Raw genomic sequence first — 509,716 nt, forward strand, 5'->3', positions numbered from 1 at the left:
TTAACACTTGCTAGATTCAGGGATTCGAAGAGTCTGGCAACCAGCTTAACACTCCAAACTCATGACAATATTGGCAGAAGCTCTTATGTGAAGGAGCAGGTGGAAGGGTAAGAAAGTGTTGACTTTATGGAAATGGGTGGAGGCTGGGGGGAAAACGTGGCTGACCATAGGGGTGTGTTTGTGAACGTGTGTGGGAAAGAATTTGCTGCATGGTGATTGATTCTGGAAGCTGTCATGTTTTCCTCCAATTGAAAAGCACAGTAGCTCTAAGGATACAGAGGCAGCCGAGCCTGAAATACAAGGGAATTACACAGCATATACAATGATGGGAACACGCAAAGCAAACACACCTGAACCAACCGGTCCGTATGCCAGCTCTCTGGTGCCAAAGTCTACAAAATGGTTCATTAATGAACTGTATAAATAAAATAAGATTATGTATTTGTCAAATACCAGTTAAACCTTTGTTCTTCCAAGAGTCACCTTGGAATGAAGCTAAATTTGCAGGGACAAGGAAGAGTATAGATCACATTTATTTTTGTGTGGAGAAATCTTTAAAATAATATTGAAAAAATCATTCCTGTCATCTTATTACGTAGGAAGAAATTTAATTTATCTATGCTACCTTTGTGAGTAAGCCAGCAATGCAGAAAGAATATATCTTCTCCCCACCCCCAGCTTCTTGGCCAATGGGGAGAGGGGCATGCTATGCCTGAGGTTTCTGGAGTCAGGCTGTGAAAAAGAGGTCACTGGAAACAACATCTCTAAGGATCTAATAATGCTGGTGGTTCTCCTAAAAATGGAGAGCAGTGAATTTCAGACACCTTTGGAGTTAACCTGTATCTTCTTCTTCACCTATGCCCACCTTGCCAAAACAGTCTGTCAGTCATGCATGCAAGCCCACCTGTGGCTAATTCAAATTCCTTGTTTACCTGGGTTACCTGGGACTTCAGAAACAAGCAGATTGTGAAGCCCAAGCACACACATTTAACAAGCAGTGTTCAGCTTGGGCAGGGTCCATGTGTGCCACACACACTAAGGCCTAAAATGTTTCATATTGCTTGCATGTGTTAAAAAGGTTAGAACTGTCCGACTTCCGGGTTGGCGCCATCGCCGAATGGTGGATTCCCTCCGAGCTCCGGAGGGAGTCTGCTCGACAGGGGTCGGGTTCTGCCGCGCCGGCGACGTGGGGACCCTCAAAAACCACGGGCGCGGATGCCCGTGGACCTGGTGACTCGGCTGGCACCGTTAGCGCCCTCCCGACCCGCGAAGGAGCCTTTTTAAAGGCTACGGAATGGGGGACGGGGAGCGGCGCGGTGCTGTGAGTCTACTGCTTCCCCTGCCGAGCGAAGCCGCATGCCATTCGCCGGAGAGCGCTGACTTCTTCCTTTGAAAATTTGGAGAACAATTTGGAGAAAATCAAGAACAACAACCCGTGAGTAATCTGGAAACTGAATTAAAAAAATTTCCCTTTTTGTGGATTTGGCACGAGCGGGGGAGGTGCAAAGAGGAAGTCCGTCTCCCCCCCACTGTAAACATTTTAAAGCAAGGATTTGACAACTAAGGTCAAGAGAAGAGTCTTTTTTTTTTCCTTTTTGGGTAAAAGTTATTAATTCCACGGATTTATAAGTATAAGTTACTGTGCTGGAGGATAAGAGTTTATTTTTTGATTAAGTGCCACCCCTCCCAGGACCGGGAGTGATCCACGAGAGGAGCCTGCTAAGGAGATACAGAAGATTTTGACAGCTGTCAAATTAGCTGTCAAAGTCAGAAAAAATAGAAAGCTTTGGTTTAGCCGGTTATATTGTTACAAGTTGTTGAAAATAAAGAAGGACTGAAACAAATTAATTCGATTTTTGGACTGGAAGTGAAACTAAATAACCAGAATCCCTCTAGAGGGGGTTCACGGACATTACAAGAATGGAAATAGGTCGGAAAATACTGGCTGACCTGGATGAGGTTGTTTTTCTCATGGGAAAGCTGCGAAAGATGTACAAGCAAGGTCATGTTTTGTCTAAAGTGCTACAAATTTGAAGTCAACAGCAAATATATCTATTGAACTGGAAAAGGACTTGACGTACAAAACCCAGGCAGCTGGACAAGAAAAGAAACTAGAGATTGAAGAGGAGGAAGAGATATATGCTGAACAGGAGGAACAGAAAGGAGGGGCTGAAATGTTACAGAAGGCAAATGAGAGCCGGAGGCCTGTCAAGATGGACATAAAAGAAAATAAGGATTGGAAGAGGAAAACTTGGTTTGGACTTAGAAATGAGGTTTGGAAAGATCTCCTTTTGGGGGGATCTGAAGATTTAGGGACTATTAATTTGACCAAGGTGGAAGCTGGAGCTTTTGGGATATTTGGATTTAAGAAACAGGACTTGAGCTACACCTTTGAACAAGGAGGCCTGGCCGGAAGGAATATGGACATTATAGAGAGAGTGCCCCTTCGAGACTGGGTGTCAAACACAAGGGACTTTCAAAGAAGCCGGCAGAAAGGGACTGAGAGAGATTCAAGAGCCTCAGACGTGAGGTTGCCAGGCTAATAATAGATGGACTAATGGACTATGGTTTTGGGATCGAAACCGGGGAAGGGAGGGTGGGGTTTGGAAATCCAAAGGGGGCTTGATCTTTTTTATTCGGTGTTTAATTTTGTGTTGCTATTAGTATAAGAATGGGGAATCCGTGGAAGGGAAATAGGGTCGACCTTAGAAAAAGTTCTCTATAAATGATTGAGGTATATAAGTGAAAAGTTGATATATAAACTGAGTTAAATATAGTAATGAATTAAGGTTAAAAATTTAATATAAATAAACATAATAACAAATTAAGGTTAAGAATTTAGAGATAAGAACTTGTTGGATAAATATTTGGACTTGGAATACAAGAAGGGGAGGTGAGGGGAAGTTGCGGAAAAAAGTTATTGAAAATGGGACTGTAAAGAATGAATTCTTTTTTTTTGCTTTTTTGCTTTTTGTTTTTTGTATTACTTGAAATTCTAATAAATATTACTTTAAAAAATAAAAATAAAAAGGTTAGAACTGGGAGGTTCAGCATGCAAACAGAAAAGCTGAAGCCAATGATGGAATGACTGTGATCACCATGGGAAAAATTGGATTATATGATATGTTTTGAGGTGAAAAGGGTCTGAGCCTGTAGCCTATCCAATGATTCCCTGACCCCTCATTTTCAGTGGCTTTCAGGTGTCCTATTTGAATAATTTCCCCGAGTCCTTTCCTTAATTCATGTTGTGGATTTGATGGGGTTACAAATCACCTTTCTTCATGAAGCTCAATATAATCAATTCCTAATTAATCAAATGAAGTTATGACCCATCTGGGATAATAACGTCTGAAATACAACCAGATTCATGAAAAACAGCCATTGAATTTGCTTCAAGAAATTTTATTATGGAACAAGCAAACATAGGGGAAAGTAAAGAACTGTCAAAAATCATTAAGGTAATATTGTGGGTTATCTGTAAATGACAGCAGATCAGTAGCAAAATTTTGGAACAAAATATGAATATGAGATCATTGTTAACACAAAACAAAATTTAAAGGTGCGTATCCAATGTTGTTCCTCTGCTGATGGAAGACTCTTTGATCCAACATTGTGGAATGGGAGGGGAGGAGATATTTTAAGATTCAGACTCCACCTTGCAGCTTTTTTTCTACCTCTCCTAACCTCCTGGAGCAGATACTTGTGTATGAGTGTGTGTGTCATGGGAGTTGCAGGGTGAGGTGGGAGGTTGAAAAAAATTGGCATTCATTTCCTGTTTTGCTGATGGAAGCCTCTACTGGGTTAAAGAGCCTTCTGTCATTGGAAAGACACCATTAAATACGACTCAAATTGTAATGTTGGATGATCAGAAAGTACACAAGTTAGCATTTGGAAACCAATATTTTGAACAAGTATCTTTGACTAGGATCCAAAGAGGTCAGCATGTGTACGCAAAGCATTTTTCTGTGTGTACATGACATTCCTGATGGTCTTTTCTGGAAGTAGATTTTTATACCCTAGTGAGATTATAATGACCTTCAATCACCTTTTTGGGGAGCTGGGGAGACTGTTGTTGGTTGAGAGTCTGAAAAGCCCCCATATACAGATGTAAGATGACACGTGAATCCTTGGATTCTAGTCTTCTTTCATTATTGCTGCTTGCATAGTTGATCTATGAGGATCTAGTGGGTGAATGGTCCTGAGATGTAGCAGAGAGATTAGACTAGGAGGTCCCATTCATTGTTATATGATTATATGATTCCTGGATAATCAGTCAGCGCTTAACATTCTCTGAAATGCCGGAAGGTAAGAGTCTCCTCATTATTTCTACAAAGAAAGAAAGAAAAGCTCATCATTAGTCACTTTCTTCATTTCACTGGTAGAAGAGAAAGCTGAGAGGTTTTTCTACCAGAGCTATCTAGATGGATTGCACTGGGTTTTTTATATAACAAAAGATGCAAGGAAGAAAGTATGGGGTGCATTAATTACACTTGCTGAAACTTTGCTCTGTACAAATAAAAGAAGTCTTCTCTTTGAATTCACAAAATGGTAATTCTATCATCATGATAAAGCAGCTATTTGGAAATTTTTTATTTTTATTTTTATTTTTTACCCATAATCTTTTAAACATTTTTTCTTACCCTCTTGCAAGCTCCATAATGCATCCTGCCAACATTGTCGTCAGCTTCTCTGAAAAAACAAGAGAGAAAGAATGTGGAACTCAACAAGTAAACACATTTTTTACATTCTGCTGGTAAAAAAAAGACTTTACATATGAATGCTGTGGTGGGGTGAGGTAGTGTTGTACTTTCTTTTTTAAATACATCCTACACCTATGAAAACCAAGTGTAAAACAGTGTATGTGGGGGAAGCGGTCCAGTTTCACAGAAATCCACTCCTAGTATTCCCCTCCCAAGCTTTCCTTGTCTTCCAGAAGTCTAAGAGCAGGGGGAGCATTTGTGTTGTTCTATTGCTAAACAATTGGGACTCCAAATCCTTATTGATGTATTACAAGTCACTCAGAGATCCACCAGTAGATCCTAATCAATCTTTTGCCTACCCTGGGGCAACTAAGGCCACAATAGAACCTTTCCCATATTTATTTTCTGATCCTAAGACATTATCATGTTGTTTCTCAGTTTACCCACAATCTGCTTCCAATGTTTCCTCTAGGATTTCACAATGTTGTCTCCTGCTATAGCCTATCATTTTTACCCTACTGAACCCTCTTAAGTCTTCCAGTACACATACTGCCACCATGCAGTCCAGAAGGGGATAAAAGTGGAGGAGGAGGAGGCAATTTCTATTGCATTTTATTACTCCTCCTCCATATTCTTTGTTACCCAAAGATGAGCATTCTATATATCTATTACACTTACAAGTTGTGTTGGCAAATCTTGCATTCACTGGTATAAGTTCTGCCATCTGTGCCACAGATTTGGAGAAAGATGCTTGGGCAAGCTAGTGTTAGGCCACCAGGTCTCGGAACCCTTAGATATCTTTCACAATTGACCTGCAAAAGAAATATTTCATCAGCTGATCATTTTTTTATCCTAGCAGCTTCATTCTTTCATCTTCTGGAGGCCCGGGGGCCGGATGCGGCCCAATCGCTTTCTCAATCTGGCCCACAGACAGTCCGGGAATCAGCATGTTTTTACATGAGTAGAATGTGTCCTTTTATTTAAAATGCATCTCTGGGTTATTTGTGAGGCATAGGAATTCGTTCATTCCCCCCCCAATATAGTCCAGGCCCCCCCATAAGGTCTGAGGGACAGTGGACTGGCCCCCTGCTGAAAAAGTTTGCTGACCCCTATTAAATCTGGAGCCTCTGGGAAAAACAAGGGTCGTATCTGATCCTTTCCATTTATACATAACTATGATGTTCAGCAATATTGCCTAGCTCTTCCACAGCAAGATGCATATGATTCAATGGAACAGTTTGATGTGCCCTTGTTGCAGGCTGGTTTTAGGTGGTTCTACTTGGTGGTCCAGGACAGAGGCCACCACAAAAGAGAGCTGCCTCATTTTATAAATCTGTGAATTAGGAGGACTAGGCATATACAAATTTGCTCATTTCAGCTCCTCTCTCATTTTTCCCCAAACTTAAATTAAGCAATCCACATTTCTGCATCTATTTACAGTTTTATCCTCACATTTTTTTCCCATTTTCATGCAAATTTCTCACAATAGACAATTTTTCCTTCAGTTTTTGCAAGCAGCTTTCCTTAATATAATGCACCTTTGTGTTATTTCCACTCCTATATACATTTTAATGCACAAATTTCCCCAAAAATGCATTCTTGTACACAGTTCGGGTTGCAGAACTGCATTGCAAAATTGGGGGAAGTGTGAATTTCTAATGCTAGCTATGTTTTTGGTTCACTTACTGCTGCGAGAAGTGTGAATTAGGTAGTTTTTGGTCTACTCACAATTTCTACCACGATACCACAGTGAAATGAACCTCTGTACTAAGCATGAGTGTCAGAAACATGAACTATTATTTTTTCAAAGTGTGTGCACCTCTTTGTTCTGTGATAATATCTGTGACATATTCCCTCATCCTCCTACCTCTTCCCACATTTTAGCTATAATAAATTCATCCAAGCATGTTTAGGTTTTTGGAGAAAATTATAGATATATAATAAGAAAAGAAGAGTCATTGTCTGGAGAGGTCACTTCCTGGCTCACATGGAGAAGAAGCTGTTTACAACAGAAGCCCATAGCTGTATTGAGGCAGCACCAAGTGTTGAAATAATGCGCCCCTAACAAATTTTGTGTCTGGAGCAACTGCTGCTGCTGTGCCCCACCCCATGCTATACTACTGACTGGAGGAGCACTGGGAGCAGGGTGGGGTGGGCTTCTTGAGAAGCCTTGTCTGGAAAGCATTTGCTTGCAGAGCAAGGCATTCATACAACTGCCACAAAACATGTAAAGCACAATAAATGGAAAAAGGAAAAGGAACGCACCTCACTTCCACTGTCACTGTCAACACCTAAGATAAAAAATCACACATGAACACAAAAAAATACACAGTCATTGAAGGAAACTGAGATCAAGTTGTTAATTACAAAGTCTGCAATCTTATAAATGAAGGAGAATAAGCCCCACTGAGCTCAGTCAAACTTCCTTCTAAGTAGATATGGAAAAGATTTCACTGTAAAGGTAGCTGAAGTTTCCCAAAAAATGGTTTCTGCACCGTGTGCTGCCACATCTGTTTTACACTTTTGCAGAATTGTAGCAGCTTGTATAATTGCTTGGAGTTTTTTTTAAAAAAATATTGAGTTATTAATGCTTTTGAATGAATGAATATGCCTGCACTTCTGCCAGAGTATTTTGTATTAAGATCCTAAGCACAGTATGCTACACTGTTTTCTGTGGACTTTAATTCTATTCAAGATCACAGCCTAAGGCAAAAAGGAATGGCAAACTTTGGTTTTGTTTGTTTTTTGTATTACCATTGTCCTAGGCAGATCACACTCTTCTCTGGCCCAGTAGTGTGTTTTCATGTTGTAAAGGAAAGGATGCAAAGTAACAGACAAATAGTGCTTCCAAATTAGAATTTCTTTATTGGCTTCTGGTGCCGTTAGCTAACACAAAAGGGGCATCACATGGCACATAATAGGATATGGGGATGTTAGCACTAAATAGGATGAAGCAGGAAAGAAGGAAAAGTCACATTTGTGGGCTAAAGTTTACATTGCACAGAGTTTTCTGCAACATTTTCCCATCCTTTTAAAAAAAAAACGAAAAGGCGTCCCTGGAGATGACCATTAGTAATGGCAGAGAAAGTTCAAATACTGAATTATATTGTTATAATGGATTGTAATTGAAAACTAATATAATTATTACCCCCCAAAAAAGGAATGGGAGAGAAAGGTAGGTGGAAAGAATCCCATTCTCTCAAAATCATTGTCCCTCACAGCTAGTTTTCTCTCTACAGGTGAAAAGAAATTGTCACATCTAAATTTTATAAACTCTTGATGGGAGATGGAGTATTCATCCCATTTCATAATCCCCACTCCTAACACGATTTACATTGCCAAGGCTCAACCATAGGCTTTTGAGAAGATTCTAGGGAGCCAGTAGACACAATCCAGTGATTTCTGGCTTGCATAACAATGTGCAATCCCATTAATTTCTCTCTCTCTTTTCAGTCGATGAACGAGATATGTTTTTGCACCCATTGTGTGGGCCTGAAATGCAACTTCTGATCTACCAAAAGGTGCTTACCTGAGAGGAAAGAAAGAGCCAGCAAGAGCACCACAAATACACCTACTGTCTTCATGGTGGAGGCAGTTATTCAACTGTACATCCAGTCCCAGTAAAAAGAGATAGTTCCAGTAAGGCAACTGGGTATTTATATGCATGTGTGCAGATCCAGAATGCAGATTCTAATCTAATGCAACCCTCCCAGTCTTTTGTTGTTGCAAACAAATGGGAATATTTGTTGAGGTCGGCAGTAACCCACAGGTTGAAATTCTCTGTCAGTAAGAATGAAAAGGCATGAAAACAGAAAAAACATTTGAGCTGCTCCAATGGTTTTGTTAATCAAACTGCAAGCTTCCGGTATCTGTAGGTCTTGGGGGCAATAGCAATTCATCAAGTGAAACCTCCAACTAGGGTTGAGGGAGATGTTCCATTCAGTTTGCATGTAAAGGCAAGCACACCTAAACCACACTTTGTAAAGCAAGATTTGAGCCGGAAAACAGGCATCTTTGGAAAGTCACCCTTCCCAGGATTTTTCAGGGCAGTTCTGCAGCCATGTAATGCATATAAAAATCCATGTTAGGATAAAGTACACATCTAAAATCACATAGTCATGAAAATGCATTATAGCTGGGGCAACTGCACAGTGGCGTAGCGTGGGTTTGTCAGCACCCGGGGCAAGGCAAGTAATTTGCGCCCCCTAACCCGTGGATTTGCGCCCCCTAACCTGTGGATTTGCACCCCCTAACCCTAACCCCCAGATGTTGTGCCTGGTGCAGCCGGGCCCCCCTGCACCCCCCACGCTACGCCACTGCAACTGCATACGAAAGTATGCATTTTTAGACAGATTTGCACGAAAATGCTGGTGATTTTTCATGTAGACATTTTCTTTGAAATGTATGTGGCAATGTGGACAACTGATTTTAAGAGTGAGGAAAAGAAGAAGCTGAGGGGAACCAAAACACACATATTATTCATCTCTACCTCTGAAATATTAATTAAAAAGAGGCTGCTTGTAAGCTTTTTCAAAATTTTCAGAATTCAGTAATTTGAAGATTGCGGTCTGCAGGCAGCTCTTGGAGGCCTGCAAAGAAGCCCTTCTCTGATGCCCCTCTGCCGAATCCCCCTGTCACTGGACTTGGCTGCCTGCTGGATGAAGTGACCATCCTTGCACACCACCCACCCTTCATGTATTGGTATGTATGTGCTGCCTCTGCAAACTGACCATGCTGCGTACTAAGGGGGATGTTGGCCACAGACATGTGATCTGATGGCGAATTTGGAGTGACCCAATGCAAAAATCCTGAGGATCCATGGGCTTTTACCTCCCACCTCCCAGGCAGCCTAGCATCCCTTATCTCTCTTCTGATCCCACCAATCAGCTGTTTCCTTTCAACACTCACTCCCCTCTTGTTTGCCTTGGTATCTTTTCCTTAGCTGGAGCAGCTTTTTGCTCCTCCTTTTCTTCTAATTTCTCTCCTTATTGCTTTAGTCTTCCTGTTTTCCCCCTTTGCAAGTTTGCTGTCTTTACCTCCCCCCTCCCAGGCAGCCTCCTTTATCTCTAGCATCCCTTATCTCTCTCCCCGAACGGCAAACGATCAGCAGCTTTGTTTCAACACCCACTTGCCTCTTTCAAAAAGCAAAACAAAACATGATCTGCTTTTTGTTCCTGGGCAATTCGGCTCCAGGAACCACACATTCGCTCCATAAGACGCATAGACATTTCCCCTTACTTTTTAGGAAGAATAAAAGTGTGTCTTATGGAGCGAAAAATATGGTAGTTGTCATGTCCATTGGAACACTCCCCGTGAAGGAGCAGGCCTGGAGTTTGGGTGTTGCTTCTGCATCCAGCTCTGTCATGGGGTGCTCAGGTGGCCTCAGTGGCTAGAAGTGCCTTTTACCAACTGTGGCTGGTTAGACAAGCCTACTCAGATGTTTAGAAAGTTTGTAGGAATTTTAATTTCTTTTAGTTTACTTTACTCCAGTTTTAACCTTCTGAATGTTTTATACTACATTTGTAAAAAAATAATAATAATAGTGATCATTTTATTGTTTTCCCTTTTTTGTTAACTGCCTTGAGGTTTTTCTACAATCAAGCAATTTTACGAAAAACATTTTACGAAATAAATAAATATAACAGATCATAGAGAAGCTCATTGGTGAGTTCACATTCTGAAGGAAACAAGTTTGTCTATCCAGATGAAACTCTGGCCACTCCAAACTAAACAATTAGCTATCCTGTCCTCCAGAAAGGATCTGTCATCTTCCCTCGCTCCTCCTTATGGCCATGAATTCAAACCATGAATGGCCATGGCATAGCAAGCAAGCACAGAAGCAGACATCTGTCATCTGTCAGTTAAAGAACTAAAGGATTCATTTGGTCTGGGCAGTCTCTAAGCTTTGGTGACATCAGTTATCATCTTCCTCCAGATTTGTTCAGTCTTAGCTAAAAAAAAAAGCAGTGCTTTATTTGATGTTCTCAGGTCAACATGGTTGTGGTGTAAGAGATATAACAATGATCTCCTTCAAGTGGTTCTCCTGGAGGAACTGAAATCAAATGGTGTGGTTTGAAGGTAAAACAATTATTTGGTTTAGATATTTGCCAAGGGTATGTCATGAGCATCTGCCACATTACTTCTTATTGTCATAAATTCTGAACTTTCAACTAGGAAAGAAAATGGATTGCTTGTAGGTTAGATTATAATAAATCTTCTGAATTGGTTTCAAAGGTCATTTGGAGTTATCCTGAGCAAAACACTGGAACACATAGCTCTTTTACTTTGATGATCATGAAAAAGGAAATTAGACTGCTGAACCAGATAAACACATATTATATCAGTCTTCCTCAACCTGGTATCCTCCAGCTACAAATCCCATAAGCTCCTACCATTGGCCATGATGGCTGAGATTGATGGGGAAAGGAATCCAACAACATTTAGAGGTCCACGGGTTCCCCATCCCTGATCTAACACACTCCACTTAGAAGTAATCTTCATTGCCAATAACATCCCATGTTGCTGTATTACAACTCCCATTATCTCAAACCACAGCCCATGCTAACTGAGGTTGATGGGAGCTGGAGTCAAACAGTATCTAGTGGGCTCCAGAGACCTGGGGATAACTGAAATTTGGGAGATGAGGTGCTTGGGAGACCATAGGCATACAGATGGGTTTTCCTTCTTTCAGACCCCCCTCCCTGTGTTCTTTCTTTTTCTTAAACAAATGATCTGGTGGCCAAAGCTAGGAAGCAGCAATTGCACAGTTGTTGTCGTTATGACCACCACTGTGGAGATAAACCAGTATATCCCAATTTAGCACCTTTCCATCCCTGATCTATGAGTCTGTTACCTAACCTTGGGGTGTATTGGAGGAGGGGTACTACCTCTTGTGGGGGGACACATTTGGAGAACTAGCTCTCACCTGTGGCTCCTAGAAACTGTCAACATGCAACAGTGGCCACACCCTGGGAAACAGCTTTGACTGGCTGGCTAAACCAGGTGCGGGTAGCCAATGGGTCTCAAACACTTGGTGAGGTAGGAGCTTCCCCTGCATGCAAAGACAGGCTCCAGCGGATTGAGCAGATGAGACTAATAGTGGATCCAACCGTTAAGAAGGAGGTCTCTGCATGTACTGTAAAGGTAAATTAGGGGCAGATGGTGCTTGTCCACCTGGGAAGGTTGTCCATCTAGGAGAAGGAAAACTTTGATCTTAAACCTCTGCTCCTTTGCAGGATATCTTTGGGAGAAGAAAGGGCTAAGGACTATGCCCCACACAAATCTGGAGTGGAGTCCCTAAAATGGTTGGATGGTGCCTTGTACGCCTCAACCAGCAACTCCTGCAGCCAAGCTGGTGCCAAACATATTTATCTGCTTTCCTTTGGACCACATCAGTGAGCCCGAGGGTCTTGCCGTCTATGTAGACTTCCATAACAGGACTGCATGGGTCATGTTGGTGCTGCTAACGCAGCAGTTTGACTTCAGCCCCAGAGGCACACTCCATTGTCTCTTGAGACAGTTGGATGCCAACAACAGCCAATCTAGACTAGGAATGTGGAGAGTTGGGGATCTGCTAATATGCTAGTTCAGGTATCCCCAAACTCGGCCCTCCAGACATTTTGGGACTACAATTCCCATCCTCCCTGACCACTGGTCCTGTTAGCTAGGGATGATGGGAGTTGTTGTCCCGAAACATCTGGAGGGCCGAGTTTGGGGATGCTTGTTCTAGTTGATATCCAAGTGCAACAGGAATGATTTCTGACTTCCAGTTGTTTTAACAATTGCAACAAAATGACTTCCCCCACAGCCCAGACTATACTGCTGAAGTGAAGGAAGCTGAGAGTGTGGGGAGGAACCAGAAAGGACTGTGAATGCAGTTCATTTCTGGGGCTCAAAACAAACTTTAAGTGTATGTCTTTTGCACCTGGCTCCAGTTAGTGGATCTCAGAGTCCCAGTAATAAATAACAATTATAGATTCCACAGAGCTGAAGCCTCTCCAGTGGCGAGCTAAACAGGAATGGAAGAATCTCTCCATTTCAGTTCCTTTTTACATACAACTCTCCACATTTCTATAGCAATTTGCTAATTTATATATTTATTAATCCTTATAAAGATTTGCCAACACTTTTGTGAGATTTGCACCTACTTTATTTTAAAGTTTTGACTAATATACGTATCTTTGCAAGCACCTCATTCTGTTTATGAAGATATTTATTTTCATGTACATTTTTCATGAAGGTTCATGCCCATTTTTTTGGTTGGAGAGCTGTGTCACAAAGTTTGAAGAAGTGAGAATTTCAAAGGACAGCTGCCTTTTAGTTAGAGAATGGGAATTGGGTTGTTTCTCATTAAAATGCAAACAAAACCATATTTCTCCCCATTCCCTAGACCTAGGCAAATATAGAGTCTAAATATAGATCTGCTGGTTACATTAATGAGTATGTTAACCAAGAGGGAAAGCATGACTTCCTTCCCCCCTTAATTTATCTTAGTATATGTCAGTAACAAACCTGAGCTGTGCAGTGTCTTCTAAAATAAATAATTTGTAATAGTGTTCCTCCATTATGATACTTTTCATATCTTCTTTCCACTCAGCAACAGTTTTATCTATTTTTAGGTTTGGGGTTTATTTCCTACATTTATATCCTGACTCTTCATATATAATTTTAAGGCAGCATACTATGTCTTCATGGATACTTGGCATCCATGCACTTAAAGCAATCGAACGGTTAATGACACAATACACAACTTCAGTAAGCATCTGAACAAGAACACTTAAAAGTATTTGAACACATACACCAATAAGATAAGAAAACTACTTAGAGCACTGCTTTAACTGCCAGTGCCTTAGCTGGAGACCAGCAGCCACGTTCATCACATTTATAAAATTCAGCTGAGAAATATAGAGGATGCACAAGATCTCTGCCAAAATATACAAAGAAGGCTGTCACAAGAGGGATTATTTACAGTCCCCATCACAGTTAAAAGAAAATTAAATCACAATGTTCTGCCAATATAACTTCATATCACACACACACCACGATTCAGTATGAACTAAGGGAATATTTGCTTTGCAGCACCGCCATAAATTAAACAACAGCATGCCTGAATCTCACGGCTTTCACCACAATTTCCCAACATATCCAGCTCAGAAACTGAACTGTACAGTCTTGAAAATACCAGTAGTGTGTTAGATGCAATGTTCCATACAAGTTTTTAAATGGAGACTTAGACTGTGGAGGCAAGAAGAGATACAACTGCCCAGTATTCTGTACTGCAGTAACTCCTGCTTCCCAGTCAATTTTGCTTATCTGATGGCATCAGTGATGTATCTTCCCTCCTCTCTAACGCGCCTTCCCCACCTCCTTAGAGGTTTCTAGTACTGTGGTTGACAAAGCTGGACCAGGGGCCAAAAGGATAAAAGAAGAAAAGCGAAAGGGAGCAAAATAGGGGAGGGGGGATTATTTCCTGCCTCCTATGTTTTTTGGAATCTAGATCCAAAAATGCCCTAAAGCTGTTAATAGTGATCAACCTGCCATTGTTAGAGAGTAGGGGCCTCAGACCTGGGTTTTGGCTAACCTGCTTTTTTTAATCTTTTGTTGTTGTTGTTGAAGGAGTTGCTTTTAAAGGAGCTTTCCCTCTGAGAGTCAGCTGAAATTTGCATCTACATATAGAAATGAGTTTATGCACATTTTACACATGTTTGTGTCATGGGCTTGTGCCTTGGGTCTTTTAAGGACCAAGCAAGAACTTGTTTTTCTACCTAAAATATATCAGACCAGTGTTTTTATATTACATTGGTAAATATTATTATTATTTTTAAAAATCTAGCTCTAGAAACATCAAAAAAACAAATATTATTTTACATACACATATTTTGGAAGAAAATATCTACATATAATATTGAGATTACAGAGCTAGAGGGGAATGGAGAATAATAATGAAGAATAAGCCATAAGCTGTATGTTAGTCTAATGACTCTAGAGCAGCCTTTGCAGATGTTTTGGACTACTGCACAAGTCCTGTCAGATGCAGCCAGTATTTGGAGGGCACCAGGTTGGCAAAGACCACCATAGTGTCAATGGCTACATGCGCATAAATGACTGGACAAAAAGTGATACACGCCATTTTACCAGACCTATCCAGAAGCCAACTTTGAATACCAAAGACTCGCTCCAACTACCAGCCCAAAACCTCAGCTGGGGAAAAAATACACAGCTGTGACAGTTAACAGAGTGATTTACAATGATGTGGTTGACATGAAAGGTAAATGGACTAGAGAAATATTTTATAGCAATATTGCTATAAAAGGTGATTACAATACAGCAGGCTCTAGCCAAAATGCCCAGAAAAAGACCTAGGTAAATTACCCTCAGTTCCCCACTCAACCACACACATACTCAATAGCTTAATACAGCATCGTTGCACACCTAACCAGTGCTGGTGTCAGCATAATTCTGTTTTGGAATGTTGTGATGTCCTCAAAAGAGCAACACAACACCACAACTCTTACACTGCAATTCTGCACATCTCCTCAGAAGTTAGTCTCATTGACGTTTGTGGGAGTTACTCCTAGATAAGTGTGTATAGGACTGCACCATCAATGAGGCATCCACCTCTCCCTCTCTCTCTCTCCCCGCCTTCTTTTCAACCCTATGAGCTTGCCCATTGTTTACTGTTGCTGATTCTGACAAATAAAATAGAGTGTTAAATGGAATTGTACTGTTTATATTAGGGTTTGCAACCACATTGCCAACTTAGGGAGCCATCCTATGCCCACCTGGAGCTTGGTTGAGGAGGCCACAGAAAATGGCATGAGCATACCATACAAAGACAGATGCCTGCAAATGTTAAGTGTTTTGCAACTAACACTTATGACTTGGCAGAAGTCATATATGAATAAATGTACCCACTTAGACCTCACAACAACCTTGTGGGGTGGGTAAGTCTGGATTTTTGCTATGGCTAAAGAAAACAAAAATGGAGAAGGGTATGACTTACTCAAGTCACAAAGTATACCGCATCTGTAGTTGGTATCATGCCTGATAATTAGATATGGCCACTCAAGATTTTAGTGTGCTAAAGGATGCTATTAAGGGATCTGGACATCTCTTTATTTGTTAAGTAAAACCCTCACTGGGTTTAAGCACAATAAAATTTGAATCAAATCAAGGTTAAGAAGTCAATCTACTGCCAATCAACTAACTTACCCGTTGTTCCTACTGAGAAAATATAGGACAAAAAAATGTTCTTAACATTCAATATATTCTTAAACATGGCCAAAGGGAATGATTGGCAGAGATCTTCTTAAGTTTTTTTTTATTGAAGAAACTCAGTGAGACTGGTGGAGGTGAGAAAATGTTCTGGAGCATCCATGGAAGTTGGAAGAATGAAACTCAATAAGGAAGCAAATGGAAGAGTCCGTCTGATGACTGGGTCATCAAGGTCTGTTACCCTGTCCCCATGCAGAACAGTGCAGAGTTGTTGCCCATGTACTATAGTCATGGGATAGCTCCTTGAATATAGTATGAAGGCAGGCTTTGCAACACTTGGGAATGCAGCAGTTTCCTTGATTCTGAAGGCCAATTCTTCCATCACTTGCTCTGGGGAAAACAGAATGAATTTAGTTTGAGGTTCTGAGAGGACAAAATCTATCTAAATAAAACTTTATGAAGTTTACTACTAGGATAACAAACTATACTAGGTATGTACTTAGGTGGATCCAGTGCTTTTAAGAAAATGTTTAGGGGTACTCTCATTTTGACTCAAGAAAATCACCATTTTATAGTTCAAATCGGGGAAAATAAATACAGTAAATGGACAAAAGTACAAAGATTCACAAAATGTTTAGGGGTACCCCTGCATACCCCCAGAAAAAAAGCACTGGGTAAATCACTTTGATATGAAATCTATGCTATCTGTTGCTTGCATTGTGGAGCAGATTGTCTTGCAAAGGTTTCACAATTTCAAGAGGCTGAACATTGCCGGTTGAAACATGCCAGTGATCTTTGAACTTTAAACAGCATTATTTTCTGATAGTAATTTTTTTCCTGCAAAGTATATTGACAGTTCACAATTGTTCGCAGAGAATTTTTAAGAAAATAATTAAAAATTATTTGTAAAAAATAAAAGTAAGCCACATTCCTAAATTCTCTGGGGCAATAGGAACACATATTAAATACTACGACAACCTAGGGGCTCTAAAAACACACACACTAAAAACGCAAGGCTTGGATGAGGTGGATCAATTTGATATCTGAATGTCAATAAAATGGCAAATTTTCAGTTATCAGTACACAGAAATTTCTAATATTGTCTGCAGAGAGAGGGATATTCTCTGGGAGACACATGGAACTGCCACAGTTATTTCCAAAGCAGTCATCATTTCTGTATGTGGAAAAAGGCGCCCCCTCATAAGTTCCTAAATTCTTGCATGTGGAACAGAGTGCTTGGGTTCTCTGACTCTGTGAATTTGGTTCTGGAAGCATCTGAAATGATGTCTGACTGAGGCTTAATCCTAAGTAAAGAGACAAGTGATTGCAGACCTGGTGCTTTGGATCAAGCTATAACAAAAAGCCAATGTGAAATTTCTTGTTTTGTATAATGGCTGAGCTAGGACAACATGGAGTTTCAAAGCCACTGCTTTCCTGGTGACACTAAAACAGGAGCCACATTTGCTGGGTAGTACTGATGGGTGAAAGGGAGTGAAGCCAAGAGAGTTTCGCATGCCTAAGACCATCTAATGAGTTCATGGCAAGGACCTCCTGATTGGACAGTCTCTTAACCACCACACAGCAACAAGGTTAAGCTCTCTTCGGACGTGAGAAATCCAGGCTAAGAACTGTTATTATGGACATGTATTTGGGAAGGGACGATAACCGGGGAAGGGAGGGAGGGAGAAAACAGAACTTTAAAAACTCTTAGGACTTTTGGGTTTAGTTATTATGACTTTTAGCTAATATAAATTGGGAAATCGATGGAAGGGAAACTGAGTCCAACTTAGGAAAGAATCTAAATTTTTGATAAAAAATGTTATATTAAGATGGTAAAGAGGAGAAATAATAACTTGCCGACATAATCTTGGAAATTGGGATGTAGGAAGGGGGGTGGGGGGAAGTCAAGGAACAAGGTTAAGAAAATAAGATTTTTGAAATTATATATGTTTTTGTCTTTGTTTATTTGTGTGTGTTATGTCTTTATAAAATCTGAAAAACCAATAAAAATTATTATAAAAAAGGTTAAGCTCTCTTCATCATTCCCAATCCTCTCCTGTGCCTGCATGCCTTTACTCTACATTCCCATTATTTGAGCAACTGTGAGTTTAGAGACATGTATATACTGGGTGTACATCTGTTTCCTTCCTTAGACTGCGAGTCACCATAAAATTGCTACAGGCTTTTCTGCAGTGTTTGGTTGTTGTAATAGCCCTCATCTCCCTCATTACAGCCATGTGACTTTGGCTTCTTCTTCTTACCTTCGTCACGCTTTCTTCCTAAAGCTTTCTGGCAACCTGAATGCCTTTATATCTGGGAAGAGAGTCATAGTGAGAGGGTGGTGTTACACATCTGAAGGCCCGTGTGCATCAAAATGACATCAACTGGGGTGTGTGTGTCAAAGCAAGAGTCCTGACACAAGGGCGGAAGAGGTAGGACAGAAACTGACCCAGTGCTGAGAGGACCAGTTCACATTTTACACAATTGCTAACCTCCCCCCCCCTTCAGTTTTATGGCTACAATAAATGGGATGATGAAGAGTTATTATTATAAACTTCTGGTGTCCATTGTCAATCTATATATAGTAAGAGCAGAACAAACCTTAGGGCATGGTCCGATATTTTTTATACCAATTTCAGATTTCGTTTTCCTAAAAAAAAAGGAGAGAGACTAGATTAGTGTGAACACACATACAGCCCTAATAACTTCGCTGGTGGAAAGGCCTTCATAGTAAGGTCACAGAACATTTCACAGATTAGATGTGATGCTAAAAAGAATTCAGAATATAATCTGCTGCAAAGGTTGAGAAAGAGTTTGTTTTCTGTCTCAGTACAAACATTGCCATTAAATCTGTTGCTGATGGTTCTCTTAGCTCCTTTTAAAGCATTGCGCAAAAACATCTTTTATGAATCAGGATACCTTAAGAAGCACCACACACACCTGGAAAATGCAACAGTTCTGATTAAAATAGCCCACTTTGAGTTTATTGTAATCCCCACAATTCTGTTGAAAGTAAAAATGGAATGGTTCCACTATGAATGTGTGTGCTGAGTTAAGAGGATCCTTCACTGCTGGCCACTTCAGTACATGAGAACCCCTGGTGGGAATATGCATTTCGGTATAATTAATGAAAAAGTTGTATGCCTTTCAATATAATTATGGGCAAGGCAGGCTTGGTTTACTCACAGGATTCTGTCACAGAGCATGCACTCACTGCCGTATGTCTCGCCATCTGTTCCACACACCTCCTGGCTTCTCCTCTTGCAAAGGACTTTCCCTCTGGTTTGGGGGTATTGGCTGCAGTCAGCCTAACAAAACAGTAGCAAAAATACTAGAATGGACACTTGGAGAAGACAACTATACTCAGTCATCCCCTCCCAGTCGCCATGGCTGATTAACCTTACATTTTGTTAAAGTTTGGAAGAGACAATGATAAACTGATATTTGGCATATCTGGAAACTTAAGGTGGCATCTGACAAAGTCACACTCAGAACAGACCCAGTTAGTCTTGACTAACTTAACTCCATTGATTTCAATGGGCTTACTCTGAGAATCACTTAGTCAGATACCATTCCTTTAGTACTGGGATGCCCAACTTCCAAGAGACTGCGATCTACTCCCACTTAAAAAACCCTGACAGTGATCTACCCATTGTATTGACCAAAATTGTTGAGCTTTTCGGGAGGGGGGCAATCGATCAGGATCGACCAGGGATGCCCCGCAATCGACCAGAGGATCGCGATCGACCTGTTGGACATCCCTGCTTTAGTAGTTCCATTTGACTCAACAGATCATTTAATGCTAGCCCTGCCCTCAAATTATTCAGCATCTCACCTTTATATGACCAGCTTGACATTCACCTTCGTTCTTTAGCGCAAGCGTATCTTCAGCTTTCCTAGAAATAGTAGAATAAATGTTATATGGTGCTCCCCTATCACTCCCCGAAAGTGAGTAAACCCAATGGTCAAGTTATGGTAGACTATGTGGAGAACAGATATAAGACAACATATAGACAGAAGGTACAAAATGGTCATGCTTAGGGAGAGGAATCACATGATGGCTCAGCCAAGGCATTCCAAAGCAGGGCTATACACTATTGATTTAAGATATGTTTGAGTTGAAGATGGAACCGTTAACAATGGCCCAGTCTGCCTGACTGCTGGTACCACCCCAAGACCGCCCCCCCAACTACACTCACCCTGCTTTATTTTGCATTATGTGCTATATTGTATTTATTGTGTGTTGTTTTCAGTTGTTCCTCTAGTCGCATGCAAGCAATAATTGAACAACATTAAAATCAGCAAAACAAGCAGAACAATCCTCAGCATCACTCAGTGTGTCATGCTACCTAACTAATATGCTGCTTCCAAGTATTGAGAGAACTGCTTGAGGATCTTTTCACATGACTATCAAGGGCACAACACTCATAGGAAAGGTGCCTGAAATCCCTAAACACAGTTATTCTCAGACTAGGGCAAGTCACTCAAGCAATTGCTAGTAAGCGCAGGTTTCAATTTTGGGCTACACTCCCAATGTTTTAAAAATCATACACACACAAATCATGTTCCAAAAGCTGAATCCTGGGTGTTGTGTGATAAGTTCAGGATGTCAAAGCTGAATGCGTGGACTTTTTAAATGTCTACCAATACGCACCTCACAATGGTTGTGTGAACCAGCTCTTGTGGAGGAAGCAGAATCTATACACAACAGCTTTGGACACTCTTGGGCAACCTGATTACTGTACTGATATATATGCTTTTTATGATGAGATGCTGATCAATTAATAAAGAACACGAGGCAGTCGCTTTTCATACCTGCTGTCACAGTTTGGCCTCACTGTTCTTTCTTATGAGGAATTCTCTCCCTTTCTTTCACACACACCCCTCATTCACTCATCCCATTATGAATTAAATCCTATCTTAATTCTTGACTAGGTGATCATTAAACGCAGCTAGGGTTTCCAATGAACGATGACAAAGATGGCATCCGTATAAGCATTGCCATTATCCTGAATTATCTGTCATTCCTTTAATTGGGATCTTGTTGATCTCTGTGTATGTCATTGGAAAATCACCAAGATGTTGGGTAGTTTGCTATGAAGTAAACACAATTAGAAGTCAGAGTGCATTTGCAATGCCCCCAGAGCAACTGCTAATACTCACACAATTGCAGAACACAGGAAACATTTATTGCTATATGTTTTCTCATCAGTGCCACAAACAGGAGACCACAGAGCATTGCACGAAGTCCCTTCCTTCTTTATATCGGCTAGAATTTGATCACAGTCCAGCTGGAAGGAGAAAATAGATATAAGTAAATTAGATAACATGCTACAGTATAAGGTAACTTACTTAATCATATATGTTTTAGGACTGACAAAATACATATAGGGATACTTTCAATGTTTAATGTTTTATTATGTCTTTATATATGTTGGAAGCCGCTCAGAGTGGCTGGGGTAACCCAGTCAGATGGGTGGGGTACAAACAACAACAACAACAATTGTTCCATTGGCTCACAGCTCTTATAGTGAGGTGTTTCATGGTCAAATTTCTTCTCAGCAATTTTTGGGGCCTCTTTGATAGCCTTTGCTCAGATCATCCCTCCACACCATCACCCCCAAAGGGATGGGTATGACGAACAATACAGAAAGAAACTGAATATAAGTCCTGCACTGTACAAACAGCAGAAAAGAAAAGGAAAAGCTGGAACTGATCTGATGTGTAGTGCCAGCTAGATAAGAACTGCTCAATAAAAGCAAGGCATACTAGAACATCTGAAGGCAAGCCTGTTTAGGGAAGTTTTTAATGTTTGATGTTTTATTGTAATTTTAATATTCTGTTGGGAGCCACCCAGAGTGGCTGGGGAAACCCAGCCAGATGGGCGGAGTATAAATAATAATAAAATTATTATTATTATTATTATTATTATTATTATTATTATTATTATTATTATTATTATTGACAGGTTCCTTGCCCAAGGCAGGAGAATCAACGCATCTACCTGCCACCTCATCCAAGAGCACCTGTGCATTCCTGAGTCAGTTTGTCAGAATGAAGGATCAGTTCTGTTATAAGATATCTCCCTTCCTGTTCATCTACTACATAATAATAATAAAAACAATACCTGGGTTGATCACTGTGAGCGTATACATATGTGAGCATACCACATGAAAGGCTCATCCATCTGTTCTTTTCATTTACACAACCATATATTTAGGAACAGCCGCAGGAGCGCTTTCTTGTAACAAGGGATTTATTAAACAGTAGCTGATGTAACTGTTTTGTTTGTTTCCAGTCACTAGAGGGCAATGTCTCATTCCAACAAATTAACATACTTTCCTGATATTCATGGAGGTGTGTTTATATGTGCAGGCCTGAAGGTACGTGAGTAATTATGAACAGACAGGTAGGTAGCTGTGTTGGTCTGCCGTAGTCGAAACATGATAAAAAAATTCCTTCCAGTAGCACCTTAGAGACCAACTACCGGTAAGTTTGTTACTGGTATGAGTTTTCGTGTGCATGAAGAATCTGAAGAAGTGTGCATGCACACAAAAGCTCATACCAATAACAAAATTAGTTGGTCTCTAAGGTGCTACTAGAAGGATTTTTTTATTATGAACAGACAAGCAGAGCAAACATGAGTTTGGTCTTTCTACATATACTGTACAAGAAAGAAACTCATATAGTTATTTGCATATAGCATGATGCAAGGAGAAATATACGTTTATGTGTATCCTTTCTACTTTAGAGTCTTCTGGCTTGACCTCAGAAAACACTGGAATTCCCAGATTCAGTAGAGATTAGCATTTGTTTGTTTTTTAAGGAGAATAGAAATGATTTCAGGACTTGCAACTTCTCAGAATTATATTGCTATAATGGGAGGATCTGCGGCTTCTGATATTTTCCCTGCAGACAGTCAAAGACCCAGGAGCTCTGGCTTCCTACTGAATCAGCTGGCTTTAAATTCCAAGCCACTGTGGGAATTGAAACATTAGAAGTGTTGTACAAATATATAGAAACACTGATGTTCACATATCATCATCATCATCAACACAGCATCCTTATATTTATTACCTTCGGTTCACCTGAAGGTCCTGGCGTGGGCTGCAGAAAAATAAGGTACAGCATTAAAAATAATTTAAAAATAAATTTTAGTGGGTTCATATATATATATATATATATATATATATATATATATATATATATATGCTTTCGTAGATTTTCACGGGTACAGGAATGTAGGTTTTGGTGTCTTCGGGTGTCTTCCCGTGTAAGAGTCGGGGTGTCTGGGCGACGTTTCGACGAGGTCTCACTCGTCATCTTCAGGCTGGTGCTTTCGGCTTCTTGTTAACAAGAAGCCGAAAGCACCAGCCTGAAGATGACGAGTGAGACCTCGTCGAAACGTCGCCCAGACACCCCGACTCTTACACGGGAAGACACCCGAAGACACCAAAACATATATATATATATATATATATGAATGAATTGAAACATTAGAAATGTGATGTATAAATACACAAATATATGCAAACACTGAAGTTCACATATTATCATCAACAACAACATTTATTATATTTATTACCTGCCCTTCTCCTGAAGGTCCTGGGGTGGGCTGCAGAAAAATAAAGTACAGCATTAAAAACAATTTAAAACAAATTTTAGTGGGTTCTAAAATATATATAAGTTTTCAAAGACCAGGGTATAGACGTGCATCTGCAACATTCACTGAAAAATATATAGTGAAGAAGAGAGAAACACCTCTGTGGAGAGGGAATTCCACAACTTATGGGCTGTACAGAGAATACCCTCTCCCAGGCCATCACCACCACCCAAACTTCTGAAGTAGGTGGAGCTCTCAAGAGGGCCTCTTTGCTTAGGTGTAGGGAAGGAGGCAGTATTTCGGATATTTGGGGCCAAAGTCATTTAGAGCTTTAAACATTAGCACGAGCACCTTGAATTGGGCCTAGAAATGAACTGGTAACCATTGTTGCTGTTTTAAAACAGGGGTTATAAGAGTTCTAGATGGAACGCAATCAGAAATCTGGCAACTGCATTTTGGACCAATTGAAATGTCCAAGCCATCTTCAAGGGCAGCTCCGTGTAGAATGCATTGCAATAATCCAGTCTGCAATTTACCAGAGCATGGAGTACCACAGCCAGGTTGTGAGCGATGCATTAAATGCAGAACGACTCCTCACAGCTTATTTTGTACTTGGGCACATAGACCATTTTTATGTAGCAACAGTACGAGCATGGGGCACCATATCCTTCTGTCCCTACTGGAGTGCCCACATAGCCACTACTGCTTTGTGACAAGGATTTATTCTGTTCTTGTGGAGTAGTGGTTAGAGGATTGGACTAGGACCAAGGAAGCCAGGGATCAAATCCCCTCTCAGCTTTGAAGCTCATTGGATGACTTGGGCCAGTCATTATCTCTTAGCCTAAGATTCTTCATGGGGTTGTTGTGGGGCTACATTGAGAAGGGGCAGAACCATATATACTGCCTTGAGCTCCTCAGGGAAAAGGTGGTATATAAATCTAATAAGTAATGTAACCAATAACGAACTGTATTAGGAGGTGATTTTTACCTTCTTGTCCCCAACAGCAATTTTCTTCTGCCTATTGCGGAAGGGCCCTTTCCTACAATTTTCATTGTAGTATGATGACTGTCCTGCCCTAGAAGAAAAGTCACATAAGTTTTTCTAACCCTTAAAAAAATTAAAGTGTCAGTAGCCGCCACAACATCCGGTGGCAACAAATTCAACAACTTAATTACTAGGCGTCACAGGAAGAAGCAAAGTGCTTCCTTTTGTTTGTGTAGAACTGTCAGCCGATCAATGTAACTGAAAGATCTACTATTCTGAGAGATGGAAAATATTTTCTCTTATCCTTTTCTGAACTAAAAAGCCTCAATTTCTTTTGAAGCCTTTGTTGACATGTTTTACTCTTTATCAATTTACTTACTCTTTCTATACCATTTCCACTATGCAATATCCATTCTGACAGTATAACCAGACTATAGCTGTTACTCCCAATTGTGAATACATTATAGGTTTATATAATGCTGCTGTGACATTTGCTATATCATAGAATCATAGAGTTGGAAGAGACCACAAGGGCCATTGAGTCCAACCCCCTGCCAAGCAGGAAACAATATGCCTAATCTCACTTCCCTTCTCAATCTCACTTTCTACTCCTTTTCCACCCCAGATATTCCAGTCTGTTTGCATTAACCTCGAATGTCTCCTTCCATTGCTAGCTCCCTGGAATCGATCCTACAAACAGACATCTGAAATTTCTGTTAGATCTGATTGGGGACATTCTTGCACAATCTCATCCAGCACCTGCTACATACAAAACAATGGCATATTTTTCAGAACGCCAAATATTACTTGCTGCCTGTATTACTTGGTCTTCCTTGCCCTTCTCTCCTGTGGGATCTGATCCTGCCAAGAACATGGATGACATGGCGTTTTCTTTGATCCAACAATTCTTTCTTGCTGCAAGGTTAGTAGTTTAAAATGAATGTTTCTAGAACTCATGGTTAGAAGTATAAGTTTAAAGGAAACCATGGTTGGAGCACATCCAAAGCCAGTTAGGGTCACAAATTACAGAAGCATGGATCTTCAAATATTTCAAGGGCTATCACATGGAAGATAGAGCAAATTTGTTTTCTCCTACTCTGGAGGCTAGGACCTGAACCAATGGATTCAAGTTAGAAGGAGTTTCTTACTAATCATCAGGAAGAAGTTGGATGGCCATCTGTCATGGATGCTTTAGTTGAGATTCCTGCATTGCAGGGGGTTGGAATAGATGACCCTCAGTATCCCCTCCAATTCTACACTTCTATGATTATATGAAATTTGACCCATCTCATCTCTACAAGTATTTTTCTGTCAGAATGTGGTCTTAACTGCTGCACTATTTGAGCCTTCAATATTAAGTTCAGGTCCAGGAGCACAATAAAGTCTGCGGACTTGACCCAGAAGCAAAGGAAGAACGCATCTATATGTATCGCTTTTGTGGATCCAGTCTAAACCTGTTCAACCTCATTTACCCCACCACAGCCTTCAAACACTCATTTAGAACTGAAATTCCTGGCTCTCTTCCAAGAAAAGGCAGAGCTGAGTATTAGCAACAGACTGATGATTCCACACTTCAGATAGTAAAGCCGTTGTCCCTAAGAGAAACCAGCAGGTCATGCCCAGGGTACCTGAATATTTGGTCAGACATTTGCAACCCAACTACCTCATTGTGGCAAAGCACTGATAAACTCCCACTTTGGCATCATAACTGCTATCACACAGATCTTTGCATGTCAAGCATACTCACCCTCCACAATTGGTATATGATCTGTAATCCCCCGATGAAGTCTGATATTCTGCTGGGCAAGGATTATTTACATCATTTTTTCCATATGGATTGCAGTTTTTCTGTCAATGGAGAAGAAGCAAGTTTGATAAGAGGGTGACTTCTTTTCTTGTTCACAAAAGAGAGACCACAAAAAAAGAGAGAGAGACCACGGTTTGTGCAGATGAGATCTACTCTTTTCCATCAAGAGAGTGGTGATCTTGGACCCTTACTCATATAAATCAGAACAAAATAGGCTAGGTCAAAGGTCATGGGGAAGGACACAAGAAAAAATTTCTGCAATATGAAGGCACAACACTTTCTAATGGAACTAATGGAAAACAAGGGCTCAGATGGTGTACTTAAACTCAAGTCCAATAGAAACAGATTTGTTACCATTTCTAATTACCTTATTCCCATCATTAGAATCATTAAGTGGGTTAGATCCATTGCAAGTGTGACAAGACAGGTTTAGAAGGAATCTCCTAGCTTATCTTCTCCCTCTTCCTCTCCTTCCCCCCACCCCACCCCACCCTCCCATTCTCTCAGGCTATCTTCTCTCCCAGCTGACAAGTCCCAACTGCCAGTGAAGGTGTGCTTTCTCTCTCTCCCCCCCCCCCACTATCCCTTTCTAGATTTGATTAAAGAGGAGGGCTCTCCGACTTGACAGGCAGCTCACCAGGCCCACTTTGTCACAGAATGCTATTGAGCTGGAATGCACCTCACTTTTTGATAATGAACTATTCACAGCCTTGAGGCAGCGGAGAATAAACTTTATGACAGTTGTTTCTAGTGTGATCACCAGAATGTGTGCATATTTTGGTTTTACACACTCTTCTCTTTTCACAAACTCTTGCTGAGCTGGAGCTGGCACTTCTGGTAGCATTTTAAAGAAAGGCTCAGTGACAGAAATTACCACAAGCATTACAGTATTAAATAAAATGATGGGAACTGGAGAGCAAAACAATCAAACACAGTATTAATCCTAAGGCAGAGGTTACAGCAAGTACTGATGAGGATATCAGTCCACTTATTGCCTGTCCTGGGTGATGCAGACAAATCTGAGGAAAGATGCAGCAATGCTGAACTATGAGAAGTGTCTGGAACCACGAGAAGTTTCTGGAACAATCAATGTACTCAGGAATGTGCTTTGTGGAAGGCAAAGGATCAAGCCCTCGTCAGAGAAAGAGACAGACCTTTGAGTAGAGATATTAGAAAATTCAGTTGGAAATGAAAAGAGATATGTAAATTGCTGGTGTTCATTTACTCATCCACATATGAACAGAAATCCACCCAGGAAATACTATCAGTATTTGCTGATGTTGTTGCTTTCAGTGCACAAATGATTAGGTTTTCCCTCCATTTGCATTGTGTTTCCTTCATATCAAAATGAAGGGTGTGGAATCATGCAATGACCATGTAATTTACATAAATTACATAATTTTACCACAGTGGACAGTGATACAAATACCATAGTATTTGGTGACAGACAAACTGCAGCGAGACAGAAGCAATGCTGTGTGTGACCATACAGCGGCAGAATAGGAAATGATGCCTTCTTACATTCTTACATTTTGATTCATCTGAGTGACAGGCGAGGATCACAATGAGATGCAACACGGTGCTTTGAAAACGGGGGGTCATTATGCTTGAATGTCTTGTAATTTGGGTGTTACAAAATAATGATGTATTCTTTAAAACACGAAGAGGGTCAATTTTTTGAACCACCAGAATTTGTCAAACTGGAACCAGTTGGTGCAAGACAAAAAGAGGCACCATGCGTGATTCTTTGGACCAGAGGAGGCACGGTATTTGAAACCACCTTGCTGGAACTGCATTGATTGGAACCTGCATCATCAGAGATTTTGGCACTGCACCAGTGGCATAGTGGGGGTTGCCAGAGCTCAGGGCAGCATGGAGCAGGGGGTGGGAGCAAGCGAAATGGATTGAGTACACATGCACATTCAACTGCCGAACACAGAGGTTTTCAATCTTTTGGGGCCCACAGCTCCCTTGACCAAGTACATTCTTTCTGCAGCACCCCTGTGGGGCTCAGGAGCCCAGCTATGTCATCCCTTGCCTACACAACCAGTGGCCCCTCACCACTTTTTGAACCCCCTCCCTTGTAGAATGTTCCCTCAGCCTCCTTTCCTCTCCCCTCCACTTGGCAGTCCTCTGGGCAGCCAGGGTTGTCACCCCTGGTTTCTGAACTGCCCACCCTGCCCCAAAGAGAGGTGCCTCCGCACACTGCCCCACAGGGGTCTGGGAAGCACCCCCCTGGCTAGCCCAAGAAGCATCATTTGCCTGTGGAGCTTGTAGCCAGGGCTGCTGCAACAAACAGCCACACAAGCCTTGGGGAGGCAGAGATGCAAGAGGGCATCAGAGGAGGGAGGGGAGGAAAGAGGGACAGAGGCCAGTGTTGCCAGCTGCACTCCTGACCATCATTTAAGGCATCTTAGGGTGACGCGGCATACTGGTTGAAAACCACTGGCCTAACGGCATCTGTGTCACCTGGGAGATCACAGCTACAGTGATAAGAGTCATTCCATTCTCTGGAGAGGTCACTTCCTGGAGAAGCCATTTTCAATGGAACCCAGAGACGGAAGCATGCAATTGTATTGAGGCAGCACTGGGTGTTGAAATTTTGCACCCCTAAGAATTTTGCTCCCAGGGCCACTGCCTCTGTGGCCCCTTCCAAGCAATACCACTGCATTGCAGCCCCGCCCCACCCCCAAAACTGTTGGCAATCCTCCCATATTGAAAGCAGCTAGCACAAGAAAAGAGTGTGGAGACTAGTGATACGTAATGCACATAATGCAATGGAAGAACAATTTTCTTAATCAGTCCCTGCCTAGAAAGAGTGAGAAAGCAGGCCTGCATGTCAATATCCCTGTTCAGCCAGTCTTCTGAGGTCCCTTGTACAGCAACGTGCTGAGAAACCCTTCCACTGACATTATGCACACCAGGTAACCCCTCTGGCATCTGTGAATGCAGCATGAACATCTGCAGGAGGGGGGGGGTCTCTGTATGTAAAGCTGAATACACAAACCCCTCCCCTCCTCTGCAGATATCTGCATTATACATGTGTCACTCCTCAGTGCATGCAATGTCAGAGGTGGGCCTATGGAGTGTGGCTCCTCTTCCATGTTTCATTACACAGGTGTTTGAATGTCTGAACAGGACTAATGTAGCACACAGTACTGGCTCCCCTAACATGTGGAAGGGCTTCGCAGCTATAATCTCTGGGCCACCATTCAAGCTTCACAACACAGGCCTAACCTTGTTTATTCACAAGTAAGCCCCAGTGAATTCAAAAGGATTTTCTTACATGTCTTAACATGTCGAAAAAACCTGTTGGCTGCAAAATAGAAAGTTTTATCCTGAGACAAAGGAGTTTTGTTTTGTTTTGGTTTTTGGTTTTTTACTGCAGAGCTAGGTTAATGAATGGTCTTCCCATTGAAAACCATGAGGAGAGATTGCATCTTTTCTTTTCATTCTTAAACAGTTGCTGGTGTTAGTCAAATCATGAAAGCCTTATATTAAAAATATGAGAACTGTTTATTTACAATTTAAGACACCTCTCTGGGGTGGCCACTTATGCATCACCCCAAAATATGACAAAGATATGAATAAAATTAGCATGTACTGATTTATATGTATGAATGCAAATTTAGACAGGCTGGCTAATGCAAATTCAAATGAAAATACATCTCACCATAGTGATGAAGGCTGTGAACAGGTAAGCTGCTGCTAACTGTTGGTGGTAACTTCAAGGTCTCTGCTGCTTTCCCTTAGGGTTCTTCATCCTTAAACCAGGCTTGGACCAGACAGCCCTTCAAACAGAGGACTCCTTCAAATAGAGGGCTATCCTCTGTTAGCATTTCAAATAGAGAGTTGTCCTCTTTAAAGCAAGATGCATGGCCACCCTAATCATATCTCTGGTTGGTCTATATGAATTGTTGATGGGCATGATTAGGGATAAGTTTAACATGTGTAAGCTCCCCACCCCATGGATGGGAATGACTCATTCATGATTGGATGTGGGCCAGATCAGAGCCTGGTTAGGAAACCACTGGGAGTCTCATGGAAACTATATAAACTCTTCTAAATGAAGTAAAATTAATTAGTAAGCAAACAATGTGAAGACCACTAGCCTGGGAAGCCCAGCTAATACATTACTGAATTGTCCAGAAGCATCTCTTTATAATACATCCCCAACAAAGGCCACTAGTTTTGTGTGACTAAAGCTGGACTAGGGCCCACATATTTGGCACATTAGAACCTAAATGCCAACATATCATGTGTGAAAGCAAGTTTTCATTGCTTGTGTAGTTATCTCTGTAGGATGTTTTTACTCGTTTGGTTTATAGTTATTCCTTTCACTTATATTTTTATTGTTCTAATAATGGTTTTCCTTAAAGGAAGGATAATTTTGACTTGTTTGGCTATTTAATTTGTAAGTAATATTACTGAAAGCTGGGCTAGATCTAAGGCAGCACTCAGGGGAAGTAGCCTCCTCAGACCACTAACAAGTTGTTCAAACCAAGGAGCTAACTCTGAGGCCCAGCTGGATTCTCAGGACTGGCACTGCAGCCTAGATCGTACCCTATAAATCTGGAGCTTCCTTCATTCTCCATCTCATGGCATTCTTCTTTAACATCAGAGACCTCTCTGTGATTGAGCCATCTCCATGACATGTTGCAATCATGGATTTGCTGTCTTCCTGGCTCTGATCTACCAATACCTATCAGGCAACTCCCACACCACACAGAGGCTGTGGCTTGTGTTCAGAAATTATTTGCATGTTGCTTTCTACTATGTTATCCCAGGCTGTTAAAGCCTTTGGAACGAGCTCAGCCTGGATGTTTTACGTTCATGTTTCTAATTTGCTATGAGAATGTGATCTCTCTTCCCAATCATGCTTTCTAGGCGATGAACATTACAGCACAGTATCAGAGACAGGATAAAGCATCCCTTTTCTTGAGTAGGAAAGTAGTGCTCAGGTAGCAGCTTGCCCGACATTTTTCCTCACCTCGTTGCTGTTCCCTGGGTTGAAATTCCCTTGAACGATTCTGTTCCCATAAGTATCCACAGCACCACCACTGCCGCCTCCTCTTCCTCCTCCAACGATCCTGCCTTCTCGGACTTCTTTTTTGCTAAGAGGCATGGAATGCAGAACAACGTGAGTAACAGGAATTGGAAACTGGAGTTCTTATGTTCAAACACTTGTTAGAACTTGAACATTCAGGAGAAGATTGAAAGAAGAAAAGAAAACCAAGGACAGTAAAACAAAAATGAAAACATAAGGAGAGAACAAACCCACAGGCATATACAAAGAAGTGAGCAGCTGCTTTGTTTTAATATATCAGAAATGTGGAACCTTTGGTCTTCCAGATGTTGTTGAACTACAACTCCCCGCAGTCCCAGCCAGCATGGTCAGGAATGATGGGAGCTGTACTTCAGCAACACCTGGAAGGACAAAAGTTGGCCACACCTGGTATACTGCAACCTATACCAACCTGGTACTCCCTAGATCCTGGGTGGGGGGGGCCTGTCACCTTCCATATGCTACTGGACTACGGCACGCATCATCCCTGACCATTGGTCGTGCTGGCTGGCCAATTTTTTTATAATGCAAATTTAGTGAAGGGAGGAAGGACTAATACACCTTCTTCAAATGTGCATCTTCCTCAAGAGGTTTTAGCTGACTGTTCTAATGCCCCTTGCTTGCCTGGATGGAAAACAGTATATGTGGAAACCTCTGACATTGCATGGCTGGTCAGCAGCCTATGGAAAAAGTCACACCAGTTGTTGCACCCACCACTGGCATGTGGCCCCCGGAAGGCTGCCCGCTGGGGAATGTGGCCCTGGGGATAAAACCCTGGCCTAAATAGCTAACATTACATAAACTTTATACATTAAACACAAGGCATTTCTTCTTGTGTTCAATGACTGCCCATAAACTTTGGAGAGTACCCTACATGCCGAAGTTTGCTATTCATGACAGCACATCATTTCATCTTTGAGTTAGAGCACTCACAATTTCTCTGAGCACATGATACACTTGTTGTTGTATGTGTAGCCAGTTGCATCCCGCACTGGAGCATTCTCACGGGTGCAAGTGAGTTCTCCGTTGGGTCCCATCTCTGATCGATATTCATCACATCCATCATTCCTCTGCAGAGAAAGAACATGGTTTGCTTTGCTGGTCTGATTTTTGGAAACTCTGGAGGATCTTCATTCACAGTAAATGCATCACACAGGCACAGATGGTGTCAGGGTGTGACAGGGTGAACCATGTCACCTACTACCTTGTGTCTGACGGAGGTGTTAGTCAGAGGAATGCCTCTGTCTTAGAAACATTTGTTGGGTGTTGCCCTCTATGGCCGGCCTAATTATCATTCTTTAGCAGGGATATTCAAAGCATGCAATTGATCTGGATGATAAAAGCGATCTCCCCCACTTTTCCCAACAATGTGCTTAAAATACTGTCAACACCTTACCAGATCACAGGCAGACAACTGCACCAGAACAATTCAGAGAATACTCAGGTCCCTGCATCAATTGCTGTGGAGCATGATGAAAACTTCTAAAAAGTTGCAACATGCTTTCAATCAATAGTGAATAAAGCCAACAAAGGTGGCTGGAATGCTGGCAAGAAAGGGCCTGCCCTTGATTCCTCAATACTGTTTCATGAACTGGTCTTGCTTAGACATCTCACCAGCGAGAAACTTTTCATATAGATTCTCTTTAGCTTTAATGAAGGCAAAAGAATGATGTGAACATGTGCACTGACAACCCATATCCTCTCCTAGCTGGGTCCACATGATGGAACAAGGGTAAAGTGAGTGAATGAAACATAAATAAATAAATCTATGAGGATGAACGACTTTGCCAATTCAAAACAGGTTAAAAGGAAGGTAAGTATAAGGGTTTTCTTTTTTTAAAAAAGTTTCATGCAATAACCAACTTTTATCTGGAAGGTTCTTTACTATTTTGTTTGCTTGTTCAGTTAGATAGGTAGAGGACCTTTCATTAAAGTCTCCTTGAACTATTTCTTCTTTATGAGTCATTGAAAGGTAGATTCTAAGTATGCAATTGATCTGGATGCAGCTGATCTGAAAAGTTCTCTCTCTCACTTTCCCCAACATGCTTAATTACAGCATGGGCATAATTCACATTCCATTATAGTCAATATAAAACTTCATCATGATCATCATCATCATTTATACCTGACTCAAGACAGCTTACAGCTAAAAATAATCTTGAAAATGGACATTGCCCTCAAATGTGAAATAGTATTTTAAACATTATGCATATTAAGATAACCTCTTTATGGACTAAAACTGTTATCCAGGGATGAACATAATCACTTAATGCAGATATGAATTTGGCTAGGCCTGAAATATAACCTTGGAGTCTACCGCTTTCTAGCTTTGAATGAAATCATTAAAAGCTAATCCAATGACTGAAATGCTGAACGCAATTTTTTTAAATGACATTACAGGCAAATGTAGTTTCTCTGATTTGGGCAGAGATAATGCAGGTCAATATAAGAACATAACCATAACATGCTGGATCAGGCCAATGGCCCCTCTACACCAGCATCCTGTTCTCACAGTGGCTAATCAGTTGCCTGTGGGAAACCCACAAGTAGGACCCCAGCACAAAAACACTCTCCCAGCCAGTGATTTCCAGCAACAAGTGTTCAGGAGCATTACTGCCTCTGATCATGGAATCACAGCATAGCCATCATGGCTAGTTGCCATTGAAAGCCTTTTCCTCCTTGTATTTGTCTAATCCTCTTTTAAAGCCATCCAAGTTGGTGGCCATTGTTGCCTTCTGTGGCAGTGAGTTCCATAATTAACAATGTGCTGCATAAGAGGTACCTGTGGAACATCAGAGAGGACTTCCTAATTCTGTGCATAATGCGGTACTCTACCACACACATGACTTTTGCATATGGAACAAGAGGCTAAACTGTGCATGTATGTGCAGGATGCAACAAAACCTTGGATGGACAGAGTTGGAACCTGTTTGGAGTAAAACTGATTCTTCTCATTCTTGGTCACCATGGGCAAGAAATGCAGACTGTAAATGGCCAGATAAAAATTTGGATAAAGCTTTGTTTCACCTCATTTTTTCCATTTTGTGGTTGGTCCTTTCCAACAGAATTCATCGTACCTCCATTTTTGCTGCAAGAAACAATGGATAAAGTTTTACTTTGTTGGAGACAGAGAGGCCCTATATAATTAAAAAGCAAATATATTACGGCATACTCACAACTTCTGTAGACACATTGTGCATTTATTGCTATGCTGCTTGCCAGAAGCATCGCGAACTGGATTATTCTCTCTGGTGCAGGAAAATGACCCATCTCTGAAGTAAGGCCAATATTCACTGCAGTCGTTATCCTACAGTGGAAGAAGAAGATCAATTTTCCTCCTTGAAGTCTCGCTGAAGATAAAGTTCATCATGAGTCATCAACAGGATGCCTATATCCAGCGTTTAAGGTCCCTTAGAAAATCATGTGATCAGCAGAATGTTCAATCACTTTTAACTGAACGAAACCCAATGGAATAAGTCTTTTATGAGGAATGAAGCACCCTGGAAGTAATCTTCATTGGAAGTAATTAAGAGAATGAGCACAAACCTGAAAGTTTCCAGAGGTGTAGCTGTGTTCATCTGCTGCTGCAAATACAGCAGTTTTGTAGCACCTTAAAGACTAACAAATTTATGATGTTATGAGCTTTTGCAGACTACATTCTACTTTATCAGATGTTTCTTTTATCAGATGCATCTGATGAAGTGGACTACAGTCCATGAAAGCTTGTGTTTGTCATAAATGTGTTAGTCTTTAAAGGTGCCACAAAACCAACCAAATGGTAGCATTGGTTTCAGTGGGGAATTGTGCACCCAGAATTCTTTCCCATGTAAATAAATCAATACAGCAAATGTGCTTAATAGCCAATACATTATGTCTAGCACTTGAGATTCTGTTTTCTTTGTAGATGTGTAATGTCTATTTTGGACTTTATATTAAGCAAGATTCTAAAAATATGTTAGACACATTAGATTTCAAAAATATAGTGGACACACTAACAGCAGAACTGCTTGCCACGCTGCCAGCTTGTGTTCGTCTTTTCCTCTGCTCCTGGGAGGGAACAAACTTAATGGGAAAAGCAGCAGAGTTTGTGCTTTACCTTTCTCCCACCCTTTCTCTTAGCAGCTTCTCCCTCTGAACCCTTCCCTCTCAGCTGGAATGCTAGACACAACCTTATGAAGTCTAACCTGCACAAGTGTAAGTCACACAGAAGCAAGCATTATGATGACGAATTAAGCCAAGCAATTTGACCAAGAAACAAAGATATCATTTGGGAAAGAAAAGCCTGTCAATGACAAGATTTGCTGCCTAGAGAAAGAGGTGTGCAAGAAATGGATTGGCCAAGATAAACAAGGTGCAATTAAGGCTTGCTTATGCCTGGTCCCACACCTTGCCCTAGCTGGAGCGCTCTTGGGTGTTATTACCCCATTAAGCAGTAATTGAGTGCCAACAACGTGCTTGGAATGTTCCAAACAGGGAAGGCAGCCCAGGACCCGCCCTGGAGAGTTTACTATTTCAGTCTCGGAAACACAAGAAGGAAAAGATACAAACTCACCATGGCACACTAACTTGGGCCTGTCAGAAACCAAAACACATAGTACTAGTAACGGTTCAATTGTGGTTTTCAATGAGACCCTGCAGTGGGTGAACTTGGATAATTTTAGACCCTGGACTCAATGGTCTCATGAAGACCTTCTTTAGATAAGTAATGAGCCTTAGTTATTTTAAGCCATACCTGATAACGTGGTTTTTTTGGGGGGGCACTGTTCTATCTGTCCTCCAAGTCTGGAGCCAAACCGGAAACTAGGATTGCTATTAATACTCACAGGCAGGAACAGGTTTGGAGAATCAGAGTGGTACAATGGTTAGAGCAGGGCTGGTGAGCCTGTGGCCTTCTAGATATTGTTGGACTCAATTTCCCACCAGTCATGGCTAAATGATCGTGGGAGTTGTAGTCCAGCAACCTCTGGAGGGCCCCACCCCCAAGTTCCTCACACTTTGGTTAAGCTAGGACCAGGGATGCTTGGGTTGAAATTCCTGGTGAGTGGTTAACTTTACCGGATGACTTTGACCCATCACAATCTCTTAGGCCAACCTACCAGGTTGTTGTAAACATAAGGAGAATGGAAACTGCTACTGTTGGTGTAATGAAGCATATTTGTACATATAAGAAGCAGCCAGAGGGTGTATGATGAAAATCAACTCTTCCTGAACCATATTTCTAGTGAACCAGCAATGTGCTGTGGAGGAGGACACCACCCCGAATTTCCATGAAATGTAGCAGGTCTCCACTTGTGTTCCAGAAGTGTGTTCACTATAATTACATATAGTATCCACATTGTAACTCTAATCTCATTTAGTAAAATTAGATTGGGCTACAATCCAAGTGACAATGAAGTCTGATATCTTCCAGCACAAAAGCAAAAACCAATTGCTAAGCCACTGGGTCAAATGCAGGGCTTAAACACATAATATCATCATATTTCAGGTATACCATTTTTCATGCCTCCCATGCAATCCTGCACATGTCTACTCAGAAATTCCTCTCACCTTTCTGCCATGGGGAAATCCAAATTTACCCACCCACAATGACTGGTCAATCATGGATGGGCTTTAGGAGGTGACAGCAGGGGGGAGCAGAGTCAGGTGGAAACTTTGTGCTGGTTTCCACTTGGGTCCTCTTCTTCAGGATAAAAAGGGACCCTTTTGGTCTCCCACCCTTGTTAATCACTTTGCTATGTAATTTTTTGGTTGCTGTATTTGGGGCAGGAAGAAATTTTATATCCAGACAAATTGGCTGGTCTTGCGGTTTTTGCCTCACAGCAATCATCACAACTTTAGTGGTTAAAGCATTAGGTCAGATTCATAGCAATTACTCATAAGGGGAGTATATTGCTTTAACTTCCCCTTCCAGGAATTGGGGTATCCCATTAAAGGAATCCTAGGAGAGGTGTTTCTGTCCATAAATCCAGATGGGGGGCTGAGGACCATATCACTCCCCAGGCTATTTCCATGGGCTGCTTCTATTTGATGGAAACCATAGGGCAATCTTTTCCTGGAATGGATGCCCTAGGAAGCAGGAAACAGACAGGCTGACCAAGTGGGAAATCACCCAGAGCCTGAGACAAATCACCTACATCTGTAATCAATAAAGTTGTGGCCCTTCCCCCCCTTTTTTCCTTTTTTGGATCCATGAATGTAGGTCTGTGTATCTTTATACATGGTGTGAGGCACCAGGTGGCGGGCTCTCTGTGCCTGAGCATGAAAATACGATCCATTAGCCCCAATGGGACTTACTCCCAGGGAAGTTTGCACAGGATAGCACTGTTAGCAAGAACTGTAGGTTGTAGCCAACAACGTTGCTCAGGTGATGGTAAAGCCACATAAGAAGAGGAGCAATTTTCAGTTATTCTCCATCTCCTTCAAACTCCTGAAATAATCAAAAATTGTTTTCCTCCTTGTAACACTAATGGAATCAACGCTATTAGATGCCATTGGATAGCTTTAAAATTTCTCCTCACCTTTGCTGAAGAAGGATTTTTGGGCCAACCAGCAATTGCTCTCCTTCTCCTATTAATGAAGATAATAAACAAAAACAGAGAAGAAATTATGAATGGAAAATGTAAATGGTTGAACACTTTAGTGTAGGGTGATATAAAGTTCAATACAAACCCCGCAATCTTTTTTCACACAAGAGGTTCTTGGAATGCAAGAGAACTGCTCACATAAAAGAGAACAGAAGAAATCAAGACGTAAAGTAGGTAAGGAATGTTATTTGCTTAGAATCTCTAATCTAAGGACTTTTCTCTATTGAGTCTTCCATGATGTAGTTAAATAGGATCTGATAACAAGTGCCTTCAATCATTTCTAGCCCCAATTCATAGAAATCCCATTAAAATCAATCAGTCTTACTCATATAACTAATTTGTCCTACTCATTTCAATGGACAGAAACCATTGTTGCACCAGTAGATTTCCTCTCATGTACCAGGACTTCATTTTCCTCTCCTTCTCTTTGCAGTTCCCCCATACACTTCCAAATTTTGCCCCAGAGTATTTCTCAGTCCTCCCAAGCAGATTTTGTGGGTGCACAGGAGGCAAGGAAGTCCCATTGTACAAAGAGGAAGTCTGTTCTACATGTACATGGGCAGCATTGTATACAACTTGATGGTACTGAAGTGTTGCCAACCTTCTATGAAATATTGCCTAGATGGCCATTTACACAAACCACTGGTATGAAAAGGATATTTCAGAGCCCATTTGTATTGCTGAGAATCATATTCATGGAGACTGATTAAACCACTCATCCCTGAGCACCTTCCGAATCTGAAATGAATCTTAGGGAATGAGCACAGGTCTCATCTTAATATTGATGCAGACTCCTGCTCACTAAATCCGAATAGCTTCTCTTTCATGGAAGGAATCTTGCATGCATTGAAACTAAAGCCCTGTGTGATTTCTAATGTGTGCTAGATCTTCCCTGCTGCCTTGATGGCCTTGATTTTTGGATCCACTTTTGGTGTTGATCTTGATGGCCTGGGGGAACAGCAGGGCATGAAACTGACCTCTCTGTTCTGGGGGTTATAAGTTGCAGTGTTTGCCTCAGCCAAGGGGTTTCTGCCATAGAGATGGAACTAGGAAATTGTCTGTAGGAGGAGAAGACATAGGGGAAACAACCAGTATAACAGCTCTCATCATGGCATTAGCATCTCTGAAACAAGTGGCTGTTTCTAATACTCACAAGACTTCACGGCACATGACACACTTGTTCATATGTCTCCTGCCATCAGGACCGAAAACAGGGTCTATATCTCTGTTGCAGTATAAATTCCCATCCTCTAAAAATGGTTGGAATTCACGGCACATGCCCTCCTAAAGGGATAAAGGAACGCTTAATAAGGCTTGCTTGCCTTTTTTGCTTCTGCAATCCTTCAATTGCTTCAGTTCTGTATGTTTATATGGAATGGAAGTGATTAATATGAAGGTGGGGAATGTAACCCTCTTCTAGTTTTCGCTTTCGCTTGCTCTGTCACTGAGTTTCAATGTTTGTTTCATTTGAATGGAAAATCCCACTCAAATTTTAGACATTTCTGGAGGGGAGTGGTAACAAAAATGGAGCTCAGATGATAGTCAAACTCTGGACACAATCCACCAAGAGGTTCAGCACTGCAATCTCATTAAAAGGAGTGAAGGTGAACTTGCAGATAGATGGAGCCCTCTGTTACCTGGGCATTTCAATATGATGGTCATAGGTAGCTGAGGCAGGGATTCTGTAAGCCTTGTGTTTAATGCTAGTGTAACACTGGAAGCTACCTTAGACCAGGCTGGACCATTGGTCCACCTAGCTCAGTACCGTTTACACCAGAACTAGCCAAAGTGATACCCTCCAAATGTGGTTAGACTCCAACTCCCTTCATCCCCAGCCCACATGCCCAATGGTCAAAGATCATTGGAGATGTAGTCCAACAGCACATCACATTGGTTATTCTTCACCAGCAGTCAAGGTTGTGGTGGAGTTGGGTATGGCAATGGTGGGACTGGTGCACTGCAAACACACCAACAGAAGCAATCTGGTGCTATGTCAGCACATTTACACCACACCACCACCACCACATTCTTCCCTTCTGCAACTCAGCTGAATAGAGTTCAAGTGGATGGCATAGCCCCACCACACTGTCTACTGCTGCTCGTTGTTGACAATGACTGGCAACAGCTCTCCAGGGTTTCAGTCTTTCTCAACCATACCTGAGTATGCCAGGAAGGAACCTGGGACCTTCTTCACGTGAAGTGTATGCCCTTCTACTAAGCCATATGCTCCTTAAAAAACATGTGCCACCATGTTGGATAGTTCTACTACTATTACATGTTGGTTAGAGCAGGGAGGCCCCATAGAGCATTGATTCAGCCTCCAACCTACTAATATTGGTCAGAGACTGGGGAGTAGCACTAAGAATCCACCAGGATTTCTTAATGCAATCTAGCCAGAGAATCCCAAAAGGATCTCCGTTGATTAGAAAGCATGATCACAATGACTGGGCAATGGGGAAGATGGGTTGCCAGGAGGCAGTATTAACCAGGCTATTATGTAGTTTCCAGGTGCATTTTTGCCTTCTTCTTTTTTTTTGGGGGGGGGGGATCCTGTCCTAGGTTGCAAGCCTTTTAGAAATATTGGGCAACAGAGATGTTGGCTGAACTGCAACAGTTAAACTCCAGCAATGTTATTCATTTCACAAATAACACGTGAAAAATCATTACCAAATGCAAGTGAATTCTCAGCACCTTTAACAAACTACAGTTCCCAGAATTCTTGGTGGGGTGTTTTAAATGTATGGTGTGTACACGGCCTGATTTAGGAAAAATAAGAGAAAAGTCTGAACTAACCTGGTATCTCATTTGACTGGCAACACCTGCAACAAAAATACACAGATTGTAAATTCTTGCATTGTCATTGTACAAATTCAAGTTTTAAAAAGACAATGACTCAATCAAAGAGGTGGTTACAGTTAGGTGACCCAACAAACCCTCCCCACTCACAAATGCAAACAAACCCCACTACAGACAACCACAGACAACCAACTACACCCTGTCCCCCAATCCCTCTCACTACAAAGAAAATGTAACAAGCGAATAGAAAGAGAACCTACTGTATCCAGTTGACGCTGACACACGTACACTATAAAAAAAAATATAAATTTCACCACTGCACTCTCCCCCACTCTCTTTCCCCTACCTTATACTGTACTGAACACTAACATCTCGTAACAAATGTAACCGATCTATAGAAAAGACTTGAACCTGAAAAAGAGACAATGCACATACTTTTGATAGTAATTTTTATTAGTTTTCAGTTACAGCAATCCAATAATAGCCTCATTATAACAATACCAAATTATAATACAATTAATAATGCCAATCATGGAGATGTTGTATGCTAGAATTAATGGTTTGATGATTTTCTTTGTTTCAGCGTTTCAAATGCATGTACTTTTGTAAACCAAGAAAATCTTTAATAAAAATTACTTTTTAAAAAGGAGATGTTTCAGTTAATCTGAATTTCCTTGATCCATATAGCCGTCTGCTTTCTTGCATAAGGTTAGTGGTCCTTGATGGAGATCTGCATAGCCATCCACACCAGATGTACCAGTGGACTTCAAAGGGGGTCAGGTGAGCCTCATAATGCAAACTCAGACCAGCTGCTTGCACAAAACACATTTGCTGGGTTGATGTGAAAATTATTTACACTGAATTACCCTGTAATCCTAAGTATAAGAAATAAACCTTACTGAAATCAGAGGGACTTATTTCTCAATAAATATGGTTTGGGCTTGCAGTCCTGCTGTAGCCTTATTGGAGTTTACCGATTGGGTCTGCGTTGCTCCGGGACAGGAGGAAGGAAGTCAAAATGACACCGAGTTGGTTCAAAGAAAGAGTTTATTCTGCTCTCCGGATAGCAGAAGGCACTTGCGTGATTAGTCCCTAGCAAGTCCGAAGAAATGACAGGTTTCGTGCAGTTTATATATCCTCCAGGCACCCTCTCACTCCTCCCCTAGGAGCCCAACCACGTCGGCCTACGTACGCAAGTTGACATCACATATGTTCCTGCACTGGTACTCTCAACCATAAAAGGATCTTCCTTCCTGCACTCCTGACCATAAAAGGATATTCCTGTTCCTACTCCTATCTTGAAGCAAGAGGTCACTACTTCCGAGAACATGCTCTGGCGTTAGTCCCAGACTTGGGTCTCTGCATCATTTGTGGCCAGGACATAAGATATGTCTGTGTCTGTTCTACTGGTAAAGTCAAGGCCAGTCTTGCCGTCAAACTGATAAGGGAGAGAACTGTTTATGCAGTTGTGTCCTTATTATGGTTTTGCTGAACAGTTTTACGCATTTAAAAGTGCTCTCTTTTGAAAGAACAAAAGGGGGGGTTGAAACAGTTTTAAAACTTACTACACAGAAACCCATTCCTTCACTGCTTTCTATAATTTTGAGGCCCATGCTTGCCTGAGTTACTTATTGTCGCTTGTAGTGACACTTTGTGCACATCATGATCATATAGGTCTCTCCTCTTTCTGGAAGTGATGATGATGGTGCACCTGTGGAAACACAGTCCTGAGCATGGCTTTTAATGGGAACTGTGCTAAATGTAAGCACTTTTATTTAATGAGATTGTGCATTGGGCTGGTTGCCCACTAGCTAATTATATAATACTACTAACTGCAAATTCCTTGATTCATAATAATAATAATAATAATAATAATAATAAAATTTATTTATATCCCGCCCTCCCCAGCCGAAGCCGGGCTCAGGGCGGCAAACAACAATAAAAAAGTACAAAGGTACAGCATAAACAACATTCTAAAATCATTCATTATAAAATTAATTAATTCAAGCCACTGGCAACCATTGGGCCAGAGCTCCACGAAGATTGCCAAGGGAGGGAGTCAGGCTGTGCCCTGGCCAAAGGCCTGGTGGAACAGCTCTGTCTTGCAGGCCCTGCGGAAAGATGTCAAGTCCCGCAGGGCCCTGGTCTCTTGTGGCTGTGGTTCCACCAGATCGGAGCCACAGCCAAAAAAGCCCTGGCTCTAGTTGAGGCCAGCCTAACTTCTCTGTGGCCTGGGACCTTCAAGATGTTTTTATTTGAAGACCATAGGTTTCTCTGTGGGGCATACCAGGAGAGGCGGTCCCGTAGGTACAAGGGTCCTAGGCCGTATAGGGCTTTAAAGGTTAAAACCTTAAACCTGATCCTGTACTCCACCGGGAGCCAGTGCAGCTGGTATAGCACCGGGTGAATGTGATCTCTCAGCGAAGACCTCGTAAGGAGTCTCGCTGCAGCATTCTGCACCCGCTGGAGTTTGTGCGTCAGTCTCAAGGGCAGCCCCACGTAGAGCGAGTTACAATAATCCAGTCTGGAGGTGACCGTCGCGTGGATCACAGTGGCTAGGTCAGGGCGAGAGAGGTAAGGAGCCAACTGCTTAGCTTGGCGGAGATGGAAAAATGCCGCCTTTGTTATAGCTGCAATCTGCGCCTCCATGGAAAGGGAGGTGTCGAAGATTACACCCAAACTCTTAACGGACGGTGCTGGCACTAATTGCGCCCCCGCAAGAGATGGGAGTTGCCCCCCAATCCCATATCGCCCCGTCCCAGCCACAGGACCTCTGTCTTCGAAGGATTTAGCTTCAACCGGCTCCCACGTAACCATCCAGCCACAGCTTCCAAACATCTGGTCAGTGTGTCTGGGGCCGAGTCAGGATGGCCATCCATCAACAGATAGAGTTGGGTGTCATCGGCATACTAATGGCAACCCAGCCCAAAACTCCGAACAAGCTGGGCGAGGGGGCGCATAAAGATGTTGAAAAGCATCGGGGAGAGTATCGCACCCTGAGGTACTCCACACACCAAGGAGTGGCGTGATGACAATTCCCCCCCAAGCGCCACCCTCTGTCCCCGACCAGAGAGAAACGAGCGCAGCCATTGAAGGACTGTGCCCTGAATCCCCACGTCGGCAAGGCGGTGGTCCAGAAGTTTGTGATCGACCATGTCAAAAGCTGCTGACAGATCTAGAAGAATCAGCAGCCCCGACCCGCCTCGATCCAGCTGTCTACGAAGATCATCTGTTAGGGCAACCAGAGCCGTCTCGGTCCCATGACCAGCACGGAAGCCGGACTGGAATGGATCCAGAGCCGATATTTCTGTGTGGTTCTCAAAATGTTGGGACTGAGCTATATGAAGTTCTTAACAAGGATTAGTTAATGTAACATTTGTCAGAAACATCTTACAACCCAAATCCAAGCCTAGAATACTGTCCTTAACTAAACTGATTTAGATATTTAGAACAGCATGTCGTACAGCCTCTTTTTTTGTTTCTTTTTCTTCCTTTCTCCCCTTTTACATTTCTTTTTAATGGAACTTATGCTGTTTTATTCTAGTATTTCATATAAAGCAGCCTAGTCAATATATGGGGTGTTTGGGGAGGGGTATTGCATCTGGTGGGGGACACATCATGCTCCTTCTGGGATAGTTAGTCCACCTTTGGTCCCCACCCTGCACTTAGCTCTCCACTGTGGTTCCTAGAAGCTGTCAGCATGCGACAGAAGCCACACCCCAGGAATGGCTTCGACTGGCTGACTAAACCAGGTGAGGGTAGCTGCTGAGTCTCAAACCCTCAGTGAATTAGGGACTTCCTCTACATGAAAAGACAGACTGCAGTGGATTGAGTGGACAAGACCAACAGAGGGTCTAATGGTCAAGAAGGCGGTTTCTGCATGTGATGTAGAGGGAAGTGAGGGGCAGGTGGGGCTTGTCAACCTGGGAAAGTAGCCCATCTAGAAGAAGAAAACCCTGATCCTAAACTTCTGCTGCCTTGTGGGATATCTTCAGAAGAAGAAAAGGCTAAGGCATAAACCCTACACAAATCCAAAGTAGAGTCCATAAGACAGTTTGATGGGGCCTTGTATGCCTCCTTCTGGCAATTCCTGCAGCTGGTGCCAAACATATTACTCTGCTTTCCTTTGAAACACATCAGCGAGGCCAAGAGGGGGGACTTGTCATCTGCGCAGCCCAGGACCACTATACACACTGCCCAGGTTTGCACCCTGTACGTTCACTTCGGTGCTGCTAATGAAGCAGTTTGACTTCAGCCCCAAAGGTGCTCTCCATTGTCCATCAAGACAGACAGATGCCAACAGCAACAAGTCAATATAAAGCAGGGAGCTCTCTATATGAAATATTATTACCCTAACTCAGGGGTGGGGAGTTTGTGGCCTTCCTGCCAGTGTGGCTAATAATAAGGGATGGTGGGAGTTGAAGTCTACCCACATCTGGAGGGCTAGAGGTTCCTCATCCCTGCCCTAACTAAACCACAGATCTGAAGATTACCATCTCTCTTTAACACCCCCGCTCAGTAAGCAATCTTTGGTGCCACTGCTTGTTTCCACTTTGGTCCATGGAGCAGAGGTGACCTATGCTGGTCCAGTTAATAATGTCAAGACATCTTCCTTCTGAAGTCACTTTGTGATGGGCACATCTTGCCACTTACCACAATTTTGGGACCACCTGGGAAGCTGTAGCGGTTAAGATGCAATGATTGCACTGAGAAATTTGCTGCCCCCCTCCACACCACAAGTCTGCTAGATAAGGAGACTCCACAGGCCACAGACAGCAGACACCCCCTGATGCCAATGAGAACTGAAAGCAAATCAAGTTGTACTGAAAACTAGCACAGAATGTCCAATCTGCATGTCACTGGAAGTGACAGGTCCTTCAGACTGGATCACTATCAGTCTACCTGACTTGTCCAGTGCTGTCCATTGTTACATCCTGCCACTTATAGCCACTGCTTCTGCAATTCCTCTGGCAAATCAACCAGCTGATAATAACTTGCCCAAGAGGCACTGATAGACATTGGGATAAACAACTCAAAGAGCAAGGGGGGGAATTCCAGACACATTAAGTTCAACTACTTGCAGATGGCAGGATTCTCTAGATTTTATGACAATGAATGCAGAATTCTATTTATATATACATACAATAACAGCCATACTGAGCCCTGATTGGTTGGTCCATATTCTCTCTCTCTCTCTCTCTCTCTCTCTCTCTCTCTGCAGAATCACCCCATCTTTATCTTCATTCCTGTTTAATGTCAACTCTGTTGAACGAGTTGAAGAATTCCAAGTCTGCCCTATGCATGGATACAAACACTCAACCACGTTTTGACCAAAGAATGTCATTTCATCAGTCAGTCCATTTGAACTGTCCACCCAAAAGGCAAAATAGATGAAAATAGATATTGCTTTTGCCAAAACAAGGAAGCTCTCTACCTTCTTCACTTGCAAACCTTCAAGGTATTTGACAACAACAAAGGTATGCCCACCACCAGTTCCATAAATCATCTTTTAAACATTGATATTATCATGAATGAAATAAAAGTGTTTGGTATTTCCTAGTCCTTGGCTTTCCTCAGTTTTCTCTTCAAATAAGCTAGTTCTCTTGTTAGGTAATGTCTTAGTTATCATTAGTTTTAAAGGACTACATAGTGCCCACTCCTTAGGCAAAGATGACATCCCCCGCCACAGACACTGGTTATAACAAATGTAGCTTACCTTCAAAGTGGCTGAAAAGTGCCAGGGCCACAAAGACCCCTGCTACCTTCATGGTAAGGATAATGGTGGTAAACGTGTTTTGATTCTCTTAGCTCATTGCTCACAAGAAGCCACACAGATGAAGCTCTGATTGCATATGTACATATAAGAGACAGGTTTCTCCGCCTTCCTTGTGACATAACCTTCAGAACAGCCATCATTAGCCACGAAAACCAGTTTGATGAGGGATGGTTTGAATTCTAATGATTCCTTCAACATAACTTTCATCAGGATGGGACTGGCTGGGAGCCACACCCTGGATTTTGTCAAAATGAGACATTTACCAATCGGTCAGCTCATTTTTCATCAGCAGCAGAGCATCCTGGCTGTAGGATGCTGCATCCAAGAGGTATGCTCAAATCAAAGACCTTCCTGAGACTGTATCTGAAGGGCAGTATAAAAATACTTCTATTACCAGCAAACAGAGCCACCCAGATGCAATATCTGAATAGCTCAGCATTGCTGGAGTTTGTGGGCTGCATTCAATGCTAGTAGACCCATTTAAGTTGGTAGAAATGACTAACTTGGGGCCCTTAGTTTCAGCGAGTCTGAGCAGAATTTAGTTGGCTACAACTCCAAGCTAATAATGTTGCTAATAAGGAATTACATTCCTAGCTGGGAGCTCTCAAATATAACAATAGTGAGTCTAGTAGCATGACAGTATTTTTCAGACTTTACAAATTGCTTTGGCACAGAGTTCAGCTACATGCTTTGCATACAAAATTCCCAGGTTCCAATTCTCAGCATCTTCAGGTAGGCTAAAAAAGGACTATTGCCAGCACAATAGTCTCTCTACTCTGGCATAACCTATTATTGGTGGAACAAAACAGAATCTATTATACAGCTGTAACCTTTTGTTCCACCAGTACAATAGATTTAGTAGTGAGCAAGCCTATCTTCATCCAGCTGGCATAACTCGAGGACAGGATTGCAGTGCTAGTCTCATCCCAGCTACCAATACACCCTTCAGTTAGCCTGCTGTTTGCAGGATTCCTGAATGGCTGATTTTGTTTGGGGAAAATGTGAATCAGGAGAACAATAGTGACAGATGAATGTCTCAAGGTTTGGTCTAAGTGCCTTTGGATGATGACAGCAATAATAATAGCACTTAAGGCTTCCTGGTTTCCAAGTTCTAACTAATCTATATCGGATCTCTCCAAGTATTATTCCTATTTGAAAAACAGATAAATATGATCAAATGTTTTTCTGGATGACATCTGCTTATCTTCCAGGTTCCTACACTGACAGCTATCACCACTGTTTTGAAATACCAGCTAAGTGCACAACTGGTGAGGCTCACTGTGCAATTTTCATTTCTTTTGCTGTCCAAGCTTGCAAATAACAAACTGAAAAATGAGAATTTGGGCTATTATGTTGAAATGTACAATACTTTATACCATTGTGGAAGAACATTGGCATGGAAATATATTCAGAAACTGCTGTTCCAGTGAGTTTCAAAGTTTAGTCTACACCAGCTGTATCGTGAAACATATCCAGTGGAAGCTCAAACTGACATAGAAAAAAGATGCACACCAGCTCGTATTACAATGCCCAGTGTTCATTTGGAATAAGGCTAAGACCACAAATACTTCAGATATAAATAATACCAAAATGATTTTTGTGTCTCTGGAAGTTTCAAAAGTCCATGTTGTCCAGAGACATAGGGGATAACACATATTTGCAAACAAATCTTTATGTTTGGCTCCCCTACACACTCAGTTTTTAAGTTTTTCAGCCAGTGCTGTGCCCTAGACCTTGGTCTACCACTGCAACAAAAATGGAGTTTTGTACCACCAATGCTTGGCTAATTCCAGACAAACTGCAGCCAGTAGTAAGGCTATTAAATCCTTATATATTATTTTGTCCATAGCAACTCTCTATGCTTTCTGATCAATCTAAAAATTGTATTTTTAAAAGGTGCATTGGCAACCAGCATTGATTTTTCTTCTTCTTCTTCTTTGATTGCTGAGAGCTAATTGAATTTCTATTTTTCTTCCCTGGTGCATACTGTATTTTTGCCCAGCTTGGAAGGAGGCACACTCCTTTCACCAACAGATTTCACTCCCTTTACTTCTTTCATTCCTCACAGGCTCAAACAAAGTGATGGCATTCTGAAGGCATGAACAAAATAGCGCTGGTGGGGCAGCTGCTCTGCACAATGATCTGTTTCAGCTACAACAGTGTGCTTTATAGATCAACTGCAACTCACCTGCATGGAGGGTTGTGGTCTGCCACACAAATTTCTAGTTGGAATACTTTGTGATAATAAAGAAGAGAACAAGCACATGGTGGGAAGCAGCCCCCCATGGTTTCACACAACCATCATGTTGCAGACATTACCTGTGGTGGCAGCTGGTAGCCCCTGGACTTTGTGGGGTGGCCTGTGGCCAAGGAGGTCATATAGGCAGGGCCAATAAGGCCACATGGGTGGAACAAAGGAGAGTCACATGGGTGGGGCCAAGCTGTTCTGGTTTTCTTCCTCCCTTGCAAAGGTGTGGATGCTAAGGCATTGCATTCAGTACCTAGCTAAACTGAAAAGTGTTTAACCTTGTTTTAGGAGCTCCTGCTGTAACATATTCTAACAGTCTGAAACCCCCAAGAGCCACTGTCAGTAAGGGCTTATTTACACTTAACTTTCCTCTACACTTTAAAGTTCCCTATCCTAGTTCTCCTTTTTTTCACTCCGGAGCTTTCCCTGCAAAAACTTGTTCTTTGCCACTGAATTGGAGCAAACAGCTATCCATGGAAAACCTGAATTGCCATTTGCTGCACTTCAGCTATAAAGAGCAGGCTTTCTGTGCTGAAGGGTAGGGGGGGCAGGTAGCCAGATCTGAGATAGTCCTCTTATTACATGTAAAATATAATTTCTTAGAACTAAATCACACAACCTCTTCAATGTGGTTGAACTAGTCTGCCAAACTCCGAGATCATCAGTGGTGGCGAATCTGATGAGCACAGATTATTGGCAACCATGTGCAGAAGTTCAAACCATATGGTATATCAGCTCAACTCAGGTTCAGAAGCAACCTTAACAGTTGTGGCGAACCACTCCAAAATCTGGTTTGCCTTAAGGAGTATGCCCCCTACTATCCAGATTTCATGCAAAAAATAGCTTTCCAATAAAGGCAAAACCACTGATTAGTGTTCATTCATGCTACTTTAATTTTGGTTTGGCTACTGTCATGTTCTAATTCACAACAGTCATTTGCAACTTTATTGGTTCAGAGTGATGCAATTTTTGATGGAGACAGAGATGGGGTGATGTTCAGGAAAATATGTAAGTCAGCATTATTATGGGCTTTAAACATGCCAGGGACATCCTGTAACATTATATTTTACAAGGTACTAATGGCTAACAGTGAGAACTAGACTAGGATGATACATCCCTATGCTATTCTTCCACAAAATTCTATGGAGATGAGACAGAGATGCCCAAATAATTTGTTTTCATATTTACAATTACGTCATATTTATAAGATACCAAAGAAATCCATACTAATTCTAAACCCATGCAGGTAAATAATATATATACAATATTGTTCTGATTCAGCTGGGAGACAATATCTGTTGAAGCAGAAATAAAGTGTGTATTCCTAGCTTGTTGAGGAACCAGTTTTTTTTTCCTTTAAAAAAGTTTAGGGGCGCTCTAATTTTGGAACATGCCTGTGAATAAAAGTCAGCCACAGCTTTGAATGAAACATAAGTGTTTCTGAGAAAAATCAGTGCAATATCTAGACAGTGTGCAATATTCACTGCCTCAGGAGACTACCGACTCATTTGCAAGAGGGGGTTAATTTCATTGCATCTAACAGCATCTGTATCTTAGATAAGAGTAATCAAAATTTCATAATTCAGGGCGTAAACTGATCGCCTGCAGGGGTTAAGAAGGGATTGCATTCCATTCATGGCATTGCACAATCCTCCCAGCGCATTGGGGTATTTTACGCATGATGCACAGAACATCAGGTAAAGGGCACTTCTGGGAAGTGGTAACTGGCCAGAATATAAACATTCTGCCATTCTTGATCTTGATCCTTTTTAGATCTTATCCCCTTCCCCTCAAGGAAATGAAAAGTGTATCACCTATTGCCTAAAATGACAGGCTTTCATCAACAGGGAGAATTTTAGCTGAACATTTCTTGTGAGGTTGGAGTCACTTGGCACAGTCTGACAAGAAGATAAGTTTTTGTGTGTGTGTGAATTAGTGCAACTTTTCTGAAGTGCTGATGACTCTTCCTTTTTACTTCTGCTTCTCATGGCCTACCCTTGACTCTTAACTTAACGTCATGGTGTTGTGAAGAAGTGTTGTGAATAACAACCTAAAAGATAAGAAACTGACTGTTCTTCCTCTCCCCTTCCATGTCCTGCTGTGGAACATCATGTGTGATCAATTCACTCCTTAAGGCAAATGAAAATGTTCCGCTGGTTGCCTCTCTACACAATCATTGGTGCTTTATCCATGGAAAACCTCCTTAAACAAAACAATCATTTGTGTGTAGGTCTGTGTGTAGGCTGAGCTGCCAATCACCATATCTAAAGCAGTGGCAGAAAGCCAAGATGTATTCAATCTGTATATAAGCAAGTCTCAGAAAATGGTATCGCCACCACACCCTATTCTTACTTACTGTCTTGGGGTGCTGTACAGCCATTTTGAAACTTACTTATAGAAACTCCCAAAGCTAGTCAAAGAACTGGGCCATTTAAATGTAGGCATGGCAAAGTCACACCAAGGGTCTGGGTTTCTGAACCGAACAGAAATGAAATGAAAATATACAGTGTAGTAAAGTGATTGGAGAACCATGTGACATAGATTTTGGTAGAGTCTATGCATGCAACAGAATGAGACAAAACTGAAGGGATAAAGCGCTGAGGTGACAGAATGGATTGTCCCACTTCAGATTACTGGAGGAGAAACATTATTTCTTTTTTATATATATAAAATTTTTATTCAAATTTCACAAAATTTTTTAATAAACTCAACAACACAAACAAACACCAAACAAAACAAACAAACAAACAAAACCATGTATAATTTCAAATCCTTATTTTCATATAGCTTATTTCCCCAACTCCCCCATACCTCCCCTTACTGCATTCTAATTTCAAACTTTTTTCCAGCAAATTCTTACTCTCAATCTTCTCAAATTTATAACCTCCTTTCTTCTTTTTAGTCTTAATCTTTACAGCTGTAAACCCCTTAATTTATAAAACCAGCGCCATTCTAACACTCATTAATTTTACAGTGTTTCTTCAGATAGTTCTTAAATTTTTTCCAATCTTCTTCCACCGCCTCTTTTCCCTGGTCTCGGATTCTGCCGGTCATTTCCGCCAATCCCATATAGTCTATCACCTTCATCTGCCATTCTTCCAAGGTGGGTAGCTCTTCCGTCTTCTAATACTTTGCGATGAGTATTCTTGCTGCTGTTGTGGCATACATAAAAAATGTTCTATCTTTCTTTAACACCAATTGGCCAACAATGCCCAAGAGAAAAGCCTCTGGTTTCTTAGGGAAAGTACATTTAAGTACCTTTTTCATTTCATTATATATCATTTCCCAGAAAGCCTTAATCTTCGGGCACGTCCACCAAAGGTGAAAAAAAGTACCTTCAGTTTCTTTACATTTCCAACATTTGTTATCAGGCAAATGGTAAATCTTTGCAAGCTTGACTGGGGTCATGTACCACCTATATATCATTTTCATAATATTTTCTTTCAAGGCATTACATGCCGTAAATTTCATACCGGTGGTCCACAACTGTTCCCAGTCAGCAAACATAATGTTATAACCAATATCTTGAGCCCACTTTATCATAGCTGATTTAACTGTTTCATCCTGCGTATTCCATTTCAACAGCAAGTTATACATTTTTGACAAATTCTTAGTTTTGGGTTCCAACAACTCTGTTTCAAGTTTTGACTTTTCCACCTGGAAGCCAATTTTCCTGTCCAATTTATAAACCTCCATTATCTGATAATAATGAAGCCAATCCCTCACTTTATCTTTCAACTTTTCAAAACTCTGCAATTTCAGTTTGTCTCCTTCTTGTTCCAGAATTTCCCAATATTTCGGCCATTTGGCCTCCATATTACGCTTTTTCAAAGCTTGCGCTTCCATTGGTGATAACCACCTTGGGGTTTTGTTTTCAAGTAAATCTTTATATCTTATCCAAACATTAAACAATGCTTTCCTTACAATATGATTTTTAAATGCTTTATGTGCTTTGACCTTATCATACCATAAATATGCATGCCAACCAAATACATTGTTAAAACCTTCTAAATCCAAAATGTCTGTATTTTCGAGAAGTAGCCACTCTTTCAACCAGCAAAAAGCTGCTGATTCATAGTAAAGTTTTAAGTCTGGCAGGGCAAATCCACCTCTATCCTTTTCATCAGAGAAACATTATTTCTAAACTGGACTCATTAGCTTGGGTTATGAGTTATATTTCTCCTTTTCTTCATGGAACATAACTAGCTGTCAAATATCAAGTTGGACCATTGCTTCATCTAGCGCAGTATTATCCAAACTAACTTTCCTGAGTTCCAGACAAGGTTCTCTCTCAGCCATACCTGGAAATGCCAGAGATTGGACTTGGGACCTTCTACATGGAAAGCAAATGTTCTGCCACTGAGCAACAGCCCTTGCCTCAAAGCGAAAGAATTCTGATCCAACAAAATCTTCTAATGGCAGAACAGGGTGGGTAGGAAAATAATGTTCACAGGAGGAAGTGGGGAGATCTTTTTTTTTTTAAAAAAAATGCTGATTCCACCTTCCTTTCGCAGCCCCCAGTGCCACTTCCGATATTGTTTCAACCATCCAGAAAAAAATTGCTTCCTTCCACTTGCAACTCCCTGTGCCTCTGGCCTAGTGTAGAAACCACAATAAAAAATGGCCCTGGAAGATGTAACAGATATTGTCTCACATAGTCTCTCTAGGTGATTGCACCAAGAGAGGGAGCTCCATGCTAAGATCATAACCACTGAAAAGGCCCTTTGTCAAGTAGGTATGGTGGAGAAATTCAAATCAGTTTGTATTTAAAAGCAAATTTATCTAATTCACACTTTCCAAAACAAGTCATAACAGCCTTTCTTCAAAATTCGCACTTCTCTGAATTTTGAAGTGCAATATTCCATGTAAGTAATGTATACAAAAATGCATTTCCTAGGACAAAGCTTGTATAAAAAGCATATATTAATGAAAATAACACATGAAAGTGCACTATACTAAGGAAAATTGTTTTGTGTAAGTGGGTATATTAGGCAAAATTCCTATATGTGTATATTAGGTGGAAGTCACACTAAAATTTGGATGAATTTTATGAGGACTTTTTTTGAGGGCAGGATTCAGTTATGTTGTGTGCTTGGACTGAGGTTTGCTTGCACAATGGGACTTCCCTGCCTCCTCCCTGTATGTGCCCTCACACTCCTAAATCTGCTCTGGAGTCTTGGTGAACCACGCAACACCTTTAGAGGACACATGGGGGAAGGAGAAGTGGAAAGCCCCGTTGTGCAAGCAGACCTCATTCCCTGCGCTTAGTGCTACCTTGAATTCCACCCATGATTTGCAAACTGATGTGCAAATGTGGAGAAGTGTGCTTAAGATTGGAAAAATGATAAACTGAGAGAAACCAAAATTGGTGTATTTGCCATTCTTAATCTCAAGTAACCACCCACCCATCCTCAGAGACACTCAGTTCTGTCGCAGTGCTTTTGTATTCAGCCAAGGCAACATCTCTGTTAACACAAAGCCCATTATGCCTGACCATAGGCCAGGGATCAGCAAGGTTTACCTCGCCTGGGCCGGTTCACTCCAGCGGAGATCCTTCTGTGGGCTGAATCGCATGCATGCCTGTGATTTCTGCCATTTGCGTCTGCACAGATGCAATTTCTGGCTTCTGTGCATGCACAGGCGCGATTTCCAGCACCGCGGAAGCGAGGCCCCGCACCACGCTGCTCCAGTTTAGCACAGTGTGCAGGGACTCACCAAGCTGGCAGCTTGGTTCAGGGACGGCTAGTGGGCTGGTTAAACGACCCCAGTGGGCTGCTTGTGGCCCATGGGGCTTAGGTTTCCGACCCCTGCCATAGGCCATGCTGGCTGGGGCTGATGGGAGTTGGAGTCCAACAATACCTGAAAGGTACCATGTTAACTATCCCTAGTGTAAGGCTTCAGCCTTGCTCTAGACCATGATTGGAGTAAGTATTAATCAGATCATACACCACAGGTGGGGTATTCAATAGGTCAAAGTAATAATAGTTTCTCAGGTTTTATTGCCTAATGTGAAGTTCAGATGATTGGTTCTACAAAATATGACAATGTATCTTGTATGTGCTGGTGACCTAGATATTCCAGAGCTTCTGTGTCTGCCACCGAAAACAGCAACCCTCCCTTCTCTGTAACATCTACCTACGATTACAGAATATGCAGCATGAAATCAACATGGCGCAGTTTGCCTCTACCCCTGGTTCAACTTCATTGTCTGCCAGTGCTATCTACCTAATGATATCAATCACACATTTTGTAATAGCTGATGTTGCCAGAGGTGAAAGGAGAGATGGAGGAGGTGAAAGGAGAAAAAGGAGAGATGGAGGAGGTATTGAGCTGCATGTTCAGCAGTGTCCAAGTCCAGTCTAAGCAACCATCTATATTTCCCTAAATATTTCCCTCCCTAAATTTGCCTCAAAGTAAGCTTTAAATTGTAATGTGTGACATATTTTTCCAATGACTGATTTACCACATATCAGTGTCAATGGGATTGTATGCATCACCTCTGGAAGACAAATTGCAATCTAACCAATATTAATGCTGAATCAAACAAAATTTGTCCTGGAAAATGTTTTTAATACTTTTTGACATTAAGTATTCCCCATATGTGTGATGATGGCTATTTACTGATATGTTAACAACAAACAGGATTTTGTGGGAGAAAGCATGGAGAACAGTTCACTTTCCACCTATGGAAATTTGGAGGGAAGAAGAATCTGGAAAATCATGTCTGGGGTGAGTTCATGTGTTATAAGCAGCTGTGCAAAGAGAAGATCCATACACTACCTGGATTAGAAAAGTTCCTTTACTAATGATTCCCAACACTGAATTCATCTTGTTCACAACAGCCACATATTGAGTCAACATTTTCATTTACCTCTCCACCACAAAACCAAGATTCTTTTCCTGGTGAATCACTTTCGATGTAAATGAGAAGTTGGGGTTTATTTATTCTGCTTCAATTTACACTTGCTTACTTTGAACTGCATTTGTTATTTTAATGGCCATCCATGCAGCTAGGAGAGATCCTTTTGAATCTGTACAATACTGGAACCAGATTAGATAGAGAGAAATTGTAGCATTGAACATAATAGCCATGTTGTAAGAGTTGAGTTGATTAGTCTTTATGCATGTGAGATGTATAGCTTTGCATTTTTAAGTGTTAAATAATACTTACAAATCATTCCCACCCACCCACCCCAAAAAATATTGTCTGCATACTATTAAAGTCTTTGAATATTTGATGCCTTTATTTGACAGCCAGTGATGTTTATTTCAATATTTGGTATCTGACAGTTGATACTTAATGGTGCTTAGTAGTCAACATACACTGCTATTTACTATTTGCGATAGCTGCCTTTCAGTTGTATATCAGTGGTTTTCATGAGCATCAGTGTTGGGTCTCACTGTCTCGCCAAGTTTTAACTGAGTGTTCAAGCTAGAATCTATTTATCACATTTATATCCCACCTTTCCTGTAAGGAGATCAATAAGACATACATGGTTCTTCTCTTCCTTATTTTATCTTCACAACAACCCTGAGAGGTAGTTTAGGCTGAGAGATTGAGACTGGCTCAAGGTCACTCTGTGAGTTTCATGGCTGAGAGGGGATTTGAACCAACAATCCAACCACACTCTACACCACACTGGTTCACACCCCCGATATTCCCTTGTGGCTTCATGTTATAGAGGTAAATCAGTAGCTATGGGCAAGCTCTTCCTTAGCTGTTTATTTTCAACGAACCACTGACAAGATTCCAAATAATTTATCCAGGACATCGCTTGAAAACCATGGCTATATCATACTTGCCAATATTTGACTACTGACCTGCAGCAGAATGGAGCAGTAGGTAATATTTGATGGCAGTCGTGTAACTAATTGTATTAGTTTTTCCCCCAAAATTTCTTTTTTATTAATTTTCCAAATTTTTAACAGATACAACATAACACAGAAAAAACAAAGCATATAGAAAACAAACAAACATAAAAAATTTCTTCCAATCCAAGTCCAACCTAATATCCATTGTTAAGTAACTTCCTCAGATCCTTCCCGACTGATTTTCATTAAGTCTCGTTTTAGCAATTTTCCAATATTCATTTTCTAATATAATAACCTAATTGAAATTATTAACTTCCTTACTTTTCATCATGTTCTCAATCCATAATATTACACAATTCCACATATCTTAAATCCTAGGCCAATTTAATACTTACAAGTATTTCTACTTATAAAATATTATAATATTTAGCTAGATAATCTTTAAATTTTTTCCAATCTTCTTGATATTTCTCCTCCTTCTGATCGAAGATTTTTCCAGTAAGGTCTGCCAGCTCCAGAAAGTCCAACATCTTCATCTGCCACTAATTGTATTAGTAGATCACATGCAATGGTGAGCAGTATTTGATAGCTGACAGTTCATGCAGTTTCATAGCTAATGTAATAAAAACCACCAAGAGATATCAACAAGCCTAAAACATTTTAATTCTACTTCTGAGTCAATGATTTTACATTTAAACAACATGTTTTGAATTTTTATTAAAAGCGCCAAATGTCAACATGAGGAATCACACCATAGATTTGGAATGTTTGTAAATATTTATTTGGAAAAAAATTCAGTGCTTAAGCCCCTTGGCATCTAGTCTGAACAATTTAGTAATGGTCCTTTGTTTCTTCCTGGTATCTATTTACCTTTATTTGACCTCAGCTTACACTCAGCTTTGGCACACCTGAGCTATTATCAAGCGAGACATCCTCACCCCCAGTGTCTGACTCCAGTGCAAGATGCAATTAAGTGCTGAGATTAAACCATTTTAATTTAGCTACAACTATTGCCCTCTGATCCCCAGGCTATTGTCTTTTTGTGTTGGCTTTAGGGACTAACCTCTGGCTGACTAACTAGTCTCAACGGAAGATGCTGCCTTCTTCAAGAAAGAAGACAACATCTTGCCATGTAATCTTACATCTAGAGCTCAAGATATAATGGATATAATGGAAGTAACTCAATTTAAAAGCTGGATTAAGGCCACCTATTTATTTCAGACCCAGAAATACCCAACGGTTACATATTGCATAACTCTCTCCAGCTGTGATTGTATTCTGAATGTACTATTGACTAACTTCTCTTGCAGCAGTCTGGGGCAAGATCACATCTAGGATAACACATGTTTTGGGAAGAAATACATGGCTTGAATGCGATTTTATGAAAATAATATACAATGCTGGCCAATTGCTTATCCTTCCCACCCCCACCCCCAAAAACTAGCCCTGGTCAAAACTCTTTATGAAAAATATACCAAAATATACCTACAGAATCGTAAGTCTACAATAAGGTTTATGCGGACAGGAAATAAGAGCAGGCTTACGGAAATGAATAGGTACAATCTTCATCAAGAGGTCCTAATAAATCCATGAGCAGTGTAACAAACACATGTCACAGCCTGTTGGTCATACTTTTATATTGAACTGCGTGCAGAGTATATTCATGTAACATCTGTCATGTTTACATAAGTAGTAATAATAATTCACCCTTTATTATGGTTTAAAGAGTATTATTCAAATTTCAAAGTGAGTCACATACATTCTATCAGTAATCCTCAAACTAATACCTTGGCAAATCCCAACAGTTTGATTTATTCAATTAGTTATTGAAAATGTTTTATATACAGATTTATGACGCTGCGTGGACAATCGCAATAAAACGATACAGTGAAAGCTGTTGAAACAATGGCAAGAACTGAAACGGACAATCAATGATGCAGAATGAAACGCAGACTCAATATTGAGTGGCATTAAAACACAAGAGAATCCATTAAGTCTGAAGTCTAATATTTACTAAACGCACCACAGTTGTCGTGGAGGTGGTGATGTCTCTGAATAGTATTTGCTGGAACCCACAGGTGGGGAGAATGCTCTTGTGCTCAAAGCCTGCTTGTGGGATTCCCCCCAGGCATCCGGTTGGCCACTGTGAGAACATGATGTTGGACTAGATGGGCTCTTATGTTCACTGCCTGCTAGAACTGAACTGGGTTTTCCTCAGACCTTCTAGAGTTGATTAGGTTGGGTGGGTGCGGAGGTTCAATGGAAGAGGAGAGGCAGTCCAGTTGTGCAGACAAACATCCTTGGGATGACTTTTCCGGATTCAACCCATTTCTTCTGTGTTTCCCTCCCTCCTTCTCCTCTCCCTCTGTTGCTCTCCTCCTAATTTTCCAGGGGAAGGAATCTGAGTTGTTATTATTATTATTGCACTGGATTAGGAATATGCAACTGACTTCCCACAAAAGAATGAGCAGGTGAGCAGAAGCAGCTCGCTGGATGGGGTGGAACTGCTACGCTAGCTTCGTGGTTGCTTCCCATAAGATAGAGGGGTGAGGTGGTGGGAGGTTATTCTGCTGGTGCATTTGCACCATGCTGGCCTGCCCACTGCCTCACCCCTCCTGGTCAGCAACGGTGATGCACCTGCTGGGAAGCTCGCATGAGTCACATGGTCCCAGTATTGAAGGGAAGCATTTTCAGAGCTTCCTTGCAATATGGGAATTTCACATCTCATCTTTTTTATTCATTGTGAAAGAACCTTTATTGCTTTGATGAGAAAATGCATTGGGGGGGGGGGGAGAAACATACATTATAGGGGAAAGCCTAACTTAATTACATTCACAGCCAAACCTCCTACTGACTTTGCTTAACCAGGATGTCACCTTCATGACAGATAAAATGGAGATCATGCATTTCAGGGGTGGAGTTTTTACAGCCTCATTTGATCACAAGTGCTGAGGCAACCATTGTGTGAGCCCACTCACTGCCCAGTAATGAAGGGAGGAAAGTCATCATATGGGTTTAACTAAAATATTCATCTTCACATTCATTTTAATACAATACATATTGTTTGTGGCTAGCAACCATATGTTGCAGATGTTGTGGTTTCACATTGCCTTCCAGAATATTCTTCACAGTGTTAGCCAGCCATTGGAGAAAAAGCTTTGGTTTGGGAAAGTGTTGTGAAAACAGATGGAGAGCATTCTTTTATTTTTTTATTTTTGATTTTGATTTCATAACAATTTATTAGAGTTTGAGTATGGGGAAATCAGATGAAATTAGCCAGGCCTTTTCTTCCTAGAAAGAAAAGGTTTTCTTATGTAATTTTCAGCTGGTGTCAAATGTGAACACCAGCTATATCAGAGATTCCAATTACAGTGGTGCCTCGCAAGACGAAATTAATCTGTTCCGCGAGTCTCTTCGTCTAGCGGTTTTTTCGTCTTGCGAAGCAACCCTATTAGCGGTTTAGCGGCTATTAAAGGCTTAGTGGCTATTAAAGGCTTAGCGGATTAGCGGCTAAAAGGCTATTAGCAGTTTAGCGGCTTAGAAAAGGGGGGGGAGTGGAAAAAAACCGGAACACTTGCAAGACGTTTTTGTCTTGCAAAGCAAGCCCATAGGGAAAATCGTCTTGCGAAGCAGCTCAAAAACGGAAAACCCTTTCGTCTAGCGGGTTTTCCGTCTTGCGAGGCATTCGTCTTGCGGGGCACCACTGTAAGTTATCTCAATATACCTCAATAGAGGATTTTAAGCTATCATATTGTAGGTCTTCTAAAGAAAGAAAGTGCAGGGGGGGAGAGAAGTTCAGCAGTTTCCTTGTTATTGGAAGAGGCCAGTTGTGTCTTTGAAAGGAAAGGATGTGGTTTTCATGTTAGGAACCGTGCTCATCTCATGTTTAATATGGTTCCTCAAAGAAAACCAGGCTGAAAAAGTCTTTTGAAAGGAAAAGGATGATGATGATAATTAATCATTTTTATATACCGTCCTTCCCCCTTAAAGAGCGCAGGGCAGTGGGAAGCATAAAATGTGACACAATAATTAAAACATCTACATTTACAAAACCAAGATCAATTGCATGGTATAACATTGGCACAGCAGGAAAAGAGCATGACTTGCATATATCAGATTGCCCCCTGGTACTTTCAGTAATGGCTGCCGGTCATGTTAGATGGACTCTGATTGCATCAGTACAAAGCTACTCCTTGCACATCTGTAAGCAGTCCAAGAAAGTGGTGTTTGTCTAGCGCACAATGTCGGAGACAAGACATGTGGGTACTGTACCCCGGGACAAACCTGGGACCCCAGACTGTGTGCATTCACACTGGCGATGAAGGGGCCAAAGAGGTGGAGGCAGAAGGTGGTAGTGGAAGAGCTAATACTCTCTCCAATCCTCAAGCTGCCTTTTATTCTGTGAGAGACAGTGGAAGTGTCCGGGACTTTCTGTAGGAAAGTGGGTCCCAGGGCCAAACCTACTATTTGGCAGAGTGAGGCGGTCACCTCAGGCAGCAGTTGCTGAAGGGTGGAGAGTGGTAGCAAGGTGTTGGGAGGCAGAGCTGTGTGTGCTTTGTGACCTGCTCTGCACCCCTTAAGTTAGCCTGCTCTCCTCAGGAGCAACATGTTGGCTTTTTGCAGTATGGTAACGCTGCAGAGAGCTTGCTGGGGAGATCATGCATCAAAAAGAAAGGACTCAAAAAGTACTTAAAGGTTTTAATAAGAAAAACAAAAACTCCATTTACACTAAATACATCAACAAACCAACATGACCCAACCACCAACCCATCCCCCAGGGTAATGGGAGAGCTAGGTGCTGCTCCTTATATACTCTACCCAAATGCTGACACGCCTTAATCAAATACAACTCAGCAGCACCTGCTATGTTTCACAGCTGTAAAGCTGGGTCTCGTTATCTTGCTCTGGCCCTTGCTCTGGTCCCTTAAAGACACACACATCGGGTGGAACAATGATGAACCTCTACATTTAAAGAAACCATTCAACACAACAGAGGGTGTTGCTCCCTCTCCAGTGGTGATGAACCATTTGACTACCAGTTTAGTTAGCTTGACTATCTCCACCACACAGAGTTAAACTATGGAATTCACTGCCACAACATGACCTACAAGTGATGGTCAACAACTTGAATGGCTTTAAAGATAGGTTAGATAAATTTATGGAGGAGAAGGTGATCGGTGGTTACTAGTCACAATGGCGATGTACTTCCCTCCAGCATCTGAATACCAGCTGCTGGGAATTGCAGCTGGGGAGAATGCTGCTGTGTTCATATGCTCCTTGTGGGCTTCTCGTAGGCATCTGGTTGGCTAGTGTGGGAACAGGATGTTGGACTAGATGGGCCTTCGTGTGATCCAGTAGGGCTCCGTTTACATTCTTAAGATCTTCAAGCAGGTGCCTTCTTGTATTTCACCTTAGGCAGCGAAATGTCTTCAGCTTGTGCTGGTGGGTCCTTTCCATAAACTACCCCAGATCTCCCCCATGAAACTGCTGCAGATCTATGTCCTTTACAGTATTTCCCTTACGGTACAGTATGTTGTTTGTTGATACTCTGCAAAATATCTTGATCAGAACCAACCCATCCATGTGATGGGGTAAAGCAGCTGCCTGAAGTGGTGAAAGTGCAAGAGGTGGAGCCCCACCTGCCCTACCATTTCCACTGCCATTGGGACACTCTCCTTTCACTTAGTTTTGCCTAGGGTGGAAGAGATGAGAAAGCAGCCAAGATTCCTCTCTTCCATCCATTAAGGGACCTCAAAGGACTTGAAAAGACATGTAGCTCTTATGTTTGACAGCCGTGATCTACTGTATTGCGTGTATGCACATGTGTGGTCATTGTACTTCCAGGCCCTTGGGTCCACATCTCACTATTAAAGATATCTCCAAATTGTGCAGAACCCTTGGAAAGATTCCTCTAAGCTTTTTATAATCATCTTTTACTGCAAGAGAAACTCCTCCAAAGTTTTACCCAAGCAGCAATCTTCAAAATTCACTGTAAGTAAAATTCCATGACAACGCCACCTGTCTGTCTCTTACACTTGACTCTATGCTGTTTCCTTTTTACGTACTTCCTTGTTTTCATTAAGTGCAGACTCCTGGTCTCTGCTGCATAGCTCACAAAGCTAATTGATTGATCGCCCACCCTCATTCCTTTCTCTGGACACAGACAGGGGGTGTGGAGGAGGAGTAGGCAGCCTATGTAAATTTGTTCCCTTTTGTTTAGTCCAGACTTGAGTCATTGTTTCCCAGTCCCTGTCTCCCCATTTCCAGCTGATGCAGCTGATTTTAAAGCCACTGAGCAGGAGCCACAAGGAGATGGAGTCATCAGTCATCTTCGTCCAGCCACCTAGCTGTGCCCATCATGCCACCTGCTCACTTATCTCAGTTCCCTACTTACACATTCCACCACACCTTACTAATCTTCCACCCTTGTCTACTCACTCTACTTTAGATTACTAAGAGTGTGAACTGAGAAGCCCCAGGTTCAAATCTTTGGGTGGGACCATAGACCAGTAGCTAGAGGACATGCTTTGCATGCAGAAGACCTCAATTTCAATCACTGGTGTTCTAGTTTTTAAAAATTCCAGTGGGTTGGGAGCAGGAACAGGCCGCCTATGTAAATTTGCTCCCATTTTATCCCAGACAATTCACCGTCTGCCTGTCAGTGTCTGTCTCCTTATCTTCTTAGCTGATGTAAATGATATTAAAGTCACAGAATTTGCAAGTGGGACCTCAGATCAGCTGGAGAACAGATGCAGGGAGCCTCATGTTTAATGCACTTTAAAAGATCCCAAGGAACGACTGCCACAACATTGGCAGACATTAATAGGTTAGAGAGACCTACTTGGACAAGGCAGCTACATATCTTTATATTTGTGTTGATTTTAACACCCCTGTGTCAATACTTAGAATGGACAGATATTTGCCTGAGCTGTAGTTTTAGCACTATTTTCATACCAGTGCTACCTATGGCTACTGTTACCCAACATCTCATCCTGGCCCCAATTTCAAATGAGGGTTTGAGCTGCATTTGTAAACCCTGGTCAAGAGGGAAGCCAGTTAACATTAACCATGATTTAGATTTAGATGTAACTCTAAGCTGTGATTAAGGAAAACAAGAGTCAAAGGGGGGATTGGGGCCAGATAAAGGAAAAGGAAAGGCCCATTTCTTAGGTTAACTTCTGGTATGAAAGCCAGTATTACAGCTTGATGGGACTCAGCCGGAGGCAGATGCCCGAGGAAAGCAAGGAAGCAGGAGTTCTGTTAAGGAATAAGAGAAATGCACCAGAAAGATCATTGCTAATCAGGAAAATGCTCGGCCCAAGAAGAAAGCCCTTTATAACCCTTCCTGTCCAGAAGGGTCCAGACAGGTAAGATTATGGAGGGTAGCGAATCCCTTTTACCTTACCCACAAAAAGCCCCTGGGTTCATTTGTCTGTAATTTGTCAGGATTAATCCACTTGGAGAGTTTCCCATGCCTGTAAATTTCATTCACTTTGGTCAAAAAGAGAGACGATTATAGCCATTTTTAGACTCCCTATTGTAATGTATGGCGGGGGGGGCACAGTTTATTTTTATACACAGCAGTTTAGAACCCAAATTCCAGATCCATATGGAAACAGCATAGAGCGAATCAAAAAGAGATCAGTTTTGTTTTGTTTTTAAAGCACAGATACAAGACTAATCTTGTGGGCTGCACACCCCTATATAATGCTCATCTTTCCTGACTATTGGCCATGGTGGCTGAGACAGATGAGGGGGGAAAGCTGAGGAGGAATTTGTAGGAAATTAGATGAGCTACCCCCTTCATGGATCACTGCCTTGCCGTGGCGAAGGGGCTTGAAGAACTCAGAGAAGCTATGAACTACGCCGAGCAGGGCACACAAGATGAACAGGTCATAGTGGAGAGTTTTGACCAAACGTGATCCACCTGGAGTAGGAATCGGCAAGCCACTCCAGTATCCCTGCCAAGAAAACTCCATGGACAAAGACAACAGGCATATAAAAGTTATGACACTGGAAGATGAGCCCCTCAGGTCGGAAGGTGTCCAACATGCTACTGGGGAAGAGCGGAGGACAAGTACAAGTAGATCCAGAGCTGATGAAGCGGCTGGGCCAAAGCCGAAAGGACGCTCAGTTGTGGATATGCATGGAAGCGAAAGGAAAGTCCAATGCTGTAAAGAAAAATATTGCATAGGAACCTGGAATGTAAGAACCATGAACCTGGGTAAGTTGGATGTGGTCAAAAATGAGATGGCAAGAATAAATATTGACATCCTGGGCATCAGTGAGCTAAAATGGACGGGAATGGGCGAATTCAGTTCGGATGACTACCATATCTACTACTGTGGGCAAGAAACCCGTAAGAGAAATGGAGTGGCCCTCATAGTCAACAAAAGAGTGGCGAAAGCTGTACTGGGATGCAGTCTCAAAAATGATAGAATGATCTCGATACGAATCCAAGGCAGACCTTTTAACATCACAGTAATCCAAGTTTATGCACCAACTACTGGTGCTGAAGAAACTGAAATTGACCAGTTCTATGAAGACTTACAAAACCTTATCGAAGTGACACCAAAGAAGGATGTTCTGCTCATTATAGGGGATTGGAATGCTAAAGTAGGGAATCAAGAGATAAAAGGAACAACTGGCAAGTTTGGCCTTGGAGATCAAAACGAAGCAGGGCAAAGGCTAATAGAGTTCTGTCAAGAGAACAAGCTGGTCATCACAAACACGCTTTTCCAACAACACAAGAGACGACTCTACACATGGACATCCCCAGATGGGCAACATCGAAATCAGATTGATTATATTCTCTGCAGCCAAAGATGGAGAAGCTCTATACAGTCAGCAAAAACAAGACCTGGAGCTGACTGTGGCTCAGATCATCAGCTCCTTATAGCAAAATTCAAGCTTAAACTGAAGAAAGTAGGAAAAACCACTGGACAGGTAAGATACAATCTAAACCAAATCCCTTATGAATACACAGTGGAAGTGAGGAACAGGTTTAAGGATTTAGATTTGCTGGACAGAGTGCCTGAAGAACTATGGATGGAGGCTCGCAACATTATACAGGAGGCAGCAACTAAAACCATCCCAATGAAAAAGAAATGCAAGAAAGCAAAGTGGCTGTCCAACGAGGCCTTACAAATAGCGGAGGAGAGAAGGCAAGCAAAATGCAAGGGAGATAGTGAAAGATACAGGAAATTGAATGCAGATTTCCAAAGAACAGCAAGGAGAGACAAGAAGGCCTTCTTAAACGAGCAATGCAAAGAAATAGAGGAAAGCAACAGAATGGGAAGAACCAGAGATCTGTTCAAGAAAATCGGAAATATGAAAGGAACATTTCGTACAAAGATTACCATAATAAAGGACAAAAGTGGTAAAGATCTAACTGAAGCAGAAGACATCAAGAAGAGGTGGCAAGAATACACAGAGGAATTATACCAGAAAGATATGGATGTCTCGTACACCCCAGGTAGTGCGGTTGCTGACCTTGAGCCAGACATCCTGGAGAGTGAAGTCAAATGGGCCTTAGAAAGCACTGCAAATAACAAGGCCAGTGGAAGTGATGGTATTCCAGCTGAACTGTTTAAAATTTTAAAAGATGATGCTGTTAAGGTGCTACACTCAATATGCCAGCAAGTTTGGAAAACTCAGCAGTGGCCAGAGGATTGGAGAAGATCAGTCTACATTCCAATCCCAAAGAAAGGCAGTGCCAAAGAATGCTCCAACTACCGCACAATTTCACTCATTTCACATGCTAGCAAGGTTATGCTTAAAATTCTACAAGGAAGGCTCAAGCAGTATGTGGACCGAGAACTCCCAGAAGTGCAAGCTGGATTTAGAAGAGGCAGAGGAACCAGAGACCAAATTGCAAACATGCGCTGGATTATGGAGAAAGCCAGAGAGTTCCAGAAAGATATCTACTTCTGCTTCATTGACTATGCAAAAGCCTTTGACTGTGTTGACCACAGCAAACTATGGCAAGTTCTTAAAGAAATGGGAGTGCCTGATCACCTCATCTGTCTCCTGCGAAATCTCTATGTGGGACAAGAAGCTACAGTTAGAACTGGATATGGAACAACTGATTGGTTCCAAATTGGGAAAGGAGTACGGCAAGGCTGTATATTGTCTCCCTGCTTATTTAACTTATATGCAGAATTCATCATGCGAAAGGCTGGGCTGGATGAATCCCAAGCTGGAATTAAGATTGCCGGAAGAAATATCAACAACCTCAGATATGCAGATGACACAACCTTGATGGCAGAAAGTGAAGAGGAATTAAAGAACCTTTTAATGAGGGTGAAAGAGGAGAGCGCAAAATATGGTCTGAAGCTCAACATCAAAAAAACGAAGATCATGGCCACTGGGCCCATCACCTCCTGGCAAATAGATGGGGAAGAAATGGAGGCAGTGAGAGATTTTACTTTCTTGGGCTCCATAATCACTGCAGATGGTGACAGCAGTCACGAAATTAAAAGACGCCTGCTCCTTGGGAGAAAGGCGATGGCAAACCTAGACAACATCTTAAAAAGCAGAGACATCACCTTGCCAACAAAGGTCCGTATAGTAAAAGCCATGGTTTTCCCAGTAGTGATGTATGGAAGTGAGAGCTGGACCATAAAGAAGGCTGATCGCCGAAGAATTGATGCTTTTGAATTATGGTGCTGGAGGAGACTCTTGAGAGTCCCATGGACTGCAAGAAGATCAAACCTCTCCATTCTGAAGGAAATCAGCCCTGAGTGCTCACTGGAAGGACAGATCGTGAAGCTGAGGCTCCAATACTTTGGCCACCTCATGAGAAGAGAGGACTCCCTGGAAAAGACCCTGATGTTGGGAAAGATGGAGGGCACAAGGAGAAGGGGACGACAGAGAATGAGATGGTTGGATGGTGTTCTTGAAGCTACTAGCATGAGTTTGATCAAACTGCGGGAGGCAGTGGAGGACAGAAGTGCCTGGCGTGCTCTGGTCCATGGGGTCACGAAGAGTCGGACACGACTAAACGACTAAACAACAACAGATGAGCTACACTTCAGAGAGGGATTAGGAGGTTCATGAGCTCATCACTACGGAGGTGTCTGTTTGACATGACAAAAAGCAGCAAGCAGGCTGCACAGGTGCATACCTGCTGTGTTGCAAGCAGCTGACACTGGATGAAATCCAGACTCCTGAGTTACTAGCTAAGAAGTGAGAGTGAAACCTGCATGGCAGGGCAGAGCAAGAGATTAGGGATTGGGGAAATACTATGCTTGGAACCACTTCCAACTTCAGACAGACTCTCTGCTGCCTTGAGTTTCAGAGAAACGCCCCAACCCAAACAAATGTTTGCTATCAAAACAGATCCCACGAAATTGGGGAAGCTGCAGCCCTCCAGACATTGCTCAACTCCCACCAGCACCACCAAGCACAGCCAGTGGTTAGGGATTATGGGACTTGTAGTCTACACTGGTTTACACTGACTTCAGCTCCTCAGGTTTACAGACTGGAGTCTTTTCCAGCCCTTCCAGGAATCACCAGGAATTGAACCTGGGACCTTTGCAAACAATACATGTGTTCTGCCACGGAGAATACACCTAATTCCCAAAGAGAAACCTCTCCAAAGTAAGGAGTCTGAGCTTTGTTACTAATGAAGCAGTCATTGGGACACAGCTAGTCTCATAGTTGCTGGGTGAAACCATCATGTCCATTGCAATAGACTTATAGATATATAAAGGTTCAAGGGTGTGTCCACATCAAATGCCTGTGGTCTCCTGACTCTGCGGTTGCTATCTAATTATTGGATGATCCTTCCTTTGTTGCTAACCTGATGATGAGCGTCAAGCCATCTGTGATGGGCAAGATCAACACATGCAACAAGGTGGTGCCTTGAATTCTACATGCCTTGAAAAAAAATGTTGTTTTCTCTTGTTACAGCTTGGACCATTTTTAGGTTATCTAAAACAGTGTTTCCCAACCTTTTTTGGGCAAAGGCACACTTGTTTCATGAAAAAAATCTCGAGGCACACCACCATGCCAGATGGGGAAAGGTCACTAGTTACCTATGTAAAAATAAAAATAAAAATAGTAACAGCATAGAAGGTAATGGTAAGCTATAGCTTGTTTAGCTTATACCTAAATCCGACACTGATTGGTCTCCCTTCCAAGGCACTCGAGGTCCCACATGAAAGCGAGCCCCCAGCAAGGCCTTGACGGCCTGCAAGGCGCTTCCCCTTGCGAGTGGGAAACGGACGGGCGGCGGCCCAAGCACGACCTGGCGCCCTCTCAGCTCAGCGAGCACGACCTGAAAGCTCTGGCCGCCTCCCTGCACGCCCTCCCGGACCTGGAGTACGGCGGCAGCAGCGCGCCTCCTTCGACGGGCCCCGATGGCAACCACGAGCGGCCCTGTCGGCGGGCCTCAGCGGCGGACCTCCTGCAGGACAGCTCCGGCTTCGCGCCGGACTACGAGGGCTTCGAGTACCGGGGCGACCCTTACGAGGAGGTGGAGCCGCTGCGGAACCTGCCCGCCTTCGAAGCGTGCTCGCCGGCCTCGTCCGAGTCCAGCATCGACATCTGCTTCCTGAGGCCCGTCCACTTCACCAACGAGCCCGGCAGGACGGAGCGCACACTGCAGCCGCTGCCCAAGAGCGCGGCGCCGACGCCGCAAGCCAGCGGCACCTACAAGCGCGAGGTTTTCCGCAGCAAAGGCAAGCAGCTGAGCCGCTTGCTCAAGGAGTTCCCGCACAGCAGCGGAGGCGGAGGCGGCTCCGAAGGCATCGCCAGCACCAGGCTGTACAGCACCCGCAGCAGCAGCGGCAGCCGCCTGCCGGCCCCGACGGAGAGGGGCTTCCCGGCCCACAGCGCCCCCGCCGCCGCCTCCCAGAGCTCCCAGCGGCACCACTTCCCGCCGCCGAGAGGAGTGGGCGACCAGCCCAGCTTTCTGGAAGTAAGGAGAGCAAAAGGCAAGGGCAAAGGCGCTTCCTAGCCAGGGTCTAAGCGTGCCTATGTGGGGCACGTTACAGCCCCGTGACGTCAGCGCCACGCAGGCAGCCAGGCAGGCAGACGGCGAGAGCCCCGCGCTGGGCGGCCTCTCCTCGCCGCCGCCGCCCCGCCTCTCGCCGCCCGACTCGCCCGCCTCCCTCCCACGGCACAGCAGGCAACGTCTCACGGCACACTTGTGTGCCGCGGAACACCGGTTGGGAAACACTGATCTAAAAGACATCACAGCTCTATTGGTGGCAACTCACTTGCTTAGAGAGCCTGCTTCACATATTGCTTAATGTTGTAGCCTATTAAGTAAGACCGAGTAGGCAGGCACACACCCATGCTAACTGCAACTCTTAACTACTACCGCCTCCATCTGCAATGTGTCACTCACATCCCGAAACACATTCCAGCTTTGGGCACATGGATTCACATACTCCTCCCCTGACAGAGAATCCCTCATTGTGCAAGATGGCATTGTATCTGCCTTATAAATGCCATTTCAAACAATGCTGCCTTCATAGTTGCTCATGAATACAAACAGCTCACATTTTTAAAGACATACTTTTCATTATACTATTTCAGTGTCATTGGGTTGGATCCAGACTAAGTTAGTTGAACTTCATTCCCGTTGAAGTCAATTAGGCTCAAGTCATGTCTTTAATTCAACTTCGTTATCAGCCTTTCTCAACCTGTGGGTCCCCAGATGTTGTTGAACTACAACTCCCATCACCTGTAGCTAGCAAGGCCAGAGCTCAGGGATGATGGGAATTGTAGTCCAACATCATCTGGAGACCCACAGGTTGAGAACCGCTGATTTAGATCTGAGCTCCAGCTGTTTTTGAGCTACAATTCCCATCATCCTTGACCACTGGTTCTGCTAGCTAGGGATGATGGGAATTGTCATTCAAAAACAGTTGGAGACCCAAGTTTGGGAAACACTGGCTTAGAGGTTTCCTTGCAATGAAGTGGCATGTACACTTCATTAAACAAGATCAATAAATAAAATTCTGTGCCATTCCTATTCTTCCAAAGGGAGGACCCATTGAGTGACCAATGGCACAGTCCCACTGAGTGGAACACTAAGCTTGTACTTTCCCTCGTCCAACCACCAGAACCCACTCTTTTGAGCCTCACAGCTTCTCTGAAGTGCAACAATCCAGCTCATTGTGATGAAACTTTTCACCTCAAACATTTCAGAGAAAGGAAAGGCTTAGAAGTGCATTCCTGGCATGCTCTGTACTGTCATCAGACACCACCCATCTCTAATAATTAATAGCAATAATGCTTAGCAGTTAAGACTTTTAAATCTTCAAAGTGATTTACTAACTCAAACTAATTAATCCTTTCCACACCCCAGGCAAGTTAAGCGTAGTTCCACTGATGAGGAAACTGCTAGAGAGAGGCTGCACACAGCATGGTACATTGGAGGGGAAGGAAGTGGCCTTTTTTCACCTTCACTTTCTTTCGCTGGGGGTTCCCTCCAACCATCATTTCTAGCAGGGTTAGCCTGTCCTCTTAACTGCAATAGCTGCAGCCTAGATCATCCTCAACTTACCTCTTAAGAGAATTTCGATTCTGCTGAAGGACCTTGTGAATGTTAAAGCTGCTTTTAACTCGAATACCATCCAGGTGGAAACTCCAAGGATGCACAGCACCTGTGCAGCAGGACTGCAGGCTCATTGCCTGATGCCACCATCACTTAGTGCAAGTGCCAGAGTGCTGCTGATGGGGCCACACCTTCCCCTTACCATTCACATTTCTTATTAAAGGCTGGGGGGCAAGCAGTTGTGCTTCACTTGCAGTATCTCCAAACTTGAATGGGATGGCCTTACTTAGGAGACTGGCCTTAATTAGGTGTCATGAATTGCTATTTATATTTGCATGGTTGCTGTTTGCAAGTAATTAACATTACTGTACTAATCAACCCTGAAAACATCAAAACTGAAATCAGGCACAACTGAAGCTGTCTTTAATGCAGCAGTTACAGATAGGTAGCCGTGTTGGTCTGCCATAGTCAAAATAAAAAAATTCCTTCCAGTAGCACCTTAAAGACCAACTAAGTTAGTTCTTGGTATGAGCTTTCGTGTGCATGCACACGAAAATCTGAAGAATCTGAAGATTCTGAAGAATCTGAAAAATCTGAAGAATCTGAAGAAGGTATCTGAAGAAGTGTGCATGCACACAAAAGCTCATACCAAGAACTAACTTAGTTGGTCTTTAAGGTGCTACTGGAAGGAATTTTTTTATTTTAATGCAGCAATTGCATCTCTGCTTCCCTCTCATCCACACTCCCTTCTGCTCCAGAAGCTCAAGCTTTCCCCTTGAGTTTCTTGCCTGTCTTGTTTAATGATAACTGGTAGGAGCCAAGAGGAAGCTAGATTCATATCTATCATTATTATTTTGGGATACATTATCTAAATGGTGGTAGGAATGGACTTGATAACCCCTGTGGCCATTGCTACCTCTGTCCTTGGATAACCCTCTCTGGCTTTCTTAAATCACATCCCTGGTCTTTTGAGTTGGTCTTCTGTGCCTATCCATTAATCCAGGGATGAGAACATCTGGCCCTTTAGATGTTGATAGACTCAAGCTCCTATCAACCCCAGAGAGCATGGCCAACTGTTGTAGTCCAGCAACAACTGAAGGACCATAAGTCCCCCATATCCCTGCCCTATCTTCACCCTATAAAAACAGTCAATTGTTGCTCCAAGGAGGGGTTCACACCCCAACCCTACACCCAAGATCCCTGTATGCAGAGGGCACACTCAATCCTGACCTTCTCGACTTGACTGGGAAGGTCAGAAGCAGACTTCTAAGAGCATTCAGCTAAATGTTCCCAAAGATTTGAAATGCTGCACTCTCAGGATTCCTGATTGTGAGGAAGTTTTTAAGTCAAAAGTCTCCTGATTGTGAGGTGGCTTTTAAGCCATTCAGCCAACTATCTCAAAAAGTAGTTTGGTCCTTCCAACTCTTGGTCATAGGTCAAGTAGCTATGCACGGAATAGAGCACCCTCCTCCCCCAGACTTGGGCCTTAATGCCTGAAGAGGCATTCAAATAGGGAATGATTTCCAGATCTCTGATGATGGTGGGCTGTGGGAAAGAGGGGCATCTAGGTCCCTATGACCTGTCTGCCAGTTGATCACAATTCTCAGTATTTAATAACTGCCCAGTTTGTGGGTGGAATATTGCCTGAGTTAATGGCTATTTTTCAAGTGCACCAGCTATTCTAGTCAATTCTAAGAGAAAATTGCTAACCCACTGAGCTTCAAAACACTTGTAATTGCTTTGTCAAATGAGAGAAGAAGAGTAAACACCCATTATATGCATCACATTTCTGTGACTTTAACTGAAAACAATATACTCTAATTATAATGATACCCATTAAATCATGGATTGGGTTGGGAATGTGGGGTGGGCCTTGCTGCCCAGTATTATTGCTTAAGTACTCTTTATTCATTGTATTTCCTTTTAGGCTAAAGCAGCTGGAAACCAATTTGCATACGACTGAGAGGAAGTGCCTGCTATTGAAAAACAACCATTCACAGAATAGTAATGTTCTGATTGCCTCTTTTGACTACAGGCCATTTCCTCTCTGCTAGTCCTACTAAATCTGGGACTAGCAAGTCTCTGTACCATACCCCTCAGCTATCCCAGCAAAAGTGGGACATTCCTTTTTCCTTTTTTGTGTGCAAGAGCATGGCAGTCATTTGGGGCATTGCGATCTCACCTCAAAGAAAGCACTTTTCTGGGGGCCACAATTTTGCGTGGGTCACATGACTCATGCAGGAACGCATCCTGGTTTTTCACCTCAACATGTTGGAGGGAATGCTCTATGCATTGTTAGAAGGGTTTAGTTTCTGCACCCATGGGGATATGTGCCAACAGTGTGTTGATAGAAAAGATAGGTACCACACATCTTTTCTCTTTAGGGTGGTATGTTTTGGAAGAAAGGGTGAGTTTTGAGCAATCAAATAGCTGGTAAGGATACTTGAGGAATTCATTTATTAATATTTTGGGGGTGAATTCTGATAAAAACTGATTTGATCCACAACTCACGGACTCACACATAGATCAGGATGCCATTTTCCTTTGAATTTCACATTCCTCCACAATCTGTTTTATCTGTTTTTAAACTTTTTAATGGTTATGCTTTTTAATTGATTGTTTTAGTTTAGATTTTAATAAAGGATGTTTTAATGACCTAACAGACTGCTTACTGTGCATTTTAATTCTGTTTCGATTTTATAGTTGTCAGTTGCTTAGAAGCCATTTTGGCATATAAGTGGTATAGACACTGCTACTTCTACTAGCAATAATAATACAAATTTCCTTCCTCTCGTGTTTCAAAAGGACTTCATCATGAGCACAGCTGGCATGTGGTGTACTATTTATTTACTTTATCATTTCATCAGACCAATGATCTGATGTGATCTGGCAGTATTGGCAGGTCTCATTAATCTTACTTAATGTTTACTTTTTAATTCATACATTTGCCACCCACCCAGAACCTCCACAGATAAGCTCAAAGAAATCCATCAGGAGTGTGGTGGAGTCTCCTTCTTTGGAGGTCTTTAAGCAGAGGCTTGACAACCATATGTCAGGAGTGCTCTGATGGTGTTTCCTGCTTGGCAGGGGGTTGGACTCGATGGCCCTTGTGGTCTCTTCCAACTCTATGATTCTATGATTCTATGAGATATTTGCCATATGCCTGTCCCATTGGCACTGGGGTTTTCCTACGTTTTTCATAAGAACTTGAAATCAAGTAAAAATAATGCACTTGTGCAACTGCATTACCCTTTACCCTGCATTACTGGAAGGAATTAGATGGCTGTGTAAAAGTCTTTCTGAGATAGAAATCAGTCATCCCTTCTGGTGTGTCTCTAGCCAGGCAAAGAAACCCCCATGATGAAAAGGCCACCCACCCACCCTCCAACTCCATGCTCCTATATCATAAAGATGCATAAACCTGACAATGGTGCCATATACAGTGCCATTCCTGCACCTCCACACTCCCTCCCATTCCAATCTGGAAGGGTCGGGATCATGAACAGCATATATCATATATCTGGAAAGTAAACCCCACATGATTGGCTCAGAGAACCATAAGATGGAAACTGTTTCGACCATATTGCAGTTGGGAAAGGCATTGCTCAATATCCTATTGGGTCTGAGAAAGTGTGGGTTTGGGTCTTAATGCTTGCGTCCTGATGAGTGGCAATTTCTATCCTTGCCTGTAGGTATGGGTGTTGGGTGTGTTGGGTTAGGAAAATCAAAGACACGGAAACCAACGCGCTAAAACTTTGCAACCATCATGGCCTGGGGAACCTGAAGTCTCAACCATCTCTTACTCTATATTAAAGGACAGTGGGTGGAATTTAATGTTGCCCTGGTACAAATGTTCCACCTGTGCAAGCGTTTCAGCCAGAAATGCCAGCTAGAACAATCTCTCTCCCCTTGCATGCTCTGATGGGGGTATTCCCAGCTCCCCATGCTAATTTCAGGAGGTGCAAGGGAAGGAGAGGGGGACTTCTGTGGATGGGGTTCATTAGGGGAATCCCTTCCACTTTCTTAGTCTTATAAAGGCAGTGTAAAGCATTTATTTCAACAGCAGTTTGCATAGAGACAGCAGGTGTAAGTCAGTGTTTGTTTTCTCATGGATATTACACAGCCATGAATTAATTTATTGTCTCCATATTTTCTGCCAGCTTAGGTGTGCCTTGGAAGGCTGAACGCAAACAAGGGGGTGCTGATTCAACATCCTTCCTTCTTGACAAGGGTCCTGATGCTTTCACCACATCCTGTTTATCCCATCTTGTTTGCTTTGATGGAGGAATCTGCAGCTGACTAGCAGAAACTGGAAAATGATTCTTTCAGAATGGAAAGCAACCACTTGAAAGGGTGGGATTGCAAGGCAATTCCTGGCAGGTGGTGGCGGGAACTGGGATGTAAAGTAACAACAGAGGAACACACAGAGGGAATAATATAAACCAGTGTTAGTCATTTTCCATCGGGTCATGAGGCAGCAATATGTGAGCGTGGTTTTGGGTCTGGGTGATGCAAGGGAAAACAGATGTCCATTTATTATATTTGTGTTTTAAATTATATTATGTGGCAATCGCCTTCAGATGGTGGTTTATAGGGCAATTAATAAATTAATTGTAATAATAATAATAATAACTTATGTGTAATCTGTTGTTGAAATGTGGGGATTTTATTTCCTTCACTTTGCAAGATAAGTGGCTATTTTCTTTAACTGATTAATTAAAACACCCAGAGAGCGACATTTTAGCGCTGAAGCAAACTTGCTCTCAACAACTCTCACACTTCTCTTCTGCAAATATTGATGTTGAATATTCACATGATATTCACATGATACATGGCAGCATGGCAGGCCAGAAGTCCACCTTGGGCAATGTTTTTCCCCTGCCCAAGGTCAGCTGACATGGCAGCAGCCCTTGGGAGAGTTACATTTCCCAAGAGCTGTTTGTGGTTTGGTGTGTTGAGTAGCAGCAACATGCCAGACCCTGAAGAGATGAGGCAGGAGATACCCCCCTCCCTCCAGCTTGCTACTATCAGATTGGGTCAAAAGGGGAAGCAGTTTCTGGGGGTCAAGGGACATGGGTGGGTTTGGGAACTAGCAGGATGGGGGATTGTTTTCTGGTTCAGAATCACTGTAAGTTGGAAGAGAACGCAAGTGTCAGTTCAGTTTGGTACAAATGTTTCATGTTTCATTGTTGACTTGCATGGATCATTGTATATTTTCAAAATATAATGCTGTAATCTCTTTTTCATTCACCTGCTGCCATCTCCTGGTGATGTTAATACCTGGCTCTCTTAATTCTCAGTAGCTAATACCTTTGCTGTTCTTTGCATATCTCCATACGTCCATCAGCAACTATTATGGTCTGAGGGTAAGCACACTTTGGTACAAAGAGCAGAAGGAAGGTGAGCCCCTCGCCTATGAGTGACCATGATGCAATTTGATAGGCTGCAGGTTGTCTGGGCCAAATCCTTGTTTCTGGCAGGGCAATCCTATACTTGACTACTAAGAGGTACAATTGGGCTTACTCCCAGGGGAAGTATGTGTAGGCCAGGATTGCAACCTTAATCTTCCATAAAATGAGGATAGATGTAACCAGGTGGGACTGCTGGATTCCACTCCAGGAGAAGCAGGCCAATGATTTCACTGAACCTTCATACCCCCCCCCCAATTTGTATATCCAAACAAATGGAAAGATTGAAGGTTTGGGAACTGAAGGAAATACCTGAACATCTTAAAGGTTTAGAGAAACCTGATCTAGACTTCCTTTCTGATCTGAGATATGTTTGTCTCTTAAATATACAATCTAAATTGCATTGTGATAAATGGCAGATTCTGGAGATTTGCAAAAAAAAACCAAGGGCTTAACATTTATCAAACAGGCAAAGAAATACTAAGGGCAAAAGCAGCAGCACAGCTGTTCCCTTCAAAGTAAAGGGTATGACTTAATTCTTTTCCTTGCAATAAAGCAAATGGGTCAGCTGGTTGCTGGCTGATACCAGTGGATGCACACAAAGAGAAAATACACAGCATTACCGTAGAAGAGCACACACAACTTACTGCCTCCGTGGGTGCCAGTCACAAAATGACTGCTGTTCTACCAACTATCCTTCAGATTAGGTGTGTGGCATAATGTCCAATCTCTGCCACATCTTAAAAAGCCAAAGCAGAGACAGGACCACAAAACATTGCAGGTATGCCACTGCCATTTGCCACTTCCATCTTGGGGAGGTGCCTACATCAGCTAGTGCCACACTCGTTCATAAAGATAAGTTCATTGCACCTTTTTGCACCTTGCTTCTGCTCAGAACAAAAGGGAGGATAGATGTCCAGTCCTGGCATCTGATGAAATATGGGCATGCTTAAGGGGTGTGTGAGTTCAATGTAGTCTCTCATGCATTGTAGATTTCTTAACATATATTTACTGAGATGATATAGGGAGTACTGGCAAGCACACTGGTGCCTTTAGGAGTCAGGTTGGTGTCCCCTGGTATAAGGCATTTGCATACATCCGAAGGCTTAAGTAATGAGGTTAAACCCACCTCCTGTTTACAAGAGAAGCTAGTGTGCACCATTATTTCCTGCTGTCCTGCTTGCACAAGCCCTTTCGTGGCATAATCACATGCCAACAGTAAAATGTGACGTGAGCAGGAACTAAAGCGATTTAAAAGCACGGGGAGAATTAGTTCTGGGTGACACCAATAGGGAAAGGAAATAAAGAAGATCTGATTATTGTTGGCCTCTGTCTGTCTTGAGAAACAGTGGAGTGTGCCTTGGTGGGGTGGGTGAAGTCAAACTGCTGTGTTAGCAGCACTGATGTGACCTCACTGGAGGAAAAGACTGGGCAGTGTGCATGGAGGTCCTGTGCTGCCCAGATAACAAGGCCCCACTCTTGGCCTTGCTGATATGGTCCAAAGGAAAGGAGAGTGATATGTTTGGCACCAAATTGGCTGCAGCAGTTGTCAGAAGGTGGTGTCACCCAACTGACTTTGGGGCGCCATTTCCTAGCCTTTTCTTCTCCCAAAGATGTCCTGCAAGGAATTTAGGATCAGAGTTTTCCTTCTCCTACATGGGCTACCTTCCCAGGTTGGCAAGCCCCTCATATCCCTCTATAGCCCTTGCAGAAACCATCTTCTTGACTACTGAACCACTATTGGTTTCATCTGCTTAACCCACCAGAGTCTATCTTTGCATGCAGAGGAAGTCCCTGTCTCACTGAGGGTTTGAGACCCATTGGCTACCTCACCTGGTTTAGCTGGCCAGTCAAAGCCATTCCCGTGTGGCCACTGTCACATGCTGATAGCTTCTAGGAGCCACAGGTGCAGGGTAGGGACCAAAGGTGGATGAACTACCCCAGAAGGAACACCAGAAGTACTATCACTTCCCTAACAACCAATACACCTCACACAATTCTGAGTGACACCAGCAGGGAAATGAAATGAAGAAACTCTGACTAGTTCCAGTTTTATATATAGGTTACTAGCAGCACAGTGCTAAGAAAATCTTGTTCCTTCTAATCCAGTCTCTGCAGCTTATTTGGGATGTTGAAAATGCTATGTAAAGCTTCAGTTTCAAGTGTCTACGGTGTGCACTTAAAATGACATAAAGTGGGGAGTATTCCTTCAGATGCACAAACTGAAATGCACCCATCGAAACAGGGGAAACTGTTCCCAAGGGCATATCCAAAGAACCTATGCTGAAAGGGTCCAAGTCAGGAGAAAAACTAATTATTTTATTAGCAAAGTGTCTGAAAACAGGTCACAGTTGGCTCCTGAAGCTCTTCTCCCATCTCTGTTGCGACCAAGATTTAGCAAACGTTTAAGCACATGAGATCAATTAGTGAAGAATAGATCACTGGACCATTGCTCTTGTTTCCCCTTCCTATAAGATACTCTTTGAACTTATTTTCATACCATAACACAAAAAGGCAGGCTGGAGTACTGAACAATCCCACATTCTTTCTCTGACTCGGTATGCTTTATTTCATTTCAAGCAAGCAGCATCCCAGGAGGCCTCTCTGAAATCAATCCTCACTCAGAGCAATTACTTTGCACCGGCTGTTAAGTGCTGTACAGTAAATACATGATGCTTCCATTCCTAAATTGGCATGTAATCTCATTTGGCTGGTAAACACTCAATGTAAATGCATAAATAGTCATCATTTAAATGACTGTGTGCTTAAGGCTGGACACACTACCTCCTATTTAATATAGGCTTCTTGGCTGCAAAAGTGGGGCACAAAGACACGCCCGGTGAAATATATTGCCTTGTTTTATTCCTGTGTTTTCCCCCCCAGGTACTGCCATGCACCACCATCCTTCCAGGTTCAGTATGCTCTCTCCTCCCCCCATGACCACACTTTCTTTGGAACTCTGCCCTTTCTAAAAGCTGTTTGCAGCACGATTACCTCCTGCTTTGGTGGCATTTATTTGTATATTTTTAAAACAGCCTTCTCCATCCTACAAGCAAGGTAAAGATAAGGGACCCCTGGACAGTTAAGTCCAGTCAAAGGCAACAATGGGGTTGTGGCGCTCATCTCACTTTCAGGCCGAGGGAGCCAGTGTTTGTTCACAGACAGTTTTCCGGGTCATGTGGCCAGCATGACTAAACCGCTTCTGGTGCAACGGAACACCGTGACAGAAACCAGAGCCCACGGAAACACCATTTACCTTCCCACCGCAGTGGTACCTATTCATCTACTTGCACTGGCATGCTTTCAAACTGCTAGGTTGGCAGGTGCTGGGACTGAGCCAATGGGAGCTCACCCCATTGCAGGGATTTGAACCGCTGACCTTCTGATCAGCAAGCCCAAGAGGCTCTGTGGTTTAAACCACGGTGCCATTTGGGCACCGTGGTATCTGATGCTGAACCCACCACACCAAGCTCCCCACCACCTTGCTCCTCCACCTCTTGGTCACTTGCAACAAGATGTGGCATTGGGAAGCTAGGATAGTAATGCAGCTCCGCCCACTCTGCTGACTGCTAAAGGCTGTCAACCAATCATGTTTGGACCAGGTGATGACAGCAATCTGATCTTGTGGGCAATTACCTCATTCATTTGTATTCAGTGACGACATTACCCAGCCAAACCAAACTGGTGACATGGTGATGACCTCACTAGTTCCAGGAGAAAGGAAACTTTTTTTTTAATGAATTGAATTGAAGCAGCAACTGTGAAACTGAACAGCAATTGTTTTAGCACTGAAAGCTGAACCCTGTGACAATTCAGTGCAGAATTAAGTCGCTCTTTTGTGCTTCAGAGCACACCCCCTTTCTGCAAACACTTTCACTAATTGAATTTAGCAATTATGGCTCTGTGCTCAGCTAATTAAGAATAACTGTCTTGTCTTCCCAAGCACCTGTTGTTAACGCTTTGATCTCCACTTCTCTAGGGATTCATGAGAGAGAAATCAAAGGGCTGTAGGAAAGCTAATTAACTGATTAGCCAACCAACATGATCCTGTTGCATGGATGAGACAGCACAGATATACTGTTAGCCAAATAATGTTTCAGAACTAGTCAAAAGTGGAGTTTCCAACTTTTAAAAAGAAAATATTCATTATTAATAATAGCAATAGGATTACTGTCAAGCAAGGCTTTTTGAATATGAAACTTTATGTTCGATAATTTTCAGAATAAGTGTGTTCTACTATCCTCACTTTATTCTTTCATACAAAGCTATCTTATAATGTTTTATACCTTATAGTCAAGCCACTAGTCCATCTAGCATAGGAATATTTACACTGTGAGCGACAGCATCTTTCAAAGCCTTAGATCTTTCCCACCCCTGTATCCTAAGACCCTTTTAACTGGAGACGCCAGGACCTGATCCTACAATCTGACATTTATCCTAATTGGCAATCCTAATTCCCTGACCTGGCCGCCTTGTGTGCACACCTAAAAGGTTTTTTAAAAAACAGCAACAATGAAAGTGTTGTAATATTTCCTAGACAAATGCCTGCCATGTCTTTTTCCATGTAGTTAGACCAAATTGATTAAAATGCTGGTAGAGCTACAAGACAGGTGGGAATGCGGAAAGGCGAGACTCAAAGGAAGAACAAAGTGTTATTGTCAAGTCTTGCACTTATATTGGACTCACGGGGACTTCACAGGTGCATAGTAAATAAAAAGGGAAGGGAACGAAGCCTTTCTAGATGCTAAGCTGCTGATAACATGACACCTGGTGGCAAATATTTGTATAGGGTGTTTGATTATTAGGTGGCTGCTGCAAACCGACACATTTATCTCTTGCCAAACTTTAATAAACTAATCGAGTTATACCAGGATTACAGGCTGCCCACCTTCTGCCTACATCTTACCTGTTCCAAATTTTGCACTGTGAAATGTGCAGGTGGTATCTCTGCCATGTTGACAAAGCCAAATACCTCTGCAAGGGCTGCTGGACTCAGGTCTTGTCTTGCTTGTGGGCGCCCCATAGGCATTTTGTTGGCCACAGGGAGAGCAGATACCAGCCTATGAGGAGCCCTTGCCCCAATCCAGCTGGGATCTGCTTATGTTCTTATGTGGTTAAGCATTTGTTACAAATGTCTATGCATGATTTGTGTCTGATAGCAACTAGTTAAAGATTGAATGTTGTAAAATCAGTTAAATGCCTTTGACAATGGCCCAGTGTGCTTTCGATCTATTTGCCCCTGCTCTTTGTGAATAATTTTAGCCTGTCTATACCATGACACACTCTAGATTACACTTCATAAACCCCTATTTTGTAGAGGCCCTGGTTCTGGCTACCTCTTGATGGCTGCAGCCTCTCAGCTCATCTGGATTCATTTCAGCCTGGCTTCATCCTTGGTGACAAGGATAGGTTTGGTAACCCTAGGTAATAACCTACTATAGAAACTGGAAAGGAGGAGTCTGCATTGCCTGGGCAGGATGGGACTTGGACGCATTGTTTAATGCTGCTTCCAGAGTTTATTGAAAGGGCAATTCCAGAATTGCCAGGGTCTACCACTTGCTGCATCGATCTGTGCAGTTCCATTGGTTTAAGTCCTACCCTCTAGAGCAGGAGAAAACAAGCTTGTTTCTGAAAGTGTGAATTCAGAGGTTCACTTGATCCATTTTCTCCCCCATGACTGATAGGTGAATGACACCCAAGTCTATATTTCTTTCCCATCTAGTTCAGAGAAGCTGTGGGCATTCTGAGCCAGTATATGGAATCAATAAGGAGCTGGAGGAGGGCTAATCAACTGAAACTTATTCCAGAGGATACACAGTCTATAAACAGGTGGTTTAGCCTGTGCTGGGTGGCTCAGCAACCCCTTTGAAAACACAGGTTCATACTCTAGGGCAGGGGTAGGCAACTTAAGGTCCACAGGCTGGATGCGGCCCAATCTGACCCACGGATGGTCCAGGAATCAGCCTGTTTTTACATGAGTAGAATGTGTCCTTTTATTTAAAATGCATCTCTGGGTTATTTGTGGCGCATAGGAATTCGTCCATATTTCTTTTCAAAATATAGTCCGGCCCACCACATGGTCTGAGGGACGGTGGACCAGCCCATGGCTGAAAAAGGTTGCTGACCCCTGGTCTATGGTCCTAGACCCAACTTTAACCCTGGATGATAGCCATGGCGAAAAGTGCCTTTGCCTAGCTTAGTCTAGGTCTAGTTATGCCTGTTTCTGGGGAAGGTAGATCTAGCCCTGGTGATAGATGCCTAAGCAATTATTTGGTTATTCTACCACATCTTTGCGTTCTTAACTTGTTATAAGCTGCTTTGAGACTTTTTCCTATAAAAAGCCATGGATTTGTTTATTTATTGAAACTACTACTTCACTACAATTGTCCTGTATTTGAAAAGTGTTCTGAAACTTCAGATGGAGCTCGTATCAGGAGTGTGCCACTTCCACTGCTGCAACAACTACATCTCCTCCCTACGTGTTTCTGGGCCCAATTCAAAGTGTCAGTGATGGCAAGGATATCTGAAGGACTGTTTCTTCCCATATAAGCCTTCTTGTCATTACCATTCACAGAGGCCCATTTAATGGTCCCAACCCCACCTTTGTTTGGAAAAATGGGAGATGTCTTTTTCTCTCTTCCGCTTAGCTTTGGAAATCTTGCCTAGGGAAGTGTGTTTTGCCCCTTTCTTTGGGGGTCTTCCAGTGGAGCACAAAGACCCTCCTTCTTATCTGGACTGCATCATTTGGCCTTGGCAAAGCAGTTGGCTTGCAACCCTTCTGTTTCTTCTTCTGTTTCTCAATTCTTTTTCACTTGCTGGCTTGATATGTTTCTTGGATATTCTCATACTTGTTCAACCATATTCAATCATTCCTGTCCTTAGCAGCCTTGGACGTGTTCTCCATTTGTATGCTCAAGTCATACTTTGGAAAACGCAAAATATTTTCCTCTTGGTCTATGCTTCCCTCTTGGCTCTCTCATGGCATCCGAAGCTGCCTCCATCAAGGAAGAATGCCACATGATAACAAGGGCTGCTTCACACAGTGCAACAAAAGATCAATGGCACCCTATGTTCCCTTTGCAGGCCAGACACTCCTCTGTGGTAATGTCTGAAGCTTTGAAAAGAGACAGCCCAAGATCTTTTGCTGCCTGAGGCAAAGGACAAAATGGCGCCTTCCAGCACCCCCCCCCCTTCCATGTTCCAAAGTCCACCAGGCTGGTAGCTGAAACTGAGATCTCATGTGCACCATACATTTAAAGCACTATGTCTACTTTAAATAGTCATGGCTTCCCTCAAGGAATCCTGGGAAGTGAAAGAAGGGTGTGGAAGTTGTTAGGAGACCCCTATTCCCCTCACAGACTTCCCAGGGAAGAGGAATTGACTGCTAAACCACTTTGAGAATTGTAGCTCCCTGGAAGGAATAGATGTTTCCTAACAACTCACAGCATGCTTAACAAACTACAGTTCCCAGAATTCTTTGGGGGAAGCTGTGACTGTGTGAAGTAGTATGATAGTGCTTTAAATGTATTGTGATGGTGGGGCCTATCAGTATTTCTCAACCCTGGGTTCCCAGCTGGTCATGGACTACAACTCCCATTATCCCTAACCCCTGGTCCTGCTAGCTAGGGGTGATGGGAGTTGTAGTCCAAGAACAGCTGAGGACCCAGGTTTGAGAAACACTTTTTTCAACACTTGTAATGGGACAGCACCTCCCACTGCATCTGAGGGCAGTAGGCTAAATTAGGGGCCAAAGAGAAGTCCAAATGTCACACACAGCTCTGCTCGCTCCTTGTGCCTTTTGCACCTGCCACCTGAGGTGGTTGTCTCATGGCGGTACCAGCCCTGAGAAGAGCATTCTCTCTGCCTACAAAAATACAGTAAACATGTCAAAGAACACCTTGGCTTGTCACAGTTATCAGGACTTTTAATATTTAATCTTGCCAGTGCTGTTAGTCATTTGTTTCTGTTTTAATATGGCCTTGGGTGAGTCAATAAAAAGCTGCCATATAAACTGTTGACAATAAAATAGAGCAGTAAAATATAGTTCCTTTCAATCTTACAGCATATGTTTATGGCAAGGCTAGAGATATGAAGCAAAGTCAACAGATAATAGTCTGAATTACTTATTGTGGCATTCAAAAGTGGCCGCTTGTATATGAATATGCTCCTTAAAGTGTCCTGGCATTCATGATTTCTAGCATCTAGTTCTGTGACAACACAGATCTTTGAACCCACCTGGACAAATTATCTCATGTGGTTTGTACTGTGTTGGCTATTACTTCACCTCCCTCTTTCCCTTCAAAAATACCTTTCCCATAGCACACGCTTGTTTGGACAATGACGTCAAGGAGGAGGGGGAGTCTGAGGTGCCAGAAACAGGTCATATAAAAAAGTTTCTTCTGGAATCTTGAGACATAGCTTCTTCAAAAGGATTATTCTTTTAACGTCAATAAGCAGCTCTACAATGAGAGTAACTAGCATATTCCTTCTCCTTGCAGTGGGGATCTTCTGTTCCTCAGGTAAGGGCTACATAGAATTCACGTCTTTTTCCTTGCAGATGCTAAAATTCCCAGTATAATTGTTCAGTCGATTTCCTATACACTCCTGACAAAGGAGAGTATAGGAAAACATGCACCTCTATGATGGGATAGAGTCTCATTTTGAGGCTGAGGGAAAACAGAACAGAGAGGAAAGGTATTTGAGTGACTTTGATGAGAACTAAAAAGGAACCAGATCTACATATTAGATCTTCTCCAGATTTTGTATTGCAGTTCTCCAGCCAGGTGTGTGTAAAATTCATACACTATGGTAGTTTCCATTAAAGGAAGCGCATTAGTGAAAATAACATACAAAAATGCATTACAGTGGTACCTCGGGTTACATACGCTTCAGGTTACATACGCTTCAGGTTACATATGCTTCAGGTTACAGACTCCGCTAACCCAGAAATAGTGCTTCAGGTTAAGAACTTTGCTTCAGGATGAGAGCAGAAATCGTGCTCTGGCTGCACGGCAGCAGTGGGAGGCCCCATTAGCGAAAGTGGTGCTTCAGGTTAAGAACAGTTTCAGGTTAAGTATGGACCTCCAGAACGAATTAAGTACTTAACCCAAGGTACCACTGTATATCACAGGAAATTGCTTCACCAAAATGTTCTTTTTTAAAAATCCAAGATTTATATATTATTCTATTTTTAAGGTCTAAATATGCAGCAGCAGACCTTGACATCTCAAATTTCAGTGGCATCCTGTGTGAAGCCAAAATCTGCCCCCTTGCCTCTCACTTTGCATTGGACTTTATATCATGGCATCTGCTGCAGCACCCCCAAAAGCTCCACACCCAGTGTGACCGAACAGGTCACGTTCCCCTAGATTTAAATATGTACTCTTGTCAAATGAATGTATTTTTGTTAAATGTTTAAATGTTGTTGTTGTTTAAAAAAATTAGACTGATTTGATGCAGCTTTAACACAACCAGCCGAGATTATAGGCTCTGCTAGAAGTAGAGTGGATTTCTAATCAATAATGTTTTTTCTCACATTGTTAGGCAACGCAGAAACTGATGGTGGCAACGGTGAGGCAAGAGAGGTAATGTTGTCTTGATTATTTAAGTGCAGTGCATCCTGCTTTGGTGAAATTTTACCCCGCCGATATATGGCAAATGCATTATTGCCACATAAAAGAAGTCAGAACAATACAATGTGTCATGTACTGACAGTGCTTTCCCCTTTTTTTGGGTAGAAAATGAGGTGCTGGTACACATACATTGATAAAAGAGTCATGGATGCCAGCACAAAATGGCTGCCCTGGGTACTGAGCTGAAATTCAGGCAACCCAAACCTTCTGTCGTTGCCTTCGAGAGGAGTGCACTGAAATCACCTAGCTATGTTTCTCTGTGTATTTCCTTACCAATAAATCAGGAGTGGGGAACCTAAGACCTGGGGTTGGATGTGGCCCCCAGGCCCTTATATCTGGCCCCCATCCCCAGAATATGCCCAGGAACCCTTATCATATTTGGGAATTATTCAACTGCACAGATGCAAGAGTCTCATCCATTGCCCTGCTCACTTTTACCTCTGGCCCTACACACCCCTAGCATGCACCCCCCATTAATGAATATGCTCCTATGAGTGGAAAAATATTCCCCACTGCTGCTATAAACTAGCTACACAGATATTTTACTAAGCATGTTGGCTGGGACTGATGAGAGTTGAGGTCCAACATTATCTTGACGGTAACAGGTTGAGGAAGGCTGTAGTAAAGAAACTCTTGCCAAACGAACTAGGATTGATAACTGCAAAGGGCAACAGCTTTTACTGGGAAACAAATGCCATAGCATACAATGCTTCGGTAGCTATCACGCCAATGTCTAAATTTCTATGCCATTCTTCACTCTGCTTCCTCCACTTAACCTTCATTCTCCAGTATCTTCGTTCTTCAATATCATCCTCTATTAAAGAATACTAGGACCAGCTCTACCATTAGGCAGCGTGAGGCAACTGCCTCGGGCAGTTGATTTTGGGTGTCATGAAAGAGGAGCAAATGTATTGTTCTTGGATTTTTACTGCCAGAAAGGGGGAAGGTGGTTGTGAGATTTTCTTGCCTCGGGTACTGTTCATGGGTACTAAGGCTAGACTTCGGGAGAGTGGCACCCTTTGTAACTGCGTTTCGAGTAAGCAAAATGTCTTGCACCAACTTTGAGGAATATAAATTTAAACGATTGTTGCTGTTCCAGATACTGAACTGTACAGCTTTTATTCTACAGCCAGCCTGTGAACTTTATGAAACACCAGGATGCCCTAGAAATTTTGATCCCGTCTGTGGCACTGACCAAGTGACCTATCCCAATGAGTGTACCTTGTGCAGTACAAATCAGTAAGTATCTGTTTTTCCTTTACCACTTAGTTTCTTCAAGGGAACCTGTTTTCTTTAGGCCTTTGGCCATCTTTCAAGCCTCTTAAGTAGATAGGAGTGCCAGTAGGTCCCATAGGGAAAGAAATAATAAGTGAGATACCTTCAAATCCCTCCTTTCAATCTGTGTGGTCACCCCTCCTGTGAACAGAAGCATCCCCTAAGAGGTACAACGCTCACATCATAAAGATTACCCACACCCACACTCCAAAACAGAGCAGCAACATATATATCAGTCATAAAGTAATTCAAATACTTTAAATTGCTACTTGCTCTGGTATATGGAGGGGTGCTGGATTATCCTCTTTAAATGGGTTCTGCTGAAAGGTGGGCTATTTGGCCAATGTAGCCTGATGGCAGATGCATCCTAATTCACTTAGGTTCTTGTAGTACTTTTTATATAACATTTTGTATTGGTTTCACATGATTTTATACATTTTAACTTTAACCATTTCAAACATTAAAATAAAAGGTTCTTTTGAACCTTCGGACTGCCTTCCCTCCCTCTATGGGTTCCATATTTAAGACTTAAGTTTTCTGCATCCTTTTCCTTTATCCATCTGTTAGATATCTATAGTTACCATATTTAATTCCACATTACAAGTGTCATTACATCCCTGCCAATGATTGTAACTGTTTAACTGTCTTTTAAATAAATTAAGAATTTACTTCAGTCTTTTAAAATAATTGATCTTCCTGGTTTCTGATCTTCCCCGTCAGTTTCACCATCTCTGCACACTCCATCAGTTTTGTCTGCCATTCTTCTCTTGTTGGTACTTCTCCTTCCTTCCATCTCTGGGCTAGGTTCTCCTAGTATTTTTAGTCCCAACAGCAAGATGGAAACAGTAGTTCTGAAGAAGCATCGTGAGGAACAGAATAGGAGATTGAAGGGAACATCAGAGGCAGATCCACCCCATACATTTAATGCATATCGAACACATATTTATAGCAGAGGACTTGCTCTTCAAAGAATCCTGGGAACTGTGCTTTGTTAAGGGCAACTCTCTGTGAGAAGGAAACAACATTAGCACGTGACAATAAGCTGGGGTTCTGCCCAGTAGAAAGGGTATTGCTGGCACCTACAAACCCAATTTTCACGTTCCACACTCACTTTCTGAAAATTTGCACTCCCTTTTCCTGCTGCACATCTGCATGGGTGGTTGTGAGAGATTCCAAAGCAGTATGGAAGGTGACTCAGGAACTGCAAAGGTGCGGGAATCAACAAAAACAGTCTCCCTCTTTCTATTAGAACAAGGATTGAGTGGCTCTCCAGAAGTTATTGGATGACACTTCCCATCATCCCTGGCCATTGGCCATGGTGACTGAGGTTGATGGAAGATGGAGTCCAATAACATTTGGAGGGCCATGTATTCTCCATCCCTGAATTAGCAGGAACAAAATCCAAATCCCTTCTATCTGCAGAAGGACTCATTCCATGAATGGAAAGGCACCTTAGGATACAAATCAATGTCTCCCCTTCCCTCTTTCTCAAGAATGTGAATTTCATCTAGTGAATTCTGAACATATAGCTGCTCTTGAAGGAACAAGTTCATTTTTTTCCGGTCAGTTGGCAGGCCTTATTTGACACAGAGAAAGTGAAAGTCTCCCTTAAGAGCCTTTTCACTGTTTCAGAGACTGTGCAGGCGGTAGCTCCATGTATGCCTGTGCATATGTCACTTTCAGTATTTATACTTCAACAGGAATTTGTATGTGTGAGTAATAAGGATAAGGATGGGGGAGAAAGTTGGTTTTGTTGACATTTTAGGTGAATCTACCTTATTTGAATTTCTCAAAAACCAAAAGTGGAAACACAGTTCTCCTGTGGAAAGCCACAGTACTCTGAATTTTGAAATGCAGTTCTCTAGCTCCAAAGTGTGTGGGGAGGGGGACATATGCATAACTTGCATGCAAATGAGTGAATTTTCATGAGGACTTGGCAAGTGAGATCCTGCCCAAATTGTAAAATTCTATCTCTTTTAAGTTGTCCATGCCCTGAACACTAGCAGGTGTCAAAACATATTATCGCACAAATGCATTAGTCTAGCAATGCCTATCTGAAATACATATGCTCCGATTCTCACAAGGCATGATTTGGCAACATCTCAACTTTGACCTGGGAAATGAAAGATACTATTCAGTATGTTTTATACCTTTTTTGCAGGCAAAAGAATGTACAAGTCAAAATTAAGAAGTCTGGAATTTGCTGAGAGTGTTGAACATGCATAATTTTTTTGCTGAAGAATTTAGGAGTGGTCTTCCTGGCTTTCTCTGATGAAGATGCACAGAGTTAATAACTGCTTGTTATTACTATTTTCCAGATTTTTTTGTCAATAAAACAACAGCATTGCAGCAATCTGGTTTGGTCATTGTATTTATTCTTGATAGGTAGTTTTTGGCACGCTTCTACTGAACTATATGACAAAGAGTTTGCACACACATTTTCTGCCAAGTCCTCTTTGAATATGGAACTGCATGCAGGAGGTACTGTATGAATTAGATGGCTATATTTCATAGCATTTGTCTGTAATCACAACAGAACTGGAATGGGCTGCCCACACCATCTGGTGAGATGTTTTTCATTTATTTACTGCCATAAAAGAAACTCTTGTTTCTTCACTTGAATAATTCATAGCCTGCTCTTCATTAATCCCAGAACAGGCTACAATATAAAAAATTAAGCAGATAATAAACAATAAAACCAGTTACATAAAACCAATAAAGAGAAGATCATCATCTACAGTCATTGAACAAGACAACAAGCTGCCCAATTCCACATCCAGCTTAACCAACAGCCTAGGCAAATAAATATGCTTTTAACTGGTGCCCCGAACCCATCACAGCTGATGTCAGTTGAGTTTGCGAAGAGAAGCCTGGAGTTGGACAATACCTTTATTAGGACAAACCCACCCACTCCCCAAATACAAAAATTCTCCAGAATTCTTCATTAGGCAAGATGTTACACAAAAAAGAGAGTCATGTGACAAAATGGGAGTAATAAAATAAGGCTGGTTGTTATAGCCATAAGGTCTTGCTGACAGAATGGGTTTCAAGATGGAGATTGCAAGCGAAGTCCCTCTGAGGTGATGAGACTTCAGGTCTCATCTGGGAATAAAAGGGGGGGGACCACTGGCTGCTTCCCCCACGGTTTAAGAAAATAAAGATGGGCTTGCAGCCCAGTTCTGCCTCACCACATTTTTAACAAAACCCACAGGTTCCTGGCAGCTAGAACCAAGGAGCAACATGGTCGTCTTTATATCAGCAGCAGATGGAGCTTCACCACTCAGGTGACCTCTGGTCAGTTGGTTCGCCACTGTTTATGGGGAGGAAGAGGGGGAGGAACAAGATGGTAGTGAGTCTGATGTGGTGCAAATGTACTGGCAGAGCCCATTCAGTGCTCCTGCCAGCTGGTTTGCACTGCACCAACTTCGTCACCACCTCTTCCTTCCCCCTCTATCTCTCTGTACACAGCAGCAATGCAACCAACTGGAGGTAAGGTGCCACCTCATCAGGCCATCCCCTACTACTTGATATGCTTCCTATCATATACTTTGCATGCATTGGGCTGAGTCAGACTCACTCAGCAGTTGAACATGAACAATCTTTTTGCAAGGCAGGAAATAAAAGGAAATGAACAGCCTGAATCAAAGGAACATACTGTTTGACCAGCAGGTGGTGCCCATGTATTACAAAGCTTCAGAGCTGATAAAACCTGAAAGCAGCATTTGAACTTCCTTCCAGCATCTTCACAGTGGGGGGAAACAAACATTAATGTCCCATGACAACAAAAAGCAGGCAGGTTAGTGCTTAACAGGTGATACTGAAATGCATCTGGAGGGCTGTGTGTTAAATTTATGTACCTTTGGAAGAACTGCAGCCAATTCACACATCTGCCAAACTTTCTCCAAGAAATTGTTATTGGGGTGGAAGCCCTGCATGCCATTGCCCTTCTGATTCAGAGGCTCATTTCCTGAAGAACTCTGACTCCAGTGTCATGACAAGAGGGAGGCTAGAAGAATCAAACAGAGAAGTCTGGGGGGGGGTTCCCCATCCCTGGGATAAACCAAAATGAGAGATTAGGGGATAACAGGCTGAAAATTTAGTCACGTGTGACATAGGTGAAGACCTCCTGCTAAGCTCACAGAATGTTCAGTAACACAGTAACAGACCTCATTTCTGTCTGTTAGCCATTGCAATCGTTTCTGGATGGAGCTTGGTCAAGCCTTAAGCCAGGTCCACTCTGAACTGACCACAATCTTTCCTTCTTCCCATTGTTGCTCCCATGACTTACGAGGTGAAACTGCATCATTTTTGCTTGTGCTGTTTTCCTGATGGGGCTGAACAATTTCTAAAACGAAAATGCAAAAGAGCGTGCGCAAAGAGCACTCTGCAAACTGAGTGTGAAATGTTTAAATGCCTATGTTTCAACTAACCATGTTGTACATTTAGACAGAAATTTCAGATTTTGTGACAAGAAAGCTTGGTCATTGTTGTTTTGAAATCCATATTTTGATTGCAAAGGTTTTATTCTAACATACAGGAAACCATGGGTGGTATTCATCCCTAGTCCTACTCAGAGTAGACCCATTGGGGTTAATGGACATGGCTAACTTTGATTAATTAATTCCAATGTGTCTACTCGTAGTAGGACTTAATTGACTACAACCACATATGAGACAGCTGCACCATGATGCATGCAAAGGATGGCTTTTGCAATGAATGCCTTGAAAGCCAAGTCATGTAGCTGAGTTTTAACAAACCTCCATCATCTTAGCACAGCCTTCCACAGCCTGGTGCTCAACCTGATGTTGCTGGACAAAAACCCCATCAGTCCCAGTCTGCATGGCCAATGATCTTCAGGTGGTGAAGATGCTGAGCTTCTCTCTTACAAGTCTCTATGAAGTCAAGACTTGTTATTGACACAAGGCCTGCATTGTACCAGTTTCTGGCAACTATTCCCAAAATAACTCTGGAATCCTCTGCATTTGCCAGCATGAGAGCTAGCTTCAGCCACGTTTCTTGCTATCACTATTTTAAAAGGGTGGCTTGCAAAAATTAGATACTAAATAATGAAGTTCAGGCTCAAAGTTTGATTTTAAAACAAGCAAGAATGCGCTAATGTATCAACAGGAATAAATCCCCTTGCCCCAAGAAACAAGGTCACATATTGGCAAGCATACAAGAGATGCTGTTTTGACTGGTACACAGAAATCAAAATTTCAGATCTTATCCACAAGCAAGATGTCTACAACTGATAACTGATTCATCATTAACATTCTGCAACTTCATTGCCCTTAACTTCCAAGCTACAACAAGAGGTTGCACTGAATAGGCCAATGTCGCACAAGGAGAAGGAGACTGGCACAATGGATCTTTCTCCTTTCTGCTCTCCTTTCCAGCTCCTTGTTCCAAAGGAAAAGTCTCTACAGAGGATCACAGGGACCTTCTGAACAGTATAAGCAATCACCTGTAATCAAGTGGATGAATCTTATGCTGCCACATACAAACCTCAAAATGCAGAAGCTGTAGCTTCCGTTAGCCTCCATGCAATGAAGCCCATGGAGAGAGAGAGAGAGAGAGAGAGAGAGAGAGAGAGAGAGAGAGAGAATGGAGCTACTGCCCTCATTCCCTTTCCCATCACCTTCTCTAATGGCTCTTCTTCCCTGCTCTTCTCCCTGCTGAACAGGTAAAGGCACTCCCCATGTGGCAGAACACAGGTTTCAGGAGACTGGAAGAGCTGGTGTGCATTTGGCAGGCTTCCCCTTGGCAGGCATGCCTTCTGTGCGTGAGCTGTATAGTCTGGTTCCATCAGCAAAGACCATGGTGGGTGGTGGCGTCAGTGGACACAGACCTCGCTTTTTTCCCACACCTTCTTAAGACTAATGACTAAAGGGGTTTCCAGCTGTGATGAGTGATGGGTGTGAAACCCTGGACATTCATTATGTCTCGAGGGGGGTACAATTATCTACAAAGAGGGCCTACACTTAAGAGAAGTGACACCCAATAAGTGACACCCAAGGGCACTCTGTTGCCTTTTTCTTCAGGCTGGCTTCCCCTTTGTGTAAGAACCAACTAATGTGTGCTTACCCTAAAGCAGAGGTGGTTAAACCTTTGGGCCTGAGGCCACTTTCAGTCTTGGCCAAGCCTCCAGAGGGCACAGACCAATGATGGGTGCGGCTACAACACACTGTCATGCAGGAGCGTCTCCAGCCTGGACACTGAGGTCCAGCTCTCAGAGAGTCTTCTGGTGGTTCCCTCACTGCAAGAAGTGAGGTTACAGGGAATGAGGCAGAGGGCCTTCTTGATAGTGGCACCCACCCTGTGGAACTCCCTCCCATCAGATGTCAAGGAAATAAACAACTATTTGATTTTTAATATCATAGAATCATAGAATCATAGAATCATAGAGTTGGAAGAGACCACAAGGGCCATCGAGTCCAACCCCCTGCCAAGCAGGAAACACCATCAGAGCACTCCTGACATATGGTTGTCAAGCCTCTGCTTATGTTTTACTCTGTTTGATATTTTAATTTGTTGGAAGCTGCCAAGAGTGGAAAGATAACATCATCATCATCATCATCATCATCATCATCATCATTATTATTATTATTATTATTATTATTATTATTATTACTATTATTATTGCACATGCAAGCACAGGACACACACAGGTGCACCGTGCCCCCTTTCTTCAGGTTCTTTGTGCTGCAGATGAGCAAATGATTCATCTGGGTGCTGACCTGAGTGGAGAGACTTAAAATATTCTGTCTGACCAAGTGCAGGCTTTCTATTCCCTCCACTTTTTGTTGCCATCCAAAGCAGTATGTTATGGGGGTTAGCAGATTAAGTACCCAGGCTAGGGGTTTTCCATCCCTGCTCCAAAGAAAATCTGAGTGCGTTCAGAGGGGCTTCCTTCCTAGTAAGTGTCCTCAGTAATTGCAGCCCCAGTGTCTACTCCCAGCAAGGAACTTGCTTTACTGTTTTCTGGACGGATGGGCTTCTTTCTCGGTGTCAGTGTAATATAACTCACACTGCCACTGAGCTGGCACATTAAATGGAGGGGAAAAGTAGGAGAATTATGCTTGAAGGAATGGAAGTTGCCTCTCGTTTTGTCTGAGTCACCCCAGCCTTTCATCCTGCCTTCCTTCCACAGGCAGCACTTCTGAAAATTACTGTGTAGGATGGCTTTGAATGCAATTTAAACGATGCAATTAGGAAAGGGGGTGAAGGAGCCTGCCGCTGCTTTTAGGAAGCAGCAGATTTCACCCTTCAGTCTCTATCCCCTCTAATGTTTTCGCTTGTTCAGCTACTACTCATGAAAAGAAGCATCTGCATTGTAACAGAGGGGCTATAATTAAACTTTTAACAGGGCCTCTGCACACAAAGGGATTTGAGGCTTTACTGAAATCACAGCTCGTCCACACTTTTCTTTGCCTGGCCACTTTCCTCCGGGAAAACCCACTCTTTAGCACTGAATTGGAACAAACGGCAATGGGGTTTTAATCAGTCCATCAAAGGGGTATTAAGTTGTGACTTGGCAATACATGAAGGAGCCATTGCAGATCAAATATGATGCAGATGGAGCTTTCTTATTGATTTACCTACTGGCAGTGGAGAGGACTTGCCACAGAGCCCCACCACAAGGAGGTGGGTCACGGAGGACCTACCACAAGCCTTCCTGTCCTTCCTGCCATGGCCAGGCAAGTTTGGGACAGGAAGGAGTGGGGAATGGGAATGAGTTGTGGTGGGCTTGCAAGGGAAACTTGGGTATGTCTCTGGTATGGGTCAGCCAATAAATCAAGGGGCATGCCTAAGGCAGTGGAGAAATGCCAATACAGATGACCCCTTTATCTTGAGCATCACAACAAAATTGCCTTACTTACAATAACCACAGTAAATGTAATGGGCAGCAAGCATCACTAACAAAAATCTCAAAGAGCGACATTAGGATAGAACTTGGCGTTCTTGGCTTCATCTCTGTACTGCTGTACGCAAATTGGATTGCAATGCAAATCTCATTGTACTGAAGTATCTATTTCCCAAAAAGGAATACTGTATATATATATTCCTTGCTGCTTGGAATACAAATGACCCCTCTATAGTCATGGAAGGCAGGCAGAAGGGAGCTCTGCCAACATTTCCCATTTATTTTCTGCCCACAGCATCCATGTCGGATGCATTCAGCATGCAAGACTAAACAAGATTTTGTGAATCTGCTGGCACTTGTAAGCTCAACATGGTGTCTCGAAACCAAGATGGACCCTGACTGCTTTGTCAATTTTCAGTAGACATGAGGTTGATGGAATAAGGACCAACTAGATAAAGAATTGTTTGCATGCATGCTGTGGCAATGATTTACAAAACAATAAACATAAAAATAAGCATGGAAAAGTTTGGCCTTTGAATGAGGTTGGCAAAATAAATGGGCCTTTTCGTCTCTCTTTTCAAAGTTTTGAAAAGTTTGGGGAGGTCAAGTTCTCTCTCTCTTTCTCTTTCTTTCTCTCACAAACACTCTCGCTCTTTCACTCCTTAGCAAACAAACAAGATGGGCGGGGCTTTGTGCATGCCAAAATACAATCCAGTAGGCTTGATAGGATGAAAGTTCTACATCTGCAAACTGAGTTGTCCAAAGTACAGCTGGAGAGACTTGCATTTTCCAATCAATGTAGCTAATGCATCCAAAAGCCACAAAAGGGACTAAAGATGTTGGAGCTCCCATGTTTATAAGAAGCACTTATGCAAGATAAACACAACTCTTACATATATAAACAAAAGCACGGCTGCTCCATCAATCAGGCTGACCTAATGGTTCGGAGGCAATGAAATCCAAATATGTTCTGCACTTTGGTACTGGGAAAGGAAAAGCTTTCTCTTCCAGAAAGGAACAGTTTTATCATCTGGCTCTTCTTCCGTTCTTATCTTTAAAAGGGTATTGGATAGACTGATCTATTCCATGTACTAATAGCATGTTCTTGCTTATTTTTATTTATTTAGGGGGGAAATATAAATCTCCTTAAATAAAACAACCACACCCTTCCACATAAAACAATTGTCAATAAAGCACAGATAAGATCAGCAAAGGTTAAAAAGAAGCCTATATAAATAAATTAGTCTTCAAGGATTTTTTCTCTCTATTTAGAGCATTTTTACCCAACTCTTTAGCCAAAGAGTATGTCAGAATGGCATACAAATAATCAATTAAAATAAAGTAAGTAACACAACACACAAGGAAAAGGGGATGGGAGGGAAGAAGAAGAACGCAAACTCAGGTACCGGTTCTTACATAGTAGTTCTTATAACAACCAGCTGCCATAGAAGCAGTTCAGGGGCAGGAAGTGCCTGGTGGAGTTGGTCTTTTGGCAAACAGAATGGAATGAGCCTGGCTCCTCATCTCTCTCACTGAGGCAACCACACACCACTTACGTACAAGAGGGAGGGGATGCCAAGGTTTGCAGAAGTACAAAAAAAGGACTAGAATTCTAAAGGGGGCGAATCCAAGAGAGCTCAGTGAGGACTGACCATGTTTAGAGGACATGTTGATTGAGGAGAAACAGAAAATTAGAATAATGTATCCTAGAAACAGGCATGGCTAGTTGGCTGGGATCCTAAACAGGAGCATTCCCCACTGCAATGTTTTATTTCAGAACCCGCTTGTTAGCAGCAACTGTTAGACTTGGCAGCTCAATGGAACTTCTGGATCCAGAGGCATTAGGTCTCGGAATAACAGATTAAACAAGCAAATGCAAAGGACTGTTTCCTTCATGCCTTCCCTGTGGCTTCCTCAAAGTATCGCTGGAGGGTTGCTGTACTAGACAGAACCTTGATCAGCTCTAGCAGAGCTATCCTTATATCCCTGTGTTACAGTACAAGGAGCCAAGCCACAGGTGGACAACCAACACCCATGTAGACAGAGGTTCAAATGGGTCACTGCCCCACCAACTTCAGTGCACCCTCAGCCATTCCCTGCTTACCTACCTACCTACCTACCTACTTACAACGGTCCCAGAGGATGGGCTACCTGACCACTCCTCCTCCTTAGTCCCAGTGTTATCTAGTGGAAATGAACTGAAGCAGAATAGAAACAACAGCTAGTTTTTATCAAAAACAGATCACAACAGAAATTGCTTCATCCTAACATCCCTGATACCATCACATCAGAGTTCCTTCTTTCCTGTTTCTTTGCTTTACATTTTCCCCGTCTTTTAAGAGTGTCCCCTCTCTTCTTTCAATAGTGTGGTGTAGTGGTAAAGAGCAGTAGATTTGTAACCTGGGGGACCAGGTTCGCGTCCTCACTCCTCCACATGCAGCTGCTGGGTGACCTTGGGCTAGTCACACTTCTCTGAAGTCTCTCAGCCCCACTCACCTCACAGTATCTTTGTTGTGGGGGAGGAAGGGAAAGGAGAATGTTAGCCGCTTTGAGACCCCTTTGGGTAGTGATAAAGCAGGATATCAAATCCAAACTCTTCTTCTGTATCTTCAGAACAATAGGAAGGGGCAGTATTGTATTTGATTAAAAAAAAATAGGAGTGGACCTTTATTCTGACTGCATGGCATTGGGAAAATATGTTTCTCCCCAACCCCCAGCTGTCTGAGAGGCAGGGTTCCATGGTGTGTGTGTGTGCGTGCATGCATGCAGTACACAACACTCAAAAAGGAATTCCTTTAACTTGATTTCCAGAACAGCAGCTGTACTGGTGTGTTGTACTAAAGAAATACAAATAAAACTCAATGTATGTTTGTTTGTAATTCAATCAAAAGATCCAATGGGGCTTACTTCTGAGTAGACTCTAAATTCTAATATGTTGTAGATATGAAGAAAACTGAAGCAGGATAAACCTTATTTCATGTTAGTTAATTCAGAACCATTTTGTTTTTGGAACTGCCCACTCTCAGTTCTGGCTGTTGGTATGGGGCCCCTGAGAAATTTTCCCCGTGGGAAATTTTATCCTCTACAGGATAAAGAAAGGTTGCCCACCCCTCCTGGAGCTAGTCAGTCAGCAGAAGCTATTCCATAAGCAAATGGTAAAGCTGACTTCTGTTCTCTTAAGTGGGATATTTTCCTCAATTCTCAGAAGATGGGCCTGGGAATGGGGTTTTCATTTTGCGCATCAGTATTTTTCCATTGAGCCTGTTGATGTCAGTCCCTTTTTAGTCATCACAAAAGGACTCTGTCTCTACATTTTAAGTAAGTCCTGGGTTGTGGCCAATGCCCAAGGTTCTTGAGGGAAGTTGGATCCTTTTCCAGGAAGCAAATAACTAAGCCTCTTTTGCCGTGACTGAGCTTGTCCCAGATAGTAGTCCATTTACATGGCACCAGAGAAAACTCAATCAGAGCATTTAAGGCCCATGTCTCACTCCTTTCACCTGCAATGCCCCGCTTGGGTCATTCTAGAACAACTCAACCTAAATTGGTGCCAAGCCAATGGTTAGGGACACTGGGAACTGGTAGACTAAAGCAACTATGAAACACCAAGCTGAGGAAGGCTGTTTGAAAAGGTGTGACAGTACCTTGGGAGTAGATAGATAGTCAGCATAGTAAGGAATGAGTAGCAGCTCTGGAAAGCTCAGAACTCTCATATTCTCTGTGAAAGGTGCCATTTATTGTCATTGACTTGAAGACTTGAGTGGGTTTCCCCCCTGCTTTTCTGTCCGTAGACACAAAAAGCAGCTTACAGTATTATAACAACATTAAAACATAAATAACAAACCATCATATAAAGGAACCTTTTAAGACAACAGCAGAGAAAAACAATCATCTGTTGTTCCCCACCTAAGCTCCCTTTGTTGATTGCCAGGTCCAGACTGTGTTTGGCAAAAACCAAGGCCTTCCTCTTGCTACAGAAAAGGTAAGAATTGATGCTCAGTGACTTGACAAGCCACCCCCATCTAGCTAACTGCTTTTTGGCTGAAGCTAGGCATTTTTAGGTTCACTCTGGCAATAGGACTATTTGGTCAACATTGGTATCTCTTGTCATATGCACAAAATCACACCCTTGGTAAGCATCCGTTGGTTGGTATCCATCTGTCTTGGGAGACAATGGAAAAGTGCACTTTGAGAGACAAAAGATGAGCAAGTAAAATCCTCAATGATACATTGGGCTATAGATATTGGTTATAATATAAATATGGAAGCATGGGAACGATTGGGAATATGGATGTAAAATTTACAGCATGCTATGGCTTAAGAGAAAATTATATGAAAATGTTATATTGATGGTGCCTAACACCGAGTAAATTGGCAAAAATGTATAAATCAAATAAGTGTTGGAAATATAAAGAGAAAGAAGGTTCTTTTTATTCATATGTGTCTTGTAGTAAGGTTAAAGCTTACAGGTAAATGATCTATAATGAATTGAAAAAGATGTTTAAAATAACATTTGTTTTAAAAAAACAAAAACCCAGAAGCTTTCCTTTGGGGAATTACAGGGACAGAACTACCCAAACTGTAAAAAAAATTATTCATGTATACGACTGCAGCGGCAAGAATGTTACTTGCCCAAAAATGGAAAGAAGAAAAAGTACCAGCCAAAGAAGAATGGATACAAAAACTTATGGAATATGTAGAAATGGCAAAACTTACCAGAAAATATAATAAATCAAGATAATAAACTTTTTAAGTAAAAGAATGGAAATTGTTTATTGAATATTTACAAACAAACTGTAAACAGATAAGAACTGGCAGGATCATTGTCCTAACCTGCAGTTTTATAAGAGTATATATTAAAAGTAGAGGAATAAATGAGGAAATTAAGTTAATCTGGAATATGCAGAAAATATAAAAAACAAATTTAAGGAACCGCAGAAAGAGGGGGAAGGAAGTCAAGCTTTGAAATCTTAAAATGATTGTAAAATTACTGAAATATATAAAACTGAATATCATAAAAAATAATAATAAAAAAGTGCACTTCCAGGGATGAAGTCAAACTGCTGGGAAGCTACAGCACCTGCTGAGGTTGTAGAGACTGATATGGGAGAGAGATGTTTTGTTACAGCTGGGGCAGATGAAAGTGTCTGGTTGTGCTGATGCAGGTAAACGTTTGGAGGCATCAAAATGGTGGTTATAGTTGTCCCTTTTACCCTTCCTAATTTTAAGTACAGTGCAGTGTCTGATGTGTTAACTGAACTGCCCTTAGTGACCTTGAGTAGGCCTCTGTCACCTATCCAGTGTCAGATAGGCAAGCAATGCCATTAGAAATGAGGGAATTCTCTCCCAAGTGAAGGAAGCTGATATAAATGAAAGCCATGTCCATGTGCACTTTCCTGGGAGTAATGGAGCCTGGTGAGGTTTAATTCCAAGAAAACAGGATTGTGCTGTCATGGTGAAAGTCTCACAGAAACTCAAAAGTCCAGGTCTGCAGCAGCACTTATCAGCTTCCCCAGTTCTCTAAAGAACGGCAGCGTACGTTGGACTGCAGATCCTCTTATTAAAGAACAATAAAGCACTGCAGACGGGGGATAAATGCTTTTACATCTGTTGAGATAAATCTATCCCAAGACAAGAGGAGCATCTGGCAGAGGATTAAAAATACCTTCACAAACTTGTGCTCTAGCATTAAGGCTAATTGTGCAGTGTTGGCATCTGGTGCTGGCGCATCATTGCAAAGTGGCTCATGTTTTGTACTTTGTTGGCATGAGCCCCCATCAACTCTGTTACAGACATAGCTCATTACCCCTAAGCCTAACTTCTCAGAAGGTGGAAGGGGAGCAAAATGTTACTGGAAATGACACACAGCACAGAAAATTAAATTCCACCCCCTCTCAGAAAAAAAACCTGCCTTTCATAAGGTGCGCCAATATGAAGGGAAGGGAGGATACTTCAGTAGCCAGGATGCTGCCAGGATGCTGCACTCTGCTCAGGGAAGGCTTCCCCCACCTGAAACAGTCTTTGCCTCACTGATGCCACACTTCCCTGTCTTTGTTCTGTGCTATTTAATGGCCTATCTCTCAGGCATTTTCCTGAGCACAGAAAAACTGGTCCAGCCTGCCTTTCAGCACTTTGCTAAACCCAGCATCTGGCAGCCTATCTCAATATTCCAAGCACTGATTAAATTCTAACATTTACTACACCCAGGAATTATGGGTGTCCTGCTCTTTAGTGCTCAATTGGAGCAAACACCCACACTTTGGGTTTGCTCCAATTGACCACGAAAGATTGGGTTTTCAGAGAGAATGAAAGAGTGGAGGAAAGGTAACTGTGGATAAGCTCTAAGTCCATCAGAAGTGGATCTTATTGTCATGGTGCTGCATCCACCCACAAATATTAATTTAATTTGTGAATAACATCTGCATGGCTCCTTCCCAATAATATTTTAGCTGGTGTAAAATTTAGATTTCTGTGCTCCAAAATGGGCAGAGGGGCAGGCAGGATTGGGGCGGGCAGGCAGGGGAGTCTATGGGCCTATCTCAGAATTAGCTGGTATTTATTTTGTTCTTCTGTGCAGCAATACTTTCTCCTTGGCTGAAAAAACAAAGACAAAGAATCCAAAACTATAAATCTTCCATCTTATTTTTGTTTTCTTGCAGACTCTGTTATTTCCTTCTGAATGGCTATTTCCTCCATGGGAATCCCTTTAAAGTAGCTTCCAGTATGCAGTCCCTGAACCGAAGCGGGAATTGAAAAAAACATTCTTCGCTCTCTCCCACAGTCAGGCCAAACGGGTACAAGTGCACCACTCTAAAGATCATCTAAGGAATGTGATACTATGGGAACTCAGTAAGAAAGCTAAGCTGGACAGGCATAATTTGTAAAAGTGTTGGCCTGCAGCCTCAAAAAGATTAGCATTTAGCACCACACTTAGCTAGAGATTAGAGGCACGAATGAGCTTTCAATTGTGTGCAAAGGCATCATAAATTTCAAGAAGCTGGCTGGGTGCTGCTCGCTTGTTTACCTAGTTAGGTACCTTTTCTTGGTCTCTATTCCAGGGAAATAGTATGCCAAAACCAAAAGGAAGCAAGTGAGCGGGGAATGAGCAGTGTCTATGTGTGTGGGCGGCTCATTGCTTGGGACTCACCTTGCCCAGACACGTTGTCCAAGCCAATGCCACCACTGTAACAGCCTGCCCCTCCGCCAGCGAGCACCTTGATTTTGGGTGCCAATGTGTGGAGGGTGCTGCAAGAAGGGGTCTCTATTGCCTAAGTTAAAAGTTCACCACCGTCTCAAGCCAACAGGAAATTGACTAACAACAACTAGTCTCCTTAATGCAAAGGGACAGATGGACCTGTGGATCTATCCAGGGGGCTGATCCCCATGCAAACTTTGCATTTCTCCCCATTTCTCTGCCTTTAAAAAGCCCTGCTTAGTCCGCTGGGGAAAGTGCAGCTTTGCCGGAAGAATAAGAAATCAAGATAACAAACTTTTTATGAATGAATGGAAATGGTTTATTGAATATTTACAGATAAATTGTAAACAGGTACAAACATTAGCATGCTTATTGTAACAACCTGCAGTTTTATAAGAGTATATATTTACAGTAGACAAGTAAATGAGCAAGTTAAATGAATTTGGATATGCAGAAGATATGAAAAAAATAAATTTAAGGAACTGCAGAAAGAGGGGGGAGGAAGTTAAATGAAATGTATAACTAAAGAACTAAAAAGGGGGGGAGTGAAGCTTTATTCTTCTGCCTTGCAAGGAAAATAATGTCTCCACCCCCATTGTTCAGCCCTGAAGGAGCATCTCCACCCAAATTGTTCAGCCCGGAAAATGAGGTCCAGCTCCGAGGGCCTTCTGGTGGTTCCCTCACTACAAGAAGCAAAGTTACAGGGAACCAGGCAGAGGGCCTTCTCAGTAGTGGCGCCTGCCCTGTGGAACACCCTCCCATCAGATGTCAAGGAAATAAACAACTATCTGACTTTTAGAAGACCTCTTTTCTTTGTTTCTTTGCCTTCTAACTTTCATTGAATTAGCAGTACAATGTTCCCCAATTTGCATGGACTAATTAGCAATTAACTCTGCATTCTAGAATTTCAGCCTCAATGAGCAAAGACAAGATTCCTATAAAGTGAAATCACAATTCTGGATTCCAAAAACGGTTGTGTAACTCCACACACCCCAGTGCACACAGATAATGCAGTTGCGTAAGTGCATTGATTTGTCTTGATTTCAAGTTCTTAAGAAAAACCCAGTTCCAAAGGGACAGGCATATGCAAATTTCCAACTGACTGATCTGTTTGTGAAGACTCTGGGTTAGTGGCAAATGTGTGGATAAAAAAGTAAACATTAAGCAAGATTCTCAGTGTCTTGCAAAAGAACTATGTTAAACAACAATTGATGACCTCCTTCTACGGGTCCACAATAGAAAGTGTCCTCTCATATTGTATCACAGTGTGGTACGTTGGCTTGACAGCCATGGACAGAAAGTCTTTACAGAGGGTGGTGAACACAGCCCATGATATCATGGGCTGTCCCCTGAGCCCGCTAGATGACATTGCAAGGGATCGTTGCCTTAGGAGAGCGAGAAAAATTCTCAGGGATGATTCACACCCTGGCCAGCACCTCTTTAAGCTTCTACCCTCGGGCAGGAGATAGAGAAGTATAATCAGTTGTACCAACAGGTTAAAAAACAGTTTCTATCTGTGGGCTGTTAGGCTGCTGAACGGAAAATAATATAGTGCAACTGACTTTCGGGGTTGGTGTGTTGTGCGACAAGCACACAGAGTGCAATGAGATTGAGTGTTTGTGAGGGGGGGAGGCTCGGTTAACTACATTGTACACAGCTTGTACATTGACAATGAAGGTGTTGTTGTTGTTGTTGTTGTTGTTGTTGTTGTTGTTGTTGTTGTTGTTTAGACCCAACAACACAGTTTCCTATTGAAGCCAGATCACATTGATCTGCTGAAATGAACAAGCAAATAAATCCTACATGTCTTCTCAGATGTGCTCACAGTAATGTTCTCTTGAAGCACCAGAGGAAGGCAATATCTACTCTAATTAATTAATTAATATACTGCTTACACAATAACAAAACCACTGGGGCATTAAAACGTCCTTTCTTAAAACATTAAAACATCCTTTCTTAAAACAACCAATTAAAAAGCATAACAATTATAACAGTTTAAGAACAGCTGAAACAATAAAATCACAAGTTCAGTTCAGGGGGATGCTGCAGAGCTGAAGCAGCTACAGAGAAGAGAGACTGCCTCTCAGTGCCAAGACTTTACATGTAGTCCCACAATTCTTTTTCTGATTATTTTTAAAGGTAAAAACAACAACCATGGGAGAGTGGAATCAGGAGAGGGAAACCAGGAGGGGGTGTTTAACTCTTTCCATCAATCTGTTCCTGGTTCTCATCAGTTGCACAACTTCTGCATGTGTTCATTCAAAAGTCCATTCCATTCCCTTTGCACAATCAGGAGGAGGAGGAGGAGGAGGAGGAGGAGGAGGAGGAAGAAGAAGAAGAAGAAGAAGAAGAAGAAGAAGAAGAAGAAGAAGAAGAAGAAGAAGAAGAACTACAACAAACAAAATGAAAAAGTTTGTATTTTTTAATGTGTTTTCTCACAAAATATACACAACTCAATATATTTTATCCGAAAAGGCACATTATAAAACACACTTTGGTCTGTCTTTCTTTGAGCAAAGAACTACACTGCAGAATGTGGAGAAGTGTGAGATCCAAGGGAAAAGAACCTCCTGCATGAGTCTGTGAGGAGTGGATCACATCAACGTGTATCAGAATTCACATATACACAAAAATCAAATTTCTTCACGTATCCTTTCCAGCCACTTGGCTGCTCAAACCCCACCCTTTCCTCAAAGCTTCCCACCTCATAGGAAAAAGAGTTAAGCCCAAGTTTGAGAGGTCAAGGAAGCTGTCTCATACCAAGACAGGTCATTGACCCATATAGCTTAGTGCAGACTACACTGACTGGCAGCAGTTCTCCCAGGTTACATAGGGGAGCCATTCCCAGCCCTACCTGGAAACACCATGAAATGAACCTACCACTGAACTGCATTCTTATCTGTCTACAGTTTCACGTGTGATTTGTAAAAACAGGTGCTAAATAGTCAGAAGGACTGAATTCCACATGGACTCAAAACAATGAGCCATGTTTGGGTAAGAGGATTTCCAGTTAGCTATGTTGGCAACCATTTATTTTATTAAACTAAATTTGATGTTCAATGCTTGTGTTCCATCCCTGCCATTTACACACCGAAATGAGCCAATGAATTATTGCAAACCATCACTCTGTGCAGTGAGCTTTCTTGGAATTCAGTACTGGCAGAAATCCATTCTGAAAGCACTGCAATTAATTGGTTCATCGGATTTGGAGATGGGATGTCCATGTTGTTTGCTGTCCAGTGGCAACTTGAGTGCACTTGTATCATATAGATGCACCGAGAAGGATGGGAAGGTCTTGGCATATGACAAGGATGCACTTTAGTCCTTCTGCAACATAGGGAATTTAGACTGGGAATTTAGGGAATTTAGACCAATGACACAGACATCACATTTGGCACCAAATCCAGCAGTCTTGGATATGTTTTTGAAGTGATGACAGCTACAAAGAAAAGAGCTCAGGGGGATTCAATGATCACATTTAAAGCACACATTCAAAGCACTTTGGAAATACAAAGCTTCCAATTTCTCTGGCTTTCAATTTCATAAGTAAACATAATGTAAAGCTAATCCGGTTTAACTCTGCAGTCAACATTGCACTTTGGTGCATTTGTATACAACTGAGGTTAAGACGTTTGTTTTCCCTCTGTTTCTTTTACTGCTTTGGATGAATATTTGAGGTTGGCGAACAACTGGAAATGTTGTTCGTTCTTCAGAATCCTCCAACATGTCAATTACTTAGAAAGTGCTCCCTCCCTCAACCATTTCCTGCTCTGCACTTGGATGAAAAACACAGCTGAGACTACAAAACTTTGCCTATCCTCTTTCCTCCCTTGGCTCCCATTGGCCCTTCAAAAGAAAGCTGGAAGAAGCTGCTGCCTTTTTGGCCAGCAGTTCCATTACTGGATTGTGTCTCTTCTTTGAAGTTTCAGCCCTCATCCTTTCTTTTCAACCCGAGTGGTTCTGATGCTACTCTCATCTTCTCACTCACATAATTGATATTTCAGGTCTTTTCTAAGCCTGCCTTGATTCCTACAAAGATTCCATGGACCACTTCTTTTATAACTAACTCAAACCTGTGCTCTCTGGCTTGACAGATCTCTAGAATTTTTAGATGGATATTGGATGTGAAAGGATGGTAAAATGCAGCTGAAATGGCATTTTCCTAGGAAATTTTGCTCTCACATAGCCCATTTTAAAAACAACTACACTGGTTGTTTCCAGGCCCAATTCAAGGTGTTCACAGTCATGTTCATAGCACTAAACGACTTGGGCCCCAAAGACCTCAAATGCCACCTCCATTCCTACAGTCCCTCTTGGGTCTTAAGGTCAGCAGAGGAAGCACAGTTATGTCACCCCTTGCCTGCAGAGCTGGCAGCCTCTCACCCTTTTTCAAACACCCTCCCTTGTGGAGTGTTCCCTCAGCCTCCTCTCCTTTCCTTGGGAGTCCTCTGCAGCCGCTGCTACCGTCCCTGGTCTTTGAGCTGCCGCCCCAAAGAGAGGTGCCTCCTCACACTGCCCCACAGCAGCCTGGGACTTGTCTGTCCATTCCCAACAGTAAGAGCTGGTGGACTGACTGGCTGGGCTCCCTCGCCAGCTTGCTTATTCTGAGGCTGTCTCAGCTCCTGGCAACCAGCACCCCCCTAACCAGCCCCAGAGACCCCATTTGCCTGCGGAACTTGTAGCCAGGGCTGCTGCAACAAACAACTGTGCAAACCTTTGGTAGGCAGAGACACGAGAGGGCATCGGAGGAGGGAGGGAAGGAAAGAGGGACAGAGGCCAGTGTTATCCGTGGCACCCCTGACCACCATTCAAGGCACCTCAGAGGGCCATGGCACACTGGTTGAAAACCACTGCCCTAAATCATGGAACTCTTTCCTCACAGAGATGCATCTAGCATCTTTATTGCACAGTTGTCACCATGCCTCCTCCATGAGAGGTCCAGAGGGTGGCAACATGAGAATGGGCCTTTTCTGCAGTGGCTCCCCGTTTGTGGAATTTCCCCAGGAAGGTTTGGCTGCTGCTTTCATTATACAGCTTTAGGCACCAGGCAAAAACGTTCCTCTTCAACCAGGCCTTTGGCTGATTAATATCCTATATCCTTTAAAGTGTGTTTGTGGGAGGGGGTTGGGCTGGATGGGAGGGTTATTGGTTTGATTGTTTTTGTTCTTCTTTTCATTATGTATTTTGTGTTTTAAATCGTGTATTTTTATGCTGTGAACCAACCTGAGATCTACGGATGCAGGGCAGTACTGTATACAAATTCGATAAAGAATAATAATATTTTGAAGATGCACCTCTTAATCCTGGCCTTTGTTAGGTAAGGTATTTTGTTTTGTGGGACTTACCTCTTACTGTTCTGTTTCGGTTGGGATGGTTTTGCTGTTTCATTTGTATATGCAATTGTATATGCAATTGTAACTGTTTGCTTTTTTTATAGCTGAATTATTGCATAGTTATAGCCCACTCTGTTTTCACTTATAACAAGAAACAGCAGGCCAATTTTGATGGCAGTTCTGATGAACACAGCCTGAAAAAATGTGCCACCATTTCCAAGGAAGGAGATAAAAAACATCCAAAGTCATGGTCTGGAACCTCTGACCTGCGGGCCAAATTAGGCCCACGACATACCCTCCAACATTTCTCTGATGAAAATACAGACATCCTATTTAATAATAATCCCCCACCCATATGACTGGGTTGCCCCAGCCACTCTGGGCAGCTTCCAACATATATAAAAACATAATAAAATATTGAACATTAAAAAACTTCCCTATACAGGACTTGAGATGTTACTTATCTCCCTGGTTTGGGGGTTGCATAACTCCATACTCTCCAACATTTCTCTGATGAAAATAGGAATGACCTGAGGAAAAGCGGGACATTCCAGGACCAAATAAGAAACTGAGACTCTCTGTGTAAATCTGGGACAGTCCCTGGAAAATAGGGACACTTGGAGGGTCTGCCACTAGCCATCCCCACCTGTCACTCACACATGTCAGGTGTGTGTCCTGTAAAGCCCGGTTCAGAAAGAACCAATTGGGATCATTAGACTGCACTCCTTACTGTGCCTTTGCAAGCATGGCTTGCATTTGGTGCAATTTAAATTTGGCAGCAAATGCAAGCCGCACCGTCGAGGTTAGAACCACGCAGGAGCGCCTGATGGGTTGTTTGCCAGAAGCAGCGGGGCTTGCAATCAGAACTTTAAATGAAACCAAATGCAGCTCACATTTAGCATTGAATGCAAGCTGTGCTGCTTTGGCCAGGGGTCAGATCCATTTCCATAAGGTGACTGACAGGCAGGGCTTTTTTTCAGCCAGAACTCAGTGGAACTCACTTCCAGCACCTCCCAGGTGGGCGCCATTGCCATTCTAAGAGAACAAGAGAGGCGTTCATGGTGAGTTCTGGCACCTCTTTTTTTCTAGAAAAAAGAGCACTGCTGGCAGGTGGGTGGCTTGCCCACCTGTCAGATGTGGCCCCCAGATGGTTGGGCACAACTGGAGCTGGCCTGACACCAGAAGGGGTTCCCCACCCTTGGTCAATAAGAATATGCATGCACACCCAATTTCTTCTCCAAATTTCTCAGGGGTCATTCCCCTAAGAACTCACATGAATTTGTTGGTTTATGAACATAAGAAAGGCCAAGGGAATCATCTAGTCCAGCATCCTCATCTAGTCCAGCATCCTATTCTAGCCCCAAGTTGGAACAATGAGCACTCCCAGATTGTGTACCTGAGCCTTTAGAGACCCTATTTTATGACCATAGGCCATTCCGTCCCAACATGGAGGAGGCACCTCCATTATCACACTAATAGCAGAGAGGAGGTGAATCATTCTGGGCTCCGTCTTGCAAATCGACCCCATTCGTCTGGCATACAACTGGATATGAAGAGGCAGTGGGCTATAGTGGATAGTGCTGGACTTGTACCAGGGAGACCTGGGTTCAACTCTCTGCTCAGCCATGAAGTTATTGGAGTGAACTTGGGCTTGTTAGCCTCTCTCCATCTATCTCCTTATCTGGGCTGTTTTAAGGGTGAAGGGGAAACCATGTTTTTTGTCCTGAGCTCCTTCAAAGGGAGCCTGGGGTAGAACAAAGACAGGGTTCTTTTCTTGTTAAAATTTTTATTGATTTTACATTTTCCAAAAAAATTATCCAATATCAATACTAAACATTGTTTTTCAATCCCACCCCCCCCCCTTTGACTTCCCTCAGCTTCCATTTCTGGTTTATTATATCAAATGATACATTCTGTTGTTTGTATATAATACTATGTTATCGTATTGTTATATTTCTTGTTTTGTGTAAATGTTTATTTAAATCCTGCCAACGAGTCCATGTGGGTTTTTTTGTTTCTGCAAATATATTGTACAAAGTTCCCATTCTTTTTCAAAGTCCCTGTTGTCCTTTTCTCACAGTTTGTCTGTTAACTTTGCTAACTCTGCATAGTTCATCAGTTTTTCTTGCCATTGTTCTTTAGATGGTATTTCTCCAGTCTTCCAATTTTGTGCTATTAGAATTCTTGCTGCTGTTGTAGCATACATAAATAATGTTCGCTTTTCTTTCAGCAGCTCTGGTCAAAGACAATTTTTCTATAAAACCTTGACATGATGTTGGGAATGAAGATTAAACGGATGGCTGTCCCTAGGAAGCCTTTGCAATCTACCGGTAATTCAAGATTCATCAAGCTATACCAGGTCAAGGGACTGGCCTTTACTGAGCACAATGTCCTGTAAACTCCTGAAGAATATAGCAATTTCTGTGAACTTTCTACATTATACCTATCCAAACAAGCCACTCTTCCTCAGTCCCACACCTCCCAAATGCAGTAAGGGGGACAATAATACAGTGGTACCTTGGGTTAAGAACTTAATTCATTCTGGAGGTCCGTTCTTAACCTGAAACTGTTCTTAACCTGAGATACCACTTTAGCTTATGGGGCCTCCCGTTGCTGCCGCGCCACTACCACGCGATTTCTGTTCTCATCCTGAAGCAAAGTTCTTAACCCGGGGTACTATGTCTGGGTTAGCGAAGCCTGTAACCTGAAGTGTCTGTAACCAAAGGTACCACTGTACCAACTTAACATTCAAGGTTGTCATCAGGATTAGAACTAGATAGTACAGTACATGTGAAGAACTTTCAACACTGGGCAGTGCTAAGCATATTATTATTATTATTATTATTATTATTATTATTATTTATGCATGAGCAGAGTGAGATTATTACATTGATAAACTGTGTGTAAATTAGTTGACTGTGTCACTCCTGCTGTTAGTAGAAAACATAGGAACATGGGAAACTGCCTTATTCTGAACCACTCATTGATCCGTCTGGCTCAATATTGTCGACACTGATTGGCAGCACTCTCCAGGCTTCCTGGCAGGGCTTTCTTCCAGTCCTACCTGGAGGTGCCAGGGCTGGAAATGGAACCGAGGACCTTCTGTCTGAAAAGCAGATGACGCACCACCAGGCTGCAACAACTCACAACCATAATATTTGATTTCTGCTACAGAGAAAAATGTTAGAGGTAGCATACAACCTACTGAAAACACACAGCAGCTTTTTGACCTTCAGTTGCTCCCCGGGATCCAGCTGCTGCAGAAGCAAGTCAGGCTAGGCTAAAAGTACCCCCTTCTTATCCCCCGCCCTTTGGTGATTAAATTAAAAATTGGCATGGCAACGTACCCTGCTTGTTGCTGAAATATCAGAGGACCACCTGCCCACTGAGATCACTGTGTGGATCCTCTGTTCCTTATTACCGCTAAAACATCCACCATCAATTCCCCTTGGCCCCCTGACCAAGTTACGGGGGCTTAATTAGACCCAGTAATGTGTCCCACCAGCTCTTTCTCCCCTACTGGCTGCCCTTCAGAGCAAAGGCACAACAACGCAGTGACTAATGATGCCTTGGGTTTCCAAAGGAGGTGTTTACTATAATGCCAATTATCCTTTCAGCTCCAGCTCCCCTCTGTGAGCTTATTGACAAAGAAAACACACCCCTCTGCTTAAGGCACTACAAAGAGATGTACAAAATAAACCTGACATTTCCTAACCACCATCTCCTGGAGTCTTTCCAAATCAAGCCAGAGCCGGTCGCTTGGCCCAACTGCTGAGGCTCTCCCTTGCTCTTGTCACATTGCACTCCATGCCTGCACTGAGGTAACCCAGATGCAGCACGAGTGAAAGCCAAATCCCATGAACAGAATAAATTGTGCACACCAAGACAAGCTGCATAAATGGACTTGTTTTTCATAGATTGGTCTCTACTTAAACCTAAAGCTATAGCCTGATGTATATTTCCACAGTCCAGAAGAAGAAGAAGAAAAAGAAGAAGAAGAGTTTGGATTTGATATCTGGCTTTATCACTACCCGAAGGAGTCTCAAAGCGGCTAACATTCTCCTTTCCCTTCCTCCCCCACAACAAACACTCTGTGAGGTGAGTGCGGCTGAGAGACTTCAAAGTGTGACTAGCCCAAGGTCACCCAGCAGCTGTATGTGGAGGAGCGGGGACGCAAACCCCTGTTCCCCAGATTACGAGTCTATCGCTCTTAACCACTACACCACACTGGCTTTCAAGACACTGCTTCTCTTAATGCTAGTGATATGGAGTGGGGGTAGGCGAACCTGTTCCATAAATTTGTTTGTAACAATGAATGGATACCGACCATGAAAATACAGTATCAGGCAAGCAGGCAAAAGCTTTAGCTTTGTTTACTCAGGAGCAAAACTAGGTTATATTTCACCCGGGTCAAAGACCCAGTTTGGCACCCTCCATGTGCATTTGTACACACACACACACACACACACACACACACACACACACACAAGGCTGGGAGCCTCAATGGCACCCCCTGGAGGCTTCACGTGGGGCAAAAAACCCCAGCTAGCCCTCCCCCACCCCCAGTAGCCACAGCCCTGGTGAACCTTAGGTTTGGGGGTCAAATGCAGCATCTTTCTCTGTGTGTCCCCAGCCCTAGGGACTTTGCTCAGGCTCCTTAGGCTACAGTCCACACAGCCCGTTCCTCAAGTGCATTTGCCTGGCTGGAATGTGACTTGTAGTGATAATGCTTCTTGGTTACCTTGATGGAGGAGCATTATGTGTTGGAAGCAAGTTTTTGAAAATATCTGACTTTTGCATGGCTAAAACGCTGCCCACTGTACAAAGTAGAGATTGCATCTGTTGCCCCACCCATTATTTTGCCTCTGGCTCCGCCCACCTTGCAGCCTCTGGAAACTTGTCCGCAATGGAATGCAGCCCTTGGAGCATTGGAAATTTGTCCAATGGAAATATCCGTATGCAAATTGCTGTGTGAATGACCCTTAGTGAATTACCAATTTGACACACACACCCCGCCCCCCGAAATCCCATACCTGTGCCCAAAATGACAGGAGCTATAAGCAAATGCAACTTTGGGGCATCTGGGGCTGCCATCTCCCAACTCAAACAGGAAATGACCCAGCTCAGAAAGGGGGCAAGGAAGCAACATATTCAGCAGCAGTGGCAGGCAGCTGCAACACATCCAGACCCATTATCAAGCACTTAATGATGTTTATCATAGCCAAGCATTCCTTGGGCTGTGTAGCTCCCAGGACTGTTCTGTGCACCTGGAATCCAAAGAGCTCCCTCTTGGCTTTCTATCAGAACAAGGGAGTTTATCCATGTTTTATTTACCTTTTTTGTATCTTGGCCTCGGGCCGATTAGAAGTGGCTCCGTAGAAAAGGCATTTGTCCCATAGTGCAATGGATGCTTATCTCTGGCAAGGATTAAAAGGAGCCAGAAATATGTATCACCTTGGCACTGCCAGGATTCAAGCCACACACACACACACACCAACCCTGGGCAAAGTCCCAGCATTTTCTCTAAGGATTGACTTACAAGAAACATCTGGCAACCCCAAATAGCACAGAGCACAGTGTGTGTTTTAAATCCAGAACCCTAAAGTCTTTTTATCTCTGCCCCATTGTGTTTTGTTATGTAATTACTGGGTGCTGGTGTATCTACCAGGGAAGGGGCAGGATACTGAGCTGAGTAGACTAAACTCTGATTTGGGAAGGCAAAGATCAGAACAAGTGCACCAGCTGAGGTAAAGGTAAAGGACCCCTGGATGATTATGTCCAGTCAAAGGTGACTATGGGATTGTAGCAGTCGTCTCACTTTCAGGCCGAGGGAGCTGGTGTTTGTCCACAGATAGCTTTCCAGGTCATGTGGCCAGAATGACTAAACCAATTCTGTTGCAACAGAACACTGTGATGGAAACCAGAGCACACGGAAATGCCATTTACCTACCCGCCACAGTGGTACCTATTTATCTCCTTGCACTGGTGTGCTTTCAAATTGCTAGGTTAGCAGAAGCTGGGACAGAGCAACGGGAGCTCACCCCATCATGTGGATTTGAACCATCGACCTTCCGATCAGCAAGCCCATCCGCTCCCAATCAGCTGAGGTAGCCTTCCCAAACTGGGCCTTTCCAGTTTCTTATACTACAGGCCCCATCCCCCTAATCATTGACGAAACTAACTGGGACTGATGGAAACTGTAGTCTAGAACAACCTGGGGAGTGCCCAAGGTTGGAAGAGGCAGGTCTCATGAGGGCCAGTGGATCTACCTATGCTCCTAGGGAATCCACTAATGGCAGAAGCCAGCAGTATCTTCAATTTCATTGTGTATTTATTTATTTAGAATTCTTATACCCTGCTTTAAAGCCCTGAGAGACTCTCAAGTCAGTTTATCCTTGGCTCCTAATGGTCAGGAAGGAACATGTGGACCAATGCACTACCAAAATGTTGGGAGCCCATGTTAGAAGGACAAGAGATTACCTTTTACCAGGTTAGTCTATTTATTAATCGAGTCCCATACTAACTACTCTGCCTGACTGTGGTTCATCTGTCTCAGCAGAGAAAGGTACTTCACAGGATCAAACCTGAGACCATCTCTATACAAAGCTTGTTCTCAACCACTGAGCTGTGGTCCGTCCAACAATGGCTTTCAAGGAGAGCTTCAGCACCTTAAATTTGGTAGTGCAGTTCTTAGCCTGCTTAGTTAAATGACAACCAAGACATTCTTATTATAAATCAAAGGAATCTTGAGGAACACATGGCAGTGTCTCCTTCCAGCTCTTGCCATTCCTTGGTTGAATTAAAAACATTTTATCTGGGGAGGAGGGGATATCAGTGGTTATTTGTTCTGGTTGAGTATACATCATTCAGTTTGGGGTTTCTTCTTTCTTCAATGTTCCCGCCTTTGTGCTCTTAATATGCCTGTTGATGGCATGTTGAAGTTGAAAATAGCTTATATGCAATGTCATTTGTTCCAAGCAAATGGTGACAAGGGGGTGTTCTGGGACTTGCTACCTGGTTTTTCTTGCTGTGTCTCTAATGAGGTTCTGTTCACTGTCATATTCATGTACCTAAAACATTAACCAGGACCAGAATCAATATAATCTTCCCAGGAGGCTCAACAGTCACAGAAATACTGCACAATGAAAGAGGAAAATGGTTATTACATTGCCTGTGTTCATGAGGGTAGGTGCGTAAGCACAAGACATCAATAAGCATCAGCAGCATAAATATAAAGCCAATCTGGACAATGAAATGCTTCTGTTTGAATAATGGGTTGCTATGCTTCTTGCAAAGTGCAACAGAGAATGAATGAGATTCAAACTATGATATGTTTCTTATACAGATTCTCTTCTGGTTCTTAGGAATTGCTTACTCTCTCTTTTTCCACCCACCCTTTGTCCTCACAACAATTCGGTGAGGTAGGTTAGACTGAAAGATAGTTAGTGGTCCATTGGTCCAAAGTGACCCAATGAGCTTTCTAGGCAAGGGGAGATTTGAACATGGATTTTATTATTTTTTTAAAGATATTTATTGAGAACATTTTTTGAATATAAGAAAAAATAAAAAATAAACATACAAAATAATAAGCAGTTAAAAACACACATTAATTTTCAATAACATAACTTCCATACCCATATTTCCTCCGACCTCCTCATACTTCCCTACTTTGTATTCCATTTCAGTTTGTTAGTTCAGCAAATCCTTACCATTAAACTTTTACCCATTTATAATCCTTTTTTCATATCTCCTAAAGCATTACAGCTGGAAACCGCTTAGTTTCTATCCAACATCTTTCTAACATTCATTAATTTTACAATATTTCTTTAAGTAGTCTTTAAATTTCTTCCAGTCTTCTTTCATCGACTCTTCTCCCTGGTCTCGGATTGAACATGGATTTTAATGGCACTAGTCTGACACTTTACAGATATTAGATAGTGTCTAGCTGCTCAGCCACACAAGCCAGATGGTCATCCACAAGCCAGATGCATCCAAGAGTATTAAAAGAACTGACAGATGTGATCTCAGAACCACTGGCAGTCATCTTTGAGAATTCCTGGAGAACAGGAGAAGTCCCGGCAGACTGGAGGAGGGCAAATGTTGTCCCTATTTTCAAAAAGGGGAAAAGTCAGGACCCAAATAATTACCGCCCAGTCAGTCTGACATCAATACCAGGGAAGATTCTGGAGCAGATCATTAAGCAAACAGTCTGTGAGCACCTAGAAAGGAATGCTGTGATCACCAATAGTCAGCATGGATTTCTGAAAAATAAGTCATGTCAGACTAACCTGATCTCGTTTTTTGACAGAATTACAAGCCTGGTAGATGAAGGGAATGCAGTGGATGTAGCCTACCTTGATTTCAGCAAAGCATTTGACAAGGTGCTCCATGATATTCTTGTAAAGAAGCTGGTAAAATGTGGTCTTGACTATGCTACCACTCAGTGGATTTGTAACTGGCTGACTGACCGAACCCAAAGGGTGCTCATCAATGGTTCCTCTTCATCCTGGAGAAGAGTGACTAGTGGGGTGCCACAGGGTTCTGTCTTGGGCCCGGTCTTATTCAGCATCTTTATCAACGGCTTGGATGATGGACTCAAGGGCATCCTGATCAAATTTGCAGATGACACCAAACTGGGAGGGGTGGCTAACACCCCAGAGGACAGGATCACACTTCAAAACAACCTTGACAGATTAGAGAACTGGGCCAAAACAAACAAGATGAATTTTAACAGGGAGAAATGTAAAGTATTGCACTTGGGCAAAAAAAAAAAATGAGAGGCACAAATACAAGATGGGTGACACCTGGCTTGAGAGAAGTACACGTGAAAAGGATCTAGGAGTCTTGGTTGACCACAAACTTGACATGAGCCAACAGTGTGACGCGGCAGCTAAAAAAGCCAATGCAATTCTGGGCCTCATCAATAGGAGTATAGCATGTAGATCAAGGGAAGTAATAGTGCCACTGTATTCTGCTCTGGTCAGACCTCACCTGGAGTACTGTGTCCAGTTCTGGGCACCACAGTTCAAGAAGGACACTGACAAACTGGAACGTGTCCAGAGGAGGGCAACCAAAATGGTCAAAGGCCTGGAAACGATGCCTTATGAGGAACGGCTAAGAGAGCTGGGCATGTTTAGCCTGGAGAAGAGGAGGTTAAGGGGTGATATGATAGCCATGTTCAAATATATAAAAGGATGCCACATAGAGGAGAGAGAAAGGTTGTTTTCTGCTGCTCCAGAGAAGCGGACACGGAGCAATGGATCCAAACTACAAGAAAGAAGATTCCACCTAAACATTAGGAAGAACTTCCTGACAGTAAGAGCTGTTTGACAGTGGAATTTGCTGCCAAGGAGTGTGGTGGAGTCTCCTACTTTGGAGGTCTTTAAGCAGAGGCTTGACAACCATATGTCAGGAGTGCTCTGATGGTGTTTCCTGCTTGGCAGGGGGTTGGACTCGATGGCCCTTGTGGTCTCTTCCAACTCTATGATTCTATGATTCTATGATTCTATCCCTTTTGGTGAAGCTGATGGAAGTGAAGAAATTACTGTCAAATGCTTGACACTTCTTCGCTGATGATATCAATGCAGAGCTATAACTTGCTGCAGCTAAAACTGACCAGTGGGCTGTACAGCTCAAACAGTAAAGAAATCCAGGTCCTATGTATTGCTATCAGCTAGTCGAGCACATTTATGATAATCTCTTATCCAGGCTTAATATACCAAGATCTTTCAATAGAATTTTGATGTGCTAGCTCTAGTCAAACTGCAGCTAATCTAATTTACTTGCATCTCCAGTCACCACTTTCAATGAACTATCAGTCTCCACCAGAGGTGCGACTTGGGCACCAGACACTGGGTGTAATCCTGGGATTGTAATTTGTTTTAAACTATCTTTAATGTTGTATTTTTTAATTGTTGTGACATGCCCTGCAACCTTAGGTTGAAGGGCAAATAATAAATCAGATTATTGTACTATTATAATAGTTCTGAAAATAACATACAAAAATACAATATACCATAGAAGATTGATTGAAAAATGTGCTTATTAAGGAAAATTGCATGTAGAGGGGGATTTGTTTAGAGAACTGTGCACTAAGGTGCTGAATAATTTTTGGGAGGACTTTAAAATTTAAAATAGGAAATTAAAACAGGAAAAATGATGAACTGAGAGAAACTGAAATTGGCAGATTCATCCAACCTTATTAATTTGCATGATTCCCATTGATCTGTCCCAGGGGTACTGACTTGCCCTCCCCCCATTGTGGGGGCACAGCCACGTGACACATCACATGACGCTGTCCAGCATGCACCAGATGGGACAGGATGCGCGGAGGGTGATCTTTGTGCTTGCTCGTCCCTGCCGCCACCCGGTTCCTGAACTGCCAGGCAGATGCTGGGGTGAGCAAAGCAAAGATCTCACTCATCCCGCCGCCTGGTTCCTCGACTGCCCGGTAGAGGCTGGGGCTGGGGTGTGTGGAGGGTGCCTGGTGGTGGTAGTGGGGGTGGCAGTCCTCTTAATATTGGGGGCGCTATGCCCTGCCCCAAAATATTGGGGGAACTGAAGCCTCCTCTGCCTCCTATACCCGGCACCACTGATCTGTCCCAAGATAACCAAACAAATACAGATCCTGGTCAGTGCCCAGAAATTGTCAGTTCCCATCCATGATAGAATAGAATATCCTGGATAGCTTGTTAGAGTGTGGTGCTGTCCCCGTAAGGGACAGCTGCATGTTTCTGCATTGCAGGGAGTTGGACTAAATGATCCTCGAGGTCCCTTCCGACTCTATGATTCTATGAGCTCTATTCTATGAGTTCTGTGTGCCCTATGATGTGCTTCGCACCACCTCTCCGATTCCATCCTACTTAGCCTCCCAAATCAGAGCTGACAGCCTTGAGCTTATTTGGCAGGGCACGTTTCCCCTGCCAGCTTCCAAAGGTTATGAGGAATTGGCTGAACTTGAGCAATTTGGTCTCAGTCCAAGATGCCGGGTTTCAAGCCAGCTCTGTCAGGCTGCTGTCGGTCTGGCAAGGTGAAGTGCCAAACTCCTGGCACCAGTGGAATTTATGGGATGCAGAAGCAGGTGTTTAATGTGTGATACTCGGTGGAGATTAGCTGCCTTTTTTGCAGGGAAGCTGGTGATTAGCATGGAACAGGCAGCAGAAGTGCAAAAGGAGCAAAGCAATACAAAGGGGAGGCATGCAGTTCCTTGTCAATGAAAAGGCTTAGCATTTAGCACAGCATCAGTTCCCTCCGTCCCTAAAATGTGCCGTACAAAATTAGCAGCAATTTGTTGTCCTTGGGACTGGCCACCAGCCTATTTCTGTAGCACGGCTGTCATTTCTCATGGGAACTTGTTGAGTGGTTTTCTGGCCGTACAGCTGCAGAAGTGCTTTTCTGCATATCTATATTTTACACTGGGGTGTACTTGATATCATGGGACTTGGTGAGATTGTGAGGGAGGATTTGGTGAGAAAGAGCCAAAGTGTGTGTGTGTTTGGGGGGGGGGTGTAAATACTGGAAGAATCCCAATGGTCTGGCATGAAAGGGTTAAAGTATCCCGACCAAGAAAGGTCATTTGGTTCAAACAAGGATGCAGCCATCACTAGAATACATACCGGTAATTCCCATTCCTTTTGGCAAAGCGTTTATGCACTTTAAAGGAAATGAACAGCTCAATGTAACTGAAAGCAAAATAAACACACATGGGAATGATAAATGTATTTCGCAGCCAGAAAATGACAATATCCATGAATGTGAATGGTCATCCAGGCTTCCTGTTGAAACTGCAGTGTTCAAACTGAGCAAACATTGAAAAAAACAAAGATTTTCTCCACCAAGCTTCATGCATATTTTAGACTGTTACAATGTGTAACTGTTGTAATGTTTCTTGGTCAAATGGCCGTGTTATTGGGTGTGGGGGGGCTGTTATTAGGTTGCTGTTTTTATTTTGATTATATATATTATGGTTTTTATGTTGATCTTTTCTGTGAACCACCCTGAGACCTCTGGATATAGGGCAGTATATAAATTCAATAAAGGAGGAGGAGGAGGAATAGGTTTTGAAAAGGAGGTTTATTCTGAGGAGTCTCTAATACCCTCTGGTAGAACTGGAAATAAAGGCTACCGTATTTTTCGCTCTATATGACGCACCAGACCACAAGATGCACCTAGTTTTTGGAGGAGGAAAACAAGAAGAAAAAAAATTCTGAATCTCAGAAGCCAGAACAGCAAGAGGGATCGCTGCACAGTGAAAGCAGCAATCCCTCTTGCTGTTCTGGCTTCTGGGATAGTTGTGCAGCCTGCATTCGCTCCATAAGACGCACAGACATTTCCCCTTTTTAGGAGGGGAAAAGTGAGTCTCATAGAGCAAAAAATACGGTAGCTGGTCATGTAATTCCAAGGCAGGTCCTCAAATTGCCAGGTCCTTAACGTTAAGAGAGTGCCAGCAAATTACAATTGCTACCATTATAGTGTTGTCTAAAGCAATATTTTGAATGATGGTCATAGTCTGTAGTTGCACAACAGGAATGTGCAGGAGAAATTCTAAGCCGGGTTCTTGATGCAGTTGTTCCCCCTTCTCCCTACTTTCAAGGTGTAGACAGAGCATACCTCAGCAATAAGAGATCCTAGTATCTAGTATAATCCCTTGTATTTCCAACAAGAAGGATCAGATAGCAAATGATGGCAACTTTTGCCTGAGATCCTGGGAAACTGTTGCCAGTCCAAGCAGGCAGCACTGGTCTGGATGAACAAATAGCCTTGCCTGCTTTAAGGCCACTTCCGGTGTGGGTTTTAGTGGCACACAGCACTTTTCGTATTAGGTCCTAGCAACCTTTAATGTCAACAGCTGCAGACCCTCCAAGTGTACCTATTTTCCAGGGATGTCCCTGATTTAGAGAAGCCTTTTCTGAATTGATCCCAGAATGTCCCACTCTTCTTTAGGATGTCTCTATTTTCATTGGAGAAATGTTGGAGGGTATGGAGTTATCCGACCCCTGAGCCATCTGAAGGCAATCCGGTACAGAGAAGGTTTTTTTAAAAATGTTTAATGTTTTATTATGTTTTTATATGTGTTGGAAACTGTCCAGAGTGGCTGGAGCAACCCAGTAAGATGTGTGGGGTTTAAATGGTAAAATTATCATTATGGGATGGGATGTCCCTATTTTCATTGAAGAAATGTTGGAGGGTATGCAGCTGCCAGTGCCCCTAAGGACTGCCAGAACCCAGTGGCCGTCTTACATTCAGGACTCTGGAACCAGGATGTCCATGCATCCTGCAAGCCATTTCTTAAGAAAAGCCATCTGTTAAGGCCACTTGGGTATAATTAAAAGGCAAACAAATGCAATGTAGTTTGGCAGCGTTGACATTTGCTCTCGGCCTGCCGAGAAAGGACAAAACTATGAGGGAGAAACCCAAGGCAGCAAAGAGCATGTGAAATGACGACCACGTTGATCCCATTGTTAGAGTAATTTGTACAGGGCTAACCTAGGGTTACCAGACATCCCCAGTTCCCGGGGACAGTCCACAGATTTGCAAAGCTGTCCCCAGACAAATTCCATCCCCGGAATGTCCCCAGATTTGCAAATCTGTCCCCAGGAAACAGGGCAGCAGCAGCCTGGAGCCAGCCTGTTAGCGCAGTTGGCTCTGGCTGCCTTCAGAAGCTGCTCACTGCTGTGGCGCCCGCCATTTTTCCCGTACCATGGCAGCGAGCAGCGAGCAGCTCCTGAAGCCAGCCAGAACCAACTGCACTACTAGGCTGGCCCCTCCTGGGCAACGGCCGCCTGCCCGTGACTCCTGAGCCTTTCCTGATCTGTAAAAACAAAGGGGGAAGGAGATCGGGGAAGGCTCGGGAGTCACGGCGCGCAGCGCACCGTTGCCCAGTTTTTAAAAAAACTCTGCACATTTATGTTTCACAGGGTGTGAAAGAAGGGCTTTGGACCTTTATACAATATGCATGTGTGCTTGGGCCCAGGGTCTTTTGCCTCACCATCCCCACTACTGACTACCTGTTGCTACTCAGCTTCAAAATAATAATAATAATAATAATAATAATAATAATAATAATAATAATAACAACAACAACAACAACAACAACAATAATAATAATATTAATAATAATAAAGTGTCCCCGGATTCATTGAAAAAAATCTGGTAACCATAGGCTAACCTGGCTTCTCCAAAGAAACGCCAATAGCAAGCTTTAATTAAAAATAATAGGCCTTCATTAATACAAATTTATGTAAGGTCAGTCTCAAAAAAAATAAGAGAGGTTGCACTATGATGCTGTCAAGCATCATCTTTTATACAACTGCATGTGGTATTACCACTTAACTAATCAAACCATTACAGCAATCCTTCCCAGCACATATACACAGTTACAAGACACTGTTGTCATTCTTAAACCCCTCAGATATCCTTTGGATCTTCTTACTAGCCCACCCCAATCTATCCTTCAGGGTCTTTCTTCATTGTCTTCTAACTACCGGTAATTGCTCTGTTTATTAGTAGTCTGCCAATGTCTGCTTTCAGTTCTCTATGTTGATAATGTTGTATTCTTCTTGACCTAGGACTTAGCTCAGCTACCATACTTTGGCCAATCTCCTAGGGTTTCATTCTCCATACAGTCCATTCCTTTTAGTTGTGGTAGGAACTGTACATGAAAACAGGCTTATGCATATTTCTTCTTGAAAACAGTTGGTTTGTTCTATAAGGAAAGATTTAATAAGGCTCATGCACAGACTGCAAAGCTCTAACTGCGCAAAATGGATTCAGAAATGGAATAAGATGGGGAAATTCTCCTACACATTCACACCAATGCATCATCTAGGGCAGAGAAGATCCAGGGCTAGTTGCAGATAGTTGTTGTTACTGTTTTCTAAGAATTGAAGGGCTTATATGGGGGCATTCAAGCTGGACTGTGACCATGGCGCAGGAGGGTGGGGCTTTAATACTTTGTCCCCATCATGGTCACACTAGGTGACAAACAATCTTTTATCTAGTTTGGCCATCAGAGGAGAATATAAGGGTTTTCACTCCCTACTAATTGCCTGGACAGTCATTGCCTGCCTGCCTATTTGTTTTATTGAGTTTATATCCCACCCTTCCTCCCGAAGGAACCCCAGGCAGCAAGCAGATATACAATTTAAAAGCAATTTAAAAACCAACAGCATTCTAAAGCAGATTAAAACATTCTGCAATTGCAATTAAAAACATCTAAATGTAGTTGCAGTTAAAAAACATTCTGCATGCAATTACAATTAAAAGCATACTTCCATCCTGTGATGTCAGGGTTGCCAGCAACAACATACTTCAGCCACCAAATGCCTGGTTAAAGAGAAATGTTTTCAAATGCCTTCTGAAAGTGAATAATGGTGAAGATAAGTGTGCATTCCACACTGAACCACACCAGATACTCAGATATCTCCTCTCCCTTGGAGATGTGAGAACCTCATCACATAGATAATGTGCATCTATTTCCAGTTGCCCCCCACCCAGCCTGTGGAATGCTCTCCCGAGGAACGCCTGCCTGGCACTGACAACGGGCACTTTTTTGCGCACCATATTAAGATTTTCCACTTTACCCAGGCATTTTATGCAATTCAGTCTGTGGCAGCTGGGCTAGCTCAGTCGGTAGATCATGAGATCTGACCACGTCGGGCAAAAGATCCCTGCATTGCAGGGGGTTGGACTAAAATGGCTGGGGAAACCCAGCCAGATGGGTGGGGTATAAATATTAGTAGTAGTAGCAGCAGCAGTAGTAGTAGTAGTAGTAGTAGTAGTACTAGTAGTAGTAGTAGTATTACCCTTGTGGTCCCTTCCAACTCTACAGTTCTATGATTCTAATCCAGCTTTATGTCACACTGCTCTGAGTTGCTAATTAGTCCTTCCATCCCCATGAAAGTTGAGAGTTTTAAGTATTGGTTTGACTGCATAAATTTTGGATGGTGGTTGTTTTTAACATTTTTGTGTGTTTTAGAACTCAGCCATAAATTTCCCAGAGACACAGCCTTAAAAAGTATAAAGTAACAACTGAGCAATGCGCTCTTAACAATTTTCTCAAGAGTCGGGAAAAGCTTGTCTAAAAAGAAAGGTTAACAGTTTCCTCTTGAAACCCAGCACGGTTGATACTTTCTGAATTCCAGAGGGAAGGTATTTCAGAGAGTAGGAGCCAGAACAGAGAAGACCTGCTCCTGAAATGCATAATAGAACAGTCTGCAGATTGCCATCCATTTGGGGGTTGATGTGAAGACTGAATTAAAAAACCCAGGTCTTCCTCACAGCCAACTCAGCCAATGGTTTATCGGTAAGTTCTTTGTTGTGGGAAACCCTTTTAGAAATGCCAATAGCCATTGTTGATTTCTTTGGATTGATATCCCATCCTAATCAACTCATCTTCTCAAGGCCCACTGCCATTTCATGCAGGCAAATGAAAGTACCGGTACATCTTTGTCTCAAAAGCATACCATCTGAATTAAACAACTCTTTCGTTCATTCTCTTCTGTCCACTCCAACTAAGTTACATAAAATCATTTCACGGCAGCAACACACAGGCCATTCATTTCTTCCTATAATGAAACGATATTACATAACTTGGAAATATGGCTGGAAACAAAAGCCCAATCTTACTGTTACATCTGACAGCTGACTAAAAGAATGGTACAGAACAACATTGAATATGTCATTCTGGCCATGAGAATGGAAACATAAACATGCTAGATAAATATGTACGCTCTGGTACTACCCCATCCTGTACACCAAAAAAACCCCCAAACACTGCATTTTTCATAAAGGAAAACATTGTGGAAACTTAGCATGCCCTTCTTGGCCAAGTTAGTAGCAAAAGACCAGATTCCAACAGATTGATCATGTGAGAAAGTTTCATGTGGTCTGATCCCACGAGAGCTGGACAAATGTAGCCTATCAACCACCCTTCACCTGGTGCCCTTCAGAGGTTTTGGAAGGTGAGCCTCATCAGCCCCAGGCAGCACAACCATGCTGTATGAGGCTGGTGGGAACTGTAGTCCAAAACATCTGGAGGGTACCAGATAGGGGAAGACTAAGATGTACCTTTCTTTTATTTGTGGAAAAATAGAACATGCTAGGGTACCTGTAGTAGCCCTGTTCCACACTGACTTCCTGAGTATCCACCTTAATACCTTTCAGATGTTTGGCACATCTGTCATGGGTGCTTTCATTGAAATTCCTCCATTGCAGGGGGCTGGAGTAGATGACTCTCAGGGCCCCTTCCAACTCCACAATTCTATGATTCTATATAATAAGAAGGCTTCTTGCAGATACCATCTTATCAGGAAGTCCATTCTGCACAATGTAGAGGAATTGGTTCTTTAGTGTGGTGGCACCTGCCCTTTGGAATTCCATCCCAGTGTCTGCTGTCCTTTCAGGATCCACTGAAGAACTTCTTCCAACTAGACTTTTCGGAAGAGATATTTCCCAGTCTGCATCTGCACTGGAGTTTTGTTTTGCTTTGAAGACATAGAAAATGCTCTCTACACAAGTGGAAAGACCCCAACAGCAAAGTTCTGCAAGTGTAAAGTTGTCTGCATGCATAGGGACTTTTTTATATATCTAATGAATGTGTGCGGTTGTTGGTCTCACTTGTGACCTCCATCCCCACTTGCTCCACACATCTGAAAGGGAATCCCTCTGGCTGCTACATGTTGTGCTGACTTAATTCAACATTATCCCTTCTTTCAATGAAAGCAGAGTGGGTGAGTGTGGGTGTGAGTAGTGGGTGTCCCTGTGTGCATTTCCCTCTTGGTTTGTCCTTCCCCTCTGGGGGATCTCAGAGAATTGATAGGACAGAACACACAACCTCCCAGAGACTGGAAGTGTGATGCGCAGTGTTAAGCAAGAGCCACACATGGTCATGGTTTTAAGCAGGAACTCTGAGTGAAAGTGGAAGAAACCAGAATATTTTCAGCACAACAACCAGCTGCTTATTCCTGATAAAAGCATAAATCAACAGCCTAGGCATTTCCTGTGGCCAAAAGAAAAAAATATATAGTGATGCCAAAATTAGTTTTTTATGTGCGGCATTCATTATATGCAGAATTATTATGTTCTTCTAGGGAATTTTGTAGGAATGTGTGGCAGTAGAGCCAGAAGACTGTTGAAAATATTATTATCCCACATCATACATTTAAAGTGCGCACACACACACACACCCCAAATCCTGGAAACTATAGTTTACCTCTGAGCTACAATTCCTAGCATCCTTAACAAGCTACAGGACCCAGGACTCCTCGGGGTACTTTAAATGTGATTTAAATTTATGGTGTGTCTGCAATAAATGGAAGTGCAGCTGAAACTTGAGCATTCAAGCATACTTGAACCTTCCATTTCTTCTCATGGAATCTGGAAAAAAAATCAGCATGCCCGAAAAGAAGATTGAAGTTATAACTGAGAACCATAGCTGCCCCTATCATCACCACATCATCCTAGGCACAATAATTATATCCAATCTGCTTCATTGCCAGACTATTGGACATAACTCTTGCAACCAACAAGTGAAGACTAGCTTCTAAATATGGGTGGGGTGGGGAATACCACTCACTTATTTTAGAATTTCAGAAAATGACTTTGGTTGATACAAACTCTCTGAAGACAGGGAGCATAGCCTTGCTGTGTTTAGAATGTAAACAGAGCAAGAATCTGTCCCCTGAGTTAACAGAGTTTGTTGCAGAAGCCACAGTTATTTTCTAGACTGGAAGTCTAAAGTGAATGGTATTTCCCCCCACATACTAAGGTTGCTTCAAGGAGACTTGTTTGCGGGGAGGTTATACAATGGCCATTATTTATGGAATAGTCATCCTGATTTGTTTGCAGGGGATTACGCAATGTCATGTCAGCCATTTGTTCTCCCACACCCCCCAATATATTTTTCCATCACTTTTCTTACCGCAAAACATCCAACTTTGGGCTGGGGTAGGGGAGTGGGTTTGTTGTGCAAGCGTTTTTCCATATGTGCTTGAATGCCACCCACAAAACAGCAATGATTTGGAAGTGACCTAAATAACTATCCAAGAACTCTGGGTTCTCAACTTCATGGATTACGCTACTGGCACTGTGTTCTAGACAGTGCAATTTTTTCCTCTTTTCTCTGGAATTCAGCTGATTATTTTCCCATTTCTGAATTGCTTCCATCAAATACGAATCCCATGAGATGTGTCCCATTCATCTTGTGCTTGAGCAAGTCCTCCACCGCAGCAGCTTAAGCTGACGACAAACTTCTGAGATGACGGTTTGAGAGAACCCTCAGTTTCCATGTGTGTACTTATCTCTCTTTTGTCCCACAATTGTCTCTAGTCAAACAAGTTTTGTACAAGGTCGCAGGTTTAACTCCCATTAGCTCCAGATGGAGCTGGGCATGGCCCATCTGAAACCCTGGAGAGCCACTGTCAAAGGGACAGTGTGGGGTGAAAAGGCAAGCAGAAGAGGTATCAGTACAAAGAAGAGAAGGGCGGAAAGGCGAGGAACTGGCAAAGGGCAAGAAGATAAAAAGAATACAGGAAAGAAAATACTATGTATGAGTAAACAGACATGGTGGCATCCTGTGATGCAAGGGGACAATTAAACATTTACAGTAAGGTCCCCACAAGGAGGCACTCTGAGAACAAGAGACCACTTGAGGTTCTGAGGACTCCTGGGACTGAAGACAGAGATGGAGCTGACAGAAGAGTTTGGAACTCTTTGCAAAGCAAAGTCTCTGACTTGAGTGTAACCAGGATTGGCCCTATAAGTGCTCCGGGAAAGGCTGGGGTTGCAAAAGCAGTGATAGAAGCTGTTATTTGCTGCCTAGACCTTGTTGATACAACATCTCTTCCGACCAGCCTCCAGCTATAGCTTCCTAGGGACACAGGTGGCGCTATGGTCCAAACCACTGAACCTCTTGGGCTTGCTGATCAGAAGGTTGATGGTTCGAATCCGTTGCTCTGTCCCAGCTTCTATCAACCTAGCAGTTCAAAGCATTCCAGTGCAAGTAGATAAATAGGTACTGCTGCGGTGAGAAGGTAAACAGTGTTTCTGTGCGCTCTGGTTTCCGTCACAGTGTTCCGTTGTGCCAGAAACGGTTTAGTCATTCTGACCACATGACCCACAAAGCTGTCTGTGGACAAACACCTGCTCCCTTGGCCTGAAAGTGAGATGAGTGCCACAACCCCATAGTCGCCTTTGACCGGACTTAACCGTCCAGGGGTCCTTTACCTTATATCTCCTTGTGGAGTAGCCCCCATGCTGCCTCAGCAGACTTGTGATAGAACCTTCTTCTTTCCCTGCTGGACAGCTCCCTGAGCACCAGCTGTGTCTTCTCAGAAGAAGCTAGGAGCTCGCCACCTGACTCTCCTTCCTGCCTGATAGCCCATCTCTGATACAGAACCTCATAGGATAAATGCCTCCACACAACGGCTGTTGAGTGGAGGCATCAATCCTGCATGACACAGGGTGTTTCTTAAGCAGCACCCTGCAGGATACACCTGTTTTGCTGTTGATCCTGGGTGGGGCAGCATCTCCTTCCCCCACCCCTCTCACAACTATGTGTTTAAAAACCCCATATAAAACATTAGCCCTGACACCAAACTAATTTGGGAAGAGATCCTTGATGGAATAGGTAGTCTCCAGATTTTTCTAGGGCATGTTGTCCTGACTGGGCAGCTCAGGGAGCTGTGTGAAGCCCCAGTAGTGATGAACATTAGCTTTCCAAATGTTTTTAGAGTCTAACTCTCATCATTCCTGATCATTGGCTATGGTAGTTGTGGCTGGTGGAAACTGGAATCCAACAATATCTGGAGGACCACAGGCCTGCAGCCCTGGACTGGTCAATCATAGGCTCATAGAATGATAGGGTGGGAATGGACCCCAAAGGGAAGTTGTTCCACTCACACAATGACATAATTAGATACAAGCCCACTGGCGGAAGAAGAGGAGTGCGGGGGGAGCGCATAGCCTCCGGCAGTGCGATCCCCAGGGTGCCATTACGGCTGTCCCCACAGGCGGAGCACCATGCCCCCAGGACACATGCCATGCCCCCGCGGGCGGTGCATCACATCCCCAAGACATGCACCAACCCCGCCCCCGCCTGCTCTCTGCCCCCAGTGCCAGAGCATGAAGCTTCACCACTGTACAAGCCTATATATATTTTCTTAAGAAACTTGACCTGGGATTCTTTCCTAAAACATTTTCAAGGATCTATTACATTCCACAAGCTATCGGACATGGCAAGAAAGCATTTTCTCTAAATAATACTTTCTACTTATTTTAAACCAGTCTCCAGACGGCAAATCTTCCAACCACCTTATCTTTTGACTATTTGCATAGCTAAACTATAAACAGTGAGTAACTTCTCCAAACCAAATATCTCTTCTTCCTTAGTAAATTATGTCTTTCTGTAATGAATTGCTCAGGAAGAAGAAGAAATGGTTAGTGCTGGCTTCCAGGACAGATCCCAGATGCTGGGAGATAAGAAAAACATAAGATTGCATGATGAACAGCCCGAATCCTTTAGATCATTAATCAGGCATATCTTTTGAACTAAACATTACCATGTAGGGATTTTGATGAGGACAAGTGTAAAATGAATGTATAATCAAGTATCACAGTGTTATGCACATCCCAGGCTGCAAGTGTGAAAGATTTTAGGGGTGCCAGTCAGCACATACCGCTGTGTTGGTTTTCTTGGATTGAAGATCTCTGGAGATTGTGGTGTCTTTGTGATATTTACACATATGTGCAGGATAGACAGGCTCACAGCATCAGCACTACAACAGAACATGCTCTCACATTTAGGTTTTATAGGGGAATCTACAAAGCCTTAGCTTTGGATTCAGCACAGAGAGCAAGGCAAGTCTGTGTCTCTTTCCAAATCAGCCCCTTTTCTATTGTTTTCCTATTTATAGGTGGCTTCACCTCCATCCAGAGGAGGAGGGAGTGGTCTACTCCACCTCATCAAAGCAACCACAGCTGGTAATATCTGTAGCATACAATCACCTGTATTTGTTAGGGTTGCCAAATCTTCCTTCCTTCCTTCCTTCCTTCCTTCCTTCCTTCCTTCCTTCCTTCCTTCCTTCCTTCTTTCCTTCCTTCTTAAATTTCTATGCAGCCTTGCATCTGAGGATCACGGGGTGGTTTACAATATAAAAACACAAAAATACATAACATAATAACAAGCAAAACAATACCCTCCCCTCCACACAAAGTTTAAAAAAACCATAGATTGTTTAATTAGCCAAATAATAAAAACCAAGCCCCGTGGAACATCACACCAACCCCAGGCATCACCAGTAATGATCCACTGAATGTGTTCCAACAATGAAAGCACTCAAGAGCCAGAGCTGGCACTCCTGCTAGCTTTTGAAGCTGGGTTAACAGAACAACAGCTTGATGTGCTGAATCAAGCTAGTGAGAGTTCCAAAAGCATCAGAGGAAAGAGCTTTCAGACATGGATCATGCAGAACTCTCCCAGGCATAGTAACAGAGCCTATCTTGTCAATAGGAATGGGGAAGAAATTCAGTTAAGTTTGCATTTAAAGGTTGAACCTTCCAAATTTACCCTTTCCAAAGGATTGAAATGGAGTCTTCAGCTGAAATTCGCACTTCTTTGCAATGTGCTTCTCCAGCCATGTAATGTGTACAAAAATGCATATCTCAGGAGAAAGTGTGCATCTCGGTGCATATATTTGTGAAAATAATATTCCAAAATGCATTATATTGTGGGGAAATTCTTTGCAAACGTGTGTATATTAGGAGAAGGCAAATTGTCTTGGTGACTTTTTTTACATTAAAAAAAATACAACTGACTGACGTGAAAATATTGAAAACTGAGAGGAAGTGGAATTTGCCCATCCCTGCTTATAAAGGACAAAAGCAACAAACAAGGGACAGACTCACTTAGCTTCTTTGTGGGAATTCTCTTCCCACTGAAGGCAGCGCTGCTTGCACAGTTTTTTGCTGAGGTTTTCTACCCCATGATCAGATTTACTGGCACTCTTTCTAAAAACTGTTAGGAAGTTGATGTTAAAACTGATTTTTTCTTCTTCTAAATTTGCTTGGCCCTGTTTTGCCAGTTTGTGTGAGAGAGTGTGTATGTGTGTGATTTTTTTATTTCACACACACACATGCATATACCGTAGGTATACTGTATGCCCCTGTGGCATTGAGTAACATTTTAAATAAAGAAACAATTAACTCATAGCCTCATCACAGTCTAATCATGGGACAGAGGTCATGTTTTCACCTGTTCTCAAGTAAATGTAGCTATCCACACCCTTTACTGACTGACCCTTACTTCTTGCCTTTTTTTACAAGAAGTAAGGGTCTTCTTGGGGGTGGGGGCAGCTTTTTAATTCAAAGTACATAGGGTAGGCTCGTTCAGCACAACATTTTTGCTGATTCGTTGTTCAGTCACAGGGAGCTAATGATGGAAGTTAATTGCTTATATAGGTGGCACCTTGAAAACTAATATTTGTTAATCGTTGTGGTTCCACAAGACTCTGATGTTTTGAGTGGCAACAAATGAACACTAGAAATAGGGTCACATCCAAAGCTGCCGTTCTACCACTGCAGCAGATGTCCACTTGTGCAATGAAATGTTCCTTTCTCCTCCTCCTCCTCCCCCCCCCGTAGTCCCCACCCCATAACACTGGAAACAGTCCACTGTTGGTCTGTGTATGCTTCTGTATTCATGTGCACACATGGCAAAGATTAAGGAGGTGCCTTTTCTTACCTGCAGAATGCAAGCTGCCTTCTCCATGCAAGATGATGATTTGGGGATAAGAGATAACACGTAGGCTGATATCTTCCAAAAATCCAGTGTGGAAAATGCTGGACAGTTTGCAAAGGCGGCTCCAGGTGGGCCTAAGAGAGGTCATTTGAAAGTCCCCTTTCTTTCCAGTTGCCTCTGTCAAACTTTGCTGCTTTGTTTTAGAGGGTCAGCATTTCAGAGCTGGAAGAGTAAGGTGGCAATTAGCCAACCTGCAACTGTGCTCCCCCTCCATGAGGGAGGCAATTCATATAACAAAGGCGGTTGTTGAAAAGCATAGAACCTGCATGTTTCATGACTACACCTTGCTGAACAATCCGGCTTCTTGTGCCACTTCTCTCTCAGACAGGAATGCCTTTTTTTGTAATCAGCAGACACTCAGGAGTTGGTTAAGCCTTTAATTTTGGGGAGGGGGGAATCACAGCATCTGGGGGCTGCATTTGCTGCTGGCAAAGGAAAAAGAGTGTGTTCAACGGAAGAAGCTGGAAGGATGGAAGACAGCAGTGCCATCCCAGCAATGTGAACATCATGTTTCATGCATGGCACAGACTGTTGGTTACCGTCTAACTCTGAGGAAGTGGCTAATTTTTTCACTTTACGTCAGTCGATATGTATCTTAATATTTCCTCTGAGCCCGCAAACATTAACAGCAAAGGAAATAACAAACTGTTGTATCTGAATTGATAGGGCTCAAGTGTGTGCAGCAGCTGTGAAAAGAAAAGCAGGGAAAGCAAGTTAGAAATCACTAGGCAATGGATTGTCTGTAATAGCTTTCATATTGGCGGTGAGGAACCTTTCTCAGCAAAAGAGCCACATTACCCAATGGGCAACCCTTTGAGGGCCACATACCCAGGGGTGAGCAAGGAAAGAGGCAAAGGTAGGTAGAGCAGCAGAAATTACTCCTACCTTTGTACAGTAGGTTATATTCTCGCTGTGCAAAAGGCAAAGATTTCTATGCATACCTTTTTACATCCAGGCAAGCAAAAGGATTGCAGGTCAAGCTTTCTCCCATCCTGCAGTTTGCAACAACTGCAGGCACAGCACACAGCCATCATGACCAGTAGCCCTTGCTAACCTTTACCTCTGTGAATTTGTCTAACCCTCTTTTAAAGACACCCAAGTTATTGGCTATCACCACACCCTAATTAAGATCTGCATGAAGAAATACTTTATTTGGTCTGTCCTGAATCCTCCAACATTCAGCTTCATTGCATGTCCACTAGTTCTAGTGCTATCAGAGAGAAAGAGAGAGAGAAACTTCCCTCTAGGCACACCATGCTTAGGCACCAACTCTATGGGGCCCAGACCCCTTCACCTCCCAAAAAATAATTTGGGAATGCTCTCCCAAAATTGACTGTGCCAAGCTGCCCTGGCCTTCTTCTCCACTGCTGCTTGAAAGCTCAGGTAAGGTGCCCAATTACCCACCCACCCCCATCTCTCCCAGGGCACACTTCCTCCTCTCTTCCCCTCCGGCTGCCATGACCCAGACCTGGCACCTGCAACCTCCCATCCCGCCATGGAGGTGACTTGGCTTCTGCTGCCTGCTGACTCCTGGCATGGAATTTGTCTTTGTCTTTGTCTTTTAAAATAAATTTATTTATTTGGTTTTTCATATTAAAATTTTACAGTCACATATCCAACATGCAACACAGAAACAAGATTCCATAGAATCTCCTGGACTTCCCCCCTCCCCTTTGCAGGTCCTATTGTTAATCATTTCCTCCTGCGTCTTTTATAATAATCCAATTCTTTTACCTTTCCACTGTGCCCAAAATTCACCGTTAAACTACAAGTGTTATTCCAATCCTATTAACCATTTTAACTGTTTACAATGGTTTTTAAGATAAATTATTTTTAAAATTCCCAATCCTTATTAAAATTTTGGTCTTCCTGATTTCTGATTCTTCCAGTTATTTTAGCCATTTCAGCATACTCCACTAATTGGATCTGCCATTCTTCTCTAGTCGGGACTTTATCTTCTTTCCATCTCTGTCTTTTTCATAGCTGCCGCACACCTCTTCATTATGCTGTCCATTCTGACCTCAATGTCTCATTCCTCCCTGTTGTTTCATACCCTGCAATTCTGTATGTGAAATTGAGATTATTTGACCCATCTTCCATCACTTGTTTACAGTGAATTGCGTTTGCCATTTTACAGCCCATTAACTCAGTACAGCGAGGTCCTTTTGGAGCTCCACATTTTTTTATTTTTTTTAACTTCCCTCCCCCTCAGTCTGTTGATCCTTCTTGCCTCAGGGCATGGACATCGATTGTACAGTTTAATGAGCTATTTATTGATAGGATTACCTCAAGTACCTTTGAGAGATGCTCAGAGAAGCATTCTTTTAAAATTTATTTTCCTATGTCGCACCATTAAAAATTATTACCTTACACACACACCCCATGTATATCCATTTGCAATTAAGTAATAATGAGCTATACAGGTAGGAAGACAGGATAAAAAACATAGACATTAATAGCTGCCTTTATCAGAGTTCAAGGGAATGCATATTTCAGCACATCAGATCAGACAAATGCCATTCGTATAATGGTCTGAGTTCCGAAACACTGTTAAGTTTGAGGTTTTAATATCATTAGCACTTGCATGAAACCTAACCAGCTCGGGTGGTTGGCAAATGAGCAAACATAGCAGGAGCTTACATTGAAGGTCAAACGCAGCAGAGCTCGCATTAAAGGTCGACTGCTGCAAAAGTCTCCACTGTCCCAGCTGGTCATCCTATCTCAGAAAGTACTAGAAATCAAAGAGGTGGACAAGACAGGGGAAGGGACAACCAAAATGAGAATGGAGCACATTTTCCACAAGGAAAGGCAGTTGGGGCTTTTTAGATTTAGATTAATAGATCATCTAATGAATGGCAACATAGCAGATTCAGGAAGGACAAAGGAAAGGTTTTTTGTGTGTTTTTTGCACAACATGTAATTAACTTCTGTGCCAGCTATTAAACGCCTGCTGAAATATTTTCTCTGCCGCCAGGCTTTTGCAAGGAGTACATCCCCCACAATGGGTTCCTGATCCTTTTAAAAAACTTTTTTGTTCTTAACTTATTAAAAAAACTTTTTATGCTTTTATTGTATGGTTTCTTCTTATTTTTACTGTTGTAAACCACTTTGACATATTTTGTGATATGGCGGTGTATAAGTATTTTTTTTAAAAAAATTATACATTAGATGGATTATTCTCACTATCGCAGGATGCAGCAATGGCTTCTGGTTTAGATAACTTTAAGAAAGCGCTAACCAAATCAATGTAGGATGGGTCTGTCAAGAATGGTTGACCACAATAGCTAAAGAGAAGCTCCAGATCTAGAGGCAGCATACCCTTTTAGATCAGAGATAAGGAAGAACGGAGAGACCTTGTTTATCTTGGGCATTTCTAGGCGATTGCAGTCAGTTAGGATATGGGCTTTGACTCTGTGAAGAGAAGCCTTCACCACGGGAACAAGGAAGCAGAAACTGCTTATCTAGCAGAGACAAGATTCAGCAAAATCTTGGTTGGATACATATGGTTGGATATACCGTATTTTTCTGTCTATAAGATGCCCCCATGTATAAGACACCCCCTATTTTCGGGGACTCAGATTTAAGAAAATGGGGGGAGATGTATCCGTGTATAAGATGCCCCCTAATTTTTGACATTATTTTTTAAGGGGGGGGGACTAGTCTTATACACGGAAAAATGTGGCATGTGTAAAGTGCTGTGTTTTACGAGCATTTACTGTGAACACATTTCTGTCTTTTTTTAAAAAAAAACAACTAATAAATGGGACCACAAGAAGAAATCTTTTGGTATTTAGCTGTGAAAAACAACTAACCATTTGTGAGAGAATCACAGAATCATAGAGTTGGAAAGCAGCCAAGGGTCATCTAACCCAACTCCCTGCAATGCAGGAAGCTAAAGCATCCACGGCAGACCTCTTAAAAACCTCCAAGGAAGGAGAGTCCACCACCTCTCATAGGAGTCTGTTCCACTGCCAAACACCTCTTACTGTCAGAAAGTTTTTCTGAATGTTTAGTCAGAATCTCCTTTCTTGTAACTTGAAGCCATTGGTTCAAGTCCTACCCTCCAGAGCAGGAGAAAACAAGCTTGCTCCATCCTCCATGTGACAGCCCTTGAGACATTTGAAGATGGCTATCATATCTCCATCCTTCATGGATCACTACCTTATGGTTTCCCCAGTAGTGATGTATGGAAGTGAGAGCTGGGCCATAAAGAAGGCTGATCGCCAAAGAATTGATGCTTTTGAATTATGGTGCTGGAGGAGACTCTTGAGAGTCCCATGGACTGCAAGAAGATCAAACCTCTCCATTCTTAAGGAAATCAGCCCTGAGTGCTCACTGGAAGGACAGATCCTGAAGTTGAGGCTCCAATACTTTGGCCACCTCATGAGAAGAGAAGACTCCCTGGAAAAGACCCTGATGTTGGGAAAGATGGAGGGCACAAGGAGAAGGAGACGACAGAGGACGAGATGGCTGGACAGTGTTCTTGAAGCTACTAACATGAATTTGAGCAAACTGTGGGAGGCAGTGGAAGACAGGAGTGCCTGGCATGCTCTGGTCCATGGGGTCACGAAGAGTCAGACACGACTAAATGACTAAACAACAACAATCATATCTCCTCTCAATCTCCTCTTTTCCAGGCTAAACATATGCAGCTCCTTCACCCTCATAAGGCTTAGTTTCCAGACCCTTGATCGTCTTGGTTGCCCTCCTTTGCACAAGTTCCAGAGAGAGTGGAGATTAAATTTAGATTAGATGTCTTATCAGAGCTTGACAAATACGCATCTGACCCAGTTAATAGTGACAATGTATGAAGATGATAAAACAGCTCTGTACTTTCTGATACTCTTATTTGATGTTGACAGGAGAATGGTATCTTATATTTCATTTCATTGCTTTTTCTTTTTTTAAGCAGGGAGTTTCATTGTCACTATTGTTTGCACATGAACCCTAAAAATACCAGGCGGGGAAATGTTTCACATGCATGGTGGTTCTGTATTAAAGTTTTATGGCATAGCAATAAAAGAGAGGAAAAAGGAAATGCTTCCTGTTTCAGTATACTGGCCTTGGCTTCATTTAGGGTAAAGATCTGTGCATTCTGAGAAATATAGCAGGATCAGCAAAGAAAAACAATGTTGTCATAATGGCATTTCTCTTAGCACAAAGATCCCTGCTTCCTCACATTGTCAGGGAGCACGACTGGTGATGTGTAATGAAAGGGCAATTAGGTTCGACAGGCAGGCAGTCCGGGCTGGTAGCAACAGTAAGTCTTTATTACGGGAATGTCTTAATGCAACTCTGGGTGCTGTTCCCCTCAGATTGAGAGACATTTCTACTCAAAGGCCAAGCAGATGTGCTCATTTGCTGATATGTGTTGAGGGTTGCACATGCTTTTTTGTATGTTTATTCTGTTTCTGTAGTACAGTGGTACCTCGGGTTACAGACACTTCAGGTTACATACACTTCAGGTTACAGACTCCACTAACCCAGAAATAGTACCTCGGGTTAAGAACTTTGCTTCAGGATGAAAAAAGAAATTGCACGGCAGCAGCAGGAGCCCCATTAGCTAAAGTGGTACCTTAGGTTAAGAACAGTTTCAGGTTAAGAACGGACCTCTGGAATGAATTAAGTTCTTAACCTGAGGTACCACTGTACAAACAAATGGGGGAGAAATTTTGTAATCATTGTTACTATGGACCAAATTTTCTCAATCTATTCAGATATAGTAGGAGAAATGCTTCCCGCCCGCGCGCCCCCCCCCCAATTGTAGCTATTATATTCTTTGCAGCAGCTATTAGATTAAACACTATTTCTTCAGCATTTCCTGGAATAACATGTTTTAGAAAACCAAGCAGTATGGAACTGCTATTTTAGGATATCCTATACTCTCCATTACTTTTCTTGCAGCTGCCCAGAACATTGTCATGAAGCTAAATCAGTACGACAGAAGGAACGGAGCAGGAAGTGATGTTCCTAGCACTCACTCTGATATTTTTGGGTAGGGCTAGAAACAGTGGATGTTGGTCTATTGGGATAAATGAGACTCTGTTCTTCTGACCTCATTCTGCCCTCAGCCAGCCCCAACACCTCCTGAGCAACATGTTTTTCTTGCCTCCCAAGTCTTAACTTCACTGCAACAGGTCTAGTTTTTGAGTGACCTCACATTTTTTCTGAATGCTTGGTAGTTTTACACACACACAGTGTGAGAGAGCAGCAACAACAACAGCAGTTTTCAACCCACAAAACTCATACTTTGTTACCTTACATTGAATTGTGGGTTTAAATAACTGACTTTTAAAATGTAATTCTTTTTGGTTGTGATCCAAAACATCTGGGAAGGCTGCTTTCGACAGGGGGGTGAACTGGGTGGTCTCCCCCAACTACACGCAGAATGCCAGGCTCTGCAGAAAGCGGCTTTTGTGTTGCTGCAGGTCACAACTTCAGGCATGCTTTGCTGCCTGTGTGCACTGCACCCTGGGGCATAGTGTGCTCTTGCTCTCTGTGATGATTGGAGGCTTTGCTAGGCTATAATGCAGCTTGTGGTCATTCTAATCTGGCCCACTGTTTCTCTGACTCAAACTACAATCAGACAACCCGCTAGCTGTTTCAATATGTTTGGGGAGGTGGGAGGGGAGAGGAAAGGGGAGGGAGCTACCGCACACTGTAACAACCCTGGAGCATTGGCTTCTGTGCTCTTAGAAATTCAGCGGCAGGCTAACGGAGAGACAAAACTTAAGAGCAGAGGAGAGATACTCCAGCTGATCGCCATCTCTTGCCTCTTCTTTGCTCACTTCTCCTTGCAGGTAACGCTATGATTCTTTCTCTTCCTGGATACTGCCTTCCTTGTGACTTTTTATTTATCAGTGGGGAACAAGAAAAATAAGAACCCATTTCTTTGACATCTTGTGTGTGCCCTGTCACCATGGGAGCGCACTGGATGTGTGTTTGTGTATGTATTGCTGCAGACCCTTCTCTTAACTATAATGGGGCTACATCTCACCTGTGCTCTTGACAATGCAGTTGTCAGAGTATGTAAGAGGAAAAAGTTGCAGAGGGGACTGTCTTCCTCAGAAGCTAGCTGCACAAATGGAAAGAGTGGAGGGGCAGGCTCACACCTGCCAATTTATTTTGATTATAAAATAAGCAGTGCATGCATTGCTTTGAAAGCCTCTTTCTCCAGGGTTTATGTTTCCTTGTGGATTTTGTGATGGATTTTATTTGTAGTAATACTGTCTGCCTTCGTTTCACGGGAATTGCCTTCTATTCAGCATAAGCAGGGGTGCCTCAGCTGTTGAACACATAGTTTCTGTTTATCTTTGTTCAGTAATGCATGTGTATTTCACTGGACACTGTGTTTCAGGTACACTGGGGAAAACACAACAAAATTACTTTTAAAAAAGAAAAAGAAAGAAAGCATCTTTCTCACACAGTCAAGGTTGCTTTGAGAAACACTCATCCACTGATATTCTTCAGAAGGGTTTCTGTGGTACATCTGCAGGTGTGTGTGGCAATTTCATAGTGCTCTGATTTCTAAGAGGCGCAATGGAAACTACCATAGGATCTTGTGGTGGGATTTTAGTAAGCACTTGTGCTGACTTCTAGGAATTGATGCACTCTGAGGCCATGCAGCCATGCAGGTTAGGAAAATTGGCTGCTATTGTTTACTTTAACCACAAGAACAGCACTCTTCCCAACACGGCATGACTTGTCCACTTGGCTGAATCTGCACCTTCCAGAACCACTATTCTGAAGCAGCAGGAAGGGAAAGGGAAAATTAGAAAGTGCCTTGAAAGCAAGAGATAGTGTAATATGGGGCAGTCCAGCAGAAATGTGTGGCAACCTTATAACCATAGAACCCATGTTTATTGCAAACAACAGTCAACATTTTGGAACTGATTCGCTGCACACAAACGAAGCATTTGTAAGTTTTCCTCTAGAACCATAAGGACCTTTTCTTAATGTACACTAGAATTTTTTGTTAATGTACACTATCTTGTTCTGAATATCTCCATATACTGGTAAGTCTTAACAGTTGAGGGGGGCTGGAAGGTGTGAGCAGATCAACACCAAATTAAGGAAGGGATAGCTTTGTTAAGATGGGAACAAAATTAACGAAATATGTTATGCTCAGTCTTTTTAATCAGGGGCCATTATAGTTCCAGTTACATGATAATGGACCCTTGAGCATGCTCTTCATAAAATGCTGGTTTATTTCCTTCTCATTTTGCGCTTCCCTGCTGTTCCTATAGCAAGAGAAAAAATATTAAGCACCCCCACTCACTTTCTCTAATGTTTCATGCTCTAATTCCATATGGAACCCAAGGTGCCATGGTGGAAGCTATTTATTCTGGGATAATGATGATTGAGGGAAAGGCAAATGTGATGCTCCAGACATCATGGGCTGGGTGTGAAGGATGTGTGCTGGTAAACAGTGATGTCTAAACCACAATGAAAATATATTTCAGCTGAGAGTGCTGAGCTGTGGCTGCCCAGTGCAATTTACTTGCAGTTCCTGTTGACTGCCCCAATGTGGAAGCATGCTGATTCACAAAGCTACCTGTTTGGAAGTTGAAGAAAGGAGCGGTAGGAAGGAGGGAGGGAGGGAAAGAAGGGAGGGAAGAAGGGTAGGAAGGAGGGAAAATCCAATGCTCAATAGATATTGGCAATGATCAAGCTATAGAGAAAGACAAATAAGCCAAAGGACCCCATCCAACACTGCATTTTTTTTAAAAAAAACTAACTGTGTTTTTATGAGCTTTATAAACTATCCTGGATTTTGAATTAAAGGGTGATATAAAAATGTTTCCAATAAAAAGGTTGCAATGGTGGAACATATTAAATCCACAGCTACAGGTGTTTTCTGAAAAGGTCCATATGAGTCCAAAGCAAACCAACACTTAGAGCATGGGTAGGCAAACTAAGGTCCGCAGGCCGGATCTGGCCCAATCACCTTCTAAATCCAGCCCGCTGACGGTCCAGAAATCAGTGTGTTTTTACATGAGTAGAATGTGTCCTTTTATTTAAAATGCATCTCTGGGTTATTTGTGGGGCATAGGAATTCGTTCATTTTTATTTTCAAAATATAGTCTGGGCCCCCACAAGGTCTGAGGGACAGTGGAGCGGCCCCCTGCTGAAAAGGTTTGCTGACCCCTGTTGTAGAGAGAAGGTCAAAGCAGTTACTCTTCAGATGTCAAGTACATCAGGAGTGCAATGCTCTTATATCCATTAGCAACCAAGAACCATGGAAACTTAGCAGGGTCTCCATTTTTAACTGTGTCTGTGCATAAAATCCTTTGTGGGTCAGCTGGATATTGCCCACTCCATTTACAAAATGGTGCATTAATGAGCTCACATACATGGGTATCTATGTATGTCACCTACAGACACATAATTTGCAAGCTCATTTCCCTAGAGCCATGTTGCGTCCCAGGGATGTTGCCCTCTGCGCTGATATCGAGGGAGAAATCAGCACTAGGGCACAGCCTCCATTCTAAGGTGAGAAGCACAAGTTTAATAGAAATAGTTAATAGATGTGGAAAGTGCATACAGCTAAAATAATACAGGCATTGCAGATAAGGCACAGCCTACACCAACAGCAATTTGACATATTCTACAGGGTGTGGAGAGATGAATGGTTGCCTGCTTGGGAACTGCACCATGCAGGGGTCAGAGGAACCTATGAAGGCTTGCCTAACTTTGGTTTCCCATCAGAGTCTTTTCTCTGGATGTTTGTGGAAGACAAGGGCAGTGGCATAGTGGTGGGGTGGGGGGGGTGTGCAAAAAATTCAAGGACAAGGGATGCTTCCTCACCTCCAAGCATGTTTACATTGACGACCCAACCTACAACCCTTGTTTGCCTAAAATGGCTGTGTCCAAGGAAAACAACCCAGACGCAAGAGCTGTGAGGGAAGGTGAGTTGCGGGTACCCTCTTTGGGGGCTGCGCCCCTCCCAGGCTGCTCCTACCTGCAGCTGCCAGCCAGGGCTGCACAGCTGCCCTTTATGCGCTCCTCCCAGGTCTTGCTGCTGCTGCTTCGGGAGTCCAGAGGCTGCCAGGCTGAGCCAGCTCAGGTCTTGTTGGCTCAGTTGGCACATGGCATAGTGTGTGTGTGTGTGTGTGTGTGTGTGTGTGTGTGTGTGTGTGTTTCTTCAGTTCTTTCATGACTTAACATTGTTGAATAAGATGTGCAGCTTTTTAAAAACAGAAAGGCAATTTTAAATGTGGGGAATCAGCTATGAAGGAAACCTGATTGCGGCAGAGGGGGTGCAATACTTGCCTTGCCCTGGGTGCAAGCAGGCCTGCTATGCCTCTGGACAAGAGTCCGGTTGTTATCAGCGAACCAGAGGGACTGATCTCCAAGAATTTGTACCAAACGACTCCAAGGATCCTTAATTCTAACAGGGCTTGGGGGTTGCTACAAACACCTGAGAGAGACTCCTACTCCTTCTACCTTCTTTGGAATGGGTAATCATGTATCTCTGTCCTCTCATTTTCCTAATGTTGCTCTCCTCAAAGTAGAGTTTATCTCTGTTACGGTCTGCCAGGTCCCTACTGCCTTTCCAAGTGATCTGGACTACAACTCCCATCAGCCCCAGCCAGCATGACCAATGACCAATGTTGATAGGAAATGTAGTCCCAAATCCCCAGGGGTTACAGAGCTGAGGAATACAGATGTCTGTTGGAAAGTTTGGTTTTCTTTGGCTGCGAATGTCATAAAAGATGCTGTGGTTGACTAGGCCAGCATGGGCATGGACACATTGCTACTGGGAAAGGTCTGCTTTAGGAAACTGGAGGGTGCTGGTTGAGTCGAGGTACTGCATTTTCAGACCCTCCAAGTGTCCCTGTTTTCCAAGGACAATTCTGGATCTACAGAAGCCATCTTGTTTTCTGATTTGATTGCAGAATGTCCTACTTTTCCTTAGGACATCCCTATTTTCATCTGATAAATGTAGAAGGGTATGGAGTTATGCAACCCACAAGCCAAGGAGATAAGTAACTATACAACCTTTAGAAGACATCTGAAGGCAGCCCTGTATAGGGAAGTTTTTTAATATTTAATGTTTAATGTTTTGTTATTTTTTTTATATATGTCCAAAGCTGTCCAGAGTGGCTGGGGCAACCCTGTCAGATGGTGTTTTCTTTTACAAATAATAAAATTATTATTATTATTATTATTATTATTATTATTATTATTATTATTATTTATAACGTCCCTATTTTCATTGGAGAAATGTTGGAGGGTATGCATTTTAAGCCCCATGGGTTAAGAAGAGATTATATCAAGAAGTTTTAGCCTCATCTTTGCACACACAGTTTCCTGTCTGGCAGTTGTAACTTGTTTCTTCACTGTCACCACTGTGATGTCAACACCTCTGTGTGGGTGTAAACAGAAGCCTTATTGCACCTCACACACACCTCAGCCACTTAGAAGTAAGAGTAAGTTCTCATTCTCTCGGGAGCAAAACAAGGCACAAGACGGATTCATTTTGCTAAGGTGTTACCTCAACTTGTTTTGATATCTGACAGCGGAAGGCAAGTCATTTTGAAAATATACCACTGCCCTCTTTAAGAGCACATTCACAGTTAGAATTGTAACCATGTCAACATGTGAAGTACGTGGGACAAATTCCATGCCCGTTACATCGACATTGTTAACCTCCCTGAGAAACTTGGTTAATATGGGGATCTAAAAATAACCTAAGTAAATAAATACAATGTTATATTCAGCAACCATGTAACAAGATGGCAGTCCGATGAAAGACTGCCATGTGCAGAATATGGCAGAAGTATTTTTGCAAGTCAGTTATATGATGCATAGTTAGGGCTAATTCATACAACTGTTATTGCATTTCAGGAATATAGATTAAATGCATCCGACTTAACTTGAGGCTATGGAGAAGCAGCCTGCAGCTCAGCCTGTGTTTTGCTTGCAAAGATTCCAACGCTAGATTAACAATGAACTGGTAAACGTTGCTTAAGATGCAAAATGTAGGAAAAACAGCACACAATTGCTGTACCAAGATCCCAGTACATCCTGGTTCAAAATTTCTGCCTCATTAGAATGGTGGGCTTGCGTTAACTTTTACTATATATGCAGGTCAACTCCTCACTGGATTTGAATCGTACTTTGCATCCTGACAACCTGACCTATGAATTCCTTTAAAAACTTTATCTCTACTCATGGCGGGATCTAAGAAGGCAATTATGCACAGCTGGCATACAAATGTTCTCTGTGCTATGGAAACATTGGCTCAGTTTTCATGTAATGCTCATGCAAATCACAACTTAGTATGACTCCTTAAATCTGTAGGATCCTAAAGAAGAGTTTGTTTGTTTGTTTGTTTGTTTGTTTGTTTGTTTGTTTGTTTGTTTTTATATACCCCGCTCATCTGGCTGGGTTTCCCCAGCCAATCATGGCTTCCAACAGAACACTAAAAACAGAATAAAACTTCAAACGTTAAAAACTTCCCTAAACAGGGCTGCCTTGAGATGTCTTCTAAAAGTCCGATAGTTGTTTATTTCTTTGACAACTGATGGGAGGGTGTTCCACAGGGAGGGCGCCACTACCGAGAAGGCCGTCTGCCTGGTTCCCTGTAACTTCACTTCTAGTAGTGAAGGAACCGCCAGAAGGCCCTCGGCGCTGGACCTCACTGTCCAGGCAGAACAATTGGGGTGGAGATGCTCCTTCAGGTATACTGGGCTTTAAAGGTCAGTACCAACACTTTGAATTGTGCCTGGAAACGTACTGGGAGCCAATGTAGGTCTAAATGTAGATTACAGCTGTTTGGTTATGCCATGGTTTGGCTGAGCATGTAGTCCAAACTCAGACTCATTGCTTTTCTCCGCCATACAAACCATGAGCAAAGAACAAACCTTTCTTTGTTTGAAGTAAAGTAAACCACAAGCCCAGGTTCAATTAACACACAAATCCAAACCACATTTTACCTCACTTCAGAACAGCAGCAGCAGGACCAGAGAAGGAGCAAACAGGCTGTGATCTCCTCTCTGGGAACCTGCACACTTAAGCCATGGTTTGTCTTAGCGTTAGTGTGAACCGGATCTTTGTCTAGGATGTGCAATATTGGCCAGCAGCAGGCAAAACAGTAGTGAGTGCTCTTACTCAAATATCGCCTTCTCTCCCCCTCCCCGCCACCGTGTTTGCTTATGGATGAAGATGACACAACAGATAAATAAAGGCTTGATTCTTTCTACTATGGATGGTTAAACTCAGATTAAATACGTATGACTTATGCACAGTAATACTTCTGTACTTCCAGAGAACAAGGAAGTTGTGAGTTGTTTTATGCTGACTCATACCAAGGTTATCTCTAGCCCTATATTGTCAACCTTGAATTTGTGCACCTCTCGAACATCACAGGTGAAGGTCTTAACCTGCTCATTAAAAAAGATCCTTTTGCAGGAGATCTCTCTGAGCACTGAGCATAGGGCTTTGTTTATACGAGGTAGGTGTTCCGGTACTGAGACATTGGTCCTCCCTGAGTAAGATCTTCTTGGCCTGAAACTATCAGTCCCCGATAGCAATTTCCACAGACTCAACAGTGTAAACATTGTATTTCATGAAAGCTTTGTTTTTGCCCTTTCGGAAATTGTATGGAGCATAACCTTTCGATATGAAATACCCATATCTGTGATGGGAGAAGAGAATGACAGCAGCTCATAAGCTTTCCCAGCATTTCTGATTATCCTACAACTTTGATCATGAGCGCTTTCAGGGGAAAAAATAATCTCAGGCTTTCTGCTCTTGGCCATTGAAGTCCCTGAGATTAAAGGAACCCCCTGGAGCCCTGAGACTCAGGGGGCATCCATGCTTTCAAGTCTGCTCAAAGCATTCCACTGCTCAGGCCACCAAGGCCAGCCCCCTGTTCAATATGGCCCCTTTGCCATTCTTTCACACACTATGTATACCCATTAGTACACCCTTCCCTGTTCCTTCTGCCCTTCCTCTTGGGGAGTTTATATGTCTCTGATGAGAAGCTCCCCAAGAGGAAGGGCAGAAGGAACAGGGAAGGGTGTACTAGTGGTTATATATAGCCCATGTTCAGCTGGAATTGCCAGTAATTTGGATCATGATTTCCTCACCAGGGCTAGGGTTCAAAGAGTATCGCAAGATTGTTCAACACTGGTGCATGCATCTGGGTTTCTCGGTTTCTTTTTTCCTCATTTCAGCTCCACGCAGGGCACTTTTTAACATATTTTTACATCCATCCCAGTCTCTGCTGAGTGGCTGTGCAAGAGTCCAGGCCCTCATCCAGGGTTGTGATTCTGTTGGCAAATTAAGGCACAGCAAAGACTAATGTCTTTAGGAAATGTGGCTTATTTGAACCTAAAGTCTTCAATGGTGAGAGTTCAGATGCACCAGTGCAGCACTGGAGTCCAAGGCATCCTGCACACCATCTCTGCACCTCTGTCCTAACCTGCCAAGATGGTTCTGCCCTGCATGGCCTCTGCCTAGAGTTCTAGCTCTACCCTTTCCCTTCCCAAACACCCTTACCAGGAAAAACCCAAGCCTTGTGTAAAGCAGATTCCCCCCCCCTGTCTGCACAGCCCACCCCTCCCGTGTTTTCCTATGTCATGGAAGATGAACTCCCCACTCTGTCCACCAGCAAAGAATGTCTTGTCCTGGTGATGCCTTGCTTCAGCACCTTTTGTCATTCTTTGTTATTCTATCCCAAGTGGGGCCCTGGCCTCAAGAAGACGTTTAGCCTGTGTTTTTCACTGATTTGGCATCGTCCCTTCAATAATTTCTGGCATTGAAAGCCCCCCCCCAAAAAAAAAAAATTCTGTTACCCCAAATCTGTAACAATATAAAGTGCAAGGGAAATCCTCTCCTAGTCCTCTTGAATCATCCCCCCCCCCCCGAAAAAATTCCAAAATGTCCTCCTGAAGTGCCCTTTTAATTCCTCTTGGCCCAGGTTTAGGGAAAACAAAATACAAATGTAGATGCTATCTGTGTTTGCTTTCGTAGATTTTCACGGGTATAGGAATGCAGGTTTTGGTGTCTTCGGGTGTCTTCCCGTGTAAGAGTCGGGGTGTCTGTGCGACGTTTCGACGAGGTCTCACTCGTCATCTTCAGGCTGGTGCTTTCGGCTTCTTGTTACTGGAACAGAGCAGAGTCTGGTGTTTGAGTTCTTATAAATACTGTTGAGGGGTGTGGTGTATAGCCTCCAACGTGTTTTCCTCTAGACTCTAGACTCTGTGATTTAGGATTTACCATCCTGTTTCAGGCTAAATGGCTTAGCCTTGTTCAAGGTGTGCACGCTCTCTCTCTCTCTCTCATGCAAACACACACACAATTTTTTTTGGAAAAATCAAATGCACAAGGCTGTATTTGACAAATGTTGAGTGTATGACAAATATCATGTCCAATTTGACCCTAAGCACCTCTGTTAAGTAAGCACTGAAGAAAACTTTTATTTATTATTTATTTATTTTCTATACCGCTTTATATTTTTTTAAAAAAATCTCAAAGTGGTTTACAGCATATTAAATCAATAAAACAATCTGACGTAAGTCAAATATAGAGTATACAGGCAAAGCAACATAACAGGAAACTAAAATATTCTCTTAAAGATTTCAAACTAGAACATTACAAAGGAGGTCAACTACAGAATACATACCGGTATTTAACGTAGTAGGGCTGGGTGAGTCTGGACCCCGCCCCCTAGGCCAGTTGGAAAAGGCCTTGCAGGGAGCGGCCTTCACGCCTCAGAGCTGGATGATGTTCCTCTGGCCTCATGAGGAGCCTCTTCAGTAGAACGGGTGAGTCTGGGTCTCACCCAGACTTTTCCACTTCGATTTCAGAGGATGAGAGGTGTTTCTGGGAAAAAATGTTCCATCTCCCATTACCATGCATTAGCTGACATAGTTGTGTGTGTGTGTTTTACTCTTTGGCAGCTGAGGAGAGTATCCCTGAGTATGCGCTGAGTGCATTTCTATTTAACTGAGTAACAATGTAACCAGGCCACATTGATTGCGCTTTCTGAGCTTCAGGCCCTCAGATGACAGGAAGGCAAGCTCTTATCCTTGCTCTAAATGGCTTAATATTGCAGATGAAGATCATAAACAGTGGAATCAAGAAGACAGCATGCCCATCTGATGTCCATTTTTGCAGGGAAAGTGCCTCTGGCCACTTGGAAACAACACTGTGATTCCTTCCATTATTATGAAACATTAAACACCTGTTTTTAGTGAGCTTCTGTGCTCTTTCCCTTTGCCCTGACTTTCCGCACTGCACAGTGTCTCTGGGCAAGTCAGCATTTTCCTTTCTCTTCACATACCTGGATTATCAGAGAGATTTTTTTTGCTTACATCAGCTCACCGGTCCTGTTCTTTTTTTCTTTTCTTTTTTACATCATTCAGCCCCATTCCATTGACTTCATGATGCTAATCTTGAATTCCCAGAGCTTCTGGTCATTTTCAGAAAATGCAAGGATTATTGAGGCCCCTAGGAAACAAGGCGAATAAATACTTAGCAGAACACTCTAAGAAGAAAATGCTCAAAAGAGAGCATGGCTTTCTTTCCCACAACCCTTTCTCCACCTTTCAGCCCAGAGGTTCAGGAGCAGAAAACAGGAGGGTCTCAGGGACAGAAAGGTTAGAGCTTTGATCTTGACTATTCCATCCATTTTTGTTTAACCTTTATTTCTTAAATGTTTTGAATTACATAGAAATGCAAAAAAAAGTATCTACTATAAAAAGCTGTCTCAACCGTGCAGTACAAATACTGACTTCAGTATTTTATAACAGAATGCAATATTTTGTTTACCATTTGAAGTCACTTTTTCTGTCAGGACTGGAGTTGGTAGAAAGGGGACCATTAACAGGAATGTGACCACAGCCTGGGCAGTACAGGTTATGGCATAAGTGTGGTCTTCTCTTGTGCCATCTGCATCTGCATCCCATTATGGATGTTCTGCCTACATATCTTCACCAGCAGAACAGCCCCAACCCTGGAATATTCTGCTGGTGTGTCCTTTGAGTTGGCAGTTTATCTCAGGGATTGTGCCCTAAAGCAGTAACAGCCAACTTGGGAGCAGCTGTCCGGCAGGAATCGAACTCTTGTATCACAAGGGGTTTGGACTAGATGACCCTTGGGTTCCTTCCAGCTCTACAGTTCTATGATTCCATGATACCTTTCAGATGTTGTTGCACTCCAGCTTGCATCAGCCCTGACCATTGGCCATGCCAGCAGGAGTGGAGGAGAGCTGGACTCTAACCAATTCTGGAGGGGACCACTTTGACTACCCCTGCCCTAAGGAGATTCTGCTGCTAATTTTATAACCAAACATTCATTTCCATACAGCATCTGAAACATACTTGGAATAAAAGTATTTGATGTTCTTCCTTCCCAGTGTATACAGTGGTACCTGTGCTGTGATTTAAAGAGGACTACACCAAAGTAAACAGTGGCTTCCTACATAGTGGCATGTTAATGTTTTGCTTTTATTTATTTATGTCGTCAGAACATTGTATTTGATCACTTAAGGGGATACGATAGCAATAGGAGAATCTTTCAATAAGAGCAAAGTGCTCCATTTATCTATACAGCAGAGAGTTTATGAAACAATTGCTTCTGTATTTGAGTGCCAAGAGTGTTCAGAAAGGTTATTTGTATAGTGTGCAGGTCTCAGTCAATAAGTGGAGTATTAATTTCTGTTGAGATATGAAGTTCTTTAAAAAAAAATAATGAGGCTGCTTCTATCCCAAGACTCCCCCTTCATATATCTAGATATCTCGATTTAGATCTAGGGGGCATGTAACATTTGCTGGTGACAATTCTCATTCTGATCCCAACTAATCCATCCTACATTCTCATATTATCTCAAGCTGTAACAGCACAACTTCACTGATGCTGTTGGAACTATTTCCAGCACTGCTGGACATCGATTTGGCTTCACGTATTGTAGTGGAGATATTGGTGTTTCTCAAACATACTATTGTTTTATAAGAAAAGTGTTGAAATCACCAGTCATTTGTTAGTTCTTTTAAAAAAGAAAATGAACCAAGCTTTTTTTCAACTTCATACCTTTCCAAATTACAAAATATTCTATAAAATTCCTTCTGGTCAGCCCTGTTTTGCATTCAGAGGGTTTCAGGTTCAATCCCTGGCAACTACTACTGGAGAGCCACTGTAAGTCTGTGTAGACAATACTAAGCAAAATGGACCAGTGGTCTGACTTGGTATAAAACTGCTCCCTGTCTTCCAGGAACAAATAGCACAATGACCATTAAAAGTAAGGAAGAAATGAGATCAGTTGCTACGAAGTAAATTTATTAATTTTTTTATACTAATCTAGAATCCACCTGTTAATGTTGTTGGAAGTACCACAGCAGAGATCATTCAGATTATGATTTAAGACATGGGTAGGCAAACTAAGGCCCGGGGGCCGGATCCGGCCCAATTGCCTTCTAAATCCAGCCTGTGGACGGACCAGGAATCAGAGTGTTTTTACATGAGAAGAATGTGTGCTTTTATTTAAAATGCATCTCTGGGTTATTTGTGGGGCATAGGAATTCATTCATTATTATTTTTTGAAATATTGTCTGGCCCACCACATGGTCTGAGGGACGGTGGACCGGCCCACGGCTGAAAAAGGTTGCTGACCCCTGATTTAAGAGTTCACTTATCATTAGAAGCAAGGATGGGGTTCCTGTTCCTGTTGTCGTAGACTGATGAAATAAAATTTATGAGTTTGTACATAAAGGTAACAAAAATATGATAAATCATTTGGATTGTCTGAACTCAGTGGTGGTGGGCAGCAGCTTGAAGGCATCTGGAAAATGTGTATGCTGGCAAAGCAGCCAATTCTAGCATGGACATTAAAAGATTGGGATTTGAATTACAGTATTCTTTTATTCGGTGCTTGTCATTTGGTCCTTGGTCTTAACTTTCAGCTAGCTGGTAGAGAGATCATACAACACTGGCATCAGATATACTGAGGAAGTTCGCTTGGCTCCTGCATTATCTTATAGCTCTGGTTGTCATAACTCTATTGTGAACCTGCACATGACAGTAGACGGAAGTACAAACACTCATAGCCTCAGTTCCAGAACACTTACTGTGCACATGAAGCCAGACTCCCTTCAAGCAAAGTCAGAATTCTACAAATCCACCAGAATAATTATGGCAAGAGGTACCCCCTACTCACACCTACTGTTTTTGATTATTATTACTTATATATTACTGAAGGCTTTTCCATTTGCCTTCTCTCTGGGGCGAAGCTTTCAACAGAACATTGCAAACAGAATAAAACTTCAAAAATGAAAAACTTCCCTAAACAGAGCTGCCTTCAGATGCCTTCTAAAAGTCATATACAGTGGTACCTCAGATTAAGTACTTAATTTGTTCCGGAGGTCCGTTCTTAAACTGAAGTACCACTTTAGCTAATGGGGCTTCCTGCTATTGCCGCGCGGCCGGAGCCCGATTTCTGTTCTTATCCTGAAGCACTATTTCTGGGTTAGTGGAGTGTGTAACCTGAAGCATATGTAACCCGAGGTACCACTGTAGTTGTTTATTTCCTTGACATCTGATGGGAGGGCATTCCACAGGGCAGGCACCACTACCGAGCAGGCACTCTGCCTGGTTCCCAGTAACCTAACTCTTGAACCCTTGGCACATGCTTAGGGAGGGACAGAACCACCACACCAAAGCTGAGAGAAACTGCCTCTCTGCCTCAGAGGAGTAGCAGCTGTAGAAGAAAACTGGGGGGGGGGATGCACAGTGGGGCCGGTCTCACACACCCAGGAAAAAAGAAGGCCCGTGACCTCCTCTCCTCTCCCCCCCCCAACTTGATGGACTACTCCAGTGTCACCTCAGATCCAAAGAACAGCATTAAGGCCATAATGAACTGAGTAACAGACCCTGAAGCACAAAAGGTCATGGGCTGCTCATGCACAAGTTCCTTAGGGAGAGCCTTTCCTCCTCCTTTCCTTTCCCACCAGCTGACACAACACTCCCTTCCCCACATCCAGCCCTTTAACTAAGCGATAGAACTACCAGAGAGCCCTCCTCGTGGCACCACCAGCACGCAGCTCGCCATCTCAACTCCTCCCCGCTTTCCTCCTCCCTTCAGCCAGCTGGGACCCCGCCGCCAGGTGCAGCCTGTCACACACACACACACACACACACACACCCTTTCCTTCAGCAGTACTCAAGCAGCAAGATGTCTTAGGCCAACCCTGCAACTACTATTTTAATGCATTGAGTACCAATACCAAGGGCATTTGCAACTGAATGCAGTTGGAAGAAACCTTTTGAAAAGGCCAGCTTTCAAGCAAGTGAAGTAAAATATATTTCAAAGCTCTGTAGATTCCATTTATTCCATCTTGTGCCACGTCAACGCTGCGCTGCTTGTTGCGTCCTGTGAACTAAGGTGCTGGCTAGCTTCCACAAAACTTAACATCAGGCATGATCTCAGCTACCGTCTTTCTGAGATTCCAGCTAATACCACGCCTCTTCTCCTTGCTTCTCATAACTATGTTTTAGTTCTCTATCAGTGTATGCCAGATGTGAAGGAAATGAGCTGACCTTACAAATAAAGATCTTGTTTGTATTTGTTTTGGGATTATGGGGTTAAGCTGTTGGATGACATGCATCTTTGCCCACCCGGAAAAACAAGTTGATAGGTGACACTGTTTAATTTGAACAGAATGCTGTAGATATAGTTTAGTGGCTACAGCTAGGTTGTGGGTGTGGCCTACCTTGCTATAACAAGCTCTGACACACTTTACCCCTTGGAGAGGGAGGGGCAAATCACGCCATCCTGACTCCTGTCTTGGCTGCTTTCCCAGCTAGTAAGATTTTGTGTGCCTGTTTTTTGTCTGCATCAGTTTTGTCTGCATCAGTTAGTTTGTTCTGTGAGGTATTTGCCGGCAGGTAAGAGAGTATTTCTCCTGATTGCAGTACTGGGCATTGTCTGATTGCTGAGTAGATACAGCAGGGGTTTTGGTGTGGACCAGGACTGTCTTGCTAGAAGAAGCTTTACCATGGACAGCGAGGTCAACTGGGGCAGAACTGTCCCCAAAAGGGGTGACTCCAAACACATCACGTAGGTCACACCCTTGATATAGTCTTTGCCCCAAGTGATATGAGGGATGCACTGTTATCTGGTACAGTTTGGACAGATGGTGGCAGTTTCCTCCTGAAAGGGTGGTGGTCAAGTTTGGATGGCCCACCCTCAGACCTTGAGGAACCTAATGTGTTGCTGCATACTCTGGGGGGTTTTCCAGCAGAGAAAGGAGACATTCCTGTCAAAGCCTTGGTCTTGCTATGGAATGGTGAGATGAAACAACTGGCTGACATGATTGCTTCCAAGCATCCTCTCTGGCATTGTGAAGCCCAAGTGGTCCCTTGGTATTCTGGGCTATGAAACAGGCCAGGTGAGGACTAGGGCATAAGCAGTACAAGTCTCAATCTGATGTCAACCAAACATTGGTTGGAGCACGTAATTGTGGCTACCATGTAGCAGTGTAGGGTGCGTAAGAAGGCTCATTCTCCAGCTTGCATAACATCCTCTAGTATCCAGCTGGTGTAGTTGTTTCAGATAGTTTGAAAGTTACTGACTTTCGCTGGGAGGGAGGAGCCTTTGGAACATTGGAAGACCTACTGTGCCCCACTGGCTACACACTTTGAGGATAAAGTCACTCAACTTTGGAGTGACCTTGACTCTGCTTGCACAATAGGACTTCCCTCTCTCCTCCCCATGTATCCCCACGGATCCTCCAATCTGCTCTAGAGGACTGGGGAGCCCCCAGAATAGGTTTAGCAGGCAGGGAATGGGGGAAGTCTTGTGTTGCGGGTTGGAGGGGAGAAGTCTAGTTGTGCAAGAAGGCCTCTTTCCCCACATTCCCCACATGGTGCTACATTGGATTCTACCCATTGTGCTTTACAATGCATTTGCTGTCTTTATGTATGGGTACAATTGCTTTAATTTCCTATTGTTATCCTTCCAGGTGTTGAGTGGTGGGTGGGCAAGGGTTCCATAACCTAGAATATGCTCCTAGCTCTAGCCATTATTTCTTTGATCTCAGCCTTTAGCCTAGGAGTAGTTAACCTCCATATATTGTTTGACTACAACTCCCATAATACATGAATATTAGGCATGTTGGCTGGGGCTGATGGGTGTGGGAGTCCAGCAATATTTGGAGGACCACATATTGGTCACTCCTTGATTAACCCCATCAGGCTGTCTTCTGATGTCACTAGAGTGAAGCAGCAGTCGATGAAACCAGAAACGGTGTGTTGAATATTGAGGCATTCTTTGTGTGAATCAGCAACCATGTGGTCTGAGCACTTCCAGGGATAACAGTGAGTCTCCAGTGAGAATTTCCCATGTCTACAAAGGAAAGTCCTAAGCTAAGTCATAAGTTGAAGGAAGAGGGACCACTAGTTAGTGGAAGAGCACATTCATAGCATGGGAATTTCCCACCCATATTTGCTCCCTGAATTTCCAGTTAAATGACTCAGCAGGTAATGGGAAAACCATTTTCTCTGTCTGAGATTCTGGATAATATGCATCACAGACAAGAAGTAGGGAACCAGTGGCCTTTTGGGTGTTGCTGGACTACAACCCCCATTATCCCTGACCATTGGCCATGCTGGCTAAGGCTGAGACTTTCCAACATCTGGAAAGTCACCCATTCTGGGCTAGAGGGACAAATATCTTGACCTGATATAAGGCAGCTTCATATATCCTACGTATATCATCTGACTCTTATTTCTTCCTTCCAGATTCTGACCAGGGAAGTGTGCATATCCATCCCTCTTCTGTTTTGATAGATACCTTCAAGAGATGTAAATTGAGACACAGTCTAAGAATAATGAAGTTACTGGGACTCTTCCAGCCCTTTTCTGGCCGAACCTATAAAACCACATGTGGTGATTAATGCATCGTACAACTTAATACAACCTAATGATTTGTCTGAAAGGAGGAAGAAGAGAGGAAAGAAAAGGGAGAGGCCAAAACTAGGCAAAACTGACTTGGCAGAACATAAAAAGTGTATGAAGAGCCCTTCTGGATTCAACTAAACTTCCATCTGATCCAGCATCCTGCTTCCAGTTGTAGCCAACTAGATGGTTCCATGAGGTCTTCAAAAGCAGGACATGAAGGCAACAACCCTACTCTGTTACATGCCCCCACAATCTTTTATCCAGCTGTCTACTGCCTCTGAACATGGATGTTCCACTTAGCTATCATGGTTAATAACTATCTAAGAGACATGTCCTCAAGAAACCTGTCACACTACAACATTGCTAACAAGGAGTCTCAGTTGGATCTTTCTGCTGCAAGCTGCACATCTGAGGGTCCTTCCAGCAGAGAATGAATGTGCTCAGATTTGGGGATTTATTTAGACTTCAGTCTTTCTCTAAATATGCAACCAGAGGTGTTGTCTGATTCCTAGCATCTTTTCAGAGCCATGATGCAGGGGCCTCTTATGAAAGGCTGTGAAGGAAGGCATCTGGACAAGCTCTTCAAGGAATCAGACCTAACCACTTCTTCCAGAGTATGTGGAGCAGCAGCTGCCATGTGAGTCTGTACGGAAGCAAAATGATACTTCCCAATTACACCACCATGAATTCCACAGACGGTACAAGTGATTGGGGACAAGTGCCAACCGCAATTGTTCTCGCAGTCCTCATTATTGGGACTGTGTTTGGAAATGTGATGGTGTGTCTAGCTGTCTATTTCAACCGGAGGCTCCGCAACCTGACAAACTGCTTCATTGTCTCCTTGGCCTTCACAGACTTGCTGCTGGGCCTCATGGTGCTACCCTTTTCGGCCATCTATGAGGTCTCCTCCCATGAGTGGATCTTCAGTGTCACCTTGTGCAATATCTACATCAGCTTGGATGTCATGCTTTGCACAGCATCCATCCTCAACCTCTTCATGATTAGCCTTGATCGCTACTATGCTATCACAGCACCTCTCCGCTACAACACTATGGTCACTCCTAAGCGGGTGGCTGTGGCTATGTTCCTTATCTGGGTGGTGTCACTGATGGTCTCGTTCCTACCAATCCACTTGGCCTGGAACACCAATGGCAGCACTGTCCAGAACACACAGTTAACTGACGGGAAGCAGGAGTGCAAGCTGGAGGTCAATGCTGGGTATGTTCTGGTGGATGGCTTGCTTACGTTCTACCTCCCTCTGCTAGTCATGTGCATCACATACTACCGGATATTCAAAATAGCCAGGGAACAAGCAAAGAGGATCAACCACACCAACAGTTGCACAACCATCAGAAATGCATTACCCACTGTGAAGGAACACAAAGCCATTGTGACTCTTGCAGCTGTGATGGGAGCCTTCATTATCTGCTGGTTTCCTTATTTTACAGTGTTCACATATCGGGGTGTGACGGGTGAAGCATACAAAAGCCTGATGACCATTGTCATGTGGCTTGGTTACGCCAACTCAGCACTGAATCCAGTTTTATATGCTGCACTGAATAGGGACTTCCGGACAGCTTATCAGCGGTTACTCAGGTGTCGGAGAGTGGGACCAGATGCCAGAGAGGTTCCTCTAACACATGAGATGAGAAATAAGACTTGTAATAAGGAAAGTAAACTTCTACAGCTGCATACAATGAATGGAAAGAACCCTGTTGTCCAAGATGGCACAGACAGGTAAGCTTACTCTTACATTTGAGGGGGAATTGTTGTTGAGAGGGTTTTGGTGGTAGAAAAAGTGTTGGAACAGGTACCGTTTAGATTCAGGATGCATGCAAAATATATTTAAAGTTGCATTTGGTGCACTGTGGGGCATGCATCCACTGGCAGATTTGTTGGGAGCGATGAAATAAGTCTGGTTTTTCCTAACTCCAGCCCTGATTAGTCCCACCAAGGTATGTCCTGAACAACTTTTAAATCTTGTGCTTTTTCCCCTGCCAGGAAGCACAGGGAGAGATTTAACTTCGGATATATTCTGTCAAACAGAGGGAACCATCAAAGATATGCTACACACACAAACACATACACTACTAAATATATTGATGCAATCTTCGAGCGGTGTGTGATTCCAGGGGTTCCAGGCACTTACCCAGGGTCCTCTTTCCTTGGAATATGGGACAGCAGAGACTGTGGTGTTTATGATTTTTGGTTTATTTACACATATACACAACTTGAGCATTAACATTCCCAAAGGATCTGGTTTCTCCCATAGTCACAGGCTTGGATTCAAACAGACATCAGATATTTCTTTCAAACACTGCTCAACTCTCTTTTTCTAACCACCAGCCACTTGAGGGCAGGAGCCCCAACCATCTGTTATCTCACACAGATCTACTTCCTTGGTTCCCTTAATAGCCCATCACCTAAGCTATCACCTCAACAGGAAGCTTATATTTTAACACTTGCTCGCTCCGGGGGTTAGAAGAGTCTCTGCACACAGTCTACTTGCTCCCACCCCAAACTCCTAGCAGCATAATTATACATAAGAGAAATAAAATATTTTTTTAAAATCCTGCTAGGTGCATGACAGAAAATGCTGAGGAACTAATAAGATGTATCCGTACTAAATGAAACAACAGTCACTTGGGTTTGAAAGTGACTGGCAAAGGGGAAGGTAGACTGCTGCACTGCAGAACACTCCTTTTTGCAACTTTGGCAGTCACTGCATTTCAGATCCACACATGTTGTGCTTGCATGTGGCTTGAGTGGCAGCCAAGTTCATTAATCAGTACAAGCTCCCACTATATCTGTTGATTAAATTCTAGTCTGGGCTCTTCCTTTTCAATAACATGCAAGATAATACAACTATTATCTTAGTTATTAAGACTTAGGATATGGGAAAGACATCTCTGAAGTACTGGCTACAGAGGGATTGGGGGATGGTTGCCTGGCTCTGTGCAAGGATACCTAGGCTATGTCTCTTGTATTTAATGGCCCACTCCTAGATTACTTCAGCATGGCAGGAATACATGGTGAGAACATAATAAGAGCCCGGCTGGATCAGACCAAAGACCCATGTAGTCCACCCCCCTGTCCCAGATTCCTGTGGGAAGTCTGCAACATGGAGAGCAAAGTTCTCCTGGAAGTTACAAGCCTGCCATGGCAATCCCTTCCACATGATCTTAGGATCGTGATATTATTGGGAAGCAATCACATTTCAGAAGCATCCACGCTTTGAGGTAACATAGGGATGGGCCCTAAAGTATATAATTCTTCATTATAACTGTCAAATGAGAAGTATCTGAAGAAGTGTGCATGCACACGAAAGCTCATACCAAGAACTAACTTAGTTGGTCTTTAAGGTGCTACTGGAAGGAATTTTTTTATTTTGTCGAATGAGAAGCAACTGCTCTACATTAAGCCAGGTTTCTCTTTCGCAATCAGTCACTATTTCTACATGCAATAGTCTCCAATAGCTTTGTTTAGTCTCTGATAGCCATTTATTTTTGTCATTTTGGAAGCAATGCAGAGGATTGTGTGCCTTGATTTTCGTTGTTGTTGTTGTTCATACAAAAAATAGGCAGAGATGAAATTGGGTCAGTCCACTCCCCTGGAAAGGTACCAATGTATCTCAAAATCAGAGCCTCCTGTCATGAACATTTGGTACTTTCAGTTCTACATTGTTTCGGTTGTGCAGTGGAATGAGTAAAGAACATTCCTAGTTCACTAGGTGGAGGGGATTTGTTCTTCTGAAGAGACTAGAAAGTGTGATATGCACATACAGTAGCTAAGTGGATGTTTGAGATAAGCAGGAACAAATTTGCGAAGGTTCCAAATGTAAGATGCAGGAAGAAGAAGCAGGGTAATCATTGCCAGAAGAATTTAGGTAGGTCTGATTAAACTGGTTATAAGGATTTACACTCCTAAAGGCCAAAGAAAATAGGAGTGCGGGTATGTAGTATAATTTCATTGCGTCCTATAAGCAATTCTGACTTTCACCTCCTTCCAAAGCTTTGATCTGATCCCATGGCTGCAACTTGATAAGCAGCAAGGAAACTTTCCATCTGGCAGATAGCACTTACTTTCACTGCCATGGCTCCAGGAAGTTCCAACAAAGGGTTGATTCTTTTGTTTTATCACAGCTGACCCTGGGATAAGGTAGTGAGGCAAAAGGATTTATCAACAGCAATGGTACACCTGGGTGCCAACAGCTAGGACTGGTGCTGCTGCCTCGTCATATGTTACAATGAAAATGTCTCCAAAGCACAGATTTGTGGCACAATTGTGTCATTTTCAGATGCAATAGCACCGAGAGATTTTATCTGCTGCTCTTTAGAAACCATGATGAATCACTCTGATTCCTTAACAGTTTTTTAAATGATGGCAAGGGCAAACTTTAAATATATGGGCTTCTGTTCCATGATGTATTTCTGTTCCAAAAGTTTTGTTCAGGTTACTACGGACTGTGGTTCACCTGATGGTTCAACCACTCAGCACTTTAATGGAGAGAGAATGATTCTTATGCATATGTGTGATCTGCATAATCAGGACTAGCAGGACATAGCTGACTTCCCAGAGTAAGCAAAAGGTTGTTGAGGGTAGTTTTCAGTGCTGGATTTTGGGTGGTACAGACAGCTCCTCTGCACAAGGCACCAAGCCGAGAGGACATGAAAGAACAGCAACAACATAAAAAACAGCCCTATATTTATATGGGTAAAAAAGAAAAGGGACCCCTGACCATTAGGTCCAGTCGTGACCGACTCTGGGTTTGCGGCGCTCATCTTGCTTTATTGGCCAAGGGAGCCGGTGTACAGCTTCCGGGTCATGTGGCCAGCATGACTAAGCCACTTCTGGTGAACCAGAGCAGCGCACGGAAACGGCGTTTACCTTCCCGCCGGAACAGTACCTATATATTTACTTGCACTTTGGCACGCTTTCAAACTGCTAGGTTGGCAGGAGCAGGGACCGAGAAACGGGATTCAAACCTCCGACCTTCTGATCGGCAAGTCCTAGGCTCTGTGGTTTAACCCACAGCACCACCCACGTCCCAATTTATATGGGTACCTATTCAATTATTGTGAAAATAATAAATATTGGGGGGGGACCAAATTTTGCCCTCATTCAGGGCGCCATATTACCAAAGTCTGCCCCGGTGGTTGTCTCTCTAGCTTTGTGTTATGCTATGCATCCTCCATGACAGCCATTTTGTGACTGACATTCCTAACACTCCCTCAAAATTTGAAATATGCCCACTAGTCAGTTGCACAAACCTACATTTCTGGTATGCACTTGAATCTGTACCGCAAAATACTGAGTCTGGAGGTGAGCTGAATACATGTTGGAGCTCCCTGTGGCTGTCATTTAAGCATTTAACAGCATACGTTTAACAGCCTATGAATGTCTACTTGGAAGTAAATCCCACTGAGTTCAATAGGACTTACTCCCAAGTATGATTCCAGCCTAAATAAGTGGCTCAATTTGCAGAGTAAGTAATGTAAAAGTAAACGAGCTCCACTCACTGAATCAGCTTGGTTCAGCAGAGTAATTTTGATAACATGAGTACTTTGTGTAAATTAGAAAACTCCTTTTTTGAGAAAACTCTCCCTGTTGGTGCAGACGATGCATTTCTGCAAATCAGGCCCATTAGTTACTGCCATCTTCTAAATCAAAGCAACAGCTTCATTCTGAAACTCTTCGTAAGCAGCACTTTCTCAGTTTTTCCTCTGCAATAAGAAACCACCAGAGAATAAAGGAGTCCAGGAAATGGGAAGTGAAAGTGGACATGGAGAGAGTTCATTGAGGAAATGCTGGATTCACTGGAATAGTTTAATACAGTAAGCAGCAGAGGTGACTGGGAGAAGCAGCTTATGGCTGGAAGCTAAAATGACACCAATTCCTATTGAAACAAAAGGCAAACAGCATAGGTAATTTGTCACCAAGGCCTGATCTGTAGAAGTATTTCAATATCAAATAGGTTTTTTATAGGATGTCCAACAGTCCAGGCAGAAATTAGACCAAGGACAGGCTTTATTGTCGAAAATAAAAGAGCATTTACTTTGTCTGAATGTTCCCTGCAACATACTTAGGCAATCCAGTTCAGAGCTCTCCATTCTCTACAATGGAGTCACCTTGTCTTTGATACCTGAAATGCTGCCACACGACTTGCAGCCAGGCCCCAGTCACATGTAAGTGTAAAAGCCAATGCTTCCATGTAGGTTTTAGGTTGGCTGGGATCTGCTTAATAGAGCATGTTACTCTGGAGTTATGTGAGCTACACTGGCTTCTAGTTTGTTTCCAAATGCAATTTCAATTGCTGGTGACTGTAGAGCTCTAAATGGTTGGTTATATGAATGGCCTTTTTGGTGGACTCTTCTTCATTGGAGGTTCCTAAGCAAAGGTTGGATGGTCATCAGTCAGGGATTCCTTAGTTGTGACTCCTGGTTGGACTAGATAACCCTTGGGTCCCTTCCAACTCTATAATTCTAAGTCTGTCGGCCTTGTTGTCTTTGTGCTCAAAGGCTCTGTCATCTGAGACACAGTACAGGGTCTTCTCAACAAGGGCCTTCTCATTCCACCAAGTCTGTAGATTGCTTTTACCTGGGACACCAATTTGGTTCTCTTTCCTTTAGCCTTTGGGCAAATGTTCACGACATACCTCTTTTTCACCAGGCTTTTGCATTGCACCCTGCTGCTACAACTAGTTTTTAGCATTTTTTTTTAAAAAAAACTCTCAGTTCTTTTGTATGTTTTACTGTGGTATTATTGTGATTTCCTATGCATTTGTTTTTCATTATGCTGCAAGCTGACCTGGGGACTCTTGTCCCCGAAAGGTGAGGTATCAGTCTTCCAAATAAATAAACAACCACTACCATTTCCGTGATGGCAGCATCTCAAAGGAGCATCACAGAAATCTCAGCAGCCATATTAATGCTACTCATGTCAGTTCACACAGATAGCAAGTCCGCATGAGTCAAGGCTGGAGGTGTCACACACACTCTTCCTGGGGTGACCCTGGTAAGCCCACCTTGTGTATATGGCACCAGCACTCATTCTTTGTCTCATTGAATGAACCTGTTTGAAGGGGGGGAATTTGTGCTGAGCAACATGATTAATTAGAGGTACTCACCTCAGCATAGGCATGCCTGTCAACTGTCCCAGAAAAACCAGGACATTCCAATTCCCCCTGCAAGAATACAGCCATATTGGGCATCTTGCTCTTGTGCAATTTTGGGCCCCCCCAAAAGCGATCTCACACAGGGCCCCCAAACACGTGTTTTTGGGCACTGTACCCCCAAATAGCTCTTTTTTCAGGTCCACGATCTCACATGCATCATGTGACTCATGTGGGATTTCGGACCAGGAAGATGGTACCCTGGATTTGGGCCAAGTCATGTTGGAGGATATGCATAGGGTATTATGAACAGAGTGGCCACTTACATACTGCAAAAAAGAGGACAAATGAGGGCATATATTTGCATTAAAATTCATATGTTAATTTATATTTATAGCTATGAATTGAAGAATGAGTATTATAATTTAAATAGAAATACAACGGTAGGGAAGATTGTAACCAACTGACTCTGATGAGGGGCAACTTCAAGGCCCCTCCTGCTCTTCCTTCTTAGGGTTCTTCGACGGCCCAGCCTTTCAGATAGAGGATGCATTCAAGCAGAGGACTGTCCTCTGTAATATACAACATATGACCACCCTAATGATTAAAGTTATAGGGTGAGTAATCTTGAGAATATAAACACTGAGATCCTAGAGTAAAACAAGAAATGCACATTCTTGCTTTGTTCCAGAAGGCATTCTGATCTGTGCTTATATTTATTCTTCTTGAGATGGTATATTTTGAAGTCAAATATACTAATCTGTATTATATTAAGAAGCAAAACTAGACTCCTGTCTGAGGTGAATTTCAGATCAGATTTTGAACCATTTTTCCACCAGAAAGTTCCACACCCTTTTTCAGTATTGTTTTTACTTTACAGCAGAGGTTTCCAAACTGTGGTCTGTTGACAAGTTGCATCCAGGTGTTCCATGGCAAGCCTGTAAGATCACAACTAAAAATAATACAGCACATTATGATTGCTGCAGCAGACAGAAAAATAATTAAGTTGTCCACCAACCTTCAGTAGTTTTCAAGTGGACACTGGGTGGGAAAGTTTGAGTACTACTACTTTAGACAGACCAACTGCACATTCCCTTACCAACTGACAAGGAACTACATGTGACAGAAGCAGACTGATGGGAATCTAAATTTAAAACAACAAGCTAGCATCAGTGTGTGGGGGTGGTGGTAGGGAGCTGAACCATCCCTCTGGTTATACATGTTCCCCAGTAACAACTGCAGCACAGTTGTTTCCTCCCACCCCCAGCCAAGCTCCAAAACCAGACATGACAACTGGTGGGAGAAAAAGTGGTTGGAGCATAGCAGCTTGAGGGGGGGAAGTGGGGGTGTGGGGGTTAAGTCCTACCAGCCACGTCCAACCAAGCTGTGCTTTCGATCCCAAGAACCAACCCGTTTCTATAATTCGGCAAGACCTCAGCTGGGTCTTGTCCCTTTCATGTTTACATTGATCCTGGAGGTGATCTGCAGGTTGCTGCTTGGACCTGTCAAATATGAGGAGAAATATGCTCATTTTCCCTGCAGAGGTAACTGCATTACCGGTCACAAATGAGACTGCTTTGAATTGTAATTCTGGTTTTCCTTGCCTGTTCATCTCGGAACTGGAGCATAACATAAACCAGAGCACATGGAACACAGTGTGTTATCGTGCAGCCAAGTAACAGGATAATAATAGTCTGAATCGCGCATATATATATATATATATTTAATTCTCAGCATATTGTTGTCTTGTGTCACTGACAAATCTTTCTTTCTCTTTCTCTCTCTCTCTTTAACCTTTTCAGCCCTGGGCCTTTTCCCTAAAGTGCACACAGGCCAGGCCAGGCCGTTAACAGTGGTCACTGTGACATAGCTCTCACTGTCCTCTTCCAAAAAACCATTGAGGACAGAAGGACAAAGTTAGATTTTCCGCTGGGGGAAGCTTAAAATCGGGGGCACTTGGGTGAGTACAAGGGGTGTCGCATCTAGAAAGGGATAAAGCTGTTTTGCATAGCCCAATTGAATCTCCTTCCTTCTACGGCCAACAGGAATCCCTGGGTTAGGTAGGGTTGCCTCTTTTCCCCAGAGAGACATTCCTTCCGTTTATAAACAGCGGCCAGGCATCTCCATGCTAGGGAAAAACGGCACAGCTTATGCGATCTCTGTCCATTGCACAGCTGCTAAAAGGTACAGAACCTCTGTTGAGAAAACAGCAGTGACAGCCCTACCCCAGATTGGCTCGCAGGCAGGAATGGAGCCACCCCATTTCTTTCCAGTTCAGGCAGATACAACACCGTCCCACGTTTCCTGTCCCTGTAGCTGCTTCCAGGGAGTGTTTGTCATGAGATCGGTGCAGGTTTTCTGCAGCATCCCCACAACATAGTTGGCACTGAAGTATATGCCTTCTACCACTTATCATGATAGCTAAATCTCAAAGTAGTTTACAAAGATAGAAATAAATCAACATGGTTGCAGAGCTGAGTTGTGGAATTCTGCCTGGGTCAGAGGAATGTGCCACAGCGTAGGCACCGGCAGATATTCCTGTCGACCTCCCCGCGTCTCCACTCTGCTGATAAGCAGGCGAGGTCCCGGCGATTCATCTCAGATGTGTGAGAGGAACACACCGTTCTTTCTCTCCCCTTTGGTTGCCCCCAGGAGGGGAAAGAAGCAGACAGAAAACTATTTACATCTTTTATTTCTGTCTCTCATATCAGTACAGAGAAACACGTCTGCACTCGACAACAGCAAGAAGAAACTCCACCCATGTACTTCCAGTACGGGTCATATGACACACACACTGAGCTAACATCCGGTGCTCAGTACAGAATGGACTGCCCCTTTGTTTCCATGGCAACAGTCACAAACATCCTGTCTGGCTTTCCAGCCACAAGCAGCTGACTGAGCTGCTGGAGCCTTTGCTTGCTGCAGCATTGGTGCTTTATGGTAACAGGGTCTGTGGGTAGGAGGAGGGATCTTGAGATGAGGCCTAAGAGAAGAGTTAAAGGCAGACAGGCCTAGTATTGTCATTAGTGCTTGAGTAGGAATGACTAATGTTGATTTCTTAAGAATGGCCCACTGTCCATCTCTACAAATAACTGTCTGGCTGAGTTACTGGAATAGGCCCCCAAAATGACATCCCAGTATTTCTCTTGCTTCACATTCTGGTCTCCCTTTGGATTTTCCCCTGAATAACCTTCAGGAACTTCCCCTAGGTTCCAGTAACATTCAGTCAGCTGCTTACTCATTTCTCACAGGACATATGAGATATGACCATTTTCTCCAAGTTTCTGATACTAATAAAATGAAAATAGCATCACATGTTTTCATGAGGAGAAAGAATGTTGCTATGCCCCCAAGGCAGTGGTTCTCAACCTGTGGCTCCCCAGATGTTGTTGGACTACAACTCCCATCACCCCTAGCTAGCATGGTCAGAGCTCGGGGATGATTGGAGTTGTAGTCCAACAACATCAGGGACCCACAGGTTGAGAACCACTGCCCTAAGGGGAGCATTAGGCCCATGTTTCCATCATAATGGTGGGAGAATGAGGGGTGCAGAAGGAATTTGAAAGGCTGGATGGTCATGAGTGCTTAACCCTTTCTGCATCAGTCCCCAGTTCTTTCCAACATTGTAAAACGAGTTTTTCCCAACCATAAACAAACACGTCTTGAGCAGCAGATAGAGAAAGCAGCCTGCCCATGCAAGAACCCCTTGCTGTTGTGTTCATAATGTATTGTCATCGTAACAATTGCAGAAATAAATAACACATAGTTCTGCCCTGTGGTACTGACTAAACAAAATGAGGAATCTGCTTTCGTTGGGCTTATCTACAGTTCCTCTTGTCCCGCTGCTTCCCCAGGGGGAACTGCTCTTTTGCACTCAATCAGAGCAAAGGGAAATTCAGGTTTTCTGCAGGTTGCCATTTGTTCCGATTTAGAGCTAAAGAGGTATTCCTTGGGAAAGAAGCGGTGTGATGGGGAAACCGCTTATCCTGGGATTTCTTAGCACAGGGCAAGCAGAAGTGTGGATAAGCCCGTTGACTGGCAAGTCTCACTCACTAACGGATTTTGAAACAACTTACGTTAAAAAACAATGTATATTTTCCTGTCACATATTACAGTACATCATAAGGAAGCACCCCTAAGATGCAGGCTAAATCATGTAAGGATTTGAGAGCAAGGGCAGAACCGACACAAAATTGTTAAGATGCTTGAACAGGCAGTGTCACCGCCGTCGTCACATTCCCTGTACTTTCTCTGCAAAGCAAAGAGTGAGATAATAGAAAGCCTATCACAGGTCACATTGCCAAGGAGAAATTTTATCACTCTGTTTCAGCATGTACAGGATGTGATAGAACAGCACAGCATGTAACTTAGTGAGAAAGACCCGCTCTCTCATTTGGATGTGTTTCCCCTACATGTGATAGTCCTTGTGGGGCTTTTAGTTTGCAAGATAGCCTGCTCATTGCAAGGTAGGTATATGTAAACACATGTATAAATACACTGAAACAGTCACACATATGCTTTTGTCTTGCCTTTGAAATCATTTCAAGGCAGTTTGCAAGTCCAGTTTAAAATAAATAAATAAACAAACCATATCCAAATGTCAAAAGTCACCAGAGGATTACACCCCACACAGGGCAGCTAGCGGTAGATGACCCTGTGGGGAGAGGGGATAGTCCTGCAGGAACAAGCTCTAATGCAGGCACAGGCAAACTCCGGCCCTCCAGATGTTTGGGACTACAATTCCCATCATCCCTAGCTAACAGGACCAGTGCTCAGGGATTATGGTAATTGCAGGCCCAAACATCTGGAGGGCCGTAGTTTGCCTATGCCTGCTCTAATGCCTTCTATGCCTACTGTTAGCTAGGAAGAAACCATACTGTGAAATTTCCACCTGAGCAACTGCTTTCTGTTGACTTCACAGTTGCCTTTCCAAGTGTTGCTGTTCTTTTTTATTATTATTTCTGCCAGTTCTTATGGGTGTCCCAGAGGTGGCTGCATGTCAGTAGCTGCCTTTTTGAAGATTCCATCATTTACATACTTTTTCCACAAACCCATTTCAGCTATCCAAGAATGCAAATGACTTCCGTTTTCAGCAAGCATTCCTAGTGTGGCAGGCATTGCATTGTTATTTAACCCCCCTTACATGTTTTTGACCCACAGTGTTGATGGAAAGTGAATCTAAGGACGTAATCCACATGTCCCTTTTGACCCACATTTTCCAGACACAGGTCCTCACTTTAAAGCTCCACGTTGGAACACTCTTTTTTTTTCCCCTATGCCCCAGAGTTTTCCCCATGAAAGCCCACTCTTTCAAGCTGAAGGGCAACAAACAGTAATTTGGGTTTTTCATAGATTGCCGCTTGCTCCGATCCAGCTTTAAAGAGCGGGTTTTCACAGGGAGAGCTCTTGAATGAAAAAGGCGGGGAGCTTGGTCCCAGATCTTTAAAGTGGCTGGAAAGCGAGGACGTGGAAGGGTAAGCATGGATAAGCCCTGAGTCATACATGGAAAGTCAGACTTTGAGATTATTTGTCATGAGTCTGGAAAACCTGGGCAGGGCTTAGCAAAGTAAGGACAGAATCACCTCTGCATACCGTCCCACGACCCTCTCTTGCTGATAACATGTCTCAGCTTTATTGACTGTGTCACAAGAAGGGGGAAAAACCTAGAGGTCACCTGACTGCCAAAAGGCAGATACAATTGTTGTGCTGGCTCCACACAGCACACTTATAACCTTGCACAAGATCACAGGCAAACAGCCGGATGGAGACTTGAAGCAGCACTGCCCACAAGCAGCTGCTCCTGGCGGATTTACAAGCTAGGAAGTGCAATCAACTCACCTCTTCAGGTTTGAAATGAGATTTTGCTGCAAGTGTCTCTTGGCCCCGTGGTAGTGATGTGACAGTCAGTGACCCTTGAGTGCATCCATCTCAGAAGCCTAAAAGCAGCAGGATGGCAGGGGCACTTGAGTGGTGCCTTTTGAATAAAGATGAGGGCCAGGCCTGGCTGAAAGAGGAAAAGGAAGAGCTTTTGTGCTTGACCAAGCTGACTGATAGGCATGTAATTGAGCATGTCACTGACAAACCTCATCCCTGAGGCCTGCTCAGATCTCTCACTCGGAGCATTAACCTTCTTTTCTTATTAAAACCTTTCATGTTGGCCAAATGGCCAGATGAGAACTTCTCAAGTAGTTCGGCTGACATCTAACTCTAGATTGCTCTCAAGGTCTTTCCAGGTTGTTGATCCCAGGGAAGAAAGATTACAGATACATTCTGCTTCGCATCAGTGGATCTATCCCATTGACAGGGAAACAGAAGACGATAGCTTAATAGTACAACATCTGTCTAACACATATGTTCATGTTACTATGCAGCCTAAACACTTTATAGAAAAGCAGAGAAATGGAGTTGAAAACTGAAAGTAAACCCTTCAAACAGTTTGAGCAGGCCACTGTTGCATTTTGGCCTGCAGGAAATTCATATGAGCCGGTGGCCTCCACAAGAGCACTTTGATAACCCAGTGCCACAAGAATGTTTGATGCCTCTGTGAGGACGACCCATGCAAAGGGACTGATCAAGATGCCCCAGAGCAACTACATGAGGGCTGTGCTCACCTTGCTGCCATTTGTGCAACTGTGGTGGCTGAGCAAGGGATACCATACTTTGTGGGAATCCTGGCAGATATATGCGCAGCTTCCATGTGAATGTGCTGTTTTATCCAGATGACAACTCCATGTGAGCGTCTTTGAGTCAGAAGCTTTGTGGTAAATCACTCTCAGAGAGGGGCTGCAGACTAGTTTGAACTTGCCCTGCAAAGATATTTCTGTTACAAACCCATCAGCCAGAGAACCTCAGCTAAAATTCAAGCTATGGTTGTGTATGCATGACATTTCCCTTGTGCTAGCAAGGATGGCAGGCTCCAGGCCTGTAGGGATGCCAGCAAAACTCCCCTGTAAGTGAACTTTGGAGGCTCATAATGCTCAGCTCTGAGAAGAGGCCGACATCACATCCCTGAATTCTTCCTGGCTCGGTTTAAAATATGAGGCAGAAAAGAATTACTTGCTTACATACTCTCTCCTGCCCAAGCAGCAACTCACTTCTCAACTGCCCCCATCCCCAGTTCCCTTTAACTGGCATTTAAGGATTCCAGACATGGTGAGAAGGAGGGAGGTTGGGCCCTTTTAAATGTGGTTTAAAAGGAATGGGGCAGGGGTTGGGGACTTTAAAAGTATGCATCCCTGGCCAAATCTGGCCTGAACTGGAAATAAACCAAGTCATTCCCACAGAAACAGAGGTCAATCCAATGGGGGGGGGTTAAAATGAATATGTTAGGGAAGGAATGGGAAAGATCATGCTACATGTCACACTGCAGTTTGTCTCTTTTAAAGGGACATGCATATTGTTCATAGAATCATAAAAACTGTAGAGTTGGAAGGGACCCTGAGGACCATCTAGTCCAGCCCCCTGCAATTCAGGAATCCTGCCCACAACTGTCCCTGGGTGGGACTGAACCACCAACCTTCCAGTTAACAGACAAGACATACTGAGCCACTGAAATGAATACTTTTGCTTCTAGTTGTCCCCTCCCCACATGTAGCAATGAAAGTTGGGGGTGGGGTGGCTTTTCAGGCATCTACCTCTTCTTCTTGGTTTCCTTTTTCTTAATGTTTCATTTCCTCTACTGAAATATTTTCTGCAGACCACATACAGCTCATTGCATCTGTGAGGCTTTCTTCTTCATCATATACAGTATCATTTCCCTTTTGCCGTTTTCTCCTGTGGTTTCAAAATACATCCAGCTGCTACTCTTAAAGGCACATTTGCCTTTTGATCAAGTAATCTCCAAGACAATTGTTCTTCTCCACACGTCTGTTGCAAGACAACTGGCAGTTGGAACAGAGTTCTTCAGCCAGGCAGAGGGAAGCAAGCCTCCTACAGCTGCTTGTTCCCTGGCCTATGTCTGTGGCCAGTCTGGTCTTCCCATTGCCATGGTCTTCTTTCTGGTACAGCCTCACGCTGGAACTTGTTCCCCTTGCCCATCTCCATTTTATGCATTATATTTGGTTTAATGGGCAGGTCTCAGTTGTTTTTTTTAAACCCAATCTAGAGCAGCTCTGATAATTCTGGGATTTGACCATTTAAAGCCACCGTCCTATTCACACAGACCTGATAGTAAGTCCCATTGAACTCAGGGGGACCTCTGAGCAGAGCTGTGTAGGAATGCACTGTAAATGTGCCTTTGGATCATCATCCTCGACGGCAGCATTCACATCGTCTCAGTACAGTAGATGAATAGGTAGTTAAATGCTTTTATGCTTATAATACATGGCTTAGATTTACTGCATGCCATTCTGTCTCAAACAGCACTATAATCTGTGGCTTATGCACATTCTTCATAGGTCACTTCCAGATAGTAAATCGAAACTGATTTCTGACATCTCTCCATTTGTAAGCTACACTAGTAGTTACTCATTTTCCAGCACTAAATTGTTTATCATAGAAGAACGTAACTGAGTAATTGGAGAAATGGACCCTGTATTTCCTCTCAGAATGTACATTCTTTTGATCTGTTCTGCTTTGTTGTTTTTTTGTAGCCATAAACATGTCTAGCACCATCACATAGCCTGCTGTGTACTTGGAACAAGGAAGCAGATTCTAAAAATGGGAACATTGGGGAATCATTGGGGAAATATTTAAAAGTATCTTCTAATTATCATTCTGAACTATTTTCATTGCTGTTCCCCTTGTAGGAATCTGAACCCACCATGTGATAAATCACCCTGTCCTATGCTGCCCTGCTGTCAAAGTCTCTGTTTGGCCAAAGTTCTTCCCAAGAGAGATGTGTGGAGCCCAATGTTTGATCAGCCAATGGCAAATGCAAGGAAGACAAGGCAACCTTCTGCACCCCATACAGTTATCTACTGTGTCTTCACCTGAGCCAGGACCTGCTTTCTTATGAAGTTGGATGTAGAGAATTATGACTCAAGGTAGCTCAAAGATTGCTTGAAGGTTGTTGCATCGGGTGCACCATCTCAGTCTTCTCAAGATGGTTCGATAGGGGGCTTACTATGCAGGGACTTCGATTTCCCTGAAAGACTCTTGACTATAAATGTGGTGTGAATCCAGAAGTACTTGGAGATGCGTGACTGTACATACCTATAGGATTATCTGTCCACATCTAGGACAGGAAATAACTGTGGCTTGGGAGGAAGTGACAAAAAGGAAGGACTTCGTACTTTTTGGTATGGTCATTATACTCCAAGGCATTTATTGCCCTGTTAGCCTATAAATGTCATATTTATGCCCTCGGGATATTTCTTGCATTGACAGTATTCAATATGGAGTCATCTTGCATTTTCAACATAGTTTGTGGTTTCCAAAACATCTGATAAAGTGCATTTGACAAATGTTTTGAATATTTAATAAATGTTAGCTTCAGGATTCAACAGTGTTTGGTTTCTATTTATCAAGTTTTCACTTTGGTCTTCAATGTATTTCTATTCAAAAACAGTAGGGAAAAAGAAAGAGAGAAAGAAAGAAACAACAGAGAAGGTATTTTGCTTAAATATTAAGTGGCATTTCACCTTTTAATGTTTCATGATAGGATGACATACACTTTGCACCCAGATACTTTTGAATGGTAGAGTGTGAAGGCATTTTTGGGGTGGAATGGGGATGCTGGTGTCAATGGGATGCCATTTTCAAAGATAAAAAAAATTCTACTAAAATATCTGCAATGAGTATGAGTTGCTCGTGCGTAAGTTGCCGCCTCTCCTGGCTATGTTGCCTGGTTAAACCTTTCTGTCTGGACAGCCCTTCACTTCATGGCTGCCTCAGTCGCTAGCAGAATCTTTCAGTGGGCGTTTCTTAAACCTTTTCCAGCATAAAAGCTGTTTGACGCCAAGTCTCCTCCTACTCTCCCTGCGCGGAAGTCTTCTGCGCAGGGAGGGTGTGGGTAGCGGAGGACCCGTGCTCTCCCCGCTGGTGAAGAGTCCTGGAGCCCTCTCGCCGATTCCCCCATCTGCCCCCCTTTATCCCTGGTGTTGCGCTGATTTGCTTCCCCATCTGTTGAGCTGCCTCTCTCCCTGCTGGGCCCTTCTCCACCATCATTTGAGAGCCTTCCCTCCGCCTCTAGCTCCGATGTCAGTTCCCTGACAATATCCAAATAGCTATTTAACAAGCACTATTTGAAGAGCACACAAGGTGTGTGAACAAAGTATCCCATACACTTTGGAATGTGTAGGATGTGTTTAAATTTCAAATATGATTAATTAAAAAACTTCTGAAGATATGAAGAATGGAACTCTTACCCTGCTGAATGGCCACAAGGCTTTCACCCCAGAGGCCAGTTGCTCAGTGTGTGCTTTGAGGGCAGATACAGCTTGTAGCCTGCTTTCTTCCTTTCTGCTTCTGCAACCCAACAACCAGATACCCATGACCATGCCAATTTTGCATTAGATATACAGTATTAGAAACTGAGCTGCTATTGAAGCAATAGAACAGAAGAGATGGTGTTCATGGACCACTCCTACCATGTAATCTCATTCTTTTTAAAAATAATAATAATATATTTTTATTAAAGATTTATTAGTTTTCTTTGGTTGGTTGTAGTGAGAATGTAATCTCATTCTAGAGATAAGCATGGACATCGTGATAGGCTGAGGAGGAACTAGAAAATGGAGAAGGGTGCTATGTGATATGGTGGTGGTTGGGTAAATTGTCATACAGAAACAGTTTTCAAAAGGTATCTGCATAATGATAATAATGAACCATAATGACTAATCTCTGAAGAAGAATGACAGTTTCTAGTATGACTGTCAGCTCTTGAAATTTTTAAAAAGGCTGATAATAATAACAACAATAACAACAATAACAACAACAATAATAGATTTGATTTGATTTGATTTGATTTTTAGCCCACCCATCTGGCTGGGTGGTTTGCAGCATATCTAAAAACATAATAAAAATATAAACATTAAAAATCTTCCAATACAGGACTGCTTTCAGATGTCTTCTAAAAGTTGTGTAATTCTTTATCTCCTTGACATCTGATAGGGGGCGTTCCACAGGGTGGGCCCCATTACTGAGAAGGCCCTCTGCCTGGTTCCCTGTAATATTACCTCTCACAGTGAGGGAATCGCCAGAAGGCCCTCGGCGCTGGACCTCAGTGTCCGAGCAGAACAATGGGGGTGGAGATGCTCCTTCAGATATACAGGGCCAAGGTCATTTGGAGCTTTAAATGTCAGCACCAAAACTTTGAATTGTGCTCAGAAACATACTGGGAGCCAATGAAGATCCTTTAGGACCAGTGGTATATGGTCCCAGCAGCCACTCCCAGCCACCAGTCTAGCGGCTGCATTCTGGATTAGTTGTGGTTTATGAGTCACCTTCAAAGGTAGCTGTTTAATTCAAAAGATGGAGCCCAGCAATTTTGGTGGACCTGGGGGTGGACTCTGTAAAAGCTGTCCATTTGCATAATATGCCCACCAACCTAAAAATGTGATAGTGGCTGCAGCAATGTGCCTGGCTTTTCTGGCAAGAGCACAAAAAAGAGCTCTTTTATACCTCAGGTTGTTAACATAGGTCAACAACATGTTTTACTGGAGGGTCCCTCTGCATGTCAGAATTGTGATAAACAACACATTGACAGGGGGCATCTAGCAAACCTGCTATACCTGGCTTTTGACAAAGTAGGTGATTTAAAATAAGAACCCAAGGGATGAACAACACATTTCATAGACAAATTGTCAAAGAGGACCCTTTTTTTAAAAAAAAAGGAGCTGAGGAGGGAGGTGAGGTTGGGGATTTGGTGCAGAGAAACAGCAGCAAGCAGGGATGCTTACTGGTACCTCTTCCCTGCCTGTGGCCTCTGTTCCAAATCTCCTTGGAATTGGGATGGGTGGTGGGGAGCCTTTCCACCATGTGCAGAATTATGTTTGTGGCTGTAAAGCAGAGATGGGGAAACTCAGGCCAGAAGGGCCAATGGAGCACTTCAGCTCTCACTACCTGGCCCTTGGAGCTTTTTCCCAGGCCACACACCCCTCTCCTGCCACACAACTCACCTGCCCTCTTTTGCACCACCCTTGAGTGTTTGTTTGTTTTCTGAGCAGAATGAGTCCTTGAACTTCGATAATGCTTCTTGCTTGCCTGGCTGGGGAGGAATGGGGGGGGACTAATCTGCTGTACATAGGTAAGATTTGCACTCGCTGTTATGCCCACTTTTGCCTCTGGCTTTGCCTACCGCTGGCATAGGGTCCCCAGAAGGTTGTCCAGAGGGAAAGCGACCCCTGGAGTGAAAAAGGTTCCCCGTCCTGCTTTAAAGAGGGAACATTATGGTAATGGACAGCTTTCAGGTTTGGAAATCATGAGCAAAAACTTGCAATGAAAGGCTTAGCAGTGCCACCTACCTGCCAGATACATATTTTTTACTCTCCGCAAATCTGGCGCTGCTCGCTCAATATGTGAGATGCAGTATTGTGTATTTCCACAAAGGAAAACGAGACATTTCCTCATGTCTCCCAGAAACTGTAAAATTTACTGTCAATGGAACAAAAACAATTCTGATGAATCAGGAAGAGAAAGAAAGAGGATTTTGTTTTGTCAGTTCTTGGGAATGTGTTGTAAATTTTGCCATCGAACAAACCTCGAAGCTCTTTTCTACAGCGAGGCATGAGAGCTCAGATTTTATATAACCTGGTGGAATTTTTAATATGTGAGGGAATACTGCAAGGATCTCTCATATAACTACTGCAACTTTTATCTCTTTTTCTTTGCCAGGAGATTTATAGGAATTCAGTGTTTTGTTCTTCTTGGATCTCTCCAAATTCCTTTTAGCAGTATGTGACCACACTCTCTTGACACCTGCTGACATACTGCAAAATACACACAAGTTCATATAATACATACTTAACAATTGCACAGAGTGTTAATGCTTTTTTATGTAGAGGATCATTTCTCAAAGGGAAAGCACAATGCATGAAGTTGTCCTCTTAGCCTGAGTCCACAGGCTGCATTGAAACTGGATAGACCAGCTCACTGACTTCATAATGAATGGATGTGAGCGAAGCAAGTAGTCTAAACTCAGAATCATCAGCTATCTTATTTGAGTGAACTGTCTTAATCAAAGTAGCTGCAACAGTTGTGTGTACAAGTTTTGGAACCAGGAGTATCTCCTTTTCGACATCCTTCTGCTGTATTGAAGTGTTGAAATGTCAAAATTCATAGAGCTGTTTTAGAATGGGGCGTAGCAACACAATGAAGAGAATCACATTTTCCCACTTTCTCTTCCTCTGCTAATTCTGCTATTTTTGATGTCACGTGGCATGTTCTGTGCCCAAAGTTCAAAAGTAAAGATTCGGCTCCTACACTATTGTAACCACAAAGGAAAACGAGACATTTCCTCATGCCCTTGTCTCATCTTTACCCCACCCACATGGTTCCTTTAGACTGGCAGGTCTTAGCAGAGCATAGGAACATGAGCAGCTGTCTATCTAGATGAGTATTGTCACTTGTCTATCTAGATGAGTATTGTCACTACTGACTGGCAACAGTTCTCCATGGTTTCGGGCTGTGGACATTCCCAGCTCTACCTGGAGATGCCGGGGAATAAACCTGTGACCTTTGACATACAAAGCAGATGCTCTCCCACTGAGTTATGGCCCTTGGGAAGGACTCACTGGTTAGCATCCTCTAAAAGTCTGTGGTCATGTATACATGGAATCTGATCACTTACTATTATTCTATTCTTTAGTTGTAATTCGTGCATTGCAAGGGGGATGGACTAGATAACTCTACAATTCTGTGGTTCTATGATTCAATAGGCCTAATTTAATATAGATCCTGTTGTGATGTGTGTATCTGACTTTTCATCCATAAGGTGCCTTTAGCTTCTTTCCCCTGGCTTCACCTTACAGTGCTGTCCATGTTATTTAGCAGGGTTTAATCACATGGGTACTTCCCACCAAACCCTCACCTGCAAATCCTGATCGGGTAATGAGTGTGTGGGAAAATCTGTGTGGTTGACTCTGTCCATGTGGTGCCATGTTTTCAAATATTACAGCAGCCATTGAATGAAGGTACAGAAAAATAACTCACACGTTGTCAGGGTTGGGGCCTAGCTTGCAACAGACTGTGATTCAGTTTGAGTCTGGCACAAGGTGATGGGGACATCGGCCAGAAACATTGCCATGAACAGGTTGGTGTGTGTCTTCTTCTTTGGCGATCACTCATAGCCAAGTAAGATTGTCTTCCATGAACAGGGTCTTAACAGTGAGTCTGTAAGTGACTGTGGAGGCCAATTCTGGATCCACACATCCTTCCACAGTGGGGACATAGGTTTCTGGCCAGGAGTTGATCATGGTGAGGGTTTGCCAAACGTATCTTCCTCTTAGCATGTTTCTCCCTTTCATCCTGTTTTTGAGCATCTTCAAAGTCTGCAACACCTTTGGTAAAGGCTGTTCTCCAACTGCAGGCCAGTGTTTCCCGGTTGTCAGTGTTTATACTACATTTTTTTAGATTTGCCTTGAGAGAGTCTTTAAACCTCTTTTGTTGACCACCAGCATTACACAGCATTACACCATTTAAAAGTTCAGAATAGAGTAGTTGCTTTGGAAGACGATAATCAGGCATCTGCACAACATGACCAGTCCAACAAAGTTGATGTTGAAGAATCATTGCTTTGACACTGGTGATCTTTGCTTCTTCCAGTACACCGGCATTGGTTCGCCTGTCTTCCTAAGTGATATGTAAAAATTTTCAGAGACACCATTGATGGAATCTTTCAAGGAGTTGGAGATGGCATTTATAAGTGGTCCACATTTCGCAAGCATACAGTAAGTTGGTAGTACAATAGCTTTGTAAATAAACATATTGGTTTCCCTGCGAATGTCCCAGCCCTGAAACACTCTGCACTTCAATTGGGAGAAAGCTGCACTTGCAGAGCTCAGGTGATGCTGGATTTCGGCATCAATGTTCAGTATATGATTTCTACTCTGGTGGGGAGTTTCCGATTACGATTACAATTACGATATCTTTATTGTCATTGTCCCTTGCGGAACAATGAAATTGAAAAACTACATAAAACTACCACAAAACTACATAAAACTACATAAAAACTACATAAAACATTCAAAAACCCCTAAAAACTCTAAAACCCCATTTTAAAATACACTATACTACAGAGACCCCTTATGCTGCATTTAGAACCAGAATTGCATTAGCGTAGAAACTGTTTCTCAGGCGGCTAGTCCTGGCCTTTATAACCCTATACCTTCTTCCCTTCAACAAAGTGTAGGGTCATGGCAATGAAAATAATAAATAGAGTTGGGGATATAACAGAACCCTGTTTAACACCTGATCCCACTTTGAATGGTTCACTTTGAGAGCCTCTGTTATCTGTGATTGTTGCTGTCATATTATCATGGAGGAGCTGAATGATGTTCACAAATCTGATGTGTGTATCAGGGACCAGATCAAGCAAACAGGTATGGAGGGCAAGAAGGAAGAGACAGAGTCACAGACAGGCTGGATGTCAAATGCTGGGTAGGATAGATGACTGGATGCACGATAAAGGCAAGGCACTGTTGTTACTCAGTGAGACAAGTTGCTTAGATAATGGGGCATGCAGCTTAGCCCATAAGGAAAGGGATTGCATCTCATGCCTACTACTACAAGGAAATGGTAATGTGCTGGTGCAAGAAGCTTATTGGAAACATCTGTATGATATAATGGATCCCATCAGTCCCTTAGCAATTAGGAAGGGCAGGACTTCAAAATATCTGTGAAGTTTCTTCCCATTCTAGTCCATGGGAAATCATTCTGACCCCCCAAATAAAAAAAGAAAATGAAAAGGCCTGCTACCTAAGATAACAATTACAGACTAATCTAATTGCAAAAATAATTGCAATTGAAGTGTTTAATTACCGTGCAAAGCAAAAAAAGATAAAAATGGTTAAAACAGTTCTCCTGATTCATCAAATCAGGTTGGGGGGGCTTGGTTTTGCTTTTTGATTATTAGATTGTAGCCCTGGGGGATGAAAAGATTTGCTAATTGGGGTCTTGGGAAAGAGCTCCCAATTCTGAAATGTTAACTTTTAATTTTCATACTAATGCGCTTGCAAAGGGGGAAGCTGGGAGAAATCTGCAGCATCTGTGCCAACAACTGTTTGTACTTGTACTGGCCCAAGCAAACCTCTCACCCACGTGAAAGGCATGCTGACTTCTCTGCAGCAACTGACTCTTACTCCTTACTGCCCTCAACTCCACTCCATTCCAGTCATTTCACTGCCAGTGTATTTTCTCTGCTAGAGCTGTTCTGCCTGCAAAGTGTTCCCCTCGCATGTCTGGATAGTTCCACTGATGATAAGGGGATTCCACCAAATCCCATAGTTCTTTAGCCAGCACTCAAGTACAGAATTGCATGCTAAATCATGTATCCATTATAAACAGCCATTCTTTGTTGTATATGAGTGATCTGGGATATATAAAGCATTATTCACTACGGTAATGATGAAAAGAAAGTGAGAGAAAATTGAAATGAGGACATTTAGTCAGTTCGTAGAGTACTTGATGTACACAAAAGATCTGATGAAGTGGACTCCAGCCCACAAAATGTGCCATAATAAATATCTTTAAAGTGCTACAGAACTATTTGTTATCAGTGTGGGAGAAAGAAATGATCATGATCTAATAGAAAGTTCAGCTTTCCTTTCATATGCCTGACCCCTTGTGGGCAGAATGGCGATTCATGAATACTTTAAATAAATAATAACAAATCATACCAGCTCAACTATAAATGGGCTGGAACATCCTGTAATAAGGCATTCACTAGAATTATCTGTAAATTTGAGTTAATGCCCTGTTTCCCTTCACTGCTGTAAGGCTGCATTAAAAATCAACAATAAACAGGAGTATCAACCCACAGAAAATGACGGTATGAAGTAGTGTACTCACAGATCCACAAGGGGTCAGACGTATGAAAGGAAAGCTTTCTGTTTCTTGGATGCTAAGTGTTTGGGAACAACCGGCACTACTTAAGACCTGCAGGTTGACCACAAGTCACTTATCTGGGGAAATTCCAAATAGCAATTGAGTACCTGTATGGTCCTTTCTCACTGTTGTTGGAACATCTAAGCCCATCAAGCATTGGGGTGGGGATGGAACAATCTCTGTATCACTCCTCTGAAAGTGAGGGAATTGGATCCAGCCATTATGTGATGGTATAGAGACAGGAGACATACCACTACCAGTTACAGAGAGGGAAAGGGGAGCAATGTGGGATTCAGAGAGACCTGTGAGGTGGAAAAGAGAGAAAGTTTCCTCTTTTGAAATCCAGTGGAAGCATGTTGTGTTGTCGTGGCAACTGGCCAATTACTTGACTATTTAATTTATTAGCACCATAGCCACTGCTTCCAGTTGCTTCAACGACACTGACATCTTGCACCAGGTCCTGGGAACCACTCAAGATTAGGCTCATGGTTGCCACCACTATGGTCAATTTCGGCAGCAACTTTGGTTATGGTCATTATAAATTTCACCTCTTTGTCATGACTGGAACACATATATAGCCAGTCTATGTGAGAGTGGTTGAAGTCACCCATTGCTACAATATATCATATTTTCGATGCTTCCTTGATCTCAATATCTCCCTGAGTGTTTTGATTAGGGGGACGGTAGCACAATCCCAGTACAGTACTATAATACTATTGGGGGCTGGAAACACCACCTGCAATAGTTTTGTGCAGGAGTATGCCGCTTTGGGCATCTCTAGCTTGCTGGACTCGATGCCTTCTTTAATATAGAGTAACACCATCTCCCTGTCCTTCCTATAGAGTTTATATCCTGAAAAAAGGTTGCCCCATGTGTTCTCTCCACTCCACCAGGTTTCCATGATGCTCACTATTTATTCCCATATGTGGGCTCCTTGTTGGGCTCTGTGTGCTCCTTGCCAAGACCAGAATAAGGCAGGTGGCGTTGAAGGAAATTGCTCTCTTGGAGCTTTCCATGGTCCTGCAGTTACCAACCTAAAAGGTAAAGGGACCCCTGACCATTAGGTCCAGTCGCAGACGACTCTGGGGTTGCGGCACTGCCGACCTTCTGATCAGCAAGCCCTAGGCTCTGTGGTTTAACCCACAGTGCCACCCGCATCCCTTGTCCCTATTGTCCTGAGTGGTGTTCTTCAAGACCAGGATAGGGAGGTGATGTTGGAGGAAGTGGTTCACTGGGAGCTTTCCATGGTGCTGCAGTTACCTGTGTTGTTGTTGTTTAGTCATTTAGTCGTGTCCGACTCTTCGTGACCCCATGGACCAGAGCACGCCAGGCACTTCTGTCTTCCACTGCCTCCCGCAGTTTGGTCAAACTCATGCTGGTAGCTTCGAGAACACTGTCCAACCATCTCCTCCTCCGTCGTCCCCTTCTTCTTGTGCCCTCCACCTTTCCCAACATCAGGGTCTTTTCCAGGGAGTCTTCTCTTCTCATGAGGTGGCCAAAGTATTGGAGCCTCAGCTTCACAATCTGTCCTTCCAGTGTACCTTGTCCCATTTGTACCCTGTGGGCTCCTTGTTAGGAGCAGGATAGGAAGGTGGTGCTGAAGCACTGTACTGGTTTTTTAGCTTTCCTCACTCCACTGCACCCTGTGGGCTTCTAGTCAAGGTCATGAAGCCCCTTACAAAATCCATATCTTGGTACACATCAATGCTGGTTCAGTCTGGACACAATGTGCTGCCATTTGAAAGCACTACATAGCCTAAGCTGGAGGAGGCTAATCGCAAAACTGTTGCATTAGTCACAGAGCCTTTGTTACTTCACAAGGAAACTTTTAGTTTTAAGCACTTCACACTAGGTTTTCAATTACAGCAGCAAATAATATAGGCTGACTAGGAGGAAAGCATGTGTGTGTGCTGGTAATAGTTGTGTAGGAGAAGGAATGTGGACCGGTACAACTTGTCACCCAAGAATAAAAATGGGGACCACATTGCAAGGCTGTCATAAGTCATTCTCTCTTAGCCATAACCTTCCTCCCCTGATATGAAATATAGAGATAACAGACTGTGTTTGCATTGGAATTTGCATTGATCAGGTGATTTTTTAACTGCTTTAAAAATAAACTTTTCACGTGAAATAAGACCTGTGGTTTTCTTTTTTTAAAAAAAACACCACCTCATGTCTCCGCTGCTATCTTTGTGTGTGTATGTATGTGTTGTTGTGTGTGGACACACTGGTGCCCAATCACAACCATGTTAAAATTCTGACTTTCTCCATTACTTACTATGGCCAGCTCTCACTTTCACCCCAGGGGAAATTTAAAGCTGTCTTCCAATATAAACCCAAAGATTCTCTATCCACAGATGGTACATGGTGTGCTTCTTCTGTCTGTGTGGATGAGAAGTGAGCCAACCAAGGGCTTAAAAAAAATCTGTTGAAACAACAGAGAGGAGGGCAATTTGGTGAGATGGGGAGAAAAGCACCTGCCTCCTTCAAATAGTAGATGGTAGCAAGTTGGAGCTTTCTAAGCAATTGTTATTTTACAAACAAATCTTCAGTACCAAGCCGCCTGAACTTTCTGAGTTGCTGTCAGTTTGTATGGGAGGGGGAGGGGGCTGAACACCACACACACATACACACACACACACACACCAGCTTCTTGACCCAGGACTCACTTTTGTTTTCAATGAAATGAAAGACAACTTTAAAGTGCCCTGTATGATCCCGCAGACCACATCTCACTCCACTGCCTGCTTAATGCTTTCTGAAATAAACCATGGAAATGGTTTTGCTCTCTTTGCACCGAAGGTCAATCCATTTCCAGTGCCAGTGGGACCTATCGTTGACATTGTAAGCACAAGCTGTGCTGCTGGAGAAAATTTTCCAGAAAGCGCTTTTCAAAAACCCATGCCCTGATCTTACCAGCAGGCAAAATTGTGTGGCTGGGAGCTTTATTAAGATCATTTTTTATAAGTGGATTCAGCGCATTCACTGCGTCTCCTGAGGGGCAGCAAGTACATTGCTCACCCAGCCAAGAGAACGGGAAAGGAGTTCAGGAGAGGGATGCTAATCTCAGATATCAGGGTCCCTCTAGAAAATCAACTGGAGGAGAGCCTGCCAGAGGGCAGTTGTGTTTGCCCAGGTTCCCTTGTGTGCTCCTTAAGCATTATCACTGGATATGCACAATCTGAGCAGCAGCAACGCCTGTCACAAGTGGAGCCTGGAAGTGAATGGCTGTCCAGTAGCATGGCAATAATTCCCTGCATGTTGAAGTGGAAATATTTCTAATGCCAGAGACTCGCAGCTGTGAGGAAGCAGCACTGAGAGGAGTCACCGCAACCAGCGATGAAACTTATGTCTCCCATGCGCCAGAGCAATCTGTAAGTGGCCAAGGGTATTAGAGTCACATTAAACATGACACACATTTGTGTGCATCTTTTCCACACTTCTATTGAACATTATGCTTGGAAGGCTACGTGTTTAAAGGGAAGACAGGAGGGAAGGGGGAGAAGGAGGGGGGTCTTATCCTTTTGACTATTTTCTCAGTGCTTTTCTAAGCTGTAGAACAAACTGTCCTGGGAGGCTGTAGGCTCTCATCTGGTGGGTGGTATTACCTGAGCACAGGCTGGATGACTGTTTGTCAGGAGTGCTATATCTGAATCTTACATTGCATCTCCTGCATTTTCTAATGCTACAGTTCCTATTAATTCCATGGAAGACATGTGTGCATTAATAACTGCTTAAAGCACAGTGGCCAGATAATACAATTTAAGAATGGATACAGGTGTCCAAGTGTTTCGGTTGTAGCAAAGAGCTCACACTTAGTTCTAGACCAGCATTTCACAATCAGGGCCCCGGGATATTCTAAGGGGCCACAGGTGAAAAATGTGTGAATGGGGCACAGCAAGAGGCTATTTTAGTGTTTGTTGGAAGCCGCCCAGAGTGGTTGGGGAAACCCAGCCAGATGGGCGGGGTATAAATAATAACTATTTATTTATTTATTTATTTATTTATTATTTTAGGGGGCCACAGAGGGAAGTGAGAAGCGAAGAAAAATAATCCTGATTGGCTGGCTATCCGCTTGGCCAATCACAAGCGGGTAAGGAGGCTGCCCACCATGGCCTAGTGCTCCTTTTTGCCATGTGCATTTTCTTGGAGCAGCCCTGGTTTGTTTCTGTTGGGAGAGGGAGATCTCTGAGGCTCCCATTTTGGCCAGTAGAGCCTGCAATCCAGAACCACCAGGTTAGGTAAGTGTGGTGGTGGGGTGGCAATGAGTAGGGCTGGGCAAGCCGGAGCTGATTGTTGCTGCGGCCAGTGCTGGCCAGCCTGGGACTAACCCTGCAGGGTGCAGGGTGCAACCCACCCCAGAGCCCTTTGGATCAGGGCCTTTGGATGTTTCTGAAGGGCACAGGGGCCATCGGAAGGGGTGTCCCAGCTCTGCAAGGCTTGGGGTGAAATCCACCCCAGCGCTTAGCCGAGCAGGGTCGTTTGGTGCTGCAGATTTGCATCTAGTAAATAATGAAGTGTCTACTTGGAAGAAAGCCACACTGAGTTCAGTGGGCCTTACTCCCAGTGGGGGGGGGCTATAGTGTTTCATTTAGGCAGCCAGGGCTCCTCCAGATGACAAGATCTTTTTGCACCAGGTCAGTGGGGACCACTTGCTTTTTAAAATTCTCCCATATATACCTTTTGGACTGTATTTATAGGTTTCCCCCTTCTGTGTCAAATAACTAGGGTCAAATAAGTGTTGTTTACCTTTAGTAATACATGGAAGATGGATCTTCCTCAGGAGGAAGTCAGTATCTCAGCTCGCAGTCAGAGGTAACTGGCCTCATTCTCCAGGCAACCGACTGAGATACTTGTTGACCTTCCCGTCTGCGTCTCCTGGCAGGCAAGGTCACAAATCGGTGATCCTCCTCAGACGTGAGGAGAACACACCCTCCTCCTTCTCCCTCCCTGCATTCCCCCAGGGAGGGGAAGAAAGACAGACAGGAGTCCTATTTACATGTCTTTATTCCTGTCATTTCAGCAGTACAGAGAAACGTGTCTGTACCCTTCAGACTCCGGCAGTGGAGTCACAATTTCGCCCCTGTACTTCCAGTACAGGTCAGATGACACTCTGAGCTAACATCCGGTGCTCAGTACGGAGAATGGACTGCCCCCTTTCTCCACTAGTACAGTTCCAGACCACAACATCCTGTTTTGCATTCCAGCCACCTGCAGCTGGCTTTTGCATTGCTGCTTTTTCCTGACAGTTCTGGACTCTCCTTCCTTGGAGGTTTCTAAGCAGAGGTTGGATGGCCACCTGTCATGGATGCTTTAGCTGAGTTTCCTACACTGCAGGGGGTTGCACTAGAAAAGTTGACCCGTGGGGTCCCTTGCAGCTCCATGATTATATGTTTTTCTGCTTTAGAAGAAGAAGAAGAGTTTGGATTTGATATCCCGCCTTTCACTCCCTTTAAAGAGTCTCAAAGCGGCTAACATTCTCCTTTCCCTTCCTCCCCCACAACAAACACTCTGTGAGGTGAGTGGGGCTGAGAGACTTCAAAGAAGTGTGACTGGCCCAAGGTCACCCAGCAGCTGCATGTGGAGGATCGGAGACGCGAACCCGGTTCCCCAGATTAGGAGACTACCGCTCTTAACCACTACACCAGACTTCATTATGTTCCTATCATAATGGAAACAAGATCAAAAGGGGGCCACTGTCAGAAAAAGATTGGGAAACACTGTCCTAGACCATGGGAGAACAATCAACATAGAACTTCAGTTGCCAAAATGGCTAAGGATTTGTTGTCCTAAAGCAGGAGTGGGAACCCTGTGCCGCCACCCCCACCACCCCGGTGTTGTTTGACTACCATTCCCATCTTCCCCTGTCATGGCTTTGCCACCTACAGGGTGGAACTGCTATAGAACTGCCCCTACAGCCTTGTAAACAGCTGGAAGAATGATGAGATAGAGGAATGTTTACCTGTGCTGGTTTGCAATCCGCATCCTAGTTCTGCGAACACTTGAAATGACAACGAAGAGGGGGGCTGATTTGTGATATTTCGCATCAGTCATAGGAAAGCCACCTGACTAGCTATCAAACCCCCAGCATAGCATGAAACTAAAGATCACAACACAGCACATACAGAACCTTAGCTGATACTTTCCTATGGGAATGCAAACCTAGAGAGAAATAGCCCTCATATTTTGAATACAACCATGATAGCAGAAGCACTTTTAGCATTCCCCGTGCATGGTATGCTCCCAGAATTCACTCCACCAGCCACTGTGAGCTTCAGAAACATGAATCATAATCTGAGTTTATATCTAAGCATATGACAATGCCTCTAACAGCCTCCTCTGTTGCGTGTGTGTGCTGGCAATCTGGTTCACTGGGAACAAGAAGAAGGATCAGCTTGTGTCACAATGCCTTCCCTACAGGTAAGTGTCAAAAGCCAAAGAAATCACCGAACATCAGGAAGGCTCCAGCCAAGGAAGTGAGAGTTCCTGAAGATGAAAGTCATATCTGTATAGTAGGGACAAGTATCCTTCTGACACACAGTAGTTCATGGCTTCCAAAGGGTCTGTGTGCCTTTATCCAAAGGTAGGTATTGACCTGGGATGGGGGAGCATATGCAATCCAAGTGAGCAGCTAACTGAAGATGACAAGGCAGACCCAAACAGCTCCTTGTGAGAAGCGTCGCCCAGGAACTATGTCATCTGCGGAGCAGACACAACCTATCACAGTCAGCATTCCAGCTCCCCAAACCCCATCAGCTCTGGGGAAGATAATGTGAGGAGACAGCTAGTGCATTAACTGGGGTCATGATGTCAAACGAGAGCTTGGGTAAGCAGGATCCTTGAGAGCGCAGTCCAGCCTAACAGTGGCAGAGAAGAGCAACAAAAGGTGCTGCTAATCTGACAAACCAACTGCTTGTAAAAAAGCAATGCCCATGTTAGAAAAATTGATTCAGTTCCACTTTCTGGCTTAGAAGCCACCTTGGCCGTGCCTGAACTCAGCATTTTCAAAGAAAGTTCAGGCCCTCTGATTCAAATTCTAAAGACTCAGTGTCAGAACTTTGAATGTGTGAAGCTGACAACATTTTTGAAAGGAATTCAGAGTTTTAATATTGAGAAACACTGAACCCAATGTGATTTAGATTGTCTGTGTTCCTGACCACCATTTTTTTTAGTCAGATTTGGTGAAGCCACATTTAATACTACCATTTGCACAACTCAAGAGAACTTGCATAAGGTAGCACCAACATTGGTTCCCCTCTCCATACCCCAAAAGTGTCAGATCTGGTTCTTTGGTAATAAATAACAATTTTGTAGATTGGAAGGCTAGTTTCCAGGCCTCTCTTTCTTCCCACCACTGCCAGGCCTTTCCTCCTTCCTGAAACAGCACTATGCGGGATCAGATTTTCCTGCTTATTGGCTGTTAAGCAGGAGGGTCTGATCCTGCACAGTGCTGGTCCTTCACAAGCAGCTTCTCTTGTGTGCAGGGAAGCCACTCAGGGAAAAAGAATTACCTATTTTAATCCTTAGATGAGCCTTTCAAAGGCTAAGCACCTTAGTCCACATTACAAGGTCTCCCTAATCTCTTTGTAGCCAATCATCTTTGCCTTCTGCATTTCTCTTGGATATCTCTCTGATCTTCTGCCTCCCTCCGCCTTGCGACTGAGGGTGCCACTCAGCCATATGGACTTTCTGATGTATTTGCCATATGAGGATGTTGACTGCTCTACCCAGAGAGAGCCAATCCTACACTGAACACCTCCATGGGCCTGTATTCAGTATGCTTGACTGGAAGGCAAAATCTGCATGCTATTCATCACTGTACTATTACAACTCCTAACAAACCTTTCTGCTTCAGGTCCACCTGGGGAAGTCTGACAGACAAGCAGACAGCTCAGGCATGGAGCCATCTAGTGCATTTCTGAAGACCTAAAGGGGGGAGCTTTCTTCTTTTCTTTCCAGTCTTGTATTCCAATCAATTTCCCTCCTTTCCCTTGTCTCTCCAGCAGTCATTGCTTTGATTAAAACCCTAAAACCAAACCAAATGCTATTTGTCATCAAGATGGATGTCAGCACCGGCCAGAGAAAGGGCTTTCAAACTCAGTTCCTATTTTGGGTCTCTCATCCCTCTCCCAACAAATACATAGCCCAAGTATCCTTAAACATACATGCACTCACAGCTTTTGACACATGCATACTTTTTATGCATAAAATTATATATACACATACATGTCTCCATCATATTCCTGCATTTTCTTGCCCTTCCTGTGATATTTACTTCTTTTTTCGGCATTTATATCCTGCCTTTCCTCCAGTTTGCTCAAGGCAATGCTGTGAGGTGGGATAGGCTGAGAAAGAGACTGCCCATGGTCCCACAGTGAACTTTATGGCTAAGGGAGTGATTTGAACCTGGGTCTGTCAAGTTCTAGTCCAACACTGCACCAAACCGCTTCCACAAATCTCTGTGGTTTCCTACATGTGAATTGTAGAAGAAGTCACAGTTTTCTCTTCTTGTTGGACAACCTCCACATCCTGCTCCTGGGACATGCCAGCATGGGAGTTTACTGAATTTAGCAACTGAACACAGAGCCCAAAGGTTACCCATTGGACTTCAAGACTGAGTGGAGATCTGATCCTGGGTCTCCCAGGCCCTACTATAGCACTCTAAACACTACACCACACTCTTTAGCACAGAGGTGGCTAACCCATGGCCCTCCAGATGATGTTGAACTCCGTTCAGCCCCAGCTAGCATGTTATCAGAGCTGTGGGTGTTTTGGTCCAGCTACGTAGGAAGGACATAGGCAGCTGACTTATACAGAGCCATCTATCTCTACATATTGCCAGCGGTTCTTCCAAGTTTCAGATGGGGGGGCATTCCCAACGCTATCTGAAGACTGAACCTGGGGCCTTCTGCATGCAGAACAGATGTTTTAATTCTGAGCTATGGCCCTTCCCCATCCAGAACAGCCAGAAGTCCACAACTTTTCTACCCTTGCTTTAGCGAATCAGTTCAGAAACTCTATTAGGTATGTGCTGCCTGAGTAAAGATGCAGGTGGTGAGAGTATAAGGACCTGCAGAGCTGGAATAGGGAACCTGTAGCCCTCTTAGTATACCAACACCCATCAGCTCCAAGCAGCATCGCCAGTCATCAGGGATCCTAGGAGCTGAAGTCAGACAACATCTGGAGGTTCCCCATCCCTGTATTAAAGGGACCCACCCAATAGAATTCTCTGGTCGGATTCTTTTGCTGTATTTTTCTCAGCTAGAAGCCTCCCAGAGCTTCATCATAGAGCTAGTTATTACATTTGTACATCCCCCCCTTTACCAGACAAAGCCTTTGGAGGCTTTCCATGTCCTGGCTACACTGTTAAAGGGCAAGAAGGATACTTCCAAGAAGAACGTACAGTGACCTTCAAAACAACATTTGGATATAATTGGCAAGTTGTTTCTTTCTCTGCTATCTTCTTTCCACCTGGATATTTGAACAGCTGGTCCATGTGTCTCCTGAGGCCAGCTTCATTTCCCCTCCCTTTTCAGTCTGCTGTCAGCGTGGCAATGGCTGATAGATGAGAAGATGACAGGTTGACATCCTGGCTTTCCCCAGAGGTGAGGAGGACAATGTATGCACTATGGAATCTTTTGTCCTCCTGCCTTCTATATCAGAGATAGGGAATCTCAGGTCTGATGCTAAATGTGGCCCTCCAGAGGTCTCTTTGTGGCCCTTGGTACTCTCCAGCAGCCATACACTTACCTCAGCCACACACACCCTTCCTAGGACATCTCCTTTACCTTTGCACCCTCCTTGCCTGGCTGGACTGTGTCCCAGAACTCTGGTGATGCTTGTTGCTTGCCTGGATAGAGGACAGAAAGAATTGTGTGAGTGTGCACTAGTGGACAAAGGTGAAATTCACATTTATTTCTCTGCCCTCTGTCTCTTCTGATGAGTGACCCCTGGAAGGTGGCCTTCAGGCTGAGAAAGCTTCCGCATCATATTCTGGGTAGTCCTTCTATGTCCTGTAGAATTGGGGCTTTGACTAAAGGTTTCAGGTCTCCTTAAGCTAGCCTAGAGCCTTCGGAAACTTTAAGACAGAGGTGACGAACCTGTGGCCCTAGTGGTGTAGTGTGGGTTGCCAACACCTGGAGCTGCGGAGAGAGGGATGGGAGGAAGGGAAACAGATGCAGGACACATGAACATTCAACTGCCTTATGGCACCCACATCACCCAGGAGATTGCAGCTGCAGAGATAAGAAAAGAAGAGTCGTTCCACTGTTGGGGGGAGGGTCACTTCCTGGTTTGCATGGAGAAATCATTTTCAATGGAGCTCAGCAACAAAAGTGAGCAGCTGTATTGAGGCAGCACTGGGTGTTGAAATTTTGCCCCCCGCCCTAGCAATTTTGTGCCTGGGGCAACCGTCCCTGTGCCCCCCACACTACACCACTGTGTGGCCCTCCAGTTGTTGCTGGATTGCAGCTCCCATCACTCCAAACACTGGTCTTGCTGGCTGGGGTTGATGGGAATTGGAAGTCTCACAATATCTGAAGGCCCACAGATTGTCCACCCCTTCTTCAAGAGATTGCAGCCCCCCAAAAAAAAAAAATTATTTAATAGATTTCTGACCCATGTTGCAGGGTAAAAACAACCCTCACAAAGCAGATAGCTTCAAAAGACAGGGCACATAACAATACAATTAAAAGCTATGAACAAGCTATGTACAGATCATTAAAAGTACAAACAAGAAAGCAGCAGCAGAGGAAAAGTCTGTTTAGCAGGACACTAAATTGAACCAGACTGGAATGAAGAAGCCCCAATGGGGCAAAAAGGGGAAGCAAGGAGGTTATTCCAAGGAATGCAGGGACACCACAAAAAAGGCCCTGCCCCAATACTTGCTAATCTCTTAGCTCTTGTGGGTGAAGAGGACCTCAGAAACTACTGTAATTGTAAATCTTTGTATTTGGAAGAACAATGTTTCTTCCAAAGACGTCTTCATAATCGCACCAGCCAAAGACTGCATCAACCCCAGCCTTTTACAGGTTAATAGAGCCATTAGGAAAGACTTAAGCCTCTGCCATGTTAAAGCCCAGAAGAGGGTGGAAATGCTAATCCTCTTGTCAACCTTAATTACACCCTAGAATACGACTCAGCAAATATGTCTTTCAGGCACTGCAGGCAATCAGCATCTCAGCATGGAGGCAGAAGGAACAGGAGACAGAACAGACACAGGCAGGGATCTGGCATGGGGGTGGTGATGGTGACTTGAAGGCAGGGCTTTGGAATGCAATGCTTTTCTTCCCTTAACAGGTAATGAATACCACCTTTTAAAAATCGGCCCTTCTCTTAACAATGTGCTAAGAACCATACAGAAGATAAGCTTCAACTTTCTGCAGGGACAGCTGAATGAGCTGGAATGGTGATTGGCATGTCAGACCAGAGCTTGGGGGAGCTGGGTTCAAATCCCCACTCAGCTATGAAGCTCACCTGTTGGCCTTGGGCCAGTGGCCTTCCCTCAGCCTAGCCTACCTCACAGCGGTGGGTTTTTTTTGAAGATAAAATGGGGAGGGGGAGAAGAATGTGTGCCACCTTCAGCTCCTTGCGGGAATTGAAACAATCTAAAAAGGTAAAGGACCCCTGACAGTTAAGTCCAGTCGCGAACGACTCTGGGGTTGCGGCGCTCATCTCGCTTTACTGGCCGAGGGAGCTGACGTTTGTCCGCAGACTGTTTTTCCGGGTCATGTGGCCAGCATGACTAAGCCGCTTCTGGCGAAACCAGAGCAGCACACGGAAACGCCGTTTACCTTCCCACTGGAGCGGTACCTATTTATCTACTTGCACTTTGACGTGCTATCGAACTGCTAGGTTGGCATAAGCTGGGACCAAGCAATGGGAGCTCACCACCTTCGCAGGGATTCGAACCACGAACCTTCTGATCGGCAAGCCCTAGACTCATTGGTTTAGACCACAGCGCATGTTTGAAACAATCTAGTGACAATTAAAAAATAAAACACTTAAAAACAGCAAAATAAAAAAGGGAAAAAACAGCCACTAAACTGGTTTTCATTAAGACACCTTCCAGCATATTTTTTTTCTTTAAGGTCAACATGATGTTGGCCCAAAACCTTTTGAGCGCAAATAGTGGGGATATAGGAGTACTTTTTGACTGGAAAATAGTGTGGGATGAAAGGATCAGGGATCAATTACACTCTACAGGGGGATCCACCCAATGACATTAAATGCTATAAGCAGAGATGCTACCACAAGTCCACAACATGATAATCAAATTATAGAGTTCAAAGGGCCATCAAGTCTTTGTTCATTGCAGGAATCTTACTGCGACAACAGAAAGAGGGGACCTTTTCAGCCTGAGGGCCATGTTTCTATCTGAGCCACCTTCCAAGGGACACATGCCCGTGATGGATAGGATGCTGAATGTATGATGACCTCTGTCAAGAGAGAGACAGGGGAAATGTGTGCCTGTCAATTCTCTTCAACCTCTCAGCGGCTTTCAATACCATCAGCCATGGCATCCTTCTGGAGTGGTTGCGGACCCTGCGATCATCATCTGAGGCCCTATCCCTGCTTGATTTTTGCCCATCATGCTGCTGTTGAAGGCAGAACAGCTCTGCCAGAAGAAGGTGGTGGTCCTGTTTTTAAGCATGTGTGTGAGGGAGAAGTGGGCACTGCCATTTCAATCTTTTGTTTTTTATTAAGGTGCAAGAGCTAGCGAGGCCACAGTAAGAAGCCCACCTAAATATAGCCAAGTATATAACATTCAGAATTAGGAGGCATGATTTAGAGCTATGATCCAAATCCACAGGAACTCCAAGCCAAGTAGCACACACAAATAAATGAATAAAGAAATCCCTAGAACCATACATCAAATTGAGTTTGTGCCATTAGTTGTTTAGTATGGAACCAAGGAGGGGGACTTGCTCCAGATTTGATTAATTAACTTGGAGTGCAAAAGTGTGCTCCTGTGCTATGTCATGTTTGAATAATGTCCTGGCTGCTGAACTGCAGATATGAGACTGAACATGTGAAATGATATACAAGATAGGAACTCTCCTGAGGTGGAGGAAGCTGCCAAAGATAGTCTGACTCCTCATAACTTTCTAAATGCAAAGTAAGCTGTATGCTAGAATCACAGCTGTGGCTGACAGTCTGAAGGTACCCAGTGTCTTTCCCCAAATTGCCACTCCACTCCTTCTCCCCTTGTTTTTTTGCCCCTCTATGATCCTTCATGGGTGCTCTGTTCCCCTCACCCCTTTTCCCCACATAGGTCTTCAGGAAAGGTCTTTGTCACTCATTGTACATTATTTGCTCCTGAAGCAAACACCTTACTAGACCCAGCAAGCCTATCTCAGCTTAAAAGAGTTTCTAGACCTGGGGATCTGCATATGTTTATTGTGGAGGTGCCTGGGGGATAGTGAGTGACAAAATCATTTGTGGTATGGGTTTTATTTTTTTACAGTTCTTCATGTGTACTTTGTGTGCAGTGGAAAAAAAGAAATATAATGGACACTGCAGCTAAATGCATTTAGGAAAAGATTTATTTAGAAATATAAGGTGGCTTGCTCAAGCATTGCATAGATACCTTGTACTTTGTTATGAGATACTACTGTTCTGTGACCCAGCTTCACAGGATTGCAGTCCTTAAGCTGCTCCTAAGTCTCTAGCCAAGGTGTGAACACCTTTGCATAGGGTAAAGGCATCCCTGGCCAATCAGCACCCTCTCGGGTTTACACAAAGAGAAATAAATTGAAGCTGTGCTGATGTGAATAGTTGAGGGGGGCAGAGAGCTGTGAAATGCACTTCACTGTTTGCTAAGGCGATAATATGAACTGGCTTGCAGCTATATTCTATATTTACAAATGCTGATTCAGAATTTGTAGTAGGAAATTTTCTACTAATAAAACAAAACGCAGCAGCTCTATTCTACTAATTGAGTTCTCCAGCCACTCCCATGATTAAAACCAGGATTACTGGAACTTCCATGTATGGCTCAATACTGTAGTAAAGGTAAAGGAACCCCTCACAGTTAAGTCCAGTCGCGAACAACTCTGGGGTTGCGGCGCTCATCTCTCTTTACAGGCCGAGGGAGTCAGCGTTTGTCCACTCCGCATACAGTTTTTCTGGGTCATGTGGCCAGCATGATTAAGCCACTTCTGGTGCAATGGAACACCGACATCAAAGCAACACACGGAAACACCGTTTGCCTTCCCACAGAAGTGGTACCTATTAAACTACTTGCACTTTTTTGGGATGCTTTCAAACTGCTAGGTTGGCAGGAGCTGGGACAAAGCAACTGGCGCTCACCCCATTGCAGGGATTCAAACTGCCGACCTTCTGATCAGCAAGCCCAAGGCTCAGTGGTTTAGACCACAGCATCACTGTAGACCCTGTATATAATGAAGTGTGAGGTTGTGCAGGTTTGCAGTTACCCAAACCCAGCAGATATTTATTTTATTTTATTTATTTCATAAAAAATATATACAAATTGTATAAAATTTTCAGATGTAAGGCATAGAAGAAATCTCGCTCAGGTGACAGTCTCTACCTTGTGTTGACCTCCCTCTAGACACAATTCTGCATAGGGTACACAGCGTGGGACAGCAAAAAATCTTGAAGCGGAAAGCTGCCTGCACTCGTTCTACCAATTGGGTAAACCCTGATTGTAACCACAATTACCTTGAATTTCTGCTTAACCCTCAAGAAAGGGCATTTTAGCTGGCCAGGTTTAATTCAAATCCATCAAACCTCCTTTGGGGAAGGTTCTCAGGCAGGGTGGAAAGAGAAAGAACTTGCCCATGTGAAGACCACCTGGTGGAAACCCTTACACATATGGTTCTTAATTGTAAACTATATGCTGATCTCCATCAGCAATTTCTAGATCAACTCTGTATCCACAAATGGAAACCAGAGTTGGAGGTCATACATTTTCTATTAGCTCACCAAGTTAGTGGCTAAATATCTCTATTTGGTTTTTTGTCATCGAAATACACTGCAGACGTCTGATCTCCCTGGAGACCTAGAGTTGTGACGATAGACTGCTCTGCCTCCTTTCTTTTAGTAAATGTTTTGTGCCACTGGAGAAGTGGTAATTCTGTATTGATTTGCTGTATTGATTTTCATTAAAGTTATATTTATACATTTTATATTTAAATTTATAGTTGACAAAAGATAAAACAGTAAAATAAAGGGGGGAAATCACAACCATACTTTAAAACACACAAATGTTAAAATACTAAAACATTAAAATTATGTCAACGTTCCAAGCATCTAAGAACAGGAACTACTCACCCCCAGATATGGGGCTTTGGAGCCCCAGACCTTTGAGTCAGGAACTCTGGAGTCTGTACTCTGGGAGCTTGCACTCTCTCCTTGGGAACTAATCCTGCATGCCAGGGATTCATATCCACAAGTCACAAGTCACTAACAGGCAACATGCCAGAACTTACTGGAAAGGAGAAGTACTATACCCCAGTCTTGAGGGGCAGAGCCTGGGAGAATGATCTGGCTGTGGGAGCAGGGAAGCTTTCAGTCCAGCCGTATGGTGCATTCACATTTCTGGTTGTCCCATGCCTAGAAACAATGGGTCCAATTGCCTTTGCCCCACAGCTTTCCCCCAGAAAAGCCACTCTTTAAGCACTAAATCAGAATGAATGGGATTTCGCAGAAAGCCCAATAACTGTTTGTTCTAACTCAGTGCTAAAGATTGGGTTTCCCAGAGGAAAGCAGTGGGGCAAATGGAAGTGTGGATAAGACTTCATTGAAAAAAATTTGCTCAGGGTGGAGCTTACCTAGGTACTGAAAATACCAGCATGCTCTGCTGTCTTGACCTCTCATGGCTTGTGGGTCCTGCTGTAGAAAGAACAGCTCACTATGTAGGTGTCAATCACTAACACAGAGACAATACCCAACCATTCTTCTTCCTTTCCCTCCTCTTAGAATCATAGAGTTCATCTATGGTCATCTCCTCTAAGCCCTCTTCAATGCAGGATCTGCAATGCAGGATGCAACTACAGCATCCCTGACAGGTGGTTGCCCAGTTGCTGCTTCAATACCTCCAGCAGAGAGCCCACCACCTCCTGAACGCAATCTGCTGGACAACTTGCACCATTAGGAAGTTTCTCCTCATGCTGAGCTGAAATGGGCTTCTCTGCTATTTCCACCCACTGGTTCTAGTCCAGCCCAACACAGACTGACTGCTTCAGCTTCTTCATATCTGAAGACACTATTGCGTCCCACCTTGATCTGCTTCTCCCCAGGCTAAACATATCCAGCTCTTTCAATTGATTCTCAAAGAACTTGGTTCTTCTCACCTCCCTCACCTTCCTTACCACTCCAGAACTTCCGGGTTTTTACTACCTAGAAACCTCATCCTAAAGATCAGTGGCCAAACAACACTGGAACCCAAAGCTGTTACAGAAAGAGACACTAATCTCCTCAAACCCAAAGGGAGAGTGGTGACAGATGCTGATTGAGCACAATGTCAGCTCTGGTAATTAATCCATCTGAAGGAGGAATTACCACTATATTCCTCCAGCTTGAGAAAATTCCCTTGTTTTGTTGTCACAAACGTCCCTCGCTGCTCCTCTCCCATCTCTATTTCCTTGCACTGGAAACAAGGAAAAAGAAGCCCTCCATCCAATGAGCAACTTTAAATGCATGCTGTTCTTTGGCTGTTAGCATCCTTCACACTACTTCTCCCCATTGCTTTCGGCCCAGACACCCCAGGGAAGGGCAGTAGCAGAGCACCTGCACTGCATTTCAAACACTTCTCAAGTTTAGTCCCTGGCATCTCTCTTTCTGAAACTCTGGAGAGCCACAGCAAGTCAGCTGGGAACTAACTGGATAGATCAGTGATCTGGCATGGCATATGGCAGCTTACGATTTGCCTTCTACCTTAGGAAACACATTTGTCTGTGTTGCTGCTGCACACAATTATCCCATCCATGTAGAAGAGGGTTGGAGAACCTGTGGTCCTCCAAATGCTGCTGGCATATCACTATCATTAGGTCCTGCTTGCATGGCCAATGGTTAGAAGTGATAGGAGTTGTTGCTTTAACAACATCTGGAGGGCCACACAGTTTCCTCATTCCTACTGTAATATGATCTAGGTGTCTCATCTACCTGCTCTTTGTCCTTGGAGCCTTTCTGGTTTCATTTCCAAGAGACAGTTGTAATCCAGCTCTCCCACAGCTATCCTATATGGTCCCAGGCTGGTCACTTAAAGCATCTCTCCATGCAATGTGGGCTGACTATAGAAACACCTTACACCGCCAGCTTACCCCTTCACTCTAGCTATGGTGATGATGATGATGGTGCCTGGCAATAATGGGAGAGCATCATTAAGTGCTAGTATTTGGCATTTATTCTGTGCAAGGGGTACAGAAGCACTGTGAAGACGTCTGGACTGCGTGTGAATGTGAATAGTTGATTTCCTTCAGGGGGGACAGCACAGGAGCCTATAAACCTCTGAACACCACTTGCTGGGAAGAAGCATTCACAGAATTGTAGAGTTGAAAGGGACCCAAAGGCCATTTAGTCCAACCCCCCTGCAATGCACCTAAACCTCTCAAAAGCATAAGATAAAATTTGGATGCTGGGCTAGATAGATTTTTGGTCCAATTCAGAAGCTTTCTCCTTATGCTTTTATATCAACTCCGATGCTTCTCCTCAAAGATATCTGCCTGGTCAACAGTTAACAGTCTCAGATTGCTTTCATCAGCACTAAGGCTGCAACTCTGAACACACTTACCTGGGAGTAAGCCCCATTGCATTCAGTAGGATATACCTCTGAGCAAATGTGGTTAAAGGTAAAGGTAAATGTATCCCTAACCGTTAGGTCCAGTCACGGACGACTCTGGGGTTGTAGCGCTCATCTTACTCTATAGGTCAAGGGAGCTGCCGTTTGTCCACAGACAGCTTCCAGGTCATGTGGCCAGCATGACTAAGCCGCTTCTGGCGAACCAGAACAGCACACGGAAATGCCATTTACCTTCCCGCCGGAGTGGTACCTATTTATCTACTTGCACTTTGACGTGCTTTCGGACTGCTAGGTTGGCAGGAGCAGGGACCGAGCAACGGGAGCTCACACCATCACAGGGATTCGAACTGCCAACCTACTGATCGGCAAGCCCTAGACTCTGTGGTTTAGACCACAGCACCACCCACGTCCCTGCAAGTGTGGTTAGGAGTGTGCAATTCTGAATATGCTTACCTGGGAGTAAGCCCAACTGAACTCAATGGGACTTGCTTCTGAGTAGACATGCCCAGGACGACACTGTAAGTTTATTTAAATAAAGAACATTGTCTACTTGACATCATTCAACAGGAACTGGCTACAAGGCTGGCTGATTCAGATTTGCCATGTCATCCCTAGCATGGCCAAACTGTAACTTGTTTTTGCTGGCACTACTGCACAAAAAAAGCATATATATCATGTGTTATGTCTCCCTTTTGGCTCTGGTAATACAAGGCAGAGCTCAAAAAGACTTCCAGGCAGCCTTACCGCACACCACCACAAATCCTTTATTCTTAATGGAAGTCATTTTTCTGTTTCATTTCCTTTCCCTTCTGGAAATGAATGTGGCTTTCTATGCAGAATATGAAACTGCCCAAATAAATAGTCCCTTTTGGAAGATCTCTCTTCTTCTCTTCCCCCACAAGCACAGAAAATGAAAGCGCCTTCGCCTTTCTTTCCCTCACTTCTAATTCATTTCTCAACACACCTGAAGAGCTTTGATCAGACCTGGCATTAAGTAGCTAGCCTAGCCATTGCACCTTGTCCACAAAGGTGCAAAATATTCTTGCTTGAAGTCCACCACATCACACCAGATCACACATTCAAAATATAACCTTTTTTTTCATCCCATCCATAGTCAGAACCGGTCCTCCCATTAGACAAGGTGAGCCCCTTGTTTCAGATGGTAGATCATGTAGGATGGCAAAACAGTCGCCCCTATCAATCAATCACTGCCTCTGCCCACTCACAGAACCACCCACCATCACCCGACACATGATTGCCACATGGGTCCTCTTGCATGCTGAGGTCGTGATGTTTCCAGCTAGTGATTGATCCTGAAAGCTAGGAGGGGAACTGTCCAGTCACAACTTAAGCTGGGTGGGGAAAATTGACTTCAAAAGACATGCACCCATGTTTTTTATGGCCAACTTCTACCACCCCTGGATGACTGGAGACAGTTAAATGGGTTTCACCTCCAGCTCTGCATCCCAGTGCAGAAGCTGCCTTTCCACACTGCACTGCAGACAATGGAATGTGCACAGCCAAACTGGCATTCCCAAACTATTGATACATACAAGTGGGATCTGCAAGAAAATGTTGCAGTGTGGCGTGCTCCCTGTTCAGGATTCTGGTCACTCTACTCCATCTCATTCATTCTGTGCTCCAGCAGTCAGTTAGTATTCTGTGAGCGCTTAGACTTCACTTAGCACACTTAGCCTTCATCAGGGGGTTGGTTGGGTATCTCCCAGGAAAAGAAAACACACAAAGACACACACACTATTTTCTGCAAAAGTACAAGTCTGCCTTTTGTGCATGGATAGCATTATTTTGGTTACATAAGCAACAGTGCTCACCTCTCAACATCAGGAATGGAAGGAGTGACAATAGATCTCTCTCTCTCACACACACACACACAGCAGTGCATTCAGATGGTCACCCCTACACAACTTGGCCTTGTCAGCCCTGGTTTTTGTTTTTCAACTCTGGTCCATATATCCTTTTAGTAGCCCAATCTGAGAAAAGATAATTGTTGAGCGAAGGAGAGGCAAAAGCTGAAGCAGTCTGAGATGATTAAGGCATGCTTTACAAGAATATTGCTAATGGGATTCCTACCAGAAAAGAAGTCCCCCTAAAGTGGATCTTTGGCTCCTGAGCATCAAGTGCCTATCCCACATGCAAAAATCTTGCCTTAGCTCAGGAAATCAGATTAGATCTGACTTTGGGAGTTGAGGGTTAACTGCTGCCTTGGTGCATATGCTCTAACTCAAGGGAGCGCATATCTATTTCTGGCTATGCCAATGCTCAATCAAACTGACAAGCAAGCCTAAGAAAATGAACACTTTTTTCTAGTAGAAACGAAGAGTCAAGTGTGCCACAGAGCTCAGACCGAGTATCTTGCAGTCAAGCATTAGGTCTTGACTCCCTGCACTGCTGGGGCTGGTGATCAAAGGAGGGTACTGCCAAGCAATGTTAGCCAGGACATTATCTCCACAGCCCAGTTGCATAGGTCAGCTACCAAATCTACCCAGAGAAGCCTCCAGGCTCGGTGTCTGGCACCTGGGTGCCAGAGAGGGAAAGAGAGGTTTTCACCAAGTGCCACCTCAATGTCAATCCTTTTCAGTCCAGTGCAGGTTGCACAAGGAGCAACATACCACAGACTGTGCCACTTTTGAATACCGTATTTTTTGCTCTATAAGACTCACTTTTTCCCTCCTAAAAAGTAAGGGGAAATGTGTGTCTTATGGAGCGAATGCAGGCTGCGCAGCTATCACAGAAGCCAGAACAGCAAGAGGGACTGCTGCTTTCACTGTGCAGCGATCCCTCTTGCTGTTCTGGCTTCTGAGATTCAGAATATTTTTTTCTTGTTTTCCTCCTCCAAAAATTAGGTGCGTCTTGTGGTCTGGTGCATCTTGTAGAGCGAAAAATACAGTATTTTTTGACTGTGACCACATTGCAGAATATAATGGTGGATGCTAGCTTTCAAACAAGGATGAGTAACCTCAGGCCTAGGGACCAAATTCTACCCTCCCAGGACTCTCTCTCTCTCTGGCTCTTAGGACTCTCCCCAGTTTGCACACCCTTCTGAGCTACACCCCTCACCAGGCCTGCTTCACACCCTCTTTGAGCATTTTGGCCTAGCTAGAACATGACCTTGAACTCTTATCATGCTTATTGCTTGTCTGGATGGAGCACGGGAAGGAGTGTAGAAACTAGTCAACTCTACAAAGGTAAAATGTACAATCCTTGATCTGCCCACTTTTGTTTCCAACCCTGCACATCACAGGCTTGTGGCCCCCAGAAGGGAATGTGGCCCTGGAACTGAACAAGCCCCTCACCTCTGCTTCAGCAGTGGCCATGTGCTGTAGCCTAGTCTTGCATGACAAAAATTCACTTGACTTGGATGCTCTTTAGCCCAATTAAGTGATGTATTCACGATCAATGTTTAGCATGTAATATCCTTATGATATTCTTTTTTTAATCAGTCTCTGAGAAGTGCTCACAGGTGATGTTTAATGTTCCAGGGCTGGTGCAGCTGGGCAATTAAAGCGGTGACGCTCCAAGTATGCCCAGCCTTAGTGCCACTGATTTTGTGTCTGTCAGAAACCAATTTACAGGGCCTCCGACATCTGCTCCAACTCTGCGCAAGGGCAACAGTAATTAAATACAACAGGTGGGAGAAACAAATCAACCTGAGGGGACACAGTGAGGTGTTTTAAACTGAGCTTCATCTTGTGCATTAAATAATTGGAATAATACTTTTCTTGCCTAGATACTGCAGGCTGGTGTTCTGAGCCTTTTTAATTATGCCTTGCATAATATTTCATCCTTAAGACTCTTCTTTAAAAGCCAGTTCAGATGTGTAGCCGCTTATATGATATAATGCTTTCACATGACTGAGCCACTTCAGAATGCCTGCAGGGTATCACTTGTCTGAGAGCATCACACACATCTCCCTCCACTTGACAAGGCTGCAGAAAAGGCTCCATAGGACAGGGCAGTTTTGATCAGAGGTACTTTCAAACAAACAATTCCCCACATGCATCTTAGGCGACACAATCATGTGAGTTGATGGCACCATGCATGTTGCTCTTGCAGATTTGAGGCAGCTTCCAGAAAGGTGGAAAAAGAAGCTTAGAGCAATCATTTCAGCAGGGGTGGAGAGCCTGCAGCTGTCCAGATGTGGCTGCTCCCATCATCCCTGATCCTTGGCTATGCTGACTGGAGCTAATGGGAGCCCAGCAACCCCCAGAGAGCCATAGTCTCCTCCCCCCTAAGTTACCTTGGATAAAGACTTCATAATTGCTTCCAACCAATGAGAGAGTAAGTTGAGCTTAAGAGGGTAGGACTGAGGAGAAGCTAGGGCAATTGACTAGAAGACCATTGTGGAACATGAAGCTGGCGATTCCGGTTTGCTGGTCACACTTGAAGATACTGTTATGATTTGGGGATGTGGACAGGAAATAGGGCTAGGAAATAACTGGCAATGTTCCTTAACTGACATTTTTTACTGAGATATAGAGAGGGAGGGGAAGGGAAGGGCCACAGCTCAGTAGTGGAAGAATTACTTTACCTGAAGAAAGCCCCAGGTTGAATCCTCAGGTAAAGCATGGAAAGGCTTTGTTCTTGAAATCATGGAGGGCTGTCACTATTCAGTGAAGAGACAATACTTAGTTGGATGGACCAATGGGCTGCCTCCATACAAGGCAGAAGAGCAAGATCTGGAAAGTGTCTTTGAGGGATTTGCTGTTCTCTGGATATCCAGTGTGGAATAGGCAGATTTGGCTGTCTGTTAGTGCGCCTAAGCTGTGCCCCACACCTATGCTCAACCTGTATGTTTGGAAACCAGCTCAAATGTTACAAAACACCACAAAGTCCCCAGCCATCTCCTTCCAAAAGAAACCAAGTCCAGGTAAAGTGCTGCACCCTGGAGTTCCACACTACTTGGAGAAGTGGGACAAGTGAAATAAAAAGATGGTGTTTTGCAGGAAGTGCTTCTCTATCTTTATTGCCACTGTGAGAAACAACAACGAAAGGTAAAAAGGGTTTTTTTCCTCAGTTTCTCCCTTGCCAATACTTCCACCATACTCAATCCAAAACAGCACATTCACATGACAAGGCAGTGAAGATGAAGTGGTTTTGCCTCACAGAACTTTCTCCCTGAGAGCCCACCCAGGGGATGCTGCACTCAGCACCTTGGAAGGGTGATCAGGTTTCACACTCTCCTGCACTTTGCTCTCGCAGCTGAAAGGGTTGGTCAGGGGTCTCCCTACACTGACACCACACACTCACACTTAAACAGCTAGCCTCTCGCTGTCGGAAATCAAGCCTTTATCAGGAGAAACTGGCAACTCTCCCAGGCACCCAGCTTGATCTCCTGTTGACTTCCCTGTCTGCATTCCCCAGCAAGATCCAAGATCCTTCTCAGCGTGAGAAGAACACACACCCTCTTTCCTACCCCCCCCCCGGCAGGGGAAAGAGATAGACAGAAACGTATTTACATGTTTTTATTTCTGTCTTTGCAGCGTTACAAAAAACATGACTGCTCTCTTCAAACTCCAGCAGTCGAGAAAAAAACACCTCCTGCACTTCCTGTACAGGAACAAGAGGAAGAGCTCATATTACACTCTGAGCTAATTCCGGTGCTTCGCACTGTGAATAGACTGTCCCTCTGTTTCCCACGGACAGTCCCAACATTCCCATTATGTTTTGCTTTCAAGCTACCAGCAGCTCGCGGCTGCATTGCTTCAATATCGTAACACTCGCATCCCTTAGAAATTCCTCATCTTAAAACATGGCTCCAAGGCTAGTGCTCCCTCTCAGAGAAATGTGTCTGCTTCGGCACGTCTGCAAAATAACATACCAGGTGTGTTTTTGCCCTTGAGAAAAGGAGCAAGAAGGATCATTGGGAAATGATTGGAGGATGAAGGGCATCCATGACTCACCTTGGAGCAGCGGCTTTGTGAAATAAAGCAATTGAGAATGATTGTGTCTGGATAAGTATAGAGCAGTATAGGATAAAGTGTGCATCAGTCTGCATATTTGTCCTTATATAAATGCGGCTATAGACAAACTCTTCTTCAACAGTGTGGGGGGGTGGGGGGAGAGATTGGGATAATGGCTGGTTTCATTTACTTTGCCTGCTCTGTGATTCAGCCATGTCCATCCTCAACTGTTTGATTAATTAAGCTATCATCATTATCCAGTACGTTGCTGGCAGCCACTGACAGCATTATGCCAGCATCACTTGGTTTCCAGTAGTTACACTAGACTTGATATCCCTTTTACCAGCCTACTCCCATCCCACAGAGATCCTTGGAGGTGAGAGGAGCTTAGCTGGCCTTTCTGATGACTAACACAGTGGGATGCTGAAGGAAAAAGCAAGAGATCACTCTACAGCACAGGTGGGGGAAATCAGCCCTTTTTGTGGTCCACAGTTGTGGGCCAGACCAGAAGCAAAAGTGGGTAGAGCAATGGATGCAGATTTTACCTTTGTGTTGTGGGCTAGCCAAGGACTCACATTCTCCAACCTGCTCTCCATCCAGGCAGCAGGCAAAAGCAAGTTCAGAGTTCAAGGACACATTTCAGCCAGGCAAAAACACTCACAAATGTAAGGCGTAGCAGGACCAATGAGGGGTGTGGCCTGGAGAAAAGGGGTGTGGCTGAAGAGGTAGCCTGGGGAGAGCCTTCGGGGGCAGAGAAGAGAGGCATGGAGGGCTGCATTTGGGCCCTGGGCCTGAGGTCCCCCCCACACCCAAGCTTTACAGTGCCTCTCCTTCCCTTCCTGCCAGCACAGTACACTTCCTGTGCAAGTTTGATTATTAAAGCTGAATAGTTTCCCTAATTCTCTTTCATCTTTGAGGAAGCAGTGTGCTTCCCCTGGTGGGTGTGTTAATCATGTAACTAACAAAATGGGTGGGGGCGTTTTAATCATCTAACTAAGAAAATGCTCATCATGAAGAGAATTTAAAAAAAAAAGTTTATTATTATCTGTCAAAGGTATTTTTATGCCGTCCTTCGGTTCTCTGCTCAGGGCACTTTATGAAAAGAGCAAAACAACTAGCATGTAAGTACAAAAGAGCTAAAACCCACAGAATTTTACAAGCAGCCTCAGACAGTAAGCAGGAGTAAATCTACATCTGAAAAATTCAGGGTTTGTTTTTTGTGATGGGTGGTATTCAGTTAAGTTTTACTCAGATCAGAGTAGACCTACTGTAATTAATGGGCCTAACTTAGAAATGTTCATACATTTCAGTGAGTCTGTGCTAAGTAAAACTTTTGTCTACCTGCCTCACATGAGATTGTGAAAGCTCCCACGGGAGGTCCTCTGTTGGATATATGGATGTATGTGCAATATTAATAGCTGCAATAGTGGATTGTTGCTCTTACTGCTGTTCATTACATAAGGAACACTGCCTGTCCTTTTCATTTATACCTCTAAGCTCACTGTTTACCATAACCACACCACTCGGGATAACACTTCATGCACTGCAGTCTACAAAAGCTGGTATTAACCTTTGTCAGAACTCATTTATAATAAACTTAAGAAATAAAATTAAAAGAGATTGTATAAAAACTGCCAAGTCTGCAGACCGTGGTACATTTGCAAGGTTTCTGAACCAATTGCATGCCATTTGCTATAAGGAGAGGCAGGTCTCCTTTTTCTCCAGCTGTAAAATCTGAAGGACTTGCTGAGCGGGGTAGTTTTAAGCCATTGTCATTTGCATGTCACTTCTTGATTCGTTAAGTCACTGCAGCCTGGGGATTGGAAAGGAAAGAAGAGAGGAGAGACTTTGGCTAAGTCCACTGGGAAGCTAATTCTGTTTTGTCAAGGTTTATGTGTGCAACTGGCAACTGTCTGCTCAGGGAGATTTAGGAGAGAGCAAGCAGCATCTCTGCCAAGGAGGCTGGTTGTTTTTCCTGGAATATGGCTGAGGTGGAAAAGCATGTTCTGCATCAAATACAAAATTCATATCTTTTCTTTGCCCATTTAGCATATTCTTGTTTGTATGAAAGGCTATTTATTTTATTTTATTAAAAATATGTTACGAACACCTTTTAGAACCAAACCCTCACAAGGCATCATATAAACATAATGGGTTTGGAATGTGATAAAATATTCAGTATCTTAATGCAATTACCAAATTAAGAGATCATACACTTCATATATACCTTCATTCCAACGTTGTTTTATTCAAGTTCCTAAAACAAAGTCCAAGGAGTTCTCCTTTTGACTTGATACTTTAAGGCAGGTGTGGGAAATTGTTTGGCTTGCCAGATGTTGCTGAACTACAACTCCCATCATCCCTATCCATTGGCCATGTTTTCTGGGGCTGGTGGGAGTTGTAGTCAGCAACATCTGAAAGGCCAACCACTCCCCATACCTGTTTTAAGCCAGTGATGCTCAACTGCATGGCCACAATAAGAGTCAGTGTGGTGCAGTGGTTAGAGCCCAATCGTACCCAAGGACCACATGTTTCCAATACCAGATTTGCAGAATTGCACTAGGCAGGCAGTAAAAAAGGGGGGGGAAGCATGGGGTCATTTAATTTTTTTACTAATTGGTGTTATTAATGTCTCCCTCTCCAGTCATAACAAAAATTATAATATGATTTGTGTGAGCGCACACACGCACACCCCTTCTGGAATTTCAGCAGTTGCATTTCCAGCAGTGAGTGATACAAATGCCGCTGCATCATTTATATTATTAGCACTTTTTTGTTTTTATTAGCATGACCCATGGGAATGTGGGCATAGAAGATGAACCCGATGAGCATTTGAGCAAACTCTCGCCCTCCCATCCCCACCCCAGCACTCCTCTTGTCACCACCTTTCCAGGTAGATTTTGCATGCCCAGCATGCAGCTGCCAGGAGGGTATCACAATCCCAAGAGGCTTCTTTTTCATGCAGAGAGAAGGCAGGAGGACAGGAAATTTGCATTTCAAATAACAGAACTCTCAGGTGTCGCCCAAAATGACACACACACACACACGCTAAATAAACAACAACAACAACAAAAATGATGGAACTAACATTGTCTGATGGAAAGGAGCCTGTAGCAGAGGGGGGAGAATAAATGTAGGCAAGAGAGTGTTTGATTTGGGATTAGATTAAGGAAGCAAGTAAATACCTTTGCGACCTTCTCTCTCCCTCTCCCCCCGACAAATATGACACTCACAAGAACACGTGGCTATGATTCAAGCCTCACAGATCAAGCGTTTTGTAAATTCCATGCTGGAAATTTTGTTTACACTCTTAAGACTCAGAGCTTTTGCTGCCCAGAAGTGTAGGTTGACGCTTGCGGAGGGATTAGTGCTTCTAATGCAGCCAGAGAGAAAGATTCTGAATTTGAAGGGAGATTTAGAGAAATTCCCACATTAGTAACTATGCAAAAGAAAAGATCCATTGGCTCTGCCTGACAAAAGCCACACATCCCTAAGAGACCTGCCTGCCACAACCTCCATATGAAATGTACATGCACAATGGGACTATGGAAGCAGGCTGCAAGATGGGTTGGCCCACCACAAAGGGTCATCATCCAGGCACATTGTGACTGCCATTGTCTCCATTAGTGCCTATCTGCCGCTCTTCATGCAATGAAAGAAAGCCAGGAGGAGCACCACCATTTTTATATGGCCAAAGCTGTGCCATCCATGCCCAGGAGGGAGGAGGATGTGAAATGCCAATGTTTGCAGGGGGAGAGGAGGGAATCAGGAAAAACAACAACACTCAGGTTAAGGGTTAGGGTTAGCAGAACAATTAGGACAGTCAGTGAGTATCGAATGCTTGGTATCTGTTGGGAAGGTTGTTGGGAAACAGGAAAGGTGGGGGAATGAAAGAGCAGGTGGAAAACAGGCAAAGTAGGAAGGCATGTCTGGCACTCTAGACAGGTGCAGGTGCAAGACTTGCTTGTCCCTATTCTGATTCTTCCCATGTATTTCAACGTGATCTGGGTTGGAACTAAGGCAGGCTAACTGGCTGGTGGAGGTGCCTCAGAATAGCTAGGTTGGCACCCAGGAGGGGACAGATGGAGTGTCTTACCGTTCAGGGACCAGTGGTGTGACTTGGATGTGGGATGATGAAGTGGCCAAGCAGATGTCCATGGGAAGCCCACAAGGAGGAGCTCAGCACTACAGAAGTCTGCCCTCCTGTGATTGCAGTTGGCATTCAGAGACATAATGTTTCTCTGACAATAGAGATGGAACACAGCTGTTGTGGCTACTAGCAGTCGGCGAGTTGCTAGATCAATACAAGACGAAACCGCCGTGCAAAGATGTCCTTCTCTGGGGTGGGAAGGGGTGGCAAAACAATGATAATCATAATGATAATAATAGAAGTCACAAACATATTTATTATATCAGGTTTACATTATGCTCTCTCTCTCTTTCTCCCCTCCGCCTGTCACAAACAACAATGCTAATCTCTCAGGACTGCGGGAATAAATAAATCAGATCGATCCCTGCATGGACTGAATATCTGTGCAGGTTCTTCCACTTTGAATTCTTTTCCCACCTCAGCTATCACACAAATCATCAGCAATTTCTCCCCCTGCAGATAGATATAAAAAAAGACCCTTTCATTCTGACAAATGTTGTTCTGCAGGAAAGTGTAGTGGAATGGTGCCAAACAGTGGGCTGTTTCCTTACGATTTTTCAGACTTGATCCCACAGAGGTTTTGCCATCATATTCCCTGTGGGGAGTAAAATAATTTCCTTTATAAATCAGCTCCCTGGGAATGCTTGTGAAATACGGGAAGGGAGGGGTAACACTGGGGGGGGGGATCTCTGAGCCTCTGTATCCCTGACCTCTTTTATGGAAAGGTTTTCTCTTGTGTTCACCCTATGGCATTCATTGTAAACCAGAATATATTTTATCCAGGGGGTGAACGTTATAGGTTGTAGATGATAATCTAGTGTCCTCCAGATGTTGCTGAACTAAAATCTCCCATCATCCCTAGACATCAGCCATGTTTGCTGGGACTGATGGGAGTTGTAGTTCAGCAACATATGGAGGGCCAAAAGTCCCCCACACCTGTTGTTGACTATGGGGCAAAGTGAAGAGGAAATGTCAGAGTACTCCAAGCGAAAGAACAATGTAGGGAAGTCAGATGTTATGGCCTTGTCAAGACTGCAGAGACAGTCCTAAAATTAGGCAGAATGAGGTGGCTGCTTCAGGCCAAAGTGGCAGCACCCTTCCCCCACCAAAAAAAAAACTGTTCCCCTTAAATCCTCTAATCTAGCCTGCTGCCCTAAGCTATAGTGGGAAAACTTGTCCCATTGTAAGATGCAAAGTAAATGCAGCTGCCAGCCCTGTCTGATACTCTGTACTGAATGGAAGGGACGCCACATTGTTTTTCTTCTCCTTAAGCAGCAAAACGTCTTGGTCTGGCACTGCAAGACTGGCACCAGTGGAAAATTCTTTAAGATAAGGACCCAAATGGCAAATAAACCCAAAAAGCAGGCACGATGAATGCTTTCTGAACTAAGGAAGCAGTCCTGCAAGCTGAGTGCACAATCTAGACAGGCAGTAGAAATGAAGTGAGTTTGAAAGGCTCTGGAGTAGGACCCCAACAGAAAGACAAGGATCTGTATTCAGTTTATCATATTGAAACCCATCCTTTCTTCCAGCGAGTTCATGGTGGCATATGTTGGGATTCTCCCATTTCATTTGCACAGAAATGTTGACTGAGGGGTGACTGATTCATCACAGTCTCCCACTGAATGCAATGCTTAAGAAGATGCCTAGGTATTTCTGGCCCATGTTTCACACTCTGTGTTGTAGAGTAGACAGAACCCCTTTCCTTAAATCAAAAGCAGAAGTGTATGAGAGGGCGGAGGATGCATTGTAACTTTCCTGCCCTGGAATATATTTTGTGAAGGGCGCTACAGAAAAGTTCTTAATTACTAAAATGCTTGGAGACATCATGAAGAAATGTATTTTTTATTTGCCCTGATCAGCATGAGTGCTCGTGATTGATCCACTTCTTCATCTCCTTGCACAAAGCGAGAGGGGCCAGGCTCAATGTGGCAAAAGGGAATGTGATGAGGCTGGTGCTTTTACAGCTTGCCAGGACCCCTAGCAAGGAAGCTTGCATCTTTGATCCAAGTGGTGAAAAAGCCTTGAGCTAGCCATGAGCAGGGTTAGGGCTGATCCAACAGCTTTTCAGATCTGGTTGGAACAGAAAAAGCAGTAAAATAGTGAGGAACTTTGGAACCAGCAGCAAGAATCATTTTAGAGGTGCTGCATTTGGGAGGGTACTGTACTATTCATGATGCTAGTTGTGATTCCCTTTGTTTCTTACTTCCTAGGCATCCTTGCTGCATCTGTCTGTCTTGAGAGACAGTAGAGTGCACCTCCGGGGTTGAATTCAAACACCTGGAGAATCAAAGCACCCTGTGGGGCTGCAGAGACTGATAATTCATAACTGTTGACTCCTGCATTGTTTTTGCTGTGTTAGCAGCGCTGAAGTGACCTCTCAGGGGTGCAAGCCTGGGCAGTGTAAATAGAGGTCCTAGGCTCCCCATATGACAAGACTCCCTCTCAGCCTTGCTGACGTGGTCCAAAGGAAAGCAGAACATTATGTTTGGCACCAACTGGGCTTCAAGTGGTGCTGGGAGGAGGCATACAAGGCACCATCCAACCGCCTTAGGGACTCCACTCCAGATTTGAAGATGTCCTGCAAGGCAGTGGGTGCAGAGTTTTCCTCAGTGTTTATTCCTGAAGCCTTTCTCATGAATGAGTATAGCCATAAGACAGTGGAGGTTTTCCTTCTCCTAGATGAACTACTTTCCCAGGTTGATGAGTCATATCTGAGCCCCATTTCCCTCTACAGCAGATGCAGACAGCGCCTTCTTGACCACTGGACCCACTATTGGTTTCGTCCGCTCAATCTGCCACAGCCTGTCTCCACATGCAGGGAAGTCCCTATATCACTGAGGGTTTGAGACCCATTGGCAACCCTCACCTGGTTTAGCCAGCCAGTCAAAGCTATTTCCCAGGGTGTAGCCACTGTTGCATACAGACAGCTTCTGGGAGCCACAGATGAGAGTTGAGTGCAGGGCAGGTACCAAAGGTGAACAAACTACCCTTAAAGGAGCACAATGTGTCCCCCACCATAGCTACTACCTCTTTCCTAACATCCTAGTAGTTTAATAATAATCACCCCTCCACCCCCCAAATAAAAACCCAAGACTCAGAAGACAACCCCCCACTGCTTGGACTTATTTAAGATTGAAATTATTTTGCTTCCAGAATGTACCTACTTACCGTACTTATTTAAAAGCATATTTTGGAACCTCTTAACATTTAAAAATATCTAAGAGCCATGCAAAAATGCAATAAAATAATATCGTAAAAACAGAAATACAACATTAAAAGCTTGGGAAGCAAAAATTGGCTGCCAGGAAATTGGCTGGGTCAACCCCATACAGCTAGAAAAATTGTTTTCCGTGTTGTGGAACCATGAGAGGGCATGTACAAGGCAGGCACATGCATTCCCCGGCTACCACACAGCATTTGGAGGAAGAAGCCTCTGCCTGAGAAGAGTGGTTTTGATTTCCAGCAGCACCAGCCACCAGCCAGACGTTTTCCTGCATGCTTGCAACATATGTGCCACTGTGGAAAACAAATCAGCCATTGACTCAGTTGTAGATTTATTCAGCAGGGGGTGGACAAAGAGAGAGAGAGAGAAATAAGGCTCTGGGAGCCAATTGTGCAGAGCAGAATACCTCCTTGGCAAGTCACATTCATATTTACTCCAATGTTGCCTTTCACCCTACCAAAGCTCTGTCATCTTCCCCAAAGACACACATACGAACCCAGAAATTATAGCAATGTGCCAAGAAAAGGAAAGCCAATGCAGATAGACCTCCCACGATCCTGTGATCGCAATGTGCAGCTGGAGGCAGTGCTTGCTTGGGCATACATGATGTCTTCATCCTCACTACAGAAAAGATTAAAATGTGCCGCCCCAAGAATAAAGCAAAAGTTGACTTTCAAGCTTATCTGACTGCCTGCAGTTCTTGGAATTCTTTTCTTCCAGTTTTCTCTCAAATATCTTGAACGTGGTGCTGAATGAGACATCAAAATGGATGTTTTGGAGCTGTTTACAAGTAAACATGTATGTTGTAATGTCTGTATGGTGGTACCTTGGTTTACGAACTTAATCCGTTCCGGAAGTCCATTTTTAAACCTAGGTGTGTTTTCCCTAGCAGTGGGGGGGGGCCCAATTTACAAATGGAACACACTCGACATGTTCTGCTTCCAAGGCAAAGCTCACAAACCAAAACACCTACTTCCAGGCTTACAGCGTTCTTAATCCAAGTTGTTCATAAACTAAGCTGTTCTTAAACCATTTTTGAAATAGTGTTTAAAAGTTTTAAGAATATATATATATATGGCATGGCTTAGTGATTGCTGTCCTTTCTCTCCCCCCCCCCTTTTTTTCTTTTTTTTTAAGAAAGGCCTCTGGGGAAGACCTTTTTTTAGTCAAAACATACTGAGCATTACTCTTCAGACTTCTTGAAACTGATTTTCCTTTTTTGGTCACTGATTGAGACTCTTCATGCTACAGGAGAACAATATTGCTGGAAACAGAACATAACCTTTTCATGTCCCTCAGAGGAGATGACAGAAGATCGAAGGGGAGACACACTAGTTAATGGGAGTTTCTTGGCTGTCAATCCCTCTTGAAGGAGGGTGGGAAGATGTGCCAGCAAGGAGCTTATACTGCAAAGCTGAATTTCTCATTTTTCAACAGAGCCCCTAAAATGGCCATTGCCCCCTTACTGTGTTCTAACACCCAAATTGGGAAACTCAAGCCACATTTTGTCAGGGACTTCAAAAGCCAAATCCAGCCCAAATCCCTGTGCTGAAGCAGGATCCACCACAAATCTTTTTAAGGGCATTAGAAACAATACTTGGGGGTGGGAAGTACTGCTGTACATCTGTGTGACAGGAATGAGTTATGGTTGCCATGGAAACCTTAACTTTTGAGGTCCCAATTTTGAGAATTGCACAAGCGTATAATTTGCCATTGTCATGATTGTATGAGAAATCATTGGTGCTGTGCACACACAGAAACAGTTAAACATTCACACTGATAGCTGGCATTTGCAGGCACCATGACTTGGGCTTGTTATCCTTGTGAAAGGGGAGCAGGCCAGACCTTGACTTCTTAAGCTTTTTAACAGAAGATACATTTTCAAGGCCTAAAGGGCCAAAAACATTGGCTGTAGTCACCAACTCATTTCTGTGAGAGTCACCACAAAGGCAAAAAGCTATTTAACACCTTCCATTCCAGGGTGAGCAGTAACAGAGACTTTGACTGAATTATCAGTCCAGTATACCTGAAGGAGCGTCTCCACCCCCATCGTTCTGCCCAGACACTGAGGTCCAGCACCGAGGGCCTTCTGGTGGTTCCCTCACTGCGAGAAGCCAAGTTACAGGGAACCAGGCAGAGGGCCTTCGCGGTAGTGGCACCCGCCCTGCAGAACGCCTTCCCACCAGATGTCAAAGAAATAAACAACTATCAGACTTTTAGAAGACATCTGAAGTCAGCCCTGTTTAGGGAAGCTTTCATTGTTCAACATACCATTTTATTTTAATATTTGGAGCTGCCCAGAGTGGCTGGGGCAACCCAGCCAGATGGGAGGGGTATAAATAATAAATTAGTGGTAGTAGTAGTAGTAGTATTACTACTACTACTAACTACCCACCCTTTGCTACAAGCTCCAAGGATGGGTCATAACAATATAAAAACCAGGAATGTTTCTGGTGGCTGGGGGTATATGAGAATTCTTCGTTAATAAATATTTTCAGAAAGTGAAAAATCAAGTTTTGAAAAGCAGTATTAAAATTAGTTAAAACAACTGATAATCAGATGGATAAGGCTTCTATTTTTGTGTCCCGTTCTCATGGTACTTTAAGTGTCTTCTTTTAGAATTTTTAGAATTTTGGTGGGTGCAAGGTTTTGAGCTCACTTTATCATTGTGAGGTGGCCAAGGGTGATGTCTCTGTTTTTCTCTCCTGTAAGCATTCCAGTCCTCTGCAGCCTCCCTGGCTGCTCACAACCTCCTTCCATTTAGATGAAGTCTGATTCTTCCTGATCTGAAAAGGCCCCATAGGAAGAGTGGGCACCTAGGGAGGCTACAGAGTTCAGATCACCCGTAAGATGATCTGTAGAATGAAAGGAGGGGTGCCTGTAAACACCCTTTTGGACTCCTCCAAAAGATATGCCCTCCAAAAGCATGCACATCCCCACACATGAGAAGTTTGCCAACATTTTCTTTCACCTTTCATAAGTTTCAAAGTTTGTTTCCTCGATAATTGGCAATGCGTTGGTTGGAAAAAATGCAGGAGACATTTCTGGTCAAACTCATTGCAGCTCCCCAAGCTCCTTTCAACGGGAGGTGCCAGTGGCCTCCTGCTTCGTGGTATATGTCTTCTTCTTATGAGAGAACCACAATTCAGGAGTAGAGCATTTGCTTTGCATACAGAAAGCCTGGGTTCAACCTTCAGCATCTCTAGGTGGGGCTATGAGTGTCTGAAATCCTGGAGAGCTGAAGCCGGTCATTGCAAGCAATACCCAGCTAGATGGACCAGTGGCTTGACTCAGTGTAAGGCAACTTCCAATGTTCTTATATTCTGAGACCTACTTCTATGTGCCAAGCAGCTGCTTAGGTCCCTCTTCCCTTTTAGTTCAGGGTTTGGCTTCCGTGAACCAATGCAGAAAATGCCTGGGAATTAAGGATGATCTGAGAGGAGTCCATCTCACAACAGCGCAAGGGAAAGTGCTACTAATAGACCAACATTTATTTATTCCTGTTCCCATTTGCACACTTCACTGGACTTGCATCTTTACAAGTGATAAAACATGCTTAAGGGTCCACTCCACTCTGTTTTTTTATGAGCACGGCCTAATGGGATTCTCGTCTTAAATGTGTTTCCATTAGGAACCTTCCAATGACCTTTCTTCAAGTGGCTCCAAATCAAATCAAAGGCACATGGCAACACTGCAGCCTTGTGTGTACAGTGGCTAAAGTGTGCCATGCAGCTAAACAGAGTTGCGTAACATTAAAAAAAGATTTGGTTGGAGCGGAGGGTGGGGGTAGGGGAGTTGTAAAGAGAATGCACTTGCAAATCTGCTTTTAAAATGGCAGGATCATCATCTCCTTTGGGCGGCACATTGCATTAAGGCAGGCATAGGCAAACGCCGGCCCTCCAGATGTTTGGGACTGCAATTCTCATCATCCCTACAGATGTTTGGGACTACAATTCATCATCATCCCTAGCTAACAGGACCAGTGGTCAGGGAGTTTGCCTATGCCTGAATTAAGGGCTTTATCTCCCTCAATAATGTCATTTTCAAGCAACTGATCCTGTTATGAAAGAAATTCTTAATAAAGAAAGCAGGAAATGGACTGTGGTCACATTTTTAAAGATACAGGATTCTGTTCCTGTACACACTTTTTGGCTCATTGGGTTGCTTTCATTGTTGCAGAAGCAACTCAAGCAACCGATCTTTCCCTGCCCCTTCCCAAGGGGTCTCTGCAGAGGTTCAAGGGATCTACCGTATTTTTCGCTCTATAACACGCTCCCAACCATAACACGCACATAGTTTTTAGAGGAGGAAAACAAGAAAAAAATATTCTAAATGAAACAGTGGGTGTATGATTTTTGTGGTTCATGCTGTGGCCACAGACATGTGATCTGATGGTGAATTTGGGGTGACCCAGTGCAAAAATCCTGAGGATCCATGTGGATCCGTGCTTTGTAACCACGTTTTAAGTGGGGAGGGAAGGAAAAGCACTCAAGGGACAAGGAGCAGCGTGGGGGGTGTGGAGAAGGGTTTCTTTAAATGTAAAGGTTCATCATTGTTCCACTCCATGTGTATGTCTTTAAGGGGCCAGAGCAAGGGCCAGAGCAAGATAACGACACCCAGCTTTACAGCTGTGAAACATAGCAGGTGCTGCTGAGTTGTATTTGATTAAGGCGTGTCAGCATTTGGGTAGAGTATATAAGGAGCAGCACCTAGCTCTGCCATTACCCTGGGGGATGGGTTGGTGGTTGGGTCTGGTTTGTTGATGTATTTAGTGTAAATGGAGTTTTTGTTTTTCTTATTAAAACCTTCTTTAAGTACTTTTTGAGTCCTTTCTTTTTAATGCATGATCTCCCCAGCAAGCTCTCTGCAGCGTTACTATACTGCAAAAGCCAACATCTTTGGTTATGGGCCCAGCTGCTGAGTGGATGACTGCATATTTTTGGACTCTGAGAAAGGTTTGAAAACTCCTTCTCCTGTTAGCGTAGTTTTTGTGGGTCTGGAAGAGTTCCAGAATGGTTGACCGGGTTCCTGAAGCTGAGAAGGCTCTGGTTTTCCCACAGCTAACAGATGAGAACTATAGTTTATGGTCTTTTCGAGTGGAGGCGCTTTTGACCTCTAGAGAAGTATGGACCTATGTAACTGATGACCCTCCTGACCCTGTGACTAATGCTTGGTCGAAAGGAGATGCAAAAGCCAGGGCGATAATTAATTTGGCAGTCAGCGACCAGCAAGTAGTCTATATAAGAAATAAGAAAACTGCCAAAGAAATGTGGGACAGTCTTGCAGCAGTGCATGTTAGAAAAGAGTCAGCGTCTGCATTGACGTTTTTCAAGCAGTTGTACCAGACGAAGTTGCAGCCTGGTGGTGATTTGGCAGCACACTTGAGACGTCTGGAGGCAATACGCAGCGAATTAATTCGAAGGGACATGGAGGTACCTGATATTCAGTATGTTTTTATCATCCTGTGTTCCCTTAATGAGGACTTTGATGGTATAGCTAGCCAGATATCTGCCGTTCCACCAGCACAATTAACTGTGGAAGGGGTAACGGCAAGATTAATGGGCGAGTTGGATAGAAGGGAGGCTTGTGCCATAAGCACTCCTGTTTCCAGAAAGAATGAGGAACACCATATGCAAACCTGTGGTGATACAACTGCATTTAAAGCTGCAAAGCGTTGGTTCTGCAATAAGCAAGGACATTTTGCAAAGGACTGCAGAGCCAAAAGAAAGCAAAGTACTCCCAAGCCTGTTTCTGTTCGTCAGTCACGGTCGTCAGCCCAGCAGCCGGCATCGTATAGTAGGGACAGAAACGAGCCGCAAGCTTTTCACGCTCGGACTAAAGATCGTAAAAGAATTAAAGGTGCCAAGTGGAAGTCTTTTGTTATCGACTCAGGAGCATCGCAGCACGTCTGCAACGATCGAAGCTTGTTTATTTCTTTCGAAGAGGAAATTGGTAATGTACATTTAGCCAATTCACAAGTCTTGCAGTCGCTTGGCAGGGGTACTGTTAAACTTGACTCTTTAAACATTACAATAGCGAACTGCATTTACTGCCCGTCAGTGGACAATTTATTATCAGTAAGATGTTTTGCTCGTCAAGGCATAACTGTGCGTTTCTTAAAGTCAATGTGTGAGTTTTTCGAGGGGAACAAACGTCTATTGTATGCCCGGGAATCTGATGGTTTATATAGACTGTATTTTCGCACCTACTCCCAATCGCCTATAAATTGCAGAGCAGCACAGTCAAGACAGGGGTTGAGGAATGTAAGGCCACATTCTGGGTGTGTCCACGAGGCGCACAGAATTCTGGGACACCTGAATTTTGCTGATGTAATTAAGACAAAGAGTATTGTCGATGGCCTCAACTTAAAACCATGCAAATTCTTTATGCAGTGTCTATCCTGTTGCAAGAATAAGATTAAGGTTGCACGCAAGGGTAGGTGCTCAGATAGGAAAGTAACTGAGCCCTTTGAGCGTGTACATTGTGATTTAGTTGGGCCACTCCCACCATCATTAGGAGGTTCAAAGTACTGGCTTACTCTGATAGACCAGTATAGTAGATATTGTTGGACTTATGCAATAGCTGAGAAGTCCCAAGCATTTGAGAAGTACAAGGTTTTTTGCAACTGGGTAAAAACGCACTTTAACAAACCTATTAAGAACCTGTTTTCTGACCGGGGCGGGGAATTTGTTTCTGAGGATTTTGAGAAATTCCTGGAAGCGCAGGGGACTACTCATGAGTTATCTTGCCCCCGAAGTCCCTGGCAAAATGGGCTTGTTGAAGTTGTGCAGCGTGACCTACAGGCAGGGGTTAAAACTTATCTGCATGATGCTAATCTGCCCAAAGAGTTTTGGGCTGAAGCACTCAATGCCTTTTGTTATGTTAGAAATCGCAGTTATCATTCTGGTTTAGATGTCACCCCCTATGAGAAGCTGTTTAAAAAATGCCCTAATCTGAAATACCTACGCATTTGGGGTTCAGATGTAATTATGCATTATCCTGCTAAGCAGAAATTGGGTGAGCGTAGTGTCCAGGGAAAATTAATGGGCTACCAGCAGGGGGCGTACAGAATTTACATACCAGCAACTGGCAAATTTCATATTACCAGAAGCATGATACAAACTGTAAATTGGAATGGAGTTGCTGTTTTCCAAGATACTGATGGTATAAATGATACTGAGGAAGAAGAGGAAGCAGCAGCAGCAGGAGAAAATGGTGCTTCTGAATTAATGGAAGAAGTCAAAAAGCCTGTTGAACCTGATAATTTGTTTGAAGATTTAAAGTCACAGGCACCCGAGGGGAGGTTAGATTCTCTTGAGTTTTCTGACCGTGAGCTTAGCCTACAGGCACCTCTTCAGTCTGACAATGAAGATTTACAACCTGAAACTAGTAGTTCATTGAGTCCCATTAAGTCTGAGGAGTTTGACTCTCCTTCCGGACTGAGACGTTCAGATAGAAAGAGGCAGAAACCACAACGATTTGCAGATGAACATTTTAATACTGTGTATGCCAATAAGGCAGTTTTTGAGCCAAAAAGCTACAATGATGTTCAGAATTTACCTAAGCACCAAGCTGTAAATTGGTATAAAGCTATGGACTCTGAGATAGCTTCTTTAAAAGAGCATAACACTTGGTCTCTTGTACCACAAACCCCAGATATGAGACTCATTGATTTCAAAATGGGTTTATAGAGTTAAAATGAATGACAAAAATGAAGTTGTAAGGTACAAGGCAAGATTAGTTGCTAGGGGCTTTCAACAAATTCCAGGCGAAGATTATGATTTGTGTTATTCACCAAGTGTAAGATATGAAACAGTTAAGCTTTTGTTAAAAGATGCATCACAATGTGGAAAAGCCCACTATGCAATGTTTCTCTGTTCTTAAGAGAGTGGTAATGTACCTTAAACATACCAAACATCATAGGTTGCAGTTTACATCACACATGAAAGACATGTACAAAGTATGCTTTATGTTTTTGTTCCACAATGATGAACCGCAGGGGAAATGTTGAATGGTTTCTTTAAATGTAAAGGTTCATCATTGTTCCACTCCATGTGTATGTCTTTAAGGGGCCAGAGCAAGGGCCAGAGCAAGATAACGACACCCAGCTTTACAGCTGTGAAACATAGCAGGTGCTGCTGAGTTGTATTTGATTAAGGCGTGTCAGCATTTGGGTAGAGTATATAAGGAGCAGCACCTAGCTCTGCCATTACCCTGGGGGATGGGTTGGTGGTTGGGTCTGGTTTGTTGATGTATTTAGTGTAAATGGAGTTTTTGTTTTTCTTATTAAAACCTTCTTTAAGTACTTTTTGAGTCCTTTCTTTTTAATGCATGATCTCCCCAGCAAGCTCTCTGCAGCGTTACTATACTGCAAAAGCCAACAGCTTTTCGGGGAGCTGAGCGGGGAGGAGGGAGGGAAAGAGCACTGTTGCTTTAAAGGTATACTTAAGGTATTTGCCCTGTGCCTGGGTTTTTTTCCATTTAACAGTTTGCAGCCTTTTCCTTCCGCTCCTTGTTTTGAGGCAGAATAGATTTGAGCAAGTGAGGAGGACTTGGATTGCAGGGGATTCGCCATTAGCTGTGTAAAAGCGCTCCTCCTTGCAGCCTGAGTGATAAGCAGCCACCAGCAGCAATAGAATAGAGCACAAAAAAAAGATAGGGGCACTAGGACCCAGACAATGCTCAAATCTATCCTGCCTGAAAACAAGCTGCTCAGTCCCAGCGGATCAGCTGAGACGCAGGGGATTTGCGAAGTTTTCCCCTCTCCCTCATCCCCCGCCTTTTTTTTTACTTCCTGGTTTTCACTGCGTGGCTCAGAGCTAGAGGTTGGTTTTATTTTGCTGCTGGTTGCTTAAATTTTATCTTTCCTGCTGTCCCTCTGCAGCCTCATTGCTCTGTTTAGAGAGCGCACAGACCTTTGCTAGCGTCTGTCCCTCCTCCGTGTTCACTTTGCTGCCATGGCTCTCCTTCCCTCCCTCCTCCCCGGCTCCAGGTCGCTTTAAAGCCAGCAAAGCAAGAGCCTCATAGAGCGTGTAAACGGCTCCCGCTTTGCTTGACTGACGGCAGCCATGGCTCCGATCCGTGCATTCACTCCGTAACACGCACAAGCATTTTCCCTTACTTTCTAGGAGCAAAAAAGTGTGTGTTTTGGAGCGAAAATTACGGTACTAACCATTGTCGGCTGTGGCTTATGAGGCTGCAGTGGGTGGTGGGTGCTTGGAACTGGGAACCTTGCATTGGCTGGCTGCTTAAGCCAAGTTTCAGGTGCTGTTGTTAACTTATAAGGCCCTGAACAGCTTAGGACCAGGCTAACTGAGGGAGCACCTCCACCCATATTCACAGAGGTTATAAGTTGTGTCTAGTTGTGTCAGGTCCAGCAGAAGATTTCTCTTGTAGGGACTGGAAGGAAGGCCTTTAGTGAACCCCACATCATAGAGTGGTTATCCATAGATATACAAGAAGTGCACATGAGATCATGCCGGCTGTTTTGCTGGTTGGTTAAAAAACAAAACACACCCTACCTTTTCATGTGGGCATCCCCAGGCACTGGTCCTTAGGTACTGGCTTTACTGAAGTCTGGTTATTCTTGTTTATGCTTTATTGTTCTGGTTTTATCTCATAAACCATCTTGGTATGTTACACAGTGAAAGGTGGTCTAGAAATAATTATAGTTGGAGAAATAATTATAGTTGGCATCTGTCTCGGGAGACAATGGAGGAGTGCGCCTTTGGGAGTGAAGTCAAATTGTTGGAAGGTTGCAGCGCCTTCTGTGGCTGTAGAGGCCGATGCGGCAGAGACATGTTTCTTTGCAGCTAGAGCAGATGAAGGCGTTTGGTTGTGCTGCTGCAGATGCACCATGGTGTTATTAATAGATAACGAAAAAAAAGATGTCATTGCCTGTTTTTGGCAGCTCTCCGACCACTGCAGCCCCAGATGATGAAGTCTACAATCTGCTAGAGGTTTTCCAACTCTATTCTTTTGGTAGGGTATAGAAGGCTCCAAAAGGGGAAGAAAGGAAGGGAAAGATAAGTTGCAAAAGCTGTCTTCCATTCTCATGACATTGGATACAGCCCATTGTGGGGAATTGGTATGGAGCTTAGCTGTCCATGCAACATATTTCTGGGACAAATGGACTGTTCCAAAGGCTGAATAAGAGTAATCTGGTTTCGTGAGAGGTAGGACTAAGAATTCAGAGTTGCTTTGAAGTTCAGGCCATGGGAAGCTGTAAAACAAGAATCAAATTTGGAAAACAATTGGATTTTTAAAATTTTAGTTTGGTTTTTTTATCAGATTATGATTTGAATGTTAATTGGATGTTTTTATTGGAAAATTAATAAACACTCTAACAAAAAAAAGAGTAATCTGGTTTCCATCATCCTGTTATGCCATCTTCCATTCTCACTTACTATTTTTAAACAGGTGAGAATTGGCCAGTGTCTGTTGCCAAAAAGCCCTAGATACAAAAGGCACCTGCTGATTCTTTCTTTCTTTCTTTCTTTCTTTCTTTCTTTCTTTCTTTCTTTCTTTTTTCTCATCACAGAGACTACAGCAACTGAATCTGCACAAGTGTACAAAACATCATCGATGAAAATATGTCTGATCTGTGAGATTTTCACCCACACATTTCTGTAGCATGAAAATTTGAATTGGTGAACTTTGCTCCCCTATCAGCACACATTATTAGGGATACATGAAACCTATGGGTGGGGCAGGGCGGAATCCATTGATAATTCCATTATCTTGGTTCCACACCAAGGAACCTCCAATGGAAATCTATTGAGCAAATAGAAATCATGCTGCTTCCATGGGGTTTCCCTTTGTTTACGCTTCCTTGCCTTCTAGCCCTTATATTTTTTTGTATATGCTTCTTTATCATGGTTGCAATACACCATATATTTTGTAGTCTGAAAGGTACATAAATATTTATGCTGCAATTCTAAGTACATCTGCTAAAAAATAGTAAGTTTCATTGAACTTATTGGGATTTATTTCTGTGTAAACATGCTTAGGATTAATAAGGTGTCTCTATTCAATTATTCAAGTGAATTAGCATTCACCATTTTAAATGGGTCCTGGTGCATGCAAAAGTTTTTCTTGTAGTATTTTAGATTTTTTTGAGAATATGATTTGATCCCCAGTGAACTGAAACACTGTAAGAATGACAATATCATGACAACATCAAATGTGCATTGACATGGCTCTAAACACTGTAGAAAGTGTCTTGGGAAAACATACCACACATTTTCTGGAAATGCTTCATATTTGACTAAATCTGTCTTGTCTCCTTGGAACACTATCCCACTCTGATGGAACCGTACATTTTGCTGTTTTTAATGATTTTTGGAAGCAAATCTACATATGATGACACCAGTCCAATGGAGGTCAGATGTCGATTGCGACAATACAGCAAACCAGCTGCAACCAGCCGTGATCAACAACTGGAAGAGGCACATCTGTAGTTCCTGGGAGATATAATTGTTCAGTCTTGGACTTGCCTAAGACAGCTCAGCCTCCTTTGCAAATGAGCTTTCCTTTTGCTGCAGACCATATGTTGTGTGCACCAAAAGTGGCTGTGGAGGAGTGACCTGATTAGCAGCCCCAGCATTGAGAGAATCCGTATCCTTTGCTACCAGTTTTTCAGCATGCAGCACAGCCACATTTGATGGCTGCCCATGCTTCAGAAACAAAGCCACTCTGGTACCCCTGCATGCACATCAGGGGGCTGGCAGGGCCCTGGATGTGCAGAAGTCACCCACCTCTTTCCTGTAGCTTTCAAGGCCCATTGTGGCCCATTCAATGCCATGAGCTTTTTGGAAAGAACAGCTCCTCCTCCCTCCCTCCCTCTCTCCCACCCACTCCCTTAAAGCTTCTTATACTAAATCTATACAGACACAATTAGCATTATTCATATTCCATATGCACAGATCGTTAGTTATGAATATTAAATTGTTTTCAGCCGCTGGGCATTTTTAGATAACAGCATTGCACAGAAATGTGCTGGAACAGCAAAGAGTGTCTGAAAGCTGCACGGAGGCTGCCGGAGGATCTGTCCTCGCTTTCTCTCGCAGGAGAACTCTGCTTCTCAGTGCAGTCAAACTTCAAACAACGCCCAGACATTTGAGGAATCTGTTAAACCTTCATCTCCTGACCTTGCTTTTCAGGGCACGCTCAGTTACCCTTATTATCCCTGACCCCTGGCCAGGCTGACTGGGGCTGATGGGACTTATAGTCCTGAGAGCACCAGGTTGACTTTTCCTAAAGCAGAGACTTTCCCTTGTGAGGTCCTGGACTAAGCAGAACTAGGGCTCCTCCATACTGACATTTAATGTAGATAGTGTGCTTCCTGTACTGCCATTAATTCTCCATTGTCCTGCACACTTCTTCGCCAGACTGATACATGCTTTGGTTATCTCCTGCTTGGACTACTGCTATTCGCTCTATATGGGGCTACCTTTGAAGGTGATTCAGAAACTACAACTAATCCAGAATGCGGCAGCTAGACTGGTGACCGGGAGCAGCTGCAGGTGCCACTACCGAGGAGGTGTTCTGGCAGTTCCCTCAGTGCAAGTGAAGTTACAAGGAAGCAGGCAGAGGGCCTTCTCAGTAGTTTCTAATATTTTCCTGGGAGCAGCCCAAAGTGGCTGGGGCTGGGTGGCTAATAATAATTCATTCTCCTTTAAATCGCTGCATTCCCACATTTCCCCCTCCCTCAGTCTGGATTTTCTCATGCTAGGGATACTTTGAAAAAGAGAGGGTATGAGAAAATCCAGACTGAGAGAGGGGGAAGTGTGGGAAGGCAGTGATTTGGAGAAGAACATCCTCTGGACAACAAAGAATCAATGGCCGCATTGAACAACAGTATGGATGAGCCCTTAATCCTCCCAGTCTCAGAAGGTATGTTAATTGTTCCTAGGACAACTCCCTCACTTGGAGGGTCTCTGTAGGAATTACTAGAAATAGCCTGTCCATGCTCCCCCATACTTCTTTATTTCTTTACCATTGTTGAGCTCAGAGAAAGAGTTCCATCCTATTTTTCTTTTGAGTCTTATTGTCACTCAAAGGAGCAACCCTCTAAGCTGCAGCATGATTCCTGAGTTCCCTAAGGATACTCCACAGGGGTGTGCTTTGAGCTTAGGTAGCCCTGTTCTTCCCCACCACGTTATGATCCCTCCATTCTTAAGGACAAGACTGGAGAGGCTAATTATTTTCCTGTGTTCCACTGTAAATTCTATTTTTAATGGGAGTATGTTAATGGGTGAGGCAATTAGTTCCACTTGGAAAAGCTCAAACAAGCCATATCTTCACATAGGGAAGCTCATTCTATGTTTGACAACTGATCATCTTCACTTTGAAGACAGGTGGTGTTTAACTGAGGGATTGTGGGTGTCAATTTTCTTACAATTTAACAACGCCAAGCTGAGACTGCAAATACTGGAGCAAAATGGGAAGTAGGAAATGCCATACAGTGAAGTCCAGTCTGATGTTAGGTTGCCTGCTCTCAATGGGGTTATGCTTACTCTGAAGGAACAGGTACATAGCTTGGGGGTACTTCTGGGTCCTTTGCTGTCTCTTGAGGCTCAGGTGGCCTTGGTGGCATAGAATGTCTTCCATCAGCTTCAGCTGTTGGCCCAGCTGCACCCCTATCTATCTGGACAGGGATAGTCTAACCTCTGTTGTCTATGCTCTGGTAACCTTTAGGCTAGATTTGCTATACGTAGGGCTGCCTCTGAAGACAGTTCAGAAACTCCAGCTGGTGCAGACTTCAGAAGCCAGCCTGTTCACCGGGACAAGACGGTTTGAGCATATCACACCAATCCTTACGAAACAGCAGGATTGAGCCCAATTCAAAGTGCTGGATTTTACCTAAAAGCCGTAAACTGCTCAGGACCACAATACTTCAAGGACCACCTCTCCCCATATAAACCAACCCAGACCCTGCAATCACCATCTGAGACCCTTCTTCATGTTCTCCCTCCATGAGAGGGTGGCAACACAAAACGGGCCTTTTCTCTGGTCACTACCCATTTGTGGAATGCTCTCCCCAGGGAGGCTCGCCTGGCACCTTCATTGTATATCATTAGGTGCCAGGCAAAAACACTTCTTTTCAACCAGGCCTTGGGCTGATTAATATTCTATTGCCCTTTAAATGTGTCTGTGGGAGGGGGGTTATTGGTTTGTTGTGCTTTTGTTTTGTTTTGTTTTGTATTTTGTGTTTTCATTTTGCATTTTTATGTTGTGAACCTCCCTATGATCTTCGGCTGAAGGACGGTACACAAATTTAATAAATAAATAAATAAAATAAAAATGAGCAGGGAGCAGGTGAAAACATAAACGAGGAATAGATCAACCAGTCATCTTATGGGGCTGACTAGGAGTTTCTTGGCTATGTATATCTTGATTGGCCTTTCAGTAGGTCATTTGCCTACTTCACACTGGTCTTAATTCAGTTGGCATTGGGTTATTATTTGGTTGTTTGGCTGATTTGGCAAGTAAGTGGTGTAGAAATAACGGAGCCGACACAGGAGTTGGGATGCAAGTGAGCTGTGCAGGAGCAAGCTGATTGCTAGCTTAGCAGAGGCTCTTTTTATTAGCAAGATATGCAAACTCAGCAAGATACATTCAGGGCTTTGCCCTTTACACTTCTCCAATCCCAAGCCCCCTGGGTGTTGCCTAGTTATCTACACAACTTGCTCCACCACGTCATGTTCCCATTACAGGGGGAAATGAGCAATACCTTTGCAAAGGAGGTAAAGGTCAGGGCACGGAACACTGCTGAAGAGACAAAAGGTCAAGGAGTGGGCATGGCGGCTAGACAGCTGTGGCTTGTCTTATGCTGTGGAGGAGGGGGTGCCCTCACCCTGCAACGCCATCCCTACAAGTGGAGTAGCACATGGTGGGCACCCTGTGGTACATTGGGCAGAGGGCACTTCACTAACCACCTCCTATTGTCAGCCAGCTTAGGGGGGTTCTTGGTTTAGATCGCTGAACAGTGGGGGCAGCTGTCACCTGCCAGGTAACATACCCATTACTTCCATTTATGAGAAGATGGCTATTTGGCCCCCAAAGGCCAGCTTGGGTGATGGAGTTTGCCTATGTCTGTTTGTCCCTTAGCTACAAGCAGACATCTTTTCCCTGGCTGCATTTCAATATAGATAGTTTTTCTACCAATGCCTGTTGCTGAGCCTTCATTCCAAACTCATAATTTTGCCCCTGCCTTCAGCTGGAATTCCTGCATTGGCCTTTAGGTCCCTTCCAACTCTACAGTTCTATGATTCGATGTATGAAGAGCTATACTGAGCGCTCATGTCTCGAATAGACGTCAGTGTGGTCATATTTTAATATCCCTGTCATGAAATCCTGTTACATTTTGATGGAATAGCAGAGGACTGTTTCTTCTTTCAGTCTGACACTGGAGTGGTACTCTCCCTTTAAAAGGGAGAAGTTGTTCTTGCTGGCTGGTGAGACGTACGTAAAAGGGGAGAAAATGTGAAGAAAATAACTTTCCTTTCTTCCGCGGAAATCTTGGACACCTGCCTGTTCCTTGGTAGACTGTTCTCATGACTCCCACACACACTGCCACCGAAGGATACAAGGGGGCAGCATCCCCTGAAGAGTGCAGGGGAGACCTGCCATGTCAGGAATGTGCCAAGGCTTCTAATGCCACCGTGATCTAGCCGAGCCTGTAATTAATATGTAATCTGCAGTGTCTAATTAAGTTGTTCTTTCTCTCCCTCCCCCCCCCCACCTCTCCTTGCAATTGATGAAATGGCAGCTGGATCGTATGTGTTTTATTTCTTCTATTTTACCCAAGGAACTGTTTCTAGCTGATCTACAAAGGAAAGGTTCTCCCACCTCTGCTGGGCTGATGTGATGGTTTTAGATTAGAACTGCACTTTTCTTAGGCAGAAAGCAATTGAAGCAACCTGCTGTGAGCTCCTCTTGGCCTCTCTTCAACAAAGGTAAACACAGCCTTGTCGGCTCGAAAGGGTGGATTCAAACGTGACTTGCATACCCACATGCTAATGTCCAAAGAGGAGCTTCAAAAGACCCCTGCTAGATCAGACCAAAGGCCTATCTAATCCAGCATCCCACTTCCAATGGTGGTAGATGAGGTACTTCTGAGAAGCTGACAAGCAGGACATGAGGGCAATTGCCTTTTCCTGCTGTTGCTTCTCAGCTATTGGTATTCGCCACCCGCCACCCGCCCAGACTGTGGTTTCATTGCAGGTGTATTCTGCAATGTATTCGTGACACAGTGCATCCGTGGTGGGTTTATTCTGCTTTCTTCATTGTTCTACAAGGCTTCGCCAATGCTAAAGATAAACCCGCACAATGTTTGCAGTATGAAACATTGCAAGTCCTCAGCGGTACTTCTGCGGTGTGCACTAGTTGGAAATGATGCAATATGACCGCCCCCCAAACTTTTGCAAAGACTATTGAAAGTGGGATTGTGTATAACTGCACTGAGAGCACCATGAGCACAAATCATCATGAACGTGCAATAAAAAGACATGTCTTAACAGGGACAATTTACCCACTTCTATTTTTTAATATCTGCGGTCCTGCCTTCTCTAAGAGATTAATATCTTAGAGAAACATAGAGTTAATGTTCTTAATTATAATGCAGAGAATTCCAGGAATAGACCATGTTGCATAAATCGTTTTCTTTCCTTTTTTTTTTTACACATACATAAAATGGCAGAATTTGCCCTGAGGGAAATATTCCTATAACAATTATCATTGCACCAAATCCCACTTAAAACTCTAAGGAGATCCTTAGTTTTTGCTCTAGTACAGCAAATGTGTTTGAGCAGCCCCACAGCAAAATGTTCAAAGCAGAATGCGCAGCAGAAACCAGACAGAGGTCAGCATATAAATGGATTGATGCCGACTGATTGTTTAGTGCCTCCTTGCAAAGGAAGGAACAGGTCTTCCTGGACAAATTGAATACACACCCACAAGGAAAACATGTGCAGGTGAACAGCTTTGTACAATTCATTGTGGGCTGGTAATATTCATTGTACTTATCTGCAAAACTGCTTGGGTCAATTTTTTAAAGGGCATTGAACCAGTCACCAACGATCCTGAACACTTTTCACCCGGATAAAATGATGCCTCAGGAGCCAATCTTATTAGATTAGGTTATCCACTCTCCCAGAGAGTAGCAACAGTGATATAAAGGCTGTATCTTCCTATATTCAATTCAGGATAGGGCTCATATTCATTTATTGGTTAGGTGGAGCAATTTCAGTAAGCAAAACTGAATACGAGGTTGGATCAAGCTCCAGTGCTCCTATCATTTTGTGTTAACATTTCCAGTTCTTCCTCTAGGTCAGCCTTCCACAATCTGATGCCCTCCAGGTGCTTCCATCAGCCCCAGTTGACAAGGCCAATGGCCAGGGATTATGGGTGCTGTAGTCCAAAAAACAAAAGGTTGCGGAAGGCTGCAGGAGCCTGGAATGGTTGTGGGTGGGCAATCATGTTTCACTTTCCCTCTCCCTTTGAAACCTGATTGACTGCTTGGCAGATTTCCTCCCTTTACAGCACCCTGGCTCAGCCTCTGTGGCGACACCCATGAAGGTTTGTAAAAAAGCCCACACAAAATGCTAGCCTGAAGAAAAAAATCTACCAGCCTGCTGGGAGCTGGAGGGGGACTGAACCTTTTTTTGCACGTGCTTTATCCTGACCCTTTGATACTTGAGATATTTTAGGACCCACTGTATTCTTTTGAGCATAATATTTTTAAATGGTTTTTTATATTGTTGCTACCTTCCCTGATGATGGTGGTGATACTCCCCCAAGTGCTTCTCCCCTGACCCCGACCCACTGAGTTCCAGATATGTGGGGTGGGGAGGGGAAGAAGCCATATGCATCGAGAAGATTGGGGTTGCCATTAAAACGAATGTGCCTGTTGGCAGATGGAAAGAAACAAAGAAGTGCCTCTGTGCTTCAGGTCTGGGATGCCATGTCTCTCTCCTCCTCGACATATTCAGCTATTTTCCCATCCTGTCAGGCTTCTCAGTCAAGCTGTGAATTGTCTAATTTGGAGTACACAATTTGTCCCTAATGTGCAGTTTAACAGCCAGATTTTGTTTTCAGGTGTGTAATTAATTTCTTAACGTGATTACTCTCCTAGGAAACTGTGAACAAACAACTTCTATATTCCTAGCTTAGAGAAAAATACTACAGGTGCAGGCCAACAAATAAAAAAATAGAGGAATCCACAAGGACTAGGTGGGGGAAAAGAGGACAATCAACTGCTGAACTGCTCTGATTTTCAACACTTCAGCAAAGGCATCGTCTGAGCCCCAGAGATGCAAAGGTTAAATAGAGCAAAGCCTATAATATGCTACAAATGATACAAATGACTGCAATGCAGGATGAATCACAGAAAAGAAGTTCCATAAGCAGTCTCATATGCAATTATATATATAACACAATGGACTGAATTCCAGCTAAGATCCATTTAGTTCTCATAGAAATTAATGGTGCATGTTATAACTTTCTCATTGATTGCACTGGGACCTAAATTCAGTGAATGGGCGGAGCAACTTGCATCAGGCTGGGGGAGTGGATTGGATGGAGGTATCCCACCATCCAGCACTCCTCGTTAAACCAGCTTCTCCCCCTCTATCAAGCATCATTCAGGCAGTTTGGTCCTCCCCCCTCTGCCAACTGAATGAACAGGTGGTCGATGGGCAGTGTGCCTGCTGGCTGTAGCCAATGGAAATCCCTGAAATGGGTCTGTCTAGAGGTGGGCAACGGGCAGGACAGAGCTGGCCCAGGATCCATTGGGTCCTAAAGCAGTCTCATTGGTGTCACATGGTTACATCAGATCCGGTCCAGGTCCAGTCGCTCCAGGCTATTTCAGCAATCTTGCTGCCCCTCCATCTTCCTCTCTGGTCCCCACATGTCGGAAGGATGTGCATGCAGCAATGGTTCCACTGCTCCTTAAAGTCTAGCCAGTGGGAGGGAGAAGACTTGGACTGCAGCCTTGGGAATAAGTCTCATTCACCTCAGTGGGATTTACTTTTGTGTAGACAAGGAGAGGATTGTGCTGTTTGGATTCTTCCTGGTATGTAAAAGAATTGATGGGATTCAGTCTTGTGCCTTTTATTATCTTTCCATGCTAACAAGCATTATAGCTCGCCAGAGGGAATGATCCCCCTTTTCTCTACCATATGCTGTTTAGGGGGTTTTGCACACTCCCCCCCAAAAAAAAAATAAACCCCAGAGCCAGTTGTGGGAGGTGCAAGGGGAGGTGGAATGCCATTGTGGAGGTCCTTGCCCATGGCTTCCACTGACATAACTCAGCAGTTGTATCCTGCCCAATATAACAACACTGTAGTGACATAAAAAACATCACTTGCTATGAATTTTTAAAAACCCAATCTATTAAGGATTGCAATAGTGTCCAGTTCAAAATACGCTTTGGTCAATTACAATTGACTTGCCATTCAGTTTTCTTGCTTCAGTACCACTTCCAGTATACAGTCAACTGTTTGGCTCTGTGCACTGAAAAGAGATGGAATACCAAGCCACATTTGAAGTTAAATTGCTTATTGTATTGAAGGTGCAGATTTTTAAAATACAGTGGTACCTCGGGTTACATATGCTTCAGGTTACAAACGCTTCAGGTTACAGACTCCGCTAACCTAGAAATATTACCTCCGGTTAAGAACTTTGCTTCAGGATGAGAACAGAAATCGTGCTCCGGCGGCACGGCGGCAGTGGGAGGCCCCATTAGCTAAAGTAATGTTTCAGGTTAAGAACAGTTTCAGGTTAAGAACGGACCTCCAGAACAAATTAAGTACTTAACCTGAGGTACTACTGTATTCAGTTAGGGAACTGACAATTAATGGTATCAGAGAGAGTTGGTACAGATGGGAAATTTAAACCTTTCCTTCCCTATTGTCCTAAGGAAAAGCCCTCTTCTGGTGGGGTGGGGATCCCTCACTGGCACGAATGTGGGATTTTCCATACATGCACCCCAAAAAAACCAAACACCACCTTTAGACACCCCAAACCAACTAACAACAAGTACCTTAAACCCCACAGCTAGCTTTATTTGGATTGAGGTCATAGATCATTGCTAAGTAAGGCTGTACCTTTTCCCCAATTCAGCTCAAAACTGTGGCCAGCATTTTTTCCTCTTTCCCAAGCAACTCTTCCGATCACAGGTTAAGTCTTTAAATGAGAAGCAGCAAAAGCCTGAATCCCATAGTGCTTCTTTTTGGGTGACTTTAGACACTGACCTTTTCACAAACACTTAAAGGAAATGAGCATAAAATTTAAGGCACACTGTAATATTTCCACTAATCTGAAATGTGTTGCATCTACCCATATTTCATTCCTTTTATTACTGTATCTGTTGACTTGGAATGCTTCCAGACCAGACGGGGGCGGATTCCCTAATATTATACCAATGCTGTATCTATTCAATAGTAATAGCACATTTTCCAGTCCCCTTGCAAATGGCGCATTTTAAGCTACTGCACACATATTTTCTCTTTCCATCCACAAGTCATCCTCTGTTTCCTCCCCACTCCTGTATACTCACAGTCCAGATGATTCAACAATTAAGGCTATGTGCATGGATACTTTTGCAAAGTTAAAATTATGCTGATCATCTGTTTGGAAAAGGAAGGAAAGGAGTGGATTTAGTCTTACTGCCTTGTCAAGCAGCTGATTTCAAGGCCTTTTTAAATGGCCCTGCACATTGTACAATGATGTTGCTGGACCATTATTGTTGCTCCAGCTGCTCTGAGGGTTATGGAGTGTTTGTATTGCATTTTGTTCAAAGAGCCATTTGTACTTCCCCATGCAGGAACAAACAGAAATAGATCCAGGAAAGAAAACAGACAAGTAGAGTGAAACAGACAAGAACAAAAGGCACTATAGATTGAAGTTGGCAAGGGATGTAAAAGCAGGTAAGCAGGTGGCTAAAACAGAAGAGCAGGATGATGCACTGTCAACAAACACATCGACAATCTCAACTCCACATCAGATGAGGCAGTCACCACCAGAAAAGCCTCTTACTTGCATCTGAACAGATTCCAATGTGACTGCGGCGGAAGTCATAAATATAATGATGATAAATCAGCATTTGGGGGAAAATGGGGAGATTGTGTGTGATGGGGTGGGACATAAAAGCAACAGTTTGGGATGAAGTTCACCTGCATTCTCAGGAACAAATAAGTGAATGAATGGTGTAAGTACTGGCAAAAAGGGACTGGTCTATAAGCATTCAGTGTTGACCAGCTTCATGCTGGAGCCAATTTGGTTGATAATCAAGTTTCCTAAGCTATGCACATTGTATCTGGAACATTTTTGTATATTATTCCAAACTGCCTCCTTCCCAAAGATGCTATTGGGTATTAAGCAGAGGAGACCCTTTTGGTAGTTCTGCCACCCTCAAACGTTAGGAGGTGACAGCCCATGAGAAGACATTCTCTTCACCCTGACCTTTGACTATACAGTGGTACCTTGGCTTACTGACGCTTCAGGTTATAGACTCTGCTAACACAGAAATAGTACCTTGGGTTAAGAACTTTGCTTCAGGATGAGAACGGAAATCATGCTCTGGTGGCAAGGCAGTAGCAGGAGGCCCCATTAGCTAAAGTGGTACCTCATGTTAAGAACAGTTTCAGGTTAAGAACGGACCTCCAGAACTAATTAAGTTCTCAACCCACTCCGTGTGTGTGTGTGTGTGTGTGTGTGTGTGTGTGTGTGTGTGTGTTAAATTGTTGGGACCCACACAGAGACCTTATGGGGATGGGTGGGTAAGAAATCAAATTCCTTGTCATCATCCCATGAAGGTTGGTGTTAATGAGTGAATTTTCCAAGCTCTATGAACAGAGCAAATGTAGCAGCCTATTGATAGGGTCAATACAAGTTCAAATGGACATTTTGAAGAGTGCTGTAAATTAAGGCACAGTGGGCACTTGCTGCTGTTCAGCATTGCTGATAAATGCGCTCAGACTCAGCTGCCAAACCTGCCAAATGAAACACAGAGAGAGTTGGCACTGATTCTGATTCTGTTCCACTTCTTTATTTCCACATCCAGTCCTGTAAGCCCAACACTTGGCAACCAATATGTAAATGAAGTTTACTGTGGGGAGGGGGGAGAGAAATGGAAGGGAAACTTGCCACACTCAAAGTGATCTTTCCAGGGCTGATGAGATGAAGCTGTATGGGAAGCAAGATAGAACAGATGACACATGGAGAGTTGATTTGATTTGCGTCCTGGACCAGGATAACATTTTGCCTCTCGTCTGGTCAGCAGATAGTACTAGAGACAATCAGCTCTCCATGGTGCTGTGCAGGCCAATAACAGAGCAAGACATTAAGTAGCCTATCTCTTGTTTCATCCCATTACAGCATTTGCAAAACCAGACCGATTGAAAAGGATTATCTCGGATTCATTGGGGCTTTACTAGATTCCTTTGAAGCCAGCCGATGTGCTCCACTCCCTTTCCAGCTGTCCTAAGAAGACAGCTGTGCTTGGGGAGTGGGGAGCTTATGATCCAGTTATTAAAATACCCAGTCCTAAGCTTTGTGTGGCACCATGCTCCTTTTAAGTGGTGTGTGCGCAACATATGCACTCATTTTACATAAAGGCCTAGAATAATATATTTGCGAGGTCGTCTACCCTGCCTTCCCGTGTATCATGCACATATGAGATTCCCTTGCTCAGCATCCCTTTAGCAGCATCTGCTTTAGAATAAAAATATATGTTTAAAAGGGAATTTGGTCTGCATCAAAAAACTAATCATGGCATCAAGTCAAATTTTCCATTTAATTGCTTTCTTTGTTTTCATCAATAAAGTTACTTTGCTAAGTCTTTGGCAGGATTTTTTACGAGCCAGCGTTCCAATACCTAATCAATTTGCCTTTTCATTATTCTGATTTTGTCTAAGTAAAGTGAATAAGGTCAGTTCGTAACTCACCATCGTTAAGTCTCATTTGCAGCCACCTGATCCTCCAGGAAACTCTGCAACCACCTCTGCAACCACGACATCATTCAGTCTCTCCCATTGGTAAGCCCTATGTGACTATTTCTCATATCACTCTCTTTTTTTCACATGCTACTTCTTTTCTCAGCCTCCTGTTTTGTCCAGAAGCTGAGCCACTTCCTGTCAGAGACTTCACCACCAGTACAAAAACTCTTACTGCATGCTTTTTTCTCTCTGTTATTGCCTGTAAAAGATCCCAAATTAATGCAGAAAATGCCTGTTATAATCAAAGAAGAGTTGGCTTCAATATACCACAACACTTTTGAAGCTACTTGCATCATGCTCTACTTCAATAACCCTTCATTTCCATTGTGTTTAGGGTTAAATCTTAACATTCACCTTTTGGGGCACCAAGGGCTGCAATACTTTGAGGGTGAATGTCAAAGTGAACATGGCCAAAATGCAGAAGTAGGAATGATGTATATTAAATGACACATGGAGGATCTTAGAGACTCACAATAACCTTTTGGCATCACTGTGCCAAATGACCTATGAGAGCAGTCAGTTTTTTAATTTAAAAAACTGGGGAAATGTTGGGAGCCACCAAAAAAAACCTTCTGACATCATGCCATCACAACAGGGGACCCAGCAGAAAATAAATAAATAAAAATGTAGTGACTAGAATTGGACTGGCATGCAAAAAACTTGGGGGGGGGGCTCATAAGTCTAGTGGTGGCCTTTCTTCTCTGTTTCCAATGACAGATGAGATATTTGGATAGTGTTCAGAAAATCAGTAGGCTGAAAGGGCACCTTGCATTTGCGTACATTGTATGCACCCAACAGTCCAGAGAGTTTTGCTTGCACGAGGTGAGGATGTGACTGTTTTATGTGACTATGCATTGGATATACAGTGGTACCTCAGGTTACAAATTTAATTCATTCCATTCTTAACCCAAAACCGTTCTTAGCCTGAGGCGCGCTTTCGCTAATGGGGCCTCCTGCTGCCGCTGTGCCGCTGACGCACGATTTCCGTTCTCATCCTGGGGCAAAGTTCACAACCCAAGGTACTACTTCCGGGTTGGCGGAGTTTGTAACCCAAAGTGTTTGTAACCCGAAGCGTTTGTTAACCCGAGGTACCACTGTACTGGTGAACCTTCTAGCTAGTCGAATTTTCTGTGCACATTGCTTCATTAACGCAAGGTGTCATTTCAATCTTGTGGTGATGGATTGGATTCTGACTACCTTAGCCATCTCGCTATCCCTCTCCCACTATACCCTTTTCTCTGCCACCATTTGACTTCTTGCCATACAACTAGTGTAGCTGTGCAACATTTCTTTTTTTTAAAAAAAAAATATTATCAGCATCATATTTATTGAGTTTTATTAAAGATACATATCAGAAGAAAGAGTTAACATAAGGAGTTGTGGACAATGGACTAAACAAAATAGAATAAAAAACAAGATGCATATAGCTAAGGTGGAAAATTCAGGATATAGATGCAAGATCATAGTGGTAGATATGAGTAGAGAAATCTTCCTCAGTGCAACAGGACACAATGTGTAAAAGATCAATAAAACATTAATCCAGCTCAGCCAATAACCCCTGCCTCCCTCTGCTTCCTCAGCTTTATTATTTATCCATTTTTATTATTTTAATTTATATCCTGCCCTTCACCAAGTTTGTGATCCCAGGGAGAGTTACACACACACACACACACACACACACACACACACACACACCTGGATTTGATTAAAACAATAAAACCATGAATCTAAAACAGTTGCACAAACCTGACTTTATTGAAAAAGGCACACACAATTTTGTTGCCTTGGTGTATTTTCTTTTTCATCAAGAGACTTACATGGGGTGGGGGCAGGGGCAAAAAAAGGAGGAACGTATATTGGTAAAGCGTTTTTTTATGATAGGCTGTCCATGTAGCTGGACCAATGGTCTGAATTTCCTATGTTCCAGTGGGAACCTTTGAGACAGATTAGCGTTTGGCTGCTCTTTAGGCAGAAGGGTCATAGCTCAGTCACAGAACAGATGTTTTGCATGCAAAAGGTCCCAGGTTCAATAGCCAGCATTTCCAGATTGGGCTGGAAGAGTCTTCTGCCCAAAATCTTCCAGAGCCACTGCTAGTTGGTGTTGATAATAGTGGTCTAGATGGAACAACTAGATGGGACGTTGGTAGCGCTGTGGTCTAAACCACTGAGCCTCTTGGGCTTGCCAATCAGAATGTTGGCAGTTTGAATCCCTGTGACAGGGTGAGTTCCTGTTGCTGTCTCCCAGCTCCTGCCAACCTAGCAGTTTGAAAGCATACCAGCGTGAGTAGATAAATAGGTACTGTTGTGGTGGGAAGGTAAACCGTGTTTCCGTGCGCTCTGGCTTCCATCACAGTGTCCCATTGTGCCAGAAGCTGTTTAGCCATGCTGGCTACATGACCTGGAAAGCTGTCTGTGGACAAATGCAGGCTCCCTTGGCCTGAAAGCAAGCAGAGCACCACAAACCCATCGTTACCTTTGACTGGACTTAGCCATCCAGGGGTCCTTTACCCTTTACCTTTTCCTACTTAGATGGATCAGCTGTGAGTTCTTATGAATAGGGGCAGGAAGGGACACCAAAATCAAAGATGAGGAAACATTTAAACAACAGGGAGGCTTTCTTTTCGTGCTGGAACATGGCATTGCCCTCTGACTTCACTATTAACCACAACTCCTTTGGCTGAGTCATCTTCATTCCCCCTAGGCATGGGAGTAATAAATGCCCATTTATATATGTATACAAGAGTCCTGCATCGGTAACAGTCGAAACCTGACTTCTCACTTATTGCCATATTAATCTTGGGGGTTCCAATGCAAGTTCATAAGGAAAGGCTGAGAATGTCCTCAAGTTGCTGGATCAATCTGTTGGGAATTACCATTTTTATTAAGACTTACCCGTGTCTCTGCCTGCTAGGAATTTGATTAGCTCCCAGAATGAGATTAGGTTAGGGAGCTGGTGGTGTCGACTCCGGAGTAAACATTGGCAGAGTCTGTTTATCTCTCTTTGCAGCCCTCTTGGTTTTGCTTTCACTCCATTCGTTCGCCCCTGCACCACACACACACACACACACACACACACACACACACACACCGTAGTCTGAGGAAGCCCTGCATGGCTTGTTCCTGCTAGCAAGTCTGAAAGTAACATTTTTGCCTGTATCAGCACTTGCTTAACATCACCAGTGGTGCTTGGGGACATAGTGGCAGCTGAAAAGATAGCAAACATAAAAGGAGACCTAAAGCTGTGGTGGGAATGATTTTCTACTTGGATAAACCATGCATACCTTGTCACATGCAATGAGTGTAAGTGCCTATTTTATTGTGCAAACATGGGGAACCCATGCATGGCAGGGCAGATTCTTATGCCATTCTGAAAACTAAGTAAGCAATATGGCTGGGGCACGGCAGAGGGAAACCAATTAAACGGTATATTATGACAGTAGGCAGAGAGGGAGAATACATTTTTGTGGCACAGTAGTATCGGCCATGATGTGTCATACACTGGGTGTTGTTAAATTCACAATGGAATAGGCAAGTCTTAATGTAAACTGTAATAAAGAAAATTCATAAGATTCTTAAGGCAGCAAATCAAACAAAAGTAAGACAGAGAAAGTGGTGCGTCTTTTTTAAAATGAGAGATTTAAAGGTCAAAATAGAGAAAATGCTCTAAGTTTGCAGGCTGGGGATTAGAGCAAACAGTGGCTGCCATTGGGACTTGTGGGCCTGGCTTTTTGCATTACAGTGGCTTAAGTTCACCAGACAAATAGGTTACATTTCTTGCAGAATTTCTTTGAGTTCTAGCCCTTTCTTGTCTCTTGGGGAAGCCCCTCCTACAGGTATAGCAGATTTTCTTGGCACAGCAAAGCAAGAAGAAGAAGAGAGCCATTCATCCAATATGCAGCTAGTCAGTGTCACTGTTTTCAATCAGCTGTGGGAAATGTAAAAATGAAAATTAAGTATCACTTGTGAAAATGGCTCGTGTGCAACCCTTTTTGGGATCCTACCAAAAAAAAAAATATGGAACTCTGATTTGCACTTGATGCAAGTTTCATCCCCACCCCACACAAATAGCCAGATCAGGACTCTGGGGAGGGGTAGGAGACTTTAACCCTTTACCTCCCACTATAGTTCCAGTCTGGATCGGTGATCTTGCACCTTCTATTTGCATGGAGGGGGCTCCCTTTGTCTGGCTATGTGGGCTCCTTTGAGGCTCACCGGGCAAGCAGAGTGTATCCAGTAAAGACAAACTGATTAGTCAGCAGACAAAAACAGGACCTTGGACAGCTCCAAGGGGGCCCAGCTCTCTGGAGCTCCCAAAACAGTTATAGGAATATTTGCCTCATCAGGGAGCTATAGCAGAGCTCACTGAAGGTCACTGACAAGACCAGGAATGTAGCAGGATTTGACTCCCTGGTGGAACTGGCTGGGTGGTTAAAAGGCTCTCATCCTATTTTGTGGTCAAGTGAATTCCACAATAGTTCAGATCCTGCAAGACTCTTACCCTCTGAGTCAGAGGGTGGCAATAGGGATGTGTCCTCTGAACTGGAGGGTCCAGAATACAATTGTGATTACTCTTGCCCAGGGAAACAAGCTGCTTATCACATTTGTCTATCAAGAACTTCAAGGTCCCCATTCACTCCAATGACTATTGAACTTTCATGTTTGTCCCTGGGTTGTGTACCTCCAAGTCTGCAAGTGGGAGATGTCTTTATGTGTCCCACTCAATACTCAACCCCTCTTTGCTGCATCAGAACAAAGGAACCTAAACTGAGTCAATTGGTGGTACAGTAAAAGAGGGTTTTATGCGCTACCTTTTTCCTCAGGCTGATGTTGGCTTACAGTATCTTAAAACAGTAAAAAATAACTATGAGACATTGATAAATGACTAAGATAATACCATGCTGACTTCCAGAGGTCTGCAACATCAGCAACACCAGGTCTTTTATAATCAAAACAAAGACATTCAAGCCTGCTTCTCATTTTAGATTTTTATTTTTTTTAAATCTGGGTACACTATTAACTGGCTACAAAATACACATGCCTCAAATATGTTGAAAACGGTTTGAGCTCATTGAAGTCAATTTCTGCTTCCTGCAGCAAATATGCAACGCCCTTTTCTGATTGCTGTTTTCAGTTACTGGCTGAGAAAATAAATGCTAATGTTTATATTTCAACCAATGATTTTTGCACATATATTTTGTATTCAGGTATCCATTTCCCCAGTTCCAAATCCATGGGAAGCATTGATTCTCTGCAAGACTTCAGTGGTAAGGAGATTCCAGAGTTGGAGAAGAGGGGAGGGGGGTGATAGAGGTGGATGGCAGAGGCTGTTAGCTGCAACTTCTTTGGCGCTATCTGAAAATCTACTCATTTTGACCAAGGCACAGTTGCCTGCAGATCTACGTAAAAGTTAGATGAGAATATTGCGCTCCAGTAGTAAGAAATAGTCTATGGCACACAAGGACTAAAGAGTTTCACACATGGAACAAAGGCTACCAAGTAATTTCCAGAGACCACAATGCCTCTCCGCCCATCTCTTTTATCATTTTATGCCAAACTAGCTGTCTAAGCTCCAAGGCTGGGCGAGGTGGTGAACTCTCTCACAATTGCAGGAGAAATGGAGCAATTTATCTCTGAAGAGTTGGAAAGAGTTTCACCTGTTGGGAATGCACAATTCATGTCTTTTCACCTCTCCCTCTGCCAGGGAAGATGCAAGATTATTTGCTGGTGGTTTTCCAGATGAAAGGAAGTGAAAATCGTTTCCATTAGCTGGGCAAAGTCATGCGAGAGAATCTGCTGAGAGCAAGCTTTGAAATGGAATGCATAACTCAGCTCAGCCAGTCCTCCAGCTCTGCCTCCAAGGAAGTGTCCTCTCTCACACACACACAGGCAAAAGGAGATCCCGTGAGCAATGATGGGAAAGAATAAAATGGTAAACAGGGAACCACCACAGTCATCAATCCAGGGTTGACACAACAACCATAATAAACAGCATCTGCTCATTTTCTGTCTGTGGTTGTTTTGGATTTTCAGTTTTGAAAAACAAATCACACACACAGACGTACCTTAGACTGCAGTGAAGGTCAGCGCAATTCAGTTGCCTCCTCATATATGCTCACAGACCAAAGTTAGTGCTTTGTTGTGTACAGAAGCTTGGTGGGGGTGAACATGCTGTGCTTTCATGCTTAGTGTGGTGTAGTGGTTAAGAGCGGTGGACTCGTAATCTGGGGAACCGGGTTCACGTCTCCGCTCCTCCACATGCAGCTGCTGGGTGACCTTGGGCTAGTCACACTTCCTTGAAGTCTCTCAGCCTCACTCACCTCACAGAGTGTTTGTTGTGGGAGAGGAAGGAAAAGGAGATTGTTACCGCTTTGAGACTCTTTAGGGTAGTGATAAAGCAGGATATCAAATCCAAACTATTTCGCTTCTGCTGCTGCTTCTTCTTCTTCTTCTTCTTCTTCTTCTTCTTCTTCTTCTTCTACTAGCAAAGTTAAAATGAAAACCCCAGAAATGTGTGTGTGTTGTCAACAACTTTGCAACTTTTAGAGGAATAGCTATGTTAGTCTGTTGTAGCAAAAACAGCAGTGTCTTGTGTCCCTCCAAAGACCTATTCCCTTCAAAGGTTGTTTGGCCTAGAAGCTTCCATGGACTAGAGCCCACTTTATTGGAAGTGTGATATGCTATCCTCAGTTGATATATTTGTATGCATACCTAGGCATATACAGAGAAAAAGTGTTAACTGTGGGGCCAAACAGCCAAACACAGGGGTTATTCATAATCAGTAGACACCATCATTAATTTATTATTCATTTCAACAGTTTGTATAATATTTAACACAGTAGTTTCCAAGCAGTGCAGAAGAAGGGTACAAAAGATAAATCAGTTAAAATTAACCATAATTTTGAAAGAAAGAAAGAAAGAAAAAACCTTCACATGCTTGCTGAAATAAAAAGGCCTTCACCTAATGCTGGGCACTCAAATTGGAGGGGGCATGTCTGTTCTCAGCCTGAAGGAAGTGCCACAGCATTGGGCCCACAATACTGAATGCATGGCCTCTGGTAGATACAAGCTATGCATCCATAGAACCATATACGTTCAGAGTTGGAAGGGACCACAAGGGTCATCTAGTCCTGCAATGAAGGAATCTTTCACCCAACATGAGGATCAAACCCACAACAAAGCCATGGAAGACCACTAACAGTGACTCCCAGAAGATTTCAGTGGCTGAGCAGACAGTAAGGAATATAAGGAAATAAGAAACTTGTAAATGAATACCAAATGAATCTGTCCCAGCCACATATAGGCAATCAATTGGTCACTGTTGTGCTCTCTTGGAGTCTCAGCATTCCCAGCATCTCCTGAGACAAGGAAAACATTCCAGCCACATAGGAACAGTACGGCAGAGGACTTGTTCCATGCCAAGCTTTCCTTTCATGAGTTGTGTAGAGGCTGCAATGCTCATTGTGCCTTAACTACCCAGCTGCTATTACAGCCGCCACAAGCTTTGCCTAATATAAAACACAGTAACACGGCAGCATGGGCATTCACAGTATATCAGAAAATAAGCAAGGGGTTGTGCAGAGGGCGGGGGGGTGGAATCTGCTTAGCCACACTGTGAAATATAATGGTTTCTCATATACGAGAACACTTCCCAAATGAATAGACAGCTGTTTCGGTAGCTGCAGGGAAATGCACAGGGAGTTGGTGATTATGGATGTTGCCCTCCGCTTGCCAGTCAGCAGGACCAAGACGATCCTTTATAGCTCCTGCAGCGCCCTACAGCTTTTTACATCCATCCCAGGGAAGTTGCCCTGGAGCTGACCTGCCTCGGCTCTGCCTCTGGGTGCTGGCAGCCCATCTGCTCAGCCTCTCACTCCTTCCCCAGAGAGATGACAGGCAGGCCTGACTGGAGGCAATTACCAGCCAGAGACAGGATGTCACATTTTGGATCTTAGCATCACGGTCCTGCCTCAGGTTATATCTAAAGGAGCTGTGGCCTTGCTCCCAGGGAGACACTTATCTGCTCCTAGACCTGCTCCTCAAGCTTTCAAGGGAATATTTAGTATTCATGGAAAGTCACCAGGCAGTTTTAAGGCTCAAATTTGTGTCTTGTTAAGAAATAATAATAATACATTTCATGAAGCCTAGTATGAAGAGACAGAATTTCTGTGACTAGCTTCCAAATGCCAGCGAAAACCCATTTCTCAGAAGTCTCTCAACCCCCTCACACCTCCCATTTCCCTCACCTCTTTTTAAAAGCCAGACATAGCTGGAAATTATTAGCCAATGCCCTAAACAGACAGAGCAGTCTTCATAAACAATATTTCCCAGAATTCATTGCTCCGTTCCCTTTGCAGTTCCACGCCACAGCCAGGCCTAATTATTTTTCTCATGACTATTGCCAAATATTTAATTCCTGATAGATTAGCTTTTCGCAAATTGGGCAGTGGGTGAAATATCTACATATCCTTCCCGATTCTTGCTGCACTGTGGTGGGAGGGCAGGTTTGGAACCACAAGTTGCAACCCTCTGATTTCCTCAAAGTTGCTGTGGGTTGGAAGGGTGATTCAATACGAACCAAGATATGGATCCTTAATAGCCTAGTTGGCAAATCATTGTGCTATGTCTCCTTTGAGAAAAGAGTGCTGGGTGGCAGACGAAGGGCAATGGACGCGCACGAACCCTCTGGCCATGGGGGTTGCCCTTCTACATGTTTTCATTATTGTTTTCCCTTTTTGCCTCTGGTTTGGGACTTGTGGGCTATGACATTGCCTGGAAAGCTGCTAGCTGTCAAGCCTTACTTTGGTAGTTGTGCAGAAGTTGAGCATTTAAGCAGGTGCAGCTTTCAACCTATTCCTGCATGAGAAGTTACCTGTCTCAAACATCTTGCTCCTTAACAAATATTAAATATTAAAAGAACAGGAGCCCAGCAGATCTTGTGGCAATAATCCTTGAGGGACATCTTCAGGAGAAGATCTAGAAAGCTAACACTGATGCCTAAGGATCCAACCCTACACAAATCTGGAGTGGAGTCCATAAGGCAGTTGGATGGCACCTTGCATTCCTCCTTCCGGCAGCTCCTGCAACCAAACTGGTGCCAAACATATTGCTCTGCTTTCCTGCACATTTCTGCATTGCAAGGGGTTGGTCTAGATGATCCTCAGGGTTCCTCCCAATTCTATGATCAGGTTTACCAGAATGATGTGGGAAGAAATGAGCTCCAAAATGTGTCCAACATATACTTTTCATGTTTTACAGCTTCACCCCTAAATGAGAGGAGTTGGAGTGCATGTACAGCAGCCATACAGTTTAAAATGAAGGGTTTCAGAAAGCTTTTTAGTTTCATTTTGCAAGTACAAACCCTCAGGATAGAATTTCTCCATTTTACACCAGAATGTGGAATGCCTTCTTGAATGCCATCTGTTCAGAAGCACCTAGATTAATTGCCTTTAACATACTTTAATCCTTGTTTTATGCTCACCTTCAGGCTGGTTAAGGGTAAAAAAAAAAAAGTGTGATCTTTCCCCACAGTCCTTCAAGATATACATGCTTATTGATCAAGTGATGATTCTTGTAATTGTCACTATGAAATAGAGGGCAAGGGAGTAGTTTTTCACAGATGAATAAATTCAAAGCAAAAAATAAAAAAAGGTTCCATCCCAAGTATGTGCCTTGATTTATATGGAGCAGAAATGTTAAAGGTAAAACATAGTAGCCTGAAGTTCTAGTTGCTACTTTGCAGCTAAAACTATTAAGATTTCATTCCTTTCATGTTATGCAGAGCATCTTGTGCCATGGTTTGCTGTCCTTCATCTCCTTCATTTTAAAAATAAAATAAAAAAGCCCTCCTTTTGCAATATTCCCCATGTCTTTAAATGCTAACAAAAATTTTAAAAGGAAAGTGTACCACCCTCATTCTTTTGATTTGCATTTCACCCGCTTTGCAGAGAAGTTAAACTCCACAGGTAACTAACTGCAGCTATGGCATGCTCCAATCTGTAGAATAAATGAAGGTCCTTAGGCTGTCTGTTGTAACTTCCTTATTATCAGGCTCACACAGCTGAAATGGAAATAGGATGATAGCAGGGAGAGGAGAAGCTATCCAGGACTGCAGAAGTAGCTGAAGCTGGCAGCCTGAATACCGCAATGAGGTCTGCAGGCTGGTCTGAGGACTGCAATGAAGCAGGCAGTTATTCCATCACTGTTGTCACCTTGAACCTTGTGGCACACAGCAGTGTCATAGGTGTTATTTGGCATATGAGAAAGGGAAAGTGGGAATAGACTAGGTTATTACATGGCATGACATAAGGCTGCATTGGGGAAAGCATATTGCATGATATGGAATAAGGAAATGGCTTCCATCAAGCAAAATGACGAAAAAACAACAACCATAGAGCTTGGAAAAATAAGAAGGGGACACCAGAGCTTTGCACCCCAACCCTTACAGCCCATCTACATTTTTTAAACATTGGACACACTCAACAGAGTCAGGTGAGCAAATGATATGTATCTCCAGTAAGAGATGCAGAGAATCTAGAAAGCTAGCACTGATGCCAAGCCTTCATCTCTGGGCTTACCAACACACCCTTACAAAGCACAGAAGGGGTGGAAACCAATGAAGTCATCCTGTTAGTGCAAAGACTTCCACCTTCACCGCCTTCCTCTCCTTTTCCTCTCCCTGCACCACCAATCCAAATCTGCTTGTGGCTCCCCAAATGTTGTTGGATTCCATATCTCATCAGCTCAGCCAATGAAGATGGAACAAACTTGTTTTCTCCAGCTCTGGAGGGTAGGACTCAAACCAATGGCTTCAGGTTACACAAGAGGAGATTCTGACTAAACATCAGGAAGAACTTTCTGACAGTAAGAAATGTTAGACAGTGGAACAGACTCCCTTGGGAGGTTGTGGGGTCTCCTTCCTTGGAGATTTTTAAGCAGAGGATGGATGACCATCTGTCATGGATGCATCAGCTGTGATTCCTGCATTGCAGAGGTTTGGACTAGATGACCCTTGTTGTCCCTTCCAACTCTAAAATTCTTTGATTAGAGGCATCAGACACTGTGGTCCAATAACACCTGGAGGACCACAGGTTCCCCATCCCTGATTTAGAAGATGCTTTTTCAGCTGAGGAGGAGGGGACTGTCTACTAGGCTTGCGGTATAAATTTAAAAAATAACCGTTTCATGAGTCTCTTTGCCCTGTCTAGCTTTTCTGAGCATTCAGTGATCCTGTCACATCTGTCAGAGGTAATAATGTTTTTAAATTCCCATATAGAGAAGGTTACACTTCACCACAAACCATAGCTGACTCTGGATAATGCTATTAGAGGAGAATTGACATAGAATACATTAGAGTGCCACTTGGCCTATTGTCATTCCCTGCCATGCTCAAGGCTGTTAACCCAAGAAATCAGCAACCAGGTCAGGTGCTTTGTGCTGATTTCTTTCACAATCAACAAAAAGAAAAGCGATATTGGCCTGTTTGTGTACCCCCCCCCCTTTCTTCCTCACTGCCATTTATTTATGTAATCACAAAATATCCATCACTGTAATGGGCATGATGTGATTGGAGGAAGGGGCTGGTGGGTGTAAATTATTGGTGTATGTTGTGCTCATAGAAATGCACTGTAAGTGCACCTGGGCCCCCAGTGTCAGGGGAGATGAGGAGGTTTTGCTATCTATAATGTCCCTAATTGCACCCTTTGCCATTTCTTTCCCCTGTTGGAATGAATTGTTACAGTTATTGGAAGAACGTCCTTTGTTAAGGGGACTATTTGTTCACAGCCCAGGGTGGTTAGCTGGTGTTTTCTCAGTTAAAGGGGTGTGTGGGGGGAGAGAGAGAGAGAGAGAGAAAATGTGAGCCACCCCAGCAGCTGCAGAAGATTTCGGCAAAATCATTGAAGAAAGGATAATCTAATAGCACATCCCTCACCTTTCAAGATAGGCACCCCTTTTCTCGAACATTAAATGGTGCATTGCAGAATTCCTGTGGGCTGCTTGACAAATTCCTTCCTTCCTTTGCATGTGGTCAAAGAGACTATAGGAGAAAGAGGGTTTTCTTGAAGTTCTGAGCAAGCTGATAAAGACACCTTCCCAAAGAATCCTTTTATCATTCTTCCAACACCCATCCACCTACCATCTTCCTGATATCTCCATGGCCCTGCTTTCCTTTTTCAGGTGCTTCATCTCAATTTTCCATTGACACAACCTTTAATTTGGAAAGAGGTTTTTTTTCTTTTTTGCACACCTCCTGTCAGGGCCTGTGATTATTATAAGCTCATCTGCCTAAAGGGACTGGCTGATTTATCTGCTTTTTCTCTCCTGATAAAGGCCCATAGCAAAAGCTCCCAGCTGCCAAGATAATATTTAAATAGCTTCTTTCATTCACACGGTGTGCTTTTGGAATATGATGTGTGCGCTCTTCACTCTCTCACCCTCTGTCTCATATATTTCCCTCTAGATGTACAGGGAAAATCCACACATTTCATGTGGTCCTGGCAGCCATCAGAGTAGACATCAGCTTCCTGCTGGGCTCCGCATTCCACTACTAAGAAAAATCCTGTTTAGTATGAGAGGAGAAACGTTCCACACAAATCAATGCGTTTTGGGGTGTTTTGAAGGTGTTCTCCTACCCAGAGGTCATTTTGTGTATCTCCTATTTAAAGATGCTCAACGATTATTAGACAAGTTGCTTAGGGCATCGCATTGTAATGCTCAGCATGCTATGCCTTTTGGCGCAATCTTCTGCATGTTTACTTGGACGTAAGCCTTACTTTCTTCCTTGGGACTTACTCTTGTCCTGGTAAGTAGAATTGTGGCCTCAAGCTGCCAGCAAGTAAAGGAGAAAGAAAAGGGAATGGTTTATGCGGATGGCTGTGTCGCACTACTGCGTATGTGGTGTGGGAGGTGAAGCAGGCCCATCAATATCAGATTCCTGCAATCTTTGCATGAGAAAAAAAGGTTACATACAGAGATGTGCATATGTGCCCCGCACCACATGCCCTGGCAAATGCATGGGAGATGCTTGCTAAGGATCCTACCATTTGAACAGTAGTTCCACAGCAAAGTCTGTGCACAAAGTGTATAAACTTTATAGAATGATGCTTGGCATGGAGACATTGGATAGAGAAAAGTCCTTCTCCCTCTCTTATAGCACTTGAATTCATGGGCATGCAATGAAGCTGAATGTTGGAAGATTCAGGACAGCTAAAAGAAAGTACTTCTTCATGCAGAATTTCTGACTCCCAATAGTTTCTCTCTCTACCCTGAACTATAATGTTTAAATAAAGAAGGGGGGAATGATGAGGGGGCAGGGTGGGGAGTTGTATAGAAAGACCATAAAATCCTAGTACTGTACTCAAAACAAATTCCTGGACTCAACTGTATGTTACTTGGTGTGTATAGCTCAGTTGGCTAGAGCGTGGTGCTGATAACACCAAGGTTGCTTGCTCAATCCCCCTATGGGACAAGTTTCACATTCCTGCATTCCAGGGGGCTGGACTAGATGATCCCCAGGGTCCCTTCCAACTCTACGGTGCTATGAGTCTTTGTCTTTTGCACCTGCTTGGTGGACTTCAGATTCTAGTGAAAAACAAAGTTGAACCTGCAAGGCCAACCAAAGTTAGAACTTTTGTTTGGGACTTGAGTGAAGGCTTCTTGTGTGGATCTAGACATGACACTTGCAGTAAACAAAATCCAAGCCAGCCCATTTTTAACTTCTCAATCAGCATAATCCTGGGCATGTCACCTCAGAAGTACCTCCCATTCTGTTTCATGGGGCTTACTCCCAGAGGGCTGGGTACATTTTTGCAACCTAAGAAATGCACCTCCTTCTTTACTTAATGAGGACAAAGTACCTTGGTCCATGTAATCTGCATAAGGTGATTCATGCCACCTCAGTCTGCTAAAAGTATGTGTGCCTGAATCCATTTGTAAAGATTGCAATGAGATCTTAAAGCTAAAGGTAAACGGGACCCCTGACCATTAGGTCCAGTTGTGGCCGACTCTGGGGTTGCGGCGCTCATCTCACTTTACTGGCCGAGAGAGCCGGTGTACAGCTTCTGGGTCATGTAGCCAGCATGACTAAGCTGCTTCTGGTGAACCAGAGCAGCACACGGAAACACTGTTTACCTTCCCACCGGAGCGGTACCTATTTATCGACTTGCACTTTGATGTGCTTTCGGACTGCTAGGTTGGCAGGAGCAGGGACCGAGCAACGGGAGCTTATCCCGTGGTGGGGATTCGAACTGCCGACCTTCCAATCGGCAAGCCCTAGGCTCAGTGGTTTAGACCACAGCGCCACCCATATCCCCAGGAGCAAATGCACTGGCAGGCTGCTCAGCTGCTTGCAATTTCTCTTCTAAAGGCTAATGATTCCCATTACGACTCACAATTAGATCAAATCTAAGTGTCTAGACAAGCAAACAACATCTCCATGCTGCTTGACTGATCAGAAATGAAGAGGTAGCACTTGGAATGATCCAGGAAAGCACTCGCCAAACATCTAGCAGGACTTCATCAAAACATAGCTGCTTCCTCTACCCCTGAAACAAGCTGACATAAAAAAGTGCTATGAAATCAAGCTCCAAATATGATTGATCCTCAAGGGTCATTAGTCTGTGGACATCCAGCAGCGAAGACATGCTGATTATCAGAGCAATAATCCTAATTAAAATGGAAATCTTGCATAACTGCTGGTTTTTATTTGCCTGTTAGAATAAAGAGAGTGGAGCGTTTAATGTTCATAGTCATATACAGACACTAATGAACATTTAAGGTAAGCTAAAGGTAAGTTCATATAAGCAGTCCTTTCCAGGGTACTTTACTGTCTCTTGCTGAAATCAGTTGGACTAAAAATCATTTAATTGTGGTTGGATCATGCCCTTAAGTTTAAGGCAAAGTGGGAAAACGTATTTGCTTATCCACCGTGGCCTTGTACCCATTTCAAAGCATTCTAGGGCCTTGTTGGAAACAGTTCATTAAGTTAATCAGAATAAGGCAGATATGTCTTTGATGCATGATGCTTTTTGTCACTCATGGTGGATATGTTGGTTGCACAAAAGTGGTGGTCTAATATCAGAAGTGCAATCTCTAGAATAACTAACTTTTATGGGCAGAGCAATTCTAAACCACCACCCCAGCCTTCAACTGGGAGTGGGCAAGGAGTTGGGGTATGATTGCACTCTTAGATCCTGTTGCATTCCTTTGACTTTATCCCAAAAATTACCTATGGAGATATACAAGATGTTGTGACACATTATCACATCAGCTAGAATCTTGTTTGTAAAATACCAGAGGTTGGCAGAAAACCTAAACATGTCTGAATAGGAAAGCAAAGTCCATGAATGTGCTGTTTTGTCAACATTAATTCGCTGCGCAAAACCAGAGAAGGAAGACTGCGCTGCAGTGTTTTTTAACAGAACTGGCAACTCTCTATTGTTAACTGGAGAGCAAATGTATAATTATCTGTAAATTCTGAACATCTATTTGATTTATTATGACAGTTCAAATGAAATTCCCTGATATATTAGTATTTACGTTCCTAAGATGTGAATTTACTGTTTGGGTGGAACTCAGTGTTGCACCACGTTGAATGTTCCATCTGCACAAACAAATCAGCTTGTCAGACACACACACACACTTCTGGGGGTTCTCCTAACCTTCCAAGCCAATTTTGGAGGGTGTGGGGGGCACAGGAGGAGGAAGAGGACGGAGGAAAGCCCTGTTGTGCATGTGGAACCCCTTGCCCAGGGCTTTCATTGGTGGGGTTTGTTAGGCAAATCCTGCCCTTTATGATTTTGTGTTTTGCATATTTGTAAGACAGAATCATAGAACAGCAGAATCGTAGAGTTGGAAGGGACCCAGAAGGTCATCCAGTCCAACCCCCAGCAATGCAGGAATCTCAACTAAAGCGTCCATGATAAATAAAGTAAAACACTATCAATAAAATCCAATGAAATGATTAACTTTGTGAACCTGTATAGAAAAAAAAATCAAACATCTTTTAAGAACCAAACAGGTATTAGTGCTCTTGAGATTTGGAGGTGCTGATTATGTAGCCTAATCGCCCCCCGAGTGAGCTCATTTCCCTCCACAAAGAAAAATGAAAGGGCCAGTCGCTCCCATTAACAAGGTAAAGACTATGAAGAATGATGATTATGGATTGCCTCTCACAGTTTGTCTGCAACTTACACACACCCCATTGCCAGGATCAATAGAGGTAGAATTTACTGCATGTAAATTCAAAGGACAAAAATCCTCACTGCCCCACCTGAGAGGTCAGCATTAACTCAGCCCTATGGGATGTTGGGTCCTCTGAACCAGGTACATATTTCAGCACTACTTTAAGTTCCATACATTGAAGCCTGTTTGCTAGGGCTGCTGTCTAACCATGAATGGATTTGGAGCTGAGCAGGAAGAGGTGGCTCTACCATCCTGCCTTCTCCGCTCCAGTAGCTCCTTCTCCCCCTGCCAATGCGCATCACAAAACCTTTTCCATAATAAATGTACAAAATATGCTAGCCATTTAGGACAGCATCTTGTCAGCCAGCCAGACACCACTGGGACTGTTGTTGGCATCTGTCTGCGTCGGGAGACAATGGGGGAGTGCAACTTTGCGGGTGAAGACAAACTGTTGGACGGTTACATCGCCAGCTGTGGCTGTAGAGACTGATATGGGAGAGACGTTGTCAGGGCTGCCTCAGGTCTCAGCTCACAAAAGACCAACGCCAGGCTCTTCTTATATACAAGGATGTTTATTGCAGTTCATTATCGGTTCCACAACCGGAGCGCGCAGCCCCTCGTCTCTTAGGCTAGACGTTTGAAGTCCCCTCTGAATCAGTCCCGCCCCTACACCAGCTTAAGAGGCTTGTGCTAGTCCACCTCTTCCTGTCTTTCCTTTTCCGCAGGGTCTTTCTGCCCCCCTGGGTTCCTTCCCTCCTGCTCTCTCCTGAAGCGGATTCCTCAGATGCCTGTTCCCCCCGCCTTCGTGCTTTGGGGCCAGGCTCCTCCTCCGGGCTCTCTCCATTTCCGCACGCCTCCACATTTGAACTTGGCGCGCGTTCGCTACCCCTGACCTTCCTCTTGACATTTACACTACTCCCTGTACTACTCTCCGCCTCTTCCGGCAGGACGTCCTGCCCCGATCTCCTTCCCCTGTCTCCATCCTGCTCCGCTCCGTGTCTCACACTGGGAACTCCACTCTCTTCACTTCGTTCCTGCTGGGAAGCCGGCCCCGATCTCCCACTCCTACTCGAGGTTTCCCTGCTGCTTCCCTGCTCCTGGCAGGTCCCCCCTGTGACCCCCCTTGGCCTGACTAGGGGCGCCCCCTTCTGGGAATCCTCCGATTCACTTGAGAGACTCATGGAAGACCTCAAGTCATTGTCATCCTCTTCCTCACTGTCCTGGGATTCTTCCCCATCGCTCTCCGTCTCCCCCCTCACCTGTTCCTCTGTCTCTGAACCCCTGACAGACGTGTTCTGTTGCAGCTGGGGCAGATGAAGGTGTCTGGTTGTGCTGCTGCAGGTGCACCATGCCATTTCTTTTCTCTGTGCTCCTCCCAGTGGCCATCCCTCCTCTGGTCACTGTTGTGTATACACAGCCTGACTGTCTCCAGGCCCTGTGGTCATCTGCAAGGGATTCCCACACAGCGGGGTTGATGTTGCCAGCCTTCTTGTCATGTTTACAGACAAGGCAGAGTTGGTCTGCCAACAATCCTGGTGTCTGAAGCCAGCTCCCTGTAAAGCACATCCTCAGGGGATGCTGTCATCTTCCATTTTATGGACATGGCCAAGCCAGCATAGATGTTGCTGAGAAAGAAGCAAAGGTACAGCCCTTCCTTTGTTGTTTATCCCTAGGCATCATATGATATTCAAGGCACAGTGTCTCTGAAGATAGGGCAGGGATGGGGGGACCTGGTTCTCTCCCAATGGTGTTGGACTACAATGACTATCATCTCTGTCCATTGGCCATAGGGGCTGGGGCTGGAGGGAACTGGAGTCCAGCAATATCTGGAGGGCCCCAGCTTCCCTATCTATCTCTTGACATAGAGTTTTAATTTAACTGTCTTCCATGAATATGTCTAATCTCTCTCTCTCGTTCTCTCTCTGTCTTTCTCTCTGTGTGCGTCTCACACACACACTGATATTCATACATAACTATGGAAGGAAGTTTCTGCTCCTAGCAATCCAGCCATTCACAGTCATAGGTGCCAACTTGAACAAAATATTGCCCCTCCCCACTTACCTTCTTATACTTCTCCGGCGGTCCTTGCACTTCTGTGAAGCACACCTCTGCTGCATACAACTGGATGCAAGTGTCAGGAGTGCGTGCAGGAGCTGGGCCCTGTGACCTGTAGGGCTTCGCAGAACTGGGGCTTTCCTAAGTTCGTTCTGAAGAGGCAAGGCGCGGCCACACAGGTGAGGCTGGTTGGTAACTCACAGCACCTGGTGGCAAGAGCCGGGAAGGGACATAAGGTCAGCATTTCCCTTTGGTTCTTTGCCACAGCAACATGCTTCCTGCCTTGCTGCGTTTGGCTTCTTGACTCCTTGCTTCCTGATCCTCGGACCCTTGGCTTCCTGATTCCTGGTTTCCGGACTCCCGTTCCTGCTCCCACCCCACCATCTTGCCCCCGGTCCTGACATCTGCCGCCAGGACTTCAACCGCCCATAAACCAGACTGTGACAGCAAGCCTCCCCTCTGTGGCCCCCATCAGCTTACCTCTCACCCCTACCCACCTGCATGCAATATATTTCTGCCTGCTTGCCCGCTCACCTCTCCTACCAGCCTGCCCGAATGCCTCTCCCCACATGCTCAGAAAATTTAGGGTTGCCATATGTCCTCTTTTTCCAGGACATGTCCTCTTTCCCATGGGTAAGTAAAATGAGAGTCGTCGTAGCGATCCATAGTTAAAAGTAAAAGTTGACAAATGTGTCATCTTTTTTGCTCTTCAAAATATGGCAACTTATGTAAACAGAACTCCAACAGCCCAAACTCCTGTTGCATAAATGTTGGTGCTTGCCTTGTGCAGCAGTGTGCTTATTTGTTTGTTTATTCAATTTATATCCTAGCCTTCTTCCTTAATGAGCCCAAGGCAGCCCACACATTGCTATTATCATTATCACTATTATAATTTCAAATCATTCTAAAAGCAGTTATTCTAAAAACGGTGATCTCAAAGTCGCCAGGAACAATGTATTTCGGCCATCAAATGCCCGGGTAAACAGGAATGGTTTCCCCCCCCCAAATTCCTGTCCTAAGTTTTATCTGTTAGGCTTTTATAACAATAAAAAGGCCCATTTGGTGAACCATTCCAGTAATCAGAGGATGGGGCAGGAGGAGCTTAACTATTCCAAGGTACAATTCATCCTTCCGATTTAAAGAGAGACAGAGGGAGAAAGAGATGCATATATCTTCAGCTCAGACTTTTCTTCATCACAATAGTGCCTTGGGCTAGGTTTCTACCAAATCTCACTTTTCTAGCCAGTATAGGGATAGTTTAACCATCCTTGAAATTGTTACTCCTGGCTTTGAAGTAGAAATAAGATTTCCCTTTTCCCATTTCCCTTCTGCATAGTTTCCCAGCAAGTCTTTCTTTCTTGTCCACCCAATTTATTCCAGGCAGGCAGCAGCTGACCACAGGAGGTCGAAGATTACAGAAAAACTGGGATCATTAATCAGCTAAGATGCCTGAGCTAAACATGCATCTTAAAATGCAATATTTCAGGGTAGGAAACTAGCAGTGGGAACTAGCAGGCATTTAGAAGACAGCTGGGACCTCAAAGCTGTAAACGGACGTGGATGAAACCCAACAGTGACCACTCAGGTAATGAGTGGAATTGGCTGGCATGTAGGTTAGAGGCTGGTGTCAGGTGTTGTGCCTCTTCAGTCCTTAGAAACTGTTGAGTACAGTTGAGTTCAGTATTCCCTTACGTGCAAAGTAGCCCTGTAATCAATTTAATTAATACTTTGTTCCATCTCCAGTGTTGGTATCAATTTCATACCAAAGCCTGCTATACCAAGCTACTAGAAGGTTTTGAAAGAATTCAGAGGGAACAGATGGCAGCAGGAAAGAGTTACATGGAAGAACTCTGAGCTGTAGTAGCAGGAGGTTCCCTGGACCTTGAAATATTTTAAAAATTGGAAGCTTGTGTTTGTACAGCTTGAGACTGTGGGAACTGTTTTTCTATAGTTGGTCACGGCAGAGGGAACCATTTTTTCTATAGCAGGGTGGTCCAATGCATGGCCCCAGGTCCACATGCGGTCCTCAAGGCCTTTTTTGCAGCCCTTGGCAACATTTGATGCCCCCCACCCACCCCTGCACTTCCTTTCCAAAGGCAGGCAAGTAAGGCACTGGGCTTTGGGAAGGCGATATGAGGCCTCCTTCCCAGATCCTAGTTAGCACTTTCCCAGCTTTGGGGAGGAAGTGGGAAGGATCTGGGACCCTGCCAGAGTCTTGTGCCTTCCCAAAGCCCAGCACCACCCTTAACCAGCTTTGGGAAGGCAGCTCAAGCGCTGGTGGGGTGTCAAATTTTGGGCTCGCTCTCCCCCACAACTTCACAAGGCCATGTGTGGCCTGCAGGTTCCATGTCAATGTCCTCTTGCAGCCCACTTGGCATGAATAGTCAGACTGCCATACTCTATAGCAGTGGTTCTTAACCTGTGGGTCCCCAGATGTTGTTGGACTACAACTCCCATCATCCCTGAGCTCTGACCTTGCTAGCTAGGGGTGATGGGAGTTGTAGTCCAACAACATCTGGGGACCCACAGGTTGAGAAAGGCTGCTCTATAGTATCTTCAAGAGATGAAGCTCTTTTGGACCTCCCTCTTTGATTTAGGGCTTTATTTGTGCACCCTGCACATATCCACACCCACAGCAATTCTTCAATTGGGCTGCTTGGTTTTTCTATCCTTTCCCCCATTGGTTTACTGCTAGAATTGCTGGACATGTTCATGCTGGACCATTGGAGGCTTGGGAGCAGTTCACACATTTGTGACCATTTGATAACTTGCTTGGAGGCTTCAACCCTGGCACTTTACTGCTAGACTTGTTGCTGGACACAGAGAGCCATATCGCTGCAGGGGTCTCGCTCACCCACAGGCGTTTGCTGTTCAATTACTGACGAAGCAACCAGGGCTAGACATCTGTTTTCCTGTGATGTTTGAAAAGTAGAGCACACAGCTCTGAAGCACATCCAGCCAACTGTGCAAACGTGATTGGGTCAAGTGTCCTTTACGTGCCCATATATTCCATTACTCACTGCAAAGGGATGTGGAGCAGCTATTGCTCTGCTTCTCAGCAAGTGGCCAAAGCAAGCAGAAATTATTTAACGTGGAAAGGCCTGGAGGGAACTACACTGTTGATCTGGGAGGACACAAAATGCTAACACGGCCATTCTCTGCTCCCTGGAGTCTGATGAAGGGAGGGGTTGTAGCTCAGCACTAGATCACACATTTTGCAGGCAGAAGGTCCCTGGTTCAATCCCTGGTACAGTATCTCCTAATATGAACCTAAATGGACTAATGGTCTGCCTCAGTATCATAGAATTGCATAGTTGGAAAGGACCACAAAGGTCATCTAGTCTAACCCTCTGCAATACAGGAATCTTTTGCCCAAGGTGGGACTTGAACTCCCAACCTTGAGATTAAGAATCTCATGCTCTACCAACTGAACTCTGTTTCGAAGTCTGGGCTGGAGTTCCTGCTGCCATTCCTAGGAAGGTGTGAACTCATCAGCCCATGTTTCCTCTCATGAGGAATTATAGAGAGAATCATTCTATGTCAGAATGATGCGAAGGGGCCCTTGGAGAGCCTGAAGTGTTTTTAAAATGCCGGCTTTAATGCGATGTGCAAAATAAAAGTCTGTTTATTATAGCCCAGCTATGAGATATTGAAGGCATTGCGTGAGTTATGAAACGGCCAAGCAACATCTCTAAACCCCTGGCGAGCATCATCATTTGTAGTCACAGTGGTGCTATTTAGTGAAGTACTCTTCTGCATTGGTTAATAGCATTATATAAATACATTGTATTTATGTTTTTAATTATGGTAATGAAAACTCTGTTTCATAACAGCAATGGAGGCAAGAATGTGCTTCCTTAAAATTGCAGTCTCTGCACGATGCCATTTTAGAATGGGTTCTCGTTCTGTTATTTCCACAAAGCACTCAGGGCTTACACCCAATTTGTGTGATACGTGGAAAGGAAGGACTGCAATTAAAATGGACGCCATGATTTTCCAAGAGGGGTGGGCAGGCTCTACCTGGCTTCTTCAACACATAGAACCAGTGAACCACATACATCCACCCCCCTGCAATGCAGGAATCTCAGCTAAAGCATCCATGACACCCCAGTCCCCAGTATCAGCAGTTAAGAACTTATATCACACTTTCCATTTTAAAAAAAAGTATTGTAGAGGTTTATGTGCAGCAAAATACAACCAAAATATAAGATTAAAACAACAATAAATTACACAAATATAAGCAGGCTCAAAGCAGCAGCTGAAACCGCAAAGGTAGAGGGTCTCAAGCATTCATTAAAAGCACAAGAGAATAGGAAGCACCTAGGATATAGCAGAGGATGAGCCAAACTAACCCATCTAGGGGGAAAGTTTCACCATTTGGGCAGAGGCGAAGCTAGCTGCTCCAGCACTCAGAGTGGCGCACATGCTGTGCACCCGGGGGTGGGGCAGCGATGCCACACACACCCCTCAGGGATGACACCCACCGCACCCCCTTCCTCCGCCAGTGCATTTGGGTACTGCCAAAGAAGGGTCCTCTCCCAGTGGTCACTGAGGCATTACCAAAAAAAAGAGGACACCAACCTGCATAGAATTTGCAAGTGCTAACTTATATGTATAGAGGTTACTTTTGAAACAATTGCTTTAATTTAAATGGAAGCCTTCTCACTATAGCAGGGAAGATTGTGACCAATTGATCTATGTGCCTGCTCAGTCGGCTGCCCAAGTGCTACTGGTTGTTCTCACTGGACATGGGCAGGACAGCCCTTCATAAAGAGGACCCCTTCAAACAGAAGATTGTCCTCTGGCAACTCTTGAAATAGAGGACTGTTCTCTGCAAAGTTGGACATGCGGCCACTCTCCCCAGCCTGCCCTCCCACTTAACCTCTAGAGGCAGGAGAAGGACCTCTTAATAAGACCTTAACTGGCAGGAAATTCTGCATGAGGAAAAAGTGGTCCACCAGACTGAAGCCTGAAAGGTCAGATGGAGGAATATAGTGATGGGAGACATTTCTACAAGCAAAGGTAAGAGAACAATAACTTTATTGTTATTTACCTGTGAACTGCAGAGAAGTTACTCCTTCCCATTACTTCCTATAGAGTGTTGTGTTGTGTTGTGTTGTTGTTGTTGTTGTTGTTGTTGTTGTTGTTGTTGTTGTTGTTTAGTCGTGTCCGACTCTTCGTGACCCCATGGACCAGAGCACGCCAGGCACTCCTGTCTTCCATTGCCTCCCGCAGCTTGATCAAACTCATGCTGGTAGCTTTGAGAACACTGTCCAACCATCTCATCCTCTGTCGTCCCCTTCTCCTTGTGCCCTCCATCTTTCCCAGCACCAGGGTCTTTTCCAGGGAGTCTTCTCTTCTCATGAGCTGGCCAAAGTATTGGAGCCTCAGCTTCAGGATCTGTCCTTCCAGTGGAAAGAGGTCTCCCACTCCTTGAAAGATCCCATCAACAGTGTCCCAGAAAATTTTTATATATCACTTGGAAAGACAGGCAAACTAATGCCAGTGTACTGGAAGAAGCGAAGATCACCAGCATCAAAGCAATGATTCTTCAACATCAACTTCGTTTCACTGGTCATGTTGTTCGGACCCCTGATTACCGTCTTCCAAAGCAACTACTCTATTCCAAACTTAAAAATGGAAAGTGTAATGCTGGTGGTCAACAAAAGAGGTTTAAAGTCTCTCTTAAGGCAAATCTTTAAAAATGTAGTATAAACACTGACAATTGGGAAACACTGGCCTGCGATCGATCCAATTGGAGAACAGCCTTTACCAAAGGCGTCATGGGCTTTGAAGATGCTCAAAATCAGGACGAAAGGGAGAAACATGCTAAGAGGAAAGCATGCTTGGCAAACCTTCACCATGATCAACTCCCGGAAACCTATGTCCCCATTGTGGAAGGCCGTGTGGATCCAGAACTGGCCTCCACAGTCACTTATTGACTCACTGTTAAGACCATGTTCATGGAAGACAATCCTACTCAGTTACGAGTGATCGCCAAAGAAGAAGAAGAAAGGAGGAGGAGGAGGAGGGAAGAAGAAGAAGAAGAAGAAATTGCTATATAATAACTGAAAAGGAAGCACAGTTGTTCTATCTTGCCATGCTAGAAGAGCCGGTCTCCCATTTCTGCACAGCTGTGGTGGAGGGAAGCCGTTTGCAAGAAACTACATTTGCTTTGGGTTCCATATTTATTTATTTAGAATGTTCTCTGGTTCATTCACAGCATGCACGCAGTAATTTATTATTATTATTTAATTGCTGGAATGTTTCATTTTCACTGCGGGGCTGAGCAGAAAGTGGTGAAAGACAACAACAACAGCAACAACAACAGATGCATTGCAATTCTTTGCAGCATGCCACTGCAGACCCTGAGCATCCAACTGATTTCGCAAGCATTTGAGGGCCAAAACTGGTAGGAGTGGCAAGCAGTGAAGCAGAAGATCAGATACCGCAGTGTCAGTAAGGAATAAGAAGGAAGGAATGAGTGTGTGGGCTTTGAAGACAGACAGACAAAGACAGATGGACACACATACTTTTTTTATTGCCATATGGAAAAGGACATAAACTCTTTTATCACTATCTGCAGTACAATCAGCTTTTCCTTTCCAATGACTGTGAAAGGATGGGAAATAGTTTCCAAATATACAGCCCTTGCAAGCATCAAGGTTATTTATTTGTATACAAAATCCATATTGCATAGTGCATTATTAGATCACGCTACTGATTTCATTCGGCTGCATTCAGCTGAGGCAACAGGGACCGTAGCAGAACAACCTGCAGTGAAATCAACCTGGGCTCTCTCAGGGCATTTGTCAGAGTAATTGTTCCCCTCGCTGGCAGGTAAATCAGTAACACAACCAGGAAGCAGTGACATTTCATTTGCACACTGAGACTTTTAATAAACAAAACCTGTAGCATTAAAGAAATCAGCATTGCCCAAATCTGTTCCTGATTCAAACACCACATCTACACCCGGGAAATTTATAAGCAACATTTCTGTTGAATCCTAATATGAAGTCTAGGGCAAAGCTGACTTGGATGGCTTCTAGGATTATGCACTTGTATTCCAGTCTTTGTTGATTTAGCATCAATGAGGGTTGTGTAATGCAAGCACCTGAACTTTCAGCAGTATCACAGCAGATCTGGACAGGCCAACTGTCCCTAATGTATCTCGATTCCTCATTCTGAGTCTACAAATTTCAGCACAGCTCAGGAAAAGAGAATATACTGTACTATACTACAGACCCTCTGGTATTTCCCTCCACCTGCCACATTTGACATCTCCAACTGCCTGAGACTTGAGCTGTCTCATCATCACCATGTCAAACACACTTAAGACTTGTGCTCTGGCCATTTGCTGTAACCATGACAGCAGCTCTCTCTCTTTTTTGCCATTGGCCCTCTCTTGTCATACTTGTCCTTGCTCCCAAACCCACTCACCCCGCCTCCCTCTCTCTCATTCCCTAATCCAGCCTTCCCCAATCAAGTACATTTGGACTACAATGCTCATCAGCTGCAGCCACTGCAATGCCAGGCAAAACATCTAGAGAGAGGGCTGCCTCAGATCTGTATGATGCCCCATCTCAAATCCCTCCATAGACTTGGATCTTAAGGTGAGCCAACTTAATGAGGTCTATGGCAGGAAAAATTCCCACCCAAAAAATTCTCTTCCCCCTGAAGCAAAACGTTTCCCCCAAAGAGCCCCTCTGTGTGGGGGGGGGGTTGCATTGAATGGTGTGCGATGGGGGTTGCTGCTGGGGCAAAAGGAAATCTTTAGGATCTCAAGAAAAATTAAGGCAGTTCATGGAAGGAAAATTTCCACCTCCTCCTTCTTGAGCTCCCCCTGTGCCCATCCCACATTTTTCAGGCAGGCCCCACAACCTTCCAGCCTCCAAGAAAGGCCTTTCATGGGGTACAGGTTCAAGCCCCAGGTATGGCCTCCCACTAGATGGGCACCCCCCCCCAGATGTTGCTGTATTCCAACTCCCATCAGCTTCAGTCAGAATAGGCAGTGGTCAGGAATGGTGGGATCTGTGGTCCAGCAACACTTGCAGGGCACCATGTTGGAAGCTGCATATGTCATAGTATCAGATGTTCACCCCCTTGCTGGGCACCCCCAAGTTGGACATGGCTTCACCTGTTATATGGCTGTGTGTCTAGCTGCTTGCAAAGGCACCAGAACCAGCTGGAACAAGAAAGCTGGCAACTCTGCGGAAGAAGACCTGGAATCACTGCTGGCTGCTGGTCTCACAATGGACCTTGTTTGTGGTCTGCATGGTGTTGGGAGTGGGGTAACACCATACACCATACACCTAGAGCGGAAGTGCTTGTAGACAGCCAGGAGAAAGACAGAGTAGAAGGAATAGTCAGAAGCTGTTTAACACATTGCCTCTGGAACCAGAAGCACAATAAATGTTGGGAAGTGAGTGATTGAATGAGACCATATTTAAGATAATCTACAGCAGCCATTAAAATCCAAAGTACCAAATCAAATTAGATACAAATTAGAAAATTGCGCACAAATTCAGTTGTATAATTCTAATTTTCATAAATTGCACAATTTATTCCAATCAAGGACATTGCGTTGCAGTAGCTGTGTGTTTAGTACAAGTTTCTACTGCGAAATTATGAGAAGCTGTGCTGGAGGTGCGGGGAACCTTTGGCCCTCCAGATGTTGCTGAGCTCCCATCAGCCCCTACAAGCATGGCCCAGGATGATGGGAGCTGTGATTTAGCAACATCTGGAGGACCAAAGGTTCCCCACACTTGCTATAGGCTAATAGAAATAATCTTTAATGGGCCACTATGTACTCTCTCTATACTGATAGGCTTGCACTGAGCATCACCCAGCAAGTAGCACTGTCTGTTTAATTTTCAAATATATTTTCATGTATTCATATCCCACCCTTTTTCCATCATGGAACTCACGGCAGCACACATGCAGTTCTCAGAAAGTTTCTCTCCAGACACTAGACAGACTCAGACATGCTTTGCCATGGGTGTCGCCAGGATTTATTTTAGAGGGGGGCATGCTTTATGTTGGGGCACAGAACTGAGATATCTGTGATGCAATTGGTCAGTTAGTTAAGTATTTCTATTTATTTACTTGATTGGGGAGGGCAGCCTACCCCCAGCCCCTGGCTATGCCCATTGTCTTAGCTTTACCAAGGTGATGGCATGTGATTTTAGACTACACCTAGCTAACAGGTCTAGGGACGTGGGTGGCACTGTGGGTTAAACCACAGAGCCTAGGACTTACCAATCAGAAGGTCGGCGGTTCGAATCCCCGTGACGGGGTGAGCTCCCATTGCTCGGTCCCTGCTCTTGCCAACCTAGCAGTTCAAAAGCACGTTAAAGTGCAAGTAGATAAATAGGTACCGCTCCAGCGGGAAGGTAAACGGCGTTTCCGTGTGCTGCTCTGGTTTGCCAGAAGCGACTTAGTGATGCTGGCCACATGACCCAGAAGCTGTACGCCGGCTCCCTCAGCCAATAAAGTGAGATGAGCGCCACAACCCCAGAGTCGGCCATGACTGGACCTAATATTCAGGGGTCCCTTTACCTTTACTTTAGCTAACAGGTCTAAATAGTCTAATTTCAGAGACTCAGTCATAATACTGAGCTTGACTAGCACAATTATTGCTTTAAAGTACAGAACAAGAGCACAGTGTGCCCTAGTCAGCATTGATATTCTTGCTATGTAAGAGACACTATTCCTCGTGTGAAATAGCCAACAAGTAAGAGAGAGGAGGAGGGAATCCATGAATAATGTAGTGGACAGTCTTGGAAGTTGATAGCAAGTCCAACAGCATTATGCTCTGGAGACGTTAACTCTGACCAATTTTTTTAAAAAGCAAAAACCAGAGCACCTTGTTGTATGTCTCAAGCCCCTTCACAAAACTACAAGGATCAGACTCAATAAGCAGTGAAATGGGATTAACAGTTAAACCAGTTCAGGGGTGCCAACTTGAATAAGATATTGGGTGGCCCAGGTAAGTCCTGCCCTGCATAACTGATCACATGGCCCAATGCCCATCTATGATTGCAGCCACACTCTTCCTAGACACCACAATTATTTACTATATGAGTTTACTTATAAACCATATTCTGTAGGCAGCATACAAATCACAGTAGACAATAAAAGTAAAATCAAGCAAGCAAAATCCAGCACAACAGAGCCATAATCATACTATATCACAATATGAGTGCAATCTCAGAGAGCTATATAACACACTTCCCAGCTGTTTTATAAACAGATTGAATTTTTTTAAAAATATGAATAATTCAATGCTATTAAAAATGTAACAAACATTAAAAAGCCAGGGAGAATTTTTTTAAAGTATTTGCAAGGCACCAGAAAGAAAGTAAAAGAGGTGCCATAGCTGTTGTGGATGGAAGTGTGAAGCCTATGTCCTTAGAGAGCAGGGTTCAAATTCTCACTTAGCTATGAAGTTAACTGAGTGAACTTAGACCTGTCACTCTCGCTCAGACTCACCTATCCCACAGGATTGTTGTGAAGATAAAATGGGGAAGAGGACAATAAAGAACATTACTTTGCAAACTAGCATTTTCATTGAGAAAATAGTGTGGTGCCTTAGAAAATCATAGATTAGCATTGGATTAATAATACGTATTATTTATTTCATTGTACTGATGAATCACTTTCTATTAAACCTCAACAGCAATAAAGATACCAACAATAAAAACATAAATAAAACCAATTTCAATTTTGATACAGACACAGACTGGGAGAGAAGAGAAAATCTCCACTTGAAAGGCTCATTGAAACAGGGATATTGAAACTCAATATGGAGGCCAAATGGCCGAAATATTGGGAAATTCTGGAACAAGATGGAGAGAGAATAAAATTGCAGAGCTTTGAAAAATTGAAAAACAAAGTGCGAGATTGGCTCCATTACTATCAAATAATGGAGGCATACAAATTGGACAAAAAAGTTGGTTTCCAGGTGGAAAAATCAAAATTGGAAACAGAATTGTTAGATCCAAAAACTAAGAATTTGTCAAGAATGTATAACTTGCTGTTGAAATGGAACACTCAGGATGAAATGGTGAAATCAGCTATGATTAAATGGGCACAAGATGTTGGACATAACATAATGATGGCTGACTGGGAACGGTTATGGATCACAGGTATGAAATTTACGGCATGTAATGCCTTAAGAGAAAATTTAATGAAAATGATTTATAGGTGGTACATGACACCAGTTAAACTTCAAAAAATCTACCATTTGCCCGATAATAAATGTTGGAAATGTAATGAGGCTGAAGGTACATTCTTTCACCTTTGGTGGACGTGCCCAAGGATTAAGGCATTCTGGGAGATGATTTATAATGAAATGAAAAAGGTATTTAAATATACCTTCCTTAAGAAACCAGAGGCCTTTCTCCTGGGCATGGTCGGCCAATTGGTGTTAAAGAAGGATAGAACTTTTTTATGTATGCAACAACAGCAGCAAGAATACTCATCGCGAAATATTGGAAGACACAAGATTTACCCACCACCGAAGAATGGCAGATGAAGTTGATGGACTACATGGAATTGGCGGAAATGACTGGCAGAATCCGAGACTAGGGAGAAGAGTCGGTGGAAGAAGACTAGAAAAAGTTTAAAGACTATTTACAGAAATACTGTAAAATTAATGAATGTTAGAAAAATGATGGAACGAAGTTATATGGCTTTAGTAGAAATGTCATAAGGAATTAAGTATAAATAGATTAATAGAGCATTAAAGGGAAAAATAAGGTTAGAATGTGTTAAGACAATTATAGGATAGAAAACAGAGGATGATGGAAAGGAATTGCTGAAACAATTAATAGAAGTGGAATACAAAAAGGGAGGTGCGAGGAGATCATGGAAATTAGTGAAAGAAAGATAAGATATTGAAATTGGACTGTGTTTTAAATGGTTTTTGTTTTGTTTTGTTAGTTGTATGTTAGTGTTTTGCAGGGGGTTGTTTTGTTTTTTTAATTATTGTATTGTATTATTGTATGCCTTTTCTTTTTTGGTTTTTTGTAGTGTTGTGTTCAATTTGTTGGAAAACTAATAAATATTATTATAAAAAAAGAAGAAACAGGGATGTTCTTCAATAGGCACCAGAAAGATAATAGAGATGGGGTCTGTCTGATATTTACAGAGTATTTACAGAACAGGAGGGAGTTCCAAAGGGAATATGCCATCATATGTAACATGGCCAGATTCTTGCTTTCCATGTTTATAACATCGTCTGCTCCCAGTGTAGGTTCCCATTTTGTTTGTTCAATTTTGACAGCCAACAAATGCTCATTTTTCTTCTGAATTTGTAGTCTTTCTTGATCCCTTGGCAACAAATAACCCTGACAGAACATAGCAGCAGCAGATATTATGTGTAATCTACCAACATGAAATGTCATTGTCCTTCCTAATATCTCTCGGGCAAAGGAAAAAAGCTGTTTTGGTTCCCCGAGTTCAAGTTCACTATGAAATTTGTTACAGGTTTCTTGGCATCTAAAATTGCCCAGGGAGAAGTACTAATGTACTACAGTATTTACATTAGTAAGAAGCAGCAGAAAAGGGCATGAGGACTGAGATTCCTAAGCTCAGAATGGATTTTTGCACATCTTGCTTTTGAATATATTGGGTATAGAGAAGTTGTCGTCAGCATATATTCTGTTAGGGGCAGATTCTCACCTTGATCTGTGCTTTCCTTTTGGAGTAACCCCACTGATCTCATTGAGTTGACTGAGTGACTAAGGTGTTATCCATCACACAGATATAGGTGAAGGAACATAGCCTTTAATGATCTGAGTTCTGAAACATTTCCTCTTTTTAAGGAAAGACTTTCAACTCGAGCCTGCAGAAAGCTACAAAATTCCTAATAAATGTTTTAGGTCACATTTTCTCTCCTCCCCCACTCCCACCCGCGCAATTTAGAGGCAGCACTCTTTGAAATGAAGGGAAGAGAGCCCTGCCTGCTTGCTGGTAAGCTTTCTAATCATGTTTTAGAGCTGTTTGCAGATATGAAATCTGTTAAGGGGGTGCTCTGCATTAGTTCCAAGTTGGCACATATACCAACCACATCATACATTACTAAAGTAAAGCATAGATCAATCACAGATTTTACTTTATGGATCAGAAACTGGTCAAACAGGAAGAAGTGCTCTGGTGGTGTTTCCTGCTTGGCAGGGGGTTGGACTCGATGGCCCTTGTGGTCTATTCCAACTCTATGATTCTAAGTGAAAATGAATAAATGGACAGTTCAATGTCTCACAGTAGATGAAAGTAAGAAGTAAGTCCTTGAGTATCCACACTGGGACCAATGTTATTTAACTTGTTCCTACATTATCCAGGCTCAAGGGTGAGCAGTCAGGTAGCCAAGCTTGCAGATCACACAAAACCATTCAACATGGTGAAAACCCCAAACAATGGTGAATTTCTCCAAAGCAGAAGAATGCGCAATAAAACAAAAGACGAAGTTCAGTGTAAGTAAGTGGAACACTATGGACATTAGAGCAAAAATACTAATACAGTACTACTAAAGATCACAGAGAGCCAGTGTGGTGTAGTGGTTAAGAACAGTAGACTCGTAATCTGGTGAACCAGGTTCGCATCCCTGCTCCTCCACATGCAGCTGCTGGGTGACCTTGGGCTAGTCACACTTCTTTGAAGTCTCTCAGCCCCACTCACCTCACAGAGTGTTTGTTGTGGGAGAGGAGGGGAAAGGAGAATGTTAGCCACTTTGAGACTCCTTCGGGTAGTGATAAAGCGGGATATCAAATCCAAACTCTTCTCCTCTTCTTCCTCTTCATCATAATCCAGGAAGAGATTTTGAGGTTGGAGTGGATATTTCAATGAAAATGTCTACTTATTGTGTGGTGCACTCATAGCTGGAACACTGTGTGCAGGCATGGTCATCACAGGACATCAAAGAACAGGAAAAGGTGTAGAAAACAGCAGTCAAAATGATCAAGGTGCTGGAGCAATTCCTTATGAAAAAGTCATTGGTGCCCATGTAGTTTGGAGGGGAAGATAACTATGGCTGTCCTAGAGCCTTATAAATTTATGCAGTGTTGAGAAGTTGGGAAAAGAACTCTCCCCCTTCTCCCATAATGCCAGAATTTAGGCTCATCCAGTGAAACTGACTAGGAGAAAATTCAAGGCAGACAAAAGTATATATACTTCTTCCCACATTATTTCATTAACATGGAATTTGTTGCCCCAGGATGCAATGGATTACACGGCTTAAAAAGGAGCTTAGATAAATTCTGGGAAGAATGTCAATCAATAGCTAATGCTATGAGCAGTGATAAATAAATGAGATTCACCCAGGTTCAGAGGCAGTACGCTCTCAAATCCCAGTTGCTGGGGTCAACAGCAGCTAAGGGCTTTTGCCTTCATGTCATGCCTGAGGGCTTCCCAAAGGCACTTGGTTGGCCACTGCAGGAAGCAGAATGCTGGACTTACTTGATAGGCAGAGGGCCTTCTCGGTGGTGGCACCCGTCCTGTGGAACGCCCTCCCATCAGATGTCAAGGAAATAAACAACTATCTAACTGTTAGAAGACATCTGAAGGCAGCCCCGTTTAGGGAAGTTTTTAATGTTTGAAGTTTTATTTTGTTTTTAGTGTTCTGTTGGGGATATGCCCAGAGTGGCTGGGGAAACCCAGCCAGATGGGCGGGGTATAAATAATAAAATTATTATTAGGCTTTTGGTCTGCTCCTACAGTCTAGTTCTTATACTCTATGGGACCTCCACACAAGCCGTTTACTTTGCATCTGCAGTGCCCCAGGCACTCATTTTCAGGTGCATGACATCGTACTGGCACTGAAGATGTCCTGATTCCCCCCCCCACAACTTGAATTGTGTATGTTTCCCCTAAATGTGGGGGGACGCAAGTAAATGGTATAGTCATGAAAACTGGCTGTTTCAAATCCAGCTGGAAGCATAACTATTCAGTGCTTGGAGGCGGTGATTTTCTGAGACCTTATTTGATACTTTTTGGGGTACAGCATACCATCACGGCCCTTCTGCTCCATTTTGGTTCATCACAGCACACCTGGGCCAATCCGTTTCTGGGAGCAGCCACAGCAAGTTGCCTAATTCTTTTCACTTTGAAGCAGCAGCTGCTGAGAGTGGTGCTGCACAGCAGCAACAAGACACATTCGGTCTCCTTGAGAGGGTGAGCATGAAAATTTCAGGAGCAGCTCCACAACAGCCACAGAAATATTGTTTTGAGTGTATTTCTGAAGGCAGAACTGCATGGGGGCTCCATCCAGTGTTACCTGTAGCTTTTTAAAAAAAAAAATCTTAGTAGTGGAGCTGGTCTTCTTCACCACTGTAAAGCCAACCCTACCCATTTCCAATGCTACTGTTTTTAATTATTTTTTATCTGCTCTACTATGGAAAAGAAAAAGCAGTTGCAGTTGTTACACACAGTATAGGTGCTGTAGGAGTCATTGTACTGCTCCACTATGCAGCTTCACACATACGCCATAAGCACTGTGGGAGCTAGAAGTATGAAGGCAGCAGCAACTGTACAATGGTACACTTTCTGTGGGCGTACAATTGCTAATTCCAGCTTTGTTATTAGTGCACATGCTTAGTGAAGTGAAGCAGGTAGTGCATGGGAAACAACAAGAAAAAGAAAAGTGTGAGCCAGGCATAGGGAACAGAGGTGGTTTAGGGTGATGTGACCAGTGGGCACTGCGCTGCAGGGGGCACTGCAACAATGATGTAGAAAGGAGTGTGAGAGGTGGGGGGGCGCCCTCCCAGGCCAATCCTGGCCCATCAGGCCTCCCCACTTGGCCCATGAAGCTGTTTTTCTCCTGAAATTACACCCACCTGCCCTATACATGGCATCACACCCGACCTTAGGTGTGATACAGGTGGAGAGGCAGATGCCAAAAGCAGGATTGAACTCCCTACACAGCAGCGGATGCACAAGAAGTTCAATCCTGCCCTTAGTTATATCTTCCCCACGCAAGGGAGGCCACCTATCACCAGATGTCAATGGCAGCTGATTGATAGGTAGGTGGTCCCAACCACCTGTCAAATTTGGCCGGCCGGGTACACTGAGCTAAAAGGTTTCCCCACCCTTGGGTCTATGCATAGACAAAATATGCACATTCAGTCATGTAGTGACCACTGATGTGAATGACAGAGGGTCATCCATCTAAGTTCTACTGAAAGTAGACCCACTAAAATTAATGAACGTAAGTTAGTAATGCCTATTCACTTCAGTGGGTCTACTCCAAGGAGGCCTGCCATCTGATATAATCTAGTCCCATCCCCAATGTGGGGCTCAAAGCCACGACCCTGAGATTAAGAGTCTCATGAGCTTCGTATGTCTTGTCATGGAAACCCCACTCAAACTGATCATTAACACAGCAGGGAGATACAATTTAGTCATGTGTGAGATCTACCAGAGATCTACTCTGAACACATTTCAGTAATTCAATTCTGAATGCGCTTTTACAAACCATGAACCTCTGGAATAGGGATACACATCTCAATTGGCTAGGGGAAACCTTGGGCCCTCCAGATGTTGTAAGTACATCTCTCATCAAGCCCAGAAAACATTGGGGCTAATGGGAGCTGTAGGCCAACAACATCAGGAGGGTAAAACCTAAATAAATATCCTCCTTTAATGCTCTCCCCCCCCCCTTTTCAATTTTCTAATCTACTATTCTTCAGGAGGAAGCAGAAACCCATTACAACCAGCCAGAGAAAAACAAAAGCTGGCAGCCTAAGATTTGTCTTGGTTTTTGCTCAAATCCAGCTCCTAATACCTTAGGGCTTGACTTCCCATTTTAACTAATGACCTCATCAAAATTCTGTGAAAAACTTATTTATTATTTATTGTCTCATTTCGCTCCTTAGTCAACCCGACTTTCCCCTCAAGTGACGAGAACCTAGAAGCCGATGACAAACGTCCTCCCCGGACGTGCAAATGAATGGTGGGGGGGGGGCTTTGATGTACACGCCCCCCAAAGGCTCGAACAACCTTCATACAGAGAGAAATAAAAGACAGCCTTTTCGCACGGTCAAAAGCGGTAGGTTTGTTGGAAGAGAAGATGGGGAGTCCCGGTTAAAGATTTTGAGCTCTTCTTGCAAAGAAAACCAAGCGCGGCTGTCGCGTTTTAACTGGAGCAAACTTCTAGAAGCCGAGGTCCCTTCGCCTCCCCCCCCCACCCATAAAATATTTGAGGTTTCCCCCCAAAAGGGCATTGCCATTCAAATAGCGTGTGTCATGTGAACGATTATGCGGGGCGGGGCTTTCCTGCCCCCCACCCAATATTTCATTCAAGTTGGCACCCTTGAATTGTGGAGTCTTGTGGAGTCGGAAGGGGCCCCACGGGTCATCTAGCCCAACCCCCTGCAATGCAGGAATCTCCACATAGTATCACAGGAAAGCCAAATCACGCGGTCGACCCTCAGGAGGGACAAATAAGTGCCTCTTCCCCCACTCCGCCCGCAAATGGGTGGCTCCGCTCTCCTCTCCCCACCGCCTTAAACGTGCTTATCCCCCCCCCCGCACCCAGAGCTTCCCAATCCTGTCGCTCAACCCCGAGCTTTCCCGGCCCCGAAACGGCTTGTGCGGTGCAGAAGCGCGCCTGTCGCTCTGCCCCGCGCCCTCCCCTTCTATCTGCCTGACACGTCTGCTCGCTCTCCAGGAACGACGTGAGGGAGAGAGAGAGAAAAGCGCGCCTTCTTCGCCGCCTCGCCTCGCGGCTCTCCCCCTGCGGCTGCAAGGAAACAATGGTCTGGAGCCCGCCGCCGCCGCCGCTACGACCAATGTATAGATAATGTGCGAGCCTCCCTGCCGGGCTCGAGGCGGCTATTTTTAGCAACGCCCGCAAGATCCCCCCACCCGGCGCGCTCTTCCCTCCCCTCGCCCAAGCCGGGAGTGGAAGCGCCGCCGTGCAGGGCAAAGGGAGCCGACGAGGCACCGGCTGCTGCTGCTGCTGCTGCTGCGACTCCGCTCCCCGCCCCCTTCCGCGGAGCGACCCGGGCGGCCGGCGCCGCAGGAGCCCGCCCTTCCACACGCTGCGCCAGGCGCCCAGGTGGGTTATGGCTGTTTGTGGTGTTGTCGTCTCGCTCGCCGCCGCCGCCGCCGCCGCTTCTCCCTCAGCCGCCCCGCCGGCGAGGCCCAGCGCCTCTTGCCCAGCAAAGAGCGAGCGAGCGAGCGAGCGAGGGAAGCGTGCCTCTTTAACCCCCTCGGGGCTGGGCGTGTCCGCGCCGCCGCCGCCGCTGCTGCTTCCCGCTCGCCGGCTCCGAAATGGTGGACGCGCCGAGGCGGGGGAGGAAGGATTGGGACGCAGGTGGAAAGGGCGACTCTCCCAGCCAGGCGGACGCCCACCTCCCCGAGTCCCCCCCCCCGGCGGCTTTTCCTGGCTCTGCTTTCCGGTAGTGGCAGGAAAGGGCCTAGCTAGTGTCGCTGAGAGTAGCCACCTCTCTCTCTCTCTCTATCTCTCGCTCCCTTCCTTCCCAAACGAGCCAAGCAGCCCCATCTATTCGCGCCTGCGGTGTGTGCACGGGGGAAAGAGCTCCGGGCTGCTTTGCCTTTTATTTCGGCTTCACCAGACACTCCAGCCTCCAGTCATGGAGGCTTGTGCAAAAGCCTCCCATTTCCTCTCGCTTCCCCTCCCAGCTCCTATTAATAGCAGGGGTGCTTTTGTCTTCCCTTTCGCATCCGTTAATTATTCTCATTACTGGGACGGGCTAGGGAGCGGGCAAGGAGAGCTGAAGAAGGGGGAAAGAACAAGAGCGGGCGCGGGGTGGGGAGAGGAGGCAGCCGCTCAATCTCTTCTTATATAGACAGGGTAATAAAGGAGCTTTCTTCAGCCTGGTGGGTGGGTGTGGGGGGAGCGATGTGTGGGGTGCCGTGGGATTCCCCCACGTACAGACACGCACAAGCCCCTCCCTCAGCCCGTGCTACGTTATAGGCGCAGGCCGCGAGGTGGGCCTGCTCTGGCAGAGCCGAGGTCAACAGATAATGCAACTGGGGGGGGCCTCTCACCAAAATCTGAATCGATGCCTTCTGCACTCTCACACCCCCAGAATCAAATAGGAAAAAATCTGTAAGGGGGAAATGGGGATTTGAACACAAATAAAGGCCTCTTGAATTTAATGTATAAGCAGATCTGCCCCCAGTCCCTGGAAGGATTTAAAAAAATGTACCAGCTTTGAGGTCTGTACAGAGGCTGGAGTCCTAAAAGGCTTCACCGCGTAGATAATGCAACTATATTGTGTCTTGCAGCAGGAATGGCAATTCTGTTTTATTTAGTTTTGGTTATCAGATCTGTGCACAGGACTGGTGCATCACCATGCATGGTACCATGGTGCTTTGTGCTCCAAACCTGGTTGTGTCACACAACTCATCCCTGTGTGGTGTACCTTAATAAATAAATAAAATTATTTTCAGTGTATCTGAAGAAGTGTGCATGCACACGAAAGCTTATACCCAGAACAAATTTAGTTGGTCTCTAAGGCGCTACTGGGACGCAGGTGGTGCTGTGGGTTAAACAGAGCCTAGGACTTGCCGATCAGAAGGTCAGCAGTTCGAATCCCCGCAGCGGGGTTAACTCCCATTGTTCGGTCTCAGCTCCTGCCAATCTAGCAGTTTGAAAGCACAAATTGCAAGTAGATAAATAGGTATCGCTCCAGCAGGAAGGTAAACGCCGTTTCTGTGTGCTGCTCTGGTTTGCCAGAAGCAGCTTAGTCATGCTGGCCACATGACCCAGAAGTTGTCTGTGGACAAACGCCGGCTCCGCCAGCCGATAAAGCGAGATGAGCGCAGCAATCCCAGAGTCGGTCACGACTGGACCTAATGGTCAGGGGTCCCTTTACCTTTAAGGTGCTACTGGACAATTTTTTAATTTATTTCGGCTGCGTCAGACTAACACGGTTACCTACCTGAATCTGGTGTACCTTAAGAGGCACACAGGGCCTGAGCAAAACCACAACCTCAAAAACGTCCCTAGATGTCTCAGATCTCAATAGTGAAATAGCAACTTTTGTGTGTGTGTTTAGTTATATATTTTAAATGTTTTATTCTGAAGCTGTATCTTGGTGTTTTTTGTTATGTGTATGACCTGCTTTATTTATTTATTTTTCTTATGTACATTGTTTTGAGAGATATATTATTATGTTACTAAAAATGTGGGATTTTGTTGTTGTTATCATTAGCAGTAGCAGTTGCCCTGAATGTGAAATCTGTATTTTAAAAATATGTATAGTAGTTTTTGTTGAGAAATGCAAATTGTTTTGATTTCTTGAAATTGCAAGATTGCAATTTGGAGTTTGCACCAACATCATCTTTTGACCATACCCGTATCAAACCATTATTTACAATGGTGTATTTATAAATCAAAGATTAAAATCCTGTTCTTTCTTTGATCAATGACAATAATATGTCATCCAGAGTAATATGGATTACTTTCCCCTTAACCATTCTTCCACCTTCATTAAGGGAAACAGAAGAACAGCAGCAATTTTCTCTTTTCCCCAAAAAATGGTTTGGAAGGTAGGGGTGGTTGGTTCAATCTGTACAGTGATTGCAATAGTTCTCTCTTTGTTTATTCATAACAAATTTATTTAGGATTACATAATCTACTTCATAAAATGCACTAAAAGGTAGGGGGGATGTCTTCTTTTCCCTGATACTTGAACAAAGGCACCTTTAGCCAGGTCAGATGTGGCACTGCTGAGCACTGGGTATCAGATTTGATCTTAAGGCAAAGGTCTGAACACCTTTTTCATTTTCAGAGTGTGACAAAGTGCTTACTCGTGGTAGCTGTTGAGGTAGTGGTAACGTGGTATTGTTTAATTGTGGTTTTCATCATGTGACTACGTCTGTTAATGCATTCAGCATTTTCTATATAGGATTGGAGGGAGGGGGAAATCCTATGGTAAGTAGGGGTACAAGAGTGCTAGAATTCTTCCAAGTAGTCTGGATCACTCTATTCTCTGCTATTGTTCAGAAGGATAAAAGCCCCCCATCTCGACCTGGCTTTCTTTACTTGCTTTTTCCAACACTGTGGGCAACACCTACTTATCCAATGGGATAAGAAGAGAACAACAGAGGGAGGGGGAAGGAAGGGGAAGCCGAGGTTGATGAAGTGAGTAGGGCAAGCACATATTTATGTGTAACAAAAATATTTGGACAGCTGGTAATTTTTGGAGTCTTGCCTTATTGTGTCATTTATCCCAAACCATGTTCCTAAGCTGGCCGTGAACCACAAATACAGACATGTGGCAAAAATCTGTGGATATTTTATGGAGCGCATAAATTATGGTGGCAACATGTTGATGCTTTCAGCAGAAAACATGATAACTGAATGCACCTGTGGCGGTGAACAAGATGATAAGAGTAGTGAGTTGTCTGTTGTACAGATTATGTGGAGAGCAACCTATTTCAAATACATAAAAGTGTATATGCTCTGTATTAGTGATCTTCAAACTGTGTACCTTCAGTTTATCATTTATCATTTCATCCTTGACTGCCAAGGATTTGCTGTAAGATGCTTCTACTTTGATTTAGACCAAGATTTAATGTACACAGTTCTCACAGAGCACCAGCCAAATGCAGGACTTTTTGTCCTCTCAGGACTACAACACTTAACACATCTAGTATTCTTCTCTGGCTGTGAGAACTGCAGCTTAAGGTTGGTAGAGTCATGTTGCAATTTAGGGAAGCTTTTCCATCTTTACTGATCTTCTCAACTATTATAGGGTGCAATGTTTAATAAATTAATCTGTTAAGATTAATGGATAGAAAACAATTTTAATTAACTGAAACAGTGTCCTCTAATAAACCAGGCAGCATATTTTTAAAATAAAAAAGTTGTTACGGATACAACCAAAGCTTATTAAAACTACAGGTGGCAAGTCACGTCTTGAAGGAGGCATTCCTTTGTTTCACACAGGAGACAATGTTTCTCCTAAAAAGGCTACCCGCTAGAACACATGTATACATCATTAAAACAAAGTATGTGTCTTGTTTCAGAGCTATTGTTTTACCTACTTTCAAATTTCTGGGCTAAGATTTCTTTAATCATGTGCCAGCCCCACTTGCTGAGCTTCCAAAGAACCCCAGCATTTCCTGGAACAAAGTTTTAAAACCTGATGTTCCATAGTGAACAATGAAAACCAGCCATGGTTTGTAAGATGGCTCTAAGCTTCTGCTTGGGGAGTAAGATTTATGCCTGGAGATGGGGAAGCATACAAAAATTCTGCCAGAAGTCACTCTCCACTAATGGGGTGTTAGGGCAGGGCACCTTGTAACCCTCCAAATGTTATTGAATGCCAGCTCACATCAGCTCCAACCAACATGGCCAGTTATGGTCCAACAGCACCTGGGGGCTACATCCCTGTGTTAGAAAGCTTGCATCATCATCCTTGTACCATTTCTGGGATACTGGTAGCACCATTATTTCCTGTTCAGAAGAATCCAGAAGCATCACAAAAGAGAAAACTCTACATATAAAGATGGAACTTTGAAACTTCTTTGAATGCAGCTGGGGGTTTGTTTCTTCCAACTGCTGTGTGCACCAGCATTAGTATTGAAATCATCCCAGCTAGAGATACCTATTAACACCTTGGAGAGATAGATGAGAAATTGAGTTCACACCTTAACCCTTCCTAGTGTTTTATTTGGAGCAGTTTGTACTCGAGATAGCTAAACAGGCCCAACAGGATTTTCATAGATTTATTTTTTTTACATGAGAAAAGGAGATCATTATTGCATTGGTTGTGTTACAGTAGCACCTAGAATCCCCTGTGATATGAGCAGTAAACACACATAGTAAGAAAGAGCCACACATCTTGCCCTGGACAGTCCTGAGAGCAGAATATAAGCAAGGCCAAGATCATTGTTTGGAGAGACACAGCCAGATCAGTGATGGGGGGGGGGGGAATCCAGATTTCTTGGTTCTCCTATCATTACTTTCTGCACTCACTAGCCCATATGTTGTTTGCTTGTTTTAAAAAATATTGACCCATATACAATAAAATCTTCGGACACAATCCAACAGAAAATAAGCATTTTTGCGTAGAGTTGTCTCTGTGAGAAATAAATATGTGTGTGCTTACCTTCCTCTGTTGCCTTTAGTGTTACTTGGGCTTTCCTGGGAACAAGTCTTACTGAACTCAATAAGACTTGCTTCCGAGTCAGTGTGTATAAAATGTCACTATTAACTGCTTCAGATTGGCTGGATCTGTTGTGGGCAGAAGGTAGATTGGGATCTACTCTGGAATATTCAAGCTTTGTGTGTGGAAGAAGGGTGCTATAGGTAGCAGAGAAGGGCTGTACCTGATACTGTGGTTTCTGCTGATTCTTCTTACCTTTTAGTGCAGTGATGGCCAAACTTGGCCCTCTAGCTGTTTTGGGACTACAATTCCCATCATCCCTGACCACTGGTCCTGTTAGCTAGGGATGACGGGAGTTGTAGTCCCAAAACAGCTGGAGGGCCAAGTTTGGCCATCACTGTTTTAGTGCAAGTGAAGTTGTTTGTGGAGAAGCAGATAAGCCTCTTTATCCTGTTTCTCCCTTGAGCTGTCTGTCTACAGGTTCCTGAACCCTCCATGCATCACCTTTCAGAAAAGATGGCTTGTTTGGGGGTGAAAAATGAACTTGCATGAGGAAACCCTGTTAAACCTTATCATAGCACCAGACTAATGTGGTTGCAGAGAAGATCCGGCTTCCTTCTGGCAAGGGTGATTTATATAAACTCCAGTTTTATACTTTGAGTGGTTTAGGTTGTGAAACACAGTAATCGAATACATAAAATAAGAAGGATCTGGTTCCAGATTAGTCCCACAGTTCACTTGCATTAGGCTTGGAGCTGATTTACACATGCATATGTTGCTGACTTGAGAACTGCAAGATATACGAAGTTATGAGTTGCCAGGTGTGAATGAGGCTTCACATATCATACTCCACAGATGCCGCCATCCAGCCCAGTGGTTTTCAGTGGAGCCAGTTCAAACATTCAACTGTGAGCTATTTCCATGCATGTGCAGGGTCTTCTGCATGCTCACAACCTGGCCAGAATCAGGTAGACATTCCAATTTTAAGAACTGGTGGCTCTACATGGGGATCCAGGCATGCATACATTGTAACTAGTGCAATTGCAGCAATTATTCTTTTTTCCTTAGAAGATTCTGTGTTTGACCAGCAGATTTAAATCCCACAATGGATTGTGAAGTTTAGTTGGATTTGGAGTCCCTGCCTGTTTGTGTTTCCATGTAGTTGGTTTGCTGAATCCAGTGCTTGGCATCTGGATAAAATAGCCTCCAAAAATTGTCTTTCAAGGTCAAAACAAAGTACAGGTAGCCAAAATAGTTTCTGACAGTGGCTAAAACTAGGTGCACGAGGGGAAACGTACAAGGCACTGGAGTCGTTATTGAATGATCCATTTTCTGTCATTTACTCACAGCTTCTGCCAAGGAGAGGAACATCTTGATAATGAGATTGTATTCCCTGACCAATTTGGCTTGACGCCATTACTGGATTGACTCTGTCTATTAAAACAAATAAATCTAATACACCGTTAAAGCCAGTTTTATTCTTTACTTCCACAACATTCCTAGCAAATAATTCCACAGATTAAACTATGTGGAAAACTATGATCCTAAAAGATGTAGCAATAAAAAAGATAGTATAGGTACCTTCAGTTCCATAGTCTTGTAGAATCATAAGGCTGAATAGCATGTTAAAGTCTGCTCAACTGAGGCAGGGTGTGATACACATAAATCTTGTCCTTTGGGAACGCATTGTTTTGTTGTTGATGTTTGTAATCTGATGGAGGTGACTTTGGTTTGTGAAAGGTTAGCCAGAATAATTGTGTTAGAGTCTAGGGTCCCACTAAAGTCTCTTTTTTGTATACAACTAACTGAAATATAACTAACTAACATGGGTGGCGCTGTGGTCTAAACCACAGAGCCTAGGCCTTGCCAATCAGAAGGTCAGCGTTTCGAATCCCCATGACGGGGCGAGCTCCTGTTGTTCAGTCCCAGCTCCTGCCCACCTAACAGTTCAAAAGCACGTCAAAGTGCAAGTAGATAAATAGGTACCGCTCCGACGGGAAGGTAAAAGGCGTTTCTGTGCGCTGCTCTGGTTCGCCAGAAGCGGCTTCGTCATGCTGGAAACATGACCCAGAAGCTGTCTGCGGAAAAACGCCGGCTCCTTCAGCCTATAGAGCAAGATGAGCACTGCAACCCTAGAGTCGTCTGCGACTGGACCTAACAGACAGGGGTACCTTTACCTTTTTAACTGATAATTATAGGACTTACACCAGAGATCAGCAGTTTTGTAACTTCTTCAGTCTGTATGAAATTATTCATATTTGCCGTATCACCCAGCGAACCTCATGATTGAACCGGTATTTGAACCTCAGTCTTCCGTGTCTAAGCCTACTAACTCACCCTGACTTCCCTGCTGACTTCCTAACCATCATCATATTCCCATAGACAGGGAATTGGCTCATTCTAGGGGCAGAATGAGCCAATTGCCTGTCAGTGGGACCAGAAGAGCACATAGGAATTCAGGCAAGAAACAGGACCTTGGAGAGCTCCAAGTGGAGCCTGACAAAGTTCAAGCTGGATACAAACCACCAAGTTCGACAAAGATCTGGAGCTCACTGAAGGCTGATAAATATGAGCACCCAGTTCAGGTGGTGAACTCTCCAGGATCTCAGGCATGGATCTTTCAGTGATCCTTTTAACTGGAGGTACCAAGGATTGCTCCTGGGAGCTTCCATGAGCAAAGCATGTTGTCCACTCCTCCATGAAAACATGGGCTGTGTTTCCCACTGAGGGTTCATAAAACAGGTGCTTGGTCAAGTCTTCTATAAGTTTCAGAGCATTTGTATTATAATGTCCAAATCAGAATGAATATATATATATAGTCTCAAAGCTCCTAAGTTTGTAGCTAAAATAAATTAGAGAAAGTTAATACATTCATGCAAAGGAATAGACTGTAATGGTCAAGCGACACAAGAGCCTCACACTCATACACATTCACAGGGTTCTGCCAGCTTCATCTGTGCTGATCTCTTTCTGGCTAATGGGACCAGTTCTGGTCATCCTAATGGGACTAATTCTGGTCATCCTCTGTCCCTTTTTCTTCCCTGATTTGTGTGCTGTCAGTGCAGACAACACTGATCATCAATTCAGAGGTGGGGGAGATCCTTGCCAGCAACATTATGGGAACAGTCCAGTGTACAACATTTGTCATATTTGAGAACTTAGCAGGACTCTCAGCAGAGATGGAATCTTGCCAGCCAGAGTGTTTGTGGGAAAGGAATGGAACCAATGTGATGTAGCCACTGCTGTCATGAAATACTGGGACAGCCCAGTGTTCACATTGAAGGCAGAATCAATACACATCTGAAAATTCTGAAGATTAAAAAGGGAAATGTGTTTTAAAAAAACCTGATATCTAAAACAAATGTGGAAATGACCATGGAAACTAATCTGGAATCAACTTAGTTTATCTTTCCCTTACCACATAGCACACCCATCTCTGTGACTAATCTGTCAGAGTGGCTAGGACAGGAGTCTAGGGATGATCTACGTGGCAGAAGGAAAGTGGAATGAAGCCCATTTGCAATGGAGGTTGAGTAACTCTTAGGGGGGAAGCATGGAAACCAGAAATAAAAGGCAGAGACAAACACTGGATTGTTACGAGGGGGGGCGGGGAGATGGTTTGAGAGAATAAGCTACACATGCCTGGAATTTCTGGATTTTTTTTCCTGTTAAAACAGGATGGGAGTAGTCTGTATTGGATCAGAGCAGTTGTGCCTGTCCTCCTGGAGGACAAAGAAGCAGCTGATGGGGTGGGGAGCATGTAAACCAGGAAAACAACATGAGGGGAAAGGTCCCAAATATCACCCCCCCTTTCCAGCAACACTGCTCCAGTCAAATTGAAGTTCACCACGACTGTCTCATTTGGCGCTGAATAGATGGCTGAACCAGAGATTCTGGAGAGGGAACCGCATTTGGAGAATAATGAGATGGTGTCCTAAGGGAGTCATTGCTAAGCAGAAGTGCATGTGATGTGCTTTCTAGTCTTCTGTTGTGGCTGTTGCCTCTTATAATGGAAGTTCCGGCTCATCGTGTAAGTTATAGAGTGTTGCTGCTGCTATAGTACAGGTGATGGTTCTGCTAGCTAAGGTCCACTGAGCTAGGCCAGGAGTAGCACCAAAAGGAAGAGCAGGAGTGCAAGACCAAGCTCTCCTGATCTTGTCCTCTTCATCTACATGCCTTTCTAGGGTCTGTGCTGCCTTTGACATGCACTGCCTGACTGAGGAGCTCTGGTTTTAGTTACCTGAAGGAGCACTTGCCTGCAGAACAACAGCAAGGTAGGTGCATTTCTCTTCTGGTTCCAAGTTGCTGCTTATATATTTATTTGTTGTATGAATCACCTTTTGCATACATCTCAATGTGATTTACAAATATACAATAAAAACTCAAAATAGTTTTTTTTTTAAAAAGAGTGCATAAACAACTAAAGAAGTGTTTTAAAATTGATACAAAATGGCCATGTTGATCCTCTGCAATTATGGTTTTTGGTATGGGAGTGAGAGCGTTTTCACAGGCTGACTCCATTATAATGTTTCAGTTATTGTCCTTTTGTCACTTTGTAACTTAACTTGTTTTCAAGTTGTTGCCTTGATACTATTCTACTGAATATTAGCACCGTTCAATGAAGATATCAACCCAGTGTATGGCAGTTGTGGAAAAGATTTCATGTTAAGGGGATCATTGGGAACAGGACTGAAAATGTGACTGCCTATATCATGTGACTGTTATACAAATATGTCCTTGTAAAAATATCAAAATGTAGAGAAATTAAGACGGTGCCTTTTATCAGTTATGCACTTTCTTAGGATAGTGTGTCTAAGTTAGTTGGTTTTCTTCGAAGCCTGATACTGGTGCTTTTTGTGCTGATTTCTAGATAGCTACAGGGAAAATCACTGTCTTTAGTTTGGGGTCTCATAAGTGCTTCCTTTGTCTGACAGGGGAAGAGGAAACTTAAGTGACACCTGGCATTCTTCACACAGCTCCTTTTACCCATCTCCACACAGTGCATTGCATTTCCTTTGCCATAAATATTTATGGGCTGGAGTCACTGTACATGTGCATTTATATATGATATTAAGGATGTGGATAAAGACCAGCTGTGCAAGGATAGGCCAAAGGGACCTATGGTGCTCGTGATAGCATTGGTGCCAAATGCATTACAGATCTCTAGCGGAGAATGGAATTTGGACCCATTTGCAGGAACTGGGAAGATGAATAGGGAGAAAAAGGCTCAAACGTTTGAAAAAAAGCTCCCCTTCAGGCTGAGGCCTTCAGGTAGTTCAGAAACTCCCATCTCTGGTGCAGCAAACTACTCAGCTGGGAAGAGTGGTTGTATGTGTGTTTAATAATGCATGACACGGAGACTTAGGGCTTTGTTCAGTCTGTACAAATTATAAGAATAATAAGAATAATAAGAATAGTAAGAATAAGAATAGTCTGCCCTTTAGGGTAGCTAGAACTAGCGAGCAGCATTCCATTCTGTTTCCTTGGAATTATTCACATCTAGTGACCTGTCTGACTAAAACTGGTTTCAGTTTTAAGTAGTTTCCAAGGATGCCAGTTGTCAGAGATGCTGGGAAATGTAGTCCAGTAACACCTAGAGGGCCACATACTCCACATCCCTGATCAATGCTCTCACTTAAGTAGTTGTCTTATTCCAGGCCCATGAGGGATTTCCCCGTGAAGTCCAATATTTGTTTTAATGTGACACACATCCCTATGGTAATGCACACTGTGATTCGGGAACCTCCTTTTAGAGCTGTGGTGCCAGTTCTCTAGAATTCTCTTCCATTAGAAATGAAACAAGACCCAACCCTGTTATACTTTAAACATCCACTGAAATCTTTTTCCCCAAGCCCAATTTGTCTACTTTGTTTCTTTGGTTTTAATTGTTGCACATTTGTTTCTTCAGCTTTAATACTGTTATATGGTCTGTGTTATGCATCATTTGTTTTAGCTTCTATGTACTTTTTATACTGATTTATTTAGTTGTATTATAGTTCTTTTTTCTATTTTATTGTCAAGTGGAGTAGGGTTGTAGAGGAATAAAATAAACAGCAGCAACTCTCCAGAGCCTTTGGCAGGGGACTTTCTCAGCACAGGCTGCTTCACGTCCTTTTAACTGGAGATGCGTTTTTGCATGGCATACTTTTGTCAGATTTATTTATTTACTTACTTATAATAAGAGTTGTATGGTCCTCTGCATGTAGCATACCAAAGTGGCACATAGCATGTGGTGTGAATATTTGTTCCTTCAAAAACTGTATGCAAGACTTAATTGCCACGGCATAGCACATGGGCCCACTCAAGCCCATTGATTTCAGTGGATTTTAGCATGCCTAGTTTTGTCTGTACTGGATTGCTTTAATTTATTCTTCCTAGTGATAGAGTAGTGAAACCTTAAGATACTGGCCGTTATTTGAAGGTTTCTGCTCAATTGGTTGTCTTAAGTTTGACTATGAGACCAACTAATGTTGCAGTTTTGAACCTGCTTAATACAAACTAATCTTCATACAGTGGTACCTCGGAAGTCGAACGGAAACTGTTCTGGAAGTCTGTTCAACTTCTGAAACATTTGGAAACCAAGGCACAGCTTCTGATTGGCTGCAGGAAGTTCCTGCAGCCAATCGGAAGCTTCGGAAGCCGTGTCGGATGTTGGGGTCCCAAAGAACGTTTGCAAACCAGAACACTCACTTCTGGGTTTGTGGCGTTTGGCAGCCAAAACATTCAAGTTGCAAGGCATTCATCAACCAAGGTACGTTACTTCTGAGTAAATCTGCACTGAGTACAAGTTTGCCCTGTGAGTAACCAGTTAAAATGCTAGATGTACATCTACTAAAGGTAGAATGTTATTTTGACTAAGTTACACAGCCAGATAGCGTATTATTTGCAATATGATCATAACCATATGGCCTTTGTGGATGGGAAAGTCCTTATAGACAAAGAAAGTAGAGCCTGCAGGATCAGGCCTATGGCCCATCCAGCACAGCAGCCTGTTCACACAGTAGCCAATCAGATACCTGTGGGAAACCTGTAAGCAGGATTCAGACAAAGAAGGGTACTCTCCCCTCTTGTGGTTTCTAGAAACTGGTCCTCAGAAGCACCACTGCCTCTAACCCTGAAGGCAGAGCAATCACAGCTGGTAGCTGTTGATAGCCCCCACCCCCATGAATTTAATCTAACCCTATATATCAATCAGATTATTTATGGCAGAGCCACTCACATACACATAGACCACCTTTCTTTCAGAAGGCAGCTCCAAATTCAATTCCACATTTTAAAAAAACACACCTGACTGAAACAACTCATTTTATTGTACTGATCCTAAGACGTTTGTCAGAGCTGGAGATAATACATGCATCTCATAATGCATGTTCTGTTATTGTGGTATCTCTATATGCCCCAAGTGCATTGTTGCTCCTGCACAATACTCCCACAAGGCCCTCGTAATACAATATGGTAGGATGTACAATGTACAGTTCTGCTACTTTACATCCCTGTACAGCCTTAAAAGACAGAGATATTTATTTATTTTTGACAGCAAAATTGTTTAAGCTTTCTGAAGTGGAGAGAAAGAAAAGGGAAAGGAACTCTGAGTCACTTCTGATGAGATAACAGTGACAACTGAAGCAAGACACCAGCACAACCCCTGCTCAGTGCAACTTGCCATTTTTCTTTGCACAGAAGAGATGGGATCTTGCATTAGTTTACAGCTCCGACATTACATTACACACACTAAGCAATGTGTGTGCGTGTGCATGTGCACCGCGTGTTGTGCACTGGCTCTGATAGCACAGTCCTCAGACATCAGTTGCACTGTATTTGATGAGGCCTATGCATAGGTAAGTTTGCATAGAATTGCTGCAAGCTTATTCACACTCAGTGGGAGTCAGCTCCACGGAACTCTTTAGGTCTTAAAGGTAAAGGGACCCCTGACCATTAGGTCCAGTCGCGGACAACTCTGGGATTGTGGCGCTCATCTCGCTTTACTGGCTGAGGGAGCCAGCGTACAGCTTCTGGGTCATGTGGCCAGCATGACTAAGCTGCTTCAGGCGAACCAGAGCAGCACACAGAAATGCCGTTTACCTTCCCACTGGAGCAGTGCCTATTTATCTACTTGCACTTTGACATGCTTTCAAACTGCTAGGTTGGCAAGAGCAGGGACCGAGCAACAGGAGCTCACCCTGTCGCGGGGATTCGAACTGCCGACCTTCTGATCGGCAAGCCCTAGGCTCTGTGGTTTAGACCACAGTGCCATCAGTGTCCCACTCTTTAGGTCTTAGGATTGTGCTTTTAATTGTTAAAGTAATAAGGAAGTGCTTCTTTTCACCTCACATAGCCAAAATATATGGTGGCCATCAACAGCTTGAGGACAGCTTTAAAGTGACAGTAGACAGATTGGGGGGGCTAAAGCTTTCCATAGCTATTTTTTATTATTTCAAATGTATAGCTTTCCCTTCCTCCAGCTCACAATAATAAAAATACATTTTTAAACAACAACAACAAAGCTCTTAACATGTTGCAGACAGCAGTTTAAACCAGAGTGTGAAAACTTTGTAAAAGCCCCAAACCCTGGAAAAATAAAATATTGCTACATTTCCTGAATGCCACTGACTGCCTGGTTTCCCTTGAAAGGGAGGGCCATATCTCAGGTACCGCCACTGAGATGGCATTCTGGTATTTTGAGGTATATCGTATCTGATGTTAGAGGTAATATACAGTCATCATGGTTAGTATTTCTGGCCTGAAATTGGAAACCTGGGATGGGGGGGGGGACTTGTCTCAAGTCGTTGTTCTTCATGCTACCTTCTACTGATAGGGACCACGAGCAAGACCTTCACCCTCAGATACCTCTGCTGTGCTTATCTTATTTGTTGAGTTTCTTTCTGAATGGTGGCACTTTGTCTCGGCCCATCTCTGCTCTACTGTACTGCTTCTAACTAAAGAGGAACCAATTTCCCATCATGTCCCCAATGCCTAAGTATAGTTTCTCTGGTTCGAACAAGCCTGTGATCTTTTGGAGAGTCACTGGGTGCTGAGGATCCCATTGCTGACCATCAGTATCTTAAAAAAGAAGAAAGATTAGACGTACACTCACCTGCTGGAGCTGTAATACAAGAAAACACATAACTGTCAGATACTTTTTAAAAAAATAGAGGATCAAAAATATGGTCATAACGGGGATAGTTGTGGAGCTTCTCACTAGTCAAGTTGAAAGCCATATTCATTAGGGGGCTGTGACAGTTTCACAACCACATGCTGTATGGCAGCTCTAAGGGAAATGGATGTATGCTATCTGTGTGAAGAAGAAACTCATTTTTCCCAGTGACAAAATATTGTTTTGAGTGCTGGGAAAACATATTTGCTCCACAATAAAAAAACATAGCCTCAAGGGAAGACAAGCGGACAGTATGCTACAAATGAGGAAAAAACCGTTGTTATTTATTTATGTAATGAATGTGCATGGCAGCCCTTGACAGAGCAACAGAAGCGCAATTGACAGATCTCTGCCCTGAGGAGCTTACATTGTAAATTTAGACATGACGGGCAAAGGAGAAGTAGGATGAAGCATGGGTGAGAGAGATGGATATGTACAAATACATCTCCATGTATTTTAGGAATCATTTCAATTGCACACTGGCAAAGTAGCTGCTGATTTATTTCCCTAAAATGATAAGGAGCTTGATCATGCTGAGAGACCTATAGAGTGCTAAGGGTTTCTTAGAATGAAATTTCTGTTCTTGAGGGGAGAAAGTGCCTATGGGCAGAAGATTGCTTAGTTAGCATTGTTCAGACCTTCAGAGGAATGCTGAAGTGAAAACCCAAGTAGGAGTGGTTGGTTGAAGAAAGAGCACGCATGTAGTACAGGCAATAGATTGGGAATGGGGAAGCCTCTGATCCTCTAGATGTGTTGAACTACAGCTCCCATCAGTGCAGCCATTACAATCAATAGAAAGGAATTACAGCAGTTGCAGTCCAACAACACTGGAAGGACCAAAGTTTTCCCAACTTAGTGCAGAAAACTGACACCCTCCTTTTTTTTCATTCTTTGCCTGTGAGCAGCTTTTGGAGAAGTCAAAGAAATTTAAATTACTACAGCACCTTAAGGCCATCTTAGGATGCTTCCAAATAACCTGTTTATTGAGCATTCGTTCTGATTTGTTTGTGTGGAGGTTTGGTGACAGTTGCAACAACCAAGTATTATTACCACACTTTCCATTGCCTTTCCCATCACTTTCCTTACCACAAAAAGTCAGTTTTTGGGGGTGGGGGAAGGTTTGTTGTGCAAGACCTCACCATCAGCTGTAATTGCACAACCTGAATTTGCCAATATTTGATTGAACCCTACCTGAGAAAAGAAGCAGCCTGGAAGTATTCCTACTATTGGAAGAGCGACTCATTTGTTTTTAATCTACTGAATAGACTTAACCCCATCTTTATTCCCTCACATATGACACTCCCAGGCTGTTGCTGCACGGGGGGGGGGGTGGATTCTGCACCTACTCAGCACCTGTCAGTTGTGCACCAACACAAAATTCACCAAGTTTAAAAATTAAAGAACAGAGACAAATGACTGTGCTTTGCTGGTTTAATATTTAAACATGAAGGCTTGATTCTGATCTCAGTTGCCTTTGGCACCACCAGCAGCAGCCTTTTGGAAGTGGCACCAGGATCCATCCCCACCCCTAATGTGCCACGCCTGCACAGCTTGCCCTGAGGTTATACTGCAAAAACAGCCCAATACAATTCCTCTTCTGCTGTGTTTCCCAACAGCCTCCATCACTAGCTGGGCCTTGCCCTCGAGGTCTTTAAAAGCACCATTTCACTAAGTGATCTTCCAGAGGTTATTGTTACTTTACACCACTTCTTTTTCTTCTTCCTGTTTTTTTTTAAAGCAAACTAGAGAATTAGAACAGCAAGATTGAAACCTTTTAGAACTGCAGCCATTATAATGTTCCCACCACGTGAGCAATTCATCAGAGAACCAACTTAGCAACGGAGGCTGTGGATTTCCTACCAGTGGAAGTTTTTAATAATAGATCACAGACATTTTTTTAAAACACACACACACACATTGGATATAATTAATCCCATCTTAATGTTCAAGGGGGTTGCCCACTGAGTGACCTTGTAGGATCCTTGCCATCTTATTTATATGTATATTTATGAGTTTTCTGCACATTTAGTAAAGCAGTTTAAAAAAAGAAATAAGGACATGGGAAGCTACTATATACAAGTAAGACTTTTTATCCATTTGGCTCAGCATCGTCTACTCTGCCTGGCAGGTGCTGTCCAGCATCTCAGGTGGAGAAGGGCTTTTCCATTGCCTGTCCCTGCAGACACCAAGGTTGAACCCATAACCCAGTTCTGCCATTGGGCTTTGATTCCTCACTAAAGTTCTTCTTCTTTGAGCATTAAAAAGGGGGATATGGGAGGGAAAGTTTGCACCCAAACATTTTTTGAGGTTCGTTTGTTCCAATCTGGAAATTATTTGCAGGCATGGAGACTACAGTGTGAACATGGGCTGCCCAGCCCTGCCAGGGTTCCACCATTCTTAGTTTCATAAGAGTTGGGAAAGAACTCCAAAGGTCATCCAGTCCAACCCCTGCCAATGCGCAAAGCCCACTGCTGTAGCATTTGTGATAGGTGGCCATCCAGCCTCTCCTTAACAGCTTCCAATGGGGAGCCATCCTATCTAGTCACTTCAGATCAGTGCACGCAAGGGTTTATGATCCAGATGCATAGGTTTTTAAGAGCATGAGGAAACACTGCCATCCTTAGGCTGCCGTCCTATGCACACTTACTAGGGAATGTGTCATGAAACACAGTAGGACTGACTACTGAGCACACATGCATTGGTTCAGGATGCCTCTGAACTGCATGAGGTTTTCAGTTTCTGGCAAACCCCATGGTTTTGACAGTTGCCTACTACCCACATAACTGTGGACAGGACGGATGATAACTGGGAAGGTTTGCCCAAAGAAAGTAGGGTAGCACACAGCACAGGATCTTCACAGGTATCAATGTATGTAGTGCAGTGTGAGTGTGGGTTTGTGGCTTTGCAGCATTGTTCACATATAATGTCTTCTATTTGGCTGCTTTAGACATATTGTTACATTTCATTCTCTTGTTTTGTACTCCTTGGTTTAGGATTATATGCATTTACATTTAATCTAGGATCAAAACAACCCCTTCAAGTTAAGGTGCTTGCAGATTCACCCATGCACCATAAAGCACAGGCACTGAAAATGAGGTGTTTGCCTTGATTTCTGCATCTTGTAAGCAGCAAGCACATTCTGCTGTCTCAAAGAATGTGCTCTCTTTTTTTACTATTTGCATATTTTGCCCAGTAATTCAAATAGTGCAGTAGGCAGCCTCATACAAGGCATGCAGCTGTTGTTCTACCTCTCAGGGATTTGGGGAGGTGGGTGACTAAAGCTGTGACAGAGGGCTCAGCCCTCTTGGCCTGCTGCTTCCCTCCAGGGAAACCCACTCTTTGCTGCTGAATCGGAACAAACATCAATCAAGTTTTCCATGGACTGACATTTGCTCCAATTCCGTACTAGTGAGTGGGATTTCCTGGGGGAAGTGGCAGGGCAAATGGAAAAACCTCTCAGACCCATGCTTTGTAGGCACAGGACTGCACAAGTGTGGATGAACCCAGAGTACCATACAACAACCCCGAGGTGCTTTGTTAACTCGGGAACCCTGTGGTTATGTGGAAGAGTTGCCGATGCAGTTTTGATGCCGTCCAAAGCAGTCCAAGTGCAGGCATCTTTGCTGTAAAAGTATGATTTTAAAAAAAAACCCTCCCGGCCACTTCAGATGAAATTAGATGAACACCCACAGACAGTTTTCCATTGTAAGAGATATTGGGGTCACTGATTTTGTGTGTGTGACATGTCTTGGAAGCTGAAGAGACCCCCCCCCAACATGTAATATATTTACTGCTGCTCAGACCTTTTGACTGATCCTCTCTCCCTAGTTACTTCTGCACATAAACTTGCCCTTCAGGAAGAGGCCGTTCTGGTCCCATCCTTCCTGCTTTCTAGCCCAGTACAGCATTTAAATGCCAGTAGTTGCAGCTGGAAGAAGGTGTTTGCCCAAGAAAAATGGCCCATGTGCCTCACAGCTGCCACAGAGCTTCCAAAGCATCCAGGGACAGGCAGCTATGACTAATGGGCTCCACAGGCATCTGACAGAAACGGTGCCTTCTCCAAACATACCTCAGGCCAGGCTCAAGCTGTGATGTCACTCCAGAAAATCTCTATTAGAGTCAATTATGTTGCTGCTGCTGCTTCCCTTACTCTGCTTCTCTCAGTGTGCCTCTGATGAATCACCTGCTAAGACTGAAACATAGCTGCTGGAAGAATCTTGATCAATGCTCCAATCTGGAATCAAGCTAGCACTTTTGCCAAACCTTCCAGTCTTGAGTGCGTGGCCTCTGTCCACCTGCTTTCTTGGCAACTGGTGAACATCCTCTTTCCCCAGCTTCCCTTTCCTGAGCAAGAATCAGACAAAACAATGTCAAGATTCTGTCAAAAGCAGCAGTTTACAAACCAGTGGCCGGATGTGAATGGCACTTTGGGAATATGTGCATCAATACTAGGATCCTGGCGTTGAAAGCCAGCTCAGGGTGCTGCCATCTGCTGCTGCTCTTTTCCAAAAAAAGAAAAAAAGAAGTGCTTTGTCCATGCCACACAGGCCTGTTAACAATTTACCAGACAGTAAATTACTCTTATTCTTAATAGCAATTGAGAATATTATGTGCCTTCAGTCACATCCACTAAGCCGTTTCTGGTGAACCAGAGCAGCACACGGAAACACCGTTTATCTTCCTGCTGAAACAGCACCTATTTATCTACTTGCACTTTGACGTGCTTTCGAACTGCAAGGTTGGCAGGAGCTGGGACCGAGCAACGGGAGCTCACCCCGTCGTGGGGTTTCAAACCGCCGACTTCTGATTGACAAGCCCTAGGCTCTCTGGTTTAACCCACCGCGCCACCCACGTCCCCATAAGTGACTTAGGCATCCTCTATGCACTCTTCTGAGTTTCTTGTGACTCGTGCGTATTCCCCCTGATTAAACGTTTTACCTCTGACAAACCAGTCATAATGAAACTTTCCCTCCACTGTCTCCCAACTCTGGTGCTTGTTCTACCTTACCCCATCACTCCACCCTATCATTATTCCTTTTATGGCAAGTTTAGAGACTTCTGCTTTTAGTGGGCCCTTGTCTGCAGCATTTTATGATGCCTGGATTGCCAAGACACTAAGAAGGGCTTCAAAGGGTCCTTGCTTCAGCTCATAACATCTTGTACAGATCCCATTTTGCCTTGGACACATCCCAAATCCCTCTGAGACACCTCATTTCATCTTGGGATTCAGGAGTCTTTCAAATCTTGACACACACACACGTCTTTTTCTCTTTTTAGACAGCCATAGCATGAAGTGCACTGCCACAACCTGCAGCGGCAACTTCGTTCTCAAGACTAGCCACTTAAGAGCAGTGGTGTTAAGAAGCTGAAAGGGTACTTTGCCAGGGATACAGTAAACTGCTTATTAACCTGTGCTTGTGGAGCTACACTCTTCCTGCCTAAGATTCTCTTCTCATGGATTTTGTAGAATGGATTGTTTTGCTCTGGGCAGTGCACACTTTAGCAGCTGTCTGTGCTGAACTAGGTATGTTCGCCTGAGCAAACAGGAGCACTGTGAGCAGGTGGTTAAACATTTCTTTGCCACTTTGTAGAATACATTGTTCTTCTTTCTTTGACCAGTTTTACCACATAAACAGACACTATCCATTTCTTTCATTATATATTTTTAAAAGCCTACTTAAAATCAGTTTAAGCAAGAAAATAAGTCCATGAGCAATCAAAGCCCTAGGGTCCAATTGTGCCCATCCGCTAGTGAAACAGACTCATGTAATGGGACTTAGTCTTGCTTTCCTTTCCCCTGCAGCCTCCCACACACACACCCCAAATGACTTTAGAAGTTTGACAGGTCCTCTGGAGCAGATTTGGGAGGCAAATGGGGCTGCAGGAGAGACGAGGAAGGGAAAATCTGCTTGCACAATCCTGGAGGTCACCCAGACCATGCTGCATTATGCTACCAAAATACATGAGATCTGTTTGTTTGTCCCAAGCATGTTGTGCTTTTTTGTGTATTTGCTGCATTTCGAAAACTGCAGTGTTTAAAATAAATTTGCGAAGTTGAGCCCACCTAGTAGATGAAATGCAGATACTTTTCAAAACAAAAGAAAGTACTTTGCATGCAATATGTAATTAGTCCTTGAACTTCATTGCCCTGGTGGCCAGTTCCCAGAGGAATGATCCCATCAAGAGTTGCTTATTTATTGCTTTATATACAGCAACTGTTGCTAATCACCACTAGAAGCACTGATCTCGTTCTACCATAGTAGCTCTTAGATTTTGCTGATGCCTGTCTTCCTCATACTGTATGTCAATGGGATGTGGGTGAGGAAATTCACTGACATGACATTTCTGTCTTGTCCAAAATAGGAAGGGCATATTGATGCCTAGTGACTGATGGGCAAAAGGGTTGCACACACTTTATGTTTCTTTTTCAGAGAAAGAACTTTACCATATTGTTGAATGTATATGTTATTCTAGAGCAAGGATAGCCAATTACTGGTTTATTCATTTTTAAGGGTTGTTCTCCAAACAGAGGATGAGGGCCCAGATGCGTACCTTCTCCAGCTCATGGCAAGTTGTATTTTGTAGTAAAGTTGATGCCACCTGATAATAGATTCATGGAACAGATGCATTCAAGAATACTATTAAATGCCCATAAATATATATACATATAGCATACATATTTCATAGTCTGTTTCCTTCAACCTTCAAACAATATTCTTTCCCTTCTGTGTAAAAGTATGGGCTCACTTTTCACCATACTTTGATTAAAATTTGGTGAAGCTGTCCCAGTCCAGATGATGATGATAATAATAATAGTAGTAGTAGTAGTAGTAGTAGTAGTAGTAGTAGTAATTTTATTATTTATACCCCACCCAACTTGCTGGGTTTCCCCAGCCACTATGGGTGGCTCACAGCATATATCAGAACATACTAAAACATCAAACATTTAAAACTTCCTGATGCAGGGCTGCCTTCAGATGTCTTCTAAAATTCAGATTGTTTATTTCCTTGACATCTAATGGGATTGTGTTCCATAGGGAGGGCACTACTACCGAGAAGGCCCTCTGCCTGGTTCCCTGTAACCTCGCTTCTCACAGTGAGGGAACCAGCAGAAGACCCTCAGGGAGGACCTCAGTGTCCGGGCTGAACAATGGGGGAGGAGATGCTCCATCAGGTATACTGGGCCGAGGCTGTTTAGGGCTTTAAAAGTCAGCACCAACACTGATTTGTGAAACACCATGGGAGGCAGGCTGGAATGAGCGCACAGGCTTCTAGTTGGCTGTCCCTGTTGAAAAGTAGGCTGAGATGTTTGTGTTCCAAAATACGTTTTTAGACACAATTCTGAGCATAGGCTATGTCAGAATCTTAGCATAGCATTTTAAGCAGAGATTTAGAGGGAGGGATTCTTGCTTCTGTAACTTCTGCTCCAAAGTAATATTGAATTTTGTCATCAATTACACATGATGGGCCAATACTACCCACTCTTTTCTGTAAAACACTCTGAGCTATGCTTAAGGTCATTACAGGATTTCATCTCTGCTATACCATTCTGCTAATGCAATTGTTCTTGGGTTCCCACCCACCCCCAGATTGATATCTGATGCAACTCCAATTTGGGAGCAGAAATAGAAGCAATTGAATTTCTTTGTCCCTTATGTCTGTCTCCTCTTATTGTATTGGTTGATCTCAAATATTATAGCTTTGCAGAAGGCAGTTTTCTGTTTGTGCTATTAACAGACAATAAAACGTTAATGAAAAATAGTGAGCAAGGGGAATTTAAGGAACATAATTGCTGGCTCAGCTTTTCTCTTCCTTCAGTGGAAGGCAAGATTGGAGAATGAGGCTGCACTGGTGGGGTTCTAAGGGGGCTACTATTTGCTCAAGTGAAGGTGGGAACTGGAGCTAATTGATTGCTTGTGCCTCCATTAAGCCTTCTGCAGCCCTTGTGAAACACTTGTTTTGAAAAGCATATGAAAAGGCTGGAGTGATCCTTATTACGAAGGGAAGTTAATCCAGAATATACAGATTAGTAGAAATGGGGCAGTTTCTATGTAATTCCGTTCCCCCAACTTGACCAATTGTGACTTCTCAAATTCTGTTGAGAGCAAAACTGCTTCCCGTTCACTTCACTTGCCAATAAATTGCTGCTGTTTTGTGGTCCTTTTGCTTCAATCGTCCTGGAAGAATGATGAGATCATATCCAAACAATCTCTCCGTGCTATCCTCACAATGGAGGAGCTTGCTTTAGATGACAGCCCAGTAATTAGCATCAGAAAAGCGCCTGTCTTCTTGAGGGTTCCCACCAGGGGAATTGCTTCCCTCCTGGGGCTCTCTGCCTAGTGGAGTGCTTTGTTGTTCCAAAATAAGTCTCACTATTGATGTGTCATCCATGCGAGTGAGTGCCAGGTGTAAGGCAGGGCATATGCAAATGTTTATTTAAAGATTTGCACACCTGCGCAGGATCTCTCTGGGCCTTTGTGTGGTGTCAGAAAGTGGGGAGGACGGGAGGGGAGTTTGAGCAGTTGTGTATCGCCACAAACATACACTTTGGAAGAAGACTGCCTTTTCTCTGCTTGGGCCATCAGGTGAATGAATGGATCTGCACTGTGCTCAGTTTTTCAGCACAGGTGATATACAGGAGTAGACACATTGTGCTAAATCAAAGCATAAAGGATGTAGCTTCCCCCTCAAACCTTGCTGAAAAGCCCAGGAGACAACCCACACAGACATTTCCATTTGCTACCATATTGGCCCGAATACAAGCCGCACCTTAAAATTCAAGGGGAAGTGAGACAATACCTGAATATAAGCTGCTCCCTTAAAATCCCGCAGGCACTCACACCCATTCTGTTTTACCATATGTCTGTTTCAGCAGCAATATCATAAAAGCCAGTTTTTGTAAGGTCACGAATTTAAGCCACACTTTGACTTTTCACGGTTGGAATTTGGGGGGAAAGTGAGGCTTATATTCAGGCCAATATGGTATTTATACACAGGTTTGAGGGAGCAGTTCCTTCTCTCTTTCCTGTACTTATTTTGAGCCTATCTCTACCAACTGCATCAATAAACCACTGTACTGTACTATAAAACGACATTATGAAACAGCTATGCTAATGTATTTCAGAGCATGGTTTCAACCTGATATTGCTAAGTTACTGGAATAACTGAATGTTCCAACAAATATTTTTTAAAAAATACACTTGGTACCAGACTAATTTTGATAAGGATATAACAAAGTTGAATCCATGTACTAGAAATTTATTTAATAATTAGTATAAATTTAGGAGATAACTGAGCCCAGTGCTGTCGCCATTAACTGCAATTAATTATAATGAATAAATAAAAGATAAACCATTGTTGGGCACTTTGTCATTATGGAAACATAAATATAACAACTAATACTCACCAAAGACCTGCATTTTCAGATTCCAACAAGAGTTTGGAACTGGAAATAGCAGTATATCTGACAACAAACAATTAGTTTAAATGTGAAAGAGAATGTTTATATTGGTTTTTTTTTATGGTATTTGACAACCGTAAGGCTTATGTATCTTACGTATAACGATATTGATAATACATGTTGGAGATGTAAAACAGCAAATGCAGATATGGCTCACATCTTTTGGTTTTGTCCCAAGATAAGGAACTTTTGGAAAGAGATAGTGAAAAATTGAAATAATCACAGGTCATAGGTTATCATTAGACCCTTTAATTGTACTTTTTGGCTTTGTAAAAGGCTCAGTGCTGCCTCTAGATACAGAAATTGTGGTGCATCTATTAACAGCTGCTCGGATTCGGAAGAAAACAAGAATTCCAACTATAGAGGATTGGATTGAAACTCTGACATGTAGCATATATTGTAAAACTAACTAATACAGTGAGGGTTAGAGAGGGTAGAAGACAGAATAATTTGTTTATAGATAAGTGGGGAATGTTTCTTACGTACTTCAGCAGCAATATTTAAGTGAAGAAAGCAACCTTTAATGTTATTGGGCTCACTCTAATATGTATTTCAGATTTGTGGGTAGGAGTCCCCTAACAAGTTCCCTCAATGGAAGCCTAGCACAAGGACTTTTGCTTGCGCAACAGTGCTTTCCCCCCTCCCACTCTTGCACCCCTCAAAATTGGCTTGGAGTGGGTTGGGATAACCCCCAGAACAGTGTGCAAGCTATCATCTTAGCTTGATCTTGAATTCCTCCATATGTAATTTTATCATTTTAGAACTTTTATGATGCGTATGGTGTTCAAATAATGAAATTCTATTATTTAAAAAGTGACCTGAAAGACAGGTTGCTCACCTGCTTTCCCACCCACTAAGCATCACTGCCAGTTCCTGAGATGGTGAGGGGCAGGGGGCTTAGTGCAGTGCAGGCACAGCAACAGAGGAGTTCACTCCTAAAAGAGCTTCCTGTTGAGCCTTGCTTGAGCAAGAGGGTTTTCCTGGTCGTTCTGCAACCCTGACATTTGGCTGCCTCCTTCACCCTGCTTCCTAGTTTGTTCTTCAGTCCTGGCTTTCCTTCATAGTCTCCTGGCTTGTTGTTTGGTTCCCTGTCATTCTTTAGTCCTGACTACCAACATGCCCTATCAACTACCAATTCCGGATTCCCAGCTCCTTGCTCACTTCAGACAGCTGATCACAGCCCATATCTGACAGAGGGGGACAGACTAGGACTGAGTTATACTTTGCAGGGGTCCCTCTGCATGTGGCTGCTGTGGCTCTGACAAACTCGGTGAAGCCTCTGATGTGTGACTTCCGAACCCAAAATGCATGAAACTCAATAAGCTGCTGATGTGGAAAGGGCACAAAGCAACAGTTGCCCTCATAATAAAAATTCTGGTACTGCTTCCATATGATGCTGTGGGGCTGTCAGTCAATTAAAGCTTTCTTAGTCAATTAATTTTCCTGCTTCTAATCACTTAATCATTAAAATTAAGCAACTAAAGATCAGCCTTACTGTGGCTCAGTGCCCGTGACATTTTGGGGATGCTTAATTCAGATAGCATTGCTCCCTCTTCGCTAGTAGAAAAATGGAAAAATACTGGTTCTTTCTCAGAAAATCTTCTTAAATTGCATAAGACACAATCCGCTTCTCTTTTGCATGCCCCAGTAGAAATTACTTAAAAGCAGAGGACCAGAAATATGACTGCCCTTGACAGCTGAGCCAAAATGTTTTGATACCAAGGCGCTCTCTCCCCCATTGGATACAATCCTATGCATGTCTACTTAGAAGTAAGTCCTGTAGTGTTCAGTGAGCCCTACTCCCAGATAACTACACATATCTTGGAGCACCTCTACCAAACCACCACTGAAACAACCAGCTGCGTGTTCCTCTGCAGCTTGTTGTTGGAGAAGTAGGCATGGACCTTTCCCACAGCTCAGTACGACTGAGGGAGGAATTATCTAACCCCCTCTCTAACTCCCTGGTTGGGAAAGAGTGTGGGCTCCCTTATTTATTAGCCTCAGTACGGTGACAATGAAACAACATGGCTTGGTGGGGCATACTGTTATTTTGCATACCCATTGCCTTTAGATGCACAAGAATATAGGAAGCCACCTTATACCGAGGCAGATCATTGGTCCATTAACCTTAGCATTGCCTACACTGACAGGCAGCAGCTCCCCAGGGTTTCTTAAAAGGAACATTTGCAGCTCTACCTTGAGATGCTAGTAATTTATTTATTTAAAAGTGACATTAAAGGAAGACTGTGAACGACATAAAACCATCAATAAAATCACATCAATAAAAACTAATTGGAATAACAAACCAGCAAATCAAATTAATCATCAACTTAATTGGATCACCCCTTAGGGAAAACCGGGCTGAACAAATGTGTTTTAAGCAGCCACCTAAACACCAGTGCTGTAGGCACCTGCCTGGCATTTACTTGAACGGACCTGGAACCTTCTGCGTGGAAATCGGATGCTCTACCACTTCCTTGTGCATCAAGCATAACTGTGGAAGACACCTCAAGAGTGCAATATAGCTATGCACAGCTTCCATGCTCTTTTCTCATTCCTATTCCAATGCAGTATGCTTAATGTGCTGGATTGCCAGATGCATTTAGACTGTTGGATGCAACTGTCAAAGGAAGCAGGTTCAATTAAAAATCCACATGTTCAATATACGTTGGGAACTGCCATGCAAAACCAACTTCTATGGGGGGGGGGACCATTGAATGCAGCACAAATTCCTGCTATGGAAAACCTGCATACTGTAAAATAACTGGTAGGCTACTCCCTTCAATAATATGTCTCGAACCTACTTTGAAATGACCAGTTAGGTTATTTTAACCTGTTTAGGTGTTTAACATAGATGAGACCCAGTATACTCTAGAAAGGTACAAGTAAACATCAGAGAATCAATACTGGATTTTCTCTATAGTATTGCTTTATTGATTAACAAGTAATTCACATGTCAAGACAAGGAATATGCACTCAACCATACATACATCCATTCATACATCTCCCATACTCACCACTATTTACTCTTCACTGAAGTGATCAGTTTCAGTAAGTGCCACGGGTGGCAGACAACAGCGCTGTCAATGTCTGGCACACAACTTAGGCTGGAGGGCTTTGCCATATATACGCCTTGTTGTTCATCTGTTTCTTGGCATTACACAACTCCTTACTCCTTTTTTTTTTTTTTTTTTTGGCATCTCGCATCCTTGTCCTTGGCATCATCTCACAACTATTATCTTGAAGGTAAAGTGTAGCCCATCTCCATGCCTCCTTGTATGTGCTGTTCTGTACTGTTCCTAGAACACACTGTTTTTGCCCAAACATCATGATGTTTTCCACATTCCATTAGCGCTTATACCGCACAGTTCACTGACAGTTCACTGACAGTCCAAAGACATCGCATCCATTTTGTGGTGTTCTTCAGCCATCTTTGGGCCCATATAAACCATGCCATTCGTTACAACTTTTAAGGCACTTGAAAGCAAGAACAAACAAAAACAGGTGCCTTGCACCTTCGAGTGAAAGCTGGTGTAAAATTCTGAACATCCATCACTGCAGGTTCTTCACAGCGGTGTGAATCCAGCTTAAGAACTTGCTTTGCACATGTACATGCCTTGTGCTTCAGATGAGCTGTCTTTTAAAAAGATTAAGGTGACATCTGTTGATGCACATGTATATAGCCTTCTTCATATTACCAATAAATAAATAAATCACAAACACGCACAAAAAGGCTGCAAATCTGCTTTGGGAGCACCCCGTTCCCACAGTTTCCAGCAAATGATACTCAGAAGGATACTGCCTCTGACCATGGAGGCAGAGCATTATTAAATTATCCTTTTTTAAGTGTGTCATTCTCTGCTCCAAGTTTAGTTTTTCCGATATATTTCTCTCTATGTGTCACACACACACACACACACACACCATTCGCACAGCTCTTGCCTACATACACTTAAAAGTGTGTACCCATTTGCCCTAAACACCATCAGAAACAATGTCATCCACCAGCTTCCAACTGGCCAAGTGTGTAGGTGTTTTCTGTAGGAGATATATTGATTTCTTGCCAGTCTCAGGACTGAAACAGCAGGCAACACTCACATATAGCCTCTAGGGCTACTTTTTCAAAAATCAGCATCACAGCATTCCCACCATTGCATGCTGCAACCAAACAACATCCAAGGAACTTTTTCCTCTGCTTAGCTGTTGCTTTCTCTGCACTGTTCACCTTGTTCTTTGTAACACCCTTACCAACAGAGCAAGGCAAAGGAGATATTGGGGCTTTCAGCTATTAATGAAGAAGACTTAACTGAGTGCCATTTATCATGAGTGCAGATGTTCAGTCTCTTAGAACATCTGTGATTCATATGAAGAGAGACAGCAACTGGTAGCACATTTAGCAGTAGTTGACAAACAGCTCAAGAATAAACAAGAGTAAAGACATGGTGCCTGTTCTCAGTTGTTTTTTAATAGAAAGGGTGCATTTAAGCTGATCTAAAGGTTAAGGAAGAATTTACAGTATAGAGTCCTTCTGCAACTGTTGTCATTTCAGATTGTAGGTAAAGATAGATCACATTTTTTGAATGCACCCTTCTGTTACATCTCCTCTGGGCCCCATCTGTATTCCACCATGCTCTCTTTACTCCTGTTCCTCTGCTCTGCAAAGCCCTGCATCCCCCACCCCCAATACTGTCATCTCCAGGTTTCTTTATACATGAGAAGCAACTGAAGACCCAGCTCTTCACCCCCACCCCTTTTATGTTACATACTGTTGGGAATTTTAATGCTTCTATGGATACTTTCCTGGAATACATTAACCTACCCCCTGAAGGAAAAGGAAAAGATATATTGGAGGAGACCTTCATTCAGCTTGGCAAGTATAGCTGCTTCTCCCCCAACCATGGTGGTTACTGACCCCAAGGGGGAAAAAGATGTTGCCTGATAGTACTCTTAAAAATATTCATGTGGCTGTAAGCCTGTCACTCCAAGCACATGCCTTATATATGCTTTGTCATATAGGATCTCATCTGTATGCTCAAAGCTACAAACCCCAGACAGCCTTATCAAACAATGCCTTAATTGCCTGCACAAATTCTCAATAGGGAGAACGGGAGGAAGCAAATCAACCACACATGATGACAGATGTTAGTCACAATGCTTAATGCACTGTTGAAAAGCACTCCAAAGATGCAGGGGTGTGGTGAGAATGGTGGCAAGCATAGAACAGAGCTCCCATCAGCTAAAGATCACCTTACTGCGAGGGGGCCGCTAGGGGTGCATTGGAAAATGGCCGACAATACCATCTCTCCGGCTCACACGAGGTAATTAAGAGGCTGATATGGGAGTATGCAGCCTCCCTTGGTACCCCAAGGGAATGGGGAACACTGCCTCGCCTGCGGTTGCCATAAATCACCCCCAAGTTTGAAAGAAGGGGGTGAAGGCACAAGGCGCACAGCACTCGTGTGGGCCGGCTCTCCCAGACGCTGTCTCTGATCGCGCGGCCTGGTTGCAGGAGCTCAAAATAAACAATTAGAGAGAAACAAATGCACATACTTTGAGTGAAGAACGGGAGTTAAGACTGCTAATTGAAGTGACCTCTGTGAAGTGGAGCGACGGGCTGGATTCAACAATATATTAAGAAGAAGACACATCAAAGGATCGGTATGTCGGAACGGGATGGAATGGGGGGGGGGCTTTTCTTTTTTTTACCTTATGTGATTACCTAACAATCCTCCCCCCAAGAAGAATCGTTGCAATTACTGATTATAAGCGGGATGATTAAGAACTGTGTGGAAATGAACTACTATTCAAAGACATGGCTTGCGGAATATCTGGAAAGGAATGAAAGGCCTTTGGAATGACGCAGTTATAAAAAGAGACTCGTTAGGGAAGCAGGCCTGGCTGCAAGATTTATAATCAAGGGGGAGGAGACCTTGGTTTGCTATTATATCGGACTGTGAGTTTGACCAGGCAGAACCCCCGAAAAAGATTGATGAGAGAGGGACAGGCCTGCGAGGATTAACGGACAGACTTTAAGAATGTTTTGTACTGAAGTGTTGAAATGCCGTCTGTCTGTCTGAATATGGCTCTTGGAGGAATAGAAAATCCACACAGGACATAATAACATTTGTTTTTAACCCGTTTGTGGAGACTATCAGAGGTCACAAAGAAAGGAATATATGATAACAACAAGAAGAGGAAAACAATAAAGAAAACAATAAAGAAAAGATTGGACAGAACTGTGAATATTATTTGGACAGAACTGTGAACATCAAAGCAGCAGCAAGAGAGATGTTTGGATCCCTTTCTGAGCTCGAAGCATGGGTACTCCCAACAAAAATTTGGCTTTGTAATTTGGAACTAATGTGATTTGATTGGTTTGTTAATAAAAATTATATTTAAAAAAAATCACCTTACTGCAGTCCATTCAGCATCCCATCCAGGGGTTAGGCCTTGTGTTGGTGGCAAGGAAAAATAGGTTTATAAAAAGGAGAATTCCCTGGATACCAAGATCCAGGTTTGGGGCAAGTATTCTTTGGGGAGAGAACCCCAGCAGAGATCATGAAACATGCAGCAAAGTAAATATAGGCTGTTAGGCCTTTCAAATATGCCCTTCTAGGTTCCTTCCAAAGCCCCCTTCTTCCCTTAGCCTAGGAAAAGACCACACATCAGCTTCGTGTGCTTTTCCATACAGCAGTCAGAAAACACAAGCAGTGAAACTTGGCTTAGTTACAGTGATGAAAGTTCCCAAATTATTGGCGTAGGAACAAAAGAAAGATTTGTTAGAGCCATGTAGCTAAGCTTCAGCGACCAACATAGCTTCTTCGGTTGAGCTTCTCAGGTAGACTTAAAATGAACAAAGGTCTTGATTATCTTCCTCCTAAGGTGAGGGGGGATGACCCAGCTAGGTCTGGCAAGACAGCTTAGTCTATTGGTGTTAACTCCTTCATGCATTAGACTTAAGCATATTGGTTTTATGAAGCTGGTTATCCCATAAATAGGAACAATATTTGATCAAGGAAAGTCCAGATTAGGGCTGCTCAGTCACAACCCAAAGAGCTCTTTGCTCTCCTTAATTTGCAGCGAAGAGCAGGAATGCAGCCGCAGTTTCTCTGACTGCACTCTTCCTCCAGTCTCATTCCACATGCACATGACCATCCATAGAAATAGCTTTTGCATTGCCTTCTGCTGTGACAATGGGAGATATCTAATGCTGCCGTTTTGCTTGCACAGCAGGCTTCTGTTTGCGCAGTGAAACTTCCCTCTTCTCTCTCAAACAGCTCCCTCTCAAACAGCTCCCTCTCTGTGCACCCTCAAAATCTGGTCCCAGAGATTTGGAGTCCCTCTGGAGCAGACTTTGGTGGTGCACAGAGGAGGAAAGGTAGGGGAAGTCCCATTGTACAAGCAAAACTCCAACTGCAGAGGGTTGAATACAACCCAAGCATTGTAAAACTTCACATGAAAAAGGACAGAAGGCTGTATTTATTAAGCTGCAATAAAAATAAACAATTCTACTAGCTTCAGTTTCTTTTAAGAAAACACACACACAATTTCCTAGATGTTCCTAAACAGAGTGCTTGGAAATAGCCTTCATGAGAAGGTTTTTGACAGTTTTGGAGCCCGCTACCTCATTCCCCACTGTACAGTGAATACAGAATCTGCAGAATTTCTGCCTCTAAACAAACTAGGAAAATGGCAATTGAAAAAGCACATGGTGTCTGTTCACTGAGCCAAAAATCAATTTTAGGGTGCGATCAGTGGAGTGCCAGTGGCAGATGATCCAGCTCTCAATGACTCATTCCTATCAGCTCAGTGATGCTATTTAGCAGCATTTGCTATATCACACTTTTCAGGCAGCAGAGTGAATGTGCCCACTGAGTGTAAAGGAGGGAATTAACACATGGATGCAACCAGTGGTTTAGTGGAGCATGGACTGGCAGGGACTAAGCACTGCCACTTATTTCACAGTAGGGACAATGATTGGCATTTCCTGGGGTACTATTTGCCCAAGCTCTGCATGCCAAATAAACATTTTTTTATCAGAAGAGTTAAACCCACTAAGCAGGACAGAGGTAGGTTACATTAGCCTGCATGGCTAAGGGTTAAATTTCTACTTTTGTTTAGAAAAATCCCAAGGTTATTTTCTTAGGACCAACCAAAACGGCTTTTGAGGCTTGGAATTGACCTAAGGGGATGTTGTTAGGAGATGATGCATATGAAGGACAGCAATGCATTTTCCCGGGGGGGTCAAACTGCCAGTGGTGCAGTGCTCTTTGGGGCTAGGTTTGGACCTATAATATGTCCATGTGAATCTTTGAAGGCAGCCAGGTTGCTGGTACATCTGTATCTCGGCTCCCCTTGCCTGGGCAAGTTCCACTCTTCCTTCTCTTCTTGTCTCTTGGAGTGATGCTGGATGTTATTCTGGTAGGTTGTGGAAGCCGAGGTCTTTCCCCTCAAGCTCTCCCAGCTCCTGCTGGTCTGATGGTCTTTATTGATTTGCTTGTCCATTCCTATATTATGCATTTGAGATCTTCTGCTAGTCGGACAGCTGCCTATGTTGTTTTGCCAGCCTTTTAGCTCAAAGAGCAGCTCTCTGTTTGCGAATAGGTAAAGCAAGGACCAGAATTTGTCCCAAGCCAGAGGGTCTTGAACATTAAATACAATAGTGGTTTATGTGTATCCACCCATTTGCAGCAGACCAACCAAAATGTCATAAAATATGGAGCAAGCTTTTGAGTCCACCATCACACCAGATGCTAAGCAAAGCAGGAGGGGGGGGGAGGAGAAAAAAGCTGGCTTGATACTGAAGTCATAACATCTGAAATGGTCAAAAATGCATTTTTTGCATCTTAGTATTAAAAGGGGTGTAGCTATGGGAATTGCATTTTACCATTGCACCAGTTAATGTAACTTGAATCAGGAATAATTTAACCAAAAATGCGTGCTAAGTCAACTCAGCACCTGATGCAATTCAATTCATTTGGAGCAACTGGGATCACATCAGGAATATTTTTCGTCCACTATCAACTTTCCCTTGGCTATGGTCAAAGTTCCACAACCTTTATCTGAGATGGTTTTGTTTTATTAAATACATTTTCATCAAAGAACATGATTGTCTTCTTCCATCAACTCATGAAGCTTTATAATATTACTCAGTGATGTTATAAGTTGACAGAGTTAATGCTTTTCCTTCTCCTTATGCTTGGCTAGCTGATTACTTCTGTGATGGTTCCCTGATTGCTTAACGTAGTGTTGGAATCATAGAATTTTAGAGTTGGAAGGGATCCAGAGGGTAATCTAGTCCAACCCCCTGCAATGCAGGAATAGTCCCAGCCCTAACTGGAGAAGCTGGGGATTGAACCTGGGACCTTCTGCATGCAAGGCCACAGAGCTATGGCCCCTTCAGTGAAAGGTTGCTTGTGTATAATGGATTGCACATTTGTGGAATGTTTTCTGTTGTTTACTCATTTTGCTGTTATGTCTGTCTGGTTACAGCAAGCATAAGAGCAAAATAAGACATATGAGCAAATGCTCTGCATTTTTATTGCTTCTTTGCTTTCCCCCCTTGGTATGGAAACAGAGAGAATAAACAAGAGAGAAAATCACAAACTCCTTAATAGTAGATTTCCAAAGAGCTGCATATAACAGCATGTTAGCTTCTCATCACTGATGAATACAAATAAATAGGCTAATGGTCAGAGCAATCCTATCGTCTTGCCATACTGGTAGCCAGCTCCTGCCAGTGTATCATCAGAGTAAGGATGCCCTGTGCTCCTTAGGGAAAGGTTGAGAAGAGAATGAAAGCAAAGCCAAAAAAAACAAAACATTGCCCCATGGCACAGATGGTTAAGAGTTTCAAGACTTCAATTTGCAATGAGGTTGGCAGAGCTTTGAACACTGCAGGAATACCAACATCCACGGAACAGATCATGTTGTGAAGGGTAGAGCCTGAATCGGATAGACCCTCACCATTGTTTGAGTAAAGGACAGAGAGTAGACTCCACTGTAGCCTGCTTTTGTGATGGAGATTAGGTAAACAAAAGACAGCAAAAGATGAAAGTCAATGATTACTTCACAAGAGAGAGGAGAGAAGGAGAGAGCACATGCATGACTAGGTACCGAGATTAGCTTGCTGTAATGACTCCCTCCTACAGTAAGCAATGTGTGCATACAGAGCACAGAGGTCATTTGAAGAGCAAGGGGGCTGTCACACATTTCATTTTTTAAGCAGCCGAACAAGCCGCAAGGGATCAAGTGGCACAGGCTTCCATTTACTAGTCTTTAGCAACCAAAACAATACTCCATGAAAGGACCTCAGGATGGCTGTAGGGGAGCAAACAGGAAATGGTTTGCCCCCTAGCTAAATGAACCCTCTTCTCCAGAGCATTGCTTTTCTAAAAAAAAAAAAAATGCAATGGGTATTTTAAAAGAAACAACAACCCTGAATATACTTTGCCATTTCTAGTGCCACCTCTAAGAGTAGCATTCAGAAAAATTGTCGGGCTGGGAAGATAGGCAAGGAGCACAAGTGTCTTGCAAATCATGTTTCTGTGGCTTGCTTGAAAGTGAAATTGTAATGCTGCACCCTTTATATGGTGGGCAGCATAAGCTTCCTGTTATGGAGATACCCCAGTGACCATATGCTCTTCAGACCTATAGTGAAGGTATAAGAAGAGCCACTTCACTTCATAATGTACAAAGCTGACTGGAGTCTTAACCCTTTTTGTAGATTTTTAAAATCTGGCAGTGGTTCAGATTCTGAATTTGGGTTTCAGAATTTCAAGCATGATCACATTTCACTTTTGAAATTCCAAGTTGTTGGGGTTTATTTTTTTAAAAATCTTGCATCTTAACTCTTTTGGATGAGTTTTAAGGGAATGATATTAAGTGGCTACTTGCCAAGTGCAGCATTTTTACACAATTGAAAGAAAGAAGCCTCAAATCCCAAAGTACAAGCAATTGGAAATGTTGGGAGGAGGAATCAAATTATAATATACATTAAAACATTAGCAAGCAATTGTGAATTAGAAGAATTGGCTTGAGGTACTGTTCTTCAAATTGGTTTTGACTCTACTTTATGCGCCAGTTAAAAGGAAGGCAATTAATGAAAACTGTTAATGAACTGACAGGCCTTCTCTCTTCTTTGTGAGCATGCCTTTTATCATTCTGTCCCTTTGTTCCTCAACTTTTGACACCCCCAATTCCCAGCAGAACAGATGAGACACTGAACTGACATTGCATTGTAGGCTGTGTAAACACCATGGGGAAATGTAAAGAGATTTCCCCACTACCTCCAGCAACTTAAAATAATAATGAATCCTAGTTCTTCTCTAAGTGTCTTTGCCTCTTTGCCATTGGGTTTTGTGCTACAGAGATGCTTTCAAAACCAGTGGTCCAGTGGTAAATTCCGAAGTGCAGGCACGCCACATGATAGCCTATTGTAGCCTTCTAAGACTATACAACAAAAGATGAAGTTTTGACCAATACAGACACTTTGGCTTCAATTGCAAACCAGCCTTTATTCCTTGCTCCCCATCCCCTACTTTACTTAACATCCAGTCCGATGGTGATGATTTATTAAATTTGTATACCGGCCTTTCAAAGATCACAGGGCAGTTCACAACATCAAAATACAAAATGAGGACACAAAATACATAATAAAACAAAAAAGCACAGTGCCTGATGAAGAGTTCCAGCAAACTCAAAACCTTGGTCACTATCTTGTGATATTACCCCCACATAAAACTGCAAGTCCAAAAGACAATTGTCTTGCATATTTTCAAGGAGTTTCCTAATGTACTCCACATATTCCTTTCTTCAATGTATCCCTGGACACATTTTGAGGGGTAGTACTCAGTTAACATTAGTGCTGGCATATCACTTAACCAATTAAGGTGAGAAAGAGTTGTAATAATAAAAAACATATTTATAAGCTGCACTTTCATATAAAAGACCATAAGTGTTTTTTCCTACCTAAGAACAATCTAGGTTCTTACAATCTAAAAACACAGTATCTACAGTGCAAACAATTTTAAAATCTCAAACATATTGGTAAACTGGTTGGCAAAGAATCTCAGGTTTGAAAGGCCTGTCTGAATAATACTGTTCTTAGAAGGAGTATAAAAAGGAGCAGGGATGGCTCCTGCCAAACCTCTGTTGGCAAAGAGTTTCACAAGTCAGAGCCTGCCATAGTAAAGGTTCATCTCCTGGTAAGAGCCAGCTGACTCAGAGGCATGTGAGTCCACCAAAAGTGCCCTATCAGAAGACCTTGGTGAATGCGGTGGAGCATAAAGAATAAATGAAGGTACTTTAGGCCCAACTTGTTTTGGGCTTTGTGAATTAACACAAGACTCTTGGACCTGGCCCAATAGCAAACATTTGCTACTGGGCCTGGGTAATTTGCTACACACCTGGTTCCCAGTTAAGAGATTTTACACCTGCCTCAGCCCTAACCATCCACATGTCCAATCTGATGCACAATGAGATAATATGAAAAATGACCCAGCTATTTGCAGAGTAAAAACTTAAGTTGAAAAGACACTGCAATTTTCTTTAACTTAATTTTCTTCTCTACCATTCTAACTTGCATTAGGCTAACTGGTTGACAAGTCGCCCTCCACTTACAGAAATTGCCTCCCAGGAGAAAGTTGAAAGAGACTTGGACTGCAGCTTGCACTGCATGCAGGGAACCTTTATTGTACATTCCCTGCTCTATCATTTCTGGAAAATGCAAAGATCTGGGGTTGATGTAGCATCCCGAGCTTGTTTGTGCCACTGGAGGCTTCCTTTCCAAATAGCAGCTTCAGGGCTGGGGCTGGCCACATAAGCACCGCCAAAAAAGAGGAAATTCATCAGTCAAAAAGGTGGCATGGATTTGCGTAAAATTGGCACATGCTGATTTATATGCATGGAAGTAATTACTATAATTCCAACAGAAATGCAACATAGTGGGGAAGGTGGCCTCAGTCTGCTCCCCAGCTACTACCTGTTGATGGGCAACACCAGGGTCCCCCTCCTGCTATCCCATCTTATAGTTCTCTATCTTCAAACCAGACCTGAAGCTGACAGCCCTTCAAAGAGAGGACTTCTCTACTCACAACCCTTCAAACAGAGAGCTCTTTCAAACAGAGCTCTGTTCTGATATCCCTTCAAAGTGAGGACCATGCTCTGCAAAGTAGGACGCACAGCCACTCTTATTCACAGCAGCAATTTTCATTGGGGCTATGGCTGTGAGACACATACTTTCTGCCTACCCATTGCCTGCATTCCAGACCCACAACTTCTTGCTTACATTTAAAAAAACCAACAACCATGCAGGTCACGTCTAGTTTGACCCTGAGAGCAACAGCTTACATGCCTGCAAAAAACAGCCACTCCAAAGCCTGAGAGTCTTTCCTGAGCTACCTCCCTCTATGCTCCCTAATCAGTGGCATAAAGGTTTCGCTTAGACGACAGCCCCCCAGAGGCAGGCTGAGGAGATCATCTAGCCGCTGACAGCAGAGATTGTGTTTATTCCGCACTGCCTTTTGCCTGTTTGTTTTGTTTAAGAGGCTGAGTTACGCATTTTAAGCAGGCGTCTCCTCGAAACCCAATTACCTCCAGAAGCCAACCTGATAAAAAGCAGCATAAGTGGCTGTGTGAAAATCTCCTTGTGTAGCAGCCTAGGGGAAACCGACACAACAAAAGCCTCTGAAAATTGAGTTAACCGGCTTTAATCCTTCTGAAAGATGAGGAGCTTTGATAATTATTTTCTGCAGAGGTCGCCAAGGGAGGGAAAGGAGAGGCATAAATAAATACATGCCCTACACTAATGGTTTTGGACTGACCTATAAGGTTGCGAAATCCTCAGGCTTTAATTATTTTCTGCTATGCACCACCTCCTGCTTCACCCATCTACCCCAGAGGGAAACTGGCTGGAGAGGTTGGCTGTGCTCCCAAAAGACTACATAGTCATGAAGAACACCTTCTGGGGTTTGAGAAGGGGGGGGGGGACCCAACCCAGTTGATGAAACCAAGATAGAAGCTGCTGTAAACCAACAGGTCATGAAAGCTATAGGAAAGAGCCCAGGAGGATACTGGCACTTTTATCTGAATGCCACAGTGGGCAAGTAGCATCATTTAGTGTTTTATCCAATGGTTCCTTCAAAGATTTGTTTTGGTTTTTTAAAAAAAGATGCTGGAAATCATTTTTCTGCAATATTTAATTCTCCCATTCAATTTAGTTTGTCATTCTTGAGGGTCTCTTTTTATTAGCAGTTACCTCTGTGGTACTGTCAGGGCAAGACTCTGGGGAAGATGTCCAGGCCCCAATGAGCAGGAAGAGACCCAAATACAGTAGGGTTGGCTGAATGACCACATTTTAAAGCAGGTGTAGGTAATGCATATTGCCATTTAAAGTGGCAGGGAGGGCGGGGCTGTAAGGCCATTAAATCCAGAGTCTAAACTTGCCTAAGTGCACCACTGTTTCACCTACCTGGGTACATCTTTCTACATAATAAAAATGTAAGGCTGTCATCATACAGCCCCCATTGGAAGATTCGTAGTGCCGCACCATAATTCCGGATTTGCATGAACTGAAAGCAGGGTAGGAGGGCAAAAGTGAAGGCAGGATGCACAACAGCAATGGCCATGCCATGGGAGCGAGAGGGACACTGAGAGGGGGAAAGTGGTTTAGGTTTGAGTAAAGCAGGGATAGAAGAAACTAGGAGGGAAATAGAAGTTTTAACAACAGCAGAGGTTTGAGTAAAGTACTATATTTGAGGATACACGCTGTATCTTTTACCTCTCTCACATGAGGCAGCTGAGTTATGGAAGAGGGAGAAGTTATGGAAGAGGGAGAGGCACCAAAAGGGAGAGGGGGAAATAGCTGTTTTAATGAATGGCAGAAGTTTGAGTAAAGCAGAGGTGACAGATCACTGAGAGAGAAATGGTGGTTTTAAACAACTGCAGAGGTCTGAGAAAATCCATAATTTGTATATCCATATTGCAGAGTGGGTACTGTGGTTGCGAAAGCATGGGTTGGATCAGCCCTGCAAAATAGCCCATTGTTGTTATACTAATATTGTCAGGGCAGGACAGCTAAAAGAAGGGAATGTATGACAAGCCTGCAGTGTGGTCCAGTGTTATCTAGTCTCTTGATACACTGGGGACTTCTTTTTTAAGAGAAATGATTGTAAGAGGTTTTTAAAGAGGTTGATTGTAGCAGCAACCGGGGGTGGAGTGGTAAGACTAACTGCTTTCCCACCCATGAGGGAGGGAATGGGAGGATGCTTGGGGGTAGGTTGTTGTTGCTGTATAAACTCTTAAACGGGCATAGTCATATCAAAGACTTAAATCCTTTCTGCTCAAAAGAAGAAAGAAAAGGATGGCTGTTTGATCTTGGCTGATCACTTTGCTGTAGCTATTATGAGGCATAAATAAATTACTGCAACAAATGCTCTTAGAATACACTGCTTCCTTTTTAACAATTCAATATTGAAATTACCCAAACATGGGCAACTGAACCTTGGCTGCTTTAAATCTCTTTCTCTCTCTTATCTCACACACATTGCAAACTGAAATACCACACTGGGTTTGCACTGAAGGTAGTACAGGTGACAACCGATGATCACGCACATAGCACCGAACCCAGAAATGACCCAAACCATCACAAAATATGTCACTAAAAGGGTGGAACAGGGATGGGGCAGGGGCGCTTATACTTGTTCTTTTGATGCCCTCAGGTGCCGGGAACAGAACCCCCAGGCAAAATGGTTGTTGACTGTATTGCCAGTCCAAGATCAATTGCTGAAAGACTTCTAATAGCATAACTAGTTTACAACTCATGAAACTTTAGTTCCTTCCGTGGTTCATAGCTAGTCCCGGGGGAGAGCAAGACTTTTGTGACTTTAATAACTGTGTGGCAGGCAGGAATTCAGCAAGCTAAGCTTTGTCTAGTATGGAAATACAATTATGGGGAAGCTTCACGTGTTGACCTTCTGTCAGCCATAATATCACTTGTGTGTGCCCCTGATTTATTTTCGGGGCCATAAAAGAGACTACAAACTTGCATATGACAGGGGATTCTGAGCACTTTAGAAAAATCTTCAGATCCAGCAGGTCCTCTTCAGTTTAGCTGTGTTGCTTCACTGGGTTTCCTAGGCCCTTTCAATCTCAGTGTAATTGTGGGGACATTTTCCACCCTAGCTTGAGCCCTAGATCTGAAGACAGGGGGGGGGCAGTGAAATTTGACACTCTTCACACTTCATTTTGGAAGCCTAGTGGGAGGAGGTGGAACACAGACCACCTTCCTTGAGGGCTCTAGCAACCGCCAATGTTTAATTGGCCGACCAAAATGTGTTGACTGCTGCTCATTCAGCCATCTCTCTGAATTTTGAAATCTCAGCAGGAATTACCCATATATTTTCAAGAATATCTTCACTCCATAAGGGCTAGAAGCTCACTTTCAAAATAATAAAACTCTGCATCCAATAGCACATTCCATTCTCCCATACATATACACATACCTGACTATTGACCCAATACTGGGGTAAAGGTGAGATCTGCATACCCATATTCCACAATGCAACACAGCTGACAGAGAGTGATGACAAGGCTTTCTGCAAAGAGATGACAAGAAGGTGGAAGAAACTTTAGCGCGGGGCATCCACACGACAGAAAAGGAAAAAGGAGGAGGAGGAGAGGTGAAAGGGCCAACAGCACAGATCCTCTGCTTAGGAAGAGCAAAGGATGAGTGACTCACCCTCCAGATGGCAAGAAACAAAAAGGGGAATGCTAAGGTTGGCATGGTGGTTAATTAAACCCAGAGCATGGCAGAGTCAGGTCTGGATTATGACTGCAAGCAGAGCCTCCAGGCTGTAGGAGCAGAGACTAAAGCAGTATACAGCCAAGCAGCATACAAGTCATGCATTCATATTGGATGAAACTATCAAGGCAGCTGAGCCAGAAGGAGTTCAAAGTCAGGATAGCATTGTTGATAATGTTTGCAATTATCTTGGGCAGCTTTGAACTGGCTGCCATATATCAGTGGTAACGTTCCTTGTGAGGGACTCCCCTCATTTTATTTTATTTTTTTTAAAGTTTTCCTTCCCCTTGACAAACTTGCCCCCACCCCCCATCCCAATTTCAACCAATGGCAAACCCTTCCCTTCCTTTTTCACACAACTTGGCTATCTCCCTCAGCTAACCTGTTGCCCTGTAGATGTTGCTGGACTGCTGCTCCCACTCTCCCTGCCCATTGGCTGTGCTGGCTGGGCCTTATGGGAGCAGCATCTGGAGTTGCCACATGCCGCATGCCGTACCCCACCCCTGCCCTCCCAACACATGCACACACCATTGTGGTGACCTACTATATGGATAGGTTATGATCTGCCTCAACTAGGTGGCACAGACCCAGACTGGTAGTGAGAAAATGCAATGTTTGCTAAACTGGACAGTTTCAGAAGAAGTGTGGGAATTGTCTGTGAAAGAAAGCTTTCTAGTTTGTTCCAAAGCCATCCTGGGAAGAAACTATCCAGTTACCAGCAGGCCAAAACAGCCAAATGCAGTAAATGGAGCTTAGAGTAAGGAGGAAGAACTTGGCAATACCTAAGATTTTCTCCCATAGCTGGCAGAGTTCCTGGTCTGCCCCAGCTTTGAACAAGCAGTCCTTTTATCATTAAATCAATTGTGTATTTGTTCCAGGAACACGCAGGGCTGTGCTCTAGTATACCTCTGTGTGAAGGGCCAGAGGATGGAGAGATGTCTAATTAGCCATCTTGCAAACATCAATGTGTTCCCCTCAGATTAGGGGGAAGATGATCTATTGTTGCTGGCTCCCCACCCTGGCACAGGGCCTGGGAGTTGTGTAGCCTTTGCCATTAATATCAATTGGATATTTTCACGAAGGCAGAATATAGCACAGGAGTTCCTGTACTATAGATTTCCCCATGTATCCAAAGGCAGATATGTTGCAGTTCAAGCGCTGCCTAAGTTCTGTTAACGGGAATATCCAAAATATGCATCTGGAATCAATTATGCAAGTCAGTCAAGTTAGCTTCAACTCATTTATTCCAACCTTAATGATTCATGGTTTATTGAAGACCTCTGCTTACACTAGAATAAAGACAGTTTCATGAGCAGAGACTAGACACAAGACGACCTCACTGGTGAGTTTGAGAAAGTCTTTAATATATATATATTGCCTAAACACCAGCTTCTCGTGAGATATCTGTATAATTTTGTATGTTGAAAAAATTTAATTAAAAAAAAACTCTTTCTACACTCTCCCCTGCAAGCAAATATTTTTGTCTTTGTAATGTTGCCTGTAGTGGGGCATGAATCTGAAATGGATGTCAAAGAGATGGGGCACCAAATATCTAAGACTCCCTTCTAACTGTCTCTACCCTGTCTTGAATTACACTTGGGATACCTATTGGTTCAGTTGAATGGAAGTGGTGTTGCAGGATGTTCATAAACATTCAGACTACTGAGGGAATGAAGCTGTCAACAACAGAAGGTTTACAGTCCACCTGTGATTAGGGGCAGCTGCTGGTTTCTCTGTTTAAAACTTCACACGGCGGAGCTGTGCAAGGGCAGGCTAAAATCTGAAAAGTCTTCTGGGAGAAGGCCTTCTAATGAGAGAAGGGGGACCAAGCTCTGAAGCAGTGTGTCCAAGGGGAAAGGACATAGGAGCAAAGCCAACCTGAGAGCTAAAGGTAAGGGATAGAACAGGGACCTGAGGAAAAGGGTTTGAGGCTGAGGGCTAGAGATCTTCTAGATGTAGACTCTGAGAGCGCTCCTGTGCCCTTTAAGAACTGGGCAACTGTGAAATGCTGACACCTCTAGTGTTTTTTGCTCTGTAGCACTGTGATCTGGGAATTGTAAGGGTCAAGAAGCAGTGCAGTAGGGAGCAAAATGTCACATATTGATTTGAACTAACCTGCCAGTTCGTGAGCTTCAGGCTTCTAATATTACAAACCAGCATCTTCCATCCCAAACTACAGCTTAATTGACATTTTGGTATTCTGTAGCTGCTTGGTCTTACTGTAGCACCCAAAGGGCTACACTTATTTGCTACACTTCTAAAATACTCAGCCCAGGGAAATAACAGAGCTAGTTATTTTGGATTTGTGAGCTTGATCCACTTCTAAGAATGTAAGAAGAGACCCGCTGAATCAGACCAAGGGCTCATCTAAGTCCATCAGTTGGTCCTCAAAAGTGGCCAACCAGATGTCCATAGAAAGCCTGCAAGCAAGTCATGAGTGCAATTGCCCTCTCTTGCTCATGATCCCCAGAAACTGGTATTAAAAGGCATACTGCTTCTGATGCTGGAGACTGTGCATAACCATCATGACTAATAGCCATTGATTTTCATGAATTTATCCAATACCTTTTTTCAGCCATTCAAGTTGGTGACCACTACTATATGTAATAAATGCAATGTAATTAAAATGGCATGGGGATTATGATGTCTTTTCCTGCATCTAGTGCATCTGTTGTATGGAAAGTGCATTTTCACAGTAATAAACTGCAGTATGTTGGCACATGGCTATGATACCACTGATTACCCATGACACATTTGTCTTCACACCATATCCATACCGTTCTGAGATCCTTTGTAAAGCGTGCACACTTTTAAAATGATATCATATTATTATCATCCTCTGTATTTAAAGGTGAGTGCTCCCTGTTGTCTGATTCCTCAAGCAGCTTGATTCCTTAGCGCACACACCTGTAAAAAATAAATAAATGCCAGCATAGTTATCCCCTCCCATTTAGCATGGCCCATCGTTTTATAATGTAACCTTTTTAATTCCGTTTTGAGCCATACACTCCCCCTTTCTATCTCTAGAGTACTCGTCTGCTCTGCTTAATTGAGAAAACAGAGCTGTGAGTAAGTGATCCTTCAGCCTCCACATTGCTATTCCCTGTCTGGCAAAATCGTTCCTGCTTCCACCACCCCTCACTCAAGTGACAAGGAGTTGTTTTACAAGGACATGAAGCTAGGCACTTCTGGGTCTGCTCAGTACCTGGGTGGGTGACCAACTGGGAACCACCTGTAAGCTATTTTGGGTACCATAACCAAATAAAGGCGGATGGAAATATAATAAAATAAAAGAACAATATACTGGAATTGGGCTTTTTCTAGTTACTGCTTAGAAATCACTCCCAGTTTATTGGAAAGTCCTTTATTCTCAATCTATCAGGCTACTGCATATCCGAACTTCAACCAGAAATTTACTAAGAGAAGGGTAAATGGGAGGTGTACAGCATTTCTTCTTAACGTATTTTCACAGAAGAAAGCATGCTGGGCTTCAAAAGAAACAATATCCCATCTTGTGACATTCTGCCGAACCTAATTAGAAAATTTGGACAGGGAAATTACTCCATACTGGAGGGCTCTTTGCACACACCATCTGCCATTCAGCTTTCCCTTTGGGAAAGTGTGTGTGTGTGTGTGTGTGTGTGTGTGTGGAGTGGGGGAAGAAGCAGTGTTTCTCAGCAAGCTACTCTGGCTTGGACAAGATCAGTTAATAGGGATGTGAGAGAAAAGTGCGGTGGAAAAGTAGCTGGGACTTTTATGTTGATTCAGTGGCTGCTCACCGCCACTCATCACTGAGCAAAAGGGCTCCCACTGCCCTTGCTAGAGCACAGCAGTGGAAGTGTAGTGCGGTATAGTGGTCAGACTGTCAGGCTAGGACTTGGGAGACCGGGGTTCAAATTTCCACTTGGCCATGAAGCACATTGGGTGACCTCGGGCCAGGCACTGCCTTTCAGCCTTAGCTGAAACTTACAGGGTTATTGTGCAGAGTAAATGAGGACAGGGGACAACCATGTTCTCCACCTTGAGCTCCTTTGAGGAAAAAGAGGGGCTATGAATGCAATAAACTATGAGCAAGGACCACTGCTTCATTCAGCACCAAGCAGGAACACAGTGCTTGATATGAACCACTGATGTTGTAACCTGTGCCCATGCTGGGCCTTTCTACCTAGTCAGAAGATGAATAAAAGCCTCATACTGCTTTCCAGTAGGACCATTGCAGTAGCACTCGCTCCACTTGTGAGATCCAGCAAGTGGTATTCAGAGGCTGACTGCCTCCGACATTTGAGATAGAGCAAAGCCACCATGCTGCCTGAAACCAATGCATCTTAACCACAACTGTCCGACGAGTTAGAAATGGAAACCGCTTGGGGTAAACCTTGATTTGACATCATCTGCAGCAACCTTTCTCAGGTGAGTATAAGAAATGTCTTTTTGGAGCCTCTTAACAAGGAAGGAACCTGCAGCTTCCTATGTTTGGAGCACTTCCTTGCAAGCAAATCGGCTGGCAGTCAGAGTAGGGAGACCTATTAAGGACTTAATAAAGAACATAATAAGACCCTCAACTGATCTAAGAAAAGAATCCATTTCAGATATGGTGGGGGCCCAGTCACATTTACAGAGCACTTTTTATCCAGTTAGGATTGCAGAGTGGTTTGCAGTACACTAATAAAGCAATAAAAATACTGTCCATAGAACCACTAGCCAATTATCATTAACTAAAACCAGGAGCTTAAGGCTCCTCATGCCAACACAGCAAAAACGATACAGATGGCCCAACCAAGCTATCAATATCACCCCAAGGCCTAGGTGAATAGATGCACCTTCAGTTGGTGACAAAAATTCAATAACGAAGCTCAATTATGCAGTGCCAGAGCAGCCTTCCCTAGTGTTCTACAGGGTGCTTCAAAGCATCCTCCCACAGAGGATATGCCTCCCCTTTTTAGCCTTAAAGTCATTGCTTCTCAATGTTTCTGCCAAGATAACCTTCTTGTGTGGGAATTCTCCTGCAAAATTGTGTAGCTCTTCAGCCTGTTCTGTGCTACCTAAATCCCACACACTCAAAACTTTAAAAATGTATGTATGTAGCCCACCTGTCTTCATGACACTATGTTAATTGGTGTGAAGGACCAGGCATTGGCCTGCTGGACCAGGCAACTTCTTGTTTCTCAAGGTGGCCAACCTTATGGCTGTAGGAAACCCACAAGCAAGACGTGAGGGCAGTTGCCCTCCCTACTGTGGTTTCCCAGAGGCTAGTGGTATTCAGAAGCATGCTTTCTGTAATCTGAGATGTTGCAAATAGACACTAGCAGAGATCTGACCTGGCTGTATCGGTACTGCTACTAATAGTGGCACCATCATATGACAGACATAGGGTGACAAATCACCTAATGAGCTGAGGCAATTCCGAGAATGAAAGACTTAAGAAACGAGCTCGGAACAAAAGAGGCATGTGTCAGGCGATGATTGATGGGCTCTTTAATTCCACCCAGCTGTCATACTTATCTGTAATGAATTTCTACTCAGCTGTATTATTTTTAATACAATAGGAAGTGAATTCTCCCCTCCCTCCTTGATGATGCTTGGGGAGCTGGGACTTAAAGTGCTTTCAGCTCCACCACAGCCATGTTGGAGAGAAGGTCCCTTGCCCATGTTACCCAGCTACTCAGAAGGAGCATTCAGCTGCTTGGCTTTTTCTAGCATGTGTCACCTTCTGCCTTTTGCTAAGAAAAGAAAAGAAAAGCCAACCAAAAACATATTGCTGGCCTTTTTTTGAGGGTGTCAGGTACCAACCAAGAATATTAGGTCCATAATTCTCCAACAGCAGAACATAACTTGCCACAGCTTGAGTGGTAGATCATTAGAACCCATACACAGTATACATTTTGCAGTGGTGAACATAATAACATAAAAAGAGCCTACTGGATTGGGCCCACCTATCCAGCATCTTGGGCTCACAGGGGCCAATCGGCTGCAAGCAGGACCCAAACATTATAGCACTCACCCCACTAGCAATTTCTAGCAACTGCTATTCAGCGGTCTGCTGATAAGCTCAGGTTTTATACTATCACTTGCCACCCCAGTCTCTGCCGAGTGGTGCAAGATTCTAGGACTCTTGTCATTTAACCAGTTTGTGTCTCCCTTGGGGAATATGAGGCACAGTGGAGGCTGTTGTGTCTTAATGAAATGTGGTTTATTTACACATATTTACACCTGAGTTTGGATGGAGAGAGGGTTCCGATCATCTCAAGAGGGGCTTGCTCCCCACAACAGTGCAGCATTGGATTCAAAGGCTGCCAAAACGCCATTTCTGTGTCTTCTGCAGACAGCATATCTGCCCATAAGCCTCTATGGCATCTGACCCCACCCTTCTTCCCCCAAACCCTTGCTAAAACAGCAACCCAAGCATTGTGCAAAAAAGGGCACTTTTTCTGTGGTGCTGTCATGCCTCCTGTCACCCTGGCAATCTCCCCTTCCCCACTCTGCTATTGTCTTTTGCTAACTCACACACAGCTGGGGATGGGGCTCTACCCCATTTCTTGTCTGACACTGAATGTCAGGGTAATCACTGCCATCATCTGTTTTGTTCTTTGATGGCACCCCTCTCAGCCAGTCTCCTGAGGAAGCTGGCTTGACTTATTTTTGGGCCTTGCTAAATCAATTGATCAAACTGCACATTTGCAAATTTCAGAAATTATGGGGAGAGCCTGGCACCCAGGAATTTTAGGGGATCCTTGCACCTTGCAAACCCACTTTGCAATCACTACATCAAAATAAAGCTGGTTTCTAGTCCTCATGGATATCTTTTTTGGGGGGTTACCTTCTGCTACTGTAGTTAATTGCTATGAAAAAATCATTGTTGTTTTTTAACTGACTAAAGTATAAATATTGAATGCATACAGTCTGCCAACATGCATACTTTAAAGAACATAGAATTTTTAGTTACCTTGCTGAGCTACCTTTAGAATTTTGCCAGTGTGGTGGGCCATCTGTTGGTATATGGTTATGCTCTAATGTTGTGTGCAAACTTGATAAAGCAGTCTGAATTTGACCATCTGGAGATTTGGGGCCAGATGGTGCCATGAGAATCTCAATCTTGACATAGCCAGACAAACCTGCAAACTAGGGGTGGGGAACCTCAGACCCAGAGGACCAAATACAGCCCTCCAGTCTTCACTGTCCGGCCCTTGGACCTCTCCCCAGACCACACGCATCAACTCTGCACACTCCTTGTTTCTGGCTGGCTTGAATGCACCCTTGAATTCTGATCATGCCTGCTTCTTGCCTCGATGGAGGACAAAAGGGGTATGTGAGTATGTACGAAACTATCCTACTTGATAACCATGAAATGTGCACCTGTTGCCCTGCCCATTTTTGCTTCTGGGTCGTCCCCCCCGGCATGTGGCCCCACTGGAGGTTGTGCAGGAGGGAATGTGGCCCTCAGTCCGTAAAAACTGTCATATAGAATAGCCCTCTCTTGACTTGGATGGCAATCTGTTCTTTTGACCGGAGTTGTCATTCTTTCTATTTTGTCAGTGTTTATTATAAACAAATATAAACACCATCCATGTTGAGAACAGTAGAGACTGTTTCCTCAAGGGAAACAGTCTTCCCATGAACCGAGACTGAGAGTTGAAAGCTTGGACTGTTCCTTCGTCAGTAATCCAATCCAGAGTACATTGGCCCTGCTATCGCAACCTTCTCTTTGAAAGCCTGCCCTGGGCCCCTCTGTTCCTACATCTTGACTCGGCTCGCCAGATAATCATGGCTAATGAACATCTTGCAGCTTCTTTCTGCCTTCCTTTTCCCCTCTTGCCCATTTGCCAATCTGTGGCATGGTGGCGCACTTATCTCTCACGCTTCCAAGAGCGGACCTCGTTGCCTTGGCACATGGATCTGGGTACTCTATCCCACTGTGCTGGGTCTCATTCCCAAGCCCTCTGGAAACCATTGGGAATTCATTAACCTGCATGTACTGCATTTAAAACAGGTAATCCATAAGTAATGATCACAGGAGAAGGTGGGGGAGGCAACCGCAAACTGTGTTTCTTAATCGCAGGATTAAAAACTCCAGCAAATGTTGTGGGGGAGGGGAAGGATGGCTCAGAGAACAGGCTGTGCCCAACTCCCAGCCCTGAACCAGTGAAAGGTTTACCTTTTTTTTTTTTACTTGGTCACATTAAATGTGCATTCCATAGTTGATCCCTTTGTAATGTTTTGTTTTGAAAACTTTTAAGGTGGTATTTTAGTTCCCTGTTAATTATGCTGCTTTGAAGGTATGTTTTATATTTGATGCTTGATTCTGGATTGTTTTATTTGATGTTTTAAACATCTGTAAACTTCTTTGAGGATTTTTTCCTTAAAAATATAAAGTGATAAAGAAATGACATGAAATAATAATAAGTAGTAGTAGTAGTAGTAGTAGTAGTAGTAGTAAAGAATGCAACTTTCACATTCTTTGTGAGAACTGAGGCTGCTTCCAGTGGGAAAGGACCAGCAGTGGATTTTATTTCAGCATGTGCCTGGATAAAAAAGGATAGCTCAGTGATGTTGCCTGGGGGTATCTCATTCAATGTTTGCAGCTCTGCCATAGCCTCTGTGTTTGATCAAGGGCAGGGCCAAGAGATTTATTGAGCCTGCAGACAGAGTAGGATTCAAAACTTGCCTAGAAGCTCCTATCACAAGGCCTCACACTGCCAAATATGCCAGATTGGGGGGGGGGGTGCACTGCATACACACACACACACACACGGTTCATCCTCAATGTTGGCTGGTGTGTAACCTGACATTTGCAAGTAAACAGTGACTGATTTTGTTGCATTCCTGGCAACCCTCAATAAATTTGGACAGGCAAGAAATGTGAACCTAACCTGGTAGCTTGCAGCGGATTTGTGTTTTTTAAAAGACCGAATCTTTGGCAAGCCACCCTCTTTTGCAAGCCAAAAGAAGGGAGGCACTGGAAAGCAGTCTTTGCCTTTGAAAACAGACCTGCCAGTTCCTCGGCTTTCCATCCTCAGCTTTCCATCTGTAAACCAAAGATAATGGTTCTGCTCTACCTTGCAGCTTCATCTGTAAGCAGATACATTAAAGGGCATGCATTTTTTCAGGCCAATAGTGGAATTTAACTGTCTAACAGCTCAGATGCTTTTAAAAACTCATTTTGAGACAGAAAATGGTGAACTCCTTGGCCTCAAATGTTGTTTAGCTTTGGTCCTGTCTCCAATGCCGCTACATTTTCCAAGGCAGCTTAGAGAGAAGGCTAAGGGCCAGCTCAGAGGGAAATGCACCCAGCTGTTCTCCAGTCATTTTGTCTTGCTCCCATCCTTGAAGCAGCAGCTGAAAGTTCCATGGGAAGCTGAGCTGACATCTCTCTGATCCTGTCCTGTTTGTAAGGCATCCCTTGCAGATAAAATACCCTCCATGCAGAACTTACAAGCAAACCTTAATGATTCTTTTCTTCCCAGTCATGTTCGTCTGCTTTCACTGGCATCCCATAATCCATCATTTGGACACTAAAGGCCCGATAGTTCTTGTACACCTCAAGGTCACATGCCCAACTTTTGGAAGTACAGTGTCACTCTCCACGGCTGCATAATTTCCCCTTTTTCATCCATCCATCCATCCAGCTGTCAGTGCTGCTTGATGGCTGCCTTTTCCTCTTCATTAGTCTTTGGAGGCAGGGACAGTTGGAGATAAGAGATAAGACTGCAGAGATAAGGCATGTGGAGGGCACTGTTCTCTGAGTGCTCCAAGCTTGATATTCCTGTGTGTCCCTCACCTTAACTGCCCCTATCTTAACACCTGAGTCTAGCTTCCCTTGCCTTGAGTTTATTATTTGCCTTTCAAGCAAGGAACGGCTAAGGGAGCTGGGCATGTTTAGCCTGGAGAAGAGGAGGTTAAGGGGTGATATGATAGCCATGTTCAAATATATAAAAGGATGTCACATAGAGGAGGGAGAAAGGTTGTTTTCTGCTGCTCCAGAGAAGCGGACACGGAGCAATGGATCCAAACTACAAGAAAGAAGATTCCACCTAAACATTAGGAAGAACTTCCTGACAGTAAGAGCTGTTCGACAGTGGAATTTGCTGCCAAGGAGTGTGGTGGAGTCTCCTACTTTGGAGGTCTTTAAGCAGAGGCTTGACAACCATATGTCAGGAGTGCTCTGATGGTGTTTCCTGCTTGGCAGGGGGTTGGACTCGATGGCCCTTGTGGTCTCTTCCAACTCTATGATTCTATGATTCTAAGCCTGAACCTGACAATGAGCCCTAGTACAACACTGTCAGGGTTCAAACCTCTGCTGTTCTCCCAATAACACCTGGAGATTGGGGGGGGGGGGACTAGCTGCCAAGAAGACACTGACAAGCAGATGATGATGGTGATGATGATTTGTTAAATAAGTATATACCGCCCTGCACCTGAAGATCTCTGGGTGGTTCACAGCAGAATAGATGGCAAATTATCCTGGCAGGAAGAGATTCCTCACTTGCTGCCCTTTTGCTTTCATAGAAACATAGGAAACTGCTTCAGTCAAGGCCATTGGTCCATCTGTTTCAGTCTTGCCTACACTCACTGGCAGCAGCTCTCCAGTCTTTCAGGTAGGAATCTCGCCCAGCCTTACCTGGAGATGCCAGGGATCGAACCAGGGACCTTCTGCATGCAAAGCAGATGCTTTGCCATGGAGCTATGGCCCTTTCCCATTCACAGTCTGCTTATGAAGTCCACCAGGTCCTTTCTCCCCAACCCCCTCCCAGCTGTGTTAAAGCTAAAGCGTGAAATTAAAGAGCATTGGGTGCATTTCCTCTTAGCTGACACTGCTCGCTCGCCCTTTCTTTCTTTCTTTCTTTCTTTTTTCTTTGGAAATCCATAAACATCAGCAAGGGACACCACTCACGAAAATGCATGCAAGACGCATAAGGCAGGCCAAATGGAAGCTCTGGGCACCCAGGTGGTGGGCCCCATGATGCTGGTGCACAGTGCTTGCACACAGCTTGTGGATTAACCTGCCTGTGTTTAAAGTGGTTGCAGAGAGCTCCCATCCCTTGCTGCCTTTCGCTGTGGGCCCCGGTTCCATGAAGCATCATCTCAGTTTACTCACCAACAGGCTAATCCTCTTACTGACTGGAGGCCAAGCATTTTCAAACAGAGTAGCAAATATACTTGGAGTGTTCCCAACAGCAAACCCCATGGGCTCTTCCTTGGTCAGTCTCTCTCGTTTTTCCTCCCTTCTTGGTACCTTCACAGGCACATCAGAAAATATGTTTCCACAGCTCTCTGCTGCAAACCACCTTTTCAGAGTTATGGAAAACTCTGGACAAGGGAAAGCAAATGTACATTTTCATGTAGAAAGGTGCTGTCTTCAGACATAAGTAAACAATAATAGTTGCCTTTGGGATCTTTCAGAAAGGAAGCGTTATTTCATTCCCTCCTCCTTACCAAACCTGTTCATTTTCACTTACAAAAGACAAAAAACAAGGGGGGGTGACATTGTCTGCACTAGAAATACATTATTATTTTTTGTACTTTCTGGTTAGGGGAAACCCAGAAGTTTTTTTATGAATATTCTAACAAGGGGGGGGGACTACTTTTTTTTTAAAAAAGGAGTAACTATATCAAGAGTCATATATGCAACAACCACCCCCAAATTGCACATTGTTTTCAGGCTAGGAACAGGATGCTGTGTGGTGAACAGAAGACTTCACGTTGAAATTTACATTTTGTCCTAGTGACCAACCCTACTGCTGAGACAAGGGCTTTTTACTTAATTATTTCATAGCCACCCTGCTAAATGCAGGCTTCTTTGTTGACTCCCACACATAAACGTTTCACTCTCATTCGCACGTATGCACACCCCTCATGAGCATGCAGTTAACTGCCCTTTGCTTATGAGACCTCAAAACTTCACTCTTTCACTGCTCTGAAAGCAGCATCACCCACTGGGGAGGCGGTGGAGGGGGAAGAGACTTCAGGCCATGTTCAGCTAAAGTTTTGTGTTAGCGGAAGACAACACAAGGATCTCCAAGAAATTCTGTGATAGGAATTTCCCCCATCTCCTACCCTGCCCTAGGCATGCCTCACCCCACCCTCAAATCTGTTCTGGATGGTTGGGGAAAACCCCAGAGCAGATTTAGGAGGTCACAGGGATAGGAGATGGGGGGAGGCTCTGTCATGCAAGGAAAATCCTGTGCTGATGGAGCCTTAGCCTTAGCGCTGAGCTGAACACAACCTTTCACGTGTACAGTTCCATAACTGTATAAATTGCTGGGTATGCACAAAATCGTCAAGGGCTATAAGCTACATGGCAATTCTATGTATACCCAGCAATACATGTTGCATGTTGACTGCAGTAAAAAATACATCCCATGTATGGGTTTTGCAGCATATCAAGCCACACTCACAAGAACCAATTCCTGCCTTTCTGTCGGGCAGCACTTCCCTGCTTGCACACTAGAGGCACTTTCCTGCCGCATCAAACAGAGGCAGCAGCTTTTATTTGAAATAATTAAAGTAGCATTTGTGCCTTTTGTTCTGACAATAGTCCATATTTTTAGCCTGTCAGATGTAACCCTCCCCGTTCCCTCGGAGCTTCTCATCCTTTTACACTTTACTCCTGAGTTCTCTCCATCACCTAGTCATGATTCGGTGTGGTATAGTGGCTTGAGTATTAAACTACAGACCAGCATGCTGTTAGTTTGAGTCTGTAAGGTGTCTGGTACAGGGCTGGTCTTAAAAGAGTGCCCTTGTAAGGATTACGACAAATGCATGGGAGACGATCTGAATGCTCTCATATGCTAAGCATAATGATGGTGATGAAAGTTTTCCCTGACCATTTCTTCTTTGCAAAATTTGGATGAGAACACCTGTCTGTTGCACCTGCCTGCCAGAAATTGTGATTGGAGTGAGAAAAGGAAATCTATAGGACAATCACATCTCATCAGGGATCTAGGCTGACCTTTGGATTTACTGGAATATGACCCTTTTACCTCAATTTTTATTTCTGCACACTGAAGGTAATAATATTGCACGTACTTCACAAAAGGTTGTGGGTGGCTGTGATCTGGTGAGAAGAAAATGTCAGGGCTGGTTTACCTTGAATGAATGATAACCATATGCTACTACAAGGAACCACCTTCTGGTTCCTTGGTCCCAGCACAAATGGGAAAAGTAATAGGAGAGTATAGAGTGCCTTCATTGTCCACCTTCCTGTGATGAATTTTGGGGTAGGCAAGAAAAGCTGGAATTCCTTGAATGTTTGACTAGGTTGCCTACTCCCTCCCTCTGCACTTCTACAAATCCCAGACCTTCTGAGCTTCTGTGGTGCCTACTCATTTCCCTGCTGCCAGATCAGTCTCTGAAATTAGCTCAGTACAATTTCCCATTTGCACTTAATGAAGCCAGTGAAAGATGTTTTCCCCCTTGTAAGCCCGGGGCTCCAATAACCAGAATATTAAATAATAAATATTTGCCACTGGCCTTCCCTGAGCAGCCTTAATCTGATTTGAGAGGGCTTCTTTTTTTTTAATATCCTGGAGTTAGATTAATTAGGAGGCACTAACCATGTTCCTCTTCTGGGCACTTATTAGATTGGCCATGACCCTTTTTCATTACATCAATGGCTGCACTTCTTTGCTTTAATTTAAGTCAAAGGGAACCAAAGTCATTGATTTCCTATTTACCCTCATATGCCATAATACAATTTTGATAGAATCAGAGACCTTGACTGGGATTTTCTACTGGGGCATCAGCCTCATAAGAGTGATATGGCTTTGGTATCTATTTGAAAAGCTGTCTTTCCCAACAGATAGCTTTTGCGGCATGTCTTAAGAAGCAATATGTAGCCCTGTTGACATGTTACCTAGGTGTACGGGAAGGAGTAGGGGTGTCCTTTTAGCTCTGCTCCAATGTCGGTGCTTTTTAACTATGTGTTGCATGCAGTTTTGTGAGCAGGAAGCCAAGTTTGTGAGCTCCTGCTCACAAGGAGCGGCTCCAAACAATTAGGACACACCCAAATAATCAGTTGCCCTGATAGTGCAAAGTCGTACTGACAAGCAGGAGCTCATGCATTCAGCTTTCTACCCACACAATGGTGCACAAAAATTACTACTACTATTATTGTTATTAAAGTCTCTATCCCACCTTTCCTCCTAAAGAAGACCAGGGTGGCAAATACAAAAACATGGTTATTAGGGTGGTGGGATGATGTGACAGTGGGGGAGGGATGAAAAGCACAGCCCCGTTCCTTGCTCTGTGCCACAGGTGGGAAATCACTTTGGTCCAGCTGACCAGATACTAAAGTTGCCATTCTTCCCCTCTGCAAGGTCACTTTTGTCTGATAGGCCGGCCCACCCAGCTCTCAGTCTCTAGGTGTAATAGACCGGTGAATCCATGCCCACTGGAGAGCAGTGGAGCTTGTCTATGCTGCATATATGAATAGCATGTCTTTTTGTTATAATATTCCTCCTGGCCACCTGTGATTGTGCTACCTGAATGGCTTGTGACCATTCATCTGTTCATGGCAGTGATGGGTCTTTCCTGCTCCCCATCTGGAGCATTGGGATAGGTTACAGGACTGCCTTCCAAGGGGTTTTGCTGCCTGAGGTGGGAAATCCAAAGAGCCATGTGCTCCCAGTCACTAATGAATATGGAGCACAGTCCCCAAGGAGTTCTCCTGTACAGGCTTCATGGAATGGGACCCACACAAGAGTACTTCTTATAACTCATATCAGTGAGGCTTGTGCAATGGAGTTTCCTGGTGGATCTCCATGGGTCAGATATCTCCCTGCACCTGCCACTCTTTAGTCTCACCCAACATCTCCCTGAGAGAGCTGCCACACCTTAGAGGACCTTACTACCTTATAGTAGGGCCACCTCTGTGATTATCCCCTGGTTCCACATCACGTTTGTGGCAAAGCCAGGAAGTGACCTGGTGGGGAAGACAGGAAAGCCCACAAATTGCACTGCCAAAGCTCTGTGCCCAAAATTCCCTTTTGGGTGCACAGCGCCTTCCTCAATACCCTCTTGACGATCAAGCTTTCCCAGAAGTTAAAGCTCTCATTCCGTCTCCATTAGCGGGCCACCCCGGAAGTCCACTAGAAATATATCTCAGAGTTCTAGTTGCTGGGGAGTGACAGCAGGAGATGAGTTGTTGCCTTCAAGCCCTGATTTTTGGTTCCCAGAGACAATTGCTCAGCCACTGTAGAAAGCAGGGCTCATCCTTTATGTTCTTAACCAATCCCCATGTGCAGTCCTTTCAGTGATGATTAGCCTTTTGCCCTCCAGATGTTGTTGGACTATACCTCCCATCATTCTTGACTATTGGCCATGTGGGCCGGGACTGGAGTGAGTTGGAAGCCAGAAACATCTGGAGAGACACAGGTTAGCCACCCCTGTTTTGCATGTACGGACAAAGACCCCCTATTTTCATTAATGAGTAAGCCTGCCCCATTCAAGAGAACTGTGTGGCATTCTTTCCTTCATCAAGAGTATTGTACTGATTTTCTAAAAAGATTTGCACTATGGAGAACTGAGCATATAATATTCCTGAAGCTGTTTTCCTTAGAGTTGGTAGCCTCATAGAAAATCTGCACAATAACCCTGATTTAAAAACAAAACCTTCAGCTTGTCTTTATAGTTAATTATGTAATGTTGGTTGCTAAATAGCTTTTTTACAGAAGCAGATTTTGTGGACCTTGAATCCAAGTCTCCTGGTTCCCAAATACCTTATCACTCCAGCAGATTCAGGCAGGGCTGGAAGCAAAATAGTCACTCCTTCTCTTCTCGAATTCTTTGTACAAAAAAAGCCCCATTTCTGAGATGACCACCCTAAAATAAAGTGGTTTTCAAACTATATCATAAAAAGCCATTAGCTGCGTTATTAGGAGATCCATAGACCAGAAATGAGAAATTGAAAGACTTAATCAGCCACTGTAGCTCATCTAGCTCAATCTTTTGTGACAGTCATCAACACTTAAAGAAGCTCTAAAGAAAGTGGGAGGAATATTTCATCTATGGGGAGGAAATCTCTAAATGTTATTTAAATCAGAAGAAATGAATAATATTGTACTGTTTTCAGGTCAGTTCCATTTTGTTTCCACATTCACCATGGGCTGAATTGGGGAGCTGTGTAAGGAGAAAGCACATGTCCATAATATCTTGATTTTTTAATCCTACCCCAGAGCCCCCACCATTATGCACTGCATCGGAAGCAATGTTTTAAAATTCATAGGGTTAACTAACCCTCTTGCAAAGCACATTAAGCAGAGGGAAGAGGGAAAGGTGCAGGTCATGCAAACCAGAGAGAAGCTTTAGTGTTTTCAAGGAGTATTTTCAAGGAGTTATAGAAGACCTTCAAATCTGAATTGGCTTTTTAAATGGCGGGATATAAGCAGATGTTTGGTCTTTTTTTTTCTTTCTGTATTTTTACTGCATGTTCTGCCAGTGTTATGATTTACTATTACAAACCATGAATGAATGAGCAAATGAATAAAATTGTCACACCTTTGTCTATTATAATAATAGATTGTCTTGTCATTCCCCTTATTTGCAAATGCTGTCTTTAGTAGCATCAAAAGGCAGTGAGTTCCACCAGCAATGCCATATCTCAAAAAACTTTTACTTTTGCCAGGCTAGAACTGAGAGCTGTCGGTCCTATTAATCTCTTTGTTGTTGCTCAACATCAGTTTTACTGAATTTATTTATCCACTCATCAATAAATACTCCCTGAATCTCTTACAAACAAAACAGTGCTTGAAAAATGCAATATATCATGATTATTATGAGATTGTGAGAACAATGCCTCTCCGCCTCCTGCCTCTTCTGCACCATTCATTAGTTTCTCGACTTGTATCATAGTAGCCCATCTTATTTATTTCCTCTGTAAGGGAAGCAATCTCTCTTTTTTCAGCTCCTCTTTATATAAGACTTTCTCTAGGCCCTTAATCATTTTCATCACTTTGCTCTGAGACCCCTCCAGTTTTTCAATATCCGTTTTGAGGTGGCTTACACTGAAAGATATATATGTCCATCATCACTTACAGTGATGTTCTGGAGCACTTGCCTGGTTAAATTTGTGGTTCTTGCACACACAAATAATACACCCCACCTCAAGGGCCCCTGCAATGCAATTTCATTCCAATATGGGGGGAGGGGGGCTGTTGTTAATCCATCTCACTACTGTTCTTTCAAAGTAGTTTAACCAAGTATATCTCTCCTTTTCTGCTAGCTGTGGATTTCTTCTAATAGTCAAGAAAACATCGTTTTCTACTATGTACTTTAACTACAGATACACTTCAACCAGCAAACAGATTGTTCCACTTCTCCTTGTAAGGTTTGTAAATGCTGCAAGACAGCATTTTTAGGGAAGGAGAGGGAGGTGGTAGTGTGTGTGTTTTCAGGTACTGCATGGATTATTTATACTGTATTTACAAAAGAGGTTTTTCATAAAGGCTGAGGGGTGTTTTTTTTTTTTACTTTTGAGAACACCAGTCACTTATTCAGCACCCTGGACAGCACTAGACAGCATTCGCATTGACTTGTAGCTTCTCTCTCTAAACTGCAAGACAGCAGATCTGATGTGATGATAACTTTGATTGAACCATAGGACAGATGTGGGGAAAGTGGGGGGGAATAGATTTATGTTTCCCTTGCCTCCTGGTTGCCATTCCATTTTCTTACAGATTGTAAAGCAATTGCATCTAACTGCAGGTACCTGCCTGAGCCTGATGAACACTTCAGAAATGTTCTGTCTTTCAAGGCAGCAGTTTGCATTGATTTTTAATTCATTCATATATATATATATATATATATATATATATATATATATATATGGCATCATTTTTATATAGCTGCCTAATGGCTACAGGCATGTTTGTGATCCAAGCTGTGGTCAGTTGCTATAAACTAGTTGACGGAGTGTGGCTGTTAATCTTCATGCAGATTGCCCAGATTGCAATACCTTCCAAGGCTTGTTGTGCTCGGAACCCCAAATAAAGCAGGTACATTCCAAGGCAAGGCACGATGTGCATTCCAGCAGCATCACACAGACACACAGCAAAGACCTGTAAGTGGTTTTTGTAATGCCCATTTGTTCAAGAGCAGTTTTTCTACTACATGGAGGGGGTGAGGTTTGCCTTTGATTCTCTTAGGATTGCTTCCAAGCCCTCCGTGAATTGCTTTCTAATATTACCTATTCTGCACCCCTCACTTTGTCAGAACCATCTAAGTCTATCAAACAGAGAAGGTTGGGAGCCAGTTCTTGGAACCAGCAGTCTGAAAAACAAATCAGCTTCCAAGGGAGTCTGCCAAGGACAACTCTGGTCTGCAATGGCCCAGCTGGGCTCTGGACTTGTTAAAATTCTGCTGTACGAAGAAATCTCCTTGATGCCTTGCTAAGAAAATTGCTAGAGTGTAGCCCTTTGTTTACAGATTGACTGGTATGCCTTACCCTGAGTCAGACCAATACTCTGTCCAGACCAATGACCATGACTGGCAGCAGCTTGCTGGAACTCCAATTATGCCAGATTCTACAGGTTGCCAAGCATATACACTACCAGTGAGTTATAGCTCACCCAACCCTCCTTACTGTCTTCTTTATACAAGGGCCCTGATTCCTTCTCAGGCTTACTTCGTATTAGACCTGTCAAACTCTTACACTGTCAAACTATCCGGAAATCGACAAAGTGTCAAACATTTTAAATAACCCGAAAGCAATCTCAGAAATACTGTGCAAGCTGGCATTTGCAGATCACTCTGGGATTTTAGGCTGCAGCTGCTAATATCTAGGAAAGGTTCTTTCAGCCTTAAATAATTGTTGTGCGTTTCCTCTACCTTTTTTCCCATCTTAAATTGGTCAGTGATCCAAAGGCAAAAATACAGATTTTCTCTCACAGATATGCACAAGAATCTCTTCAAGGTTCTACCATCAGCACCAGCATAGTTGGGATCTATGTGCAACTAGAAGAATACCAGAACAGCCTGCTGGATCAGGCCAGTGACCCCAGGATGCTGGGCTAGATGAGTCATTGTGACCAACAAGCAGGATCAGAGCACAACAGCACTCTCCCCTCCAGCAACTGGTATTAGGAACACTGCTGCTTCCGGCTGTGGCTGCTGAGCAGAGCTATCACAGTTAGTATCATTTTTTGAGTTCTGGTGACCAGAACTGTACACAGGAGGTACCAACTTCTGAAGAAGGGCCAGTAGGTGATACTCACACCCCTTCATGCTTCCCATACTGCTATGAACCCCTTAAGAACTCCTTTTGAGACTGATCTGGGTGTGGTTCATCACAAACAATGGAGCTTGCTGGTACAGTCTATGGAGATGCAACTTGGGTGAACAAGCATTATGGTGTGACCAGATTAAAAACTGTCATAAAGCAATTGCTAGGAAGTATTTGTAGAGAGGTAGACTGCTGAATTTATCAGTGTGCCTGCTGCAGCTAAGGTAGTCTGGCACTGTGAGCTACCTGCATAGGAGTCTTGCCTGTTATCCCAATGTCAGTCCCTCTGAGACCATTGCCAAATATTACATGAATAAATTTCCCTTTCAGCCTTTTGATCTGACAGTATGATGGGGCTGACTACTGAGATTAACTCTTGCATTGAATTTCACCCCCTCTCTTCTTGCCTATTAGTACAAACACAGCACCATTTTCCTCTATGCTGAGTACTAAAAACTTGGATAAAGGGGCGCGGGTGGCACGTCCACTGAGCCTAGGGTTGCCAATCAGAAGGTTAACGGTTTGAATCCCCACGACGGGGTGAGCTCCTGTTGCTCGGTCCCAGCTCCTGCCAACCTAGCAGTTTGAAAGCACGTCAAAGTGCAAGTAGATAAATAGCTACCGCTCTGGCGGGAAGGTAAACGGTGTTTCCATGCGCTGCTCTGGTTCACCAGAAGCGGCTTAGTCATGCTGGCCACATGACCCAGAAGCTGTCTGAGGACAAACGCCGGCTCCCTCAGCCAATAAAGCAAGATGAGCACCACTACCCCAGAGTTGTCCATCACTGGACCTAATCAGGGGTCCCTTTACCTTTTTAAAATCTTGGAATGAAGAGTTTTCAAGAATAGTGCTCTATCAACCAGCCACCTCCTTTCAGCTCATCAGTGTAGTTTGTTCTGCACTATTAACATTTCCTCTCCCACTCACTTCAAGCCTCTTGAGCTGCCTGAGGATGAGACTGTTCCACAGGGAAGTCCAACAGAATCTTAATTGTGTATGTTGTTATTTATAAAATATACTAAAGCAATCCCTTTAATACCAAAGTTTCCTAAGTCTATTAGAAACTTTAGAATGCTCCAGCAGGCTTAAATATGAACAGGTAGAAGCCCCCAAGGACTCCTTAAGAACTCAGAGCTTAATTTGAAGCCAACAGGCTGTTTGCATTGTGTGGTTGATCCTTCCTGCATCCCTGTAATCTCCTGTGTGACAAGTGCAAATATTTCCCTCAGAGAGGTCACAAGCACTTGTGCTGAGTTCAATGTGAGGTTATCCATCCCAAACATTACAAGCCTGATTACATTTCCAAGAGCTATTTGCCGGCACTCAACAACAAAAAAATACCTTGGTATAGCGAAAATAGTCTAAGAGGGCCTGTGATTGCACTCTAAAAAGGTATAAATAGGAGAAAAGAAATTTTGGTTGAAGATGGTTGTAGAAGGAGTACAAAAAAAGTGGTTGAAGATTAGAAGAAACTTTCCCTGTACATTTTCGTTTGGTTTGGTTTGGGGGACACCTTGCTCATCAGTAGCACATGTGAAAAGGATCTAGGGGTCTTAGTAGACCTCAAGCTTAACTGAGTCAGCAGTGTGATGCAGCAGCAAAAAAGGCTAATGCCATTCTAGGCTGCATCAACAGAAGCATATTGTCCAGATCAAGGGAAATAATAGTTCCGCTCTATTATGCCTTGGTCAGACCACACCTGGAATACTGTGTCCAGTTCTGGATACCACAATTTAAGAAGGATATTGACAAGCTGTAACATGTGCAGAGGAGGACAACCAAGATGATCAAGGGTCTGGAAACTAAGCCTTATGAGAAATTGTTGAGGGAATAGGGTATGTTTAGTATTTATAAATTGAGTATTTACAGTATAAATGCATTTGTCCACCACTGGAGCGCAAAAAAAAGGTGTCAGCTTATTTTCAGTAGCACCTTAGAGACCAACTAAGTTTGTTCTTGGTATAAGCTTTTGTGTGCATGCACACTTACTCAGATATGTGTATGCACACAAAAGCTTATACCAAGAACAAACTTAGTTGGTCTCTAAGGTGCTACTTCTGACCAAACTGCGGGAGGCAGTGGAAGACAGGAGTGCCTGGCGTGCTCTGGTCCATGGGGTCACGAAGAGTCGGACACGACTAAATGACTAAACAACAACAACAACAAGGTGCTACTGGACAATTTTTTTATATATTTCGACCGTGTCAGACCAACACAGCTACCTACCTGAATCTAGAACTTATTTTCAGTAAATAAAGAAGTAGCTGGGCCTATGCAATATCAGGGAAAGGAACTGGTTCCACTATCTACCAGTGTCTGTTCGTGTGATAAGTGAAAATGAGCATATTCAGCATGACTTGATCCATATTTTTTAAAAAACATCCTCTGATACTGGGTGATCGGTGAAATGAAAGAAGCACTGTAAAGATATTCGCCCACCCAGACGTATAGGGCATCATGTAAAGATTAGTACCTGTTTAATAAAGATTAACTTTCATGCTGAAGAGTCTAAATGGGCAATTTAAAAAACAGCAAATTACACCATAGCCCTGAAGTCTATAATCTCTCTCTAGGACAATCATGGAAATGAGGATTCACTTGCTTTATTGTTTTGTTCTGGTGCCTCAGTTATCCGGGAGTAATAAAAATAATGATGTTATTATTTATATGCTGCCCATCTGACTGGGTTGCCCCAGACTTATTCTTCCTTTCTGAAATGTTTCCCCTTTCCTATGGACCATCAAAAGCTAGGGATGCTGTATGGTTTTGACCTTGTACCAAAATCACTTTGAAGTTTTTTCTACAATCGAGCATTATATAAATTTTATGTAATAAATAAAATTGTCCCTTGAGCAGGATTGGTGGGAATTGATTGCCCTTTCTAAAACTGGCTAGCGACCCTGGAGATTTTCAGTAAGGAGAAAATTATTTGTGTCTTTGGTTGCCTTCCCTCAAATGTTGGTCTCATTTCTCAATTCTTCTAGAGCTGTGTGTTCTGCAGGTGCCTTTCAAGTGATTCATGTTGTTCACTATGCGTAATGTTGGTGGAGTAGTTGATTTGTGGAGTGTCCTGCATTAGAGCACAAGGTGTAGCTCCCTTCCAGTCCTGCTGCTCTGATTGAAGACCCTACATGAAGAATTGTCAATAGCCACTTCCAGCTAGTCGTATTACATGTGAGGGCCTTACCAGGTGGAGAGCCCCCAAACTAGTATCAGCAAGCACCAGGAATATGCAACACAGCTTTGGAGACTACAAGCTTTCACCCAGAGAAGCAAACTTGGTGACCTTCACATAGAGGCCATAATCTTTGAGTCATCCATAAGTAACTCCATGATGCAACTTAAAGAGGCAAAATTATTTCTATTTGTGCATTTTCGCATGAAATAAGCTTTGCCATTTTATATTATGCATGGGTATCTGTGTGTCAGGATCCTGCCCAACTAAGACACCAGGGAGACCTCCTCTGAGGAAGAGATGTAGAAGAGTACCCCAGGAGATGTGGGGAGCTGGAAAAGTCCATTGTAATCTTAAGGCAGCTCAAAGTACCTAGTCTCTTGTCTCCCCTGGGCCTCTTGATGCAGTCCTTCGTAGGAATATCCATTTAACTGCCAGGAGGCTTTATTAGCAGGAGTGTTCTTGTCAGAGGCATACCTAGGCTCTCTTGTGCCCTTGGCAATGAGCAGCAACAGCAGCACGCACAGACATCCCAATCTCCAGAAAGAAACCTGATGGGGGCATGATGGGAGACACCACAACTATGATTGAGAATGGAGCATGAGAAGCGGAGAGGTGCTGAATTTTGGCGCTGCATTGGGCATCGCTGAAATTTGAGACCCCAAGATCCATCACCAAAATGACTAGTAAAGGAAGCACCTGGCATTGAGGATATAAGTCTCCCAGTCTCTTCCAGGTCTTCACTAGGATATCAATTCCCTATTGAGCACCTATTGAGTCCCCATAGAACTTGCTTGTTCAATGCCTGATCTGTTGTGGGTGCCTGGCCATGTACACTTTGTCTTTCTGGAACAATTTTGGCTTAATCAGACTGAATTGTTTCCAGTTTGATTTAAGTGAATTTTTTTTTTGTTATAATCAGAGTGAGTTGTCTGTGAATTGGTTTTTCAAAATTGTTCATGTCCATGACATGAGCCCAGTAGGCTTGGAATCTAACACCACTCAGCTTTCCCTCCATGTTGTATAATGCAAGGGAGAACAAACTTCAGGCTTGCGGGATCTCTCTTGTTTTTTATTTAGAATCCTGAGGTCTACCAACTGGAGCCAGGTGCAAAACAGTGTTTCATGGTGTGGGCATAAACTTATACACCTAGAATTGAAGAGCAGGGTGCCTCTGTGCTACAAACCAAGAGTTCATTTCCAGTGCCAGGACTGAGCTTGCCTAAGGAGCTCCACTTCTGCTCTTCCTCCAAACTGTTCTTAATTTAAGCAGCCTGAGAGAGAGAAGCTTTTAGTTGTTGCTGTTGTTAAACAACTTGCTGATCACCAAAAGATCCCATCAACCTTCTCAGAACAAGAGCAGTGGCTGTTCTCCATCCATGTATTCCAGTGTTGTATTTAAATTTGGGCAGTAGGTAGCTGCTGCATAATTTGAACAACTAAGCACATGCTTGTTGAACATGGACTTTCTATGATGCTGTTCAGACTGATGAGAGGAATAAGCCTGTGATAAGAGCTAGGTATTGTTAACCTACAAAGGATATCTGGTGTTAAGACTGTAAAGTGATTTCCATACTTCACCTCCAACAGCAAAGCTTATTCACATTTGACAATGCAGTGTTTTCAGGTCTGTAGGGGAGAGAATCAGTTTGCCCAAACAAGAATGTTGCTTACATAGGACTGCTTTCGTATGCTAGGATGCTGATACAAGAAAGACCCAGACTGAGCTTGGATGGTCAAGAAATGTAGTCAACTGGATTTCTAAGGTAGCCATATCTAGGGCTAGTCTTTGAAGCTGCCCAGTCAAGCCCAATAAGCATGATAAGCATGATAAAGAGCCTTTTGTTCTGCTCATTAAATGTTTTTTATTTATAGTTAAATAGGAAGGGTGGTCTAATGAAGAATTTGCAGGCAGAGTTGAATAGCCAGGCACCATCAGAGGGGCTTTGATTCTAGGGACAGCCTAGTTCCATAGGGAATAGCACTGGAGCATTGATCTTCTGTCCCTGAACTCTGTTAATTAATTGGCAGACCCAGGTATAAGTATTGTACTCTCATTAAAACTGATGAAGTATTTCTTTTTTGGCGTCCATTGAAGAGAGAATGGAGAGCCTCATGTTCTAAGCAAGAGACAGGGTGGGATCAAAAGCAAGAGACCCCTCCCTGTTCCTTCACACTGTTTTGAACTGACACATTTTATTCCTTTGATCAATTAGGTTTTAATACCCACTAACCAACTTTGACGAAAGCACAAGGCGGTGGGCCTTGGCTTCCATCTGCAATGGGAATGTAACTCTGAACTTTTGCCAGCCTGTGTCTTACCCTAAGGCTACCTTAATGAGGAACAGAGAGCCCCTACTTTTGGGTTATTCATTGGGGCTTTCATCCTTTTCTCTTGATCTAATGCCAGAAAAGCAAATGAGGCTTATGTCCCAGATTGGTGGATGCTGGATCAGACTAGGAAAGCTTTCCATTCTCACTTGCTGTCACAGCAGATCTGCCTCTCTCAGCTAACAGGGGAACTTGGCACTTAGCCTGCCTCCACCTGCAAGTGTCTTTGGATAAGTTTTGCTTTGTTTCACTCTCTGGGGGACAGATTTCAAGCCAAGTATCTGACTGCAGACCAAATACATTCCACCCCGTTGATCTAATTTCTCCTCCTTTGTATCATGCTGGAACTAGGGACAAAAGCGGTCAGACTCTCTGGACCATAGAATAAAATTTGTGCTGTGTTTGCATCGCTGGTGCAGATACCTGGGGAGAAATGGAAAATTACTTAGTGAATTCCCAACCTCCATCTGAGCAGTCTGGGTTGTGGTCATGGAGATGGATGGTAATTTAATGTTTCCTGCATGGCAGAGGGTTCCCTTGGGGTCCCTTCCAACGCTATAATTCTGTGATACTTTCCTACTCAGGAGGGCTTCCAGGCTTTTGGAGACATGACATTGGTTTGCGTACATCACAGCTTGCTCCAAATCTCTAAACTTAAGCCCTATTTAGGGGTTAAAAATAAGCAGCAATAATTATGTGAGGAAAGTGAGGGAAACCACATTTCCATCCTCGCCACTGCACACTCCTCCAGCTCCTCCCCAGTGCTGTTGTGGTCATTCTGCAGTAGGGCAGGCTACTGAATGCTCAGGATTCAAGCTCACAGGGACAGTCTATGTATGTTCAGCTGGGTGCCCTGCTCAACCCATGGGCAGTATTGAGGAGGGGCAGTGCAGGGAGGAATGGTGGAGGGAGCGGGGCCACACTCTTCTCCCTCATGCAATTATTGCCGCATGTTTTTGAGTGCCCAAATATAGAGCTAAGCTACTTTACACATAACTTCTTTTTTAAAAAAACAGATGCAGTTAAAATATCCTGCAGCTCTACTTTGCATTCTGAAGCACTCGTGCCAGGGGTGACCAACACGATGTTACCCTCCAGATGCAGAGAGCTACAAGTCCCATCAATCCCAGTCAACATGGTCAGCAATCAAGGATCATTGGGAGCTGTAGTCCACGACATGCAGTGAGGGAGAAACATAAGCACAAGCACACTAGCTTCACACACCCCATCACCGTCACAAATTGGAGGGATAACTTTTTACCCTGCTCTTCCAGTGTTCTAAATCATACGGGGGGGGGGGCTACATGAGCACAGCAGGCTCCCCTCTTGTTTTAGTAAAAATATTTCTGTACCACTAATTCATAAAGAAAATAACCATGCAATGGAAACCATATGCAGAAGTTAAAACTGGAAATCAGATAACCATTGTGGGAAGATTTGTCCTTAATTACCTGCATAAGCCTGGTGGAATAGAAAAGTTTTCAGCAGACATTTGAAAGTCAAAAGAGAAGAAGCCTGCTGAATTTCTCTTGGCAAAGTATTCCACAGGGCTGGGCCGATGATGCTAAAGGCTCAGTTTATTCAGAAGTTATGCCTCCAACTCATGGAAGATGTGGTTGTCTCCACTCTCCTCTATTATGAGAGGAGCTTAGAATGCTAGAATAAGGCTAAAAACTACCAGTAGAGGCTGTAAAACATGGACATAGCAGTGTCTGTGTTACAGGCTACTTGTGTACAAGATCACATGCCAGGGAACTGGATTGTTTGCTGCTTCCTGTCATCTGTGCATGTCACAGCAATCAAGCACTTGTCACTGCATAGTATGGAAAAAGTCAGCTGAGGGGGAAAACAAGCTTTTCACTCTCTTTGGCACTTTTGCTGGAAAAGCTGTTGACAGCTTGAAACTATGTGGACCTGCTCTAAGATACCAGGGCTGGTGTGGAATCACAACTAATGCTCTTGGGTCAGCAGTGGGACCTGGCTCCAGTCCCACAGGTGGCTCATATTAGCTCTCTGGTCTTGGCATCTGCCCATACATTTGTCATGGTGCTGCTGTCAGTGCATTTGAATGGTGATCGGGCCAGATCTGTGCATGAAGCTGAATGAGGTTAAAGGAAGCTGTGAGAACAGCCTTTGTCATCTTGGTTCCCTCTGGATATTTTGGACTGCAACTCCCATCAGCCAGTACCAAAACATCCAGAGGACACCAAGATGGCAAAGGCTGTTCTCAGAACACAGAGTGATGTTCTTTACTCCAGCTGGAGCAGTAACACTAACCATTTGTGCCACAAGGTTGTTCAGTATTAAAAAGCCCCTATGAGCCTTTCTTTAAAAATATATAGATCTGTATTATTTAACAGGAGCCAACATGCACTTGGTTGCTTGAATGTTTGCCTTCGTGGCACAACAGTCAGGGTTGAGTTCTTTTCCCTGTGCATCATTCAGATCAGTTTCTAGCCTCTGGGCACGGCGAAGCACTGAAAACACAGCCCTTCATCAAATAGCAGTCATTAGCGCTGGGGCACAGAGACTATTTATCAGGCCTTTTAATAATTCCTGGAGCGACCCGCCATCTCTCCCCCCATTAATCACCATTAGGTTTCTTATAGCCGAGCACAGATTATTGAGAGGTACCAAAGGGCTGGCTGAGCAGTTGGAGGCTAATGGGCTCCGATAATTTGAAGCATTCCTCCTAGTCCCAGCTGCTGGGACAGACCCTGTGCCTTTGGAGATCTATAATATCTGCACGGTCGTCCACTTTTACCCTCCTGCCTCCTTTCACACTGTGTCCTTTTGCCCTTGTCTTTTTATCTCCTCTTTTTAAAAAACAACAGCACCATAACCAGAAGAGAAGTCATATTTCACCAGCCTCAGGAACAGGACTCTTTAATTCAGACAGATTTCCCTGGGAAGCACCTTCCTTTGCAGAGGAGGTGAGCCACAGGTTCCCATAGTTATCCCCAGTGGCATCACTCATGAACAAAAAACAAAGGACCATGTTCCCCTTCTGTTGGGAATGGCACCTGCTTTATGTTTCTAAAGAGGTGGTTAGAAGCTAGGGATAGAAGCCAGTTTGCCAAGGTACTTCCAACCTGCAACTAGTGTAATCAAAGCTGGTTCCACCAAGCAATGCTCACACCACTTTTCAAGCCTGTCTTTGTTCCTACAAGGGCTAGAAACTTGATTCCAGGGAAGTGAAACATCAGTATGCTCAGGGCACCTGATTTTCACACCCAGTACCACATTTTACCTGCAGTTGCACAGAATTGTAAAGCACACACAACCCTGACTATATAAAATAAGGGCACCAAAACTGCCTGCAGAATGTTTGGTCAAAAGAATCCAAAATGTTGTCTTTTGAGAAAACCAGGAATGAACTATGGGACGTGGAAGGATAGGAGATTCTAAATCTCCTTCATTCCCACACAAAACGCCTACTTGTCACCACCTAAAGGTGAATGTGCCTTTCTGTCCTGCCTGTCTTCTTGGGCTCAAATTAGATGGGATGGTGGCAGACATGGATCTGTTTCTTTTCCTCCTGTTCACATATCAAGTTTCTTTTTCAGGGAGCACATGAGAGAGAAGTGCTGAAGCTTCCTTCCTCTTACCTCCTTCCCTCCCCTCAAATCATCATTGCTCAAGGCACCAGATTATGTCTAAAAGGCCAGGATGTGAGAAAAGTGCTTTGAGTAAGGGGGGGGTAAAGCATAAGAGGGAGGAGGAGTCATTGTCTCTCTCCCATATGCTCTTTTCCCTTTTGAAATGAGCCATTGGGTTCCCCGACCACTGACAATATGTGAACGTGTGAATGACGACCCTTCGTTGCATTTAATTTTCCTGCTAGGTTGCAAAACATAACACACTCACTAGGAAGATAAGCAGGGGTGAGGAACCTGTGCTTCTTCAGACGCTGCTGGACTACAAATCCCATCATCCCTTACCATTGGCCAATGCAGTCTAGGGCTGATGGGAGCTGCAGTCCAATGGCATTCGGACAGCAACAGGTTCCCCATCCCTGGAGTAATGTTTTCAAATGGAGAGCCCTAGAGCCCAGCTGACCTGAACTGCAGCTTTGAGTTTCTAGAAGTTGTTGTGGCTTTCCTCCCCCCACTGTCCCTGCTCAGTAGCACAGGAAATAGGCCCTCTGAGATCTCCATGGTGTTTTTACATCATAGACAGTGTGTGAAGTCCTACAGGCCTTAGTTGTGAGTTTTTCAGTGTGGTGGCTTTCTCATGTCAACATGGCTCAGAAGCCTGCCCCAAGTAGAATATCAGCATCAGAAGATGCAGTGCCTCTGTTGGCTGTTCTTGGGGTAATGGAAGGCAATAATCCCCTCCCAAAAAATCCCACGTTGATTAGGCTAGCAGAGAGAGAGATCCCTCTGTGGCTGTGTACATACCAGACCTTCAAAGAATATTCAGAACACATCCCTCCCCCCAAATATTGGGAAGCATTTTTTACCCATCAAAGACCTACAATTCCACATACCGTTTAAAAAATTCTGTCCCCGGGATCTTTTTTGGTGGTGGGAGGAATCTGCTTTGAATGTGCATTAAAGGTCTCTTGTGGATGCAGCCACATGTGCCTCTCGGAAAGAACTGAGATGCTTTATTTCCAGAGGGTCTTGCATTTAGCGGTTGCTCTGGGGGGGGGAGCTCTGGGGATAAATAACTGAAAGAGAAGGTGGCCCAGGCTGCCAGGATGGACTGGCACGCAATTGCCTCATTTCAGCTGCTAATTGTCATCAAGGTGAATCATTAACAGTGGAGAAGAGGACGGACACAGCAACCCCATAGAGCTTAGAAGCAGGGAGGAATGGGGGAAATGGGGAAGTCAGGAGCAGAGCAGGCAGTTCAGGTGGAGATAATTCAAGTCTGTTGCCTGGATGTAGCAGATGGAGGTGCCTCGCAGTTCGGCAAGGTGTTTAATGGGCACATTGTGGGCCTAATGAAGCTAGAAGAGAGAGCTAGAAAAGATCCATGAAATGTGTCGCTCTCATTCCCAGTAGGGCAGAGATAGGGAACCTGCAGCCCCCCACATGTAGCCAGGCTACAACTCCCATCATCCCTGAGCATTGGCTGTGCTGGCCGGAACTGATGGGAGTTGGAGTCTGACAACATCTGGAAAACCATAGGCTCCTCTTTGCTGCAATACAGTGTACCAATCTCTCTCTCTCTCTCTCCTCCAATTTCCTCCTTTGCAGTAAGATTCCCTGGCAACTCAGTTTACCCGTACCCATCCTTCATTTGCACAGCCTTCCTCAATTTTTCATCATTTTAGAACTTGCATATTCCAAATACACAGCTTCTCCTCCCAATCTTGTGTGCTGTTTATCTCCTGCCTTACTAGCTAAATGCACACATTTGCTCACAACGTGCACACATGACACACACGCACACACATACACAGATGGAGACGCGCTGAGAAAAATACAAAGCCCCAGCCTCACAAAGAAGCACAAAGACAGCCTAGCGTACACCTGTAATCCCGCCAAGGCAGGTGGCCTCAAGGAACAAACCAATCGCACAGCCCAGGCCCTTCTCCAGCTGGCTAGCGCTTCCCTCCCTGGTGCAAATCCAATGGTCCCGGCTTTCTCATCTGCTTTGCCTGCTGATTCAAATGAAAACCAGGGATGGAGCATGCCCAGCAACAGAAGGGAGGGGGAATAGAAATAGACTGCTGTTGCAAATGGCAGCTGTGGTGTAGGAAAGATTGCACGGGTGCAGGCCCTAGCTGATTCAGAGTTACTGTTGGGGTATTGTACAGGATACAGTGATGTGAAGAGTAAGGGTGTACCTATCTATCCCAGTTAAAACACTTGCATTGGAATGAAGGTACAAGTGCAAGGTGTGAGAGTTCTTTCCCCACCTTTCAGCTGAACATCCACCATGAAGTCCTGGGACCCCAATTTTACAAAGAAGCAAATGTTTTTCTGCTTACACGAACATATTTATTCAAGTGCAAAGAAAGGGAAACTGGCTGTTTTGTCCTAAAAGGGGTCTGAAGTTCCCAGGTAACATTATTCTTTTCATTTCTGGTGGATCCTCCTTGTCATGCTGTCTACATTCACATGTGTGTATCTTGAAATCTGAAACAAATTCAGCTTTGATTTTGCATCACTTGCAACTTAGGCGCCCTGAAACTAATCCGTGCAATATAAATTGTGCCACAAATCTGTTGTGTTTTGGAAGCGCATTGACACGGAACAAGGAAGCTTCACCATCTGCCCCAAAGATGGGGCTTGGCACCTGAAAAGTGTCAGTGGCAATGCTAAAACTGACTTGTCACACACAGCACCAAACCTGATTTAAGCAGTACAGTATGTACCTCATCCATCAGTGAAGATATAGATTCTACCCATCAAATCATATCCTATTATATCATAAGATGTTGCATTGTATAATATCATTTCAAATGATAAAGATATGTATTTAAATATAGTTATGTATAATTCCATCTAAATACTTGTTGAATACATAAAATAATCAAACCCTATGAAACATGCAACATCTTACTCATATGTATCTCAGTCGCTTTACTAAATAATAAAAACTCCAGAGATAAGACAATAGGTTAATAGTGTTTTTAGACTGTTCAGTCACCTAAGTTCAATCTTATGGGAGGTGTTAAGAAGTGAGTCAACCTCTATCTTCATATTTGGGCTGTGGCAGGGTGTGAGCAGAAGATAGATCCCTCAGTACGGGCTATTCCGTGTGTGTGTTTGTGTGTGTGTGTGTGTGTGTAGAGATCTGGTACGTGACAAGATAGGATAGCCTTTGTTGCCTTCTAATTCTGTTAGACTGAGCTTGTCCTTTGAGCATTTATTTTTCCATCATAAAGGCCGCAAGAGTCTAAAGCTTTGTTTTGTAAAGCAGTCCTCAGGGAGTGCTTAAAAAGAGCCTCTTCCACTCTTGGGCTTCCTGAGGCTGTCCAGTAACAGCCTTCCCCTGGCCAGCCTTGCCCCCAAACCTTTGGCGGGGAGAGCAGAGGGGATTAGATTATCAATGAGCCTTGGACAATAGTGTGAAGGGGAAGGAAGCAATTAGCATGAGAGCAGGAGGGAAATATTTGCTACACAAGAGAATAAAAAGGCCTGTAATTTCCCACCCAACATGCAGCAGAAGAGAAAGAACAACAATAATTATCATAAAAAAGCACCCGCCTGGCAGCATTTGCACGACAAAAGGAGCTCATGCTGGGCAGATATCTCCCCCTCCCCCACTGAGCACTGGGATGGGATAGAGGAGGAGAGCCTTGTCAAAGATGGTGCTGAAATTTCTCCTTGGCTTCATTCATTTGGCGCCATGGTTCTGGTTTGAGAGTGATGGTGCCACTAGGGCGTTGCTTGCTAGATGGAGGTGCAAGGAGGCAGAGGGGTAAAGTCTCAAAAGGGAAGGGAAGCAGGGTGAAGAGATGAAAGAGCGTGTTGGTAAATTACCTGGTGTTAGGAGTGAGCAGTGAGGCAGCCACGTTGGGTGGTGAAACCAAATTGTTCAGGTTGGTAAGAACAAAAAGCAATTGCGAGGAGTTCAAAACAAGATCTTCCGAAACTGGGTAAATGGGCATTAAAAGCCAAATGCCATTCAGTGTAAGGAAGTTAAAGTGTTGTACATTGATGCAGAATATCGTAGCTTCACACATACATGCTCATGGAATCTAAACTGGAGGTGAAAATAGACCTTGGAGTCATAGTGAATAGCTCAATGAAGACATTCAGCCAATGAATGGCATCTGTAAAAAAGGCAAAGTCCATGTTAGGGATCATTAGAAAATAAAACTCTCTTAGTACCATAATGCCATTATACAAATCTATGGTAAGACCACACTTGGAATACTTAGTTCAGTTTTGGTTGCTGTACCTCAGAAAGGTGACAGTAGAGCTATAAAAGGTTCAGAAAAGGGTAAGCAAAATGATCAGGGGGATGGAGCCTATCCCCTATGAGAAAAGATTACACATTTGAATATTTTTAATTTAAAGAAAGGGCAAATAAGGAGGTGGGCATGACAGTGGTGTATAATAAAAATATGCAGGATGTGAAGTAAGTTTTTCTCCCTGTTTCATGCTATTAGAAACCAGATCCATCCAATGAGCACACAAACAACACAAAAATACATACCAACCACAGACACACCTACATCTTTCTTATAGAAACCCCTACCATGCACACAGGCCACATGTGCATTTCACACACACCTCTCACACACACCTCTCTCTCTCTCTCTCTCTCTCTCTCTCTCTCACACACACACACACACACACACAAATACACATTCATCTCTCCCACATACACCCAAACACAAATGAACTCTGGATAACTGGGAAGAGGGTATATTTAACCCTTAAAGTAAAGCCCTTTGTGGCCAGTTTTCCAATCAACACCCACACAAACATTGTTTGTCCTCTGGAAGAATATATCCTCATGAGACAAACAGCAGTCTGCATGGGAAAATTTTGATTGAGAAAAGCAGAGAGTCAAAAACTCTTTCCCCCACTGATACATTACAGGCTGGGGGGGGGTCAGGAAATCCAATTAAAAATCTCCCAGGGAACATGTCAGTTGGCCCATAGCTGTCTGGCTGTGAAGTTGCAAAATATCCCAGAGTTCAGGGCTGGAATGTGAACAGTAGCACAGCAAGTGATGCATACAGGCAAGACACCCAGTCTGCTCTTGCAAAGGTTGTCAGCCCTGCAAAAACTGGATTTTCCCATTCATAGCAATGAATGTGTTGATGATTGCTGGATTGATTGCTGGTTTAGGTGGGTAGGGCTTTTGTTCTTCTATGTAGTGCTTTCTGTTCTCTTGCTCAAATGGTCTGGCATTGAAATACAGCAAAGGGAACACCTATAGAACCATAGAATTGTAGAGTTGGAAGGGACCCTGATGGTCATCTAGTCCAACACCCTGCTGTGCAGGAATCTCAGCTGAAGCATCCATGAGAGATGGCCATCCAACCTCTGCTTACAAACCACAAATTAGTGAGAGTCCACCACCTTCCAAGGGAGTCCAGAAAGTTCTTCCAGATGTTTAGTTGGAATCTCCTTTCTTGTAACTTGAAGCCATTGGTTCAGGTCCTACCCTCCAGAGTTTCCATTAGAATAGCACATCTATCTATTTCAGTAAAAGCTATCTTTGCTATCAGATTAACTCATCTATCCTTTTGCAGATTTGAAAGCCACCTGAGACTGACTCAGAACTTTGGCATGAGATTAACAGACTGTAGTAGACTGTACTGAGCTGTACTGTACTGAAAAGAAAAAGCCACTAAAGGACTAATGCTGGGGGGCATGGGGGGGCGCTTCGCTAAGTTGTGAGTTTAGTTTCTGTTTTCCCCATCCTTGCTTCCGTTTGTAACATGTAATGGCTGATCATCTTAAGTAAAGGGATCTGCTTTAACCTTACAGCTGGGTCTGCCTGCCTTCCCATAAAACAAAGGGCAACACCCTGCAACACCTTGCTCTGATGCCAGAAGTGAGCATGACTGTGGAGGAAAGGATCTGCCCTGAAAGAGCATGGAGAATTAGCTCTCATCTGCATATGCCTTTTGTTGTAAAAATTAGGGCCCGCTCTACCACCACCACCACTCCCTGCTTTCAACTTTGAAATGGGCCAACCACATGAACAACAAACGTAATTCTTTATGGGTGACATTGAGCCAGTCACTGCCTCTCAGCCTAACCTACCGCACAGGGGTGTATTGGGGATTAAATGAGGAGGAGGATAACCATGTACACCATCTCAGGATCCTTTGAGAAAAGGTGAGATGTGAATACAATAAATAGATACTAAAATAACTGCCCCGTCATGTCTAGTTTCACCCTAAGAGTATCTGGAATTGTTCCAGTTTGGATTCTCCTTGGGGAGGGGTTGAAACTGACACTGCTTTAGTGACTCTGCTTCACAGAGTTGATCTAGAGATGGGTATAAGGGGAATGCAACCCTGTAGATACTCCTGTGGACCTCTCAGTTGGCATACTGGACATTAATTGTCAATGGATTCTACTGGGATGCCTGTGTGAGTTGTCGGGAATTCAAGGCAGCAATCCATCTGAATTCTAAAGCATTTTGCAGGGTCACCAAGATGCTCTCATTTTGCAAAGGCTCAGAAACTCAGAGGACACTGGTCTCTTGCATAAGCCTGCCTGTCACCAATGAGAGTTACATAACCAGGTGGTTCTCACTTCAGCCCTTTTTCTTTTCAATTGAGGGAGGCTCCCTTTCTACACTGTGACCAAACCCGCATTTTGAAAGTGTTTGGCCAATGGGATGCAAACTTAACATAATCCAATCCTGAGTGGCACAACCCTCATCCTGTTTCTTCTTGTTGCTGCTTCCTTCCCTGGCCAACTTACCTCTAACCCATTCCCCAACTCTGCCAGGGTCACATTTCCCTGCACAGCTGCTCCGACAGTGCCTGCTCCTGGGACAGAGGAAGGAGATGGCATTTAAGAGTGTTTTAAAAAATTAAGAGAGAGCCAGAGAGATTTTTTTGCCAACAGCCCCTAATGTGTCTGGGAAACTGACAGAGCAGGTAATTGCAAGATCATTCCCCCACTTGTCCCTGTGATTAGCTTCTTTCTGTGCTATTTCTGTTCCATTAAGTGTGTGCAAAATGGAACCCCATCTCTGGTCCGGTCCTCCTCCTTTTTCTCTCCCCCCCCCCCCGCCACTCCAAAGTTTCTCCTATTGCCTCTGAGCACTAACTGTTCTGACACTGATTTGCTAGTTCAGGAAGATTATAGCCTTTGTTAGACTGATGTTTTCTGACAGTTCAGCCTGATAGCCAGAGAGGGAGGTACAGTAGTGAAGTGGCAGTAGTACTCTTAGATACTGTGCAGTGCTGAGACCCTTCCCCAGTTTTAACAATCCCCCCTTCACGAGTGCACGTCACCATGAATGCTTCGAGTCTTCAACCATTACCAGCAGGATCAATGCTTTCATTGCCCACTGATTGCTCTACCTACTCAGCCATGCCATAGGCACCTGTCATTAAGCAAAATGCTCCAGCAGCAACGGTATCATTGGCTGAAGGTAGAGAATTGAGATGTTGGCAAGCCTGAGGTTACAGCACTAGCTGATGGAGTCCTTTTTCTCATCTCCCTCTTGCCTGCCCTAGAAAAATAAATATGATCACTAGCTCCTTCTTCTTTATTACAGAGTAGCCTTTTCTCCATATCATAGATTTCTCATACAAAACTGGCTGATAGATGACTAACAAATTATTTGCTGCTGTGGTATGTCTGTGTCTGGGATGTTTGAGAAAACATATTTCACTTCATCTCAGTGGTGTCCCTAACAAGAGCTCAGTTTCCAACCTTTTCCCCATGAACTACTAACATTCCCACTTCGCCATTAATTTTATGCCAGGTCCAGGCAGAGATTCTGTTGTGCTTTTGCTTGTCAAATGAGCTGGCAAGCTTGAATCATCAAATTGTAGAGTTGGAAGGGATCCCAAAGGTCTTCTAGTCCGGTCCCTTTCAATGCAGGAATCACAACTAAAGCATCCATGACAGCTGGCCATCCAACCTCTGCTTAAAAACTGCGCATGAGAGTCCACCACCTTCCATTCCATTGTCGAACAGGTGTTACCACCAGTCAGAAAGTTCTTGCTGGTGTTTAGTCGGAATCTTCTTTCTTGTACCTTGAAGCAATTGGTTAGGGTTCAGCTTGCTCCATCTTCCATGTGACAGCCCTTTAGGTACAGTATTTGAAGACAGCTATCCTATCCCCTCTCAGACTCCTCTTTTCCAGGCTAAGCCAGTGTGGTGTAGTGGTTAAGAGCGGTAGACTCCTAATCTGGGGAACCGGGTTCGCGTCTCCGCTCCTCCACATGCAGCTGCTGGGTGACCTTGGGCCAGTCACACTTCTCTGAAGTCTCTCAGCCCCACTCACCTCACAGAGTGTTTGTTGTGGGGGAGGAAGGGAAAGGAGAATGTTAGCCGCTTTGAGACTCCTTAAAGGGAGTGAAAGGCGGGATATCAAATCCAAACTCTTCTTCTTCTTCTTCTAAATATACCCAACCCCCTCAACTTTTCCTCATAAGGCTTGATTTCCAGTATCTACCCATGCTTGACTCTACAGTGGTACCTCGGGTTTCATACGCTTCAGGTTACATACGCTTCAGGTTACAGCCTCCGCTAACCCAGAAATAGTGCTTCAGGTTAAGAACTTTGCTTCAGGATGAAAACAGAAATCATGCTCCAGCGGCGCAGCGGCAGCAGGAGGCCCCATTAGCTAAAGTGGTGCTTCAGGTTAAGACCAGTTTCAGGTTAAGTACGGACCTCCGGAACGAATTAAGTACTTAACCCGAGGTACCACTGTAGTTGCAAATAGGTGCCTTGGTCAGTGCCCACTGTCAAGCAGGAACCTTCGCTTGCTGCCTCAAGCATCACATTTCCCCCTTGTTATGTTGTATCCCTTGTCATTCCTCCCCTGGATCTTATGCAAGCATGCTGCACATGTGCAAAGAGCAGTCCAGGAACAAAGAGGAGAGTGATGAGGAGGCAACCTAGGAAGTAGTGAGATGGAAAGTGACAGCATGTACTGATACAGACACATTCTAAGTAGAAGTCTCAGGTAATGATTATGCCAAGGCAGAAGGTTGGAACTGGAAGCCCCTTACATGAAAGAAGAGCAGCCAATTTCCCTGCTGAGAAAAGCAGGGAATGTGATTTGGTTTTGTTTTTTATATCTATACTGAAGGTACTGTGAGTTTCTGGGTAAGAGCTTCCTTGAGCCCTGTGGGGAATAGGTGGGATATAAATTGTATGAATAAATGAGTGGGTGATGAATAGAAGCCAGGATCCAAAGAACCGTGAAACAAGTTGCACAAGCCCAAGGGGGCTTTAGACTTGCCTTTTCTTTTAGCAGTAGTCTGCTCTGCTGTATAGAAAACTGCTTTTGAAACTGGAGGGACTTCCAAAGGCAGTTTGTGATATGAGATGAGAGTCACCTGTTCAAACTGTGGAAAAGTCTGCACAAGGCATTGGCATGCGCCTCAGCATCTCTTTGGATTTGGATCATATCTAAAAGCCAACTTGAACCAGCAGCTTTTTGCAGAGTCAGAAGGAAAGCCATTTGGGGAGTGGGGAGATAGAAGCCTGCTCCAGTCCTGACCTGCCTTTTAGCACAATCCTCTGTGCTCTTGGGACTACATACAATGCTAGTGAGGAAAGTCAAAGACTCCCAGGTCTATCACTCAATTACACCCACTCCTGACACTGAGTGAACTGCCTCTTGGGGGCTCGGGAACTGTTTTACTCAACAAAGGATATCATAAAACACAGTAGTATATTGGTATAGAAACTTCCATAGCATACTCTGTTTGCATCAACAATATATACCACAAATGTATATATTTACACATGCATACATGCCTACTACTACATTAATATAGGGCCATCAGTGTGCATGGTACTTTCGATTCACAAAGTGCACTGCAACCACAACAACTACTATGACCACAATGTTATTCATGTAGTACTACAAATTAGTAAGCACTTCATCATAAAGAACTGAAGTTTGTTTCTTGGATTAATCCATCAATTAACTGAGTGTATTTTGATTTGGGTCACAGATGGCGCCTGGGAAAAGCAGATATTGTAAGCAATCTGTGCACATTCCTTGGAATCAGGCAGTGAATTTAAGACTTGTTTCCAAATGGCATATGATGTTGTCTGTGTTCCTTGTGTCATGTTAAGATATGGCATTTACAATAGCTTATTAACCATGAATGGCATGCTCTAACCCTTCCAGCATGTACATCCAGCCTGCCTGTGTGGGATAAGATGCCCCAGAGCACCATAGAGCCCTTTCCTCACCCTGTCCCTTCCCAGCTAGCCCTTGGCCAACAACATACCCACCCATTACTCCCACTCAGAGTACCATCCCCACCTCCCATAGGTAGATGCAACAGCTCTGCTTCTCCACAGGTCTTCAGCATGCAGCAATAAGAAGCCTTCCCACTGGAAAATCTGCCATTATCCTTGCCACTAGGTGCCTACACTCCAAACAGGGACATGGGAGGATATAATGTTTTTCTTTGTACAATACTTCATCTGCCATATGCAGGATTTCCTTCACACAGAGAGGCCATCATAGTGATGGTCATTTTCTCAGTCAAAGTATAAAAACCATATACAGTGGTGCCCCACAAGACAAATGCCTCGCAAGACGGAAAACCCGCTAGACGAAAGGGTTTTCCGTTTTTGAGCTGCTTCGCAAGACGATTTTCCCTATGGGCTTGCTTTGCAAGACGAAAACGTCTTGCGAGTGTTCCGATTTCCCCCCGCTTTCCCCCCTTTTTCTAAGCCGCTAATAGCCTTTTAGCCGCTAATCCGCTAAGCCTTTAATAGCCGCTAAACCGCTAATAGCGCTAAGCCGCTAATAGGGTTGCTTCGCAAGACGAAAAAACCGCTAGACGAAGAGACTCGCGGAACGGATTAATTTCATCTTGCGAGGCACCACTGTACAGTCATACCTTGGAAGTCGAACAGAATTCATTCCAGAAGTCCGTTCGACTTCCAAAATGTTCAAAAACCAAATTGTGGCTTCTGATTGGCTGCAGGAATCCCCATCGGATGTTCAGCTTCCAAAAATAGCTAGCAAACCAGGAGCCAAAACATTCGGGAACTAAGCTGTTCAAAAACCAAAGTATGAATAGAAGAATAAGAATAAGAATAAGAATAAGAATAAGAATAATTTATTATTTGTACCCCCCCCCATCTGGCTGGGTTTCCCCAGCCACTCTTGGTGGCTTCCACAAAGACCAAAAATACACTAATTTGTTATACATTAAAAACTTCTCTGAACAGGACTGCCTTAAGATGTCTTCTGAATGTCAGGTAGTTGTTTATCTCTTTGACATCTGATGGGAGGGCGTTCCACAAGGCGGGCGCCACTACCGAGAAGGCCCTCTGCCTGGTTCCCTGTAGCTTTGCTTCTCACAGTGAGGGAACCGCCAGAAGGCCCTCGGCGCTGGACCTCAGCGTCCGGGCAGAACGATGGGGGTGGAGATGCTCCTTCAGAGTACGTCCATTTCTCACAAATAATGTAAACAGGCACTCACATCACCATGCACTCTCACAAGGACACACCCTGTTACATGGGAACAAGCAGAGACCTGCATTTACAGATCTTCAGGTCTGCATCCTTGCTCACAAGCTCAAATGATCAGAAATGTACGCGCGCACACAAATGCACATAGCTTATCTCAAATAATGCATTGTAGTGATGTGATTGCTGAGTCTGTAAGGTAATCTCCTGGCCTTGGCAAATGCACTCACTGGGTTTTTTATCGGTTGTAGTGAAATGCAAATTAAATGACATGTGGGAACACAGCAGGTCAATGTATAAACATCATTCCCTCTTTATCAACAGATTTGCTTTCTTTGACATTTTAATTCTGTCCACATTTTTTTTAAAAAAAGGATCCCCACATTGTCATTAGCTTTACTGATTAGCTCCCAGTGTCTAAGGCAGGGCCATGGATCATTAAAAGCATCTGAAATATGGGCCTTCCAGCAAGTTGTTAGTTCCGCTAGTAAATAAAAATTAAAGCTTGGGAATATCTAGTATAAATCATTGTAAAGTACAGAACAGCCGTATTTCATCACAGTGACTCAGCGGTGTGGCTGTTCAGAGGATGATGGGTTTTAAATATAAAAGGACTAGCATGTATATAACATTTTCTGCGCAGTCAGTTGGGATATAAATTTAGGGAGGGAAGCATAGGGCCAGGGAAGGCAGACCAACAGAGGCTGGTATAAAGGCTGGTTAATTCATTTGTTTTTGTTCATGTTGGATTGTAGCCATGCTCTGTAATAGAAATGTCAAACTCAAATATTAATGGGAAGCTATACAACTTGTCAGAATTATTGAAGGGGATGAACAGAATCATCCTCATCATCCTCATCATATTTTATTTATTTATATTTTGTGCAAACTGAAAATCTTGCTTTAAAACTTTTTGTTTGGTGTTGGGGGAAGAGAAAACTAGAATCATGTTATCCAGGATTCTGCTGCTGTGCTTGACGGTGCTTTTGTATTAACATAACTGAATTGATCAATGTAGTTCACTTGGCTCAGCTCATAGACATGAGGAGATGATACTCTATGGATTAATTGTCAGAAAACCAGTGTGGGAGATCCAAAGGTTGCCTAATGTAACTTTGATTATTCAAAGTTTGGAAAATAATCTATTGATTGTAAGGCACTATTCCAGATGGTCCGTAACGGAACAGCAAGATTTGAGAGTTGATTTATCAGGAATGTTGAGGACAGGGAGTAAGGGCAGTGAGAGAATGTTTCCCATTTAATTGGGCAGGTAAGGCGCATTCTCCACAATTTTGTCATGATGGCGCCATGAACACTCCAAAAAGAGTTTTCCATAGTACCACTTTTGTATGAGCAATTAAAGCTGCTTCTTCATTCGGTGGAACGCATCGGTGGCAACCTTTGACAGCAGCCACATGGAAAGAATTACTATAGAAATAAAGGGTTGCTCATTTGATGGGACACTGAGAATAGCCAGACAGAAAGATGTGGCTTATATTCTGTCTCATTGAGCCAGGATCTGCTGATCCTAGGATTTGAAAGCTGTTTTTGTTCAGAGGTTGTAGCATCTCACTTTGTGTTCTGTACAGATAGCAATATGGAATGGATTGCACATGTAATACCATGGGTTCTTTTCTATCCAGACACCTCTGGCAAAGTAAATCTTTGTTTGTGCCTGCTTAACAGTCTGGGGACTTGGAAGTGTTGTTTTAGATCTCACTTTGTGTGTGGAAGTAGACACATATTTATGCTAAGTACGCTGTTGTTGATAAAAGCCACAATTGAAGCTATGGCTCTTGCTGTCTAGGGGTTCCTGGTATGCAGAATGAGCCCATGTCAAGATCTCTATATTGGCCCTTCTAAAATCCAGTATGATTCCGAATTTGGTGACAGTGTGGCATGACGCAGTGAAGCCAATTGCATGCTGTTGCCATTACATGCCTGCACAGCCCCAAACTCCCTAAACCTCAACCTTCTCCCTCCTGTTAGCGCCAGCAATGCATAGTGGAGCCCAACCTATACCACTGCATGTGCTATTGAAGTTGCCTTTGGAGGTGAGGAAGGGACATAGCTTAGTGTATGCATAAAGCCCCAGGTATCTCTGGCTAGAGCTGGGAGAGACCCCTGTCTGAAACCCTGGAGAGATGCTGTCAGTCAGTGTAGATAATACTGAGCTAGATAGACCAATGGTTTGACTTGGTATGAGATAGTTTCTTATGCTCCTATGCTCATTTTACAGCTGTTATAGAAGACTTCTGTGCATCCCAGTGTGGCCAAACGCCTTGTTAACCTTTTAGTAAGAGGGAATGAATAACCCCGCAGTAAAGAAAATGGTCTGAAATTACTTACATAGCACTTTCCATGGTGAATGTTCTGCATTTGCCTTCTTATAATAACCCTATTATAATGTGAGCATTTATTACTATTCCAGTTGTACAGATTGGAAACTGAGATTGAAAGATAATGGCATGCCCAAATCCATCCAGTGAACCTGTTGAACTGGGACTTAATCCAATTTCCTACATTCAAATCCAGCATCAACAGGAACTCATTGGCTTCCCATTTTAAATGTCCAGATAGCACCTTGAATTTAAATGGACGGAATGCACTCTTTCCTGTTTGGAAAGAGTTGTGTCTTGTTTGGTAGGTTTATTTGAATCAAGTGATTCAAGGAGTAGAAGACCAACTCTGAATCGTTTCATTTCCTTGGAACCTTCCTCCTTCCTTTCTTTCTGTTTTATCCTAAATGAGATCTTTGTTTTTCTTTAAAATCACTAGCAGGCTTCCTAAATCCAACCAAGTAGCTTGTTTCTCCCCTGCCTCCTTTTTTCTTTCTTTCTCTTTCTTTCCAGGAGTATTTTCCCAATACAAAGCCATTTTTGCACTCAGTGTTTACCGTTTGTAAAGAGACTAGGGTTTACCTTGGTACTTTAGTCGCTGGAACAGTTGAATTCTACCAGCTCTCTACACTGTTATCCAACACCGAAGATAAACTGATGGTCCTTCCCCCATAAGAGGTTCCTGCCAGATCATGATGCCCCCTCCTTTCTTCTCAGCACCTAATTGTTGGACCAGCAGGGGTGAGCAAAGTAACCACCCAGTACGAGGTAGACGCTGTTTTTGCTTCTCGCATCGGAGCGTGATTAATATTAGTCAGCCAGATGGGTGGAGATGACAGGAATAATAAAGTAGCTCATTAGGGGACGATGCTTGGAAGGTCAAGACAGAGCCGCGATGCATTTGTGGTGAGAAGGTTGGGAGGGGTGAATAGGGAGAAGGAGGAAAGCCCTTCACTGTCGAAGAAGGTAGTGAGGCGGGTGGGGGAGGGGGGAGAGAAAGACACGCGTTGGTTCCCAAGCAGAGGAGGCAGAGGAAGGTTCCGCCTGTAGGAACCTGAGCGTGAGCCGACCCACTCTGTCAAGGAGCGCGGGGAGAGACAGGCAGGCGCGTCAGGGTTTGAGAGGAGTGATTCGAGAGGTGCCGTCGTCAGGCTGCGGGAAAGAGACAGGAGGCGGGCTTTGCGCGCAGGACTTGAGAGAGCAGCACCTCTCCGCAGCTGGCCACGGGCTTCTGGAGCGCCGCTGGTGAGTGAGCCCGTCTGGGAGGGACAGGTGGCGTGGTGCTGAAGGGACAGCTCCCCGGGCGCGGAGGGGAAAACAGGATCCCGCAGGGGCTGAGGAGGAACCGCGAAGATCGCGGGTGGTGGTCTTGGGGAACTCGGTGGGTCCTCGGTAGCCGGTGGGGTATTCTTTCTCTAGCCACCTCTATCAGCAGCCGAGAAAAGGAGGGTGAGATCTGTGTGGGCGCAGCAAGGGGCGCTACTCTACTAGGTCTCCCCGTCTGCCTTACATTCAGAAAGGAACTACGAGCGTGACCCTGTTTAAAAGAAAAGGTTGGCCTAGGGAGCCAGCTGCCCCCTGCCTTCCCCTCAGTCTTCACTGCGTTTTGGGATCTGTTTTTGGGTCTTTCCCCGGAAGCACGCGCTGTGTGAGGCGGGGAGGTTTCGCGGAGGGAGCTGTCCAAGTGCTGATTTGCCCTCTCCGGGCTTCGCCCACGGAGCGGAGGCTTCAGGGACTCGCCGCGCAGGTGGCGATCTCTGCCCGCTGCCCAGCCCTGAACGTCCGAGCGGAGCCGCGGGCGCCCGCCTGTCTCCTCCTCTGCATGTTAATAACTCGGCAGTGCGGATGACGGTTGGGTAAGGTGGGGTGCGCGGGTAGAAGATTGGGGACAACCGTGCGTTATTCGCCGTCCAGTCGGAGCGGGAGGGTTGGTACTAGGGAAGGGGGTGAACTTGGGAGTGAGGGGGTGCCATGTGGCGCTAAACCATACGCGAGCTAAGTCACATACACACATGCGTTCTTCCAGAGACGCCCGCGCACGGTACACGAGACCCACCTCAAGGAAATGCGGAGAGAAACCCACAAGTGGGCGCACACCCGCCCACGCTACGCCAACTCCCAGGAATCCTCGGAACCCCTCTGCGCCCATCGCTTGCCTCTGGGACTTGACCCACAGGCTGCGTGCGCCTCTGTCTCAGCCCCAGAGGCAGTTTCTAGCCAGCTAGGAGACTAACCCGGACCGAACCAGGACCTTGCCCGCTTTTGCAGCTGAAGCAAATCCGCCGGGGATGATCGCCAGAGCTCCATGGTCTTCTGGCCGATCGCGGTCGCACCTGATTGCGACCAAGTGGTTGGTTCCTCGCTCTCTGCCCTTGCCTGGGAGATCTCTGTTTGCTAGGCAGCCGCACAGCTCCAGCGGTCGAGTGGGCAGGAGGAGCCCTCCTCGCTCTCTGGCTCTGTGTGCGCTCTGTCGCGGCGGGGCTGGGGCTGGGGAGCATCCATCCATGTGTGCTTGAAGGGATGAAAAGCAAAGCAAGTTTTCTCGTGGCTTCCCTCCCGCTCCCTGGCGCAGGGCACGGTTCGGGGTCGTCACTGTAGTGTCATTTGGAAACGCGCGAGAGGAGGAGGAGGAGGAGGAGGAGGAGGAGGAGGAGGAGGAGGAGAAGAAGAAGAAGAAGAAGAAGAAGAAGAAGAAGAAGAAGAAGAAGAAGAAGAAGAAGAAGAAGATTTGCTAAGAGCGGGTCAAGTACTCCCTGTTCGGTCTATTAGACAGTCTCCTCTTTTCCCCACTCACCTCTCCGACAGGCTTCCAGAGGGGGACTTTGACCCTTGGCCACTCAAGTTCCACCGGTGGGAACCGAAGCAAGTTAGATTTTCGAGTCCTGGTCACTGTGCCAAAGATTTGCGCCTGCCTTCCTTACTGCGCCGGCAACCCAAAGACTCCTGTGGTTGGTGGTCTCCCCGCGCCCTTAACTCGGGCTGGGTCCCTTGCATGTCCTTCCCGAAGCAGCTGGGGCTCCTCTGCTAGCGGTTGGTACAGCCGCAGCTCCGCTCTGCTTTCCCTCTTCGGGATCTTTAGAAACTCAGCGGAGGGCGGTAAAGCGTGCAAAGGCAGGGCAAACTCGACGGGCTGCATTCATTCATCCCCTGGGCAAGGAGGGCTGCCGGAGTTCCGGGCTAAATGCACCAGGTGCCAGAACCAACAGCCCCAGAAGGCAGATATGCTAACCAGCAAAGGATTCTCTTTCCACACATAAACATGCACGCACGCAGTTTTTTACACACTGTGTATCTCGGACACAGGCAGGCATTACAAACACTTTGCAGAGACTGATCCCTAGGAATCCGCTTAAGCCCAGGTTCCCATTTAGATGCATTCAGGTTAATTGGACTAGGTCGTTTTAATTCCAGGGAATTAAAAGTGTGTGGAATGTGTTTGTGCACATTCACAGAAGGGCAATTTTCACACACATGACACTTAAATAACCTTTGAGACTTTTCTTTTTTTGAAAAAAATGAAAAAATGATGCAAGCAAAACTTATGAAAATGTCCATTAAATCATACATTTGACTCACAATATCAAGCAGAAACATCCCTAGCTATATCTCTCCAGTCTTTCTCACTCTCTCCGGGCTGCTTGTTCCATTTTATTTCGCTAGTTCTTTCCCCCAGCACACATAATCCTCTGCATAATTTCCTTGAAAAAAGAAACATCTCACTAATGCACATCTAATGCAGACATAATTCTTCAACCATTTCAGCCCCCCTCTCTTCAACATCAAGATGCCATTGTTCCACGCGGTGCACAACAAATGACATCCTATGAACACAGCTGCCATACAATACAGATGTGTTACATTTTGTGTGCATGTAGTCCCATAGAATGCAATGCTGCACATCTCAGTCATGCACATCCTGTTTTCTGTGGCTTCCAATGCGCAGGGACACTCCATGTACCTCCAGTGTCAAAGTCAGTTAATATAACCTGATCTAACACCTAACTCATGCATGCTTCCTCACATGTCCTATGGTGCATAATTTGCAGGAGGTATACAACTGCTGTTTTTATATAATGCTGCATACATCTTTCTCCCACTCACTCTGACATGTCATGCACCACTCTTGGAATATGTGTGATATGCCATTAGCCACTTTTGCTGTTTAACAGTTATCGGGCACCATTTGGCATCTGGGCACTGTGTAGGATCCTTGTGTCACTTGTGAAACTCTGGCTTACCACTCTTAATTTTTGGGGTGTGGGGAGAAGTCCTGAGGATCAAACCTACCTGGAATCTCTACTTTCTAGTCTAGAAGCCCTTCCCCTGTAATTCTGGAGATGCAGAGGGGGCCTGTGGTCACTTAGAGCTGGTTCTGACGTGATAGCAAGTGCTGACACTTACGCTTCAGCTTTTCATGCACCCACATTGGTTTTCTGTGCATGCACTTGTCAGCAGTTGCTGTAACATCAGTTGTGGTTTTGTGTTCTGTTCATGCTCAGAGACCCTCTCTCCTTAATTACATCTTCTAGAGCTTCAGCCCCAGCACTGAATATGGGATTTGGAGCTGAGCCTAGTGAGTCCTTACTTAAACTAAGGATCGTGTCTCTAGCTCCATCTTCCACCTGCCTCAATTCCCCTTCTCTCTCCCTCTCTCTTTTACACACACACACACACCATATAACAACAACAACAACAACAACAACAACAACAATTTATTATTTATATCCCGCCCATCTGGCTGAGTTTCCCCAGCTACTCTGGGCGGCTCCCAATCAAATGTTAAAAAAGTACAGCATTAAATATTAAAAACTTCCCTGAACAGGGCTGCCTTCAGATATAATATAATATAATCATTTATTTGGCGTAGTTTCTGCAATAGTTTCTCTGTTACACATCCTGTTTGACAATGCAGAATCTCCACTCTTAATGCACCACTTACATGCATGTGTGTTTGTATTTCTATATACCACCACCTGGATACATTATTAAATACACATTATGGCTCCATCACACCTGGCCATATGCTTGTCTCCCAAAATGTAAACAAAGCAAGCTTATTTAATATAGTCTCATCCTAGATTACTCATGTGATGCAAGCCACAAACACTAGTCACAGCTTGGCTGGTGACTCTTTCCAAAAGTAGTTGATTGTGTCTTTGTTTCATTTGCCATCCTTTAACTTCTGTCTGTAGAGAATCAGGCTGATCGCTTCTCATTAGTGGCTGAATTAAGGTGCATAGAGGGAAGATTAAAATTTATTTAAGAATAGCCCTGCCAGATCAGTCCAGTTATCCACCTAGTCCAGCATTCTGTTCTCATGGTGGCCAGCTAGATTTCCATGTGAAGTGCACAAGCAGTACCTGAGCACAGCAGCACCCTCCCCTTTTATGATTTCCAGCAACTCCTCTGTACTGGGGACAGTAGCACTAGATGGGCAACAGCTGTGGCAGCTGAAATAAGGCAAATTCAAAGGAACCAGTCAGCCGTGGATTAAAGAGCTGAACTTAAAATAATGTGACTAGTCTTCTTTCTAAAAGAGGGACCCTGCATCCAGGTCCAAGTGGGTCAAGAATTTGTTTTTCCTATTCTGCCCATCCTGGTAAAGAGAAGGACAAGGACGGACTCACTCACTTGCAAGACACTCTCTTACGGAGAGTGCATCTGTTGGTGGTTGGACAGACCTGTCCTTAGAACAAAACAAAAAATAATTCTACAAGGTGGTTTGCCAAATTAACATGTTTTGGTATGGTAGTTGAACATTTGTAGTATAGGCATAGTACTTATTGCCTTTCTCCTTTGTAACTTTTTGGTGTTTGGTGCAATGCGGTGGGCCAAACAACCTCACATCTACCTATGCTGAAAATTCAAATCTTTCTGGCTTCTTAAGCTCTCTTCCTAGAGCACCGGCATGAAAGATTCCTTAAGAAGTCTGGGCAGGTGCTGAAGGCCACATTACTGGTGGTTCCTTGGAGATTAAAGATTAGACCCAGACCACTGTGGGGCTGGTTTCCAAATGGAGTCTCTCCTCCCACAACCATTTTGCAACTTCTGCAGTTTGACCAGATGGTGCTTCTCACTCTTATGAGCCCTATTTAGCTGGGCTCAAAGGCTCACAGAATGTCATGAGGTTATAGAATCATGGTATTTTAGAGCTGGAAGGAACCTTGGTGGCTATCTAGTCCAACCCCAAAGTGCAGATTTTCACATCATCCTGGATTTCCAGTTTTTACAAAGGTTAATTTGCACAGCCATTGTGCATGTGGTGGCTGAAAGAAATCCATTTGAGATAGTTCAAAGGTGGGTTGTCCACCCAGGATGAACTGTTCATGCACAGGCATCAGCATTGACACAATTTTATATTGATTTTACACCACACTGAAAACCACTCTCAATAGGAATCTGTGGCAGAATGTGAAACATACAATCCTGGTGTGATGGTACCTTCGCATTGCATAAAAGCCACAGGCAGGGATCAACGATCACTAGGAATTTTGTGATGGTTTCCACCCATCACCATTTGCCTGATAGTCCTGTGAATTGACCCTAAAGCTACTCCTTCACATGCACCTTCATGCTCTTCCCCTGCCCCCCCCCCCATTTTGGAATTTTAGTGGCCTTAATCCACGTATGCGCAGACACATGCAAAATGAAGCTTAGGAGACAGTGGAGCAATTCTAAACAGAGGAAGGGAATGAGAGAGGGTCTCTTTCTTTACAAATTGTGGGGGAGGAAGAGAGCTTGCTGTGCTTGAGATAATCGGCGTGGGAGAAACTGTGGGTGTGTATGTCTCTATACGTGTCCGTTTTATGTGAGAGAGCCTGAACATATGGCTTTTGGTAGACTCTGTGTGGGTGGGTGAAAGAGAGGGAATTGCATTGTTGGAAAAGAATATATATTTTGAGGCAGAGAGTACAATTATTATAAGGAGAGCCTGGTGGCCTGTGCATGACAGTGAGGATGTGTGTACATGTGTGTTTGCATGAGAAAGAGAGAAAGGACATATGTGTATGAGAGAGAAAAACTGTGTTTGGGATATAATGTGGACTCCACACTGTTTGATGCAGGTGGTGTGTTTAGAAACTTTTTACATCTGAAGGCTTCTTTGTGCAGGATGCTTTTTGATGTAATTTACCTCCCCGTTGGAAAAACCATAAAGACCTCATCACTTGCAAAATGTGGCACATGTACCTGTTTTGCCACAACTATCTGACCTGGGAAATCGATGACAGCAGTTTCCTCTTCCCATACTTGCAGCAAATTACAGTGGTACCTTGGGTTAAGAACTTAATTCATTCTGGAGGTCTGTACTTAACCTGAAACTGTTCTTAACCTGAAGCACCACGTTAGCTAATGGGGCCTCCCACTGCCACCACACCGCCGGAGCACAATTTCTGTTCTCATCCTGAAGCAAAGTTCTTAACCCGAGGTAATATTTTTGGGTTAGCGGAGACTGTAACCTGAAGCGTCTGTAACCTGAAGCGTATGTAACCTGAAGCGTATGTAACCCGAGGTACCACTGTATTCTAGGTGTGTGTGGTCTTTGAGGGCCTAACCTGATGTGACTGTTAAACTTATCTTTGCATTCCCAGCAGGCGTGGAGGGAGAATTAAACCCTTTCTTCTCTTTCTCTTAAGGAAAACCTCTCCCCTTAAGCTAGTATTTATCTGAGGGGAAATCCTCCTGCTGACACCAACAAAAGCTTCCTTCCCAAAGCAAATAACAGCTTTGGAGGAAGGGGGTTCCCCAAGACTGCAGTAAGGGAGGAAAGTGTTAAAAATTCCACCTGCACCAGCTGTGATCCTGTTAATGATCAACCCCTACCTACCCAACTGGTGCTGTATGCATCTTGTAAAAGACCTGCATGTTAAATACAGATTCACTTAAGTCACATCTAGTTAGTCCAGGGCCAGCACAATGCAGTGGTACCTTGGGTTAAGAACTTAATTCGTTCTGGAGGTCCATTCTTAACCTGAAACTGTTCTTAACCTGAGGCACCACTTTAGCTAATGGGACCTCCCGCTGCCACTGCATGATTTCTGTTCTCATCCTGAAGCAAAGTTCTTAACCTGAACTATTTCTGGGTTAGTGGAGTCTGTAACCTGAAGCGTCTGTTACTTGAAGCGTCTGTAACCCGAGGTACCACTGTACATTTTGCTACCTGAGATGAAGGAAAAGATGGCACACACCCAACCTAATTTCATAAACTGACTGTTGAATCTTAATTTCAATATCGGCAATAGGATTCTGTCTTCCACCACACCTGAGGGCAGCAGTTATAAGGGTCCAAGTCAGGTCCTGTGGCACACACAACACACAGCTCTGTCCCCCAGAATTAGGGTACAGCCAGGAGGCTTTCTACACTGTCCCCCATTCTAGCATTTGTTGCCTGACACAGTCACCTCACTCTGCCTAATGACAGGACTGGCCCTGAATTTGGCCTGGAGTATGTGACTATTTTCTCAAAACCTTTTTCTGGGAGTCTCTTAACATGGGGTGGGTGTGTGGGTGTGTGGGAGAGAGAGGGAGAGAGAGAGGGAGAGAGAGATTGTTTGTATATTCAGCAGAGCAATGCAAATAAAGAGCTCAGTGATTCTAACTTCTGAATGTCTTTGCAAGAACCAGAGACAGCCAGAGTATCTACTTTGTCCAGAGGCCAGAGCAGTTGGCATTATTGTCAGGTCTGCACAGGGGCTACACTGTCACTGCCCTACACAGGGTTCAAGCTGTTAACTCCGCAGATGGGACTCCATATGGCACCTGGTTGGGAGGTTGAGGTTGGGAGGTTGAGTATTTGTTTTGTTGGAAACCTGCACCATACCATTCCGCTGCAGTGATCTGAGATGTTACTTCTGCTTGTGTCCAAGCAAAACACTCAGTGCAAGGGGGAAGGTGTTTTTACAATATTTCTTAGCATTGCGCAATCCCCTGATTTTACCATGATGAACAGTCATTGGACCTCAATTCCCATTCATTCTTGTGTATATGTAACTGTTGCCTTCTCACTCCATTTTGTGTGCATAATGAAGTATCAGCAGGGAAATCTAGTTTGGTTTTGCTGGAGCGATGGCATTCTACCGGGGTGATCTGGGCTCAAATCCCATTAACATTACAGTGGTGCCTCGCAAGACGAAAAGAATCCGCCCCGTGATTCTCTTCGTCTAGTGGTTTTTTCGTCTTGCGAAGCAAGCCCATTGACGGATTAAAGGATTAGCGCTATTAGCGGCTTTTAGCAGCTTTTAGCGGCTTATCATCTTATCAGATCAGCTGATAAGCGGCTTAGCAGCTTAAGAAGAAGAAGAAGAAGAGTTTGGATTTGATATCCCGCCTTTCACTCCCCTTCAGGAGTCTCAAAGCGGCTAACATTCTCCTTTCCCTTCCTCCCCCACAACAAACACTCTGTGAGGTGAGTGGGGCTGAGAGACTTCAAAGAAGTGTGACTGGCCCAAGGTCACCCAGCAGCTGCATGTGGAGGAGTGGAGACGCGAACCCGGTTCCCCAGATTAGGAGACTACCACTCTTAACCACTATACCACACTGGCTCTCTTAGAAAAAGGGGGGGAGGAAAAAAACCCCGCAGGAACTCGCAAGACATTTTCGTCTTGCGAAGCAAGCCCATAGGAGATTCGTTTTGCGAAGCACCTCCAAAATGGAAAACTCTTTCGTCTAGCGAGTTTTCTGTCTTGCGAGGCATTCGTCTTGCGGGGCACCACTGTAGTAGGCTCATCGGATGGCCTTTTGCGAGTTGTTGTCTCTCAGCCTCTATTTCCCAAATGTATAAGAATGTAAGAGGAGCCCTGCTGGATCCTGCCCATGGACCGTCTAGTCCAGCATCCTGTTCTCACAGTGGTCAACCACAAGCACGATTTGAGCACAAGAGCACTCTTCTCTGCTGCAGTTTCCAGCAACTGGTCTTCACAAGCACTGCTGCCTTTGACCATGGAGGCAGAGTATAGCCATCAGAGCTATTAGCCATTGATAGCTTTATCCTCCATGAACTTGTCAACCCTCTTTGAAAGCCATCCAAGTAGATAAAGATACTTGTGATCTACAACAGCATGAAAAATGTGACAAGGATTGTAAAGCACTTTGACATGCAAAGTGATATAGATGGTGGCGATGAAGAAGAAGACTCTTGCCTTGTCAATCACATCGCAAATGAAATGAGTGCCACCTCTGAAAACTCACAGGGCTTGCTTATTGTCTCCCCTTACAGGGGATAATAAGGCTACTTGTATAAAACAGTTTTTGCCTTATAAGGTATCGTGTTTGCCTAGTAATATTTAAGATTGGCAAGCTGGTTTATTTATATCTCTTTGGGGGAAAGTTTTTTTGTATTTTGTTTTAAACAGTTGGGGAGGGCGGTCTACCTTGTTTCTATGAGGAATGTAACCTTGTTTCTCCAGCAATGCCAGACAGTTTGTAATCTAACTAAAGTGCCTGCTTTAAACCCCGTTCAACCCCGTTTCTTTCTGAAAAACTGTTTAGCTGAACCAAACTCATGTTGACTGAGTTTGGGTTAGAGGGGTGGGAGTTGATCTTGGAACGCTTGAACCCTCAGGAAAGTTCTGTATAGCTCACAATCCCATGTTTCCCTTGTCTTGAATACTAGTCCAAAAAAATGATAGCCCCTACAAGCCCTGTGTTTTTCCCTTCTAGAATGTAGCATTAATTGCTTTATTGTGAATTTTAATTTGCATTGTTTTCTCTTTTCTGCAAGTTGCAAGACGGAAACGCTGCTGGTTGCAAGGGGAGGGGGATTGTAGCCAGCCAGATGGTCTGTAGGCTAGAAACATGATCAGCCAGCTTTATTCTGCATTGGTGGGCAGTTGTCATGGATGAGCTCATCAGCCTTTTCAATCTCCAATGGCTGTGATTCCCGTGCTTATTATTATTACTAGCATTTATCTATTACTGGATGGGAATTTTCCAGCAGACCTCATTTTCCAAGCCTCACTTACCCCAATGCATACTCACACCTCTCGCACCACATGCTTTACAATGGAGAAGATGTTCCACCTTTGAGATCTCCTCCTGCCTCCTTACGTTGGAATTCATTTTTCCATGGAAGGTGATTCCACCCACGTTTAAAGCTGTGGTTGGTTCTAAAAGAAATTCATCTGCAATTGTGCAATTGCAAAAGTTTTTAACCCAGAATAAATAAATGTATACCAGCAGGACTACTCCAAAATGAAGGGTCTGGAGGACTATCACTTAATAAAGGTAAAGGTAAAGGGACCCCTGACAATTAAGTCTGGTCGCAAATGACTCTGGGATTGCAGCACTCATATCGCTTTACAGGCTGAGGGAGCCGGCTTTTGTCCGCTTCCACAGACAGTTTTTCCGGGTCATGTGGCCAGCATGACTAAGCCGCTTCTGGTGAAACCAGAGCAGCACATGGAAACACCATTTACCTTCCCGCCAGAGGTATTTATCTACTTGCACTGCATGCTTTAGAATTGCTAGGTTAGCAGGAGCTGGGACCGAACAACGGGAGCTCACCCCGTTGCAGGGATTTGAACCGCCAACCTTTCGATCAGCAAGCCCAAGCGGCACAGTGGTTTAAGCCACAGTGCCACCTTAATGAAAACTTGGAATTCATGAAGAGATCTTGCTTCCTCCCATCCCTGGGAGTTGTCACACCCCTCTCAAAAGGAAGAGTTGTAGCTCAGTGGTAATGCAATTGCCTTGCATGCCGAAGGTTCGATCTTTGGTATCCCTGCTTGGGCTGCAGCGACGGAGCATATGCCCACACTGTCTGGAGCGAGCACATGGGGCACACCCCCAAGGGGGTGAAGTGCAGAGGGTGCCCTCCCACGTGCCACAGTTCAGGGTAGGGGAGGGGTGGGGAAGCTGTTGCTCACTCTCCTCCTCTCCGTGGTCAGGTCAGGCCTGACTCAGCAGCAGAGCTGCTATGGCCAGGCTGTGGCCAAGGAAAGCAGGTGGCAGCTTTGCCACTCACTCTCCCCTTGCTCTCCACTACTGGGTCAGACAAGACATGGTGGCAGAGCTACTGCAGCCGGCCACGTGGTGCCTCACAGCCAAGGAGGGTGGGCATCAGCATTGCCACCGCCTCTTCTGCTCTCTGCCATCAGGTCAGAAGAGTTGCTGCCGCCAGGTGCCAGGTGTGCCACGGTCGAGGAAGGTGGGCAGCAGCACTGCTGCCCACTCACCTGCTCTTCTCCCCTTGTTCAGGGTGGAGCTGCACAAGTGCTGCAGCCAAGGCACAGCTCCTTCTGACATGGAGCCAGGCTCCAATGAAGGAGGCTGCTGCGGGGGCGCCTGCCTGCGCCCCCTCTCAACATTGCACCTGGGGCTATGGCACCCACAGCACCCCACACACACAAACACACACTGTTGGGCTGGAAATGTCCCCAGTCTGAACACCAGGTGAGCAATTGCCATTCATTGTGGGGCTATACCCAGCTAGATGGACCTATGGTCTGCCTTAGTAATGAACAGCATCCTCGGTGTTCCTAAATGAGTTTCACCCTCTTTGATCTGACTGTGCCAAAGCATAGCATCAGAGCTCAAAAGGGGAGAAGTGCCAATGGGCTAGAGGTACAAGCGCTGCTTCTGCAATGGGCTTTGAGAGCCCTGTGGGGAGGAGGGAACTCAAGTTCTGTGCAAAGCAGAGTAATACCTCTCATCCTGCTTACAAGTTATTTATCTCCCGCGACCGAGGCCACAGCAGTGTTCTCTGCCTTGCCAAAATGAACTTAATTATCAAGAAGCAACAGTGGCTAATTTATGTGAGACGGGGCAGGATCAATCGAGTGGGGATGCCACCTGATTAGCTGGCAGAAGCGGGAAACACACACACATGCACAGACGATTCCCAATGAGATCTGGAGAGAGAGGTTCTTATTTTCTGTTTCAGTGGCAAATGCACACAGTTAAAGATACAGATACCTCACCCCAGCACGCCCCAGCAATTACGGGCTTAGACAGGTTGGAGTGACTTGTCGACGCAACATCGCAGAGATTGGGTAGTTACTGCAGCAACCCACGTCTAGCAGTGTGACAGGCTGAGGAAGATATCCCAACAATCCCATGCTTTTCAAGATTAGGGCAAATGAGCCAGGTTAAGCTCTGCCAAATCAGTTTCTTTCATCATCAGGTTAGTGTTTGTTTCTATGGAGCCACACTGGTTTTGGAGTAACATATAACTCTTAATCAAGCTTCCTATAACTGGAATAGGAGCTGCTCCAAGCAAATGGATCTACATTGTAGCTCTTATTGTTTAAAGCTGCTGATATGTTTTTTTTCTGAGAAAGGACGTGTGCTCCCAAGAGCTGAGTAGCATGCGAATTTTGACTGTCCGTTTGAGCTCTATGTTCCTCCGGAGCAGGGGTAGGCAACCTAAGGGCCGTGGGCCGGATGCGGCCCAATCACCTTCTCAATGCGGCCCATGGACAGCCCAGGAATCAGCATGTTTTTACATGAGTAGAATGTGTGCTTTTATTTAAAATGCATCTCTGGGTTATTTGTGGGGCATAGGAATTCGTTCATTTCCACCCAAAAAATATAGTCCAGCCCACCACATGGTCAAAGGAACAGTGGACCAGCCCATGGCTGAAAAAGGTTGCTGACCCCTGCTCTGAAGTCACCACTCCATAGCAGTGTCACTGGAGCAAAGCTGATGGTCTCTGAATCATGTAAACACAATGATTGCCAAACTTAATCCCACTAGTTTGACCAGTGAGACATTAAAAATGTGTTGGGTTCAGCTCCTTTGTCTATTAGGAATCAGGGGCTGGTGATGTATTTATTTAACTATACAGAACTGCTTTGCATCAGAGTCACTGGAGACTAAAGATTAGGATTGGTTGTGTTTAAAGTGCCTATGAATAAGATCCTAATTTGAAATGCATTGGGCTTAAGAAAGTGCACTGCTGCATGCATCTAGAGATTTTTCTCTTCTTTCTCATAGTTATGGATGTGAGCATCAATAAATTGGCTGATAAGCTGTCTCCTACTATACACTAATATATGAAGAGTTATTCAGCGTATAACAAATCCTTAAGCTCTAGTATTCAGCTGCATGAACTTCTGAGTCTCTCACACCTAGAGTTCTGTGATGGTAGGAATGCCACCCCACTCGCCATTACCTTAATCCTCCTAATCGAACTGAACAGGTTAAAAAAAAATGATTCTACCTTGCTTGCTTAAATAAATCTTAGCAGAATGAACTCCTGAGAAGGGAAGGAACTGGACCTCCCTTCATTCCTTTTCAAATTCCATTGTGTATTAATCATTGCCATAATAGCAGGGCATGCTTTGGCTTACAGCCAAAATCCTTGTTCATGTCCCATCAGCTCAAGATGTATTGCATATTGGCAGCTGTTTCCAGGCTGCTCCAACTCATGTCCTCAAAGCTATATTCCTAGAATGAGCTGATCTTTGGCTGGCAAAGAACGTGCATACTAAAGTAGCCTCACTCAGATAACGCAGTTACACCAGGGTCCCACCTCCTGAGTGTAAAGGCCCAATCAGTGAGTGCTTCTGAGCTCCTTGGAGGAAGGACAACACAAGAGCCCACATGAAACAAAGCCTTATGAGGAACAGTTGGAGGAACTGGGTATGTTTAGCCTGGAAAAGAGGAGACTGAGAGCAGATATGATAGTCATATTCAGATATCTGAAGGGCTGTCACATGGAAGAGGGAGCAAGCTTGTTTTCTCCTGTTCTGGAGAGTAGGACTCAAACCAATGACTTTAAGTTACAGGAAAGGAGATTCTGGAAGTGGAACAGTCTGAGGTTTTTAAGCAGAGGTTAGATAGCCATCTGTCATGAATGCTTTAGCTGAGATTCCTGCATTGCAGGGGATTGGACTAGATGACCCTTGGGGTACCTTCCAACCCTACAAGTTGATGATTCTGTGATTCTATGGTGCAGTGGAAAGAATGCTGGCCTAGGACCTGGGTGACCCACAGGGTGACCTTGGGCTAGTCATTGTCTCTCAGTCTACGTCACAGGGTTGCTCTGAGGATAAAATGGGAAGGGGAGAACCATGTAGACCACCTTGAGCTTCTTGGAGAAAAGTGACCTCTCAATGTGGTGGTGGTGGTGTAATAAATCAAAGAACGATGGGACAGATGAGGTCTTGTGGGCAATCTAGTCTGGGTCCCTTCTTGACACAGATAATCCAAAGCTAGAGCATCCCCAAGAGATAGCTCCCTTTGCTTGAAGACCTTCATTGAGTAAGAGATCTCTACCCACCCCTCTAGGTCATTGGTTCCATTGTCAAACTGCTCTTACCATCAGCACGTTTTCCCCTAAAGTTCTATCAAACTCTGCCCGTAGAATAAACAAACCCACACAAAACCCACAAAGTGTTGGATCTTTCCTCAATAATCACCAGAGTGGCCATAAAATGTAGAAGTACCAGTCAAGTTTATTGCTGAGGACTAAGTGCACAAGCACTGCCTACCCAGACACTTTCTGGTCTTTTACAAGCATACGCTTTAAGTCTTCCCGGGGGACCGGATTTTGCAACTAAATGTACCTCATTCTCTGGAGAATGTTCCTGATAAATGTTTCCATTGTGAGTTTAATATTCCCGTGGCTGCTAGCTGAAAGATGGTAAGACAAGGACTGAAGAAGTTACTCAGTAGGAATGATGTTGATGAAGATTTAAATGGAGCAGGGTAAGTATGTTCACTGTCAATGGAGATGATTTTGTACCTCAAAGTGGTGGCCAGTGACTGGTGGCAGAAGGAACCTTCAAATGATTGGGGAATTAAGCAGGACCTTGTATCAAATGTAGATAGAGATCCTTGTCCTGAGAGAAAGACAGTGACACTGCATACAACTTTAAAGTCTCACATCAAATATAACTGATCCGTAAGAATGACTCTATTATCTGAAAAGAGAGACAATTTATATACTTCTGTAACCCAAGAAAATCTTTAATAAAAAAGATTTTTTAAAAAGAAATTAGATGTAGTTTTAAGATTTGGCAGTGGTGCAGGAATATTGCTATTAGTTTTCAGGTTTCCCCCCAAAAAAATTTTTAAGGCAGAGGCACTACATCTGAGAATTGCATGGGAGCCCCACTATCTGTCTCTTAAGGGAGGCCCGTGCCTTGATTCTCTATGTGTGTGGACAGACTGCAGTGACTCAGTGGTGAGAGGGAAACACTTTGTACATGTTCAGAGATACCTTTCCTCGCATATATAATACTACTTGTGCCTGTTCCTTTAAAGAAGAGGCACGGCCTCAGGTTTGTGCTGGTAGTACTAAATGGGTCCACTTAAGTAAGTCGAATGTAAGTTGTCTGATACAGAGTCAGAGCTCTCATCCCTCCAGCTCAGCATCATCTTCCCTGACTGGCAGTGTCCACCCAGTGTTTCCCAACCCTTCCTAGTAATGCCATGAATTGAACCTGGGACCTTCTGCATGCAGAGCATGTGCTATTGGCCCTACCTCGATGTTTAGCAGGCCCAGCAAGGGTGGGAAGGCCTAAAGCTCAGTGGTGGAGTCCATGCTGTGCCCAGGTTGGGCATATTTTGTTGGGCTGAAACCCCAGAAAGCCAGCGCCAATCGGTGTCAATAATACTGAGCTAGATAGGCCAGCGGTCTGACTCAGTATAAGGCAACTGCCTGTGTTCCTTTGTACTTACAGCACTGGCGAGAATGAATATGCCAAGAGCTGTAATCCTATGCTATTATTACTTTGGAGTAATTGCATGGTACTTATTTCCAAGTAAGCATACATATGATTTAGGATTAGTCTTTGGCCAGTACACTTATCTGGAAGCCGACTCCTGCTGAAGCCACTTCCAGTTGTACGCATCAGGCTGGAGGGGGGGGATGTTACAAAACACACTGGTATAGAAGACTTTTTCACATTACAACATGAACAAGTCCTCGTATATGAGTATGGGGCGTTGTTTAACCTCACCTTTGATCTCATAAATAGGTTAGTAAAGAGGGGGAAGCAGAAATTGGAGGCTCCTGATCTGTGACACAAGCTCAGTTACTGCCTTTCCAGGCTGCACTCCCTGCTAACTTGCATCCTATAGTTCCTCTTGCATCAAGCAGAATCCTCAGATTATGCACGCAGCAGGAGTCTTCTGCAAACTGTGAAGCATCTTAAACTTGGCTACAGAAGTACAGTGAGCAGCTCGCTGGTGTTGCTGTTCAACCTTTTGGGGTTTTGTTTTTAAGGAATCTGGCTTTTAAGTGAAAGTAAAGGGAAACGTGCAAAGGAACAAAGAGGTTAGTGTATTGTCATCTGCCTGCGTCTGTAGTAAAAATACATTAAAATTGCCTCCCTTCAGCTAGTAAATTTACATCTGCAGCTATTTTAAAAGACTACTATGTAGGCGGGATATTTCCAATGGCATGTGCAACTATATTAGGAACCACATGAGACTAAGCCATCTAGCAATACAAAGTGTTTTAGCAGTTTAACCCAGGATGTAATTCTTGTCGGTTTTCAGTAGAAGGGTGGACAGGTATCTACACAAGATGCTTTAGGTTTAGGATATCCTGCTAGGTGAGCTAGGTGACCTAAGAGTAAATTACAAAACTCCCCATCCCATTCAGGTCTATGAAAGCAAATTAGAATTTGGCCATTGACTCAAGTGGGAAGTGGATTCTTTCCAGCTCTAGAGTCAGTCAATATTCAACTCTGCCAGAGGCTAACTCCTAAAACAGGAGATTTCAGAGCCCACATGTATCTGAGTGCCACATCAATTGACCAGGAGTCCTTTCCCTTGATTCCAGATGTGTGTGGGTTCATTGAGGTTGCTCAGTGGTGAAAAAGAGACACACACTCTGCACATGTTTAAATGCAGAGTCTTGCAGGCATTTTCCTATGTGAGATTCTGGAACTGAAGACAGATCTGGAGATGAATTTTGTTTCCCATTAAGACAGGGATGGGGGACCTATGGCCCTCCAGATGCTATTAGACTCCAGTACCCATCAGCTCTAGCCAGCATAGCCTATAGTTGTGGGGAGGGGAGGTGTACAGACCTTGACAGACCTTGACAAGGGGACCTTGACAGATTAGAGAACTGGGCAAAAACAAACAAGATGAATTTTAACAGGGAGAAATGTAAAGTATTGCACTTGGGCAAAAAAAATGAGAGGCACAAATACAAGATGGGTGACACCTGTACATGTGAAAAGGATCTAGGAGTCTTGGTTGACCACAAACTTGACATGAGCCAACAGTGTGACGCGGCAGCTAAAAAAGCCAATGCAATTCTGGGCTGCATCATTAGGAGTATAGCATCTAGATCAAGGGAAGTAATAGTCCCACTGTATTCTGCTCTGGTCAGACCTCACCTGGAGTACTGTGTCCAGTTCTGGGCACCACAATTCAAGAAGGACACTGACAAACTGTAACGTGCCCAGAGGAGGGCAACCATATGTCAGGAGTGCTCTGATGGTGTTTCCTGCTTGGCAGGGGGTTGGACTCGATGGCCCTTGTGGTCTCTTCCATCTCTATGATTCTAGTCCAGCAAGGGTCACAAGCTTCCGACCCTTGGATTAAGCCCCAAATATAAGCTTCTGTGTGGAGGTTTTGGATTTAAGAGACATCTGTATCAACTCAGAACAGTTAATTAACTCGACCTGAGTTTTGGCTCAGTCAGAACATCCTTTGAGTCCTCAATACCAGATGACTAATGACATGAACTGCTTCCACTGAAAACGTGCCACTAAGAGGTGGCAGGAAATCCTTGCCTGTGGTGTTAGGTTTACGATGACTGATTTCTACAAACCTGCATGTTGTCACTTGATGCTGCAGCTGCTGAGTGAAAGGCACACAGGCACAAACCAGCCCTTAAATTTGTTCTGCCCCAGAAGCAGAAGCATGGGAAGGTGTACCTGCTTTACTTCTGCACTCATGTCTATGGTCTAAACCACTCTTGGGCTTGCTGATCGGAAGGTTGGTGGTTCAAATCCGCGCGTTAGGGTGAGCTCCCTTTGCTCTGCCCCAGCTTCTGCCAGCCTAGCAGTTTGAAAGCATACCAGTGCAAGGAGATAAATAGGTACCACTGTGGTGGGAAGGTAAATGGCATTTCTGTACACTCTGGCTTCCGTCAGGCTGTCCCGTTGTGCCAGAAGCAGTTTAGTCATTCTAGCCACATGATCCAGAAAGCTGTCTGTGGACAAACGCCAGCTTCCTCGACCTGAAGCGAGATGAGCGCCGCACCCCACAGTGGCCTTTGACTGGACTTTACCATTTACCATGCTGAAATGCAGCTATGGTGCTTCCTAGTAGAGAGAAGGGCATGCTCATTATATTTTTGTTTGCAGCTATGGCACTGGCCCAAACAAAAGCCAGTTACAGCATATTCCTGTACAGTTCTGTTTAGAAGTGCACCCCACTGAACTGAGTTGGGCTTACTCCTGGGAAAGTGAGCACAGGCCTGCTCTCTTGGGCAGGGTGCACATTGCTCCCCACCCCCTGCATTTTATATACTTTGCTTGCCTGTTTCAAATGTTGTGCATTTTCTGTTTCTTCTCCTGGAACTATAAGCACCAGTTTTTATTTTTCCTAAAACTTTGCTGAATTTGCACAACTGTGCCCATTAAATAAATTAGGTGCAGTGCACTGGAAAAAGTGTGCTCCAAAGCAGGGAAGGGGGCGGTATCTTAAGATTGGGTTATGAAATATCTGCGTCCTATAAGCATGAAGCCACTGACATAAACCAAGTCTTAGGAGGAACGTTGGAGGAAGATGGAGCAAGCTTGTTTTCTCCTGTTCCTGGGGGTAGGACCTGAACCAGTGGCTTCAAGGTACAAGAAAGGAGATTCCGACTAAACATCAGGAAGAACTTTCTGACAGCAAGAGCTGTTGGACAGTGGAACAGACACCCACAAGACATGTTGGACTCTCCTTCCTTGGACATTTTTAAGCGGAGGTTGGATGGCCACCTGTCCTGGATGCTTAGTTGAGTTTCCAGCATTGCAGGGGGCTGGACTAGATGGTCCCCCAGGTCCCTCCCCACCTTAACTCAGTTCTATGACAGAGTTGTGGCCACTGGCTTAGTTGCCTTTGCATAGGATTAAATGAATCCACAGAGGACAGCGCTGCTCAGTGGCTGCAGTAGCCCCATATCTAAGAATTGGACTTGCTGATTTTACACTGTCAATTCAGATGCTAGTAGATTCAGGACACCAGAGTCAGGTGAGATCAAAGAAAAGTCCTTCTTCACACAATGCACAATCTGGGCAATTAATTAATTGATTAATTTAACTCACACAATACACAATTGGCATTCACTACCACTAGACAGCACATGACTGATATAGCTCTAAAATGGGATTCATTAGATACTTCTGTGGAGAGTAGATCTATCAGTGGCTTTTAACCCTAACAGATAAATGGCAGTATGTAGCTGAATGCCAGGTTTGGAATTCGGGGGCAAGTGTGACGAATGTGATTGCTGTCATGCCCTGCTTGATCACCTCTGTGGGAAAGGGGGTTGCTTGGCTAGATGGATGCTTGGTCTTACCACGAAGTGCTTTTCTTGTGTATTCTAATGCCATTTTCCCTCTACACAGACAGCACTTCAAAGCCGCTTACAACTAACAATAACGGGAAACAGGACAATATTATCAAAGGTATACATTGAAATTGCAAAAGGTCTATGCAATCCCATGTTTATTTACCTCTGATTCTGTTTAGATGGATCTCTGATTGTTGAATTTGGAGAACTTGCATCCGATCAAGCTATCTCAATCAGGTTCTGCTTGCAGTTTCTGGCTGGTCACTGTTGGTGACAGAAGGCTGGACTAGATGGATCTTTGGCCTAAGTGATGTTCTTAATGTTTCAGTTTTAGTTTTATGGCTTCAGTGTTATATATAATATAGAAAAGCAGAATTTTAAAAATTCTTTAAAATGTCATAAAAACAAGGATAAAATCTGGCATGGGTTTTGTGTCTCTGAACTGATGTGTATTACACACACACACACACACACACACACAATTAATATATGTTTCGTGTTCTGCACTGGGCTAACTCTTCCTCCATATGCAAAGTGGGGAGACAGATAAGTCCATTGCCTGGCTGGGATTGTTTTACTCTGACCTTAGTCAGTCATACTCACCTGATTTCCCCCCTTTCCTTTCCAGGTAGCACCTGACCCAAAGATTCCCACTAGCAACACTGAATGAGAATTCCACCATTGCCTAGAGCTCACTAATTCAGTTGGCAATATGGATTTCGTGATGAAGCAGGCCCTAGGGGGTAAGTCTTCCCTTCCTACTCTCAGCATCCATTCTAAGCCCCATTCCATTATGCTCTTGCTACTGGACCTCTAGCTTGAGACAGATTATTTGGGAAGGGTGAATGTGGTTTACAGGAGAGCTCACTTCTCAATGTGTTTACATATACTCAAACCAGTTTTGCCTCTGGTAAACAGGGTTTTTCAGGTCTCTGCCCAGAAGGAAATAGGACCTTTCAAGGTCCCTTCCGATTCTAGCATTCTGTCTATGATTCTGTATCTTGTGCTGATAAGCAATGCTCAACTATGGTTGCTAAGTTATGCTAAATACTTTAGGTGTGCTGAGAGTGCATGGATGACTCTAAAGGCCCCCTTTAGCCCCACAATCCTTGCTGTGTAGACACCAGAATCTGTTTGTGTACAGATTGTACTGTTTGTGTAGCGATCAATCAGAGCTTTATATAGAAGGAGCAGCAAATGTTCCCATTTTGTGCATTCCCAAATATTTACTGAGCTCTTCTTACCAAGAAACTTTGCTAAGGAGTTTTAATCTTAATAAGCAGTGCTTATTAAGATAAGGCACTTGTGGGGAGATTGGCCGGCTGAGCATGCAGGCTAAAAATCTTATTACCCACTGCTCACTTCCTCCCTGTCAAGCACAGGGAGCCATTCCCTCCTGGACAGTCAACCAGGCAGGCAGCTGTGCACAGTGTTTCTCCGCTTGCTACTCCCTTTGCTGCAACCTGTCCTCTCATTGCTTACCTCTGCTGTCAGAGCACATCAAATCTCACTCCACCTCCATTGTATTCCTTTCTGCAAAAAAAAAAAAAGAGTGTGAGAGATAGAAGGAAGAGTGGCAGGTGTCCCACCAGGGAAGGAAAACATTCTCTCAGCTCACAACCCAAATACCTGTCACCTTTCACTCACTGACTTTCTCGTTGGGCCTGTTTCCTCTGTCTTCCACCATTGCCTAGCTCATTAGACCAGGTTCTGACTCCCAGGAGGTGCAAACCAGAAACTCACTGGTAGACCAGCAAAGCTCTCTTCTCCAGTACCTCCTGACTAGAGGGAAATGCAACCAGATCCTTAAAAGGTAGAAACTGCAACAAAATATCGCAGCATGGAATGCTTCTGCTCTGGTTTCTGGCCACACTGTCCCATTCCACACACACACACACAGAGAGAGAGAGAGAGAGAGAGAGAGAGAGTTTTCCTCCACACCCAGCCCAAACCCGAACAGTACATCAGCATTCTGTGCCCACTGACATGCTCAGTCCTCACTGGGCTTAGAAATTCTTTCTAATTTCTCCCCTATCTGTTTTCTTTGTACTTCTGCAAATATTGTAGTATCTCCAAGTCTGCTGACATCCCCTTCTTGTGCATGAATTGTGCTTTGGCTGCATAAAGAGCCCTACTTAGAGTATGTTATATACATATAGATACAAATGTAGATATATATATATATATGCAGGTTTTGGTGTCTTCGGGTGTCTTCCCGTGTAAGAGTCGGGGTGTCTGTGCGACGTTTCGACGAGGTCTCACTCGTCATCTTCAGGCTGGTGCTTTCGGCTTCTTGTTACTGGAACAGAGCAGAGTCTGGTGTTTGAGTTCCTATAAATACTGTTGAGGGGTGTGGTGTATAGCCTCCAACGTTCTGGGCAAAGAGGAAGTTCCTAGATTAGTGTGCCTTTTCTTCTTTTGTTCCTTAATTACTTGAGGGATATCTTGGGTGATTTCATGAGTGATATTCAGAATATCACTGGGTGGGTCATTAAGTGTAGATTAGTTGCTAAAGCTCTCGTGTCTTGACCTCTTGAGCTTGTGAAGAGTTTTTATGAGAAGATGGCTGTGCTGCATTTAGTTGTGCTCTGGCTTGGCTTCGTGTATAGGGGCGAGCTATGGTTTTGTGCCTTGTGCCAGCCAGATCTGTGTAGGGATTGCAGGGGGGTGCAGCATCCGGAGGTGCCACTATAGTTTGGTTGCTGGATGGAGTCTGTAATATGTCTGTGGAGAGGGTCTGGGTTTGGGTCTGGTGTGGTTGATTGGTGACGGCGTTCTGTGTGCCTCTGGTTCTGGTGTCGGTTTTTGTGGGGAGGGCTAATTTCCAGATGTCTGGCAGGCGGGACGTGTCGTCACGCTTGTTCATGTTGTGAGGGTGTTTCTCTATCTCGATGGCTTCCATGATTATTCTCTTGTGGTGATGTTCCATGTTAAAGAGCAATATGGAATCTGCAAAATTAATTTCGTGTCCTGTTTCTTTCATGTGTTGGAAAAGAGAGGAAGTTTTTTCTTCTTTTTTGACGGCATTCTTGTGTTCTGCGATACGTGCATTTATTCGTCTGTTTGTTTGTCCAATGTACGTGGCTGGGCAGACTTTGCAGGGTATTTCATAGACCCCTTGGTTTTCCAGCTGGATTTTGTCTTTTGGGTTTCTGAGGATATTGGCTATTTTTTGGTTGGTGCAGAAGGCTGTTTTGATATTGTGTTTATGGAGGATTTTGCTGATTTTGTCTGTAGTGCCCTTGATATAAGGAAGGAGGGCCATGCCATTGTTTTCTTCTGTGTCTTGGTTTTTTGGGGGTGTTTCTTTTTGGATTAGCTTCGTAACACAGATCTGGCTGGCACAAGGCACAAAACCATAGCTCGCCCCTATACACGAAGCCAAGCCAGAGCACAACTAAATGCAGCACAGCCATCTTCTCAGAAAAACTCTTCACAAGCTCAAGAGGTCAAGACACGAAAGCTTTAGCAACTAATCTACACTTAATGACCCACCCAGTGATATTCTGAATATCACTCATGAAATCACCCAAGATATCCCTCAAGTAATTAAGGAACAAAAGAAGAAAAGGCACACTAATCTAGGAACTTCCTCTTTGCCCAGAACGTTGGAGGCTATACACCACACCCCTCAACAGTATTTATAGGAACTCAAACACCAGACTCTGCTCTGTTCCAGTAACAAGAAGCCGAAAGCACCAGCCTGAAGATGACGAGTGAGACCTCGTCGAAACGTCGCACAGACACCCCGACTCTTACACGGGAAGACACCCGAAGACACCAAAACCTGCATTCCTGTACCCGTGAAAATCTACGAAAGCATATATATATGTGTGTATATATGTGTGTGTATGATTATTCTGAGTGTATCTTTGGGAGCCCCATTTTTTATCCAGAGCAGCTTCACTGCAGCTCCAGGGAGTGCAGCATCACCTTTTCTGTCATTTCTGCAAATCATAAGGACTGTAAACATTTTTTAAAAAGGCAAACCTCGGCTTTTGGATCAGAGGCTTCAGGCAGCATAAGAAATAAGATGCACATTACTAACTCCACTCATAGGCCGTAAGTAGTGACAGTGTCCAGTTCATCTCCTTCTCCATCATTCTAAATGTGTGGAACTTGGTTGCGGCTCCTCAGAAGTAACAGGCACTCTGCACTTGCTCAAAGGCACTCTCACCAGTTCCGACAGTTTTACACAAAGTGGTATGAGAGCAACACCCTAGAAAAACTCTGTATCAATGCCCTTCCTGGGGTGGGCAGCTTACTTTGGCAGTTTGTCATCTCAATTATCACCCTCTCTGGAGCTTTGCTGTGCTTGAATCTTTGCTGTGATCCTTCGCTCCCTCTGAGGAACGTAGAGAGATGCCTTCTGCTGAGTTAGACCAAAGGTCCACCCAGATACAGTGGCTGACATTGGGTCTCTGGGGTTTCAGGCCGGGGGCATTCCCAGCCCTTCCTGGAGATGGTGGGCATTGAACCTGGAGACCCCCTGCATGCAAAGCAGATGCTCTGCCACTTAGCTATGGCCCTAGCCATTCTGGGTCCTGAATGACAGAGCCAGCATCAGAGGTTGGCATGGTCAAGCACTGGCACTCAGAAGGACCAATATCCACCACAGCCACTCCCATTGAAGCTTTGGGTGGCATTCCTGTTGATCCCACCAGTGCATTGGGGACCCCACTTTTTGCTGCTACCCTTTGCTATTTCCACTCAGCTCCCCCCTGGATAGATCCTCAGCTGGTGACAGCAATGCTTTGGAGTGGGAGTCAAACTGGTGCTCAGCTCTGGTGCACAGTGGCCAACGACCATCCTTGATGGCTCAAAATGCAGCACTCTTTGTTGACATCAAACACTGCATCTCAAGCAACCTAAGATATCGGGCAGCTGGCACAGATCAAGCAAGGATAAGCCCTGCTTCCTCTGCCATACATGGCTGCCACATCTAAGCCCAGGGGAAAGGAAGGGAGTAACTGGCAGTGGTGGCACCTGCTGCAGCAGCAAGAGGCAAGGAATTCCCAATGGGGACAGCAGCCATCAGCAGCCTTATGTCAATGGCCCACAAAAGACTGGCGCTGGCCCTGCTGAATGACAAACTGGATCTAGTAGAGAGCCTACCCTGACACTCCTCCAGGCACGTCCGATAACGGAACTGCTTTTATTTTTATTGTCCGTGCCTTTGCAGCCAACAGGACACAGTGCCAGCCCCATTGGTTTCCCATTTGTATTTTAAAGGAAGGTTAGGAAAAATGCCTGCCTGTTGTAGATCATGCCTTCAACTCCTGGCTACAAGTGACCAAGACACAACAACCTGCTTTTACCCAGAGCACTCAAACAGGGCCATTGCCATGTGCAGGTTCCCTCCCTTCCCCGAGCAGCTACTACTGCTTCTGGCTGTGCGAAGGGCTTAGCTGGTTTGGGCAAAGTGGAAATGAGTCACAGAAGTAAAGAAGGAGGGAGATGGAGCTCAGGAAGATGAAAGACCCTGAAGTCTCCTGGGGGCCTGGGGAGCCAAGGCTGGTTTGTAACTCTAAATTGCTGACAAACAGCAATGGGAAATGTTGCTGCCTAGCTCTTAGCTGAGCTGCTCAGCGTCACACAGCACATGCCAAGCCTCACAGCTCCATTGCACAGATGTGTGAAGGCTTGGGGAAGAGGGAGCAGCTCCACCCCATGGTGGAGAATGCTCACAGCATCTGATTCAGAAGACGTGTGCTATGGACCTGCTACTTCAGGAAGGGCTTGTAAGGAAAGCTGGAACTGGTAAATCCACAGCCAGCATCTATTCAGGAACAACTGGTTCACAAAGCTGTCCAAATGCCCTGCTTAATCTGCATCAAAAGCTTTCTGGCTCTGTCCTTAGGAGCCAAAATATAGCTGGTTCTGTCATTAAGGAGGGAGAAAGGAGGACAACCTTAGGTGGTGGATTTTCGGCACCATTTCTCAGTATGTAACTTTTTCTCACAGAGAAAAGCACTAATTTGTTAACTGAAAATTGGGACTGCCATGTGAACTGCTGCTCCACAAAATGCACCACAAGAATTGGTTGGCTAGTGTCCATGGCATAACTGGTGACAAGAGACACACTCTAGCCATGGGCATCAGGAGGAATTTTTCAGGGAGGGTGGGGGGCTGCAAATACTCCAAATAAACAAACGAAGGCTACTTTCTCACAACACAAATGAGGAAAATATTTCTTTTACATTTTGCCTCATATCACAGGTTATGCAAATGCCAGAAACGTACTTACAGAAAAGAAAAGAAACCTTTTTATTGATTTTTTTACAGTAGATGAAAGTAAAAAGGGGAAAAAAAGAGAAAAGGAAAGGAAAGGAAAAGAGGGGGGGAAAGAAACAAAAGAAAACAGAGGATAACGACAATAATTAAATAACATTAGAATGTAATTAGAGTTACAAAACTAATATATATGTAATAATATATATGTAAATATATATGTAAATATATATGTGTATATATATGTAAATATACCACAAAAGAGAAACCTGTGAATCTGGGGATCATGGTTTATTGGGAGGGAGCACTGCCCCGCCCCCGAGACACCCAAAACTTTAGCCTGTACCACTTTGTAATTTTACAGAAAGTTTATTTATTGTTTATTCAGTGCTTAGCAGCTGAATGTCCCCAGTGTGTCATTTCAGGAGGAGTGTTTATGTAGCTTTTGAAAACTGGGGATGGAGGATGGAGAGAGAGTGAGTGAGAGAGAGAGAAGGGAAACATTAAACAAGGTATCCTTCTCTGTATAGCAGCTAACAGACCCATAATATTTGGTACTCCCATTATTTTCACTCCCTCTTTCTAGTACTGGAGTGCATAGCTTCCGTTTTTAAAACTCAAAGTTGCCAATGGGTGCACATAATGGCCTTTGCCACAATCATTCCTGCAGCAAGGGTGATCCCTTCCTGTGTTCCACCTCCATAGCACTAACTTACAGTTAAGGGAGAACAAAGATCTGGGATTCATCCTCTGTCTGAGAGGACCCTTAGTACAAGTTAGTTACATTTGAGCTCCCTCTAGAGATCTGTCAAGGAAATGTGCTACCAGCTGTTCAATTAGCTAACATACAAGTCTCTGGCAGAGTGAAAGGCCTGCTCCTGACATTTTCTTTTAGAAGGCCACCTCCTTAAGATAAATGTAAACATCGGTCTTATATCCACATTCATGTTGCACCCCTAAAAAAAAAGCCCTTTAAATACTGCGTTAAAGGAATGCCCAGCTTATTTCAGCTGCCACTCAATCATCAGATTTCACATTGTCCTGAGGTAGTAGAGGCAGCAGCCAAAAATTAAACAAGAGGGAGCTATTAATTGCTGAATCTATGCTACTCTGTCTTCCCTGTTACTATCAGACATCAGCAAAGGTCTTGTCTGGGAGCTGCATAGAGCAGTTTAGAACTTGCTCCCTGCAGGCTTTGCCACCTGATTCAGACTAAATCTTGCTGTAACCCAGCATGGAGTGGGTCATTGGTCCTATAGGGCCACCATCCCCAAATAGCTAGATGTTTGACCTTCTGCTGTCAGCCAGTGAGAATCATACTGGGCATGGGGCCCTTGCTATGCTGAGGCATTTCATCTGGGATAGAGAACTGTCAAATTTCTGGCCCTAAGAGCATCCAACAGATTTTAGCTACTTTGCAAAGCAGATGGAGAGGCTGGTGGCTGCTTTGCATTGCCCAAGGAACTCCATCCATCAATCCATCCTCCCATTCCCTTCAAAAGGTGTAGTCAGAACTCCCAGGAAGAGACGGCTTATCTTTCCTTAACCCTTTTGCCTCTTCCCAGTCTTCTATTCCTGCATTTAAATTCCCGGTTTCTAAAAAGAGGGATCGAAGACAAAACAGACCATGAAATATATGGCTGAACTTGGACATGGAGCGGGGGGGTCATAGCGACAAGTGGACTGCAGCCACTGGAAAGTGCTGCACACCTTCTCTCTGATGACTAGAGGGTAGGGTGAGAATTGGGGCAAACAACATTTGTGGCTATCAAGAGTTAAAGGGATGCTTTAAAACCACAGCGTATCATGTCCTGGTCCAAGCTGGAGCCCACAGGGTTGACCTGGCCATGCACAACAAGGATCCAAGAGAGGCGGCAAGTAGGACCATGGACAGCTCACTGCAGCAGGTGATGGCAGTGATGGTAGCAAGTCAAGCCAAACCACACCACAGCTTGGACACTTTGTTTCTGCAATTGTTTGGAGCCAGCTGTCAACTTCAGGGCCAAGCTGCATGTGAGGCATACTAAGCACATCACCTGGAAGCACACCAGAGTTTTAAAAAAATAAATTAGTGAGAGGGATTTTCATCAGGACTGTAGCATGTGGGGATGGTAGGTTTAACCCTTTCCCACCCAGTCATGAACCTGATGAAAAGTATCCTCACTCCCATCCTACAACAGTCTTTGACAGGGCAATTGCTTCAGAAGCTCTGTCCTTTAACCTAGTTACCCATTCTCTGAAAGTGGGGAGGGGTCTGTGTCTCTGGCTATGGCATATCAAGAGTTAAGTTGGAAGCGATTTAGGACAAGGGTATGCTTGAGTGCTCACACTACATTGGCTCTTGAGCTGTACTTACATTGCTGGAGTGAAACAAATGCATGGTATTTACCAGAATCCCAGAACCACGCTGGTAACATTTGGATGAGCAGAAGAGGTGGATCTCGGGGGAAGTCTCTACATTAGCTGCTTTAGACACCCCAGAACTGCGGGGATTATGTAGGAGTTTCCCATATGATCTGCTATTCCCAACTGTTCTCAGCTGATCACAGGAAGCACTGTGCCTGCAGAAAAATGAGTCCAGTAGTCCTCATTGGACACCAGGGAACGAAGTCTGGATTCCCAGGTACATTCTGCCTATGATAGGCTCTCACTCCCTATCCTGAACATCATCTGAGATTGAGGGCAGTGGGTGACCTGAAATTGTTAACACCACACCCAGAGATGGCACACCCAGCTCAGTTCCTATGAACTCATGCTGACCCTGAGTATGCAATAGTTTATTTCAATTTCAGTTTTTGAGGTTTGGGTGAGTGGGGAAGAGCCCACACTGCGTGAGAGCATGGCTGTATGAGAAATAATAGCTGAAAAGGAACAAGCTGTGCTCAGGAGTCACTGTGGTTTCCTAACATCACTTGCAGGGGCCACCAAGGACATGGGTAAAATGCTGGGAGGCGAAGAGGAGAAAGACCCCGATGCCCAGAAGAAGGAAGAAGAGCGACAAGAAGCCCTGCGGCAGCAAGAGGAAGAGCGCAAGGCAAAGCATGCCCGCATGGAGGCGGAACGGGAAAAGGTCCGACAGCAAATCCGTGATAAGGTGCGTAACACACACACACTGGCTAGAAGGGAAAGGCCATGTTACATATGCATGTATGTATGCATTTATTTACAGCATTTATACCCCACCCTTTAGCCAAAAAAAAACCTCTCAGGGCAGCTTACAAACATCTACTCTTAAGACAGCCCCTGCCCTTGGGTTCATGATCTAAAAAAAGATATTACATGGGAGGGGGGAGTAAAAAGCAAGCGCAGTCACAAGTGCTTCAAGTTACAGCCTATGTCCATGACACTTCTGGTAGAAGTGGCTCACCATGTGACTCACTACCACACTAGCTTCCAGTGGATTAACATGACTAAGGGTTATTTATGCAACCCCAAGAATCTTGCCCCAGTGGCATCCTCCCCTTCCCGCTTACTGAGCCAGTCACTGGAGATGGAGAGGCAGTCTTCTGTGTGCTGCCGTCTTCTTCCTTCAGCAAAATGGCCTTTGGTCACCTCTGATCTCCAAATTTATTACCCGGATGCTTTGGGGGAAAGAGGTTCCTTACGACTGACAGCAAGTGCTCATCCAGCAGCTGAAGCACTGCCTCAACCTCTCCTACTACCCACCCACTGCCTCACTAGCTCAGTGTGCATCCATTCTTGCCTTCACAGTGTTACTGATATTTTCTAGAAAGGCTTTGGGTTTCTCCCTCCTGATCCCTATGGTGATCCCAAGACCCTGCGCCTGCCTGTTAAGCAGAGATCACTTTAGCTCAGGCACAGGCCTCAAAGACTGCCATTCCCTCCGGGACATCACACCCCTGCACACTGATGAATGATTATGCTCTCATCTGCTCTCGCTGTTTATGCTGCAGAGGAGAATCATTCATGAGTCTATGGCGTGTGGTCCCAGGGGGAAGAGCAGCCTTCAAATTCAGGAAAGAACCACTGCGGCCTGCCCTATACTCTGCATGTCTGCTTTGCCCCTTCTGTCCATCCCTCTCTTCCCACCTCCTATCAGCTGTTGCTGGGATCCCTTTTATTTGACATGTGGCAAGGGGGAGAGAAAGGGTCATTGGAGGACCATCATCTATCCTTTGATTGGTGACCAATATGTATCAGGCATATGGACTGAAGATGTCCAGGACACAAAGATGTCCAGGATACATCAACTGTGTGTCAACGGACTGATTCAGGTCATCAAAGGAGTTCTTGATGATTGGCATGTTGGAAGGACTCAACTCCTAATTTCGTCGTGAGCCCAGACCCCAAACCAGAAGGATGAGCAGAGGGATAGCTCAGTAGGTAGAGCATGAGACTCTTAATCTCAGGGTCGTAGGTTTGAGCCCCACGTTGGGAGAAAGATTCCTGCATTGCAAGGGGTTGGACTGGATAACCCTTGTGGTTCCTTCCAACTCTACAGGTCTGTGACTCATCACTGCCTGGCAAATCCTTTCCCTGTCCTCTAGGGACTAGCTCACACTGCATTTGATTACTACTATATACTGGATAGCTGGACAACTGAAAATGTGAACAGACTCCATTTAAAAGCATTGTGTGTGAGATGATAGAAATATAGGCCTGTGCTGGATCATGCTGACATACCAGTTATTATTTGATGCATTGCATGCTCACATAGGGACAGACACACATGTGTAAAGTAGACCCTAGGAGCATGTATTTGCTGCAAGACTTTAATCTCCGCGTCTGGTCTGTCTGTATGTCCACCTTCTTTTCCTGAGCTGCACAAGCAGGAAGAGCATCACTAGAAAGCTGAACTGGAAGGGAACGTAATCATCTACATTGACAGAAAGTCTGAACTTTGATTTGTGGGGAAAGGTGCGCAATGGTCCACCATAATTCTGTTTCGAACAAAAGCATTGAGAACAAAAGTCTCTTGGGGCAGATCCTCTCTCTGTGCCACTCAGAGAGAACCAGCATTGGGAGGATTAATCAGCCAGGGTGCATCCTGCATCTCACTGCTGAGAAGCTTTAAATGTTCCTGTTGAGCCCTGAGCGATTCCACTGGGAAAGCAAGTGTCAAATTTCAGCACAGACACAGTATTCCGCCAAGAGCAAATCAGCCAGGCCGAAGAAAGCAGCTAAAGAGATGTGAATGGTGGGAGGAGGATAACAGGGGCATCAAGAGGACAGAAACATTGTATGTGGGGAAATTGCTGTGAATGCAAAGCGACAGGAGGCCAGGGGGAGAGTGAAAAAATAGAGTCAGTAGGCAGAGAAGGAATTTCGTGCAAGGTTGGAGGGAAGGATGGAGGGAAAGCATTCCAGAGCCTCCTTGCTCAGTGGCAGTGTACCTCTGTATACCAGCTGTTAGGGCTAGACAACCAACAGGAATAAGTGGTTGTCTTCCAGGTGTGCCAGCTTCCGCCCAGCATTGGGGGCAGGGCAGCATGTGCGTGTGATGTCACACCCGTGGTGTGTGTGATGTCACATGGTGGGAGGAGACCCAATGGGGCCCAGTGCACCCTCCAAAAGACATGACAGGGCCTACTCCGAGCCATGGGAGGGCCCAACTGAGCCCGTCACAGCCGCAGGAGGGCTTTTCTTATCCTGACTCCCCCAGCATTCAGTTTAATTGGATTTTCCCAGGTACCAGTATAATGAGAAAAGGAGGCAAGCTTCTCTCCATCCACTTTCTCTAGAGCATGCATAACTTTATGCACCTTTCTTATGCCCTCTCCCCCCCCCCGCCCCCTTTGCACACTTTTCCTCTGAGCTAAAAGGCTCTAGACATATGATCCATGCTGCAAGATTAACATCAGTGCTGGGAGCCAGGTGGGTGGATTCTGGGCGTCTGGCAGAAAGGAACCTTTCCAAAGATGTCTCTCCCCAGTCCTTATCTCTCTCTGTCAATCACTGCCCAGTTCCTGGCTCTCACTGTCCTCACATTATTAGTGGGGGCGGTGTGGGTCTCCCTTTATCACCCACATTGTAAGTGGATGTATTAGGGGGCTGGTGCTCACTATCTGCAATCTTCAATATCCTTCTGCCGAGGCAGATAGCGCAGCAGCCGGTGCTGTCTCTGCCCAGCCCATAATATCTTGCTAGCAGGGGCAGATGGGAACAGAAGATTCCAGCCTTGTGCAAATGAACACACAGAGCAAGGCTTTTTCCGCAGCTTATTTTTCCATTTGGCACCTGGCCCTGCTCACCACAGGCAAGTGGCCCTCAGAAGGCTACCTCAAAGGAAGTGTGGCCCCGGGGCTGGAAAAGAGTTCTTCAGCTCTGCCATAACATGTTTCCAATTCCTTGCTAGTGTCTGTTGCTCTAGGTAGGAGCAGCCACTTGCATCCTTGCCTCTCCTGTTGTTGTTGTTGTTGTCATCAATTTCTATACCACTTCATATTTTAAAGGAAAAAATCTCAAAGTGGTTTGCAACACATTAACACATCACATAAAGCAACCCAGAATCAAACATTGCTGAAGAAAGTCAACTATAAAGTATAAATTCAAAGCAACAGAATTAACAGCAAACTAAAATGTTACTTTACAGGCTGGGAAAAAAACCCACATTACTAATGGAAGTCAAATATAAAATGCACAGTTAAAACAGCGTATTTGCCAAGAGGATGCTAAAGCTTGTCATTCAGCCATATCCTCATGGAGCCGAGGCAGCAACAAGAGACTGGCTTGAAATACAGCATAGGAAGCCTCACGGGGACATTTGTGGGTGCCGCAATGGACCCGTCAATGCAGCTGCATGCAGGTTCACTCAGAAGTAAGTCCCAGTGATGTCAAAGGGACTTTAACTCCCTACTGAGCGTACTCAGAAATCAGCCTGCAAAAATAAGGGCAAAATCATTCTTTTTAAAGGTATGCTTTGCACTTTGCATGGTGTAAACCCAAACTGCGTCAAACGCCTGCATGCCTGTCTCTGACTTCTTGTGGGTGTCTCCCGTGCAGTACGGCTTGAAGAAGAAGGAGGAGAAAGAGGCAGAGGAGAAGGCAGCGCTGGAGCAGCCGTGCGAGGGAAGCCTGACGCGCCCCAAGAAAGCCATCCCAGCAGGCTGCGGGGACGACGAAGACGAGGACGAGGAGAGCATCCTCGACACGGTGCTCAAGTACCTGCCGGGCCCACTGCAGGACATGTTCAAGAAGTAGCCCTGCCCCACCAGCCCCCTGCCCTGCGCTGCCCACCGTCCCTGGCACTGCCAACTCAGAGCTTGGGTTGAGGGAGGGCGGTCCCAGTGAGGCAGGGGGGGATTTTCATTTATTTTTTTACTTCATTTGATTCCTTTTTCTTTTGTTCCAAGGGAAGACCCCAAACGTGTCCTTGTGCCACGGGGCCCCTGCCGAGCCACTGCACTGCCCCACCCCACCCCTTTCCCCCCAGGAAGAAGCACACCAGGCACAGGGCATGCTCCCCCCTCGCTGCACCTCTTGCTACCCATCAGACCAAAAACCACTCTCACCTGCTCTGCTCCCTGGAGCTGCAGGCTGGGCCACTGCCGGGAGCCTGCCTCCCCCTTTCTGATCCCTGCTCCCTGCCCCGTGGCAGAGCTGGAGTTCTGTTGTGCCAAAGTGCCAGCTGGCTACATGGGGAAACGACCCCCTCTCCCCCACCCCACACAAAAAAAAACTGGGCACAGGGTGAGGAACTTGGACCAAATTCACTAATGCAACCTCATGGGGGCCCTGGGGAAGGGGCTTGGGCTCTGCCCCCCCCATGCACATTCCTGAACATCCCCCCCCCCATGTTGACTGCCAGGGAGGGACTGGGTGCCCATTTCCCTTCACACCTTGGGGCAAAGCCAGCCCTGCACATTCCATCTCTTGACTAAGAGAGCAACCAAGAGGAGCACCCCCTGCCCTCATCCTCGCACCCAAGGGCTGCTGGGTTGTTTCTCACATGCTTGGGGGAAAGGAGGAGCTTGTTTCTGGAAGGAATAAAACTCACACACCCCCAAACACTAATGCGGAGAGACTTACCTGCACCAAGAATTATGTGTGTGGGAGGCAGGGGAGAAAGCTGTCCCTGCTACGACGACTTCCATTTCAAGCACGCACATTCAGACACACCTTCCACAGCCCCACTACAGCCGGCCAAGGGCCAAGATTAAGCATCAGATCTTCCTTGCAGGATGACCTTTGGTCTTGGCTTCCAAGACCTGTTGGCTCCTCATGGGTGTGGCAGACAAGAGGTTGAGAGGTGGCACTGTCACCCTCGCTGTCTTGCCCATCTTTTTCTGATCCAGTTCATCCTTTGTCATTTGAGCTGCAGGGGTTGAACTGGGGCAGCTACAGGCTGCAGAGTATGAGGACCAGGGCCAACCCTCTTTCTGCCATTTTGCTCTACAAAGTGGAGGGTTTAGACTGAGTCTTGATTTGGGGAGCAGGGGACTGAAGTGGATCAAGGGCGCTTGCAGGCAGGGGCTTATTGTTGTGAATGGGTCGTTTAGATGTTGTAAACGGGTCAGTGGCAAGAGGTTTACCAGGGTTTTCCCCAGAAAGGGTAAATCTGGGATAAATAAAGGGGAGGAAACACAGACAGGCATTTGCCTACGTGAGGACCACCCATTCCATAATAAACACCCACTTCGGAGCACCCAAACTCAAAGAAAGGGGAATAGGGTCAGATGCACCCAGCAGCACATGGAGGATGGAATAAGAGCTCCTTTTTCCAGCCTGGGAATAGCCAGCTGCATTTGTGTTGCTGGAGAACCTGAAGGTCATCATCGTCACCTTCTTTGAAGGGAGCTGATGCAGGGACCCTGGGACAGAACTGCCAGCGTGTGTGGCTCACCCCTGGCTGGAAGAGCAGTCTCATGGAATGAGGAGCCTCAATTCATCTCTTAGGCTAGGATTGGGAGCCCATTGCTGTGGCTATCTTGGTCCCCCAGGATCCTGCTACAGGCCCCTGCAGATGCAAAAATGGTGCATAGAGCAGCACAGACACAAATCTTGCCTGCACTACTCTTGCTTCCATGACCTAAACATCTCTTTCCTCCTCATGCTGCCCCAGTTTTTCTCCTTAACTAAGAAATGCCAAGGACCCCCACCCCCATATACACACTGATTTCTGGGCGGGGGTCGAGGTACTGTATGGTCTGTGGGAGAATCTTCTGCTCTTCCACCTCTGCAGCCCCCATCCTGCCCATGGGTGTGGCGATCTCCAGATCCCCCAACCCGCAAAAGAAAAACACCCAGTGACTCTCCTTTGCTGTGCTATTGTTGCATTCACTCCCTGCCTGCTAACCCCATCCTTTCTCCAGAGCCACAAGATTAAGCAAAAAGCAGTGAGTGGGGGACAAGGAAGGGCGGTTTGGGAGTGGGGGGAGATGTGTCCCTGCTGTTGGTTGGCACCCTGCCAAACACCACCAGACCTTGGCCACTGCTGAAAACAAAGGCAAGGGCCCAGCCTTCCTTGGGGAAGTCCTGTGGTTCTCATTCTTCTGTATATTTGTTTGGGAAGGAAGGTCCCAATTGTTCCCCCACCCCAATATTCCCCGGTGCCCCTGGGGGGCTTTTGCTTTTTGGTTGGGGTTGAGTTTGAATCTGAAAGAAATCTCCCTCCATTGAGTGTCCTTCCTTCCTTCCTTCCTTCCTTCCTTCCTTCCTTCCTTCCTTCCCTAATAGTTAAAGCCATATCAGTTAGACTGCAATACTATCAACACTAAAAACTCTGCGGGCTGCGCTCTCTCATCTTGTACAAAGGAGCGTCCCTGGGGGGGGACCTCCCCCCCTTGCCCGCTTGTCTGTGTCTCCGGCCACCCACCATGTGGCCCATGCGTGTCTTTTTTGCATTGGTGTCTCTGTAACAGGGTAATTCACCCCAACGCCTGCCATCTGTCTTATTGTCTCTGCTAGTCACTCACGAGATGGTCACTGTACGGCTCCATGGAGCTCAGGACTTGGGGGTGGGGGGCAGAGGAGCTTCGGGCAGGGCGGAGTAGAGAGGGCCAGGGTGGGGGTGGCAAAGGGGAAGCAGCCCATTCAGCACCTTATTTGCTCACAAGCTGTTTTTGCCATGGCCGACCATTGTGTGTGCAGTCACCTCCTACCAGACACAGAGCATGACTGTGGTGTGCAGGGACTGGCCAGCGGAAATTCAGGATGCTCCCTGCTGGCTGCTGGCAGGTGAGCTCTGTGGCAAGGTGGCACTGCTTTGTCCTGGGCTCTCACACGTCCACTGTCTGCTGCTGGACCCTGCTGGCTGAATGCTGAAAACTGCAATAAGTCCACTTCTCACATGGGGCAAAGGGCTGATGCTGAAGCCAGCTTCCTGCCTTTGGGGTGGTGTTGCTGATGCTCTCGGTTTACTTTGTTTTTTTAATGCTACAGCCACACGTTGGTGGCCCAATCCCACACAGTGGGCTTTGACAGCCCTGGGTCCCACTGTCCACAAGGCTTGTGCTGGCCTCTGTGGACCTATTCTGGGCAAGACCTAAAGGTAAAAAAAGATAAGACTCAAGGGGTATCAGAGAGACCTGGGATGGCAGCACCCACAGCAACAGAGAATGATTAAACCTGGCTTCGCCATGTGGGAATCTCAGTGCTGCCATCGTGGGACTCTTCTCCAGTTACCTTTGCAATGCAGGAACACCAGCTATTTCCTGCTCCACCAAAGGAACATCAGAAACCACAGGAGACATGCTCATGCTTCAGCTCCTTCCCAAACACCCCACAACAAGCAGAGGCAACACTGGTTGGGAGAGGAGCCATTGTATGGGCTTTTCCTATATCATGGCCTTGGGCTTCTGATGTTGTCTTTGCGGCACTGGAAGGCACTACACTGCAGCAGTTCCCAGGCCACCACCAAGGTAGCCTGGAGGAAACCCCTTGCCTAGTGCTTCGTCATTACCACTTTTAGTAAATTGAGAAGAAGCTGCTTCTAATCTGATGGTGTGTATGCACTTCAGTGTGTGTATGCACATAAGGGGGGGGGGAGAGAGAAAAGTTGTAGCATATACACCAGTATGTTTAAGCCAGCCTCCCTCCACCATCCCATGTATAAGGCAAATAAATCTGGCCACTTCCGAGATCCCTTAACTCCCTTTTTCTCCTACATGTTTTAAGGCTCAGAATCACACATATGAGTGTCTGTTTACATTAGTGCATGCCTGACTCTGTGTGTGTGTGTGTGTGTGTGTGTGTGTGAGAGAGAGAGAGAGAGAGAGAGATGGATGGTTGGAAGGAATGCTCACTATTCATTTATGATGTGGTGCATATCTCTGTGTGCGCGTGGATGCATGAGAATGTAAGCAAAGCCAGTGGTGTACATGTGAATGTGCCAGCACTTGTCGCGAGGGCGGATGTGTGTGCGTTGGCACAAACCCAGGGGGCGTGCTGGAGTCTCCAGTGTGTCAGTGCCAACGTGCTCCAAGTGTGCAACCCATTTGTTTACAGATTGCTTCCAGAGCAGGATATCCCTCAGGGGCTCCGCATGGGCACAGAAGAACTGATCCCAGTCCCCTCCGGGACCCAGCTGAGAGCATTGCCGGAGGGGCCCTGCATCCTCCCCACCCCGCCGTGCATGCATTCCTCTTTGTCTGCTTGCCTGTCACTGCTCTGTATTGGGAGGCGGCAGGCAGCCCTACTGCCTTGTGCACTAACCTGCCGGAATGTGTAAACCATCCTGTCTTGCTTGTGCCATCTCTGCTTTCTAGGGTCATTGTGTCTACCTGGCTAGTCCTTGTCCCATCTGCACCTGAGAAGGACATTGAACACAGCGATGGGGTTAAGTGTGCTGAAGGGGTTCCCCAATGGAAAGATATGGGGCAAGCCAAGCACCCTGCGGGCCCTTCAGGTTAAAGCTGCTGGGGGACGTCCGTCTCCCGCCAGAGAGATGAACACCTTAGGCTACGGGGTGCACCACTTCTGAGCCATTGCCCTCCCACCCCGCCAGCCTTTCCATTTAACCTGGAGGAGCAAGTGGGGAGCCGGTGACACCCCTTTCCCTGCCTGGGTGGGGTGGAGGACGCAGATAGAAGGGGACAGCGAAGAGTCAAAGAGGCTCCATCCAGCCACCCTATGGTGACCATCCTGCTCTTACTAGTCTTTGAAGAAATAATAAAATAAAGAAATTTGTACATTGCCCTGTGTCAAGCGTCTCTCTGGCTGCACGTTTGGGAGGAGGGATTGCAGCAGTAGCGGCAGTTATAGAGAAGAGAATTGAGGTTGACACAGGAGCAACACTTTGTGGAAGCGTTGTGGGACTACCTCTGGTGCTCAGATTGCAAGGCAGACCCTGGAGACCCTTTTGCAGCAGCTCCCTTCCCTACAGCTTTTAGACAGCTAAAGTGGGAGCGTGTTTTGTCTAAAACTGGGAGGGAGGGTCTGGGGAATTGGATTGGATCCCTCCCTCCCCATTCCCCCATTAATTCAAGTGTTGCCCCTCTTTGCAGAGAGACTAGCTACAGAAAAGGAGTAAGAATTTTGATAGGATGAAACACTTTGCTAAGTTTGCTGTAGGCCCGGGCTAGAAAGCCAGTTCCTGCCCCCCTACACACACACACACACACACACGATGTTGCTAGACTACAAGTCCCATCATTCCTAACCATTGGGCGGGCATGCTGGCTGAGGGTTATGGAACTGGAGACTCCCACAACTGGAGACTCACACACTCCGGAGAGCTGCAGATTAGCCACCTCTGCTGGGGGTTCAAATAAGGGTCCCTGCAGAAAAATAATTCATGTGCAGGGTTCACAATTACCTCCCTTCCCCCTGCACACACCTCCAGAACACTGCAAAGTGGAAGATGAGAGGGGCTGGTTATTTCTGGCAAACAAAAATGCTTGCTCTGACAGAATGCTCTCCCAGGTTTTGGGAAAGTATACTTAACATGCTTCCCCCCACTCCAGCCTCTGCTCATTCATTAGGACAGAGATAACCCACTTCTGGAGTCGTGAGGAACCTGTTTGACCTAAAACTGTTCAAGAGATGGTTAATTAAAAGTGTTGATACAGTGGTACCTCGGGTTAAGTACTTCATTTGTTCCAGAGGTCTGTACTTAACCTGAAACTGTTCTTAACCTGAAGCACCACTTTAGCTAATGGGGCCTCCTGCTGCCGCCACGCCGCCGGAGCCTGATTTCTGTTCTTATCCTGAAGCAAAGTTCTTAACCTGAAGCACTATTTCTGGGTTAGCGGAGTGTGTAACCTGAAGTGTATGTAACCTGAAGCGTATGTAACCCGAGGTACCACTGTACTTCCTTCCTTATATTAATCTCAGTGCTGAAGAACTACTGCATACTCTCTTAAATCTCTCCTTCAGGCCCCAAGGAAAGATGGAGGCAGGGGAGGAGTTTTAGTCATTGCTGGTGCCAGCTTCCTTCAACAAATGTGACAGTGATTCACAGCCTCCTCTCTTGTTCTCTTCCCCTAGGAAGGGGCAGAGCTAGAGAGAATAATCTCACAGGACTACCAGGTGCTAGCTAGCTAGCCCAACGTTATTTCTGTTCATTGATCGCACGTCAGGTGGGAGTGGCAGTCATGCTCTTATTTTAAATACTATGACCTGCCCCCAGCACTTGGATCAGAATGACAATGCACTCTCTGTACTAGTAAGCAAAGAGTTTTTAAAGCCAGCATTACTGGCAACTGCAGGATATTTGTGCCAGACAGAGAGAGCTAGGAACAAGCTGCTCTCGTTCTTTGGGCCAGATCCCTGCTGGGCACTACAGTGCTTGCCATATGGTAATGACTGGCAGTAAGTGCAACCCTTCTTCGGGAAGGAGCCAACACCCGGGGAGCTCAGGAGCTGCCTGGCTTGGATACAGGCTTGCTGTTTGCTGCCGGGTGACCTTGGGCAAGTTGCTGCCTCCCTACAAACTTCACTTCTCCGTCTGAAAAGCAGGGTAAAAGTTATCACAGCCACCAGCGAGTATACACAGTAAGGCTAAGATGACTTGGGGTCTTGTGAGGTCGGTTTACAGTTGATCATTCGGTGCATGCAGTAACATAAAGCAAGCTCAGAAGATGAAGGCCTACCAAATGTAAGTGCTGCTGCAATCCTTCATGGTTGTGTTCACTCTTATCAGGACATGGTCCCAGATATATGTATCTATCAGGCACTGCCACAACAACCTGCGGTCACTGACTAATTCATCCAGCATGTGGATGACAGTTCCAGGACTATGCACAGGCCTTGTCATAACATCTCACAAGCCGCTTTGAAGGCTGTTCCTTTCCCTTTTTAACATTTGAACAGGCTCTGCCCTTGCAGTTTACAAGGCCTGTGAGTTCTAGCTGTCCAGATAAGCTAGATTTTTGTGAGCAAGCTACCATTCTTCTATATACCAAGGCACTTTCCACACCACCCTCTGGAAATTAAGAGTCCACCTTAATTTCCCTATTGAAAAATCTGTTATAGAATATTGATTCTTAACCATTTATAAGTATGTTCCCATGTGACTTACAGGGGAATCTCCAAATCCCTATCAACATGCAGAACAATATGTTGTGGCAATGTGGTCTATGTTCATATCTTTTTTTTTATAAAATTTTTATTGGTTTTACAAAATTTTTAGAGAACAAACAAACACTTAAAAAGACAAACATACACGTATAGTTTCATAACATATTTTCATAAACCTCTTTTCTTGGACTTCCCCATACCCCCCCTTTCTGCATCCCAATGTCCATAATTTTATAGCAACTCCCAATTGTTACTTTCCAACCTCTGTCATCTTAGTCCTCTCTATATTCTGGCCTTATATCACTGTATCCCTTTGTTTCTGAAAACCACAACACTTTAACATTCATTAAGTTTATAATAGTCCTTAAGATAACCTTTAAATTTTCTCCATTCTTCTTCCACCGTCTCTTTTCGTTGGTCGCGGATTCTGCCTGTCATCTCGGCCAATGTCATATAGTCCATCACTTTCATCTGCCATTCTTCCAGAGTGGGTAGATCTTGTGTCTTCCAATACTTCGCGATAAGTATTCTTGCTGCTGTTGTAGCATACATGAAAAAAGTTCTATCCCTCTTTAACACCAATTGGCCGGCAATGCCCAAGAGAAAGGCCTCTGGCTTTTTAGAAAAAGTACATTTAAGTACCTTTTTCATTTCATTATAGATCATTTCCCAGAAAGCCTTAATCTTCGGGCACGTCCACCAAAGGTGGTAGAAGGTACCTTCAGTCTCTCTACATTTCCAACATTTATTATCGGGCAAGTGATAAATTTTTGCCAGCTTGACTGGGGTCATGTACCACCTGTAGACCATTTTCATAATATTTTCCTTTAAGGCATTACATGCCGTAAATTTGATACCAGTGTTCCATAACCATTCCCAGTCAGCTGACATGATGTTATGCCCAACATCCTGTGCCCACTTAATCATAACCGATTTGACTGTTTCGTCCTGTGTACTCCATTTCAGCAACAAGTTATACATTCTAGATAAATTCTTAGTATTGGGTTCTAACAGTTCAGTCTCTAGTTTGGATTTTTCCACCTGGAAGCCAATTTTCCTGTCCTGTTTGAAAAACTCCATTATTTGACGATATTGAAACCAATTTTGTACTTTATGTTTCAATTTCTCATGACTTTGTAATTTGAGCTTATCTCCATCCTGTTCCAAAATTTCCCAATACTTCGGCCATCCGACCTCCATATTGAGTTTCTTCACTGCTTTAGCCTCCACTGGTGACACCCATCTAGGGGTTTTGTTCTCCAACAGATCTTTATATCTTATCCAAACATTAAATAGAGCTTTTCTAACAATGTGATTTTTAAAGGCACTATTGGCTTTGTCATACCATAGATATGCATGCCAACCGAAAGCATTGTTAAAACCTTCCAGATCCAAAATGTCTGTGTTCTCGAGGAGCATCCATTCTTTCAGCCAGCAAAAAGCTGCTGCCTCATAATACAATTTTAAGTCCGGCAGGGCAAAACCCCCTCTTTCTTTAGCGTCTGTCAATATTTTAAATTTAATTCTGGGCTTTTTGCCCTGCCAGACAAATTTCGAAATGTCTTTCTGCCACCTCTTGAAACATTCCATCTTGTCAAGAATCTGCAAGGTCTGAAACAAAAATAACATTCTAGGCAATACATTCATTTTGATCACAGCAATTCGGCCTAACATTGACAATTTCAAATTTGACCATATTTCTAGATCTTTTTTAATTTCTGACCAACATCTTTCATAATTGTCTTTATACAAATTCACATTTTTAGATGTCAAATAAACCCCTAGATATTTCACCTTCTTGACCACTGTCAGCCCTGTCTCCTCTTGGAATTTCTCCTTTTCCATATCTGTTAGGTTTTTTCCTAAAACCTTGGTTTTTTGTTTATTCAACTTAAATCCAGCTACCTGGCCAAACTGTTGAATTATTTCTAGCACCTTTTTCGTACTAGTGTTTGGCTCTTGCAAAGTCAATACTAGGTCATCTGCAAATGCTCTTAACTTGTAATGTTTAGCTCCGACCTGTACACCTTTAACCTGCTGGTCATTTCTAATCATATTCAGCAGCACCTCCAGAACGGAAATAAAAAGCAATGGGGAAATTGGGCACCCCTGTCGTGTTCCTTTTTCTATCTTAAGCTCCTCAGTTACTACATTATTTACAATCAATTTAGCTTTTTGTTCAGAATATATTGCAGCCATACCATTCTCAAAACCTTGGCCTACCCCCATCCCATGAAGATTCTTTATCATAAAGCTCCAAGAAATATTGTCAAAGGCTTTCTCCGCGTCCACAAAAATCAGTACTGCTTTAGTGTTTATATTCACCTCTAGCTTTTCCAAAATGTCTATTACATTCCTTACATTGTCTGCTAGGTGTCTTTTGGGGAGAAAGCCTGCTTGGTTCTTATGAATCTTTTCCATCAGCACTTTTTAAAATCTTTTTGCCAGAATGTCTGCAAAAATTTTGTAATCCACATTAAGTAGTGATATTGAGCGGTAGTTCTTCAGTTGAGTCTTTTCAGTCTCTGTCTTTGGTATGAGTGAAATATATGCTTCTTTCCACGATTCAGGTGCCTTTTTTCCCTCAAGGATCTCGTTACAAACTTCTTTTAGTGGTTGAGTCAACCATTCCTTCAGCGATTTGTAGTATCTGGAAGTCAGTCCATCTGGTCCTGGAGATTTGCCCAGTTGCATATTCTGAATGGCAGCCTCTATCTCTTGTTCTGTTATTCTCTGGTTCAGATCCATCTTACTTTGATGAGAGATTTTTTGTAATCCATATTTATCAAGGAATTTGTCTATATCTTCTTCTTTTTGCGGGCCTTGAGTATAAAGTTTTTTGAAATAACTCAGAAAGCAATTTCTAATTTCATTAGGTTTAGATATATTCTTTCCATCCACTTCTAGGCTTGTAACCGTATTTAATTTCTGCTTTTTCTTCAATTGCCATGCCAGAAGTTTGCCACATTTATTTGCTGATTCAAAAGTCTTTTGTTTCATTTGCTTTATCTTCCATTCAATCTCTTGGTTCATCAATTCCATATATTGTGTTTGGTATAACTTAATCTCTCTTAAAATCTCCTGGGACTTTGGTTTTGTTCTTAATTTTTTCTCTCCTTCCTTTATCTTTTCCAAAATCTTTTCTTTTTTCTCATTTTGTTTTTTCCTCTTTATTGAGTTTTGTTGAATCAAGAAACCTCGCATCACCGCTTTACTTGCGTCCCAGATCACTCTTTTCTCCACATCGGCCCTCAGATTTATTTCAAAATAGTCTTTTAGAGTTTTTTGGGCCTTCATAAGGATCTCCTTGTCTCGAAAGAGGGTGTCATTCATTCTCCATCTGAATTGACCAGTTATTGTAAGTTTCATCTCCATCCTCACGGCATTATGGTTGGAGCAGGTTTTTGGACAGATTTCTACCTTCTTAATCTTTGGAGCCATACCACTAGTAATCCAAATTTGGTCAATTCTGGTCCAGGTCATCATCGCTTGGGAGAAGAAGGTTCCCTCTCTCTCCAGAGGGTTCCTTGTTCTCCATATGTCTATCAAGTCCATGTTTTCCGTCATTTCAAAAAAAGTCCTAGGAAGTCTCCCTTCCTTGGTAACTGTTAGTCTTTGTGCCTTGTCCATGTTAGTGGAGACCACACCATTCATGTCTCCCATGATTATCATATTGTAATCCAAATAGTCCGTCAGGGTTTCATGCAATCTCTTGAAGAAGTCAGATTTACCCTCGTTTGGTGCATAGATTCCAACAACTAAAAGTTTTTCTCCTTGTACTTGTATCTCCACTGCCAGATATCTCCCTTGCTCATCTTTAAACATCATTTTTGGGGCCCATTTCTCTTTCACATATATCACAACTCCTCTTTTTTTAACTTTATCTGATGAAATAAATTCTTGTCCTAGTCTTTTATTTATAAGTAATCTCCTGTGGGCTCTAGTTATATGAGTTTCTTGTAGACATATCAAATCCAGTTGTTCTTTGTTCAAAATATGAAAAACTTGTCTTCTCTTCAAAGGCCCATTGAGCCCATTACAATTCCAGCTAAGGAATTGCAGAGCCATCTTGTTATTTTTCTGAGACTCCTCCAACCGCTCCAAGTTGTTGCTCTTCTTCTGATGGTGGTGGTTTTTGTCCAAACGAGAGGTTCAGAATGTCTAATGCTCTCCTCTGTTCTGCAATTGCGTCCACAGTCCCCTTCTGCAGGTCCTCCTGATTTCTTGCCAAAAAATTTGTCTTTGTCTTGAATTGTCTTTATTTTCACCTTCTTTCCTTTGTAATCAAATGACAGTCCTTGTGGGAATTCCCACCTGAAGCGGATGAAATTTTTCTTTAACAGAAGAACTAAATCCTTGTAGAAGTTTCTTAAATCCAAGATATATTTTGGGATGTCTTTAAAGATCTGTACAGCTGAGTTTCCGATTTGTAAGGCCTTTTCAAAGTGTAGTCCTAGTATTTTGTCTCTTTCCTCCTTGGTTCTAAATGTAATCAGACAGTCTCTCGGGGTCTTTCTGTCCTGCTTTTTGCCCAGTCTAAAAGCTGTTGTAATTTTAAATTCATCTTCTTCCAGATCCCAACAATCAACAAACTCCCGTGTCAAATATTCCACAAGGTTGTCTCTTTCATTCTCTGGAATCAATCTCAATTTCAAATTTCTCTCTTTTCTCTGTAATTCCCACAAAGCCAAAGTTGCATCATGCTCATGAACCTTCTTAGCAATCGGCTCTAAATTCTCTTGTGTCTCTCCAGCGATGGCCTTCGCTTCTTCAGCAATTTTGCGTGTGGTAGAGTTTTCCTCCACCAATTTATTAATAGATTCTGTATTCTGGTTTAGTCTTACTGATATTTCTGTTAATTTTTGTGTGTTTTCTGAAGTCTGTTTTGTCAAAGACTCCAGAGAATGATTTATCTTGAGCAGGGCATCTGTCACGGCTTCCATAGAAACAACTGTCCCTTTTTCTTGTCCTGTTGTTCCTGCAGGTCCGGCAGTTACGCCAGAGATTGAGCCTCTTTTCTTTGTCTGTTGTTGCTGCAGCTGTTGTTGTTGTTGCTTAGTCTTGGCTCTTGTGACTATCTCTTCTTGTGGGCCACTCATGTCAAGGTCGTTTCCCACGGGAGCTATTCCCCGCTGGAAAATTCCACTGTCTTAGGCCGTGCCAACCTTTACCCTCTAGGGGGAGCAAATCAATATGGCCAAAAATAAGATGTCCAAATACAGAAAAAAAGGGAATATCCAAAGATGTAGAGAAATTAACACAATCAATGTAAAAATAGCTGAAGGCTAGTAGCTGCAAATTTTTCCAATAGATACTGTTTCGTCTTACTCTGATGTACTGTAGCTAAACAATGCAGGCACTTTGTATCACAATGTAACTTTTACAGGGAAAAGTCAGTTCAGTGTCCTATTGTCCTAGAAGGCAGACCGTTTCATGCTCTTAAATAACTGAGACAGCGGGAAAATTTTCTTTTAAATAAATCATGCAGTTACCAAAATCTCTTTCACCTCCCCTCTGCCCTGCTAGCTAGAGGGGAGATCTAAGGTCCAAATGTCAGGTTTGATTAAATAAAAACAAAGTTTTAACGGATGCAGCTTTAAAGTTCCGTTGCTTTCGCTTTCATGCAGTCGGGGGGAGGCAGACTTCCTTGATTTTAGCCTCCCCGCTTTCAGCCAAATTTAAAATTTAAAGGGTCCCGATTCTTTTTCTGTTCTTACTCACGGGAATTCAGTCCAAATTTTCTTTTCAGGAAGGAATCGGCGCTCTCCGCTTATGGCGACGCGGCTTCACTCCGCAGGCTGGGTAGCGACTCTCAGCACCGCGCTCACTCCCGATGCCGCTCCGTAGCCTTTTAAAAGGCTCTTTCACAGTACCGGGGGGCGCAAAGGTGCCCACCGAATCTCCTTGCTCTCAGGCTTCCGCGCCTGAGATTTTAGGGGTCCCCCGCTCGCCGTAGCGGGTAAGACCCGAACTTGCGGAGCAGTCCTTCTCCGGAGCTCGGAGGTAGGACCGCCATTAAGCGCTGGCACCGACCGGAAGTCCCGGTCTATGTTCATATCAACAATTGCTTAAGCTCAGTAAAAACATGCTGGAATTCCTACATCAATTGAAAGATTTAAAAGGGTATAAGGCTCCTGTCTGAAGAGGACAAAATATGCTTACTCTGGCCTAAACCATTTATTTCCATTAACACGACCAAACAGCATACTCCTTGCATGCAGAAGTAAAGCATCTTTGCCAGTTAAAGGGCTGGCAAAGACCTCTGTGTGAAATGTTGGACAGCTGCTGCCAGTCAGAGAAAAGAATACTAGGCTAGATGGACCTGTGGTCTCACTCAGCATAAGGTGTGCTTCCTAAATTTGTAAGTCAAAAGTGGGGAGCCTGTAGCCCTCCAGATATTGATTCCAACTCCAATCAGCCCCAACTGGCCTGACCAATACGGTCAGTTGTAGTCTAATTCCTCCCCAGATGCTGCTGAACTCCCATCAACCCAAGCTAGCATGGCCAATGGACAAGGATGATGGGAGCTGTAGTCCAGCGACACCTGGGGGTAGCACAGGTTCATTAAAGGGGCCTCCATTCTGAAAGTGCTGCTGGTGGTGAGCACAAAGCAAATAAGGGAAGGCAGAATCTCTTCCCTGAGTGATATCCTTTGAGAAGAATGGTGCTCTTGTGCATTAAGAAGGCTGGCTAATGCAGAGGTTTGCCCTCATGAATAATGCCTACAGGAGAACCTAGGAGTCCCATCTGTCTTGACCCACCTGAACACAGCAGAAGAAAAGCTGCACAGAAGGAGAGGGAGGCAGAAACACTGGGCGCCTAAGCTTGGCAGGAAGCTCCCTTAGCCTTGTGTTTACTTGCAAGTTCCCCAGGGGCAGCACTATGGGCTGGAGGGAGACAATGGGAGCTGATTGCTGCAAAGACTAAGGCAGCAGAACCAGAGAGGATAATAGCAGCTCTTCGGTCTGGAGGGCTCAGCCCTGCTTGGATTAGAATTAAGTAATGGCTATGATTAGTGCCATGGAGAGGAATGGAAGACTGGTCGCCTGCTGAGAATCCCGGCAGGCTTCTGGACAGAGCTGGAACTGTAGCAGCCCAGGGCATCTCTACATCGCAACCCGGTCTGTCTCCAGCTTGCCATCCCCCTGCTGCCTCTCCTGTGCCATAACAATGTCATCGGTATAGATCAGGGATTTTTTTAAGACTAGAGGAATTCATAGAGGGGAAGTTTATCAATAACAATTAGCTACAGTAATAAAATTGAACCTCCAGAGTTAGGGGCAGTGTACCTCTCAGCTTGTAAACTTCCCAAAGCATCTGGCTAACCACTGTTGGGGACAGAATGTACTGGACTAGATTTAGCCTTTCGCAGGTGGCGCTGTGGGTTAAACCACAGAGCCTAGGACTTGCCGATATGAAGGTCGGCGGTTCGAATCCCCGTGACGGGGTGAGATCCTGTTAGAATCATAGAATCATAGAGTTGGAATAGACCACAAGGGCCATCGAGTCCAACCCCCGTCAAGCAGGAAACACCATCAGAGCACTCCTGACATATGGTTGTCAAGCCTCTGCTTAAAGACCTCCAAAGTAGGAGACTCCACCACACTCCTTGGCAGCAAATTCCACTGTCGAACAGCTCTTCCTGTAAGGAAGTTCTTCCTAATGTTTAGGTGGAATCTTCTTTCTTGTAGTTTGGATCCATTGCTCCGTGTCCGCTTCTCTGGAGCAGCAGAAAACAACCTTTCTCCCTCCTCTATATGACATCCTTTTATATATTTGAACATGGCTATCATATCACCCCTTAACCTCCTCTTCTCCAGGCTAAACATGCCCAGCTCCCTTAGCCGTTCCTCATAAGGCATCGTTTCCAGGCCTTTGACCATTTTGGTTGCCCTCCTCTGGACACGTTCCAGTTTGTCAGTGTCCTTCTTGAACTGTGGTGCCCAGAACTGGACACAGTACTCCAGGTGAGGTCTGACCAGAGCAGAATACAGTGGCACTATTACTTCCCTTGATCTAGATACTATACTCCTATTGATGCAGCCCAGAATTGCATTGGCTTTTTTAGCTGCCGCGTCACACTGTTGGCTCATGTCAAGTTTGTGGTCAACCAAGACTCCTAGATCCTTTTCACATGTACTGCTCTCAAGCCAGGTGTCACCCATCTTGTATTTGTGCCTCTCATTTTTTTTGCCCAAGTGCAATACTTTACATTTCTCCCTGTTAAAGTTCATCTTGTTTGTTTTGGCCCAGTTCTCTAATCTGTCAAGGTCGTTTAGAAGTGTGATCCTGTCCTCTGGGGTGTTAGCCACCCCTCCCAGTTTGGTGTCATCCTTGAGTCCATCATCCAAGTCGTTGATAAAGATGTTGAATAAGACCAGGCCCAAGACAGAACCCTGTGGCACCCCACTAGTCACTCTTCTCCAGGATGAAGAGGAACCATTGATGAGCACCCTTTGGGTTCGGTCAGTCAGCCAGTTACAAATCCACTGAGTGGTAGCATAGTCAAGACCGCATTTTACCAGCTTCTTTAAAAGAATATCATGGGGCACCTTGTCGAATGCCTTGCTGAAATCAAGGTAGGCTACATCCACTGCGTTCCCTTCATCTACCAGGCTTGTAATTCTGTCAAAAAACGAGATCAGGTTAGTCTGACATGCTCCTGCCAACCTAGTAGTTTGAAAGCACGTCAAACTGCAAGTAAATAGGTACTGCTCCGGTGGGAAGGTAAACGGCGTTTCTGTGTGCTGCTCTGGTTCGCCAGAAGCAGCTTAGTCATGCTGGCCACATGACCCAAAAGCTGTATGCCAGCTCCCTCGGCCAATAAAGCGAGATGAGCGCCGCAACCCCAGAGTCGGTCACGACTGGACCTAATGGTCAGGAGTCCCTTTACGTTTACCTTTAGCATAGTAGGGCTCTTCTCATATTCTTGCTGCTACATCCCCACTGATTGCAGCAATCCTTGAGAAATCAGCTAATTGAGGAAGTTCATTCATTAGCCATTACCAGCAGCCCTGCTCACCCTCAATTCTCCTTTGCCCCTGGGCTCATTCTAAGAACTGACAGTCAATAGCCAAGAGCCTTGTCTAATCAAATATGTCTGCAGCAATTGACTGCAAAGTGCATCCCATGCGAGCTTATCATTATTCATAATTTTTATGTGTGCTTATGTATGATACTAGATGCCTAGCATCTACACAACCAGCCACTCCTGGCATTTAGCCTTCAAATTTTTCAATTTTCTTTGCCTAAAATGTGCCAGTTTCTTAGGTATCATCAGTGCGATTCTAGTCCACTGTTAAAATTTGAGGTCCTTCAAATGTTGCTGAACTACAAGTCCCATCATCTCCAATCACTTGCCACGCTGGCTATGAATGATGGGAGGTGGAGTCTAATGACATCAGGACAACAGGTTCCCCAACACAGCTCTGAATCTCTCTGAATTGTCCAATCTGTGCCTACCAACCTGGTTTGTCAAGACTAATATTGATCCATGGCATTTTTAGAGTCACTAGTAGAGCTTAACTTGTGTGAAACTCTACACTCCATGCAAATCAACTAATTAAGTATTTTAGTGCCCCCATGAACAGGGTGTCTGGTGGATTCCCCCATTCCCTGCAGAGATCTGTCTTCCTTTCAGAAAAATGGCTGGGTACCAGACTGTGCCAGTAGAGCTTCCTGCAGGCTACAGCATTAGCATCTACATAATTCATGGACTCCAGCCGTTTGATCTCAGCTTTGAAGAGGCTCCAAACAAATCTTACTAATGTAGCAGCTGACCTGCCAGGGAACAATTGGTGCAAAATGGAGAATGGGCTTTAATTGGCTGAGCGTTGGGATTGCCAGAATCACTTCTTCTACTACTAAAGGGTCAAACTGCCCTCCAGTGGAAATAATATGCCAACACAGGCATCATGAGGCTTGGCTCCAGAAAGGACTGCAAATTTGCTGATTAAAAAATGTACAGTACTACTAAAAAGGATTGAATCTGTTATGTTATGATCTAGGTTCCAGTGTTTCAATCTGAAAATACTCGACTATCCTTCTCATCATCATTAATAGGATGTTTATGTTCATTTATTTAAAATACTTATATGCTGCCCTTCTTCAAAAATAATTTGAAGGCAATGTTCAATATAAAATAAAAGTACAGGCAACAACCAATTAATGAGAGTCCAAACGAAGTGTCACTGTGCATGCATGCACAGCACCAAACCCAGGAGTGACCCGAAAACATCACTAAGCACGTCCTTAAAGGGGTGGAAGAAAGCCTTAACCGGGAAGAATGGTGTTGAAGCACCAGCAGCTAGGGTGACACTGGCAGGAAACCTGAAGGATTAGACTACATATCATTCTACTTCAGCATCCCAATTTATAGCAGCCAACCAAATGCTTCCAGGAAGCCCCATGCAAAACAAAAACATCCCTAAGTTTGCCTTTTCTTTGCGCCTTCCAGTTTCAGCTGTTCTTCAGAGAAAACAGTGGCACAGAGGGGTATTCTTGGAATTGCATTATTTGTACATCCTGGTAGTTCAATATATTGGCTTTTTAAAAACTACAACACAGACAGGTTTTATGTTTTTATTTACTGAAACAAATTATCCAAAATACAAGAACAGGTTCAAACAAAAAATAACCCTATTCCCGATCCCTTCTCCTTTCATTGCCCTAAGGTGCAAAAGGAATGAAAGACACACACACAAAACCTCCAAAGGAGGCAAGACGCGCACTCCTCCAAAGGAAAAGGAGGATTCGAAATGTGACAACAGAAAACCTGCATACAGTATTCCCCAATCTTTCCATTTTTAAGGGAGACACAAGTCATGACAATGGCACAGTCACGTGGATTTAGAGGGACTGCCTGCTACATCCTGAGAAACTAGAGGGCAGGGATTGTTTTCCTAACTGAACACACAGCACACAAGACACTCAAATCCACTGGCAGCTGTAGCTTCCTCTTTGCAATAAAAAACAATTAACAGCCTAGAAATTTGAGAATTTAGTCAGCCAGTCAGCCTCTGTACCTTTTAGAATGGTTGGGCATTTTACAAAAACTTCACAAAGCAAGCTTTCTAGGCATGGGAATGTCAAACCATGGTGCTGCTCCTGCTCAAAAATTGGAAACAGAGAAGCAATGCATATGTGGGCTTGACTAGGAATACCAGGTTACAAATACAGTCCCCAGGAGGCTTCTCTTATGAGTCATTGGGAAGACCAAAGAGCTTCACGGTTCCAGCTTCTCTGCTGCTATCATATTTGCCATCTTTGTCATCGCAGGCGAAGGCCAACAGGGGCCGCTTTGGATGCCAAGCCACTGTGAACGTTGAAGACTCGCACTGCACTTCCCACAGCTTCTCACCTGAAGTATAAAGACAGAATTAACCCAGGGACCAAGACAAATGCAGCTGGAACACTCTTGTTCTTGGCTCGCCTCTGTAGAAGAATGCAGTTTAATGAGTTCCATCGAAGAAGAATTTCACACTGCAATCTTTTTACATAAAATTACAAGTGCAATTCAAAGCCAAAAGCTCTCAACCAGCAAGAACAGAGGAGGGGTTTGTAAAATACTGGTGGTTCATAAAATTACAGGGACTGTTGCTTTGAGAACAAGAGGAGCTTAGGCTAAGCATGGGGCACTTTCTTCATAGGCACATGACATCATGGGCCCTCTTCCAAGGGACGTGTGCTAGCAGTAGCCGCGATGAAAAACAAAAACGGGCATGGCTAAGAGTTAGCAAAAATGAAGCACTCGTGTTTCCACACTCACTCTTCTCCCAGTACCCTAGCAATTCTTTTTTCCAGCCTAAGTGATTACGACTCATAAGGTCGGCTTCTTTCGAGCCAAATTGCAGAACAGGGTTAATTTTGGATGGGGGTGGGCGTCACAGCATACGGGAAGGAAAGGCTTATCCCTTCAACCCTCCCCCCACAAATGCCCCTGTGCAGCTAGTAAACTTGAAAGAAGATTTTTGGAGCCTATAAGAGACTATTTTCAATCCTAATTGCTGAAGGGACTGGATGTCGGGAGGTGAGAACAAATGGGAAGGCCTCGTGGGCTGTCAGGTTCCCCACCTCTAGCTGGGACAATATCCTCCCACTCCTGCATGTTCTGCCTGGATTCCCACCCACCAGATATGCATAGCTTTGCCAAGTTTTTAGGTCTAGGAATGGACCAAAAGAAATTTAGGGAACCTCCAGTAGACGACAGGAAAAGTATAACACACATTGATAGTGAAAGCTTATTCAAAACCAACATGATCTTCATCTGAGCTCATTCCCTAGTACATGTTTTTAGAATTGCTTTGCCTTTCTTGGCAGACAGTGAGAAGAAGAGCACTGACCTGTTTCTACCTCAGCAATGTCAATGAAGTGATCTTCAGAGGCTGAAGCCAGCATCTTCCCATCATGGCTGAAACTCAGTGTCCTCACAGGCCAGTCGAGCCTGAAATATAGGAGCAAATGGAATAAGGGGCGAGAAGACAGATACCAGTCAGATGCCTCTTGGAAGCATGAAAATAGCACCCAAAGCCAAGAACTCTCCCCTCTTTATTTCTTCCTAGCAACAGGGAGAAAAATACTGCCACTGGGTATGGCAATTCTATTTAGTCACCATCATGCTGTTGATAAAGCAATCCTCCATTAATTTGTCTAATCTCCTTTTAATGCTAAGCCAGATGCCATAATATCTTGCAATAACAAATGTTGTACATTAATTACTACACTAACACACATACATATATACATATACATATACATAGCTACACATTGTATTTTCTCTGACTTTTCTGCCAACAGATTGTGTTAGCCAGAGTTAAAGTATTAGGAAAGGCATAAAATTTTCTCCTCTTTTCTCAGGCCACACCACTTATTTTAAGTTACATATAAAATAATAAATATTATTGCTCTTGAACATGTCCTCCTTGATCTTTTTTGTTCACCATATTCCATATGTGGCTGCACATCTAGCAGTTATGATATGAGCCATTTAATATTCAACTGCTTTCCTAATAATCCTCCAAGCTTGCTTTCCCCACTGTCACTCAGGCTGGATAGAAAATCACGATTTTTAAATGGGTGGGAAATTTATTTCTACACACAATGTTGTAAAAATCAAAATACTATATGGGTTGTATCCAACTTAATCACAACATGAACATAACAACTTCCAGAAGTACAACAGATAAAAAGACTGAGTTAAAGGCTGCTTTACTAAATAAAAAAAAATGAGCCATGGTGAAATTCTGACTTTTAAAGTTAAGCTTTAAAATCACACACTGACAATGCTATCCATGTACCCACCCAACTACTAGAACTTTGCAGTAAGTTCAGTACTCGAATTATTAGATTATTTATTAAATTATCATTACTAAACAGAGAGAAACAGTATCTCTACAAGCCATTGCTTATATAAATTTCAGTAGACTGCATTCATGTGGCTTCCTTAGTATCCTTGCCCCAAAAAAAGATTTGAACAAAAATCTGTCTCTTATATCCACAAAGACGTTATGAACTGCAGAAGCAAAGTTTTTCGATTATGCTCATAGGTTGTATAAAAGCTCACTTAGTTTGAGCAGGAAAAATGTGAATTTTAAAATAAAAACAACTTATTTAAATCCAACACTTTATAAACTTGTCTTTTTTTCTTAGTGATTTAAATTACCTTGATATAAATCAGTCTACCCTGCCAAGGCAGCAAATTGAATTGATTTTTCATAGATCAGTCATGGCCTCCTCCCGCTCAATTTTTCCCAAGAGCAACAGCCCATTCAGAGCACTTCAGTGTACAAGTGGTTAAGAATTATTTATCCAGTCTACATACCTGGCTGCAGGAGTGCAAAATAAGGTATGGTATAGACATTTTGACAACCCCTAGGGTCAAAAAAGGTCATTAAGTTCACAGATCAAGATAACTCACCTAGAAAAGCATCGCACGCATACAAGCTCATCCACATCCCAGAGGCTAACCAATGCATCAGCACTTCCTGTAGCGAAATACTTGCCCGTTGGGTCAAATTTGATACAGATGCAGTTTGAAGGATGGGCATTAATTGACTGGATGAGCTTCAGCTCTGGATAGCTGTAGAAAGTTAAAGAAATGAAGTTGGAGTGAGGCTGGGGAGAAAACAGCCCTTTTACTAGCTATGTAATATCTAGAAATGTCTTCTTACTGGTCACAAAATGGAAGCTAAAACCTGCTTGTATAGTAGAGGCAACAAAAGTTGCCCACTCTAGGGAGGCTTTGTGGCAGTTGTAAGTCACTGAATAGTAACAGGAATAACACATTTTTTTTTGTATTCCACTTACAGAGCTCCCCGCAGGAATATGAGATCGTTTAAGACGTATTCAAAAGACAGATTTAGATGTCCAATTTACAGGGAATGACAGATATAGAGGGAAGGAACAAAACAATTTCTGTTACATTGACTGGAATGCGGTGATAAAGCCGTAGGTCTGTACCAACGAAACAAAGGTATAAGCTGGGACACAGGGTGGCATCAGGGAAGAGTTCATATTTATTGTGCCTCTGTGATGGGAAACCTCTGGTTCTTAGGCCTAAGTAGGTCCATGAGGCAGTTTTCCCTTGTACACCCACCTGGGTGTACACCCCACAAGTATTTTTCCCCACCCACAACCCATACAAAAGTCAAGACAGCCAACTCACTTGCTGCCCTTCCCAGTAAAGGCCATGGTGAGGGTACCTGAGGATGTTGATGCAACCGTTGCCATTGGTGAGGAAAAACATGTTGTTGTCATTGTTCCATGAGATCTCATTCACCTCAAACTTGAACTGTTCCTCAGCTTTGGATCGATATGTTTTAGCATCAATGAAGGTGACCACATCATCCTTGTTCCCTACTGCAATAGTCTGTCCGTCGGGGCTCCAACAAATGTTAATATTCTCCCCTGTAAAAGTGAGGAAAGGGAAATTGAACCTACTGAATTCCTTTCTGGGGCAGGAGTTCAGTCAACACACAAAGTCCTGCATTTTTAAGCCAAGAACTTCTAACATAATCACATATATCCAGCCCTATAAAATGCAGCTTATCTACCTATACTCTCTTCACCAGAGATATGGTGCCTGTGGCCCTCCAATTACTGTTGGTCTCTAACTGCCATGGTTAAAGCCATGGTTTTCCCAGTAGTGATGTATGGAAGTGAGAGCTGGACCATAAAGAAGGCTGATCACTGAAGAATTGATGCTTTTGAATTATGGTGCTGGAGGAGACTCTTGAGAGTCCCATGGACTGGAAGAAGATCAAAGGCATCCATTCTTAAGGAAATCAGCCCTGAGTGGTCACTGGAAGGACAGATTGTGAAGCTGAGGCTCCAATACTTTGGCCACCTCATGAGAAGAGAAGACTCCCTGGAAAAGACCCTGATGTTGAGAAAGATTGAGGGCACAAGGAGAAGGGGACGACAGAGGACGAGATGGTTGGACAGTGTTCTCGAAGCCACAAACATGAGTCTGACCAAACTGCGGGAGGCAGTGGAAGACAGGAGTGCCTGGCGTGCTCTGGTCCATGGGGTCACGAAGAGTCGGACACGACTAAACGACTAAACAACAACAACCAACTGCCAGTCCCACGCAGCTCAAGATAGCTGCATTATAAACACCATTAAGAATCTCGTCCCCCGCTCAACCCTCTAGACGGTTTCTAGTGGTACTGATAAAATGGTATCTATAAGTTATACCTTCAATCAATGCTTTTGAAATACAGTCATAGTACAAGTTAATTTCAATCTCAGCCCCTTCTTGAGCAACAAAAATAGAAAAAGAAGAATGGTTCGTGTGGGCTAGGTTGCCAGTGGAGATTGACTGCCTCTCAGGACCATCTTGCTCAGGTTCTTGTACTTGCCCCCCATTAAACGCAGTAAACCCTTGCAAAATACAAAACAAAAGCACATAGGACAGCTTTGTTTTCAGTGAATATTAGTGATACCTACCCTTGGTATTCACAGAGGCAATACATTTAGTAGTGCGGACATCCCATATACGGATGGTTTTGTCTCCAGACGCAGTGACAAATAAGTCCGGGTTGCTGGGGTGCCAGCACAACTGATCCACGCTGTCTCCATGGCCACGGTAATTATTCTCCTTCACCTACGGAAAACAGTAAAGTTCTAAACTAGTAATCCACACACACACATCCCTCAAAAGGGAAATGTTATGACGACCCTTTGAATTACCATGCATCTCACAAGCAGCCTAACTAGACTTAATAATCATTCTAAGCACACTATCATCCAAGCCTAAGTGCTCAGCTTTCGGGTCAAACCTCTTTTAGGAAGAAGAACTCCAGAAAGACCTGCAGGATCAGACCAATGGCCCATCTAGTTCAGCCTCCTGCTTTCAAAGTGGCCAGCCATATTAGAAGCCCAAAAATAGGTCCTTGTGGTTTCCAGCAACTAGTATTCAGAAACATACTGTCTCCAAACATGGAAAAAGCATGTTAAGTTATCCAATCCTCACTTAAAGTCATCCATGTTTGCAGCTACCACGGTTACTGGGGGCAGATTCCATGGATTAACTATGTGATGTGAAGGAGCACTTTCTTCTGTCCTAAATCCTCTCCCATTCCGTTTCAGTGGATCCCCACGACTTCCAGTGTTGTTATGAGAGATGGTACCGACTTTCTCCATGCCACGCAGTGTTTTATACACTCCTTTCATTGACACCTCTAAACCGAAAAGCCCTAAATGCGGCGACTTTTCCTCACGGATCCCAGAGATCCATATGCCGGGGAGCGAAGTCACCACTGCTAGGCGCCCAAAGTGAGCAGGATTCACGCCAGCCCCCGGCTGCGGCAACTGGTCTCTCTGCTCCTCCTACTTCCCCGCCTGAAATATTCCCCCGCTCCTCCTATTTCCCCGCCTGGCGCACCCAGCACTGACCAGCCGGTCCTTGTCGAGCACGAAGACGCTGGCGGTCTTGTCGAAGGAGCCGGAAGCGAGGCGGCGGCCGCAGCAGCTCCAGGCCACCGAGTGGACCTTGGCCACGTGCGCGGGGAACTCGCGGATGCGCGTGTTGGCCCGGAACAGCTCCTGCATGGACTGCACGTACGGGGAGAGCGCCATGGCAACCGGGCCCAACCGAAGCGGGCGGAGCTTTCGGCGGCGGCGGAGGAGTGCCCTTCCGGGTAACAAAGGTAGAGCTTCCGCCGCGTTATGAGCCCTGTTCTGCAAGAGATGCGCGCGGAGGAAACTCCGCCCGCGGGGGGGGGGGGCTGCATTCAGTACGCAGGCGCGGCGGGGCTGAAATTTAAATAAATGAAACGGACATGAATGGAAGAAAATCCCTTTCGCTTTGACGGAAATATTTTCGGGGCAAGACTCAGCCCTCACTGACTGCTGGGACAGGATGGTGAAGATAGATAGATAGATAGATAGATAGATAAGATTAGATAGAGTGCTTTTTTTCTTCAAAAAATGTTTAGCGGTACTCTTATTTTCCTACTCATTGAAATACTGCCCCTCAATGAGGCCAAACTTAAGAATCATAGAATCATAGAGTTGGAATAGACCACAAGGGCCATCGAGTCCAACCCCCTGCCAAGCAGGAAACACCATCAGAGCACTCCTGACATATGGTTGTCAAGCCTCTGCTTAAAGACCTCCAAAGAAAGAGACTCCACCACACTCCTTGGCAGCAAATTCCACAAAATGTTTAGGGGTATGCGTATCCCTACGTCCTCCACAGAAAAAAAGCACTGGATAGATAGGAAGAAAGAAAATGGTTGCTGGGTGTGCAAAGGGAAAAGCCGCGAATTTAATTGGCAAGTTTGATTTTTAAATTTTCTAAATAAGTGTTTTGTAGGAGAAGCATCTTATGTGCGCCTCTTCTCCATCCAAGCGATGCTGCCCCACTGGTAGAATAGGAGACATCGCTTCTCCCCCAAGATGGTATGATTTGCGGCGAGAGTGAGACCGTAATTGGGTTAGTTGTTGGAAGGATCTGGGGGAAAGAGAAGCGCGTACATGGCCAGATAAAGAAAAAGATTTGCTTGCTGAGCTTATCTCTTAACAACCACTATCTACAGCTGGGTTCTGTGAGTGTTTACTGGGGAAATATATTACAGTTCTTTTGGACTTGGCTTTCAAGCACAGATCCATAAGTTTGCAATCTAGGGCGTATGTCTGATAGCTGCACTCTGTCAGAAAGTAAATTTGAATTGAATTTTAGAAATAAGGCTTCATCAGTTGTATCAATTTCAGAATATGAAAACAAACTTGGAAAATACTCTGTTGCTGCATAGGTCTTTTGTTTCTGTTTTCTTTGAAGTTTTCTTTGTTTCTGTACTTGTAATTTAAAAAGTCAGAAATAATAACGAGGAGATTTCCCATTTCCTTTGACCTTGCAGAGAAATATTTGAGGTCATTTTGGGAGAGAGAAGATGGTTTCAGGACTTTTCTGTGGGTTTCAGACATGTGGCTTACATATTTGTATGTGTTTGCTTGGTACATTTATCAACATCTATTTTATATATAAATGACTTTATTCTTATAACACAGCATTCACCCTTAGATCTCAGGGCAGATTACAACATAAAAGCACATTGTTAAACAATGTTTGAAACAACTCACAATCACAGAAATAAGTTGGATTCTAAAAGCATACATAACAAGTTGTCAAAACTGTTGAATAGTTGCACAGCCCTTTAGCCAAGGACCACCCAAAGCTATCATATGTCACATATGTCCCTGTTTAGGGAAGTTTTTTAATGTTTGATGTCTTATTATGTTTTTAATATTCTGTTGGGAGCCGTCCAGAGTGCCTGGGGAAACCAGTGGGTGGGTATAAATAAATGATGATGACGATGACGATGACGACAGAAAGAGGTGGTCTCCAACAGAGTATGTGGCTTGTATCCTGTTTGCCAAGATTAATGTAAGGCTGATTGCCTTATTTTGGTGAGTCTGGACATGTTATATACCTTGGTTCCTCAATCTGCTATTTACAAATTTGCACCTGTTGTTACTCATGAGAATGCTCCATTGACAGTATGCTCAGTTTAACAGATACTTGACAGACTGGTATTGCAGGGAGGGGTAAGCCCCTACATTCTAAGCAGCTTATAGCATGGGGGGGGGGGTTAGTACACTCAATGGCCAGTTCCCTGGTAACAGCTTCTAAGAAGCATTTCTGCTTAACAATAACCTACAGTCCACTATCAGTACCTAGCAGGACAGCAAGAAGAGCCTGTGCCTGGTTAGGAATGCAGAGAAGCTGCCAAGTTTCTTCCAGCTAGCTGGAAGGTGAAAGGCACAGCACAGCACACCTATGCTCACATCATCCATCACTCTGCTTACACAGAACACTTTTCAGATACCCGAGAGCTATAACTCAGGAGTGCCATACCTGTGTGTTTTAATTCAGGGGCGTCACGATTCTGAATCGATCACATCACGTACACAGCTGACTTCAGCCTGCTAAGTGCTGAGTCTGCAGAAACACCATCCCGTAGCTAAACTGCAAGATGTATCCTTGATTATTTAGGCCGCAAGATGTAGCTACAGTTGCAACTGCAAGGCCAATTATTCCTAGCTTGGCCTGAACTGGAGGGAAGCGTCGGTGAATAACTGTCCTGAAGCCAAATACAAGAACCTGACTCAAGCATGCCTTGATCACACACTTTCCTAGCCATGAGTGACACAGAGGATCATGTGTTTGTGTGTTTGCTACAAGCGCGTAGCTGCTTTGTGCTTGCTTTGTCTGCGCCCGATTCCTTTGGGAGTGATCCAGGCCGGGACTCTGGACCGCAGCCACAACAAACTCTTCTTTCCCCCTTTCCACCTGCTGAGAAATACAACCAAGGTCGTTAACCCCCTGATGTATATTTGTGAAGCAAACAGCGGCGGCGAGGAGTAACTCCCTGGGGCTTCGTTAAGCCCCGCCCTCCCGATTCGGAGTTCTCAACGTCAGCGAGTCGCGGAAAGGAAAATAATAATCTCGGGGTCGGTCGGATCCCAACGGAAGCGGCCAGCCCGGCTTGGCCCTATAAAGCAGCGGAGCCGGGCTCAGCCTCGCCCTTTCCGCTTTGCCACGCCCCTCGACGGGCGGGCCTGAGCAGAAGGGGCTCGATGGCCGAGGTTCTTGTCACTGAGTCGAGCTCCGATGGGGAAAGCGGCTATGATTGGTCTCCCCGCCGGCGCCTGGGCGAAAAGAGGAAGCGGAGATGGCGGCGGCCGCCCGCCGAGCCCCCGGTGAGTTGCGCCGCGAACATGGGGGATGCTGTTTTCTGGTCCCGAGGCTTGGACTTGGCGGCCGCTGCCGGCGTCTCTCCTCCTTTCTGCCTTGGGGACTCCGAGTCATTTCTCCTCTCCTTGCCCATTCACTTCTCCCCACGCGCTCCTGTAGGCAGTGGCGGGGTGCCGGGAGGCAGGCGCCGTCGGCTGAGCACACGCAGGCTTGTTCGTACGCGCCCGGGTCGCCAAACGCAGGAGAATATTGTGCTGGCTGGGAACTAAATTTGTAGGGCGCGCAGATAAAGTCGGCGTTTCCAGAGGGCATGACTGACGTCCGAAGCTGCAGCCTTCGGGTAAATATGCTTTTGGTAAAAACTATCCCATAAAGAGGAGCGCCTCTTCCTTTTAACGTAACGCAAACAAGTGTGCCTGAATGCATTTTAGTGAGGTTTGGAGAACAGGAGTTGGTAAAGCCAGCTTTGTTATCCGTGCGATCCTGACAAATAACTCACTGCACGCGATCCTGCAGCGCTCCCTATTGCAGAAATTCCTTGTCTCGCTCCTAAATCCCATCACCGTGGTGCTGGAGCTTGATCAAGATGTTGCTGGTATGACCTTGCTCTGCCCACTTTGCCATGAGCCGATCTGTTTCAGGAGGATACCCATAAGGAAAAACAGATGCGCAGGAAGCTGCCTCACACCAGGGCAGATCAGCTGTTCTCAGCTCTGACAACCGGATCCTTTGAACTGGGGATTCCAGGGATCAAATGCTTTGCCACTAAACTGTGGTGCCTCCCAAACTTCAACTGAGTAGCAGTTGTCATTTAAAACAATGGAAATGGAAGTTGAATGCTAAAAATGGAATCTGTGTGTGGCCAGCTAAATGGAGGGGAAAGGTCCTGTACTGCAGAAAGGCCATGAGTCTCTCCTGACATCATGGGCAGTGCTGCAAAGCAGAGATATGTGGCATAGTAAAAGAATGGAGAATGAAATTGGGATAACTGGGAAGACGTGGAGCAATCAAATGAAGTTTGCTATGGCTAATGGAGAGGATGAACGTCCAAAGAAGAAATGGTAGCCGCCAGAGTAGAAGAGTAGCTCCTGTAACACAGTGCAGAGTGAACAATAATGGGATGTGCAGAGGTGAAACAGAATGAAATTCCACACTTGTTGAATAACTGACTACATAGTATGACATCATAATGTCAGTTACAAGTGACAGTTGCCCATGTTCTAGTAACTTCTGGGCTAAACTATTATTATGTGTTGCATGTGACTTTTGAAAAACATTAAAGCATCATCATTGGTTTTGAGCACCGCAACTGGGTTATTAATGGGGCTGGTGGCTGCTATCACATCGCCCCACTACTAAAAGGTTGCCAGTTTGCTTCTCAGTTCAGTTCAGGTGCTGGTGTTGACCTTCAAAGTACGGTACTAAACAACTTTGGTTCGAAAGGGCTATTCTCTCCCACATGAGCCTGCCTGCCAATCAAGTTCTGTTTTGATGGTCCTTAACTAGTAGCCCCTGCCTTCTCAGTGTAGGAGGATAGCTACTGGCAAGAGGGTCTTTTTGCTGGTGGCTCCCAAATTGTGAAACTCCCTTTCCAGACCTATTAGCCTGGCACATTACATTATTTGGTGTGTGTTTTAGATTCTGGGTGAAATCCACCCTGGGTGCATGTGGGTTTAGTAGAGCTTAGGGATGCGAGTGGCGCTGTGGGTTAAACCACAGAGCCTAGGACTTGCCGATCAGAAGGTCGGTGGTTCGAATCCCCGCAACGGGGTGAGCTTCCATTGCTCGGTCCCTTCTCCTGCCAACCTAGCAGTTCGAAAGCACGTCATAGTGGAAGTAGATAAATAGGTACTGCTCTGGCAGGAAGGTAAACGGCGTTTCCGTGCGCTGCTCTGGTTCACCAGAAGCGGCTTAGTCATGCTGGCCACATGACCCGGAAGCTGTACGCTGGCTCCCTCGGCCAATAAAGTGAGATGAGCGCCGCAACCCCAGAGTCTATCACAACTGGACCTAATGGTCAGGGGTCCCTTTACCTTTACCTTTAAACCACTTAATTTATCTGCTGGGTTTTATGTTTTAATCCAGCCTTGTGAATAATTTCCCTCACCCCACATTACTATCTTGCAGTATTCTTTACTAGCTTATTGGGGGCTATCAAAGAAGAGGCAAAAGCTGTATTTCTGTGGAGAAGGGAGGAACCCTCCTCTAGCAGCCCTTTTGCTTTTTATGCTAGGCACAGAGGAGGGACCAAGCTTCTCATCTCCTTTGCCAACTCACTCTCTCCTCTGCATGGAACTCCATTCACTAACCTGCATGCAGTTTGTGTTCATCTATGACAGGGTTGGGGAAACTCAGGGCCAGGTGTTGAAAGTGGCCTCCAGGAGTCTCTGTCTGACTCTTGGAATTTTGCCAAAGCCGCCACTCATTGGCCTTGGTTTGTACTGTACTCAGTTTGTACTTGGTTTGTTTTGTCTGATTGGAAATGTGTCCTTGAACTCCAGTAGTGCCTCTTGCTGGTTTGGTTTAAAGATAAGAGAGTATGTGGATGGGTGTAGAAACTAGCCCAAGGTATAAAAATAAAATTTACATTTGTTGATTACTTCAGCCTCTGATCTTGCCCACTGCTGTGGGATATATGGCCCTTGGAAGGTTGCCTAGAAGGGAATGCATCAAATTGCTTTGTGCAACATTTCCCAAATGCTAGACAACTAGCTGGTTGTCGGGGAACTTGGCTGCACAAAGTTGGCCTGCAGGCTAGTGGATCCTCACCCCTGATTTATAGTAACCCATGATCCCTGACCATTGGTGATGTGTGCTGGGACTTGTAGCTCACCAACATCTGGAGTGTCAAACGTTCCCCACAGCTGCCATATGGTATCAAGGCACTTGGATCTGTGTCAGCTATGAGAAGCCTGGGATTGCCCTGCTTTATGTCACAAATTGGCAAACCACCTCAGTCCTCTTGCAGCTTGTGACGCTGTTCCTAGCATGGAGCTAAAGCCACTGGATATGACAAACCAGCTACCATGTCATAACCCTGCACATGACCTTGTTAGGGTGACTGGCTGGCCACCTGATTCTTAGGCCTTTCCCTTTCAGGATCTCTTCCCTTTCTGAATGCTGCTGAATAAAGGCTTTACCTTTGTCACATATGTTGTTTATTGATGGCGATCTCATTTCCCACACCCTACTAGGATCTGGCGCCATGTGAGTTCAGGAAGGGACTACAAAGGCAGGGGAGGGTCCAAGGAGCTTGATGGCTCAGGGGCAGCACATCCTCCTGCCCTGTTCGCTAAATCCCTGGAACTGTGAAGGAGCATTATTCTTAGGGTATGCCAATGAGATGGGTGCTGCTGCCAAGATGTGCAAGATAATTGTTCAGGCATGTGCACTGAGTCCTGATAGGATGCCAGCTGGCAGGGCCAGCCTATCTGGTGAGATGGAAGGTGTGGATTGGTCACAAGCGTTGGTTGGGAAATAAGGTGGAGCAAAAGGACTGGTTGGTCCCTGCAGTGCTTCTGTGGATTGGCCCTGTGTGCCTGACCGTGGACAACATTCCCCCCCAATCCTGGATTCAAATTAAGGATCTCCGGTATGTAAAACGTGAGTTGTTTGAGTTCACCTCACACCGGTTGCAGGTCAGGACTATTTTGTGTCCATTCCTTATAACTGCATCCCACAATGGAGGGCACACTTCAGGCTACTATAGTTGTCTGCTTTCTGCTGTGACTCCTTGTCTTCTACACTAGACAACTGTTACTTCTTTCCCACTGTGCTGCCTTTCATTGCTGCATTTGCTGATTCTACACAAACTCAAGATGTGACCGCAGTTGCTCTCTCTCAAGTTGTTATTCCCAGCAACAGGTATATGGAAGCATATTGCCTCTAGCAGTGGAAATTGAATGTAGCTGCCATGATTAGCTGGCAGTTGATTTTTTTTTTAAGGTTTATGAACTCTGGATAATGGCCTGTAGGAGCTTTTATGTCTAGCTCAGTAATTTTCAAGTGACAGGGGCTGGTAGTGACTGGTAGTGTGTCGTTTACAAATAAAGGCTTATTTATGGTATTCATGAACTCTGGCAGGAGGTGGTCTCAGCCCAGTTCCTGAGAGCCTGTGCTTCACATTATGCTACTTTTATTTGTTTTTAAAGTAGTCAGTGAAAGTTGCATCAGCCTTTTCCTTGGAACACACGGTGCATATCGAGGCCAGAGCTACTTTGAGAATTGCTTTATGCCCCTAATTTTGGTGCAGTTAGAAAATGGGGAAAATGAATAAGGGCAAGTTGTTGAGTTGAGGGAACTTCGAAATCAGAGCAGGAATGAGTCGCTCTGTATCTCAGACTCAGAAACAACAAAAGAATTGCACTCAGACCACATTGGTTCCTTGCGGTCTGGTCACTGGTGCAGGGGTGGCAGTGGGTATTGGCAAAAAGGGAAATAAATAGGCCTGTGTAAAATGCTGTGTGTTGTGACTGTTTGAATCTTGCTAAATATAATAAGATTTGCACAAATTTGCAGTTTGTTGGTTATAAAAGGAAAGAGAGGTTATTTCCTCTCAGGCATGTTGTGGTTAAGCAGAAGAGTGAGCGGCAGTTAGAACATCTCCCTCTGCCACATGTTTCCTCTTGTGTCCCCTACAAAAAGCTACTAGAAGCTTTGAGAGGTATCAGTGACAACCCAGGTAAGGAAATTGCACCCTGTGAGGGACTCTAATGCAGGTTATAAATATTGTCAAATAAATAATAAAGGAGTTGGTCAAAGAAAAGTTAGGCCCTCTTGTCTCTCCTGAATCCTTGTTGTTTCCGCCTGGTAAGTGCCATATTTTTCCATGTATAAGACGCTCCCTATTTTGGGGGACTCCAAATTAAGAAAACACCCCTTGGCACTACCCATGTACAGTGGTGCCTCGCAAGACGAAATTAATTCGTTCCGCAAGTCTCTTCGTCTTGCGGTTTTTTCGTCTTGCGATGCACGGTTTCCCATAGGAATGCACTGAAAATCAATTAATGCGTTCCTAGGGAAACCGCCTTCAGACCAGGTCCGGGGACAGTCTGTCCCCGGACCTCTTCTGAAGGCTGGTGGGGGGGACAAGGGCTTTTCTTCCCACCCCCAGCATTTTAAAAAACCCCGGGACAGTGGAGGACTTCTCCGCTGTCCGGGCGATCTTAAAATGCTGGCGGGCGGCATTTTAAAATGGCCCGGGACAGCGGAGGACTTCTCCGCTGTCGGGGCGATTTAAAAGCCCCTGGGAAGGCAGGCAGGGGGGACAAAGACTTTTGCCCCCCGCCAGCCTTCAGAAGGTGTCCCCTGCCCCCCGCCCGGCTTCGGAGCACCGGGAGAAGCGATCTCCCCGCAGCCCCTTGCTTCAAAAGAGGTCCGGGAGGCAGCGGGAAGCGCTTCCCGCTGTCCCCGGACCTGGGGCTGCGGGGAGAAGATCGCTTCTCCCCGCCGCCCCTTGCTTCAAAAGAGAAGACCCGCTGTCACCGGGGCAAGCTTCGTTTTGCGAAGCAAGCCCGTAGGGAAATTCGTCTTGCGAGGCAACTCGAAAACGAAAAAACCTTTCGTTTTGCGAGTTTTTCGTCTCGCGAGGCGTTTGTCTTGCGGGGTACCACTGTATAAGATGAGCCCCAATTTTAAACCCAATTTTTTGGTAAAAAAAGCCTAGTCTTATACACAGAAAAATACAGTATCTTGCAAGGGTGCAGGAGCAGCTTTTAGCTGTCTCGTTTGTAACTTTTAAAGAAATGTTGAATACTTCTGAGCTGACTTGAGGAGTATGGGTTGTAAACAGTGCTAGTCCTCCTTAAAAGTAGATGCATTGAAGCTAATGGACATAAGTTTGGTTTATAATTTCAATGGGTCTTCTCTGAGCAGGACCAGAATTGATTACAACCCCATGTTTTTATGCAATTAGGGAGGCCTCCAGCCAAACTGGAATTCTGTTGGCCATTTAATTCTGGTGCTACTTTCAAATATCCAGAGGTTCCAGCAGGGAGAATTGAAATGGTAAAAGGAATGGCAGTTAGGCACTTCCTTTTAGGTTTCAAAACTTGTTTGTAGGAAGGTCATTTGAGCTAGGGCCCTTTATTCAGAACTGTTTCATCTCCAAATGATGTTTCTTGCTCATGCTAAGCAGCGATATCTTATTCACTTCTGCCATAATTTTAAACGTTCAACCTCAGTGCCATATTTAGGGATCCAATATGAGAGTCACATTGTCACTTCCTGAATCATAAATTTCATACAATAAGTCATTTTACTGATTTGTCTGGTACAGGGTTTGTGTGTGTGTATGTGCTAAGCATAATTTTCTTTTGAGGTGCCTTACCTGTGACTATTTTTCTCCTCTCTGCGTCCCCTCTGGAATGTTTGTCAAAGAATGCTCCAAATAGGCTTTCAATATATAAAATCTACTTGCTATATCTTGAACAGGAACGTAGAGGAAGGACTGTTTCTCAGTGGTAGGGTGCACACATAGCATGCGAAAGATGCCAGGTTCAGTCCTTGTAATCTACAGGTAGGGTTGGGAGAGACTAGCCATCAATCCTCTCCCCAGCATTTGCCCTTTGCTGCTTCCAGCCTTCTCTCAAGCAAGGATATGGGAGCCATCTGTATGGCATCTAGGCTGGTGAGAGGACTTCTCCCCTCTGAACTACATTTGAGTAAGGCTCCTTGGAATGCAGGAAGACCACAACTTTATTGTCAGTTAACTCTTGTTTTGTATTTATGTACTGAAACCTAGACTGGGTCTGGAGGTTTTTTTTAGTAATATTGAATTTATTCTGTGTTTGTTAGATTATTGATTTTTGTCATTTTTGAATTTAATGACGTGCTCTGTATTTTGTATATTTGCATTTTAATGTTTTGAATGTTTGTGGAAAAGTAGCATATAAGTAAACTCAAACAATCGATATAGCAGAGCTAAAAAGAACAGGTATGGTATGCCTGCTAAAAACCTGTTTCAGAGCCTTCTTGCAAGAATTCATATCCTTTGCCTCTCTGTGTTGCTATTACTTTATATTTCTTGTGCCACAGAGGATTGCATGCATAATCTCCACTGTCTTTCCACCCCCACTCCTGGGGCCTGCTATCCTGACTTCTCATAACAGATTCAAGTGGGTATGTACTACCCTGTCCTTGTTGGCTTAATGTGTCCCGCCTGGGACAGCTTCAGCCAGCAATTGAGTGCATCACCATTCAGAGTAATAACTCTCGCATCATCAGGCTGACTAAGTTTTGAAGTGATCACCAACAGTAGTCATAATCCAGAGTGGTAGCATTAGGCAAACAGGACAGCAGTACATCTCTCTATCCCAGTGCACAAGGCTCCCTTTACTCCCATTTGTCACGTTTATATGAACATTTGATTTTGCCACATGATAAGGAAATGTATGGGTGTCTAGATGCATTAATTAGAGAAAAAGTTTTGCTTTGAGCACCTGTGGGTAGTTCAGTCGGCTAGAGCATGGTGCTGATAACGCCAAGGTCACAGGTTTGATTCCTTTACAGGACAGAAGCATGATAAGCAGGAGATTACATACCACTGGCATTCTTTTTCGCCTATGTAAATTCCCTCTGAGGTTTTTTTACTTTAATACTATCAAAATACAAAACCCATGCATTTGAGGCATGAGCTTTGTATGATTTAGTACTGGAAAAAGGTGGCCAGAACAGACCGAGAAGGGTTGCAAAGAGCTAACTGCTGCTGTTTCATGAGATGAATTATGCAACTATGTGATTAAACTTCTTGCCATGGGTTAGTTGAGGTACATGATCCTTGGGAAACAAATACAATAAATAAATACTAACAGCTGACACCCATGTCTGTGGGGTGGGAGAGAGAGTTGTGCACCACCAACTAATAATCTAAGTCAGCAAAGTCCATCCAAAACCAGAAGATCTTGCTGCAGTTCCACAAATATATATTAGGGCTTTATCATGGATCATTTTCTCCATTTACCCCATCATCTAATATTGGCATAGGATAAATGCTATTGATTGGTCGGGGGGGGTCTACAATTTCCAGGGTGTGCCCCCAAACCATTTAGGATTTATAATTTTAGTCAAAGCTGTGTCATGCAGTGATGTAAATCTTTTTCTTTCTCTCACCCCCACCCCTTCTCTCCTTTGTAGGAGATCATTGATCTCACTGGGGATGACATCACTGTAATTGATCTGACGGGGACTGAGGATGACATGATCAGCCCTCTTCATGATAGTTACAGTGCCATTCAGGACCTGAAGCACTCTACTCCAGTCAGCGTGCACTCGGTGTGCTGTCCGAAAATCCTCACTAAAAGCGCTGAGAACAAAGTTGATGCGCCAATCAGCATGTGGGACAGAGACTGTGAGCTGCCTTCCCCCAAAGAAGATGCTATAAAGAAGCAGCCCATATTTCAATGTAGCAGCTGCCCCATCATCCCCAGCTACGGTGGGGACTCTGAAAACAGCAGCCACACCACTTACAACAGTGATCTGGGCTCCTTAGGAAGCCCCCAGGTGGGGTCTGATGTTTTCTCCTTCTCTTCAACCCCCAGCAGCAGTGAATGTCAAGCCCCCTTGGACTGTGTGGAAGAGGTTCCTGGTGCTGGTCCGTCTGTGGAAGAGCCCAGCCCCCAGCATTCCCCACTACATCAGAGACATTCCCCAAGCCCCATCCCCTCCTGTTCTCCAATGAGCACATCTCCACCTCTAGCAGAAGCTAATCAGCATTTTCTAGAGGCAAATAACCCAGCACCAAATGCTGTAAAATCAGATGTTTGGGCACCAATGAAGCAGATCGACATCAAGGTCTGGTTGAAAACATTGCAGTATTTCCAGGGAGTTCCTGTACATTACCCCTTTTTCCAAAATGTGGTGCAGGAAAAAGATGCTGAACAGGTAATTGATGGAAGAGACTAGTGCTTCAGTAGTCTGAATAAAAAGAGATGGAAAGAAGCAGGCTGTACAAGAAAGAGCAGGAATGAGGTCGTGCAGGCTGAAATGTCCAACATCAACCAAGGCTCTAGTATGTTTAACTTGATTGTGGGTCTCGCAGCACTGCACAGATTTGACAGCTTCACAAATAAGCATGTGTGAAAGAGAAACTCTCTAAAAGTGCAATCCTATGCATGCCTACTCAGGAATAAGCTGCACTGAACTCAATGGGGCTTACTACTTAAGTAGATATTTGCTGTAAAAGAAGGAGGCCATTTTTATTTTACATGTTTAAATATCTGAGAAGGATTCTCCCTCTCAGTTGGCAAAGACAGTTGAACAGAAATACCTTATTAGGGGGGAAAACTTGTTATGTGTTTATGTTCAAACAAATTCAAATCTTCATTCAGAAATTATTTTTATTGGAATATTTACTTGTATTTTAATTTGTAACTACTCAATATCATACTTTCCCAAATATTATTTAAATTGTAAGCAGTTTTCACTGCCTTTTAACATACTAATTTTAGGATGCCTGAAGTCCTGTGCAAATACATGCATGTGCGTCCTAAATAGTCACCTGAGAAAAGTTAATTATAAATTTGATCTAAGATTGGACTAGTATTGTATCCATTTCAGCTGCCCAGTTTGCCTTTCATTGCATTCATATGTTAAGTTACCAATTTTATGAAATGGGGCATTTTGGAAAATTTTCTGTAGAAGAAAATAGCAATAGAAAACTTCCTGCAGAATTTTTTTCAATCCCTCTTCACTTGTGCTCAGGAATGTTATGCAATGTTTATGTTTCACTGTATCCACAGAAGAAGCAGCCTATCCCATCCCGGAAACTAAGCATGGTGTTCAGCACTATCGAGGAGAAATTCTTCCAGGGAACCTTGGACTTCCTTATGGATTATGTAACCTCCCAACACTACCCGCCAAAGGAGATCACATCGTGTGTGATCAGGCAGATTCTCTTGAGCTCAGATCAACAAGATGTGCAACAAGAGACACAGAAAGATGCTTATATGTTGTTGATGAAAATCCAGTCGTATGTATCCCGTGAATTACTATTCTTTTATTTTGTGTTGATTTGCAAAGGACCATGATCCTTTCTTTCTAACTTTGTGGTTGTATTGTAAATTCTGCCATAGTTTTGTGTGTAAGTGATTGCTTAAGGAAACAGATAAATAGCTGCACTTGCAGAAACATACTCTTCTCTTTTAATGGTTTGAGCTTTTCATTTCTGTGAGGCCTACTCTTTATTAATTATGAACGTTGATGATGCACCCTTCACTGAAAGGTGGTCCCAGGGCAGAAGACATATTTAATTATTTAAATAAATATTTAAATAAAAAATGAGCAATGTAGAGACTAAACAAAATAAAGCAACATCAATAAAATTCACAATAAGATCATAGGCAGCTGCCATGGAAAAGCTATTTGATTAAGTGATCAAATTTATATTACAATGGAACAACTGTATGTAATAGCAGCTTATTCATACATTCAGAACATGCACCCCAACTGCATTTTATCATTGGTTAAATAATTGCTACAAGTCCCCATTCAAAGGCAGTTAAGTACAATATCAAGAATGTGCATAACTGGGAGAGTGGTCGCCTTGCTCTATTGAAATACAGTTTGCACCTTTTAAAATAAACAAATAACCAGAAGGTTCACAAAAGAGCAGGGTACTGCTGCAAAGGAAGATCTGATACTTTTTTAATGTTGTTTCAAAAAGCCTAAATGCCCTCTTCTACAGTATTTTTAAACGTTAGTGACTTAAACAGTTGGACCATAGCATGAGCTTTAATAACAGGAGCCATCACTAGTAATGGTCCAAGCAATATCCTGCAGGTGTTTATGACACTTCCAGGGCAGGATACAACTAATGAGTCCTATCATCAGTTGGTCATATTAACAATTGCCACTCTTCACAAAATACCACCAAGGAACCAATAGACTGCATGCTTTGAAATGTGTCTTTGATTTGCTATTGCAAAGAATGTTTGTGATAAAGATTTGATGGTATAACAGGCCTACTTCTTAATTTTAGACTTCATCCAGCAAGGGCTGACACTGTGGTATGGGACTGGCTGCTACTGCGAGTGGTAATAGAAGAGCAGGTATGTTGATTACATCTCACTGTGTGGGATGGGTGGTTTTTAAGAAACTATCATTCTGCCAGCTTTTGCTTTGCAACTAAGAGAAGGGTTCCCATGCCAGACCCTGTACTAACAAACTGGTCTTGAAGTAAGCCTGATTGGCAGGGACTGCTGTGCATTTGCTGCAGAAAAAGAGGAAGGAAAGTTACCAGGCTGAACATCTTAGTCACTGTCAATAAATCAAGGCTTGCCAAAGGACATTTTGTGGTCTCTTTGATTTCGGAAAGACAGGAAAGAGAAGCAACCTCAAGTGGCCGAAGAAATTGTAATGTACTTTTTTAAAAAAAGTAAATGCCCAATGCATTTCAGCCAGAAGAGGCAGAATGATTTGATTCTCTGCCCCTGCATTCTGTGCTAGGTTCTTCTAACCACCCCCAGAGCTAACTGGGGAGGGGGGCACATAGGGAGGAGGGAGGAAACTTGTGCATTCTTCACAGCCCACAGGCTATGCAGCTACTGTTGATTATATGCTCTTTCTGCCAGGCTGGGTTTGTTTGTTTATGTTTGTTTGTTTGTTTGTTTGTTTGTTTGTTTGTTTGTTTGTTGCTGTTCTTACTGTTCCCAAAACCTGGCATTCTGTGGTCAATGCCATGTATGATTTATCACTACTGAACTGTTGTTGTTGTTTTGGCTACATCCCAAGTGCTTACACAAAACTGGCATGGACCACTCCTCTACATGATTGTTACTGAATGAGGCACTTTATTTTTAGAGCAGGGCCAGGGAACCTGTGGCCCTCAGATGTTGTGGGACTCCCAACTCCATCTGCCATTCCTGGCATGGCCAATGGTCAGAGATGATAGGAGTTGAATTACAGCAACGTTTGGAAGGCCGCAGATTCCCCTTTCCTGAGCAAGGGCCATTAATGCTATTATTTTTGTCTCCACTCACACATAGATCTGCTTTATATATTTGGGGCAAGTGCTTCAAATTCCTTTGTGCTTCAGTCTTGCCAACATCTAGCTGTATCTACATCTTTCAGGGCCAAACCCCACATGACGTTAGTCACATATTCAAACAGTTACTCTGATATTTAAACAAGTGTGATTAATCTTGTGGCTTTCTTTTGGAGAGAAAGCAGCTATGAGGCCTCCAGATAAGAGGGTGATTTTAGAAAACCAACATGGACCCATAAATCTTGATCAAGTAGGTGTTTTGAGACCGGGGCCCCATAGCTGGCTTTTCCCCAAAAGCAGCCAAGTTTTAAGCATGCTTGTTCAAACACAGGACCAGCATCCTGTGTAAGCTGACCCTCATGGATATATCCATTTTGGCCTAGCTACAATCAGGACTGTTTGTATTCCAAAATCCCATGAAATGACAGAAATCAACATACTGAAAATCTCCACTTTTGTTTTTCTCCTTTAAAATGAAAACATCTTACCTGTATGCTGGTGACGGTTGCTTGAAATGGGTGGGCCTCAGAGTTTATATAGGTCACAGCAGATACTAACAGAAGAGATCTACAGGGTTAAGCCTGGAGAGGAATGAACTTCCCCAGCTACCATGCACACTTGGCTGGTCATGAGACTCTCATAGGGTGGGGTTATGACTGCGTTTCTTGTCTTATTCATGTGTAAACATTGCCTATAATTTGCATAATAGCACATGCCTGGCAGTTTCAGCCCAGGTTTTTAGGTTTGTAAGTGAGGGCTTATTATAAATAATTCCGTGTTTATTTTTTCTGGTACCCTTAGAAAGGAAAGTTTCCTGGGCGACTCCTCTTCTTGCAGTATGTGATCCAGACCTTGGAGGATGACTTCCAGAGGATGGCCAGAACAGGCACTCTGCACAAATCCATTGCCAAAGCAGTGCTTTCCTGTGACCATTGCTTCGACAATGTCAAGTAATTATCACTTTAATCTAGAGAGGCTTCCTATGTGCCAAGCAACTAGGGCTTGAGAAATTTCACTTGTCACATGTTCTCTGCTACATGTGCCCTTTGGCCACTGCTGATTTTAAGAGCCTGCAGGTGTGAGACCCAACCTAAAGCACTACAAATACTAGTGACTCCTCACTAGGCTAAAGCCCATAAATATATGTGGGTGACATGCAAGACCACTTGCCACAGACAAGCACCTGAGGTCATGGCCAGAGGACACACAAGCACATCCTTCACTAATACTCTTGTTTCTGTTGCAGGGAAGTGATTGAATGGCTAGTAGCTGCAGTTATGGGTATACGGGTTACGCAGTACAGAAGACACGTGCAGAAAACCATTCCTTCACTAGAAACCTCCAGAGCCGTAAGCAGCAGCTCTGTACCAGAATTGCACTTAAACCAGACTGCACAAACTGATGACGTCATTCCGCAATTTCAGTCCCAAACGTAAGTAGGGGAATGTACATTTTTGTCTCTTTTGCACTTTACATTGTAGAGAGGGGTTTCCTCCTAGAGATACTTTAAAGCAAAAATCCTACCTATTCAGGTGGTTATCTAGATTTCTTTCCCAATTTAGGATGACCTACCCCAGAAACAGGGAACCTGTGGCTTTCCATGTTGTTGGACTCCCAACTCCAATTGGCCAGTGACCAAGGAGGATGGGAAATGTAGTTCAACAATATTTGGAGGCCCACAAGTACCCCATCCTTGGCCCTGGTGAACTAGGGAAGGACAGATTTTCTTGTAGGTTTAGTTCATTTGGTTTCAATGATGATGATGCACTGATAGTGGTGGGTGTCTGTCTATCTCAGTAAGCCTGGGATCTGAGCCTGATGAGCCTCTTCCTGTCTTCAGTAGATATCAGCAGTTTCTCATTTTTTAAATCTTAAGTTAACCATATTTGCACATCAGTTTCTAATGTTGTGAGTGTCCTCTATTTCAGAGGCTTCTACTCTGCAGCCTTTTATAGTTGTTTTAACTGCGAGTCTTTTAGTTCTTATGCTCTTACAGTTGTTTTAACTGCATGTTTTTGTTTGTTTTTAATTCTTATCTGCTTTAATTATCAGTTTTTATCCATCCATTATCCGTGTTTAATCTTGTATTTTATTCAGATGTTTTATCCTATGCTTGTTTCTTTGTCCTTATTTGCTCTAACAATTATCTGTTAAAAAAAATCCTAACTGCTATTTTATTTATATGTTTTTTTTATCCTGGTCTGTGACCATAATAAAGTTAATTCATTCAGCAGAAAAAAGATACAAGTCCGCTCTTGGACTGGACCTCTCTACCATTACTAATGTTTACACTGTAGAAAAGATGTGCATAACCTTTGGCCCTCCAGCTGTAGTTAAACTACAACTTCTACCATTCTGGGCCATTGGTCATGATGTCTGGGGAGTTCTAGTTCAGCAACTGCTGGAGGGCCAAGGGTTCCCTACACCTGTGGAATTTTTCATTTGGCTGGGACTCCATGCAGTTGTGGGAACATACTTCATGGAGGCCAGTAATGTTGTGACACATCATGTGACTTAACCAACCCCCATAGGAAGCAGATTCAAGCATTTCTATGGCTGTGTGGATTATCAGCAGAACAGAAGCAATTTGGAAAGAAGCTGCACCATTGAGAAAATGGCTTGAAACAGGCCTCGAGTTCATTAGCTTGCTACTCAAATACCCATTAAGTATCATCAACAAGTTCTGAATGTTTCAGCTCTATCTCATGTGAGGCTGTACATCAGAATTTTCATCTTCCCTGATATGGTAGCTATGTTCTGATGGTTCTCTGTTGGTTTGGGAGCAAGACATTTGAGACACTACAGTGGGGTAGTGTTGAGGTGATTAACACTTTCGTTTCCTGTTTCTCTGCCTTAGGGAGGTGGCATTCCTACAGAGGATGCTTTCTATAGCAATAGAAGTGGACAAGTCTCCAAACTGCAGCACCAGTAAAATTGTAGATAATGTGTTTTATTCATGGCTGAATATTCCCAAGCGGTGCCACAGGTAAGGGGTGTGTGGGTGTGGGTGTAAAAAATCCTTCTGTCCTTCCCTGTGCCCAACTGCCCTCATGCCCCCAGAAGACCTACTCATTATATACCTGGATGTTCAACTGTTTCTGGGCAAAGAGCAAATATTTGATGAGACTGTGCCTAATCTTGGGAGGACTAAAGGTCCTATGCAGATCTAGAGAGCCAGCAAAAGTATTTCGTTGATATGTGTCACCCAGCCTTCCCATCTGTTCTGAACAGAGAGGCAATGAGCTGCTTTCTATCAGCAAATGCAGCAGTGGTAGACACGGGTGCCTTTTTCCAGTGTGGTGTAGTGGTTAAGAGCGGTAGTCTCGTTATCTGGGGAACCGGGTTCGCGTCTCCGCTCCTCCACATGCAGCTGCTGGGTGACCTTGGGCTAGTCACACTTCTTTGAAGTCTCTCAGCCCCACTCACCTCACAGAGTGTTTGTTGTGGGGGAGGAAGGGAAAGGAGAATGTGAGCCGCTTTGAGACTCCTTAAAGGGAGTGAAAGGCGGGATATCAAATCCAAACTCTTCTTCTTCTCTTCTTCCTGTTGATGGGTTGCCGAGTGGGAGCATGCCCACCAGCATTTTGTGGTCTGCCTTTCAGTTCCTTTAGATATGGCAGCATTTTGTGACTGGCATCCACAGAACTTCTGCGAGATTCCCAATATGCCCACTGGCCTGAAAAGGTTTATACAAGATGATGGACAAGTGGATTTGGCTTGGGTGAAGCAGTATCACAGACAAGATGTGAGGGCCTGGTGGGCCTAATTAGCCTGTGGGTAGGACATTCCCCATCACAGCCACCAAATATGCCTGCAGGGTCATACCAAAGATCCATCTAGTCCAGTATGCCTCTTCCAACAGCAGCCAACTAGATACTTCTGAGAACCTTCCTGAAGGCATTAACCCTCTCCCACTGTTGCTCCCTTGCAGTTGGTACAGTAGTATACTGCTTCTTGAATGTGGAAGCTCCATATAGTCATCATGACTGATAGTTGCTGGTAGTTGTCTGCTCCACTAAGTTACCTTAATCATTTCAACATAAATCTTGGTTAACATTCATTACTACATCTTTTGACAGTGAATTCCATATAATCATAATCATAATCATAATCATAATAAATTTATTATTTATCCCCCGCCCATCTGGCTGGGCTTCCCCAGCCACTCTGTGCGGCTTCCAACAAAATATTAAAATACAGTAATGCATCAAACATTAAAAGCTTCCCTAAACAGGGCTGCCTGTATGAAATTAAGTTTTCATATAATGTATACTTTTCTTTTGGCTGGCATGAACCCATTGCCAATCAATTATTTCTTTATTAGATGCCAAGTTCTAGTATAATGTAAGCAGGGAAAGAACTTCACTATGTACTTTTTTCTATTCCATGCTTAACTTCATAAACCTACATGAAGCCTTCAGTAGTCTCAAAGTGTAGTTTAGAAAACAAAAAAGGACAGAATCAGAGGAAATGTACGTCCACTGCCAGAGGTGTACCTGGTGGGAGAAGCTGTGAGCGAGGACATCCCACCCAGTCAGCTATTGACTTCAGGTGGCCTTACACCCAAGCAAGGAAGTTTAGGATTGCAGTCTTAATTTGTGAATGTTATTCCAATGTTGTTAATGCCAAATTCTAAGTAGCAAAAAATATATATTAAAAATGGCTATGTTTTCTTGGATATCACTAAAATGAAATGGGTGTTACTTCAAAGTAAGCTTGTTTTAGGTTTTCTACTTTTAGTGTAGAAAACAAAGAGAATTCACTCTGCTGATTGCTTATCATCACCTATTAACAGCCTAATTAAAGCAACATTTTATAAAATAATTCCATAGTTGTATTTATAGAAATATCCTTCCCCAACCTGGTTTCCTCCATATGTAGTAGACTTCAAACTAGACTTCAACACCCATCAAAGACCTTTGGCTATACTGGCTTGGGCTGGTGGGAATTTGTAGTCCGAAAACATGGTTGTACCATTTTGGGAAAGCCTGCTGCAGAGCATGGTTAGGTTTTCTTTGAACAAATTAGTTCTGTATCAATCATTAATCTATTTGTACTCAGTACAGCAGGGTGAAATGAAGCAGACAAGCTTCAGTTACAGCATTTACCCACTTCTCATTACCCACTATTCATGCAGTAAACATCTTCAGCAGGATAGCAGGCCTTGCTGACCACTGAGTACACACATTCAGATAGGGTTCAGTGTGCATTCAGCTACCATGTTTCCTGTGTCTATAGCAAACTGTGGGCCCCGGGACTTCCATTTTTCTTGGATGAGTTTGTTAGCCTCAGAATGCAGAGAAGATGCTATGCCACAAATGCCCTCTTCACCCTTGCCTGCTATGGTTACTTATAGCCTGCCAACACAAATTGTAAGAATGGGTTTAGCTTACTTTTCATTGCTACTTTGAAAGAGTGGGGCCTGTTCCAGATGGGATTGTGCTTTGGGAACAGTTCTGGACTCAACTCCCCCCCCCCCATTTTCCCAAGTGTAGCTTGGCCTGTTAAATTGGTACCAGGTCAGTGAGGCCTCATTACTCAGGTTGAATGGGCTATGCTGCTTGGCAGTATGTTTCTCGAGCTAGTTCAGGGCATTGACATATGAAGCCCAAAATGATCTGTATCACACATAAGCTTTGGAATGCCTGCTCCCATTTGATCCTATGCAATTTTAAAGCAGCTGAGGAAATTCCATTTCAGGTTCCATCTTATCTAGTGGTCAGGTTGGCCCACACAGGCTTTCTCTGTGCTGCTCCAGAGCTATGGCATGCACTTCCATGGGAGATAAATTTAGTATGTCCCCTTCCAATGTTCTACAGGCCGGTGATAATACCTCTGTTCCAATATGCTTTTGATAGGTGTACAACTGTTTGACAGTTGATTCATTTTGCTCTTCCTTGGTTTTATTTAGATTAGTAAAAACGGGAACCTCATATTGGGCAACAGGTGGTATAGAAAATTGTGTAAAACAGGGACAAGTTATCGTTCCATTGTTGTCTCCTCACAGGGAAGCCTTCCTAAGCAGTATGGAATGCCACCTCTTGCGCTGCAAAGTGTTAGAGCTAGTTTTCTACCACAGCTGCAGAGAAGCCCCTGATCTGCGCCCCTTATCCTTGAAAAAGATACTGCATTTTCTGAAACACTGTTCTCTGCAGCTGACATACCAGGTACGGCAGAGTTCCTTTCCATCATTTATCCCGAGAACTAGTTAGTGTTCATCATTCCCTCCTGTTTTTATGTATTCTTTAATACTAGTCCAGTTTCATTCCAAACTGGGTTTACCTCTTTAAGAGACATGGATCTACCTCTTGCATTCAGAACGGTTATTAATGTATAGAATCGTTCTAAAAACCAAAGTAACTTAAAACCTATCTGTTCACAGGACAATGAAGCAACATGGCAGAGATGGGATGAGATGCTTCACCAACTGACTTTATTGTTGCTGAGCTACCGCAGAGTAGTCCTAGGTGAGCAGCTTATTTACAGCTCATTAACTTGTCTCCATAGTAGCACTATATCTTGATCAGGTTATGGAAGTGTCAGCTAGCAAACTACTTGGGCCATTTCGCAGTCTTGCTCACTCATTAAGTCATGTACACATAGAGGGGTGGTATGTTTAACCAAAAAAAAAAAACAACCCTCAGTTGATAGAATTGCCTGGTGGAAATCTGTTACCGTATATACTTGAGTATAAACCAACTTTTTCAGCACATTTTTAATGCTGAAAAAGCCCCCCTCAGCTTATACTCAAGTGAGGGTCCGTTGGTGGCAGCGGAACGAGCAACCTGAAAGCAGCCCTTTTGGGTTGCTTGTTCTTCCTCCGGCGCTGCCGCCACCAGCCTCTGCCTCTCAGCAGCACCCTAGGTAGGCGGGGGGGGGGGGCGGAGAGAAAAGCCCCATCTGCCATGTGTGCATGCACACGCACGCACTCTGGCCCACCAAGAGGTTTGTGGTGTGGTGAACCAGCTTAAACTCGAGTCAATAAGTTTTCCCAGTTTTTTTGTGCTTCGGCTTATATTAGAGTATATGTGGTAGGTATCATCTGTCTATGGGTCCTTAAAATCGCCAAATATTAGCATTTTTCAACATGTTTCCTGCAAACCCAACACTAGGATAGAATTTGACAGGGAGGGGGAGACTTCAATTTTGCCTGCAGATGCATTTATCAGGTAAAAATGTAACAGGTCCCTATCCCACTGTTAAGTACGGTCAAGTGTTTCCTACTTTTCTTTTTTATAGGGCACTTAAGAAGCTCTGTGTGTGAACGAGTAAATTTGATTATCAAGGCTGCCAGACCCAAACTACAGATCAGTGATCTTGTTGAAAGAGATTCTGTAGAGTGTGACATTGAAGATTTCCAGAATATTCTCTCTCTGATTCTGGGGCAGCCACTTCCCCAACCCATAAAGGAAAAGACTGAGCTACTCCAAGAGTTGCTTCTCGCTGCTATGAACTAACACAGGAAATATTGGAGAGCTGAAATATAGACTTCAAGTATGAATAGCTAAGCACTGAATTTTCAGATACGATTTTTAACAGTAACATTAAACCCCCATTTTGTATTCATCGGACAAGAGAAGGTTGTACAACTTGATCTTCGATTTCTGTTGTCATGTAGATCTGTTAGTTTTTATAATAAATTATTTTATTAAGAGGTGTGAAAATTTTGCATTTATAGGGACATGAACACTGGAAATTGTTTATTCAGTAGTATCGAAGGGCTTACTCCCTGAAATGTAGATTGCAGTCTTAGTGATGTATGACAGATTCTGCCATTGCAGTGATGACCACATCCCTAACAGTCATTCTCTAAGGTTTATTTTATTATTGTGCAGAGATGTTAAGCACAGAGACATGAACACAAAATATCACAAAATAAATTAACACTAAACAAAAAGCTGGATCACTGTTTGCACACAGCAATGGTGATGACTAATAGGGCAGAAAAAGCTACAGTGGTATTGAAGCACAAGTCCTAATGTCGTCAATGTAAGTAAAGGAATAAGATGAAGCTGAGTGAGACACCACTAAGTCACTCAGCTGCAGAACTGCCAACAATCTGTAGAAACAACACAGTTCAGAAAGGGGACAGATCCCATTTAGGACATAAAAAAGATTAGTGAGGACTTCTCAGTAAACATGCTGTTAAACAAAAGACCTTTTTATCTGCATAATGGATGTTCCAAGATTGCCATCTCATCACTATAAAGCCAACCAGTGACTTGCGAGTTTAGGACAAGGACAGTACCTGCCCCCTATGTCTTCAAGCAATCACAGAACACATCGTCTTCCACTGTCTGATTGCTCAAATAGAAATTAGCAACAATTTATGCAAATGCTTATGTTCACATCTAAGGTGAGACGCTAGGTTAAAATCTTCCCTGTGCTCTAATGACTTATTTTCCTCTTCCTCCCTAAGAAATATATAAATAAGCATAACCACTGTCCCTTTAACTTTATAGCTATTATCTCACATCCTTTCCCCTGAAAGTGCTACTAATATTTCCCAAATGAATCCCCAAGAAAACAGCTACAAATCCCTTTGTTACCTCTAGGAATGAAGAAACTTTTCCATTCTACTGTGGCTCCAGCTTCATGGTATGCAGAACCCATTTGATGCAAAGGGCTTCACAAAGAGTATCATTTCATAGTACAGTTCTAGAATTAGTACTGATATTTTTTTCATGTTGAAACATTTAGGTCCCTAAGACATGAATCTCTTACATGTAGAAATAGCCAAGCAGGGAGTCTTCAACTTTCAAGCATGGTGCTAAATTTCTCCAATATTCTTACCAGAACATTAGACTTCAGTTGATGCTAGCTTCCCTCAAACGGTTCAAAGATGATACTAGAAAGTTATACATTGTCCTTCAGTAATCTTGCACGAATAAGTAGATGTCTACACAAACAGCAGCCCAAATATTCAAGCCAAAAAGGTCCAATAAGTTGATAGTTTCCCTTTATAAAACTTAGGTATTCAGAGAAGCACAGAACTGCATGTCAGAACACTGTTGGCAAGATAGTTATTATTTTGGTGCTGCATAAGAGACCTTTGGAAGGAAAAAAAGAGCAAGAAATTCAGAAAGTTGCCCAAATCTTGTTTCACCACTGTCTGTAACTCTGACCTAGAAGAGACCTTCCTATGTCAACTGTATGTGTGGAATATGAAAGACACCCTAGGACAATATAGTCCATCAGATTTCAAGATCATCCTGCCTTTTAAGTGGAGGTGTTTCTAGAACCCAGTAGGAGTAAGCACATTCATGTCCCGAGGTCTGAGGTTATGAGAACGTGGGGACCGCTTCTTTTCATCCATAGCTGGAATGTCCATCTTGGGAGGCTTGAAAGTTGCAGGGTCCTCTGCCATCCTGGTGGCCTGGGCACGCATTAGTTCCATTGGGGTTGGTTTCTGGGCACCCTTATAGGCCTGGACGGTAAAGCCCCCTGAGAGAAGAGGAGGATACAAAAGAGATAAGAGAAAGGCAAAAGCAGCAAACCATTACGCACATCTTTGCAGATGTACAGCACAATCAAGACTTGTGTAAGCAATTGCCTTTTCATCAAATTCTAAGCACTAACCTGGTGTGCTCTGGTCCATGGGGTCACGAAGAGTCGAACACGACTAAACAACAAGCACTAACCACCATGTGGCATGTGGCAGTTCTCTTTGTCAACAAAATATATTTGTGTATTCCTATAGTGACAGTCATATGTGGAAGCTATACCTAAAACTGCAACTCAAGTATCCCTTGTGATAGGCTTTTTGCACATAATCTATGGCAACTTTGCCTTGAACAGAATTTAATTGTCACTGGAAGATTCAGGAATAGTTCTGGCAAATCAGCATTAAAGGAGCAATGCAGATGGTTAAAGAGTCAGGATAATATTCACTACATTTTTTCTTAAAAGAAATAAGTAGGCAGTGCATCTTTGCTTATTGAGAAAGTACGGAACAGACATTCCTCTATCAAATATGACTGTAAAACCACATTAACTACAAATTTAGGATTAACGCTGCTGTTACAAAAGCACAATAATGTGCGGGGGGGGGGTACAAGACTGAATCCAAAGTTTGATTTTCCGACCTTTGAATGCAGCATTCAAGTTCTATGCCATAGACTGCAGAAAGCTGTGGACACACATTTTACTATATGCCACACCGTGATATATGCATTCTCTTCTGTAGTCCCAATTCCAATTGACAACGAATTCTTCCCATTTACTTTTAAGTCTCTTCATAATTTTAACTCTTTGTTAGACCAGGGCTCAACTAATACATCAGCTGACTCCCATCAGCAGAATTCCTGCACAAGGGCTTTCACTTGTGCTATGGGGGTTTCCCTCCTCTCCCCATACACCCCAAAATTGGCTCTGGGGGCATCAGAAGAAGCCCTGGAATAGTATGCAAGGGGAGGAGAGGGGGGATTGTTCTTTCTGGCAAGCCAAAATGCTTGCCTTGACAAAACAATTACCACAGTGTGATGTTTAATTTCTCCTTTAGTCTTTAAAGCCAAAGCTTGCTACTTCGGTCTTTTGTAAAATGAACACATATTTTTGAAGACTGTATTTTTGGAAGAACACATATTTTTGAAGACATAAAGACTGTTTTCTTAAAATGTTGCTATACCTGAATCAGTGTGTTTTTGAAGAGCTCTGGGTCCAAAGATGCTCCATTTTTCAGACGGTACTTTATCGCCATCCCCACCACCGGAATCCATGGCAGCAAGCTCAGGACCCGTGATGGATGCGGAGGACCCCTGACTAAACCAACCCCTGAAGAGAACAAATCAATTAAGAACTGAAGCCGGATAGGCAGACCATGGTAGTATATGACTACCACAAACATTTAATCCCAACTGAACAATTCTCACTCCACATAGGTTTACACCAAAAGATAAATCCAGGAGAAAATTATGTGAACCACATTACCTACCCACAACAGAAAGACTGGGTATCTTTAAAAATGCAGCAAAAAAGCATTGGACAGATTCCACAAACAGGATTTGCAAAACCCAAAAGGAAACTAGGATTCCTATTAATTTAGACACATAGTTAAGTGCCCTTTGTTTTCCTCTTGGGAAATGTACCTGTATGTGCGCTTGGGAGAGGAATGGGGAGTGCTGCTTGGAGTGGACTGGGCGGAAGAGGCCTGTTTATCTTCTTTTGCCATCTCTCCACTTTGCATCTTTAGGTTCTGTTAGAAAGGGTAAAGATGTACAGTTGGAAGCTTTCCAATTCTAGCAAGTGAACAGCGAGCAGCCACAGTTTAATTTTGTTTATTTCATTGGTAAAGCTTAATAAAAGCATGATGCAGCATATTAATGAGACTTGCATGCAAGACTGTATGGAGACATTTCTGCCTTGATTGCAGCTACCTCTCAGACATACCATCTTTCAAGTCATCACCCTCTATTACTGAACTTTGTATTCCACTTCAAAGGCATAGCACCCATTTCCCAGTAATAGTAAATTCTATATGTTCAGTCTCAGAAAGTTAGGCTTTTGGTGCAGGGAAATAAATAATTTACATAAATTACTTTCACTGCCAATGTCTCACTGGTACTGATCAAGAACTCAATAAATTATATTTAACTGGCACTAGATTCAAGCTCTCTTAACACAAACTCTGAAACAGGATGCAAACCGGAAAAATCCCCGATTCTATTGTGCCAATGGCACCTATTAGCAAACTTTCCACACTTAGTTCTGAAAAGTAGTAATTTACAACCAATACCAATTTAAGGAATTCACTACTAAAGCACAGTGAGACCCAACACCTTACATGGAGTGACTCAGCCACACGATGGTATTTAGTCTCCTCTGCAGTGAGGCCTTTGTGGGGAGTGTATCCGGCATCTCTCAACCCTGCCTGCTGCTCAAAGCGTTGAATGCTCTCCTGAGTTTGTTCTAGAACGGACAACATGACACATTCATACAAGCCACAAACACTACGGCCTGCAACAAGTTTCTAAAAGCCAATATCCTATAGCCTTTATAGTTATTAGAAATGATAAAGCACGGAGGGAGAGATTTCTTTAAGCCATCTATTATAAAGCGCCAGAGCAACGCACAGAACAGTTAAAAAATGTTCTGGAACTTTCATCATTCCAGCAGATTGGAAGGGGAGGACAGGACTAAAGTTAAAAAGAGAGACCAGTATAGTAAAATAATCTAGGATTGCTTTGTTTGTTTATTAAATTTGTATACAGCCCTTCACCCAAAGATCACAAGGTGGAGAATATAAATAGCCCCCTTCCCACAAACACATTTAAAAGACCATAGATTGTTTAATCAGCTAAAGGCCTGGTTATACAGAAATGTTTTCCTTTGCCCTGAGCTCTTCCTACAAGTGAGCTCACTGTATCTTTTGGGTTCCAGAACAAGACTTTCTAAACCAGGGATGGGGGACATGTGGCCCTGCAGGTGCTGTTAGATATTGTTACTGTCTATTGGCCATATTGGCTAGCTGATGGAAGCAGTAGCACATTATCTTGAGTCACAGGTAGGTTCCTCATCCCTGTTCTAAACCTTTACTGCGACAACTTTTGTTATGTTCTCATGAATGCAGCATAAATTCATACATAATCAGAAGCTGGGCCCCAAAAAGAAGCCACCAGGGTTTAGGAGGAACACCTTCAGAATGCCTTCCTCCAATCTACTGTTATTCATAGCAGAAACCTCAACCCTGTCCTTTAGTAGCTTTTTTAAAGAAAAATTATGCAATAGTAACGGCTATCTTTAAATATTAATAAAATATGTTTCCAGGAATTATTTCTTAAACATAAAAGGAAGTTTCCTTCATTGCTTTACTGTAAGAAAGTAATATACCTGAACTAGACTTCCATTCTGCGGTGATCACTAGACTTCCAAAACAGAAAAACTACAAGAGACTCAAAATGATGAAATATATATGCCACATCCAAAGCATGCTGATTCAAGCATATTGTCTATGTGCCAGTTATCTGCCCATTAGTAGGAGGAGGAAATGTACCATTAGCAACCTAATGAAGTTGTTTAATTCACTGTAAATTCAATGGAAGTGTGTATTTAGTTTTCCCAAAAGATTTAACAGCTACAATTAAACATAAGTGCCAACAAATTATCTTCCACAGCCATTCATTTTAATACATTGACTGGACAAATGGAATGAGTTTGCCAAGCTAACAAGTAAGAGCTGGCAGTACAGTCCCACTACCACAAAACACATAATGAAGTGCTGCAGGACTTAAAAGAATTAAATTTCCATGCTGTTTCCCTTAGGTTACATGCTAGCATTTATATACTAAAGAGGATCAGAATATGGAGGTAGAGCATCAAATTCATTCTTACAGCATTTTGTTTGACCCTTTCCATTAGGGAATCCAATCTCTTTGAAGGCCTTTCTGAATGGACAACTATATCACAGAGAATTAAAATAACCCACATGGTAATGAGAAATAAACCATATTGCAAAATTTGATCTCCAGGGTAACTTGCCTACTAGAGGAACACAAGAGCTCTTACTTGTAATGAGAGAATTCATGATGATGTGGGTGGCCTTGGCCTTCACTACAGGAACCTTGTTCACAGTCTCAGTGGAAGATGAGGGGGTAATGGCAGATGGATGCATGCTAGTCTCCCCTTCCTCATCCTGTGCAGAGGAAGCCAGGGACAGTTTGAGGAGAAAGGGGCAAAATTACCTTAGGAGAATCTCACACACTGCTCCTGATCCTCAAGGGAAGGAGTCCTGGAATCATACTTGAACTGTACAGATTGAACATGGTGCTCTTGCCATTTTCCCACCCTCTCATCTATAACATTTTAATTCTGTATAGTATTTAGAAATCTTTGGTCTTGCATCCAGCAGATAATCAAAATAGCATTATATGAAGCTAGAGATCACTCCTATTTTCACCAAAAACCAGGTCCGCAGTAGCCAATGAAAACAGGTGAAAATATTCTCTCCTGCATAGAAGATAACTCCAAACCCCATGTCTAGTTCTCCTCATAAGATAACAACTATGGCTTTCTGATTATTCCCAGCTTTTGATAAGTAAATCCAGGATCACAATCTGTTACTTGCCACCCACCCACAGCCATTTGACCCTAATAAAAATCTATAGTTGTTGTTGTTGTTTTTTAATCATACCAGCTCTTCGTTGTGACACTTACACTCTTTTTGTCAGACATTTCACCAGTTCTGACCAGTTACAGCCATTGTAATGAAAATGAGTGTTTCTCCCTCAATAACTGTTGCTATAAAAAGTATCAGAAGAGCATTTGTATTATTGGCATCTGCTTGACTCGAGAGAAATGGAGTGTGCCTCTGGAACGAAGCCAAGCCGCTGTTAATAGCACTGAAGTGACCTCTCAGGGGTGCAAGCCTGGGCAATGTGTATGGAGGTCCTTGGCTGCCCAGTCAACAAGACCCTACTCTCAGCCTTGCTGAAGTGGTCCAAAGGAAAGCAGAGCAATATGTTTGCTACCAGCTTGGCTTCAGGAGTTGCCAGGAGGCGGCGTACAAAGTGCCAACCAACCATCTTAGGGACTATGTTCTGGTTTTGTGTGGGGTTTACCCCTTAGCTTTTTCTTCCCTGAAGATATCCTGCAAGGCAGCAGAGGTTTAAGATCAGGGTTTTCCTTCTCCTAGGTGGATGAGCCCCACCTGCCCCTCACTTCCCTCTACAGCACGTGCAGAAACTGTCTTCTTGACACTTGGAGCCACTATGGGTCTTGTCCGCTCAATCTGCCAGAGCCTGTATTCACAGGCAGGGGAAGTCCCTAACTCAACGAGGGTTTGAGACCACTCGGCTACCCTCACCTGGTTTAGCCGGCCAGTCAAAGCTGTCTCCCGGGGTGTGGCTGTCATATGCTGATAACTTCTAGGAGCCACAGGTGAGAGCTGAGTGCAGCGTGGGAACCAAAGGTGGACAAAGTACCCCAGAAGGAGCACACTACATCTCCCACCAGAGGTACTACACCTCCCCTAACACCCCATACACCCAGAAGAGCAAAGCAATGCAAATTTGATGCCCCTCAGCACAGTTAATTTCAGTGGTTGATTTACGTCTTCAGTGGGACATTAAAAGTGGTATTTACTGGACACCTCATACCACCTCTATAGTCACTCTAGAGACTGCATACCTTGGAAATATTTTCATATTTGCGTTCTGGGACGACTGGTTGTTTCCACAGGATATTGGTGGACATATTTGGAGGAGGAGGGGTCATTGGTGCTGTATCCTCAAGGGCATCATCATAACTGAATGTTCGACGGTTCATTCCAATGGGTTGGGACATCTTTCCTAGAAAGCCTCCAGAGCCATGCTCAATAGCTAAGGACAGAGATGAAAATTTCACAGTAGGCTGCACTTTTAGAATGTCAACTTTATACAAGCAAGTAGTACAGATCACATTAGCACTTATTTCATTAAGATGATCTTCTAGCATCAATATCACAGGATTTTAGAACATTGTGATGTAACTAACTTACTTTCAGGCCCAAGGCCACATCACCGTATTCCAACTCCGTCAGGGCAACATGCCACAGGTAGGCATGGCCACCCTATAGCAGGCAAGCAAGAGCACCTGTGCACAAGCCACAACATGCATACCAGGGAACACGCACACAAACAGCAAGCAAGGTGAAAAATGAAATTGACAATAGCTGTGAGGGTAGTTTCAACCTCTCTGCCCAGTACTATGAGGATGAAATTCCATTAATGTACTATGCCCCCCTCAATCTCAAGGCAGCACCATACTGGGTCAGGGAATTGGGGGCTACTGGAGAAGACTTAGTGGACTGGATGAAGCCCATTGGCCACTGGTTCACCACTACTGATCAAAACAATGCACTTGATCCATTTCAACCAATAATTAGAGAGCTAAAGGTGCTACTAGAGCTAGAAATTCTTAGGTCAAAGCTCCTAGAAACACTGTTACTCAAAAAAGTCTACTGCCTATTAATTTAGGCACTTATCTAGTCCAGAATTACTAAAACCCAAGCCCTGGCACTAAAGCATTTATTCAGAATCTTTTCCCACATGAGACACCTAGGATCAGGAAGGTAATCAACTTTTCATTAAAAGATGTTCAAACAGAATAACCCCAGAAAACACAACCTTAAAAAAAAACCAGGCTAGAAAATGTTTAGGTACTTAGGATGGTCATTCGATTTCATAGGGATCTGAAGAATTTTCCATCCCTGCCGAGATGACTTCCCAAACTAATGGCAAACAGCCTTTTCACTCATAATCAGGTAAATAGGCACACTAACCATCGGATTTCAATAAATTCACTCAATAGCAAATTAAAAGTCAAGTAATGGTAGCATGAAATACATAATCCTGAAGGCAATCTGAAAAACTACTTCCAGGAACAGATGGAAGAATTCATCTCAGGGGAGAACTCCATCAATTTAGTAATTAATTCATCATCATCTAGTTAGCAGGTGTTGGTCATTAGCAGGGAAGAAAACTGACAACTGCAACCATAAGATGCTAGGTCACCAACAGATGTATTGTTGAAGCACAATTACAATTCTCTCTAGAGCAGAGTCAGATCTTTATGTGTGTCTGCATTTAGTGTGGTACAGCTAGACCTTCATAAAGACAACACAAATAGACTTGGGAGATTTGAATAAAGCGCCTGATGATATTTGTTACAATTACCACTAGACACTTTTACACCAGACACATTTACTTAGATAATGAGTTTTACCAGGAGCATCTGTTCGTCTTGAAGCCATGATTGCAAGTCCAGGTGTTTCACTATATGGAAATCCAGAACAGTATTGCTGTTACCTAATAAAAACAGAGGGTACTTTCATCTGCAAAAGTTACACCATAGCAAAGGATCCAGGTTTATAATAAAACTAGAGTATGTCAATGAAGCTCCACATATTTTACTTTGCTTATAAAGCTAGCAAGATGTCTAACATTTATTTTGATGATTTAAATAATGAAGCAATGAAAAGGTATTATGACCTAACTCATTTTAAATTAATCAGCCTGCGTATCATTGTAATCAAAGTTTTTATAAGGAAAAAAAACTAATAGAGCTTACCACAACTTATGATGAGAGAAAGATGTCAAAAAAGGACCATTCTGTTGCTGATGCTGAAACTAGCAAACCATCCTCACGAACTTCCATGCAGACAGACTGACAAAAATTCAGAAGCAATAAATCTTTACTAAAGTAAGACAGTCTACAATTGCAGTAAAATTGTATTCATAATAACCTAATTCAATACTGACAGAAAGCCACTTCAACCTTCATAAAGGAGAAAATAGTGCACAACGCTCAAATGCCTCATCTACCTGTTAACCATTAGGTTGGTGGTTTGAGCCCACCCAGAGACAGCTGTGAGCGGAATTTCTGTATTGCAGGGAGTTGAACTAGATCAGGGACGTCCAACAGGTAGACAGTGATCTACCGGTAGATCACTGAATGTCTTGAGGTAGATCACTGGCTCCCCCCAAAGAAGCTCAACAACTTTGGCTTCCCTTAAAAAAGCTCAACACAACAGTTTAGCCCTGCACCTCCACAAAACGGTGCTTTCCTCCTCCCTTAAAAAAAAAAAAAAAAGGTTAACAACTTTGACCTGAATCTCTTAAAAAACGGGCCTCCTCCCTATAAAAGCTCAACAACTTTGACCTGAACCCCAAAAAAGGGGGCAGATCACTGCCAGTTTTTAACTCTGAGTAGATCGCAGTCTCTTGGGAGTTGGCCACCCCTGGACTAGATGATCCTTCCAACTCTACAATTGTATGTGGGAATTCTCTAACATTTGAAGTGGTCTCAACTAGACACTATGTACATCAACCACACCAAAGAAACCTTCACTCAGTTGGACTGCCAAGTACTTGCAAAAATATAAAATATAAATATGAAGTTATAAATTAGCATACTTGGACTGCAGTAGTAAATAAATTAAGTCCAGTCAAAGTTGACTATGGGGTGCTGCGCTCATCTCACTTCAATCTGAGGGAGATGGTATTTGTTCACAGACAGCTTTCCGGGTCATGTGACCAGCACAACTAAACTGCTTCTGGAACAACAGAATACCCTGACGGAAGCCAGAGCACATGGAAATGCTGAAGTGGTACCCATCTACTTGCACTAGCATGATTTCAAACAATGGGATTCAAACTGTGGACCTTCCTACTGCAGTGGCAACACCACAGGGTCAAAGAACACTCCACATCTCAATCAACATCTATGTAATCTACAATGGCACCTGGTTTCAAGGTAATGGGAAGTTTTCCAGCACAATATAAAGCAATCAACAGTGGTAGTTTACCTTTGAATTAATAAAATGCAATGGTCTCAAAAGGCATTCTGGTGATTTACCCAGACAATCAAAGGTAAGCATCAAATAACTCAGGAGAGGTAGGTATTTCCATGAGGGAAATGCAGACTTGCCATAGATATAGCCTCCATAGCAGTAATGTTATCAGACTGGGTGAGATATAAATAAGATGCCACAATGTAATTTACATTAATTTTTCTAACCATCATCTGTTGGCCAGTTCTAAGCATTTTACTCTTCTTCCAACTGCAGAAACTGCTGACCTGGAAAGCAGCCATACAAACACCCACTAGCTCATGCCAGCATATTCTCCCATATGGTTGCAATTAACAGAAGGCAGATGCTGTAAATGCAGCTTCAAGAGGCACCAAGTCCAAATGGCCACTTAAGTCTTGTACAGCAAAACTGCTACTTCTTGCAGCCAAGGAAGTGGTTTAAATCCAAGTGAGCCTATTCTCTTCCTCCTCCAATGCTAGCGGCATTGGCTACTTTTAACATACTAACTGCATACAACATCTAACTGTTGAGGCACTTTACATATTATGAATCACTTTGAACAACCATCAACATGCAAGGAAAATAAGTTTTGCTGTAGGCTCAAAAGGCTTAGTCCACTAACAATCATTCCCTAAGCAAGTGTGTAAGGGAGGGAGGCACACCACCGACAAGTGTAGGCAACAGGTCCGTCTCATAGCTTAGGCTACAACCCTATACAGTACTCGCTCTCCAGGGAGTAAGCCCTTTTGAACTCAATGTTGAGGAAAGTTTTTAATGTTTGACATTTTATCGTGTTTTTAATATTCTGTTGGGAGCCGCCCAAAGTGGCTGGGGAAACCCAGCCAGATGGGCGGGGTATAAACAATAAATTAGTATTAGTATTTAGCTTGCTTCCGAGTAGACATGCATAGTTAGGCTGAACACCGACAGGGAAAGGCGAGGCGTTAGTTTACAAAACGAATGCAGTGAGATTAAAAGCGCGTTTAATATATTTCTGCATGTTTACTCGAGAGCAAGTCTCACCGAGCCTGCAATAGGCCTTGCTCCCAAGTAAGTGTTTTTAGGATGGCACCCTAAGAAAAAGAGGCGGTTGCCTCAGATTTCACCACAAGCAGCATCTTCCGTCCCCGTCCCGCCCTGTCCCGGGGGAGGGGAGTTCAGGTATTTTCCAAATGCTGTAGGCTTCAGGCTCTTCCAAGCAGATGTCTGGGAAGGTGTCGCGCAAAATAAATTCCGCCGGAGCCTTTCATCCCCGAGCCCAGCCTCCTCCTGATGGTCTGCGGCGGTTCCGCGACCGGCCTATCCCGCCCACTACGCGCCGTAAACAACAAGGCCGCGCTCGGCTGCTTTGCCTGCCCGCCCTCCCGCCCGCCTCTTTCCCTTACCTCCTCCTCTTCCTGGGCCGCCCGCAGCCCCCGGACTGGGTCCCCCCGGTACTAACAGGCCCGCTGCGCCCACGAGTCGGACGAGAGCAGGAGGCGGAGGAGGCCGCCCGCGAGCAGACGCCGGTCAACGAGATCCGGAGGCGCCATGGCGCAGCCCGAGCCGGGAGGAAGAGCTCAAGCCAGACCAATCCACATCAGCAGCAACGCGGCTGACGACATGCAACTGAAAGGACGCCGGCGGAGGGAGCGCAATATATAAGCTTAACGATCTCGCGAGAGTTCAAGCTCGCGGCGTTTGAGAGGCGAATGCTGAGGGAACTTAGCGGTTGGTATTCAGAAGCTTACGGGCAACGGAGATGGGCAGAGCGCAGGGGTCGTGCATGCATTGATATACAGTAGCCTTGTTCTCTATGAATCTGTCTAACCCTCTTTTAAAGACGTCCACGTCGATTGTCATCAGTGCCTCCTGTGGGAGCGAGTTCCATAGTTTGTGCTGTGTGAAGAAAAAGTACCTTCTTTTGTCCTGAATCTTCCAACATTCAGCTACATTGTATGTCCACGAGTTCTAGTGTTACTAGAGATGGAGAAAAATGGTTCGTTTTCTCCATGCATAATTTTATATCTTTCTAGTGCTTTTTTCTAAAAAGAAAATGTTTAGGGGGTACTCTCATTTTCCTACTCATATTGAAATACTGCCCCTCAGTGAGGCCAAACTTAATGTCTGGGGTATGTGTACCCCTGTGTCCCCCCAGAAAAAGGCACTGTATCTTTCTATCATGTCACCTCTAAAAAGCCCCAAATGCAGCAGCCTTTTCTCATAAGGGTATTGCTCCATCCCTCGGATCATTGTGGTTCCACCTTTCTGAAACCTTTCCAGCTCGAAAATAACCTTTTTGAGGTGAGGCAATCAGAGCTGTACACAGTGTTCCAGGGGCAGTTGCACCATAGATTTGTACTTGTATCGGCAGTTTTATTTTCCATTCCTTTCCTAATAATTCCTACCATGATATTTTCTTTTTTCTTTTTCTTTTTTTCACCGCTGCCACACACTGTGTCAGCTTCTTCATTGAGTTCACTCTTTTTCCTGGTTAGTCATCACCAGTTCTGACTCCATAAGTGTATAGGTTAAATAGGATTTGGGGCCCCAGCATGCATGAGTTCACACTTATTTACATTGAATTGCCCTTGCCATTTTACCACCCATTCACACAGTTTGAAGATGTCCTTTGGAAGCTTTTTGCAATCCTTCTTTGTTTTAATGACTGAACAACTGAGTATCATCAGCAAACTTGTCCACCTCACTGCTCACTCCAAACTCTAGATCTTTAAATAAAAAAAAAAGTTAAAAAGCACAAGTCCCAATACTGATCCTTGGGGGACTCCACTTTCTACATCCCTCCATCAAGACAATTATCTATTTACTCCTAGTTTCTGCATTCTGTTATGTAATCAATTCCTAATCAATAATATGTGTCCTGTATCTGCTTACTAAGCAGTCAAAAGCTATGTGAATATCCAAGCACACTGTGTCAACTGGATCACCTCTGTCTATATGGTTGTTGACACTCTCAAATAACTAATACAGTGGTACCTCAGGTTAAGTACTTAATTCGTTCTGGACGTCCATTCTTAACCTGAAACTGTTCTTAACCTGAAACACCACTTTAGCTAATGGGGCCTCCTGCTGCTGCTGCGCTGCCAGAGCACGATTTCTGTTCTCATCCTGAAGTAAAGTTCTTAATCCGAAGTACTATTTCTGGGTTAGTGGAGTCTGCAACCTGAAGCGTATGTAACCTAAAGCGTATGTAACCCAAGGTACCACTGTAGGTTAATAAAACAGGCCTTACTCTTGCAGAACTCATGCTGACTCTGCTTCAGCACAGCTTGTTCTAGATGACCGGTCACAGTGTTCCGTTGCACTAAACGTCGTTTAGTCATGCTGGCCACATGATCCGGAAAGCTGTCTGTGGACAAACGCCGACTCCCTCAGCCTGAAAGCGAGATGAGTGCCGCAACCCCATAGTCGCCTTTGACTAGACTTAACCATCCAGGGGTCCTTTACCTTTTTTACCTATATGATTGGTTGTTTTATCTTGAACAATACCTCCCACCAGTTTCCCCAAGGCAGACATTAAGCCAACCAGCCTGTATTTTCCACAGTGCTATTGAGGAATCTGCCCCTTTGGGGATTTCTGGCTTGCTAATTTGATGCTTTCTTTAACAACCAGAACAACACCAACTCCAGTATGTCTTCCCTGTTCTTCCTATAGTATTTATATCTAGATATAATCATGTCCTGCTGGTTCTCTCCTTTCCACCAGGCTAGTCATGCTTGGAAGGCCTGTTATGAAACGATGGGAATTGTGATTTTGTGCTCTAGTTTTGCGTAACGTTGCTGAATTGCCAGTGTATTCCTGTAATACAGAAGCAATTTAGTTACAAATCAAATGACAGACCTTGAAGCCACATTTCAAGGCTGTAATTTGCCCCCACCCCAAAGTCCCTGACACATGCACACCCACACACCTCTTTGCAGCAGACGAAAGTTTGGTGAGATGTGGAGGGGGCAACTTTTGCCAAGCCCTGGTATGCATGTGTACTTAAAGGCAGGGGAGGGGGGAACTGTCCAGAACAATTATATAACTTCAATAAGTTATGCCTTTCTTCTTGTTTTCCTCTTCCCTCCCCATTACGTTTTCCTTTTGTATGATGTCTGTTAGTTTGTGAGCTTGAAGGCAAGGGGCTGGTTTGTCTTTTAATCTCTGTACAGCACAAAGAAAAAAGTAGGAACTTTAGAAGTACAGTGGTGCCTTGCAAGACGAAAAGAATCCGTTCCGCGAGTCTCTTCGTCTTGCGGTTTTTTGTCTTGCGAAGCAAGCCCATTAGCGGATTAGCGGACTAGCGCTATTAGCGGCTCAGCAGGCTTAGCGGATCAGCTGATAAGCGGCTTAGCGGTTTAGCGATCAGCTGATTAGCGGCTTAGCGGATCAGCTGTTAAGCGGCTTAGCGGATCAGCTGATAAGCGGCTTAGCAGCTTGGGGGGAAAGGGGGGAAAAACCGCAGGAACTCGCAAGACATTTTTGTCTTGCGAAGCAAGCCCATAGGAAATTCGTTTTGCGAAGCACCTCCAAAACGGAAAACCCTTTCGTCTAGCGGGTTTTCCGTCTTGCGAGTCATTTGTCTTGCGGGGCACCACTGTAACGTTTTTAGAAGAAGAGTGAAACTGGAACCTTGCAAACATTTGTGTAGGGCTCACAAGGATTTCATATGAAGGTACTAATATTCAACCTGTATTCCAAAGCATACTGCCTTTGACAGTGGAGGTAGAACATGTTCAGGGTTAGTAGCCTCTATCTATCAAACCTTTTTTGAAAATGCAAATTAAAAGTAAAACAAAACAGATGCAAAAGGTGAGTACTAATATAACAAGTTTAAGACAATTCAGTAACTATGCATACTAACAATCTTAACTCTTTCTCATTTAGATTTTCTTTAAAGGGTTTCAGGATAAAGAGAGAAAATAACTCAGAAGGTCCATAGTCTAGAGTACATGGGCCAGGGGAGAGGGCAACAGCCACTTTCCATTGAGCTTTAGCACTTATAGCTGCAGAGAAGCCCTTGAAAGCAGGGTTGGGTTGCATCCGAATAACCCCATACAGAAAACAAAGGAAACTGCACACATATTGCAGTATTGTTTTGTGACCTTTGGGGAAGTCAGAATTTACTGAGTGTCCTGAATCATCAAAGGATTGTTGTTAGGCAAGGTATCTGCTTGACACTGCAGTTCCAGCAAATAACGCTGTTGCTTTTATTTTTTAATGCAAATATGTCAGAGAAGAGAGATGGAAATAATTCTGAAAATGGCAATTTATTCCTCCCACATAAATGGTGCTTTTCTTCCGCAATGGGCTGGATAGTTATTCAGTACCATGACTCCTTTATTAAATATACCTTTAGGAATCATGACACACTTCTCAGAGGCTGCTCAGAGTTTAATAAAAGACACTAATAATAATACAGTGTTACAATGGAATGAAGAGAGGGGTCTGAGATCAAGTCCCTATCCTGGCTGTTGTGGGCAGGAGCTGTTTCTCTTTTATTCTCTCTTATTCTCTCTTCCCCTCAAGACAATATGGTTCCTCAGAAATCCCCCCCCCTAATTCTTTTTCATCTTTTAATTTTTGTCTTTTGTTATCATTGTTCTCTTTGTTTTATGTACATTTTAAAATTAAATAATAATATAAAACATTTACAAAAAAAGAAAGTTCCCCCCCTTCAGATGTTTTCCCTCCCCTTCAATATTTATTTATCTACAATACCAGTTATGTGCTGTCTTTCAATATCAAGCCCTCCCAAGGTGGTTTACAAAAGTTAACTAGCTTCATATACATAGCAGGAACACGGGGCTTCCAGATAAGAATCATCAATCTACCTGCTCCCTGGACCCCTATGTGATATTACTTTTACCCATTCCTATGATCCACTTGCCCTGAGAATTGATACTTCTTTCGGGCAGGAGTCCTAGACTGTGGCATGTCTGTAAAAATACAGTTTAAAAAATCACACCTGCCCAGCTTTATCCAACTTGCCTCTGAATACTGATTGCTGGAAACCGCAGGAGGGGAGAATGCTCTTGTGTTCAGGTCCTGTGTGCCAGGCATCTGTTTGGCCACTGTGAGAACAGGATGCCGCCAACATGATTTTCATGGCAGTGCCTCAGAGGCAGACCAATTCCAATCTGCATTTTGCTTGGGCATGGACAAACCCTCAGACCATTTGGTCCATCTAGGTTAGTACTGTCTACACTGACCAGAGGCAGCTCTTCAGGGTTTCAGGCAAGCTTCTTCTCCCTTTGCTCTACCTGGAATATGCCAAAGATGAAACCCAGGACATTCTGCATGCAAAATGTCCTGTCATCTTGGTATGAGACATGAGCAAGGTTGGTCTGAGACATTTTGGCCTCTGGGGTGAACCACAAAATGGCACCTCCCCACCAGGGAAGAAAAGGTGAGTGAAGTTATACCGCAAGAACAAGGTGGAATTAAAGCTCTACATCCAGATCTGCTGCCCCTGTGGATCCTGCCACTAGAGGCAATTGCCTCACCGTGCCTCATGGGTGGGCCTGCCCTGGACATGGGTAGGGGGACTTGTGGCCCTACAGATGTCATTGGACCCCAGCTCCCATTACTGTATTCCCAGGCAGCATGACCAGCGGTCAGGTATAACGGCAGTCTCAATCCAGCAATAGTGAGAATTCCGCCTTGTGTAAGGCAATATTACGCTCAGCAATGCATTTTCTCTTTCTCTATCACCCACCGCCCGCTCCCGGGGAATCTTACTAGGTGGAGAGAGAGAGAGCAAGTCCCCTTTAAGGCCGAGAGTGACGTCAGCCGGACTCCGTCCGCAGTTTGCTGGGGCTGGTGCTGCCACCGGCCGGGAAATTCTCTGGCTGCTTAGACTGAGTCAGCAGCGCGCGCGCACGCACAGAGGCTGTTGTTGGTCAGCTGAGCGCATCTGCTGTGGATCGCTGCACTTGCTAGTACACAAGCCTCTTCAACCCAGGTTGCTAACTTGCGAAATAAGGAAGCATACGGATTTAAGGCAAGCCCAGGAGGCTGCAGGGGACTTTTCTGTGCGGGTTCATTCGGAGTGAGGCGCTGCTGGTGTTGTTGCAGTTGCCTCTCCGCCTGATTGGAAGTTGTTTCAGTCCGGTTCCTTCGCCAATGGCTCCTGCTGGCGCCATCAGGCACCTGAGCCTGGCGCTGGGCGCAGCGGTGGCCGCCCTGGGCTCCCTCCTTTTCATCGCCTGGAAGATCTACTTCCGAGACGTCAACGACAGCTGCATCGGCTGGAGGGGGCGCTGGGAGCAGCAGCTGGAAGCGGAACTGGGGCGCAACGCACCCGGAGGCGAGGAGGTAAGATGGGTGGAGGCTGGCAGCGCCCTATACTCAAGGCCAGTGCTACTCTGTCAGCCTCCCCCTGGGACAATTGCAGCTCAGTTGCTAAAAGGAAGGAATATGTCTGGATCCATCCACACCAGTCCTTTGTCTTAGGGGAACAGGTCAGATGTGGCAGATGGGGTCGTGATTTCAGGAAAGGTCCTAGAACAGAAAATTCAATAGTCCTTGAGCACTTGGAAAAGGATGCCGTGATTCCTAAGACCCAGCATGGGTTTCTCAAAAACAGGTCATGCCAGAAGAATTTCATTTCATTTCTCATAGAGGATAGAGGTACAGGCTTGGTGGGTCAGGGGAATGCTGTGGGCATAGTGCTTCAGACTTTTGACAAAGCCCCCCTCCCCCTATTCTTGCAAGGAAGCTGGTAAAATGTGGACTAGATGGAGTAATTGTTGGGTGGATTTGTAGATGGTTAGCTGACTCAACTCAAAGAGTACTCGTTAATGGTTCTTTGTCATCCTGGAAAAAAGTGATAAATGGGGGGCTGACTGCAGGGATCTGTCCTGGGCCAATGGTCTTTATAAACAACTTGGATGAAGGATTTGAGGGGATGCTCATCAAATTTGCAGTTGACATCAAACTGGGAGAGGTAGCTAGTGCTTCAGAAGACAGAATCAGGATCAAGTATATTGTTTTTGGATGCTTAATCTAAGAACTTTTGCTCCATAGGTTACATAGGTTTGTGTACAGTACACAAAGTAGCTTGATCTTCAATTTGGCTGGTATCTTCCTTGTTTGGATGCTTAATCTAAGAACATTTGTTGCAACTGCATCTAACAGTGCAAGACTATCCATCTCTTTCATCTCTAAGTCACCTTCCCCGACAGCCTAACAATAACAGCTTTACACACAACCCAAACATGAAGTCTGGTTTTGCAGACTTGGCAAATAGTCACAGGTGAGGCTGCCAGTCATGAAAGGCCCTCCTGCAGCTGTTCTACTGCTGTGCCTCAAAGCTTTTCTTCTCTTTTCAGCCACCTTCCTGTGAGTATCAGGTTTTGGTCCTTGGTTTGGATGGGGCTGGAAAAAGCAGCATTATCCACTATATCTGCAGCACAGAAGCCAAGATGCACATAGCACCCACTCAGGGCTTCAACTCAGCACAAATACAGGCCAATGGGCTCCAGATGGACCTCCTGGAGGGTAAGTCCCACCATAGCCTCCTGGAAGCAAGGCAGTCTGGGACAGTGGGAGAACTTTGTAAGTGGCCTTGTATCATTGCTGTGAGAGAAATGTGCAAGGAATTCTCTGTGCCACTGCATCATAAATACTTTTTGGGGGAGGGTTTTACTAGAAGCTCTATGTGCCTAAAACAGAACTGAGTGTTCCATGCACCTCTTTTCTTTGGCAGTGGATGGGTGCCGAAAACATGCCATATACTCAACATGTATGGTTTTTATTTTTGGTCCTTTTTGTGTCTCAGTTGGTGGCAGCCAGAATCTACGTTCGTACTGGAACCACTACCTCAGCAAAGCCCATGTCCTAGTGTTTGTAGTGGACTCTGCAGACGGCCTGCGCCTCCACACTGCCCGACAGGAGCTCCATGGCCTGCTAGCAGAGGACCCTCAGTTGCCTCTGATAGTTCTCGCTAACAAACAGGTGGGCCTCTTCTTTCACCTGGGACTATCTACAGAAGCCTTTCTCAACCTAGGTAGGGCCCACAGATGTTCTTGAACTACAACTCCCATCATCACTGGCCATTCTGGTTAGAAATGATGGGAGTTGTAGTCCAACAACTTCTGGGAATCCAAAGTTGAGAAAGACTGAGTCTAGACTAGAGCAAGGCAGAGGAACATTTTACCAGATGGAGCAGGACACCATTCCTGATAGGGATGACTCCTCCTGCTGGAGACAAGCAGGATCCTCAACTTGCAACACCATCTCTAGAGGGGAGGAGTCATTCCGTCTCTCCAGACCTGCCTGCCACAAGGGAAAGTTGGGTCTTTGTGTCTCTGTGTGCTTGAGTGGAGTGGGGCCAGAGGCAAAACTGACCATGTTAACCATATAGTAAGCAATGCAGAAGTTATTTTTTGTGTAGTAGGCCACACAAAGGTTAGCAGTGTTTATGTTTACACACACATCTCTCCATCCTCCAGCCATGCAAGCAAGAGGCGTTATCACAGTCCAATGATAACATTCCAGCCAGGCAAATGCACACAAGGAAGGTGCAGAGCAGGGCTGGTGAGAGATGTGTCCTGAGGAAGAGTTCCAAGGGCCAGATGGAGATGCCCGGAGGGCCACCTTCAGCCTAGTTCCCCACCACTGATCTGGAGATGGAACCCTGGACGTGCAGAGATGGAAGGGACCCCCAAGTGCCATCTAGTCCAACCCCCTGCAATGTAGATCTTGTCTGTGCGCTTGACATCTTCTGTATATCATTTGCTTGTACTGACATGACTAAGTATATTGGATAGCTTATGGTGTCGTCATCAGCATTTAATGTCAAGTATAACTGTCTCCTTCCCAGCTCTCCTTTTCACAAGGATCCTTGTCTGAGAACGAGTGAAAGTAGATTTAAAAGTGTGCTTAAATACAGTTCTCTTAAGGACGGGTGGGGAAGGGGTGTCATTTGTTCAACCTGTGATCTATATCCACTCTAGGACAAGAGTGATGCGCGGAGTGTGGCAGAATTGCACGAGGAGCTGGCACTGAACACCCTGAAACATCAAAGGGAATTCTTTCTCCTGCCCACAAGTGCTACTGATGCTGGCCTGACCACCACAAACAGTGTTCTCCACCTGAAGAATCTGCTGCTCAAACTCCTGGCTCAGGTCTGAAGGTTCTTCAACATTTCCAGGATATTCAAGCCAGATGGAGCCAACTGTGCCATCATTCCTCTTAGCTTCTTGAGAGCTTATCCTCAGAGATACAGGCTTTCCAGGTCCTCAAAAGAATTTTTTAGGTGTTTACTAAACCCCCTTCTGGAAAGAAGCCTTACCGTCAATATAACCATTGAGACCTTGGCTAAAACAGGGGCCAAATATACTGACCATGGTGATAATACAGTAGTCTTGGGGGTGGCTGCTGGCATCGGCTGCTGAAAGTCCTAGGGAATGGCACTGTCAATACTTGCACTAAGAACTATCACTTTGTCTTCAAGACTCGACACAGCAGGTCTATAGAAAAAGTCTGCCCTGCGCAGGCTGGAATACCTCATCCCTCACTGCCCTTTTGGGAAGCTGGGGATTGACTGTGCTCCCATGAAATACTATTAAAGCCTCACTGCAATTAGTGGGGAACAGGATGTACCGTCTCAAACTGCCATGAGGGTTAGTCTGAGAGTGGGTGTTAAAGGGGCATCTCAGCAGAGCATGTGCAAGCAGCTATTCTGTTGAGGTGTCCCTGATGGCTGTTAGGGATTTAAATGCTACTTATTAGTGCAATAAGATCTATCATACCTGATAAGCAGCTTGATGGCTTGGCTGATCCCTCTCCAACATACTAGATGCCCTTGAATTACATCCATTTCCTTAGCATAAGCATGTTGGAACAATTGTGCTTCTGAGGAACTAGCTCCTTGAGGCATTTTTACAGCCAGTGTCGTTGCTCAACTTCCAAAGTCAAGTTAGCCCCCAGTGAATTACTACCCTTAATTTCTTTCTGAAGAAAGCAAGAGTTGTGAATTTCAGTGAAAGGCTGCAGAAGGATCTGGGAAATTTGAGGTACCTAATATGAATTGCTGTGCCCAGGCTAATGAAGCTGCAAATCCCTTTCTCAGTTTGGTGCTATGTTTGATCTCAAGTCACCTGTCTCAGGACTCATTCCTATAGAATCCATATTCCTCCTGAACTGGAAACTGTACAGTCAGATAGTGGTGGCTGGGACATGCCAAGGGCCGGCCTCAGAGTTTGGGCTGCCCGTGATGTGGAAGAAGTTGGTCTCAGACAAAATGCCAATCTTACCTCTAGAGAAAGGAAAAGTTTTACATGTTCAGCCAGGCAGTCCTGTAGAGGGACCTTGTGTTTACAGGCAGAGTTAACCCAACCCTTGTGTGCTCTTTCTCAAACAGTACACATGCCAACTCCCTGTTCCCTTTCCTCATAGCCGGAAAACAGCAGTACTGCCTGAGTTTGGGCTACACTCCTTTTGCAAAACCTGATCACCTCTCCTGTCCCATCAAAGATTATGGGAAGCTTTGTTTGTGCCTGTGGCTCCTAGCCCTAAGTTCCTCTTGCCTGTATGAAATGGATAATTGGTGACCAACTGTGTATGCCCCCCTCCCCACTGTATCAAATAAACCTTGAGTTGTTTGTCTCAGCTGTAAGGGATGTGGTTGTGTTTTTTATGCAACTAGAGATATCACAAGGCCAGCAGCGTCATGTGTTATTGCTGTTAAGAAAGGCAGAACTCAAGGAGTGTTAAGGCCACTGCCAATACATGTACATAATTACAGTTCAGGGGTCTGTCTCTCTCTCTCTCTCTCTCTCTCTCTTTTCATAGGAGCCGCCCTAAGGTCAGCTTTCCTTTGTACTTATATAATGTCATCTCATGGGTGGACCTGCTGATACACAAAAATAGGACTTAAAATACTACAGCTGCAAAAAGTCAAGAAACTGAGACACCTTTCCATAGTTAGAGACCATTTTTTTAAAGAAACTTTTTTTTTTTAAAGAAAGGGAAATATTTTTCCTCTTCATAAAAGAATGCTTGGAAACATACTGACTTTTGATTACATTGGTTTACCACGACTTCTTGTTTCCATAGCTGGATGATGCACCAAAATTTCCTGAGGACAGTCTTCCCCACCTGTTCTCCAGATGGTTTGGCAAAGCTGCTTGTCACTTACACAGCAAGAACAGGAAACATCCTTTGGCTGTGCTTTGTTACTGACTTGGGGCTTGGGAAAGAAGTTTATTTCAACTAGGATCTATCCCAAAGCTAAGATGGTGCAAGCAGAATGTAGCAAGGGCTCTTCAACAATTAGAGGTCAGACAAAGTCCCATCTACATAAACACCTTCCCATCTTCTCTCTTCAAAGGGCACAATTATAGATAATCCAACATTTCAGTCCCTGACCAGAAGTCACTTGAGGGCAAAGTAGCATCTGAATTCATATAGGTGCAGCTGCTTCTGCCCATTTCTTTGGTGAGTAAAATCATTGCTGTTCCATCTTCTCTGGCTGCAGAGAGGCAACAAAGGTCTGGTATTCCTCAGGGTAGAAGCGTTTATATACATTGATTTTCCTCTTTATTTGCTTTGGTGTGTCCTGGTAATAGTTCTTCTCATCACGTGCCATAGCCTAGGAGGCGAAGAGTAAAGTTGTAATGAGCTACCTCAGCCTTAGAAGGCCTCTCACACCCAGAAAGCAAGCAGTATACTGTACACCAAGAGTCAACAAGTGGCTGTGCACAAAGCAAATGGAAAATTACAACCACAGGAGTGCAGTCAGAAAATGTAGACTGAGTTCAGCTCAGGGTACAGGAAAGCACTATGGATGAAAAAAGGAAGCAAACAGGGAATTGAGTGAGCTCAGCAGTTTTTGTTTTTTAAAAAACAGAGAAACCAGGAAATACTGAAAATTGGACATTCTAATGCTAGCAGCTGCAACCATTCACTGTGGAGCTTCTAGAACAAAGAGTGCCTACCTTGTAGTTTTCACCATGGCTCCGGATCATGTGCTGGACATAGTCAATAAGATCTCGGGAGAGCGTCTCTGACTTCTTCTCTGGGAGGCTGGCCTCAGATTCCAACTCTTTAAGTGTTAAAAAGAAAAGGTAGTGAAGAAGAGGGAAGTGTTTTTGCACCCTCTGTGGCCTTTTTTGAGCAGAATAAATACAGCTAGATTCAACTAGTAGGATCACTGAGGTCACCCACGTTTCCTCTTGCAAACCAGCAGTTCACCATGCGGCGTGATCCTTTTGTGGCCGGCCAGCCTTTGGGGTCTAACAGAGGATGGGAGCAGGGGGTTGGTTCAGACAGAAGTGGCCTCCAAGATATAAAAACCGCACACAACAACAAAAGACTATGCATAATATCACCAGGGTTTTCCTGACAATGAGAGCTGATACACTCCAGAATACTGCACTTAATTTGAATAGGATAAATGGTTGCTCTCAGGATTTAGAGTTACAACAGTTCAGGTAAACGGTTTCACTATGAGACATCAGGCCAACATATTCATTGCCAATATGAAGCTATTACCAACCATTTAGTACATATGGCTTCCGCACAGTTTTCACATTTGCTTCTTGTCCATCCACTTCCATTTTCAGCATCTGCATTTTAAAAGACATGGTAGATCATGCTTTATACAAATACATTTATTATGCATTGCTTTGTATGCTCTAAAATGCTACCTAACTCTATAAATTCCTTAGCTGGCATGTTTTCATCTTTCCTTAAGGACTTAAAAGGATTCCCAACCACCCCATTTGTTTTTCTATTTTCATCATTCTCATTAATATTAACTTGAGAAGATAAAAGCACACGAATAACAAAGTTTCACTAGATTTGTCTTTCACAAAAGGGCAAATGCGATAACAAGGCAAACATGATGCAATGGTACTTCACCAATGCAGTCATTTCAGACTACTAAGTAACTCAAATTTTGGTAGCATCCCTAGAATAAGTTATCATTAGGAAAGTCAATCTGCAGTTCTGTCACAAACCCATACAATTTATGCTCCAAGGAACGTTGGGATCATAGAATCTTAGAGTTGGAAGGGACCCGAGGATCATCTAGCCCAACCCCCTGCAATGGAGAAATCTCTGCTAAAGCATCCATGACAGATGGCCCTCCAATCTCTGCTTAGAAACCTCCAAGGAAGGAGAGTGCACCACCTCTCGTGGGGTGTCAAATATATCCCTCATCAAGGGTGCCACAGAAAGATGGAGATTTTTACTAGATCAGCAGAAATACCATGGAAACATCCCAAGGTTTGGAATTCACCAAATTCTCCATCTGACCATTTGTGCTTCTGACCATCATCATCGTCACCATCATTTTATTTGTATGCCGCCTTTCCATAGTTGAAACTGTGCTCAAGGCAGCTTATAACATGCCAAGATTTACATAATTACCAACATAACAAAAGTCATAAACAATAAATAAAACACATCAAAAGATTCAAAACCAAATGGAAAACAATTTCCACATAAATCATAAAATCTAAAACTAAAAATACAACATCAGTAACAATTTAAAATGACATAGATAAAAAATATCTATGCAGCACTCATTGGTGGTTTCAAAGGACTTCTAATGATACAACCTCTGTGGTGTAGTGGTTAGAGTATTGGCCTAGGACCTGGGAGACCAGGGTTCAAACCCCCACCCGGCCACAAAGCTCACTGGGTAACCTTGGGTCAATCGCCACCTCACAGCCTAACTTCCTCATACGGTTGTTGTGTGGATTAAATGAGGAGGAGGAGAACCATATGTGCCACCTTGAGCTCACTGGAGAAGAAGGCAAGATATAAATGCAACAAGCAAGCAAACAAACAAACTTTTTTGCCCGTGGTTTCCCTGACTCAGAAAGTTTTGTATCATTTTGACCATTGTATCTAGTATGAAGGGTGAAGTGGGAAAGCGTAAATGAGTTTGAAATACTACCTTTTTACATTCTCACAAACAGGTTTGAAATAACATTTTAGCAACTGCTTTCATGCATACTTTGCGTCTAGCCAAACACCACATGAGACCTTGTGTCTTAGATATAGCATTTCCTTACCCAGAAATTTCCCCAGCTATTTCTGCAGTTGCCACTTTGTACATATTGTCTTGCTAGGACTGCATCCATCACCTATAAACTGGTAGATAACCCAGTTTTGGCTGAATTCCCAACCTGGAAACTTTACCTACATATCACTACTCACCTGTTGCATTGTTTTCGGAATAGGTATAGCCTTGTTTGGATCAACAGCCAGGCCCATTTCTGCCAGGTTCTGCTTTACAGTTTTGGTCCTATCCCAGGCATGTCGGATTTGGGTACTGGACAGAGATGGGGGTTGAGAGGAGGAAAGAATCATACATTAATATTATGCATTCTTGAAGGGGTTCTTCCCCTCTCTGATAAGAATGGCCACACAACTAACTAATATTAGCCACATTTGTCTACTCTAGACAGTTCTGCCTGATTTCATTAATTTTAAAAGCCTGTTTGTTTCCTGGAATGCCTGCAGTCTTTCAACACATGGAAAGTAGGTAGAATGCTACTACATTTAAGGTGTCTACTACCGCATGGTTCCACAGGAGTACTTTTAATTCTGATTTACTGATAGGTCTAGCTTGGGAAGGGTCTTTGAACTATGGTACCATTAACTTTGCCCAGTGGCAATTCAGCACGGTACTTGATGTGGTGTAATCAATACCCTCCAGAATTGCTCCCAAGCATTACGAATGACAGAAAAACATTCTGTCTTCCATGGGCAGGATATGTAGAAAACACCGTACAGCATTTATTTATTTGTATTTCGTTGGTTGGTTGGTTTATATTCCACCTTTCTTCCCTCTTGGAGTTCAAGATTCACAGGATTCTCAGGTGGTCACCCATCCTGATGCTGATGAGACCTGCTTAGCTTCTGCCAAACAGATGCATCATGTACCCTTAGGCTATGCCCTGCATGGCACTGTAGAAGGGATTACAGAACAGCCTTTCTCGCCAGTAACGGCAAAAATGAAACAAATGGAGGGTTGTACTTTTATCAACTTTAACTTCGGTGACTGGCTAAGGCTGAAAATAAAGGTGGCAGTGCAGAAGCCAGCAGGTTCTGCTGTGCTCCTGGAGATGGCCAGTTCCTGCATTGAAGGGGTTGGACCAGATAACCCTTGGAGTCCCTTCCAATTCTACAATTCTATTTTTCTTCCTTTGGCATCCGGCTCTGCAGGGCCTCCGAGAGGGCACAACATTTTGTGGTTCACCTCAGGTGCCAAAATGCCTTGGGCCGGTCCTGGGTGAGTGAGCCCTCCTGAGATCCGACATGCCCCATCCCCACCCGGCTAAGACGCGAAGGTTGGTCGGCCAGAGGAGCCCCGCTCCTCTCTCTCTCTCTCTCTCTGCCGCCCTCTCTCCCCTAAGCCTCCACTTCACCCCAATTCCCGGCCACTCACCATTTTATACGGGGCGCCGCGCGCTTGCGGAAAGCCCTGTTCTGCTTCTTGCGGTCGACATTATAGTTGTACTTTTGCCGCCGGCTCTTCCCTTTGGCTTTCGGCATCGCGGCGACTCGGCGGAATATCGGCTGCAACAATCCAGCCGCACGCGGCTTCTAATAAAGGTAGAAGAAGCCCGAGCCTCTGGGAGCGTCGCCCCGATGCCCGATGGGAAACGTAGTTCTGCGGTCTCGGTAGACTGGGTTGCTTTCCTGTAGGAGAGGGGAGTGAGGCGGACTACAACTCCCAGCAACACGGCGGGCGGCGGCGGGGAAGTACACGTGCTCGTATTGCAGTTCCGGCCCATCCGAGAGCGCTATTGGGCTATAGTGGGCACCACGCGCCGCCTCGTTTGGACGGTAGCCGAAGAGGGTCAAAGCATAATTTAGCGCGAAGCAGCCTGTCCGTCTTTCCCGTGGTGTGGCCTCCTCCGGCGCCTGTTCGGCCATGGCTCAGAGCGCGCCGCCGCCCTTCGACCCCAACAACCCGCCCTTCATCGAGGGCTTCACGCCAACCGCCTACCACTCGGAGGAGGGGTTCGGGGACAAGTTCCGGCGCAAGACCCGCGAGAATCCGCTCGTGCCCATCGGTGAGAGGGAGGCCAGGGACCCGGAAGGGAGGGAGGGAGGCAGGGACCCTGGTTCCACAGGGAGAGCTTTTTCCTTGCAGGTCAAACGGGGTCGCCCGGGCTTGGTGGGGCGCCGTCTGCTGCAGACCAGGCCCCGCCAATTATGTCTTGGGTCAGCACCGGTCAAAGAAAAAAAGGGGTCAAATACAGAAAGAGGGAAAGCAAAAGATGAGCAGGAGTTCCTGAGGATAGGAAGCTGATAGGAGTAAGGCTGCCTTGCTTCTCTCCCTCAGCCCAGTGTGGCTTTGACACCAGCCAGACTTGACACACGGAAATGTCTTCTGCGAAACTTGGCAGGGAGAGGGGTGGGGTAATCTCCACCAATCTCCAATGTTCTCCACCCTGGTGTTGGGGGTATTCATCTAGGCCCAGAGACAGGGTGACAATTGGGAGTTGAAAAGGGAAAGATGGTGAACTTGATTAAAGGGTTTGGATCTCTTGCTTGGTCATGAAGCTCCTTGGGTGACCTTGGGCCAGTCACTGCCTTCTCTCAGCCCAATCTACCTCACAGGGCTGTTTTGGTTAAATGAGGAGGGGGAGAACATTGTACGCCGCCTTGAACTCCTTGGAGGAAAAAGGTGGGCTATGAATGCAGTAAATAAACAAATAAAAAAGAATAAGAGTTGTGGCACAATTTTATTGTATTATAAGCTTTCATGGAGTAGAACGCACTTCATCAGATGCATGGTGTGTGATCCTTGTACCTGACAACAGAGGATCACCTTTTTTGTCAGAGCTTTCCAAACTTTTCTAGTTGGTGACACACTTTTTGGACATATGTCATTTTGTGGCACAGTAATTCAGTTTTGGTTCATTTCGTGACACAGTAATTCAGTTTTACTAGCAAACCCTTTCCTGCCCCAGGAGGAGCAAGGGGAGCATTCATGCAACACATCTACACACTACAGCTGACACACTAATGTGTTGCAACACACAGTTTGGAAAGCTCTGCTCTCTGTGTCTGATGAAGTAGACTGCAGTAGCACACAAACAATTGTTTTAATGTGTTACTTTTTAAGAGGCCACAAAGCTATGAACAGTAATCTAGATTTTGGGTTGTGTGGATTATGTTGAGGTGGGAGCTGTTGGAGGAGAAAACAAACAGTGTAGTTACATAAGAACATGAATCATTCCTAAAATATGACTATAAATGAGCCTTTCACATATGTACTTTAAGGATGTATACAAACTCAGTGAGAGGTGTGAGCCTGCAGTTTCATATGCTTTTGCTCTCATTTTGAAAAGATATCTATCCATGTTCTACAAAAAAATATATATTTTTATACTACACTACACTACACTGAGACGCGGGTGGCGCTGTGGGCTAAAGCCTCAGCGCCTAGGGCTTGCCGAACGAAAGGTCGGCGGTTCGAATCCCCGCGGCGGGGTGCGCTCCCGCTGCTCGGTCCCAGCGCCTGCCCACCTAGCAGTTCGAAAGCACCCCCGGGTGCAAGTAGATAAATAGGTACCGCTTACCAGCGGGAAGGTAAACGGCGTTCCGTGTGCGGCTCTGGCTCGCCAGAGCAGCGTTGTCACGCTGGCCACGTGACCCGGAAGTGTCTTCGGACAGCGCTGGCCCCCGGCCAATAGATGTGAGATGGGCGCACAAACCCCAGAGTCTGTCAAGACTGGCCCGTTCGGGCAGGGGTACCTTTACCTTTACACTACACTGAAATGTTTAAATGTTTCTTTGATTGTCCTTGAATCTTCCACCGCATTTGCCATCCTCTCCTGCCACACCAGTGTGGTGCGCCATATCCTTTGAGAACTACTGACCTAGAGGAAGGAATTGTGTTTAGTCAAGTGATTCTCAAACTGAAATTGTATTAAAACCACTGTGTTAGGTGTATTCCTCACTCAGGTGAGCAGAGTAGTGAAGTTCCATGCAGCATTGATTCCCACCCACACTTGCCCAGGGATATGTGGTCAGATATTTCCTCTTTGGGAAACAGTCTCCAAGAGAAGAAGGGCTTCCTCTTCCTAATATTTTCCATTTGTAGAATTCTTTACTATCTTTGTCTTGAGGCTGGGGTTTTCCCCTGTGAGGTTATTCACTATTTTACCAAGGAGGAAGTGAGATTGACAGAAAATGTTTAGACTTACACCTCTTTGATGAAAACCTGACTTTCAGTTCACGGGGAAACATGGTCACATTTCCTTCTTTCTTTTGTCCTGCCCTTTAGGATGCCTTGGCACAGCAGGAGTTTTGGCCTATGGACTCATCTGCTTCAAGAAGGGAAATACCCTTCAGTCCCAGAGGATGATGCGGGCACGTGTTTTAGCCCAGGGCTTCACCGTCGCAGCCATATTGGTGGGTGTGGTGGTTGCGTCAATGAAACCAAAGAAGTGAACCTGCTACTGTTGTGCAGCCACGTGTGGCTATCCAGTATCATACTGAGTCTTTCTGCAATGGAGAGGGTGCTTTCCACACCTTGTGTGGTGATACTTTGTAGTGACCATCAGGTGCCAGATGGTTCCGTTAAATATATATATACTCTCACACACATACATAAAGCAGTGTTCACTTATTCAAGTAATTAAACATTGACATTGGTATATAAGGATTTTTCTGCACTGATGTTATTATGACAGGCAGCGAGCGTTTTCAACATGTTCAATTGACTCCCCAAGTGTCACTCTTCGAAATGACCATCCAAGTAGGACCAGAACCACTGCAAAGTGGTGCCACCCACCCTTGAGTCAGACAACCGCTCCAGAAGGATACCATCGTTGATTGTATTGAAAGCCACTGAGAGGTTGAGGAGAATTAACATGGGCACATTTCTCCTGTCTCTCTCCCAACAATTAGGGCAAGGCCACCCCCAAAGAAGATGTTATGAGGGTGGCCCTTGCCCTTGCCTCCCCACAAAGTGGCACCACCATTGGCCCACGTCTTTATGTAGCCCTTGCTCCCCTGCTAGAATGAGCCCAGGTGGGTTTTTAATCAGTCAGCCAGCAGATAGTGGAGTGCTGCAAGCTTCCTGTCTCTGCTAAAGGTGCAAAAAGGCCAGTTTCTTCAAGGGGAGGCAGCATTCCAGCAGCTGTGGAGGAGGACCAGATAAACAGCTCACCTCCTCCATTGATGGGCTCTGGCTGCTGCTACCTCCAAGAACAAAGTGTCCGTTCTCTCTTATATAGCCTTGTCGTAAAGCTGGTTTGGCTGACAAGGCCAATCAATATATCGGAGTAAAAGTTATTAGTAAAGCTGATTGGAACAAGTGTCTTTATTACCTTGGGGGCACTTTTGTGCTTCAAAACACTTCGGACATTGCTCACATTTATCACAAGGCCTGAGGGCTGGAAGGGATGAGCAAAACCTTTGAATGAGAGGGAAATTTACTTCTAGTTGTCACTCTATCTGAAATATTCACATTCGAGGGTGGAGTAGATTACACCTCTTTGAACCAAAACAAAATTGTAAGCTTATTCTTTTTTCTCTTCTCCTTGCCAGCTGATGGTATCTACATGCGCTGCTCTTGCACATGCTGGTTGTTTTATTACTAGTGCCAGCTTCTAGCCAACTGCTCTCAGTTCCTCTTGCATTCAGTGTCCTGCTCCCACCCAACACACACACGCAAGTTCTTACTTATGTGTAAAAAAAGGATCTTTATCCAGGTAATAGCAGAGGCGTAGCAGCAGACATAGAGCTCAAGAGTCATGATTCAGGAACAAGGCAAGACATTCAGAACTGGACACAAGTGATGTAAATGCCCCCAACAAGTTTCCATGACTTGGCCACCAAGCTTTTAAAGGCAGGGCATGGTACACTCACTGGTGAGACTTGCTTGCCTTGCATGCATGTCCAGATTCCAAATGTGTACTCCGTTGGGGAGCGGGGAGTCTGCTCCCATCTGCAAAGATGGCACCTGCTTCTAGGCAACAAGACACCACCTTCCTGTTCAGTTGCTGCCACCCCCTATTCCGCCTCCACTAAGGCTATCTAATCTGCAGGAAGCTGGGGGGGGGGAGCTCTGAAGTAACTGACATTGGGGTGAAAAGGTGAGGTTTTCCAACCCAGATTCCCACCACTGAGCTTCCACCCACCCCAGTTTCTTCTTCCTCCTATATCAGGGCCTGCTAATCAAAACTCAGTCCCAACATTCAGGCTGATGACTTGAAAAGCCTGGGTATGGAAATGGATACATGACTTGGGCTGCAACAATCTACCCCCTTACCCTGGAGTAAGCCCCACTGAATTCAGTGGGACTTATTTTTGGGTAGATCTGTATAGAACTCTTGCTTATGGTTTATGCTGCACAATTTGTGACTAAGAAAAGGATGTAAACATGGCTGATGCAAATTGCTGGAAGATGGGTTATGTAAATAAAGCAATTGGGCATCTTGGGACACATGAAGTTTTGAAGACACATGAAGTGGAGTGAGTGGAAAAACTTTATTTCCAAAGCATTATTTCATAACAATGAGTTAAGTATAGTGATGGCTGTCCACTGAATGCATTTCATTTGCTTTGATATAACCATTAGTAATCTGACTTATAAGACAAGCCATGTTAGGCAGATTCTTGGCAGCTTGCTCTGCTGAATAAGGCTGTTGATATATTATTAAGCTATTACAGGATTAACTATTTTTTTCAGAAAAGCTCTTGGATTGTCCATTTATTGCACTGTAGAATCAAGTTTGTTTACATTTTCTGACTGGTAATTAAATGTAAGATTGAGCAAATCTGGTATGCAGAAGGAAGAGGTTTAGCCTAGTTGCCAGATCTGCTGAGGACAAATTATTCTATGAACAAATTCTTCATGCCAGTCGCTAAGGAAAAACAGATGCCACTAAAATAGTTTGTAAGGGGGCACTTTGCATTCAAGAGCTATATGGCCCAAATCATACAGAAGATTCACTTCATTAGATGGGAAGTTTGATACTGGATGAAGAGACATCAGAGAAGAATATGCAGAATGTTATTCTCAGATTTTTGGGAGTAATTGGCGGCAACCTCTATTTTGTGTTGTATAAGCTCAGCAAATTGAATAGGTGCTGTGGAAATACTAGGGAAGCAAATAAGTTTTCAACAAAGAGACCTTCATAGAAAAGCTTTCCATTATTCTTTCTGCAACTACACCCAATATTTTGTTACTTGTTCTCAGTTTGTCATCACCCAAAGTAATAGTGCCAGCATGATTCTTTTATAGCTCAATCTGTTTTGAGAACTGGTCTTAATTGGACCTGGATTCTGTGGCAGCTGTTTCCTATACACTGGATTGAATTTTTAAAATTCAATTTAAAGCTATCAATACCCATTGAAGTTACGACTCTCAGTAGAGCACTGTGTTTGTTGCCTCAGAAGTGCTGCTAAATACGCAGTGGCCTACAGCAAGGGTAGGGAACCTGTCATCCACACACCATTAGACTACAATTCAGCCTCATGACGGGTTGATGGGAGTTATAGTCCAGCAGACATCTGAAGGTTCACAGAGTATCTTTCAATTCCCTACCAACAGAGATGGGGAACTTGTTGCCCCTCTGATGTTGGACTTTCAACTTCTTTAGCCCCAGTCAACATGGCCAGGAATGATGGGAATTGTAGTCCATCAACATCTAAAGGGCCACAGGTTCCTCATCTAATGGTACCTACTGGTATGTAATGCTATATAAGATTGTATTGTGAGGTGTTAATGGCCAGCTGTAATTTCTAGTCTTGTGTAGATAAATAAGAAGATAGTGACATAGCCAAAGCAGTTCCTGAGTCTAGAGGCATGAGCAACCAGAACAAAGTCAAAGAATTTGCCACCAAGTAACAACGCTGTATGCCCCTCTCTCCCTTCTAGTTATGTTTGTATATTAATAACTCCAAATTCTTTCACTGAAGCTGTTCTTTATTTTGGCTTTACTATTTGCAGCCACAAAATAAGAACTCTGCAGTAAACGATTGCAACTATAGTGGGGCTTTTAATGTTTAGCCTTAGCCTTGTTCTTCCTAGCTCCTCTGTCACAATGGCTGCTTGGACATTAAGGATTTTAGATTCTCCAGGAGACTGGGCTTCTCCTGAATTAGCAGAAAGGCAGAGGTATCAGAACTGTTAGCTTTTCCAACAAAATTTTAGGGTGCAGAGGTCAGAAGCAAGATGTCTGGGCAGAGTTGTCTTACAGATTCATCCCGCCCCACCAGCAGTAATTCATTTTTATCTTTTTAACACACTAAGTGATGCTTAAAAATGAGAATTACTCCAACTTTATGATAGAGAGAGAGAGAGAGATGCTCAGTGCCTTACAGAAGGAAATGTAGAACATGACTTATTTATGCCTAAGCCCAAAATATGCTTGGCTTATGTTGACAGGCAAACATTAAATGCAGTCTGTTGCTTTGCTGACTGTCAATGCAGAGTGCATAAGTTTAGTTTTATTTGCCAGTGGGGAAAGAAGAGGCATTTCCAAGAACACTTAAGACTATCTACAACAGACTTGCTTGTAGTTAGCTGCTTTCTTAAAGTGCATTACAATTCTTTATAGTGAAGACAGATATAATTCTGTCTCAGACAAATGTACAGGCAAGCAACTTTTCATCAAGGTAACAGAATGTACCTGCCTGAAAAGATGAGTTAAAAGCTAATAAGCTTGAACCACCTTCTATTTCATAAAATTGGGGGTAATTAGAGTGTGCTAAAGAAGTGGATTTTCCCTTCTTGTTTCAGAGAACGTTTAAAATGAAAAAAGGAATTCAAATCTGCGTCTGTGAACATAGGAAAACTACGGCTCATTTGAAAACATTCTGTATTTACTGCTTAAGAAAAGTTTGCCCCACAAATACCTTATAAACCAAGGCTAGAACTTTTTAATATAATACGGAGTAAGATAGATCTATTATTAAGTGTGCCTCCCAAACATTGCTGACATAATTTCTTTCATAAGCTTCTTTTGTGGAACTTGTCTAAGGAAGCAACACCATGAATGCTTACCTAAGAGTAATTGTCACTGGAGACAGTGGAACTTCCAACTAACCATGCCTAGAATCAGTCTCTGTGTATCTAAAAACTCCCAGTGCTGCTTCAGAGAAAGGTATTCAAAATGGTCATCTCCCTCCTATAACAGGATTGCAAGGCTTCAGCCTAGGACAGAGTTGGGGAACCTGTGGCCTTCAAACTGGCCAATAATTAGCCCCAGCTAGCATGGCTGGTGTTCTGGTAGTCTGGTAGGTCTTGTAGTTCAACAACAACTCAGAGGATCACATGCTCCCCAACTTTGGCCTAGGATATTAATTGCCCCAAATATTCTCCTCCCCCATTATTTCAAAGAAGCATGGAAAGAAAGATTCTGTGACTCCTTAAACTGTGAATGGAGTAGTGGCAGTTTATTGATAATAGTTGGTTTAACAAAGTCACAGATTGTAATGTTGGGGGACAGAGCAGCTGCAGGCAAAGCTCCCGCCTCCCCCAAGTGCCCCCCAGCTTACTGCTGCCACCACTTGGGGTGCCAGACATAGTAGTAGTGAAATTCTGGGCTGACTGGGTGATTCCAAGCAGGGGCTGCTTCTTGCTACTGGACTCCGGTGCAGATATCCATCCCGGGGTACAAAGCAAACAGCTTGGTTTCCAGAGGATACGGTGAGGAGTGGTCAGACCACCAATGCTCCCAAGCTGTCTCCTCTATGCTGTGAAGTTCTCTGTAGCTGATGGTGGAAGAGGGAGCTGCCATCAGTCTGGGATCTGTCACTCGTCTCTAGCTCTTCAGATAAACTTGAATGTGGATTGTTCCAGAGGAAACATCCCTAAAACGAACCCTTGTAAAAAGATATAGTTTTCTCTGCGCTTCTCTTAGCTAGCAATAACAGCCCCCAAACAGAGAGTTGTAATGCAGTTGTCACAAACTTTATATTGCAAATCAACGCGTCTTTGGCCAACAGGGCATGTTGGACAAAGACTGGGCAGGCTTTTTGAGCTGCATATACAGCAAGGCTCCCTCGATCCTGCAAGGTTGTTGTACTGCATAGGGTTTGTTTCCAAAGCTGTTGGGCTCCTGATTAGAGAAAAGCAAGAACCTTATTAAACATTTTACCTAAAAGAGCTGCCTTTCCCCATAGGAACACATCCTTTTTTCTGTAAGCTGTCAAGTCCCAGACCAACCCACTTTTTAACACTGTAAACTGTTTTCCCCGCACGACGCTTATCACATCATTTTTGAAGAGCAAGGTGCTGATGCGACAGTCCACATGTGGAAAATTCAAATGTTGTCAAAAGCTCCTTGAAAGAACTTTCCTGGGATAGGAACTTCCGTTTCCTCTGTCGATCTTTTTTTTATACACATGCTTCACTGTTCAAAAATGATACGGTGAGCTTAGCGCACGAGGACCTTAACACATTAAATAATATACGTGGACATAAGCAAATCACAAAAGCAGCTCCCTGCAAAGCCAACCCAAGTAAGGAGGTGAACCCTGATAATCTATGTATTCTGTGCTTACAGCTGTTTCTGTGGTCTTGAAAACTTTGCCAACAATGCACAACCAGCCCAGATCCCCCTCCCCCAAATGGCCATATATTCCTGAGACTCCAAAATACGCACTTGCAGCCACATGTGGCCATTGTGCTTTTCTGCTATTAGGTTCACATTCACTCAAGGTGAAGAATCTTCATTAGAGGAGCCAAGCAGCCCCTCACAGCAGAACATACACCCAATGGGAAAATGAGCGATCTGTCGGCTCCTCTCCTGGTACAAAGGAAGAGATGGCAGGAGCCTAAGATACAGGCCAGCAGTATGGAAAGGGACAAATACTACAGAATCATCACTTACTCTTCACACAGCACTGGGAGAGTGGACTGGTCTCAGTGTAATCTCAGCTCCACGTTTGTTACCTGGGCTGGGGAAACCTAATGGCAGCAAGGTCATCAGCTGCACCATAAGGTGTCCAGCAAATCTCTGGATCTTTATAGAGGGAAATCAGCCTTCAAATCAAACGTGTAGGCTGAAATCCTACACCCACTTACTTAGCAGTAAACCTCACTGAACTCCATGGGACTTACTTCTGAACAGACATGATTGTGCTGGTGAAGTGTTTTAAAACTGCAATCCTGTGCGGAAGAAAGCCCTGTTGGATATACTGTGGCACTTTGTTCCAAGCTGCACAGGAATGCATTCTCAAGTACAGTATTTGATTTGGGGGTGTTGACTTACTATGGGTGGCGGCAGTAAGAGAATGGACCTTGGCTTGCTTAGAAGCCCAAAAGGCATAGACAGCTCCTAGTGGGAGATGAGTACAGAATTGCCCTGCTTTCATCTACCTTCCCTTTGAAGCACACAAACTGAAAGAAGCAATCTCTCCGAGAAAAATCCAGTTAACCCCATATCACGTCCCTGTGCTTAGTGTTGCCTTTGCAAATACAGAATAATATGCCTTGAGGGGCACATGTGTGCATGTAAATGAGAGAGGTGGGGAATGAGAATATGAAGGAAGTGCTCAGGATTTTTTTCTTTGTATTCTTCCCGTTCTACATCACCTAAGCCAAAACAGGCTTTTGATTCAGGAATAACTAACTGGTGGTGGGGAGAAACAGCATTCCACTCAGTGGAAGCAAGTCTTAGCACAATGGTTTGTTGTCATTTTCCCCTGCAGCTCTTTCATGACTTCAAACAGATCTTAAGTTCAGCCCCTCCATTACAATTTCAGCACACCAAGTCTTTAGGTCAGTTTTCCTCATTGCCCTCTCTCCCTTGTGCACATCCCTCCCCAGGGCTTGCAGACACCCTCCTCTTTCTTTGCCAAGCCTGCCAGGCACCAGCTCAGAAGCACGACTAAGCTCCAACACTCTACCTACTCTTGGGGGTCACCGCTCACTCTCGCTGGGGGTAAGCAGCAACAAGAGCGGAGCCCCTAACTTGGGGAAACCTACATGCAGCCTTGGGCTCCAACCGAGTGGTGCCTCCCGGGTCTGGTACAAAGTATTGGGAAAGTGAACTGTGTTTTGCCTACTCTACCGGCCAAGTCTGATGAGATAAACAGGGGCCAGGGAAGCCTGTGAATACCCCAGACGCTAAAACAGGGAGTGACCTTTCTCGAAGGCAGCAGGTGTGTGAACCAAGGAGGGCAGCTGCCCAAGGAACCACGCAGTTAATAAATATGTGGAAAAAGATACCAATGCACCCTTTAAGCAAAGTAAAACCAAGGGGGAGGGGTACAGGCAACCACTCGGCCCGAGTGACGCAAACGCACGGAGGAGAGAGGAAGGGGCAGGGGTGGGATGCTTTTGGTGTCCCCTACTGGTGGCCGTCTAAGCCTGTTGTTGTGCAGCAGCGAAATCCGCTGGCCAAAGAGCAACTCGGCATCCTCACCCCGGCCCCCGGCCCAGCCCCCAGCCCCTTTCCGGCTTGGCTAGCGGGCCAGGGGTGTCTGTTTGAGAGAGATCAGCACAGAGCGCATGCGCGACACATCCTTGGACTGCTTGCTGCTCTTGGGGTTGAAGTCACAGAGTTGGGCCACTTTCTCCCATTCGGTGCCGGGCATCTCTTCCTTGGACTCCTTCATGAAGGCTTCCTCCGAGGCCCTGGAGAAGGAGGCAAGCGAGCAAAGGGTCAGGCTCAGAAAAAAAAGCAGGCAAGCACCTCCTTATCTACGGTACTATGCCAGTCAGGTAGCCAAGAGGAATTGCTTGGTTAACTGGAGACTGAAAATAGATTGCCTTTCACATCAAAAGAAGATTAAAGGGCACTGCCACTTACTTATCAGGAAAGAACAATTAACAATAAAGGAACGGCCTTAAGTGGCAGAGAAACACAAAGCACAATTAGTAATGGAAACACTTTCCTCACGTGTCATGTTTGTTAGAGCTGCTATAATGTCTCGTTGCTTTAATTATGTGTAAGTTATTTCGGAATATGTTTGTATTTCTAAGTCGCTTTGAGTTCACCTCTGTGAACTCAAACAAATTAATATTATTTGTTTCCTTTTCTGCAATAAAAAGTTCTCAAAAGGAAAGAAACGGCACATAAAGATCAGCCAAAACCCTCTTGGGATAGGAATGGCTCTGAGTACAACAATATCAAAGAAGCACTAGACTTTCTAAAGGAAACTGGGGGAAACTATTCAGTCAAATGGCTGCACTCACACTCTGAATATATGCCTGGAAACTCTCTGTATAAAAGTGAGGAACCAATGCAGCATTAGCCTATCCTGAAACATTTGCAGAAGCCCTTTCTTCACTTGTAAAATGTCTGGCAACAAAGAGACCCTCAAATACACACCTGGGCTCTTGTGTAACTAGCAAACTTAAGCTTAGGGAATAGAGCCCAACAGCCACATGCAGGAGATCCATTTAGGAAAGGACCCAAAGGAGAAAAGAGCAATAGAGAGACGTACACGTAGCCAATCACATCGGCATCCGGCTGCTGGTAAAAGGCTTTGTCAGCAATCCTACGGTGTGACCCAGAGACAGAAGAAAGCAGCACAGCAGAGAGGCAGCAAAGAGTTAAAGAGAGAAAGGTGGGTTAGAATCAGACAAAACAGGAGACTACGCATGGGGAAGCTCCCATGGGTTGGTTAGAGATTCGTTAGTCAAACGCTTAGAAGTGACAGAAGGCAGCCCCCTTATGGAGATGAAATATTTGGCATGGTCCATAACCCCACAAAAACAGAGACCGCAGCTTCTAGGAAGCAGCAAGCCCAAATCTCAGATTGACTACAAAGGAAACCCATCCAGGATGTTTGCAGTAACTAGTCTGACAACGCCTTGAAGTCATGCAGCAGATAATGTGGAAAGGCTCGCCTGCGTGTTGCAGATCTGAATGCAAGAGTGACCAGTCTTGCTGCCTGATGAGGCACTCTCACCAGAATCCATTATTTGGCCCGTATAAATTTATTGCACAGCTGTGATGGCGTGGCCTGGTAGAAACATGGTTCAGGGTTTTTATCTCCAAGCTCCCTTACCCAGCCTGCCCCCAGGGATGTGTGGGAGCCAAAAGAGCGAGGTCCCTTTTCTCAGGCTGCATTATGCCCAGGGGCAGCTCTGATACGTTGGCAGGTGCCAGGGGTGAATTGAGCTATTATTGGCAGGGGCTAAAAGCTGTCCCTCCCAGCCGTACCTGTTGTTGGCCCGGTTCCTCTCCATCTGCTCATTTTGCCGCAAGTTCCACTCTTCCAAGTCCTTCTTGGCCTTTTCGCGCCATTCCTGCTCTAACACCTTAGAGGTCACATCTGAAAGGAGAAGGACGCATAACTGATGGGCAGAAGGATGGTGACAGAGAGAAGTCGCAGCTGCAGCCCAGCACCTCACAAAGCTGGCTCTGAGGAGATGCTGAGAATAAAACCTAGGACCTTTTCCATGCTAAGCAGATGCCGCACCAGTGAGCTGCTGTCCTTTTGCCACAGCCCTTGGAAGGAAGCTGAGGCAGGGAGCTACTGACTGTAGTGATATGGAAGAGCCCCTTCACAAGATATAGCCCAAGTGCCGCTCTAAGCAGTCGCAAAACACAGATAACAAGGGCAAAGAAGTGGGCACACAGGCAGTGGACCAAGTGGAAATGAGGGAGGAGCATAAGCACTGGGAGACAAATCAGTGTACACCCAACTAGTCAGGCTCTGTGTTATGAAGGAGGCCTACTGGTTCTGTATATCTAGCTGAAGGTCCATGAAAATAGCTCTCCTGAGGTGAAGCTTGTGGCTAAAATTCTGTCTAGAACCCCTAATGTATATGTCTTTTCCTACTGCCTTCTCACTATATATGGATGTTTTAGGTTCCACTGCCATCTTCTTAATTATTCTATGTTTCCCAACTTCCTCAGCCCCAGCCACATCTACGTCCCTATTATCCTAGTGGCTTTTCATCCCCCCCCCAACCCTCTACAGCCCTAAGATGAAGTTAGAAATACAAAACAGACATTTGTGCAGTTTATATTTGCTCCTTCTCATTCCTACCCAACTCCTGCAGTCTCTTTTTCTGCTCCTCTCGCCATTTGCGGATGCTCTCAGGCTCCTGCGTCAGCCGGTCAGCTCTAGCAATGGCTGCATAGGCATCTGTGGGCCCATTGGATTCCTTTAAGCAAAAACAACAGTTCGTGAGATACAGGCTCTCTTTATTCATAAAAGCATTTATGTATCACTGTATCATAAAATATATCAAAGCAGTTTGCAATAATATCTATGTAAAATAAAACACATACAATATAAATAAATAATAATTTTTTTTTTTACTTATACCCCGCCCATCTGGCTGGGTTTCCACAGCCACTCTGGGCAGCTCCCAACAGAATATTAAAAACAATACAAAACATCAAACATTAAAAACTTCCCTAAACAGGGCTGCCTTCAGATGTCTTCTAAAAGTCAGATAGTTGTTTATTTCCTTGACATCTGATGGGAGGGCGTTCCGCAGGACGGGCAGCACTACCAAGAAGGCCCTTTGCCTGGTTCCCTGTAACCTCACTTCCCACAGTGAGGGAACCGCCAGAAGGCCCTTGGAACTGGACCTCAGTGTCCGGGCTGCACGATGGGGGTGGAGACGCTCCTTCAGGTATACTGGGCTGTCAGAGTCCACCAACTAACTGTTATGGAAATATGCATTCTGAATTGCCTGCATAAGCTAGGCAGAATAGAAAAGTTTTCAGTAAGCATTTAAAAGTTGAAACAAAAGGTGCCTGCTCTATTGGCAGAGTATTCCACAGGACCGGGCCACCAACACTAAAGGCTCTATTTTGACGTGGATTTGACATCAAATGAGCTTTGGCAACTCACCCAAAACCACAGTTCCGGGTTCCTTCAACCCACAGCCAAGACAACCTCTGTCGGGGAAGCTGTGGAGTAGTAGGTTGGGCATCCCTAACCTGTCTCGATGACCCAACACCAGATGCAGGCCCCCAAGAGAGAGGAGTTTCCCAGTGGTAGGAAGTGAACTCCTCTCCCATACCCACCCATAGTCTCAGTCAACCACAAATCTATGTGGAAGAAGAAGCAGCATGAAAAGTCTTGCACCAAATTATGGTGAAGTCCTAATCCTAGTTCTCCAGCAGATATAAACAACCTTTTCCGAAGGTCCATTCTGTGAACAAGGTGGAAAAGAATGGAAACTGTGAAGAAGGTTCAAGAGTCCTAGCACAACTGCCTGAAAATTATGGTACTATTTATTTATTCATTCATTCATTTATTTCATTTACGAATTGTTTCCCATGAGGTATCCCAAAGTGATTTACACATATATAAAACATAAAAAGAAGGTAAAGGACCCCTGGCAGTTAAGTCCAGTCGCGAATGACTCTGGGGTTGTGGCGCTCATCTCACTTTACTGGCCAAGGGAGCCGACGTTTGTCCGCAGACAGTTTTTCCAGGTCATGTGGCCAGCATGACTAAGCCGCTACTGGTGAAACCAGAGCAGTGCACGGAAACGCCGTTTACCTTCCCGCCAGAGCGGTACCTATTTATCTACTTGCACTTTCACGTGCTTTTGAACTGGTAGGTTGGCAGGAGCTGGGACCGAACAACGGGAGCTCACCCCATAGTGGATATTTGAACCGCCGACCTTCTGACCAGCAAGCCCTAGGCACACAACAGCACAGGCCTAAAATCAGTTCAATTCCAAGAGAGATACCAACTGGGGTAAAGATTTCAGAAGGCTTGTTGAAAGATAATAGAGAAGGTGACCGATATGCAACGGGAGGGACTTTCGAAGGGTAGGTACTGCACACTAAAGGCCCAATTCCAACACCATGCGGAATGAACCGCCTGGTAGGATGGTTTTTGCAGTGATCAGTTGGGTATGTAGGGGGTGAGACAACATTTTAGGTATCCTAGACCCAAGCTGCATAGGGTTTTCTGCATCAGTACGTACCAGCACCTTGAACCTAGTCTGGTATAAGCTTATAGGAACAGGTCCTTCTGAAAGCTACACTCCTATGCTGCCCAATAGAAACCCTTCATCAGCCATGTACCTGCCCAGCCTTATCCAATGTGCTATTCGATGCCAACGTGATTTTCATGTCTGTGTAATAGGCAAGCACCTACAGTTCTAAGGAGGAACGGCTGCAAGTTGTTCCTCTGTGATGTCATCCCTCTGATGTCACAGTCGGTCTTAAGAAGGTTAGTGCCTTCTTGAGGAGATCTTTCTCTGATCCTAGCCAGACACTTGTTTCAATCGGCTCTAAAACCACCTTGACGCCACCCAGGGCCATTGTCATGGCAATTACTACAGCCTCAAGCTGAAATCATGCAGGAAGTGCTAGAAGTGGTCACCTTTATTTAAAGGCTAGTAATCATAGTAATTAAATAAGTCAGCTGCAGGCATTTGAGAAGGCCCACAGTATCGGTTCCATTTACATACAACATTTTATTGGTCCACAGCCAGACTCCTTGCAGTTGATTATTTACTGGCTCTCAGTGAAGCAGCTCTCCCACCTAGCCTTTCCATCTCATTCCAAACATCAGAATCAATTGAAGCATTTATTTGAATTTTAGATTCCATTTCAAAAAGAAAGCAAATTTATATGACCAAATTTATACAAATCAAGTAATAAAATTGTTTCTGGACCGGGCCACTGAAGGTGAGGAGGGAGGAGAATGAGATTTCCCTCAAAGCAGCAACAGAGTCTTGCCCCATGCAAAATGCTAGTGTGTCACGGAGAAAGGTTCAAGTCTAGCATCCCCCTCACCCTCTAAATGGTTCAGTCCAGGAACAGTATCACTACGGTTAGGAACTGTACCCTGAAAAGTGTTTTTCCGTGATATAAAAAGATAAATGGGACTGGGTGGCAGGTGGAGGCTGAATCTAGTGAGACTGCAGATCACGCCCAGGCAGAAGTCCCCGCCCCCTACATCAGGGATGTGGGTGACCTGTGGCCTTATGGGTGTACTTCGACTCCAACTCCCTCAGCTCCAGCCACCATGGCCACAACAGTGAAGGGATAGGAGCTCAGCCAATTCAGGAAAAGGCTGAGGGCTTTTCCACAGATGCCACAAGATTCTTCTTCATTTTTGCACCAACAGACTAACACAGCTAGCTCTCTGGAACAGATACCTGAAGATAGTTAGCTATTCAGTAGTCAAGCTATGCATGCAGGAACAGGACTGGCTGAAAGCTGGAAGAATCCCACTATAAGAGGGAACGGCTGACCTTACCGTTAGGCAACGTGAGGTAGCTGCCTGATTTTGAGTGTCATGAAAAGGCAACAAGCTGTTGGCTATTTTATTATGATTGCATTTTTACTGTTAGCACTTGTGCCAGAGTAACTTGTGCAGCCTTACCATTCTGTGGGATGGAGTGCTCTTTTCTACTCTGGGCTGCCCCTGAATTTCCACAGAATGTGCTTTCCCTTAAGTTTCATGGGGCACTACAGAATTAGCCTATCTAATTCTCCCGGTTTGTTTGTCATTCCTTCTTGCAACGTCTGTTGTTGCAACAAAGCCGCAGTGCAGGAATAATTTGATAATGGGGTAGAATTGGCCACACCTGGTCTCTTGTGAGAGGCAGTGAGGTAAAGACAAGGAATGTGTCACTAGAGAGAAATGTGATACATGGCTAGTAGCCACAGGAAGGGAAACATTAAAGTCAGATGAGGTGGGGTGTGGCAAAAAGGCTGCACTCGCATCTAGTCCTCAAGGAAGTTTTTATCTGCCACCCGGCAGCCTACAACATAGAAACCAACTCCTAGAGGCTGAGGAGTCTGTGCCTCCCCCAATTACCGTATTTTTTGCACCATAGCACTCACTTTTTTCCTCCTAGAAAGTAAGGGGAGATGTCTGTGCGTGTTATGGAGCGAATGCCTGCGGGTGGCGGGGGGGGGATCTGCTGCAGTCGTGAGCAGAGGATCCATGGTTCCCCTTCCTTCCCTCCTCCGTGGTTACAAAGCATGGATCCTCAGGATTTTTGCATTGGGCTACTCCAAACTCACTGTCAGATCACATGTCTGTGGCCACAGCATGAACCACAAAAATCATATATTCACTATTTCGTTTAGAATATTTTTTTCTTGTTTTCCTCCTCTAAACCTATTTGCGTGTTATGGTCTGGTGCGTGTTATAGAGCGAAAAATACGGTAAATATTTGAGCCACCACCCAAGTTGATGGGCATTGCCATTCAACTGGTGTGTGTGCACCTTGTCATGTGATGGATTGTGCTGGGCAGGGATTACCTGCCCCCCCCAATATTTTATTCAAGATGGCACCCCTGGCCAACAGGTTGTTGCCTAGAGTTTTGGTTTGCACCAAATCAGCTCTATATTGGGGGCATCACTTTCTTCTTACTTCTCCTGTAACAACAAGAGGACTCCACACTTTCCCCTCAATTCCTAGGCTCTTGAAGGGAAATTATTCCAGCCCCAAAACTGGTGTCCCTTGTGGAATGTGAAAATGAACACATCCACACCTCCAGCCTGACGAAACTGGCCAAGACTGCCTTAAAAGTCTGGCTGGACTATTTCCCAAAGTGTAAACATGCTCTGACAGATGTGCATGTAAGCATTATTCAGATGTTAGCACTGTCACTCCAATATAATTCCACAAGTATTTCCCAGCATGCCTCAAACTTTCTCTACAACCTTGAGTTTGCTATTTTGGCTGGCTCTCTGGCTATATGAAAGCTTAGGGTCCACAAACTGTTATCTTGTTTGTTATGTCTGGAAGCAAGTAAGAGAAGGTAATGCCATAGCTCACGGGGGAGCATCTGCTCTGCATACAAAAGACCCCAGGTTCAATTCCCAGCTTCTCTAGGTAGGGGGGAATTCCTTGCCTGAAACTCTGGATAGCTTCTGGCAGGTCCTTGTAGACAACACTGGGCTAGGTGAGCCAATGGTCATATTGTATAAGGCAACGTCCTATGTTCCTGAAGATAGGTGGGTTGCTTTTCCAGAATCAAAAGTCAGATTCCAAGGGGGTTCAAGTTGGAGAGCGAAAGGCGGCTGCAATTAAGCAGAAAGCTCTCTCAGCGTCACAACTATTGCTGCTTGTCGTATAGAGCAAGGCTATTGGATTACCCTCCACCCGCACCCGAATCCGCTAATCTAATTAAGTCTACCCATCTCCAATGGGATTACGCTGCTATAAAGCAAGTCGATACCACAGCAAGGAGGGAGTGAAGCGCTCCACAACAGCCGCTGCCTCTCCATCTACCCGAGCAGACCAGGCTTGTTCCTACGTCATGGTGTGGGATGGCATCCGAAAGGGCAGCGCGTGTTGAATTCCTCCTTGGCAGCTTGTAAGTGCTTGCCCACACACAGCATTGTAAGAGCGCTAAGCAACTGGAGGCTAATGTCAGCAGAAACAGGAGGCTAAAATGCCCGTGTGGAGGGAGAAGGTGCACTTACGGAGCACCATCTGACTAGAACGCAAAAGACAGCACAAAACTATTATTTCAGCCGCCGTATCAGTAGCAATCACAGCAGCACAACATAGGAACCATGTGTGCCCTCCAGATAACCATTCAGTTTTCAAGACCAAAACAAAACAAAATCCAACCAACCCACAGACAGACAGACAATGAAAGCCTCTGACTTCTAGGACTTTGGTCCATTTGGCTCAGTGTTGTCTACACTGACTGGCAGCAATTCTCCAGGATAGCAGGACTGGGGACATTCCCAGCCCGAGTTGGAGAACCTGCACATTGAGCAAGGGGCCTTCAGCATGCAAAGAAAGCCAGGTCCTCTACCACTGAGCTGTGGCTCTTCCCCATCTAGATCCACATCCCTGCTATGTGTGATGCCCATAAGCAGCTGCAAGGGTTGAATTATTCTAGGGGAAGAGAATGTTATAGCCAATCTCAACTGGAAATAGAAGGACTGGTGGCTAGTATTCCAGATCACCCACAAACCTGTCCCCTTTTCTTTGAGAAAACTGCAAAGAAGCCAATAGTATCAGATGAGATGCCTTAAAGAACCTGCTCTGAACTCTGGGGGGGTCTTGTAATTCCTGCTGGGCATCTACTACACAGGCTACATTCACTGGCCCCATAGACCACACGTTTCTCTCAGAGGATCTCACCTGAAAGAGGTCTCCGTTCACGGTGGCCCCATTGCTGTCAAAATCAGCTGCAGAAGAAAAAAAATAAAAACATGTTAGTAGCCATTTGTGCCACTTTGGAAGCTGTAGCCAAAAACATCTGGAAGGCAGCAGGTTGGGGAAAGGCTGGTGGAATGGGTTATATTATGGGACCAGCTGTCTGCCTCATGGTTTGAGTGGGTTACAAAAGTGGGAGGTCTGTGTCAGACAGGTAAACACAGCAATGTGTGGAAGCTGGAAGACAGAGAGAAAATACAGTCTCAGAATCTGGGGACAGAAAGTGCAGGAATCTGGAATGCTCACCCCTATATTCCAGCACCCCAAAATAAGTTCTAAGTAGCCAAGCCAATGGTTGTGGTTGCTGTTAGAGTCTTTGGTGCAACCTTCTCAGTAAAAGCCAGTCCATCAATTTGCACCTCATTTTCATTCATCTCTAAGACCTTGGATAAGGACCTGGTAACTGTGGCACCTGTGAGCAACTGCTGAGATCAGAAGTTCTGCAGTTATTGGAAGCCAGAAGCCCCCTTTCCTCAGCACTGCAAGCAAATCTGATAGCAGGAGATGATAGGAATTTACTTCGAAATAAGTCCCCACTGAGCTAAATGGGACATTGTAATTTTTGCACTGAGGGTAAGGCACAGTGGGATGTTACTAAGAAAAGCTGGTTAGATGAGGGTGCAAATTGTGGGCATGGATTTCTGTAAGCTAGAATTTAATTCATCAGATGCATGAACTGGTGTGGGGAAATAGTGGGAATATAGGAAAGAGTGGGCGGATGTACAATGGAAGAAACAAAATTAAGTTAACAAATCAGCAGCCTGATCCCATACATGTTTACTTAGAGGTCAACGGAAATATATACAGTCCTTGAGATCAGCCAGTCCACAAGAAGAAGGGGGCTGACTCCAGATACTTAATGGGCTGCAAAGAAGCGGGTGATCCCTTGTCAACTGTTTAAACAGGTCCTGAGACGCTAGGCCGCATGCTTGGAAAGGCCAAATGGGGACAGTGTGTTTTCAGTTCACAAGGCCTTTGAAAACAGTAACTATGGCTAAAGAGTGTAACTTTCTTGCTTGGGAAGAAGATCGATTCAGGGCTCCTGACTAAGCAGAGCCAAGAATGGACTTGTCTTTTTCACTTGTTCTGTTTTCAACAGCAGCATGACATGCAGAAATTAAGAAGCTTTTTTGGCAATGAGATCCAGCAGTGGAAAATCCCCACAACCCAGGCTGATGGCAAAGGCACAGGAGCAGGCCAGCTGAAAAAGTTGACAACTCTCAGCAGAGCTAAGGCAAAGGAGGAGAGTAAGCCAAAGGACAAAGGGGCATCATTCCTTGCGCTTTTCCCATGGTAAGAGAACCTATTCCTTCCTTTCCTTACGCCACTTCCTTGTAGATGCCCTTGCTTTTCCTTGGCACCATGCACACACCCTGAATATTTGGCTACACCCAGGAAGCCTGGATCTGGTCTGGCAACATTTGCAATGACTCCTCCCAAAGTCAGCCTTGAGCTTCAGGAGGCCTGTCTCCTAAGAATGGTCCCTTCCTTCTATACCATCTCTCCCCAGCCTAGCACTTGGGCCTAATACTTGCCTGCCTCATCCCAGCCAAGCTAGTGAGAGCTCTCTCTGTGGGTCACACTGGGGTTGTTCTGCCTTGGGCCAACTGTTCACACCTGGCCAAAAGATGCTAACTATTCAAAGATTCTAGGTGTAGAAGGGGGCGTCTGCATCAGCAGCTGGTTGGCCCAGATGGTGTTTGAGACCTCTCCCAACTCTGATTCCCTTCCTGTGGCTGCAGAGGTTGTCCTGAAGAGTAAAAGGCCTCTGTTTCCTATGAGTCACAAATCCAAAGCACACCTGCTTCCTGACCTAAAGGGCTGGGCTAGAAAAAAGGAGGACAGTGCTCTACCAAAGACTGCACCAAAAGCAGGCAAAGTCATAATTTGTAGCAGAGGCAAAGACATCTCTGCCAGGATGCTGATAGCCAAGGCCTTGGGGATGGCGGGCAGGGAGTACCACTTCCTCTTCTCCCACCCCAAGGAGAGGCAGGGGAACCTCAGAGGCTCCCTCCAAGCCAGCCTTCTGTCCACCGCTTCATCTTCATACCCAGGCCGAGGAGGAATGCACAGAAACAGGGGGAGCTGCCCCAGCACCGAGTCCGGCAACTGGTCCATCTAGCGGCGGTACTGGCAGCAGGGTCGAACCCGTGACCTTCTGCATGCCAAAGCAGGTGTCCCGCGGCGCCTCCCCCGCCCGCACCCCCGAGAAGCCCGGCTCGCCCGCCGCATCTCGGCGCAGGCCCGCGCGCCGCTTCTTTGCCCTTCGCCGCTCCGGCTCACCCGGCGCCTCCGCTGCCTCCTGGCTGCCTCCCGCGGCCCCGTCGGCGGTGCTGAAGCCCTCGTCGTTCTCGATGCCCGCGATCTCGCTCTCTTGCTGAGCCAGGAAAGCGGCGGCCGGGTCCTCTTCGGCGGCCTCGGCTGCTCCGCTCTCCGACGAGGAGAAGAAACCGAAATCATCAGCCATGTTGCCTCCCCCACTCCGCCAGCGGCGCCTCCTGACCCTTTCCTTCCTCGAGGGCGACGGGCAGGCGACCCGAGCTGCGCCGACGGCGCTCCTTGGCTGCAAAGGTAGGCGCAGAGAACCGCCAAGCGACGAGGAAGCCCGGGCTCAGCTGTCACTGCGGCGGCGGCGGCGTCGGCGGGAGGAGCCTCGCCGCGAGAGGACGGGCGAAGGGAGGTGACCTCACCAGCCAGGCTGCGGAGGAGCCCCGGAGCCGCGAGGGGGAAGCACTGCGGCGCCTCCTGCTCGCCATCGGGCTGGCCCGACGGAACCGCCGCCGTCGAAAATCAGAGCAGTTCCGCCCAGGGAGAGTTTTGCCAGCAACCGTGACGGCGGCAAAAGATGGCATCTTAAGGCCGCCGGACTTATTTTTGGCTAGTCACCTTTAGCAGCCCTTCTGGAAATTCCAAAATCCAGACAATAACGGCGATTAGGCCAAAAATTGATTTGATTAGGCCAAAATGGCACAAAATAGCTTTGGGCTTGCAGAGTTCTCCAGAGCTCTTCATCGGGCTATGAAGTGAAACTAAAAGGAAAAGATGACTGATGGTGAAAGCCAAGGAATCTGCAGCTGGGCTGCAGGCTCAAGCTGGACTGTTAGCTAGGGAAGGTAGCAGACATTCCAGTGAAGCTCGGTTGGGTGTCTTGCAGGTTTTGCTGTACACCAAAGGTTGGTTAGGAGGAGGAAGAGACAAAAAGTAGGTGAAACACACACACACACACAGAGATGGGAATATAAAGGCCAGCTGTCACTCAGGCCTGTCTACATCCTTAAATGAAAAACAGAGATTCCTTGGTACTTGGTAGGTGAAACCAGGAATAAAGAGGAACTTGGCAGTTTGTGTAGTGTTATGAGTTTGCAGGTGCCAGATCTCTCTAATCTCCAGATCCAGTAAATGTTAGAATTTAATCAAGGGTTGGGGTGTTAAGGTGAGTAGGAGGCACTTCTAATCGCTGGATTCAGCAAGTGTTAATAGTTAATCAAGCCGGGTTAACCTCCTTAAGGAAATAAAGGATTAAAGGGCTTGTGCTAGGCAGCAAATGGATAGGGCCCCATTACTCAACAGACAAAGCCAGAGTTTAGAGTAGAGAGGTTAGGAAAGATGTGACTTAGAAGGGAAGCAGCAATCTGGAGAGAGAAGGAGAGCAATGTTAGAGACCAATGTTTGCTTTCTGTTTGAATCCAAGACTGCAGCTATGGGAACAACATGATCCTCTTGGGGTGTTGATACTGTGAGCCCCTCCATTGTAGGCCCAGGTTGTACATATGTACATATAAACCATATATCCTAAAGACACCACGGTGTCTGCTGTGCCTCACTTGCAAAAGGAAACACAAACTCTGGGTAAGTGCCTGAAACCCCTGGAATCTCGCACCGCTCAGATATTGGGGTGTCACACAACAATATTAACAAAGCCAGAGATTCATTCTAGTGATGTGCTAGGAAAAAACAAACCCGAACTCCCAATTGTGAGCTTTTAATGCCATGTTGGGCTTCACTGTATAAATTAATTTAATTAAAAATAGTTATAATCCACCTTCACCTAAAGGTCTCGGGGTAGAAATATACTTGGTCCAAACCCAAGAGTTAAATAGCATTAAACAAAATGCAGAATTTAGATACAGTTAAAACCACCAGCAGCATTCAAATATGCAATAGACCCCACTCCTCCCTGAAAAAGAGCAAAGAGATGTGACTTCACCTGCTGATGAAGCGACACTGATGTTATGGCAAGCCGTACCTCGGGGAGGTCATTCCAAAGGTGATGAGCCACTGCAAGAAAAGCCCAGTCTCTGGGCTATTTGGATGAGAAGCAGCCTGCAGAGGCCAATGTATAAGGCAGAGACAATATCCTTCAAAGCATCCATCTCACAGTCTTATTTCAACTCAATGAACTTTGCACTAGTCTATCTTATTTGTTCATTTCGTTTCTATACCACCAGGGCATTGTACACAAAAATCCAATAAAATTGCATCCCATAAAACATTAAAATCAAAGGCCATAAAATCATGCCCTCACATCATGAACCACTGTTGTAGGTGGGACCACGGCCAGGACTTCCCTTGGTGATCTGAAAGCTCAGTCCAGCAGATATTTGGAGAGGCGTTACATTGAGAACTTGGTTCCCAGGATGTCCAGGGCTTCATTCACCAGTATGAACTCCTAAACTGGGTTCAGAAGCTCAATAAGGATCAGTGAAATAGGATCCCCTTTCATAACACCACTCAAAACCCAAGCAACTGGATTCTGCACCAGCTGCAGTTACCAGACCATCTTCAAGGGCATCCCTATGCATTTATACCCCACCTTTCCTCCAAGGAGCTCAAAGTAGTGCACATTGTTCTTCTCCCCCTCCATTTGAACCTCAAGGTCACCCAGCAAGCTTCATGGGGTTTCGAACCCTGGTCACCCAGGTCCTAGTCCAACCCTCTAACCACTACACCACATGGGTGTAATTTGATTTAAAACATTCTTGGTGCTCTTTTCTTCCAAACTGTCCTTGCCTTTGCACTTCACTGCTCAATCAAGGAGGAGAGCAAAGGCAGGTAGCCGTTCTGTAGCCACTCTGATTGTTGCATTAAGGATGAGAGCAGAGGAATGGAGCCACTGGATAAAAATTGGCTCAGCCAGTTGTTTCCATGTGGGGACATTCCAGCCCAGTGAACTTCACTGCTGCTTATCATCAAGAGCTTAGTGGCAGAAAAGCTCAGATATTTGCCTGCCATCCCTCTCCACAAGTCACCTGGCGTGTTAGCATGTAATGTCATGTTTTCTGCAAAGTAGGGAACTGAAAAGGCCTTTTTCTGAGCTTGTTTATTATTTTTGTAAGCAAATGTTGGAATTATATAGATCAGCTTATCAGTGTACATAAATTGTGATGTACAGGACATATATTGATTTCCCTATGCTTAGTTAGTGAAACCCTCCACAATTGCATCTATAGAGAATCCCACATGCATGGTGTTATTTCTCTGCAGTGTTGGATTGCAACTCAGGCACTGGTGCTCAGTAATGATATGCTTTCACAAGCCTTAGTATGCATTCCACATCACGGCTCTGAAAGGCATAGCTGGCTACAGGCAAGATTAAATGACAATTGTATGTTACTGACCTCTAGTGGTGGCCTATTTTGTGACACATAAATATTATTAGTGGCAATATACTGTAGGATTTTGTTTATAACAGGGCCTCTGGAATATCACCGGGCCTCATCTGCTGCCATCTTTCAAGGAACTCTCTAGGTAGTTAATTACTACTAAAGATTAGCTTGTGTTTTTTTTAAAAAAATGCAGTCAGTCATGTAATTATCAATTCACGTGCTGGACAGCTGGTGAATGGCACCCTTTGATGCCAACGCACCATATGTTATGTGTTATATACACATAATACATTTAAAGAAAATTCCCCTACCCCAAGAATCCAGGGAACTGTAGTTTGTTAAGGTGCTGAGAACTGTAGCTCTGTGAAAGGTAAACTATAGTTCCCATGATTCTTTTTTTTTGGGGGGGGGATGTGCTTTAAATGTAAGCAATCAACATCTGGACAAATTTTCATTAGTTCACAAACCATAAAAATCACTGCATCATCATCATGATAATGACGATAATAATGATCTAAATTAAAAATACTAGAATGTGAAAGGATACTTCCTAAGCTATAAGAAAATAGAAGTTACAATTTCCAAAATTAGTTGGCCAACAGGCTTCATGGAAATGGCTTTCAATTGGTTTGCCCACTATGAGCCTCTGGTTCTCCTATCACTAATATAGGTGCATTTATTTATTTATTGTCTTCTGCCAAATGTTGGCAGGCACAACAGATGTAACTATGATTTAGTTTAGATTCTTGCATTGCAGGGGGTTACACTAGATGACTCCCAGGGTCCCTTCCAGCTCTACAAGTCTATGATTTTATGAGCTACTCCAAGATCACCTTGACTTGCTTATCAAGATGACTGTCTGGCTTCAGATAAATAAAGGGTACTGATACCAATGGAAGCTTTCTTCCCAATTCAAATAGTAGCTTCAGAGGAGCATGTTTTGTCAATAACATGGCAGGGGAGGAATGGGTTAAAACTTCCCTCTGTATCTACTGTGATTCAGGTCATTATCACCCTACCCCACACCACTGCTTTTTAAAAAATGTGCACATTACTTGCAAAGATGCATTTAACATCACAAGTCATTTGACCTTAATAGACCAGGAGTGCATAGCTTTAAAATTTCCTAATCTGACTTTTACATTTCTTTTTAACTCAGGAGAACCGCACTGCTACATTAATCATATGAAAATGGTGATTTGAAAGAAAAAGAAAATACGAGCCAGCCCCAATCAAGGTTGTAAAAATTATATACTCAGTACAACGTTCATAAACCTTAGTTATCACAAAAACCCTACCATTTTTTAGGCAATGCAAGCAATACAAACATGAAATGCAATGCATGTTAAGTACTTTGTCACATTTTAAATTTAGTATTTCCTTCTAACTTTTTTCCTCTGCATGACCTCCTCTCTCTCTCCTCTCCCTTTTCTCCGTTCAGTTTGTTGTTCTGTTTGCTGCTGCTGTTCAGCTTCTGCCCCTTTCTGCTGCTGTTCAGCTTCTTTCCCCTTTCTGCTGAATTCAACATCAACAGAACACAAAGCTTTCACTCTCTCAGAAACTGACAGCAAGAGTGGCCAGGTGGTCTATGCAAGGGAGCCAGTGGGCTGCAAGAGGCATCTGATAATCTGGTGCCAACTCACCCACATGTGCCACTGAGTCCAAGGAGAGGAGGAATAATGCAGATATATAGTAGTGCAGCCATCTGTGCCCCTTGGCCAAACTTTAATATTCCCACAAAGAAATGATAAACGCTTGCAAATAAAGGGCATTTGGAATTCTGCCCGGGGGGTGGGGCTACAGTTCAAACTCCTGAGCTCACCTTTCATAACCAGAACTTTAGAAGCTACCCCAAACAGACAGGTAAAATATTGCAGACACTCCAAGTCTCCCTATTTTCCAGGGCCGTCCCTGATTTAGAGAAGCCATCCCAGTTTCTGATTTAATCCTGGAATGTCCCGCTTTTCCTTAGGATGTCCCTATTTTCACTGGAGAAAATGTTGGAGGGTATGGAGTTATCCAACCCAAGTCATCTGAAGGCTATTCTGTATAGGGAAGGGTTTTTTAATGTTTAATTATGTTTTTTATATATTTTGGAAGTCGCCCAGAGTGGCTGGGGCAACCCAGTAAGATGTGTAGGGTATAAATAGTAAAATTATCATTATGGAATGGGACGTTCCTATTTTTATTGGAGAAATGTTGGAGGGTATGATATTACTCATATCACAACATATGGTTGCAATAGCAAATACTTAGGTCCAAGTTTGTTTAAGGAACTTGGAACTAAGGCAGATCATTGAAAGGTGAGTCTTTTCATTCTGAGTAGCAGAAATGGATGAGTGTGTGTGCACCATAGGCATAGTGCTGTATCCAATAGTGGCATTGTGTCAGTGGAAAAAGACTTCCACTAATACAGCAGGATTTCCCCTTCATCTTCCCCCTCTACAGCAGCTCATACACCCTCAGTGCTGCACCAGTGGGGTTCCACAGGCACAATAGAACTTTCATTACCTCTTCTCCCCCTCCCACTTCATGTTGCATTATTTCCCTTGCAACACGTATCTGATACGGATGCAATGCGCTGTCACCGCACTAAATGCAAATACCCCTTCGCTCACTGGCAAACAACCACGTGGCTCTTCTGCATCCAGGGTGTAAAATGGAGATTCCAAATTAAACCGGAAGCTAGATGCGGGCGCGTGCAAATGTGACACATGGGTGTGATTGCAGACTCGTAGAAATTGGCTTGCGCGCACGTCCAGCTTCCGAGTTTAGTCTGGAATCCATTTTTATGTCTGTGTTCCACCTGGCACGTGATTTTAAAACTCCCCCCGTCCCCTTTAGCGTCAAGATTCTAAAGCCCAAGCGCAATGTGTCTGTATCGCACAAGGCTCGTGCGTGCATTGCATGATTTGGGCTGGGGGGGGGGGAAAGCAATTTAAGAAGATTGACCATTTGCTGCTGCTGCTGCAACCTGAGGGGCGTTTGGTACGGGGTTTTCTTTGGGACTGTGAATCCAAACCAGCCTCGTAGCCCCACTTTTATAAACTGCGGTGCCAGCAGCGTGCTACATTGCAAGACTGTTGCCAGCTGCTGTTTCCCAACAGCAGGGTAACAGGGAGCATACTTCTGGAATACTTTGAAACTAACACACACGCACATTTCAGACGAAATTGTAAAGAGAATAAGTTCCTGTCCTCGCTGCTGCCTTTATTGCTGGGTGTGGAGGCTGCTGAAAGTTAGATTTCTCCAAAGTTTGGCAGCTATTAACTTTTGTCTCAGAGGAAACAAACAAACAAAAAAAAAAAGCCAACGCACCACGCAGCACAAAGAAGGAGCGGGAAATTCTGCATTATAACTCCCGCCTCCACAATCCCCGTGAGCTTCCACTAGCTACTCTAGACCCCTCTTTTTATTTTATTGTTTGCGGCGGCGGCGCGCGCAGAACGCGGTCGGAAGTTTCGAATTGTCACGTCACTTCCGCGGAGTGACGCAACTGCGGGTCAGAGGCAGCAGCAAAATGGCGGCTCCGGAGGAGCGGGAGCTGTCGGCGGAACAGACCGAGAAGCTGCTCCAGTTCCAGGTGCTGGACGCGGGCGCGGCCGGTGGAGGGGGGCGCGGCGGGCTGAGCCAGGCCGGCCGCCTGGGCGGGAGGCTGGGCCTCCTCTCCGCCCTCGCGTGGGTTCCCGGCGCGCCGGGCGGCCAAGAGGAGCGGGCGGCGCCGGGGATTGGGGGGCGGAGGAGAGCAGGCTGGCCGGCCTGAGGTTTCTGCTGGGCGGGGGGCGGCGGGGCCAGAGAGCGGGGCGCGGAGGGGGCGCTCGGCGGAAGCGGCCACGGCCTCGGCCTGACCATCGGTGGCCTGATGGCTGCCAGCCTAGGGAGGCCGCCGCCTGGACCTGCCTCCCACCCCCTGCAACGCGGGTATGGCCCTGGGGTGGGAACCAGCAACGTATAGTCTGTGGGGTCGGCCTGCGAGCAGTTAAGCTTGCTTCGCTGTTTTGTGCTCTTCCGCATCGTACCATTTAAATAAATAATCACCGGCAAATATTATGCATTGTGATGGTTAAGAGCAACAAACAGGAAATGAGTCAGTACACCTGTATGGGGGAGGGACATCCCGGTTGCTAAGCTGATTATTAAAAAGGACCTCCCCCCCCCCGCTTTTTTATTTTTAAAGGTTGCTCTACTGAGAGGCGAGGAGAATCCCAATTACAAGCTCCTATAGCGCCCAGTCGAGCATATTTTCTTGGAAATAAATTCCACCGAATCCAGTGGTCTCCACTGCCAAGTATGAGTGCATAAAATTCTGCCCTGTCTTAAGAACAGTGAGCAACATTTGCAATTCTTTGTAATTGTTTTTAAAAGAGATTGTTTCCTTCCTCTTCCTGCACTTTAGTATTCCATAGAGAGCCTTAAACTGTCTTGCACCACTTGGCATAAACAATTGAGAGAGTATATTTTGGACTTTCCTAAAAGTAGAAAGCACTATGTTGGGGATTCATTCCCATGATGGCTTATAACTTAAACTGTGGTATTTCTTCACACAAGTGGCCTGTTTAGCCAGGGTTGAATGCTTTGATTGCCATTTTGCTCTTTTTAAGTCATGGGCAAGACTGCCTCCCGCACCTTTCAGTTTCTATTAACATTATAACCTTCCATACATGACTGTAGTGGAGAATGCTAGTACTGCTCTGACATTTTTAGCATGGTTGCAACTTTTAATTCTCTCACTGCTGACAGAAGTGGTTCCAGTAAGAATTATTGACGGTGAGTTGAGCATTTCATAAAAAATCCACACACTGTTGTAGGGGAGCTGGATGGAGATGGGGCTGAGGAAGAACAGCAACTACTGTCTCCCCTCCCCCAAAGCTCCAATTTTCTCTTGTTATACCTATATTTGACATTTCTTTGTCAAGGGTCTTAGTCCATTCTTGTCTTCTGGAGGAGGGTTGGTTTTTTTGTCTTTGCCTTTTAGGAGAGCACATTGGGGTGAAAGCACTCCCTTTATTGTTTTGAATAATAACAATATATTAACAATTAAATCAAAATGTAATGTTCACTATTTCTTAAATGTACTAACTGCAAGTCTAAAGTACCTATCCCACACACAGCAGTACTGTTCAAACACCCCTCATTCTTCTAAGTTTCCAATCCTTCTTTTCTCTTTGCTTCTAAAGCTGCTAAATTACCTTGGTTGTACTACTTTGAAGAGATTATTTGGTTTAAGCCATATTCGGGCATTTGATAAATGCCACATTCTTTGCAGTGTGTGTTTGTTGCATTTTGAAATGCCAGTTGGTAGGTGGCGGCACTTAGAGCCATAGTTGCCTTTGACTGGACTTAATGGTCCAGGTGTCCTTTACCTCATCTTATCTTTACCTTACCATTGATGTGAGGCAGACACCACTGTACTTCACTTTTTTGAGCAAAAAAAGTGAGGCAGTTTAGGGTGGAGGGATATAGTACTGGGCCAGTGGCTCTTGTGGCTCTGTTCTTGCTTGTCTGAAATAAAGAGATGGAGGGAGAACTGAAAATATTGCTATTATATTACCACTCACTCGGCCCAGAAAAAAATGATACTATGACATTATAATAGGAAATGTATAATAGGCAAGTAGGTGCAGTTTGTTGTTCAGCTGCTCACCTAGAACAAATGCTGAGCAGGTGACTGTACTGCTGATCTGGTGTATATTGAAACTATCTACATACATTTGAAATGATGGGAATTTCAAAAATATATGGTTTTGTTAAGACTTCTTTTAGAAACATAAATTGGCTATAATGGGGAGAAGAGAGTGACCATATATGCATTTAGTCTAAAGTAATGTATTTCCAGACCTTCCTTCAAAATTTTTTTACAACAGGCGTGGTGAACCTTGAGCCCAGGAGATAAATGTGGCCTCTCTATCTGACTTCTAGGCCTGCCTAGGCCATACTTCACACTGGCTCTGCTCCCTCCTCAAGTGCTTTTGTCTGGCTAGAATGTGTCCTAAGAATGTCTCTTGGTTGCCCAGCTGGAGGTGTGTAGAAACTTCAGGTTTTTTACTTGGCTGGAATGTAGCTTGTTGTACAAAGATAAGATTCACATCTGCTGCACTGCAGACGTTTGTTCTGGGCCTTGCCCATCACTGTCATGCAACCCCTGGAAAGCTGCCCCTGAGGGAGTGTGGCCCTTGGGCTGAGAAGATTCTGCACCCTGTAATACAGAGTCTGCATATCACTGTTATAAGGCTCAGTTTCATGCATAGGTACAGTGTTCCAGATAAATGGAATTTTATTTTCTTTGTACATCCTATGTAGATGCTATTCTTGTCTCTGTGTATTTCCCTCATTGCTTAGAATGGAAGTGGCCAGCTCTGAACCAAACAAGTGTCGGATGGTGACTTGAAAAATATGTAAAACAATACTTAATTAGCTACTATTAAAGTAGAAATTTGGGGAGAACGCTGAGAGGTTTATTTTTTTTCCTTGAATTTTATTTGAATTAAAGGGCTGACAACATTTTCTGTCAAGTCCGGTGTCGCACAATGTGGGTGGAGAGAATGAGGCCCACATCTGTGCCTTTCAAAGTGAAAGTACAGACTGGGTCAGCTGTTGGCTAGTCTGATCTGTACCTTCAAAGGTATCCTTCAGTCAGGAGACTGTCCAGCACTGGATTGCCTCCTACCTATGGAGGTGTTGATTGGACTGGCTGACAGCTAGCCATGCATGTATGGTCTGTAGGTTCACCACAAAATTAAAGGATTTGGTGCCCATGGTAATAAGTGCTCTTATTAATAACTGAGAATTAAAACTTGGAACTTTATTGATAATACCATTGTACATCCCATCTGTAACTTAAAGTGAACCTGCAGCTGGTATCCAGAAAAACAACTTCCTTAAATTAACTGAGAAACTTTACCAAATTGTATCTGTCATGTATATCATGTTCAGTCTTTGATTGCTGCACTTGTACAAGAACAAATTCTTAGCCTGGCAAAGGCTTTTGTTCTGTTAGAGTCAGGTGCTCCTCACCTTGGAAACATAATTCTCTGGAATTTGGCAATAGTTTGGGAGTTAACAGCAGAGCTAGTTACAGGCTTCTTGGAAATGTTTCACTTGTATGACATAGAGCAAAACCAGCCGTGATGTTAAATGTATGAATGCATTTAGCATGTGTAAGTTTTTACTAAATACCAGTTGCAAGCCTGGTCAGGTTTGGGTCCATGGCATATGGGGAAGGTAGGGTAAGACGGACTTGTGGGATTTTCTGTCTCTAATGCAAAAATAACTTGACTGATCTTCGCTTTGCACTGAACCACGTTGGATCAGGTAGTTCAGTGCCACTAGCTGCTTTGTGTCTACTGTGGGTCCACTCTCCTTTCTGCTTGGCTCAGTGTGTCTGTCTAAGCACCTTCTGAATTGCACCTCAAAGCAGTAAATACTCTTGTGTTAGAAATATACATACAAAGGTATTTATTCATCGTCTTTATTAGTAAAATCATTTGTTGGACATTTAACCAGAAAAACCCATCAGAATGAATGGTACAGTTGACCACAAGGGGCATATTCTACTGCAATGTTAAACATTTTAATTTACTGCAAAATTAAAATGAACAAAAAGCATTATTTCAGGCAATTAAAATGCCTTTTTCTCTGTCCTTTGAAAATAGCTGGTGATATGCCAGTTATTTTCCATTGTTTCTGTAAAGGGGGTCCTGCTGTATGTATGCAAGAGGCCCTTCAACTCACCGGTGGATAGGCGAAATTGACGACTGGAATCTCAGACGAGAATGCACCCATCAGATTTAGTGATCTGATCTTATAGCCATCTTTAAGCCATGGAATATATTTGCAGGAGTTAGCTAATACAGAATTGTTTCGGATTGCATCTTTACAAACAGTAGTGTGGGAAATGTTCCAGTGCTTAATAAATGTTGTGCAGTTCCATGGTTATAACACTGAAGAGGGCTTCTGGTTCCACTCTGCCTTAATAGAGGCAGCCCCCATGACAGTGGGAGATCATAGGCAAAGGAAAAACAAGGATGATTGAAGGTAAATCATCCTTGCAAATTCCCCCCAGAATTTGTCTCGGTACCTGGCTCTCACTCTGGCATGGAATGTGGGAGGTGCAAAAGCACTTTGTCTGCTGAAAACCCTCCAATGCCGCCATTAAGAAGCAGAGGTTCTCCTGTTAATTAGAGCTTAATTGGTCTAAAGTACAGGCTCATGCTAGAAGAGATGAGATCACAAACTGCAGAACAAACCAACTGCAAGGACTTAAGGTTTGAATTTGAGATAAGACTTCATCTGATGCAAAAGACGGTGGGTGGGGAGCCTACGGTTTCTTTATTTAAAGTTTTCTTCTCTACAGTTATGATTCAGCAACCTTCCCCTGAATGTTGGTTCAAATTATATTTGTACAAGTGATGATGGAAGAAATTGGATTATAAATGTGGTATATAACATCAATCAAATGGAACTGTGTGTAAAAAAAAAAAGGGGAAAAAGGGAGGGAAGCTTTATTTTGCAACAAGTTTACGATGGAAACTTAGAGCTGACTCTTCCCCATCCTTTATTATCTACGAAGTGAACTGAATAACGCTAAGAGGACTTGGAATTTAATTTAATTGGAAGGATAACTGGCCATATATCTTCAGCTGGAAGAAAGGATGAAAGGAGTTTGTGAGCTGCCGAGGAACTGATAAGGTTCTTTATTGAGTCATCTGCAGTTTGACAGACCTCTCTTATTCCCAGGCTGAGAGGAAAAATGGTGAAAACAGTTTATTTACTGGGACAGAGCAACTTTTGCAGCTGTTGTTAAAGTTCTCAGTGCAAAACAACGAAGCATGGGACAGAGCGATGGAGAAATTTCTGGAACAACAATGGCATATCAGCTCCACCCTAGGCATAATGTATTACAGCAACAAGTGGGGTGGGGTGGGGGAGACATAACTTCTTACAAGGACAAGAAGAAATGCTACAGACAGAATAATTGCCACACACGGGAAGAACAAGGATATAGTTTGAGTTCCTCACTTGAAGCTTTATAAATCATTTAATGTGTCAAAACGAATAGAAGTTACTAATATTGCAGTTGTTGTATAAGGGATTATTATTATTATTATTATTATTATTATTATTATTATTATTATTATGACTGGAATGTAATTGAAACTAGTTAGACTTTAGAACGCAGAATTAAAGAAAATCATCAAATCTAGTATGCAGGGGGGCCACGTTAAATAAATTATATAATTCTGTATTTGCATGATTGGTATTAATAATTGTATTATAAATTGGTATTGTTATAATGAGGCTATTATTGGATTGTAATTTAAAACTAATAAAAATAGTATTTAAAAAAAAACACTGAAGAGAACAGCATTAGCAATTAGTTTTGTGCCTGTTTTTCATTCTGACCTTGAGTAAAGTAGTTACAGATAACTGTGAAAAATGTTATACACACAGACACATTAGTACAAAAGCTGAGATTCCCAGAATGCCAAATTTGGCAGAAGATATACCAGGTTTGACACTTGCATGGCAATCCAGTAGACATGGAAACATGTAGGCTGTTGTCCCCATCTGTTGTAATGGTGGCTCTGAGGAAGAAAGCTTACAAGACACGGCAACTGCATTATGTTACACCTATAGGGAGAAAAGAGGGTTTTAAAGAGGGATTCTTGCTAAATTGTATATAGTTTGAAATGCCCAACCGCCCTATTGAGACCTGTATGAAAACACTGTTGTGTAGAGTTTGTTTTGTCACATAAAGCTGCTACAATCCTTTATATACTTTTGAACAGAGAAAATTCTGGCATCCAATTTTACTGCATATTGCAGCAGTTCTAGCTGTATGAGAGTACAAATGAGCTTTTGAACTTCGTAGATTGGTAAGCAGCAGTACCATTTTAAGCACACTGAAAAGGTCAACTGTCAGTCTAGAAATGTGAAGAAGCAGTAGGTACACATGCCCATTCAGGAATATGTTTCAGAAAGGCATTTAAATTAGTTGATTTTTTTAGGGAAGGAGCATTGTAAATCCTGTTCCGAGGCTTATTTGTGAGACTTGCTCTGTCAGTGTTGTGAGAGGAAGAATTACGCTCTTCTAAGTATTATGCTGCTAACTAGGAATGTTATAAGAAATTATCTCTGAAGAACTAATTAGGCAGTAATTCACTGCTTTGCAGAGCAAAGCTTGTTACTTCACATGTCCAGCACAATTGAAGGTTGAGCAAAGATGAAACAAGACCAGGAATACCAGCCTAACTAGCCGAGTGGAATGCTACAGCCTGAGGGCTTCTGTTGAATTATTTCTGTGTGCCTGCATGCATTCTGTTAGTGCAGTGTGGCATTACATATAGTGGCAATATATCCTTGGTTGAAAGCATACCTACTGTTATTCTGACGATAAATGTAGGAACTCACGTCTGCAAAGAGCAGATTGGAGATGAATCACAATTTGGACAGAGAATGCTAATAAATTAAAAGCTCAAAATAAACTGGAAAAAGAAGTGCTAATGAAAAGAAGTAAAGTGTTTAATCACAGTGCTGTAACTCTAGTCGGACTGTTCTTTAGAAATGAGAGAGCTCAGAGAGGTGAAGGCGAAATCAGAATAATTTTATTCTATTGATTGATTGCACTTATATCCCACCTTTATCTCCAATGAGTTCGAAGTGGTGTACATGGCTCTCGCCTCCGTTATTTAATCCCCGCAACAACCCGATGAGGTAGTTTAAGCTGAGAGGCAGTGACTAGCTCAGGGTCACCCAATGAGCTTTGTGGCAGAGCCGGAATTTGAATCCTGGTTTCTCAGGTTCTAGTGTGACCAGCTGTCTTGTGGAAAGAGACTCTCAAGACTCACAAAGTTTGATGTTTGCTCCTTTTGTGAGGCAGTTTGTTTACAAATGCCTTGTTGAATTCTGATTTCCGAATGGAAGCGGCTTAAATGAGAAACAAAATAAAATTTGATTCAAGGACTGTATTGTTTATTGTTTTGACTTAAGTTCTTCCACCCCATTTCTTGCCCCCAGGACCTGACTGGCATAGAGTCCATGGACCAGTGCCGTCATACACTGGAACAACACAACTGGAACATAGAGGTACTGTCTCACTTGGGGCTTCTTTGCTTGTTGCACTTGTTGCTTACCAACAGTAGATGGTATCCAGTGCTTTTTCTCCTCTGACAAAAGGCTCTTTGATCCAATATGCTTCTGTGGCACTTCCCACTATCCCTCTGGAGCAGGGTTGTGGGTGGTTGGGGAAGGTGGATATACAAAAGTTCCTTCCCCATTCAACTAATGGAAGCCTCTGGTCCAGTACTATGAGCCTCTGAAGTCAGGCCAAAGTCAGAGCCACCCCTGAAAATACCCCTTCTTTTGTTACCATCCTCTGCACCACTCTTGCAGAGGACACACAAAGACTTTGGATGAACAATGGGGATCCAGATTCTGCACACACAAAAATCGAATTCTGCAGCCTCTACTGATATTGATTATATAAAATTAGCATTTTCCCTAATTTGAATAAATCCATATTTTTATTTTTTGCTCTGTGGAATTCTGATGACCAGGAGACGATGTAAAGAGCTCAGCAAAGCTGTATTCCTGACTACAGTATTAAATATCTTAGTCATCCTTTTATTTTTTGTCTATATACTTTCTAAAAGAATTTTCTGTGCGATAGGTAAAATATGCTAACCAGTCCTTGTTACGCCTTCCATAGGCAGCTGTTCAAGACCGATTGAATGAGCAAGAGGGTGTCCCAAGTGTCTTCAATCCACCACCTTCTAGACCGCTACAGGTCAACACTGCTGACCACAGGATCTACAGCTATGTTGTTTCAAGGCCGCAACCAAGGGCAAGTTCTATAACTGAGATTAGCTTAACTAGGGAAGCATTTGTTCTCTGTGGTCAGTTCTATGAAACAATAAGGCACCTACAGTGGTACCTCTGGATGCAAACGGGATCCGTTCTGGAGCCTTGTTCACATCCTGAGCAGAACACAACCCGCATCTGCGCGTACGCGGGTTGCGATTCGCCGCTTCTGCGCGTGAGCGTGACGTCATTTTGAGCGTCTGCGCATGCGCGAACGGCAAAACCTAGAAGTAACCCGTTCCATTACTTCCGGGTCACCGCGGAACGCAACCTGAAAACGCTCAACCTGAAGTGTCTTTAACCCGAGGTATAACTGTACAAGGAAAATACTTTTCTGCAGGTTGAGAACACAAATGTTACCTTGAATGGCTCTTTTCTATAAGAGGCTGTGTGGTTACTTTTGTTGTCCTGTTGTAAAAACGAAAAGCAAAACAGCAAAGGAAAATGATACTTAAAAGCCAAACATTTGGTAATTATTTCAGTATGCCTCAAGCTGGGGTGGGGGGTGGGGGAAAGGAATAGAAAAACACTTGTTGCTGATGAGAACCAACATCTAGGAATTGTATCTCTGAGGTTAAATAGCAAGACATCAGTTTCCAAATGTGTGCTAAAATATTTCATTAACATAGCTGCTTCAAGATAAAATAAATTTAAGCTGGTACAGTGGTACCTCGGTTTACAAATTTAATGCGTTCCTGAAGTCCGTTCTTAAACCAAATCCATTCTTAAATCAAGGCGCGCTTTCCCTAATGAGGCCTCCTGCCGCTGGTGCCCTTCTATCGTTCGGCTTTTGTTCGTAGACCAAGGTAAAGTTTGCAAACCAGAACACTACTTCTGGTTTTGTGGAGTTCATAAACCGAATAGTTCATAAACAGAGCTGTTTGTAAACCAGGGTACCACTGTACTTCAAAGGAATGGCGTGATAAGGACCTAACTTTCTTTTTGTCATTTCAGGGCTTGTTAGGTTGGGGTTACTATTTGATAATGCTTCCATTCCGATTTACATATTACACATTACTTGATATATTTAGGTAAGTGCACACCTGTTTATGTTTGCATATTGAGTTTATTGAGTTTGCATGTTGAGTTTATTGCTTTATTCTGAAGTTTGCCGCTACTCCTTAGTTAAGGTAATATTCTATGGCAGATGTGGGCAGGAGACTAGATACTGGTTTACTTGTAGATTAGTGGCCGATTTCTGAAGGCCCACTTTGTAGTTCTCAGGCATTGATTAGGTCATTTATTTGTTTCTAGTCATTAGATGATTGCAAAACAAAGTTTAGCAATATAAAATAAAGACAAGTTAGCACTGAAATCTTGCAAACTTGCTGGGCTCTGGAAATCTTGGTATGGTCTAACAATGTTTCTAAACAAAGGTGTTTACTTGGAATATCACAATTTTGGCATGGTTGGTTTTTGTTAAGAAATCTTTAATATGGGCTTTGTGTTGTAAATACAGGTGACAGAAACATACATAAATAAACAAATGTAAAACTGAAATCATCCCACTCGTGTTCTGAAGGTGCTAGAATACCCAGTAGCTGATATTTCAATTTTATACTCTTTCCTAGGTTTGCTTTGCGTTTCATACGCCCTGATCCTCGTAGTCGGGTCACTGACCCTGTTGGTGATATTGTTTCATTTATTCATATGTTTGAAGAAAAATTTGGAAGAATACATCCTGTTTTCTACCAGGGAACATACAGTCAGGTTGGTACAAGAGGATGTCACGAGAGTTACGTGGTGTTGTCCTGTCTTGAAGTGGAGATTCTTGGAAGAGTAATCTTGAGTTATCCCTTGAGGCAAAATGTTGCAGACATAGATTGTAGGTAATATAAAATAGTAGCCCGAGATATTTAATTGGAAGTTACGTTTTGTTAACTGTTGCCTATGTTACAATGTATTGGAAATGGAATCACTCTGCTAATACAGTAACTTCAGTTTTTCAATGCGTGGTTCTAGTAGTGCTAATAATTAGAACAGTCTGCCTTGGGTGAAGACCATATCAAAGACTCACTACTTTGTCTAGCACAGCCACATCGCTCCTTATCCAATGAGGAAGGTTTGATGTTCATGATTTGGCAAAAAAATTAGCACAGTTATAGTCTTTGTGTACATGCTATGATCTGATGACCTGGCACTACTTTTGTCACTTGGGCACAGTGCCAAATTGTCCAGATTTCATCTCTCTAAAACATCCTTATGTTTCTTCTCTCAAGGCACTGAATGATGCAAAGAGGGAGCTACGCTTCCTCCTTGTTTACCTTCATGGTGATGACCATCAAGACACTGATGAATTCTGTCGGTAGGTTACTTCAGATTTTTTTTATTATAAATGGTGGTGTGAGTTCTGGGTGCGATTTCACGTGAGTTAATCTTGTATCCTCTCCAAACAGCAACACCCTTTGTGCACCTGAAGTGATCGCCCTCATAAATACAAGGATGCTTTTCTGGGCTTGTTCCACAAATAAACCAGAAGGATATAGAGGTACGTGTTTTGATGACAATTCTGCCTTAACGTAACATTTTATAAACACTTGCAGCCCAGTCCTAAGCATGTTTACTTAAGAGTTACGGCCCACTCTAATCAGTGGTGCTTCCTCTAGAGTAAGTATGCATTGGATTGCAGCCTTGAACTGCAATCTTACATGATGAAAAGAAATGCTTTTGAACTGGTGGGATATAGTCAAGCAAATGTGTTTAGGATCAGGTTGTCAAAATAAGCTGTTGTGTCTGTTTTGTATTTTATTCTGCCCCCTTTTACTATATGGAAAACAAACCATCTACATGAAACAGCTAGGAGGGATTTGCTGATGCCAGTCATCAATATGCTGGAGCCACCCAACTCTACAATGCTCACATGTGAGTTGCATGTCACTCACATGTTGAAACAGGAGCAGGGCCACATTGTTAGATCTGCCCCCAAAGTTGCATTCCTAGACTATCAACATCTTCAGTGTCTGTACAGAGAGTGGAGGAGGAGCCCTTGCATTATAAAAGATGGAAGTGCTGTTGCTTATTAGGAAATGAGTGTTGATTATGGAATAGAAATACAGCCTGTCTGAGGCACTCCCATTGAAGAATTGGATTTGTGGCCTGGGTGTGGTGCTGGATGCTCAGGTGGCAGTTGTGGCCAGGAATGCTTTAAGTGGATTAGCCTGATGTTGCAGCTATGCTTGTTTTGGAGAAGGCTGATCTGGCTACTTCACACACAGGATTTAGTCATAGGGAGTTTGGATTACTCCAGCATACTGCACTTGGAGCTGCCTTTGCTGAGTGCTGAGAAACAACAGCAGAATGCTTTAGTGCAGTGTTCCCCAACCTTGGGCCTCCAGCTGTTTTTGGACTACAACTCCCATCATCCCTCGCTAGCAACACCAGTGGTCAAGGATGATGGTAATTGTAGTCCAAAAACAGCTGGAGGCCCAAGGTTGGGGAACACTGCTTTAGTGCATAGTGTTAACTGAGGCAAGTGACTGAAACCATGGAGCTCCACTGTGTTGGCTGCTAGTTTGTTTTCAAGTCCATTTCAAAGTGCTGGTTGCTACTTTTAAAAGTCATGTGGATCTTTCCTGGTCACTTGAATCTGGGTTAGCCTTGCTCTGTGTACCTATACTGACTGAAGTATTGCTGGTTGAAAGGGACACAGGGCTTTCTTTGTCAGGGCACCCAGACTCTGGAAATCCCTGTCTTGGGCGACTTGTATGACACTTTTGATGATATTACAACATTGATAATAACCATAATGTTTTGTAGAATGTTTTGAATTATAACTGAATTGTTTCCCTTCTAAAACGCTGATGTTGTGATTATTTTTGTACTGAATTAATTATTCCATTATATATTCCTGCATTGCAGGGAGCTCTGGTTGGCAGTACCCATGTGAAACCAGTACTAGTGGGGCTTGCATTTGGCATCAAATTTAAAAGGTGCAGATACAAGCTCCACATGCCAAGCAACCAGAAATGCATTTTAAGCCTCAGGATTCTTCCTTTGCACCCCACATCTGCTTCCCAGTGCCATATATATATGTAATCGGGTATGGGACAGGTGGGCATGCCTTGAAGAAAATGGCCTCATATGCCAAATTAGGACCCCTACTATCCCCGATTGGGCCTGTAAGCTGGAGGTTCCCTGCTGCTGTTACATTAACTTTGTGTCTTAGTTTAATGAGAAACTGGACAGGTAACATGCCATAGTGTGTGGAGGTTCATGGGCAGAAAACTGTTGAATTCTAATTATTCAGTCTGATTTCCCCAATTTCTCATTGAGATGACTCCCTCCTTCCTGCTTGTGAATGCGTTTTCATTTACTAAAGTCAGAACTATTGAGACCATTGCCTTAAGGTTCTGAAGGCTGCCCTGAATTATGATCACTTTCTATGATATTTTCTCTAGTGCCTCCTTCCTGAATTTTGAAAAGGGGTTTCCTTTTGTCTGATGACCATTAAAAACATAGGTTTTCTGTGAAGGTTGTGTATATGCCTTTGATACCAGATCTCCAGTGTGAATTTGCTGTTGGACTAGAACCCCAAATGTCGAGAACTGAAGGCTACTTCCTCTTAAAAGTGTAGAAGAACTGTAGAAGCTGAAAGTTGGAATAGTCTTCATGTTGCATTAGGGAGAGGACTACAGCTCAGTGGCAGAGCACATGATTTCCCTCTGGAAGGTCCCAAGTTGAATCCCTGATGCCTGGAGATACAAAGATCTATGATAGCAGGGCTTAGAAAGACAATTTACAAAACCCTAGAATGTCACTTCCAGAGTAGACAATAGTGGGCTAGATAAATAGTATGACGGAGTTTAATGCAGCTTCATCTCTTTGTAAATGCCCTATATGGTAAGACTGCAAATGCTGACCATATTGTATGCATTTTTCTTAGTGTCACAAGCTTTGCGTGAGAACACCTACCCATTCCTGGCAATGATCATGCTGAAAGATCGTAGAATGACCGTAGTTGGGAGGTTAGAAGGACTCATCCAACCTGATGACCTCATTAACCAGCTGACATTCATCATGGATGCCAACCAGACATACTTGGTATCTGAGCGCCTGGAAAGGTACTAGGTCAAAAAGAAGAGATGCCATCTCCAGTCTCCACCTTACAGTGCTTAATTAAATCTGTGATTACCTTTTCTGTGGGAAAACTACCAACTGCTCAACCTGACTTAATTATCTGGGCATAGAGTAAAAGAGAAGAAAAATATATATCCTGTAAATTGCAGCTATCTGTTTAATTATATGACTCGTGTTCATATATGTTGCTGGCAGATTGCTAATGTAGGCTATGACAGATTGAGATAGATTGCAGGCTTTCAGCAATAGTGTGTTAGCGTTGGATGGGAAGAGATAGCCTCTAGTTCTTAACTCTAGTTGGCATACTGCTGATTTCTGACACCAGGTTGCTTTGTCACTAAGAAGAAGTGGGCTGCTGATGCTGTTCACAGGGAGAGAAGGCTGTCTTCTTAGAGATGCTAGCCGTGGGGTATTTTTTCCAGATTCTTGCTTGCGTCTCAAAGCACCTTAAGATTCAAACATCGTAGGTCAGCATGGGCAAGGGCCCAGTAGAGGTCCACAAGTGGAGGCGCTTGCTGCTCTTTGCTGTTGCCACCTACTTACTCCACTGAGCCAGCAAATGGAACAGGAGGAGCATAAGCTGTTTGATGGAGAGGGCAAGCAGGAAACTGGTAGAAGCTGCTGCTACTGCTTGGTATCAAGAAGGAAAAGGAGCAGCAGCAGCTGCTGTTCCCACATGCGAATAAGAAAATGCTGCAATGCCTAGTCGTAATGCAGATCCACTGGGACAACCCTCCTAGTTAGAAATACATCTTTCCCCTAGTAAAAATCTGAAATTTCTTCAGGTGTTGTTGTAGCAGTTCTTGTCAGGTTGGCACTAACACATTTCCCCTTTTATCTTAGAGAAGAGAGAAACCAAACTCAGGTCCTTAGACAACAACAAGATGAGGCATACCTGGCTTCATTACGGGCTGATCAGGAGAAAGACCGCAAGAAAAAGGAAGAGCGGGAAAAGAAGAAGAGGAAGGAGGAGGAGGTGCAGCAGCAGAAGCTAGCAGAGGAGAGACGGCGGCGGGTGAGAATTGAATGTGTCAATAGCAGTGAATCACAGGTCTCAGGTGCAATTTTCATAATAAGAATAGATGCCTCAGCTATGAATGCAGGTGGGAATGAATGGCTCTTGTAGACAGCCTTATATTACTGCAAATTTAGTACTGGCACTTTGGAAATGGGAGCAGTTACTAGTTTGTGCAAGACCACTCCTAGTTGGTTAGCCTGCATTTCATAGTACAGTATGAGCCAGGATTCAGATCCTGTAAATTAATCCATTAAAATTCTGATCAGTGAACAGTAGTTTATTTTAGAAAATTCAGATCATGTCACACATAATGTTTCTCTCTCCCCCCCCGCCCCATTAATACATTTATTTATTTATTTATTTATTTATTTATTATAAGATATTTATTAAAATTTTCAAAGTATTACAAAGTAAAAATAAAAAAATAATAGAAAAAATACAAAATAAAAATGGTTAAAAACAACTCATTCTTTCCATTACTTATTTTTCATTAGCTTATTTCCCGGACCTCCTCACGCCTCCCTTTTTTGTATTCCAGTTCAGTTTGTTGGCTCAGCAAATCCTTACCCTCTTTGTTTATCCTAATCATTGATCTTAAAATATTGTAACGTTAAATTTTTGCCTATTAATAATCCATTTTTCGTATTCCCTTATAGTATTACAGCTGAAAACCACTTAATTTCTATCCAACATCATTCTAACATTCATTAATTTTACAATATTTCTGTAGATAGTCTTTAAATTTCTTTCAATCTTCTTCCACCGACTCTTCTCCCTGGTCTCGGATTCTGCCAGTCATTTCCGCCAGTTCCATGTAGTCCATCACCTTCATCTGCCATTCTTCCAGGGTGGGTAGATCTTGTGTCTTCCAGCACTTTGCAATGAGCATTCTTGCTGCTGTTGTGGCATACATAAAAAAAGTTCTGTCCTTCTTTGGCACCAATTGGCCAACCATGCCCAGGAGAAAGGCCTCTGGTTTCTTCAAGAAGGTATATTTAAATACCTTTTCCAGTTCATTATATATCATCACCCAGAAAGCCTTAATCCTTGGGCACGTCCACCAAAGGTGAAAGAATGTACCTTCAGTTTCTTTACATTTCCAACATTTATTATCGGGCAAATGATAGATTTTTGCAAGCTTGACTGGGGTCATTTACCACCTGTATACCATTTTCATAATATTCTCTCTTAAGGCATTACATGCCGTAAACTTCATACCTGTGGTCCATAACTGTTCCCAGTCAGCCATCATTATGTTATGTCCAACATCCTGTGCCCATTTAATCATAGCAGATTTCACCGTTTCATCCTGAGTATTCCATTTCAACAGCAAGTTATACATCTTTAACAAAATCTTAGTTTTGGGTTCTAACAGTTCTGTTTCTAATTTTGATTTTTCCACCTGGAAACCAATTTTCTTGTCCGAATTATATGCCTCCATTATCTGATAATAATGAAGCCAATCTTACACTTTGTTTTTTATTCAGAAACTCTGCAATTTCAGTCTATCTCCCTCTTGTTCCAGAATTTCCCAATATTTCGGCCACTTGGCCTCCATATTGAGCTTTTTCTGTGCTTTTGCTTCCATCGGTGACAACCACCTTGGGGTTTTGTTTTCCAGTAAATCCTTATATCTTATCCAGACATTAAACAATGCTTTCCTAACAATATTATTCTTGAATGTTTTATGTGCTTTGACCTTATCATACCACAGATATGCATGCCATCCAAATATGTTGTTAAAGCCTTCTAAATCCAAAATGTCTGTATTTTCAAGAAGCAGCCATTCTTTCAACCAGCAAAAAGTTGCTGATTCATAATAAAGTTTAAAGTCTGGCAGGGCAAATCCACACCTTTCCTTTGCATCAGTTAATATCTTACATTTTATTCTGGGCTTCTTGCCCTGCCAGACAAATCTAGAAATATCTCTCTGCCACTTCTTGAAGCAATCCATTTTGTCCACAATTTGCAATGTTTGAAACAAAAACAACATTCTAGGCAAAACATTCATTTTTATTGCAGCAATACGACCCAGCAGTGAAAGCTTCAAGTTTGACCAAATTCTAAATCTTTTTTCACTTTGGCCCAGCATTTTTCATAGTTGTCTTTAAATAAATTCCCATTTTTTGCTGTCATATTAATCCCCAGGTATTTCACTTTCTTAACCACTGTCAATCCTGTCTCATTCTGAAACCTCTCTCTCAATCGGTGTTAAATTTTTCTCTAAAACCTTGGTTTTTAACTTATTCAGTTTAAATCCTGCAACCTGACCAAATTCTTGAATCAGTTCTAAAACCCTTTTAGTACTAGATTCTGGCTCCTGTAACGTCAATACTAAGTCATCCGCAAATGCTCTCAATTTGTACTGTTTAGCTCCGACTTGTATACCTTTAACCAACTGGTCCCTTCTAATCATATTCAGCAAAACCTCCAGGACCGATATAAAAAGCAATGGAGAGATTGGGCAATCTTGTGTGTCCCTTTTTCTATCTTAAATTCTTCCGTCACTACATTATTTACCATTAGTTTAGCCTTTTATTCTGAATAAATTGTACTTATACCGTTTTCAAAGCCTTGGCCTACCCCCATCCCCTGTAGGTTCTTCTTCATAAAACTCCAAGAGATATTGTCAAAATCTTTTTCCGCGTCCACAAATATCAAAACTGCTTTAGTATTTATGTTCACTTCTAGTTTTTCCAAAATATCAATTATATTCCTCAAATTGTCAGACAAATGTCTTCCCGGGAGAAAGCCCACTTGGTCTTTATGAATCTCTTCCATCAACACTTTTTTCAATCTCTTGGCCAAAATGTCTGCAAAGATTTTGTAATTCACATTAAGTAATGATATGGGGCGGTAGTTCTTAAGCTGAGTCTTTTCAGTCTCTGTTTTCGGTATAAGTGTAATGTAGGCCTCTTTCCACGACTCTGGTGCCCTTTTCCCTTCCAGTATTTCATTGCAGACTTCCTTTAAAGGCTGTATTAACCACACTTTCAAGGATCTATAATATCTGGAAGTCAGCCCATCCGGTCCTGGAGATTTGCCCAATTGCATGTTTTGGATGGCATCTTCTACTTCCTGTTCAGTTATTTTATAATTCAACATTAATTTACTTTATTGAGAGATTTTTTGTAATCCATTTGTCTTCAGAAATCGATCTATATCCATTTCTTTCTGTGGCCCTTTTGTGTATAGTTGTTTAAAATACCTCTGGAAACAGTTTCTGATCTCAATTGGATTGTGTATATTCTTTCCTTCCACTTCTAAATTTGTATAAATAAACTGTATTAAATTTGTAAATTTCAAATTTAGAATTTACAAATTTAATACAGTTTATTTATACAGTGGTACCTCGAGTTACAAATGCTTCAGGTTACAAACTCCGCTAATCTGGAAGAGTTACCTCGAGTTGAGGACTTTGCCCCAGGATGAGAACAGAAATCGTGTGCCAGTGGCACAGCGGCAGCAAGAGGCCCCATTAGCGAAAGCACACCTCTAGTTAAGAACAGTTTCAGGTTAAGAACGGACCTCCAGAACAAATTAAGTTTGTAACTAGAAGTACCACTGTATTTATTTACAAGTAGCACGGTTACTTGCAGAATAAAGCAACAATGTTTAGTTGCCAGATCCATTTACTAGTTTCCATTCTCTTGATGGTTATAATTCAGATCACTTTTTCGTGTGCCTGCATTAGAGTATGAGATTTCAAGTAAGCCTTCCTCTTCTAGAAATTTCCCATTAACACATATTGTTCTATTTGAAAGATACATTATTTTAGAATACGTGCAAAAACAAATGTTTTAATAGGAATAAACTTTGTGTAGAGTTATCGGTTGAAGCTCATTACAGGCACCATTGGGTGGGAGGATGCCCTATATTCGTATTTTCATAATAGGCTTTCCATCATCCCAGGATGCAGTTCTTCGCAATTCCCTTCCTTTGGACCAAGGCACCAGAAACAAGTGTACATACTACACATTCTGCTGGAAGACTGATAAAGCTTTGGGTATAGCCTAGCTAGTCCCAACAGAGAGCATCACTCAGCAAGAGTTCAAATGAGTGGTGATTTCTTGAGTGAACTTTTTGACTCCAAATGAATGCCCTAACTGGCTGGGTTAGGCCTACTGATGAACGCTCCACACCTTCCCGCAAACCTTATAAAGGCTCTTGCTGGAATTCTGCATACTGGAATATGACTTGGCAATCTAATTTTGAGGCCCATTTGAGGTGAGGCGACAGTAACTATTGATATGCTTAGTTCCATTGACTGCTGCTGTGCTGATCTAGTGGCTACAGCTTTATTTGGATTTTGTCATACTTTTGGAGCTGCTGCCATTTATTCATATTTCCATTTTATCCCTGAAGACTCTGCAGGAGGAGAAGGAACGGAAATCTGAATGCCTACCACCAGAGCCGCATCCTGATGACCCAGAAAGTGTCAAGATCGTCTTCAAAATGCCCAATGACTCCAGGGTGGAGAGGCGATTCCATTTTACACAGTCTTTAGCAGTAAGGATGGGGCAAAATTTTGTGGCTGAGAATTATTTGAGAAGCAGAAATTGAGATCTGAATCTGCTTTAGCAGCTGGCGATTCATACAGATAAAGGGGAGACCCAGTATGCAGAAGTGGAGGAATGGTGGAGCTGAGCAATGCAGTAATATCCTTACCATTTTTGCAAAGCCTCTTATCTTAACCAATGGTCTACCCTTAAAGAAATACACCCTGGGTGACTCACTTTGCTTTCTAACTTATTAGGGATTCTAATCTGGATCTCCCACATGGAGACTAGGCTCTCTCTCTGTCTGTTGCATCATGCAGGCCCTTAGGAAGGAGTGGGTTGAACCCAGTGTGTCCCTTCCATGAATATAAGGATTCAATTCACGCAAGACACTGAGATCCAATGGAAGCTCCTGCTGGAGGAAAGAGGGTGGAGATATTTCTAGTTACCCCTTCCCCCTATAGGCTCCAGCACCTCCCACACTGTTTATCCCCCCCCCCAATTTCTTCAGCATGAGTGTTCCATGAAAAGTTCTGCTCTTGGGAACAGTGGATATATGAGGAAACTTACTGCTCAAGTAAGATTTTATACAAATTAGGTACATTGTGATTGCATGGAGGCCCCCCTCTAAGATGATCGTGAAAAAATGGCCATCTTACTGGTTATTCTTTCCATAAACACAGAAGAGTGTTGCAGTGTGAGGATCTGCTTTCTGCTCTCAGTTGCAAGGCATTTGGTCATTTGGTGAATAACTGTCTACTACCTCCTTAGGTGATCCATGACTTCCTATTCTCTTTGAAAGAGAGCCCGGAGAAGTTCCAGATTGAGGCCAACTTCCCTCGCCGTGTCCTGCCCTGCCTTCCGACAGAGGAGTGGCCCAACCCACCCACGCTGCAAGAAGCTGGACTCAGCCACACGGAAGTTCTCTTTGTGCAGGACCTCACGGACGATTGACATTTTCCCAAAATACAGAGATGGAAAGAGAAATTCCTACTATAATACAATATTTTTTTTAAAAGACTGCTGCGTACACATGAGGGATCAGAGACTCTGTGGCCTGGGCCAGCCACGCCGTATGTCTGCACTGGCGGGAGAAACTGCACACTCACGCACACGCAACCCCTTTTACATCCAGAGGGCCGATGGGAGTGGCCACGGTTTGCCCTCCCGAGAGAGGGTGAGAAACGGCAGCTCTTGGTAAATATTGCTTTTATTGGAAATAATATACCCCAACATTCTGACATTAGAACACCCGACGTTTTGCTGCTTGTGACAGCTAAAGGACACCGTACCTGTGGGCCAGGTTGTCTTCTGCCCAGGTAGGGGAGGGACGGGCAGAGGGTCTTTTTTTCCCTTCCAGCTTCTCACTCTGTATAAATCTCTTAAATATTTCTTTTGCTTTGTAATGACCAAAGGAGAACGGGGGTAACAGTGGTTTTTGGTTTATTTTGTTTTATAAGGAGCTGGTTGACATTCTTAACCACAGGGGTTCTTCTCTAGGGTTGTTAGCCTGCGTAGTGTAATAAACTCTGCCTCTAGTGTGCCTGTGCTAACACCTCTGACTGTCAAGTGTCTTACTGGCCCGGATGATGGCCTGACCTAACCTGTGCGCATACAGCTTTAGTAGCGAAATTCCCTTGGGTCATGTTGCAGCAGCAATCGGGACTCGATACTGCCTTCCGCACAGCATCTTAGGCTTGCCTTGGCTCACTGTGGAGGAGTGTTTGTGACTGTGCCAGTGAGGGATATGTCTCTTGCAATAGCCACATGAGGTAACTGCAGCAGTGAAGGGAAGGCAGACAGAAAAGTTGAGCTAACTTAAAGGACTGCAGACATTTTTGTTGAGCCAAGGTTGTCATTTTGTCAGTGTTAATGGGGATGGTATCTGCCCACCTTAAGGACACTGCAAGTGTTAAACGATGAGCTGTGTGTTGCAGCTAGAACCCACAGAGCTCTGAAAGGCAGCCTGCAGATTTTACAGATGCAGGCCTCTCTTAATATCTGCAGCTGTTGCCTGTATTAAGGCAGATTCAGTCTTGTTGCCCCTTAGTGCAATGGGATGTTCATGAGGTCAGGAAAGCTGCCTTCTGAAGTCTTTCCAGCTAACAGGGAGTCTCTCAGTTGTGTAATTTTCTTAGGCGTATGGAAGTTGAGAGCACAGACTTGCTCATGGAACTCGCTGGGCTCTTTTCTGTTTCCTTGTGATGGAGGAGCCTCCACTTGCTACTGTATATACTGCAGAAAATATTGCCTCCTGCGAATGAGCATCATTTGGAATCCGAGCTGGACTCATGAAATACAGTATTACTCTTATTTGCCAGACTTAGCTTCCCTTCTCTTTTTTTGATTGGGTCAGAAGCAGAAGAATACTATTTTTTCTGTCCTCTTTACTATATGAATCAAGAAAACTGAGTTAAGTAAGGATTATAAAAGGGAGATGAAAAGAACACAGTCTTTCTGTGGGAATACAGGTTCAAGGTGAACCTTGTGTGTGCTCTGTTCTTACACATATTTTTCCATAGGTATTGGTTCATCTGATGG

At 43.9% G+C, this 509,716-nt stretch overlaps 13 protein-coding genes and 2 long non-coding RNA genes across 35 annotated transcripts; 9 read left to right on the forward strand and 6 right to left on the reverse strand.

Moving 5' to 3' along the window:
- Positions 1 to 3,400: 3,400 nt before the first annotated feature.
- Positions 3,401 to 8,339, reverse strand: LOC309526304 (trypsin inhibitor ClTI-1-like). Its single transcript, XM_082212219.1, has 5 exons — positions 8,230 to 8,339; positions 6,966 to 6,991; positions 5,379 to 5,512; positions 4,641 to 4,689; positions 3,401 to 4,326 (listed from the first exon to the last, which is right to left on the reverse strand). Exons 1-5 carry the CDS (start codon positions 8,282 to 8,284, stop codon positions 4,321 to 4,323), a joined length of 270 nt encoding a protein of 89 aa, XP_082068345.1. The 5' UTR covers positions 8,285 to 8,339; the 3' UTR covers positions 3,401 to 4,320.
- Positions 8,340 to 16,011: 7,672 nt separating this feature from the next.
- Positions 16,012 to 46,614, reverse strand: LOC309526761 (serine protease inhibitor Kazal-type 5-like). 2 transcript variants are annotated; one of them, XM_082212977.1, is made up of 18 exons: positions 46,471 to 46,613; positions 40,752 to 40,777; positions 39,112 to 39,242; positions 37,893 to 37,941; positions 34,551 to 34,681; positions 34,402 to 34,462; positions 32,308 to 32,444; positions 31,300 to 31,423; positions 26,250 to 26,350; positions 24,506 to 24,593; positions 23,500 to 23,529; positions 22,992 to 23,021; positions 21,078 to 21,205; positions 19,750 to 19,810; positions 19,101 to 19,222; positions 18,516 to 18,564; positions 18,176 to 18,227; positions 16,012 to 16,304 (listed from the first exon to the last, which is right to left on the reverse strand). In XM_082212977.1, exons 1-17 carry the CDS (start codon positions 46,520 to 46,522, stop codon positions 18,222 to 18,224), a joined length of 1,326 nt encoding a protein of 441 aa, XP_082069103.1. In that variant the 5' UTR covers positions 46,523 to 46,613; the 3' UTR covers positions 16,012 to 16,304; positions 18,176 to 18,221. The 2 variants fall into 2 exon arrangements, with proteins under 2 accessions (XP_082069103.1, XP_082069104.1); XM_082212978.1 differs by lacking the exon at positions 22,992 to 23,021 and having other exon boundaries at positions 46,471 to 46,614.
- A 13,587-nt stretch (positions 46,615 to 60,201) lies between these two features.
- LOC309527102 lies at positions 60,202 to 406,438 on the forward strand. Its single transcript, XR_014217102.1, has 2 exons — positions 60,202 to 60,295; positions 405,097 to 406,438. It is a non-coding gene; the product is annotated as an uncharacterized lncRNA (long non-coding RNA).
- LOC309526145 (trypsin inhibitor ClTI-1-like) lies at positions 84,825 to 89,767 on the forward strand. Its single transcript, XM_082212059.1, has 4 exons — positions 84,825 to 85,026; positions 86,051 to 86,091; positions 87,269 to 87,378; positions 89,576 to 89,767. The coding sequence occupies exons 1-4, from the start codon at positions 84,972 to 84,974 to the stop codon at positions 89,619 to 89,621; spliced, it is 252 nt and encodes an 83-aa protein (XP_082068185.1). The 5' UTR covers positions 84,825 to 84,971; the 3' UTR covers positions 89,622 to 89,767.
- Positions 138,285 to 171,056, forward strand: HRH2 (histamine receptor H2). 5 transcript variants are annotated; one of them, XM_082214456.1, is made up of 4 exons: positions 138,285 to 138,397; positions 154,344 to 156,239; positions 162,104 to 162,230; positions 170,361 to 170,499. In XM_082214456.1, the coding sequence occupies exons 2-3, from the start codon at positions 155,119 to 155,121 to the stop codon at positions 162,189 to 162,191; spliced, it is 1,209 nt and encodes a 402-aa protein (XP_082070582.1). In that variant the 5' UTR covers positions 138,285 to 138,397; positions 154,344 to 155,118; the 3' UTR covers positions 162,192 to 162,230; positions 170,361 to 170,499. The 5 variants fall into 5 exon arrangements, with proteins under 5 accessions (XP_082070582.1, XP_082070581.1, XP_082070579.1 ...); XM_082214455.1 differs by lacking the exon at positions 170,361 to 170,499 and adding an exon at positions 163,416 to 163,568; XM_082214453.1 differs by lacking the exon at positions 162,104 to 162,230 and having other exon boundaries at positions 170,361 to 171,056.
- Positions 268,585 to 390,289, forward strand: CPLX2 (complexin 2). 4 transcript variants are annotated; one of them, XM_082213601.1, is made up of 5 exons: positions 268,585 to 268,946; positions 278,157 to 278,246; positions 372,593 to 372,707; positions 381,114 to 381,289; positions 385,159 to 390,289. In XM_082213601.1, exons 3-5 carry the CDS (start codon positions 372,677 to 372,679, stop codon positions 385,354 to 385,356), a joined length of 405 nt encoding a protein of 134 aa, XP_082069727.1. In that variant the 5' UTR covers positions 268,585 to 268,946; positions 278,157 to 278,246; positions 372,593 to 372,676; the 3' UTR covers positions 385,357 to 390,289. The 4 variants fall into 4 exon arrangements, with proteins under 4 accessions (XP_082069727.1, XP_082069726.1, XP_082069728.1 ...); XM_082213600.1 differs by lacking the exon at positions 278,157 to 278,246; XM_082213602.1 differs by lacking the exons at positions 268,585 to 268,946; positions 278,157 to 278,246 and adding an exon at positions 352,302 to 352,405.
- On the reverse strand, positions 403,181 to 409,743 carry THOC3 (THO complex subunit 3). Its single transcript, XM_082213581.1, has 6 exons — positions 409,507 to 409,743; positions 408,559 to 408,715; positions 407,313 to 407,517; positions 406,529 to 406,690; positions 404,955 to 405,055; positions 403,181 to 403,972 (listed from the first exon to the last, which is right to left on the reverse strand). Exons 1-6 carry the CDS (start codon positions 409,687 to 409,689, stop codon positions 403,809 to 403,811), a joined length of 972 nt encoding a protein of 323 aa, XP_082069707.1. The 5' UTR covers positions 409,690 to 409,743; the 3' UTR covers positions 403,181 to 403,808.
- A 41-nt stretch (positions 409,744 to 409,784) lies between these two features.
- On the forward strand, positions 409,785 to 410,964 carry LOC309527101. The gene is made up of 2 exons (XR_014217101.1): positions 409,785 to 410,123; positions 410,283 to 410,964. It is a non-coding gene; the product is annotated as an uncharacterized lncRNA (long non-coding RNA).
- A 1,025-nt stretch (positions 410,965 to 411,989) lies between these two features.
- On the forward strand, positions 411,990 to 432,416 carry SIMC1 (SUMO interacting motifs containing 1). 8 transcript variants are annotated; one of them, XM_082213559.1, is made up of 10 exons: positions 411,990 to 412,426; positions 420,944 to 421,690; positions 422,548 to 422,777; positions 423,786 to 423,855; positions 425,592 to 425,740; positions 426,037 to 426,222; positions 427,648 to 427,776; positions 430,798 to 430,957; positions 431,173 to 431,257; positions 432,030 to 432,416. In XM_082213559.1, the coding sequence occupies exons 1-10, from the start codon at positions 412,274 to 412,276 to the stop codon at positions 432,245 to 432,247; spliced, it is 2,127 nt and encodes a 708-aa protein (XP_082069685.1). In that variant the 5' UTR covers positions 411,990 to 412,273; the 3' UTR covers positions 432,248 to 432,416. The 8 variants fall into 8 exon arrangements, with proteins under 8 accessions (XP_082069685.1, XP_082069686.1, XP_082069687.1 ...); XM_082213560.1 differs by lacking the exon at positions 411,990 to 412,426 and adding an exon at positions 412,516 to 412,815; XM_082213561.1 differs by lacking the exon at positions 411,990 to 412,426 and adding an exon at positions 412,869 to 413,150.
- Positions 432,417 to 432,592: 176 nt separating this feature from the next.
- Positions 432,593 to 444,692, reverse strand: KIAA1191. Of its 3 annotated transcripts, none has more exons than XM_082213579.1 (9): positions 444,462 to 444,692; positions 441,834 to 441,929; positions 441,489 to 441,571; positions 439,914 to 440,104; positions 438,294 to 438,420; positions 436,573 to 436,697; positions 435,878 to 435,984; positions 435,418 to 435,563; positions 432,593 to 434,234 (listed from the first exon to the last, which is right to left on the reverse strand). In XM_082213579.1, exons 3-9 carry the CDS (start codon positions 441,514 to 441,516, stop codon positions 434,026 to 434,028), a joined length of 933 nt encoding a protein of 310 aa, XP_082069705.1. In that variant the 5' UTR covers positions 441,517 to 441,571; positions 441,834 to 441,929; positions 444,462 to 444,692; the 3' UTR covers positions 432,593 to 434,025. The 3 variants fall into 3 exon arrangements, with proteins under 3 accessions (XP_082069705.1, XP_082069706.1, XP_082069704.1); XM_082213580.1 differs by lacking the exon at positions 444,462 to 444,692 and adding an exon at positions 442,679 to 442,838; XM_082213578.1 differs by lacking the exons at positions 441,489 to 441,571; positions 441,834 to 441,929; positions 444,462 to 444,692 and having other exon boundaries at positions 439,914 to 441,469.
- Positions 444,693 to 446,281: 1,589 nt separating this feature from the next.
- Positions 446,282 to 454,675, forward strand: ARL10 (ARF like GTPase 10). 2 transcript variants are annotated; one of them, XM_082213585.1, is made up of 5 exons: positions 446,282 to 447,259; positions 447,977 to 450,376; positions 451,393 to 451,561; positions 451,842 to 452,017; positions 453,019 to 454,675. In XM_082213585.1, exons 2-5 carry the CDS (start codon positions 450,185 to 450,187, stop codon positions 453,193 to 453,195), a joined length of 714 nt encoding a protein of 237 aa, XP_082069711.1. In that variant the 5' UTR covers positions 446,282 to 447,259; positions 447,977 to 450,184; the 3' UTR covers positions 453,196 to 454,675. The 2 variants fall into 2 exon arrangements, with proteins under 2 accessions (XP_082069711.1, XP_082069710.1); XM_082213584.1 differs by lacking the exon at positions 446,282 to 447,259 and having other exon boundaries at positions 447,839 to 450,376.
- Positions 454,676 to 454,981: 306 nt separating this feature from the next.
- On the reverse strand, positions 454,982 to 459,672 carry NOP16 (NOP16 nucleolar protein). Its single transcript, XM_082213598.1, has 5 exons — positions 459,468 to 459,672; positions 458,234 to 458,348; positions 456,564 to 456,633; positions 456,004 to 456,110; positions 454,982 to 455,657 (listed from the first exon to the last, which is right to left on the reverse strand). The coding sequence occupies exons 1-5, from the start codon at positions 459,572 to 459,574 to the stop codon at positions 455,514 to 455,516; spliced, it is 543 nt and encodes a 180-aa protein (XP_082069724.1). The 5' UTR covers positions 459,575 to 459,672; the 3' UTR covers positions 454,982 to 455,513.
- Positions 459,673 to 459,849: 177 nt separating this feature from the next.
- On the forward strand, positions 459,850 to 463,344 carry HIGD2A (HIG1 hypoxia inducible domain family member 2A). Its single transcript, XM_082213607.1, has 2 exons — positions 459,850 to 460,098; positions 462,321 to 463,344. Exons 1-2 carry the CDS (start codon positions 459,957 to 459,959, stop codon positions 462,485 to 462,487), a joined length of 309 nt encoding a protein of 102 aa, XP_082069733.1. The 5' UTR covers positions 459,850 to 459,956; the 3' UTR covers positions 462,488 to 463,344.
- Positions 463,345 to 467,422: 4,078 nt separating this feature from the next.
- CLTB (clathrin light chain B) lies at positions 467,423 to 481,766 on the reverse strand. 2 transcript variants are annotated; one of them, XM_082213586.1, is made up of 6 exons: positions 481,401 to 481,766; positions 479,043 to 479,089; positions 472,997 to 473,114; positions 472,165 to 472,276; positions 471,443 to 471,496; positions 467,423 to 470,630 (listed from the first exon to the last, which is right to left on the reverse strand). In XM_082213586.1, the coding sequence occupies exons 1-6, from the start codon at positions 481,582 to 481,584 to the stop codon at positions 470,459 to 470,461; spliced, it is 687 nt and encodes a 228-aa protein (XP_082069712.1). In that variant the 5' UTR covers positions 481,585 to 481,766; the 3' UTR covers positions 467,423 to 470,458. The 2 variants fall into 2 exon arrangements, with proteins under 2 accessions (XP_082069712.1, XP_082069713.1); XM_082213587.1 differs by lacking the exon at positions 471,443 to 471,496 and having other exon boundaries at positions 481,401 to 481,762.
- On the forward strand, positions 475,203 to 508,730 carry FAF2 (Fas associated factor family member 2). Of its 2 annotated transcripts, XM_082213576.1 has the most exons (12): positions 475,203 to 475,315; positions 480,217 to 480,410; positions 495,740 to 495,808; positions 496,431 to 496,565; positions 497,537 to 497,613; positions 498,154 to 498,292; positions 498,802 to 498,887; positions 498,979 to 499,070; positions 501,465 to 501,642; positions 502,502 to 502,673; positions 507,042 to 507,185; positions 507,947 to 508,730. In XM_082213576.1, exons 2-12 carry the CDS (start codon positions 480,408 to 480,410, stop codon positions 508,127 to 508,129), a joined length of 1,278 nt encoding a protein of 425 aa, XP_082069702.1. In that variant the 5' UTR covers positions 475,203 to 475,315; positions 480,217 to 480,407; the 3' UTR covers positions 508,130 to 508,730. The 2 variants fall into 2 exon arrangements, with proteins under 2 accessions (XP_082069702.1, XP_082069703.1); XM_082213577.1 differs by lacking the exons at positions 475,203 to 475,315; positions 480,217 to 480,410 and adding an exon at positions 488,163 to 488,306.
- The last annotated feature ends 986 nt before the right edge of the window (positions 508,731 to 509,716 follow it).

This window comes from Podarcis vaucheri, assembly GCF_965113315.1.
Source record: "Podarcis vaucheri genome assembly, chromosome: 2".
NCBI lineage: Eukaryota > Metazoa > Chordata > Lepidosauria > Squamata > Lacertidae > Podarcis > Podarcis vaucheri.

Bases quoted from the DNA above. Each gene is read 5' to 3' on its own strand.
- LOC309526304 (XM_082212219.1), bottom strand. From the start codon at position 8,284: ATGAAGACAGTAGGTGTATTTGTGGTGCTCTTGCTGGCTCTTTCTTTC. The intron at 6,992-8,229 runs GTAAGCACCTTT...TTTTTATCTTAG, and splicing joins GGCTCTTTCTTTCCTCTCAG to GTGTTGACAGTGACAGTGGA. The intron at 5,513-6,965 runs GTGCGTTCCTTT...TTTCTTTTGCAG, and splicing joins ACAGTGACAGTGGAAGTGAG to GTCAATTGTGAAAGATATCT.
- HIGD2A (XM_082213607.1), top strand. From the start codon at position 459,957: ATGGCTCAGAGCGCGCCGCCGCCCTTCGACCCCAACAACCCGCCCTTC. The intron at 460,099-462,320 runs GTGAGAGGGAGG...CCTGCCCTTTAG, and splicing joins GAATCCGCTCGTGCCCATCG to GATGCCTTGGCACAGCAGGA.
- NOP16 (XM_082213598.1), bottom strand. From the start codon at position 459,574: ATGCCGAAAGCCAAAGGGAAGAGCCGGCGGCAAAAGTACAACTATAAT. The intron at 456,111-456,563 runs GTTGGTAATAGC...TAACACTTAAAG, and splicing joins GAAGCCATATGTACTAAATG to AGTTGGAATCTGAGGCCAGC. The intron at 455,658-456,003 runs GTAGGCACTCTT...TTCGCCTCCTAG, and splicing joins GCCATGGTGAAAACTACAAG to GCTATGGCACGTGATGAGAA.
- FAF2 (XM_082213577.1), top strand. From the start codon at position 488,244: ATGGCGGCTCCGGAGGAGCGGGAGCTGTCGGCGGAACAGACCGAGAAG. The intron at 495,809-496,430 runs GTACTGTCTCAC...CGCCTTCCATAG, and splicing joins AACACAACTGGAACATAGAG to GCAGCTGTTCAAGACCGATT. The intron at 496,566-497,536 runs GCAAGTTCTATA...TTGTCATTTCAG, and splicing joins TTTCAAGGCCGCAACCAAGG to GGCTTGTTAGGTTGGGGTTA.
- KIAA1191 (XM_082213578.1), bottom strand. From the start codon at position 440,219: ATGCTAGAAGATCATCTTAATGAAATAAGTGCTAATGTGATCTGTACT. The intron at 436,698-438,293 runs GTAAGAGCTCTT...TGTCCGTTCTAG, and splicing joins CATGAATTCTCTCATTACAA to AACAAACTCAGGAGAGCATT. The intron at 435,564-435,877 runs GTACATTTCCCA...TGTTCTCTTCAG, and splicing joins TCTCCCAAGCGCACATACAG to GGGTTGGTTTAGTCAGGGGT.
- HRH2 (XM_082214453.1), top strand. From the start codon at position 155,119: ATGTGGAGCAGCAGCTGCCATGTGAGTCTGTACGGAAGCAAAATGATA. The intron at 156,240-170,360 runs GTAAGCTTACTC...TTCCCCTTGTAG, and splicing joins GTCCAAGATGGCACAGACAG to GAATCTGAACCCACCATGTG.
- ARL10 (XM_082213585.1), top strand. From the start codon at position 450,185: ATGGCTCCTGCTGGCGCCATCAGGCACCTGAGCCTGGCGCTGGGCGCA. The intron at 451,562-451,841 runs GTAAGTCCCACC...TTTGTGTCTCAG, and splicing joins CCAGATGGACCTCCTGGAGG to TTGGTGGCAGCCAGAATCTA. The intron at 452,018-453,018 runs GTGGGCCTCTTC...TATCCACTCTAG, and splicing joins TAGTTCTCGCTAACAAACAG to GACAAGAGTGATGCGCGGAG.
- THOC3 (XM_082213581.1), bottom strand. From the start codon at position 409,689: ATGGCGCTCTCCCCGTACGTGCAGTCCATGCAGGAGCTGTTCCGGGCC. The intron at 408,716-409,506 runs GTCAGTGCTGGG...TGTTTTCCGTAG, and splicing joins TGCTCGACAAGGACCGGCTG to GTGAAGGAGAATAATTACCG. The intron at 403,973-404,954 runs GTCAGTGCTCTT...TTTATACTTCAG, and splicing joins CATTGCTGAGGTAGAAACAG to GTGAGAAGCTGTGGGAAGTG.
- SIMC1 (XM_082213559.1), top strand. From the start codon at position 412,274: ATGTGTTTGTGTGTTTGCTACAAGCGCGTAGCTGCTTTGTGCTTGCTT. The intron at 426,223-427,647 runs GTAAGTAGGGGA...TCTCTGCCTTAG, and splicing joins CCGCAATTTCAGTCCCAAAC to GGAGGTGGCATTCCTACAGA. The intron at 427,777-430,797 runs GTAAGGGGTGTG...GTCTCCTCACAG, and splicing joins ATTCCCAAGCGGTGCCACAG to GGAAGCCTTCCTAAGCAGTA.
- CLTB (XM_082213586.1), bottom strand. From the start codon at position 481,584: ATGGCTGATGATTTCGGTTTCTTCTCCTCGTCGGAGAGCGGAGCAGCC. The intron at 471,497-472,164 runs GTACGGCTGGGA...GTCACACCGTAG, and splicing joins AGGAACCGGGCCAACAACAG to GATTGCTGACAAAGCCTTTT. The intron at 470,631-471,442 runs GTACGTCTCTCT...CTCCTTCTCCAG, and splicing joins GCCGATGTGATTGGCTACGT to GGCCTCGGAGGAAGCCTTCA.
- LOC309526145 (XM_082212059.1), top strand. From the start codon at position 84,972: ATGAGAGTAACTAGCATATTCCTTCTCCTTGCAGTGGGGATCTTCTGT. The intron at 85,027-86,050 runs GTAAGGGCTACA...TCACATTGTTAG, and splicing joins GGGGATCTTCTGTTCCTCAG to GCAACGCAGAAACTGATGGT. The intron at 86,092-87,268 runs GTAATGTTGTCT...TTTATTCTACAG, and splicing joins GCAACGGTGAGGCAAGAGAG to CCAGCCTGTGAACTTTATGA.
- CPLX2 (XM_082213601.1), top strand. From the start codon at position 372,677: ATGGATTTCGTGATGAAGCAGGCCCTAGGGG. The intron at 372,708-381,113 runs GTAAGTCTTCCC...CATCACTTGCAG, and splicing joins GATGAAGCAGGCCCTAGGGG to GGGCCACCAAGGACATGGGT. The intron at 381,290-385,158 runs GTGCGTAACACA...TCTCCCGTGCAG, and splicing joins GACAGCAAATCCGTGATAAG to TACGGCTTGAAGAAGAAGGA.
- LOC309526761 (XM_082212977.1), bottom strand. From the start codon at position 46,522: ATGAAGGTAGCAGGGGTCTTTGTGGCCCTGGCACTTTTCAGCCACTTT. The intron at 32,445-34,401 runs GTGAAACAAAGC...CTTTCTCTGCAG, and splicing joins CACAAAATGGAAAAAATGAG to AGGAATGATGGATGTGATGA. The intron at 19,811-21,077 runs GTGAGTATTAGC...TACTATTTCTAG, and splicing joins TTCCTGTGTTCTGCAATTGT to GAAAGCTGAAGATACGCTTG.